The 546971-nt window shown below is 42.8% G+C and overlaps 1 protein-coding gene across 2 annotated transcripts; it reads right to left on the bottom strand.

Moving 5' to 3' along the window:
* Nucleotides 1-179045: 179045 nt before the first annotated feature.
* On the bottom strand, nt 179046-541628 carry tmem132e (transmembrane protein 132E). Of its 2 annotated transcripts, none has more exons than XM_036989826.1 (9): nt 540250-541628; nt 256204-257143; nt 223610-223750; nt 209916-210108; nt 205061-205204; nt 197930-198135; nt 195408-195687; nt 188695-188889; nt 179046-183032 (listed from the first exon to the last, which is right to left on the bottom strand). In XM_036989826.1, the coding sequence occupies exons 1-9, from the start codon at nt 540308-540310 to the stop codon at nt 181959-181961; spliced, it is 3234 nt and encodes a 1077-aa protein (XP_036845721.1). In that variant the 5' UTR covers nt 540311-541628; the 3' UTR covers nt 179046-181958. The 2 variants fall into 2 exon arrangements, with proteins under 2 accessions (XP_036845721.1, XP_036845720.1); XM_036989825.1 differs by lacking the exon at nt 540250-541628 and adding an exon at nt 257936-258613.
* Between the last annotated feature and the right edge of the window lie 5343 nt (nt 541629-546971).

Below are 546971 nucleotides of genomic sequence, written 5' to 3'. Positions count from 1 at the left end.
GCTTCATGTTCTTGTTTTGATTAAATAAAATGATAAATAAAATAAAATGCTTCACTAGCTGATGAATATTATGTCATAGAGCGAAACGTCTAAAATATACTAAACCTGTCTTTACCGCAGACCTTATTTTTGGTATTTGTAAAAAAAAAAAAACATTTAATTCACCATGGGCTTTGGCCAAATCAAATCAAATGTTATGTGCCAAATACAACACCTTACAGTGAAATGCTTACTTACAAGTCCTTAACCAACAATTATTTAAGAAGTTAAGAAAAACGTGTTAAGTAAAAAAAAATAGATAAGTAAAAAAAAAATAGAAAAGAAAATGACCAAATAATTAAACAGCAGCAGTAAAATAACAATAGCGAGGCTAAATACAGGGGGTACCAGTACAGTGTCAATGTGCTGGGGCACCGGTTAGTAATTGAGGTAATATGTACATGTACAGTGGGGCAAAAAAGTATTTAGTCAGCCACCAATTGTGCCAGTTCTCCCACTTAAAAAGATGAGAGAGGCCTGTAATTTTCATCATAGGTACACTTCAACTACGACAGACAAAATGAGAAGAAAAAAAAAATCCAGAAAATCACATTGTAGGATTTTTAATGAATTTATTTGCAAATTATGGTGGAAAATAAGTATTTGGTCAATAACAAAAGTTTATCTCAATACTTTGTTATATACAGTGCCTTGCGAAAGTATTCGGCCCCCTTGAACTTTGCGACCTTTTGCCACATTTCAGGCTTCAAACATAAAGATATAAAACTGTATTTTTTTGTGAAGAATCAACAACAAGTGGGACACAATCATGAAGTGGAACGACATTTATTGGATATTTCAAACTTTTTTAACAAATCAAAAACTGAAATTGGGCGTGCAAAATTATTCAGCCCCCTTAAGTTAATACTTTGTAGCACCACCTTTTGCTGCGATTACAGCTGTAAGTCGCTTGGGGTATGTCTCTATCAGTTTTGCACATCGAGAGACTGACATATTTTCCCATTCCTCCTTGCAAAACAGCTCGAGCTCAGTGAGGTTGGATGGAGAGCATTTGTGAACAGCAGTTTTCAGTTCTTTCCACAGATTCTCGATTGGATTCAGGTCTGGACTTTGACTTGGCCATTCTAACACCTGGATATGTTTATTTTTGAACCATTCCATTGTAGATTTTGCTTTATGTTTTGGATCATTGTCTTGTTGGAAGACAAATCTCCGTCCCAGTCTCAGGTCTTTTGCAGACTCCATCAGGTTTTCTTCCAGAATGGTCCTGTATTTGGCTCCATCCATCTTCCCATCAATTTTAACCATCTTCCCTGTCCCTGCTGAAGAAAAGCAGGCCCAAACCATGATGCTGCCACCACCATGTTTGACAGTGGGCATGGTGTGTTCAGGGTGATGAGCTGTGTTGCTTTTACGCCAAACATAACGTTTAGCATTTTTGCCAAAAAGTTCAATTTTGGTTTCATCTGACCAGAGCACCTTCTTCCACATGTTTGGTGTGTCTCCCAGGTGGCTTGTGGCAAACTTTAAACGACACTTTTTATGGATATCTTTAAGAAATGGCTTTCTTCTTGCCACTCTTCCATAAAGGCCAGATTTGTGCAATATACGACTGATTGTTGTCCTATGGACAGAGTCTCCCACCTCAGCTGTAGATCTCTGCAGTTCATCCAGAGTGATCATGGGCCTCTTGGCTGCATCTCTGATCAGTCTTCTCCTTGTATGAGCTGAAAGTTTAGAGGGACGGCCAGGTCTTGGTAGATTTGCAGTGGTCTGATACTCCTTTCATTTCAATATTATCGCTTGCACAGTGCTCCTTGGGATGTTTAAAGCTTGGGAAATCTTTTTGTATCCAAATCCGGCTTTAAACTTCTTCACAGCAGTATCTCGGACCTGTCTGGTGTGTTCCTTGTTCTTCATGATGCTCTCTGCGCTTTTAACGGACCTCTGAGACTATCACAGTGCAGGTGCATTTATACGGAGACTTGATTACACACAGGTGGATTGTATTTATCATCATTAGTCATTTAGGTCAACATTGGATCATTCAGAGATCCTCACTGAACTTCTGGAGAGAGTTTGCTGCACTGAAAGTAAAGGGGCTGAATAATTTTGCACGCCCAATTTTTCAGTTTTTGATTTGTTAAAAAAAGTTTGAAATATCCAATAAATGTCGTTCCACTTCATGATTGTGTCCCACTTGTTGTTGATTCTTCACAAAAAAATACAGTTTTATATCTTTATGTTTGAAGCCTGAAATGTGTCAAAAGGTCGCAAAGTTTAAGGGGGCCGAATACTTTCGCAAGGCACTGTACCCTTTGTTGGCAATGACAGAGGTCAAACGTTTTCTGTAAGTCTTCACAAGGTTTTCACACACTGTTGCTGGTATTTTGGCCCATTCCTCCATGCAGATCTCCTCTAGAGCAGTGACGTTTTGGGGCTGTTGCTGGGCAACACGGACTTTCAACTCCCTCCAAAGATTTTCTATGGGTTTGAGATCTGGAGACTGGCTAGGCCTTCTTATGAAGCCACTCCTTCGTTGCCCGGGCGGTGTGTTTGGGATCATTGTCATGCTGAAAGACCCTGCCACGTTTCATCTTCAAGCCCTTGCTGATGGTAGGCTTTGTTACTTTGGTCCCAGCTCTCTGCAGGTCATTCACTATGTCCCCCCCGTGTGGTTCTGGGATTTTTGCTCACCGTTCTTGTGATCATTTTGACCCCATGGGGTGAGATTTTGCGTGGAGCCCCAGATCGAGGGAGATTATCAGTAGGCTTGTATATCTTCCATTTCCTAATAATTGCTCCCACAGTTGATTTCTTCAAACCAAGCTGCTTACCTATTGCAGATTCAGTCTTCCCAACCTGGTGCAGGTCTACAATTTTGTTTCTGGTGTCCTTTGACAGCTCTTTGGTCTTGGCCATAGTGGAGTTTGGAGTGTGACTGTTGTGGACAGGTGTCTTTTATACTGATAACAAGTTCAAACAGGTGCCATTAATACAGGTAACGAGTGGGGGACAGAGGAGACTTTTAAAGAAGAAGTTACAGGTCTGTGAGAGCCAGAAATCTTGCTTGTTTGTAGGTGACCAAATACTTATTTTCCACCATAATTTGCAAATAAATTCATTAAAAATCCTACAATGTGATTTTCTGGAATTTTTTTTCTCATTTTGTCTGTCATAGTTGAAGTGTACATATCATCTTTTTAAGTGGGAGTACTTGCACAATTGGCGGCTGACTAAATAAGTTTTTGCCCCACTGTAGGTAGAGTTAAAGTGACTATGCATAGATAATAAACAGAGAGTAAAAGCAGGGTACAAAGAGGAGTCTTGGTAGCCCTTTGATTATCTGTTCAGGAGTCTTATGGCTTGGGGGAAGAAGCTGTTAAGAAACCTTTTGGACCTAGACTTGGCGCTCCGGTTCCGCTTGCCTTGCAGTAGCAGACAATGTTTAGGGCCTTCCTCTGACACTGCCTGGTATAGAGGTCCTGGATGGCAGCTAGCTTGGCCCCAGTCATGTACTGGGCCATAGGCACTACCCTCTGTAGTTCCTTACGGTCAGCGGCCAAACAGTTGCTATACCAGGCAGTGATGCAACCAGTCAGGATGCTCTCGATGGTGCAGCTACAGAACCTTTTGAGGATCTGAAGACCCATGCCAAATCTGGCTTTGTCGTGCCCTTGTGTTTTTATTTTTTATATATTTTTATTTTACCTTTATTTAACTAGGCAAGTCAGTTAAAAACAATTTCTTATTTTCAATGACGGCCTAGGAACAGTGGGTTCCCTTGTTCAGGGTCAGATCAACTGATTTTTACCTTGTTAGCTCAGGGATTCGTTCTTGCAACCTTCTGGTTACTAGTCCAACGCTCTAACCTCTAGGCTACCTGCTACCTTATACAACACATTTTCCAAAAAGTAGTAGCATTAGTCACGTAAACACAGAAATAAACAAATGGCACATTGGATTCCTAATTTTAAAAATAAGTGATAGGTCGAGCCATGGCAGAGTTAGTGCCTACAAAAAATGCCATTACTGTTGCTCTCTATTGGGCAAATATTGCACAATCCAGGGCACGTTCAGCAAGACACAAAGTTTTGGAACGTTCAGATAGAACTATGCTATGTAGAACAAACATGCCTCTCTGATCGCTGACAAATGTTTTTCTAACATGTATGGACTCAGGAGGTGAATACTTACCTAATCAAGTTTTGTACTTGTGTATTAATTTACTCATACCGTATGCCTTTGATGAACGTTTTCGATTATTTAAATGTAATCGAACATGTTCATAAAAGACATTGGGTTGGAGTAAATTAATACACAAATATTACTATAATTTTAGACATATCTTAAATTACAGTGTTTTCATGAATTTGATGATATCATCTTGAAGTCCATTCAAGAGATTATGGGACATGAAGTAAAGTGGAAGTGGCCCTCACTTTCACAGGGTATACCCAATTTTGGCTACCCACTTACCTGGCTAGAAATACTTTAAGGGATGAGAAATTCTTAGTGTTTTTGGCCTGGCCATAGACTAAGATAGATATCCCATCTTTGTATCTGTCCCATTATGGCATCTGTGAGAGCATGGGCAGCACCATTGAGGACATCATCATTTTAAAGTAGTGAATGTACTTCTTCTACTACTTATATGAGTTGGCAAACAAACTGAAAGGGTGCATACTGCCACCTCGAGTGTGTTGTTTGAAAATATATAAAACAGGTATAAAGCCAAGGTTGCCGATTTACAGCCACCTGCAGTTATGGAATGTTTGCTCATTTGTACAATTCATTGGCTTATCTCTCCTGATGACCTAGATGAAATTACAGTTGAAGTCGGAAGTTTACATACACTTAGGTTGGAGTCATTAAAACTCGTTTTTCAACCACTCCACAAATGTCTTGTTAACAACTATAGTTTTGGCAAGTCGGTTGAGACATCTACTTTGTGCATGACAAGTCATTTTTCCAACAATTGTTTATTGACAGATTATTTCACTTATAATTCACTGTATCACAATTCCAGTGGGTCAGAAGTTTACATACAGTAAGTTGACTGTGACTTTAAACAGCTCGGAAAATTCAAGAAAATTATGTCATGGCTTTAGAAGCTTCTGATAGACTAATTGACACCATTTGAGTCAATTGGAGGTGTACCTGTGGATGCATTTCAATACCTACCTTCAAATTCAGTGCCTCTTTGCTTGACATCATGGGAAAATCAAATGAAATCAGCCAAAACCTCAGAAAAAATATTGTAGACCTCTGCAAGTCTGGTTCATCCTTGGGAGCAATTTCCAAACACCTGAAGGTCCCACGTTCATCTGTACAAACAACAGTACGCAAGTATAAACACCATGGGACCACACAGCAGTCATACCGCTCAGGAAGGAGACACGTTCTGTCTCCTAGAGATGAACGTACTTTGGTGCGAAAAATGCAAATCAATCCCAGAACAACAGCAAAGGACCTTGTGAAGATGCTGGAGGAAACAGGTACAAGAGTATCGATAGCCACAGTAAAATGAGTCCTATATCGACATAACCTGAAAGGCCGCTCAGCAAAGAAGAAGCCACTGCTCCAGAACCGCCATAAAAAAGCCAGACTACGGTTTGCAACTGCACATGGGGACAAAGATTGAACTTTTTGGAGAAATATCCTCTGGTCTGGTGAAACAAAAATAGATCTGTTTGGCCATAATGACCATCATTATGTTTGGAGGGAAGGCTTGCAAGCTGAACAACATCCCAATCGTGAAGCACGGGGGTGGCAGCATCATGTTGTGGGAGTGCTTTGCTGCAGGAGGGACTGGTGCACTTCACAAAATAGATGGCACCATGAAGAAGGAAAATGATGTGGATATATTGAAGCAACACCTCAAGACATCAGTCAGGAAGTTAAAGCTTGGTTGCAAATGGGTCTTCCAAATGGACAATGACCCCAAGCATACTTCCAAAGTTGTGGCAAAATGGCTTAAGGAAACAAAGTCAAGGTATTGGAGTGGCCATCACAAAGCCCTGACCTCAATCCCATAGAAAATTTGTGGGCAGAACTGAAAGAGCATGTGCGAGTATGGAGGCCTACAAACCTGACTCAGTTACACCAGCTCTGTCAGGAGGAATGGGCCAAAATTCATCCAACTTATTGTGGGAATCTTGTGGAAGGCTACCCAAAAGGTTTGACCCAAGTTAAACTATTTAAAGGCAATGCTACCAAATACTAATTGAGTGTATGTAAACTTCTGACCCACTGGGAATGTGATGAAAGAAAAAAAGAAAAATAACTAATAACAATGTCTCTTGGTGTAAGATGTCATTCAGGACAGTCTACAGCCTTTTAGTGAGTCAAACAGTTTGTATAAGTATGTGTAATGGATTTCTGAAACAAAGCAATTAATTAAAGTATATACACGGAGTGTACAAAACATTAAAGGACACCTTCCTAATATTGAGTTGCACCTAGTAGTTTCAACAAATTATTATTATATAACTGGTTCCACATCCATTTTTTGTTTACTCAACTTTTCAATCCAAGTGTTAACCTAGCTCCAACTTGAGAAAACTTTGGCAAAAATTCAATCAATTTAAAATTGTGTTTGCTCAAATTCTCTCATATGTTCATTCAACTATAAATTATTTTAGCATCTTACCTAAAAAAGGCTGTGGAACTAGTTACACACACAGGGCTTTTAGCATAATGTTTTCCACTTACTTACAGTGCATTCAGACCGCTTGACTTTTTCCACATTCTGTTACGTTACAACCTTATTCTAAAATGGATTCAATGTTTTTTCCACTGTCATCAATCTACACACAATAGCCCACAATGACAAAGCAAAAGCAGGTTTTTCGAAATGTTTGCAAATTTATTAAAAATTAAACAAGGAAATATTACATTTACAGTAATTTGTTGAAGCACCTTTGGCATTGATTACAGCCTCGAGTCGTCTTGGGTATGACACTACAAGCTTGGCACACCAGTATTTGGGGAGTTTCTCCCATTCTTCTCTGTAGATCCTCTCAAGCTCTGTCAGGTTGGATGGGTAGCATCGCTGCACAGCCATTTTCAGGTCTCTCTAGAGATGTTAGATCAGGTTCAAGTCCGGGCTCTGGCTGGGCCACTCAAGTACATTCAGAGACTTGTCCCGAAGCCACTCCTGCATTGTCTTGGCTGTGTGCTTAGGGTCGTTGTCCTGTTGGAAGATGAACCTTCACCCCAATCTAAGGTCCTGAGAACTCTGGAGCAGGTTTTCATCAAGGATCTCTCTATACTTTGCTCCATTAATCTTTCCATCGATTCTGACTAGTCTCCCAGTAACTGCCACTGAAAAGAAAATTCCCACAGCATGATGCTGTTACCACCATGCTTCACCATAGGGATGGGGCCAGGTTTCCTCCAGACAGAGAATCTTGTTTTTCATGGTCTGAGAGTCTAAGTGCCTTTTGGCAAACTTCAAGTGGGCTGTCATGTGCATTTTACTGAGGAGTGGCTTCCGTCTGGCCATTCTACCATTAACTTTTGATTGGTGGAATGCTACAGAGATGTTTGTCCTTCTGGAAGGTTCTCCCATCTCCACAGAGGAACTCTGGAGCTCTGTCAGAGTGACCATTCGGTTCTTGGTCACTTCTCTGACCAAGGCCCTTCTCCACCAATTGCTCCGTTTGGCTGGGCGGTCAGATCTAGGAAGAGTCTTGGTGGTTCCAAACGATGCTGGAGGCCACTGTGCTCTTGGGGACCTTCAATTCTGCAGACATTTTTTGGTACCCTTCTCCAGATGTGTGCCTCTACACAATCCTGTCTCGGAGCTCTACGGACAGTTCCTTTGACCTCATGGCTAGGTTTTTACTGTGACATGGACTGTCAACAGTGGGACCTTATATAGATTGTGGTGTGCCTTTCCAAATCATGTCCAATAAATTGAATTTACCACAAGTGGACTCCAGTCAACTTCTAGAAACATCTCAAGGATGATCAATGGGAACAGGATGCACCAGATCTTAATTTCGAGACTCATAGCAAAGGGTCCGAATACTTATGTACATTTTCTAAAAACCTGTTTTCACTATGTCTTTCACTTATGGGATATTGTGTGTAGATTGATAAGGACCATTTTGTATTTAATACATTTTAGAATAAGACTAACGTTACAAAATGTGGAAAAAGTCAAGGGGTCTGAATACTTTCCGAATGCACTGTATTTGACACACATGATTACATTGTCCATGTTAATTTATTATACAGTAATTGTTGTTCAACATGTCCTCTGCTGAGATTTTAACTCACAACCTCCTGGATTTATGGCATTTTTCTGTATAGTTGTCTAATTTTGGTGGGACAGATTTCTTTAATGTTACTCTTTAATCACTATGAGAAATAAAATAGGTTTATCATGGCTGAGATTTAAGTTGAAGTGCAAAGTGTAGCAAAATCAATCATTGAGACAGACATGGTGGCATGGCAGGAAGATTGGAATGCATTGAACCAAGTGGTTGTGTTCAAATTCCAGGTGAGGACATGTTGAATATTAAGGTTCTATTCAATCCGCATTGCGGAAGTTCAGCTTTACAGCGTGATTGAGATTTAAAGGCAATGTTCCCGCTTTAGCAGAGACTGCACGTTAAACACGGCATATGTCGGCTCAATCGGAAATTACCTTTACATTTCTATCACGAAATCTGCAACGCAGATTGAATAGACCATAATTACTGTATAAATGAACATGCACAATGTCAATGTGTGTCAAATATGTAAATTTAATACATTTTACCTGTATGTTAAACACACTGTGTGTTTGTTCCACAGCCTTTTTTTTAGGTAAGATGCCCAAATAATCATTTCTAGTTGAATAAACATATGAGACAATTTGAGGAAACACATTTTAAGTTGGAGCTTTTAAGTTTTTAGTTTAGGTAACACTTGGACCGAAAAGATGAATAAACCAAAAAAAGCCTGCGGAACCAGTTACTTAATAATAGTAAGTTGAAACAGCTCGATTTTCTTTTACAGTGTACTGCAATCGCTAAAGAGGAGGAGACTGGTGATGGCTGATGAGCTCAGGCTCATTACAGATCAGGACATGGAGGAAGATAACTATGAAGGCATGGACTTTGAGGAGAAGGAGGACCTTCTGGATGCAGAGCTGCTGTATGGCGATTATAGCAATGAAGAGCAGATGGAGCAGATGGTGGGAAGAGGAGGAGGAGATGTACACTGATCTTCAGCAGAGACCATCATCAGATGGGTAAGTATGTGTGTAAGTAGATTGTGTGTGTGTGTGTTGATATTTGTTTTGTTTTCTTGTTTGAGTAATATTCCCATATATTCATGTCTGGAACTGTTAGTATTAACATGTAATAATACATATATTAATGCCAATATATCCTCGTTCAATGCAGTGATTCATCCTCAACAGTATTGATATCCATGACGGCATGCATTACTACATCTGTTCAAAAGATGGCAGTGATGACATTACTTGGGAGTTCTTGCTCTAAAATATTAATGCCATGGTTCAAAACCAACACACATACTCTGGGCCTACCACACATTCCCTCGTTTACAGACAGAAGTATTTCATTCTGAGAGATGGAGCACTTGTGAGAGGGAAAGAGGGAATTTAACCAATTTCCTCGCCAGAAAATGTCTCCTTCTCAGACAGTGCTGAATGGGTATGGGCCCTGAATGGAAACATGATTAAAAGCAAGACCACAAACACTGCTCACTGAGTATAATACATTACATCCCAGGCTCAATGATATGGCAAAGCATTCATTCCTGCCATTTCCCACAGCAAGCAGTTGTTTTATACAGCCTTGATCAAAGTAAAGAACAAGGCTCCAAGAATATTATAGAAAGTAAGTGCACTGCTAAGTAAATATATGTATGTATTTAATGTATAAATAAATATAAATAAATTATAAATAAAATAAATTATAAAATAAATGTAATGTAAATCATTATAGTTTAATGTAAAGAATTCTGAGAATTGCACCTTGGATCTACAGTGGGGAGAACAAGTACAGTATTTGATACACTGACGATTTTGCAGGTTTTCCTACTTACAAAGCATGTAGAGGTCTGTCATTTTTTATCATAGGTAGACTTGAACTGTGAGAGATGGAATCTAAAACAAAAATCCAGAAAATCACATTGTATGATTAAGTAATTCATTTGCATTTTATTGCATGACATAAGTATTTGATACATCAGAAAATAGGAACTTAATATTTGGTACAGAAATTGTTTGCAATTACTGAGATCATACGTTTCCTGTAGTTCTTGACCAGGTTTGCACACACTGCAGCAGGGATTTTGGCCCACTCCTCCATACAGACCTTCTCCAGATCCTTGCGGTTTCGGGGCTGTTTCTGGGTAATACGGACTTTCAGCTCCCTCCAAAGATTTTCTATTGGGTTCAGGTCTGGAGACTGGCTAGGCCACTCCAGGACCTTGAGATGCTTCTTACGGAGCCACTCCTTAGTTGCCCTGGCTATGTGTTTTGGGTCGTTGTCATGCTGGAAGACCCAGCCACGACCCATTTCAATGCTCTTACTGAGTGAAGGAGGTTGTTGGCAAAGATCTCGCGATACATGGCCCCATCCATCCTCCCCTCAATACGATGCAGTCATCCTGTCCCCTTTGCAGAAAAGCATCCCCAAAGAATGATATTTCCACCTCCATGCTTCACGGTTGGGATGGTGTTCTTGGGGTTGTACTCATCTATCTTCTTCTTCCAAACACGGCGAGTGGAGTTTAGAACAAAAAGCTCTATTCTTGTCTCAGCAGACCACACGACCTTCTCCCATTCCTCCTCTGGATCATCCAGATGGTCATTGGCAAACTTCAGACGGGCCTGGACATGTGCTGGCTTGAGCAGGGGGACCTTGCATGCGCTGCAGGATTTTAATCCATGACAGCGTAGTGTGTTACTAATGGTTTTCTTTGAGACTATGGTCCCAGCTCTCTTCAGGTCATTGACCAGGTCCTGCCATGTAGTTCTTGGCTGATCCCTCACCTTCCTCATGATCATTGATGCCCCACGAGGTGAGATCTTGCATGGAGTCCCAGGCCGAGGGGTGATTGACCGTCATCTTGAACTTCTTCCATTTTCTAATAATTGTGCCAACAGTTGTTGCCTTCTCACCAAGCTGCTTGCCTATTGTCCTGTAGCCCATCCCAGCCTTGTGCAGGTCTACAATTTTATCCCTGATGTCCTTAGACAGCTCTCTGGTCTTGGCCATTGTGCAGAGGTTGGAGTCTGTTTGATTGAGAGTGTGGACAGGTGTCTTTTATACAGGTAACGAGTTCAAACAGGTGCAGTTAATACCGGTAATGAGTGGAGAACAGGAGAGCTTCTTAAAGAAAAACTAACAGGTCTGTGAGAGACATAATTCTTACTGGTTGGTAGGTGATCAAATACTTATGTCATGCAATAAAATGAAAATTAATTACTTAAAAATCATACAATGTGATTTTCTGGATTTTTGTTTTAGATTCCGTCTCTCACAGTTGAAGTCTACCTATGATAAAAATTACAGACCTCTACATGCTTGTAAGAAGGAAAACCTGCAAAATCGGCAGTGTATCAAATACTTGTTCTCCCCACTGTACATGATCCATTTCAAATGCATTTTTCCTGGAATATTTCATTTCTATGTGATCTTTCTTACATTTTCTATTACACACAACCTTTCGTTGACAATGGATCAGTTCTCCTATTCATTCTTTAAGTATCTGGTGCAAAGGTTGCCCCCGGAAATTCTCATTCCCCCCTCTCACATAGCTGACATGGGGCACAGACAAATGGTCCTATTATGCTCTGCTGTCAGAGGTCATAAATCACTGCATCACCAAAACTTAAAACGAAATGTTGCTATTGAGAGCACACAATGAAAAACCTGAGAGCCTAACAAGTAAAGGACAATCATTCCATCATCGTTACAATCATTACATCCCTAAAGCCTATAAAAAACTACTTTACATCACATTCTCAGATCTATTATGATATACTGAAAAGGAAGAAAAACCTCACTAAGATGGTGAAATATAATCAATATAGCGAGGATAACACCTTATTTGAGCAAGGGAGCACAAATATAACATAGGATCTCAATTCAAACCAGAAACCACTGAAGTAATTCATTTTAAATCCGCAAAAGCCAGTCTCAGTGCAGTTTATGACTCCAAGACCAAATGTTCCCCCCTACTGAGACTCGACTGCGGTAGTAATTTAATGCCAGGCATCAGGGAGCTAATGTCTTACGCAGTCAAACGGGTAAACATTTAAACAAGCTTAAGGGAAGACAGAGAGCATCACCTACCAGTGGGAACAGAATTTCATTGCTATCCATTTGTTGTCCATCCACTCCATCAATAGTCAGAGGATTCTCAAGTCATAGAGGATGTGTCACGCCCTGACCTTAGAGATGTCTCTATTTGGTTTGGTCAGGGTGGGATTTGGGGTGGGTATTCTATGTTCTATTATTTGTATTTCTATGTTTTGACCAGGTAGGGTTCTCAATCAGGGACAGCTGTCTATCGTTGTCTCTGATTGAGAACCATACTTAGGTAGCCCTTTTCCCACCAGTCTTTGTGAGAAGTTGACTTTTGTTTAGGGCACATAGCCTTTAGCGTCACGGTTTGTTTGTGTAGTGTTTGTTGTTTTGTGCCGGGTCTTTTTTCCAAATAAAGAGAAAATGTACGCTCACCACGCTGCACCTTGGCCCACTTACTTCAACAGCCGTGACAGGATGCTGGAGGCTGAGATTTCTCAAGTAGGGCCTTGTATTACTCTCTTTGATTCTTAAAGGGCCAGTGCAGTCAAAATCAATTTTTCCTGTGTTAATATTGCACAACAGCTGAAACTAATACTATAAAAGTGTGAAAATAAACACCTTCTAATCAGCATAGTTGCATGTGCATGAGTTTTGGCTTTCCATGGTGATATCACCATGCAGTAAATTGGTTAATAGACCAATGACAAACGGAGTTCCAAACCTCTCTGCCAATAACAGCTAGTTTTCAGTTTTCCCCTCCCCACTCAGACCACTACCAGACAGTCCTATCAAAATTATTGCTTGAGAAAATGTTAGCTAAAAAGATACTTTTGCCATTTTTTTATGGAAATCTGTTACAGTATGGTAATAACTTAAATTATTTGATATTGGTGTAAAAAAAACAGCTGCATTGGGCTTTTAAAGGGTATAGCATCAAGCTAAAGGTTGGTACTATTAGGCTATATTATTCCAAATGTTAAGATTTCTGTATTTGAATATATACTGAGCAAAAATATAAACACAACATGTAAAGTGTTGGTCCCATGAATCATGAGCTGAAATAAAAGATCCCAGAAAATATTCTATACGTTTACATCCCTGTTAGTGAGCATTGCTCCTTTGCCAAGATAATCTATCTACCTGACTGGTGTAACATATCAAGAAGCTGATTAAACAGCATGATCATTACACAGGTGAAACTTGTGCTGGGAATAAAAGGCCACTTTAAAATGTGCAGTTTTGTCACATAACACAATGCCACAGATGTCTCAAGTTGAGGGAGCATGTAATTTGGCATGCTGACTGCAGGAATGTCCACCAGAGCTGTTGCCAGAGAATTTAATGGAATTTAATGTTAATTTCTCTACCTTAAGCCGCCTCCAGCGTAGTTTTCAAGAATTTGGCAGTACGTCCAACCCAGGACCTCCACATCTGCTTTCTTCACCTGTGGGATCGTCTGAGACCAGCCACCTGGAAAACTGAATAAACTGTGGGTATGCACAAACGAAGAATTTCTGCACAAACTGTCAGAAACCGTTTCAGGGAAGCTCACCGCATGCTCGTCACCCTCACCAGGGTCTTGACCTGATTGCAGTTCGGCATCGTAACCGACTTCACCTTCGATGGGCATGCTGGAGAAGTGTGCTCTTCATGAATCCTGGTTTCAACTGTACTGAGCGGTTTGCTAATGTCAATTTTGTGATCAGAGTGCCCCATGGTGGCAGTGGGGTTATGGTATGGACAGGCATAAGCTACGGACAATGAACACAATTGCATTTTAATCGATGGCAATTTGAATGCACAGAAATACCATGATGAGATGTTGAGGCCCATTGTCGTGCCGTTCATCCACCACCATCACCTCGTATTCAAGCATGATAATGCACAGCCCCATGTTGCAAGGATCTGTACGCAATTCCTGGAAGCTGAAAATGTCCTAATTCTTCCATGGCCTGCATATTCACCAGACATGTCACACATTGAGCATGTTTGAGATGCTCTAGATGGACGAGCAAGACAGCATGTTCCAGTTCCTGCCAATATCCAGCTCTTTGCACAGCAATTGAAGAGGAGTGGGACAACATTCCACAGGCCACAATCAACAGCCTGATCAACTCGAAGGAAGTAGATGTGTCACACTGCATGAGGCAAATGGTGGTCACACTGGTTTCCTGATCCACGCCCCTAAATTTTTTAAAGGTATCTGTGACCAACAGATGCATATCTGTATTCTCAGTCTTGTGAAATCCATGGATAAGGGCCTAATGAATTTATTTAAATTGAATGATTTCCTTATATGAACTCTAACTGAGTAAAATATTTGAAATTACTGCATGTTGTGTTTATAGTTTTGTTCAGTGTAGTTTAACTTTTGAAGGGAATCTGAAATAAACAATATGAATGTCATTGCTATTCTGTGCAGCATCCTAATGAAACACAATGTAATTAAACTTCTATACAGAGTAAAGAAAGCCACTCTGATTAAGCATATGCATGCCAGTTGAATTCTGGTAGTGAAGTGTGTTTTCAGAGGATGGTTGCAGAGGACCTCAGGGACCCAAGGCCGACAGAAACATCCCACCCAGTTGATTTGCATTTCACAAAACTGCATGTTAATAAATACAGAGCTCATCAGGTTGAGGATGACTTCACAATCAAATTAAAATATGAATTAAGGACACCCCCACACTGCATATCTTCATGAGCAAATTGTCCTGTGCTGTTCTGTGGAGAGAATTCAAAAACAACTTCTGAGAGGGATGGGGAAAGTGTATGAAAGGGAAACTTTATGGGTTCTGGTTAGCAGTGGTGCAAAGTACTTAAGTAAAATAATTTAAATGATTACTTAAGTCATTTTTGGGGGTATCTGTACATTCACTTTACTATTCATCTTTGTGACAACTTTTACTTCACTACATTCCTAAAGAAAAACTTACTTTTTACTCCATATGAAAGATTGTTGAAATCTGTGTGGGTAGCTGGACAAGTAGGATGACTGACAATAGTGAAGGTGAACAGGTGGTCACGGGTCAGGTGACAGAGGAATGGATGAGACTGAGGCAAGAATTCCATTAACCACAAAATTGTATATTTACTGGGTACTGCATAACAAAGGAAACAGAACAACATATATCCAATCAAATTTAAAATCAGAAAGTCAAATCATAACAATCCAATAAAACTTTATTTGTCACGCGCCGAATACAACAGGTGAAGATCTTACAGTGAAATGCTAACTTACAAGACCTTAACAAAAATCAAATAAATGTATTTGTCACATACACATGGTTAGCAGGTGTTAATGCAAGTGTAGTGAAATGCTTGTGCTTCTAGTTCCGACCATGCAGTAATATCTAACAAGTAATATAACCTATGCGCCTTCTTCCCCACGCTGTCTGTGTGGGGGGACCATTTCAGTTTGTCCATGATGTGTACTCCGATGAACTTAAAACTCTCCACCCTCTCCACTACTGTCCTGTCAATGTAGATAGGCGGCTGCTCCCTCTGCTGTTTCCTGAAGTCCACGATCAACCAACAATGCAGTTAAGAAAATACACCCCCCCCCCCCCCCCCCCCCCCAAAAGCAAGATATTAGAATAACAAAGGATTAAAGAGCAGCAGTAAATAACAACAGTGGGGCTTTATACAGGGGGTACCGGTACAGAGTCAATGTGCGGGGGCACCGGTGTTGAGGTAATATGTACATGGGCCCTGGTCAAAAGGGGTGCACTTCATTGGGAATAGGGGGCCATATGGGACGTTGACAATGACACTGCAACCAGACTCTCGAGGGGGAATAGCCAAGCTCATATTACATCCAGAGAGGAAAAAAAGCTAGATAGAGGTCTGCTGACTGAACACACTCACACCTACTGTGACATATGTTTTGATTAGCAGTGACATGACATTTAAATTACAGTAGTCCCATTTAGTTCCAGTAAATCAATAATCAGTTCCAATACATTGGTTGAAGGTACTGCTCACAGAAGTTTTGCAATTTCAACAGATTCCCCATTACTTTATAAAAGCCTATTAGTATTTTCATTTGAGATATTGTGCTATACCTAGCCTGTAACATTTAACATTTAAAGGGTACACACCAATTCATAAATCTATTAGCTTTGACAAGACCTATATGCAATGGAAACTGTGCATTATAACATTATCATACGCATGGATTTCTGCCCAACCAAATGACAAGGTGTTGAATATTTTGTTTAATATTAGCTGCTTTTCTCCTGCTCTCTTTCTCATTTTGCCCCTGAATGTAAATCAATATTGGCCTTGAGAGTTCACTATTGCACCCAGGCTTTTCCCTGAGACGTGTCCCCTTCTGCAACTCACAATTAATCTCTGCTCTCTTTGAGTTTGTGTTTAGGCTGTTTGATTTCAAATTAAGCCTTCCTATAGGCCCAACCTAGCTGAGTTTTTACCTCGTTGAGTATTGAGTAATCGAGTGGCAACATTCCTGGAGGCCTGATCTGAGACAGAGATAGTGGTTAAATAATGTGATATAAATACAGTGTAGAAGTTAGAAGCATTACCTAATTACCTAATACTCAAGGCTGGGATTCAATTTGTGGCGCATAGTGCAGGTTACTCACTATACAGCCGACAATGCAGCTTTTAAAGGCATTTTCCCTGACGCTCACGTAGATTGCATTCATGGTAAATGCTGTGCATGTCGGCTAAATCATAAATTACTTTTAAAAGGTTGTTATAGTGTGCCAAGCTATAACCCGGCTTGCATTGGGGCGGCAGGTAGCCTAGTGGTTAGAGCGTTGGACTAGTAACCGAAAGGTTGCAAGATTGAATCCCAGAGCTGACAAGGTAAAAATCTGTAGTTCTGCCCCAAAACAAGACAGTTAACCCACTGTTCCTAGGCTGTCATTGAAAATAAGAATTTGTTCTTAACTGACTTGCCTAGTAAAATAAAATGTAAAAAAATTGACACCCAGCCTTAAGTCTCTGGATCTGTCATAATGACAGACTTACTAAGTCCACGGCTAGCTCTGGCGAGACTCCTTGGTCAACCAGGCCAAGCAGTTTACAATGTTTAAGCATTGTATTGGTGACAAAAAATAAATAAAAAAGGAAACAAAAGAAGGCCTGCCAAAGCTAAATGTTTAACTAAACAAACTCAGGGAAGGCCCTGCCATGCCGAGTTGCTTCTGTCCACCTCTCTCTCACTGATTGCCGATTACAAACACCTGTGTAATCAACACTTATCAAGCCTGGCACAGCACCTGGTCCGTTTGCTGCCGCCACCTAGGGATGGGGGCAGTGGTGGAAAAAGTACCCAATTGTCATATTTGAGTTAAAGTAAAGATACCTTAATAGACTAAATGACTCAAGTAAAAGCAGAAGTCACCCTGTAAAATACTACTTCTTATTCTCCATATCCCCAGATTCCTACCACAAGTTATAAACCTCTTCACCTGGATCATCGCAGCTAGCTAGCTGCTTTCCGATTGGCCTTTTCTGGCTAACGTCTCTGTCCTGAAGCAAGCACCAATTAGCCTGGAGCTAGCCTATGCTAGGCCCATCTCCCGGCTAGCTGAAGAGGTCCATCAGCCACTCCTTGGGCTACAACACCTATTTTGCCAATTGGCCTGGACCCCTTTTATTGCCGATACGGAGCCCCGCCGATCCTTCACGACTTGACTACCAATGTAATCCGCACAAGGGAGATTTTCAACTGGCTGACCCGTCGCAACGTCCCCTGAATGCCCGCCTGCTGGCCACAGCCCGCTAGCTGTCTAGAGCACACCGGACTGTTAGCTGAAGAAGTCCATCAGCCAATTTTTTGGGGGTACTATACCTATTTTGCCAATTGGCCTGGACCCTATTACTACACGGAGCCCTGCTGATCCATCACGACTGATCTGCCGACATAACTGCACAAAGGGGCTACAACTTACTTCTTTCGTTGCGACGTCCCTCTAAGGCCCTTCTGCTAGCCTGCCATCCCCGGCCCGCTAGCTGTCTGAATCGCTCATCCAGCTCGCCCAGCTACTCACTGGCCCCAATGATCACTCGGCTACGCATGCCTCTCCTTAAAGTCAGTATGCCTTGTCCATTGCAGTTTTGGTTAGTAATTATTGCCTTATTTCATTGTGGAGCCTCTAGCCCTGCTCAATATGCCTTAGCTAACCCTTTAGTTCCACCTCCCACACATGCGGTGACCTCACCTGGTTTAAATTATGCTTCTAGAGACAATAGATCTCTCATCGTCACTCAATGCATAGGTTTACCTCCACTGTATTCACATCTTACCATACCTTTGTCTGTACATTATGCCTTGAATCTATTCTACCATGCCTAGAAACCTGCTCCTTTTACTCTCTATTCCGAATGTACTAGACGACCAGTTCTTATAGCCTTTAGCCGTACCCTTATCCTACTCCTCCTTTGTTCCTCTCGTGATGTAGAGGTTAACCCAGGCCCTGCAGTGCCTAGCTCCACTCACATTCCCCAGGCACTCTCATTTGTCGACTTCTGTAACTGTGAAAGCCTTGGTTTCATGCATGTTAACATTCGAAGCCTCCTCCCTAAGTTTGTTTTATTCACTGCTTTAGCACACTCTGCCAACCCAGATGTCCTAGCCGTGTCTGAATCCTGGCTCAGGAAGACGACCAAAACCCCTGAAATGTCCATGCTTAACTATAAAATTTTCCGACAAGATAGAACTGCCAAAGGGGGCGGAGTTGCAATCTACTGCATTGACAGCCTGCAGAGTTCTGTCTTACTATGCAGGTCTGTGCCCAAACAATTCGAGCTTCTACTTTTAAAAATCCACCTTTCCAGAAACAAGTCTCTCACCGTTGCCGCTTGTTATAGACCACCTTCTGCCCCCAGTTGTGCCCTGGACACCATATGTGAATTGATTGCCCCCATCTATCTTCAGAGCTTGTGCTGTTAGGTGACTTAAACTGTTTTTTTATTTATTTTATTTATTTATTTATTTTACCTTTATTTAACCAGGTAGGCAAGTTGAGAACAAGTTCTCATTTACAATTGCGACCTGGCCAAGATAAAGCAAAGCAATTCGACAGATACAACGACACAGAGTTACACATGGAGTAAAACAAACATACAGTCAATAATACAGTATAAACAAGTCTATATACAATGTGAGCAAATGAGGTGAGAAGGGAGGTAAAGGCAAAAAAAGGCCATGGTGGCAAGGTAAATACAATATAGCAAGTAAAACACTGGAATGGTAGTTTTGCAATGGAAGAATGTGCAAAGTAGAAATAAAAATAATGGGGTGCAAAGAAGCAAAATAAATAAATTAAATACAGTTGGGAAAGAGGTAGTTGTTTGGGCTAAATTATAGGTGGGCTATGTACAGGTGCAGTAATCTGTGAGCTGCTCTGACAGTTGGTGCTTAAAGCTAGTGAGGGAGATAAGTGTTTCCAGTTTCAGAGTGTGACATGCTTAACACCCCGGCCATCCTACAATCTAAGCTTGATTCCCTCAATCTCACACAAATTATCAAGGAACCAACCAGGTACAACCCCAAATCCATAAACACGGGCACCCTCAAATATATCATCCTAACCAACCTGCCCTCCAAATCAAACTCTGCTATCTTCAACCAGGATCTTAGTGATCACTGCCTCATTGCCTGCATCCGTAATGGGTCTGCGGTCAAACGACCACCCCTCATCACTGTCAAACGCTCCCTAAAACACTTCAGCGAGCAGGCCTTTCTAACCGACCTGGCCCGGGTATACTGGAAGGATATTGACCTCATTCCGACAGTAGAGGATGCCTGGTTAATCTCCAAAAGTGCTTTGCTTACTATCTTATATAAGCATGCCACATTCAAAAAACGTTACAATCAGGAACAGATATAGCCCTTGGTTCACTCCAGACCTGACTGCCCTTGACCAACACAAAAACATCCTGTGGCGTACTGCACTAGCATCGAATAGCCCCCCAATATGCAACTTTTCAGGGAAATTAGGAACCAATATATGCAGGCAGTTAGGAAAGCAAAGCCTAGATTTTTCAAACAGAAATTTGCATCCTGTAGCACAAACTCCAAAAAGTTCTGGGACACTGTAAAGTCCATGGAGAATAAGAGTACCTCCTCCCAGCTGCCCACTGCACTGAGGCTAGGAAACACTGTCACCACCGATAAATCCATGAGAATTTAACATTTCAATAAGCATTTTTCTACAGCTGGCCTTGCGTTCCACCTGGCTACCCCTACCCCTAACCCGGTCAACAGCCCTGCACCCCCCACAGCAACTTTCCCAAGCCTCCCCATTTCTCTTTCACCCAAATCCGATAGGTGATGTTCTGAAAGAGCTGAAAAATCTGGACCCCTACAAATCAACCGGGCTAGACAATCTGGACCCTCTCTTTCTAAAATGATCTGCAGAAATTGTTGTAACCCATATTACTAGCCTGTTCAACCTCTCTTTTGTATCGTCTGAGATCCCCAAAGATTGGAAACCTGCCGTGGTCATCCCCCTCTTCAAAGGGGGACACACTCTAGACCCAAATTGCTACATACCTATTTCTATCATACCCTGCCTTTCTAAGATCTTCGAAAGCCAAGTCAACAAACAGATCACCGACCATTTCAAATCCCACCGTACCTTCTCCTCGCTATGCAATCTGGTTTCCGAGCTGGTCATGGGTGCACCTCATCCACGCTCAAGGTCCTAAACGATATCATAACCGCCATCGATAAGAGACAATACTGTGCAGCTCTATTCATCAACCTGGCCAAGGCTTTCGACTCTGTGAATCACCACATTCTTATTGGCAGACTCAACAGCCTTGGTTTCTCAAATGACTGCCTCGCCTGGTTCACCAACTACTTCTCAGATAGAGTTCAGTGTGTCAAATCGGAAGGCCTGTTGGCCGGACCTCTGGCAGTCTCTATGGGGGTGCCACAGGGTCCAATTCTCGGGCCGACTCTTTTCTCTGTATACATCAATGATGTCGCTCTTGCTACTGGTGATTCTCTGATCCACCTCTACGCAGATGACACCATTTTGTATACTTCTGGCCCTTCTTTGGACACTGTGTTAATTAACCTCCAGACAAGATTCAATGCCATATAACTCTCCTTCCGTGGCCTCCAACTACTCTTAAATGCAGTTGGAGCCCCGCCTTATCTCAGTTCACTGGTCACCATAGCAGCACCCACCCGTAGCACGCGCTCCAGCAGGTATATTTCACTGGTCACCCCCAAAGCCAATTCCTCCTTTGGCCGCCTTTCCGTCCAGTTCTCTGCTGCCAATGACTGGAACGAACTGCAAAAATCACTGAAGCTGGATACTTATTTCTCCCTCACTAACTTGAATCACCAGCTGTCAGAGCCGCTCACAGATCACTGTACCTGTACATAGCCCATCTGTAAATATCCCATCCAACTACCTCATCCCCTATACTGATATTTATTGTATTTATTTTGCTCCTTTGCACCCCAGTATCTCTACTTGCACACTCATCTTCTGCACATCTATCACTCCAGTGTTTAATTGCTATATTGTAATTATTTTTCCACTATGGCCTATATATTGCCTTACCTCCCTTATCCTACCCCATTTGCACACACTATACTGTATACCTTTTCTACTGTATTATTGACTGCATGTTTGTTTATTCCATGTGTAACTCTGTTGTTGTATGTGTCCAACTGCTTTGCTTTATCTTGGCCAGGTCGCAGTTGTAAATGAGAACTTGTTCTCAACTGGCCTACCTGGTTAATAAAGGTGAAAAAAAATGATTTTTTTTTTTTGAATACAAGTCTAAAATTATTTGGTTTTCAATATACTTAAGTATCAAAAGTACATTTAATTGCTCAAATATACTTAAGTATCAAAAGTAAAAGTATAAGTAATTTCAAATTCCTTATATTAAGCGAATCAGACGGCACCATTTTCTTGTTGTTTTTTTATTTGCGGATAGCCAGGGGCACACTCCAACACTCAGACATAATTTACAAACTAAGCATTTGTGTTTAGTGAGTCCTCCAGATCAGAGGCAGTAGGGATGACAAGTGGTGTTCTCTTGATAAGTGTGTGAATTGGACCATTTTCCTGTCCTGCTAAGTTTTCAAAATGTAAGTAGTGCTTTTGGATGTCAGGGAAAATGTATGGAGTAAAAAGTACATTATTGTCTTTAGGAATGTAGTGAAGTAAAAGTAAATGTGGTCCAAAATATCAATAGTAAAGTAAAGTACAGATACTCAAAAAAACTACATTAAACCACTAGATGGGGGAGTGTGGAAGTGGAAGTATAGTGACCTGTGCACCTAAGCACAAACTAACCGAACTAACCTCCATTAGTAACACTAGCAGGGCATACATATAGTAAGATTTCATCTTGCATAATCTTGCATGTGGCTGGGCTCACCATGGTCCATTACCATGTAAAGATAACGTAACATGACTTCAGAGGGAAAAGTGTTCCAATCCACATTGTACTAATTGTATAGTAAGACTTCATCTGGCCACGTACCGACAGACTTTGACAAATCATACTGTACATGCTGTAACTGAAGAAAGTCTACTTCATCCAAATGAAAAAATGTGCCTCAATAAAAAGGGACGAGGAGTCTTTCCAGTATAAGCCACAGTCACATTTACCCCAAACTCTCAAAAGTGCTGTGCTGTTGAGTGGATTAGTGAGCTTAAAGGTGCTCTTTAATTCAGTCCTAACCTGTGGGGAGACTAATAGTGGGGAGTTGTAATGATCTTAATCCTCTTAAGGCCTTCATTTCTTTGAGAGCACTCCCCAGCGTATACTTCAAAAGTAATCAAATGTCAAGGTTTATGATATGCTAATTATTATAGGTCAGACATGGCGGTAGTGTATTCTGAGTCCACCTGCTGAATGAACCAATAGCCCAATACCAGGTGTATATTCTACTCTTGATCATAGAAACCTGTTCACATACATGTGCATGTTCATACTGTGTACCTACACCTTAGCCTGGGTTTCAATAATGTTGAGTTTGTCAATACAATACAACCCCAAATTAGAGGTGTAAAGATGACCACCTTTACTTTCCAAAGAGGCAATTTTTAACTGGACTGATATTTATACAGTCAACAATCAGCCCACTTCTAAGGTTGATGATGTACATTCATATGATGTGTAATTATTAGGAAAGACAAAACGTTGAAGTACCACCCCGTTGTACAGCCACACATGACCTTTAAATTGCTCTAATCAGCTATGCATCAGAATTTAGCCTTTGGTTCTTGTGTAAATCTCCCACAGCCTGCATTTTCCATTATATTATCAGAGACAAGATAAAAGGAAAATGGGAACAGAGACAATAATGGGATCGAGGCTCACAGTAAGTCACCAGTGATACGTAAACACAGCCAAGTGAGAGTTTTACTTGACTGTATTTCCCCGTTTATTCTCGCCTGCTGTGTACACCCCCCTTTTTCTGAGTACCATCTTCTAACTCTTTGTCTTTCCCCAGAGGACCCAGGTGTGTTTAAAAAAATCATGCTGATATAAGATGGTTGGTGCAATGAGAGACTTTTGAACTGAGGCAATAACACAGCGTTGTTTTTCCGGCATCAGTCTTGATAACAAGATAGTCAATAGACAGACATGGATGACCTCAGGGTTTGTAATTTTCTATCCTACAGACAGGCAGGTGACAAACTAACATGGAGTTGTAACATACGGCTATTAATAAAAAGGGCTATACAGAATGAAAAATGTGTGATTTTGTTAAGTTTTGTGGTTCCGGTTGCCTGCTAGGAGATGCTCTATTGGGAATATACAAGTGATTGATTGAGGTGGGTTGCAGCATAAAAAAGCAACATATTTTCCTCTTGAACATAATGGATCCATGTGCATTTGCAAAGTACTCAGACCCCTTGACTTTTCTACATTTTGTACTGTTACAGCCTTATTCACAAATTGATAAAATTATTTTTTTCCACCCTCATCAATCTACACACAATACCCACAATGACAAAGCAAAAACAGGTTTTTAGAATATATTTAACATTTATAAAATAAAATAAACTGAAATATCACATTTACATAAGTATTCAGACCCTTTACTCAGTACTTTGTTGATGCACCTTTGGCAGCGATTACAGCCTTGAGTCTTAGGTATGACACTACAAGCTTGGCACAGCTGTATTTGGCGAGTTTCTCCCATTCTTTTCTACAAATCCTCTCAAGTTCTGTCAGATTGGATGTGGAGCGTCGCTGCACAGCTATTTTCAGGTCTCTCCAGAGATGTTCGATCGGGTTCAAGTCCGGGCTCTGGCTGGGCCACTCAAGGACATTCAGAGACTTGTCCCGAAGCCACTTCAGCAGTGTTTTGGCTATGTGCTTAGGGTCGTTATCCTGTTGGAAGGTGAAGCTTCGTCCCAGTCTGAAGTCTTGAGCGTTGTGGAGCAGGTTCTCATCAAGGATCTCTCTGTACTTTGCTCCGTCAATCCTGACTTGTCTCCCAGTCCCTGCCGCTGAAAAACATCCCCTCAGCATGATGCTGCCACCACCATGCTTCACCATGCCTTTCCAAATCATGTCCAATCAATTTAATTAACCACAGGTGGACTCAAATCAACATTTTGAAACATTTCAATGATGATCAATGGAAACAGGATTCAACTGAGCTCAATTTCGAGTCTCATAGCAAAGGGTCTGAATACTTATAGTACTTGTCAAAAGTTTGGACACACCAACTAATTCAAGGGTTTTTCTTTAATTTGAATAATTTCTACATTGTAGAATAATATAATAATATATATATAATAATAATAATAATAATAATATAATAACTATGAAATAACACATATGGAATTATGCAGTAACCAACAAAGTGTTAAACAATACAAAATTAATTTTATATTTTAGATTCTTCAAAGTAGCCACCCTTTGCTATTTACATTTTTGTTATTTTATTTAACCTTTATTTAACCAGGTAGCCCAGTTGAGAACAACTGCGACCTGGCCAAGATAAAGCAAAGCAGTGCGACACAAACAACAACACAGAGTTACACATAAACAAACGTACAGTCAATAACAAGATAAAAAAAGTCTATATACAGTGTGTGCGAATGAGGTAAGATTAAGGAGGTAAGGCAACAAGTAGGCCGTAGTGGCGAAGTAATTACGATTTAGCAATTAAACACTGGAGTGATAGATGGGCAGAAGATGAGTATGTAAGTAGAGATACTGGGGTGCAAAAGAACAAAAAAATAAAAATAATATTATGATGAGGTAGTTGGATGGGCTAATTACAGATGGGCTATGTACAGGTGCAATGATCTGTGAGCTGATGTTTAAAGTTAATGAAGGAGATATGTGTCTCCAGCGATTATTGCAATTTGTTCCAGTCATTGGCAACAGAGAACTGTAAGGAAAGGCATCCAAAGGAGGAGTAGGCTTTAGGGGTGACCAGTGAAATATATATGCTATAGCGCGTGCTACGGGTGGGTGCTGCTATGGTGACCAGTGAGCTGAGATAAGGCGGGGCTTTACCTAGCAGAGACTTGTAGATGACCTGGAGCCATTGGGTTTGGCAACGAATATGAAGCAAGGGCCAGCCAACGAGAGCATACAGGTCGCAGTGGTGGGTGGTATATGGGGCTTTGGTGATAAAACGGATGGCACTGTGATAGACTGCATCCAATTTGTATAGAGTATAGTGTTGGAGGCAATTTTGCAAATGACATCACAGAAGCCAAGGATCGGCAGGATGGTCAGTTTTACGAGGGTATGTTTGGCAGCATGAGTGAAGGAGGCTTTGTTGCGAAATAGGTAGCTGATTCTAGATTTAATTATGTATTGGAGATGCTTAATGTGAATCTGGAAGGAGAGTTTACAGTCTAACCAGACACCTAGGTATTTGTAATTGTCCACATATTGTAAGTCAGAACCGTCCAGAGCAGTGATGCTGGACGGGCGGGCAGGTGTGGGCAGTGATCGGTTGAAGAGCATGCATTTAGTTTTACTTGCATTTAAGAGCAGACGGAGGCCACGGAAGGAGAGTTGCATGGCATTGCAGCTTGCCTGGAGGGTTGTTAACACAGTGTTCAAAGAAGGGCCAGAAGTATACAGAATGGTGTTGTCTGTGGAGAGGTGGATCAGCGAATCACCAGCAGCAAGAGCGACATCATTGATACATATGTACTGAGAAAGGAGTCGGCCCGAGAAATGAACCCAGTGGCACCCCCATAGAGACCATAGAGACTGGGATTCGAAATGGTCGGTGGTCTCTTTATAAACTTGGCTTTTGAAGATTTTAGAAAAGCAGGGCAGGATGGATATATATATATTTATGTCTAGAGTGTGTCGCCCTTTGAAGAGGGGGATGACCACGGCAGCTTTCCAATCTTTGGGGTTCTCACGAAGGAAAGGTTTAATAGGCTAGTAATTGGGGTTGCAACAATTTCAGTAGATAATTTTAGAAAGAGAGGGTCCAGGGTTGTCTATCCCAGCTGATTTGTAGGGATCCAGATTTTGCAGTACTTTCAGAGCAACAGCTGTCCGGATTTGGGTGAAGGAGAAGCCCGTTGGGCTAGTTGCTGCAGGGGGTGCTGAGATGTTGGCCAGGGTAGAGGTAGCCAGGTGGAAAGCATGGCCAGCCGTGGAAAAATGCGTATTGGAATGATCGATTATCGTAGATAATAATTAAAATATCAGTGGTGACAGTGTTTCCTATCCTCAGTGCAGTGGTCAGCTGGGAGGAGGTGCTCTTATTCTCCATGGACTTTAGTGTTTCAAAACCTTTTGGAATTAGTGCTACATGAAGCAAATTTCTGTTTGAAAAAGCTATCCTTAGCTTTCCTAACTGGCTGAGTATATTGGTTCCTGACTTAAGGCCTTCATTTCTTCTCTGGGTTAACCTCTACATCACGAGAGGAACAAAGGAGGAGAAGGAAGAGTACAGCTAAAGGCTATAAGAACTGGTAGTCTAGGCATAAGAGTCAAGGCATAATGTACAGACAAGGGTATGGTAGGATGTGAATACAGTGGAGGTAAGCCTAGGCATTGAGTGACGATGAGAGAGGTTGTGTCTCTAGAGGCACCATTTAAGCCAGGTGCTGTCACCGCATGTGTAGGGGGTGGGACATCAGGGCTAGGTAAGGAATATTGAGCATGGTTTGAGGCTCTACAGTGAAATAAGACATCATTTACTAACCAAACAGCAATAGACAAGGCATATTGACATTAGGGAGAGGCATGTGTAGCCGAGTGATCATAGGATCCAATGAGTAGCTAGGCGAGCTGGAGGCACGGCGATTCAGACAGCTAGCAGGCCGGGGCTAGCAGCAGGCTAGCAGATGGGCCTCAGGGGGACGTCGCAACGGGAGAGTCTGTTGAATCCCCCTCGGATGGTCACGTCGGCAGACCAATCGTGATGGATCGGCGGGGCTCCGTGTCAGCAGCAAAGGGTCCAGGCCAATTGGCAGAAGAGGTATTGCATCCCAGGAATTATCTGATGGAATTATTCGGCTAGCCGAGAGAAGGGCCTAGCTCAAGGCTAGCTCCAGGTTAACTGGTGCTTGCTTCGGGACAGAAACCCCATCGGACGGTTACATCAGTAGACCAGCCATGATGGATCGGCTGGGCTCCGTGTCGGCAGCAAAGTGTCCAGGCCAATTGGCAAAAGAGGTAATTGAAGCCTAGGGATTGCTTGATGGAATCTCTTTGGCTAGCCAGGAGATGGGCCGGGCTCGAGGCTAGCTCCAGGCTAACTGGTGCATGCTTCGGGACAGAGACGTTAGACAAGATTAGCCACTCGGATAGCAGCTAGCTCGCTGCAATGATCCGGAATAAAGGTTCAGAGCTTGCTGTAGGAATCCAGAGATGTGGTATAGAAAAGCAGTCCGATATGCTCTGGGTAGATATTGCGCTGTGCAGGCTGGCAAGAGTTTCCCGGGCTGAGGCTGGCAGTCCAGAGTTAACGGTGACGACCGCTAGCTGTGGCTAACTGACTACTGGCTAGTGGCTAGTTACCTGGCTAGCTTCTGAAGGGTGAGGCGGGTTGCAGGACAGTATGTTTAGTCCTTAGATGGAAAATTAGATTTAAAAAAAATAATACAGATATATACGAAATATATACGAAGAAAAACAATATATACAAGGGACGGGACAAGACAATCCAAACAGACATCCCCACTGCTATGTCAACTTGGAGTGAGCGAAACCCAGGACACTTTGCACCTGCACCCTGGATGTAAATTGAGGCCAATCTACCACTGCTTTCACTTTTCCAGGATCCACTTGGACATTTCCCTCAGCGATGACATAACCCAGAAAGGAGAATGTAGAGCGGTGGAACTCACACTTTTCGGCTTTCACGAACAATTGGTTCTTCAGGAGGCGCTGAAGGACTTGTCTGACATGAAGAACATCTTCTTGGGCAGACCGGGAAAAAAACAGGATGTCTTCAAGGTAGACAAACATGAAGCTTTTTAGCATGTCCTGGAGCACATCGTTTACCAGAGCCTGGAAGACAGCTGGTGAGGCCAAACGGCATGACCTGGTACTCATAATGTCCACTGGCTGTGTTGAATGCTGTCTTCCACTCATCTCCTTCTCATATCCGAACCAGGTGGTAGGCATTCCGAAGGGCCAGTGTGGAAAAAATGTTGGTTCCCTGGAGAGGTTCGAAGGCTGAGGAGAGGAGTGGAAGGGGGTAACGATTCTTGATCGTTATAACATTCAGACCCCGGTAGTCAATGCACAGATGCAGGGTCTTGTCCTTCTTCTCCACCAAGAAAACCCCCACGCCGGCAGGAGATGCAGACAGACAGATGCCTCCAGTAGCCAGAGAATCCTCAATGTACTCCTCCATGGCCTTGGTCTCTAGGCCGGATAGAGAATATAGCTGACCACGAGGTGGTATGGTGCCTGGGAGGAGATCAATGGCACAATCATAAGGACGGTGCAAGGGAAGAGAAGTAGCCCGTGTCTTACTGAAGACCTCCAGGAGGTCATGGTACTAAGCGGGGACGGCAGACACATCTGTGGCTTTGCTTACGTCCCGAGGGGGACGTCCCAAGGACGGTTGTGCCGCTTTTAGGCAATGAGAATGACAAAATGGACTCCAACCCAGGATGGAGCTTGTGGTCCAGTCAATAACATCATTGTGTTTCTGGAGCCAAGAAAATCCCAAAACCACAGGTACATGGCGGGAAATTGATGAGGAGAAACTGTATGGTCTCACTGTGGTTTCCTGACACCCGTATATAAACGGGCACAGTACTATGGGTGACTCTTCCAATAGAGTGGCCGTCCAGTGCCCTTGCATCCATGGGGACAGAGAAGTTGAGTGGGAAAACCTAATTCATAAACCATGGTAGCGTCCATAAAACTCTCATCAGCCCCAGAGTCAATGAGCACCCGGAGAAACTCAGACTGGTCTCCCCACATTAGAATCACAAAAAAGGTGGACAGGTGATGGAAGTTAGGGGACTCCCAGTCTGGCTCACCAGAGTACTTGTACCCACTAAAGAGGGCTTCTTAACTGGGCAAGAGGCTGTATAATGTCCCTCCCCTCCACAGTACAGACAACGGTTAGAATTCAGCCTATGTTAGCATTCCCCAACCAATTGCCTAGCTCTTCCCAGTTGCACGGGCTCAGGAGTATCCAACTCACCCGTCGCCAATGATTCTCTGTTTTTGGCTCTCCTCGGATATACCAACTTCGGGGATTTCCGGATTCCTTTGGACAGGCACCAGCACCAGCAGACGAACGAGTGTTCCCGAGACCCAACCTCTTCTCACACCGGCGTTCTCGTAGGCGCCCATCAATCCTAATCACCAGGGCGATGAGGGAATCGTGGTCCCATGGTATTTCCTGAGCTGCGAGCTCGTCCTTTATCCCGTCCGACAGTCCGTGGAGAAAGGTGTCAAACAAAGACTCTGGATTCCAGGACCTCTCGGCGGCCAATGTGTAAAAATCTCCTGCATAGTCTGGCACACCACGGGAGTTCTGAGCTGCCTCCCTCCTGGGCACCGGAGAATCAAAAACCTTCCTCACTTCCTCCATGAATTCCTCCAGGCTATGGCACACAGCGGATTTCTGCTCCACACAGCCGTTGCCCAGGAGAACGCTCTTCTGGACATTACCGTGATTAAATATGCTATCTTCGATCGGTTCGAGACATAGGTATAATAATCAAATCAAATCAAAAATCAAATCAAATTTTATTTGTCACATACACATGGTTAGCAGATGTTAATGCGAGTGTAGCGAAATGCTTGTGCTTCTAGTTCCGACAATGCAGTAATAACCAACAAGTAATCTAACTAACAATTCCAAAACTACTGTCTTGTACACAGTGTAAGGGGATAAAGAATATGTACATAAGGATATATGAATGAGTGTTGGTACAGAGCAGCATAGGCAAGATACAGTAGATGGTATCGAGTACAGTATATACATATGAGATGAGTATGTAAACAAAGTGGCATAGTTAAAGTGGCTAGTGATACATGTATTACATAAGGATACAGTCGATGATATAGAGTACAGTATATACGTATGCATATGAGATGAATAATGTAGGGTAAGTAACATTATATAAGGTAGCATTGTTTAAAGTGGCTAGTGATATATTTACATCATTTCCCATCAATTCCCATTATTAAAGTGGCTGGAGTTGAGTCAGTGTCAGTGTGTTGGCAGCAGCCACTCAATGTTAGTGGTGGCTGTTTAACAGTCTGATGGCCTTGAGATAGAAGCTGTTTTTCAGTCTCTCGGTCCCAGCTTTGATGCACCTGTACTGACCTCGCCTTCTGGATGATAGCGGGGTGAACAGGCAGTGGCTCGGGTGGTTGATGTCCTTGCTGATCTTTATGGCCTTCCTGTGACATCGGGTGGTATAGGTGTCCTGGAGGGCAGGTAGTTTGCCCCCGGTGATACGTTGTGCAGACCTCACTACCCTCTGGAGAGCCTTACGGTTGAGGGCGGAGCAGTTGCCGTACCAGGCGGTGATACAGCCCGACAGGATGCTCTCGATTGTGCATCTGTAGAAGTTTGTGAGTGCTTTTGGTGACAAGCCGAATTTCTTCAGCCTCCTGAGGTTGAAGAGGCGCTGCTGCGCCTTCTTCACAATGCTGTCTGTGTGAGTGGACCAATTCAGTTTGTCTGTGATGTGTATGCCGAGGAACTTAAAACTTGCTACCCTCTCCACTACTGTTCCATCGATGTGGATAGGGGGGTGTTCCCTCTGCTGTTTCCTGAAGTCCACAATCATCTCCTTAGTTTTGTTGACGTTGAGTGTGAGGTTATTTTCCTGACACCACACTCCGAGGGCCCTCACCTCCTCCCTGTAGGCCGTCTCGTCGTTGTTGGTAATCAAGCCTACCACTGTTGTGTCGTCCGCAAACTTGATGATTGAGTTGGAGGCGTGCGTGGCCACGCAGTCGTGGGTGAACAGAGAGTACAGGAGAGGGCTCAGAACGCACCCTTGTGGGGTGTTGAGGATCAGCGGGGAGGAGATGTTGTTGCCTACCCTCACCACCTGGGGGCGGCCCGTCAGGAAGTCCAGTACCCAGTTGCACAGGGCGGGGTCGAGACCCAGGGTCTCGAGCTTGATGACGAGCTTGGAGGGTACTATGGTGTTGAATGCCGAGCTGTAGTCGATGAACAGCATTCTCACATAGGTATTCCTCTTGTCCAGATGGGTTAGGGCAGTGTGCAGTGTGGTTGAGATTGCATCGTCTGTGGACCTATTTGGGCGGTAAGCAAATTGGAGTGGGTCTAGGGTGTCAGGTAGGGTGGAGGTGATATGGTCCTTGACTAGTCTCTCAAAGCACTTCATGATGACGGAAGTGAGTGCTACGGGGCGGTAGTCGTTTAGCTCAGTTACCTTAGCTTTCTTGGGAACAGGAACAATGGTGGCCCTCTTGAAGCATGTGGGAACAGCAGACTGGTATAGGGATTGATTGAATATGTCCGTAAACACACCGGCCAGCTGGTCTGCGCATGCTCTGAGGGCGTGGCTGGGGATGCCGTCTGGGCCTGCAGCCTTGCGAGGGTTAACACGTTTAAATGTCTTACTCACCTCGGCTGCAGTGAAGGAGAGACCGCATGTTTTCGTTGCAGGCCGTGTCAGTGGCACTGTATTGGCCTCAAAGCGGGCAAAAAAGTTATTTAGTCTGCCTGGGAGCAGGACATCCTGGTCCGTGACTGGGCTGGATTTCTTCCTGTAGTCCGTGATTGACTGTAGACCCTGCCACATGCCTCTTGTGTCTGAGCCGTTGAATTGAGATTCTACTTTGTCTCTGTACTGACGCTTAGCTTGTTTGATAGCCTTGCGGAGGGAATAGCTGCACTGTTTGTATTCGGTCATGTTAAGACAGGAAACACCGGGGAAATAAGCGACACCTGGAGGGTTGGAGACAATCACAAGGACAGGTGAACCAGATCAGGGTGTGACAAAGAAGGAAAGAAATTCCACAAATTAACTTTTAACAAGGCGCATCTGTTAATTGAATTCCATTTCAGGTGACTACTGGTTGAAGCTGGTTGAGAGAATGCCAAGAGTGTGCAAAGCTGTCATCAATGCAAATGGTGGCAACTTTGAAGAATCTAAAATCTAAAATATACTTTGATTTGTTTAACACTTTGTTGGTTACTACATGATTCCATATGTGTTATTTCATAGTTTGATGTCTTCACTATTATTCTACAATGTAGGAAATAGTAAAAATAAAGAAAAACTCTTGAATGAGTGGGTGTGTCCACACTTTTGACCGGTACTGTATGTAAATAAGGGATTTATTTTGTTTTATTTTTAATACATTTGCAATACATAAAATATTTTTTTTCTTTGTCATTATGGGGTATTGTGTGTAGATTTATGGGGGGAAAAAACATTTTATAATAAAGCTGTAACATATCAAAATGTGGAAAATGTCAAGGGGTCTGAATACTTTCCGAATGCACGTGATAGGATATTTTGATCAAGTTGTTTTTGTTGTGCAGATGTAGGATCTTAATTTGATCACCCTGCAATGCAGGAAATTTAAAACTAGTAGTGTATTTGAGGTTTAAAAAGGCTTCTGAAATTTCAGACTTGATTTTCACTTTACAAAAAATGTATCAACCCCTGCCAAAATTATCCACACAATAATTCACATTACCTGTTGCTGCAGGATTATTTTCCTGCTGTGAGAAACTGATCATATCTGTATTTGTAGGCTAAACTCTGGTTTCCTGTGGTAATAACATCTAAACCAATACCTTCCACTGTATAAAACCTATTGTATAAAAAATACCATAGAGCAGCAGCCATGACATACCATATAATTTGTGAATAACAGGTGCGAGGAATTTGCTGCTTTGCTGTGAGGTGCTTACAGATGTAGGATCTTAATTTGAGCCCCTTTGCTTCAGCAGGAATATAATCCTGCAGCAGCAAAAACATTGAATTATGTGGATCATAATGAATGGAATCTTTGAGATTTTAGAGTGATCAAATTAAGATCCTATACATCTGTACGTGTTGAATTTCTCCCTGATATGATGCAGGCCCACGGGGAATGTGGTCTAGCTGGGAGAAAAAAAATAACAATGGAAGGAAGATAGATGAGCAAGAGCTAAAAAAAAATGTATAGATGGGAGGGTCTGGATGGGTTCTTAATAACGTGAGATTAAAGTTAGATTAGGGAAGGAGGTTCAGCAGATAGTGAAACTGAGGCTTGAATATAATGTGATAGAAGAGACGTGATGCGCAGATAGGTAAGAAGAGACAGCTGAGCTAGAGCTTTGGAGAAACAGAGGTGGGTAACGAGAAAAAAATAGATTAGAGTAGAGATTGGGAGGAGGTGGGAGAGAAGTCTCAAGTGAATGTATGTTTGTCTGTGAACAAGAGACAGAAGGAGGAGGTAAAATGCCTTTAAAGTGGGAATGTGGAGTAGACAAAGACCCTAGTTGATTATTGTTTAGATTATAGGTAAGGCATGTCAGCAAGGAAGAGAAAGTCTGAACAAAGAGGCAAGACACAATGATTCCCAAGAAACTGCCAGAGGCAGACAGTCAAAGAATTGAAAGAGCCGAGAGGGAAGTATTGAGAGATACCCTGTCAAATTGGTGTCGTACACCTGCATTCATTTCTGATATGGAATAATTTATTGTCAGAGTCAATAGATTTCTGCACTTTGTCTGAAGTATCCCAAAACTCTTTACCTTTTGCAATCCATATAATCCTGAATTTGGACAGCAAACATTCATTTATCACATGATTCTGATTAAAATATATCTGACCATATCTTTTAGCGATGACTATGAGTTTTTCCTGACTAAATGATGTGACCAGGAATAACTCCAACTACAGATATTACATTTTTTCCTGGTCAGGTCTCCTGCTCCTGGTCTAGATGACTAGTTTTGGTTGTTTGCTCAGTTTCCTTTTAAACCACAAGAGAGCACTACATTCTCACTCAATTTGTATGCTGTGCACATACAGGCTGGGTTGGCTAAATCTTATGGAATATATCAAATTCGATTAACATGCATTAAATATTTGTCAGGAAATAGTACAACAATGAGCATACAAGCAGAGCATATGTTTACTCCCTTGTTTCATGAATTGATGTCATACTGTATGCTAGATAAGTAAAAATGGCATCATAAAAGCTTTTCTGTCTCTAACTTACCATCAAATAGGTTCGTTAGAATATGACCCCTGTGAGTTTCCATTGTATCTGTGCTATCAAAACATACCCGGGGCAATCTGTGATTGGTACATACATTTTGGGACTTTTAAATTAATTATACATTGCCATTGATTCTTGAAGAATATACATAAGAAACACCTCAAGAACTTAGTTCAACTGTCATACTCAATCAGAACCCATAAGATACTACTGATACGTTGAGATAAAACACAATGTTGACATGCTGCTTGAAAGAAACACCCACAAGGGATCAACCATTGCTGGTTGAATCAACATTGTTTCCACGTCATTTCAACCCAAAATAAACAATGTGATTGCGTTGAATCAATGTCAAAAACGAATTGGAATTGCAAAAAGTCATCAACGTAGGGGAATTTTTTTTTCACCCAACGTTTAACCTACGTAACTCCAATAACACGTTGAATTCACATTAGACAACTCAACCAAATGTAAATCAAAACTAGACGTTGAACTGACGTCTGTACCCAGTGGCTTGGCTCTATTGAAAACTCACACTCAATAAGAAAGATTACACTGTATTGAATATATTTTACCACATTAAAACCAGCACACTTCTTATTGTGGACAGTGTCATTGAATACTAGCATGAAACCACAACTGTATTTAAGATCCAGCATTTCTGGGTGAATCCACAGTGAGGTTCTGAAATGGATTGAATTGGGGCCTTGGTGTTTTTGTGCATTTAAAACATAAAGGGTTAAAAATGAACAAAACCATGTTGTGCCCGGGGTGCACTGAAATAGGCACACCCTGGGGCCAAAGGCGTATCTCTGCAATGCAGATAAAACCAGTAGAAGCTCAACTAATCTAGCTCTGAGGAAGAGAGTGTATGCCCAGAGACTGGGCCAAGACTGCTGACACAAGAGACAGAGAGGCTGCATATAAAACAACTTAGATTTTAATTTTAGGAACTGAAGCAGGTGCAAAGAAGTCCATACATGGACGAATATCATCATGCATGACCTTTAAAATAAAAAGATGGTAGGGTTGTTCACATAATTTCAAAAAAGCTATTATTATAAAGAAGGAGCTTGATACCGTGTGATTAGGTGTTTTCTTCTCCTAAAACTACCAGTGGAGGTCCCAAGAGAGTCAAGCAAAACCAATCAAAGAACAACATGTATTTATTAACATCTGCATTTTTTGTCATGTATTGTCATGTTGTGTCTTGTTTCTGTCCTTTCTCTTCACCCTGTCTCCCCCTGCTGGTCGTTTTAGGTTACCTTTTCTCCCCCGCTTTCCCCCAGCTGTTCCTTGTCTCCTCCTAACTACCTCGTCACCCCTTTTCCCACCTGTTCCCTTTTTCCCTCTGATTAGTCCTCTATATCTCTCTCTGTTTTTGTTCCTGTCCTTGTCGGATTCTTGTTTGTGTTGTTCATGCCTGAACCAGACTATCGTCATGTTTGCTGCAACCTTGTCCTGTCCTGTCGGAACCTGCCGGTCCATCTGAGCCTACGTTTGTTTTCTTATTAAAGAAGCTCTGTTTACGTTAATTCGCTTTTGGGTCCTCATTCACGCACCTTAACATTTTTACAGAGATCTTATGATATACCTTGCATTGAATCTAATCAAATTATCACTAAAACGTAAGACTGTACAACGCATTTGGCCCAACAGTTGTGATACAACGGCAAGGTGTTATGCACAAAAATGATTGCACAAGCATTGGGGAGATATCAGTTGAATCACAACCTTTGTGTCAAATGTTCTGTAGATCAGATGTACAACCTTAGTGTGTACAGGGCCAATGAATCTAAATAAAGTCTTGGATAAAAGGCACTTTTGGCACTCCTGTTTTTCACACAAATACTGTATAAGCATTTACAAGTCTAACAAAGCAGGCTCCCACAACACACGAATTGACACAAAAAGCACATATACAAAACAATAATGAGCTGAATATGAAAGGGGAGAGAATAACAACAACCTTGTCAATCTTCATTAACCCCCAGCACCATGTGTACCTTTCAACAATTAGAATACGATTAGAGAGAACATTTCATCAAGAAGGTACAGAGGTTGAAACAAAAAAGTCACTTGAGTAATCAAAAGTGTTGTATATCGTAGAGGACTCGAACTCGTCATAGATGACTCAATATAAACGAGTAGTGCAGGTGAAGGCAATATTTGAATATTCTTATGATATTATGTTGCCGGTTAGTTTTCATTGTAATATATTATATTATTCCATTGGCCACTGAGGCATGATTGAATATCTGCCGAGGCTACAATCTGTAGATACCGTTGGTCTCCCTCGTACCTATCAGCATGAGACAAAGGGGTACATGTGCCAGCACTGTTAACTGCCTGTGCTGTCCTGCTAGGCTCACACAGCGGGCAGGAGAGGAGATGGGGCCTCTTCCCGAGAAGCTAAAAACAACAAAGTGACTCAAACAGTTACCTGTCAAGGTTGCATTATCTCCCCCTACTATTTTAACCATCACCAAGATGACCACAACCCTCCATTGAGAGAAACAATTTGAATGCTCTACCCTTAGTAACAAACACAGAAAAAATATTGGGTTGAGAATCCTCTACCCATCAAACTGGTGGACGTGACTTGTGTTGCTTTTCTTTTATCAAGCTATTTTTTGTGCTCTCTTCCTATCCACACCTATTACTACCCCATCAGTGGGTTTAGTGTAGAGCGTGTTTCTACAACACTCTGGGATGGAAAACACAGAATCATGTGGGTAAATGCAGTGCCCCATTATAATTATGTCTGTGTGTGTCTCAAATGGTACCCTATTCCCTATATAGTGCAATACATTGTTTGAAATGCCACCTGGGTTAAAAAAATATATATATTTTATTTGATCACTAGTTCATACATATGTTGGTAGGCATGCTGAAGATCTGATTTTTAAACCAATGTACATTGTAAACATAAATATATAGATACTAGCTGCTTTAAGTTGTGTTTGAAATGACAGAGTACACAAATAAGAATATAAAAAACAAGAGAACCATTTACAGCAGAGCATTGGTGTCAACAGGGAGCTCTGAAAGTGTTGGGTCAGTGACACATTTGTTGTTGTTTTGGCTTTGTACACCAGCACTTTGGATTTGAAATTATATGAGGTTAAAGTGCAGACTGACATCTTTAATTTGAAGATATTGTCTATAAAGTATAACACTTTTTGTCCCGGACCACAGTGCACTATGTAAGGAATAGGGTGCCATTTGAGACCTCTCTCTTGTTAAGTGCACAGTGTTTCATATTGCAGTATTTTAGGCTTATTTTCTTGCAGGGTTCTTCAATGAGGCAATAGCAACGATCGCCAATTCCCTTATCAAACAATTACAGTGTGATTTAGAGTCACAGATATTTTTGCAACAATCAACCAATATGACAAACAGAATTTGTCTCTACACAGCCAAAATGTGTGATTTTCTGCTTAACCTCATCCTTTGACGAACACTGCTGTTCAAAAGTTTGCGGTCACTTAGAAATGTCCTTGCTTTTGAAAGAAAAGCTATGTATGGTCCATTAAAATAACATCAAATTGGTCAGAAATACAGTGTAGACATTGTTAAAACCTGTTAAGGATATGGCAGACATACGCCCCCTTTGGAGAGATTGGGTACCCCTAGTAAACTGGAAAAAAAATCTGTCAAAAATTGTTAATATATGCAAATAAAAATTATTATTGGATAGAAAACACTCTAAAGATTCTAAAACCGTTGGAATTATGTCTGTAGGTATAGCAGAACTCACAGGGCAGGCATTCTTCCAAACTAGTTTTTGTGGCCATGAAAGTTGGAGCAACTTTGACGTCATGGCCCCCACCCTTCCCAACCAGCCATGATTCTGGGGACACTTTCTATCTCTTCCGCTAGATGTCCTCTTTCATTAGAGCTTCAAACCGTTCAAATCCCGCGAGAATTGACCCTATGGGAGTGAAATTAGTGCGTGCCACGAGAGAATAGGCTGTGCGTATGGGCGCGAATTGGTCCCAGCCATTCCTTTGTTTCCAGCACTCAAGAGAAGGGCAGACGATGGCCGATTGAATTGAAGTTTGTTTTGCACGTCTAAAACATCATAAAGCTTGCTTCTGCACTTAGTTTGACCTGTTTAGTCGACATATAATGTGTAATTTTGAAGTTTTGATGCGCAACTTATCCGGACCAGAGGACGTTTTGGGTGCATTTCAGCTGATGTTATTAGCAGTAGCTAATACAAAGACGCAAGACTTGAAACCAAACGATGTATTGGGTAAGTATGAAGCCTTCCAGAACATTCTGAACGAAGACCATCGAAGGTAAGGGAATATTTATGCTTAAATCTGTGTTTCTGTTGACTCCAACATTACGTGGAAATGTAGCTTGGAACTGAGCGCTGTCTCAGCATATGGAATAGTGTGCGATTTCTGTAACGTTAAAAATAAATCTAACACAGCGGTTGCATAAAGAAGCAGTGTATCTTTCTAACTATATGTAGAACATGTATATTTAGTCAAAGTTTATGATGTCTATTTACGTTATCTTGCCGCGCTACATAGATTTCCTGCGGGCATTTTTGAGTAATTTCTGAAGGTGAACTCACTGTAAATGGACATTTATGGATATAAATGGCATATTATTGAAAAAAAAAAATATGTACTGTGTAATATGTCATATTACTGTCATCTGATGAAGATTTTCAAAAGGTTAGTGAGCGATTTATTTTTTAATCCTGCGTTTGTTGATTGCATGTTTTGGCTATTGAAATGAGCTGTGTCTGGTGGTGGTTTTACATATATATGTGCTATGTTTTCGCCGTAAAACATTTTAGAAATCTGACTTGCTGGCTAGATGAACAAGATGTTTATCTTTCATTTGAGCTATTGGACTTGTTAATGTGTGGAGGTTAAATATTTTTAAGAATATTTTTGCGTTCCATGCGCCACCGTTTCAGCTGCACGTGGGAGGGTTGATCCCCAATTGGGAACCAATATCGTAGACAGGTTAATGTTGTAAATGACTATTGTAGCTGGAAACATATTATTATTTATGGAATATCTACATAGACGTACAGAGGCCCAATATCAGCAACCATCACTCCTGTGTTCCAATGGCACATTGTGTTAGCTAATCCAAGTTTGTTTTAAAAGGCTAATTGATCATTAGAAAACCCTTTTGCAACTATGTTAGCACAGCTGAAAACTGTTGTGCTGATTAAAGAAGCAATACAATTGGCCTTCTTTAGACTTGTTGAGTATCTGGAGCATCAGCATTTGTGGGTTCAATTACAGGCTCAAAATGGCCAGAAACAAATAACTTTCTTCTAAAACTCGTCAGTCTATTCTTGTTCTGAGAAATGAAGGCTATTCCATGCGAGACATTGCAAGAAACGGAAGATCTCGTACAAAGCTGTGTACTATTCCCTTCACAGAACAGCACAAACTGGCTCTAACTAGAATAGAAAGAGGAGTGGGAGGCCCCGGTGCACAACTGAGCAAGAGGACAAGTACATTAGAGGGTCTAGTTTGAGAAACAGACTGAGCCGCTAGAGCCGCCAGTCTGTCCAGAGCCGCCAGCCAGCCAGGAGCCGCCAGAGCCGCCAGCCAGCCAGGAGCCGCCAGCCAGCCAGGAGCCGCCAGAGCCGTCAGCCAGCCAGGAGCTGCCAGAGCCGCCAGCCAGCCAGGAGCCGCCAGAGCCGTCAGCCAGCCAGGAGCCGCCAGAGCCGTCAGCCAGTCCCGAGCTTCCCCTCAGTCCGGAGCTGCCCCTCAGTCCGGAGCTGCCCCTCAGTCCGGAGCTGCCCCTCAGTCCATTGGGGCCCTTTAGTAGGGTTGCCAGTCCTAGGTTGGCGGCGAGTGTCGCCGTTCCTAGGGGGCCACAGAAGCGGACTAAGACTATTGTGGAGTGGGGTCCACGTCCAGCGCCAGAGCCAGAGCCGCCACCACGGACAGATGGCCACCCAGACCCTCCCCTATAGGTTCAGGTTTCGGCACCATTAAAGGTTTTTTCCATTAAAATGACGAACACTCACCACACCGCATCTTGGTCCTACTCTCTATCTCCAGACGACAGCCGTGAAATACTCCCTTCACAGAACAGTGCAAACTGGCTCTAACTAGAATAGAAAGAGGAGTGGGAGGCCCCGATGCACAACTGAGCAAGAGGACAAGTACATTAGATGGTCTAGTTTGAGAAACAGACGCCTCACAAGTGCTCAACTGGCAGCAAAACAGGCTACCTAAATATGGTTCCCAATCAGAGACAATGACTAACACCTGCCTCTGATTGAGAACCATATCAGGCCAAACACAGAAACAGACAAACTAGACATACAACATAGAATGCCCACTCAGATAACACCCTGACCAAACAAAACATATAAACATACAAAGCAAACTATGGTCAGGGCGTGACAGAGTAGTACACAGCATTGTACGAGATCTTCAGTTTCTTGGCAATTTCAAAAACAAGAAAATTTCTAAGTCACCCCCAAACTTTTGAACAATAGTGTATGTGGGTGTCCTGTACAGTCTTCAACTGATCAGCTTTCGTTCTAGTTCACTCCACTTTGGCATGGTTGAACTAGCTTTATTACGTAATAGCCACTGTTGGGGTTCTATACCTAGATCAGGTTGTCTAATTTAGGTATGAAAAAATGATGCAGACATAACGTAATACCAAGGCTTTCTTGAATGTTTGATTCTGGTTGTTCTAAAAGTAGCTCCAACAACTAGTTCCTTATTAGCCTACCGTTCAATATCACTACACAAAACAGACCTTACTGGCAACAAAGTTACAGGTTTTGTTGGCAACCATAGAAACTGAAATTACATTTCTTATCCCCTCTGTTGAGGTGGGGAGAGAAGTATGGAAAAATCCCATTCCTCCAAATGTACTCGTTCTATCTGATCTAAATGGCTAAATATAAATGTAATGTGAACTCCAAGTGCCACGTAAGCCCTCTACATCTTCTCACCCTTTTACTAAGGGCTTCTTGCTTCATTAGATGGCAAATCGCCCCCATCAACCTTTCACCATTGTAGCTCACTTTCTCATTTCCTTCTTAAAAACTCCATGCCATTAAGTACATGATATGCTTGTTTAAATCCTCACATCAATGTTTAAAGTTAGGTGGAGAAAATAATAAATGGCCATTAGAGAGGGTGGAATCCTTCCTTTGATGGGTGGGTATCTGTCACTATGTTTGTCAAGTTACAGTAGCTTCCTCTGTTTGATGTATCAATCCCCATATCTGGTTGATGATATGTTTCGTATTATGCCAGTATGTTTTCCAAAGTGGACATATAGTACTATTATTGTACCATTGGAGATCAGTCCAAACAATTGTCATTGTAACTGCCACCACTAATTGTAAACAAATCTATATAGGCCACAATTCAATCAATTGCAGATACAGGACAACCTCACCATTTATTAAATATATATATATTTCACCTTTATTTAACCAGGTAGGCCAGTTGAGAACAAGTTCTCAATTACAAATGCGACCTGGCCAAGATAAAGCAAAGCAGTGTGACACAAACAACAACACAGAGTTACACATAAACAAACATACAGTCAATAACACAATAGAAAAATCTATGTACAGTGTGTGCAAATGTAGAAGAGTAGGGAGGAAAGGCAATAAATAGGCCATAGAGGCGAAATAATTACAATTTAGTATTAACACTAGAGTGATAGATGTGCAGAAGATGATGTGCAAGTAGAGATACTAGGGTGCAAAAGAGCAAAAGGGTAAGAAATAATATGGGGATGAGGTAGTTGGGTGTGCTATTTACAGATTGTCTGTACAGGTACAGTGATTGGTAAGTTGCTCTGACAGCTGATGCTTAAAGTTAGAGAGGGAGATATAAGACTCCAGCTTCAGTGATTTTTGCAATTTGTTCCAGTCATTGGCAGCAGAGCACTGGAAGGAAAGGTGGCCAAACGAAGTGTTGGCTTTGGGGATTACCAGTGAAATATACCTGCTGGAGCAAGTGATACGGGTGGGTGTTGCTATTGTGATCAGTGAGCTGAGATAAGGCCGGGCTTTACCTAGCAAAGAGTTATAGATGACCTGGAGCCAGTGGGTTTGGCAACGAATATGTAGTGAGGGCCAGCCAACGAGATCATACAGGTCGCAGAGGTGGGTAGTATATGGGGCTTTGGTGACAAAACGGATGGCACTGTGATAGACTACATCCAGTTGGCTGAGTAGAGTGTTGGAGGCTATTTTGTAAATGACATCGCCGAAGTCAAGGATCGGTAGGATAGTCAGTTTTACGAGGGTATGTTTGGCAGCATGAGTGAAGGAGGCTTTTGTGCTTACCCAATTCTAGATTTAATTTTGGATTGGAGATGCTTAATGTGAATCTGGAAGGAGAGTTTACAGTCTAGCCAGACACCTAGGTATTGTAGTTGTCCACATATTCTAAGTCAGAACCGTCCAGAGTGGGAGGGTGTGGGCAGCAATCGGTTGAAGAGCATGCACTTAGTTTTGCTAGCATTTAAAAGCAGTTAGACGCCATGGAAGGAGAGTTGTAAGCTTTGAAACTCATTTGAAGGTTTGTTAGAACAGTGTCCACAGAATGGCCAGATGTATACAGAATGGTGTCATCTGCGTAGAGGTGGATAAGAAAATCACGAGCAGCAAGAGCGACATCATTGGTATGATCAGAGAAAATAGTCGGCCTGAGAATTGAACCCTGTGGGCACCCCCATAGAGACTGCCAGAGGTCCGGACAACAGGCCCTCCGATTTTCACTCTGAACTCTATCTGAGAAGTAGTTGGTGAACCAGGCGAGGCAGTCATTTGAGGAACAAACGCTATTGAGTCTGCCGATAAGAATATGGTGATTGACAGAGTCGAAAGCCTTGGCCAGGTCGATGAAGACGGCTGCACAGTACTGTCTCTTATCGATGGCGGTTATGATATTGTTTAGGACCTTGAGGGTGGCTGAGGTGCACCCATGACCAGCTCGGATACCAGATTGTGCAGGGGAAAAGGTACGTGGGATTCGAAATGGTCGGTGAGCTGTTTGTTAACTTGGCTTTCGAAGATTTTAGAAAGGCAGGGCAGGATGGATATAGGTCTATAACAGTGTTGGTCTAGAGTTTCTCCCCCTTTGAAAAGGGAAAATGTTATAGTTAGGGATGGACATTTCAGGATTTTTGGTGTGCTAAAGCAGTTGAATAAAACAAACTTAGGGAGGAGGCTTCTAATGTTAACATGCATGAAACCAAGGCTTTTACGGTTACAGAAGTCAACAAATGAGAGCGCCTGGGGAATGGGAGTGATGCTGGGGGCTGCAGGGCCTGGGTTAACCTCTACATCACGAGAAGAATAGAGGAGGAGTAGGATAAGGGTAGGGCTAAAGGCTATAAGAACTGGTTGTCTAGTGCGTTCGGAACAGAGAGTGAAAGGAGTAGATTTCTGGGCGCAGAAGAATAGATTCAAGGCAAGGGTATGGTAGGATGTGAGTACAGTGGAGGTAAACGTAGGCCTTGAGTGACGATGAGGCAGGTTTTTGTCTCTAGAGGCACCATTTAAGCCAGGTGAGGTCACCGCATGTGTGGGGGGCTTGCTAAGGCATATTGAGCAGGGCTGGAGGCTCTACAGTGAAATAAGACAATAATCACTAACCAAAACAACAATAGACAAGGCATATTGACATTAGGGAGTTGCATGTGTAGCCGCGTAATCGTAGGGTCCAGTGAGTATCTAGGCGAGCTGGAGACACAGCGATTCAAACAGCTAGCAGGCTGAGGATAGCAGGCTAGCAGATGGGCCTCTGGGGGACGTCGGCAGACCAGTCGTGATGGATCGGTGGTGCTCCATGTCGGCAGTAAAGGGTCCAAGCCAGTTGGCAAAATATGTATTTTAGCCCAGGATTTGGCTGATGGATCTCGTCGGCTAGCCGGGAGATGGGCCTAGCTTGAGACTAACTCCAGGCTAACTGGTGCTTGCTTCGGGACAGAGACGTTAGCCAGGAGTAGCCACCCGCCTCACCCAATATGGTACTGATCTGCTATTTTTTATACTTTAAAACCGGAACCCCCATCAGAGGCTAGCCAGCTAGCTAGCTGCGATGATCCGATGTAAAGGTTCAGAGCTAGCGGTAGGAATCCGGAGATGTGATAGAGAAAAAGCAGTCCGATATGCTCTGGGTTGATATTGTGCTGTGCAGACTGGCATTAATTGACTGGGCTGAGGCTTGCTGATGTCCGGGTTAACGGTGATGACCGCTAGCAGTGGCTAACTGACTACTAGTTAGTAGCTAGTTAGCTGGCTAGCTTCTGATGAGGGTTCCAGTTCTAAAGTATAAAAAATAGCAGATCAGTACCACATTGGTATGTTCAGTTCGTATATAGAAAATGAAATAAAAAATATATACAAAATATGTGCAAAATATATACGCAGAAAAATATATATACACGGGACAGGACAAGACAAGACCAAACTGATGTTCGACTGCTATGCCATCTTGGATGTTAACCATGGGTTCACCTATTCAAAAGTGTTGATTGTGTTGAAATGACACAATTGTGTTGAAAGGACAGTGGGGAGCCTTCGGGGGAGGTATTGGTGGCCCACCTTGACTAGGGACGTTAAGGTTTATGTCTCCTCCTGTTTGGTATGCGCCCAGAGTAAGGCTCCTAGGCACCTTCCTAGAGGGAAGTTACAACACCTCCCCGTTCCACAACGGCCATGGTCTCATCTATCCATAGATTTCCTGACCGATCTTCCCCCATCTCAGGGGAACGCCACGGTTCTGGTGATTGTGGATCGGTTCTCTAAGTCCTGCCATCTCCTCCCGTTGCCCGGTAACCCTACAGCCCTACAGACTGCGGAGGCATTATTCACCCACGTCTTCCGGCACTACGGGGTGTCGGAGGACATCGTTTCTGATCGGGGTCCCCAGTCCACGTCCCGAGTATGGAGGGCGTTCATGGAGCGTCTGGGGGTCTCGGTCAGCCTGACCTCCGGTTATCACCCCGAGAGTAATAGGCAGGTGGAGAGAGTGAACCAGGAGGTGGGTAGGTTTCTGCGGTCGTATTGCCAGGATCGGCCAGGGGAGTGGGCGAGATACATCCCCTGGGCTGAAATGGCCCAGAACTCACTACGCCACTCCTCTACTAACGTGTCCCCCTTTCAGTGTGTGTTGGGCTACCAGCCGGTCCTGGCACCATGGCATCCGAGCCAGACCGAGGCTCCTGCAGTGGAGGAATGGGTGCAGTGCTCCAAGGAGACCTGGAGGGCCGTCCAGGAATCCTTCCAACAAGCGAGTGGACGGCAGAAGAGGAGTGCTGACCGCCACCGCAGTGAGGCCCCCGTGTTTGTACCGGGGGACAGGGTCTGGCTCTCGACCCGAAACCTGCCCCTCCGCTTGCCCTGCTGGAAGCTGGGAACGCAGTGTGTAGGGCCCTTTAAAGTCCTGAGGAGAATAAACGAGGTGTATTATCGATTACAACTCCCTTCCTATTATCGTATTAACCCCTCGTTTCATGTGTCACTCCTCAGGCCGGTGGTAGCTGGTCCCCTGCAGGACAGTGAGATGTCCCCGGCGTACACGATACGGGCCATTCTGGACTCGAGTCGCCGGGTGAGGGGCCTGCAGTACCTCGTGGACTGGGAGGGGTACGGTCCGGAGAAGAGGTGCTGGGTACCGGTGGGGGGCATCTTGGATCCGTCAATGTTGAGGGATTTTCATCGCCTCCATCCGGATCGCCCTGCACCTTGTCCTCTGGGTCGACCTCGAGGCCGGTGTCGGCACGCTGCTGGAGCCGCGCGTCGGGGGGGTACTGTCACGAGTCCGACCGAAGGTGGCTCCCCTTCCCTTTCGGGTGGCGCTCGGCGGTCGTCGTCGCCGGTCTACTAGCTGCCACTGATTTCTTTCCTCCCCCTCCCTATATGTTTATTGATAGCACCTGTTTTCAGTTTGTAATTAGTTGGGCTTTATTAGTCAGCCGGCCCGCCCATTTCTTTGTGCGGGATTGAATATTGTAACCCTGGTGTTGGTTAGAGACGAACGTGCTGTTGTATGTTAGTGTATAGTGCTGTTATATTTTCGGTCCCGTATCAGGTGCATTTTGTTTTAAGCACCCAGTGTTTAGTGGGTAGCCATGTTTTCACCGTGTGTGCATTAAAAGAGCACAATACTGAACTCTCTGTTTCCCTGCGCCTGACTCCACATTCACGACACCCAGGACCTTACAGGAGCTATGGATGTAAGGACTGATCATCCATGGGATCAAAATGACAATAAAACAAAATAAAATTAAAAATATTATAATATTGTGCTTGGAAAATATATTGAAGGTTTGGTTTATAGATTTATATCATTATGCAAACCGTTTTTATGTGATATGAGTTTACACACAATACATGACAGAAAACACAATTTCACAGTACTCATGATCTGTAGTCTTTATCATGCCAATTTCCAGATGGACACATTTGTACACATTAATAACCTTTTACTGCAGTGGGCTAAATCAGGGTCACACAGAGTATTTCTTGGTAGTCTTAAACAAAAGTATACACCTCACACACATGGTTATTGACTTAATACACCTGTACCATGTCAGATAAAGAGTTGAAATGTATTACATTTTGAGTTTGCATCCCAATATTACACGTTATATACAGTGCAATTGGAAAGTATTCAGACTCCTTCACTTTTCCCACATTTTGTTACGTTAAAGCCTTATTGTTTTTTTCACAATACCCAATCATGAAAAAGCGAAAACAAATATATCAAATCAAACTTTATTTGTCACATGTGCCGAATACAACAAATAGACCTTACCGTGAAATGCTTACTTACAAGCTCTTAAACAACAATGCATTTCAAGAAAGAGTTAAGAAAATATTTACCAAGGAAACTAAAGTAAAAAATTCTAAAAAGTAACACAGTAAAATAACAATAACAAGGCTATATACAGGGTACCAGTACCGAGTCAATGTGCAAGGGTACAGGTTAGGTGAGGTAATTTGTACATGTAGGTGGGGGTAAAGTGACTATGCATAGTGTCTATGCAGACCCTTCGCTATGAGACTCGAAATTGAGCTCAGGTGCGCCCTGTTTCCGTTGATCATCCTTGAGTTGTTTCTACAACTGGAGTGGAATCCACCTGTGCTAAATTCATTTGATTGGACATGATTTGGAAAGGCACACACCTGTCTATATAAGGTCCAACAGTTGACAGTGCATATCCGGCAAAAACCAAGCCATGAAGTCGAAGGAATTGTCCCTGGAGCTTAGGATTTTGTCGAGGCAGAGATCTGGAGATGGGTACCAACAAATGTCTGTAGCATTGAAGGTCCCCAAGATCACAGTGGCCTCCATAATTCTTAAATGGAAGAAGTTTGGAATCACCAAGGCTGAGCAATCGTGATAGAACGGCTTTAGTCAGGGAGGTGACCAAGAACCCAATGGTGACTCTGACAGAGCTCCAGAGTTCCTCTGTGGAGATGGGAGAACCTTCCAGAAGGATAATAATCTCTACAGCACTCCACCCATCAGGCCTGAAGCCACTGCTCAATAAAAGGAGTTTGCCAAAAGGCATCTCAGACCATGAGAAACAAGATTCTTTGGTCTGATGAAACCAAGATTGAACTCTTTGGCCTGAATGCCAAGCGTCACGTCTTTTTATTTATACTTTATTTTACTGTTTTGCTCCCCAATTTCATGGTATCCAATTGGTAGTCTTGTCTCATCGCTGCAACTCCTGTACGGACTCGGGAGAGGCGAAGGTCGAGAGCCATATGTCCCCCGAAGCACAACCCAACCAAGCCGTACGTACTGGTTCTTGACACAATGCCCACTTAACTTGGAAGCCAGCCACACTATTGTGTTGAAGGAAACACCATACACCCGGCGACCATGTCAGCGTCCACTGCGCCCAGCCTGCCACAGGAGTTGCTAGTGTGAGATGGGACAAGGACATCCCTGCTGGCCAAACCCTCCTCTAACTCGGACGACGCTGGGCCGATTGTGCGCGCCCCATGGGTCTCCCGGTCATGGCCGGCTCCGACAGAGCCTGGACTCGAACCCAGAATCTCTAGTGGCACAGCTAGCACTGTGATGCAGTGCCTTAGACCACTGTGCCACTCGGGAGGCCCCACTGTGTCACATCTGGAGGAAATCTGGCACCATCCCTAATGTGAAGCATGGTGGTGGCAGTATCATGCTGTGGGGATGTTTTTCAGTAGCAGAGACTGGGAGACTAGTCAGGATAGAGGGAACGATGGACAGAGCAATGTTCAGAGAGATCCTTGATGAAAACCTGCTCCAGAGCGCTCAGGACCTCAGACTTGGACGAAGCTTCACCTTCCAACAGGACAACGACCCTAATCACACAGCTAAGACAATACAAGAGTGGCTTCGGGACAAGTCTCTGAATGTCCTTGAGTGGCTCAGCCCGGACTTGAACCTGATTGAACATCTCTGGAGAGACCTGAAAATAGCAATGCAGCAACACTCCCCATCCAACCTGACAGAACTTGACAGGATCTGCAGAGAATAATGGGAGAAACTCCCCAAATACAGGTGTGCCAAGCTTGTAGCGTCATTCCCAAGAAGACTCGAGACTGTAATCGCTGCCTAAAGTGCTTCAACAAAGTACGGAGTAAAGGGTCTGACTACTTATGTAAATGTGATATTTCAGTTCACATTTTTTTTTATATATTTGCTGAAATGTCTAAAACCCTGTTTTTGCTTCGTCATTATAGGGTATTGTGTGTAGATTGATGAGGATTTTTTTTTTTTAATCAATTTTATAATTAGTCTGTAACGTAACGAAATGTGGAACAAGTCAAAGGGTCTGAATACTTTCCGAATGCACTGTACATCACAGAAGACTAAAATGTAACAACACCACTTGACATACTGTAGAAACACCAGATTTTCTTCGGGTTTTAGATTTATTTTGATTAATTATGAAATTATTAACAACATTAACATTCCACCCATGGGGCCACTTGGTCATTTGACTGCATGAAAGGGCTATGGACACATTCAGGGATAAACTTGTGCTCAGTCTGCTATTCATTCAAAAAAACTATTATTACTTACAGTGTACGTAATGAGTGAACTGCCTTATAATATTCATTACAACTGTTCTGCTCATTAGGGCTCGTCGTAATCTAAACACTGTGATCTGATTGGCTAGTAGAAAAACATGTATGTTAAAGCCTCAGAAAATACAACTTGAATTAAGTTTCCACCACCGGATTAAAGGGTCAATGTACATTTCAAACAATAACAAAGTGGACAACCCGCCACTTTTTTGGAAACAGCTGAGGGATGGGCTGGAGAAAGTAACCACCCTCAAATTCATAGACAGAGCTATGGGTTCTGAAGTCGTACGACAGTTGAACTAAGCTCATGGGGGATTTATAAGTTATATTCTTCAAGAATCAATGAGGTATATCATTCATTTAAAATGTAAAAACTGGATGAAGCAATCACAGATTGCATCTTTAAGCACTCGGGAAATGTAACAATGGCCATAACGCAACAACAACAACAATGGTATAACTGCAATGCAATGGGCTACATTTAATTGCTTATTCATAAACTGGGCACAACCCTTTGTCAGCTTGATTTACTCGTTTAAACGAGAAGCAGTCGCACGTGTAAATTATTTCTATTGTAGAAGCACAATAAGAATTTCCTCTCATCAGTGGGCCCATTCCCACATATTGTATTACTGATGAGATCGCTGGCATTCTTCAGACTCCCCATAAAGTACAGTATGCCACAAATATGCAATAAAGGGAGAGAAATTATGCATGACTAAACAGTATAATCATGTTAATTATGGGCAGTGTGCACAGATGCACTCGGGTAATGTCAAGCACTGTTGAGGGCATCTATTGCCATTTGAACAACAGGGAGTATTTTCAAGGGGAACATGAGCGGCCGTCCTTACACCCGTAACCTGGTGGTAATTATAGCTACACATGACTACAGTCAGCCATGACTCCTTCGTTTTGCACATGGAAACTTTTGACTTCCCTATGACCTGCAGTACGTATAATCCACGTGTAAAGGCCTATAGCAATTTAGAGAGAAGGATAATTACACAATTGTTACTTCGGTTTCACATTTAGCATTCTAAGAGGTGTAACATTGTTGAAATCATGTCATTACCAATTAATTCCACTGAAAGATTAGTGTCAATCAATTTGTTATGATCTAATGCATAAACTGTATTTGCAAAAAATGTATGTTAAGAAGATTGAAATATAAAAGAAGACAATTGGAGGTTGTAGGATACTTGTTTTTCTTTCAATGATTCATCAAAACAACCTACTTCAAAAGGAAAATCTTACACTTGGAGTGTAAAATGGCCAATGGAAGCTGTGTTTGTGTGTGTATGGCTATCAGAAAAACACAGTGAACATCAGTTTGTCTTAAACATCAGTTTGCCTTTAACATCAGTTTGTCTCTAACATCAGTTTGTCTCTAACATTAGTTTGTCTCTAACATCAGTTTCTCTAAAACATCAGTTTGTTTTTAACATCAGTTTGAACTCACTGATTTGACATTTGAAATAGTTTCAGGTCCTTAGCTTGAGCCCCATTCCCTATAACATCAGATATCGAGATATACACACACACACACACACACACACACACCTTTTTTTTCTCGCACCATTGGTTAGAGCCTGTAAGTAAGAATTTCACTGTAAGGTCTACTACACCTGTTGTATTCGGCGCACGTGACAAATAAACTTTGATTTGATTTGATTTGGCAAATAGTAGAATTTACTGCAAAACATGCTGTCACACCCTGACCATAGTTTGCTTTGTATGTTTCTATGTTTTGTTTGGTCAGGGTGTGATCTGAGTGGGCATTCTATGTTGGATGTCTTGTTTGTCTGTTTCTGTGTTTGGGCCTGATATGGTTCTCAATCAGAGGCAGGTGTTAGTCATTGTCTCTGATTGGGAGCCATATTTAGGTAGCCTGTTTTGTGTTTGGTTTTATGGGTGATTGTTCCTGTCTTTGTGTTTGTTGCACCAGATAGGGCTGTTTTTGGTTTTTCACGTTTCTTGTTTGGTATATTGTTCTATTTTCATCTTTATTAAAGATGTATCAAAATAACCACGCTGCGTTTTGGTCCGCCTCTCCTTCATTAAGTCCTATGAGTGTCATCTGATGAAGATAATTCATTTTATCTCTATTTCCGCTTTTTGTGAATGCTATATTTTGCTGGAAAGTTGAGGCTAGGGGGCAGTATTTTCACTTTTGGATGAAAGGCGTGCCCAGAGTAAACGGCCTCCTACTCTTTCCCAGATGGGAATATATGCATATTATTATTGCATATATTATTACTGGTGGATAGAACACACTCTGAGATTTCTAAAACTGTTTGAATTATGTCTGTGAGTATAACAGAACTCATATGGCAGACAAACCTGAGAAGAAATCCAAACAGGAAGTGAGAACTCACTTTAGAAAACAGTGCCATTGGATGTCCACCTTAGAAATGGATGAGAATGCACTTCCTAGGGCTTCCACAAGATGTCACCATCTTTAGATTCTGGTTGTATGATTCTACTATAAAGGTGGGGCTCATAATAGCTCTTTGAGTGAGTGGTCTGGCAGAAAGCCTCGGTCTAATTACACGCGGTCACAAGAGTGTTCTTGTGTTCCTATACTTTTCTTCAGACAATGAAATTCTCCGGTTGGAACCTTGTTGCTGATTAATGTTTAAAACATCCTAAATATGGATTGCATACATCATTTGACTTGTTTCTACAACCTGTAACTGAACTTTTTTAGTTTGTCTGGAGGAATTGCTCATGCTTTTTGAGGATTGAATGCTGGGCTGAACAAGCCAACAACAAGTGGCTAAATTATGAGCTTTTTGGAACTTTATGGAACAAATCAGTCATTTGTTGTCGAACTGGGATTCCTGGAACTGCCTTCTGATGAAGATATTCAAAGGTAAGTAAATATTTATAGTGTTTTTTTGTAGCGTCTGTTGACGCCAAAATGGCGGATATTTCTTTGGGTTCTGAGCGCCGTCTTCAGATTATTCTTTTTCTGTAAAGTTTTTTTTTAAATCTGACACAGCGGTTGCATAGAGGATACATTTATCTTTAATTCTGTGAATGACACTTGCATCTTTTATCAATGTTTGAGTATTTCTGAAAAATCACTGGATGTTTTGGAATCAAAACATTTCTGCACGTAACGCGCCAATGTAAACTGAGATTTTTTATATATATATATGCACATTATTGAACAAAACACACAATACATGTATAACATGATGTCCTATGAGTGTCATCTGATGGAGATAATCAAAGGTTAGTGATTCATTTTATCTATATTTATGCTTTTGTGACTGTAATATCGTTCTGTGTGTTTTTGAATTTGGTGGTCATCTAACATAAATATGTTGTGTTTTCGCTGTAAAACATTTAAAAAATCGGACACGATGGGTAGATTAACAAGATGTTTATCATGGGCCTCCCGGGTGGCGCAGTGGTTAAGGGCGCTGTACTGCAGCGGCAGATGTGCCATCAGAGTCCCTGGGTTCGCGCCCAGGCTCTGTCGTAACCGGCCGTGACCGGAGGTCCGTGGGGCAGCGCACAATTAGCCTAGGGTTAGGGTCCATTGGTGCGGCTGGCTTGCAAGGTTCCAGGCGCTGTGTTAAGAAGCAGTGCGGCTGGTTGGGTTGTGTATCGGGAGTTGTAGCGATGAGACAAGATAGTAGCTACTACAACAATTGGATACCACGAAATTGGGGAGAAAAAGGGGTAAAAATTAAAATAAAATAAAAACATTTCATTTGCTGTATTGGACTTGTTAATGTGTGAATGTTAAATATTTCTAAATAATATTTTTATCAGCTGAATGGGAGGGCCTGTTCCCTTCAGGGAACTCCCCTAGCCCCAACAGGTTTTAATGATTAATTTTATCTCTATTTCCGCTTTTTGTGAATGCTATATTTTGCTGGAAAATGGCTGTGCTCATTATGGTTTGGTGGAGACCTAACATAATCGTTTGTAGTGCTTTTGCTGAAAAGCCTTTTTGAAACCGGACACTTTGATGGGATTAACAACAAGAATAGCTTTAAAATGGCATGAGACACATGTATGTTTTAGGAATTGTAAGTATGAGATTTCTGTGGTGTGAATTTGGCGCCCTCTATTTTCACTGGTAGTTGTCATATCGATCCCGATATCGGGATTGCAGCCATAACAAGTTAACATTGTGGGAAAATCAAAAGAAATCAGCCAAGACCTCTGAATTTTTTTGTAGACCTCTACAAGTCTGGTTCATCCTTGGGAGCAATTTCCAAACGCCTGAAGGTACCACGTTCATCTGTACAAACAATAGTATGCAAGTATAAACACAATGGGACCACACAGCCGTCATACCGCTCAGGATGGAGACGCGTTCTGTCTCCTAGAGATGAATGGACTTTGGTACGAAAAGTGCAAATCAATCCCAGAACAACAGCAAAATACCTTGTGAAGATGCTGGAGGAAACAGGTAAAAAAGCATCTATATCCACAGTAAAACTAGTCCTATATCGACATAACCTGAAAGGACGCTCAGCAAGGAAGAAGCCACTGCTCCAAAACCTCCATAAAAAAGCCAGACTACGGTTTGCAACTGCACATAGGGACAAAGATCATACTTTTTTGGAGAGATGTACTCTGGTCTGATGGAACAAAAATAGAACTGTTTGGCCATAATGACCATCGTTATGTTTGGAGGATAAAGGGGAAGGCTTGCAAGCAGAAGAACACCATCCCAACTCTGAAGCACATGGGTGGCAGCGTCATGTGGTGGGGGTGCTTTGCTGCAGGAGGGACTGGTGCACTTCACAAAATAGATGGCATCATGAGTTAGGAAAATGATGTAGATATATTGAAGCAACATCTCAAGCCATCAGTCAGTTAAAGCTTGGTTGCAAATGGTTCTTCCAAATGGACAATGACCTCAAGCAAACTTCCAAAGTTGTGGAAAAATTTCTTAAGGACAACAAAGTCAAGATATTGGAGTGGCCATCACAAAGCCCTGACCTCAATCCCATAGAAAATGTGTGGGCAGATCTGACGAAGCGAGAGCAAAGAAAGGAGGCCTACAAACCCGACTCAGTTTCACCAGCTCTATCAGGAGGAATTGGCCAAATTCACCCAACTTATTGTGGGAAGCTTGTGAAAGGCTACCCAAAACGTTTGACCCAAGTAAACAATTTAAAGGCAATGCTACCAAATTCTAATTGAGTGTATGTAAACGTCTGACCCACTGGGTATGTGATGAAAGAAATACACCTGAAATAACTAATTCTCTCCACTATTATTCTGACCTTTCACATTATAAAAAAAAGTGGTGATCCTAACTGCCCTAAAACAGGAAATCTTTACATGGATTAAATTCCAGGAATTGTGAAACTGAGTTTAAATGTAGTTGGCTAAGGTGTATGTAAACTTCCAACTTCTAGTGTATATTTTGCGGTTAAATAAATATATAAACATATAGATATATATATTATACAACTTTTGAAGTTTAATTAATGTGATTCCATTGTTAGTTTAGAAAACCACTCTGGAGAAGGGCGGAACAGCTCCTCCGGACGTGAGCATGAAAGATTTTAAATTCACTGTCTAGTGATATGAAGAACCATTTCAAAGTAGAGAAGTGTAGGGAAGAGATAATAAATACATATTCTGTCATTGGTCAGCACTGACTGACTTTGTCAACAGATACTGACAGTTGTGATGAACGATGTCTTATGCCAACCAGAACACAGGCTGTAAAAGGAAGTAAAGACAAACCTCCAGTGATAGTAATCACACACAAATGAGAATCTCAAACAGTTGAATGAATGTTTAAAATCTTTGAAGAATCCATAAGACGTGGGTATCTATAAGGGCACAAGGCGAGACCCAAATGCAGACACAGGAGGCAGATGGTTAAGCTCCGATATCTATTATACCAAAAGGGGTAGGCAAAAGGCAGGTTGGGGACAGGCGAGAGTTCATAAACGAAGTGTCCAAACAGTACAAGGGGATAGGCAGGCTCGAGGTCAGAACAGGCAGAGTGTTCAGGCAGGCGGATTCAGCATCAGGACAGGCAAGGGTCAAAACCAGGAGGGCTAAGAAAACTGAGACTGGGAAAAATAGGAGCTAGGAGAAACACTGGTTGACTTGACAAGACGAACTGGCACAGAGAGCCAGGAAACAGAGGGATAAATATACCGTGGACTAATGGGGAAAACAGGAGACAGCACGGAGGTGGGTGGAAACAATCACAAAGACAGGTGGAACAAATCAGGGCGTGACAGGTATCAGAATTGTGCACATTCCAAGTGAAACCAACAAAAGTATTTGTTCAGCAAAAGAGAAACCTGGTGTATATCATTGTTATTAAAACAACTTCCAAGATGGCGTAGCAGTCGGATGTGTATTTTTGTTTTGTCCCTTCCTGTCCCTTGTAAACATTGTTTATCCTTGTTTTTTCCCCTTTATATATATATAATATTTTAATATCACTTTCTATCTATGGACTGAATATACTCTCCTGCAACCCCCTCACCCAATGTGGTACGGATCTGCTATTTTTATACTTAACCTCTCTAGGGTAGGGGGCAGCATTCTGAATTTTGGATGAAAAGCATTCCCAAATTAAACTTCCTTCTACTCGGGCCCAGAAGATAGGATATGCATATAACTAGTAGATTTGGATAGAAAACACTCTAAAGTTTCCAAAACTGTTAAAATAGTGTCTATGAGAATAACAACTGATTTAGCAGGTGAAAACCTGAGAAAAATCCATTCAGGAAGTAGTTTTTTGTTTGGTTTTGTAGTTTTCTATTCAATGCCATTGCAGTATCCATTGACTTAGGACTCCATGTGCAGTTCCTATGCCTTCCACTAGATGTCAACAGTATTTGGAAATCGTTTCAGGCTTGTATAAATGAGGGAGTAAGACCAGTCTGAACAAGTGGACTCTAACGTGTCGCAGAGTTTTTTTCAGGCGTATGTGCATTTCTTGTTTACCTTTTATATTGACAACGTTATTGTCCGGTTGAAATATTATAGATCATTTTGGCTAAAAAACAACCTGAGGATTGAATATAAACATCGTTTGACATGTTTCTATGAACTTTACGGATACAATTTGGGTGTATTCCTCCATTCCTCTGGAGTACCAGGACCTCCGGGAGGTGCCAAGTCGCTTCCGCCGCACCGACCCTGACTGTGGGATTGACCATCCCCCTAGCACCGCACTGCCCCGGGTTCATCTGTACTCTCTGTTGGGACCGGAGGCCAAGGCTATGGATACCTACATTGGGGACTCCCTAGCTGCTGGATTTATCCATCCCTCTTTCTCTCCCGCCGGCGCAGGGTTCTTCTTCGTGGCGAAAAATGACAAGACCTTGCGCCCGTGCATTGACTAACGGGGACTCAATGACATTATGGTTAAGAACCGTTACCCGCTGCCACTCATCTCCTCGACCTTTGAGCCGCTCCAGGGGGCCACTGTGTTTTCCAAGCTGGATTTACGGAACGCCTACCACCTGGTGCGGATACGAGAGGGGGACGGGTGGAAGGTCGCCTTCAACACAGCCAGTGGCCACTACGAGTATCTGGTCATGCCTTTTGGCCTCACTGATACCTCTGCTCTGTTCCAGGCTCTGGTGAATGATGTCCTCTGCGACATACTGAACCGGTTTGTCTTCATCTACATTGATGATATCCTCGTCTTCTCCCGCTCCCATCACAGCACATACTCCATGTCCGGCAGGTCCTTCAACGCCTTCTGGAGAATCAGCTGTTTGTGAAGGCGGTGAAGTGTGAGTTCCATCACTCCACATCCCCTTTCTGGGTTACGTAATCTCTGCTGAGAGTGTCCAGATGGATCCCGGGAAGGTGAGAGCAGTGATGGATTGGTCTCAGCCTGTCCAGGGTCCAGCTGCAACATTTCCTGGGGTTTGCCAACTTTATCTCTGCTTTATCTGGGGTTACAGCACCCTGGCTTCCCCCTGTCAGCACTCACCTTTCCCAAGGTTCTGGGACCTCAAACATCGCTTCACCACAGAAAGAGCCCGGTTGGCCCTCAAGACCACCTCCAGGTGTCGACGACAAGCAGATCGCCATCGGACCACGGTATCATCTCTGGCAGAAGGTAGGGCTGTCCGCCCGGGACCTGCCCCTCCGAGTGGAGTCTCGCAAACATGTCCCCCCGGTTTATCGGCCCTTTCCTTATCTCCAAGATCATTAGCCCCTCTGCTGTCCGCCTTCTGTTGCCCCATACCCTTCGTATTCATCCTACATTCCGTGTGTCTAGAATTAAGCCCATGTCTCAAAGCCCTTTGTCTTCTTTTTCCAGGCCCACGCCTCCTCTCTGTGTTGCCGATGGCCATCCGGCGTAGACGGCGAGACACCTGAGGGTTTGACCACGGGGCAGGAGTTTCTAATACCTGGTTGACTGGGAGGGTTATGGCCCGAAGGAGAGGTGCTGGGTCCCCACTAGAGACATCCTGGACCCAGCCCTCATCGCCGACTTCCACCGCTGGCACCCCGGTAAACCAGGTATGCGCCAAGGTAGGACGCCAGGTGGCGCCCCTAGAGGGGGTGGTACTGTCACACCCTGATCTGTTTCACCTGTATTTGTGATTGTCTCCACCCCCCTCCAGGTGTCGCCCATCTTCCCCATTATCCCCTGTGTATTTGTTTGTCAAGCCAACCAACGTTTTTGTGTCAGCTCCTGCTTTTTACTCTGCCTGTTTTTACTCTGCCTGCCCCTGACTCAAATCAAATACAATTTATTTGTCACATACACATGGTTAGCAGATGTTAATGCGAGGGTAGCGAAATGCTTGTGCTTCTAGTTCGGACAATGCAGTAGTAACCAACGAGTAATCTAACAATTCCACAACTGCTACCTTTATACACACACAAGTGTAAAGGGATAAAGAACATGTACATAAAGATATATGAATGGGTGATGGTACAGAGTGGCATAGGCAAGATGCAGTAGATGGTATCGAGTACAGTATATACATACGAGATGAGTAATGTAAGCTATGTAAACATAAAAGTGGCATAGTTTAAAGTGGCTAGTGATACATGTATACATAAAGTTTGCAAGATGCAGTAGATGGTATAGAGTATAGTATATACATATGAGATGAGTAATGTAGGGTATGTTAACATTATATATACCCCTTGAAGCTAGGGGGCACTATTTTTATGTTTGGAAAAATAACATTCCCAAAGTAAACGGCCTATTTCTCAAGACCAGATGCTAGAATATGCATATAATTGACAGATTAGGATAGAAAACACTCTAAAGTTTCCAAAACTGTCAAAATATTGTCTATGAGTATAACAGAACTTTGCAGATATTGCAGGCGAAACCCTGAGGAAAATCTAATCAGAAAGTGCCTCTTATTTTGAAACCATTCTGTTCCTATGCATGCCTATCCTCCATTTAAATGGATATAAACCAGATTCCTTTTTCTGTGGCTTCCCTAATGTGTCAACAGTCTTTAGACATAGTTTCAGGCTTTTATTTAGAAAAATGAGTGTGAAAGATCACATTGCATAAGTGGATAGGTGGGGGCTCTCAGAGTGAATTTTTGCGCTACAGAGTAAAGAGGCCATTGTCCTCCCGCTGTTATTGAAAAACCTACACACTCGGTTGATATATTATCAAATATATATTTTAAAAACGAATTGAGGAATGATTATAAAAAACTTTTGACAGGTTTCTGTGGATATTATGGAGACTATTTCAAATTTCCGTCTGCGTTGTCGTGACCGCTCTTTCCTGTGGATTTTCTGAACATAACGCAACAAATTGAGGTATTTTGGGTATAAAAATAATCTTTATGGAAAAAAATGTGTTTTGTAACTGGGAGTCTCGTGAGTGAAAACATCCGAAGAGCATCAAAGGTAAACGTTTATTTTGATTGCTTTTCGTGACCAAGCTTCCTGATGCTAAGTGTACATAATGCTATGCTAAGCTATCGATAAACTTACACAAAAGCTTGGATTGCGTTCGCTGTAAAGCATCATTTCTAAATCTGAGACGACAGGTGGATTAACAGAAGGCTAAGCTGTGTTTTGCAATATTGCACTTGTGATTTCATGAATATGAATATTTTTTAGTAATATTATTTGACTGTTGCGCTATGCTATTCAGCGGTTGCTGACGAAAATGATCCCGCGACAGGGATGGGTAGCGTCAAGAAGTTAAGTGGCATTGTTTAAAGTGGCTAGTGATACATTTTTGACATCAATTTCCATTATTAAAGTGGCTGGAGATGAGTCAGTATGTTGGCAGCAGCCACTCAATGTTAGTGGTGGCTGTTTAATTAACAGTCTGATAGCCTTGAGATAGAAGCTGTTTTTCCGTCTCTCGGTCCCTGCTTTGATGCACCTGTACTGACCTCACCTTCTGGATGATAGCGGGGTGAACAGGCAGTGGCTCGGGTGGTTGTTGTCCTTGATCTTTATGGCCTTCCTGTGACATCGGGTGATGTAGGTGCCATGTAGGGCAGGTAGTTTGCTCCCGGTGATGCATTGTGCAGACCTCACTACCCTCTGGAGAGCCTTACGTTTGTGGGCGGAGCAGTTGCTGTACCAGGCGGTGATACAGCCCAAAAGGATGCTCTCGATTGTGCATCTGTAAGTTTTTGCGTGCTTTTGGTGACAAGCCAAATTTCTTCAGCCTCCTGAGGTTGAAGAGGCGCTGCTGTGCCTTCACAACGCTGTCTGTGTCGGTGGACCAATCCAGTTTGTCCGTGATGTGTATGCCGAGGAACTTAACTTACTACCCTCTCCACTACTGTCCCGTCGATGTGGATAGGGGGTGCTCCCTCTGCTGTTTCCTGAAGTCCACGATCAGCTCCTTTGTTTTGTTGAAGTTGAGTGAGGTTATTTTCCTGACACCACACTCCGAGGGCCTTCACCTCCTCCCTGTAGGCCATCTCGTCGTTGTTGGTAATCAATCCTACCACTGTAGTGTCGTCCGCAAACTTGATGATTGAGTTGGAGGCGTGCATGGCCACGCAGTCGTGGGTGAACAGGGAGTACAGGAGAGGGCTCAGAACGCACCCTTGTGGAGCCCCAGTGTTGAGGATCAGTGGGGTGGAGATGTTGTTACCACCTCTCACCACCTGGTGGCGGCCCGTCAGGATGTCCAGTACCCAGTTGCACAGGGCGGGTTCGAGACAGCCTACCACTGTTGAGAGGGGTTGAGACCCAGGGTCTCGAGCTTGATGAGGAGTTTGGAGGGTACTATGGTGTTAAATGCTGAGCTGTAGTCGATGAACAGCATTCTCACATAGGTATTCCTCTTGTCCAGATGGGTTAGGGCAGTGTGCAGTGTGGTTGCGATTGTGTCGTCTGTGGACCTATTGGGGGGGTAAGCAAATTGGAGTGGGTCTAGTGTGTCAGGTAGGGTGGAGGTGATATGGTCCTTGACTAGTCTCTCAAAGCACTTCATGATGACGGAAGTGAGTGTAGTGTACGGTAGTCGTTTACCTCAGTTACCTTAGCTTTCTTGGGAACAGGAACAATGGTGGCCCTCTTGAAGCATGAGGGGACAGCAGACTGGGATAAGGATTGATTGAATATGTCCGTAAACACACCAGCCAGCTGGTCTGCGCATGCTCTGAGGATGCGGCTGGGGATGCCGTCTGGGCCTGCAGCCTTGCGAGGGTTAACACATTTAAATGTTTTACGCACGTCGGCTGCAGTGAAGGAGAGTCCGCAGGTTTTGGTAGCGGGCCATGTCAGTGGCATTGTATTGTCCTCAAAGCGAGCAAAGAAGTTATTTAGTCTGTCTGGGAGCAAGACATCCTGGTCCGCAACGGGGCTGGTTTTCTTTTTGTAATCCGTGATTGACTGTAGACCCTGCCACATACCTCTTGTGTCTGAGCCGTTGAATTGTGACTCTACTTTGTCTCTATACTGACACAGCTTGTTTGATTGCCTTGCGGAGGGAATAGCTATACTTTTTGTATTCGGTCACCTTCCCCTGGTTAAAAGCAGTGGTTAGCGCTTTCAGTTTCGTGCGAATGCTGCCATCAATCCACGGTTTCTGGTTTGGGAATGTTTTAATAGTTGCTATGGGTACGACATCGCCAATGCACTTTCTAATGACTCTGCGGCAGCCTTCCATCCTGTACTTTTTCCCCAACTCTGGATTACCGACCTCTGCCTGGCCTGACCCTGAGCCTGTCTGCTGTCCTGTACCTTTGCTCCTGTTGCTGTAATAACATTACACGGTCTGCATCTGGCTCTTACCTTGATACCTGATAATAATGAGATCAGCAGCAAAAATCCAGGGAAAATCACGATGGATACATGTCATTCATTGCAAGGTTGTCCATTTTGATGACAAAGCGGAGCCTGGAGAATAAAGAACTGATTGATTAGCAATCGGGGGCCAATCTCGGGTGACGAAGCATCGTAAGATGATCAGAACCTGATAAGCTTCTCTGTTGTACACCTCAGTCATCATATTTGGGATATCTAGGTGAAATGTCCAAAGTTTTCCTGAAAATCTGTACATGCTTGCTTAGGGAAATCGATGTGAAATATCAATTTCTCTTGACACCAGGACATGTTACTTTCACTTTTTTGTTTCCTTCGTTACAGGTTATGAGAATCTACCGTCTGAAGCTGAAGCAATGCCCTTGACCCAAGGACTCTACCTGAAATGATACAAGATCACCGGGGAAGTGTTCATTAAAGTTCTTATCAATCAGTGGAACGGAATAAGAATTCCTCACTACCGGCAGACTGTCAGAACATCATTTCTAATAGTTATCTATGTGGGACTGATACCAGTGTGGAAGAGCTGATCAATTTTAAAGAACTTGCTGAATGATTACCTTGCCAATAGGACGATTGAATATTATTGTCTTGTAGACAATTATTTATTTTGTGAGTTTCCTCCTAATACAGGATGTGGTAGGAATCGTAAGGGACATCATCATTACACATGTTAATACTTATCTTCTATAACTTTGTTTGAAATCTATTTCTTATTGTAACAGAAAGTAAAATATGCCCTTTGTGTTTTATAGAAATGCAAGGTGTTTAACTTGTTATGGCTAAAATCCCGTTAACGGGATAAGTGTCATCAACAACCGCTGAATAGCATAGCATAGCGTAGCGCTACATTTAATGAATATTACTAAAAATATTTATATCCATGAAATCACAAGTGCAATATAGGAAAACACAGCTGTGCCTTTTGTTAATCCACCTGTCATGTCAGATTTTGAAATTATGCTTTACAGCGAAAGCAATCCAAGAGTTTGTAAGTTTATCGATCGCACAACAAAACATTAAGTACACTTAGCATCAGTTAGCTTGGTCACGAAAAGCAATCAAATTAATTGTTTACCTTTGATCTTCGGATGTTTTCATTCACGAGACTCTGTTACACAACAAATGTTCCTTTTGTTCCATAAAGATTATTTTTATATCCAAAATACCTCCGTTTGTTTGGCACGTTATGTTCAGAAATCCACAGGAAAGAGCGGCCACGACAACGCAGACAAATTCCAAATAGTTTCCATAATGTCCACAGAAACATGTCAAACGTTTTTTATAATCAATCCTCAGGTTGTTTTTAAAATATATAATCAAGAGTAGGAGAGGGAAAAACAATAGCTGTCCAAACTCTGTTGCGTGATCAAAACTCATTTGACCACTTGACGTGATGTTATCTTTCTGGCTCATTCTTTCAAAATAAAAGCCTGAAACTATGTCTGAAGACTGACACCTTGAGGAAGCGATAGGAAAAGGAATCTGGTTGATATCCCTTTAAATGGAGCAAAGGGAGGCTATGGGACATAGAAGCCACTTCCTGTTTTGATTTTCCTCAGGGTTTTGCTTGCAATATCAGTTCTGTTATATTATATATTTTGACAGTTTTGGAAATTTTAGAGTGTTTTCTATCCAATACTAACAATAATATGCATATATTAGCAACTGAGACTGAGGAGCTGGCCGTTGAGAATGGGCACCTTTTCATCCAAGCTACTCAATACTACCCCTGCAGCCATATGAAGTTAATGTAATTGATTTTATGCTTACTGCTAATGTTTTTAATACTGTTTCCTAAAAATACATTTTAAGTATATTTATTTTTAAAATGGTCGAGGGGGGAGTGTAAGAACATTTCGAAGAAAATACACAACGCAGAGAACGAGTGGTCAATAGAGTACTAACGATCAATGGAAATAGTGGTTTTTCTGTCATATCAATGGGCCAGAGACATGGAGGAATTTCAGTCCGGGACTCGTAGCTACATGGCAAGTTCTCATTTGTCAAAATTATTTATACATTGAACCTGAAATAGGATACTTGTTATTTGGCCATTGGCCCAGTTTTATTGCAAGGTATTCTAATTGGTCAACCAAAGGCTATGGCTGGGTTATAAAACTACATCCTGTCCCTTTGTTCTGTGGAGAGAACCACAGGAGAGAATAACTGAGGACAGGGGAGCATTACCATCTACCTCCCCGCATAATTTGTTCTTTGTATAAAACTATTTTCCTCCCCCTGATTTGCTTTGGGTTCTGTGTTATTGAAGAATAACATCAACTGCTAACGAAATCAAACTTTAAGCACTTTAAATAAAGTTAGATTTGATTTAATCATATTCTTTAACTTAGATTTTTGGTTGAGATGGAGACATTAATTAAATTATAAATTTGTTGACAAACTGGAATTAAAGACAGATTAATTTAGTGGCACAGATGGAAATATCCATGCAGAATATATATCTCCTTCAAATGTGTCAACAACCAAACTATTCAATGTAACTAAATATCATTACATTTTAAATCAACCAGAGCTTGAAACTCTAGGCCTAGTGTATGTATTGTCTATTTTTAGTTGAATCTTGGGTTGAAATGAAACAATAGAGATTGATGACTTTGCATACGCTATATATAGGCCTGAATAGCATAATTGATGATATTAGTGATAAAGTATGGTCACATTTCATTTGCTCTGTTAAACATACCCTTTAGAATGACTTCAATAGCAACTGTGAATCTATTTCGTTTTTAAGTGGAGGTCTGTCAACAATCATTCTCACGATAGCACATTTGTAATAGTAAGTGACAAATATAGCCAAGCCCAGTGTTGCTTGGCTAAAACCCTGGATGGGAGACCAAAGGAAAGTGTTACCGAAGTTATTTATGAGAACCCATCATTTAAAAAACAGTTAACAAATTACATATAGTACAATACATTCAGACATGACAACAAATTAAGATCATATGCTCGTTTTGTTTAATCAAGAACTAGCCGGATTAAAACATTCCTACATTTCTGTTACCATAGTCTCTCCTAGCAGAGACCTCGAGTTTAGGGTCATTATTCTCCTTGGTTTAGCCTCAGACAGGTGGCTGTGGACACAGACAGGTGTTTGCTATCAGTGGGGTGCACTGACCACAGCAGACAACTCTCCCAAATGTCAGGTGGCAACCTAGCAGGGCACCTTTTCAGGGTACCTGTGCAATTACTCCACTGTGAGTGTTCCCCCAGGTATGAGGGCAGACAACCGTTTATTTGAGGCCAACATTTCGCCATCTGATTTGGGTCAGTGATTATCACTGAAGGGGAAAGTGTCCAACTGCCCAAAAGAGATTCACCTATGAAGATAGGCACTGCTATGCAGTAATGAATTACAAAATAAATAAAGGGGAGAAGTGGAAAATATTTTTTTTTACAGTAATACCACTGCAATTAAGTAGATCTGAATATTAACAGTGAGCACTGAAACAACATGAAGGCTTTCAGTTCTAGAGAAAAGCCATCTCTTTTTAGAGGGACTTACATTAAACAGGGAGGAGAGCCAAGGGAGATAACGGGGAAGAGAAAGTCAGCAGAGGGAAAGGTGATTTGAGTTTAACCTGTTTAAACCACTCATATGCTCAATGTGCTGCATGCACACAGATTGCTGATCCAATTACTCCTTTAGAGATCTCATGAATCCAGTTGGATCTGATGAGGGACATGATTGTATGATTCATCTACTTATTTTACACTTTATTTAAATAGATAGAGGATGACAGGCATGTGGGGGAACAGTAGGAAAGGTGGATGTGGGAATTCTCCAGTGGGGAACATTATGTGTGTCTGAAGTCATGAGTGTTACCGCAAGAACATAGGAGATGACTGATATTGAAAAAGGCCAATATTTGTCAATTTCTGCAAAATCTCTAGCCAGATGCTCATGCGCAGTATCGTTCTTCCTTGATGTAGAATTGAAGTGTGGGTGACCATCAAAGGTTGATTGAGTTGATAAAGCAGTCACCAACATTCATTGGCTTACTGTCTCTTGCGTTAATAATCCTCTTACAGCTACCCCCTACTTTTTTCAATTTCCGCCTGAAGACATACCCAAATCTAACTGCCCGTAGCTCAGGCCCAGAGCTAGGAAATGCATATTCTTGGTTTCTTTGAAAGAAAACACTGAAAGGTTTGTGTAAATGTGAATTGAATGTAGGAGAATATAACACAATAGATCTGGTTTAGATAATACAATGAAAAAAACATACATTTTCTTCATTTTTATTGTTGTATCATCATCATCTTTCAAATGAACAAGACAAAACAAACATTCAGATAGGATGATGGGGACAATTTCAGTGAAAAACATAAGAGAGCAACAGTACTTGTGCAGAGTTTCAGAATGATAACTTCCAAAATGAGTGTGCTACATGACATGTATCATGAAGTCACCCAGGTGTCCCACAAAAGTAGCCCAAATGTACCCAAGTGGCCAAATTGGTGAAGTTATACATTTTGAATGGAATAACTATATACAAAATACCAAAATGGTATTCTAACAAACCCCCCCCCCCACCCCCCCCCCCCCCCCCAAAATGGAGAAAAAACATGAAAAAATATATATATACATTTACAAAATAACACTTTCAATATTTGGAAGACCCTTAGTCCTCTACACAATATTGTGCTGCTGATGCCAGGTGCCATATCAGTCTCTTGCATGTGGTGCAGGTGATGGGGGACTTCATTTTGCAAAGAACACAGCGACGCCTCCATGCTGTGCCCTTTTGGCCCTGAGTCACATCCATGCCTGCAGAAATCAATTTGGGCAGATGAACACCACTTGTGGCAGGAGCTGGATGAACCAGCTTCAGTGGGGGATGGACAGCTTGGCACTGGGGGCTCCCATTCGGAGTCAGTGTCACTGTGAAAGAAAATGTTCAGTTAGAATAGTTTCACATATAAGCCCTGTATCAACAGGTATAATAAACAGATATATATAGAGTACAGGGAACATAAGGTTGAATATATTATTATAAACCTGCTAGATCTACTGTCTCATTAGTATTATGACAGACCAGCTAGATCTACTGTCTATTTTATATTATGACATTTCAGCTAGATCTACTGTCTCTATTATATTATGACAGACCAGCTAGATCTACTGTCTTTATTATATTACAACAGACCAGCTGTATCTACTGTCTCCATTTCACTTTGGCCATTGTTGTGGGCCTGCCCTCCCCTCAACAGCCTCAAATAGGCTATTTCATGTGGGGGTGGGGTGGGGTGGAGCGGCAGACACACGCATCTCGACCATGCTCCCTCTAATCCACAATATGTATATATACACACACACAACGTAGGCTATGGGTCATAAACATACATACAAACATACCCCCACCCACATTGTATAGCCAACGTGTACTTTACACATTTCATTACATTTTTATATATTGCTACTAAAATGTAAAAAAAATCACAAATAATATTTTATATTATTCATTTCAAATAACGGCATTAGCATGAGAAGAACTTACCAGTCCAAAACGATGTCCTCTCCGTTCAAAAAATATTCCTCCATTTGGGAATGAAAGCTATGAATCGTCCTCCAACAATCTCTGTCTCACTTTCCCGATCAATTTCTTCTAAAATTGTATGTACATCTGTATATCTAGACTTAGATTTAGCTTTCCCTGACTTATTCGCCATACTGATTGATATATAAACAGCTGAAGATGCGCTTTACCTGAAAAGTGCTGTGCGTAACATGCGCTCCTTTCAGTATGAATCTTCAATGGTGAATGACCCTCTTTACGCCGAAGTTTACTACATGGGTTGGTCTTCCAACACATAACCATTACATATTGCCATTTACCTCAGCTCATTGGCTATCTACCCAGCTAGATTTCAAGACGATCAGTGGTCACTGGGTTAAAATACAGTCAATCAACGAAACAGCGGTCATATCATTGGTGCACAATGATGTCATTACTTGTTGTTTTCAAACCGGTTTCTTTCAGTCAATACGTCCCGCGAAATGACCCATCACGTTTGGTTGTGTTACAAACAAACCAGTTGATTGCAATGAAACCAAACATGACTGGAAAAGTCACGTTTAGTGTGTGTATTTACATCGAATGTGTCGTCGAAAATTGAATGAGACGGAATTCACGACACAAGCGGTTCACAAAATGTTTTGTGTTAGGCTATAAAAATGGATTTGATCAAACAAAAGACCATTCATTGTGTAACAATGAGCATTGGGATTGCAAACAGAGGAAGATCGTCAAAGGTAAACTATTTATTTTATTGCAATTTGTGATGTTGTTAAGCCTATGCTGGTTGAAATAGTTTTTTTATGGGGCTCTATCCTCAGATAATCGCATCGTATTATTTCGCAGTAAATCCTTTTTTAAATCTGACAACGCAGTTGGATTAGCAAGATTCTAGGCTTTCGAAGCATGTGAGACACTTGTATTTTCATGAATGTTTAATATTACTATTTATGTAGCGATCACCGTATGTTGTCGAATTTAATCCCGCTAATGGGTTTGGTGCGCAGAGAGGTTAATCAAAACCACAACGGCAATGTGGGAATTCTCTCTAATATGGTTACAGCTACTGTATCTTCTCATAGCAATCTAATTTGATGCAACATGGCACTGGAAGTGCTAATCAGTTGTTTGTTATGTAGCTGGAATATGACCCCCTCACCCCCTGTCCTATGTATTTTATAGTAAAGACATCGTTTAACAGGGCCCCTCTGTCTTACTATATGTAGCCCATATATCTTATGCTGTATGGCCAAAAATAGTATTACATGTGTTACACTTTTTGACCACACAGCATCTGATACATGGACTACACATACAATGCGTTAAGATAGCATTCACACCCCTTGACTTTTTCCACATTCTGTTGTGTTACAGCCTGAATTATAAGTGAATTAAATTAAAAAAATTTTGCCACTGGCCTACACCCAATACCCAATTATGTTGAAGTGGAAATATGTTTTATATACAAATTTATAAAAAATGGAAAACTGAAATTTATTGTGTAAAATAAGAATACCACCCCTTTGCTATGGAAGCCTAAATAACATCAGGAGTAAAAATGTGCTTAACAAGTAACATAATACGTTGCATGGACTGTCAAACAAAGATTCAAACACAAAAACCAAGGAGCTTTTCCAATACCTCGCAAAGAAGGGTGGATGGGTAAAAAGCAGACATTAAATATCCCTGTGAGCATGGTGAAGTTAATAATTAGACTTTGGATGGTGTATCAATACTCCCAGTCACTGCATTGATACAGACATCCTTCCTAACTCAGGTGCCGGAGAGGATGGAAACCGATCAGGGATTTCACCACAAGGCCAATGGTGACTTTAAAACAGTTACAGAGTTTAATTGCTGTGATGGATCAACAACATTGTAGTTACTCAACAATGCTAACTTAATTGGTAGAGTGAAAAGAAGGAAGCCTGTACAGAACAAAAATATTTCAAAACTTGTTTGCAACAAGGTACTATAGTAAAACTGCAAAAAATGTGGCAAAGAAATTTCCTTTTTGTCCTTGTAGGATTCTAGCTTGAAATATACTTATTTATGTTACCACACTAGAACTTATTGATTACCAAAAAAGTGTTAAACAAATGTTTTATATTTGAGATTCTTCAAAGTAGCTATCAATCAATCAATCAAATGTATTTATAAAGCCCTTTTTAAATCAGCTGATGTCACAAAGTGCTCTACAGAAACTCAGCCTAAAACCCCAAACAGCAAGCAATGCAGATGTAGAAGCACGGTGGCTAGGAAAATCTCCCTAGAAAGGCCAGAACCTAGGAAGAAAACATAGAGAGGAACCAGGCTCTGAGGGGTGGCCAGTCCTCTTCTGGCTGTGCCGGGTGGAGATTACAACAGAACATGGCCAAGATGTTCCAACGTTCAAAGATGACCTGCAGGGGCATATAATAATAATCACAGTGGTTTTAGAGGGTGCAACAGGTCAGCACCTCAGTAGTAAATGTCAGTTGGCTTTTCATAGCCGATCATTCAGAGTTAGAGACAGCAGGTGCGGTAGAGAGAGAGTCCAAAACAGCAGGTCCGGGACAAAGTAGCACGTCCAGTAAACAAGTCAGGGTTCCATAGCCGCAGGGACTAATGGACTGGGGACAGCAAGGTGGAAAGGGCACAGCGAGGAGTCATGAGGCCAGGTAGTCCTGAGGCATGGTCCTAGGGCTCAGGTCCTCTGAGAGAAAGAGAGAGAAAGAGAGAGAAAGAATTAGAGGGAGCATACTTCAATTCACACAGGACACCGGATAAGACATGAGAAATACTCCAGATATAACAGACGAACCCTAGCCCCCCCGACACATAAACTATTGCAGCATAAATACTGGAACCCGGGACAGGAGGGCTCGGTAGGCACTGTGGCACTATCCGGGGGTATCGTCGGACAGGGCCACAGTGCCTACCGAGCCCTCCTGTCCCGGGTTCCAGTATTTACGCTGCAATAGTTTAAGGCAGAATATAACCCCACGACCTTTGCCAAGGCAGGGCCCCCACACTACTAGAGGGATATCTTCAACCACCAACCTACTACAATGAGACAAGGCCGAGTATAACCCACAAAGACCTCTCCCACGGCATGAACCCGAGGGGAGCGCCAACCCGGACCGGAAGATAAGATCCTACTCAAGTGACACATCCTTCCTAGGGACGGCATGGAATAGCACCAGTAAGCCAGTGACTCAGCCCCTGTAATAGGGTTAGAGGCAGAGAATACCAATAGAGAGAGGGGTACCGGCCAGGCAGAGACAGCAAGGGCGGTTCGTCGCTCCAGTGCCTTAAACCCCTGGGCCAGACTACACTCAATCATAGGACCTACTGAAGAGATGAGTCTTTAATAAAGACTTGAAGGTCGAGACCGAGTCTGCGTCTCTCACATGGATAGGCAGACCATTCCATAAAAATGGAGCTCTATAGGAGAAAGCCCTGCCTCCTGCTTCCTGCTGTTTGCTTAGAAATTGTAAGGACCGTAAGAAGGCCTGCTTCTTCTTACAGTAGCGTACGTGTAGGTCTGTACGGCAGGACCAAATCAGAAAGATAGGTAGGACCAAGCGCATGTAATGCTTTGTAGGTTAGCAGTAAAACCCTGAAATCAGCCCTAGCCTTAACAGGAAGCCATTGTAGAGAGGCTAGCACTGGAGTAAGATGATCCAATTTTTTGGTTCTAGTCAAGATTCTAGCATTCATGTTTTGTACCCTTTACCTTGATGACAGCTTTCCACACTCCAGGCATCTTCTCAACCAGCTTCACGAGGTAGTCACCTGGAATGCATTTCAATTAATAGGTGTGCCTTGTTAAGTTAATGGAAAAGTGTTTATTTCTGTTTTTCAAGGCTTCAACTCGTTGAAAATTGTCCACAGTGATCCGATCATCTAGTTTAAACAGTTCTGCAAAAATGTTTACTTACAGGGTGCATCAAACATGATTTAGACCTTGTTAAAAGTACAATTGTGGAATTTCTTTCCTTCTTAATGTGTTTGAGCCAATTAGGTATGTTATGACAAGGTAGGGGTGGTATACAGAAGATAGACCTATTTCGTAAAAGACCAAGTCCATATCATGGCAAGAACAGCTCAAATAAGCAGAGAAATGACAGTCCATCATTACTTGAAGACATGAAGGTCAGTCAATCCGGAAAATGTTCTTCAAGTGCAGTCGCAAATACCAAGAAGGAGAGTGATGGAGTGCTGCATCAAATTACCTGGCCTCCACAATCAACCGACCTCAACACACTTGGGATGAGTTGGACCGCAGAGTGAAAGAAAAGCAGCCAACAAGTGCTCAGCATATGTGGGAACTCCTTCAAGACTGTTGAAAAGCATTCCAGGTGAAGCTGGTTGAGAGAATGCCAAGAGTGTGCAAAGCTGTCATCAAGGCAAAGTGTGGCTACTTTGAAGAATCTAAAATCTAAAATATATTTTCATTTGCTCTACACTTTTTTGGTTACTACATGATTCCATATGTGTTATTTCATAGTTTATATTTTCACTATTAATCTACAATGTCGAAAATAGTAAAAATAAAGAAAACCCCTTGAATGAGTAGGTGTGTTCAAACTTTTGACTGATACTGAATAAGGAAGGTATATGTTGGGGTTAATGAAGGGTGTATGGGAACTTGATGTATGGAAAGTTACTGAGTGAGATAAGGGGAAGTGCAGAAAGTTAATATTCTGTTCAAAGATGTTAAGGTTGAATATAAATGTTCCCAAAGAGGGAGGCAAAGTCTAGTTTCAGTTTCTGATAAGGCAGGCCACCTGCAGAACTAGGGAGGAGCGAGGAATTTGGCTCGAGGTCAAGTCAACAGATGAAGTGAGAAGAAACCTCTGGGAGAGGGGCCAGAGGGGCCCACCCCAATGACCCTCCTACTACAGTCCTATCTCACACAAATACACTTCCATGCCCACAAAGGTTCTAGCATCAGGCAGGACCATGATTACACCAGTGAGAGGAACCAATTACGTTCCTTCCTAGCAACAGATATGTATTGGCTGTCTTGATGTGTAAGGAGTCTACCCCGCCTAGTAGGAGGTTATAAATATATGTGTTTGTGTAATCATACCTTGTCTTTGCAGCTGTATGACCCAGTGGGTGAATAAACTTGGTTTAAGCTTTTCCTAGTCATCCGTTTTGAGTTTTTACTCTGTTTGTTCAGAACTTCATGAATACAATGCGTAATGTTTGGGGCAAATCCAACACCACACATCACTAAGTACCACTCTTCATATTTTCAAACATGGTAATAGCTGCATCAAGTTTTGGGTATGCTTTTCATCGGAAAGGATTAGAGAGTTTTTATATGATAAAAATAAATGGAATAGAGCTAAGCACAGAGAAAATCCCAGAGGAAACCCTGGTTCAGTCTGCTTTTCTACGGACACTGGGAGACAAATTCACCTTCAGCAGGACAATAACCTAAAACACAAGGCCACATATACACTGGAGTTGCTTACCAATACGACATTGAATGTTCCTGAGTGGACTAGATACAGTTTTTACTTCAATCAGCTTGAAAATATATGGTAAGACTTGAACAAGGCTGTCTAGCAATGATCAAAACCAACTTGACAGAGCTTGAAGAATATTGTACATTCCAAGTGTGCAAATCTTTTAGAGACTTACCCAGAAAGACTCACAGCTGTAATCACTGCCAAAGTGATGCCAATGATTGAGGTGGAGGCGTGTGAGGCCAAGTAGTCATGGGTGAACAGGGAGTACAGGAGGGGGCTGAGCACGCATCCTTGTGTGGATCCAGTGTTGAGGATCAGCGAAGTGGAGGTGTTTATTCCTATCTTCACCACCTGGGGGTGGCCCGTCAGGATGTCCAGGACCCAGATGCACAGGGCGGGGTTCAGACCCAGGGCCTCAAGATTAATGATGAGCTTGGAGGGTACTATGGTGTTGAATGCTGAGCTATAGTCAGTGAACAGCATTCTTACATAGATATTCCTCTTGTCCAGATGGGATAGGGCAGTGTGCAGTGCGATGGCGATTGCGTCATCTGTGGATCTATTGGAGCGGTAAGCAAATTGAAGTGTCAGGTAAGGTAGAGGTGATATGATCCTTGACTAGTCACTCAAAGCACTTCATGATGACAGAAGTGAATGCTACGGGGCGATAGTTATTTAGTTCAGTTACCTTTGCTTTCTTCGGTACAGGAACAATGGTGGACATCTTGGGGACAATAGATTGCTGGCCTTCTAGGCAGAGTTCCTCTGTCCAGTGTCTGTGTTCTTTTGCCCATCTTAATCTTTTATTTTTATTGGCCAGTCTGAGATATGGATTTTTCTTTGCAACTCTGCCTAGAAGGCCAGCATCCCGGAGTCGCCTCGTCACTGTTGACGTTGAGACTGGTGTTTTGCGGGTACTATTTAATGAAGCTGCCAGTTGAGGACTTGTGAGGCGTCTGTTTCTCAAACTAGACCCTCTAATGTACTTGTCCTCTTGCTCAGTTGTGCACAGGGTCCTCCCACTCCCCTTTCTATTCTGGTTAGGGCCAGTTTGCAGTGTTCTGTAAAGGGAGTAGTACACAGTGTTGTACGGGATCTTCAGTTTCTTAGCAATTTCTCACATGGAATAGCCTTCATTTCTCAGAACAATAATAAACTAATGAGTTTCATAAGAAAGTTCTTTGTTTCTGATCATTTTGAGCCTGTAATCGAACCCACAAATGCTGATGCTCCAGATACTCAACTAGTCTAAAGAAGGCCAGTTTTATTGCTTTTTTATCAGTACAACAGTTTTCAGCTGTGCTAACATAATTGCAAAATGGTTTTCTAATGCTCAATTAGCCCTTTAAAATGATAAACTTGGATAAGCTAACACAACGTGCCATTGGAACCAAGACGTCGGTGTCTGCGACGTGGCTGGTTTTCCCTTTGTAGTCTGTGATTGTCTGTAGACTCTGCCCTGCGACTCCACTTTGTCTCTATTTCAATATGAAGCGACAAGAACAAATAGGAATAGCTGATAGGCAGCTGAAAGGTCAGGTGCATCATTGCACTTTAAATGAACACTGAAGACAAGAAACACACATCTCAAAAAGCTCCCCTATTGATCTTGTTTCGGGACAATACAATTATCCCAACAAGACTAGTCTACACCATCACAATGCAATGAATAATTGCATTATTGTTTTCAAGCGAGTACAAAATCAATCAATCCAAACTGTGCAGCAGCAATTTGTAGAATGGAAAGAGACATTTGTTACAAAATACAAAGAGTTTAATGACATTCGGAGATTGTCAAGCCTTCGATACTGAGTAAGCCTTTAAGGTAGGGAGGGATGTGTTTTCTGTTTGTCCAGATTGACATCGATCAAACCCCGATATTGAAATGTCCTAAGTCGTTGTGTTTTGTTTATTGATTGTGTGGTGCATTGTCAAAGAAACCAGTTGGTATAACATTTTATTGCATATATTTTATGTAAACTGAACAAAAATATAAATGCAACAAGTGTGGTTCCCATGCATCATGAGCTGAAATAAAAAATCCCAGAAATGTTCCATATGCAAAAAAAAACTTATTTTTCTCAAAAGTTGTGCACACATTTATTTATTTAACTAGGCAAGTCAGTTAAGAACAAATTCTTATTTTCAATGACTGCCTAGGAACAGTGGGTTAACTGCCTGTTCAGGGGCACAACAACAGATTTGTACCTTGTCAGCTCGGGGATTTGAACTTGCAACCTTTTGGTTACTAGTCCAAAGCTACCCTGCCGTTTACATCCCTGTTAGAGAGCATTTCTCATTTGCCAAGATAATTAATCAACTTGACAGGTGTGGCATATCAAGAATATGATTAAACAGCATGATCATTACACAGGTTCACCTTGTGCTGGCGACAATAAAAGGGCCACTTTAAAATGTGAAGTTTTGTCACACAACACAATGCTACAGATGTCTCAAGTTTTGAGGGTACGCGCACTTGGCATGCTGACTGCAGGAATGTCCACCAGAGCTGTTGCCAGAGAATTTAATATATATATTTCTCTACCATAAGCTGCCTCCAACTTCGTTTTAGAGAATTAGGCAGTATGTACAACCGGCCTCACAACCGCAGACCAAGTGTAACCATGCCAGCCCAGGACCTCCACATCCAGCTTCTTCACCTGTGGGATTGTCTGAGGGGTAGTGGGGGGGTTGCTGAGGAGTATTTCTGTCTGTAATAAAGCCATTTTGTGGCAAAAAACAAATTCTGATTGGCTGGGCCTGGCTCCCCAGCGGGTGGGACTGGCTGCCAAGTGGGTGGGCCCTCCAAGGCCCACCCATGGCTGCACCTCTGCCCAGTCATATGAAATTCATAGATTAGGGCATATTTAATTTCTTAACTGATTTCATTATATGAACTGTAACGCAGTAAAATCTGTTCTGTTGCGTTTCTATTTTTGTTCAGTATAATTATAAATATGGCAGCAAAATCTTGACATTCTGATTCCCCCTAGCTGATCATTGTCTTCAACCGGCTCTGATCGTGAAGTAATGAAACAGGTAGGGAGAGTGAGCTAATTTGTGGTTGTGGGTGAACCCTCAAATTTCTGGCTGTATATGTATGGAAATAAATGATTGATCTATTATGAATTATTATTAATCTGTAAGGCTTCATTAACTTTTTGGGGGGCCTTTTTTCTTTACAATGTGGCCTCATTAAGCTGGGCACAGTGGCCAGACAAAACCCCACTCCCTCCCCATTTCCTTTTGAACTTTTTTATTTTTTAATTTTTTATTTTACCTTTATTTAACCAGGTAGGCTAGTTAAGAACAAGTTCTCATTTGCAACTGCGACCTGGCCAAGATAAAGCATAGCAGTGTGAACAGACAACACAAAGTTACACATGGAGTAAGTAAACAATTAACAAGTCAATAACACAGTAGAAAAAAAAAGAAAAAAAAAAGGGGAGTCTATATACATTGTGTGCAAAAGGCATGAGGAGGTAGGCGAATAATTACAATTTTGCAGATTAACAACACTGGAGTGATAAAAAATCAGATGGTCATGTACAGGTAGAGATATTGGTGTGCAAAAGAGCAGAAAAGTAAATAAATAAAAACAGTATGGGGATGAGGTAGGTAAAAATGGGTGGGCTATTTACCGATAGACTATGTACAGCTGCAGCGATCGGTTAACTGCTCAGATAGCAGATGTTTGAAGTTGGTGAGGGAGATAAAAGTCTGCAACTTCAGCGATTTTTGCAATTCGTTCCAGTCACAGGCAGCAGAGAACTGGAACGAAAGGCGGCCGAATGAGGTGTTGGCTTTAGGGATGATCAGTGAGATACACCTGCTGGAGCGCGTGCTACGGATGGGTGTTGCCATCGAGACGAGTGAACTGAGATAAGGCGGAGCTTTACCTAGCATGGACTTGTAGATGACCTGGAGCCAGTGGGTCTGGCGACGAATATGTAGCGAGGGCCAGCCGACTAGAGCATACAAGTTGCAGTGGTGGGTGGTATAAGGTGCTTTAGTGACAAAACGGATGGCACTGTGATAAACTGCATCCAGTTTGCTGAGTAGAGTGTTGGAAGCAATTTTGTAGATGACATCGCCGAAGTCGAGGATCGGTAGGATAGTCAATTTTACTAGGGTAAGTTTGGCGGCGTGAGTGAAGGAGGCTTTGTTGCGGAATAGAAAGCCGATTCTTGATTTGATTTTCGATTGGAGATGTTTGATATGAGTCTGGAAAGAGACCACCATCCAGGGTGGTGATGCTGGTCAGGCGTGCGGGTGCAGGCAGCGAACGGTTGAAAAGCATGCATTTGGTTTTACTAGTGTTTAAGAGCAGTTGGAGGCCACGGAAGGAGTGTTGTATGGCATTGAAGATCGTTTGGAGGTTAGAGAGCACAGTGTCCAAGGACGGGCCGGAAGTATATAGAATGGTGTCGTCTGCGTAGAGGTGGATCAGGGAATCGCCCGCAGCAAGAGCAACATCATTGCAGCAACACTTTGAAGCTTTACTGCTGCTGAACCAACCTGCTGAAGCGAGACAGAATGAGAGCGACGAGCTGAGCAGCTCACGACAGCGGGTCGTTTGTTGAGGGGTGGTTGGGGGGCCTTCAGTGGAGCATTGGGAGGCCTCAAGCAGAGATATTATATGTAAAAATATATATCTATTTTGTAATTATGCCCAGCTCACAAGGCCCCTTGATGATGTGAGACCTGTGGCAATTACCTCTTCTGCCCAATGGTAAGTCTGTCACTACTCTCATCTCATCTTTTGGCCCAGCTTAACTGGGCTTCTTCGCTTGCTAGTGTTACCTAAACTCCGTTGGTATAAGCTGTCAAAATAGAAGAGCAGCCCCAAAGAGACGCAGCCAGAGAGTCCAATAAATTAATTACCATGGCTGAATGGTAATGGCTCTAAAAAGCCAGGGAGAGAATCAGCTTTGTCATTCTCCATGGTGATGACTCCCCTTGGGGAGAGATGATGCTCTGAGAGGGAGCTCTGAGATTGTGTCCATAAAAGATGCAAATGAGAAAATTACAATATCTTCGATGCTGGGAGGGGGAAGAACGAATTGTGGAAATAGTGAAATCTGACAATTTTTCACATGAAGTTCTGGATTTGTCTTGATGTTCATCATTTTACAGAATAGGTGGATCCACATTATATAAAATGACATAAAAGACACAAAAACAAAATCTCTCTCTCTCTTTTGCAGTGCATGCTGGGAGTTTTTTCGGAGTTTGAGTGTTTGGTGTGGAGGGATCTGTCCTAACTAACTTTCTTGATTATTTTCTTGGTCTTTTCTTTAAATTTTATTTTCTATGGTGGAGGGTTAATGCACCATTTGTTTTAGCAGTATCCACATGTTTTTTTAAAGTTAGGGTGGAAGAGGACAGAATAAGTTTCCTGGGGTTTGGAAGGTGTGGTGTACAGCATAGCGCGGAGGAGACGCTGGCATGGATTCAGGTGTGTTCCTGAGAATGGAGTTAAAGTGGAGGAGGTTCTGCTTGCAGTCGGTGAACAGGTAGGAGCTGGATTTATACATTCTGCTTCTAGAATGAGCAAAGCTGTGGTTGTGTTCATGAAAAGAGCAAATTTGGTTGGTAGGCTAATTGCTAGTGGAATATTTGTAAGGGGTCTGTTGGTGCCAATTTCACGTCTCTCTACCCTTCTACCAGGGTGGTAGTTGCAAATTTGCCTCAGTTTAATACAGATGATCAAATCAGAAAAGAGCTGAGTCGTTTTGGTAAGTTGGCTAGAGGAATTAGTGTAGAGGTCGACCGATTAATCGGAATGGCCGATTTAATTAGGGCCGATTTCAACTTTTCATAACAATCGGAAATCGGTATTTTGGACAACGATTTGGCCGATTTTTTTTATTCATTTACACCTTTATTTAATCTTTATTTAAGTAGGCAAGTCAGTTAAGAACACATTCGTATTTTCAATGACGGCCTAGGAACGGTGGGTTAACTGCCTTGTTCAGGGGCAGAACGACAGATTTTTACCTTGTCAGCTCGGGGGATTCAATCTTGCAACCTTACAGTTAACTAGTCCAACGCTCTAACCACCTGATTACATTGCACTCCATGAGGAGCCTGCCTGTTACGCGAATGCAGTAAGCCAAGGTAGCATTAAACTTATCTTATAAAAAACAATCAATCATAATCACAAGTCAACTACACATGGTTGATGATATTACTAGTTTATCTAGCGTGTCCTGCGTTGCATATAATCGATGTGGTGCGTATCGTTGCTCCAATGTGTACCTAACCATAAACATCAATGCCTTTCTTAAAATCAATACACAGAAGTAAATATTTTTAAACCTGCATATTTAGCTAAAAGAAATCCAGGTTAGCAGGCAATAACCAGGTGAAATTGTGTCACTTGTGTCACTCTTGTGTTCATTGCACGCAGAGTTAGGGTATATGCAACAGTTTGGGCCGACTAATTTGCCAGAATTGTATGTAATCATGACATAACATTGAAGGTTGTGCAATGTAACAGGAATATTTAGACTTATGGACGCCACCCGTTAGATAAAATACGGAACGGTTCCGTATTTCACTGAAAGAATAAACGTCTTGTTTTCGAGATGATAGTTTCCGGATTTGACCATATTAATGACCTAAGGCTCGTATTTCTGTGAGTTCTTATGTTATAACTAAGTCTATGATTTGAGATTAGAGCAGTCTGACTGAGCGATGGTAGGCAGCAGGCTCGTAAGCATTCATTCAAACAGCACTTTAGTGCGTTTTGCCAGCAGCTCGTCGCTGTGCTTCAAGCGTTGCGCTGTTTATAACTTCAAGCCTATCAACTCCTGAGATTAGGCTGGTGTAAGGAACTTAAACGTTAGGTTTCTTACATGGCACATATTGCACTTTTACTTTCTTCTCCAACATTTTGTTTTTGCATTATTTAAACCAAATTGAACATGTTTCATTATTTATTTAAGGCTAAATTGATTTTATTGATGTATTATATTAAAGTTAAAATAAGTGTTAATTCAATATTGTTTTAATTGTAATTATTACAAATACATTTTAAAAATGGGCCGATTAATCGGTATCGGCTTTTTTTGGTCCTCCAATAATCAGTATCGGTATCGGTGTTGAAAAATCATAATCGGTCGACCTCTAGTTTCATGTACGGTCGACAGGTTTTCAGGCAGATGCGGTTAACCACGTTGTTTCGTTCTGGAGGCAAGTGTTTATGTTTCTGAATAACAATGAGCAACAGCTAAATGTGCATTTTAAGGTGAGGCATGGGGAGAGGCTCTATGCAGGGTTTGCCAGCACAGATAGTCTATGGTGTTTTGAGTGTGGGGATTTGGGGCATAAGAGGGGTGGGAGGTAAAGCCCTCTACAACATCTACATTAAGGTTAGGAACATTAGGAGCCTAACAGGAGTGAGGGCACATCAGTGGCAGGGGTTATGTGGGGCGGAGAGTATGGTGGGTTTTAGATGGAGGGGGCTCTACAAACCTCCAGTACCAAAGAGGTCAGGGGCCCTCCAGTGGAGGGTTCTTCATGGAGCCCTGGCCACTAACAGCTGGTTGGCATGGGTTGAACCGGGAAAGCGGGCAGGGGTGTTCTTTTGGTACAATGAAAGAAACTTTGATTCATGTGTTTTCTGTGTGCACCAGGTTAATGCCATTATTGTCTCGGTTGGAATGTCTGTGTGAGAGGTTGGGGGTGGTTTTTACTGTTGGGATGTTTATAATGGGATACAGGTATTCAATTTAGGAGAAGGCCAAATGTGTTTTGTTGAATTTTCTGTTTACTCAGGCGAAGTTAGCTATTTGGCTAACGAGGAGGAACAGGGTCAAAGGTGGGGGGATAACAGATCCTTTATTGTTTAATGGGATGGTCTCTGCGCGCCTTAGGGTTGAGTTTGAGTACTATAGAATGATAAAAAAGTGTGGAGATGTTTCAGGAGATATGGTGTGTGGGGGGCTGTCTGTATAGGTGAGGAAGATGTTTTAGATATACGGTTGTAGAAGTGGTGTGTTTTGGTTATTGTGATGTTGGTTTGTATCATGTGGTAGATGGAAAGGTGAGTATGGTACATGTATGCAGTACAGGATATATTTTGGTGTTTGATTTTTAAGGGGGGTGTGTTTTTTAAATGAAATGAGAAAGTTTCAGTAAAGAAAGGCAAAGTCAAAGTCTCTATCTCTTTCTCCAATTCACCTACCGTAGGTGGCTCTCTTTCCGAAGGTGGCGCTCGGCGGGGGTCGTCACCGGCCTACTATCTACCACTGATCCATTTTCCCCTTTCTTTTTATTGGTTTCATCTGTTTGTGTTTTAGGCTGATTAGTCAGGCTTTATTTACCAGCGGGCCCGCCTGCTGGTTGTGCGGGATTGTTTGGTGTGCATGTCTGTGAGTTACGGTTTTCCCATTTTCGTGGGTTTTGCTGGACTGTTTAAGTCCCCCATGTTTGGGGCATTTGTTTTGGTGTGCGCCCTGTGTTTCATGGGGTTGGCTTATGTTCACCGTTTTTGTGCATTAAAATGTATAGCACTACCCTGAACTCTCTGCTTCCTGTGCCAGACTTCTCACCCACTATACCCCGGACGTTACAATGACGTAACAATGTACATATTGCCAAAGCTTACTTTGGATATTTACAATATGAAAATAATAAGAATCAAAATTGTCAACGGGACAACAGTAACAGCAATAACAAAGGGTCAAAATAACCATACATTGAACGATAACAATAAGCATACAGTAGAGGACATGTGCAGGTTGATTGGTCTGCCAGACACTGTCCCTCATCTTATGGCAGGCAGCATGTAGTGCGCTGCCAACCCACAGCTCTCTGCGTCCTCCCCCAACAGGACGGGTAGCCTACTCTCATCAGAGAGGTCTTTGAAACCTATAATAAGGGTTTCAAATTTGGGGAAATGACACTCTCTAATTGTTTTATTTAAAAAAAAAACATTTTGTCAGGAAATGCAGCTCTGTCTCAGGTTCTGCTGTTGTGCAGTGGTTGCACAGCCTTTCCTCTACAGGGAGCCAGGTTTTCGTGTGTCTACCCTTCTCAATGGCAAGGCTGTGCTCACTGAGCCTGTACTTTGGCTAGGTTTTTCTAAGGTTTTGATTAGAAACCATGGTCAAAGAGTTAGCCACGGTTCACTGTCAATTTAGGGCCAGATAGCACTGCATTTTGCTTTGGTTCTTGTGCTTGTGTTTCCCAATAAGCAATGTAGTTTTGTTTTGACTGTGTTGTAATTTGGTTTATTCTGATTGGTTGAATGTTCTGGTCCTGAGGCGTCAGTGTGTTAGTAGAACAGGTTTGTGAACTCAGCCCCAGGACCAGCTGGATGAGGGGACTCTTTTCTTTGCTCAGCTCTTGGCATTGCAGTGCTTGGTAATGCTATGAGAGGGGGTCACTGTATTTTAGATGTTTCCAAAAATTAATTGCTCTTTTTATATTTTTTATTATTAGTGGATATTGGCCTAATTCTGCCCTGCATGCATTGTTTGTTGTTTTCCTCTGGACATGTAGGAGAATCTTACAGAGCTCTGCATGCAGAGTTTCAATGGGGTGTTTGTCCCATTTGATGAAATCTTGTTTTGCAAGTGGACCCCACACCTCACTGCCATGAAGTGCAATTGGTTAATTGACACATTCAATTAGTTTTAGCCAAATTTTAATAGGTATTTCAATTTGAATTTGTTTTTAATGGCGTAGAATGCTTTCTCTTTGTCCAGTTGAGCTTATGTTTAAACTTAAGTAATTGTAGTGTGTGCAGTACTCTATCTATTTTGTACCAATTGAGAACTTTGGTCTAATTCCTTGAGATCTGGAACTTCTCTGGAAAATCATTATTTTAGTATTTTTGGGGTTTACTGCCAGGGCCCAGGTCTGGCAGTACATCTCTATCAGGTCCAGGCTCTGCTGTAGGCCATGTGGCATGGGTCATCTGCGAAGAGTAGGCATTTAACCTCTGAATTGTGGAGACTAATGCCAGAGGCCGAGGATTTTTCTAGAATAGTGTCCAATTCGTTGATGTAAATATTGAAGAGTACAGGACTCAGATTGTAACCCTGGCAAAGGCCCCACCCCTGGTTAAAGAAATCTGTTATTTTCTTGCCAATTTTAATGCTGCATGTATTGCCAGTATGATTTAATTATGTCATATGTTTTACACCCTACACCACTTTCAATAACTTTGTAGAACAGTCCTGTATGCCAAATAGAATCAAATGCTTTTTGGAAGTCGATAAAGCAAGTGTAAACTTTGGTATTATTTTGGTGGACATGTTTATCTATCAGTGTGTGTAGGGTGTAAATATGATCAGTCGTGCAATGTTTTGGTATAAATACAATTTGGCTTTTACTCAAGACACTGTGCTTATTAAAGAAGTGTAGAACTCTCCTCCATGCTTCACTGGGGTAACCACACATGCTGAGATTATCCGTTCACCTACTCTGCGTCTCATAAAGACGCAGCGGTTGGAACCAAAAATCTCAAATTTGGACTCATCAGACCAAAGGACAGATTTCTACTGGTCTAATGTCCATTACTCGTGTTTCTTGCTCCAAGCAAGTCTCTTCTTCTTAATGGTGTCCTTTAATAGGGGTTTCTATGCAGAAATTTGACCGTAAAGGCCTACTGCAATTCATGCAGTCTCCTCTGAACAGATGATGCTGAGATGTGTCTGTTACTTGAACTCTGTGAAGCATTTATTTGGGCTGCAATCTGAGGTGCAGTTAATTGCCAATTTCGGAGGCTGGTAACTATAATAAACTTATCCTCTGCAGCAGAGTTAACTCTGGGTCTTCCTTTCCTGTGGTGGTGATCATGAGAGCCAGTTTCATCATAGTGCTTAATAGTTTTTGCGACTGCACTTGAAGACACTTTCAAAGTTCTTGAAATGTTCTGTATAGACTGACCTTCATGTCTTAAAGTAATGAAGGACTTATCTTTGCTTATTTGAGCTGTTCTTGCCTTAATATGGCCTTTTACCAAGTAGAGCTATCTTCTGTATATCACCCCTACCTTGTCACAACACAACTGATTGGCTCAAAAGCATTAAGAAGGAAAGGAATTCCACAAATTAACTTTTAACAAGGCACACCTGTTAATTGAAATGCATTACAGGTGACGACCACCTCATGAAGCTGGTTGAGAGAATGCCAAGAGTGTGCAAAGCTGTCATCAAGGCAAAGGGTGGCTACTTTGAAGGATCTCAAATATAAAACATTTGTTTAACAAATGATTACTACATGATTACATATGTGTTATTTCATAGTTTTGATGTCTTCACTATTAATCTACAATGTAGAAAATAGTACAAATAAAGAAAATCACTGGAATGACTAGGTGTCAACTTTTGACTGGTACTGTGTGTGTGTGTGTGTGTATATATATATATATATATATATATATATATATATATATATATATATATATATATATATATATATATATATATATATATATATATATATATATATATATATATATATATATATATATATATACTGCATTCAGAAAGTATTCAGACCCCTTGACTTTTTCCACATTTTGTTACGTTTCATCCTTACTCTAAAATGTATTAAATCGTTTTTCCCCTCATCTATCTACACACAATACCCCATAATGACAAAGCAAAACCAGGAAATATTACATTTACATAAGTATTCAGACCCTTTACTCTGTACTTTGTTGAATCACCTTGGGCAGTGATTACAGCCTCAAGTCTTGAGTATGATGCTACATGATTGGCACACCTGTATTTGGGGAATTTCTCCCATTCTTCTCTGCAGATCCTCTCAAGCTCTGTCAGGTTGGATGGGGAGCATCGCTGCATAGCTATTTTCAGGTCTCCAGAGATGTTCAATCGGGCTCAAGTCCAGACACTGGTTGGGCCACTCAAGGACATTCAGAGATTTGTCCCGAAGCCACTTCTGTGCTGTCTTGGCTATGTGCTTAGGGTCCTTGTCCTGTTTGAAGGTGAACCTTCAACCCCAGTCTGAGGTCCTGAGCACTCTAGAGCAGGTTTTCATCAAGAATCTCTCTGTACTTTGTTCCGTTAATCTTTCGCTTGATCCTGACTAGTATCCCAGTCCCTGCCGCTGAAAAACATCCTCACAGCATGATGCTGCCACCACCATGCTTCACCATATGGACGGTATTGTTCAGGTGATGAGCAATGCCTGGTTTCCTCCAGAAGTGAGGCTTGGCATTCAGGACAAATAGTTAAATCTTGGTTTCATCAGACCAGAGAATCTTGTTTCTCATGGTCTGAGAGTCCTTTAGGTGCCTTTTTTCAAACTCCAAGCGGGCTGTCATGTGTCTTTTACTGAGGAGTGGCTCCCGTCTAGCCACTCTACCATAAAGGCCTGATTAATGGAGTGCTGCAGAGATGGAAGAACCTTCCAGAAGGACAACCATCTCCACAGAGGAACTCTGGAGCTCTGTCAGAGTGACCATCAGGTTCTTGTTCACCTCCCCGACTAAGGCCCTTCTCCCCCGATTGCTCAGTTTGGCCAGGCGGCCAGCTTTAACTTCTTCCATGTAAAAATGATGGAGGCCACTGTGTTCTTGGGGACCTTCAATGCTGCAGACATTGTTTTGGTACTCTTCCCCAGATCTGTTCCTCAACGCAATCCTGTCTCGGAGCTTAACTGACAATTCCTTCGACCTCATGGACTCCAATCAGGTTAAAGAGGATGCACGTGAGCTCAATTTTGAGTCTCATAGCAAAGGGTCTGAATACTTATGTAAATAAGGTATTTCATTATTATTATTTTTATGCATTTGCAAGAAAAATCTAAAAATCAATTTTTTATTTGTCATTATGGTGTATTTTGTAGATTGAGGGGGAAAAGGCTGTAACGTAACAAAATGTGGAAAATGTGAAGGGGTCTGAATACATTCTGAATGCACTGTACATGAAACGGACATCAGTCTGCTGATAACAGTATCTTCCTCCACTGTCCATGTCCCCATACCGGTCTTGATTTCAGAGATCCTCTGCTCGCAAACAGACGTGACCGCTCATCTTGGCAACCTTTTAAGTTATCCAAAAATATCTAATTCGATAGTTCTATAGGCGACATTTGAAGTTGGCTGTGGAGTGAGCTTATGGTACAGCCTTAACTCCAATACATGTACAGACATACTCCCTCCCAGGAAATAGAGTGAGATAAAGCCGCAGAGGAAGGCTCTCTCTGTTTGCTTCAATGCCTTCCATTTTGTGTGCTGGAATGAGATTGGATGCATAATTATTCTGACTGCCTCTGTCTCCTGATTAGGAAGCCATAATAGAATGGAGACTGCACCAAAGGCAAACACTTACAGACAGAGGTGCAGTCAGGCATGCATTCACTGGGCTCCCATATCCCCATTCTAAATATTGAGTTGAAAATCAAACGTGGCGAGATGAAAAGAGAGGGTAAATATAATTTCTGCTTTGCCGCCTTTCGTAAGACAGAGGCATGAGCACAAATATATATTTCTGTATCTATATTCAATTTGGGAAACGTTATCTGTGCAAAGAGATCCATTATACAACAGACTTATTAGAAGTGATGGAGATCCCTGTAGAGGAACTGCAGTAGAGGGTTCTGTTAAATGTTCAAATCTAAATCTCAAGCACAGCTATGAAGATTGTGGCATAACAAAGTTTCAACCTTTAAAAAAGTTGCTGTTATGTTACCCCAAGTCTGACTTAAACTCCCGGAAATGTAAAGCCAAATTGAGAACATTTGAGAGGGGACACCAACCCGCCTACCAAACAATTCCAGTAATGAAAAGAGAGAATGATCTGTTCCTGATATAAATTGATAATTTAAAGTTAAGTATAAATCTATAGGATAATCTTTCTCATTTTGGAAAATGAGCGACACATATTGAGCGACACACCAACTCTCTGAGAATAATAACTCACCAAGGCTATTCCACCTGTGACAGTCAGTCTTCAAAGTATCAAATAAAGTTGCATTGTCCGCAGGACGGAAACTAAAATATAATTTTCATAAAAAATCTAAATGACGTATTTTGCCTTTATTTAGGATTATATTCAATCAGATCTGCCTTAACCTGTGACAACCGACAATGGCATAGCAGTTTCATTATTTTTATATAGGCTGTGTCGGAGGTGGAACTGCGTTAGAGCTGTCAAATCATTAAGTGGCTCCTGGCATTATACCTATTGCATACATTGTTATTGGAGGCACCCAGTCGTATTAATCCCAATCTACACCTCGATTAGGCTGATTTATTTATTTATATTTAATTTATTAAACCTTTATTTAACTTGGCAAGTCAGTTAAGAACAAATTCTTATTTACAATGACGGCCTACCAAAGGACATAATACCTCGTGCGTGGATGGGGGCTGGGATTAAAAATACAAATAAAAACAATTATTTCATTGAACGATTATCAATTTGAGTGTCATTATTTCTATATAGCCTTCACTTTCTCATTCTGACCTTCTAATGTGGGATTTAAGGACGGTGTGGTTTTATGATAATGACGACAGCTCCAACGCAGTTACACCTACATCGCCTAAATAAAAGCAATGTTCACATTTTTACATTTTCAAATCTAACTTTATTTATTATTTAATTATTACATTTTTGCCTTTAATCTAACATACATTTCTGTCAACTGAATGCAACGAATCATACAATGACTGCAACTTAAGTAAACAAATCTGTCATTTTACTCAATTCCCTTCAAGACAGATTGATGAAGAAAGGTGAAGTGTGATACTCATGATCCAGCATGGCCTTAAAGATGTAACATAGTAAACGTAAATTTAGCATCTGCCAATTAGTATGATATGTTACATTTGGTATGGTTACATAAGACAAGGTTATTTTAAGCCAAAAACGAGAGGAGGGAGATGCATGACGCGAAAGGTTTTACCTTCAAAATACATCAGACAAATTTAGCATTTTAGCTAATTACCAAACTTTGAAACTACTTTCTATATACTTTTTAGCTTCTTTGCAACTACTTAGCATGTTAGCTAACCCTTCCCCTAACGCTAACCCCTAACCCATAGCCTAGCAAACATTAGCCACCTAGCTAACGTTAGCATATTGAAATTCTTAACATATCATACATTTTGAAAATTCGTAACATATTGTACGAATTGTAATTTGTAACATATCATACGAATTGTAATTTGTAACATATCATACGAATTCGAGGACGTAACATCATATATATGGACATTCACAAATACATACGATATGTAACACACCATAGTGTCATGTATTGTCATGTTGTGTCTTTCTGTCCTTTCCTTTCACCCTGTCTCCCTCTGCTGGTCGTATTAGGTTACCTTTTCTCCCCCGCTTTCCCCCAGCTGTTCCTTGTCTCCTCTTGACTACCTCGTCACCCCTTCTCCCACCTGTTCCCCTTTTCCCTCTGATTAGGTCCCTATATCTCTCTCTGTTTTTGTTCCTGTCCTTGTCGGATTCTTGTTTGTTGTGTTTCATGCCTGAGCCAGACTATCGTCATGTTTGCTGTAACCTTGTCCTGTCCTGTCGGAATCTGCCGGTCTATCTGAGCCTACCTATGTTTGGTTATTAAAGAAGCTCTGTTTAAGTTAGTTCGCTTTTGGGTCCTCATTCACTCACCGTAACAGAAGAATCCGACCAAGAATGGACCCAGCGACTTCGGATCCTCTCCACTCAGCCGTCGAGATCCAGGGAGCGATGCTAGGCAGACACGAGCAGGAATTGTCTGCTGCTCGACATGCCGTTGAGACCCTGGCCACCCAAGTCTCCAACCTCACAGAACAGGTTCATCATCTCCGCTTCGATCCACCGGCCACTTCCAGGACTTTCGAATCTCCGGAGCCCAGAATCAATAACCCGCCGTGTTACTCTGGGGAGCCCACTGAATGCCGCTCGTTCCTCACCCAGTGTGATATTGTGTTTTCTCTCCAGCCCAACACTTACTCCAGGAGCACTGCTCGTGTCGCCTACGTCATATCTCTCCTTATTGGACGGGCTCGTGAGTGGGGCACGGCAATCTGGGAGGCAAGGGCTGAGTGTACTAACCAGTATCAGGACTTTAAGGAGGAGATGATACGGGTTTTTGATCGATCTGTTTTTGGGGAGGAGGCTTCCAGGGCCCTGTCTTCCCTATGTCAAGGTAATCGATCCATAACAGACTACTCTATTGAGTTTCGCACTCTTGCTGCCTCCAGTGGCTGGAACGAGCCGGCTTTGCTCGCTCGTTTTCTGGAGGGTCTCCGCGCAGAGGTAAAGGATGAGATTCTCTCCCGGGAGGTCCCTTCCAGCGTGGATTCCCTGATTGAACTCGCTATTCGCATTGAGCGACGGGTTGATCTTCGTCACCGAGCTCGTGGAAAGGAGCTCGCGTTCTCCGTTGCCCCCCTCTCCGCATCACTACCATCTTCCTCTGCCGGCTCGGGAGCTGAGCCTATGCAGCTGGGAGGTATCCGCATCTCGACTAAGGAGAGGGAACGGAGAATCACCAACCGCCTCTGTCTCTATTGCGGTTCTGCTGGTCATTTTGTCACTTCATGTCCAGTAAAAGCCAGAGCTCATCAGTAAGCGGAGGGCTACTGGTGAGCGCTACTACTCCTGTCTCTCCTTCAAGATCCTGCACTACCTTGTCGGTCCATCTACGCTGGACCGGTTCGTCAGCTTCCTGCAGTGCCTTAATAGACTCTGGGGCGGAGGGCTGTTTTATGGACGAGACCTGGGCTCGGGAACATGACATTCCTCTCAGACAGTTAAGGGAGTCCACGGCCTTGTTCGCCCTGGATGGTAGTCCTCTCCCCAGGATTCAGCGTGAGACGCTACCTTTAACCCTCACTGTTTCTGGTAATCATAGCGAAACCATTTCTTTTTTGATTTTTCGTTCACCTTTTACACCTGTTGTTTTGGGCCATCCCTGGCTAGTTTGTCATAATCCTTCCATTAATTGGTCTAGTAATTCTATCCTCTCCTGGAACGTCTCTTGTCATGTGAAATGTTTAATGTCTGCTATCCCTCCTGTTTCCTCTGTCTCTTCTTCACAGGAGGAGCCTGGTGATTTGACAGGGGTGCCGGAGGAATATCACGATCTGCGCACGGTGTTCAGTCGGTCCAGGGCCACCTCTCTTCCTCCACACCGGTCGTATGATTGTAGTATTGATCTCCTTCCGGGAACCACTCCCCCCCGGGGTAGACTATACTCTCTGTCGGCTCCCGAACGTAAGGCTCTCGAGGATTATTTGTCTGTAGCTCTTGACGCCGGTACCATAGTCCCCTCCTCCTCTCCCGCCGGAGCGGGGTTTTTTTTTGTCAAGAAGAAGGACGGGTCTCTGCGCCCCTGCATAGATTATCGAGGGCTGAATGACATAACAGTTAAGAATCATTATCCGCTTCCTCTTATGTCTTCAGCCTTCGAGATCCTGCAGGGAGCCAGGTTTTTCACTAAGTTGGACCTTCGTAACGCTTACCATCTCGTGCGCATCAGGGAGGGGGACGAGTGGAAGACGGCGTTTAACACCCCGTTAGGGCACTTTGAATACCGGGTTCTTCCTTTCGGCCTCGCTAACGCTCCAGCTGTCTTTCAGGCATTAGTCAATGATGTCCTGAGAGACATGCTGAACATCTTTGTTTTCGTTTACCTTGACGATATCCTGATTTTTTCACCGTCACTCCAGATTCATCTTCAGCACGTTCGACGTGTCCTCCAGCGCCTTTTAGAGAATTGTCTTTTTGTGAAGGCTGAGAAGTGCACTTTTCATGCCTCCTCCGTCACATTTCTCGGTTCTGTTATTTCCGCTGAAGGCATTAAGATGGATCCCGCTAAGGTCCAAGCTGTCATTGATTGGCCCGCCCCTAAGTCACGCGTCGAGCTGCAGCGCTTTCTCGGCTTCGCGAACTTCTATCGTCGTTTCATCCGTAATTTCGGTCAGGTGGCAGCTCCTCTCACAGCCCTTACTTCTGTCAAGACGTGCTTTAAGTGGTCCGTTTCCGCCCAGGGAGCTTTTGATCTCCTCAAGAATCGTTTTACATCCGCTCCTATCCTTGTTACACCTGACGTCTCTAGACAGTTCGTTGTCGAGGTTGACGCGTCAGAGGTGGGCGTGGGAGCCATTCTTTCTCAGCGCTCCCTCTCTGACGACAAGGTCCACCCATGCGCGTATTTTTCTCATCGCCTGTCGCCGTCGGAACGTAACTATGATGTGGGAAACCGCGAACTGCTCGCCATCCGGTTAGCCCTAGGCGAATGGCGACAGTGGTTGGAGGGGGCGACCGTTCCTTTTGTCGTTTGGACTGACCATAGGAACCTTGAGTACATCCGTTCTGCCAAACGACTTAATGCGCGTCAGGCGCGTTGGGCGCTGTTTTTCGCTCGTTTCGAGTTCGTGATTTCTTATCGTCCGGGCTCTAAGAACACCAAGCCTGATGCTTTATCTCGTCTCTTCAGTTCTTCAGTAGCCTCCACTGACCCCGAGGGGATTCTCCCTGAGGGGCGTGTTGTCGGGTTGACTGTCTGGGGAATTGAGAGGCAGGTAAAGCAAGCGCTCACTCACACTCCGTCGCCGCGCGCTTGTCCTAGGAACCTTCTTTTCGTTCCCGTTCCTACTCGTCTGGCCGTTCTTCAGTGGGCTCACTCTGCCAAGTTAGCCGGCCACCCTGGCGTTCGGGGTACGCTTGCTTCCATTCGCCAGCGTTTTTGGTGGCCCACCCGGGAGCATGACACGCGTCGTTTCGTGGCTGCTTGTTCGGTCTGCGCGCAGACTAAGTCCGGTAACTCCCCTCCTGCCGGCCGTCTCAGGCCGCTTCCCATTCCCTCTCGACCGTGGTCTCACATCGCCTTAGATTTTGTCACCGGACTGCCTTCGTCAGCGGGGAAGACTGTTATTCTTACGGTTGTCGATAGGTTCTCTAAGGCGGCTCATTTCATTCCTCTTGCTAAGCTTCCTTCTGCTAAAGAGACGGCACAAATCATCATCGAGAATGTTTTCAGAATTCATGGCCTTCCGTCAGACGTCGTTTCGGACAGAGGTCCACAATTCACGTCTCAATTTTGGAGGGAGTTTTGCCGTTTGATTGGGGCTTCCGTCAGTCTCTCTTCCGGCTTTCTCCCCCAGTCTAACGGTCAAGCAGAACGGGCCAATCAGACTATTGGTCGCATCTTACGCAGTCTTTCTTTTCGCAACCCTGCGTCTTGGTCAGAACAGCTCCCCTGGGCAGAATACGCCCACAACTCGCTTCCTTCGTCTGCGACCGGGCTATCTCCTTTTCAGAGTAGCCTCGGGTACCAGCCTCCGCTGTTCTCATCTCAGTTCGCCGAGTCCAGCGTCCCCTCCGCTCAGGCTTTTGTCCAACGTTGCGAGCGCACCTGGAAGAGGGTCAGGTCCGCACTTTGCCGTTATAGGACGCAGACTGTGAGGGCTGCTAATAAGCGTAGAACTAAGAGTCCTAGATATTGTCGCGGTCAGAGAGTTTGGCTCTCCACTCAGAACCTTCCCCTTAAGACGGCTTCTCGCAAGTTGACCCCGCGGTTCATTGGTCCGTTCCGTATTTCTCGGGTCATTAATCCTGTCGCAGTTCGACTTCTTCTTCCGCGATACCTTCGTCGCGTCCACCCGGTCTTCCATGTCTCCTGTATTAAGCCCGTTCTTCGCGCCCCCGCTCGTCTTCCACCCCCCCCCTCATCCTTGTCGAGGGCGCACCCATCTACAGGGTCCGCAGGATTTTGGACATGCGTCCTCGGGGCCGTGGTCACCAGTACCTCGTTGATTGGGAGGGGTACGGTCCTGAGGAGAGGAGTTGGGTTCCCTCTCGGGACGTGCTGGACCGTGCGCTGATCGAGGATTTCCTCCGTTGCCGCCAGGTTTCCTCCTCGAGTGCGCCAGGAGGCGCTCGGTGAGTGGGGGGGTACTGTCATGTATTGTCATGTTGTGTCTTTCTGTCCTTTCCTTTCACCCTGTCTCCCTCTGCTGGTCGTATTAGGTTACCTTTTCTCCCCCGCTTTCCCCCAGCTGTTCCTTGTCTCCTCTTGACTACCTCGTCACCCCTTCTCCCACCTGTTCCCCTTTTCCCTCTGATTAGGTCCCTATATCTCTCTCTGTTTTTGTTCCTGTCCTTGTCGGATTCTTGTTTGTTGTGTTTCATGCCTGAGCCAGACTATCGTCATGTTTGCTGTAACCTTGTCCTGTCCTGTCGGAATCTGCCGGTCTATCTGAGCCTACCTATGTTTGGTTATTAAAGAAGCTCTGTTTAAGTTAGTTCGCTTTTGGGTCCTCATTCACTCACCGTAACACATAGTATATGGATATAGACCAATTTTACATTTACTATGTTACATCGACCTTTGAGTCCAGGTTGAATGAGCTGACATGGATAAGCATTGGAGATGGAACAGACCTCTATGTGAGACAACGATAACAATCTCCAACGTGGGGAGAAGGAATTGCAATTTAAGTCTTTGGTCACCAGCCCTGTTTATCATTTAATTACATCATGGTTTAATGTTTGCTTAGTCCTTCTCATCTACACTAGAGTTCCGCTGCTCTAATATCATTACTCTGTGTCTCACAGTGAGGTGACAGAGACTGCACCGCTAGATAGATCATCATACTGAAACTTGGGCAGACTTAATTGAGTTAATTTCCCATGGACTTCATGGGGTAAACTGAAATTACATTACAGTTCAGGTACCTTGGACATGTAATTTTCCTGAGCACAGAGGGTAATTATAATGAATGCATACGTGTGGAAATGACATGATTTGCATGAGTATGAATCATTTAATTTGGGATGTAATGCTGTGAAGGGAAAAACTTTAGGGTTGGGATCAAAGAGGAAACAAAGTTTGCCCATTTTATTGTATTATTTGTATTGGATTCTGATCCTCTCAAATTCAGTGTCACTAGGATGTTCTAAAGTAGGTCAGCTAATTAAAATGTAAATTAGTTGAGTTACTCATGGAATTTGACCAATTAAATTCCGTATTAAGAACTAAACGTTTTTAACCAAAATGGTTCGGTGAACCATGTAAATGTGATGAGTAACCATGCCTAAGACTTGTGGTCATTCCCAGAGCTGATGCCTGAGCTGGGGCCTGGGCTTTAGTTCAGTATTCGAACACTGTACTATGCATGTCATTAGACCAAGATGGGTCTTGGTGAGGTCAAAGGGGGAGTGAAAAGGTAATGGAGGTGGTTCTGTGAACCACGCTTGTGTGATGAGTAATCTTGCCTGAGTCATGAAGACTTCCATTATCTCTCTGTTATAAGATCTAAGCTTTAGCTCAGCAAGCCAACACAGTATTGAGGTATGCAGGAGATGAGTTCAAACCCAATTGGTCATCCCTTTCAACTGACCATCATGAAAGGATGATAGACCAATCCAAACAACAACAATAACTACAACAATTATCATATTTCAACAACAGGACTAGTGCTACTGTTCCTGAGGCATATGGTGGCCTGAGTGCTCTGAGAAACTTTGGTGATCTGCACATGGCATACAAACAGGTTACAACGTTTAAATCCAATTTCCCCTTTATTATGAGTACATCAATATACAGAAAAATGGCATAGCATCAAATTACAAGCAAACAAAATGAACAGCAAATTAATTTGGCCATCAATGGATGAAATGCAATTAAATTCAACACAAGCAATTGAATGACCAGATGGTGTTTATATTGATCATGTTACTGCTAGCAAATAAGGCATCATAACAAGGTGATAGTCTTGTCATTTAGTAGTCACTGTCATTGCACTTGGTGAGAGGGAGTTTTCTTGGACTGTCCTTGGCTACTGCTTGATAAGGAAATAACAAAACCCCCAGAGAGCTGGTCAGTGCTCCAGATGACATTTAGTTGAGGTTAAAACCTTCACAGGATGTTCTCTTACAACAGTAATAAACGGCTCAGTGATCACCAGCCCGCTCATTTCAACTGCATCTCCTGCTCCCCAGACACTGAGGCCTCCAATCCGTCACTTTCATGTTAATCTCTCATGGACAGATTCTCGTGGACAGATGAAACGACGAGAAAAAGTCAAGGCTCACATAGAATTATGTGATTACGAGTAGCAGTAGTTCCTGATTTGGGGATTTTGTCATTGATTATTTGGACGAATCAGGATTGGGCGAATGCGGTTCTCAAACTGGTGCAGTGATTTATTAAGCCCTTGTTCGGATGATAAACGGTTTTCACAGCCACAAAGTCAAAATTGTCTGTGTTGTAAAAATTAATGAAAACAAAAATGTACTTTTTGTCCATGATCAACACGCTTGAAATTAGCAAAAGTGAGGGGTTTGGCCAAAAGTTTCAGTTCGTGAGGCTGGAGACTTTGCGTCCTTCCTTTGCACAAGGGTAATCACAATTGTTAACGGCATTCTCCACAGAAGTACCACAGGACTCAGATTTAACTGGCTTTAGATACTTACAATAGTCTATCCCCTCAGAAATCGAGTGTTTGGAATTATGAATTTAAGATTTATTTTTGCATGACAAACGCAAGATAATTTAACTTCTGGGTATCTGAGATTACTTTAACGTGGACGTGGCCTCTAAAATTAGGTGTCAGAATTCACAAATGGCTGAGAGATGACTGCACACACTTGAGTAGGTGAAAGATAATGGGCTATCTGCATTCCATTCACAATGGCCACCTTGAAAAGAGTGATAACTCAAGAAAAGGGAGAGGAGAAAAGGACAAATCATCTTACTCTACAACATGCTCTACAACATCCGTAGAGTACGACCCTACCTCACACAGGAAGTGGTGCATGTCCTAATCCGGGCACTTGTCATCTCCCGTCTGGACTTCTGCAACTCACTTTTGGCTGGTTCCCCGCTTGTGCCATCAAACCCCTGCAATCAAACCCGTCGCTGATAGGTGTACAAAATCGGTAGACAAATATTGGCAGTAAAATAACCTTACTGAAAAGCTCAGTTACTTTCAACATGGCACCTTCATAGGGTGCCACCTTTCCAACAAGTCAGCTCGTCAAATTTCTGCCAGACTAGAGCTGCCCTGGTCAACTGCAAGTGCTGTTATTGTGAAGTGGAAACATCTAGGAGCAACATCGGCTCAGCCGCGAAGTGATAGGCCACACAAGCTCACAGAACGGGACCACGAATGCTGAAGAGTGTAAAAATCTGCTGTCCTCGGTTGCAACACTCAACACAAACTGCCTCTGGACGCAACGTCAGCACTGTTCATCGGGAGCTTAATGAAATGGGTTTCCATGGCCAAGCAGCTGCATTCAAGCCTAAGATCACCATGCACAATGGCAAGCGTTGGCTGGAGGGGTGTAAAGCTCGCCGCCATTGGACTCTGGAGCAGTGGAAATATGTTCTCTGGAGTGATGAATCACGCTTCACCATCTGGCAGTCCAACGGACAAATCTGGGTTTGACGGATGCCAGGAGAACACTACCTACCCCAATGCATAGTGGCAACTGTAAAGTTTGGTGGATGAGGATTAATGGGGTTGTTTTTCATGGTTGGGCTAGGCCTCTTAGTTCCAGTGAAGGGAAACCTTAACACTACCGCATACAATGACATTCTAGCCGATTCTGTGCTTCCAACTTTGTGGCAACAGTTTGGGGAAGAACCTTTCCTGTTTCAGCATGACAATGCCCCCGTGCACAAAGTGAAGTCTATACAGAAATGGTTTGTCAAGATTGGTGTGGAAGAACTCGACTGGCCTGCACAGAGCCCTGACCTCAACCCCATCGAACACCTTTGGGATGAATTGGAACGCAGACTACGAGCCAGGCCTAATCGCCCAACATCAGTGCTCAACCTCACTAATGCTCTTGTGGCTGAATGGAAGAAGTCCCCGCCGCAAGTCCCCGCAGCAATGTTCCAACATCGAGTGGAAAGCCTACCCTGAAGAGTGGAGGCTGTTATAGAAGCAAAGGGGGGACCAACTCCATATTCATTTGGAATGAGATGTTTGACGAGCAGGTGTCCACATACCTTTGGTCATGTAGTGTACTTTATTGAGGAAAAACGTACTTACTATGACTGAGATATGTCCCACTTAGCTATCTTAATTAAGATGAATGCGCTGTAAGTCGCATTGGATAAGAGCAGCTGCTAAAAGACTAAAATGCAAAGGTAATTGTATAGTGCAATTTCTGCTTAACTCCATTAATGTATAATTACACATTATTACAGATGGCATAAGTGAAACTTAAGGGTTTTTACGGCGATACAGTTTTAGTAGTAGACAAAGCTCTGTGTTACATACTTTACATCCACCACTTCAAATCAACATTTATTGGTCGCACACACAGATCTGCAGATGTAATTGCAGGTTCAGCAAAATGCTTTGCTTCTAGCTCCAACAGTGCAGTAATACCCCCCCCCCCCCCTTCACACACACACAGTCAGCAGCAGTGCAGCACCCCTGGATGACGAGCAATTGTGGGGGGTTAAGTGTCTTGCTCTAGGGCACACTGGCAGGATATGGTACGGGATCAGAGACCAGCAGCCTGCCAGTTCAGTTCCATTTCAATTTTTGTGTCGCTTGAACCTTCAGGCTGCTAGTCTCCCTCTCTAACCTCTAGGCTACTGCCGCCCCCAAAAAATCAGATCTCTCACAAAACCCACACACATTCACTACATACGCCTACACACACACATAACACATACGCATGCCGACACAACACAAACACACACTTTTACACTCATAATTTCATGCTGCTATACTCTGTTCTTTATGTATCCTGATACCTAGTCACTTTACCCTGCCTTCATGTACATATTTACCTCATATCTCGTACCTCTGGACATTGATCTGGTACTGCTACTCCCTGTATATACAGTTGAAGTCGGAAGTTTACACACACCTTAGCCAAATACGTTTAAACTCAGTTTTTCACAATTCCTGACATTTAATCCTAGTAAAAAATATCTGTCTTATGGCAGTTAGGATCACCAATTCATTTTAAGAATGAGAAATGTCAGAATAATAGTAGAGTGACTTATTTCAGCTTTTATTTGTTTCATCACATTACCAATGGGTCAGAAGTTTACATACGCTCAATTGGTATTTGGTAGCATTGCCTTTAAATTGTTTAACTTGGGTCAAATGTTTCGGGTAGCCTTCCACAAGCTTCCCACAATAAGTTGGGTAAATTTTGGCCCATTCCTCCTGACAGAGCTGGTGTAACTGAGTCAGGTTTGTAGGCCTCCTTGCTCGTAGTTCTGCCCACAGTTCTGACCACAAATGTTCTATAGGATTGAGGTCAGGGCTTTGTGATGGCCACTCCAATACCTTGACTTTGTTGTCCTTAAGCCAATTTTCCACAACTTTGGAAGTATGCTTGGGGTCATTGTACATTTGGAAGACCCATTTGCGACCAAGCTTTAACTTCCTGACTGATGTCTTGAGATGTTGCTTCAACATATCCACATAATTTTCCATTCTCATGATGCCATCTCTTTTGTGAAGTGCACCAGTCCCTCCTGCAGCAAAGCACCCCCACAGCATGATGCTGCCACCCCGTGCTTCACGGTTGGGATGGTGTTCTTCGGCTTGTAAGCCTCCCCCTTTTTCCTTCAAACATAACGATGGTCATTATGGCCAAACGGTTCTATTTTTGTTTCATCAGACCAGAAGACATTTCTCCAAAAAGAACGATCTAAGTCCCCATATGCAGCTGCAAACCGTAGTCTGGATTTTTTATGGCGGTTTTGGAGCAGTAGCTTCTTCCCTGCAGAGCAGCCTTTCAGGTTATGTCGATATAGGACTCGTTTTACTGTGGATTTAGATGCTTTTGTACCCGTTTCCTCCAGCATCTTCACAAGATCCTTTGCTGTTTTTCTGGGATTGATTTGCGCTTTTCGCACCAAAGTCCGTTCATCTCTAGGAAACAGAACGAGTCTCCTTCCTGAGCGATATGACAGCTGTGTGGTCCCATAGTGTGTATACTTGCGTACTGTTGTTTGTACAGAGGAACGTGGTACCTTCAGGCGTTTTGGAAATTGCTCCCTATGATGAACCAGACTTGTGGAGGTCTATAATTTTGGTTGATTTCTTTTGATTTTCCCAGCATGTCAAGCAAAGAGGCACTGAGTTTGAAGGTAGGCCTTGAAATATATCTACAGGTACACCTCCAATTAACTCAAATTATGTCAATTAGCCTATCAGAAGCTTCTCAAGCCATGATATCATTTTCTGGAATTTTCCAAGCTTTTTTAAGGCACAGTCAAATTAGTGTATGTCAACTTCTGACACAGTGGAATTGTGATACAGTGAATAATAAGTTAAATAAACTGTCAGTAAACAATTGTTGGAAAAATTACTTGTGTGGTGCACAAAGTAGATGTCCTAATCGACTTGCCAAAACTATAGTTTGAGTTTTAATGACTCCAACATAAGTGTATGTAAACTTCAGACTCTAACTGTAGCTCAATTCTTGTTTATTTTATTTTATTCCTAGTGTTACTATTTTATTTTTAAACTGCATCGTTGGGAAGGGCTCATGAGCAAGCGTTTCCCGGTAAAGTCTACACCAGTCGTATTGGGAGGATGCGACAAATGAACATTTATTTTATTTTATTTTGATCACTTTGAATTGACAGAGTGTATTTCTTTGTTCATTTGAACATTATTAGTGCTAATGAAAAGAAGCAGGCTTGGTATAGTTTTCTCATTAAAGTCCCTTACCACCCTCCTCTGTTGTGTCGCTTAACAAGATCATTGCACTTGTTTGGCTGATTCCTCAGAAATTCGTCACCAAAGTGCCAACTTTGTGAAGTGTTTAGTGCTTACTGCTCATTTGGGACTGTGCCCGTATCGACCAAAAGTAAATCAAGGTAGAAGGGATATTGAAGAGGATATTTTCTTAATGGATTGAACTTCACGTAAACCAAAACCTATACACTTAGCTGGGTCTCAACTTTGCCACTTTTTTCTTTGTTGACTTAATGGGGAGGGGGAAGGAGACGAGCACCCAGCCAACAATCAGCACCTCTATTGATTACTTCTCTGACTTATTATGTTTCACAAGAGGGACTAAGGAAATCAATAGCCTTCTTCTCCTATCAGCCTCCATCTATTCATTGTCTCAGGAAAAATTTGGCTATGCTTCAATGATCACCTCTTCTGTCCAAGACTGGGTAGCAGTAGCCTAGCAGTTAGAGCATTGGGAGAGTTACCGAAAGTTTGCTTGTTTGAATCCCTGAGCAAGCAAGGTGGAAAAATCTTCTGTTCTGCCTTTGACTGCTCCCTGGACGCTGATGACGTGGACGTCGATTAAGGCAGCCCCTCAAACCTCTCAGATTCAGAGGGGTTGGATTAAATGTGGAAGACACATTTAGGTTAAATGTATTCAGTTGATCAACTGGCTAAGTATCCCCTTTTCCTTAGTAGATTTGTCTTCTGCATTTACAAGGAAGAAAGCTTACATGTTGGCCTACACAAGGAATCAGACAAACTGGGCCCAAATCTTGCTTAGTCAAGCTGGACAGTGATGTTGTATGAGGTTGCCTCTAGATATCGAGCATATGGATCTCTTCCTGTTTAATAATAAACATAAAAACATACACTTCCATTCAGAAGTTTGGGGTAACCTAGAAATGTCCTTGATTTTTGACCATTAAAATAACATTAAATTGACCAGAAATACAGTGTAGACATTGTTAATGTTGTAAATGACTATTGCAGCTGGAAACGGCAGATTTTTTTATGTAGTATCTACAAACACGTACAGAGGCCCATTTTCAGCAACCATCACTCTTGTGTTCCATTGACATGTTGTGTTAGCTAATCCAAGTTCATCATTATAAAAGGCTAATTGACCATTAGAAAACCCTTTTGCAATTATGTTAGCACAGCTGAAAACTGTTTACATGATTAAAGAAGCAATAAAACTGGCCTTTAGACTAGTTGAGTATCTGAAGCATCAGCATTTGTGGTTTCGATTCCAGGCTCAAAATGGCCAGAAACAAATAACTTTCTTCTGAAACTCGTCAGTCTATTCTTGTTTTGATAAATGAAGGCTATTCCATGCGAGAAATTGCAAGAAACTGAAGATCTCGTACAATGCGGTGTACTACTCCCTTCACAGAACAGTGCAAACTGTCTCTAACCAGAATAGAAAGAGTGGGAGGCCCCGGTGCACAACTGAGCAAGAGGACAAGTACATTAGAGTGTCTAGTTTGAGAAACAGACGCCTCAAGTGCTCAACTGACAGCTTCATCAAATAGTACCCACAAAACACCAGTCTCAACGTCAGCAGTGAAGAAGCGACTCCAGGATGCTTACCTGCTTACCTTACCGCCTAGAAGGTAAGCATCCTCTTCATTGTTGACGTTGAGACTGGTGACATTGATTATCACTGATTGAAAATGCCTTTGTCTGCTTTGGGAGATGAAGACAAAGAAAAGATGTGGGAGCAAAAATGTATTGAGAAGCTTGATTAATTTATACAGATTTGATGATGACATGATATCCACTTTACATGTACTCTACATAGTAGTCCATCATGCTGAATTCTGTAGCTATCAAGAGAGGCTTGATAGAGGCTCTCAGAGAAGTAAGGAAACTCTTCCCTATTCTTTAGGCCTAAAGGAAATAGTTCCCAAGGTAAGATTTTTCCACTTGAAAGAAGCCCAGCATTCATTTGGATCCCTGCCTTCCTTCTCCTTGAAAATGTGGCTTAATTGAGCATTTCAATCGAGTAACAATTGATTGGGCGATGCAGGGGATGCTGGGAGTTCTACTCAGCACGAGCCTTATTGGAGAAGACAACATGTTGAGCCAACTGCCTCAGAGGGCATTGGTGCAGCGGAGTGTTTTTGTGATAATTATTACATATATTCCCTCATATTCCCTCTCGACTGCATCAGAACTAAAGATCATAGAACTGTGCACAGTGGGGCTTGATGGTTAGTCTCTGTTGCAGCACTTCACAAATGCTAAAAAAGACAAGTTGGATGATGACCTAGTTTTGGACTAGTTGTGCATATATTTATCGAGGAGTTTCGAAGGTGATTCGGATGGCAAGCCCCTGATTTAAAAAACAAATTGCTTATTATATAAATAATGTAGTTAATAAAGAATGCTGTCTTCGTATCAGCAATTGTTCTGTTCAAACTTATATACGTCCAAACTCAGGGCTTTTTAAGCAACTCAACTTAATATTGCAGCACAGTTATGCAATGGCAAAACACAATCAGATATACTAAGACTATGAAATGTTACCATATTTGTATTTACTGAGCTTTTGATAAGATTAATTGGCCTTCTATAAAGAGGAATATGCTGCTAAGCCAGTGTGGCAATACTAAAAGAGAAATGCTTATCTGTGAATGCCAGATAAGGGGAGAAATGTCCCTGTTATTATTTGGCACAAAAGGCTTCCAAACAAACTAAAAAGGAGTCACATAAACAGAACATTCTTTCAACTTTAACCCCTGGGCTAGCATTGCTACATTGATTAAAAGATGGCCAAGAAAGTAGTTCACCTCTGAAAAACAAAAACAAATAGCACATCTACATTGGAGGAAAAAAAACAGAAAACTCGCTATTACACATGTATATCACAAAAGTCCACCACCATAAAAAAAAGACATTGCCAACCACCACTATTGGCCTATTTTAATGATAATTCCTATATTCCCTGACGTTCAGGGTTAGTTTTAGCTCATGGGTAATAGGCAGATTGGGAGGTCAGGCATTTCTAATGAAGTAACCTGACAGGCCACTGCCTGCCTGTATTTACTACGATGTGCTGCATGGGAGTTCAATACTGGAGTGGTGGACAAGCTCAGGGGAGCTGTGTTTACAGATGGAGATAATTACTTGCACAGAGGCGGCGGTACCAAATTATGAAATACCTAAGTGTGCCCGGCAGTAAATCTTTTAAGCCGAATTTGGACCCTGTGTGTGTGACTGTATCGGCTCCTATAGGAAAACAGAGCCTAACACAATGCCACAAAACATTTCAGTACTCACAATGACCTTTGAACAAGTGATATGGAGAAAGGACATTAACTGTTGCTCCTTGGAACTGTTTATAACACTTTTGAGGGATGCTCATCCAGAGGCGACACTAATAGTTGACAGGGACTTTAATGCAGGAAAACTGAAGTCAGTTTACTCCACACACAGAGACTCAACGAACTGTTGCAAACAAGAAAATGCTAATCAAATAAGAAAACGCTCATCCAGAAGCAGCGCTGCTTATGGACGGGGACATTAACGCAGGCAAACTGAAATACGTTGTACCTAATTTCTACCTTCATGTCACATGTGCAACCAGAGGAAAAAAACTCCACACACAGAGACACATACAATGCTCTCCCTTGCCCTCCATTTAGCAAATCTGACCATAACTCTATCCTAATGATTCCTGCTGACAAGTAAAAATTCAAACAGGAAGTATGGAAGTAGCTATGCTACAGGACTGTTTCACTAGCACAGACTGGAATATGTTACGGGATTCATCTAACGGCATTGAGGAGTATACCATATCAGTCAACGGCTTCATCAATAAGTGCATTGATGAGGTCATCCCCACAGTGACCATACGTACATATCCCAACCAGAATCCATGGATTACAGGTAACATCCGCACCGAGCTAAAGGTTAAGCTGCCGCTTTCAAGGGGCGGGATACTAATCTGGATGCTTATAAAAAATCCCCTACGCCCTCCGACAAACCATAAAACAGACAAAGCATCAATACAGGACTATGGTCAAATCCTAAAATACCGTTTTAGGCGCTTGTCAGATGTGGAAAGGCTTGCAAACTATCACGGATTACTATGGAAAATCCAGCCGCGGGCTGCCCAGTGATGTGAGCCTACCAGACGAGCTAAATGCCTTCTATGCTCACTTCGAGGCAAGCAACACTGAACCATGCATGAGAGCACCAGCTGTTCCGGACGACTGTATGATCACGCTCTCCGTAGCCGATGTGGGTAAGGCCTTTAAACAGGTTAACATTCACAAGGCTGCAGACAAGCATTTCGCTACACTCGCATTAACATCTGCTAACCATGTGTATGTGACAAATAAAATTTGATTTGATTTGAGACAGTTTACCAGGATGTGTACTCAAAGCATGCGCTGACAAGTGTCTTCACTGACATTTTCAACCTCTCCCTGACCCAGTCTGTAATACCTACATGTTTCAAGCAGACCACCATAGTCCTGGTGCAAAAGAACGCCAAGGTAACTTGCCTAAATTACTACCGCCCCGTAGCACTCACATTTGTAGCCATGAAATGCTTTGAAAGGCTGGTCATGGCTCACATTAACACCATCATCCCAAAAACTCTGGACCAACTCCAATTCGCACACCACCCCAACAGATCCACAGATGATGCAATCTCCTGCATTCCACACTGCCCTTTCCGACCTGGACAAAAGGAACACTTACTTGAGAATGCTGTTCATTGACTACAGCTCAGCGTTCAGCACCATAGTGTCCTTCAAGCTCATCACTAAGCTAAAGACCCTGGGACTAAACACCTCCCTCTGCAACTGGGTCCTGAACTGGTGGTGAGGGTAGGCAACAACACATCTGCCACATTGACCCTCAACACAGGGGCTCCTCAGGGGTGCATGCTTAGTCCCCTCCCGTATTCCTTGTTCACCCATGACTGAGTGGCCATGCACAACCCCAACACCATCATTAACTTTGCCGACAACACAACAGAGGTAGGCCTGATCACCAATGACGATGAGACAGCCTAAAGGGTGGAGGTCAGAGACCTGACAGTATGGTGCCAGGACAACAAACTCTCCCTCAATGTGAGCAAGACAAAGGAGCTGATTGTGGACTACAGGAAAGGGAGGGCTGAGCACTCCCCCATTCACATCGACGTGACTGTAGTGGAAGCGGGTCGAGAGCTTCAGGTTCCTTGGTGTCCATATCACTAAGGACCTATCATGGTCCAAACACACAAAGACAATCATGAAGTGGGCACGACAAAGTCTATTCCTCCTCCGGAGACTGAAAAGATTTGGTGTGGGACCTCAGCTTCTCGAAAGTTCTACACCAGCCCATTGAGAGCATGGACTGGTTGCATCAGTGCTTGGTATGGAAGACTGATCTCCATCTGACCACAAGGTACTACAGAATTATATATTTTAATATTTTTATTTTACCTTTATTTAACCAGGTAAGATAGTTGAGATCAAGTTTTCATTTACAACTGCGACCTGGCCAAGATAAAGCAAAGCAGTGCGACAGAAACAACAACACAGAGTTACATATGGAATAAACAAGCGTACAGTCAATAACACAATAGAAAAAAGAAGAAAGTCTATATACAGTGTGTGCAAATGGCATGAGTAGGCAAGGCAATAAATAGAACATAGTAACAAAGTAATTACAATTTAGCAGATTAACACTGGAATGATAAATGAGCAGATAATGATGAGCAGATGGTGTGTAAGTAGTGATACTGGTGTGCAAAAGAGCAGCAAAGTAAATAAAAACAATATGGGGATGAGGTAGGTAGATTGGGTGGGCTATTTACAGATGGACTATGTACAGCTACAGCGATCAGGTTAGCTGCTCAGATAGCTGATGTTTAAAATTAGTGAGGGAAATGTAAGACTCCAGCTTCAGCGATTTTTGCAATTCGTTCCAGTCACTGGCAGCAGAGAACTGGAAGGAAAGGCAGCCAAAGCAGGTGTTGGCTTTGGGGATGACCAGATCAAATTTTATTTGTCACATACACATGGTTAGCAGATGTTAATGTGAGTGTAGCAAAATACTTGTGCTTCTAGTTCCGACAATGCAGTAATAACCAACGAGTAATCTAACCTAACAATTTCACAACAGCTACCTTATACACATAAGTGTAAAGGGATGAATAATATGTACATAAATATATATGAATGAGTGATGGTACAGAACGGCATAGGGAAGATGCAGTAGATTGTATAGTATATATGCAGTAGAGTACAGTATATACAGTGGGGAGAACAAGTATTTGATACACTGCCGATTTTGCAGTTTTTCCTACTTACAAAGCATGTAGAGGTCTGTAATTTTCATCATAGGTACACTTAAACTGTGACAGACGGAATCTAAAACAAAAATCCAGAAACATCATTCTTTGGGGATGCTTTTCTGCAAAGGGGACAGGATGACTGCACCGTATTGAGGGGAGAATGGATGGGGCAATGTATCGCGAGATCTTGGCCAACAACCTCCTTCCCTCAGTAAGAGCATTGAAGATGGGTCGTGGCTGGGTCTTCCAGCATGACAACGACCCAAAACACACAGCCAGGGCAACTAAGGAGTGGCTCCGTAAGAAGCATCTCAAGGTCCTGGAGTGGCCTAGCCAGTCTACAGACCTGAACCCAATAGAAAATCTTTGGAGGGAGTTGAAAGTCCGTATTGCCCAGCGACAGCCCCGAAACCTGAAGGATCTGGAGAAGGTCTGTATGGAGGAGTGGGCCAAAATCCCTGCTGCAGTGTGTGCAAACCTGGTCAAGAACTACAGGAAACGTATGATCTCTGTAATTGCAAACAAAGGTTTCTGTACCAAATATTAAGTTCTGTTTTTCTGATGTATGAAATACTTATGTCATGCAATAAAATGAAAATTAATTACTTAAAAATCATACAATGTGATTTTTTTGATTTTTGTTTTAGATTCCGTCTCTCACAGTTGAAGTGTGAGAGAAAGCACCTATGATAAAAATTACATGCTTTGTGAGTAGGGAAACCTGCAAAATAGGCACTGTATCAAATACTTGTTCTCCCCACTGTACATATGAGATGAGTAATGCAGGGTATGTAAACATTATATATATATATTTTTTTTAACTAGACAAGTCAGTTAAGAACACATTCTTATTTTCAATGACAGCCTGGGTTAACTGCCTGTTCAGGGGCAGAAAGACAGATTTGTACCTTGTCAGCTCAGGGGTTTGAACTTGTAACCTTCCGGTTACTAGTCCAACGCTCTAACCACTAGGCTACCCTGCCGCCCCATATTAAGTGGCATTGTTTAAAGTTGCTAGTGATCCATTTTTACATGTATGGCAGCAGCCACTCAATGTTAGTGGTGGCTGTTTAACAGTCTGATGGCCTTGAGATAAAAGCTGTTTTTCAGTCTCTTGGTCCTTGGTTTGATGCACCTGTACTGACCTCACCTTCTGAATGATAGCGGGGTGAACAGGCAGTGGCTCGGTGGTTGTTGTCCTTGATGATCTTTATGGCCTTCTTGTGACATCGGGTGGTGTTGGTGTCCTGGAGGGCAGGTAGTTTGCCCCCGGTGATGCGTTGTGCAGACCTCACTACCCTCTGGAGAGCCTTACGTTTGTGGGTGGAGCAGTTGCCGTACCAGGCAGTGACCAAATGCATGCTTTACAATCGTTCGCTGCCTGCACCCGCCCGTCCGACTAGCATCACTACTCTGAACGGTTCTGACCTAGAATACATGGACAACTACAAATACCTAGGTGTCTGGCTAGACTGTAAACTCTCCTTCCAGACTCATATCAAACATCTCCAATCCAAAATCAAATCTAGCCTCCTTCACTCACGCTGCCAAACATACCCTAGTAAAATTGACCATCCTACCGATCCTCAACTTCGGCGATGTCATCTACAAAATAGCTTCCAATACTCTACTCAGCAAATTGGATGCAGTCTAACACAGTGCCATCCATTTTGTTACCAAAGCACCATATACCACCCAACACTGCGACCTGTATGCTCTAGTCGGCTGGACCTCGCTACATATTATTCACCAGACCCACTGGCTCCAGGTCATCTATAAGGTGGAGCTTTACCTAGCAAAACTTATCTCAGCTCACTGGTCACGATAACAACACCCACCTGTAGCATGCGCTCCAGCAGGTATATCTCACTTGGCGATTAGAAAGGCCTGCTCGCAGAAGTGTTTTAGGGAGTGTTTGACAGTGATGAGGGGTGGTCGTTTGACCGCGGACCCATAGTGGATGCAGGCAATGATCACTGAGACACTGATTGAAAACAGCAGAGGTGCATTTGGAAGGCAAGTTGGTCAGGATAATATCTATGAGGGTGCCCATGTTTACGAATTTAGGGTTGTACCTGGTGGTTTCCTTGATCATTTGCGTGAGATTGAGGGCATCTAGCTTAGATTGTAGGACTGCTGGTGTGTTAAGCATATCCCAGTTTAGGTCACCTAACAGAACGAACTCTGAAATAGATGGGAGGGCAATCAATTCACATATGGTGTCCAGGGCACAGCTGGGAGCTGAGGGGGGGTTCTATAACAGGCGGCAACAGTGAGAGACGTGTTTCTGGAGAGAATTTTTTTTAAATTAGAAGCTCAAACTGTTTGGGCATAGAGCTGGAAAGTATGACAGGACTTTGCAAGCTATCTCTGCAGTGGACTGCAACTCCTCCCCCTTTGGCAGTTATATCTTAGCGGAAAATGTTGTAGCTGGGTATGGAAATCTCAGAATTTTTGGTGGCCTTCCCTAAGCCAGGGTTCAAACACGGCAAGGACATCAGGGTTGGCGGAGTGTGCTAAAGCAATGAGTAAAAACAAACTTAGGGAGGAGGCTTCTGATGTTAACATGCATGAAACCAAGGCTTTTTCGATTACAGAAGTCAACAAATGAGAGTGCCTGGGTTAGCCTTCACATCACCCGAGGAACAGAGGAGGAGGATACGGCTAAAGGCTAGCAAAACTGGTCGTCTAGTGCATTGGGGACAGAGAATAAAGGAGCAGATTTCTGGGCGTGGTATAGATTCAGGGCATAATGTGCCGACAGGGGTATGGTGGGGTGTGGGTACAGTGGAGGTAAGCCCAAGCACTGAGTATGAGAGGTTGCATCTCTGGACACGCTGGTTTTACTGGGTGAGGTCACCGCATGTGTGGGAGGTGGGGCAAAGGAGGTATCTGAGGCATGTACAGTGGGACTACAGGCTCCGCAGTAAACTAAGACAATGATAACTATCCTAAACAACAGTATACAAGGCATATTGACTTTTGAGAGAGACATAAAGCAATCACAGGTGTTGATTGGGAGAGCTAGCTAAGACAACAATGGGTAAGACAACAACAGCTAATCAGCTAAGACAACAACAACAGATAAAATGGCGATGAATGGGCAGAGAGGGTTGGTTAACTACACACAGGGCTTGAGTTCGGGGCTAGGGCCGACAGATAAACAAAGGTAAACAAAGTACTGTGATAAATGAACAGTCCAGCGGGCATCAGCTATGTAGCCAAGTGATCATAGGGTCCAGTGTACAGCAATAGATGGAGCAGGGAAGCCACTGGGTAGTCGTTGCAACGCTAGCCCGCGGGAGACACGGCATTTAAAGTTAGCAGACCCGGGTCGGTATAAGCGTCTGCTCCGACATCCGGCAAAGGCCGGTTGAAGGCACACCTGATGTAATTACGTCTGCGGACCAGTCGTGGTGGTACGGCGGGGTGCCGTGTCGACGAAGGGACCGGGCCAGATGGCGAAAGAGGTATTGTAGTTGCGGTAATTTTGTTTGCTAGCAGGGAGATGCGCCTGGCTCAGGGCTAGCTTTGGGGTTGAGTCACTCAGTGGCAGCTAGCTAGCTGTGATGATCAATGCTCCAGGGTTTACAGCAGGAATCTGGCGTTGTAGTGGAGAAAAACAGTCCGAGGCTGGCAGGTATTATCCAGGTTAAAAAACAGCTGATGCATAAGCAGAGGGTAAAGGTCGCTAGCAGTGGCTAATGATGACTTAATAGCTAGTAACTAATTAGCTGACTAGCTCCTGATGAAAGTTTTGGCTATAAGGTCTAAAAAAAAATTTGCGGATCTGTGTCACATTGAGTGGGGCGGGTTACCGGAAGGTATATTTAATTTTGATTACACACAGGTGGATTGTATTTATCATCATTAGTCATTTAGGTCAACATTGGATCATTCAGAGATCCTCACTGAACTTCTGGAGAGAGTTTGCTGCACTGAAAGTGAAGGGGCTGAATAATTTTGCACGCCCAATTTTTCCGTTTTTGATTTGTTAAAAAAGTTTGAAATATCTAATAAATGTCGTTCCACTTCATGATTGTGCCCCACTTGTTGATGATTCTTCACAAAAAAAATACAGTTTTATATCTTTATGTTTGAAGCCTGAAATGTGGCAAAAGGTCGCACAGTTCAAGGGGGCCGAATACTTTCGCAAGGCACTGTAGCTACCCGGACTATTTGCATTGACCACCTTATTATTATTTACTATAATTTGTTGTACTGACCCGCTTGCACAGGCTCAATGTGTGGTTAGATTCACTGGACTCTAACCACACACTCACACATACTACCCTGACACTCCAACACACACACAAACACACGGACACACACATGCATATTGAAGCCACACAACCACACACACACACACACACACATTCCTTCACACTCTTCACATACGGTGCGGCTACTCTCTGTTTATTATCTATGCATAGTCACTTTACCCCTACCTACATGTACAGTACATATTACCTCAATTATCTCAACTAACCCGTACCCCTGCACTTTGACACAGCACCATAGCCTTGTTATTGTTATTTTATTGTGTTACTATTTAGCACATTTTTATTACTTAAAAAAAACTCTGCATTGTTGGTTAAGGGCTCGCAAGAACGGTCTACTATACCTGTTGTATTCGGCGCATGTGACAAATACAATTTAATTTGAGATGGCCTGTGACACCTATCCTGATCTATCATGGTTTAATGCCCCGCATAGTCACTGCTAGCAGTGAGTGCTGGGCAGTGTGCAACGTGTGCCTCTGTTGACATAGGATATCTAATAATTGCTATTTCTATCATTGTCATTCAGAAGGTCTGGTCACTATGAATAGTGGTCACATCAGTTTCATAAGCAGTCAACATACTCATATGGCATAGCCGACTTTATCGGTTGAAAGAGCTTAGCATATCTATTAGTATTCCCAGCTCTGACTTGGTCATGGCTTCAGTGACTTTAATTATCCAACACTTATACATTTGACCAATGAAATAAAGTAGTACACAGACTGGATGCGGCGGACCACATTCATCATGAATCCCCTATGTAGGCCTACATCAAAAGGCTAGCATATGCTCACACAATATAGATATATAATATAATGGAGCAGTATTCATAAAATGAACGATCCCAGTGTACTGAGGAAAAAACATGTCTGCAAAGAAAAAACGACGGTACCACTATTATTGTTATAATATATATGTTTTACCTTTTATAATTAATGTATTACATGATCAACACTGTAATTAGTTCTCCAACTTATTAAGAACATCTCATGATACTCACTGGTGCCCGTTTGAATGAGCATCTTCATCCCATCTCTAGTCAGAGCTAGTGATCTTTTGGCCCTCGTAGCACTGGCTCGGCAACACAAGTCTGGCCAACCACATGCTGGCCAGATGGTCCGGCTCAGTGGGTCAGCCATAACAGTGAGCCTCATTAACGTGAGTCCTCCATTTTCGTCGTCACCTTTTGAAAAACAAGTTCACACATGTTTGACTCTTTCCTGGTTGCTCCTTGGCTGCCTTGCCTCCTCCCAGCAGCCCCCTTCCACCTCACACTGAGAGAAAGTGCTGAGCATAGACATATTGCCGGTAGAGACAGGGTGGCAGATGTGCACCATAGAGAACAGCTTGGTCCATCTTGCCCAGTAATTACCCCCAAAACTGGCACTGCTGGAGGGCATCATTTGTTGATGCTGGCAGTCACAACGCCTTATGGGAGGGAGACAGTTTTAATTAAGGGAGAGACATAAACAAGGGGTGGAGAAGTCAATAAGACATGGCGGGAGCAATGAGAATATTCTTGATTGGTGGCCATTTTGTTTGCTTCAGGTCTCTGATCTAGCTGATCAGAGATGCCCATGGCAAGTAAATCTGATTGTAATGAATTTGTATCCTTATAAGAGTGTAAAAGTTTATTTTATTTTTTTATTCCACCTTTATTTAACCAGGTAGGCTAGTTGAGAACAAGTTCTCATTTGCAACTGCGAACTGGCCAAGATAAAGCAAAGCAGTCTGACACAGACAACAACACACACGGAGTAAACAATAAACAAGCCAATAACACAAACAAGTCAATGACACAGTAGAGAAAAGAAAGTCTATATACATTATGTGCAAAAGGCATGAGGAGGTAGGCAATAGATAGGCCATAGGAGCGAATAATTACAATTTAGCAGATTAACACTGGAGTGATAAATGAGCGGATGATGATGTGCAAGTAGAGATACTGGTGTGCAAAAGAGCAGAAAGGTAAATAAAATTGAAACAGTATGGGGATGAGGTAGGTAGATTGGGTTGTCTATTTACAGATGGACTATATACAGCTGCAGTGATCGGTTAGCTGCTCAGATAATTGATGTTTAAGGTTGGTGAGGGAAATAAAAGTCTGCAACTTCAGCGATTTTTGCAATTCGTTCCAGTCACTGGCAGCAGAGAACTGGAAGGAAAGGTGGCCAAATGAGGTGTTGGCTTTGGGGATGATTAGTGAGATATACCTGCTGGAACGTGTGCTACGGGTGGGTGTTGTTATCCTGACCAGTGAACTGAGATAAGGTGGAGCTTTACCTAGCATAGACTTATAGATAACCTGTAGCCAGTGGGTCTGGCGACGAATATGTAGCGAGGGCCAGCCGACTAGAGCATACAGGTCGCAGTGGTGGGTGGTATAAGGTGATTTGGTAACAAAACGGATGGCACTGTGATAGACTGAATCCAGTTTGCTGAGTAGAGTGTTGGAAGCAATTTTGTAGATGACATTGCCGAAGTCGAGGATCGGTAGGATAGTCAGTTTTACTAGGGCAAGTTTGGCGGCGTGAGTGAAGGAGGCTTTGTTGCGAAATAGAAAGCCGATTCTAGAGTAATTCATGTCTATATTGAAAGGAACCTAAAGTTGATTATGCACGAAATACTGTCTCTAAAATTGTGAAAATAATTGTATTGTAGTCAAATCAAAGGCGAGAAGTGAACTTTTGACATTTGCTAGCATATTGTCTCAACTTATCAAATGTTTAGACGTGAATCCTTCTCATTCAAATCAATGAAGTGTGGAGAAGTGCATTGTGGTTCATCTCCTGAGAACAGTTGTCTTCAGTTCTGTTACTGATTTTAACTCATGAATTGTAATTTGTATATACGGAGATAAAATAGACCTAAGTGGATTTTGTAGCAGAGAGAGAGAGTGAGAGAGTTAGTGAGAGCGAGAGAGACAGATCATGGGTGCAATATTCCAAGTGCAAAATAATTGTACAAAGTGCAAAAAAAGTCATTACAATCTCGCAGTGTGATTTAATTTGAAACTTTTCTTCAACAATTGTGCATTATAAGGACTTTATTATTTAACAAACGTAAACTGAACAATACATAAATAGTCTCCTCTATAGAACAGTGGATACATCCTAATACTTCCCACCCGCTTCGTTTCAGTGGCATTTCAGGACACAAAATAATGACTAGCCCTCACAACACAAAACCACAAACCTTGAATCGATGTCAGTGGCTGCCTACACTGGAATCATACTTCTTGTTTTTTAAGTTCTATGTTCTATGATCTATATTATTATTATCACTGCATTGTTGGGAAAGAGCTCTGAAGTAAGAATTTCACTGTACTGTTTTACACCGTTTGTATCCTGTGCATGTGGCGAATAAACTCTGAAACTTAACACCCACATGTTTAATTTATTTTCAGAATAACACATCTATCAAACACAGACCCAGGTACACTAGTAAAAAAACAGCAGGGTTGAAGCCAAAGTTAAAGTGGCTTTGGAGGCAGTACACAGGGAAACAAAAAGATTGGCTACTTTTTTTATTGAAGCCTTTAAGTAAGAGCTTGCTAGCCATCAGGGCGTTCAATGCTCAGTGAGTTGAAACTGGCAGCCTGGGCCCTCTTATCGTTCTCTCTCTCCCCTGAAGAGATGCCCTGGTTAGTAAGAAGCTCATCTGTTGAAGTTACAGCCATTTATAATTCATCAGGACGAATGCCGGCCCTAAAATAAGACCCATCAGCGGCACGCATTCTGCCACAGCAGAGAAACTATTGCTAGCCATTTCGCAAGTTCAAATGTTTCCAGTGTTTGGGAACACCGACATTGACTTAGAACTTGCAAAAAACTTTTAAAGCTCCAGGCTTATGAAAGTGTAACCCTCTCACCACAGACCCAGATCAGCATGTGAATAATGGTGAAAAGGACATCTCAGTAAATTAACTTGTATGATATTGACTAGCTAGGGAAAAATTTGCAAGTGCTGGTGAAGTGTTATTTTTTCTTTCTGCGGGGGAGGGGTCGAGGTAAGGAGGTGGATTAGTTAAGATACTGTTTGAAGAGGTAGGGTTTCAGATGTTTTCGGAAGATGGGCAGGGACTCTGCTGTCCTAGCTTCAGGGGATAGCTGGTTCCACCATTGGGGTGCCAGTACAGAGATGAGCTTAGACTGGGCTGAGTGGGAGCTGCCCTCTGTAGGGGTGGTGGGGCCAGGAGACCTGAGGTGGTAGAATGGAGTGCTCGGGTTGGGATTTAGGGTTTGAGCACAGCCTGAAGGTAGGTAGGGGCAGTTCCTCCTGCTATTCTGTAGGTATACAACAATAGAAATAAAAGTGAAAGTCCGGGTATAGAGTGCACTCACTGTTGGAGCACATTGGAGCTCAATGACGACGTGATGAATAATTCAGCAAATTAATTTAAAAAATCTTTCCAAGGGCGTCACCTATTTGCAATCCTTGGCGGAAAATGCCCTGCATGTAACAGAAGAGATTTCCAGTGTCAAGAAAGAAGTTCTTAGGCAAACTCAGACTTCACATGATTGGCCCAAAACTTAAACTGGCTTCTAAGCCAAACCAGGTTACTTCAGTTCACATGAACGTCAAAAGTCAAAATAATTAAGTGGACAGCACACTAGAGAATTCAACCAACATGATTCCGAAATGATTGACACGTCGTTTCTTTGAGGTTTGAACATGAAAGCAACACAATTGTTTGATTCAATGCAAAACATCATAAGCTCAACAACAAAGGCTCTAGTAAAACATAGTTTTTCTAATACATGGTTTTAACAGGGTATTACGTAAGCATTTTTTTTAAACCTGTAGTTTTTCAGATAAAAGAAGCTGAGCATGTCTGAGAATTAAAATAAATAAAGCCCTTTATTAACTGTGCAATCCAGGTATTTTTATTTATTTAACCAGGCAAGTCAATCAATAACAAAATCGTATTTACAATGACAGCCTAGGAACAATGGGTTAACTGCCTTGTTCAAGGGCAGAACGAAAGATTTTTACCTTGTCTGCTCGGGGAGTCGATCTAGCAAACTTTACAGTTACTGGCCCAATGCTCTAACCACTCGGCTACCTGCCGCCCCACGAACAACAACAACAACAACAACAAAGCAAAGGATTGATCAAAAAAAGAATGGTCAGTCTTTGCATCCATAGCTCCGTCTATAACTTTGAGAGAAATTTCATTTCTCCAGTCCCATCCAAAATAAGTGAAGGGTTGCCATTTTGTTGTTGTTTGAATCCCACATTGCCCCTTAATAAGAGTAAAATGTCGCCCTCTACTTATTTGGTCGTGTAAAGGAAAGATCAACAGCAGGTAGCTGCTCCAGCCACAGTGGGTCTTCTCTTTTGCCTCTTTACTTTCTCAATAGTTGCCAGCATATTGCCTCATTCACTGTCAAGTCACCCCTGGTCTCTAGACATGGGGAAAGCAAGTAAGAGGTAGTTGCGTGCAATCAAATAGCTTACAATGAAATGGAGAATTTGATGGAAACCTTAAAAATGGGAGTAAACACACATTGGTGTTGTGAGGTTAATGAAGAGTTTGCAGATCTATTTGTCCCGATGTGGTCCGCCAATATTGAACAATCAAGGGTAATAAACCCACTCCGACTCAACTTGACCTCACTCCACACCCTCCTCTCCCTTCTCTGGCAGCAGTAGATAGGACGATCTTGGCTTACTTGGTTTGGTTTTGGAGAAAATTTGCTGTCCCCTATGAAATATTGAAAATGCAGGTTTCCAGACAGGACTATAATTCACAGGTGTAAAATGAAAAGCTTAAATCCGTCAGACCAGCAGCTGCGCAGGTTGGGCATTTATTTTTTATTCATCTAAAAATGCACTCACTAAGTGATACTGTATGTACACACATTTGAAACACACACTGGCTTCTGACAGCTGGGCAGGGGCTCTGAGTGACAAGGTGGTTGTCACAATGGCCATAAACTGTTCATTGGATCAGCATCTGTTGTTGACACACAGGCCGTTCTGATGAAGGTTCTGAACTTTTGTTCGTCAGGGTATCACTCTGGAACGGCACCGCTGCAAAACACCCAGGGTAATTTGACACAGTCATGTAGCAACGCCTCTATTATTTTTTTTTACTGGGCCTAATTCTATGGTGCAGGAACAGAGCGGCATCCACTGACACTACTTCTTCTCTCTTTCGTCTTCTCTGTGGAAACAAGTACAGGCCAATAGCATATCCATTGACAGGGACTGCACTATAACTTCTGAGGGACCAGCAAATGAGGCTAATTGTATTTCAGATCACTTTCAAATCAAATCAAACCGTTCCTGCCTCTTATATGTTTTCTTTGTTTGTAAACTGATACAAATCTGATTCGCATGGTATCCTGATTTGCATGCTTCCTTCAAATAAGCTTTAGACTCTAAGGCTTAAAGTGACATTGAAATGAAATCTCTTGATGAATCATATTGACTGTATCAATTTAGAGAATCTCCCTTTGATGACCAAAATATGATAATATTGTACAGTGCATGATATGATTTTGGTAACTATTATAGGTCAATACTACAATATACCAAAAAACGATGAATTGATTAAATGTTAAAATATATTTTTTTAATATGTACACAATAAAATAACAATACCGAGGCTATATACAGGGGGTACCGGTACCGAGTCAATGTTCTGGGGTACAGGTTAGTCGAGGTAATTTTGGTAGAGGTAAAGTGCCTAAGCACAGATAATAAACAGCAAGTAGCAGCTGTGTAAAAACAAAAGGGGGAGGGGGGTCAATGCAAATAGTACAGGTGGCCATTTGATGAATTGTTCAGCAGTCTTATGGCTTGGGGGTAGAAGCTGTTGAGAAGCTTTTTGGACCTAGGCTTGGCACTCCGGTACTGGCACCACACTGCCAGGTCTCTGACCTCCTCCCTATAGGCTGTCTCAACTGGTCTGCTTTACCTTCTATCTGTCCATGAACATGTGGAAAACAATATCATTGCATATTCCAATGGATTGCAAATGTTTGTTTGTAATTGTTACTTCACCCATTAATTAACAATGCAGCTTTACACCTTCACACATTCAATGGGAGTGAATCAATGCACTGCTGTAGACTTGCTCTCTATCAATTCGGAGGTCGGAGAACCTCAAACAACCCCAAGACACAAAACCCCTCAATAGCCAAAAGTAAACAGAATTAAAGAGTTCTATAATGGAGGTAGTGTCGGCCCCCGGTCTCTCACATGCACAGAAACAAACAACCAAGCAAACACCTAGAAAGGGAAACACCTGTTCTCTATTTATCCTCTTAGAAGGTTGTAGCCTTTTTTGTAATTTATAATGAATGGATCCGATGTGGTGGAAAATGACAGAGCCCAGCCCAATGTTCCCTTTGATCTCCACACAAATGGGGAAAAGAGGAGCTGGAAGACTACAAGTCTTTAAGCACTTTAAAAATCCTAAAATCACTATGGGTCAAGAGAAATAGCAATGCCTTCCCAAATACGTTATTTCAACCAGTTTTGCCTGCTGGGTAAGTATTGAACAATGCCTTTAATGTTTCTGGTCAAATCTTCACCTCTTTGGAGTAATGGTAAGAAAGGTGTGGGAAATAAATGACTTCAAAAAGTAGACTAGAGGTTTATTGATTTTATTGTGTTGACGCAGAGCTGTGTAAAACTGTAGCATGTAATCGTGTTAAGAAAACAAACTTTGGATCATATTTCTCAATTTCAGAAATGTAATGATGTACAGTGGTGGGAGGGAAGGAGAGGATATTGAAGCAAAGAAAGCAGCGTTTGTATTTAACTTGAAGGCAGTGAATTCGCTTAATATTAGAAAAGAAAATGAGGTGTACATAACTCATGGGGACAATATTGTCTATGTACTCAAAAAATGAAGAGGTGCAAAAATTATTTAATTAGTCCCTGCACAGTTTCTTAGCCCAAATGCCTAACCTCTAAAAGTGTAAGCCTTAGGTGGGAGGTTCTACTAAGCTGACATATGGAATTGTTTTAAGATGGTCATACCATGGCTCATTTAGCTATTTGATTTAGAATTTTAGGATCCCTGTAGGTCTAACAAATATATGTATGTCTATATGTATATATAGAAATGTTTTGATCAAATATTGAATTTGGCCTTTACTACTAAAGCCCATAGAAACTCAATGAATAACACATTCATTAATGGCAAAAACAGATAGTCCAAAAATGTATCATAAGGAATAAGGTTTTGAAGTGTCTGCCCTATATCTTTAAAAAAAAGTTTTTACATACACTACATGACCAAAAGTATGTTCACCTGGTCATCGAACATCTCATTCCAAACTCAAGGGCATTAACATGGAGTTGCTCCCCCCTTTGCTGTAGCTCTTCTGGAAAGGCTTTTCACTAGATGTTGTAACATTGCTGCGGGGACTTTCTTCACAGATGGCACTATTTATTCGGGCAGGTAGCGTTCTCCTAGCATCCGCCAAACTCAGATTTGTCCGTCCGACTGCCAGATGGTGAAGTGTGATTCATCCCTCCAGAGAATGTGTTTCCACTGCTTCAGAGTCCAATGGCAGCAAGCTTTACACCACTCCAGCCAACACTTGTCATTTGGCATGGTGATCTTATGCTTGTGTGCTGCTGCTCAGCCAAGGAAAACCATTTCATGAAGCTCACAACGAAATGTTGTTGTACTGACATTGCCTCCAAAGGCAGTTTGGAACTCGGTAGTGAGTGTTGCAACCGAGGACAGACCATTTTTACACGCCACACACTTCAGCACTCTGCGGTCCCATTATGTGAGCTTGTGTGGCCTACCACTTCGCGGCTGAGCCATTGTTGCTTTAGACGTTTCCACTTCACAATAATAGCACTTACAGTTGACCAGCGCAGCTCTAGCAGTGCGGAAATTTTAATTACTGACTTGTTGGAAAGCTGGCATCCTAAGACGGTGCCACGCTGAAAGCTCACTGAGCTCTTCAGTAAGGCCATTCTACTGCCAATGTTCATCTATGGAGATTGCATGGCTGTGTGCTGGATTTTTAATCGAACTCCACACTGCCCTTTGCCACCTGGACAAAAGGAACACCTATGTGAGAATGCTGTTCATTGACTACAGCTCAGTGTTCAACACCATAGTGCCCACGAAGCTCATCACTAATCTTAGGACCCTGGGACTAAACACTTCCCTCTGCAACTGGATCCTGGACTTCCTGATGGGCAACAACACATCTGCCATGCTAATCCTCAACACCGGGGCTCCTCAGGGGTGTGTGCTCAGCCCCCTCCTGTACTCCCTGTTCACTCATGACTGCATGGCAAAACACGACTCCAACACCATCATTAAGTTTGCTGATGACACAACAACCTAATCACCGACAACGACGAGACAGCCTATAGGGAGGAGGTCAGAGAACTGGCAGTGGGGTGCCAGGACAACAACCTCCCCCTCAATGTGAGCAAGACAAAGGAGCTGATCGTGGTCACCAGGAAAAGGCGGGCCGATCAGGCCCCCATTAAAATCAACAGGGCTGTAGTGGAGCGGGTTGAGAGTTTCAAGTTCCTTGGTGTCCACATCACCAACGATCTATCATGGTCCAAACACACCAAGACAGTTGTGAAGAGGACACGACAAAACATTTTCCCCCTCAGGAGACTGAAAAGATTTGGCATGGGTCCCCAGATCCTCAAAGTTCTACAGTTGCAATCCAGGATCTATATAATAGGCGGTGTCAGAGGAAAGCCCATAAAATTGTCAGAGACTCCAGTCACCCAAGTTATAGACTGTTTTCTCTGCCACCGCACGGCAAGCAGTACCGGAGCGCCAAGTCTAGGACCAAAAGGTTCCTGCTGAACAATTAATAAAATGGCCACCGGACTATTACATTTACCCGTCCCCCCTCTACATGTACAAATTACCTCTAACCTGCACCCCCACACACTGACTTGGTTGAGAGCCATTCAATGAGGGTGCCCGCATAACACCGGTGAGTGGAATTTGAACCAGGTGAACGGGCTGCCTCCTGGGCGTGAGCCAGATGCTCCGGTCGACAATGAGCTTGGCTCAAAACTAAAGTGACGTAGTTAAGCACATGGAGTGATGAGTAGGATTCTTTGTTTTCACATGCAAAAGTGATTGCTTTTGATTAAAATGCTTTTTCTGCCTTCCAAAAGAAAACTTTTTTGAAAATTCAAACATGTATTTAATGGAAAAGAGTTGCATGTTTCTGGATGAAGCACCTAGCACAAAGGTATCCTATTTAAACTTTGTAGTTAATGTTGACAGTAGAATCAATATTTCGATATCACCTTTTCAAAGGGATGAATTGGTTTTTAGGGGCAGTCACTCTTTAAAAGACAAGCCTTACGTAACGATTTCTGTTTCCAGTGCAAAAATAAGTATTACATGGAGAACTGAAGTAATCCAATACATATTACTACTGTGTGTATCTGCAATGTCCAAGATTCTTCGATTTCCATTTTAAGTTTCAAGGTCCACCACTGTGTTTAATTTGTGTCAGGTAGCATAATGGCTAGTGAAATTACACACCTTCAAGTACAGTAAAATAGTGACATGTCACTATTCTCTTAGAAAGAGAGCTCAGTATCTGGGCGATGGTAGGTTTATTACTGATTGAATAATTCTCACAAGGCCACTCAAAGGTTTCAAGAGATAAAGACCAGGAATGAGCCTATCACTTTGTTAGTATACCAGGTTATACAGTATATCCTAGTGGCTATATAATAATTTTACAGAAGGGGCATTATTACATTATGGATAATTCCCTTTAAGACATGATCTTAGGCATTATACCCCACTGTGCGCATCAACTGAAACTTAAAGTAGAGAACACTAAGCAATGATGTGTGCTTAATGGTGCAGGAAGAGGCAAGAACATATTAGGCCTGGTTGAAAATAGCTGATGGTAAACACATTATGGTTAACTACATTATCATAGCAACGTACACACAAGGCGTACACACCTGTACACATTGAAGTTGTACAACTGATGTGCAACACATTTGGCACAACGATTGTGAAACAATAGAGTTTTTCTGCACAAAAGTAGTTATACAAGCATTGTGGAAACACTGTACAATGGTTGTGAAACATTTTTGTCTAGTCTAACTGTCCGTCATATCACACAAATATGTTGTACCACAACCATTCTGTAAAATGTGTTATACATCAGATGTACAATTGAGTGTTTACTAGGTCTTGGATCTTGTGAGACACACCATCACTCACATCAGATAGGCATTTCATCTCCAAACCGGCCAAGTAATCATCATCATGGACTACAAAGGTACACAAACCACTTGGGGAACATTTGCAACATAATCATTGATCCTCCATGTGAATATTTTAAACAAATTTAGTTCCTCTTTTCCTGGCATTGTCTCAGCTTCTCAAGTGCTTCTCTAGTGACATATATGAGATTTAAAGGAATGGAGTTGTTGCTATCGAAGTTCTGAGGTATCCATTTTGAGAATTTCCTCTCGTCCATCTGCCAAAATCCTTTTGACAGTCTTCTTCATTTTCTAGGTCCAGAGCTTTTTCCTCAGAGGCAGTCCGCTATTTTTACACAGTCTAATTCGTAGTGTTGAGGGACAGACAGGGAATGTCTTTATTCACTTTTGACTGCACCAGAAAATAAGTACAAAAGGCCAATGAAACCACCTGTTACAGCACGATGAGTGCATTCTCTTCCTTTCTCTTCAGTCCAGGTAAATAGTAATCTTGACACAAAATAACCCAAAGCATTCCCCTCTAAGTTAACCGAGTCCAATATAGAAGCAGGCTTCTGCCTATTAATTAGATTAAGACAGAAGGAATTTGAATTAACAGTGTGAAGCTTTTTAAAAACCCTTTCACATAAACCGGTGCTAGTATAAAAATGGTCACATTAATGTTCACTATTTAGATACTAATTTACCTTAAGCTACGCTTAGTTCTGTTATTACTCGGTTATAACTATGGTAATATTGTATTAATGCTTTGTTTAATCATTATGAAAATGTGTGGTATCAGAGGTCAAAGTCGCACATTTTTTGTAAGTGAAAAGGCATTAGTGAAACTTAATAAAACCTTCACAGAATTTTGAAGACTAATAAAATCACATTTAACAAGTTTTTGAGGAAGATATTTATAAGCATTCAGAAATTATTGCCGTCAATTTGTGACAGCTATTATGAAGTGATTCATGACACGTAACATCCAATTGCCATAGGGCAGCACTTAACTCATTGATCACCTCATGTAATCTGCCACGAAGCATGGCAATACTTAATGAGCACTTCATAAATCACTCATGTTTCGCACATCAAGCCAAGGTATATAGTTTACTTGACTTTATGGAGTTACCGGTACACTAAAGTTTTACACGAATGAATAGTACAACATGTATCCATTTCAATCCATTATGAAAAACATTTGGTTTAATCCCTTTGATGCAATCCTAAAGGACATTGCAGCAAACACAACCTCACACAGCTTGCTAGCGTCAACTCAAGACACACATCTGTGTTACAACATATGGTGACATACTCCAACAGCCACATTATGCTAACACAAAGTCTCACTGGCACCTGTGAGGTGCTGAGGCAACCTCTCCACTCTGTGCCTTGGAAGTCTGACCGGAATTGCATTCTATGGACACTCTGAAGCATTGCTGTCTGCTATACTGTTGCACTCTGACTAACCTCACTCTTAGCTTACAGTTCAGAGTAGTGATGAGGTTGTAATGCTTGACTGGCTATGCTCTCCTCAACCATTCTTTGAATGCACAACCATTCCTTTCGGTAGCTACATGCACTATGATTGCCATTGACAACAAATGCAGCACGTGGAGATTAAATTTAAAAGCAGGCATACTGTACTCAACAAGGGAGCAGACTATTAAGTCAGGCTCTTACAGCTACCCCCCGACTTTTTACAATTTCCGCCTGAAGACATGCCCAAATCTAACTGCCTGTAGCTCAGGCCCAGGCCCAGGTTTCAGTTGAAAGAAAACACTTTGAAGTTTGTGTAAATGTGAATTGAATGTAGGAGAATATAACACAATAGATCACAATAGATGGTTTAGATAATACAATGAAAAAAACATATTTTTTTACTTTTATTGTTGTATCATCATCTTTAAAATGAACAAGACAAAACAAACATTCAGATAGGATGATGGGGACAATTTCAGTGAAAAACATAAGAGGGCGACAGTACTTGTACAAAGTTTCAATTTTTTTTTAGAAAAAACATGGGGGAAAAAAAAAAACATTTACAAAATAACACTTTCAATACAGTCCTACACAATATTGTGCTGCTGATGCCAGGTGCCATAGCAGTCTCTTTCTGCTGTAAAGCAGAGGGTCACCAAGAATGTGGTGCAGGTGATGGGGGACTTCATTTTGCAAAGAACACAGCGACGCCTCCATGCTGTGCCCTTTTGGCCCTGAGGCACATCCATGCCTGCAGAAATACATTTGGGCAGATGAACACCACTTGTGGCAGGAGCAGAAGGGACAGAGGTAGAGGGGCCAGAACGTGGTGCAGTGGTGCTGCAGCCAGCAAACTTCTTGATGAGCAGCTCTCTGAAGGCTAGCTGTGAGATGGGGGTCTTTCCAAAGCTCTTAGCCATTTCCTTGTGTAGGATGAATGCATTCACCACAGCAATGTCGATGAAATGATAGAAGAAGGTCTTGTACCATTTCATCGTCTCATGGAGAACATTGTATTAGCCTATCAGCGCATCTGACAGGTCCACACCTCCCATGCTCTTGTTGTAGTCCTTTATTGCAGTTGGAATGGGGAAATTTTTTGCGGTCCATGCCCCAGTAGAGCTGAGACAGCAGGTGTCCGGCTGGATGAACCAGCTTCAGTGGGGGATGGACACCTTGGCACTGGGGGCTACTATTCAGAATCAGTGTCACTGTGAAAGAAAATGTTCAGTTAGAATAGTTTCACATCTGAGCCCTGTATCAACAGGTATAATAATCAGATATATAGAGTACAGGGAACATATATTATTATAGACCTGCTAGATCTACTGTCTCATTTATATTATGACAGACCAGCTAGATCTACTGTCTTTATTATATTACAACAGACCAGCTGTATCTCCATTTCACTTTGGCCATTGTTGTGGGCCTGCCCTCCCCTCAACAGCATCAAATAGGCTATTTCATGTGGGGGTGGGGTGGGGTGGAGCGGCAGACACACGCATCTCGGCCATGCTCCCTCTAATCCAAAATATGGAAATATACACACACAAACATAGGCTATGGGTCATAAACATACATGCAAACATAGGCTATGGGTCATACACATACATAGAAACATACCCCCACCCACAATGTATAGCCAACATGTACTTTACACATTTCATTACATTTTTATGTATTGCTACTAACATTTTTAAAAATCAAAAATAATATTTTATATTATTAATTTCAAACAACAGCATTAGCATGAGAATAACTTACCAGTCCAAAACGATGTCCTCTCCATTCAAAAAATATTCCTCCATTTGGGAATCAAAGCTATGCTATAGCTAAATGAATCGTCCTCCAACAACCTCTGTCTCACTTTCCCGATCAATTTCTTCTAAAATTGTGTGTACATCTGTATATCTAGACTTAGATTTAGCTTTCCCTGACTTAGTCGCCGTACTGATTGATATATAAACAGCTGAAGATGCACTTTACCAAAATAGTGCTGTGTGTAACATGCATGGCTTTCCTGTATGAATCTTCAATGGCGAATTACCCTCTTTACGCCGGAGTTTACTACATGGGTTGGTCTTCCAACACATAACCATTACATATTGCCGTTTACCTCAGCTCATTGGCTATCGACCAAGCTAGATTTCAAGACGATCAGTGGTCATTGGGTTAAAAGACAGTCAATCAACGAAACAGTGGTCATATCATTGGTGCACAATGATGTCATTACTTGTTGTCTTCAAATCGGTTTCTTTCAGTTAATACGTTCCGCGAAATGACCCATCACGTTTCCATGACTGGAAAAGTCACGTTTAGTATGTGTATTTTGATCAAACAAAAGACCATTCATTGTGTAACAATGAGCATAGGGATTGCAAACAGAGGAAGATCGTCAAAGGTAACGCAGTTGGATTAGCAAGATTCTAGGCTTTCGAAGCATGTGAGACACTTGTATTTTCATGAATGTTTAATATGACTATTTATGTAGCGATCACCATATGTTGTTGAATTTAATCCCGCTAACCGGTTCGGTGCGCAGAGAGGTTAAACCAGCAAGGGGGGGACCCATGGCTGTTATCAGTGGTGGAAAAAGTACCCAAACTTGATTAAAAGCAAAGATACCTTAATAGAAAAATGACTCAAAAGTGAGTCATCCAGTAAAATACTACTTGAGTAAAAGTCTACAAGCATTTGGTTTTAAATATGCTTAAGTATCAAAAGCAAATGTAATTGCAAAAATATACTTAAATATCAAAAGTAAAATTACAAGTATAAATCATTTCAAATGTATTATATTAAGCAAACCAGGCAGCACCATAAAAATAGCTAGGGCCTAAAGTACATACCTTTCTTTAGGAATGTAGTGAAGTAAAAGTAGTCAAAAATATGAATACTCAAGTAAAGTACAGATACCCCAAAAAACTACTTAAGTAGTACTTTCAAGTATTTTTACCTAAGTACTTTACACCACTGGCTGTTATGGAAAATGGTGCGTCTAGCTTCTAAGCAAGTTCGCAGTATTTAGATTTGTATGCGTTATATTTTACATTATTAGCCCAGAAATGTTTTTGTGTTATTACATACTGCCGGGAAGAACATTTGGATATCAGAGTGGTGGTAAGACACCAGCATTGCCAGCATTACGACCAGGAATACGACTTTCCTGAATCAGATCCTTTGTTCGCACCCCCCAGGCTGATCCAAAACACCACCGGCGGAGAAGAAGTATTCGGAGTGGAGACCTAGTCCGACTCAGGAGGCGCACACACCACCCACTGCTTCCTAGTATATTACTCGCTAATGTTCATTCTCTGGATAATAAAGTTGATGAGCTCAGGGCAAGGATCTACTTCCAGAGAGACATCAGGGATTGGAACATATTCTGTTTCACGGAAACATGGCTTTCTCAGGATATACTGTCTGAGTCCGTACACCCAGTTGGGTTCTCAGTTCATGAGGCAGACAGGAATAATATCTCTTCGGGAAGAAGGGCCGGGGTGAATGTTTCATGATTAACTACGCATGGTGTGATTGTGATAACATACAGAAACTCAAGTCCTTTGGTTCACCGGACCTAGAATACCTCACAATCAAATGCCGACCTTATTATCTTCCAAGAGAATTATCTTCAGTAATAGTTGATACCACGGCGTCCCTCAAAGAACTTCATTGGACTTTATGCAAACTGGAAACCATATATCCCGAGGCCGCATTTATTGTAGCTGGGGATTTTAAACAAAGCAAATTTGAGGAAAACGCAACCGAAGTTCTATCAACACATTGATGATAGTACTCTCACTGCTAAAACTCTCGGCTACTCCAACTTCAGGGATGCCTACAAGGCCCTCCCCCGCCCTCCCTTCGGCAAATCTGACCACAACTCCATTTTGTTCCTCCCTTCCTATAGGCAGTAACTCAAACAGGAAGTACACATGCTAAGGTCTATTCAACGTTGGTCTGACCAATCGGAATCCTGTAACGCTCGTCGTGGGTGGAAGAAGAGGAGGATCCATACGTAGCGTGGTAAGTGTTCATATTCTTTAAGGAAACAACTGAACACTGGAAAAAACAACAAAACAACAAACGAACAGTCCTGTACGGTGAAGAAAAACACAGAACAGAAAATAATCACCCACCCCACACAGGTGGGAAAAGGCTACCTAAGTATGATTCTCAATCAGAGACAACGAACGACACCTGCCTCTGATTGAGAACCATACCAGGCCAAAAACAAAACCACAACATAGAAAAAAGAACATAGACTACCCACCCAACTCACATCCTGACCATACTAAAACAAAGACATAACAAAAAGAACTAAGGTCAGAACGTGACAAATCCACACTTCAAGATTGTTTTGATCACACAGACTGGGATATGTTCCGGGTAGCCTCTGAGAATAAAATTGACGAAAACACTGATAGGGTGACTGAGTTTATCAGGAAGTGTATAGGAGATGTTGTACCAACTGTGACTATTTAAACCTACCCTAACCTGAAACCGTGGATAGATGGCAGCATTCGCGCAAAACCGATGGCGCGACCCACCACATTTAACCATGGCTAGGTGACTGGGAATATGGCCGAATACAAACAGTGTAGTTATTCCCTCTGTAAGGCAATCAAACAGGCAAAATATCAGTATAAAGACAAAATGGAGTAGCAATTCAACAGCTTAGACACGAGACGTGTGTGGCAGGGTCTACAGACAATCACTGACTACAAAGGGAAAACCAGCCACGTCGCAGACACGATGTCTTGCTTCCGGACATGCTAAGCGCCTTCTTCGTCCGGTTTGAGGATAACACAGTGCCACTAACACGGCCTGCTACCAAAGACTGTGGGCTTCTCCATGGCCGACGTGTTAACCCTCGTGTGGTGCCTGGAATTCCTAGCCGTGTCCATGCATAGACCAGCTGGCTGGAGTGTTTACGGACATAATCAATATCTCCCTATCCCAGTCTGCTGTCCCCACATTCTTCATGATGTCCACCATTGTTCCTGTACCCAAGAAAGCAAAGGAAACTGAACTAAGTGACTATCGCCCTGTAGCACTAACTTCTGTCATCATGAAGTGCTTTGAGAGACTAGTCAAGGAACATATCACGTCTACCTTACCTGAAACCCTACACCCACTTCAATTATTATTATTTATATCTTTACAAGCAGTTCGCTACACTCGCATTAACATATGCTAACCATGTGTATGTGACCAATAAAATTTGATTTGATTTGCTTACCGCCCCAATAGAACCACAGACGATGCAATCACCGTCGCACTGCACACTGCCCTATCCCATCTGGACAAGAGGAATACCTATGAATGAATGCTGTTTAATTGACTATGGCTCAGCATTCAACACCGTAGTACCCTCCAAGCTCATCATTAAGATTGGGGTCCTGGGTCTCAACCCAGCCCTGTGCAACTGGGTCCTGGACATCCTGACGGGCTGCCCCCAGGTTGTGAAGGTAGGAAACAACACCTCCACTTCGCTGATCCTCAACATAGGTGCCATACAAGGGTGTGTGCTCAGCCCCCTCCTGTACTCCCTGTTCACCCACGACTGTGTGGCCACGCACGCCTCCAACTCAATCATCAAGTTTGCAGAGGACACAACAGTTGTAGACCTGATTACCAACAATGACGAGACAGCCTACAGGGAGGAGATGAGGGCCCTTGGAGTGTGGTGCCTGGAAAATAACCTCTCACTCAACGTCAACAAAATAAAGGAGCTGATCATGGACTTCAGGAAACAGCAGAGGGAGCACCCCCCTATCCACATCGACGGGACCGCAGTGGAGAAGGTGGAAGGCTTCAAGTTCCTCGGCGTACACATCACTGACCATCTGAAATGGTCCACCCACACAGATAGTGTGGTGAATAACGCGCAACAGCGCCTCTTCAACTTCAGGAGGCTAAAGAAATTTGGCTTGGCACCTAAAACCCTCAAACGTTTACAAATGCACAATTGAGAGCATCCTGTTGGGCTGTATCACCGCCTGGTATGGCAACTGCACCGCCCGCAACCACAGGGCTCTCCAGAGGGTGGTGTGGTCTGGCCAACGCATCACCCGGGGAAAACTCCCTTCCCTACAAGACACCTATAGCACCCGATGTTACGGGAAGTCCAAAAAGATCATCAAGGACAACAACCACCCAAGCCACTGCCTGTTCACCCCGTTATCATCTTGAAGGCGAGGTCAGTACAGGTGCATCAACGCTGGGACCGAGAGACTGAAACACAGCTTATATCTCAAGGCCATCAGAGCATTAAATAGCCATCATTAGCACCTTAGAGGCTGCTGCCCTATATACATAGATTTGAAATCACTGGCCACTTTAAAATGGAACTTGTCACTTTAATGTTTATACAGTAAATGTTGCATTACTCATCTCATATGTATACTGTATTCTATTATATTATACGTTAGTCTATACTAAAGTAGTCTATACGCTCCGACATTTCTTGTCCAATTATTTATATATTCTTAATTCTATTCCTTTACTTTAGATTTGTGTGTACTGTTGTGTAATTGTTAGATATTACTTGTTAGATATTACTGCACTGTTTGAGCAAGAAACACAAGCATTTCGCTTCACCCGCAATAACATCTGTTAAACGTGTGTGTGACCAATATGAAAGCATTCAAATTCCACGTGACCGTTTAGTCATGGTAATTAGGCTTCTCCAAGCTCTGATGCTGCTGGTGGTCATTAGTAGCCTACCAAACTTACTAACTGCCTGGTACTCAGCACTCTATTGTCCCTCTAATCACTCTGAAATCAATGTAAATGTGATCGAAAATCTAATCAAACACTTCATGTGAGCCCATGAGCTCATGTTGCGCAACATTTTTATAGGCTATGCAATAGCGTGAGAAAACAGAGTGATGCTCTACAAAGAGCAGGATCCCATCAGCTTTCTATAGGCTAAGCCTACTATATTTATTTTCTGACCATCCTAATATTAAGCACATTGCATTTTACAACAGGACGATAGCCTACCTGGCATGAAAATAAACCACGGGAAAAGCATCCTCCATTTGCAATTTAAGTGCGTAGATTACATGTATTTTTTTCAGGTGTATGATAATGGTCCATTCTAAATCAAAACAAATGTCACACATATATTATTTAGCATATGTAAAGACACGATTAAATCAAAAAGTCTGATGGGTGAGAATGTTAGCCAATCACTTGTGAATTACACATTATCACATGTGAATGATGCCCAGCATAAGGCAAGAAATTATGCATACCTTTTTCTTTACTTTTTAAAATCCCATCATTTAATTTAATATTTTTTTTTTAAACCTTTAATTTAACTAGGCAAGTCAGTTAAGAACAAATTCTTATTTACAATGACGGCCTAGCAAAAAGAAAAAGGCTTCCTGCGGGGACAGGGGCCTGGGATACATTTTTTACAAAAAATACACTATAAATATAGGACAAAACACACATCACAACACGAGAGGCAACACAAAAAGAGAGACCTAAGACAACAACATGGCAAGGCAGCAACACATGACAACACAGAATGGTAGGAACACAACATGACAACATGGTATCAACACAACATGGCAGCAGCACAAAACATGGTACAAACATTATTGGTCACAGACAGCACAAAGGGCAAGAAGGTAGACAACAACACATCACACAAAGCAGCCACAACTGTCAGTAAGTGTCCATGATTGAGTCTTTGAATGAAGAGATTGCGATAAAACTGTCCAGTTTGAGTGTTTGCTGCAGCTCATTCCAGTCTCTAGCTGCAGCGAACTGAAAAGAAGAGCGACCCAGGGGCGTGTGTGCTTAGGGGACCTTTAACAGAACGTGACTGGCAGAACGTTTGTTGTATGTGGAGGATGAGGGCTGCAGTAGATATCTCAGATAGGGGGGAGTGAAGCCTAAGAGGGTGTTATAAATAAGCATCAACCATTGGGTCTTGCGACGGGTATACAGAGATAAGTATAGAGTACAGTGAAGTGTCCTATAAGGAGCATTGATGGCAACTCTGATGGCCGAATGGTAAATAACATCTAGCCACTTGAGAGCACACTTACCTGCCGATCTATAAATTATGTCTCTGTAATTTGCATGGGTAGGATGGTCATCTGAATCAGGGTTATTAGTTAGGCAGCTGGGGGTGAAAGAGGAGCAATTACGATAGAGGAAACCAAGTCTAGATTTCATTTTAGCCTGCAGCTTTGATATGTGCTGAGAGAAGGACAGTGCACCGTCTAGCCATACTCCTAAATACTTGTGTGAGGTGACTACCTCAAGCTCTAAACCCTCAGAGGTAATAATAACACGTGGGAAGAGGGGCATTCTTTTTACCAAACCACATTACCTCTGTTTTGGAGGTGTTCAGAACAAGGTTAAGGTTTATGTTTTGATAAGTTTTGTAAAACAACTAAAGTGGAAAATACTTCTTAAAATTAAGCACATTAATCCACTTTAAAAAGGGTGCAGAGCCGAATGGCATACATATTCAGCGCGTGAATTTCAAGTTTGGGGAAGATAATTTTCATCGTAAAAATGCACTTTTTTAATAAAAGCATTACATGCATAATCCCATTTGTGGCCACTTTTGATAATATTGTTTTCCCGCTAATGGAACATTTTGAGCTTATCACGCTACTGTTATGCTTATGGCCTGCATTGCTAAGCTTATAATGTAAAGAAATTGCCTAATTGTTTATCAACATTTTAAGCTAAATGTTCTGATCTGTTGCAGCCTCATTGCATAAAAAAGTGTTTTTAAATGTGGACCGTTCTTCCAATATCTTCAATATGCGCCTTGGAATTGGATAAGGACGTGCACAGTTGCATTCCCTGTCGATGACAAGCATACCCATAACATCACACAGCCACCACCATGCTTGAAAATATGATGTGTCGGTTGGATATGCCCCAAACATAACACTTTGTATTCAGGACATAAAGTTAATTTCTTAGTCACATTTTCTGCAGTTTTACTTTAGTGCCTTCTCCTATCACAGCCATTATTTCTTTGGTGTCCATTTTATCAAAATTATTCGATAAAATATTGTTTTTGGCCTTTACTACAAAAGCCCATAGAAAGGCATTAAATAACACATTCATAAATTGCAAATAACACATTCATAAAATAACACATAAAATAACACATTCATAAAATCGTAATAAAATAAATCATAAGAAACAAGGTTTTGAAGTATCTGTCCTAAATCAAGTAGATATTAAAACAAGTCAGGAAATATATATATATATATATATATATATACACACACACACACAGTGGGGAGAACAAGTATTTGATACACTGCCGATATTGCAGGTTTTCCTACTTACAAAGCATGTAGAGGTCTGTAAATTTTATCATAGGTATCATAGGAATCTAAAAATCCAGAAATCCAGAAAATCACATTGTATGATTGTTAAGTAATTAATTAGCATTTTATTGCATGACATAAGTATTTGATACATCAGAAAAGCAGAACTTAATATTTGGTACAGAAACTTTTGTTTGCAATTACAGAGATCATCCGTTTCCTGTAGTTCTTTACCAGGTTTGCACACACTGCAGCAGGGATTTTGGCCCACTCCTCCATACAGACCCTCTCCAGATCATTCAGCCACTCCTTTGTTGCCCTGGCTGTGTGTTTTGGGTCGTTGTCATGCTGGAAGACCCAGCCACGACCCATCTTCAATGCTCTTACTGAGGGAAGGAGGTTGTTGGCCAAGATCTCGCGATACATGGCTCCATCCATCCTCCCCTCAATACGGTGCAGTCGTCCTGTCCCCTTTGCAGAAAAGCATCCCCAAAGAATGATGTTTCCACCTCCATGCTTCATGGTAGGGATTGTGTTCTTGGGGTTGTATTCACCAGTACTTCTTCACACAGTTCGCAAGGAGCCAGGCAGCCCAAACTGCTGCATATACCCTGACTCTGCTTGCACTGAACAGAAGAGAATGCATTGATGTTTATGGTTAGGTACATTTGTGCAACGATTGTGCTTTTTCGCAAATGTGCTTTTGGTAAATCATCACCCGTTTGGCAAAGTTGAAGTAGGCTGTGATTCAATGTTAAATTAACAGGCACTGATTGATTATATACAACGCAGGACAAGCTAGTTAACCTGTAGTGACGCCCAGCCCGTGAACGGGGCCGTTATCATCATCTGACACTAATTAGCATAACGCAACGGACATAAATCTTCCTAGAAAATCTTCCTATTCATGAAAATCACAAGTGAAATATATTGGAACACAGCTTAGTCTTTTGTTAATCACCCTGTCATCTCAGATTTTCAAAATATGCTTTACAGCCAACGCTAGACAAGCATTTGTGTAAGTTTATCATAGCCTAGCATAGCATTATGCCTTGCTAGCAGCAGGCAAACTTGTCACGGAAATCAGAAAAGCAATCAAATTAAATAATTTACCTTTGATGAACATCGGATGTTTTCACTCACGAGACTCCCAGGTAGACAGCAAGTTCATTTTTCCCCAAAATATTATTTTTGTAGGCGAAATAGCTCCGTTTGTTCTTCATGTTTGGTTGAGAAATCGCCCGGAAATTGCGGTCACCACAACGCCAAAAAATATTCCAAATTAGCTCCATAATATCAACAGAAACATGGCAAACGTTGTTTAGAATCCATCCTCAAGGTGTTTTTCTAATATCTATTTGATAATATATCCATTGGGACAATTCCTTTTTCTCTAGGACCGATTGGAGTAATGGCTACCTCTGCACTTTACGTGAGAATCTCTCTCGGAGCCACCATGTGACCACTTACCCAATTTGCCCCCATACGGCTATTCTTCAACAGAAATGCGTAAAACTATGTCACAATGCTGTAGACACCTTGGGGAAAACGTAGAAAGCGTAAGCTCGTTGATGGTACATTCACAGCCATATAGGGAGTCATTGGAACAGAGCGCTTTCAAAACCTGGGGCACTTCCGGATTGGATTTTTCTCAGGCTTTCGCCTGCAACATCAGTTCTGTTATACTCACAGACAATATCTTTGCAGTTTTTGAAACGTTAGAGTGTTTTCTATCCAAAGCTGTCAATTATATGCATATTCTAGCATCTTTTCCTGACAAAATATCCCGTTTAAAACGGGAACGTTTTTTTTCCAAAAATGAAAATACTGTCCCCTAACACCAAGAGGTTTTAACCTAGTAATATTATCAACCATGTGTAGTTACAGTGGGGCAAAAAAGTATTTAGTCAGCCACCAATTGTGCATGTGCTCCCACTTGAAAATATGAGAGAGGCCTGTAATTTTCATCATAGGTACACTTCAACTATGACAGACAAAATGAGAAAAAAAATCCAGAAAATCACATTGTAGGATTTTTAATGAATATATTTGCAAATTATGGTGGAAAATAAGTATTTGGTCAATATCAAAAGTTTATCTCAATACTTTGTTATATACCCTTTGTTGGCAATGACAGAGGTCAAACGTTTTCTGTAAGTCTTCACAAGGTTTTCACACACTGTTGCTGGTATTTTAGCCCATTCCTCCATGCAGATCTCCTCCAGAGCAGTGATGTTTTTGGGCTGTTCCTGGGCAACACGGACTTTCAACTCCCTCCAAAGATTTTCTATGGGGTTAAGATCTGGAGACTGGCTAGGCCACTCCAGGACCTTGAAATGCTTCTTACGAAGCCACTCCTTCGTTGCCCGGGCGGTGTGTTTGGGATCATTGTCATGCTGAAAGACCCAGCCACGTTTAATCTTCAATGCCCTTGCTGATGGAAGGAGGTTTTCACTCAAAATCTCACGATACATGGCCCCATTCATTCTTTCCTTTACACGGATCAGTCGTCCTGGTCCCTTTGCAGAAAAACAGCCCCAAAGCATGATGTTTCCACCCCCATGCTTCACAGTAGGTATGGTGTTCTTTGGATGCAACTCAGCATTCTTTGTCCTCCAAACACGACGAGTTGAGTTTTTACCAAAAAGTTATATTTTGGTTTCATCTGACCATATGACATTCTCCCAATCTTCTTCTGGATCATCCAAATGCTCTCTAGCAAACTTCAGACGGGCCTGGACATGTACTGGCTTAAGCAGGGGGACACGTCTGGCACTGCAGGATTTGAGTCCCTGGCGGCGTAATGTGTTACTGATGGTAGGCTTTGTTACTTTGGTCCCAGCTCTCTGCAGGTCATTCACTAGGTCCCCCGTGTTGTTCTGGGATTTTTGCTCACCGTTCTTGTGATAATTTTGACTCCACGGGGTGAGATCTTGCGTAGAGCCCCAGATCGAGGGAGATTATCAGTGGTCTTGTATGTCTTCCATTTCCTAATAATTGCTCCCACAGTTGATTTCTTCAAACCAAGCTGCTTACCTATTGCAGATTCAGTCTTCCCAGCCTGGTGCAGGTCTACAATTTTGTTTCTGGTGTCCTTTGACAGCTCTTTGGTCTTGGCCATAGTGGAGTTTGGAGTGTGGCTGTTTGAGGTTGTGGACATCTTTTATACTGATAACAAGTTCAGACAGGTGCCATTAATACAGGTAATGAGTGGAGGACAGAGGAGCCTCTTAAAACCTTTTAGAGCTCCCCCCTACTTTGTGCAATTTCCGCCTGAAAACATACCCAAATCTAACAGCCTGTAGCTCAGGCCCAGAACCAAGGATATGCATATTATTGGTACCATTTGAAAGAAAACACTCTGAAGTTTGTGGAAATGTGAAATTATTGAATGTAAGAGAATATAACACAATAGATCTGAAAAAAACATCTGTTTTTTATTTTTGTATCATCATCTTTAAAATGAACAAGATAAAACAAACATTCAGATAGGATGATGGGGACAATTTCAGTGAAAAAAGAGGGCAACATTACTTGAAAAGTTTCAGAATGATAACTTCCAAAATGAGTGTGGTACATGACATTTATCATGAAGTCACCCAGGTGACCCACACAAGTAGCCCAAATGTACCCAAGTGTTCAAATTGGTGAAGGTATACATTTTGAAACAAATAACTATATACAAAATACCAAAATGGTATTCTAACACCCCCACCCCCCAAAAAAAAAATTAAAAAAAAATTTGAAAAAAAAAGACCCTCAGTCCTCTATCAAATAAAATCAATTGATATTGATATTGATACATCAGCTGATATCTTAATGTGCTGTACAGAAACCCAGCCTAAAACCCCAAACCGCAAGCAATGCAGGTGTAGAAGCACGGTGGCTAGGAAAAACTCCCTAGAAAGGCAAAAACCTAGGAAGAAACCTAGAGAGGAACCAGGCTATGAGGGGTTGCCAGTCCTCTTCTGGCTGTGCCGGGTGGCGGTCACAGTGGTTGTAGAGGGTGCAACAGGACAGCACCTCAAGAGTAAAAATTAACAGTTTAGGGTTCCATAGCCGCAGGCAGAACAGTTTAAACTGGAACAGTGGCAAGGCCAGGTGGACTGGGGACAGCAAGGAGTCATCATGCCAGGTAGTCCTGACGCATGGTCCTAGGGCTCAGGTCCACCGAGAGAGAGAAAGAGAGAATTAGAGAGAGCATACTTAAATTCACACAGGACACTGGATAAGACTCCCATTCGGAGTCAGTGTCACTGTGAAAGAAAATGTTCATTTAGAATAGTTTCACATATGAGCCCTGTATCAACAGGTATAATAAACAGATTTATATAGAGAGAGTACAGGGAACATAAGGTTGAATACATTATTATGACCTGCTAAATCTACTGTCTCTTTTATATTATGACATTTCAGCTAGATCTACTGTCTCTATTATATTATGACAGACCAGCTAGATCTACTGTCATTATTATATTACAACAGACCAGCTGTATCTACTGTCTCCATTTCACTTTGGCCATTGTTGTGTGGGCCTGCCCTCCCTTCAATAGCCTCAAATAGGCTATTTCAAGTGGGTTGGGGTGGGGCGGCAGACACACGCATCTCACATTTTATGACATTACATGTTTATATATTGCTTCTAAAATTTACAAAAAATCACAAATAATATTTTATATTATTAATTTCAAACAAGGGCATTAGCATGATAAGAACTTACCAGTCCAAAACTATGTCCTCTCCCGTTCAAAAAATATTCCTCCACAATCGCTAAATGAATCGTCCTACGACAATCTGTCTCACTTTCCCAATCAATTTATTCTAAAATTGTGTGTCCATCTGTATATCTAGACTTAGATTTAGCTTTCCCTGACTTAGTCGCCATAATGATTGATATATAAACAGCTGAATCTGCGCATTTACCAAACAATGCAGTGCGTAATATGTGTTTCTCCTTCCAGTATGAAACTTCAATAGCGAATGACTCACTTTACGCTGGAGCTTACACATGGGTTGGTCTTGCAACACATAAACATGGCCTATTGCCGTTTACCTCAGCTCATTGGCTATCTACCCAGCTAGATTTCAAGACGATCAGTGGTCATTGGGTTAAAAGACAGTCAATCAACGAAACAGCGGATAAATCATTGGTGCACAATGATGTCATGACTTGTTGTCTTCAAAAAATGTTTTTATTTCAGTCAATACGTCACGCGAAATGGCCCATCACTTTTGATTGTGTTACAAACAAACCAGTTGATTGCAGTGAAACCAAACATGACTGGAAAAGTCACGTTCTGTGTGGGTTATTTCCTTGGAATGTGTCGTCGAAAATGGAATGAGACGGAATTCACGACACAAGCGGTTCACAAAATGTTTGGTGTTAGGCTATAAAAACTGATTTTATCAAGGGGCTCTATGCTCAGATAATCGCATCGTATTCTTTTGCAGTAAATCCTTTTTAAAATCTGACAACGCAGTTGGATTATCAATATTCTAGGCTTTCGATACATGTGAGACACTTGTATTTTCATGAATGTTTAATATGACTATTTATGTAGCGATCACCGTATGTTGTGGAATTTCAGCCCGCTAGCGGGTTGCGTGCGCAGGGGGGTTAAAGAAGAAATTACAGGTCTGTGAGAGCCAAGAAATCTTGCTTGTTTGTAGGTGACCAAATACTTATTTTCCACCATAATTTGCATATAAATTCATTAAAAATCCTACAATGTGATTTTCTGGATTTCTTTTTCTCATTTTGTCTGTCATAGTTGAAGTGTACCTATGAGGAAAATTACAGGCCTCTCTCATATTTTCAAGTGGGAGCACATGCACAATTGGTGGCTGACTAAATACTTTTTTGCCCCACTCTACCTAGTGATTATATGAAGATTGATTGTTTTTCATAAGATACGTTTAATGCTAGCTAGAAACTTCCCTTGTCTCCTTGCAGCCACAAGATCCTTTTGATGCTTCACTCGTGTAACAGGTGGTCAGCCTGTCACGCAGTCTCCTCGTGGATTGCAATGTAATCGGCCATAATTGGCATCCAAAAAGGCAGATTATCATGAAAACTTTAAATCGGCCCTAATTAATCGGCCAGGACCGAACCCAGGACCTTCAAATCGCAGGACAGTGATGTTAACCGTTACGCTACAAACCCTTATAGATATGTCAACATGACACCATTTAAATGGACAGTCTGGTGATGACAGCACATGTATAACCATGCCAAAACATGATAAAACATTTCATTCACCGACAGAGAGATAGCTGATGAAATATTAGCTTCCTGAGAAGGCAAATTGGCATTTACAAAAGCTGGATAGGCTAGTCAAACTGTAACATTAGCTAGCTTTCAATAAACTGGTGTCACGACTTCTGCCGAAGTCGTTGCCTCTCCTTGTTCGGGCGGTGCTCGGCGTTCAACGTCACCGGTCTTCTAGCCATCATCGATCCATTTTTCATTTTCCATTGGTTTTGTCTTGTCTTCCCACACACCTGTTTTCAATCCCATTCATTACCTGTTGTGTATTTAACCCTCTGTTTCCACTCATGTCTTTGTCAGAGATTGTTTATTGTCAGTGTAATGTTTTTGTTGTATCGGTGCGCGACGGGTCTTCGTACCCATATTTGTTTATGATCTTTTCCTGTTTGTGTTATGGAGCATGTTTTTATGACATTATTAAAAGACTCCATTTTACACTCCGTTTGACTCTCCTGCGCCTGACTTCCCTGCCACCTATACACATATGCCTGACAACTGGCCAAGTGGTTAATGGAGTTACTGTACCTCTTCAAGACAATTCGCATTGCATGCTACATATTTCAACTGCACTCAAACATATATTTATCTTACTTCAGTCTTCATCACACACAGACAGCAGCTCGGGTTTTATGTGAGGCTGTGTTTACATCTTAGATAGAAGCAGGATGGACATTGACTGCCTTAATCTCGAGGGGAGTTCTTGGTTCCAAGTTTCTTGAAATCAAGAAGCTACTAGCTAGCAGAAAATCTAACTAGCTAGAGAGGATAATTTAGTACAACCACAAGCAACAATTTAATGAGTACTTGTGAAAAAATGGACCAAAGCAATTGTACTTATGCATAATCGATAAATATGTTACTGTACTGTAGGTGAAAATAGAATGAAGACTCACTTCCCCTCTGCTCCTCTCCGCTCTCAAAACAACACATTTTGTGTAGCAGGTAGAATGTCACATTGATGTGACAAGTATAGTGGAGCTGAAGTGTAATGAAGAGCAAGTGAGAGCAGTACAACTGTAGATGACAACAGTGTACATGATGAATGATGTTGAATGAATATGCCAATATCAGCTTGTGGTTCAAGCTCTTGCAGGGTAACAAGAAGTTTTATGTGACAAAATATAAACTTGAGTGGGTAAAATGCCAGGGTTTGTAGACGCTGTTTTGCTGGTGTACTAAGCAAACTAGCTTTACTGAAATTCTGTGTGTCTCTCTCTCTGTGAATCAACTTCTGATCAGGTTGCTAAAAAGAGCTGAACAAAGTATCCTTATAAAATTAGTATAAAAAAGTCACCATATGACACTACAAAAGATTGCTATCAGTTTTCCCCCGGTGAGTATAGGCTGTAATCTGTTGAAATGTGAATATACTGAATCTGGAGCATGCAGAGCCCCGCTCAAAACCCTCTCCTTGCCAAAACTCTTCTTTTTAAAAAACTTTTTTACTCCGTTTTTTTCTCTCCCAGAGATTGATTTATCAACTTCCACCAATTGTGGACACAGCATGATCAAAGACATCAGAGGTTTCTCCTTTGGCAGGAAAATGAAAGTGTCTCAGAATATGGAAAAGCAGAATGAAAAATGGGCAGTATGACTGAGATGTTGTCTTTGTCAGAACTGTTTGTGCTTACTCCTCTGAGTTACACCGACTGGCCTGGATATCAACTGAAATGAAATCCGATAATGCTGGAATGAGACCATGTTTTGGTTGAAAGACCATGGTTTTGCCTGAAATATTTATGCTTTAACATGAAGGAACAGCTGTGGATAAGTTATTTATTTGCACAGGGATTATTTGAACACGTTGAGGCATTCAATTCCCATTGTTTTACCCTTTTATACATGTTTAAAATCATGTTAACAGCTGTATAAGCCTCTGGTAGAATAGCCATACAAGAGTTTGAACAAACATCTAACCCAAAGCATAAAAACAGCAAAATAATGTATGAAAATGTAAAATGAGAGGATAACTTGAGAATGTAGTAAGGTAGGTAAGTTGCACAACATTGTTATTTCAATGTAGCATTCCAAGTCTTTTCGATGAGATGGATCATTTGGCTCCATTCACCTAAAATAACCATTCCTTTTTTCCCCAAACGGCTCTTTGTTCAATAGCGTTTTTCGTTGACCTAGAACCATGAAAAAATAGCAAATATCTCATGTAAAGCCTGCTGTTTGAACCCAGATCACCAAAAGAGTGGAGGAAAGTGACAGCTCACATGTTTGTCATTTCTAGGCCGCATTTTGACTAAATACAACCATATACCCAATTATCATTGATACGACACAAAAAAACATAATGCTGTGAAATCTCACAAAGGTTTTCCATGTCTCTCTCGTTTCAATTTCGCAAACAGACGTGTTAATTGTCAAATGTTCAACAAATCACACGTTAGAAAGCATTTTGTTTGCCGTTATTGCTTTCGCTGACACCATTGGAGGAATCAGGGCTCGATCCCATTTCACAGTTGACTGAACTCCCGGGTCCATATTTCTATGGACTGTCTGACTGAAATTGGATAAGGTACCCTGAAGGAGTTGGGGTAGTTGAACGAGATAACAGAACCTTGATTGCAAATTCAATCGCTTACATTAATTTCTCACAGCGAACCCCCGGACAACGGTCTGCTTCCTCCCTCTGCAGGATAGTGCTGTTTGAAAAAGAGATGTTAAGGCCTGGTACTTAGACAGAGGAATATGTTATTTATCTCAGGTGTAGAGGCTTAAGCAGTGGCATTTTTCTCCTAGCGCTCAGGGTATTTCACTCTATCAGAAGGGTAAGTGGTAAACAGTTTGAGTGACAAAGTGTTCCATGTCCATACTGACTTGCAGAAAACCCTATTGAATGAGAAATAAACTAGCGTTGGAGCGATTTTTCTGGCTGCGTTAACATTCCATTTCAATTTTAGGTACGAACAAATGGTACTCTTGAAAAGGCCTTTCAAAACATTCAAGGGATAAAAAGACAAAAGCTAGCGTTATTATGGTAAATGTTATTCCTAATCTCATTTTATATCCAGACAAAGCTAAGGCAACTTATTCACCATATCATATGTTGACAGAGGAGAGAATGATCATTATCCCAAATGGTAAAACTTTATTTGACACCCAGCATCATAACACTTTATGACACAGTCCAAACCATGTCATAATATGTCATAGCAGCTGACATAACTTGTCAAAACCTGTCATAATTTGGTCATAACATTGTCATGACCCCAAAATTACACCTGTTATGACAGGTCTACCGACGTTAAGACTAATCTGAAGATGGTGCTGGCTAAAGCTAAAACTGGCGAGTGTAGAGAGTATAGAGATATTGTTATCCACGTCGGCACCAACGATGTTAGGATGAAACAGTCAGATCACCAAGCGCAACATAGTTTCAGCGTGTAAATCAGCTAGAAAGATGTGTCGGCATCGAGTAATTGTCTCTGGCCCCCTCCCAGTTAGGGGGAGTGATGAGCTCTACAGCAGAGTCTCACAACTCAATTGCTGGTTGAAAACTGTTTTCTGCCCCTCCCAAAAGATAGAATTAGATCATTGACCCTCTTTCTGGGACTCACCCACAAACAGGACCAAGCCTGAACTGCTGAGGAGTGACGGACTCCATCCTAGCTGGAGGGGTGCTCTCATCTTATCTACCAACATAGACAGGGCTCTAACTCCTCTAGCTCCACAATGAAATAGGGTGCAGGCCAGGCAGCAGGCTGTTAGCCAGCCTGCCAGCATAGTGGAGTCTGCCACTAGCACAGTCCGTGTAGTCAGCTCAGCTATCCCCATTGAGACCGTGTCTGTGGCTCGACCTAGGTTGAGCAAAACTAAACATGGCGGTGCTCGCTTTAGCAATCTCATGTTAGGCCCCTTTACTTCAAAGGCAATTATAGTCAATGAACTAATCACTGATCATAATCTTGATGTGATTGGCCTGACTAAAACATGGCTGAAGCCTGATGAATTTACTGTGTTAAATGAGGCCTCACCTCCTGGCTACACTAGTGACCATATCCCCCGTGCATCCCACAAAGGCGGAGGTGTTGCTAACATTTACAATAGCACATTTCAATTTACATAAAAAAAATGACGTTTTCGTCTTTTGAGCTTCTAGTCATGAAATCTATGCAGCCTATTCAATAACTTTTTATAGCTACTGTTTACAGGTCTCCTGGGCCATATACAGCATTCCTCATTGAGTTCCCTGAATTCCTATCGGACCTTGTAGTCATAGCAGATAATATTCTAATATTTGGTGATTTCAATATTCACATGGAAAAGTCCACAGACCCACTCCAAAAGGCTTTCGGAGCCATCATCGACTCAGTGGGTTTTGTCCAACATGTCTCTGGACCTACTCACAGTCACAGTCATACTCTGGACCTAGTTTTGTCCCATGGAATAAATGTTGTGGATCTTAATATTTAGCCTCATAATCCTGGACTATTGGACCACCATTTTATTACGTTTGCAATTGCAACAAATAATCTGCTCAGACCCCAACCAAGGAACATCAAAAGTCGTGCTATAAATTCACAGACAACACAAAGATTCCTTGATGTCTTTCCAGACTCCCGCTGTTTACCCAAGGATGCCAGAGGACAAAAATCAGTTAACCACCTAACTGAGGAACTACCCTAGATGCAGTTGCACCCCTAAAAACTAAAAACATTTCTCATAAGAAACTAGCTCCCTGGTATACAGAAAATACCCGAGCTCTGAAGCAAGCTTCCAGAAAATTGGAACGGAAATGGCGCCACACCAAACTGTAAGTCTTCCGACTAGCTTGGAAAGACAGTACCGTGCAGTATCGAAGAGCCCTTACTGCTGCTCGATCATCCTATTTTTCCAACTTAATTGAGGAAAATAAGAACAATCTGAAATTCCTTTTTGATACTGTCGCAAAGCTAACCAAAAAGCAGCATTCCCCAAGAGAGGATGGCTTTCACTTCAGCAGTAATACATTCCTGAACTTCTTTGAGGAAAAGATCATGATTATTAGAAAGCAAATCTTTAAATCTGCGTATTCCTTCAATGTTCAGTTGTCCTGAGTCTGCACAACTCTGCCAATACCTAGGATCAAGAGAGACACTCAAGTGTTTTAGTACTATATCTCTTGACACAATGATGAAAATAATCATGGCCTCTAAACCTTCAAGCTGCATACTGGAACCTATTCCAACTAAACTGCTGAAAGAGCTAATTCCTGTGCTTGGCCCTCCTATGTTGAACATAATAAACGACTCTCTATCCACCGGATGTGTACCAAACTCACTAAAAGTGGCAGTAATAAAGCCTCTCTTGAAAAAGCCAAACCTTGACCCAAAAACTATCGGCCTATATTGAATCTTCCATTCCTCTCAAAAATTTTAGAAAAGGCTGTTGCGCAGCAACTCACTGCCTTCCTGAAGACAAACAATGTATACGAAATGCTTCAGTCTGGTTTTAGACCCCATCATAGTACTGAGACTGCACTTGTGAAGGTGGTAAATGACCTTTTAATGGCATCAGACCGAGGCTCTGCATCTGTCCTTGTGCTCCTAGACCTTAGTGCTGCTTTTGATACCATCGATCACCACATTCTTTTGGAGACATTGGAAACCCAAATTGGTCTACACGGACAAGTTCTGGTCTGGTTTAGATCTTATCTGTCGGAAAGATATCAGTTTGTCTCTGTGAATGTTTTGTCCTCCGACAAATCAACTGAAAATTCCGGTGTTCCTCAAGGTTCCGTTTTAGGACCACTATTGTTTTCACTATATATTTTACCTCTTGTGGATGTCATTCGAAAACATAATGTTAACTTTCACTGCTATGCGGATGACACACAGCTGTACACTTCAGTGAAATATGGTGAAGCCCCAAAATTGCCTTCGCTAGAAGCATGTGTTTCAGACATAAGGAAGTGGATGGCTGCAAACTTTCTACTTTTAAACTCGGACAAAACAGAGATGCTTCTTCTAGGTCACAAGAAACAAAGAGATCTTCTGTTGAATCTGACAATTAATCTTAATGGTTGTACAGTCGTCTCAAATAAAACTGTGAAGGACCTCGGCGTTACCCTGGACCCTGATCTCTCTTTTGAAAAACATATCAAGACTGTTTCAAGGACAGCTTTTTTCCATCTATGTAACATTGCAAAAATCGGATACTTTCTGTCCAAAAATGATGCAGAAAAATTACTACTGCAATGCTCTACTTTCCGGCTACCTGGATAAAGCACTAAATAAACTTCAGTTAGTGCTAAATACAGCTGCTAGAATCCTGACTAGAACCCAAAAATTGTATCATATTACTCCAGTGCTAGCCTCCCTACACTGGCTTCCGGTCAAAGCAAGGGCTGATTTCAAGGTTTTACTGCTAACCTACAAAGCATTACATGGGCTTGCTCCTACCTATCTCTCTGATTTGGTCCTGCCGTACATACCTACACGTACGCTACGGTCACAAGACGCAGGCCTCCTAATTGTCCCTAGAATTTCTAAGCAAACAGCTGGAGGAAGGGCTTTCTCCTATAGAGCTCCATTTTTATGGAATGGTCTGCCTACCCATGTGAGAGACGCAAACTCGGTCTCAACCTTTAAGTCTTTACTAAAGACTCATCTCTTCAGTGGGTCATATGATTGAGTGTAGTCTGGCCCAGGAGTGTGAAGGTGAACGGAAAGGCTCTGGAGCAACTAACTGCCCTTGCTGTCTCTGCCTGGCCGGTTCCCCTCTTTCCAAAGGGATTCTCTGCCTCTAACGCTATTACAGGGGCTGAGTCACTGGCTTAATAGGGCTCTTTCATACTGCCCCTAGGAGGGGTGCGTCACTTGAGTGGGTTGAGTCACTGATGTGATCTTCCTGTCTGGGTTGGCGCCCCCCCCCCCCCCCCCCCCCTTGGGTTGTGCCGTGGTGAAGATCTTTGTGGGCTATAATCGGCTTTGTCTCAGGATGGTAAGTTGGTGGTTGAAGATATCCCTCTAGTCGTGTGGGGGCTGTGCTTTGTCAAAGTGGGTGGGGTTATATCCTTCCTGTTTGGCCCTGTCCGGCGGTATCATCGGATGGGGCCACAGTGTCTCCTGACCCCTCCCGTCTCAGCCTCCAGTATTTATGCTGCAGTAGTTTGTGTCGGGGGTCTAGGGTCAGTTTGTTATATCTGGAGTACTTCTCCTGTCCTATCCGGTGTCCTGTGTGAATTTACAGTGCCTTGCGAAAGTATTCGGCCCCCTTGAACTTTGCGACCTTTTGCCAAATTTCAGGCTTCAAACATAAAGATATAAAACTGTATTTTTTTGTGAAGAATCAACAACAAGTGGGACACAATCATGAAGTGGAACGACATTTATTGGATATTTCAAACTTTTTTAACAAATCAAAAACTGAAAAATTGGGCGTGCAAAATTATTCAGCCCCCTTAAGTTAATACTTTGTAGCGCCACCTTTTGCTGCGATTACAGCTGTAAGTCGCTTGGGGTATGTCTCTATCAGTTTTGCACATCGAGAGACTGACATTTTTTCCCATTCCTCCTTGCAAAACAGCTCGAGCTCAGTGAGGTTGGCTGGAGAGCATTTGTGAACAGCAGTTTTCAGTTCTTTCCACAGATTCTCGATTGGATTCAGGTCTGGACTTTGACTTGGCCATTCTAACACCTGGATATGTTTATTTTTGAACCATTCCATTGTAGATTTTGCTTTATGTTTTGAATCATTGTCTTGTTGGAAGACAAATCTCCGTCCCAGTCTCAGGTCTTTTGCAGACTCCATCAGGTTTTCTTCCAAAATGGTCCTGTATTTGGCTCCATCCATCTTCCCATCAATTTTAACCATCTCCCTGTCCCTGCTGAAAAAAAGCAGGCTCAAACCATGATGCTGCCACCACCATGTTTGACAGTGGGGATGGTGTGTTCAGCTGTGTTGCTTTTACGCCAAACATAACGTTTTGCATTGTTGCCAAAAAGTTCAATTTTGGTTTCATCTGACCAGAGCACCTTCTTCCACATGTTTGGTGTGTCTCCCAGGTGGCTTGTGGCAAACTTTAAATGACACTTTTTATGGATATCTTTAAGAAATGGCTTTCTTCTTGCCACGCTTCCATAAAGGCCAGATTTGTGCAATATACGACTGATTGTTGTCCTATGGACAGAGTCTCCCACCTCAGCTGTAGATCTCTGCAGTTCATCCAGAGTGATCATGGGCCTCTTGGCTGCATATTTGATCAGTCTTCTCCTTGTATGAGCTGAAAGTTTAGAGGGACGGCCAGGTCTTGGTAGATTTGCAGTGGTCTGATACTCCTTCCATTTCAATATTATCGCTTGCACAGTGCTCCTTGGGATGTTTAAAGCTTGGGAAATCTTTTTGTATCCAAATCCGGCTTTAAACTTCTTCACAACAGTATCTCGGACCTGCCTGGTGTGTTCCTTGTTCTTCATGATGCTCTCTGCGCTTTTGACGGACCTCTGAGACTATCACAGTGCAGGTGCATTTATACAGAGACTTGATTACACACAGGTGGATTGTATTTATCATCATTAGTCATTTAGGTCAACATTGGATCATTCAGAGATCCTCACTGAACTTCTGGAGAGAGTTTGCTGCACTGAAAGTAAAGGGGCTGAATAATTTTGCACGCCCAATTTTTCAGTTTTTGATTTGTTAAAAAAGTTTGAAATATCCAATAAATGTCGTTCCACTTCATGATTGTGTCCCACTTGTTGTTGATTCTTCACAAAAAAATACAGTTTCATATCTTTATGTTTGAAGCCTGAAATGTGGCAAAAGGTCGCAAAGTTCAAGGGGGCCGAATACTTTCGCAAGGCACTGTATAAGTGTCTTATATTGGCCGAAAGCTTAAGTTCTTGTTAATCTAACTGCACTGTCCGATTTACAGTAGCTATTACAGCGAAAACATGCCATGCGTTTGTTTGAGGACGGCACCCCACTTCAAAATGTTCTTCCACCGGCACAGGTTTCATACATTCACATATGTACACATATATTCACATACTTTTTGAAAATCTTCCTCTGATTTGTCATCCAAAGCGTCCCAGCGATAACATGTCATATTGTTAGATAAACTCCTTTTTTATATCCCAAAAAGTCTGTTTAGTTGGCGCCATTGATTTAAGGAATCCACTAGTTCAACTTGCAAAGAAAGGAATCTAAAAATCTACCCCTAAACTTTGTTTCAACAAGTCAAAATAAGTTTGTATTTACCCCCCAGACAACCTAAATTGTAATCAAACTATAGTATTTATTTCGGAAAAAAGTATGTTCAATAGGAAAGCGATTTTAGCAGGTGCGCAACTTCAATGACACGGATTTCCAAGACTGTGTCCTCATATTCGTTTTGAAGTTACAAATCTGAAACCTTGAATGTAGACTGCTGACACCCTGTGGAATCAATAGGAATTCCATCCAGGGAGCTATTTGACAACATGACCTTTCTCTTGCATTTCTAAGAGGATGGTCTCGCTCAAAAATAATTCTGGTTGTTTTTTTCTTTGGATTTTCTCCTACCATACCTTAAGGTAACATTTTGACATTCGCCATATGGTTAGTGAGAAAGTCCATATTGCAAATGTACGGTCCCTTACTAGACGTCCGAAAACGTTTCTAAAATTTGCGGACGGCGTCGGGCCGTTCGGCAGGGCCGGATCTACCGGGAAGTCATCAAACGAACTCTCTCGGACATTCGGTTTCCGTTTGATAAAATAATAAAATTTTGGTCATTTTTACGCTGTCCCGATAAATCCCACAAGAGGGCGAATGGAATCATATTGCAAATGTACAAAACATCACGAATCACGACGTGGCCTTATCTCCAAAACGGAAAAGACTTCGAAGACAAAACTTGGTGAGCGTAGGTTTGGTATAATGGGCAGTTGGCCCCGAACAAGATGGCGTCTAGGCCTCAACGGTTTTTGAGTTATGGCCATTTTTCTGGGATTAAAGGTCCAATAATTTTTCCGCTTCACGTCAAAGTCAAGGAGCCTTCGGTGTCAATAAAAAAAGAACCAGCCATTTATCTGTCGTCATTTAAGAGAAATCGTACAATGTCAAATTGGTGATGTTCAAAAATAGGTGTTTTTAAAAAAAAAACAGTTACAGATCCAGTTGCAGCGTGTTCATACGAATCTTTTTAAAGTGTACTTCGGAGCTCTGCGAGATTTCTGTGATTTTCTGAAATAACACACACTCACTAAACCCTCCGTAAATAAGTCAGTTCTTAACATAATGACTTAAAACTCAAAATTCTATAATTGCCTACCCCAAGGAGGATATGTCTTCACTTTCAGCTTCCTGTGTAAACCGGAAGTGCCTTAAAATGGTGACATAGGTGCTGTTTCCAAGGGTTAAAAAGGTCAGATCTTTTCAAAACTTCATATGTGTGATTAGGCAACCCCCATGAACTGTAAGTCAGTCATTTCTCCCAACAGATGTCAAAGAAAAGCTCTTTCTCACACACACACACACACACACACACACACACACACACACACACACACAGCAAGGATGGAGTGACAAAGTGCGGTGCTTAAAGACACACAGAGCCTGTAATGGCATTTCCATATTCTCTAGGCCGTGCCGAGTTCAACGAAATGCCCCGCTTGACCGTAGCTCGCTCTGAGTGCAGCGACCGTGAAAAAAAGTAGGCCCAAAATGAAGCCTGGTCCTAAATGTAATTTGCTTTTGGGTGACAGTGAGAGAACCGTTAGGGTCAGAAGCACAATTCAACCTCAGGTACGATCCTGAGGTCCTCCCGATCTGTGCAAGCCTAACCTTGACCATGTGGCATTAACCCTTAACAGTAAAACAGGGTTTCTTGATCTCACAGATTACAATGACATCTCTCCCCATAGGAATACATTGCCTGCTCCTCTAAAGTCAACCTGAAGCCTATGTGGGTTATGAATGCCTTATGAACCTGTCTTCGATGACAGTCCATCAGGACACTATGAGGTCTACCTATGTCGATTCTAAGCTTCCTGAAGCAACCGGAAGTGGATAAAATCACCCTCAACGTGTTTTTCCATACCCAACCAGCAGTTTGTGATAAATAGTGCATTCAACCCTGTGTAAATAGGATTCTGTAAAGGCATACCCCAATGAGGATATGCGTTTACTTATAGCTTCCTGTGCCAACCGGAAGTGCCATAATTGGTGTCACAGGAGCGGTTTCGAAGGGTTAAAAAAGTCAGATCTTTTTTTTCAGATCTTTCCAAAACTTCATACTGTATGTGTGATTAGGCAACACCCATGAACTGTTAATCAGTCATTTTTCCCATAAAATTTCAAAGAAAAACTAAATCACACACACACACAGCTTGGAAGGAGGGACGTATTGGGGTGCGTAGAGACAGACAGTGCCTGCAATAGTTAGCTTTGTTCAAGCTAAAAAAGAACCGTCAGACCTAGAGTTCTGAAACTTTAGAAACCTGTTCTAGACCTCAGGTCGATAGTGCGTGGTGAGTTATTTGGCTCTAGAAGGTTCTCGGACCAAGAAACAGCCTCGTACATTTGCAATGACTTCAATTCATTTAGACCATTACGAAAATGACGACATTTAGAAAAGTCTCAGAGACGCAAGACTAGGTGCATTGAAACCGTCTCGGCCCATAGAGACGGACCCCAATGTTTCTGTCCGATAGCTCATTCAAGTACCCCGTAGCAAGGCATGGAAAAAAAGTGGATTTGATCGGGATTTGGGGTCGCCTCACATAGGCCTACACATAATGTCCGAACTGGACCCGCAGCTAGAACGTAACTATGTGTTTTACGTTTTTATTATGTTTTATACTGAAGGGGCTTTGAATTATGGGCCTGCTCTGAAATATGTGATGTTTGGCTTCTAAATGAGTCGGAAAAAGTGGGTTTGGTGTCAATTGGTATCAGTTTGGTGTCCGAATGACATCTAATTGACTGATGGACAGTGACTTGCTAGTTGACTTTTGTACATTTGCAATATGTTTAAACGGAGAGGGACCATCACGAAAATGTCATTCTGAAATCAACACTAAAAATGGCATCACCCTAGTCTCCAGACTGTGCCGAGTTCAACGAGATGCCCCGCTTGACCGTAGCTCGCTCTGAGTGCAGCGACCTTGAAAAAAAGAAGGCCCAAAATGAAGCCTGGCCCTCAATGTCATTTGCTTTTGGGTGACAGTGAGAGAACCGTTAGGGTGAGAAGCACAATTCGACCTCAGGTACGTTCCTGAGGTCCTCCCGATCCGTGCAAGCCTAACCTTGACCGTGTGGTATTAACCCTTAACAGTTAAAAGGTGTTTACATCAAACAGTTTGCATTGACTTCTCTCCCCATAGGAATACATTGCCTGCTCCTCTAAAGTCAACCTGAAGCCTATGTGAGTTATGAACCATCCTGTGTTCACCAGGCCAGTCAATTTTGCATTTCTGCAGTATTTTTGAGCATGTCAAATTTGTTATGGCATTTGGCCCAAAAAAAGGGACTTTTGACCTTGACTTTTGACTTCCTATGAAATCATATTGCAAATGGAGAAAACATATGCCTTATGCACAAGTAAAAAAAAAAAAATGATGATAATAAAATATGACTAAAGTATGTTGATACAGTTCTTATACATGTGTAATTGACACAAAAATCGAAATAATTTTGAAAACGGTCCAGAAAGCACTTTTTTAACGGTGTGTGAAGTTTTAGAAATTTCTTTCACTTTTTCAAAATTTTGCTTTTGGATGTTGACTTGTGTTGCATTTGCAATATGAAAAACCACGGTGGAGCGCGCTCGCTACCTGTTGGATTTTGAAAGTGTTACACCTGGCATTTGCCATATGACATTTGCAATCAACTTTGAACGAAACAACGCCGAATTGAGTGGTATTGGACACCGTGTATATGGTTTGTCCAGTGCCAATGACTTCCCATAAATGTTTGTCCATTTCAGGGGGGTGTTCCCTTACAATCATAGAAGTAGGATCAAAGAATGAACCTAGTGTGTTGTATTGGGATTGTGCCACAGAGCATTATGAGGGTTCTATGTGTTGAGATGCTTGGTGACATTGTTGGATAGAGATTGAGTGAAGAGTGATAGTTTAGCCTTTTGATATTATTCAATTCAAATATGTACTGTATTTTTAATACCAACTGGTATCAAAAGTGTCCATCTGGTTAGGGTAAACTAATTGGTAAAGTTATGTATTAATAGTCCATTTGTGTGTCAGGAGAAAATGTGAATGTGATCAAATTGAGTTTATATTCAAAATTGGGATGGCTCGGCTGCCTATACATTGCATTAATCAATCAACATAGTGATGACAGATGCGAGTAAAATTTTTATAAGGCCTACAGTTGCATTGGCCTGCATGATGCAAACATGCATAAAGCAAGCTCAGACCTGTGAGTTCTATTGTCTATCAGTTGTTGTTTATGTGTCTGGGTAGAAGAAATCACCAACCTAATCTAGTCTAAATATAATCTATATGAACAAATATAAGGTAGCTGCAGTTTGACAGGGTTTTCATCCCCCCCAAGGCCAGGAGTTTTTTGTTTTGTTTTGTAAAACCATGTGACCTGATTAGGAAAAACTGGTCCCATCATAGCCAATATAAAACCTTTTTACAACTTATTAATCACTGTCATACTGTCACATCCTGACCTTAGTTCCTTTTTTACGTCTCTATTTTAGGTTGGTCAGGGCGTGAGTTGGGGTGGGCATTCTATGTTTGTATTTCTATGTGTTTGGTCTGGTATGGTTCCCAATCAGAGGCAGCTGTCAATCGTTGTCACTGATTGAGAACCATACTTAGGCAGCCTGGTTTTGCCCTTGAGTTGTGGGTAGTTATTTTCTGTTTAGTGTGTTTTGCACTTGACAGAGCTGTTTCGGTTGTTTCTTGTTGTATTTAGTGTTCAGTTTATTAAAATAATGATGAACACTTACCACGCTGCATCTTGGTCCTCACCTTCTTCCAACGGTCGTTACAGAACTACCCACCACAACCGGACCAAGCAACGTGGTAACCAAGAGCAGAGGGTTCTGGGCTCCTGGACATGGGAGGAGACTTTGGACGGTAGGGGACCCTGGGCACAGGCTGGGGAATATCGCCGCTCCAGGGAAGAGCTGGAGGCAGCTAAATCCGAGTGGCGGCGATATGAGGAGTTAGCAAGGCAGCGCAACAGGGACGAGAGGCAGCCCCAAACATATATCGGGGGGGAGGGGGGCACACGGGGAGTGTGGCTAAGTCAGGTAGGAGACCTGAGCCAACTCCCTGTGCTTACCGTGGAGAGAGGTTGACCGTGGAGAGAGGTTGACTGACCGGGCAGGCACCGTGTTATGCGGTGAGGCGCACGGTGTCCCCAGTGCGCTACATCGCAGCTCCTCGTATAAGCCGGGCTAGAGTGGGCATCGAGCCAGGAGTAATGAAGCCGGCTCAGCGCATCTGGTCTCCAGTGCGTGTCCTCGGCCCGGGTTATATGGCACCAGCCCTACGCACGGTGTCCCCGGTTCGCCAGCACAGCCCAGTGCGGTCTGTTCCACCCCGCCGCACTTGCTGGGATACTGGGGGTATCCAGCCAGGACAGGTTGTGCAGGCTAGGTTCTTGAGACGTCCAGTGCACCTCCACGGTCCGGTCCATCCGGTGCCTCCTCTACGCACCAGGCCTCCTGTGGCAGCCCCATGCACCAGGCTGTCTCTCCGTCTCCTCCCTCCAGGTGCTCACGACTGTCCAGCACTTCCAGAGTCTCCCTCCTGTCCAGCGCTTCCAGAGCCTCCCTCCTGTCCGGAGCCGCCAGAGCCGCCCGTCAGTCAGGAGCTGCCAGAGCCGCCCATCAGCCACTCTCGGAAATCGCATAGCAGAGCCGCCCATCACCTACTCTCCAAGATCGCATAGCAGTTCAGACGTCTTTTGTCCTCGTCTTGTCGTGTCCTGTATATATATATATTTACAACTTTTTTTCACATACATTTTATTTTTATTTTCCATCAACTCATCTTCAAAACACTCTCCTGCAACCCGCCTCACCAATTTATATTTATAAAAAAGTATTATTTACCTCAGATCTGTAATCCTCCAAGAAGCTAGCCAGAAACTCCAAGAAGCTAGCCAGAAACTAGCCAGAAGCTAGCCAGGAGCTAGCCCAGAAGCTAATCCAGAAGCTAATCAGAAGCTAGTTAGCTTCTTTACTGGCAAATCGTTAGTATTCAGCTAACCACGGTTTGTGGTCATCAGCTATCCTTTAGCTCGAAAATCTATTGCCAGTTTTGTACGGCGCAGCGCGGCTCGGAACGGAACATACCGGACCAATTTTTCTCTCCATGTCCCTGGATTTCAACTGCTCTCTGGACATTCATACCCGGATCTCACAGCTAGCTAGCTGCTATCCATGTGACAATCGGCTTTCGTCGATTCTGGAGCAAACATCAATTATTCCGGTGCTAGCCAGCTCCGTCAATCACTCCTGAGTTCCATCATTCACTCCTGGGCTGCAGTCACCTATCCGGACCCGTTTTACTGCCTACGCGGAGCCCCACCGGGCCTTCACAACTGGACTGCCGACGTTATCTACCTGAAGGAGATCCGGCTGGCTCCTCCGTCGCGACGTTACCTGAACGCCCATCTGCGGCCCGCTAACCGTTAGCTGTCTTACCGGCTGCTATCTGAATAGACAATCGGACAATTTATTTATTTTTATTATTATTATGTTTTCTTCTCGGGCCTCTATAACTATATCTATTGTTCTTATTTTTGTTGTAGTTGTGTGATTTGGATTAATCCCCTCTACCACACGGAACCCCACTAATCTACTGACCGAACGCAAGAGGTGGCTAACAACAGACTCCATCCTATGCTAGCTTGCTACCGATGGCCTGGCTAGCTGTCTAAATCGCCGTGACCCTCAACCAACCTCTCCACTCACTGGACCCTTTTGATCACTCGACTAAGCATGCCTCTCCTTAATGTCAATATGTCTTGTCCATTGCTGTTCTGGTTAGTGTTTATTGGCTTATTTCACTGTAGAGCCTCTAGTCCTGCTCACTATACCTTATCCAACCTATTAGTTCCACCACCCACACATGCAATGACATCTCCTGGTTTCAATGATGTTTCTAGAGACAATATCTCTCTCTTCATCACTCAATACCTAGGTTTACCTCCACTGTATTCACATCCTACCTTACCTCTGTCTGTACATTATACCTTGATGCTATTTTATCGCCCCCAGAAACCTCCTTTTACTCTCTGTTCCAGACGTTCTAGACGACCAATTCTTATTGCTTTTAGCCGCACCCTTATTCTACTCCTCCTATGTTCCTCTGGCGATGTAGAGGTGAATCCAGGCCCTGCAGTGCCTAGCTCCACTCCTATTCCCCAGGCGGTCTCTTTTGACGACTTCTGTAACCGTAATAGCCTTGGTTTCATGCATGTTAACATTAGAAGCCTCCTCCCTAAGTTTGTTCTATTCACTGCTTTAGCACATTCTGCCAACCCGGATGTTCTAGCTGTGTCTGAATCCTGGCTTAGGAAGACCACCAAAAATTCAGACATTTTAATTCCAAACTACAACATTTTCAGACAAGATAGAACTTCCAAAGGGGCGGTGTTGCAATCTACTGCAAAGATAGCCTGCAGAGTTCTGTCCTACTATCCAGGTCTGTACCCAAACAATTTGAACTTCTACTTTTAAAAATCCACCTCTCTAAAAACAAGTCTCTCACCGTTGCCGCCTGCTATAGACCACCCTCTGCCCCCAGCTGTGCTCTGGACACCATATGTGAACTGATTGCCCCCCATCTATCTTCAGAGCTCGTGCTGCTAGGCGACCTAAACTGGAACATGCTTAACACCCCAGCCATCCTACAATCTAAACTTGATGCCCTCAATCTCACACAAATTATCAATGAACCTACCAGGTACCTCCCCAAAGCCTTAAACACGGGCACCCTCATAGATATCATCCTAACCAACTTCCCCTCTAAATACACCTCTGCTGTCTTCAACCAAGATCTCAGCGATCACTGCCTCATTGCCTGCATCCGTAATGGGTCAGCGGTCAAACGACCTCCTCTCATCACTGTAAAATGCTCCCTGAAACACTTCAGCGAGCAGGCCTTTCTAATTGACCTGGCCGGGGTATCCTGGAAGGATATTGACCTCATCCCGTCAGTAGAGGATGCCTGGATATTTTTTTTAAATGCCTTCCTAACCATCTTAAATAAACATGCCCCATTCAATAAATTTAGAACCAGGAACAGATATAGCCCTTGGTTCTCCCCAGACCTGACTGCCCTTAACCAACACAAAAACATCCTATGGCATTCTGCATTAGCATCGAACAGCCCCCGTGATATGCAGCTGTTCAGGGAAGCTAGAAACCATTATACACAGGCAGTTAGAAAAGCCAAGGCTAGCTTTTTCAAGCAGAAATTTGCTTCTTGCAACACTAACTCAAAAAAGTTCTGGGACACTGTAAAGTCCATGGAGAATAAGAACACCTCCTCCCAGCTGCCCACTGCACTGAAGATAGGAAACACTGTCACCACTGATAAATCCACCATAATTGAGAATTTCAATAAGCATTTTTCTACGGCTGGCCATGCTTTCCACCTGGCTACTCCTACCCCTGTCAACAGCACTGCACCCCCAACAGCAACTCGCCCAAGCCTTCCCCATTTCTCCTTCTCCCAAATCCATTCAGCTGATGTTCTGAAAGAGCTGCAAAATCTGGACCCCTACAAATCAGCCGGGCTAGACAATCTGGACCCTTTCTTTCTAAAATTATCTGCCGAAATTGTTGCCACCCCTATTACTAGCCTGTTCAACCTCTCTTTCGTGTCGTCTGAGTTTTCCAAAGATTGGAAAGCAGCTGCGGTCATCCCCCTCTTCAAAGGGGGGGACACTCTTGACCCAAACTGCTACAGACCTATATCTATCCTACCATGCCTTTCTAAGGTCTTCGAAAGCCAAGTCAACAAACAGATTACCGACCATTTCGAATCTCACCATACCTTCTCTGCTATGCAATCTGGTTTCAGAGCTGGTCATGGGTGCACCTCAGCCACGCTCAAGGTCCTAAACGATATCTTAACCGCCATCGATAAGAAACATTACTGTGCAGCCGTATTCATTGATCTGGCCAAGGCTTTCGACTCTGTCAATCACCACATCCTCATCGGCAGACTCAACAGCCTTGGTTTCTCAAATGATTGCCTCGCCTGGTTCACCAACTACTTCTCTGATAGAGTTCAGTGTGTCAAATCGGAGGGTCTGTTGTCCGGACCTCTGGCAGTCTCTATGGGGGTGCCACAGGGTTCAATTCTTGGACAGACTCTCTTCTCTGTATACATCAATGAGGTCGCTCTTGCTGCTGGTGAGTCTCTGATCCACCTCTACGCAGACGACACCATTCTGTATACTTCCGGCCCTTCTTTGGACACTGTGTTAACAACCCTCCAGGCAAGCTTCAATGCCATACAACTCTCCTTCCGTGGCCTCCAATTGCTCTTAAATACAAGTAAAACTAAATGCATGCTCTTCAACCGATCGCTACCTGCACCTACCCGCCTGTCCAACATCACTACTCTGGACGGCTCTGACTTAGAATACGTGGACAACTACAAATACTTAGGTGTCTGGTTAGACTGTAAACTCTCGTTCCAGACCCATATCAAACATCTCCAATCCAAAGTTAAATCTAGAATTGGCTTCCTATTTCGCAACAAAGCATCCTTCACTCATGCTGCCAAACATACCCTTGTAAAACTGACCATCCTACCAATCCTCGACTTTGGCGATGTCATTTACAAAATAGCCTCCAATACCCTACTCAACAAATTGGATGCAGTCTATCACAGTGCAATCCGTTTTGTCACCAAAGCCCCATATACTACCCACCATTGCGACCTGTACGCTCTCGTTGGCTGGCCCTCGCTTCATACTCATCGCCAAACCCACTGGCTCCATGTCATCTACAAGACCCTGCTAGGTAAAGTCCCCCCTTATCTCAGCTCGCTGGTCACCATAGCATCTCCCACCTGTAGCACACGCTCCAGCAGGTATATCTCTCTAGTCACCCCCAAAACCAATTCTTTATTTGGCCGCCTCTCTTTCCAGTTCTCTGCTGCCAATGACTGGAATGAACTACAAAAATCTCTGAAACTGGAAGCACTTATCTCCCTCACTAGCTTTAAGCTCTGACCAACTGTCAGAGCAGCTCACAGATTACTGCACCTGTACATAGCCCACCTATAATTTACCCCAAACAACTACCTCTTTCCCAACTGTATTTAATTTATTTATTTATTTTGCTCCTTTGCACCCCATTATTTTTATTTCTACTTTGCACATTCTTCCATTGCAAAACTACCATTCCAGTGTTTTACTTGCTATATTGTATTTACCTTGCCACCATGGCCTTTTTTGCCTTTACCTCCCTTCTCACCTCATTTGCTCACATTGTATATAGACTTGTTTATACTGTATTATTGACTGTATGTTTGTTTTACTCCATGTGTAACTCTGTGTCGTTGTATCTGTCAAACTGCTTTGCTTTATCTTGGCCAGGTCGCAATTGTAAATGAGAACTTGTTCTCAACTTGCCTACCTGGTTAAATAAAGGTAAAATAAATAAATAAATAAATCAGCCAGGAGCTGCCAGAGCCGCCCGTCAGCCAGGAGCTGCCAGAGCCGCCCATCAGCCAGGAGCTGCCAGAGCCGCCCGTCAGTCAGGAGCTGCCAGAGCCGCCCGTCAGTCAGGAGCTGCCAGAGCCGCCCGTCAGTCAGGAGCTGCCAGAGCCGCCCGTCAGTCAGGAGCTGCCAGAGCCGCCCGTCAGTCAGGAGCTGCCAGAGCCGCTCTTCATTCCGGCGCTGCCAGAGTCACCCTTCACTCCGGCGCTGCCAGAGTCTCCCGTCTATTCGGGGCCCGCTGAAAGGGTCCCCAGTCCGGGGTCGGCGGCGAGGGTCGCCGCTCCAAAGGCACCACCTATGTGGGCCCAGACTAAGGTGGAGTGGGGTCCACGTCCCGCGCCAGAGTCGCCACCGCGGACAGATGCCCAGCCAGACCCTCCCCTATGGGATTAGGTTTTGCAGCAAGAGTCCGCACCTTTGGTGGGGTGGTACTGTCACGTCCTGACCTTACATCCTTTTTTTATGTCTCTATTTTAGTTTGGTCAGGGCGTGAGTAGGGGTGGGCATTCTATGTTTTGTTCTATGTTTGTATTTCTATGTGTTTGGCCTGGTATGTTTCCCAATCAGAGGCAGCTGTCAATTGTTGTCTCTGATTGAGAACCATACTTAGGCAGCCTGGTTTCGCCCTTGAGTTGTGGGTAGTTATTTTCTGTTTAGTGTGTTATGCTCCTGACGAAGCTGTTTCGGTTGTTTCTTTTGTTCCTTGTTGTATTTAGTGTTCAGTTTATTAAAATAATGATGAACACTTACCACACTGCATCTTGGTCCTCACCTTCTTCCACCAACAGTCATAACACATACCTTATAGGGTCAAGAGTTTTCCTAACATAATGAAAAACTCCAGACCCAAGGTGGTAAACATTTCCCCACCGCTCTGGGACCTATGGTGCCACCAGTCTGCTTGCAGTTGTCAGTTATTGTGAGGTATGTGGATGATCAGGGTTTTATTCAGGAACGTTTCTTGGGCTACTTTGACTTGTCAAGTGGGCGAGATGCGTAGTCTGTTTGACTTTATGAATTTTGAGATGTCTGAGTTTAACTTCATAGAGCACCTCGTTGTCCAAACCTACAATGGTGCAGCTGTAATGAAATGTATCTGCTATTTGTATTTACAGCCAAGTCCCCTCCTGTTCCCTGATTCAGAGGTGATGACTACTCCCCAACATTGTAAACTTTCTCCTGACATTAACTGAAGCCACGTCTCAGGTGCCCGCTCAACCACTGGCACATTGAGTGTTTCCCCTCCAAGCACTGTGAGTCCCCCTAGCAATTTTCTCTCATTACTGTATGTAGAGTCATTCACATACAAACACAATCACATTACTCAATGATTTTACTCCTTGCTTGGACTAACTCATTCTTAGCCCTTTTGTCTGTGTAGTGTTATTGTTTGTCTTCTCAATCAAATCCTATCCTGCACTGGATACACCTCTGAACACCTCAACTCATGCTCAGAGACCATCCTAGAGACATTAACGACACTCAGGTGTGTCCAATTTACTCATTATGAATTCCGTGTTAACCTTCATTGCCGAGCTGCGACGAGTCTTCGACCACCTTCGACCATCTCACCATCTCTCTACTCTCGGGCTGATGTTGAACAGTCGACTGGCCGCTTCTCATCAGCCGAATGGGTGGTCGAAGACTCGTCGCAGCTCGGCAATGAAGGCTAATATGGAGTTGCAGGATGGTGGCTGCTTTTCCCACCTCGTCGTTGTCCATGTCAGGGCCTTGCCCGAGAGTAGAGAGATGATGTAAGCGAGCATGGCCCAATCGGTGTGGAACAAGAAGGACTGTAGCTCGAACACCAGAGAACACTGAGTGAGGAACCCCTTGCATCCTCCTGGGTGGCCGTCATACGGTTTGGGGGCTGGGATCTGGGTTCCCTAGAGGAACTACAGCGACGCCTGTAGCACTGGGCGATGAGACTTGGACATTGGCTCCTCCTGGGTTGAGGTTGGACTGTGGTTGGAGGGAGTCGGTAAGTGCCCGAGTGTCTCTGACATTTGGTAGAGTTGTACTTGCTGCCGCCCCAGCAGTGCTTCTTGGTGGGTTACAACATTCTTGATCTGGGTGATCTCTGCTGGGTCCATGTTTAGGCAGAAGCTTGCTGTGACGTGGTAAGGTTGGACCCAGGTGTAGAGAAGAGACCAGACCAGACGAGGAATCAGTGGTTAACCTCTCTGGGATATGGCCAAAAGCCAGGGAAAATGCAGAGCGCCAAATTCAAATAAATTACTATAAAATTCAAACTTTCATTAAATCACACATACAAGATAGCAAATTAAAGCTACACTTGTTGTGAATCCAGCCAACATGTCAGATTTCAACAAAGAAAATTGGCGAAAGCAAACAATGCTATTATCTGATCTGAGAGAAAAGCATATTTCAACCCTGCAGGCGCGACACAAAACGCATAAATAAAAATATAAATCATGCCTTACCTTTGACGAGCTTCTTTTGTCGGCACTCAAATATGTCCCATAAACATCACAAATGGTCCTTTTGTTCGATTAATTCCGTCGATATATATCCATTTATTTGGCGCGTTTGATCCAGAAAAACACCGGTTCCAACTTACGTGACTTCAAAATATCTCAAAAGTTACCTGTAAACTTTGCCAAAACATTTCAAACTACTTTTGTAATACAACTTTAGGTATTTTTTTAACGTAAATAATCAATACAATTGAAGATCTGTGTTCGATACAAGAGGAAAACAAACTGAAGCTAGCTTTCTGGTCACGTGCCTCTATCTAACAATACACTACAGGGCCTCCCGGGTGGCGCAGTGGTTAAGGGCGCTGTGGCGGGCCGGGCGCAGTTCGCGCTAGCCAAGGCTGCCAGGTGCACGCTGGCTTCTGGGTTGGATGCGCGCTGTGTTAAGAAGCAGTACGGCTGGTTGGGTTGTGTATCGGAGGACGCATGACATTCAGCCTTCGTCTCTCCCGAGCCCGTACGGGAGTTGTAGCAATGAGACAAGATAGTAGCTACTACAACAATTGGATACCACGAAATTGGGGAGAAAAAGGGGTAAAATTCGAAAAAAAAAATATATAATTTTTTTTGTTTTTTAAACAATACACTACAAGTGACCCTCGTTCTGAACATTCTTCAATACACAAAGGAAAAACCTCAACCAATTTCTAAAGACTGGTGACATCCAGTGGAAGTGATAGGAACTGCAAGAAGGTCCCTTAGAAATCTGGATTCCCAATGAAAGTTCATTGAAAAGAGAGTGACCTCAAATAAAAATCTGAAAATACTCTGGGTTTTGCCTGCTAAATATGTTCTGTTACACTCACAGACATGATTCAAACAGTTTTAGAAACTTCACAGTGTTTTCTATCCAAATCTAATAGACTCTCTAGTACACAAATATGCATATCTTAACTTCTGGGGATGATAATAGGCAGTTGAATTTGGGCATGCATTTCATCCGGTCGTGAAAATACTGCCCCCTGTCACCAAGAAGTTCAGGATAAACATAATACTTTACTGAGAAACGGTACACTTGAAAAAAAACAACCCACAAAGTCTCAAAGACTCACTCAGGAAACAACCCCACACAGTAACCAATTCAAGCTTCTGCAAAGGACAACAGAAAACACACCTCTTTTAACACGGAATTCATAATGAGTAAATTGGACACACCTGAGTGTCGTTAATGTCTCTAGGATGGTCTCTGCCGCCCTCGCGTGACAGGTGGAACCATGATAATGCATTGCTATTAATTGGAAGGTTGGTTATTCTCCCACAAAGTATGGAATAAATGTTATGTTATGTACAGTATCACTAGGTTTGTTTTAAGATTAAGGGTATACTGTGCAACTTTCAGAAGGTATGTATGCCCGACATGGAATACTGCATGACAAAAGGAGTCTGGTTTGAAAACATATCCACGTCATGGGATATTAAGGAAATCCCTAGCTGCTGGGCTTGCCTGGGGGTCTGTTGCACTGTTGTCACTCTGGCCTTGGCCTAATACACTTGAAACCAATAATGAATGTTTCACTAAGATCCTAAAGCTTAGTGGGCTGTGTTGGGTTCGGCGCTACAGGGCCGTGGACCACTGAGGGCAGGACGGGGTGACCCAACTATATTGTGTGCAAGTAAAAAGACTGCAATAGCACTAATAGGCCTATGATTTGAATTATATGGAGGGTGTACTATTGCTGTGTATTAATGTGTAGGTTTATGTGTGTTTTCATTAAACTTTTGTTTTCGAGACCTTTCCTTTGAGACATAAATAAAGATAGGAAGGAAGTTGTTGGGGAGAGAGTTCAATTATTTACTAGACTGGTGGGGGTCGGGCGTGTAGGCAGTTCGTGTTGGCTGGGCGGTCTGGCTGAAATTTGATAAAGAGGATGTCTTAAAGACCCAGATGCAGACCACGTCGACTTAACAATAGTTTAATTTTCCAACAGGGGCAGGCAATAGACAGTTCAAGGCAGGCAGGGGTCAGTAAACGGGAGACAAATGGCCGTGAGACATGGGTTTGACTCTGGACACATGAAAGGTGGGAGGTATACGAAGGGTACTGGCCAACAGAAGATGAACAGCAGAGGGGCTAATGATCTTGGAGATGGGGAATGGGAGAGTTTGCGGGATTACACCCGGAGGGGAAGATCCCGGGTGGATAGCTATACCTTCTGCCCGAGACGATACCGGGGAGCCGGGGTCCGATGGCGATCCGCTTGTCATCGATACCTGGAGGTGGTCTTGAGGAGCTCCGACCAGGCTCTCCTCCGGGTACGACGACAGCGGCGGACAAACATCTGGGAAGAAGGTATGCCGACTTCCTCTTCCTGTTCAGGGAAGAGCGGGGGCTGATACCCCAGGGAACGGAAACGGTGATAAGCCCTTGGCAAAGCAGGGAAGGGTGTTGCGGACGTATACCACCAACACCAGCTGCTTGCTCCAGTTGGTGGGGTTGGAGACCAGGCAGCGTAGGGTGGTCTCGAGGTCCTGGTTGGCTCGCTCTGACTGGACGTTAGATAGGGGATGGAACCCGGAGGACAGGCTGGCTGACGACCCAATGAATGTGCCGAACGCCTTCCAGAACCGGGACGATAACTGAGGGCCGCGGTCGGAGACCATGTCCACGGGCAGTCCATGGATCTGGAAGACATGCTACACCATGAACTGGGCTGTCTCCTTGTCAGAATGAAGTGGGCAGCCATGGAAAAGCGATCCACCACGGTCAGGATGGCGGTGTTGCCATCAGACAGGGTGGACCCGTGACAAAGTCCAGGGAGATCTGAGACCAGGACAGCGTCAGGCACGAACATCCGGTTATCTCGGCCCCCCCCCCCCAGGGTTCAGCTGAGACCGTTGTGCCTCCCGGACCAGTTTTCCGATACCCCAGCTGAGTGCCGTCGACAGGCACGAGGTGGGAAGGATGGTCTCGAGCTCCGGGGTGGTAGCTGTGGGGTTATAGCGGCGAAACAGGGCATCTGACTTGATGTTCTTGGACCCCGGCCGGTAGGAGAGGGAAAAGTTAAACCGGGTAAACAGCAGAGCCGATCTCGCCTGCCTGGAGTTGAGGCCCTTGACGGTGTGGAGATACTCCAGGTTTTTGTGGTCGGTCTGCACAATGAATGGATGTTTCACCCCTTCAAGCCAGTGCCTCCATTCCTCCAATGCCATCTTCACTGCAAGAAGCTCCCGATTTCCCCACATCGTAATTCCTCTCCGTGGCGGTGAGACGGTGTAAGAAGAAGGCGCAGGGATGCAGCTTAATCTCTTTAGGATAGGGGACGCTCAGGTTCCAGGGAAAAAAAAAACCAGGGAAATGCACCGCGGCAAATTCAAATAAATTGATATAAAATCAAACTTTCATTAAATCACAAATGTAAGATACTCAATTAAAGCTACACTCGATGTGAATCCAGCCAAAGGCTTTTCGGCGAAAGCATAAGAAGCTATTTATTACCTGATGATAGCACAATAGTAAACAAAGAGGGTAGCATATTTCAACCCTGCAGGCGCTACACAAAACGCAGAAATAAAATATAAAACATGCCTTACCTTTTACGAGCTTCTTTTGTTGGCACTCCAATATGTCCCATAAACATCACAAGTGGTCCTTTTGTTCGATTAATTCCGTCCATATATATCCAGAATGTCAATTTATTTGACGTGTTTGATCCAGAAAAAAAACAGCTTCCAAAAAATGCGCAAAATATTTTAAAAGTTGCCTATAAACTTTGCCAAAATATTTCAAACTACTTTTGTAATACAACTTTAGGTATTTTTAAATGTTAATGATCGATCAAATTGAATATGGGTCTATCTGTTTTCAATAGAGGACGAGAGGAAACTAACGCTACTTTTTATGTCTTGGCTAACTCTCAACAGTGTTACTCAGTTCCTAGATGGCATACTTCTTCATTGCACAAATGAATAACCTCAACCAAATTCCAAAGACTGGTGACATCCAGTGGAAGTGGTGGGAACTTAAGTAGAAACTTAAGAGTGTTTTCTATCCAAATCTACTAATAATTCGCATATCTTATATTTCTGTCATGAGTAGCAGGAAGTTGAAATTGGGCACGCTATTTATCCAAAAGTGAAAATGCTTCCCCCTATACCTTAAGAAGGCAAGGTCCCGGACAGAATGTTGGGACAGAACAGCCGCCACTCTGACATCCGAAGCATCGGGAAGGGTCCAGATGAACAAGGATCGGAGCCGTGGTGAAATGGTGTTTAAGGTCCTGGAATGCCCAGTCCGTGGGCCATGGACCATGTGAACGGAACCTTGGTAGAGGTGAGGGCAGACAGGGGGGAGGCCAGGGTGATGTAACCCCAGATAAAGCGGCGATAAAAGTTGGCAAACCCCAGGAAACATTGCAGCTGCACCCTGGACGTAGGCTGTGGCCAATCCTCCCCCGCTTTCACCTTCTCAGGATCCATCTTGGCTCTCCCAGCAGAGATGATATAGCCCAGAAAGGGCATGGTGGAGCGATGGAAATGGCACGTCTCCACCTTAACAAACAGAAGGCGCTGGAGAACCTGCAGGACATGGAGCACGTGTTCTTGGGGAGAGCTTAAAGCTAGTGCTTAAAGCTAGTGAGGGAGTTAAGAGTCTCCAGCTTTAGTGATTTTTGCAGTTCGTTCCAGTCATTGGCAGCAGAGAACTGGAAGAAGAGGCAGCCAAAGGAAGAATTGGCTTTGGGGGTGACCAGTGAGATATACCTGCTGGAGTGCGTGCTACGGGTGGGTGCTGCTATGGTGACCAGTGAGCTGAGATAAGGCGGGGCTTTACCTAACAGAGACTTGTAGATGCCCTGGAGCCAGTGAGTTTGGTGACGATTATGAAGCGAGGGCCAGCCAACGAGAGCTTACAGGTCGCAGTGGTGGGTAATATACAGTATGTGGCTTTGGTGACAAAACGGTGATAGACTGCATCCAATTTGTTGAGTATAGTGTTGGAGGCTATTTTGTAAATGACATCGCCGAAGTCGAGGATCGGTAGGATGGTCAGTTTTACGAGGGTAAGTTTGGCAGCATGAGTGAAGGATGCTTGGTTGCGAAATAGAAAGTCGATTCTAGATTTAATTTTGGATTGGAGATGTTTAATGTGAGTCTGGAAGGAGAGTTTACAGTCTAACCAGACACCTAGGTATTTGTAGTTGTGCACATATTCTAAGTCAGAACAGTCCAGAGTAGTGATGCTGGACGGGCGGGCAGGTGTGGGCAGCGATCGGTTGAAGAGCATGCATTTAGTTTTACTTGCATTTAAGAGCAGTTGGAGGCCACGGAAGGAGAGTTGTATGCCATTGAAGCTCGTCTGGAGGTTAGTTAACACAGTGTCCAAAGAAGGGCCAGATGTATACAGAATGGTGTCGTCTGCGTAGAGATGAATCAAAGAATCACCAGCAGCAAGAGCGACATCATTGATGTATACAGAGAAGAGAGTAAATTTAAATTGTTACATGTTGCATTTAGATATTTTTTCCAGTATAGATGAAATGCCTAAATTAGTATGAAATACTGGCTTTTAAAGCATACTCAATCTTAGAAATGTCACAGGCTATGAAACGTTCTATTTTCGCATACACAATCAGTCTACTACTTAGAATGCAATTGCGGGTTTTCGGACAAAACCATTAAATCTAAAAGTAAACTAATTTACTATCCTAAATGTAAAATATACTATGTGTCATATTTGTGTCATAATATTTCCTTCTTACCTGAGTGTGTGTTCTGTTCTCCTGAGACTCAGGTTATATGGAGGAGATTGAGTGGGATTTCCCTCATACAGTACATGCCTGTCTATACACATCTATCCACATTACTTTTACTTTATTATAACAATTGCCCCACCTACAGCGATTGGACTCTTGAAAAATCAGAGCATGAAGATATCTGGGTTGTTAAATTTGAACCACTGCTTGGCTGAATACTTGTTTCTGATTGGCTGATGGGTATATGAGTTTGACCTAGAATTAATGCAGTTAATGTAGTTCCAGCAGATAATCCCTTATTACAATATTATATCACACAAAGTTACAGATAACTTTGTTAAACACAATCTGAAATTGGATACATTGTAACCGAAGGTGAAAGTAAGCAGGTTTCTAAACTGTACTTCGCCACTAGGCATAGGCATTGAATTATAATGGAGTTGCCATTAAAGGTATACTCAGAGAAATTATGTTGTCATGAGCAGCACCAAAGATATTGAAATTATTGAGATGCAGCACTTCACTCTCACAGTCACACACAGTATCTGCACATGTGCATGGGTTCTCTTCACGCTGTTTGGTAGTCACGGGATCAAAACAACAGAGAAGTTGAGCCTCGCACTTTAACAGGTCTTAGTTGTTGCAGAAATTGACCCACTATGCTGTTTACTTTCTGCATCTACGTCATATCGCCAAGTCTACCTTTAACATGTCAAGAATGATTTGATATTGTCGTCCAAGTACCCCCAGGGGGTAGCAAAATGCCATCGGGCCAAATTAAAATGTGATTCACATTTTCAAACAGTCCATTTTATATTTTCCAACGGGGCTATACATTTTTTTTCTTGCCTGAGTAGCCTCGTTTCACTGCCAAAAATACAATTTAACCATCTAGTGTTCAGCGAAATAACAACACAATGTCAAATACAGGTAGCCTTGTCAAATAATTAACATACAATCACATTAACCGTTACTTTCTCGCGGGAATTCCACTAAAGGTCCGTAGCCAAACGTAGCTGCTGCTCATTCCGTTTGCTCGAAAATGGATCAATGGTTAAAAACAGTAAGGCCCGCATCCATAGAGACACACACCAGCTCTAATGGTAGAACTGCTACTACCAGCAGTACTACACCTGCACCTGTCAACGACACAAGTTGTTCTGCTTCCACAAGCAAATCAAATGCTAGCATCAGTAATTCTACATTTGTTGATAGCCTAGCTAGCATGGATACTGACAGTTGTGAATCTGATGCAGCCGAAGAGCTACTGCCCCTTTACCCAGGAAAGCACAGAAGAGGAGCAAATATGATGAGAACTACATTGATTTGGGGTTCACTTATTTTAGGAGTAGTGCCTTTCCTCAGCCACAGTGCAGAAGTACTATCTCGTCTTTTTTGGGCAAGAATTAAGATGACTTTCGAGTAGTAAGACGTATAAAAGCAACAGATACCATTAATAAGAAGGGGCTAAAAGAGTCTTATATGGTGAGCTACCGAGTGTCTAGGACAGGCAAGCCCCATACTATTGTGGAGGACATAATTCTTCTTGCTGCCGCGGATATGGCTGGGACAATGCTGGGGGAAAAGGCCAAAAAAACTATGCAGACAATGCCTTCATCAAACAACACTGTTTCACGACGAGTCAGTGTCATGGCAGGAGATGTTTTGAAACAATTACTGCTTTGCATACAAGCCAGTGAATTCTATGCTTTACAGCTGGATGAGTCAACAGATATGGCAGGTCTGGCACAGCTCCTGGTATACACTACCGTTCAAAAGTTTGGGGTCACTTAGTAATGTGTGTAGACAGTGTAGACATTGATAATGTTGTAAATAACTATTGTAGCTGGAAACGGTAGATTTTTTTGTGGAATATCAACATAGGCGTACAGAGGCCCATTATCAGCAACCAACACTCCTGTGTTCCAATGGCACGTTGTGTTAGCTAATCCAAGGTTATCATTTTAAAAGGCTAATTGATCATTAGAAAACCCTTTTGCAATTATGTTAGGACAGCTGAAAACTGTTTACATGATTAAAGAAGCAATAAAACTGTCCTTTAGACTAGTTGAGTATCTGGAACATCAGTATTTGTAGGTTCGATTACAGGCTCAAAATGGACCTCTGTACATCTATGTAGATATTCAACAAAAAATGTGCCGTTTCCAGCTACAGTAGCCAATTACAACATTAACAATGTCTACACTGTATTTCTGATCAATTTGATGGTCCTATAAGAGCTCTTTGTCACTTCCCACGAGCCAGGTTGTGACAAAAACTCACACTCATTCTTATGTTCTTATTCTTATGTTTAATAAATGTATCGTATAGTGTGTGTGTGGCAGGCTTACAATGATGGCAAAAAACAACATTTGAGAGTGTGCTGACCCTGGTGCTAGAGGTGGTACGCAGCTGGAGGTTGAATGTTTGAAGGGGTACGGGACTATATAAAGTTTGGGAACCACTGTTGTAGAATGATGCAAACAGCTTCAACCTCCAATTTCCTATTGGATGTGAATAATTGGCCAATAGCTTAGACATGTTACTAGACAGTCATGGCCCAAAGGTTTGAGAATTACACAAATATTAATTTCCATAAAGTTTGCTGCTTCAGTGTCTTTAGATATTTTTGTCAGATGTTACTATGGAATACTGAAGTATAAGTACAAGCATTTCATGAGTGTCAAAGACTTTTATTGACAATTACATGAAGTTGATGCAAAGAGTCAATATTTGCAGTGTTGACCCTTCTTTTTCAAGACTGCAATCCGCCGTGGCATGCTGTCAATTAACTTCTGGGCCACATCCTGACTGATGGCAGCCCATTCTTGCATAATCAATGCTTGGAGTTTGTCAGAATTTGTGGGTTTTTTGTTTGTCCACCCGACTCTTGAGGATTGACCACAAGTTCTCAATGGGATTAAGGTCTGGGGAGTTTCCTGGCTATGGATTCAAAATATCGATGTTTTGTTCCCCAAGCCACTTAGTTATCACTTTTGCCTTATGGCAAGATGCTCCATCAAGGCATTGTTCGTCACCAAACTGTTCCTGGATGGTTGGGAGAAGTTGCTCTCGGAGGATGTGTTGGTACCACAGTTTATTCAAGGCTTTGGTCTTAGGCAAAATTGTGAGTGAGCCCACTCCCTTGGCTGAGAAGCAACCCCACACATGAATGGTCTCAGGATGCTTTACTGTTGGCATGACACAGGACTGATGGTAGCGCTCACCTTGTCTTCTCCAGACAAGCTTTTTTTCCAGATGCCCCAAACAATTGGAAAGGGGATTCATCAGAGAAAATTACTTTACCCCAGTCCTCAGCAGTTCAATCCCTGTCCCTTTTGCAGAATATCAGTCTGTCCCTGATGTTTTTCCTGGAAAGAAGTGGCTTCTTTGCTGCCCTCCTTGACACCAGGCCATCCTCCAAAAGTATTTTCCTCACTGCGTGCAGATACACTCACACCTGCCTGCTGCCATTCCTGAGCAAGCTCTTTACTGGTGGTGCCCCGATCCCGCAGCTGAATCAACTTTAGGAGACGGTCCTGGCGCTTGCCAGACTTTATTGGGCGCCCTGAAGCCTTCTTCACAAAAATGTAACCGCTCTCCTTGAAGTTCTTGATGATCCGATAAATGGTTGATTTAGGTGCAATCTTACTAGCAGCAATATCCTTGCCAGTGAAGACCTTTTTGTGCAAATCAATGATGACGGCATGTGTTTCCTTGCAGGTAACCATGGTTGACAGAGGAAGAACAATGATTCCAAGCACCACCCTCGTTTTGAAGCTTCCAGTCTGTTATTCGAGCTGGTCCTTTTGTGGCAGGGCTGAAATGCAGTGGAAATGTTTTGGGGGGATTCAGTTCATTTGCATGGCAAAGAGGGACTTTGCAATTAATTGCAATTCATCTGATCACTCTTCATAACATTCTGGAGTATATGCAAATTGCCATCATACAAACTGAGGCAGCAGGCTTTCAAAATTAATATTTGTGTCATTCTCAAAACTTTTGGCCACGACTGTACATTAAAACATACTTTCTGTGTTGCAGAGACAATGCCTAACAATGTATGGCTACACACTGCACTTTCCACAGACCAATAACAGCCTTTTGTTCAGTTTGATCTAATTCTTACACATTGTCCACAGCACATCCCAGCAATATATGCTACAGCATTTATTTACAAACATTCTACATTCCAGCTGAACAGCCAAACTTATGGAATGGAGAGCATATGGGTTCTACGTTGTGGTCTCACAACAATTATGACATGAGGTGTCACATTTACCAAGAAACGCATTACTCACCTAAATTGGAGTTGTGATAACAGCGTTGACGGATGATGTTTGACGGTTGATTTGACAGCCACTCTGTTGCTAGCCACCACACTCGCTTGTGTGCTTCTTTTCGCGGGTTCTCTTTCCAGGCCACACAGATGGAAATCTAGGCTACTCTATCAAGTCCTTGACTCGAGAGTCACAATGCCTATTGGCATACTGGAAGAAAAGAGACAACAGTATATCCCCTGGCTGGTGTAGTCTTGAGCTGACTAATCTACAGTTCAGGGGCCTTATGTATCAAGCTTAGCAGAGTAGGATTGCTGATTTAGGGTCTGTTTTTTACCTTTAAGATCACATTAATAACATTATATGGACAGGGGGGACCTGATCCAAGATAAGCATTCCTACAGTAATATAAAACATGGTGTTTAATCCTTTTATATTACAGCTAGCTGTGGCAAAACATAAAAAAATTAGAACTAGTCTCCTAAACCAATATGATGATGCAGCCTACGTGAGATGACCCACATACATTTTGATGAAAAGATTAAAGGAATAGATGACACAGGATGCACCCTAAATATGATTTGGAGATCGTGTATATTGGCTGCCTCAGGGCTCAGGTTGATGTAATAGTCCACCTGTAATCCCTTGATATAGACTTAAATCTGATTGTTTGTCAGCCTCAGTTGTAGATAGCATGCACAATGGAGAAAGGTCACACACACAAGCCATTGCTACTGTTGAAGGGGACGGACAGCTTAAAAAATTACCCTCCCTCGATAATTTCAAAGCGACTCTCCATTCGCACAAAGTTCCTTATCCATCACAGGAGGGTAGCCTACATGGTTTAATTATTAGAAGGTATGCACACATATATTTGAAACTCTTTATCACCGTCCAGCACAACCCCCTGTTAATTTTTTTCACTATTCACCTGCCATAAATTTATTTGCTGGTGGGTAAGTAGCACTTATGTAAATGCCACGGCCGCATTTAATCTACATGGGCAGTTTTTCTAAGAAGGAAACAGAAATGTAAAATAGTCCTCTGCATTTAGATGCACATAATTACAGAAATACGGGGACTGGTATAACCTTGTCCCCAAGTTCATTTGCTACCGCATATACAGTAGATTCGACAGAGAAGGTTCGACAGAGAGAAGAGCCAGCTGGGAACGAGATTAGGACTAGTACAATCATTGGTCTATAATATGGGGATATATAGGACAAAATTCCATTGATTTCAATACATTCATGAAAACACTGGGAAAGCGTATGCTATTTGTTGACATTCTATACCATTTCTGTTCTCACACTATGAGCCTATGTGAGCCTATGATCTTAAATTAATAATTAACCTAGATGTATTGATTAGACATATTTTGGCATCAGCAATAATGTATATCATACCTGTAATATACACACCTGACCTACAATGCAGTTGAAATTGAGTTTCTTCTGCAGACAATACCTTAAATTCTGGACATATTTCTAAATGGGGATATGGGGGCCATTTCTTAGCTACCTCATCAGAGGGGTAAATGCATCTTACCACCTCTGAACAGAAATCACCTTTCGGTAACAGCTCCAAACTAAACCGTTTCTCTACAGTATCTCTGTATATTTTATCCTGGTTGGTTGTTCATATTCACATACACCCCTGTGCATTTAAATGAGCAAGACTGAACCGACCACTTATTTACAGTCTATGTGCATATTGTGAACAACCTCAGTCAATATTTCGGGCATTACCTTGCGACTGTGATTACGTTAACCTTTCACTTGCATGGAGGAGACGAAGGCAGCACCCCTTGTTAATTATTCATAAATGTGTTAAGTTCATTTTTGACATAAAGCTGAATGTTAATGAATGCAGGAGGTGTGAGTCATACATGGGCAGGAAACCAGACAGCTTTCCTCCCAGACTAACATAGGAGATAACTCTCCATCAACTCATGATGGCAGCAAAACAAATGATCTTGGATCGAGACACTGGTTCTGTTCCAATGGCCACACTAGCAGACCACTTAGAATGAAGCAATGTAGTGTGCAAGCGGTATGGATATTGGGTTGTAGTAACTGTATTGTCAAATGTTCTTAAAAAATAAAATGGAGGTCACATATAATGAGCAACACTTAGGATCTGCTTCCTGGACACAGATCAAACCTACACCTGGACTGAAAAGCATGGTCAATGGAAAAACATTTTTCATCTGCGTATTCCTCCAAAGCTCAGTTGTCCTGAGTCTGCACAACTCTGCCAGGACCTAGGATCAAGAGAGACACTCAAGTGTTTTAGTACTATATCTCTTGACACAATGATGAAAATAAATCATGGCCTCTAAACCTTCAAGCTGCATACTGGAACCTATTCCAACTAAACTACTGAAAGAGCTGCTTCCTGTGCTTGGCCCTTCTATGTTGAACATAATAAACGTCTCTCTATCCACCGGATATGTACCAAACTCACTAAAAGTGGCAGTAATAAAGCCTCTCTTGAAAAAGCCAAACCTTGACCCAGAAAATATAAAAAAAACTATTGGCCTATATCGAATCTTCCATTCCTCTCAAAAAAAAAAAAAGCTGTTGCTCAGCAACTCACTGCCTTCCTGAAGATGAACAACGTATACAAAATGCTTCAGTCTGGTTATAAACCCCATCATAGCACTGAGACTGCACTTGTGAAGGTGGTAAATTACCTTTTAATGGCGTCAGACCGAGGCGCTGCATCTGTCCTCGTGCTCCTAGACCTTAGTGCTGCTTTTGATACCATCAATCAACACATTCTTTTGGAGAGATTGGAAACCCAAATTGGTCTACACCAACAAGTTCTGGCCTGGTTTAGATCTTATCTGTCGGAAATATATCAGTTTGTCTCTGTGAATGGTTTGTCCTCTGACAAATTAACTGTACATTTCGGTGTTCCTCAAGGTTCCGTTTTAGGACCACTATTGTTTTCACTATATATTTTACCTCTTGGGGATGTCATTCGAAAACAATGTTAACTTTCACTGCTATGTGGATGACACACAGCTCTAAATTTCAATGAAGCATGGTGAATCCCCAAAATTGCCCTCGCCAAAAGCCTGTGTTTCAGACATAAGGAAGTAGATGGCTGCAAACGTTCTACTTTTAAACTTGGACAAAACAGAGATGCTTGTTCTAGGTCCCAAGAAACAAAGAGATCTTCTGTTGAATCTGACAATTAACCTTGATGGTTGTACAGTCGTCTCAAATAAAACTGTGAAGGTCCTCGGCGTTACTCTGGACCCTGATCTTTCTTTTGACGAACATATCAAGACTGTTTCAAGGACAGCTTTTTTCCATCTACGTAACATTGCAAAAATCAGAAACTTTCTGTCCAAAAATTATGCAGAAAAATGAATCCATGCTTTTGTACTATTAGGTTAGACTACTGCAATGCTCTACTTTCCGGAGACCCGGATAAAGCACTGAATGAACTTCAGTTTGTGCTAAATACGGCTGCTAGAATCCTGACTAGAACCAAAAAATTGGATCATATCCAGTGCTAGCCTCCCTACACTGGCTTCCTGTTAAGGCAAGGGCTGATTTCAAGGTTTTCCTGCTAACCTAAAAAGCATTACATGCGCTTACATGGGCTTGCTCCTACCTATCTTTCCGATTTGGTCCTGCCGTAGATACAGTGCCTTGCGAAAGTATTCGGCCCCCTTGAACTTTGCGACCTTTTGCCACATTTCAGGCTTCAAACATAAAGATATAAAACTGTATTTTTTTGTGAAGAATCAACAACAAGTGGGACACAATCATGAAGTGGAACGACATTTATTGGATATTTCACTTAACTTTTTAAACTTTTTTAACAAATCAAAAACTGAAAAATTGGGCGTGCAAAATTATTCAGCCCCTTTACTTTCAGTGCAGCAAACTCTCTCCAGAAGTTCAGTGAGGATCTCTGAATGATCCAATGTTGACCTAAATGACTAATGATGATAAATACAATCCACCTGTGTGTAATCAAGTCTCCGTATAAATGCACCTGCACTGTGATAGTCTCAGAGGTCCGTCAAAAGCGCAGAGAGCATCATGAAGAACAAGGAACACACCAGGCAGGTCCGAGATACTGTTGTGAAGAAGTTTAAAGCCGGATTTGGATACAAAAAGATTTCCCAAGCTTTAAACATCCCAAGGAGCACTGTGCAAGCGATAATATTGAAATGGAAGGAGTATCAGACCACTGCAAATCTACCAAGACCTGGCCGTCCCTCTAAACTTTCAGCTCATACAAGGAGAAGACTGATCAGAGATGCAGCCAAGAGGCCCATGATCACTCTGGATGAACTGCAGAAATCTACAGCTGAGGTGGGACACTCTGTCCATAGGACAACAATCAGTCGTATATTGCACAAATCTGGCCTTTATGGAAGAGTGGCAAGAAGAAAGCCATTTCTTAAAGATATCCATAAAAAGTGTTGTTTAAAGTTTGCCACAAGCCACCTGGGAGACACACCAAACATGTGGAAGAAGGTGCTCTGGTCAGATGAAACCAAAATTGAACTTTTTGGCAACAATGCAAAACGTTATGTTTGGCGTAAAAGCAACACAGCTCACCCTGAACACACCATCCCCACTGTCAAACATGGTGGTGGCAGCATCATGGTTTGGGCCTGCTTTTTTTCAGCAGGGACAGGGAAGATGGTTAAAATTGATGGGAAGATGGATGGAGCCAAATACAGGACCATTCTGGAAGAAAACCTGATGGAGTCTGCAAAAGACCTGAGACTGGGACGGAGATTTGTCTTCCATCAAGACAATGATCCAAAACATAAAGCAAAATCTACAATGGAATGGTTCAAAAATAAACTTATCCAGGTGTTAGAATGGCCAAGTCAAAGTCCGGACCTGAATCCAATCGAGAATCTGTGGAAAGAACTGAAAACTGCTGTTCACAAATGCTCTCCATCCAACCTCACTGAGCTTGAGCTGTTTTGCAAGGGGAATGGGAAAAAATTTCAGTCTCTCGATGTAAAAAACTGATAGAGACATACCCCAAGCGACTTACAGCTGTAATCGCAGCAAAAGGTGGCGCTACAAAGTATTTTAACTTAAGGGGGCTGAATAATTTTGCACGCCCAATTTTTCAGTTTTTGATTTGTTAAAAAAGTTTGAAATATCCAATAAATGTCGTTCCACTTCATGATTGTGTCCCAGTTGTTGTTGATTCTTTAAAAAAAAAAACAGTTTTATATCTTTATGTTTGAAGCCTGAAATGTGGCAAAAGGTCCCAAAGTTCAAGGGGGCCGAATACTTTCGCAAGGCACTGTACCTACATGTACGGTCACTAGACGCAGGCCTCCTAATTGTCCCTATAATTGTCCCTAGCAAACAGCTGGAGGTAGGGCTTTCTCCTATAGAGCTCCATTTTTATGGAATGGTTTGCCTACCCATGTGAGAGATGCAGACTCGGTCTCAACCTTTCAGTCTTTACTGAAGACTCATCTCTTCAGTAGGTCATATGATTAAGTGTAGGAGTGTGAAGGTAAGGCTCTGGAGCAACGAATCGCCCTTGCTGTCTCTGCCTGGCCGGTTCCCTCTCTCTACTGGGATTCTCTGCATCTAACCCTATTACAGGGGCTGAGTCACTGGCTTACTGGTGCTCTTCCATGTCGTCCCTAGGAGGGGTGCGTCACTTGAGTGGGTTGAGTCACTGACGTGATCTTCCTGTCTGGGTTGGCGCCCCCCCTTGGGTTGTGCCGTGACGGAGATCTTTGTGGGCTATACTCGGCCTTGTCTCAGGATGGTAAGTTGGTGGTTGAAGAGATCCCTCTAGTGGTGTGGGGGCTGTGCTTTGGCAAAGTGGGTGGGGTTATATCCTGCATGTTTGGCCCTGTCCAGGGGTATCATCGGATGGGGCCACAGTGTCTCCTGACTCTTCCTGTCTCCTGACCCTTCCTGTCTCAGCCTCCAGTATTTATGCTGCAGTAGTTTGTAGTTTGCAGGGGGCTAGGGTCAGTTTGTTATATCTGGAGTACTTCTCCTGTCTTATCCGGTGTCCTGTGTGAATTTAAGTATGCTCTCTCTAATTCTCTCTTTCTCTCTTTCTTTCTCTCTCTCGGAGGACCTGAGCCCTAGGACCATGCCTCAGGACTACCTGGCATGTTGACTCCTTGCTGTCCCCAGTCCACCTGGCCGTGCTGCTGCTCCAGTTTCAACTGTTCTACCTGCGGCTATGGAACCCTGACCTGTTCACCGGATGTGCTACCTGTCCCAGACCTGCTGTTTTCAACTCTCTAGAGACAGCAGGAGCGGTAGAGATGCTCTTAATGATCGGCCATGAAAAGCCAACTGACATTTACTCCTGAGGTGCTGTGCCACGCCCTGACCATAGAGATCCTTTTCGTGTCTCTATTTTGGTTTGGTCAGGGCGGGTATTCTATGTTTTGTGTTCTATGTTTTCTATTTCTTGTGTGTTTGGCCAGGTTTGGTTCTCAATCAGAGGCAGCTGTCTATCGTTTGGTTTTGTTATTCAGTGTTCAGTTCTATTATTAAATCATGAACACTTACCACGCTGCTCTTTGGTCCACTTCTTCTTCTTCCTAGGTTTTGGCCTTTCTAGGGTGTTTTTCCTAGCCACCGTGCTTCTACACCTGCATTGCTTGCTGTTTGGCGGTTTAGACTGGGTTTCTGTACAGCACTTTAAGATATCAGCTGATGTAAGAAGGGCTATATAAATACATTTGATTTGTCCAGGACTAGCTGGGAAACTGGCCTCATAGTGTTATTTTCTGTTCGCACATTACCTTAACCTAATTTATTTAAATAAAGCATTGTTGCCCAGTGACAACACAACATATTGGTCTCAAAGGGACATGACATGAAAATCATTCATAACTATTAACATTATTATTCTTGTATTACTATCAGTGTTTTTAAAACTCATTACTTATCCTGTCATATTAACTGCTTATCCCCCAACGATGATGAATTAAACATAACATTGCTGTTTGTCAGTGCCATGACAGGGTATGTACTGTACGTTTTGTGCAGTACATGCCGTTTCTGCAAGAGATCACTGATAGTATGCACATTGTTTGATTGTATGGCCATCACTTTCATATTCATGTGTGTTTATCCCGTCTTTGACTTATCCTACAGATGTTGCAGATAACATGTTTATCCTAGATAAACTATTATGAATTAAATATATGAGATTGCTTCCCTTGTGTTACAGCAGTGTATTCATGACGTCTTGATCACATATCAGAGCGCGTTCCAAAATATACTCTATTTTGGGTCACCTCACCCTATCCTCTACTACCAAAATACTGTAGCATCATCCAAATGGGCACATTAAATATCCATCGTGTCAATGTTACTGTATCGAATGATTCATAGCATGAAGACCTTGTCTTTGGTTACACTGGGACAGATACATCAGGCAGATCTAACTGGAAAGACTTAAGGTCAGCCTACCCCGAGGCCAACAGATATATAGCCGTCCTCGTGCCTTAAATGACAGCTGGCTAAATTACCCATTCTCTAGATACAGTATCTCGTATACAGTAGGAGACCAGGAATAGACAGGCACACAGGTTCCCATTTAACCTCTGTACTGTGACTGGTCCGCCCTAGGCTCCCTAGGTACAATAAATGGAGATAGTGTGCCTACCTACATGTACTGATCCATTTAACCAGAGACATTAGATACATTAGATGAAACCTGTCATATTTGTGGGGGTGAGGCATCAGTAGACAATAACTGAATTTGATCTAAGTTGAAAGGGTTCTGAGCAGTTCAATAACCCACATCGCCCCCCCCTTCAATTTACCAAACTGGAGGAAAAACAACTTTGTATCAGGTCAGTGCAGGACTTTACCCGTGTACTTCTATGGTGACCGTTAGTCAGGCACAAGAGGACACGCCCATCTAGTCAGACCGGAATAGAGGACACTTTTCTCAATGGGGAGAAGCCCAACTGCGGTATCTCACTAAATGTACTATCTCTGATATTACTCCTCCCAACTATAATTTGTCCCAATCTCCTATAATCATATGATGGTAGTAGAATGAAAATTGTGTGTTTATGTGGGTCTGGTGTGTGGTGGTGGTTGTGGAGTTTGCAGACAGGAGTTTTAGGCTTCCTTATTTCTGATCAACTGAATGACAAGGAACTGCATACATCCATAACGTATAATAAATTAGAACACATACACAGTATGTAACCCAATTACACTTTTTTCTGACAGTGCTATAATGACGAGTAGAAAGGACACATGATTTTTATGTATTGTATTTTCTTTAGTACTTTACATATAAGGGGGAAATACAAGGGTTTTCTTTTTCTGGAGAATACAGGAAATTGAACAGTGCTCTGTACATGAACATAGTATCGTCAGTGAGCTGGTGCACGGTCACCATGTCTCCACCTGGGGTACACTTCAAAAGTATTCAACCACATGTGAGAAAGTCTCTAGCAGCAGCTTGCAGAAGAAACACTGGAGGTACACAGAAATATGCACACCTTCACCAAAGTCACATTACAAAAATGGTTTAGCATATACATATTATATACATTGAGAAAGGAAACATAAAAAAATTCTCAGAAGCCATAAAATGTTTTTAATAGACATTTGTTATGATCTCTGAAAGAATAATCAAATTGGAAAGTCAGAACTATAAAAAAAAGAATGTTAAAAAGCTGCTATTAGAAACTTCATCCACCGTTGTTGTTAAGCAGTGGTACTGATTTGGGTTTACCATAGTAATACATGAGACAAAATACCCATCTGATGATCAAAGTACAGTAGAGAATCAATACATTCATCCTGAGACACCATCGTTTAAAATGGGGGTTAAAAAAAAGAAAGAAGAAAAGTCTGGCTGTAACCAACAGTTCATTTCCTCAACCGGTTTCTTTGTTAAAGCCTGGGTTTCAAGTGAGGGCAATAATTGTTGTCTTTGATTTTGAAGACCATTTACCTTTAGATGTTAATAGGGCTTGATTGAGATTTAATCACATTTTGTAATTAGGTCATTATTCAATGAAACCATTTGGAACGTACATCACATGGCATGCTGTAAATCAAATTAACTGAATAGCAAAGAAATTACTTAATAACAGGTGACAAAATGACAGCCAACTAGGTTGATGTTTTTTGTGGAAATTAATTGATTGGATTCATAACTCAAATTGAGAGGTTGGGTGACATTTGTTCTTCCATTGTGGTCATATTGCACATCATATGATTAACAAAAACACAGCAAATCCACAACCTACTTAGAGCACACAAATAAAGGTGAATTAAAAACTGATTGAACAGTTTTCCATCCTGTTTATTTTTCATTACTCTTGAAAATAACTTGGCAAATCTTCAGATCAGTACGATGATCTTCAAAGAATCAGTCATCATCCCACCCAGTGCTTTACAATTCATCACACTCTAGCTAGCCAACACTTCTACATAACCAAACCTATAAATGGAATCCCATTGCATTCATCATTTGCAGTCATTCTATTTTGTGCAGGTTCACTAACCAAAACTCCTAGTATTATATTTAAGATTTCATCAAACACAGACAGTCCTGAGAAACTTAAAAGGCGTCACCACCATAACAATAGCCCAATGCGTCAGCACCAGTGCGCTTGGCTTCTGTGACGGTCATGACCAGCTCCTTTGCAGCATCTATGCTTTATTACGGACATATTTTGGACCAAACATAGTACTTCTCATTCTCTGTTTAGATTGATTGGAAATTAATATCATGACTCGGTACAAAATCGTTGGTGTTCAATGGGGAGCATGATTACACGAGGTCACCGTGTTTAAAAATAAAAAAGGAAATGGAACGATTTCTGCTGCAAAATATTTTGGTGGGATGAGAGTTCTTCCATTGTAATTCTCAGGTGTACAGTGGGACATCTTAGTAAAAACTGCAGAGGAAACTCTATGCTTACAGGGATGTGCCAACACGTTCCCCCTTCTCTATCTCTGCATGAATAACACGTTCAATGTAATGTTGCTGCTGAAGAGGAACTCAGCTGGTCATGGTATGTACATACGAGGGAGGGCTGTACTATGCAGGTCTGGCACGGCATGCATGTAATGCATGATACAACATATGTCCTTTAGTATTGTCTAGGTATAATTAGATAATTACAATACAAACATTTACAAATTTGGAAAATTGCTGATTGTGCCTCAGTATCTCCTTTCATGCAAAGAATGTCGAAGATTGTTTACTTCACAATATACGTACAAGCTTTTGTATTTCCCAATATAACTAAACTTTTGACAAGTTGTAGCATTTTGGATAATTGCCCTCCGCGCTAGCCCCTAACCAAGTGTGAAAACAGGGTGTCAGCATTGAAATCAGTTGTGATCAGTGAAACCCATTCTATAACCCATTCTAAGGCATTCTAAGACTTAATCAGGAAAGTGTATGAAACCAGTATTAGGGCACTGGCTTGGAATTTGTATGAAATGTAGCAAAGTGTACAGTAATGATATTGAATGAAATCATAGCATGTGCTGTACCAAGAACAATGGATGTTCTAACATTGACGAATGCTTCCCTACTCTGGCAAAATAAAATGAATTGGTAACATTGTTTTTAATGAGCGTCTTTGACAATTGGTTGTCCATCATGTTGTTCCGTGTTGCGTCCCAAAAGCTGTTTCTCTGAAAATGTAATCTGCACATCGAAGGCCTCTTTGTTGGAGAAGGTACTTGGTGTTGGGACAACCCGACAAACACAGAGCCAAGACCCAACCCATCCTACTAAAAACACTCCTATCCTTATCACACTCGCTAAATAACCCCCAGTAGGAGTGACAGAGCACTTAAAATCCATCCTGCGGAACAGTGCTCACGACTGAAGCTTATAATTCCATTTGAGAGTGTACTCTTCTACCTCTGTAGAAGGGACATCCAGACATAGCCATTTCTCTAGCGTTTAAAATTCTTGTCTAGTCTTTGGCTTTCCAATTTTTTTCAACTTCCAAAAAAGTGTGTACGGGAAACGGCACTGTGCAAAGAAAAAGAAAACAAACAAAATCAGAAGTGTATTCGGCCTTGCTTTATGTTTGTGAAAAGTTCTCTCTCACTAAAGTGAAAAAAGAGAAAAATAGAAAGGAAAGTATTTTTTGAAAGCTGTAAGGAGGGTGCTTCTTCAGCCCCTTCAGCCCCTTCAGGCTATTTCCTTTATCCTGCGCATGTAATCATGAAGTTCCTCTGGGTCCTGGAAACCCATGTCCTGGCAGACCCACTGAATGTCTTCTTCATCTGCAATGGGAATGGAGTTATAGGGCATGTCTTCTGTGGGGAGTGTGGTGAAGGTGGTGAACTTGACACGCTTGCGCTTGGAGGTTGGCGAGCTGGCCTCCTCGCCATGCTCCTTGGTGGAGCCCCCAGAGCTGCCGTCGCCCCTCCCGTGGACCTGGCTCTGAACGCTTGTCTGGGAGCTGCCGCTGCTGTGGTGGTCACCATGGCAACAAGTCTGTACCCCTTCCAGGGGGTTAATGGGGCTCTCCACTGTCTGGGGTGAAAGCTCACTCTGGGCCCTCAAGGGCTGTCCGTTCCCTAAAAAAACCCAGTGGTGGGAATGGTCCATGTTGGCCTGGCCCTCAGGGGGGATTCTCTTGTGGCGGTACTTGAGGACAAACACAATGCAGTTGATGAGGAAGACCAGGATGGCAAGGCAGAAGACGCCCAGGAGGGCGTACATGCCGATCTCCAGGTCGGTCATGCTGCGGGGCGCATGGATGAAATCATCATCTTCCTCTTCTTCCTCTCCCTCGGTGGGCCTCTCCTGGTTGCTGATGGTCGGGAAGTTGGTGTAGTCGATGGGAACGCTCGCCGGCTGCTCGTTGGACGGCTCGAAGCCTCTGTCACCGAGGTTGGAATCCACCACCGGCCGCCTGGTGACACGGGCTGGCTCGATTTCGATCTCGCTTTCCATTTCTTCCTCGGAGTCTTCCTCCGGGCCGAAGTGGACTTTCACGTACACAGGGGCCGAAGCGATGACGCTCTTGCGCTTGGTTTTCTGACAGGCCTCGCAGATGGTCATCTCCATACGCACCATCTCCCCGGAGCCCTCGCCCTCCGCCACAACCACCGGCCAGCGGTGCTGAGGCTCCTGGGATATGGACACCACCTTGTCGTCCAGTGTGGAAGCGTTGAGGTTGTAGTCCTTCGGGTCAAAGAAGGTCAGAGGCAATGCGGTGCTATCGCTGTAGTAAAGCCAGATGGACAAGCTGGCCTCCTGTGATAACAACAAGAGGAAAAGGGTATTTTTAGTCTTTTTGTTAGGTAAATGCAGCTTTCAAATGCCATTTTTGCTATGCCGGAGCATTTCACAGATTAATTATTCATACAGTAACCCCATGGACAAACTTTCCTGGAAGCTTAGAGAGAGACACCTTTTTAATGTCTTGAAGAAACAAACAGATTTACCAAATAACAATATGCTGCAAATCAAACTACAGGATTCATGTTTAGAAATTACAAACATTGGTTGATATAGTTGTTTCTTCGAAAACTGATCATTTCGATGGTTCAAACAGATGCTCTTTCACTCCTCTACGTATGATGTGAATATATGTGAGTCCAATTCCTGCCTTTGAAGTCTCTGACTCGCTCGATCCCTAAATCTTCTAAGCATCTCTAAACATCGGCACCCCCTGCCTCGGCACAGACCGAGACACACACAGGCGGTCTGTCTCAGTAGTGTATGCCAGCGAACACAAAGCTCGCTCTAAGAAAGGAGGGGTGAGTGGGTGTTTTGCAACTGTTGTCCTGCAGACAAACAACAGACAGAGCTGCACAACTGCACAGCACTTTACCTGACAGCTTGAGTCTGGCTTTATGAGAGTAATGGCAATGTTCGGTGGCCATGTCTCCAAGTAACGAGGTGGTTTTTGACAGAAGCATTCCTTTGGCTCCTGCTAAAACAATACCTCTCAGCTCAACCTAGCGTACCTGCTCTGTAGGGCTGACAAAAGAAAATAGCTTTTCTGACAGAGCACTTTTAGTCCCCAACCGAGATGTCTTTTCATATTCTAACGGGAGAGGCATTTATCCAAATTCTGTCTGGATTGGAACGCTCTGTTTGAGAGTGTAGACATATTTTTCTTTGATTCAGGCGGAGGATACTGAACTTCAAGGTTGCTATGACATTCCTGTTCGAACACGGGCCTCTGTCATCTCCACTTGTCAAGATGAATGGGGTCTTTGAAACATGATTTAAATAATACATTGAGTATGACACCCTGTCCTGATGAAGCCACTAGTAGTACACCAACATGTTAAAAAGGTTAGACACAAAGCAAACAAAGCACTCAGTATACTCGAGGGTGACTGGAATGTTCTAATTATAATTCCTCAATAGGATAATGAATCAATCACTGTTACCTATTTATTAAGTCCTCTTTGGAGAGCTCAGGATTAACTGTGGTTAACAGATCAACAGTATTTCCCCAGAAGGGAAATTAGACCATAAAATGAAATAGGATCTCCATGACTTAGACAGCCAAAGCATTGCTGACTCATAGAAGGGAGGATTTGTGCATCCTCTCTGTTCTTAGATGCTAAATGACAATAGCTGCCCTGGCAAACGAGATCACAGTTCACACTCGGGATGGTTGAAATTAACAAATGTTAATCAAATGCACATATAACCTAATAAAAATGGGGCGGATTCCAGGCTAACAGAAAGAGACTTTGGCTTATTCACTTCCCTCAGTTGTAGTTTATGGCTCTCATTCATTCATGGAGTAAGAAAGGGGGCGTTTAGCAGACGCGGCAGGTGAGGTTTCTCCTGTGAAACAGAATCAAATGGTGTGAAATAACCTGAGCACCCCACGGAGAGGTCCACTGGCAGAGGGATTGGCTGCCTTTTATGGCCCAGCCTCAGAGAGCACTTTAGGACAATACATTATGCTAATTAAATGTAAGGTGGCCATGCAGCGGAAGGTGAGATTAAATTGGAATTAAATGCCGGGCCCTGACAGTTTAGTTTTGTTTGGCCACCACCAGTGCAGAGAGAAAGTTGGTAGAGTAACAATAGCTGTCATCCCCAATTTCCAAGGCATTGAAACCTGGCTATGTTCTCTCGTTGTGGGGGAATATGAACGACCCAAGTGTGAAACAACACAGTGCGATCTGGCTTCTCAGGAAAAGGTGAAGGACTGTGCCCAATTCGTTCTTTGGGAGGATTTAGAGAAACTGAAGTCCCCAGTTGCAAGACTCAAACATGCCGAAAATAAGGCCGATTCCTCTGACTTTTATTAAACAAGATGTATATTTGCTGGTGTGATGAGACGTTCCCTGGGAGTTTTTTGTAACAAATCAGATTTATTTTCAGGCTTGTGTGTTGGAGGGCTGTTTGGGCGCAGCACAGCAATAAGGCAAATAGGCTAATGAGCACTGCGAGCGTCAACAGTCCTGGATGTGTGTGATGTCATGAAAATTCATGAGCTGCTTCCCACAGATGTTCAATTCCAGGTTCATATTAGCAGGTTGGATGCAGTGTTACTGACGTTTCCCTATGGAAATCAACCCCTATGGTGTAATGCCGGTAATAAAGACGGTTTCTCCAACTATAGTATCTATTAAAAAATTACACCCATGCATTAAAACCTCTACGGGATTGGTGTCCCCCTGTGGGATTGTTGAGCTAACGTGCGCTAATGTGATTAGCATGACGCTGTAAGTAACAAGAACATTTCCCAGGACATAGACAAGTATTATGGGCAGAAAACTTAAATTCTTGTTCATCTAACTGCACTGTCCAATTTACAGTAGCTATTGTTTGAGGAGAGTGCACAGCTATATACTTGAAAATGTATAAATTGACCAATTAGGCACATTTGGGAAGACTTGATACAAAACAATGGTTCATTGGATCAGTCTAAAACTTTGCACATACACTGCTGCTATCTAGTGGCCAAAATCTAAATTGCGCCTAGACTCCTTAGTGATATAACGGCCTTTCTCTTGCATTTCAAAGATGATGGGAAAAACATCTAACAATAGAAAACGCATGTTTTTTCTTTGTATTATCTTTTACCAGATCTAAGGTGTTATATCCTCCTACATTAATTTCACACTTCCACAAACTTCAAAGTGTTTCCTTTCAAATGGTATCAAGAATATGCATATCCTTGCTACAGGCAGTTAGATTTGGGTATGTCATTTTAGGCAAAAATGGGGGAAAAATGGTCCGATCCTTAAGAGGTTTGCACCTAAACAACATAGAGGTTGCTAATATGTCAGTCTCTGTAAGCAATTGCTTTCGTCTTAAGCTTTCACAGATCTGTATGTAAAGGCTTGCATAAATATTCCTTTGTTTTAAATAGGCAAATGACGTTATGCACTGTACTCAGTACCGTATGCTTAATTAAGTAACCTGAACTTAACATTTGTTGTTTTCCTGGAACTTCTCTATACAACTGAATTCATTAGGAGGTAAAAAACCCCCAGAAATATCACATTTACTTATTCAGAATCTTTATTCAGTACTTTGTTGAAGCAACTTTGGCAGCGATTACCTGCCTTGAGTATGACGCTACAAGTTTGGCACACCAGTATTTGGGGATTTTCTCCCATTCTTCTTTGCAGATCCTTTCAAGCTTTGTCAGGTTGGATGTGGAGCGTCGCTGCACAGCTATTTCAGGTCTCTCCAGAGATGTTCAAGTTCAAGTCCGAGCTCTGGCTGAGCAACTCAAGGACATTCAGAGACTTGTCCCGAAGTCACTCCTGCATTGTCTTGTCTGTGCCCCAAACTGAGTTCCCGAACACCCTGGAGCAGGTTTTCATTAAGGATCTCTCTGTACTTTGCTCCGTTCATCTTTCCCTCAATCCTGACTAGTCTCCCAGTCCCTGCTGCTGCAAAACATCCCCACAGCATGATGCTGCCACCACCATGCCAAGTTTCATCCAGACGTGACGCTTGGCAATCAGGCCAAATAGTTCAATCTTGGTTTCATCAGACCAGAGAATCTTGTTTGTCATGGTCTGAGAGTGCTTTAGGTGCCTTTTGGCAAATTCCAACCAGGCTGCCATGTGCCTTTTACTGAGGGGTGGCTTCTGTCTGGCCACTCTACCATAAATACCTGATTGGTGGAGTGCTGCAGAGATGGTTGTCCTTCTGGAAGGTTTTCTGGACTCCACAGAGGAACTCTGGAGCACTGTCAGAATGCCCATCGGGTTCTTGGTCATCTCCTTTATCAAGGCCTGATTACTCAGTTTGGCTAGGCGACCAGCTCTTGGTGGTACCAAACTTCTAACATTTAAGAATTATGGAGGCCACTGTGTTCTTGGGGACCTTCAATGCTTCAAAAATTATTTGGCACACTTCCCCAGATCTGTGCACACATGTGTCGAGGAGCTCTATGGATAATTTCCTCGACCTCATGGCTTGGTTTTTACTCTGACATGCGCTGTCAACTGTGGGACCTTAAATAGACAGGTGTGTGCCTTTCCAAATCATGTCCAATCAATTGAATTGAACATAGGTGGACTCCAAACAAGTTATAGTAACATCTGAAGGATGATCAATGGAAACAGGATGCACTCAAGCTCAATTACGAGTTTCATACGTGTAAATAAAGCATCTGTTTTATATTTTTTATATATTTGCTAACATTTCAAAATAACAGTTTTTGCTTTGTCATTATGGGTATTGTGTGTAGATTGATGAGGATATTTTTTATTTAATACATTTTAGAATAAGGCTGTAATGTAACAAAATGTGAAAAAAGGGAAGGGGCCTGAATACTTTCTGAATGTCAGATTTTTGTTCATTAAGGAATATTCATGAAGACATGCTGTAGCACCACTTCAAATAATTGTGGTGCTCCAGCTGCAATGCCTTGAGAATAGAAATGAATAGAATGTACTCTTCACACCATTTAGATAAAACATGTATTAAATGGCTTTCAATGAGAAGACATACTATAGAGATAGAGAACACTACAGGTGTTATGTTCGCTGGAGTGACCTTCCTCCAAAGGTGTGAGAAGGCATGTCCTGGCACATTCAGACACTGTAACCATGGCAATGCCTTCTGTACTATTGCCTTCTGTACTATGAGGCAGCTGGTTTGACAATGTTTTATTATTTACCTGAAAATATATTTTGTCATTGAGTATCTTTGAAGGCCAACATGAATCAGGTCTGTACATTGAAGAAGAGCTTTATGTTCTATGAGTCATACAGTTACTGTGGTGTTCTATTAACAAGATCAAAATATACCAAGCTCAATAGGTACCTTGGTGAAAATGAACTCATCTATACACCTGAGTACCAAACAATTTGATGACAGGAAGCATACGTCTATAAACATTCACTGAGTATACTAAACATTAGGAACACCTTCCTAATATTGGGAACAGCCTCAATTCGTCGTGGCATGGACTCTACAAGGTGTCGAAAGCGTTCCACAGGAATGCTGGCCCATGTTGACTCCAATGCTTCCCACAGTTGTGTCAAGTTGGCTGAATGTCCTTTGGGTGGTGGACCATTCTTGATACACACGGGAAACTGTAGAGCGTGAAAAACCCAGCATCATTGCAGTTCTTGACACAAACCGGTGCTCCTGGCACCTACTACCAAACCCTATTCAAAGGCTCTTACATTTTTTGACTTGCCCATTCAACCTATGAATGGCATACATACCCAATACATGTTTCAATTGTCTCAAGGCTTACAAATCCTTAAACCTGTCTCCTCCCCTTCATCTATACTGTTTGAAGTATGTTTAACAAGTGACATCAACAAGAGATCATAGCTTTGACATGGATTCACTTGGTCAGTCTATGTCATGGAAAGAGCAGGGGTTCTTAATGTTTTATATACTCAAAGCTGACATCCACACAAACTCAATGCCCTCTACATGTATCATCTAATATATTAGTATACAGTACCTGCTTTGGTGCAGCAAGTGTCTGCAGGCCAGTTGCCTTGGCGACCATAGTGTGACTGTTGCCAGGGCTGGGCTGTAGTGACAACGAAAGTCCAGAGATGGCGTGGACGCGAAGTTCCAAGATGGAGACTTTCTCATCGGTGACGGAAAACGAGGTCTCTCCCAACATGGCCTCCACAGCGAGTGGAGACTCCACCTGCAAACGACAAGAGACCATTTGACTGTCACATCAGGCATTTTGTGTCCTGACAGGGAAATACAGACAAGTGGGATATGAGTCTGTCTTTCTGTCCGTCTTCTGTGTAAGTGTGTGATAAATGAGACACTCAAGCCAAAACGAAAGCACCAGACACCGGATGCTGACCGGGGGCTGCCACTTACAGCCTCCCTATGCCCTACATTTGACCTCTTGACCTCTCTTCAGTGGGTGGTTGGCAAAAATGTGAGTCCATTGGATGGTTGCTGGGCACAAAATACAAAATAAAAACCCCACTAATCTCGAGCTAATCCTGGGGCCTTCGACAGGTCTGCCTCCATCAAGGGGCCAAACATGGCATTTACAGCTCATTATGTCACCTTTCTGTTGTTGCCTCCGATTGCTTCGTAAAGGTCATGTGGGAAAAGTGAACCACAGAAGCACTTGCCTTCCTTTGTGAAAAGTCAACAACAGAAGCACTTGCCTTCCTTTGTGAAAAGTCAACCACAGAAGCACTCGCCTTCCTCTGTGAGTCATAAAGGACTTAACTTTTCTATTTTATTTTTACATCAGCACTCAGATGTATAAGGCTGCCTGTGTAAAATACAGAAAGGCCTGTAAGATGGTTTAGATGATATGACAGGCTCTCCACCATCAAAGACCTATGTTTGTCATTTTTGGATTGTTTTGTTTTTAGCTCTATTTTTTGGAGGATTAATACATTTTCCAGTCATAATTAATTGTATGTGTACTGCTCTGGTGACAACAGCGGCTAGAGATGACTAGAGATGACCGCCGACTGGCTTTTCTCATTATCCAAATAGCTTGTTCACCTTCAGGCATAGTGCATCATTATCTATCCAAATATGTTCCCTCTTGCTCATCCGAGCCCGGTTGGTTGTTCCACTTCTGTAGCAATTGGAGCTCATGCCAAATCTACAGTGAAGAGGGGCATTGAGAGCCTCTGCCTTTGTTAATTTGGCCTCCAACGGCCATAATAACATTTAATAGTGCTCAAAATCTTACCATCCTAAACAGCACACTAATTTGGCAATCTGTTATCATTACAGCCCTTCTCCCTGTTCAAAACACCCATTAAAAAGTAGTAAGAGCCCGTTAACACAGAGACAGAGTTGCCATCCTGATCTGTTGAGTATAGTGTGCTGAAGAGGCTGGACTGTCTGGTAAGGTGACGTGTACATAGAATGCTTTTAAACAGCTTTTTATGATGGCTCAATGTGGCTTGACGTCACCGGCCGTGTATGTCACCAGACAGGACAAAGCTGTCGTCTTCTGATCCCAAGGTCTGCCGTCGGGGACTCCCAGATGCATATTTTCGGGATCAGATGTGCTGGAGAGGAGAGTTCCAGTTCATTGGTAGTCCGTCTCTCCTTTTTCTCCCCTACGCTCATAAAATGTAACCGCGGGGGATGAAAGTACATGAATACATGACTTCTAAAGTTTCACAAAAGGTGGGGAATTCAGTTGAATGATGAAGTACTCTAAGCAGGACAGTTCTCCACCCTGGGTTTTGTCTCTAAAAAAGCTTTGAGTTAGGTACCTGTGTTGTTCCGACTCATTTGAGTAGCCACCGTGGTAGTAGTAAATTATCAGGGTGAATAACTAAGCTTTGTTTTTGTTTGGTCAATATGAATGTGGATAATTGATTCACAATGAAATAAATGACTGTGTAATTACAAACATATATAACAGAAATAGGTAGAAATAACCCAAAGCATACAAATGGACCACTTCTATGGGTAGGCTAGTACTAATAGTCTTTTAGTAAAACATGAATAAAAAATATATTTTTTGAATGAAAAGAAGTACCTTTAAGGTAAACTCTTTTAAGAGTGTGGATTGTACACATTATTTTGAATCTAGGTCAGAGCTAACGCAACAAAAATTTGGAGCCATACCACGCATAGGTCCATGCAGTACATAGGTCATAGGTTAGGATGCACTTCTCCTGTACTAACAACCATTATCAAGTGTTCCCTCACTCCATCACACTCTGTGTGAGGCTGACAGAAATGGGTGTTATAAGTACACCTCATCAATGTCTATGGTTGTGTCGCAAATGGACCTCGAAGCCAGTTTCACTGTGTTTTTTAATTGTTCCCCTCTAATCAGGGACTGTGTGAAATTAATGATCAAGTAGAACAGAAAAGCAGCAGGGTGCGGAACCTCGTAGGGTAAGAGTTTGAATAACCCTGCCCTATAAAGTAGTGCTGTTCGATGAACTGAAATTTAGTTTTTTTGTATTGTTATTAAACAACAAATTGACCGATATTGGTTCAATTACTTGCATTTAGTTTTTTTTGTGAGATCTACACAGCGTTTCTCTCAAGAGAAATAATCACAATGTTTTGATCAGCGTTGGACATTCGTCCGGTCTGACGAAAATCCAACTCGGATCGAAATGTTGTTTTTATTGTGCGCCTGATTAAATCACCATGGGAGAAGTTGCGGACTTTCCTTTTTTCATTGTAGTTAGTTACCACGTTTTCTGCGCTAAACTAGGTTGAGTATTTTCCTATGGAAACATACCAAAGTTGTGAAAAATAGCTTTTTTTCTTTGACATGTTCATCTGTTCAGCACCTGAAAAATTGGATTTGCGTATTTTTTAAATATTTTTAAATGATCTACAATGACCAGAATCCACTGCACTTATTCTTCCTGGCCCCGCACACAATAATAATTTGGAAAAATCAAAATAACTTTACAGATCTTCATTGTAAAGGGTTTAAACACTGTTTCCCATGCTTGTTCAATGAACCATAAACAATTAATGAACATGCACCTGTGGAACGGTTGTTAAGACACTAACAGCTTACAGATGGTAGGCAATTAAGGTCACAGTTATGAAAACTTAGGACACTAAAGAGGCCTTTCTACTGACAATGTAAAAAACACCAAAAGAAAGATGCCCAGGGTCCCTGCTCATCTGCGTGAACGTGCCTTAGGCATGCAGCAAGGAGGCATGAGGACTACAGATGTGGTCAGGGCAATAAATTGCAATGTCCGTACTGTAGGACGCTTAAAACCTGTTAAGGATATGGCAGACATACGCCCCCTTTGGAGAGATTGGGTACCCCTAGTAAACTGGAAAAAAAATCTGTCAAAAATTGCTAATATATGCAAATAAAAATTATTATTGGATAGAAAACACTCTAAAGATTCTAAAACCGTTGGAATTATGTCTGTAAGTATAGCAGAACTCACAGGGCAGGCATTCTTCCAAACTAGTTTTTGTGGCCATGAAAGTTGGAGCAACTTTGACGTCATGGCCCCCACCCTTCCCAACCAGTTATGATTCCGCTAGATGTCCTCTTTCAGTAGAGCTTTGAATCGTTCAAATCGCGCGAGAATTGACCCTATGGGAGTGAAATTAGTGCGTGCCACGAGAGAATAGGCTGTGCGTATGGGCGCGAATTGGTCCCAGCCATTCCTTTGTTCCAGCACTCAGGAGAAGGGCAGACGATGGCCGATTGAATTGAAGTTTGTTTTGCGTGTCTAAAACATCATAAAGCTTGCTTCTGCACTTAGTTTGACCTGTTTAGTCGACATATAATATGTAATTTTGAAGTTTTGATGCGCAACTTTTCCGGACCAGAGGACGTTTTGGGTGCATTTCAGCTGATGTTATTAGCAGTAGCTAATACAAAGACGCAAGACTTGAAACCAAACGATGTATTGGGTAAGTATGAAGCCTTCCAGAACATTCTGAACGAAGACCATCGAAGGTAAGGGAATATTTATGCTTAAATCTGTGTTTCTGTTGACTCCAACATTACGTAGAAATGTAGCTTGGAACTGAGCGCTGTCTCAGCATATGGAATAGTGTGCGATTTCTGTAACGTTAAAAATAAATCTAACACAGCGGTTGCATAAAGAAGCAGTGTATCTTTCTAACTATATGTAGAACATGTATATTTAGTCAAAGTTTATGATGTCTATTTACGTTATCTTGCCGCGCTACATAGATTTCCTGCGGGCATTTTTGAGTAATTTCTGAACGTGAACTCACTGTAAATGGACATTTATGGATATAAATGGCATATTATTGAAAAAAAAAAATATGTACTGTGTAACATGTCATATTACTGTCATCTGATGAAGATTTTCAAAAGGTTAGTGAGCGATTTATTTTTTAATCCTGCGTTTGTTGATTGCATGTTTTGGCTATTCAAATGAGCTGTGTCTGGTGGTGGTTTTACATATATATGTGCTATGTTTTCGCCGTAAAACATTTTAGAAATCTGACTTGCTGGCTAGATGAACAAGGTGTTTATCTTTCATTTGAGCTATTGGACTTGTTAATGTGTGGAGGTTAAATATTTTTAAGAATATTTTTGCGTTCCATGCGCCACCGTTTCAGCTGAACGTGGGAGGGTTGATTCCCAATTGGGAACCAGTATCGTAGACAGGTTAAAACAGCGCTACAGGATCGCGACACCTGCACAGGATCGGTACATCCGAACATCACACCTGCGGGACAGGAACAGGACGGCAACAGCAACTGCCCGAGTTACACCAGGAACGCACAATCTCTCCATCAGTGCTCAGACTGTCCGCAATAGGCTGAGAGGGGCAATCTCAACGCTGTGCGTTACAGGGAAGACATCCTCCTCCCTCATGTGGTACCCTTCCTGCAGGCTCATCCTGACATGACCCTCCAGCATGACAATGTCACCAGCCATACTGCTCGTTCTGTGCGTGATTTCCTGCAAGACAGGAACGTCAGTGTTCTGCCATGGCCAGCGAAGAGCCCGGATCTCAATCCCATTGAGCACGTCTGGGATCTGTTGGATTGGAGGGTGAGGGCTAGGGCCTTCAGTTAATGTCTCAGTTGTTGAATCTTGTTATGTTCATACAAATATTTACACATGTTAAGTGTGCTGAAAATAGTTGACAGTGAGAGGACATTTCTTTTTTTGCTGAGTTTAGTATGACTCGTTGGGGAGCACAGAGATAACGTTAGATGGTTATCTGGCTGTCTGGTTGCTACAGCCTGAGCAGAGATGAGACGATTATTTTAAGAAATTAAATAATAGTCATCAAATGAAAAAAAGTTATATACACAACTGAAATATTTTATTTAAGTAAAGTCATTTGAAAAAAAGATGGTTAATAAGTGATAAGCAGTAATGGGCAATCCTTACCATCACAGGGCTCTTATTAATTGTTTAATTCTGTGTTGTTAGAAACAATTAAATGTTTTCAATGTTTTGGCAATTAAATGTTCTCAATATGCGTCTTTGGAATGTCAATTAAAAAGCTCTAAAATCATGTGAAGGTCATAATTCGTAATACATTTAATGTAAAATAAATAAACATCTAAATGAAAAAACAATAGAAAATCTGATTTTTACACCTTTTGGTGCCATACTTTCATTCAAAAACAATAATTAGCTCCAAAATGAAACCCCTTAAAGTCAAGATGGTGGGATTAAACTGTTGCCTATTATCAAATCTTCCAGACTACTCACCCCCGATTAAATTATTGTTTGGAAAATGGCGTTCGATTAATGAAAAAGATCTTATAACTCATTTATGTTCATCAGTGAACCCTCTAAGTGAAATAATTTAGTTTGAGAGTAGATTCATGGACTCACGGACTCCCGAGTGGCGCAGTGGTCTAAGGAACTGCAAGTCAGTGCAAGAGGTGTCACTACAGTCCCTGGTTTGATTCCAGGCTGTATCACATCCGGCCGTGATTGGGAGTCCCATAGGGTGGCACACAATCTTCCCAGCATGGCCAGGATAGGACGTCATTGTAATAAGAATTTGTTCTTAACTGGCTTGACTAGTTAAATGAAGGTTACATTTTTATAAATAAATTATTCGCTCCACCAACAGGGGTTGGTAGTGAGAAATTGGGAGTCCCATAGGGCGGCGCACAATTGGCCCAGCATCGTCCGGGTTTGGCCAGGATAGGCCGTCATTGTAAATAAGAATTAGGCTACTCTTCATTTTCCTAATGTTCCATAAAATACTGTGTAAGCTTGAGATCTTTTATTTTCTTACAGCCTTCCATAAGTATGGTTTTCTATGCCATCAATCACTCAGTTTGAATGGTAAAGCTGCATATTGGAAGGCTAAGCGGAAGCCCATATAGACTACATGCCTATGCAGATGGAGCCATCTTTAAAAGCAAGTTTGGACAGATCTCATTTATCATTTCATCATTGTAAAGAGGCTTCCTTTACAAAAACAAAATGGGTGAAAGCGATGAAGAAGAGGTCTAATTTCCTTCTTTCACCTGTCAGTTCGTCTAGGTCAGTGTGAAGCACAAAATATTTTGTTGTGCACTCTGAGCGCTTCTGCCTATTACAGCTGCACTTTGGTCAGTATGATCCATACTTTGTCTACCTCAGTGTCAATTTCCTATTTGCCTCTAGTGCCCTAGCCTATAACATTTATGAGATGGGCGAACATCTGTGAGGTAAAAGAGGCAATTGAAAGAAGCCATTTCCTTTTTACAGACTTTGGTGACCTAGCCAAGTTTCTATACCTTCAGTACAGTGGAGCCCAGCTCCAGGCCCACCAGCACGGTGCGGTCCACCAGCTCGGCTATCCTGGGGTCGACTACCTTCAGCGAGTCCTGAACCAGGTCAGTCACGTCCACCTGCCAGTCGGGCCCCAGCATGGTGATGACCTGGTCGGTGCCCTCGGTAGAGGTGGTGTGAAACTGGGTCAGCACCTTGACAAGGGAACGCTGGTACTGCAAGGTGCAGCCCCGGCTCACCCGCCGGTCGTCCTCATCGTCATCTGTGTCACTATCTCTGGCGCTCCTGAGACAAAGACAGGGAGAGAGAGAGAGAGATAAAGAAAGAAACTGTGTCAATGATGTTAACAGTGTCAATACCATTAACAGTGTCAAAACCGTAAACATTGTCAATACCATTACCAGTATCAAAGTGTACAACAACAAAGTAAGAGTTATCATGTCAAAATGTATTTGCTGTACTATTTACGAAGCCGTTTCAGCAGTAGCTCAATGGCTTATCATAACCTTTAATGATGCATCTTGTAACTCAATATGTTTGTGGAATATGCTGTAGTGTAGTTAAATCCTGCATCCTGTTTCGGGAGCTTATGTTCTTAATTGCTTCTTATCATTATATAATTTAGCACTTGATTTGATGAGAGGCCCAACACTAATCTATGTGGGGGACATCTGTTACAGTGTCTGTTCCAATGTGCCCTTTGTGAGGGAAAAGTTATCCAAGCCGGCACGAAACTCCTCCAAAAACTTCCAAACAAGCAAGATTTGGACGTGTGCCTTCCATTCCTAAATCAATGGATGCTTAGATGGACAGGGGGAGAACACGGTCAGTGCATCCCAACCAAGCCCAATATGTTGCTCCAGAAGATGTAATACTTGCCAAACGTTTCTCAACAGCCTGACAAGCTGCCGGCTTTCCTCTTAAATGCTAAAAAGCTCTCCTCCATTCCCAAGGCTAATTAATCTCTGCTTTGACTTATCCTTTCAGATAACTTAAGATGCAGGAGAGGCAGTGGGCTGTCAGTGACTGACAAAGCATATCCCACCCATTGATTCCCAAAGCCCATCTGAATATCAAGCAGGCCTGTCCTGTGTTCCCTAAAAGGTCTGACAATACTCTAACATGCATCATGTCCCGTGGCCGGCTAACGCTAGACATTTAAGGGTTAAAGGCACGGTTCGCCTGTGTTTTTCAACTTGTACAACAAAGCCACAATAGCAGTGGAGAGACAAGAATGTAGACAAGAGTGTTCAGTTAAGACTAGGGTAAACCAGAGAGACAGCGTGACTCTCCTCATGGAGTTTCATGACTCTTTGCTCAGGTCAGAGAGTTTCCCATGTTAAGGCCATACCTATGTTTTTTTTTCTTTAGAGGAGTGTCTGTTCTTATTAGGATCTTTGATACACCAGCTGGAGCTTTGCTGCACATCGGCCGGCCTACCCGATTACACTTCTGTCCTCTTTTAGAACACATTACGGGATAACACAGCCAGTGAGCAATGCAGCTGCAATGTAGCAAACACACACATTGCGGTCCAAGAGACCTGGCCCTTGATAAAGCTTAGGGCTTAAAACAGTGTTGTGTTAGGAGAGATAGAGGGAGATAGAGCGAGAGATATGAGAGAGCTAGAGTGAGAGATGAGAGACAGAGTGAGAAGTTAGCCAAATGGCTTGTGTTCTGAGGGGAGACCAAATAAAAGGAGATTAAATTACAGCTAAATTAATAGCATAGTTTGGTGGTATCTGATATATATAAAAAGTAAAAACATCACATATAAGTGTTTAATGCACAGTGAGGTGTTTTTTTGTCCTTGTTCTGATAACATCACAAATATCTAGTTAAGTGCTAAATGTTTTGCCAAAATGGCGGAATGAAGGCTTCTGCAGTTCTGTTTTGAAGACAGTAGTTAATGTTGTTCATTGTGGTTGATGGTTCAAAACACTGATTAAGCCTAGTCCAGGATTAAAAAGATCCTCAATCGAGAAACTCTTTTGAAATAGTTTTTTCAGAACTAGGTTTAATCTGTGTCTGGGAAACCGGACCTAAAAGCTTGCTGTGAATCCGGTCTGGAATTTGCTTAACGTCCTGTTCTCAGACAAACGTCTTAGTTTAGTTCAATTCATTAAGAGAGATACGTTTGATTACCTGAAATCATGGGTTGGTTTAAACTCTAATAAAATGTGTGCACAGGCAGTAGTTGAGCAAACAAAGATAAGGCCTAAGAGGCATAAACATTGGTTAGGCAGATTTGCATAGAATTGCGTCACTAGGACGACATGTAACACAAACACACGACACAAGCAAAACATGGGCTGCACAATTGAAACGATACATGACAATGCAAGGGGTAAAGATTAAAAACATTAAGTTGAGGAAGACCATGACATCTAGGCTAGTGTATCAGATAGAGTGCAGCAAACCATACTTGTGTGCAGTAACCTCAAAATGAATTAAAAATAAATACAAGAAACATGCTCTCCACTCTAACACTACACACAAAAGGGAGCTGTGCGTTGGTGAGTCCTACCTGCGGTCAGGAAGAATGGGTACCCTCCAGCCCTTGATGAAGCTCAGGTTGCTGTCGGACAGTTCCACTTGAAGGGGGAGTTTGGGCACCCACACGGTCAGCTCTAAGGGGGCACTGAGGTGCTCGTAGCTGAAGATGACACGGGCGTTCATGGAGCCCCGCGTCTCCTTCCCGTTCACAAACACGTAGTCACAATTCATGGACACCTGTGAAAAACAAAGGTTATTGGTCAATATATGATAATGATCTGCCGTTGACAGGTGATACAAGTGATATAGTACAGTATGGATGCAGGAGTAGAGTCCACTACCTAGTTTATTACATTGGATTGGCTGGTACACAGCTTTTCTCAGATTCCACTAAAGGAAACAGGGAAAACATGTCTTCCTTTTTGCTTACAGATTATTTTAATGTGGAATGTGTACTATTATTATTAGGTCACAATAATCCTCCTTTGTGAATTTTCCAATATTTTGCCACGAGGGGCTATATTTTTGTATTTTGAAATATTTGGGAACACAGTGTAAACAACACTACTTGAAGGTTTTCTCCTATCTAATTTGAATCTCTTCTTGAGTGGATGAACTGGCTCTTAAGTACAGTCTACTGTAAGCCTTTAAAAATCAGGCCCATGATCACCCACAACCCACCACTATTTTCAGTGTAATGATCTATACACAATTACGCAGAGACACACATCAGAATATATATACTAACACAAGCTTTCAGGCAACAGATAATTCATAGAATATGAAAGCTTAATACACCAGGTGCCCGCACACAAAATTCTGTTTACTTATTTTTTATCCAGCAGTCTCCAAGAAATCACCCAGCACAGTTTTTCTCATAAATACCCATCCCTTTAATACTAAATGATTTACTGTAATAGATAGCAGGGTTTGCTTTCGGGATACCATCGATGATTTATCTGGCAGTTGGAGGCACCTGACACTGTAATCAGAGGAGCTAATCTCCTGCAAATGGAGGTCGGGTTCGCCAGTCTTCTCAGGGTTGAGGATTCATCATAAGAGGGGGGGTTAATAAAACACCCAGTCCATCCAGACAGGCCTCTCCACTCTGCAATCCATACAGGCTGGGTGGGAAGCCTTCAGATAGAGGAGAGAGATGACTCTTTTCCCTCATTTCCCTTGTTCTGGTAAATCAAGTTTTCAGATTATCTGTCTGTAGTCACCTTTGTGTGAATAGGGATTTTGGGATCATCATTCTCTGGCAGAGATCTGGGGTGTCAGCTGGAATCAGGGTAATATACTTTTTTTCATACTGAATCATGATAATTAGGTTCTTGCTTGCCAGGCTTAGATACTGTACAGAGCAAAGGACATACACTATACATACAAAAGTATATGGACACCCCTTCAAATTAGTGGATTTGTCCATTTCAGCCAAACCCGTTGCTGACAGGTATATAAAATTGAGCACACAGCCATGCAATCTCCATAGACAAACATTGGCAGTAGAATAGCTCATTGACTTTCAACGAGTCATTTCATCAAATGTCTGCCCTGCTAGAGCTGCCCTGGTCAACTGTAAGTGCTTTTACTGTGAAGTGGAAATGTCTAGGAGCAACAACGGCTCAGCCGCGAAGTAGTAGGCCACACAAGCTCACAGAATGTAGCCGCTGAGTGCTGATGCACATAATGCGTAAAAAACGTCTGTCCTCACTACCGAGTTACATACTGCCACTTGAAGCAACGTCAGCACAATAACTGGGAGCTTCATGAAATGGGTTTCCATGGCCGAGTAGCCGCACACAAGCCTAAGATCACCATGTGCAATGCCAAGCGTCGACTGGAGTGGTGTAAAGCTCGCTGCCATTGGACTCTGGAGCAGTGGAAACGCATTCTCTGGAGTGATGAATCACGATTCTGTGCTTCCAACTTTGTGGCAACAGTTTGGGAAGGCCTTTTCCTGTTTCAGCATGAAAATGCCCATGTGCACAAAGTGAGGTCCATACAGAAATGGTTTGTCGAGATCGATGTGGAAGAACTTGACTGGCGTGCACAGAACCCTGACCCCATTGAACACCATTGGGATGAATTGGAACGCTGACTGCGAGCCAGGCCTAATCGCCAAACATCAGTACCAGACCTCACAAATGCTCTTGTGGCTGAATGGAAGCAAGTCCCTGCAGCAATGTTCCAACATCAAGTGGAAAGCCTACCCAGAAGAGTGGAGGCTGTAATAGCCTGTAATAGACCAACTCCATATTAATGCCCATGATTTTGGAATAAGATGTTCGACGAGCAGGTGTCCACATACTTTTAGTCATGTAGTGTACCTGCCCCCATATTCTATCTCTCTCTCTCTCTCACACACACACACACACACACACACACACACACACACACACACACCGTCATCCTCTACACCAAAACACAGTGCCCCCTCCACACCTGTGACCTACCACTCTAGGCCTCCCTATCTATATAATGCTAACACCAGCCTTCCTATCACTCTCACTCACCCTTGCTAACTGCGCTAGCATAAACGATCCCAGCTCCTGCAGGCAGCTAATAAACTTGGCTGGCTAATTGCGAGTCAAAAGCTGTTAACGACTACGGGTGTCAGTAGCCCAGCGGGGCCCGTGAAAGTGCTCTCATGCATGGAGCCGCGAGCTGTCGTCGCTACACAGCCCTCTAATGTGCTGTGGCATCTTCCATGGTGCCAACAGATTTCCTGGGTAGGGTCGGGGCAAAGAAAGACAGGGCGGGCACTACCCGCTAGGGCGGCATCCAGGCTCAGTTTAAACCAACAGACAGAGATCCAGGATCAAAAAGGATCACCACCCGCCTGCAGCACAGTATATCCATATCTTTACTCCTCGGCAGCTCTGATAACAAAACCGATTCCAATACTGTATTGTCGGGCTTTGTTTTTCCACGGGTCACTTAATGTTTGTTTTGGTTCAACGTATTGTGCATGCACGTTGAGTTGCATGCATGTGGAACACAGAAGGTTGGCAGGTTCATTTGACCTGATAGTACTTATTCTACTGACTAATGCGTATGGATCTAATGAGTCATTTAGTGATGGAGATCCCATGCTGGCTCACCTCTGCTTACACGCTTAACTTCAACATGTGCCTCCAAACAGGATTTCGGCCTATCAATGCCACCTGTTTTCTTGCTGGAGGTGGAGCAGATGGAAAAACAAAACATAACTTGGGCTGTGTTCATTAGGGCATGCAACGTCAAACATTTTAAAATGTTTTGCAACAGAAAGCGAAATCAAGCATTAAGGTACAAGTTTGGGTTGTCCCTCCCTGTTTCAGTTTATTTTACTTTTCATTTGGTGCCTAATGAACACACCCCAGTTGGGTTAATGTTGTTCGGTAGTGGCCATTATGAAAACCTACTTTGATTGATGGAAGGTACAGTATGATAATTAATAGACTTCTCTTTAAAAATCCCTCTTAACTTATTAATCAACTGAAGGAATTCTTTGCGAAACACAGCGTTTCATTGCTTAATCTCTCAAAACCAGTTTCTAGTAGGATACAATCATAAAAAAAAAAATCTGGGCCTGTATGCTCTCATTGACTGGATTATGTCCTCATTGTGAGGCCATCGACAATAATACAAACTTCTTCGAGACCTCTCATATACAATAGCACAGCAGACAGCAAGGAGACAACACTGAAACACTAGACCACTCAGGTGTACTTATCTCACTGCCTCACAAAGCCTTTCTTATTTAAGCCTAGTTGTTGGCTGAAGGTGAATGTGTCACATTGGTGTGAGTGCAGAATGGAGGAAACAGAGGGCTTGGCAGGGCAAGGGTTGGATGACCACTGGCATGGAACAAGGCTTTCCACCGCCGCCTTATCTGTGTCCTCAGATGGCTACAGTGACTCACACACACACACACACACACACACACACACACACACACACACACACACACACACACACACACACACACACACACACACACACACACACACACACACACACACACACACACACACACACACACACACACACACACACACACACACACAGCCCTGGGAGAAAGGATCAGCTGGGGGAGTCATGTCTCCCGCTCGCTGACAAATCCCCACAGGGTCCTCAGCCCACACCTCCTTTCGCCCAGCCTCCCTCTCTGCTGCCTGCCTTCTCCCCATACTGCCTCCCATTCCCGTGCCTTCCTCCACACCCTGCACAACACAACACAAAACTCTGTCTGAGCAGAGCACAGATGTGGTCTTTAATAACCAAATCATCCTACTGTTCTCACACACACACACACACACACACACACACACTGTACAGTCAAATGGGATTGGGTTATCCGGCAGCGCTGACATATACTGTGGCCTATTTATTTCAAAGAGGGAGAAACAAACAAACAAATAAACGCCTCAGCAAAGAGAAATGAGAGCAGCATAACCTTTTCCAAAAGTTGGGAACAAAAACAGAACAATGGCAGGTTGGCAAATAGCCAAAGCAAAAAAATAAATAAAAATGCTTTGTTTAAAAAAATAAATAAAAAAATTAAGCAGAAGCCCACGCATTTGGAATTCACAACCTACAGTGTGACCATGGTGAGGCCTGGTTTATATGACAAGACATTCTCTATGTGCTTTACTTATAGACCAAGCGGAGCCTATAGTTTTGAGTGTTCCACAGATTCACCTAGGCTACGCAAATAGAATAATAGAATAGAGTAATCTGATTAGAACAGATCTGCATTACAGTGCTGTGTATGAATAATGTGGCACCACAAAATGCAATGGGGATAGCACAAAACCACACAACTGAACAACCATACAACCTTTGTGGATCATCTTTAGGAACCTTTCTTTTGTATTCGGCGGATTGTTTTATAGAACTGTCTCGGCTTGAAGGTCTCATCTTGCATTATCCTCTAAAGTTCAATGGCAAGGGCAGCGAAGCGAGGTCTATTCAATAACATTGAGCTAATGCAGCTCGCCTTGAAACCATTCTAAACCTTCTCACAAACAGATTACAGTAATGGCAAAATGTCTTGCTTTTGATTTGCCCTCTGACAAATAGATCCTAGTCTTATCACACATATGAATGTCAGAATAAGATTAGGTGTGGTCTGTATGTTCTTGCTGTATTGTACAGTTGATGCTTTTCCCACCACTTATTCTGAACACATGCATTTATTGTTGTGCACTCTGCTTTCGATAATCCCACGTGATCATCTCAAATGAACAGAAACGCTTAAATCAACATCAAAAAATTTAGTATAATTTTTCTCATGTTCTGTAAGGTGTCGTGATGCTGTCATCAAACGTGCTCCGAGAAAATCAACAAATAAAGTTGGATTACATTTCAGAGGTTGCAACCTCCTTTATCCAACTCTTTCTACAGATAAATGGGATTTACCCCTGCTGATCATGGGGTATGAAGGTGAGGTATGGGGTATCATGGGGTATGAAGGTCCTTCTTCAATCCACAAATGGGAGTTGAAGTTGTATTCTACCACCTTGGGCTCCCAACGGGCCAGAGTTGTGTTTGTGAGTCATCCCAGGACACTAGCATCGTCTCCTCACCTCCAGTCATCCAGTGATGGAAAAAGTACCCAAGTGTCATACTTGAGTAAAAGTAAAGATACCTTAATAGAAAATGACTCAAGTAAAAGTGAAAGTCACCCAGTAAAATAATATTTGTGTAAAAGTCGAAAAGTATTTGGTTTTAAATATACTTAAGCATCAAAAGTTACTTTAAATATACGTATCAAAAGTAAAAGTATAAATAATTTCAAATTCCCTATTAAGAAAACGAGATGGCACTACTCTTGTTTTTTATTTATTTACGGATAGCCAGAGGCAACCGCCATCACTCAGACAAACAAAGCACTTGTGTTTAGTGAGTCTGCCAGATCAGTGGCAGTAGGGATGACCAGGGATGTGCTCTTGATAAGTGTGTGAATTAGACCATTTCGCTGTCCTGCTAAGCATTCAAAATTTAACGAGTACTTTTGGGTGTCAGGGAAAATGCATGGAATAAAAAGTACATCATTTTCTTTAGGAATGTAGTGAAGTAAAAGTAAAAGTTGTCAAAAATAAAAAATAGTAAAGTACAGTAAGTAGTAGTAAAATAGTAAACTACTTAAGTAGTACTTTCAAGTATTTTTACTTAAGTCCTTTACAGCACTACAGTCGCCCTACTTGGCTAAGGCTGCGTCCCAAATAGTACCCTATTCCCTATTTAGTGCAGTAATTCTGACCAGGACCTCTGGTAAAAATGTGTGCAGTAAATAGGGAATAGAGTGACATTTGGGATGTAGCCTTAGTCAATGAAAATGGATGGAAATGGATGCCTTGCACCAGATAATGCAGCTAAAGTAAACTCTAAGGTCTGGAGACAAGGTGGCAACTAGACCAGAATAGGCCAGACTAGACCAGACTTGACCAGACTAGGCCAGACTAGACCAGACTAGGCCAGACTAGGCCAGACTAGACCTGACTAGACCAGACTAGGCCAGACTCGGCCAGACTAGGCCAGACTAGACCAGACTCGGCCAGACTAGACCAGACTCGGCCAGACTAGGCCAGACTAGACCAGACTAGGCCAGACTAGACCAGACTAGGCCAGACTAGACCAGACTAGGCCAGACTAGGCCAGACTAGACCAGACTAGGCCAGACTAGACCAGACTAGGCCAGACTAGGCCAGACTAGGCCAGACTAGACCAGACTAGGCCAGAATAGACCAGACTAGGCCAGACTAGACCAGACTAGACCAGACTAGGCCAGACTAGACCAGACTAGGCCAGAGAAGAGAAGTGTTTCAAAACTATATCCTTTATAGTTATAACTGTGCTTTGTAACCTTTTGGTGTACCAGTACGTGTATGAACATCCATTGATTCGTCCGTGGGGGGACAGCCATATAATGAGGTTTTCATGTTTGCATTATGGTATATTAAAGTGTGCTGCAGGTCCATTAGGGTGTGTAGGAGTACGGTGGAATTCCATTCGGTATCAGATGCATTACCAAGATCGGAGAGATAGGGTTGCAAAATTCCGGTAATTTTCCCAAAATTCCCAAGTTTTCCAGAAATCCCAATAATGAAAACCTGGGGATTTAGGGAAAGTTACTGGAATTTTGCAACCTAAGTGGGAATCTGCTGTACCATACCTTGACAATGTCTTCGTTAGACGACTTGCACTCTACGAAGGACGAGACATCGGTGACGACTCCACTCATTTCAATAGAGACAACTTTCACGGGAATGGCCACGGTTCGGCCGGTCAGTATCGCAGTGTTAATAATTTCGGTGTCCTGTAGAGTAGAGGGGGAACAAACATGAAACAGTGTTAGATAGTGTTCATCGCTATTATATTTCACTGGGTACTTCCAATATGTACCTTTCAAAAATAATGTCCAAAAGAGTTCCGCTGGAAGCCATTCTCAGTGATCGTTGGGTTTGATTTTCATCCATTTCATCACTCCAAGTACAGATGTAGGGATCTTAACTTGAGCCAGTTTGCTTCAGCAGGAAATGTGAATTATTATGTGGATTATAATTGGCATTATAATACACATTTCTGTAGGGGTTGATACATTTTTCTTAAGGGTAAATCAAGTCTGAAATTTCAAAGTGGAAATTACATACTTCAGAAGCCTTTTTGAAATTTCAAATATACTCCAAGTTTAACATTTCCTGTACTGTACAAAGGGAATATGTTTTTATGTTTTCTCCTCCGAGCTGCATTCTGCTCCAAATGACTCTAGAACAAAAAGGCAAGAAGTTCATGTTGACTATGTATGCTAAGTAATCTGAGTTGTAAAGTGAAACATTCCTTCTTCTTCAAGAGGATGCAAAAATTAAGCTGACAAAGGAAAGTATATTTGAATGCCCCAACAAAACATAACCTGTCCTAAAAACCTTTGTATCTGTCCTCACAATATTGGTTACTGTTGGTGAATCTGTGCACTAAGGCGTCAAGCAACAGGTTACTGTTAGTGAATCTGTGCACTAAGGCCCCAAACAACAGGTTACTGTTAGTGAATCTGTGCACTAAGGCCCCAAACAACAACTATGAAGTCTAGTGTTGCTAATAAATGCTGGGGAATAAAAACTGACTTGAGAACTGATTATAAACAGGGCCAAGTCCGTCAGCAGATCTACACTTTTATCATGACTCCAGTGATATAGAAACAGCCAATTAAAATGCACACTGGTCCTTGAAATGGGCGACTGTTAATAAACTCATTATTTTGACGGAATGAATGTGAGCTATGCGGGGGTAAGGAGTTTGACTTTAATTTGTGTCCCTCGTGGCCCCCTAGAGAAAACCCAAATCATGTAAATGTTCCTTTGACTTCAATCAAAACACCACCATGCTCAAGTCTTGGAGGGAAAACAGTAATACTTAACGTGGTGTAATCAAAAAGAATGCAGCATATAAAAGAGGATTAATGTTGCTTCTGGAGGCATGTGTGTTGATGAGCTCCTTTAATTTGTAGTGCCCTAGAGCTTTCAATCAAATAGGAGAGTTTACCCGGCATGATACAAGCATATGTTCACTGACAATGAGTGCAAATTGTATGTTGTGTGTGCCCTTCGAAAACCAATACATACTGAATGACTTATTGCTGTCCATAGCAGGTAATCTCACAATATAACTTCCAAACTATTTGAAACTAGAACAATTTAAAGTCTAGAAGAATTCACAATGGTCAGGTCCTGCCCAAATCAAATTAGCTGGTGCACTATTTGAATATTGATGCCATTTTACCTGTTGATACATTTGTTCATATCACAATATGCTTATTAAGTCATTTCCAATTAGGAAAATGTGTTAACCTATTCTCAGAGTTTCTTGCTAAAAAATAGCCACTGCAGACCAATGACAGCCAACTAAGCACACACTGGTTAAATCAACGTTGATTCCACATCATTTCAATGAAATTACATTGAACCAACATGGAATAGACGTTGAATTGACATCTGTGCCCAGTGGGAGGTCCTCTGACATTGACAAATTATGGGAAGGAGAAAAGAGTTCAACTCTTTTTCTTCTCAACAAACCAAAACTGCCACCTTATAGTAAAAAAACATATTGTCCTCCCTAATGTTTCTCATTTTCACGTGCCAATGGTATTGTCACGCCCTGGCCAAAGAGAGGCTTTTATTCTCTATTTTGGTTAGGCCAGGGTGTGACTAGGGTGGGCATTCTAGTTTCTTTATTTCTATGTTTTCTATTTCTTTGGCCGGGTGTGGTTCTCAATCAGAGGCAGCTGTCTATCGTTGTCTCTGATTGAGAACCATACTTAGGTAGCCCTTTTTCCCACCTGTCTTTGTGGGAAGTTGACTTTTGTTTAAGGCACATAGCGTCACGGTTTGTTTTTGTAGGGTTTGTTGTTTTGTTCAGTGTCTTTTTTCCAAATAAATAGAAAATGTACGCTCCCCACGCCGCGCTTTGGTCCTCTACCTTTAACAGCCGTGACAGGTATTCTGTTGCCCAGCTAATATGCAAAATTTAAATGGGGGGGCCTGAGAATTTATGGTGGCGGTAAGGGGAAGCCACGGTGTCCGGAGTAATGAGTGAGAGCTTATCGTGAACACAGTAGGGGGAGAGCTATCAATAACACGCAGGAAAGGATTTCAAAGTAATCAAACACTTTATAGCCTACGAAACACCAAGGTTAACACTTTTAAACTCCATTCAGTAAGAAAAGGATCAGTTAGTGCAGACACAAGACACGACTACTCCAGGCCCAATAAACGGGACTGAGACAACTATCCGTCTAATACACTGCGGAAATTAAAACATGTATTATACTGCTTCTGAAACAATGACTAGTATTGTCGATTAATGACTACTAGTTTAGCTTCATCCATGTGAACAGTGTTTTAGATTTAAACTGGAGAAGTGAAAGAAGCAGGGTCCATTTTAATCCAAGTAACCAAATGACAAGCAGTGAGAGAATGAATGAAGCTTGACAGCCCCACAGTTGTTGAGTTTTGATGGAGGCTTTAAGACCGAGCCGATTAGCCAGCAAATCATATCGAAGCCAAACCTCTGCTGGCTCCCACTTCCTACTCCTCATGGAAATGATTGAAACGCCACGTCAGACGTGCAAAACCTGTGGCGTGTGTAGATGTGTGTGTGTGTGTGCGCGTGCCCTGTGACTTCGTGCCATGAGGACCTCGGCAAAGAAAATGCCCATGTTTTATTTATAATCTGTTCGCTACTGCGGCAGCATGAAGCAGTGGTGGAGCCAGCAACACAGTATCCCGCTATTCCCCTCATCTCCCTCTCCACCTCTCCCATCCCTCGTTAATAAGAAGCCCGAGAGGGCTCTCTGACACGGGGCGGTAATTGCGCCAAGACTGTGTGGGCCAGGGGGACCTAGTTGGGGCCCTGACAGTACTAATGTGATGGAGTCTGATTTAACCACATCCTCCTGGAAGATGCTAATACTCTGCACTGTAAACTCACCCACCTCCTTCGTTCCTCCTCCCTCCCTACTATCTCACCCCTCCCTCCCTCGCCTCCTCCTTCCCAGTTGTAGTGGCTCAGCTCTGGCTGGCAGTGAATCTGCTTAGCAAAGCTTTCACGTCTTGGGATTAGTTTTTTTTCTCCTTTTTTTTCCCATCCCTCTATCTCTCCCTCAAGCCTCCCTCCCTCTCTCCCTCGTTTGTTCATGCTAGGGCTAAATCAGAGAGGGGATTCATTTTGTGCACATGGCTTGCCATGTTCTTGTCCCTTGTCTGTTTCATTTTTTTGTTACTCAAGATAAAATGCATCTTGTGTGTTTTTTTCCCAGATTGCCTCATCCTGTTGTCTCCCAAATCAGTGGCTGCAGAAAAAATACTGATCTGAGCCTTCTGGTTTCTATCAAGCTCTCAGAGGATGTGTGCAATGGTAGACACAAAGAACTAAGTGCATTATGTCTACCTCCTTGCTGCTACTGTTACTGTTACAATAATTAGACAGAGAGATCTGAGAATGTGTGGCATTAGATTCTGCCTTGGTCAAATGGCACCCTATTCCCTACATAGTGCATTACTTTTGACCAGAGTGCTATGGGACCAGGTCAAAAGTAGTACACTATGAAGGGAATAAGGTTACATTTGGGACACAGACTCTCTACACTACAGTACATGAAGCAGAAACAGTGAAACAAAGCAGCTGATAATGAATGAAATGGCGCAGGTTGCCTCGGCTATTGCTATTTTTTGCTATTCCCCACGCGTTGGCCTTTCTATGACCCCGGGTCCTTTCAGCTGAACTCCTATCCTCATCGCTGCCTGACCCCTCTAACAAAGCCCTGGAAGCATACCGCCAAGTCCGGTGAACACACAGAGGTTATGTTCCTCTTCGCTTATTAACCTCTGTTGTTGAGTGTGTTAAAAAAGTGTCTTCAGTACCTGGGTGCTTGCTTCTTTGCAATTTGTGGCATTTTAGACCTATATAAATATATGCAGGGCTGAGAGAACTAAGTGTCGTTATACATTTTACCCAACCAGTTGAATTTGTAATATCCAAATAATGAAGTCTCTCCCCCCCTAAAACTTCTAGAGACTTTCCACAGGCTCCCTTCACCAAGTAAGGGGAGGTGAAACCACATAGGAGGCGACTTGACCCTTCAGGACTGGCCCTCTTCCTTCCTATTACTTAATTAATGTCCCTTGCTTCCACAATTGTTTTTTACTGCCTACTACAGTAATTGCCCCTTTTCATGAGATAGGAGTGGAGACGCCAGACAGACTCTTAGCATGATGTGCCATTACTTGGTGGCCTTTGTAGCCTTCTCTTAGCAGGTGAAATCATCATCGATCTAGTGAGAGAGAACCTCGTGTTGATAAGCATGGTTACAAATTACAATGGGGATTGAAGATCCTTTGATGAAACTGGAGGCTAACCTATTGTCTTACATGAGAGATTTGAATTGAATAGTTGTGGCAAATGTTTCAATGGACCGATTCAACTGATATGAACATTATTATAGCATACCATATGTGATGTCACAGGTTACTCACCATGGAGAGTGGGATGATAGCCTGAATGTCCTTCTGCACCACGGTCAACTCAGTCACCACCTTCTCCGAGTCCGGAGGTGGGTTCTGGCCCCGGTAGTCGATGTTCCAGTTGATCCTTCTGGTGACCGATTGGCTGGTGAAGTTCTCCATCTCAAAGTCCAGTTGCATCACCTCGATATTGGCCAGTTCATCCCTGTGGGGAATAGAATAATTGAGCAATTAAAGCATCAATGACAGCAATATGTTACCAAAAACACAGTAGGATCCAGCACCAAATCCAGCATTTTATTCATTTACAAGGGGCTTAATGGGGGTCAGGCTGCATTTGATCATTAAATATGACGATCGGAACAAGCAGCTGTTCTGTCATGTATTAGGTATTATTGGAACAGTCAGCAATCAGGCTGCTGCTTGTGCACATCTGTTGTTTTGGAATAACCAATGAGGTCCAGAAATATGCCATTCCTATCTGCTTTTAGGAGCTACCTGACCAGGCATGAGATCCCCACACACATGCTTGAGCATGTATTTTTAGGGTGTTTATCAAGAGAGATTAACATGAACAGACGATAGGGAGGCAGGTAGCCTAGCGATTAGAGCGTTGGTTCGCATACCTGAGCCTACAAGGTGAAAAATCTTTCCATTTACCCTTGAGCATGGCACATGACGCTAGTTTGCTCCAGGGGTACCTTACTACTATGGCTGACCCTGTAAAACAATACATTTCACCATACCTACTCAGTGTGTGACAAAACATCATCTTATTTTTATTTGAAAATTGAAGTGCACCAACATCGTTCTAAAAATGTATAAATGAAGGAAGCATGTGAAGCCTTCACAACGTCAGCCTCAGGTGATTCATCACCTAAATGAATGTGACTGAACTCTGGAAAAAGTGAGTGTGACTGAACTCCAAAAGTGAGTTGAACTTCTTACAAAGTGACCAAAGAGTCTTTGATAAGCTAAGCTTTATAAAGACTTCACGGTCGAAACGTGACAGCTTTTTTATAAAAGAGCACCATGACATAGATTTCTAACTATTTGAGAAAAAACTGAACACCCCCCCCCCCCCCCGTGTCCTAGATTTTTGAAGCGTTGTCAGACGTGTCGTTACAATTTCTGATGCTTGCACCACACAATCTGTCATGTCAATGGTCCACACAACTTCAATCACACCCCTATTGTAATGTCATTGGCTAGTTGCTTCTCATTCTGACGGGTCCAATGTAGTGAAACAGCTTATTTGTTCCTTCAAACGCTCCTCACGTGGGTAGTTAGAAATATTATGTTTGTGGTCCTTTCTTGTGTGTTGTCTTTTCACATCTATTTACCTATCCAGCTAGCCAAGCCACTCATTCCCACATCAATCTTTGGTAGAAGCAGTATACTATATTTATGATCAATATGTCTGTTTCCCACACGGACAAGCAGCCTACAGTAGATTTTCAATTTGATAATTTAGTACAAAACATCTGTGTTTCCCAAACTCGGTTCTGGGGACCCTTCCCGGGATGCACATTTAGGTTTTTGCCTTAGCACTACACAGCTGAGTCAAATAACCAACTCATCATCAAGCACGGATTATTTGGGAAACCCTGCAATGCATCATCTGTACAAGATGTTACAACTGTCTCAATGGATTTCAATGATCAGTCAATGAAACGGCAAAACCGGTTCATTACATTTCTATGGCCATGGTAAGCTTTTCATTACATTTCCATGATCATTACCATAGCCCATACACAGTACGTGCATACGTACCAGCCAGTTATGACTAGCACACATGCAGTAGAGTGGTCAAACATACGATGTGAACAACCCCTCCTACCATTTCAAACATCCATTACTTTAACCACATGAACAGTAGCCATGTGTACTCGCACATGTTAGTTTTACCTAGGCAAAGATTAACTTTCACCCCGTTTCATTCCATGCATTGTATATGTACTAAAACATTCATCCCCTTCTACTTATAAAGGACGTATCTTCTTCTAAGATGGTGTAAAATGATTGAACCAATTGTGGAATAAAGTACCAGCAGACCAACATACTATATGTTTTATATACCACCATTACTATTGCTCCAAGCTGTGAAACCATCACATCTGAAAGACACATTCCGCATTGCACTTCGAAAGGGTTTCAGCAGTGTAGGCCTACAGTAGGTTCCCGGTTTACAAGACCATTACAGACACACTTGACCTGGATCTGAAATGAACCATGCTGCTATCTCCCCTAGGCAGAGAGAAAAGAAGTCTGCCATTCAAAGGGAAAATGCCAATGTCGTAATGAAGACTGGGAGCCGAGTCCCTATCTCCAGTACTGCACTCACAAAGGGCCTTACTGGAAACAGCATGATGAGAGATGACAGCCTAAATGACTTCTGACTGTTTGTCTCAACATCACTCATGGAATATTCCTATTTATTTATCTATGACACTCCTTACAAAGCAGGTAGCTTGGCCAGACCCTCGACAACTAGCACTCAGAAAACCAGACACCCAAATCGCTCATGTGCTGAATAAGAGTTACACAGGGGTGGAAATGGAGTCAATGCGCTATTAGGATATGTTGTGTGGGTGACATGTCCTTTTCAAATGGAAGGCCTTGTGGGGTTAACAACGCCCTTTCTGTGCACCCTGGTTATCTTTACTAGCCCATGCTTACACGTTTACATAAGTAGGGCTTCCATGCTCAGATCAGGCCCCTGCTGAGCTGATTAGCAGGATAGTTTCATTGTGTCATTGGGTCAACTCCCTCAGAGGCGTAGCTAGTTATTTAACACAACACCACAGCAGGGTCCTATAGAATGTCAAGGGGAGGGATGCATTATTGAACAATATCTACCTGATCCCTCTCATTGATCACTGATGGGGTTGTGCTGGTGCTGTGTTTCCCAACTCCGGTCCTCGAGTACACCCAACAGCACATTTTTTGTTGTAGTGGGGCAGAACGTTGTAGTGCCACACCCTAGCTGTCAAGGCTGTTAACCCACTGTTCCTAGGCTGTCATAGAAAATAAGAATTTGTTCTTAACTGACTTGCCTAGTTAAATAAAGGTAAAATAAAAAATAATAAAATATGGATCCCCATTAGCTGCTGCCAAGGCAGATTTCACAACACATTCAGTGTGTGACCGCAGTGGGACCACAATGGAGAAGGTGAAAAGCTTTGAGTTCCTCGACGTACACATCACTGACAATCTGAAATGGTCCACCCCACACAGGTAGTGTGGTGAAGAAAACGCAACAGCACCTCTTCAACCTCAGGAGGCTGAAGAAATTCGGCTTGGCCCCTAAGACCCTCAAAAACGTTTAAAGATAAACAATTAAGAGCATCCTGTTGGGCTGTATCACTGCCTGTTACGGCAACTGCACCACCCACAACCACAGAGCTATCCAGAGGGTGCTGCAGTCTGCCCAGCGCATCACCCGGTGCACACTGCTTGCCCTCCAGGACACCTACAGCACCTGTTGTCACAGAAAGGTCGCCAAAATGATCATCAGGGACATCAACTACCCGAGCCACGGCCTGTTCACCCCGCTATCATCCAGAAGGCAAAGTCAGTACAGGTGCATCAAAGCTGGGACCGAGAGACTGAAAAACAGCTCCTATCTCAAGGCCTTCAGACTGTTAAATAGCCATTACTAGCCGGCTACCACTTGGTTACTCAACCCTGCACCGTAGAGGCTGCTGCCCTATGTACAGTTGAAGTCAGAAGTTTACATTCACCTTAGCCAAATACATTTAAACTCAGTTTTTCACTATTCCAGACATTTAATCCTAGTAAAAATTATCTGTCAGTTAGGATCACCACTTTTATTTTAAGAATGTGAAATGTCAAAATAATAGTAGAGAGAATGATTTATTTAAGCTTTTATTTCTTTCATCACATTCCCAGTGGGTCAGAAGTTTACAGACACTCAATTAGTATTTGGTAGCATTGTCTTTAAATTGCTTAACTTGGGTCAAGTGTTTCGGGTAGCCTTCTACAAGCTTCCCACAATAAGTTGGGTGATTTTTGGTCCATTCCTCCTGACAGAGTTGGTGTAACTGAGTCAGGTTTGTAAGGCCTCCTTGCTAGCCCACGCTTTTTCAGTTCTGCCCAAAAATGTTCTATAGGATTGAGGTCAGGGCTTAATGATGGCCACTCCAATACCTTGACTTTGTTGTCCTTTTGCCACAACTTTGGAAGTATGCTTGGGGTCATTGTTCATTTGGAAGACCCATTTGTGACCAAGCTTTAACTTCCTGACTGATGTCTTGAGATGTTGCTTCAATATATCCACATAATTTTCCTACCTGATGATGCCATCTATGTTGTGAAGTGCACCAGTCCCTCCTGCTGCAAAGCACCTCCACAACATGATGCTGCCACCCCGGTGCTTCACGGTTGGGATGGTGTTCTTCAGCTTGCAAGCCTTCCCTTTTTCCACCAAACATAACGATGGTCGCAATGGCCAAACAATTATATTTTTGTTTCATCAGACCAGAGGACATTGCCCCAAAAAGTACAATATTTTTCCCCATGTGCAGTTGCAAACTGTAGTCTGGCTTTTTTATGGCGGTTTTGGAAAAGTGGATTCTTCCTGGCTGAGCAGCCTTTCAGGTTATGTCGATATAGGACTTGTTTTACTGTGGATATAGATACTTTTGTACCTGCTTCCTCCAGCATTTTCACAAGGTCCTTTGTTGTCATTCTGGGATTGATTTGCACTTTTCGCACCAAAGTACGTTCATCTCTAGGAGACAGAACGTGTCTCCTTCCTGAGCGGTATGACGGCTGCGTGGTCCCATGGTGTTTATACTTGCGTACTATTGTTTGTACAGATGAACGTGGTACCTTCAGGTGTTTGGAAATTTCTCCCAAGGACCAACCAGACTTGTGGAGGTCTCCAATTTTTTTTCTGAGGTCTTGGCTGATATCTTTTGATATTCCCATGATATCAAAAAAAGAGGCACTGAGCTTGAAGGTAGGCCTTGAAATACATCCACAGGTACACCTCCAATTGACTCAAATTATGTCAATATGCCTATCAAAAGTTTTTATAGCCATGACATCATTTTCTAGAATTTTCCAAGCTGTTTAAAGGCACAGTCAATTTAGTGACCCACTGGAATTCTGATACAGTGAATTATAAGTGAAATAATCTGTCTGTAAACAATTGTTGGAAAAATGACTTGTGTCATGCACAAAGTAGATGTCCTAACCGACTTGCCAAAACTAGTTTGTTAACAAGAAATGTGTGGAGTGGTTTAAAACTAGTTTTAATGACTCCAACCTAAGTATATGTAAACGTCCGACTTCAACTGTCAATAGACATGGAATCACTGGTCACTTTAATAATTTCTACATGCTGTTTTATTCATTTCATATGTATATATTGTATTCTACTGTATTTTAGTCAATTCCACTCTGACATTGCTCATCCTAATATTTATATATTTCTTAATTCCATTCTTTTACTTTTAGATTTGTTTGTATTGTTGTGCATTGTTAAATATTACTGCACTGCTGGAGCTAGGAACACAAGCATTTCGCTACATCCACAATAACATCCGCTAAATATGTGTATGTGACCAATAGAATTTGATTTGATTTAATAGACAACAAAAAATGTTCCACCTCTTCCACATTCACTTTTAGGAATTTTAAATTGCTTGCTTTCTTAATTTGGTCAGTTATGCATGGAGTGTAGGTTCAGAATGTTGTTGTTGGCATGTCATGCCTAAGTTTGCTAATCTTGCCAATAAAACAATCATTAAAGTAGTTTTATGATGAATGAGCCATCTGATTCAATGAACGATGGAGCAGAGTTAGCCTTTTTGCACAAATTTTCAGTCTATGAATGTTATCTACAACAATGTCATAGAACGGTAGGAAGCAGCCTTGTAATGTCCTGTACTCGTGCTCCAGAATAGCACAAGGTTTTTGCCCCAGGAATCAAGATGTTTCTCACCATAGAGCTGCCGATGATGACAGCTGGTTTAGAAGACCCCACGAGAGACCGATGGGAGGCCCGATGGTCCCCACCTATCTTTCAACAATTACACTTCACCCCATGCACCAGGAATATTCAGCAACCAAACCTGGGTTTAAATTCTTCAAATAGCCTACAGTTCCAAAGCTTTCCATTGCTTCCAGTAAGAGTTTGCACAGATATAACATATACCTATAGATTAGCCTTAGAAGAAGAGAATGAGATGTGCCATGGAAAATAAATTATTGCCGTAAAGCTTTCTAGACAGAGAGAATGCCTCTCCACAATTGTTCCTTTGAATCAATAGTTACAATTATAAGTTAAGAGCAACATCCTTGAGAGAATGCCAACTCAACCCAGTTAATTGCTTTATCAGTTGTTTACATATTTTTAGCCGGCAATCAATTTCAATCAAATCTGATTTTCCCGTCGTCTCCACAGGGACATGGGAGGACACTGCATTTACAAAATGAATATTGCCATGATTAGGAAGCCATTGGGAAAAAATCGATGTCTAGTACAATGCATAGTGAGAGGTGAGAGAGGATCAAGACAACAATAAAGTGCTAAGCAGTGCTAAAGCTGGATGTAAATGTGCCTGCGCTTAGAGTAAATTCTGGTGTGGGGGATTCTGGCATCTTCTTGGTAAGCAACGCTGGTGTTAAAAGGTGAAGTATAGTCTCCCAGTGTCTGGTGGAAAGCAGACTGAACCAGGTTTTCCTCTACGATTTTGCCTGTGTGTATTTCCATTCCGTTTCTCTTTTATCCTGAAAAACTCACCAGTTTTTAACGATTTCAAGCATACCAATAACATGATACAGCCATCACTATGCTTGGAAATATTGAGAGTGGTACTCAGTAATGTGTTGTATTGGATTTGCCCTAGGACAGAAAGTTAATTGCTTTGCCACATGTTTTGCATTATTAATTTAGTGCCTTGTTGCAAACAGGATGCGTGTTTTGGAATATTTGTATTCTGTACAGGCTTCCTTCTTTTCACTCTGTCAGTTAGGTTAGTATTGTGGAGTAACTACAATGTTGTTGATCCCTTCTCAGTTTTCTCCCATCACAGCCATTAAACTAACTGTTCTAAAGTCACCATTAGTCTCATGGTGAAATCCCTGAGCGGTTTCCTTCCTCTCCGGCAACAGAAGGACGGACGCCTGTAGCCTGTAGTGACCAAGTGTATTGATATACCACCCAAAATGTAATTAATACATTTTCTATGCTCAAAGGGATATTCAATGTCTGCTTTTTATTTTGTTAACCATCCTAACAACAGGTGCCCTTCTTTGAGAGGCATAGTAAAACAACTCGTCTTTGTGGTTGAAATTCACTGCTCCGTGGGGTACAGAGATGAGGTAACATTCAAAAATCATGTTAAACACTATTCCACTATTCCAACATTATTCCACACAACTTATTATGTGACTTGTTAAGCATATGTGTACTCCTGAACTTATTTAGGCTTGCCACAACAAAGGGGTTGAATACTTATTGACCAAAGACATTTCAGCTTTTCATTTTTCTATTAATTTGTACACATATCGAGAAACATAATTGCACTTTTACATTATGGGATATTGTGCATGGGCCAGTGACAAAAATCTAAATTGAATCTATTTTAAATTCAGGCTGTAACACAACAACAAAAAGGAAAAAGTCAAAGGGTGTGAATACTTTCTGAAGGCACTTTGAAGTTGGTAAAACAGTATGTAAACATTAAAGTGACCAGTGTTCAATGACTATGTACATAGGGAAGTAGTCTCTAAGGTGCAGGGTAGAGTACCAGGTGGTAGAAGGATAGGTAACAGTGATTAAGGTTCAGGGCAGGGTACTGGGGGCAGGGTACTGGGTACTGGGTGGAGGCCGGATATTGGTGACTATTTAACAGTCTGATGGCCTGGAGATAGAAGCAGTGTTTCAGTTTCTCGGTCCCAGCTTTGATGCACCTGCACTGTCTCCGTCTTGTAGATGGTAGTGGGGTGAACAGGCTGTGGCTTGGGTGGCTGAGGTCCTTGATCATTTTCTTGGCCTTCCTGTGACACCAGGTGCTGTAGATGTCCTGTAGATGTCCTAGTGATGTGCTAAAAAAGGGGAGGCCAAAATTCTGATGAACATTTTCTTATTTGCTTAAGGCTCTATACAGCTCGTTGAGTGGGATCTTAGTGCCAGCATCGGTTTGTGGTGGTATATTGACAGCTACGAAAAAATATAGATAAACTCTCTTGGTAAATAGTGTTGTCAAATGCGCCAAATATAACAGGTGCAGACTTTACAGTGACAAGCTTCCTTACAGTGCCTTCAGAAAATATTCACACTCCTCGACTTTTTCCACATTTTGTCGTGTTACAGCCTGAATATCAAATGGATTAAATTTAGATTTGGGGTCACTGGCCTACACGCAATACCCCATAATTTTAAAGTGGAATTATCTTTTTAGAAATTTTTACAAATGAATAAAAAATGAAAACCTGAAATGTCTCAAGTCAATAAGTATTCAACCTCTTTGTTATGGCAAGCCTAAATAAGTTTAGTAAAAATGTGCTTAACAAGTAACATAATAAGTTGCATTGACTCACTCTGTATGTAATAATATTGTTTAACATGATTTTTGAATGACTACCTCTTCTCTGTACCTCACACATACAATTATCTGTAAGTCAAGCAGTGAATTTCAAACACAGGGAGGTTTTACAATGCCTCGCAAAGAAGGGCACCAATTGGTAGATCGATAAAACATTTAAAAAGCACACACTGAATATCCATTTGAGCAATGTGAAGTTATTGATTAGACTTTGAGTGGCCAATACACCCAGTCACTAACTCAGTTGCCGGAGAGGAAGGAAACCGCTCAGGGATTCCACCATGAGGCCAATGGTGACTATACTACAGTTACAGAGTTTATTGCTGTGATAGGAGAAAACTGAGGATGAATCAATAACATTGTAGTTACTCCACAATACTAACGTAAATGACAAAGTGAAAAAAAGGAAGCCTGTACAGAATAAAAATATTCCAAAACATGCATTCTGTTTGCAATATGGCACTAAAGTAAAACAGCAAAAAAATGTGACTAAGAAATGTACTTTATGTCCTTAATACAAAGCGTTATGTTTGGGGCAAATCCAACACAACACATCACTGAGTGCCACTCTTTATATTTTCAAGCATGGTGGTGGCCGCATCATATTAAGGGTATGCCTGTCACTGGCAAGGCCTGGGGAGTTTTTTTCTGATAAAAAAAACATCATAGAGCTAAGCACAGGCAAAATCCTAGAGGAAAACGTGGTTCAGTCTGCTTTCCAACAGACACTGGGAGAGAAATTCACCTGTCAGCAGGACAATAAACTAAAACACAAGGACAAAGTTGCTTACCAAGATGCCATTGAATGTTCCTGAGTGGCCTAGTTACAGTTTTGACTTAAATTGGCTTGTAAAACTAAGTAAATGAGATATTCCTGCATTTTCAATAAATGTTTATTTCATTTTTTTTAATACATTTTGATTTAAGTCTGTGACACAACATAAGTCATAAGTCAAGGGGTATGAATACTTTCTGAAGGCACTGTATGAGCCAATTCCCAACAATGCAGAGTTCAAAAGTAAGAAAAATATTTGCTTAATAAAAAAATAAATAGTAACACAAAAACAAAAGTCAACAACTTATCATGGGGTATTCTAGCTTAGGTGAGAAGAACCTCTTGACTTCTATTAGAGGTCGTGCACCAGCTGTTGTTAACAAAGAGACACACGCCTTCTCCCTTTAGCTTACCTGACGCTGCCGTTTTGTCCTGCAGATGCATAGAAAAAACATCTAGATGTATTTTATCCATGTATATGTTCAGCCACAACTCCGTGAAACATAGGATATTAGGTCCCGTGTGGCACAGTTGGTAGAGCATGGCGCTTGCAATGCTAGGGTTTTGGATTCGATACGAAACAGACCAGTACGAAAAAGTATGAAAAATGTATGCAGTTACTACTACTGTAAGTCGCTTTGGATACGAGTGTCTGCTGAATTACAGTTCTTCAGGTCCCAGTGATAGGACAGTCTTGAACGGAGCTCATCCAGTTTGTTCTCCAGAGATTGTACGATCGCCAATAGAACGGGCAGTAGCTGCGGTTTATGTACTCGCCAAAGCAGCTTCGTCAGGATGCCCACACATCGCCTCTCTTACGCCGCCTTTTTCTTTGAGAAGTATGTCCTGCGCCTCCGACTTGTTGAAGTAGAAATCTTCATCCAAATTGAGGTTAGTTTTGAGGCAATTGAGGCAAACTTGATGATTGAGTTGTGTTCAAAAAGAATGTTCAAGCAAGCATTAAAAAAATGATTTATACTTTGATGAGCTCAGTGGTAAGATGCATAACTACATTTGAAAAAAATACATAGCTGCTTGTGACGAGTGAGATACTGGTGGGCACCAATCAGAAGTACATGAAGAACATGAGTATGTCGGTGGTATTAACCACCAGCTCCTCAAATAACTTTTTCACATTAACATGTTACATATTCTTTACATTAAGATGAACACTTATAATAATTGCATGTTGTCATAACTCCGAAGTCCTTGACAACACAGAGAATCACATGGTGGACATTAAAAGCATTGACTATTCTTAGTTCCTTGTATAACGTACATGTTACCAAGCTATGGAAGAAAGTAATGTTTTCATCTAGCAGGAAATGTAAAATGCTCCCAAGTGCCGCGTTCGCCCAGAAAATTGATCACGCTTCATGATTGAAGATGACAATATAATCTATTATAGGCCTAGATTTTTTGCTAAACCATGTCGAATGAAGGCTTTAAACCTATTAGGCTTAATGTGGTAACACAAAACTACTGGGACCCTGTTTGGCATGGATCTACACATACTACTTTTGTGGACAGATTTATAAAGCAGCCCAGCATGGTCCATTATCTAAAATATATACCTAAGTCGGCACAAAAAGGCAGAACTATATCACAGTTAAATATGCCCTCAAAAAAGGTCCCGCCATTAATGTTATCTCACTTAGCTGGGTGAAGTGGGCCTGAAATACTGTAGTTTGAGAATTCACTCATCTTTAATGCTTTTTATCAGCTAGAAGGCTAAATCAAAGGCAAAAAGGAAACGGCAGGCTATTTATTCTTGGAGGCTGTTATATGGCTCTAAAATGTAGGCAAAACTCATTAGTAACATATGAACTCTGCCCAAAATACCTTCATGAATTTTGACTGGGCCTCTGACAAAAGTCGGGATGACACAATGTGTCTATATCGTAGCTTGACCCCCTGCTGGACTGGATTTCCAACATGGTGACAGGATGGCAAAGATGACTTGACACGGTCTACTAAATATAGCGAGAAAGCCAGACACTAAGTGCCCTATTGAGAGAGAACAAAGAAAGACTGGCTGATCTTTTATTCAGGTAATGTCACTGTTTGTCTGTTACGCTCACTCTCCACCCCCCCTCCCTCCAGACCCACTTGGCCAGTTTCTTTTTTCCCCACAGTCCGTGGAAACGATGGGCGGTGGTATTACTAGGATCTGCACTGGCTAAATAGCTCCGGAGGTTTAGGATAAGCAGCCCAAACTCTTAATGCCTTCTTTGTTAATGAGTTGAGTGTATTAGTGATTTATGTTAGCTAATTCCAGGCTTCGCCCGCCCAGAGGTATGGCGGTATCACAGGCTAAGAAGCTAGTTACCTCCCTTCATCCTCAGCTGCACCTGATTCCACTGTTACTGCCTTCATTCAAAATGGAGGACCTGTTTTAGGACTGATGAGAGTAATGGTATGATCCATTATCCAATGTATTGGGCATGCATTCTAAGATGAAGCCTAGTATGGATATTGGAACGTAGCCCGAGTCCTGTGATGTGCCTGTATATAATCATGGGTACCCTTGCCCAGTGACAGGCATAGGTAGTGCTGCCATTTTTGCCGATTACATCTCCATGGCACTGCAATGCAGCAACATACAAAGTATTCACACTCCTTGACTTTTTCCACATTTTTCTGTGTTACAGCTTGCATTTAAAATGGATTAAATGTAGTTTTTTTTGTCACTGGCCTACACACAATACCCCATAATGTCAAAGTGGATTTACATTTTTAATTTAATTTAATATTTATTAATACAAAAATTACATCTGAAATGTATTGAGTCAATAAGTATTCGATCCCTTTGTTATGGCAAGCCTAAATAAGTTCAGGACTAAAACTGTGCTTAACAAGTCACATAATAAGTTGCATGGGCTCACTCTGTGTGCAGAAATAGTGTTCAACTAGATTTTTTGAATAATTACAGTATCTCTGTACCCCACACATACAGATAATTGTAAGGTCCCTCAGTCGAGCAGTGAATTCAACCACAAAGCCCAGGGAGCTTTTCCAATGCCTCGCAAAGAAGGGCACCTATTGGTAGATGGGTATCAATTTAAATTCAGATATTGAATATCCCTTTGAGCATGCTGAAGTTATTAATAATACTTTGGATGGTGAATCAATAAACCCAGTCACTACAAAGATACAGGCATCCTTCCTAGCTCTGTTGCCGGAGAGGAAGGAAACCGCTCAGGGATTTCACCATGAGGCCAATGGTGACCATAAAACAGTGTAATTGCTGTGATGGGAGAAACCTGAGGATGGATCAACAACATTGTAGTTACTCTACAACACTAACCTAATTGATAGAGTGAAAAGAAGGAAGCCTGACGTTTTTTGCAACAAGGCACTAAAGTAATGCTGCAAAAAATGTGGCAAAGTAATAATTTTTTTGTTCTGAATACAAAGTGTTATGTTTGAGACAAATCCAATACAACATATTACTGAGTACCACTCTCCATATTTTCAAGCACAGCATAGCATAGCTTATTTACACAGGCAAAATCCTAGAGAACAAACTGGTTCAGTCTGCTTTCCATCAGACACTGGGAGATTAATTCACATTTCAGCAGGACAATAACCTAAAACACAAGGCCAAATCTACACTGGAGTTGCTTACCAAGAAGACAGTGAATTTTCCTGAGTGGCAGCGCGTTTCCCTACACATAAAATTGATATATCACTTAAGTTGATCCTCAAGCTGTAAAAAGCACACATTTCAAAGTAGTTGTCCTCCAAACATATCAGCTTTCTGCCAAGCAGGGAGAAATGTTTAAATCATCATTGGTGTAAGTCTTTATTTGATTTTATTTAACCTTTATTTAACTAGGCAGGTAAGTTAAGAACACATTCTTATTTACAATGACCGGCTACCCCGGCTAAACCCTCCCCTAATCTGGACGACACTGGGCCAATTGTGAGCCACCCTATGGGACACCTGATCACAGCCAGTTGTGATACAGCCCAGGATTGAACCAGGGTCTGTACTGATGCCTCTTGCACTGAGATGCAGTGCCTTAAACTGCATCGCCACTCGGGAGCTCTCTATGACTTTGCATTTAAGCACTTTATTTGACAGAGTATATCCAAGGATTTTTTTGCACAACTACCCAAATCTGTATCCATATCTTTACTACAAATAGACTTATAACTTCTTTATTATTATCAGCAAGCAACATGATGACACTATTGCAGCCAAGGAGATGTTTTGAGGAAGTCTCAATTAGTCTTTCACCGAACAAACCATCCTAAAGTTAACAATGTGCTGGGCACAAAAGCCTCACTCTGTAGTGTTTGGGTGGATGTTGTATGTTGTGTGTTTAGGCCTTAGGCTGTTGACTTACCCGGCTTGCACTCCTTTATTTTTGTTCACGTCGATGGTGGTGATGGAATGCTTCGCCCCAGACTGTACCTCCCAGTCCACAGTCCACTGGGAATTCTTTGACTTGGTTTGCAGAAGATTCACCCCTTTCTTTGCCTTGACCCTGCAATCGAGAGATAAAATGAATGAATCAACTTTATGAACAGCCCATGATTTATCTGTGAGGTCAGAGGCTGTCGGTGTGTTTGTATACTGTAGTTCCATCATGTGCACAGCACTGTATTACATCGGGGCAAATGCAATTTTGAAAGATCAATCAATGACAGTTAATGTTGTGGGACAATGTGGTGATAAACTGACTCTAAAGACAAAGACTATCGCACTGGAATTTTGAAATCATGGATAAATGTCTGAATAATGCTTGAATAACGATTGAGAGTATTTCTCAACCAGCCAACTGTATATTAAGCATCAGGCAAAAACTAAAAACCCACTCCATATTCTTTGGTTCCATAATATTTTGAGAAAGCTTGAATATTGTGCTGTAGTAGTGTTTTTAAGACTATGATCCATTTCAGTGACTCCGATTAATTTCCCCACACAAATGAGAGGGTATAAGGTATCACCCTGGTGTGGCCCATGTGAATTTAGCTCGCCATTACGTTCGCACAAAACCGATTAATGAGTGAGCATAGAGAATCAGAAAGGTACAGCTGTGACTAGTAATACGCACCAATTCTGTAAGACTCTTTGCAGCGCTGATAAGAGGCAAATGGAGGAGCTTGTGTGAACTACTTCGACTAAGACACTACTATTCATTCCACACAGATGCCTTCTGCCTTCTGCCATGGCAACTTCTATTAAGCGCTGCGCTGGAATGGCTGACTGCTAAACAGGAGCGGTTAGCTCTAAATGCTCCTTATCCTTCAAGGCCATATAGCTAATTCATACACTGGGGTCTAAAATGTCACTGGACATTTTCAGTGCAAACATTTATGCTCTGAAAGAGCAATTAAGAAATGACTTCTCTTCAACCCTTGATGTGGTTTAATTCATTGTTTCTTGTAACCTGTGGAGAATAATTTAGTTTTGCACAAATAGCTAATGTGGATTGGTGCATAGCCTTTCATCCATCTAGTCTTCAGGAAATTGCTCAGATTGTCAAAGACTGTGGTTAACACCTTCAAAGACTATATTCCAGTGATGGCTCTTCGCAACGGAAGGCAACTGTATTGAGTAACAGGAGCTCCTTGCCTCTGGATCATGAACAGCAATCTCAACAATGATCTTGAGCACTACGATATTTATCTTGTTTATCACTCTAAGTACAGCTTTGAGGTTCAGCAGCCAGCACAGAGCCATGCAGATGAGGAGCTGGAAGGAAGGAGAAGGAAGCAAACCTGGCTGGCAGGGAGATGTTCTTTAGTGGGGCAGGCTGGGGAAATTAGAATGATCGAGCCAAGGAGTTAGAGGGGATCGCAAATCAAAACCTTGCAACTGCCAATGTTCACATCTGATACAGAATTTACTCATATCCTGCACAAGGAAATTATTGTTGTATTGCGGTGGCAGATACAGATGGGAACCAAAACATGTGTTTTGCAACAGTCTGACAGTTACTAATTAACATAACATGATGATTGTGTAGTTAAGGCCTCTCAAAACAACAAACTCCCACCCATTGCGCAATTGGGGAGGTTGAGAGTCAGCAGTATGCCTGACAGGTTATTCTGCGACCTAGACCTCGGAATTCTGACCTTATTTCTTCAGGCTAGGTAACCATATTCAAAAGCTGGCCAAACGCTTTAAAAGGGTGACAACAAATTCATTGATGGGGTGAATCTTTCTGCCGGATTAACCCCCAACCGATTTTCAAACGCTCCCTTCCTTTGCCTTTAAACCGCTCTCTCTGCACTTACCTGATAAAGCAGCAGCAGCACCACTTTGAGGATCGGGCCATGACCAATAGAGGAGGCTGCAGCGCCCTGTTTTTCAACAAGGCTTTGGTTTACTCTTTATCTCCAGCTATTCGCAGCTGCCCGCCGTGTAAAAAAACACCTTTATTGATGATGTGGCACATTCCTATTTTTCAAATGTTAAATCTCTGAAGGTGCAAGGCAAGATAGGAATCTGCTTGCAGTTATCGCAATAATCTTTCCCTGGGAAATAAATCTGTTTGGAATAATTATGTACACCTGGAGCGTGCCCTTTCCTAACAGTATAACAAAAAAACAGAGTTGGATTGGTTTGGTTCAGATGAAAGAAGACGGCTCTAAAGTTCTAGTCCAGCTCAACGTGTCACCTTCAGCACCAAGCTATGATGAACAAACCAACTCCTGGTAAATAAGACAGAACACAGTGGGTCAATGCTGGTCAATGTTGTTAAGGAGTCAACACCAAGACCCGGTTGTTGTGGTTTCAACTTATTTGAATCAATGAATAATAGTCAGTATTAATCCTAGTAGTGTAACATGGCTATTATGTATATTCTTCACACGTACACCAGTCAAATTACAGAAAAGAGCTTGGCTTTAACTGGAAACTAAAATATGAATAGAAACAGTTGTTTGTGCTTTAAGTCTAGCATCTATCCAACCATATTAGCCTCTTCCCTCACTCTGCTTCCTTTTCCAGGCTCTCCCAGACACAACTCCCCTAGCTCTGCTTAACTGTTAAAGCAATGCCTGTGTGAAATGACCAAGCATTCACAACAAACCCTTTGCTTAGAGAATGCCAACCACTCACAGATTGCAATTCAATTTTTTGGAAGTCGCTAGCAGTAGTATGTTGCGGTGGGGAGTGCCAAAAAACAAACATTTGACCATGGTGGCGGTGACAACAGCTCACAGATGAAGTGCAGTGCCACTGTTTGGCGGCCTAAACTCTAATGGATATCAAGCCTTGGCGTTCGTAACCTCGACAGACTTCGGTGCACAAATGCAGGCAAAAAAGTAAATAAAAAGGAACTAAAATGTCAGCACTAGAATGTCTCAAAGGCACTCCCTTTTGAATTGCTGCAAAAACAGGGCATCTCCGACAGCTAAATTTGGCCAGCGAAGCCTTTTTATATTGAAGCTCCATTAGTTTGAGGGGTGCACTTTACAGACAACTTCTCCACTTGGAGTTCTGCAGTCACAACAAATTCCCATTCCATGACAGTATATTATTTATCTATCAATGTATGCTTGTCCTTGGCCCTGTGCTTGACGCAGTGCCCGTTTTATGTGACATGTGATTCAATCATGCACTTGGCTGTGTGTGATATAACAGCTTGACATGTATGATATGTTTATACAAGCTTGAGAAACATTATTGTTTGTTTCCAGCACTTTGCATCCTTGAAGTAGCAGCTTGATGTAATGTGAGGCAAAAAAAAAACGATTTCTTCCGATGCCACTCCATAAGCCTTCAATTGCACTGACAAAGCTATTATTTCAAAAATGTCACGACAACAATGGATTATGCTTTCAAGGTGTGCTGCAAGCGACTGCTGTAGAAAATAGCACACAAGAGTATTAAATACGGCACCAGTCAACAGGGGTTCATTGAGGGTCCACAAGTCATTCCTAAGTAGTTATTTATTGAATTGCACTATTGTAATCTCAGATATTGTGTATGCCAGACCTTGAGATTCACTGTTCGGCAACAAAGAGAGAGAGAAATAGCTTCATTTTGCATCATCACCTTGCTGGAGAAGCACATGCCAGCTGCTCATTATTGTGGAAATATGAGAGGGACGTCAATACGAGGACATGTAAACCTCGTCAGCCTCCATCTCTAGCCATGTGGACATTCTGCCATAATTGGCAGCGGGAAGCAATCAGGACAGATGTTCGCTTTGCAACGAGACGCCCGGCACCACAAAAAGATCTGATGCATTCATCACACTGCTGATGCTCGTCTGACGGTAAACCGAGTGGCCAGCCCAGGCCCAGATGAAGGGCCAGCCACCACGGGTCGGGAATGATGAGCATCTTCAGTAATCTCTCGCTAAAGACGATATGGGACGTGAACAGCGAGGGATGACCCGACAGTCGGGATTTACACTAATCTGACAAATCATCTAAGGAGAAAGGAGAAGGCACAGAGGCACAGAGAATAGCTGTATTATACTTCTTTTGAGTGGGGCATTTGATTGTGCGCCGCCCTTTGGGATTTCCAATCACGGCCGGTTGTGATGCAGCCTGGAATCAAACCAGGGTCTGTAGTGACACTTCTAGCACAGAGATACAGCGCTGTAGACGGCTGCGCCACTCAGGAGCTCAGTGCTCCATTTAGGAGCACTTTTGGAAAATGCAGAACAGAAACTTAGAACTGTTTATCAGATTGGGCTACATTTTCTTGTGCTTAATTTGTATTCTCCTAAGCAGCGAGCCGAAAAATAGGAAAATGCAGTTTTGACAGGCGCAGAAAAGGGTAACCAGGGCACTACAGTTCGACCATTTTACTTGCATAATCACCTAATTATTTTGCTGTGCCACCTGGGATTTTTATTTAGTAGCACCAGTGAGCCTATAAAAATTAAATATTATTATTATATATTTTTTTTTGTGATCTTCCATTTCCTTGAATTGTTCTCCTAAACACGTGGTTCTTGTAATAAAGGTCAGCGTAGAGCCCCTGGTGACAGCAGCGTTTGTGTTCCTAATCCATTGATCTCAGAATGGAAAACAACTCTGAAGTTATCCTGATTATTTGAGGAGATAATTGGGTCAAGGTTAAATAGCTTCACACAGACCAAACAGACCCAAAGAAAAAGTTGAAAACTGACTACTTAAAACAAAACACAATTGCAGGATTCAAAACAGAGGCTGCAGGCCTGAGAGGGAGGAGGGTTCCTGTCTTATCTTTAAGTGGGGTGGTGGGCTGACGTGTGGAGTGGAGACTCCCTTTTCTGTGCCCTGATGCCACTGATGTAGACGCAGCTATCTGCACACACAAACACGCGCACACACACACACACACACACACATACACATAGGTGCACACACACGTGAACACGCACACACACAAACCACAGGCGCACACTGATGCACAAACACACTGCAGAGCGATGGCGGTGACTGAGAATCCGTCCTCCTGGAACACAATTATTCTAAGTAGTTTTTCCATCAGCCGGAGCCATGAGTAGAAGACCCTCGGGTGAGCCATAACCTTTCTGTGGAGGCAATCGGGAAAAAAGACGCTCTCCAATTTATTTGATAAGGGGAGTAGAACTCAGCGATGCCAACAGACATGGAGAACAAGAAAATCAGGGACTTTCTGAAACCAAGTTGCTGACATTTTCAGAGTTCACATCACTATGCATACATAATTATATTTTATTTTGTGTTAAAAATTGCCCATTCCAAATGAGAACTAAGAAAAGTTGAAAATTCCTATGGTTTGCGGTGCTGTTTACCAGCAGGTACATCTATCAATAGTCAAACAAAGGCTACTAGGCATTGGATGATAACAGACACTGACAAACCATGTATCCCACTAAGCAAAGGAGAAAAAAAGTGATACAGAAGACTTGTCATGGCAAGAACGCAGAAATACTGGAGAGAGAGAGAGAAAGAGAGAGAGAGAGAAAGAGAGAGAGAGAGAGCTAGGCATTTGTGCATAAATAAATGCTGCCAGGACAAAAGCAGGTTGTCACAATGTGATTGGATACTGGATGACTGAGGAATACTGATACACTTGAAGATGTAAAATTATTTAGGGGGGGGGGATTATATTATTGTTATGCGGCTCAGAGAGCTTATCCATCCGTCTTGAAGCGCAGTCTCCTCGACAGAACAGAAATACTGACGCCATATATTCATTTGATGGAGAGATAAATGTCATGTCCAGCACTTCTAAAGATCCACAAAATATCAGATTCTATCCAATGCTCATTGAATGTCATAAAATACAGGAAACCTGGGATGGACTGACGGAGTGAGGAAACAAGAGGAAAAAAGGTGTAATATCTCGATTTGGGTCAGTTGTTTTGGGAAGGCCCCACACATTCTTAAAGTGTAGAAAAATGAAAGGAGAAAAACAACTCCCACCAATTGATTGAACGATTACACAAGACAATAACAGTGGGGATCGGCGAGCACGCTTCTCACCCCGAACCCAGAGCTTCTTAAGAGTGATGCCACATGCTGTAGTTGCTGCTGTGAGTGGACCAGTTCTGTTCTCCAATGGAACCCTCTTTTCATCCATTCCTCTAACTCTCATTATGTTCACATTGTTCTCTGTCAACCATACCTCCCCTCCCTATTTCCCTGCATGATTCCCTACCTCCTTCACCCCCCCTTTTTTCCCCTCTCCCTCTGGCTCCCCCCTCGTTCTGCACCTATCCTCTTAAATAAATCACTTCCAACACGCAGCTGTTCAATTAAACTTTCACTAGATATTGCTGGCGTCTTGTCAGTCTAATCAGGGGCTCTGTAGGAATAGGTAATTCAACTCACTAACCTGCTACACCGGGTGCCCTGATACACCATCATGTAGTGTTAATGGCCTGTATTGACCAGCGCCTATAAAGATAATGGTATTTTCATAACCCGCCAGCGGAATGGAAAGCCATCTTCCTTATAGACAGTAAATGGAGAAGACAGCTACTGATGCACTCTCACTGGCGCTAACCTCCTTTATAGCCCTGCAACCCAATCTTTCAGAATCCTAGTTCTACCCTATGGTTGTTGAGGAAGTGCAATACCATGAAGTAGCCACCAGGTGGCCCTCACCTCACCAGGAGGACGGGGGATACTGAAGCGGGGCCATGATAGGCATACTAGGTGGGGGCCTGGTGGTCTTCACATGATAAGATATGCAACCATTTTGAGCTGGATTCAAAATGACCAACAGTAGTTTGTCAGATACCCTATCTGGACTGTGTCACCTGGAGAGGCATGCTACCACTACTCCCCACGACCTCCACCTCCCCACCAGGTGGAAACGTGCCTTTTTTAAATAAACTCCGACCTGTCCTCATGGCAACCTTGACTTCATTTATTTTCCCCTTTTCAGCTCCCTCCATCCGCTCCCCTCCTTACCCTTCCTCCCTCACTTTTTCCCATTCATTTGCTTTCCCTTTTCTGTCTCCTCACCCCCACCACTCTAATGACCTTGCTTGCCAAATGATCCAAATGACTGTGCCTTGAGTTAAACGCTGATTAGGAGGGAGCCCTATGCGGAGTTGGAGGAGGAGAACTAAAGCGTAGGGGGATACAGCTGCCTGCATATTGGTTTGATAGTCCCCCTGGCTAGTGATTACACGCACACAATGAATTTGGACAGTGGTTGGCCACGACAGTCATTTTTGCAATCAAAATCAACACAATCCGACTGCCTCTAATGAGGTCTCCTAACTACAATCAAGACGAGCTAGGTTCTGGGTTTCAAAGCCAATATTGGATCTAGACTACCCACCTCCCGTCCAATGCATCATACCAACTTAATTTTCGAAAACGATGGGAGGATGGTTTTAAAAGTGGGAGCGGCTAAGCCAAATGAAGCGGAATGCAGAGCCAGCATGGTTTATCGTAGTTGTAACTGACCATGATAATGATAACTGGCCATCAAACTGTAAAACATCAAGCAAGCGCAAAACTGCGCTTTATGCCGTGCTTTGACTCTTTTGATTATGTATGTTTGTGCACGGGCCACGCCTTTGACGGGGGAGACAATGACAATCTAGACCGCTGAGCTGGAAGAGTGCCGTAACTTGTCGCCGTGACAATTTGCAATCCATTTTCCATCAAGGGCTCAGACCAGATTATGAGGCATCGTGGCTGATGAGGCAATATTTACTTTTCACACGCTCAGGGCCGTGCAGTTTTTACAGCAAGTTTGCTCAAATGGAACAAAGCATTCCTTTGTGCGTCCGGGCTTTTATAAAAACAGCGTAAAGCTCTCTCGATCTCACTCTCCTCGTTCTCTTCCCTCCTACATGAGACAGGGCAGAACAACTAAGGACAAAACCTAACCCAGAGCCTGCTCTGACTGCGCCAGTGAGGTCTAGAACGTTTAGCATTTTCCCACACTTCAAAACTCACCTGGCCTATTATTGATGGGGAATTATTTGTCAGGTAAATACACTACATGTCCAAAAGTATGTGGACACCTGCTTATCGAACGCCTCATTTTGGTCAATTAGACCTGGATCGCAGGTGGTGTTCCAATTCATCCCAAAGGTGTATTATGGGGTTGAGGTCAGGGCTCTCTGCAAGCCAGAGAAGTTCTTCCACACCAATTTCGACAAATCATTTCTTTATGGACCTCACTTTGTGCATGGGGGCATTGTCATGCTGAAACAGGAAAGGGCCTTCCCCAAACAGTTGCCACCAAATTTGAAGCACAGAATCGTCTATAATGTCATTGTTTGTTGTAGTGTTAAGATTTCCCTTCAATGGAACTAAGGAGCCTAGCCCAAACCATAAAAAACAGCTGTTTCCACTTCACAATGACAGCACTTGTGGTTGACCGGGGCAGCTCTAGCAGGGCAAAAACTGAGCTCTTCAGTACGGGTCATTCTATTGCCAATGTTTGTCTATGAAGATTGCATGGCTGTGTGCTCGATTTTATACACCTATCAGCAACAGGTGTGGCTGAAATAGCTTAATTCACTCATTTGAAAGGGTGTCCACATACTTTGTAGTGTTGCCATGTAGTGTTTATGGAGCTAATGGGACACAATGCCCCAGGCATTGACATTATCAACTGATAATGGGACACAATGCCCCAGGCAACTGAAGCCAACATTTTTTTATTTTTTTTATTTAACATTTTTGTAACCTGGCAAGTCAGTTAAGAACAAATTCTTATTTACAATGATGGCCTACACCGGCCAAACCCTAACCCAGTCGACACTGGGCCAATTGTACAGCTTGTTTATACAACATTATTTGATTAATGTCAATACTTCAACTAATATGGCCATGTGACATGCTGCCCTATGGGACTCCCAATCACGTCCGGTTGTGATACAGCCTGGATTCGAACCAGGGTGTCTGTAGTGACGCCTCAAGCACTGAGATGCAGCACCTTAGACCGCTGCGCCACTCGGGAGCTTCATCCGGCTCACCATAGTTCAATTGGCACACTTAATTAATATTTTCCAGGTTCACGGGTCCTCAGCTGAGCTGTATACTGAATCTTATGTCATAGGATTACTTTCAATTTCAAGTGTTAGAATTTAAAAGCATTGAGATTCATGTTTGTGTAATGACTTTGGATGCCAAACTGGATCCCTCTAAATACAAGATTAAAAAAACGAATGCTGTTTTGTATGGTCGAGTTTCACTTACTTCGAAAGATCACATAAAAATGCCTCTAATATACACTCACCGGACAGGTGAGTAGGTACACACATCTAGTACTGGGTCGAACCCCCTATTGCCTCCAGAACAACCTGAATTCATCAGGGCAAGGATTCTTCAAGGTGGACTCCATGGAATCAAGCTGTTTACGCCAAATCCTGACGCAACAGGAACCAGTATTCGTTGGACCAGACAATGTTTTCCATTCCTCAATTGTCCGGTGTTAGTGATCGAGTACCCATTGGAGCCGCTTCTTCTTGTTTTTAGTTGATAGGAGTGGAACACGGTGTGGTCGTCCGCTGCAATTGGCCATCCGTGACAAGGGTCAACAAGTTGTGCCTTCCAAGATGTAATTCTGCACACTACTGTTGTACTGCGCCATTATTTGTCTATTAGTGGGCCGCCTGTTAGAACGATTCTTGCCATTCTCCTTCGATCTCTCTCATCAACCAGCTGTTTTCTCCCACAGGAATGTCGAACCATTCTCAGTAAACCCTAGACACTGTTGGGTGTGAAAAGCCCAGGTGGGCGGCTGTTGTGGAGATACTGGATCCAGTGCGCCTGGCACCGACGTGTATACCAACACGCCTGGCATCATATACATGGTGAGTGTATACCAATACAGTATGGTGGCTGATAAAATGTATTTAATTCAAAATTATACAGCTTGTTTATACAACATTATATGATTAATGTCAATACTTCAACTAATATGGCCATGTGACATACTTCTATCTCAGTATATTGGCTTTAAAGGCCAGTACAGTAGGACAGTAGCAGCAGCTAGCCTCAGCATTAGCCACCAGTGAAAAGACTGCGTGGCACTCCATTGGGAATCCACCACATTTATACTCCTCCCTTCCATTCCTCCACATACCACCCCCAACTCCCAGAGCGCCTGGCCTCCTTGTCCTGCTCCTCAACACCACATAATACCACACCCTGAGAGACTCCTCAGCACAATAACAACATGCCAACCTTGAGATCTGGGTACTTCTGCTGGAGCATGGCTGTGTTTTCCGATCGGCTGGCTGCCGTACACAGGGCTCCCCTACCCCCACAACACAGTCCAACCAGGGGCTTAGTGGGCACGCTCAGTGTGGCGCAACAGAGGAAGCAGCAGCTAAGTCCACCCCGCACGTTGTTTTCTGTGTTGGCTCAATGTTCTGGTCTGAGAACAAGGAGGAACAGGTGCTGAGATTAGGGATCGATTTAGCATCAATTGTTATGCAAAGAGAACGAGGCAGAGAGAGAAACACAAAAGCACTAGGGTGGTTAGCTGTTGTGTTGGCGGTTTTTATTAGGAAGGTATGGTGAAGAGATTAAATCTGGCTATCCTTTGACATCCTAGTTGATGTGTAAGCATACCATCTCTGTTCAGAGAAGTCCATTCTGCTCTTCTCTGGACAGAAAACAATGCCAAAAAACCTACAACTTCAGAGTGAGAAACTAGATTTTTCTCACCCCACACAGCCACATTTTTATTCTAGGAGAGAAGGCAGAGGTGAAGCATGAGAGAGAGAGTCCAATCAGCTATTTAAGGGCTGTTTTTGCCCTGGGTCTCCTGTTTGTCTATTGGGGTTTAATAACTTCAATAAAACGGTAAGGGGTCATGGCTCCCTCACAGAGATGAGAGGCTACGGCACTAACTAGCCATTAGAGAGGATGGGAGGGCATAGGAAATAGCCATAACAAATCTGCCCCAGTTAGCTGGCAGGCATCAATAATAAGGGACTCCGGTTTCTCAAATGTATTCTCATTTAAATCAGCTTCACGTCATGACCTCGGGCCAAGGGAGGCCAAGAGAACATCCACTGTGGGTTAAGAAACATGTTTCACACTTGATGGTCAGAGTTGTCATGCGGGACTTACATTTTTTGGGGGGTTTAGTTTAATTTACAATAGCTTTAAAAATAAACTCACGTTCATGAGTTAGACAGTTGTTTTGCATCATCTCTTGTTTTGTAGCTTCCTCTTTATTCCATGTTAAATAGGGTATAAATAAATATATATATATATTGTACAACTGTATATATATATATATATATATATATATATATATATATATATATATATATATATATATATATATATATATACCTAAACTGAGTTTAAATGTATTTTGCTCAGGTGTACGTAAACTTCCGACTTCAACTTATTTTCTTTTTTCTTTTTATTTTCCACCATAATTTGCAAATAAATTCATAAAAAATCCTACAAGATGATTTTCTGGAATTTTTTTCTCATTTTGTCTGTCATAGTTGAAGTGTACGTACCTATGATGAAAATTACAGGCCTCTCTCATCTTTTTAAGTGGGAGAACTTGCACAATTGGTGGCTGACTAAATACATTTTGGACCCACTGTATAAATATATATTTACAGTGGAAGTCGGAAGTTTACATACACCTGAGCCAAATACATTTAAACTCAGTTTTTCACAATTCCTGACATTTAATCCTCGTAAAAATTCCCTGTCTTAGGTCAGTTAGGATCACCACTTTATTTTAAGAATGTGAAATGTCAGAATAATAGTAGAGAAAATGATTTATTTCAGCTTTTATTTGATTAATTACTGTACATTCCCAGTGGGTCAGAAGTTTACATACACTCAATTAGTAATTGTTAGCACTGCCTTTAAATTGTTTAACTTGGGTCAAATGTTTTGGGTAGCCTCTACAAGCTTCCCACAATAAGTTGGGTGAATTTTGGCCCATTCCTCCTTACAGAGCTGGTGTAACTGAGTCAGGTTTGTAGGCCTCCTTGCTCCCACAAGCTTTTTCAGTTTTGCCCACACATTTTCTAGAGGTCTGGTCAGGGCTTTGTGATGGCCATTCCAATACCTTGACTTTGTTGTCCTTAAGCCATTTTACCACAAATTTGGAAGTATGCTTGGGGTCATTGTCGATTTGGAAGACCCCTTTGTGACTAAGCTTTAACTTCCATCATTTTCCAACCTCATGATGCCATCTATTTTGTGAAATCCACCAATCTCTCCTGCAGCAAAAAAAAAAAAAAAAAACATGATTCTGCCATCCCCATGCTTCACGGTTGGGATGGTGTTCTTCGGCTTGCAAGCATCCCCCTTTTTCCTCCAAACATAACAATGGTCTTTATGGCCAAACAGTGCTATTTTGTTTCATCAGACCAGAGGACATTTCTCCAAAAAGTATGCTCTTTGTCCCCATGTGCAGCTGCAAACCGTAGTCTGGCTTTTAATGGCAGTTTTGGAGCAGTGGCTTCTTCCTTGCTGAGCGGCCTTTCAGGTTATGTCGATATAGGACTCGTTTTACTGTAGTTATAGATACTTTTGTACTTGTTTCCTCCAGCATCTTCACAAGGTCCTTTGCTGTTGTTCTGGGATTGATTTGCACTTTTCGCACCAAAGTACGTTAATCTCTAGGAGATCGAACATGTCTTCTTCCTGAGCGGTATGACAGCTGCGTGGTCCCATGGTGTTTACACTTGCGTACAATTGTTGGACAGATGAACGTGGTACCTTCATGTGTTTGGAAATTGCTCCCAAGGATGAACCAGACTTGTGGACGTCTACAATTATTTTTCTGAGGTCTTGGCTGCTTTCTTTTGATTTTCCCATGATGTCAAGCAAAGAGACACTGAGTTTGAAGGTAGGCCTTGAAATACATACACAGGTACAATCAGAACAACAGTTTTCAGCTGTGCTAACATAATTGCAAAAGGGTTTTCTAGTCATCAATTAGCCTTTTAAAATTATAAACTTGGATTAGCTTACACAATGTGCCATTGGAACACAGGAGTGATGGTTGCTGATAATTGGCCTCTGTATGCCTATGTAGATATTCCATAAAGAAATCTGCCTCTTCCAGCTACAATAGTCATTTACAACATTACAATGTCAACACTGTATTTCTGACCAATTTGATGTTATTTTAATGGACAAAAATGTGCTTTTCTTTCAAAAACAAGGACTTTTCTAAATGATCCCAAACTTTTGAACGGTAGTGTACATGACATAATGACGCCAAGTAAAATGTTGCGCTATACGTGCAACACAGCATTTCTACACTAGCCACAATGTTTGCTGTGTGGATCGAGCAGTCAACAAGTCGAGTAGTCATTTGAAAGAGTAACACCATTTCAGTGAGACAATTCAAAGGCGAAATCCATTAAAGCCAAGATAATGGAATTCATTGCCCTTGACAATCAGCCGTTCTCTGTCATGGGTGATGTTAGCTTTCGCCGACTGGTTGAGCACCTGTACACACTACCAAGTGTGCTGTTTTTCAGATGTTGCGCTACCGGATTTACACAGTAATAGCATCACTGCTATTAGCTTCATGACATACATACTATGGAACGCTGTTTGGGTCTTTGCATGTCAAAAAAGATACAGTAGCACTGTCAAAGCTGTACAAAAACGTCTGCAAACGAGCAAACACCGGCCACAAACAACGTGTTTACAATACTGCGTTGGTAATAAAGCATCATTTGTTCATCCGCAAGTTCTGGGGTAGCTAGCTTTAGCTTGGTACCTAGCTAGCACCAATACAACCAGCCTGAAAACAATGACCAGTAGAAACTGCAGTCATTTTCATTACTAGTAGCAATGAAAACATGGCTCACTCGAGACACGCTATCGGAGTTGGTACAGCCAGTTGGTTTCTTCATGCTTCGCGCCGACAGAAACAAACATCTTTCTGGTAAGAAGAGAGGCGGGGGTGCCCTATGATTAACAAGACGTGGTGTGATCATAAAAACATACAGGAACTCAAGTCCTTCTGTTCACCTGACTTAGAATTCCTTACAATCATGTCGACCGCATTATCTACCAAGATAATTCTCTTCGATTATCACAGCCACATATATTTCCCCCCAAGCAGACACATAGATGGCCCTGAACGAACTTTGTTTGACTCTATGTAAACTGGAAACCACATATCCTGAGGCTGCATTCATTGTAGCTGGGGATTTTAACAAGGCTAATCTGAAAACAAGACTCCCTAAATTCTATCAGCATATTGATTGTGCTACCAGGGCTGGTAAAACCCTGGATCATTGCTATTCTAACTTCCGCGACGCATATAAGGCCCTCCCCGGCCCTCCTTTCAGAAAAGCTGACCACGACTTCATTTTGTTGCTTCCAGCCTACAGACAGAGACTAAAACAAGAAGCTCCCGCTCTCAGGTCTGTTCAACGCTGGTCCAATCTGATTCCACTCTTCAAGATTGATCCGATCACGTGGATTAGGATATGTTCCGCAGTGCATCAAACAACAACATTGACAAATATGCTGATTCGGTGAGCGAGTTCATTAGCAAGTGCATCGGCGATGTTGTACCCACAGCAACTATTAAAACATTCCCTAACCAGAAACCGTGGGTTGATGGCAGCATTCGCGCGAAACTGAAAACGCGAACCACTGCTATTAACCAGGGCAAGGTGACCGGAAACATGACCGAATACAAATACTGTAGCTATTCCCTCCGCAAGGCAATCAAACAAGCTAAGCGTCAGTATAAAGACAAAGTAGAGTCGCAATTCAACGGCTCAAACACAAGAGGTATGTGGCAGGGTCTACAGTCAATCACGGATTACAAAAAGAAAACCAGCCCCGTCGCGGACCAGGATGTCTTGCTCCCAGACAGACTAAACAACTTCTTTACTCGCTTTGAGGACAATACAGTGCCACTGACACGGCCCGCTACCAAAACCTAACCCTCGCAAGGCTGCAGGCCCAGATGGCATCCCCAGCCGCGTCCTCAGAGCATGCGCAGACCAGCTGGCTGGTGTGTTTACAGACATATTCACTCAACCCTTATCCTAGTCTGCTGTTCCCACATGCTTCAAGAGGGCCACCATTGTTCCTGTTCCCAAGAAAGCTAATGTAACTGAGCTAAATGACTACCGCCCCGTAGCACTCACTTCCGTCATCATGAAGTGCTTTGAGGGACTAGTCAAGGATCACATCACCTCCACCCTACCTGACACCCTAGACCCACTCCAATTTGCTTACCGCCCCAATAGGGCCACAGACGAAGCAATCGCACCCACACTGCACACTGACCTAACCCATCTGGACAAGACGAATACCTACAGTATGTGAGAATGCTGTTCATCGACTACAGCTCAGCATTTAACGCCATAGTTGCCTCCAAACTCGTCATCAAGCTCGAGACCCTGGGTCTCGACCCCGCCCTGTGCAACTGGGTACTAGACTTCCTGACGGGCCGCCCCCAGGTGGTGAGGGTAGGTAACAACATCTCCACCCCACTGATCCTCAACACTGGGGCCCCACAAGGCTACGTTCTGAGCCCTCACCTGTACTCCCTGTTCACCCATGACGACGTGGCCATGCACGCCTCCAACTCAATCATCAAGTTTGCAGACGACACTACAGTGGTAGAATTGATTACCAACAACGACGAGACGGCCTACAGGGAGGAGGTGAGGGCCCTCGGAGTGTGGTGTCAGGAAAATAACCTCACACTCAACGTCAACAAAACAAAGGAGATGATCGTGGACTTCAGGAAACAGCAGAGGGAGCACCATCCCTATCCACATCGACGGGACAGTAGTGGAGAGGGTAGAACGTTTTAAGTTCCTCGGCATACACGTCACGGACAAACTGAATTGGTCCACCCACACAGACAGCGTGGTGAAGAAGGCGCAGCAATGCCTCTTCAACCTCAGGAGGCTGAAGAAATTCGGCTTGTCACCAAAAGCACTCACAAACTTTTACAGATGCACAATCGAGAGCATCCTGTTGGGCTGTATCACCGCCTGGTACGGCAACTGCTCTGCCCACAACCGTAAGGCTCTCTCTCGATTGTAGTAGTAGTGAGGTCTGCACAACGCATCGCCGGGGGCAAAATACCTGCCCTACAGGACACCTACACCACCCGATGTCACAGGAAGGCCATAAAGATCATCAAGGACAACAACCACCCGAGCCACTGCCTGTTCACCCCGCTATCATCCAGAAGACGAGGTCAGTACAGCAGGGACCAAGAGAATGAAAAACAGCTTCTATCTCAAGGCCATCAGACTGTTAAACAGCCACCACTAACATTGAGTGGCTGCTGCCATACATGTCAAAAAATGTATCACTAGCCACTTTAAAACAATGCCACTTAATATAATGTTTACATACCCTACATTACTCATCTCATATGTATATACTGTACTCTACACCACCTACTGCATCTTGCCATCTTTATGTAATACATGTATCACTAGCCACTTTAAACAATGCCACTTAATATAATGTTTACATACCCTACATTACTCATCTCATATGTATATACTGTACTAGATACCATCTACTGCATCTTGCCTATGCCGTTCTGTACCATCACTCATTCATATATCTTTATGTACATATTCTTCATCCCTTTACACTTGTGTGTATAAGGTAGCTGTTGTGAAATTGTTAGGTTAGGTTGCTCATTGGTTATTACTGCATTGTCGGAACTAGAAGCAAAAGCATTTTGCTACACTCGCATTAACATCTGCTAACCATGTGCATGTGAAATAAAATTTGATTTGATTTGATTTAGGAATCCTTGTGAGTAAGTATTGGCTAGGTCGCCACTTGTTGTTGTATACTTCAGTTCATGAAAATAAAATAGCTTGCCAGCTACTTAACCCTGTTGCCCAAAGCTAACGTTATAAGCAGCCGGCTAGCTTCATCTGGCTAGTGAGGCTCGATCAGACCGGGATATGTGTTGTGAAGCTAGCCACAATAAGGATTAGGCAAAATAGTGGAATTTGCAGTGTGCCTTCAAAATAAAAGTATGTCATTGACAGTGATGCAAATCAAGACAAATAGTAGAATTATGCCATACGTTTATTTTGAAGGCTAACCGCAAAGTCCACTTTTGTGGCTAATCCTTACTGTGGCTAGCTTCACATACATGGGTCCGACCACCATTCATCAAATAAGAACTATCTTATAAATTAGTGTGATTTTAGATGATGACACCTAGCTATATAGTTAATGGAATGTTTTAGTTTTGCTATGTTTTTGGGGAAGAACATTGTTTGCAACCATTAAAAAAATTAAAATATTTCACCTTTATTTAAGCAGGTAGGCCAGTTGAGAACTAGTAATCATTTACAACTGAGACCTGGCCAAGATAAAGCAAAGCTGTGCGACACAAACAACAACACAGAGTTAGTTACACATGGAATAATCAAATATACAGTCAATAACACAATAGGAAAAAAAGTCTATATACAGTGTGTGCAAATGGCGTAAGGCAGGAGGTAAGGCATAGTAGCGAAGTAATTACAATTTAGCAAAATAACACTGGACTGATAGATGTGCAGATGATGATGTGTTAGTAGAAATACTGGTGTGCAAAAGAGCAAAAAAGTAAATAAAAAACAATATGGCGATGAGGTAGATATATTGGATGGGCTATTTACAGATGGGCTGTGTACAGCTGCAGCGATTGGTTAGCTGCTCAGATACCTGATGTTTAAAGATAGTGAGTGAGCTCCATAAGACTCCACCTTCAGCAATTTTTGCAATTTGTTCCAGTCATTGACAGCAGAGAACTGGAAGGAAAGGTGGCCAAAGGTGGTGTTGGCTTTGGGGATGACCAGTGAGATATACCTGATGGAGCGCATGCTACGCACTGTTATTGTGACCAGTGAGCTGAGATAAGGCGGAGCTTAAGGCGGAGCTTTACCTTTCAAAGACTCATAGATGACCTGTAGCCAGTGGGTCAGGCGATGAATATGTAGCGAGGGCCAGCCATCGAGAGCATACAGGTCGCAGTGGTGGGTGGTATATGGGGCTTTGGTGACAAAACGGATGGCACTGTGATAGACTGCATCTAGTTTGCTGAGTAGAGTGTTGGAGGCAATTTAGTAAATGACATCGCCAAAGTCGAGGAGAGCTTTTTTTTATGGCCAGCACTGTAGGGGCGCAAGACAACTTTACCAGCATCATTGCATACATATCGATGAATAGTTGTGACATATGAAATACGAGTGATAGTGTAATCAATGTGTAATAACTAGGTAAAAAATGTATAACAGCATGAAATTATAATGTGACGTGCAGTCATATTCAGGTCCTGATTGGTCAACAAGCTTATTTGACATATCAAATAGTGTTATTTGACATGTCAAATAGTGTTGTTTGACGTGTATCTTTTTTGACATGCAAAGACCCAAAAGGCGTTCCATAGAAATTCTGGTTGAGAATTAACCTGTTAGATCTCTAGGGGCGCTATTTCATTTTTGGATAAAAAACGTTCTCGTTTTAAGCGCGATATTTTGTCACGAAAAGATGCTCGACTATGCATATTCTTGACAGTTTTGGAAAGAAAACACTCTGAAGTTTCAGAATCTGCAAAGATTCTGTCTGTAAGTGCCCCAGAACTCATTCTACAGGCGAAACCTAGATGATGCATCAACCAGGAATTAGCAGAATTTCTGAAGCTCTGTTTTCCATTGTCTCCTTATATGGCTGTGATTGCGCAAGGAATGAGCCTACACTTTCTGTCGTTCGCCCAAGGTCTTAGCAGCATTGTGACGTATTTGTAGGCATATCATTGGAAGATTGACCATAAGAGACTACATTTTCCAAGTGTCCGCCTGGTGTCCTGCGTGGAATTCGGTGCGCAATTGCCAGCTGCTTGTACTTTACCATTTGATTCAGGGGAGAAACCATGTGTCCAAGAACGATGTATCAATGAAGAGATATGTGAAAAACACCTTGATGATTGATTCTAAACAACGTTTGCCATGTTTTCAGTCGATATTATGGAGTTAATTTGGAAAAAAGTTCGCGTTTTGAGGACTGAATTTTCGGGTTTTTTTTGGTAGCCAAATGTGATGTATAAAACGGAGCTATTTCTAATACATAAAGAATATTTTTGGAAAAACTGAGCATCTGCTATATAACTGAGAGTATCCTCATTGAAAACATCAGAAGTTCTTCAAAGGTAAATTATTTTATTTGAAGGCTTTTATGTTTTTGTTGAAATGTTGCGTGCTGGATGCTAACGCTAATGCTAACGCTAAATGCTTTGCTAGCTAGCTACTTTTACACAAATTATTGTTTTCCTATGGTTGAGAAGCATATTTTGAAAATCTGAGATGACAGTGTTGTTTACAAAAGGCTAAGCTTGCGAGATGGCATATTTATTTCATTTCATTTGCGATTTTCATGAATAGTTAACGTTGCGTTATGGTAATGAGCTTGAGGCTGTAGTCACGATACCGGATCCGGGTTTGGGAGATCAGAGAGGTTAAACAACTGAACAACTGAACAACGAAACAGCACAGCAAGTAAGTGAAAGAAATAGGTTTTGATTATGTTTTACTGGTAACGGGGACATACGTGCATAAATGCCAACAAAATAACTTTTTAGTCGGTGTGGTATGTGTGTGTTTATGTGTAACCTTTATTTAACTAGGCAAGTCAGATAAGAACAAATTCTTATTTACAAAGAAGGACTACCCAGGCCAAACCCGGACGACGCTTGGCCAATTGTGCCAATAGACGCTTGGCCCTATGGGAGTCCCAACGGCCAGATGTGATACAGCCTGGATTCGAACCAGGGACTGTAGTGGCGCTTCTTGCACTGAGATGCAGTGCCTTAGACCGCTGCGTCCGTGTGTGTTTGTCAACACTGTGTGCAACTGGTGAACTGAAGTCAGGTGCAGGAGAGCAGTGATGAGTGAACAGGCACACTTTATTTGGCAGAAGGAAAACCATTGGACGCAACTGCGTAACGACACACAAAGGCAAAAGCGAATAGCGCACTCGTCACACAAATAATGTACAGCATACAATACCATGGGTTCAAACAAGACCCGGCGAAAAACCAGCATGAAGTGTCACACATTACACGTAACGAACAGTTACACACACAGACATGGGGAGAACAGAGGATAATATACACGTAGAGTGATGAGGGGATGTAAAAACAGGTGTGCGGAAAAACAAGACAAAACAAATGGAAAATGAAAGGTGGAGAGGCGATGGCTAGAAGACAGGTGACGTCGACCACTGAGCGCTGCCCGAACAAGGAGAGTAGCCAACTTCAGCGGGAGTCGTGACAGTGTTAGCTATGTGAATGTACTAGAAAAGGCCGCTAAAATGTGAAATATCAGTTATCGTATCGTTTTTGTTTTTGGCAAGGAAAATATTGGATATCGATAACGGCCAAAAATTTCATATCGGTGCATCACTAGCAAAAACCATTAAGCGCTATGATGAAACTGGCTCTCATGAGGACCGCCACAGGAAAGAAAGACCCAGAGTTACGTCTGCTGCAGTGGATAAGTTCATTAGAGTTACCGGCCTCAGAAATTGCAGCTCAAATAAATGCTTCAGAGAGTTCAAGTACCAGACACATCTCAACATCAACTGTTCAGAGGAGAGTGCATGAATCAGGCCTTCATGGTGAATTGCTGCAAATAAACCATTACTAAAGGACGCCAATAAGAAGAAGAGACTTGCTTGGGCCAAGAAACACGAGCAATGGACATTAGACTGGTGGAAATCTGTCTTTTGGACTGATAGGTCAAAATTTGAGATTTTTGGTTCCAACTGCTGTGTCTTTGTGAGATGCAGAGTAGGTGAATGGATGATCTCTGCATGTGTGGTTCCCACCGTGAAGCATGGAGGCATGATGGTGTGGGGGTGCTTTGCTGGTGACACTGTCAGTGATTTATTTCAAATTCAAGGCCCACTTAACCAGCATGGCTACCACAGCATTCTGCAGCAATACGCCATCCCATCTGGTTGTGCTAGGTGGGACTATCATTTATTTTTCAACAGGACAACAACCCAACACACCTCTAGGCCGTGTAAGGGCTATTTGACCAAGAAGGAGAATGATGGCGTGCTGCATCAGATGACCTGACCTCCACAATCACCCAACCCAATTTTGATGGTTTTGGATGAGTTGGTCAATTATTTGGTTACTACATGATTCCATATGTGTTATTTCATAGTTTTGATGTCTTCACTATTACTCTACAATGTAGAAAATAGTAAAACTAAAGAAAAACCCTTGAATGAGTAGGTGTATCCAAACTTTTGACTGGTACTGTATATAGTTCATTTTAGGGGTCAAAAGAGGAAATTAACATCAATACAATACATTACATCACATTCACATTCCAGAACACATGCCTGCCATGGGTTGGAGTGCAGCCGCATCCGAGTGTAGGTGGAGGAAAATATCAACAGTGATATCGTTCACGAGGATGGAAAGGCAAACTAAGTTTGAGATGCCGAAGAATAGATAGAGGCATTTCAGTTGTGCTGAATACGCAACTGTATGCAACTGCAATACGTAAATGTGTTTGTAGTTTCTCTCATCAAAGGCATGACAGGCAAATCTTTATTTTCCCTAATAGTTTCAATAATCTTGTGGTTTTTGTATAATCAGTGCTCACATTTTTATGATACAAATAAGTATTCACCTTGCTAGGTTTGCCAGCTAATCTTGTCACCGCTCAATAGAGGGTAATTGAGTAATCAAAACAGTTCAAACCCCGTCAACACTTAGGAAATCGACATGCAAGGGGTCACAACCAGCTAATCACTACACTAAATTTACATTACGCCTTGAGTATTTGAAATAGGGCACATTTGGCCAACTTCACCGCTACATAGAATGTGGCGTGACACAGTATGTGTGGCGAGGTTAAGCACCGTTTTGCGTCAGCCAATAGCAGGGCAATCTCCTGCTGATGAATTTGATTATGCTAAAACGAAGAAGGAGAGAAGAGGGCAACATGTCCTGACACCAGGGGATGGAAGGCAAATTATGGAAATGTAATGGGTGGTTGTAGAGAACGAGAGAGTGAGTTGCAGTCTCCAATGCGGATTTGGATTCATATTGTCTATTTATGGTGTCATTTTGGTGACAAAATCTGTTTATAGGCAGTATCCATCTTGCCGGCAGCCATTTAAGACGGCAACTGCTCAGCTAACGCTCAACCAGAGTGAATAATATAAAATTATTGAAGTTCACAGCAGCTAGATAGCTGTATCCACGGCAACTGTCATATCTTCCATTTGTATGTCTCATCCTTTATATGCAGATAGATATCAACATGGGAAAGCCAGGTTAATCATGTATCAGTATTGCAGTCTGGAGCGAATCCTGCAGAGTGGAACTCTCATATCTCTGAGTATAAGAAATTACTGACTTAGTGGATATCAAACAATTTGACTTGACCAGTCTAATAATGTTGGACTATATACAGAATAAAGTAGACCAAGAAGCATGCCATTGGAATCTATTGAGAATTAGATCTAATCAGACCAGTCAGCAATTGACTTTTGCACCCATGCACTAAAGACCTCCCTTGGAATCAGTCCGAAATACTCTGCCGAGTCCTTTCCTCTGAATCGACTGGTGTTCCAGCGGACATCAGCATGCATGTGCCTCTGCAAGTGTGTGTAGTCTCTTTATGCTTGGAGTCTGTCTATGTGTGTAAGCAAGTCTTTATAGTGTGCGTGCTTCTACCTAGTCGATGGAGTCCACGAGCCACACGATGGACGCGCCAGCAGACCGCCTCGAACGCCCAGTTCTGGAGAGACACTTACGCTGGCGCATGTAAATGAGCCTCCCCTTATCTCTAAGCCACAGGCAAGGCCCCCTGGGAAGTGTGAACCGCAGTGGTGGGAGGAGACAGGGATAGCATTGACCGAGATTGCAGGACTGTGTGTTGGTGTCAAGGTAATTACGGTAATGTGCTCCAATTACCTTGCACCCCCCTTGCCCCTGCTTTGTCTCATTTAAAGTTTTCTGTTCAAAACTGCTGGGGTTCAAACTGCTTTTCCTATAGCAGGGGTCCAAATTGCTGTGTAAAACACACTTCTATGACACAAGTCCTTCCAAGAATCCACCAAGGTAAAGCGATTTTCTAGACTGTGAATTGAGCTGATACAAGTGGTCATTTTTCTCTCTGGAGAAAATCACACATTGGAAGACATTAGGGTGGGACGCTCTACCAAGTATCCCTTTTGAGTGCACTTACAGGCAGTCCACAAGCGTGATGATACTGTGTATCAGTGCCATTGTATTCTATCATATGACACTAGACACTTTATGAACACGACTGTTCATTCAATGTCTGCAGTTTCACCACCCAAGGAAGTGGACTGCTCAACCAGTGATAGAAAAAAAGCATTCTAGCAAAAGCCACAACACCATAAGGGAGTCGGAATTTAAACCGATCCAAAAACATGTGACAGATTTTAGCAACTGGGCATATGCTGCAGATTATGCCCCCGCAACAAGGTGAAAAACACAACTCATAAATGTATAATCATTAACTTTCCTGAAAACCCTCCCCTCAGCCATCTGTTATAAATACGTACCTGCCCGCAATACCCTTGTCCGTGTTTCTTTCCCTTCTGAGGGGCCCCGTTTCTATGATGGCCCGTGCATTTCTGGATATTAGATCATTTATTAATGTATTATTTTCCCATCATGGCTCATAATGGTGTGGAAACAGCCTGTTTTTCTACTTTGCACGGAACAGCATGTCACAGCACAGCAGTAGCCTGAGTATAGTCCTCTGGTCAGCATTAGCACCAACAGCACCAACACGCAAAACACACTCCCCCTGCCCATATGATCTGATGCTAGTGTTTACATCAACACAAATGGGTGACTTTCTGTGAGACTTGAACAGTGAATGAATTCCCAAGAGAAAAGACATTGGCAAGTCATGGGGACACTGGGGTGGGTTATATTGGCCAAACTATTCAACATCGCTGACATTAAGGGGCCAGGTTCCCAGACCCTGATTAAGTCTAGTCCTGCCCCCACATTTTGGGGGGAGATTTTCCATTGAGCATATGTGTTTAGTCCAGGACTAGGCTTATTCTGGGTCCAAGGAAACTGGCCCTAATTGTCAAAGAGAGGAATAATAGACACGTTTCTAATTTTTGGGCTGCCTCCCCTCAAAGACATCAAATAACTTAGTTCTTGCCCATGTCAAAGAGACCCCTCCAGAGTTGATACATCATTACAATCAAAGATAGTGGTGGAAAAACTCAAACTTCTCCATGACTCCCTTTTAAAAGCGTCTCAGCTATCCAAATCACTCCCCGGGGCAGCGTTGTGTACATTATTACAGGAAGACTCCTTCCTTGGGAGCCTTTGCCTGTAAAATGTGAGTTGTCAAAAAAAGCCAGATCAATTTCTGCTGTTTGTGACAAAATTAAAGGGAGGACAGGTAAATAGAGGTAAGCTGTAGTGTAAAATGCAGCACTCATCTTTGCCTTGTCTAAACCCCTGAAGGGCCTGGGATAACCAGGGGGAAATTGCTGCTGCAGCTCTAATAGAACAGATCTAATATGTTAGTGTCATAGAATCTCATTCATTTAAGTTTCCATTTTAAATGTCAAATGAAGAAACTTGATTTTCACTACACAACACATTATCCAGAAGTCACCATACATGCAAGTAATGCAAAACCCCTCGGAGGGATAGACGTCTGTCTGTTCAGAGCGAATAGACAAGCTTAGTATATTGTACTGTTCTGTCTGTGCTTAAGATACCCATGATATCATCAGTCAGGAGTGACGGTTGATTTTCCTTTATGGTTCCATTAAGAAAAGCCCTTTTAAAAGATGGTCTTGGTTATCTGGTTATCACATACACATACAATACTTGCTGGCACCTACATATGCACATGCTCACACACTTGCTCCTTCATGATCGTACAGGCTCACACACACACACTCCACATAACACAATCACAGAGTCGAAAGCCTTTGCCAGGTCGATGAAAACGGCTGCACAGTACTGTCTTTTATCGATGGCGGTTATGATATTGTTTAGGACCTTGAGCGTGGCTGAGGTGCACCCATGACCAGCTCGGAAACCAGATTGCATAGTGGAGAAAGTACGGTGTGATTCGAAAAGGTCAGTGATCTGTTAATTAACTTGGCTTTCAAAGATTTTAGAAAGGCAGGGTAGGATAGATATAGGTCTATAACAGTTTGGGTCTAGAGTGTCTCCCCCTTTGAAGAGGGGGATGACCACGGCAGCTTTCCAATCTTTGGGGATCTCAGATGATATGAAAGAGAGGTTGAATAGGCTAGTAATAAGGGTTGCAACAATTTTGGCGGATCATTTTTAGAAAGAGAGGGTCAAGATTGTCTAGCTCAGCTGATTTGAAGAGATCCACATTTTGCAGCTCTTTCAGAACATCAGCTGTCTGGATTTGGGTGAAGGAGAAGCGGGAGGGGGGGTGTGGGTTGGTCAAGTTGATGCAGCGGGAGCTGAGATGTTGGCCAGGGTAGCCTGGTGGAAAGACTGGCCGGCCATGGAAAAATGCTCATTGATATTATTGATTATCATAAATTTATCAGTGGTGACAGTGTTTCCTATCCTCAGTGCAGTGGGTAGCTGGGAGGAGGTGCTCTTATTATCCATGGACTTTACAATGTCGCAAAACTTTTGGGAATTAGTGCTACAGGAAGCAAATTTCTGTTTGAAAAAGCTAGCCTTAGCGTTCCTCACTGACTGAGTATATTGGTTCCTTACTTCGCGGGGGCTATTCGATGCTAATGCAGAATGCCACAGGATGTTTTTGTTCTGGTCAAGGGCAGACAAGTCTGGGGTGAACAAAGGGCTATATCTGTTCTTAGTTCTACATTTTTGAATGCTTGTTAAAGATGGAGCGAAAGCAACCAGGCATCCTCTACTGACGGGATGAGGTCATTATCGTTCCAGGATACCCGGGCCAGGTCGATTAGAAAGGCCTGCTCGCTGAAGTGTTTTAGGGAGCATTTGACAGTGATGAGGGGTGGTCGATTGACCGCAGACCCAGTACGCACGCAGGCAATGAGGCAGTGATCGCTGAGATCCTGGTTGAAGGTAGGTGTATTTAGAGGGCAGGTTGGTCAGGATGATATCTAAGAGGGTGCCCATGGTTACGGATTTAGGGTTGTACCAGGTAGGTTCCTTGATGATTTGTGTGAGATTGAGGGCATCTAGCTTAGATTGTAGGACGGCCGGGGTGTAAAGCATGTCCCAGTTTAGGTCACCTAACAGTACGAACTCTGAAGGGCAATCAATTCACATATGGTGTCCAGGGCACAACTGGGGGCCGAGGGGGGTCTATAACAGGTGGCAACAGTGAGAGACTTGTTTCTGGAAAGGTGGATTTTTAAAAGTAGAAGCTCGAATTGTTAGGGCACAGACCTGGAAAGTATGACAGAACTCCGCAGGCTGTCTCTGCAGTAGATTGCAACTCCGCCCCCTTTAGCAGTTCTATCTTGTCGGAAAATGTTATAGTTAGGAATGGAAATTTGGTGGCCTTCCTAAGCCAGGATTTAGACACGGCTAGAACATCCAGGTTGGTGGAGTATGCTAAAGCAGTGAATAAAACAAACTTAGGGAGGAGGCTTCTAATGCTAACATGCATGAACCCAATGCTTTTACGCTTACAGAAGTCAACAAATGAGAGCGCATGGGGAATGGGAGTGATGCTGGAGGCTACAGGGCCTGGGTTAACCTCTACATCACCAGAGGAACAAAGGAGGAGCAGGATGAGTACGGCTCAAGGCTAAAATAACTGGTTGTCTAGTGCATTCGGAAAAGAGAGTACAAGGAGCAAGTTTCTGGCCGCGGAAGAATAGATTCAAGGCATAATGTACAGACAAGGGTATGGTAGGATGTGAGTACAGTGGATGTAAGCCTAGGCATTGAGTAACGATGAGAGAGGTTTTGTCTCTAGAGGCACCATTTAAGCCAGGTGCAGTCACCGCATGTGTGGGGGGTGGAACATAAGGGCTAGCTAAGGAATATTGAGCAGGGCTGGAAGCTCTACAGTGAAATAAGACAAAAATGACTAACCAAAACAGCAATAGACGAGGCATATTGACATTAGGGAGAGGCATGTGTAGCCGAGTGATCATGGGGTCCAGTGAGTAGCTAGGTGAGCTGGAGGCACGGCGATTCAGACAGCTAGCAGGCCGGGGATAGCAGCAGGTTAGCAGATAGGCCTCAGGGGGACGTCGCAACCCCCTCAGATGGTTACGTCGGCAGACCAGTCGTGATGGATCGGCGGGGCTTCGTGTCGGCAGCAAATGGTCCAGGCCAATTGGCAGAAGACGTATTGAAGCCCGGGAATGATCTGATTGTATTCTTCGGCTAGCCGGGAGAAGGGCCTAGCTCGAGGCTAGATCCAGGCTAACTGGTGCTTGCTTTGGCTGCTTGCTTTGGCACAGAAACCCACTTGGACGGTTACGTTGGTAGACCAGTCGTGATAGATCGGCGGGGCTCCGTGTCGGCAGCAAAGGGTCCAGGTCAATTGGCAAAAGAGGTAATTGAAGCCCAGGGATTGCTTGATGGATTTTTTTTCAGCTAGCCGGGAGATGGGCCTAGTTCGAGGATAGCTCCAGGCTAACTGGTGCTTGTTTCAGGACAGAGACGTTAGACAGGAGTAGCCACTCGGATAGCAGCTAGTAGTTTAGAGCTTGCGGTAGGAATCCGGAGATGTGATAAAGCAAGGCAGTCTGATATGGTCTGGGTAGATATTGTGCTGTGGAGGCTGGCAAGAGTTTCCCGGGCTGAGGCTGGCAGTCCGCGTTAACGGTGATGACCGCTAACAGTGGCTAACTGACTACTAGCTAGTAGCTAGTTAGCTGGCTAGCTTCAGAAGGGGGTTCTGGTTCAAAAGTGTAAAAATAGAAAATCCATACCACATTGAGTGAGGCGGGTTACAGGAGAGCATGATCAGTCCGTAGATGGATAATTAGATAAAAAAAATAATATATACATATATACAAGGAACAGGACAACTACTTTAAACCTATCCAATCCTTTCAGATCTGCAATAAACTCAAGGGGGTAGGGGCTAAGGGTTGATTTGAAATTCAGCCTATATTGCCTTATTTCACTGGTGTGCATCAAAAGGATAGAAACTTTAAGTCATAGAGAAAATATAACAAATTCTGCAACTCAGTGAAAACTTCAACAACTAGAAAGGAGAGTGGCCGGTCTGATTGAGGTACGAAAACTCAAAACAGGGAATAAAATGCTTCTCTCCAAGGAGAAGACATGATGGTCTACTACTAAATCCTAAAAATAAGTAAGAAACTGCCTCAGGCTTAAAATCTTAGTCTCCTCTCAGGTTGATGTGAATAAAAAGCGGTAGTTGGTGAACAGTTACGTGCTTCTGTCCTGCACACCAAAGAAAAAAAGTTAAAAGCGGAGGACATTTCATTTAACATTTGTCTCATACTGTACATCTTGTTTGTAAGGTTTGTGTGTCCAATATGAATTGGATATCATCTGGCATTGTGCAATGGTAAATGTCTTTGACACTTTTTTCTCCAGACTGTAAATAACTCACTCACAGCGTGTGTGCGAGTGAGGTAGTATTAGTGGTAGGGTGGCTACTTTACAGGTAGCTCTCTCAATGCCACCAGCAGATCAAGAGTAAAAAAATGAGGGGACAGGACAGAGGATAGTTATCCAGAAAGTCTAGAAACCGTCAATAAAACCAAGTCAGAACGGGGCCCTGAACGCGGAGACATGGCAAAGCCACTGGACAGCAGGAAACAGAAGCCCGGATCAGGTTGTTGCCGTGTTCCTCGACAGCGGCAACAAAAACGGCAGAGGGCATAGACATAAGAGTCACATAGGCTCTGATTTATACAGTGTACGTGAGGCCACCGTACTGTATAAGACAGCTATTTACTTACAGTTCATTGAAATATTATGGCATCATCGAATAAACTGTATTTATTTTTTTATTTTACCCCTTTTTCTCCCCAATTTTGTGGTATCCAATTGTTTAGTAGCTACTATCTTGTCTCATCGCTACAACTCCCGTACGGGCTCGGGAGAGACGAAGGTTGAAAGTAATGCGTCCTCCGATACACAACCCAACCAAGCCGCACTGCTTCTTAACACAGCGTGCATCCAACCCGGAAGCCAGCCGCACCAATGTGTCGGAGGAAACACTGTGCACCTGGCAACCTTGGTTAGCGTGCACTGCGCCCGGCCCGCCACAGGAGTCGCTGGTGCGCGATGAGACATGGATATCCCTACCGGCCAAGCCCGCCCTAACCCAGATGACGCTGGGCCAACTGGCGCTGGGCCAATTTATGAATAAGAATTAGAATGTAGATGTCATTCTCAACTCTGTTTATTCACCACTTCAGATAGAGGTGGACTTCTCAATCTCAACAAAAACACAGAACAAACTCATGCTGCCAACTATGCATGTAATTATAGCTTTTCTGGGTGATGACAAGCATCACAAAGACGTGCTGGGTATGATTAATAATATATAATAATATAATATATGCCATTTAGCAGACGCTTTTATCCAATGCAGTGCATACATTTTAAGTATGGGTGGTCCCAGGAATCAAACCCACTATCAAGGCATAGCAATCGCCATGCGTTACCAACTGAGCTGCAGAGGACCACATACTGCCATGCACTGCATTCTTATTATTTCCATAGTAACGGAACATTAAAGGCATAGCTACCCCCCCCCCCTCCCCCCAACACACACACACATGTGCAGACATGCACGTTTGTTACAATGGGAACCGTGGGGGCGGGGGGTGGACAGGGAATTTCCAAGAGTCACAAAGCCCCACCACCTCAAATGTGATCCACTGCAGTAACATGACAGACATTCAAAGCCATAAGAAATGAAAAGGGGATGGATGGAGGCAGCTAGAGAGGGAGAGTTAAAGGAGGTAGACTTTTGCTGAGTTCAATTCATATTTAAAGACCTTCTTTATTACATCTTTACTCATCTTATTTTGGTGGAGATGCCTCAACAGTTGACTTCCAGCACTGTTTAATTCACAACCAATTGAGTCAACTGTCCCAGGGTCTCTCTCCCTCAGATGTTCCCCTCTTATCACCTATTTAACCTGGAGTTGTATTTTTCTCTTTTCCACAGAGAGACAGAAATGCAACACTATCACTATTCTGTATATGCAACACTGTATAATTCTTAGATAATCACAGGAATGTTAAAGAGGAGGGTCAAAGATGAATTGAGAGCTGACATTTGAATGTTATGTTTCTAAGGCAACCTAGTTTGCAAGGGAAAGTCATGTCCAAGACATGCACATTGCACAGAACGTGATGATGGCTGAAATAGACACGGTATCATTCAATATTATGAAAACCTTTGAAACATCAGAGAATCTGGTCATCCATTTTGTTACTCCATGTTTTAACTATGTACAGAAACATATACAATGTAACTGGATGGAAAACCAGTGAAAAAAAATACATTTGGCATTTCCATCACTAAAGTGGCACTAAAATGGATTCATTAGAAAATGTTATGAATGGGATGGACACCGATGAGGTGAAGTTAAAAGTAAATGCTTGATCTATATATGACAACAGTGTTAGGTAGGGCTGGGATGACTTCTTTAGGAAAACAGGTTGGAACAAACATCATTACGTAGTCATCCAGAGTCAAAAGTATATATTTTCTAAGCTATAGCACAAAATATTTAACAGGTTTTTAAAGGAACTAAGAGTTCGGTCTGCTTTGTGTTTTCACTTTAGCCATGGAAAAAGTATTGCGATACTGGTATCATCACAGGCCTAGTGTTAGGGTGAGAGATTGGGCAGAACACCGCTTGGAACAAGATATCTTTTGGGAGGGAGGGTCTCCTTGGGTGCAGACACGGCTGTGATGATGTGAAGACAAATGCTTGGGGCTGTCCTCCTTGGAGTCTGGAAAGCCTTTACCTTGTGAAAAGACTGTTGTGTGGATAAGTTCCATAAGACAGCCCACAATTTATACCTTTATACACATACACAGGAAACACATCCAGCACATACGTATGCTAGTACGCACATTCACACGTCTCATGCTTGTCCCCACACACACCTTGGGTTGGTTATGCAGTAGGAGTCTTTCATGTTGAACTGGGGAGATAACTCTAATGCACTATCCCTGCCTGCATAAATCATAGCACTGCCTGTTCCTGTTTGCCTTAATGAGTTATTGAAGTCTAATTAATTCACAGTGAATTCCTAAATTGAAGTCTGAGAGTTTCCATTTTGATTAGGGGGCGCCGTGTTTACGAAGCGTTTTGCCGTCATGCCTCAGCTTTCGCTTAATATCGGGCCCCTCCCCCTCTATTTCTTCTCATCTTCAGGGGAGTGGAAAAAGAAAGCTCATTTTCCCGAGGCTTTAATGGATTTAAATAATAATTTTATTTCGTCGGAGAACTCTAACCCTCCCATTATGTTGACGGAGAGGATGAACAGTGAGAAACACAGGGGCGAGGGAGAGGAGACATGCCTCGTATCCCCTAAGCTCTAATTCAACAAGAAGTGGGTCAGCTCATGAGGAATTTAATTTGAACAGATGTCAATTACTACCCATTATGCCTGCTCTTTCGAGGGCCTGCTGAACGCTCTTCCGTCTCATGTTTTTGGAGCCGAGTCTTACATGAGAGATTCAAAAAGATTTGACATGATATAGTCCTTTAACTTCTTCACTGTGCCGGTTGAATCTATAGCGCTAGGGAATGAAGTAGCTAGGCCTCTCTGTTACAGGGGAAATTGAGTCCTCAAGTTATCAACATCTAGGCGTGTGTTCAATAGAGAGATGGTATACAAACCATAAGTGTATTTTTTGTTCTACAGAATGTTGAAAAACAGAAACTTCAAAATGGCTTGACGTTCATGATTCTAGAGAACATCTCCCAATTGTCTTTTAATTGCGTAAGCTCCAGCACTTATGTAAGGAAACGTTTCTGTTCAAAACATATAGGCACCACTTCAAAGGACTGAGATGACTCAAGTTGACTTATTTAAATATTTCTTCTCACATTACTCCCTACCTTGGTAATTGCCACAAGACACTTTTACAGACTCAGTAAAAGTAATCTAATGAGAGGGAAGAAATCAGTGATTTTAAATTCTACCTAGTCTTAAGAAAATAATCTAATGCATATAATTGGTAAGAGTGAACTCCCTGGACAAGGGTTAGAGTTAACCCTGTAGGAGGGTTAGGGTTAACCTTGGAGAAGGGTTAGGGTTAACCGTGGATAAAGGGTTAGGGTTAACCATGGATAAAGGGTTAGGGTTAAACTTGGAGAAGGGTTAACCCTGAATAAAGCGTTAGGGTTAACCCTGGAGAAGGCGATAAACAACTATGTCAGTAATACTTGGACAGTGCTTATGTAAGGCAGTAAGTAACACATTGGCCATATTTCCGTATGAAAGCACACACTGCGATTCATTGCCTCCTTAGCTGTATTGGAGGAGAAGGTCCAAGGTCCCTACCCTCTGACCTAGGAGAGATGATGCTAAGAATCCAGAAAATTCATTGAAATACCCACTTACTTGAGGGTGAACTGCTCCACGGTGGAGTTGGGCACCAGGTAGAGGAAGATGTTGAGGGTCTCGCCTGGCTTCAGCGGCTTCTCCGGCAACCTCAGGAACATGTTCTTATCCAGCTGCTTGTCCACCACCAACTGCTCCTGGCTGGACTGGTACAGGCTGATGCTACCGATGCGGAGGAGGGGGTGCTGAGAGGGTGGCTCACCCTGTGATCCTCCTCTGCGGCCCGAGCTCTCGCCGCACTCCCCTCCTCTGTCCGGGTCGTGGAGGGTGTAGTAGAGCTCCGTCTGTAGGGTCTCCACACTCAGCTCCAGGCCCAAGCTGTCGCTGGAGCCTTTCCTCCGGCCCAGGGGGGCCACATTGGTATTGAACCAGGTGGGGGGCAACTCTAGCTGGGCCAAGCACTGAGCCAGGTTCCCCCATAGGTGGCACGACGTCTTGATCTCGCGTACGTCACGGAAGGCGTGGAGCCTCACGCAGGGCAGCTTGTCCTGGACCTTGAAGTCATCCCAGTCGCGACCTGCTATGTAGAAGAGCACCTGGACCACAGGGTTGCTGGAAAACACCCTCGACTGGACAATAAAGGCCCGGACCTTCCAGTTGACTGTCAGCCGCCCGGGGATGTCCAGGGGGCTGGAGGGCTGAAGGAGGTCCTTGGGCAGGCTCTGGTCCTGGGCGAACGGGCCAAAGGTGATGTTGACGGCGGGAAGCTCCTTGGTCTGAAAGACCACAAAGCTTTCGGAACGCTGGAGAGGATGTCCGTTGGTGGGGATACCGCTGCTCTGGCCCGAGGACCTGGTCTCTCGCAGGAAGAAGGCCAGCTGGGCGTTGGAGAGCTTAAAGTTGGAGGGAAGGTAGACATCAGGAGGGGAGGGGGTGGACGTGACTGCCGAAGAGCTGAGGAGAGCATCTGAGCTGGTCGGGGATACCTTCCCTGCAAATGCTGATCAGAGAGAAAGAGAGAGAGAGGACAAGGTTATAATCTTTACAATGCAACATGTCATTTATTTCTTTGCAATTTTCACCTGCTCTTTACATTTAACTGCCACACACACACACACACACACACACACACACACACACACACACACACACACACACACACACACACACACACAGACAGACAGACAGACAGACAGACAGACAGACAGACAGACAGACAGACAGACAGACAGACACAGACAGACAGACAGACAGACAGACAGACATATTTTACCATCTCACCCAGTCAGAGAAGGATGAAATGTGAACAGTCAATGAACACTAATCATCTGATAAAGGGGCAGTATGTGTCAAGTGGCTTGCAGGCAGGTTGGGTCATTGTACGCTTTTACGCGTTAATAAGCTGCCCGGCCACTGATCTATATCATACATGCTGTTCACAAGATTCAGCTCAACACAACACGCTCAATCGATTGTTCCTGGAGTTCAATAACACACCAGTAGTCAGTCTTAAAATTGACTGAGAAGCTAACAATTGGACAAAACGCAGAGGTTTTTTAAACAACAAGACATTTGACGAGGACAAAATGTACAAGCTAAATAGGGTTAAATAGGGAGATAATTTAGGACAAAATAAAGTGGGAACAAAATAAAGTGGGAACAAACAAAAACGTGTTATATAATCACAAACTCAGAGAAAAGAACAACTTAAAACATATACCCTCAAGCTATAACATATAATCTGCTCAGGCATAGGACACAGTCATAAAGAAACACTATTGATGTGACATACTTATCAGAAGTACCAAGAATATGGCATAAAAGTGCCAAAGCCTTTCCAGACAGACCAAATAAGAGATTAAAAGTCCCATGTTCCAAATGGCCTGGCATTGAAAGTATATTTCCTTGAATAGCCTTTGAAAAGCGAATATCCAATCATCAGTAGAGAGTTTGCAGTCACACAATTAACCGATCCTCAAGCATCAGTAAAAAAAATATCTCCACAGATATTCACTGTACTGGAACAGATTTCTTAGTGTCTCAATTGCTTGCACTGCAGCACATGCCTGTGGGGGACCTACAGAGGTTCTTGAACCTCTGCTTCTACTCCCTTTGGTGCAGTCGTGGTCCACAGCAAAGACACACAGAAGCTCTTTGAATCCAGTCCACATGCAGCTTCACTCTGGCAGCAGTCCCTTATAGACCAAACCCCTCCTCGCTAGCTGGGTCTAATGCTGTAGACAAAGCCTTGACACCGCCCCGTCTCGCCACACCTAGCCTCAGTCTATAATCACCATTTTAGCTCCCAGCCAGAGCTAAGACACACAGGCCTCAAAGGACTCTTGAACCACACACTCGAGGAAAAAAAATCTCCAGCTCGATTCATCCTCTCCCACAGGACGTGTTCAGGCAGGCTCTCCTGTTTGTGTGTGAGTCAGTGAGTGAGCGAGTGTCTGTATGTGTTGGAGGGGAGGGGTGAGGTGGGAATGGGGGAGGAATGTATTACTTGAATGCCTTCAGGCAAAGAGAGTGAGCGGGAGAGAGGGGGGGATTAGCTAAAGATCATTGACGAATTAGCTCTCCCTCTACTCCTCACTCTCCTCCTCTCTTCTTCTGCCACGGCCCCGAGAAAGAGAATGAGGGTACGTGGGGGAGGGGGAGGGTTAGGGGATTTCGACTACTTTTCCCCCTAAATCACAAGTTGCTTGAATTCCTACAATACAAGACAAGGGAATTCTTGGATGTGTGTGTGGGCCAGGCCTACACTCGGCATCACGCTCAACAGGAGGCCGAAAAAAAGATGAAGGGGACTGTTGTTCATTCCACCACGAACCGTTTCACTTATTTCCACATCAAGAAGATAAACGGAATAATTCCCATCTCGCAATGAGGTAGATGTTCTTGAGCACTGTTTTTATCAGTTATTTTCAGTCATGTATCAGATTTCCCAAAGGACTACAGATGATTTTGCATATCTGCTTGAGGAACCAGTACATTTCTCAGAGTTGTCTGAGCCTCCTTCAAAAATTATTTCATGTAATTTATAGCTGATATAGCTGATATAGCTCATTATCGGGAAAAAAGGGGTCCATTTATCGCGATATGGATTTTTGTCCATATCGCCCAGCTCTAGTCAAACAAATGGTGCACTCCCACAGTGTGGTCGACTCTGACCGTCTGAGGGCCAGGCAATGAAGTACCTCTGTAGGGGACTGACATGATACTCTCATCTCTGCAGAGCAGAGCAACGCTGTTCCATTACGAGACCACATTAGCTGCTTGAGTGTCTCTTCACCCCTTTCTAAACACGTGTAATGCACACAACCGATTGCTCTTGTATAGTTCCCCGTTCCTCCCTCCCTCCTACTGTGTACTCCAGCCCGAGGCACATTATGGTCTGATTGAGGGGGCATGATTTATGGCCCACGATGCACTGGGGTACTTCCCCTCTTCACCTGGGGTGCTCTTCCTTTTTGTTGCTGCTGTATCAAAGTGCGGTGGGGATGGGGGAGCAGATGGGGCTTACAAATGGAAATCTGATAGTTTCCCCCTCCCCTATTACCATTTGGCTTCCTATTAGACCTAAGGGCCAAATTTAGTGGCTTCTCTTCCTGTTGCATGCTCTGTTAACATGATACACATCTGTTGGGTGGGGGAAATGAATGTGTAGCACTAGCTAGCATCACCTCAGGGCTCTTTCCATCTATCAGAACATTTGCCCTGATGGGGATTAATGAAACATTTTGCCCACTATTGGTTGTTAAGGTTGGGGCCATTTCATTCAGCTTAGTGTGTACTATTATGTTGCAAACCATTTCTCCCTCAAGATTACATTTCCACCCATGTAAGATAAAAAAAGATAATATTACATAATATAATGCAGAAATGACCTTCTCTTATCCTCCAACTTGTTAGGATGCATCAAGTCAATTTATAATTTGAGGGTTTATTTATTGACAAAAAGTGATGAAATGTAGACATCAGTGAAACTAATCATTTGCAGAGGGCTAGAATGACATAAAGCTGGATCCGTTTGATCTTGCTACTTTATGCTAATCACTTGCTCAATGGCCACAACTCAGACAGTCTGCTGCATTAGCTAGATAGGAGTTAGCATAACAAACAATGGTTGCAAATAAGTTGATTTGCATAAAAAACTGGGCATTTGCTTTGAGGCTTTTGGTGTCTCATGTCTGGGTATTAGTTCACAGACACAGTACGGCACAGTATCCTGAAAACGAAACCCACAGCAAATATGTAATTAATGTTGTAATGTCTGTTATATCAGTACAAACACAGCAACATAATTTCCTGGCAAACCTGCCTACCTTGTAGCACCCCTCATCTCCCATCAAAGCTCCATTGCCTCCAATGGTATTTGTTTACACATTGGAGGGCGAATGCTGCAGGGAAAGTTATATGTTAGAGTAGGGTGCTGGCATTTTTGTTGTGCCTCCGTTTCTCTGGTGGGGGTTCAATTTGCCACTTGCGTCTTTGAAATGTGCAAATCACAGTTTCTGTGAAATAGGCCGACACTGAAGAGGGAACATGCTATATAAACATACTCTAGCTTATTAATGAGTGATGTGAGAAAAATGTACATCTACAAGGGAGTTATAGTACATTATTCTCTGTTTAAGTAACAGCGCTGGTTTGCTGATGCCATGAAAAGGCTACTGTGGCTAGTGTTGAGCGATTAATGTTTTTTTTTGTTTCAGTTTGATTATTAAAAAATAATAACCGTTTTCAATTTTGGTTTTGAAACAATTTTTTTTTTTTACATGAAATGTACTATGAAATAAAGAAGTTACAGTCATTTTTTAATGGACATTTTTTTATGGAAATTCCAAAGCCAAAAATAGTGAAATAGTGAAAATATTCCATTGTCTCTGTCAGGTCCACATGGGGTAGAAATCAATAGACAAATAGGAAATTACTATGAAATAATACAATATTTCAGTTGTGTATACTACAAAATGGTAAGAAGCACGGTTTGGCGGGTCATGTTTCGGAGGACGCATGACCTGACCTTTGCCTCTACCGAGCCCGTTGGGAAGTTGCATAGATGAGACAAGATTGTAATTGGATCGCAATTGGAAATCATGAAAGGAAAAGGGGGTAAAATGTATTTTTAAAATTGTGTCCCAAATAGTTCTTGACTTGATTTCTCTGTTTTCTTTCGTGAATTATTTTATTTCTCTTTAATTGAAACGGCACTTTGGAATTCAGGTAATTGAACCGACGTCGGTCAATCAGTTTTATTTAATAACACCCTCACCCAAAACGTTGGATATTCGCTCAGCACTAACAGTTGTAGATATAAAGCAGCCTGTCAAAGTCATTGAAAATATAGACACTGGCTGTTATGAGCTGAGTGGCGCAGGTTAAAATATGCAGAGAAATGAATGGGAGAGCAAGGTAGGTTAAATGAATAAATGCCTCTTCAATGACAGGGGAAGGAAAGGTTGCTCAAGCGTTTAAAGTGAACGGCAGCGTCTTCACCAATATACTAATGTCTCTGTCATCGGAGCATTCCCATCGATCCTAAATGTCTTACGCAATTTTACATTGTGCAGAATATCGATCTTATAAAGTATTGAGGCTGAAAAACAAAGGTATGCATATTTCATAGACCTCAGTCAATCACTACATTGAAACATATCACAATGTAAAATAAAAACGGCTGATATCAAACTGAGCAAAGCAAATATGTCACGTTCTGACCTTAGTTCTGTTGTTATGTCTTTGTTTAGTATGGTCAGGGTGTGAGTTGGGTGGGTTGTCTATGTTCCATTTTCTATGATTTGGGATTTCTGTGTATGGCCTGGTATGGTTCTCAATCAGAGGCAGCTGTCAATCATTGTCCCTGCTTGAGAACCATACTTAGGTAGCCTGGTTTCACTTTTGATTTGTGGGTGATTGTTTCCTGTGTCAGTTTCACACGGGACTGTTTCATTTGTTTCGGTTATTCACGTTGTTATTTTGTAGTTTAGTGTTCACGTAAAGAACATCCCAAGATGGCATAGCAGTTCAGACGTATTTTGTCCTTGTCTTGTCGTGTCCCGTATATATATATATATTTACAACTTTTTTCACATACACTTTTAAATTTACCATCAATTCATCTTCAAAACACTCTCCTGCAACCCGCCTCACCAATTTATATTTATAAAAAAGTATTATTTACCTCAAATCTGTAATCCTCCAAGAAGCTAGCCAGAAACTCCATGAAGCTAGCCAGAAACTAGCCAGAAGCTAGCCAGGAGCTAGCCAGAAGCTAGCCCAGAAGCTAACCAGAAGCTAGTTCAGAAGCTAGTTAGCTTCTTTACTGGCAAATCGTTAGTATTCAGCTATCCTTTAGCTCGAAAATCTATCGCCAGTTTTGTACGGCGCAGCGCTGCGCGGCTCGGAACGGAACATACCGGACCAATTTTTCTCTCCATGTCCCTGGATTTCAACCGCTAACTCTGGACATTCATACCTGGATCTCACAGCTAGCTAGCTGCTATCCGTGTGACTATCGGCTTTCGTCGATTCCGGAGCAAACATCAATTATTCCGGAGCTAGCCAGCTCCGTCAATCACTCCTGAGTTCCATCAATCACTCCTGGGCTGCAGTCACCTATCCGGACCCGTTTTACTGCCTACGCGGAGCCCCACCGGGCCTTCACAACTGGACTGCCGACGTTATCTACCCGAAGGAGTTATCCGGCTGGCTCCTCCGTCGCGACGTTACCTGAACGCCCATCTGCGGCCTGCTAACCATTAGCTGTCTTATCGGCTGCTATCTGAATAGACAATCGGACAATTTATTTATTTATTTGTATTATTATTATTATGTTTTCTTCTTGGGCCTCTATAACTACATCTATTGTTTTTATTTTTGTTGTTGTTGTGTGATTTGGATTAATCCCCTCTACCACACGGAACCCCACTAATCTACTGACGGAACGCATCAGGTGGCTAATAACAGACCTCCATCCTATGCTAGCTTGCTACCGATGGCCTGGCTAGCTGTCTAAATCGCCGTGACCCCCAACCAACCTCTCCACTCACCGGACCCTTTTGATCACTCGACTAAGCATAACTCTCCTTAATGTCAATATGCCTTGTCCATTGCTGTTCTGGTTAGTGTTCATTGGCTTATTTCACTGTAGAGCCTCTAGTCCTGCTCACTATACCTTATCCAACCTATTAGTTCCACCACCCACACATGCAATGACATCTCCTGGTTTCAATGATGTTTCTAGAGACAATATCTCTCTCTTCATCACTCAATACCTAGGTTTACCTCCACTGTATTCACATCCTACCATACCTCTGTCTGTACATTATACCTTGATGCTATTTTATCGCCCCCAGAAACCTCCTTTTACTCTCTGTTCCAGATGTTCTAGACGACCAATTCTTATTGCTTTTAGCCGCACCCTTATTCTACTCCTCCTATGTTCCTCTGGCGATGTAGAGGTGAATCCAGGCCATGCAGTGCCTAGCTCCACTCCTATTCCCCAGGCGCTCTCTTTTGACGACTTCTGTAACTGTAATAGCCCTGGTTTCATGCATGTTAACATTAGAAGCCTCCTCCCTAAGTTTGTTCTATTCACTGCTTTAGCACACTCTGCCAACCCGGATGTTCTAGCTGTGTCTGAATCCTGGCTTAGGAAGACCACCAAAAATTCTGAAATTTTAATTCCAAACTGCAACATTTTCAGACAAGATAGAACTGCCAAAGGGGGCGGTGTTGCAATCTACTGCAAAGATAGCCTGCAGAGTTCTGTCCAACTATCCAGGTCTGTACCCAAACAATTTGAACTTCTACTTTTAAAAATCCACCTCTCTAAAAACAAGTCTCTCACCGTTGCCGCCTGCTATAGACCACCCTCTGCCCCCAGCTGTGCTCTGGACACCATATGTGAACTGATTGCCCCCCATCTATCTTCAGAGCTCGTGCTGCTAAGCGACCTAAACTAGAACATGCTTAACACCCCAGCCATCCTACAATCTAAACTTGATGCCCTCAATCTCACACAAATTATCAATGAACCTACCAGGTACCTCCCCAATGCCTTAAACACGGGCACCCTCATAGATATCATCATAACGAACTTGCCCTCTAAATACACCTCTGCTGTCTTCAACCAAGATCTCAGCGATCACTGCCTCATTGCGTGCATCAGTAATGGGTCAGCGGTCAAACGACCTCCACTCATCACTGTAAAACGCTCCCTGAAACACTTCAGCGAGCAGGCCTTTCTATTCGACCTGGCCGGGGTATCCTGGAAGGATATTGATCTCATCCCGTCAGTAGAGGATGCCTGGATATTTTTTTTAAATGCCTTCCTAACCATCTTAAATAAACATGCCCGATTCAAGAAATGCAGAACCAGGAACAGATATAGCCCTTAGTTCTCCCCAGACCTGACTGCCCTTAACCAACACAAAAACATCCTATGCGTTCTGCATTAGCATCGAACAGCCCCGTGATATGCAGCTGTTCAGGCAAACTAGAAACCATTATACACAGGCAGTTAGAAAAGCCAAGGCTAGCTTTTTCAAGCAGAAATTTGCTTCCTGCAACACTAACTCAAAAAAGTTCTGGGACACTGTAAAGTCCATGGAGAATAAGAACACCTCCTCCCAGCTGCCCACTACACTGAAGATAGGAAACACTGTCACCACTGATAAATCCACCATAATTGAGAATTTCAATAAGCATTTTTCTACGGCTGGCCATGCTTTCCACCTGGCTACTCCTACCCCGGTCAACAGCACTGCACCCCCAACAGCAACTCGCCCAAGCCTTCCCCATTTCTCCTTCTCCCAAATCCGTTCAGCTGATGTTCTGAAAGGGCTGCAAAACCCTTTCGTTCTAAAATTATCTGCCAAAATTGTTGCCACCCCTATTACTAGCCTGTTCAACCACTCTTTCGTGTCGTCTGAGATTCCCAAAGATTGGAAAGCAGCTGCGGTCATCCCCCTCTTCAAAGGGGGGGACACTCTTGACCCAAACTGCTACAGACCTATATCTATCCTACCATGCCTTTCTAAGGTCTTCGAAAGCCAAGTCAACAAACAGATTACCGACCATTTCGAATCTCACCATACCTTCTCTGCTATGCAATCTGGTTTCAGAGCTGGTCATGGGTGCACCTCAGCCACGCTCAAGGTCCTAAACGATATCTTAACCGCCATCGATAAGAAACATTACTGTGCAGCCGTATTCATTGATCTGGCCAAGGCTTTCGACTCTGTCAATCACCACATCCTCATCGGCAGACTCGACAGCCTTGGTTTCTCAAATGATTGCCTCACCTGGTTCACCAACTACTTCTCTGATAGAGTTCAGTGTGTCAAATCGGAGGGTCTGCTGTCCGGACCTCTGGCAGTCTCTATGGGGGTGCCACAGGGTTCAATTCTTGGACCGACTCTCTTCTCTGTATACATCAATGAGGTCGCTCTTGCTGCTGGTGAGTCTCTGATCCACCTCTACGCAGACGACACCATTATGTATACTTCTGGCCCTTCTTTGGACACTGTGTTAACAACCCTCCAGGCAAGCTTCAATGCCATACAACTCTCCTTCCGTGGCCTCCAATTGCTCTTAAATACAAGTAAAACTAAATGCATGCTCTTCAACAGATCGCTATCTGCACCTACCCGCCTGTCCAACATCACTACTCTGGACGGCTCTGACTTCGAATACGTGGACAACTACAAATACTTAGGTGTCTGGTTAGACTGTAAACTCTCCTTCCAGACCCATATCAAACATCTCCAATCCAAAGTTAAATCTAGAATTGGCTTCCTATTTCGCAACAAAGCATCCTTCACTCATGCTGCCAAACATACCCTTGTAAAACTGACCATCCTACCAATCCTCGACTTTGGCGATGTCATTTACAAAATAGCCTCCAATACCCTATTCAACAAATTGGATGCAGTCTATCACAGTGCAATCCGTTTTGTCACCAAAGCCCCATATACTACCCACCATTGCGACTTGTACGCTCTCGTTGGCTGGCCCTCGCTTCATACTCGTCGCCAAACCCACTGGCTCCATGTCATCTACAAGACCCTGCTAGGTAAAGTCCCCCCTTATCTCAGCTCGCTGGTCACCATAGCATCTCCCACCTGTAGCACACGCTCCAGCAGGTACAGTATATCTCTCTAGTCACCCCCAAAACCAATTCTTTCTTTGGCCGCCTCTCCTTCCAGTTCTCTGCTGCCAATGACTGGAACGAACTACAAAAATCTCTGAAACTGGAAACAATTATCTCCCTCACTAGCTTTAAGCACCAACTGTCAGAGCTGCTCACAGTACATAGCCCACCTATAATTTAGCCCAAACAGCTACCTCTTTCCCTACTGTATTTAATTAATTTATTTATTTTGCTCCTTTGCACCCCATTATTTTTATTTCTACTTTGCACATTCTTCCATTGCAAATCTACCATTCCAGTGTTTTACTTGCTATATTGTATTTACTTTGCCACCATGGCCTTTTTTTGCCTTTTACCTCCCTTCTCACCTCATTTGCTCACATCGTATATAGACTTGTTTATACTGTATTATTGACTGTATGTTTGTTTTACTCCATGTGTAACTCTGTGTCGTTGTATCTGTCAAACTGCTTTGCTTTATCTTGGCCAGGTCGCAATTGTAAATGAGAACTTGTTCTCAACTTGCCTACCTGGTTAAATAAAGGTTAAATAAAAAAATAATTTAAAAAAATAAAGTATTGTTATGGACACTTACCACGCTGCACATTGGTCCGACATCTCTTACTCCTCATCAGAAGAAGAGGACGAGCGTTACAAAATATTAGTAGTCTGTGCTTGCTGCTCAATATTCTAATGTTCTAAAGATATTTTCCAAATCACATTTCTCAGAGACAATGATATGGCCACTTGTGCAGCTGTTGAATATTCATGAGTCGTATGAAAAGTTACAAATGTTCCTCCATATTGCTAAGCAATAGGTATCTACAGTGCTGTGAAAAAGTATTTGCCCCCTTCCTGATTTCTTATGTTTTTGCACATTTGTCACACTTAAATGTTTCAGATCATCAAACAAATTGTAATATTACACAAAGATAACCCAAGTAAACACAAAATGCAGTTTTTAAGTGATACTTTTATTTATTAAGGGAAAAAGCTATCCAAACTGTCATGGCCCTATGGGACAAAGTAATCGCCTCCCCTTGTTAAATCATGAATTTACTGTGGTTAATCTAATTTTTTGGAAAGCTGAGTTCAATTTCACTAGCCACACCCAGGCCTGATTACTGCCAGAACTGTTGAATCAAGAAATCCCTTAAAAAGAACCTGTCTGAAAAAAGTGAAGTAGGCCAAAAGATCTCAAAAAGCAAGACATCATGCCGCGATTCAAAGAAATTCAGGAACAGATGAGAAAAAGTAATTGACATCTATCAGTCTGGAAAGGTTTACAAAGCCATTTCTAAAGCTTTGGGACTACAGCGAACCACGGTGAGAGCCAGTATCCACAAATGGAGAACATTTGGAACAGCGGTGAACCTTGCCAGGATTGGCCGGCCTAAAATTACCCCAAGAGCGACGCGACGACTCATCCAAGAGGTCACAAAAGAACCCACAACAACATCTAAAGAACTGCAGACCTCAGTTAAGGTCGGTGTTCATGACTCAACCATAAGAAAGAGACTGTGCAAAAATGGCATCCATGGCAGAGTTCCAAGGCGAAAACATCTGCTGACCAAAAAGAACATAAAGGCTCATCACACTTTTGGCAAAAAACATCTTGATGATCCCCAAGACTTTTGGGAAAATATTCTGTGGACTGACGAGACAAAACTTTTTGGAAGGTGTACGTCACGTTACATCTGCCGTAAAAGTAACACAGGATTTCAGAAAAGGAACATTATACCAATAGTCAAATATGGTGGTGGTAGTGTGATGGGCTGCTTTGCTGCATCAGGACCTGGACGACTTGCTGTGATTGATGGAACCATGAATTCTGGTCTCTACCAAAACATCCTGAAGGAGAATGTCCGGCCATCAGTTCGTGACCTCAAGCTGAAGCGCACTTGGGTTCTGCAGCAGGACAATGATCCAAAACAGACCAGCAAATCCACCTCTGAATGGCTTAAAAAAAATGAAGGTTCTGCAAATGGTTTTGGAGTCCGGACTTGAATCCGATTGAGATGATGTGGCGTGACCTTAAAAAGGCGGTTCATGCTCAAAAACCCTCCAGTGTGGCTGAATTAAAACAATTCTGCAAAGAAGAGTGGGCCAAAATTCCTCCACAGCGATGTGAAAGAATCATTGCCTGTTATCGCAAACGCTTGATTGCAGTTGTTGCTGCTGAGGATGGCACAACCAGTTATTAGGTTTAGGGGGCAATTACTTTTTCACATAGGGCCATGAAGGTTCAGATAGCTTTTTTCCCTTAGTAAATAAAATCATCACTTAAAAACTGCATTTTGTGTTTACTTGGGTTATCTTTGTGAAACATTTACGTTTGACAAATGTGCAAAAAAATAAGAAATCAGGAAGGGGGAAAATACTTTGTCACAGCAATGTATATAAAGGAATCCTTTAAAACAATTTGCATTAACATTTCGATTTATGTTGACAGCAACACAAAGTGTAGACAAAGTTCCTGTTATGGTAGAATTCCAAAGTCCAAATTTGCACTTCAAACATGGGTGGAGGTACATGCATTCTTTCCCCACATCCCTGGGGATTGTCTATTTTCATCAATGCCAGAAATTGATGTTTTCACTTTATTATGTCTGATAGACAAAACACAACATGTCAGTCATTCTACAAGACTTAAAAGTAAGATGTAAAATTGTACTATGAGATGTTCATGTTTTAAGAATCAAAATATGTTTGTAGCTAGCTAGCTACCTACCAGCTAAACAAAGCTTGTTGTTGCCTTGTCATTGCTTGTGTTATTCAAAATGACATACTGTTTTTATCTGGGATGTGGAACACCTGATTCAAACACATTTTAAACTGATTTAGTGCATTTCAGAGTTGTGTGTGTTGACAATCCCATCACACACAAAGAGTATCGGGGCAAGTAAACAGATTTAATCTTGAGCTGCCTCTAAAATGATGAGGTACAGATTAATGTATCCCTAATCGCCATCATTAAAATAAAAAAACTGCAACATAATACCATTAGAATGAGATGGATATTTGAAACCCTATCGCTGACACGGATTGCTATACACATTCAGCAATTGGGCACATTCAGGTCAGACCATTACACATTTACAGTCTCAAAAATACAGAATAGAACCAGAACAGAGCTGGTTCAGTACAGAAACTGGGAAAATAGTGAAGCTTTCATGGAGGCAGATGACATGCCGTATCGCAGACAGTAACAGTGAAATGCCCATTTGGTTCCTGTATGCTCCAAGAGAAACAGAGCTGGTTGCTCATGGACCTATGCATATTAAATACCTATGTGCACAATAAAAGAGTCATTGTAAGAATGGGGAACAGAATACAGGTAGAAAAGAGGGTATCTTTATGTTTTTGGACCACCACATCCGGCTTCTTTACCTGCGGGATCGTCTGAGACCAGCCACCCGGACAGCTGATGAAACTGAGGGGTATTTCTGTCCGTAAAACTCATTCTGATTGGTTCTGGCTCCCCAGTGGGTGGGCCTGGCTCTCCAGTGGGTGGGTCTGGCTCCCAAGTGGGTGGATCTATGCCCTCCAAAGCCCACCCATGGCTGTGCCTCTGCCCAGTCATGTGAAATCCATAGATTTATTTATTTATATTTTTGTTCAGTATGTGTATATATATATTAAAGAGAATCGTCCAACCCATCGGGTATATACGTTCATTGTTGTAAGAAAATATCTGCCAATTACAATTCCATGACTGTAATACTTGTGTTATTATAGGCTATAAAAGTGGAGAGAAATCCTGGTGCATTTCCACCATCAGGCTAAGCTCCAGTGTTAGGCTCAACATTTTGCTCTTTGTGTTTCCACCTTTTGAGGCCTGATGTTTCTTTGGGCCTTATTCAATTAGCCTAAAATCGATCTGTCAAAATTTCGGGAGCGAGACAAAACTATTACTTTGCAGTAAGAATGAACATTTTGAATATCTCAATCAAAAAAATTATGCTGATAGGGCCTGAACTATAATACTATATTGTAATATATCACTGATACCACTGATGTGATCTTCCTGTCTGGGTTGCCCCCCCGGGTTGTGCCGTGGCGGAGATCTTTGTGGGCTATACTCGGCCTTGTCTCAGGATGGTAAGTTGGTGGTTGAAGATATCTCTCTAGTGGTGTGGGGGCTGTGCTTTGGCAAAGTGGGTGGGGTTATATCCTTCCTGTTTTGGCCCTGTCCGGGGGTGTCATCGGATGGGGCCACAGTGTCTCCTGTCCCTTCCTGTCTCAGCCTCCAGTATATATGCTGCAGTAGTTTGTGTCGGGGGGCTAGGGTCAGTTTGTTATATCTGGAGTACTTCTCCTGTCCTATCCGGTGTCCTGTGTGAATTTAAGTATGCATTCTCTAATTCTCTCTTTCTTTCTCTCTCTCGGAGGACCTGAGCCCTAGGACCATGCCTCAGGACTACCAGACATGATGACTCCTTGCTGTCCCCAGTCCACCTGGCCGTGCTGCTGCTCCAGTTTCAACTGATCTGCCTGTGATTATCATTATTTGACCATGCTGGTCATTTATGAACATTTGAACATCTTGGCCATGTTCTGTTATAATCTCCACCCGGCACAGCCAGAAGAGAACTGGCCACCCCACATAGCCTGGTTCCTCTCTAGGTTTCTTCATAGGTTTTGGCTTTCTAGGGAGTTTTTCCTAGCCACCGTGCTTCTACACCTGCATTGCTTGCTGTTTGGGGTTTTAGGTTGGGTTTCTGTACAGCACTTTGAGATATCAGCTGATGTACGAAGGGCTATATAAATACATTTTATTTGATTTGATTTAATTAGCACAAAAAGTATTGTGATCTAAAACAACCAACCTTCTGACCCTCTCTCTCTCTCTCTCACTCACACACACACACACACACACACACACACACACACACACACACACACACACACACACACACACACACACACACACACACACACACACACACACACACACACACACACACACACACACACACACACTGGCCACACAAATTTAGGATTGATTTCACATTGAAGACTGCTTAATGAGCAAGGAAAGAGAAAGCAATATGGATAGAGCTAGTCCACTGGGAACTCTAATGAGCCCATTGACTGAAAGGGTTTCTGCGGAGGTTGATAATTGATTACACCAGAAATGCATTGCTTTCACCTTCATACAGAGAAGCTGTCTGCTATCACCCTCACACGAGATTAAAACAAATCTAGCTCTATGATTCAGAATTAACCTGTTGTGACTAGGGGGCAGTGTTTTCATTTTTGGGAGAAAAAAAAAACGTTCCTGTTTTAAACGGGATATTTTGTCAGGACAAGATGCTAGAATATGCATATAATTGACAGCTTAGGATAGAAAACACTCTAAAGTTTCCAAAACTGTAAAATATTGTCTGTGAATATAACAGAACTTATGTTGCAGGCGAAAGCCTGAGAAAAATCCAATCCGGAAGTGCCTCATGTTTTGAAAGCGCTGCGTTCCAATGAGTCCCTATTGAGCAGTGAATGGGCTATCAACCAGATTACTATTTCTCTGTATTCCCGAAGGTGTCTACAGCATTGTGACGTAGTTTTACGCATTTATGTTGAAGAATACCCGTAAGCAGCTACATTGCGCAAGTGGTCACCTGATGCTGTCAGAGAGACTCTCGCGTAAAATACAGAGGTAGCCATTAATCCAATGAAAAACTAATTGTCCCGATGGATATATTATCGAATAGATATTTGAAAAACACCTTGAGGATTGATTATAAACAACGTTTGCCATGTTTCTGTCGATATTATGGAGCTAATTTGGAATATTTTTCGGTTTTCGTGACTGCAATTTCAGCCAAACGTGAAGAACAAACGGAGCTATTTCGGCTTCAAAAATAATATTTTTGGAAAAAAGGAACATTTGCTATCTAACTGGGAGTCTCGTGAGTGAAAACAGCTCATCAAAGGTAAACGATTTAATTTGATTGCTTTTCTGATTTCCTTGACCAAGTTACCTGCTGCTAGCTGAACATAATGCTATGCTAGGCTATCGATAAACTTAGACAAATGCTTGTCTAGCTTTGGCTGTAAAGCATATTTTGAAAATCTAAGATGACAAGGTGATTAACAAAAGGCTAAGCTGTGTCTCAATATATTTAATTTGTGATTTTCATGAATAGGAATATTTTCTAGGGATATTTACGTCCGTTGCGTTATGCTAATTAGTGTCAGACGATGATTACGCTCCCGCATGCGGGATGGGGAGTCACTAGAGGTTTTAAGCTATTTTGCAAAAAACGGCTTACAAATGCAGAATTTCAGCCCTCAGGCAGACTGACATTTGTCATGAATCGTGCCTGGAAGGCAATAAATGCCAACCTGCATAAAACAGTGAGACAACCTGTCGGTTTGACAATGTAAATGGGGTTACACTCTCCTACAGCTGTTGATAGTAAGTTTAAATTTTAGTTTCAAGTTTTATTGGCACGTGCTCGGAATTGTGAAATGCATTTCTTGCAAGCTCTTTCCCAACAATGCAGTAATGATAATCAGTAGTACTATAAAATAAAGTAAAGTAGTGTCATGTTGTGTCTTGTCTCTGTCCTTTCCCTTCACCCTGTCTCCCTCTGCTGGTCGTTGTTAGGTTACCTTTTCTCCCCCGCTTTCTCCCAGCTGTTCCTTGTCTCCTCTAACTACCCATTCACCCCGTTTCCCACCTGTTCCCTTTTTCCCTCTGATTAGGTCCCTATATCTCTCTCTGTTTCTGTTCCTGTCCTTGTCGGATTCTTGTTTGTGTTTCATGCCTGAGCCAGACTATCGTCATGTTTGCTGTAACCTTGTCCTGTCCTGTCGGAATCTGCCGGTCTATCTGAGCCTACCTATGTTTGGTTATTAAAGAAGCTCTGTTTAAGTTAGTTCGCTTTTGGGTCCTCATTCACTCACCATAACAGAAGAATCCGACCAAGAATGGACCCAGCGACTTCGGATCCTCTCCACTCAGCCGTCGGGATCCAGGGAGCGATGCTAGGCAGACACGAGCAGGAAGTGTCTGCTGCTCGACATGCCGTTGAGACCCTGGCCACCCAAGTCTCCAACCTCACAGAACAGGTTCACCATCTCCGCCTCGATCCACCGGCCACTTCCAGGGCTTTCGAATCTCCGGAGCCCAGAATCAATAACCCGCCGTGTTACTCTGGGGAGCCCACTGAATGCCGCTCGTTCCTCACCCAGTGTGATATTGTGTTTTCTCTCCAGCCCAACACTTACTCCAGGAGCACTGCTCGTGTCGCCTACGTCATATCTCTCCTTATTGGACGGGCTCGTGAGTGGGGCACGGCAATCTGGGAGGCAAGGGCTGAGTGTACTAACCAGTATCAGGACTTTAAGGAGGAGATGATACGGGTTTTTGATCGATCTGTTTTTGGGGAGGAGGCTTCCAGGGCCCTGTCTTCCCTATGTCAAGGCAATCGATCCATAACAGACTACTCTATTGAGTTTCGCACTCTTGCTGTCTCCAGTGGCTGGAACGAGCCGGCCTTGCTCGCTCGTCTTCTGGAGGGTCTCCGCGCAGAGGTAAAGGATGAGATTCTCTCCCGGGAGGTTCCTTCCAGCGTGGATTCCTTGATTGAACTCGCTATTCGCATTGAGCGACGGGTTGATCTTCGTCACCGAGCTCGTGGAAAGGAGCTCGCGCTCTCCGTCGCCCCCCTCTCCGCATCACTACCATCTTCCTCTGCCGGCTCGGGTGCTGAGCCCATGCAGCTGGGAGGTATCCGCATCTCGACTAAGGAGAGGGAACGGAGAATCACCAACCGCCTCTGTCTCTATTGCGGTTCCGCTGGTCATTTTGTCACTTCATGTCCAGTAAAAGGCCAGAGCTCGTCAGTAAGCGGAGGGCTACTGGTGAGCGCTACTACTCCTGTCTCTCCTTCAAGATCCTGCACTACCTTGTCGGTCCATCTACGCTGGACCGGTTCGTCAGCTTCCTGCAGTGCCTTAATAGACTCTGGGGCGGAGGGCTGTTTTATGGACGAGACCTGGGCTCGGGAACATGACATTCCTCTCAGACAGTTAAAGGAGCCCACGGCCTTGTTCGCCCTGGATGGTAGTCCTCTCCCCAGGATTCAGCGTGAGACGCTACCTTTAACCCTCACTGTTTCTGGTAATCATAGTGAAACCATTTCTTTTTTAATTTTTCGTTCACCTTTTACACCTGTTGTTTTGGGCCATCCCTGGCTAGTTTGTCATAATCCTTCCATTAATTGGTCTAGTAATTCTATCCTCTCCTGGAACGTCTCTTGTCATGTGAAATGTTTAATGTCTGCTATCCCTCCTGTTTCCTCTGTCTCTTCTTCACAGGAGGAGCCTGGTGATTTGACAGGGGTGCCGGAGGAATATCACGATCTGCGCACGGTGTTCAGTCGGTCCAGGGCCACCTCTCTTCCTCCACACCGGTCGTATGATTGTAGTATTGATCTCCTTCCGGGAACCACCCCCCCCCGGGGTAGACTATACTCTCTGTCGGCTCCCGAACGTAAGGCTCTCGAAGATTATTTGTCTGTAGCTCTTGACGCCGGTACCATAGTCCCCTCCTCCTCTCCCGCCGGAGCGGGGTTTTTTTTTGTCAAGAAGAAGGACGGGTCTCTGCGCCCCTGCATAGATTATCGAGGGCTGAATGACATAACAGTGAAGAATCGTTATCCGCTTCCTCTTATGTCTTCAGCCTTCGAGATCCTGCAGGGAGCCAGGTTTTTCACTAAGTTGGACCTTCGTAACGCTTACCATCTCGTGCGCATCAGGGAGGGGGACGAGTGGAAGACGGCGTTTAACACTCCGTTAGGGCACTTTGAATACCGGGTTCTTCCTTTCGGCCTCGCTAACGCTCCAGCTGTCTTTCAGGCATTAGTCAATGATGTCCTGAGAGACATGCTGAACATCTTTGTTTTCGTTTACCTTGACGATATCCTGATTTTTTCACCGTCACTCCAGATTCATGTTCAGCACGTTCGACGTGTCCTCCAGCGCCTTTTAGAGAATTGTCTTTTTGTGAAGGCTGAGAAGTGCACTTTTCATGCCTCCTCCGTCACGTTTCTCGGTTCTGTTATTTCCGCTGAAGGCATTAAGATGGATCCCGCTAAGGTCCAAGCTGTCATTGATTGGCCCGTCCCTAAGTCACGCGTCGAGCTGCAGCGCTTTCTCGGCTTCGCAAACTTCTATCGTCGTTTCATCCGTAATTTCGGTCAGGTGGCAGCTCCTCTCACAGCCCTTACTTCTGTCAAGACGTGCTTTAAGTGGTCCGTTTCCGCCCAGGGAGCTTTTGATCTCCTCAAGAATCGTTTTACATCCGCTCCTATCCTTGTTACACCTGACGTCTCTAGACAGTTCGTTGTCGAGGTTGACGCGTCAGAGGTGGGCGTGGGAGCCATTCTTTCTCAGCGCTCCCTCTCTGACGACAAGGTCCACCCATGCGCGTATTTTTCTCATCGCCTGTCGCCGTCGGAACGTAACTATGATGTGGGTAACCGCGAACTGCTCGCCATCCGGTTAGCCCTAGGCGAATGGCGACAGTGGTTGGAGGGGGCGACCGTTCCTTTTGTCGTTTGGACTGACCATAGGAACCTTGAGTACATCCGTTCTGCCAAACGACTTAATGCGCGTCAGGCGCGTTGGGCGCTGTTTTTCGCTCGTTTCGAGTTCGTGATTTCTTATCGTCCGGGCTCTAAGAACACCAAGCCTGATGCTTTGTCTCGTCTCTTCAGTTCTTCAGTAGCCTCCACTGACCCCGAGGGGATTCTCCCTGAGGGGCGTGTTGTCGGGTTGACTGTCTGGGGAATTGAGAGGCAGGTAAAACAAGCGCTCACTCACACTCCGTCGCCGCGCGCTTGTCCTAGGAACCTTCTTTTCGTTCCCGTTCCTACTCGTCTGGCCGTTCTTCAGTGGGCTCACTCTGCCAAGTTAGCCGGCCACCCTGGCGTTCGGGGTACGCTTGCTTCCATTCGCCAGCGTTTTTGGTGGCCCACCCGGGAGCATGACACGCGTCGTTTCGTGGCTGCTTGTTCGGTCTGCGCGCAGACTAAGTCCGGTAACTCTCCTCCTGCCGGCCGTCTCAGGCCGCTTCCTATTCCCTCTCGACCGTGGTCTCACATCGCCTTAGATTTTGTCACCGGACTGCCTTCGTCAGCGGGGAAGACTGTTATTCTTACGGTTGTCGATAGGTTCTCTAAGGCGGCTCATTTCATTCCCCTTGCTAAGCTTCCTTCTGCTAAAGAGACGGCACAAATCATCATCGAGAATGTTTTCAGAATTCATGGCCTTCCGTCAGACGTCGTTTCGGACAGAGGTCCGCAATTCACGTCTCAATTTTGGAGGGAGTTTTGCCGTTTGATTGGGGCTTCCGTCAGTCTCTCTTCCGGCTTTCACCCCCAGTCTAACGGTCAAGCAGAACGGGCCAATCAGACTATTGGTCGCATCTTACGCAGTCTTTCTTTTCGCAACCCTGCGTCTTGGTCAGAACAGCTCCCCTGGGCAGAATACGCCCACAACTCGCTTCCTTCGTCTGCGACCGGGCTATCTCCTTTTCAGAGTAGCCTCGGGTACCAGCCTCCGCTGTTCTCATCTCAGTTCGCCGAGTCCAGCGTCCCCTCCGCTCAGGCTTTTGTCCAACGTTGCGAGCGCACCTGGAAGAGGGTCAGGTCTGCACTTTGCCGTTATAGGGCGCAGACGGTGAGGGCTGCTAATAAGCGTAGAACTAAGAGTCCTAGATATTGTCGCGGTCAGAGAGTTTGGCTCTCCACTCAGAACCTTCCCCTTAAGACGGCTTCTCGCAAGTTGACCCCGCGGTTCATTGGTCCGTTCCGTATTTCTCGGGTCATTAATCCTGTCGCAGTTCGACTTCTTCTTCCGCGATACCTTCGTCGCGTCCACCCGGTCTTCCATGTCTCCTGTATTAAGCCCGTTCTTCGCGCCCCCGCTCGTCTTCCCCCCCCCCCCCCCCCATCCTTGTCGAGGGCGCACCCATCTACAGGGTCCGCAGGATTTTGGACATGCGTCCTCGGGGCCGTGGTCACCAGTACCTTGTCGATTGGGAGGGGTACGGTCCTGAGGAGAGGAGTTGGGTTCCCTCTCGGGACGTGCTGGACCGTGCGCTGATCGAGGATTTCCTCCGTTGCCGCCAGGTTTCCTCCTCGAGTGCGCCAGGAGGCGCTCGGTGAGTGGGGGGGTACTGTCATGTTGTGTCTTGTCTCTGTCCTTTCCCTTCACCCTGTCTCCCTCTGCTGGTCGTTGTTAGGTTACCTTTTCTCCCCCGCTTTCTCCCAGCTGTTCCTTGTCTCCTCTAACTACCCATTCACCCCGTTTCCCACCTGTTCCCTTTTTCCCTCTGATTAGGTCCCTATATCTCTCTCTGTTTCTGTTCCTGTCCTTGTCGGATTCTTGTTTGTGTTTCATGCCTGAGCCAGACTATCGTCATGTTTGCTGTAACCTTGTCCTGTCCTGTCGGAATCTGCCGGTCTATCTGAGCCTACCTATGTTTGGTTATTAAAGAAGCTCTGTTTAAGTTAGTTCGCTTTTGGGTCCTCATTCACTCACCATAACAAGTAGAACAAAAACACACGAGAAATAGAAACAAGAAGAACACAAGAAAGTAAGTAAGTTATATACAGGGTAGGTTCTAGGGTCATTGCCAATACCATATTTACAACGTGCAGACTCCATGAGGAACAATAAAATCATTGTATTAAAATATTGGTTATGTTAGATGCTAAAATCAGATCCAACAACAATATCAAGGGGTAAGAAATCCAGGGCTTAAAACATGATGATTCATGTTTTCTTGTAAATCCACAATTTGCATTCCTCCACATCCTCATAGTGTCACACCTGCTCCTGCTTCCCCTCTCTGGAGCTTGAATATATAGTACCCCGCATAACACCAGTCTCAACGTCAGCAGTGCAGAGGCTACTCTGGGATGCTGGCCTTCTAGGCAGAGTTGCAAAAAAAAGCCATATCTCAGACTGGCCAATAAAAAGAAAAGATTATGATGGGCAAAAGAACACAGACATTGGAGAGAGGAACTCTGCCTACAAGGCCAGTATCCGGGAGTCGCCTCTTCACTGTTGAGACTGGTGTTTTGCGGGTACTATTTAATGAAGCTGCCAACTGAGGACTTGCGAGGCTTCTGTTTCTCAAACTAGACACTAATGTACTTATCCTCTTGCTTAGTTGTGCACTGGGGCCTCCCACCCCTCTTTCTAATTCTGGTTAGAGACAGTTTGCGGGGTTCTGTGAAGGGAATAGTACACAGCGTTGTACGAGATCTTCAGTTGCTTGGCAATTTCTTGAATGGAATAGCCTTCATTTTTCAGAATAAGAATAGACTGACAAGCTTCAGTAGAAAGTTATTTGTTTCTAGCCATTTTGAGCCTGTAATCGAACCCACAAATGCTAACGCTCCAAATACTCAACTAGTCTAAAGAAGGCCCGTTTTATTGCACCTTTAATCAGCACAACAGTTTTCAGCTGTGCTAACATAATTTCAAAAGAGTTTTCTAATGATCAATTAGCCTTTTAAAATTATAAACTTGGATTAGCTAACACAATGTGCCATTGGAACACAGGAGTGATGGTTGCTGATAAAAGTTTCCAGCTACAATAGTCATTTACAACATTAACAATGTTTACACTGTATTTCTGACCAATTTGATGTTTTAATGGACAAAAAAATGGGCTTTTCTTTCAAAAACAAGGCAATTTCTAAGTGACCCCAAACTTTTGAACGGTTGTGTATATTGGGTATATTTGAAAGACATAGTGGTACTAAGATATAATTTACACACGTTTGTAACAATAACTTCCTATGCAAAAATAAACTCATTCGCAGTAAGTTGCAAAAAAAAAAAAGTTATTTCATTAGCTTTGCAATTGCTGGGAGCTATTCAGGAAAACCCTGTATATTGTAAAGAAACCCTTCACAATGTCATGCCCTGTCCCCAGATCGAGTGGGGGATTTTTAGCCGATGGATTTTGAGCCTCTGTGCTCTTGGGTGGGAGGAAAATATATCTTTGTTTCAAACTCCTTCGCTCTCACACACACACAGCTTTTAGTTTGCTTGTTCTCATGGTGATGGACTCCAAACCTCCCTGCCAGATCACCATAACAACCAGGGGTACCAAGAACATTTGTCCTTGCCTTGGCTTGAGAACAAGACCCCCAATTCCGGAATACCTATCCACTCTCCGTTTCCATGGCCACATGTTAGGAGGAATTTGATTTGCCTGGGTCAACATATGGGGCTCCACTTAAACCCATCCACTGAATGGGCCTAGTCTGGGTTAGAGAAAGAAAAACGTTTTTGAATGAGCAAGGAAAGCTTTGACTTCTTTTTCAGCTAAATCCCACGCACAGCACTTTTTCCAGAAAATGGACGTATATTTAACTTATGTACTATGAAGAATGGAAATGCTGTGCTCATGGTTCAGATGGTTTTAGTGCAGTCTGACAATGCCATTGCATGCTCTCTTTATTAGCTTTAGGGCAAGAACAACATTTGCAGTGGTCCTATGCTTTTGAAAAAATAGCAGGATCTCACAATCTGTGGCAGTGCAAATGTACTGTAAACGTGTGCAAATCTGCTGAGTCCGCTAGTAGGCCTAACCATTGTGCAATGATGACACCGTCGCTGAGATCTAAAGTCAACTGCCAGTCATCGAGTCATAGGCTAGCTTCTTGTTCTATCAGCAAGTGCTATTATGGGCCGCGAGTTCACTTTCTGGATCGGGAAAACCATGGACAGAACTCACTCTGACTGAAAAAAAAGTTAGAGGTTACTTAGAGAAAATAGTATTTACCTGTCAGAATAATAAACAATTGATCAACCTAAAATCAAGCACATAAACTGGGTGCATAAATGTTTTTTTTTTTTAAGAGAGCGCTAACTATTATTAACAAGTTGCAATATGTGCCACGGAGGCAAGTGGTTGTCCAAAACCATTTGGAGAAATGGCAATGATTTTCAAAGTCTTGGGCATGTGTCTGCGAATGCCCGGCTGTTGTGTAGTTGCCAGTTGGGTTATCAGACATCTGTTCATCTAGCAGATAAAAGACAGTCTACAGAGAATCGTGTCTGTGTAGTGAACCAAAGCCCACGCGGAGAGCAAGGAGGCTTCCTTGGACCCTTCTCTGGTACATAATTGGAGATCTGATCAGACAATTTGCCAACCCTTTAGAACTTCACTGAATAAACTGTGTATCTGGCAAGAGACCTGAAGGGTGATTTGGTATGAAATGAAGGACATGATGCTATATCCTTGATAAATAAGTTATAACCACTGGTAAACACTGTAAGCAGGGCTTTGATGAGGTGGCTTTTGAGGTTAAGGTTGTTTGTTCTGACACAAGAGTGTAGGTAGTAGAGGATTGGGCAGTAATGGAGGTCACCTCAACAGGAGTTCAGTTAATTAGCCTAGATATCCTATGATGGTTAAGGATCGGGCACTGAGGTTTGTGCCAGAGGGGTCCTTTGGTTTAAGCAAAGGGAGTAACAGTATGGTTCATGAACTGTATTGAGGTCTACTGTGTATTGAATGTATCTACACTACACTACACTGAACCAGCACACATACTGTACGCTCTGTGACAATTACAGATATGGAGTCATCAAGAGACATATTTTTGACTCAATTCATAAGCACGTGCTGATCATTTTTTATTTCTGCTTAAAAGCAGTGATGTCAGTGGAATATCATTGATTATAACGGCCTCTAACAAGGCTAACTGCTGATCCCAGTTGACCTGACACAGACAGTGTCAGTGATCCCTAATGGGATCTCCAACATTGAGAGTGTTAGACCCAGGACTATTGTAATCCTTGGAAACATCCTTTTTGTCAATGAATTACCACCTGTCGTCAGTGGGTGGGAGATGTGGAAGGTGAAAGTCAAGGGGAAAATACAGTTTACTCACTTTGGGAAAGGAAGCCTATTCATCCAGATTCCTTCAAAGACCCTACGACAAGCTCTAATATATGTCTTTCCCGTTAGTCCAAGATTTGAGGGTAAGACAGATGGAAACATATGAAAACCTTCAAAGACGGTTAGTGGAGAACCGTACCTAACACCAATGACTTACTACCTCCTGAAATGTATAGCTGATTTACATGAGATTGTTGAGTTCAATCATCTGCAGGTTGGTAAACCTTGTTTCTTCTGGAACATATTGTCCTACTACACATGATGTCATTCATCTTACTACATCTTAGGTTACCGACTATTTGAAGCAAAAGGCATAATGAAATTTAAACAATTACCAAATTCCCTGTTGTGCTGCATTAGAATTCTCTGACTGTATGTGGTGAAATTCATTGGACTGGAAGGGACTGAAATTGTGCCCTTCCAGACGAATGCTGCTAAGTGGTAATATTAACAAGGCAACAGCAGCATTTTCATTATTTGTTTCCATTTGGGTCAAACCTTTCTGGAAGCAGACATTAACTAGGAAACCTTTGTACAATGGTAGAGGGAATTCATTTGATGAAAAGAGAATGTCACGTGATTCAACAAAAAGACAGTGCTGTAAACTGTAGAAGATCGGGTGGTTGGTACAATACGTGCCAATATGTGATCCGATTCAGGAAACTAGGTATATGTCGCAAGTCATGACTTCACAGGAGAGCTGTTTGAATGTAAAATAATGTTTTTATCAAAATGCGTTTTTGGCAGAAATGCCTTCTCGAACATGTGAACTTTCATGAACTTTCATCAAACGTGTATCCTATATGTAAATACGAATAAAATTATTAAATTACAAGCCTGATTGGTTTAGCCACAGAAAAAAGGAGCAACCTTCCTGCTAGCCATGATTGTCTGAGATAATGAGTGGGCTGGACATGCCGAGAGATGAGTTTTGATTGGTCTACCATATAGCACGCGTCTGTTTATTTGAGCTGGTCAGTACGTTTAGGTAATAGTGTCGAATGCGGCTTTTTAAATAAAAGTATTGTGTAGTAATACTGCATAAATCTAATGTCAAGTTAAAGTATACTGTTAGCTAGCTGGCTCACGAGCTAACGTTATGTGTATGCTCTCCACTTTCTGGAGGACCGAGTTTTGAAATCAGTGGAATTCGAGTATGATAGCTAAGGAGATGGAAAAAACACCAGTATGGATAACATCGACAAACTAAGGTAACCATGCATGGCATCAGACAGGTAAGAGATTCAGATATTACAAGTTTCTAATTTTAACAGAAATTGGTTTAATTTCAAGTGTACTGTTATCTACCCTTAAAGAGATGGGTGGGCTAAGGCTTAAGAGGGTGTGAATAATGCTGAATGGGTGTAGACAAAGAAGGGCTCTCCAATAGTTGTAGCAAAACATTGAAAGACGGTTCTCTCAAACGTGAGTTTACAAGTTGAACAACTTTCAAAGCAGAATTACTTTCCCATTGTTTCCTCAAATGCTGTGTATGATATACCATTTTGTAGCTCTGAGTCTCTACGTTTATCCAATGTAAAAAACAGAAATTCAAATGTTGCTACATAAGACCGAATCCAGGTGGTGAGTCACATATATTAACCTAGCTCCTGTGCTTTCAAGTTTACCTTTCCCCGCTTCAAATGAGGTGGATAAAAGCTAAATATTCAAAGTCAATGGTTGGGGAAGATTTCTTTCTTTAGAGAGACCGGCAGATAAAAGGAAGCAAAAAGTTAGATTAAATATTCATGAAATGCTTGCAAGAGGAGCATATGTTTTATTGATTGAGAGCAAAGAACAATAGAGTCCAAGGTTTCAACTTAAGAGCACTCTAAATAAATATAACTTTTATGTAGAGCCCATCGCGATATGGAGAGATACAAAAGCCCTCTTTCCTGAGCCATTTGCCTGCTACGCTACAAAGGTTTGGGTTAACACTTTGTACTGAGGGCTAATGAAGCGCAATGGGGCCCTCCGCTTAAAGGAGCATCTAGGTTAGCGTTCACTTACAATAGGCCATCAAGGGAGATATTAAAGCCATAGGTTTGAAAAATGGATAGGAGGGGAATTTGCCACTGCAGCGCTGTTTGTCTTTTAATCAAATGGCTGAGACCAGGGAATAGAGGATTCTAAGGATCTGACTAACATGAATGCTTTGCAAAGTGGATGTCATATGCTGGACTGAGCTTTGTTCTCTAAATGGCCACAGTAGGGAAGAGGGTTGCGCCCTTGTTTTCGGTCCATTACATGTGGATAAGCCTTCCTGAGCGCCTACACAGGAGACCATAGCGATGCTAATAGCTACTGTTGAGGAAAGAATGGTTTGAGATTTCATAGTCAAAAACAAACAATGCACATTCTGTTCTCGCAGATGCTGAGGATCTCGATCACCATCAAATGTTTTGGAGAGTGTAAATTAACCACTAAAACGAGTGTCCAATCACAATGTCTGCTCCATATTTTGACTTTTATTTCCTTGTATGAGCTTTCTATACTCACTGTATATTTGACAGTTTAGTGTGACTTTTCTTTTGAGAGCAGGTGTTTTTTGCCTTCTCTGGTTTACGCGCCAAGGGCAAATGAGAAACGGGCGCGAGAGAGGAAAAGGAAAACTTTTTGTTAAGGTTGTCCAAGCACCCAAGAAACAACGTAAAACGTAGCACATAGCTGGAAAGAGAAGTGTGAGAACTGTGTTTGAGAACTGTGTTGAGAACTGTGTTTCAAGATTGGTCTTGTTTCAGATATCTTTCTAATTATTTTGAATATGTACTGAATGGATATATGTGTTGTAATTGATGTTCTGAAGTTTACAATCGATATGACGTTATTAGCTGTAGACTAGCTCCACTGTTTGTGCTGGCTAATATTAGTTAATGTTGTGCCACATTAGCAAGCTATTAGCACGTAATCAACTATTCTGGTAGAAATTCTCATGCTTTTGATGGATCAAGCACGCTAATGTAAATGTTGTGTAAAAGTGTGTTGTTTGTGGAATGTATTGTTCATATTGTAAGAGCATTTTTGGTTTGTTTCTCCATCAGCTCTTACGGTGTGTTTATGGAAATGGTACCGCATTAAACTTTCATGAACCATTGTCACGACTTCCACCGAAGTCGGCTCCTCTCCTTGTTCGGGCGGCGTTCGGCGGTCGACGTCACCGACTTTCTAGCCATCGCCGCTCCATTCTTCATTTATCCATTTGTTTTGTCTTGTTCCCTGCACACCTGGTTTTCATTCTCTAATGACACTGCATGTATTTATTCCTCTGTTCCCCCTCATGTCTTTGTGTAGAATTGTTTGTGTTACGTGTCAATTTTGACACGCCAAACTGGTCTTCGTATTATTCCGTGTTTTGTCACGAAGTATGTTTATTTGTTTGAACATAATTATTGTGACTATTTGCACCTTGTGCACTTGTGCCAATTGGCTGGAGGTTTTGACACAGTGGCGTCCGTTGTGTGCGCCTGTTGTGTGCGCCTGTACACAACTCTCTGCTCTCCTGCACCTGACTCCGCTACCAGTACGCACACCCTTGACAGAATTCTACACCACCCATGGAGTCAGCAGGAGCAGGTACCCCGGTCAGAAAAGTCGAGGAGCGCATTCGGGAACACTCGGCAATGCTGCAACATCTTGGTGTTACGATGGATCGCGTTGTCCAGACCATGGCCACTGGGGGAGACAGGAAGTTTCTCCAGTGCCTCGACCAGCGCAACCGGGGTTACCTCTACCCGTCCCTCCTGGATCCAGTCCCAGTGGGATGCGTCTCTCCCTTCCCAGGGAGTATGATGGGACGGCAGCACGGTGCCAGGGGTTCCTATTACAGCTGGACCTATACCTGGCCACTGTTTACCCAGCTTCCTCGGGAAGGGAGAGGGTGTCCGCCCTTGTCTCATGCCTCTAGGGGAGAGCTCTAGAGTAGGCAAACGCTGTGTGGGGTGAAGGAGACGCGGGGTTGGACCACTTCCGCCATATACCCGGGCCATCTTCGACCATCTGCCAGAAGGTAGAGCGGCGGGGGAACGGCTCTTCCACTTGAGGCAGGGGAGGAGGAGCGCCCAGGAGTTCGCACTGGAATTCCAGACCTTGGCCGCCGGAGCAGGATGGAACGACAGGGCCCTTATCGACCACTTCCAATGCAGCCTGCTCGAGGACGTCCGATGGGAGTTAGCCTGCAGGGATGCCACCTTCACTTTTGACCAACTGGTGGATTTGTCCATCCGGTTGGATAACCTGCTGGTCACCCGCGGACGTCCAGAGAGGGCTCGGTCGGTTCCATCTTCCAGCACCTCCGCTCCGGAGCCCATGGAGCTGGGAGGGGCTGCGCATAGGGAGGCTGAAGGAGGTGCTTTCACATGCACCATCTGTTGCCGCAGAGGGCACACTGCCGGTCGGTGCCGAGTTGGTCCCTCTGGGAATCGAGGCAGCAGGCAGGGCACTCTGGCATCACCCCAGGTGAGTCTGCACCACTCTCATCCAGAGTCCTCTGTTGTCCAACTGTTTGTACCTGTTTGTTTCCCTGATTTTTCCCCGCATTCCCAGCATAAGGCGCTCGTCGATTCAGGCGCGACTGGGAATTTTAACGACAGAGCACTCGCCCTTAGTTTAGGGATCCCCATTATTCCTGTGGTTAGAACTTTCTGTAATGCTCTGTACAGTCGACCATTAGGGGTCCGGGCTAATCAGGGAAGCCATCATCTCCCTGGCCATGGTGATGCAGGGGGGTCACGAGGAGAGAATCAGTCTCTTCCTCATTGAGTCTCCTGCATTTCCCGTGGTACTAGGCCTTCCCTGATTAGCTCGTCATGGCCCCACCATTTCATGGCAGCAGAGGGCTCTCACGGGGTGGTTGCGAGAGTGTTCGGGGAGGTGTGTAGGGGTTTCCGTTGGTGCTACCATGGTGGAAAGTCCAGACCAGGTCCCTACCGTGCGCATACCCCCAGAATATGGCTCCCCCTTCTGTAAAAAGAAGGTGACTCAATTAACACCCCATCTAAGGGGGGATTGTGCGATAAATCTCCTGGTAGACGCTGCACTTCCCAGGAGTCAAGTGTATCCCCTGTCGCAAGCGGAGACAACGGCTATAGAGACATATTTCGATGAATCCCTGCATCAGGGGTACATTTGGTCCTCCACTTCACCCGCCTCCTCGAGATTATTTTCTGTGAAGAAGAATGGAGGTCTGCGCCCGTGCATGACTATCGAGGTCTCACTCAAATCACGGTGAGGTACCCGCTACCTCTTATCACCATGGCGATTGAGTCAATGCACGGGGCGCGCTTCTTCACTAAACTGGATCTCAGGAGCGCTTACAACCTGGTGCGTATCCGGGAGGGAGACGAGTGGAAGACGGTGTTTAGTACCACCATGAGTACCTCGTCATGCCGTACGGGTAGATGAATGCTCCATCAGTCTTCCAATCATTCGTAGACGAGATTTTCAGGGACCTGCACGGGCAGGGTGTAGTGGTGTATATCGATGACTTTCTGATATACTCTGCTACACTCGCCGAACATGTGTCCTTGGTGCGCAGGGTACTTGGACGACCATTGGAGCATGACCTGTACTGTACGTCAAGGATGAGAAATGCCTGTTCTTTGAGCAGGCCATCTCCTTCTTAAGGTATCGCATTTCCACATCAGGGGTGGAGATGGAGAGAGACCGCATTTCAGCCGTGCGTAATTGGCCGACTCCTACCACGGTAAAGGAGGTGCAGCGATTTTTAGGGTTTGCCAACTACTACCGGAGATTTATCTGGGGTTTTGGCCAGATGGCTGCTCCCATTATCTCACAGCTGAAGGGGGGTCCTGTACGTCTGCAGTGGTCGGTTGAGGCGGACAGGGCTTTTGGGCAACTAAGAGCTCTGTTTACCTCAGCTCCCGTGCTGGCCCATCCGGATCGCTCGTTGGCGTTCATAGTGGAGGTGGACGCGTCCGAGGCTGGGATAGGAGCCGTGCTCTCTCAGCACTCGGGCACGCCACCGAAGCTCCGCCCCTGTACTTTCTTCTCGAAGAAGCTCAGCCCGGCGGAGCGAAACTATGATCTGGGGGACCGGGAGCTGTTGGCTGTGGTTAAAGCTTTGAAAGCATGGAGACATTGGCTTGAGGGGGCTAAACACCCTTTCCTCATCTGGACTGACCACCGCAACCTGGAGTTCATCTGGGCAGCGAGGAGACTGAGTCCTCGTCAGGCAAGCTGGGCCATGTTCTTTACCCGTTTTTGTGTTTACCCTGTCCTACAGACCATGTTCCCAGAATATGAAGGCAGGCACACTGTCCCGGCTGTATGACACAGAGGAGCAGCCCATGGATCAGACTCCCATTCTCCCGGCCTCCTGCCTGGTAGCGCCGGTCGTGTGGGAGCTGGACAGGGACATTGAGCAGGCGTTGTGTACAGAGCCCGCTCCCCTCCAGTGTCCCGTCGGGCGTCAGTACGTTCCGTCTGCTGTCCATGACTAGTTGATCAATTGGGCCCACACGTCACCCTCCTCTGGTCATCTGGGGATCGGCCGGACGGTGCGCTGTCTGACTGGGAAGTACTGGTGACCCACCTTGGCTAAGGACGTGAGGGTTTATGTTTCCTCCTGCTCGGTGTGCGCCCAGTGTAAGGCTCCTAGACACCTGCCCAGATGTAAGCTACATCCCTTACCCATTCCACAACGGCCTTGGTCACACCTGTCGGTGTATTTTCTGACGGAACTTCCTCCCTCACAGGGAAACACCATGATCCAGGTCGTTGTGGATCGTTTCTCTAAGTCCTATCGTCTCCTCCCTCTGCCCGGTCTCCCTACGGCTCTACAAACTGCGGAGGCCCTGTTTACACATGTCTTCCGGCACTACGGGGTGCCTGAGGATATAGTGTCTGATTAAGGTCCCCAGTTCACTTCAAGAGTCTGGAGGGCGTTCATGGAACGTCTAGGGGTCTCGATCAGCCTCACCTCAGGTTTCCACCCCGGGAATAATGGGCAGTTGGAAAGAGTGAACCAGGATGTGGACAGGTTTCTGCGGTCCTATTGCCAGTACCGGCCGGGGGAGTGGGCGGCGCTCGTGCCTAGGCAGAGATGGCACAGAACTCGCTCCGCCACTCCTCCACTAACCTCTCCCCATTTACATGTGTATTAGGGTACCAGCCGGTTCTGGCACCGTGGCATCAGAGTCAGACCGAGGCTCCTGCGGTGGACGATTGATTCAGGTGAGCGGAGGAGACATGAGAAGCTGCCCATGGTCACCTCCAGCAGGCCGCACTGCGCCAAAAGACCAGCGCAGACAGTCACCGCAGTGAGGCCCCGGTGTTCGACCCGAAACCTGCCCCCCCGCCTGCCCTGCTGGAGCTGGGCCCGTGGTTTGTGGGGCCATTTAAAGTCCTGAGGAGAGTGAACGAGGTATGTTACAGGTTACAGCTTCCCCCCGATCACCATATTAACCCCTCGTTCCATGTGTCTCTCCTCAGGCCGGTGGTGGTTGGTCCGCTCCAGGAGTCTGAGGTGCGGGAGGTTCCCCCGTCTCCTCTGGACATCGAGGGGGCCCCGGCGTACTCCGTCTGTTCCATCCTGGATTCGAGACGTCGGGCGAGGGGCCTTCAGTACCTCGTGGAGTGGGAGGGGCACGGTCCGGAGGAGAGGTGGTGGGTTCCGGTGGCGGATGTGTTGGACCCTGAACTGCTGCGGGAGTTTCACCGTCGCCGGCTGGATCACCCTGCGCCTCGCCCTCCGGGTCGTCCCCGAGGCTGGTGTCGGGGGCGCCAAGTGGGGGGTACTGTCACGACTTCTGTCAAAGTCGGCTCCTCTCCTTGTTCGGGCGGCATTCGGCGGTCGACGTCACCGGCTTTCTAGCCATCGCTGCTCCATTTTTCATTTATCCATTTGTTTTGTTCCCTGCACACCTGGTTTTCATTCCCTAATCACACTGCATGTATTTATTCCTCTGTTCCCCCTCATGTCTTTGTGTTATGTGTCCATTTTGACGCAGTGGCGTCCGTCTGTTGGTTTCTCCTCCTGCCTCAATAAAGTGTGCACCTGTTCACAACTCTCTGCTCTCCTGCACCTGACTCCGCTACGAGTACGCACACCCTTGACAACCATCAGTTTGAGAGTTGACCATTCATTCTGCTGGGGATGCTACTGAGAGCACTAATCAGATCTATTTGTTTTCTTCTGAAGAACCAAAAACAGAAGTGGAGCACATATTAGCTCATGAAAAAAAGAGCAAACTATTACAGTACGTTTGTACAGTGAGCTGAAATGTAATTGATTTAGTTCATTCCAAAAATGTCTCTAAGATTGGACATCCTGCACCAATGACACCAAAGTCAACCCAATCATCCAACCCTTACTGCTTTTGTCAAAACCCAGTAATTTTCCTCAACAGGACATAGCTACAGCGTACACTGTAGCTACATTTTATTCAGGTTTCCATTTTGGAAGAAACCATTCACTTTAAAGCCTCCTGCTAGCCACAGGTAGGGTTCTTCATTGTGCAGCGAGTGCTCTAGTCCTGTTAAGCAGCGTTCTCTTTGCACTATAGAAGCCAAACATTTGGATAAACACTGCTTGCGGTTTTGTCAAAAAGATTTCCCGGCCTGTTGTGGAGCGGTCTATCACATCTTCCTCTCTGTCATGGTAATAAAAGGTGTGAATGAGAGATTAGCGGAGCGAGCTCTGGCGGCTTTACCTTCACTCTGCCTTTTTTGAAAGCTCTTAGAATAAAGGGGGGCAAACCTTGGGAATCACGTCAACTGTCAACAAGCCTCAAATCTCCCTGGAGTGACTACTGGGCAGGTCATGACACAAACCGAAACATTCATCATACAGTATTTGGGGGACTTACCAAATTGGTAAAAAAGTATTATACATGGAGCTAGTGCTCCATCTTGACATGAAGACTGTACGCCTCAGTCGTTCTCTCGTTTTCTGATGTCTAAGCAAGTACCATGTAAACAAGCATGCTAATCAAATCGTATCAAAGTGTATTTGTCACGTGCACCGAATACAACAGGTGTAGTAGACCTTACAGTGAAATGCTTACTTATAACCTCTAACCAGTGAAAAAAAGGTATTAAGTGAACAATAGGTAGGGAAAGAAATAAAACAACAGTAAAAAGACGGGCTATATACTGTACAGTAGCGAGGCTATAAAGGTGGGGATTCTACATACAGACACCGGTTAGTCAGGCTGATTGAGGTAGTTTGTACATGAATGTATAGTTAAAGTAACTATGCATATATGATTAACAGAGCGTAGCAGCAGCGTAAAAAGAGGGGATGGGGGGCACACAATGCAAATAGTCCGGGTAGCCATTTGATTACCTGTTCAGGAGTCTTATGGCTTGGGGGTAAAAACTGTTGAGAGGACTTTTTGTCCTAGACTTGGCACTCCGGTACCACTTGCCATGTGGTAGTAGAGAGAACAGTCTATGACTGGGGTGGCTGGGGTCTTTGACAATTTATAAGAGAGAACTTCGATATGTGACATGATAACTGTTGCATCGCAGTTGTTTGGCTGAAGTGGCCTTGGGTACTGACAGTGACATCAAATCATTGGCGGGAACCAATAAAATGGCGAGATAAACGCAATAACACCTGATGAATAAGAAATTAAATATTTAGTTTTAAATTAAATAATTACCAACAAGCTAGCATTTCAAACCGGCTCTTATTACAGCTCAGCCCCTCACTCATCCATCGTAAGTAGCTGAAATGACTCAGTCAAGTCATGATTTCAAATTAGTCAGCAGCAAAAACCTTCCTCACTGTATTGTTCCCATGTTGGATGGAAAAATAGCATCTCCGCTCAAAAGGATCTTAGTCAAGATGTCAACCCGGAATAATTCCACGCCTCTGGCATTAATATTAACATGACACATGACTGTATTCATTATGCAACAGCCAGGAAGGTGCAGACATACATCTGTAGGTGTCTGCTCCACTCTGTCCCCACAATGACATGACAACTGTGTAAAGCAGTATAAAGGTCCTTGCTTATCCAGCCTCCGCTAACAGCCGGGGAACAAAAGGAAGGCTGTTTGTTGTAATTACAGGAAAGTTCCTCTGATGAGGTCCCAGGAAGCAACTTGTGTGTCAATTATTCATGGCAACAGCATCAAACAGGCTTAGAGGTGATTTTTTTAGAGGGGGGGGGGGGGGGGGGGGGGGGGGGTGTACTAGATATAATGTGTGTGTGTTGTGAGACGGAGAGAGTGGGAAGGAATCGGTCTGGCCTGCCTCCTCAGCAAAGTGTTTGAAGTACACTTGTAATGTATGCACACATTTTTTTCTCCCCATACCTCTGGGCAACAATCTGCACAGGAGGAGGTGTATCTGGGAATTAATTATTCATCATGGCTATGTATGATCAAACATATTGTTGTAACTGGCAATTGCTAACCCCTTTCAGCAAAGTCTGCAGAAAAGCTCTTTCTAGCAATCAATCTGCAAAATATAGCACAGCCCAGACGATAATCACATTATGAACACTGGTGTATTATGAACACTATTCAACAATAGTATTGCTGAAATTGCCCAGATAATGGTTTGCTATTACTGCACAGCACCAACAATAATACTATGACCACAAGTCATACTGTGGAGAGATTTTATCTAGACTGTGTCGAAAGCTCAGGCTGGATGTTTAAACTGTTTATAATGTGTCATTCACTTCAGTACATGGAGCTCAGTTGTCCCCTAAGTAACTCACCAGTGTAGTGGGTAGTGTGACCTGATATGTGATGAACAAGAGTGAGACTATTAGGATGCCACAAACACCTATTTCTCTCTACAAACTCACTCCCTTTGTCTTGCTGTTTCTATGAAACACAGAGACAAACAAAAACACACCACTGGGTCTTATTAGCGAGGGGCACTGATGAAAACAGCAGTGCTCCACTGCTGGGTTGATCTTCCGTGTGGCTTTCTCTCATCATAAAAATTACTGATGGCAGCCCACATCCTCTCTCTCACTCTGTCCATCTCTCTCATGGTGCTGCATTTGCTTAATTAGCAACAATGTCGCCTTTCAATCCGCAACCAAACCCCAGTCCTTCCCTTTGATCAATTTCACTTGTGTTTCCCAAACAGCCAACTGTAGTCTTTACCATCAAGCTAAGAAGGACCCTGGGTATCGGTTAGCTATGTTCGCTAGCCACCGCTGAGGGGAAATGCTAATGATAACAAAATGGCCACCGTGAGTGCTGCCTAGTGCTCATGTATGGAGCTCAAAGGAACCACAGTTATTCTTGGAAAAAGTGATATTTTGAAATAGAGTTAATCTCTTACATTTTTTCTGTTATTTGGCAAATGTTTCGGGAACATCAGAATCAGCTCTTTTTGATACTATATAGAAATCAAAATGTCTTACCTGCATGTGACTCTGTAGGAGAATTTGAAAAAGTCACTTTTTGGCTCTCTGGGGAAAAATTGCTTATGAGCACAAATTCTGTTTGTGATATCAAAATTCTAACAATATACGTGTGTTAAATAAACTTATTTAGGAAAGGTCAATGACGGATGGCGGCCATGACTTAAAAAATTGCAGATATATTTCAATTTTAAATTCATATGCAAGTCAAAATGACTGCCTCTGAGCTTCTAGTGTTAAAGGTGTCCATCTCTATGCATCAAGACCACAGTCTTTTATAACAAGTCCTATTGTTTTAGGACTAGTGATTGCATACAACATAATGTGAAACCAAATTGACCCCTCCTGGATCCAAATGAAAGGGAGTTCTTCATGGCCCCGTTTTATTCAGCGCTTGTTGTTGCTGCTTGCTGCTCGTACCCTCCTTTTTGAAGAACACTTGCGGGGGAGGAGAGCACAGCCCAAAATGATGTGCTTAGCGGGGGCTGTAGCGTTGTTCTAGCGCCGGATGTCACCTGGGAGAGATGCATTTTTTTCATTACTCCACTGCTAATAAAAGCTACTGTGCGAGTTGGGTCTCCCAGGGATGTGCCCTCCATACAAAACACATGGAAAGGGGGAGGAGAGAAGGAGAAGAAGGGAAGAGAGGAGAGGGGAAATGGTCTCAGAGCAGAACGCAAAAAACCTCTCCTTTATTAACTTTAAAGTTCAACTTATTTCAACAAATGTCAAACATGATAGTTTGCTAATTCGAAAGATCTGATACGCACACACACACACACACACAGCTGTTTTTGATCAGGCCAGTTTGTAATGAGCAACCAATTAGATAACAGACCACTCAAGTATCTCTTACTTCCATGTCTCCAACCACAAATGTATTCATCCTAAACCTGCGACTACAAATAACTGAGGCTACCCTTGAAAATACAAAATATACAAGTTTCTTTCACTTTATCTTTTTTTAAAGACCACTTTCTTTTTGAGCGTCACAACACAAACAGCCTAGCACAAAAGAGAACAACAAAAGCTTTGTTGTGGCCAAAAGAAGATCCTATACCAGTCTGAAGGAATATCCTCACTATAAAGCAAACCTTTCACGGAGCCTTGTGCCGCAAACACAGAGTCAACACTGAGTCACCTGAACAGCCAAAGAGTCTCAGGGCCATGTTACAACACATTGATTCATGCGTTTCAAAACGGGAGCTAACAAGCTATGAGGCCAACTAAGAAAACATCCTCACAATGCTCATAAAAAGCTAAAAGAGCTGTGGCATAAACAGCTCAAATAGCTATGTGTGTGTGCCCGTGTGTGTAAGCTGCCTGTATGTCTGTGTGTATGTGTCTACTTCCAAAATAAGTTAGTGAATCACTTACCCACTGCTTCATGATGTGACGACACTGAAAATCAGTGCACACCTATTACCTGTCCCGCCCTCCATCGCGCTCTCCCCCCGTATGCTCCGTCTCTCTATGAATACTCCCCTCTCCCAGATGGTGTCTGACAGAAAGGACCAGCAAGTCTGTCATCAGTAGTGACAGCCTCGTCACCAGTCCTGTCACACTTTCTGTTTGTCAGGTCACCGGCAGCTGCCACTGAGCCTCCCTGTCGCCATCATCCCAGACACCCTAGACCCACTCCAGTTCGCATACTGCCCCCAACAGATCCACAGATAATGCAATCTCAATTGAACTTCACACTGCCCTCTCTCACCTGGACAAGAGGGATAATAACTATGTGAGAATGCTGTTCATAGACTACAGCTCAGTCCCCTCCAAGCTCATCACCAAGCTATGGACCCTGGGACTGAACCCCTCCCTCTGCAACTGGATCCTGGACTTCCTGACCGGCCAGCCCCATGTGGTGAGGGTAGGCAACCAGTGGCAAACCGTGACTATAGGACCTAGGCTTCAGAGGCCCAGAATCTTTCAATACTTTGTATCAAACTCAGAAATCACGAAAATAACAGAAAACCTAGCATCACTTAATTATATTATTATATTTCTAGTGAATGAGGAGCAAATACTTTTTGATGACTTTATGAATTAATCAAATGGGTCTGGCCGCGCTTCGTGCTGCCGCACACACAGAGGGAACCGGCATGGACACAACATGTGACACATAGCATCATTTTATTTTTGATATTTTTCGCTTATCTAGGGGGTGGATCAGCTTTAATATTTTGGATTGAATGTTGCTTCCGTCAATGTAATTGGCTGTATCCTTTCAAAGCCCCCATATTTATCTTTAGGTATATATAGAGTGTGTTTTTGGTGGTGGTGGGGGGGGGGTATATACATATACACATACATACATACATACATACATACATACACACACTTCAAAAAAATACACCTTCCTTTATTATTCCCTTTTTCAGTATAATAGCACAGAGGTTGTCCACTTATCTGGAAAGGAACAAGTACATTGATACATCTGTACAGAAAGCAGGCATTCTTGGTTTCTCTGGTTGCCTGGAACATACTAGTATGATCTGGCACCAGATCCAAACAGCTAAGAAGGACAAGAGAGACCTCTATGTCATCTTCCTCGACCTGGCCTTTGGCTCAGTTCCCCATGAACTCCTCTGGGAATCCTTCAACATTTTCCACGTACCAGAACCCATCACTACACTGGTAAAGGCCTATTTCCAAGACCTGCAATTGTGTTTCACAACACCTGACTTCACAACAACATGGCAGCGCTTGGAAGTAGGCATAATGGCAGGCTGTACAAGTTCTCCTCTGGCCTTCACTATGGCCATGGATGTCATCATCAGGGCATCAAGATGGGTGGTCGGCGGTGAGAGAACTAAGGAAGGGCTCCGTCTCCCACCTATCCGAGCATACATGGATGACATGAATACACTGACCACCACTGCAGCATGCACCAGGCGGCTACTTGCAAAACTGCAGGATAACATTAAGTGGGCCCGGATGAAAATCAAGCCAATCAAATCTCGAAGCATCAGGATAAACTGCGTCAATACCGGAGGAAAACAAAGTGGAGTGTGCTTTTCAGGTCATGCGCCTCTATCAAACAGTACACTTCACTCTACCCTCATTCTGAACAGGGCTACTTCTTCATTACACAAAGGAAAAACATCAACCAAATTCTAAAGACTGTTGACATCCAGTGGAAGCGATAGGAACTGCAAGCAAATGCCTTAGAATTCTGGATTCTCAATGAAACTTCATTGAAAAGAAAGTGACCTAAAAAAAAAATCCTGGATGGTTTGTCCTCGGGGTTTCGCCTGCCAAATAAGTTATGTTATACTCACAGACATCATTCAAACAGTTTTAGAAACTATGGAGTGTTTCCATCCAAATCTACCAATTATATGCATATCCTAGATTCTGGGTCTGAGGGTCTGCTGTTTTCTTTGGGAACACTTTTCATCCAGATGTGAAAATAGCGCCCCCCAAGCCCTAAGAAGTTTAACAGAGGAAGAACAATGATTCCAAGCACCACCCTCCTTTTGATGCTTCCAGTCTGTAATTCAAACTCAATCAGCATGACAGAGTGATCTCCAACCTTGTCCTCGTCAACACTCACACCTGTGCTAACGAGAGAATCACTGACATGATGTCAGCTGGTCCTTTTGTGGCAGGGCTGAAATGCAGTGAAATTTTGGGGGATTCAGTTCATTTGCATGGCAAAGAGGGACTTTGCAATTAATTGCAATTCATCTGATCACTCTTCATAACAATCTGGAGAATAGGCAAATTCATATCAAATCAAAGTTTATTTGTCACGTGCACCGAATACAACAGTGAAATGCTTACTTACAGGCTATAACCAATGGTGCAGAAAAAAAGGTATTTGTGTGTGTGTGTAGGTAAGTAAAGAATTAAAACAACAGTATAAAATACATTTTAAAAATGAGTAGCATGGCGATATACAGATACCTGTTAGTCAGGCTTATTGAGGTAGTATGTACAGTGCCTTGCGAAAGTATTCGGCCCCCTTGAACTTTGCGACCTTTTGCCACATTTCAGGCTTCAAACATAAAGATATAAAACTGTATTTTTTTGTGAAGAATCAACAACAAGTGGGACACAATCATGAAGTGGAACGACATTTATTGGATATTTCAAACTCTTTTAATTAATCAAAAACTGAAAAATTGGGCGTGCAAAATTATTCAGCCCCTTTACTTCCAGTGCAGCAAACTCTCTCCAGAAGTTCAGTGAGGATCTCTGAATGATCCAATGTTGACCTAAATGACTAATGATGATAAATACAATCCACCTGTGTGTAATCAAGTCTCCGTATAAATGCACCTGCACTGTGATAGTCTCAGAGGTCCGTTAAAAGCCCAGAGAGCATCATGAAGAACAAGGAACACAACAGGCAGGTCCGAGATACTGTTGTGAAGAAGTTTAAAGCTGGATTTGGATACAAAAAGATTTCACAAGCTTTAAACATCCAAAGGAGCACTGTGCAAGCGATAATATTGAAATGGAAGGAGTATCATACCACTGCAAATCTACCAAGACCTGGCCGTCCCTCTAAACGTTCAGCTCATACAAGGAGAAGACTGATCAGAGATGCAGCCAAGAGGCCCATGATCACTCTGGATGAACTGCAGAGATCTACAGCTGAGGTGGGAGACTCTGTCCATAGGACAACAATCAGTCGTATATTGCACAAATCTGGCCTTTATGGAAGAGTGGCAAGAAGAAAGCCATTTCTTAAAGATATCCATACAAAGTGTTGTTTAAAGTTTGCCACAAGCCACCTGGGAGACACACCAAACATGTGGAAGAAGGTGCTCTGGTCAGATGAAACCAAAATGGAACTTTTTGGCAACAATGCAAAACGTTATGTTTGGCGTAAAAGCAACACAGCTGAACACACCATCCCCACTGTCAAACATGGTGGTGGCAGCATCATGGTTTGGGCCTGCTTTTCTTCAGCAGGGACAGGGAAGATGGTTCAAATTGATGGGAAGATGGATGGAGCCAAATACAGGACCATTCTGGAAGAAAACCTGATGGAGTCTGCAAAAGACCTGAGACTGGGACGGAGATTTGTCTTCCAACAAGACAATGATCCAAAACATAAAGCAAAATCTACAATGGAATGGTTCAAAAATAAACATATCCAGGTGTTAGAATGGCCAAGTCAAAGTCCAGACCTGAATCCAATCGAGAATCTGTGGAAAGAACTGAAAACTGCTGTTCACAAATGCTCTCCATCCAACCTCACTGAGCTCGAGCTGTTTTGCAAGGAGGAATGGGAAAAAATGTCAGTCTCTCGATGTGCAAAACTGATAGAGACATACCCCAAGCGACTTACAGCTGTAATCGCAGCAAAAGGTGGCGCTACAAAGTATTAACTTAAGGGGGCTGAATAATTTTGCACGCCCATTTTTTCAGTTTTTGATTTGTTAAAAAAGTTTGAAAAATCCAATAAATGTCGTTCCACTTCATGATTGTGTCCCACTTGTTGTTGATTCTTCACAAAAAAATACAGTTTTATATCTTTATGTTTGAAGCGTGAAATGTGGGAAAAGGTCGCAAAGTTCAAGGGGGCCGAATACTTTCGCAAGGCACTGTACATGTAAGTATCGTTAAAGTGACTATGCATATATGATGAACAGAGAGTAGCAGAAATATAAAAAGAGGGGTTGGTGGGTGGTGGGACACAATGCAGATAGCCCGGTTAGCCAGTGCGGGAGCACTGGTTGGTCGAGCCATTTAGGTAGTATGTACATGAATGTATAGTTAAAGTGACTATGCATATAAGATAAACAGAGAGTAGCAGCAGCGTAAAAGAGGGGTCGGGGGGCACACAATGCAAATAGTCCGGGTATTGGTTACCTGTTCAGGAGTGTTATGGCTTGGGGGTAAAAACTGTTGAGAAGCCTTTTTGTCCTAGACTTGGCACTCCGGTACCGCTTGCCATGAGGTAGTAGAGAGAACAGTCTATGACTGGGGTGGTTGGGGTCTTTGACAATATTTAGGGCCTTCCTCTGACACTGCCTGGTGTAGAGGTCCTGGATGGCAGGCAGCTTTGCCCCAGTGATGTACTGGGCCGTACGCACTACCGTCTGAAGCGCCTTGCGGCCGGAGGCCGAGCAATTGCCGTACCAGGCAGTGATGCAACCGGTCAGAATGCTCTCGATGTTGCAGCTGTAGAACCTTTTGCGGATCTCAGGACCCATGTCAAATCTTTTTAGTTTCCTGAGGAAGAATAGGCTTTGTCGTGCCCTCTTCATGACTGTCTTGGTGTGTTTGGACCAATCTAGTTTGTTGTGATTTGGTGGTGGTCTAACATAAATATATGTTGTGTTTTCGCTGTAAAACATTTTAAAAATCTGACACGATGGGTAGATGAACAAGGTGTTTATCTTTCATTTGAGGTATTGGACCTGTTAATGTGTGGAGGTTAAATATTTCTAAAGAATATTTTAGCATTCCCTGCGCCACCTTTTCAGCTGAACAGGGGGGGGGGGGGGGGGGGGGGGGGGGGGTGGAGTTCCCTGAGGGAAACCCCTTGCCTCAACAGATTCAGAGTTTGTTTTGATATTTTAACCTATGTGGCGTGATAGCGTTTGGTGTGGGGGGACAAAATACATTTATGCACGATGGCGCATGCTCTCAGCCTGTTTGGGTTCCATGTGAGGAATTGTATTAGAATAAAATATATAATTTGTAAAAATGTTTGAGCATACAAAATAGCTCAGAATTTGTATTATTCACTTTATACAGTCATTTTTGCTCATCTTTATCAAGCGTGCATGTAAATCTTGGTGGGGAAAAAAAAGAAGGTAGGATGCATGTCAGCAAAGCCACTACACAACACTAAACAATACATTAATTACACTATAACGGTGACAAACGGTGGCCAAAAACTGTTAGGGCCTACATAAATCTGTCCCAACAGCAGGCCCTAAAGCAGTCCCAGCACCTTATCACTGCTACACCTGGTTATTAGTGCAGTCTTGTCTGGCAGCAAAACAGTTCATTCAGCCTCAATTACTGCCTTTTAACCTGTTGATCCTACTTGAGACGCAGACGTCTCAAGTAGGCACCTGGAAATGCAAATGCGCTACGCTAAATGCTAAATGTACTCGTTAAAACTCAAACGTTCATTAAAACACACATACAGGGTATTGAATTAAAGCTACACTCGTTGTGAATCTAGCCAACAAGTCAGATTTTTAAAATGCTTTTCGGCGAAAGCATGAGAAGCTATTATCTGATAGCATGCAACACCCCAAAATGCCTGAAGGCGACGTAAACAAAATAATTAGCGTAGCCGGCGCTACACAAATACCAGAAATAAAATATAAAACATTCATTACCTTTGACGAGCTTCTTTCTTGGCACTCCTATATGCCCCATAAACATCACTATTGGGTCTTTTTTTTCGATTAAATCGGTCCATATATACCCAAAATAGCCATCTATGGAAACTGTGTAATTCAGAAAAAAACATCGTTTCAAAACGCTGCGTCATTTTTTTAAATTAAAAAAGTCGACGATAAACTTTCACAAAACACTTCGAAATACTTTTGTAATCCAACTTTAGGTATTAGTAAACGTTTATAAGCTATCAAAATGATCACGGGGCGATGTGTATTCAATAGCTCCACGTCTTCAAATCATGGTCGAAAATCTCTCCTCCAAAACATCCTGTCGGAGACCGGAAGAAATGGAATCTCTTTCCTTTGTTTGACCAAGAAATAACTCTCAGGAAAATGACGACAATGGCGACATCGTGTGGAATCTGTAGGAATTGCATCCATGGCCCTATTTAATTTGGTGTCCTTTAAACAATTCATGAAAGTGGCGCATGGATATTATTTTCAGCTTTCAGTGACCAGTTTTTCTTGCGCTTTTCGATGAAACACACGCTCTGTTATAGTCACAGCCGTGATTTAACCAGTTTTAGAAACTTCAGAGTGTTTTCTATCCACACATACTAATCATATGCATATACTATATTCCTGGCATGAGTAGCAGGACGCTGAAATGTTGCGCGATTTTTAACAGAATGTTCGAAAAAGGAGAGGGTAGACTTAACAGGTTTTAAATAAACATAGCTGATATGGCTGACTTGCTGAAACAATTGTGGTTTCTACTGACAATTGAGATGTACAAACTATGGCATAAGGGGATGACAAGTGGATAAGAGGCAATCTGTAATTTCGATTAAGACATTAATGAGCAAGCTAGGACGAACGTAGTCAATATAACTATTTGTTCAGCACTCTCAGGCGAACCGGTTTGAGTGTGACACTCAGCTGTTTCCTGTGTGTATCAAGAATGGTCCACCATCCAAAGGACATCAGCATTGGAGTCAACATGAGCCAGCATCCTTGTGGAACGCTTTCAACACCTTATAGAGTCCATGCTCTGACGAATTGAGGCGGTTCTGAGGGCAAAAGGAGGAGCAACTCCCTGCATGTCTCTCTCCCTGCATGTCTCTCCCACTGCATGTCTCTCTCCCGACATATTTCTCCCCCTGCATGTCTCTCTCCCTGCAGCTTCTTCAGGCAGAAATTTGCATCCTGTAGTTCTAACTCCAAAAAGTTCTGGGACACTGTAAAGTCCATGGAGAACAAGAGCACCTCCTCCCAGCTGCCCACTGCACTGAGGCTAGGTAACACGGTCACCACCGATAAATCCATGATTATCGAAAACTTCAACAAGCATTTCCTAACGGCTGGCCATGCCTTCCTCCTGGCTACTCCAACCTCGGCCAACAGCTCCCGCCCCCCCCCCCCCCCCCCCCCCCCCCCCCGCAGCTACTCGCCCAAGCCTCTCCAGGTTCTCCTTTACCCAAATCCAGATAGCAGATGTTCTGGACCCGTACAAATCAGCTGGGCTTGACAATCTGGACCCTCTATTTCTGAAACTATCCGCCGCCATTGTCGCAACCCCTATTACCAGCCTGTTCAACCTCTCTTTCATATCGTCTGAGATTCCCAAGGATTGGAAAGCTGCCGCAGTCATCCCCTTCTTCAAAGGGGGAGACACCCTGGACCCAAACTGTTACAGACCTATATCCATCCTGCCCTGCCTATCTAAGGTCTTCTAAAGCCAAGTCAACAAACAGGTCACTGACCATCTCGAATCCCACCATACCTTCTCCGCTGTGCAATCTGGTTTCCGAGCCGGTCACGGGTGCACCTCAGCCACGCTCAAGGTACTAAATGATATCATAACCGCCATCGATAAAAGACGGCAGCCGTCTTCATCGACCTGGCCAAGGCTTTCGACTCTGTCAATCACCATATTCTTATCGGCAGACTCAGTAGCCTCGGATTTTCTAATGACTGCCTTGCCTGGTTCACCAACTACTTTGCAGACAGAGTTCAGTGTGTCAAATCGGAGGGCATGTTGTCCGGTCCTCTGGCAGTCTCTATGGGGGTGCCACAGGGTTCAATTCTCGGGCAGACTCTTTTCTCTGTATATATCAATGATGTTGCCAAACTTACCCTAGTAAAACTGACTATCCTACCGATCTTTGACTTCGGCGATGTCATCTACAAAATAGATTCCAATACTCTACTCAGCAAACTGGATGCAGTTTATCACAGTGCCATCCGTTTTGTTACTAAAGCACCTTATACCACCCACCACTGCGACCTGTATGCTCTAGTCGGCTGGCCCTCGCTACATATTCGTCGCCATGCTAGGTAAAGCTCCACCTTAACTCAGTTCACTGGTCACGATGGCAACACCCACCCGTAGCACGCGCTCCAGCAGGTGTATCTCACTGATCATGACTAAAGCCAACACCTCATTTGGCCGCCTTTCGTTCCAGTTCTCTGCTGCCTGTGACTGGAACGAATTGCAAAAATCGCTGAAGTTGGAGACTTTTATCTCCCTCACCAACTTCAAACATCTGCTATCTGAGCAGCTAACCGATCGCTGCAGCTGTACATAGTCCATCGGTAAATAGCCCACCCAATTTACCTACCTCATCCCCATACTGTCTATATTAATTTACTTTTCAGCTCTTTTGCACACCAGTATCTCTACCTGTACATGACCATCTGATCATTTATCACTCCAATGTTAATCTGCAAAATTGTAATTATTCGCATACCTCCTCATGCCTTTTGCACACAATGTATATAGACTCTTTTTTTTCTACTGTGTTATTGACTTGTTAATTGTTTACTCCATGTGTGACTCTGTGTTGTCTGTTCACACTGCTATGCTTTATTTTGGCCAGGTCGCAGTTGTAAATGAGAACTTGTTCTCAACTAGCCTACCTGGTTAAATAAAGGTGAAAAAAAAAGAAAATGTATCTCTCCCTACATGTCTCTCTCCCTACATGTCTCTCTCCCTGCATGTCTCTCTCCCTACATGTCTCTCTCCCTGAATGTCTCTCTCCCCGAATGTCTCTCTCCCTGAATGTCTCTCTCCCTGAATGTCTCTCTCCCTGCATGTCTCTCTCCCTAAACGTCTCTCTCCCTGCACGTCTCTCTCCCTGCACGTCTCTCTCCCTGCATGTCTCTCTCCCTACATGTCTCTTTCCCTACATGTCTCTCTCCCTGCACGTCTCTCTCCCTGCACGTCTCTCTCCCTGCATGTCTCTCTCCCTGCATGTCTCTCTCCCTACATGTCTCTCTCCCTGCACGTCTCTCTCCCTGCATGTGTCTCTCCCTGCATGTGTCTCTCCCTACATGTCTCTCTCCCTGCACGTCTCTCTCCCTGCATGTCTCTCTCCCTACATGTCTCTTTCCCTACATGTCTCTCTCCCTGCACGTCTCTCTCCCTGCACGTCTCTCTCCCTGCATGTCTCTCTCCCAACATCTCTCTCCCTACAGTACATCTCTCTCCCTACATGTCTCTCTCCCTACATCTCTCTCCATACATATCTCTCTCGCTGCACGTCTCTCTCCCTGCTCATCTCTCTCCCTAAATGTCTCTCTCCCTACATATTTATTTTCCTGCACGTCTCTCTCCCTGCACGTCTCTCTACATGCACGTCTATCTCGCTACACATCCCTCTCCCTGCATGTCTTTCTCCCTAAATCCCTCTCCCTACATGTCTCTATCCCTGCACGTCTCTCTCCCTGCATGTCTCTCTCCCTACATGTCTCTCTCCCTGCACGTCTCTCTCCCTGCATGTCTCTCTCCCTACAACTCTCTCTCCCTACAGAACAGCTCTCTCCCTACATGTCTCTCTCCCAACATCTCTCTCCCTACATGTCTCTCTCCCTACATGTCTCTCTCCCTACATGTCTCTCTTCCTGCATGTCTCTCTCCCTACATGTCTATCTTCCTGCATATCTCTCTCCCTGCATGTCTCTCTCCCTACATGTCTATCTTCCTGCATATCTCTCTCCCTGCACGTCTCTCTCCCTACATGTCTCTCTCCCTGCATGTCTCTCTCCCTACATGTCTCTCTCCCTGCACGTCTCTCTCCCTACATGTCTCTCTTCCTGCATGTCTCTCTCCCAACATGTCTATCTTCCTGCATGTCTCTCTCCCTGCACATCTCACTCCCTACATGTCTCTCTCCCTACATGTCTCTCTCCCTGCATGTCTCTCTCCCTGCATGTCTCTCTCCCTGCATGTCTCTCTCCCTGCATGTCTCTCTCCCTACATGTCTCTCTCCCTGCACGTCTCTCTCCCTGCATGTCTCTCTCCCTACATGTCTCTCTCCCTGCATGTCTCTCTCCCTACATGTCTCTCTCCCTGCATGTCTCTCTCCCAACATCTCTCTCCCTACAGTACATCTCTCTCCCTACATGTCTCTCTCCCTACATCTCTCTCCATACATATCTCTCTCGCTGCACGTCTCTCTCCCTGCATGTCTCTCTCCCTACATGTCTCTCTCCCTGCATGTCTCTCTCCCTACATGTCTCTCTCCCTGCATGTCTCTCTCCCAACATCTCTCTCCCTACAGTACATCTCTCTCCCTACATGTCTCTCTCCCTGCACGTCTCTCTCCCTGCATGTCTCTTTCCCGACATGTGTCTCTCTCCCTACATGTCTCTCTGCCTGCACGTCTCTCTCCCTACATGTCTCTCTTCCTGCATGTCTCTCTCCCTACATGTCTATCTCCCTGCACGTCTCTCTTCATGCACGTCTATCTCGCTACACATCCCTCTTCCTGCATGTCTTTCTCCCTACATCCCTCTTGCTACATGTCTCTCTCCCTGCACGTCTCTCTCCCTACATCCCTCTCCTTACATGTCTCCCTCCCTGCATGTCTCTCTCCCTACATGTCTCTCTCCTTACATGTCTCTCTCCCTGCATGTCTCTCTCCCTACATGTCTCTCTCCCTGCATGTCTCTCTCCCTGCATGTCTCTCTCCCTGCACGTCTCTCACCCTAAATGTCTCTCTCCCTACATGTCTCTCTCCCTGCACGTCTCTCTCCCTGCATGTCTCTCTCCCTGCATGTCTCTCTCCCTGCATGTCTCTCTCCCTGCACATCTCTCACCCTAAATGTCTCTCTCCCTACATCCCTCTCCTTACATGTCTCTCTCCCTGCACGTCTCTCTCCCTGCATGTCTCTCTCCCTACATGTCTCTATCCCTGCACTTCTCTCTCCCTACATGTCTCTCTCCCTACATGTCTCTCTCCCTGCATGTCTCTCTCCCAACATCTCTCTCCCTACAGTACATCTCTCTCCCTACATGTCTCTCTCCCTACATCTCTCTCCATACATATCTCTCTCGCTGCACGTCTCTCTCCCTGCTCATCTCTCTCCCTAAATGTCTCTCTCCCTACATATTTCTCTTCCTGCACGTCTCTCTCCCTGCACGTCTCTTTACATGCACGTCTATCTCGCTACACATCCCTCTCCCTGCATGTCTTTCTCCCTAAATCCCTCTCCCTACATGTCTCTATCCCTGCACGTCTCTCTCCCTGCATGTCTCTCTCCCTACATGTCTCTCTCCCTGCACGTCTCTCTCCCTGCATGTCTCTCTCCCTACAACTCTCTCTCCCTACAGAACAGCTCTCTCCCTACATGTCTCTCTCCCAACATCTCTCTCCCTACATGTCTCTCTCCCTACATGTCTCTCTTCCTGCATGTCTCTCTCCCTACATGTCTATCTTCCTGCATATCTCTCTCCCTTCACGTCTCTCTCCCTACATGTCTCTCTCCCTACATGTCTCTCTCCCTGCATGTGTCTCTCCCTGCATGTCTCTCTCCCTACATGTCTCTCTCCCTGCATGTCTCTCTCCCTACATGTCTCTCTCCCTACACGTCTCTCTCCCTGCATGTCTCTCTCCCTGCATGTCTCTCTCCCTACATGTCTCTCTCCCTGCATGTCTCTCTCCCTACATGTCTCTCTCCCTGAACATCTCTCTCCCTGCACGTCTCTCTTCATGCATGTCTATCTCGCTACACATCCCTCTCCCTGCATGTCTTTCTCCCTACATCCCTCTCACTACATGTCTCTCTCCCTGCACGTCTCTCTCCCTAAATGTCTCTCTCCCTACATCCCTCTCCCTACATGTCTCTCTCCCTGCATGTCTCTCTCCCTACATGTCTCTCTCCCCGAATGTCTCTCTCCCTGAATGTCTCTCTCCCTGAATGTCTCTCTCCCTGCATGTCTCTCTCCCTGCACGTCTCTCTCCCTGCACGTCTCTCTCCCTGCACGTCTCTCTCCCTGCATGTCTCTCTCCCTACATGTCTCTTTCCCTACATGTCTCTCTCCCTGCACGTCTCTCTCCCTGCACATCTCTCTCCCTGCATGTCTCTCTCCCTGCATGTCTCTCTCCCTACATGTCTCTCTCCCTGCACGTCTCTATCCCTGCATGTGTCTCTCCCTGCATGTGTCTCTCCCTACATGTCTCTCTCCCTGCACGTCTCTCTCCCTGCATGTCTCTCTCCCTACATGTCTCTTTCCCTACATGTCTCTCTCCCTGCTCGTCTCTCTCCCTGCACGTCTCTCTCCCTGCATGTCTCTCTCCCTACATGTCTCTCTCCCTGCACATCTCTCTCCCTGCACGTCTCTCTTCATGCACGTCTATCTCGCTACACATCCCTCTCCCTGCATGTCTTTCTCCCTACATCCCTCTCCCTACATGTCTCTATCCCTGCACTTCTCTCTCCCTACATGTCTCTCTCCCTACATGTCTCTCTCCCTGCATGTCTCTCTCCCAACATCTCTCTCCCTACTGTACATCTCTCTCCCTACATGTCTCTCTCCCTACATCTCTCTCCATACATATCTCTCTCGCTGCACGTCTCTCTCCCTGCTCATCTCTCTCCCTAAATGTCTCTCTCCCTACATATTTCTCTTCCTGCATATCTCTCTCCCTGCACGTCTCTCTCCCTACATGTCTCTCTCCCTACATGTCTCTCTCCCTACATGTCTCTCTCCCTGCACGTCTCTCTCCCTACATGTCTCTCTCCCTACATGTCTCTCTCCCTGCACGTCTCTCTCCCTACATGTCTCTCTCCCTGCACGTCCCTCTCCCTGCATGTCTCTTTCCCGACATGTGTCTCTCTCCCTACATGTCTCTCTGCCTGCACGTCTCTCTCCCTACATGTCTCTCTCCCTGCATGTCTCTCTCCCTACATGTCTCTCTCCCTGCACGTCTCTCTCCCTACATGTCTCTCTTCCTGCATGTCTCTCTCCCAACATGTCTATCTTCCTGCATGTCTCTCTCCCTGCACATCTCACTCCCTACATGTCTCTCTCCCTGCACGTCTCTCTCCCTACATGTCTCTCTCCCTGCACGTCTCTCTCCCTACATGTCTCTCTCCCTGCATGTCTCTCTCCCTGCATGTCTCTCTCCCTGCATGTCTCTCTCCCTGCATGTCTCTCTCCCTACACGTCTCTCCCTGCACGTCTCTCTCCCTGCATGTCTCTCTCCCTACATGTCTCTCTCCCTGCATGTCTCTCTCCCTACGTGTCTCTCTCCCTGCATGTCTCTCTCCCTGCATGTCTCTCTCCCTACACGTCTCTCTCACTGCACGTCTCTCTCCATGCAAGTCTATCTCGCCACACATCCCTCTCCCTGCATGTCTTTCTTCCTAAATCCAACTCCCTACATGTCTCTATCCCTGCACGTCTCTCTCCCTGCATGTCTCTCTCCCTACATGTCTCTCTCCCAACATCTCTCACCCTACATGTCTCTCTCCCTACATGTCTCTCTCCCTACATGTCTCTCTCCCTGCACGTCTCTCTCCCTACATGTCTCTCTAACTGCACGTCTCTCTCCCTGCACATCTCTCTCCCTACATGTCTCTCTTCCTGCATGTCTCTCTCCCTACATGTCTATCTTCCTACATGTCTCTCTCCCTGCACATCTCACTCCCTACATGTCTCTCTCCCTACATGTCTCTCTCCCTGCACGTCTCTCTCCCTACATGTCTCTCTCCCTGCATGTCTCTCTCCCTACATGTCTCTCTCCGTGCACGTCTCTCTCCCTGCATGTCTCTCTCCCTACATGTCTCTCTCCCTGCATGTCTCTCTCCCTGCATGTCTCTCTCCCTACACGTCTCTCTCCCTGCATGTCTCTCTCCCTGCATGTCTCTCTCCCTATATTTCTCTCTCCCTACATTTCTCTCTCCCGACAGTACATGTCTCTCACCCTACAGTACATGTCTCTCTCCCTACATGTCTCTCTCCCTGCATGTCTCTCTCCATGAATGTCTCTCTCCCTGCATGTCTCTCTCCATGAATGTCTCTCTCCCTGCATGTCTCTCTCCCTGCATGTCTCTCTCCCTACATGTCTCTCTCCCTACATGTCTCTCTCCCTACAGTACATGTCTCTCTCCCTACATCTCTCTCCCTACATCTCTCTGTCCCGACAGTACATGTCTCTCTCCCTACAGTACATGTCTCTCTCCCTACAGTACATCTCTCTCTCTCCCTACATCTCTCTCTCCCTACATCTCTCTCTCCCTACAGTACATGTCTCTCTCCCTATATCTCTCTCTCCCTGCATGTCTCTCTCCCTACATGTCTCTCTCCCTGCACATCTCTCTCCCTGCACGTCTCTCTTCATGCACGTCTATCTCGCTACACATCCCTCTCCCTGCATGTCTTTCTCCCTACATCCCTCTCGCTACATGTCTCTCTCCCTTCACGTCTTTCTCCCTAAATGTCTCTCTCCCTACATCCCTCTCCCTACATGTCTCTCTCCCTGCATGTCTCTCTCCCTGCATGTCTCTCTCCCTGCATGTCTCTCTCCCTGCACGTCTCTCACCCTAAATGTCTCTCTCCCTACATCCCTCTCCCTACATGTCTCTCTCCCTGCACGTCTCTCTCCCTGCATGTCTCTCTCCCTACATGTCTCTATTCCTGCATGTCTCTCTCCCAACATCTCTCTCCCTACAGTACATCTCTTTCCCTACATGTCTCTCTCCCTACATCTCTCTCCATACATATCTCTCTCGCTGCACGTCTCTCTCCCTGCTCATTTCTCTCCCTAAATGTCTCTCTCCCTACATATTTCTCTTCCTGCATATCTCTCTCCCTGCACGTCTCTCTCCCTACATGTCTCTCTCCCTACATGTCTCTCTCCCTACATGTCTCTCTCCCTGCCCGTCTCTCTCCCTACATGTCTCTCTCCCTACATGTCTCTCTCCCTGCATGTCTCTCTCCCTACATGTCTCTCTCCCTGCATGTCTCTCTCCCTGCATGTCTCTCTCCCTACACGTCTCTCTCACTGCACGTCTCTCTCCATGCAAGTCTATCTCGCCACACATCCCTCTCCCTGCATGTCTTTCTTCCTAAATCCAACTCCCTACATGTCTCTATCCCTGCACGTCTCTCTCCCTGCATGTCTCTCTCCCTACATGTCTCTCTCCCTGCACGTCTCTCTCCCTGCATGTCTATCTCCCTACAACTCTCTCTCCCTACAGTACAGCTCTCTCCTTACATGTCTCTCTCCCAACATCTCTCACCCTACATGTCTCTCTCCCTACATGTCTCTCTCCCTACATGTCTCTCTCCCTGCACGTCTCTCTCCCTACATGTCTCTCTTCCCGCATGTCTCTCTCCCTACATGTCTATCTTCCTACATGTCTCTCTCCCTGCACATCTCACTCCCTACATGTCTCTCTCCCTACATGTCTCTCTCCCTGCACGTCTCTCTCCCTACATGTCTCTCTCCCTGCATGTCTCTCTCCCTACATGTCTCTCTCCCTGCACGTCTCTCTCCCTGCATGTCTCTCTCCCTACATGTCTCTCTCCCTGCATGTCTCTCTCCCTGCATGTCTCTCTCCCTACACGTCTCTCTCCCTGCATGTCTCTCTCCCTGCATGTCTCTCTCCCTATATTTCTCTCTCCCTACATTTCTCTCTCCCGACAGTACATGTCTCTCACCCTACAGTACATGTCTCTCTCCCTACATGTCTCTCTCCCTGCATGTCTCTCTCCATGAATGTCTCTCTCCCTGCATGTCTCTCTCCATGAATGTCTCTCTCCCTGCATGTCTCTCTCCCTGCATGTCTCTCTCCCTACATGTCTCTCTCCCTACATGTCTCTCTCCCTACAGTACATGTCTCTCTCCCTACATCTCTCTCCCTACATCTCTCTGTCCCGACAGTACATGTCTCTCTCCCTACAGTACATGTCTCTCTCCCTACAGTACATCTCTCTCTCTCCCTACATCTCTCTCTCCCTACATCTCTCTCTCCCTACAGTACATGTCTCTCTCCCTATATCTCTCTCTCCCTACATGTCTCTCTCCCTACATGTCTCTCTCCCTACATCCCTCTCCCTACATGTCTCTCTCCCTGCGCGTCTCTCTCCCTGCATGTCTCTCTCCCTACATGTCTCTCTCCCTGCAAGTCTCTCTCCCTACATGTCTCTCTCCATACATGTCTCTCTCCCTGCATGTCTCTCTCCCAACATCGCTCTCCCTACAGTACATCTCTCTCCCTACATGTCTCTCTCCCTACATTTCCCTCCATACATATCTCTCTTCCTGCACATCTCTCTCCCTGCACGTCTCTCTCGCTGCACGTCTCTCTCCCTGCAAGTCTCTCTCCCTAAATGTCTCTCTCCCTACATATTTCTCTTCCTGCACGTCTCTCTCCCTGCACGTCTCTCTCCATGCACGTCTATCTCGCTACACATCAATCTCGCCCTGCATGTCTTTCTCCCTAAATCCCTCTCCCTACATGTCTCTATCCCTGCACGTCTCTCTCCCTGCATGTCTCTCTCCCTACATGTCTCTCTCCCTGCACGTCTCTCTCCCTGCATGTCTCTCTCCCTGCATGTCTCTCTCCCTACAGTACAGCTCTCTCCCTACATGTATCTCTCTACATGTCTCTCTCCCTACATGTCTCTCTCCCTACATGTCTCTCTTCCTGCATGTCTCTCTCCCTACATGTCTATCTTCCGGCATGTCTCTCTCCCTGCACGTCTCTCTCCCTACATGTCTCTCTCCCTGCATGTCTCTCTCCCTGCAAGTCTCTCTCCCTGCACGTCTCTCTCCCTGCATGTCTCTCTCCCTACATGTCTCTCTCCCTGCATGTCTCTCTCCCTGCATGTCTCTCTCCCTACACGTCTCTCTCCCTGCATGTCTCTCTCCCTGCATTTCTCTCTCCCTACATTTCTCTCTCCCTACAGTACATGTCTCTCACCCTACAGTACATGTCTCTCTCCCTACATGTCTCTCTCCCTGCATGTCTCTCTCCCTGCATGTCTCTCTCCCTGCATGTCTCTCTCCATGAATGTCTCTCTCCCTGCATGTCTCTCTCCCTGCATGTCTCTCTCCCTACATGTCTCTCTCCCTACAGTACATGTCTCTCTCCCTACATCTCTCTCCCTACATCTCTCTGTCCCGACAGTACATGTCTCTCTCCCTACAGTACATGTCTCTCTCCCTAGAGTACATCTCTCTCTCCCTACATCTCTCTCTCCCTACAGTACATGTCTCTCTCCCTATATCTCTCTCTCCCTACATGTCTCTCTCCCTACACGTCTCTCACCCTACATCTCTCTCCCAACACCTCTCTCTATAGTACATCTCTCTCTCCCTACAGTACATCTCTCTCCCTACAGTACATCTCTCTCCCTACATCTCTCTCCCTAAATATATCTCTCTCTACAGTACATCTCTCTCTCCCTACAGTACATCTCTCTCTTACTACATGCCTCGCTCCCTACATGTCTCTCTCCCTACAGTACATGTCTCTCTCCCTACAGTACATGTCTCTCTCCCTACAGTACATGTCTCTCTCCCTACAGTACATGTCTCTCTCCTTACAGTACATCTGTCTCTCCCCCAAGGACGCAGTGAGCTGATTGGAGTGCAACGCATGTGCCGTCGCTCCCCACACCTTGGTCCTCACTGTCAAGATTGTAATGAACGCGGAACGCTTCAACTGATACATGGCTAATAACTCCAAAAAAGCCCAAGGACGTCACATTAACGGGTTGAGACGGAGGAGTGGAGAGGATGGAGGGATGAGGAGGGTAGGAGGGAAAGAGAGAGAGTTAGAGATGGAGTGAGAAACAGAGCTGTAGAGAGAGATAGAGAGAGATAGAGAAACAGAGGAGAGATAAAGGGTCTGGTACTGAGGTAACACCAGTCCCGACTCCACAGAGTGGCAGGCCAGTAATGAAGGCCTGATGATCTCTCTGGAGGAAAATGATAGGGGGAGGCTTTCCTAATATAACCTAGCACTGTCTGTCTAGCATCCAAAAAACCCTCATATCACTGCTAAATGATCCTCCTCTCGTGAGGATTGGTGTATGTACATTTGGTTATTACCTGTCAAGTTATATGGCTCATATCTGTCATACTAGGTATGAGGCAGTTGTCTCAAGTTACAGACATTTTGTATATCATAATTTCATGCGCATGCACGGGGAATAGTATTTTACATAAAAACAATTGATTCCACTGAATAACACACTAGATAAGAAACGGTTGGTTTGAAACTGCAACACATCACATCAGATGCCCAGTCAGGGATCCTTGTCTGGGCCAACGCCGCAGGGGGAACAGCGTGCACATCCAACACGAGGGTTGGCTACACTTTAGCCTTTCGCCTCGCAGTGGGAGACCGTTAGGCCACAAACACGAAGCGAAAGCAGGCGGAGGGAGGGAAGCAGCCGCTGTCTCCATCCCCGTGGCCCCTGCCACCTTCGTGCCTCCATTGCCTTCGTGGCCTCCACTGCCAGCAACACACATCAGCAAAGCAAACACGCTTAGGAAAGACTCAGAGGACCTTGGTCAATTTGAGCTCTGAACACGGTTACCACGGCTACCGTGCAGCACCGAATCTATCCCGCCCTTTCTCTCCACTGTATCTCCTTCCTCCCTGTCTCACTCTCTTTCACCATTCCCTCACTGCCCCCCCCCCCACCTCCCGTCTCTGTCTCTCTCACTATACCTCCTGTCTCTGTATCTCTCACTATACCTCCTGTCTCTCTCACTATACCTCCTGTCTCTGTCACTATACCTCCTGTCTCTGTCACTATACCTCCTGTCTCTGTCACTATACCTCCTGTCCCTGTCTCTCTCACAATACCTCCTGTCTCTGTCTCTCTCACCAGACCTCCTGTCTCTGCATCTCTCACTATACCTCCTGTCTCTGTATCTCTCACTATACCGCCTGTCTCTGTCTCTCACACTACACCTCCTGTCTCTGTCTCTCTCACTATACCTTCTGTCTCTGTCTCTCTCACTATACCTCCTGTCTCTGTATCTCTCACTATACCTCCTGTATCTGTCACTATACCTCCTGTCTCTGTCACTATACGTCCTGTCACTGTCTCTGTCACTATACCTCCTGTCTCTGTCACTATACATCCTGTCCCTGTCTCTCTCACTATACCTCCTGCCTCTGTCTCTCTCACTATACCTCCTGTCTCTGTCTATCTCACTATACCTCCTGTCTCTGTCTCTCTTACTATACCTCCTGTCTCTGTCTCTCTCACCATACCTCCTGTCTCTGTCTCTCTCACTATACCTCCTGTCTCTGTCTCTCTCACTATACCTCCTGTCTCTGTCTCTCTCACTATACCTCCTGTCTATGTCTCTCTCACTATACCTCCTGTCTCTCTCACTATACCTCCTGTCTCTCTCACTATACCTCCTGTCTCTCTCACAATACCTCCTGTCTCTCTCACTATACCGCCTGTCTCTCTCACTATACCTCCTGTCTCTCTCACTATACCTCCTGTCTCTGTCACTATACCTCCTGTCTCTCTCACTATACCTCCTGTCTCTGACTCTCTCACTATACCTCCTGTCTCTGTCTCTCTCACTATACCTCCTGTCTATGTCTCTCTCACTATACCTCCTGTCTCTCTCACTATACCTCCTGTCTCTCTCACTATACCTCCTGTCTCTCTCACTATACCTCCTGTCTCTCTCACTATACCGACTGTCTCTCTCACTATACCGACTGTCTATGTCACTATACCTCCTGTCTCTGTCTCTCTCACTATACCTCCTGTCTCTGTCTCTCTCACTATACCTCCTGTCTCTGTTTCTCTCACTATACCTCCTGTCTTACTCACTATACCTCCTGTCTCTCTCACTATACCGCCTGTCTCTCTCACTATACCTCCTGTCTCTCTCACTATACCTCCTGTCTCTCTCACTATACCTCCTGTCTCTGTCTCTCTCACTATACCTCCTGTCTCTGTCTCTCTCACTATACCTCCTGTCTCTGTCTCTCTCACTATACATCCTGTCTCTGTGTCTCTCACTATACCTCCTGTCTCGGTCTCTCTCACTATACCTCCTGTCTCTGTATCTCTCACTATACCTCCTGTCTCTGTCTCTCTCACTATACCTCCTGTCTCTGTCTCTCTCACTATACCTCCTGTCTCTGTATCTCTCACTATACCTCCTGTCTCTGTCTCTCTCACTATACCTCCTGTCTCTGTCTCTCTCACTATACCTCCTGTCTCTGTCTCTGTCACTATACTTCCGGTCTGTGTATCTCTCACTATACCTCCCGTCTCTGTCTCTCTCACTATACCTCCTGTCTCTGTCTCTCTCACTATACCTCCTCTCTCTGTCTCTCTCACTATACCTCCTTTCTCTGTCACTATACCTCCTGTCTCTGTCTCTCTCACTATACCTCCTGTCTCTGTCTCTCTCACTATACCTCTTGTATCTCTCACTATACCTCCTGTCTCTGTATCTCTCACTATACCTCCTGTCTCTGTCTCTCTCACTATACCTCCTGTCTCTGTCTCTCTCACTATACCTCCTGTCTCTGTCTCTGTCACTATACTTCCGGTCTGTGTATCTCTCACTATACCTCCCGTCTCTGTCTCTCTCACTATACCTCCTGTCTCTGTCTCTCTCACTATACCTCCTCTCTCTGTCTCTCTCACTATACCTCCTTTCTCTGTCACTATACCTCCTGTCTCTGTCTCTCTCACTATACCTCCTGTCTCTGTCTCTCTCACTATACCTCTTGTATCTCTCACTATACCTCCTGTCTCTGTCTCTCTCGCTATACCTCTTGTATCTCTTACTATACCTCCTGTCTCTGTCTCTTTCACTATACCTCCTGTCTGTCTCTCTCACTATACCTCTTGTATCTCTCACTATACCTCCTGTCTCTGTCTCTCACTATACCTCCTGTCTCTGTCTCTCTCACTATACCTCTTGTATCTCTCACTATACCTCCTGTCTCTGTCTCTCTCACTATACCTCCTGTCTCTGTCTCTCTCACTATACCGCCTGTCTCTGTCTCTCTCACTTCTCACCATACACCCCCCCCCCCCCCCTCCTCGACTACAGTACAGATAGGCCTTGCCAGTCAGCATCAGACAGAAAAGCCTGACTCCAAATATTGGTGCAGAGAGGTAGAGAGATTTTCCAGCTGTGGCTTGACATGCTTAAGCAGCGGCAAACAAGCACGTCAGACACCATTAGCTCCTTGAACACACTGTCCTCTCCACTGAAAAAAAGCCACCAGATGTTTCAATGTTTGCGAGGTTGGGGGAGGGGGAGGGGGGGATCAAACATGTTCTGAGGTTACATTCTCTCCGAGTTGTCTCATTCATTATTGAAGGCCAAAAACAATGGACAGAGGAAACAATGGACAGAGGAACCATAGACAGAGGAAACAATGGACAGAGGAAACACGAACAGAGGAAACAATGGACAGAGGAAACAATAGACAGAGGAAACAATAGACAGAGGAAACAATAGACAGAGGAACCATAGACAGAGGAAACAATGAACAGAGGAAACAATAGACAGAGGAAACAATAGACAGAGGAACCATAGACAGAGGAAACAATAGACAGAGGAAACAATGGACAGAGGAAACACTAGACAGAGGAAACAATGAACAGAGGAAACAATAGACAGAGGAAACAGTGGAAAGAGGAAACAGTGGAAAAAGGAAAAACGAACAGAGGAAACAATAGACAGAGGAAACAATAGACAGAGGAAACAATAGACAGACGAACCATAGACAGAGGAAACAATAGACAGAGGAAACAATAGACAGAGGAAACAATAGACAGAGGAAACAATAGACAGAGGAAACAATGGACAGAGGAAACAATGGACAGCGGAAACAATAGACATATGAAACAATAGACAGAGGAAACAATGGACAGAGGAAACAATAGACAGAGGAAACAATAGACAGAGGAAACAGTGGAAAGAGGAAACAGTGGAAAGAGGAAAAACGAACAGAGGAAACAATGGACAGAGGAAACAGTGGAAAGAGGAAAAACGAACAGAGGAAACAATGGACAGAGGAAACAATGGACAGAGGAAACAATGGACAGAGGAAACAATAGACAGAGGAAACAGTGAAAAGAGGAAAAACAAACAGAGGAAACAATGGACAGAGGAAACACGAACAGAGGAAACAGTGGACAGAGGAAACAATTGACAGAGGAAACAATGGACAGAGGAAACAATAGACAGAGGAAACATTGGACAGAGGAAACAATGGACAGAGGAAACAATTGACAGAGGAAACAATGGACAGAGGAAACATTGGACAGAGGAAACAATGGACAGAGGAAACAATTGACAGAGGAAACAATGGACAGAGGAAACATTGGACAGAGGAAACAATGGACAGAGGAAACAATGGGCAGAGGAAACACGGAACACCAGCAGCACATTTGTTCTATGATCCCATCATTCCCCCGTATCTCGTCATTTACTGAGGCTTGAGTTTAGGGTCTGGCACTGTCACCCGAAAGCAATTTGCAGCAGAATATAAGTGAGTTGGTTGTGCGGGTGGCGTCATTGCTGTGATCATGCATGTGTTTGGATGACTTGTGGGAAGTGGGTCTGTTAATTGACAGGTCATTAAAAGTGCTAATTGTACAGCGGAGGGCTGGGACCCTCAGTCATAAATGTGATCAGGGCGACCATCATTTATGCCTTAATCAACCCCCGGTTGACACCTGCTGCAACCTAATGCTAATCAATCATAATCATAATCGCATTATGCCCCGGCAGTAGCTAGGGATCACACAAATCATGCCACGGTCTGAGGGGAGGACACACACACACACAGACTCAGGGACACACACCAACCATTAGGTTATTGAGCATGACTAGATAAGTCAGCCTCACACACACACAATGAATAGATAGGTAAGGCTAACTTATGTTGAAACCACAGACCGAGGACCATCAAAACATTTCATAATGAGCCATAGATGTAACCTAGGACAGAGATAAAAGAAACCACACACTACAAAGGGCCATGTGAAGTTCCACTCCTATTGTTTTGGAAGTTTGAAGAATAGGGCCTTACCTGCACCAGGTAATGTGTACAGCAGGGAGGAGGAGGAACCAGAAGAGAGGTGAAAAACAAGAACAAAACAAAACTATTTATATTTCAAAGGGAGACGACAGACTGTATACAATTTCGCAATTATTTACAGAATGTATGAATATATGGCACCTGTACATGAATAATGCATGAGCCCACTGGAGTACATGTATTTTATTTATGGCGACTATGTAAATCTGGGCGCAGACAGCTAACAGCATGGGAGGGCGCTAATAACACTAGCCTAGCACGAGCTAGTTGATATTCAGAGAGAGGAAAAAAACATAGCAGACCAGCTGATTGCAAAGCCAAGGGCGTGGGTCTTTAGCCAGCCTCCCAGAAACATTCTAGCCAAAACAGAGGAACATCTAATAGCACATTTAAAACGTGGAAGAGAGCGACTGCTGCCGCCCACACAAACGGCTTTCAGAGCTTACAATGTGTATAAATGGGTCCTGCGGAAGTTTATTGCATCAAATCGTGGGCCGGCGTGATAAGACCACAAAGGACTAGACGGGCTGGAGTTAAAATAATAACTCCTTTTTAATCCCTCTCTCTCCATCCCTCCCTCCCGCCCTCCCTCTCTCTCTCTTTCGGTCTCTAGTGGAGTGCTGCAGGGTTGATTTAAAAGTCTCATTTTGTCAGCTACGATATGGACAGAGCTGAGGAGATTCAGGCCGTGCTTAGACACACTCATTTACAAGCACACAGCCTCCATATCAACATCCAGAGAGTGGGTAACGTTACCCTGTTCTATGGCGCTTGCTAAAAATCGAATTGAACCCCCTCACCTAATGGTGTTATTTTGGGCTGGCGGCGATCCTGCCCCCTCTTTTTGTTACACATTACTGTCTCTCGCTGCAGCTGTCGGTCCCCTATATCTCCCTAAAAATCAATCCCCCCACTACCACCACCACTGCTGCTAGCATGTGAGGGTAATTACATTAGACAGCGTAGTTAGTGGTGGGGCATTGTCCCCCCCTACCTCCCTGCTTCCCTGGAGTTGCGGATATTGCTAATCGCTCACAAAAGGCGGATTAAAGTGGGGTGGGGGGGGGGGGGGGGGGGGTTATGTAGGTGGTGGGGAGGACACTAAATGTCAGGCCACAGCACCTGTCTCTGTTGGACAAGCAGTCGCAGGGAGCAGACAGCACGCCAAACATGTGATTATGTGTGCATGGCCAGGCGAGAAAGGAAACAGCAGTCATCCCCAGAGTATTGACCCATCCATCACTAGCCTCCCCCCATGCTTTAGTCTAAGTGGTTCATCCCCACCTCCCACTCATTTGTTTCAACCAAAATAGTGGGCATGCTCATCTTGGTTCTTTTTGGGGTGATTCTCGGGCACATACTCAAAACGTGTCTCAGACCAGGACTACCCACCTGTCCATATGTCTCTCTTTCAATGTGATCTAAAAGGCTAAACTAATCCGAGATCAAGCATGCCTACTCCGAGAAGTTTTGTGAATATGGGCCCTGATTTCAAGTAAAAATAATTTCATGTTTACGTAGTTTCCATTTGTTTGCAGCACGCAGCTCCAAACCATTTGACCTCAATTGCTGCTTTCAGAGTAAAAAAAACCCTCCTCATTCATTATTGCATGTACAGCACGTCAATCACATATGCTTGTGCCAAATTAACTTCCATGTACTCAAGCCTATGTCATCAAATTAGAAGATTACATTCCAAAGCAAACAGTTTCCTTGTCATCAGTGCTGCTAAACCAAACTCACCCAAAAAAACCTTCCTTGAAAGAATATGCATTTGAACATGATTGTCTCCTCTTTCTGGCTGACATGTTTTGCCATTTAATTACATGAACTCATCAATTGGACTGCATGTAACAATATGCCTGGCATATTTTAATTGGCTGGGGACATGGCTAAACACAAAACCGTCCCTGTTGTAACTGCTGCAAAATCCCTGCCATACACAATGTCAAACAAGAAATTGGGCAAAGAGAATGTCATATTCTGAATATAACAAATTCCCTAGCTTCTAGTAATATAAAAAATACAACAAATTCCCTAGCTTCTAGTAATATAAAAAATACAACAAATTCCCTAGCTTCTAGTAATATAAAAAAATATAACAAATTCCCTAGCTTCTAGTAATATAAAAAATACAACAAATTCCCTAGCTTCTAGTAATATAAAAAATATAACAAATTCCCTAGCTTCTAGTAATATAAAAAATACAACAAATTCCCTAGCTTCTAGTAATATAAAAAATACAACAAATTCCCTAGCTTCTAGTAATATAAAAAATACAACAAATTCCCTAGCTTCTAGTAATATAAAAAATATAACAAATTCCCTAGCTTCTAGTAATATAAAAAAATACAACAAATTCCCTAGCTTCTAGTAATATAAAAAATATAACAAATTCCCTAGCTTCTAGTAATATAAAAAATATAACAAATTCCCTAGCTTCTAGTAATATAAAAAAATACAACAAATTCCCTAGCTTCTAGTAATATAAAAAATACAACAAATTCCCTAGCTTCTAGTAATATAAAAAAATATAACAAATTCCCTAGCTTCTAGTAATATAAAAAAATACAACAAATTCCCTAGCTTCTAGTAATATAAAAAATACAACAAATTCCCTAGCTTCTAGTAATATAAAAAAATACAACAAATTCCCTAGCTTCTAGTAATATAAAAAATACAACAAATTCCCTAGCTTCTAGTAATATAAAAAAATACAACAAATTCCCTAGCTTCTAGTAATATAAAAAATATAACAAATTCCCTAGCTTCTAGTAATATAAAAAAATACAACAAATTCCCTAGCTTCTAGTAATATAAAAAAATACAACAAATTCCCTAGCTTCTAGTAATATAAAAAAATACAACAAATTCCCTAGCTTCTAGTAATATAAAAAATATAACAAATTCCCTAGCTTCTAGTAATATAAAAAATATAACAAATTCCCTAGCTTCTAGTAATATAAAAAATACAACAAATTCCCTAGCTTCTAGTAATATAAAAAAATATAACAAATTCCCTAGCTTCTAGTAATATAAAAAAAATATAACAAATTCCCTAGCTTCTAGTAATATAAAAAATATAACAAATTCCCTAGCTTCTAGTAATATAAAAAATACAACAAATTCCCTAGCTTCTAGTAATATAAAAAATACAACAAATTCCCTAGCTTCTAGTAATATAAAAAATACAACAAATTCCCTAGCTTCTAGTAATATAAAAAATACAACAAATTCCCTAGCTTCTAGTAATATAAAAAATACAACAAATTCCCTAGCTTCTAGTAATATAAAAAATATATAACAAATTCCCTAGCTTCTAGTAATATAAAAAATACAACAAATTCCCTAGCTTCTAGTAATATAAAAAATACAACAAATTCCCTAGCTTCTAGTAATATAAAAAATACAACAAATTCCCTAGCTTCTAGTAATATAAAAAATACAACAAATTCCCTAGCTTCTAGTAATATAAAAAATACAACAAATTCCCTAGCTTCTAGTAATATAAAAAATACAACAAATTCCCTAGCTTCTAGTAATATAAAAAATATATAACAAATTCCCTAGCTTCTAGTTCTATCAAGAGTCTGTTTCTATCTCTATCACCTTCATGTATTGACATCGCACCTTCAGCAAAAACAAGCCCCTTCAAAAGAAGGCTCTCCAAAACCGCCCTTTTCATGTGGATTCGCATCGATCTGTCAGCAAACCTGTGTTGAAGAGGCTGGTGGTTACTTTGGAGGAGGCATTGCTCTCTCAGCGCTCTCTGTCTCTTATCTCTTCTTCCTCGACACTAAATGGGCCAACCAACCCTGGTGCATGCAGGTAAAATACTGCCACACTCTGTCTCAATGGCTGCCGCTGCTCCAGCTTTCTCCTCCACTCAAATCAAACTTCATTTGTCACGTGCGTTGAATACAACAAGTGTAGACTTTACAGTGAAATGTTTACTTACAAGCCCTTAACCAACAGTGCAGTTCAAGAAGAAGAAAATATCGCACCGACGTGGGGTCTGAAGTCTGAACTGAACCCTGATAATATGATAACAGGAGGACTGTGATATCTACTTGAGCCAGAGAACGACAGACTGAGAGACTCGACTTCTCTGCTGCTCACTCGCATTGTGAACAATGGAGAAGAGATGCCTCATTGAAGCACTTCTACATTCGGAGTAGTGGGAAAAATAGACAAAAATATTGTTTTTCAGGGAGGTGGAAGGGGAGGCATAGCAGACTTGATGAGGATCAGTGGGGATTGGTACTGTCGCATCAGGGTGATCATCAACCTCTCGTAAGTATTGCTTTTTGATCACATCGTGTTCAAAGCCCATCTTTCCAGATTGGTATGTGCAGGGTGAGATTTATTCAATGTTGGTGTACCCAGACATCTTTAAATAGTTTTGTACTTTCTCTTGACATTTGCCATTTAATGCAGGAAAGATATAACTACAAAAGCTGTAATACTGAAATATTCACCAAATAACTTTGAAGCCTAATGCCATTCATAACACCCCCAAACAAATAATGTCCCCCAAAAGATGACACAGACAGATTTTCCCCCTTTCATATTCTTACACCCCATAAAATGTAAAAGTTTTTGAGGAGCAGCGCCCGCATTCATGTTTTATTCAACAGCCCTGACTAAAGCCTTGGAAGGCTCCATTCGCTGGTCCCTCGTGCGCGTCCAATTTCAGATGAGCTGACTCGACCTGTAGAGATGCTTTGTTGGCCGGAGCTTGTGGAAACCCTGTAAGCTCTGGGGTATGGAAATCAAATCCAAGTGAATTTATAATGGGGGGGCTCACGGGCAAGGGGGAGGACTAGTTTTCCAACCGAAGATGGCAGCAATCATAATTGCGGGGCTTGCAGTGACCTTGAAGAGGGTCGATGGGCCCCATGCGGCTGGCTCTAACTCTCTTCTCTGGCTCCGTCATATCTGTGAGAAGAAGGGCCCAAAGGCCATGACACACTCTTTAACATATTTCACACTCACTCGGCACAATCTAATCCATGTAATTCATAAAATGAGTGGACATAAGTGGTGGGGTCTGGTTCTTCTTTTAGGGAGTTACATGATGCTGAGTCATAGTAAAATAGAGATAAGCCTGCTATTAGATCATTGGGTTTTCAATGAAAAGGCATGTTCTGGGGCAGGTTGGGGTACGCGCAATGCCATCGGGGGGAAAGTCAAATAACAATGTGATTCCCATTTTTTTATATATATAATATATTATTATTTATTTAAAAAATATATAATTAAAATAATTATTCACATTTTCAAACAGGGCTTAACATTTTGGGTGAGATTTTTTCTCTCGCCTGAGTAGCCTCGTTTCACTGCCAAAAATAAAAATAAACCATCTAGTGTTCAAAAAGAACAACACAATGTCAAATACAGGTAGCCTTGTCAAATAATTAACATCCAATCACATTAATCGTTACTCTCGCGGGAAACCTTCACTCTTGCGCAGACATTTAGAAACGAAACATGACCATTTGAAAAATAAGCCACAGGAGTTTTTTTGAGCAAGAATTAAGATGACTTTCGAGTAGTAAGACGTATATAAAAAAAACAGATACCATTAATAAGAAGGGGCTAAAAGAGTCTTATATGGTGAGCTACCGAGTGTCTAGGACAGGCAAGCCCCATACTATTGTGGAGGACATAATTCTTCCTGCTGCCGCAGATATGGCTGGGACAATGCTGGGGGAAAAGGCCAAAAAAACTATACAGACAATGTCTTCATCAAACAACACTGTTTCACGATGCATCAGTGACATGGCATGAGATGTTTTGAAACAATTACCGTTTCGCATACAAGCCAGTGAATTCAATGAGTTACGGCTGGATGAGTCAACAGACATGGCGGGCCTGGCACATCTCCTGGTATATGTCCGTTTGGTTATGGGGGGTCAATTAAGGAAGACATCCTCTTCTGCAAACCACTGGAAACCAGGACAAACGGAGATAATATTTTTTAAGTACTGGACAGCTTTGTGACATCAAATTGACTTTGGTGGTCAAGATGTGTTGGTATCTGTACTGATGGCACAAAAGCCATGACTGTCACATTCTGACCTCTATTTCCGTTGTTTTGTATTTATTTAGTATGGTCAGGGCGTGAGTTGGGTGGGCAGTCTATGTTTGTTTTTCTATGTTTTGGGGCATTTCTATGTTTTCGGCCTAGTATGGTTCTCAATCAGAGGCAGGTGTCAATAGTTGTCTCTGATTGAGAATCATACTTAGGTAGCCTGGGTTTCACTGTGTGTTGGTGGGTGATTGTTCCTGTCACTGTGTTTGTTGTCACAGGATAGGCTGTATAGGTTTTCACGTTCCTTTTGTAGATTTGAGTTATTTCATGTATCGTTCAGTTTTCCATTAAAGAACATGAATAACCACGCTGCTTTTTGGTCCGCTTCTCCTCCTACAGACGAACGTCGTTACAGAATCACCCACCCACCAAGGACCAAGCGGCGTGGTAAACAGAGGCTGCAGCAACAGCAGCAGCAGGAGAAGCGACTGGTGCAGCAGGAGCAACAGCAGCAGCAGCAAAGGCAGCAGCAGGAGGAGCAACAGCAGCAGCAGCAGAAGCAGCAGTGGGAGAGGCTGCACTACTTGGAGAGATGGACTTGGGAGGAGATTCTAGACGGGAAAGGACCCTGGGCAGAGCCAGGAGAATATTGCCGCCCCAAGGCCGAGCTGGAGGCAGCAAAAGCAGAGAGGCGGCATTATGAGGAACTAGCACGGCAGAGCGGATGGAAGCCCGAGAGTCACCCCCAAAAGTTTATTGGGTGGGGGGCACAGGGGGAGTGTGGCAGAGTCAGGAGTCAGACCTGAGCCAACTCCCCCCGTTTATCGTGAGGAGCCAAGGAGGAGCTCAGAACCAGAGCTGGTGTTGGAGGTGAGCGAAGCAGAGACTGTGAAGGAGTTAATGGGGAAATTGGAGGAGAGAGATATGAGGGATTTGCTGGTTTGGTGCATGAGGCACGACATTCGCCCGACGGAGCGTGTCAGGGATTTAATGGCACCGGGGTCAGCTATCTATACTCATCCTGAGGTGCGTGCGAGGGGTCTGGTGAAGACTGTGCCAGCCTCACGCACCAGGCCTCCTGTGCATCTCCCTAGCCTTGCACGTCCTGTGCCATCTCAGCACTACAGTGCTCCTAGCAGTGCTAACTGTGGCGGGCATGGTGCTGGTCAGGCACCGTGTTATGCAGTTGTTCGCACGGTGTCCCCAGTACGCGTGCTTAGCCCGGTGCGCTATATCCCAGCTCCCCACATCTGCCGGGCTAGGGTGAAGATCCAGCCAGGGCGGTTGGTGCCAGCCCTGCTCTCAAGATCTCCAGTACGCCTTCACGGTCCGGTCTATCCGTCACCACCTCCACGCACCAGCCCTCCGGTGGCAGCCCCCCGTACCAGGCTGTCTCTCCGGCCCATCCTTACAGGGGCTTCCTCCTCTCCAGCGCTGCCGGAGCCTCCCACCTGTCCGGCGCCTCTGCCGGAGCCTCTCGCCTGTACGGCACCGCTGCCGGAGCCTCCCGCCTGTCCGGCGCCGCTGCCGGAGCCTCCCGCCTGTCCGGCGCCGCTGCCGGAGCCTCCCGCCTGTCCGGCGCCGCTGCCGGAGCCTCCCGCCTGTCCGGCGCCTCTGCCGGAGCCTCCCGCCTGTCCGGCGCTACCAGGGCCTTCCTCTTCTCCAGCGTTGCCGGAGCTTCCCGTCTGCCCAGCGCCAGCTGAGCTTCCCGTCTGCCCAGCGCCAGCTGAGCTTCCCGTCTGCCCAGCGCCAGCTGAGCCTCCCGTCTGCCCAGCGCCGCCAACGCCGCCCGTCTGCCCAGCGGCGCCAGCGCCGTCCGTCTGCCCAGCGCCGCCAGCGCCGCCCGTCTGCCCAGCGCCGCCAGCGCCGCCCGTCTGCCCAGCGCCGCCAGCGCCGCCCGTCTGCCCAGCGCCGCCAGCGCCGCCCGTCTGCCAGGGGCCGCCAGTGCCGCCCGTCTGCCAGGGGCCGCCAGTGCCGCCCGTCAGCCAGGGGCCGCCAGTGCCGCCAGTCAGCCAGGGGCCGCCAGTGCCGCCAGTCAGCCAGGGGCCGCCAGTGCCGCCAGTCAGCCAGGGGCCGCCAGTGCCGCCAGTCAGCCAGGGGCCGCCAGTGCCGCCAGTCAGCCAGGGGCCGCCAGTCAGCCAGGGGCCGCCAGTGCCGCCAGTAAGCCAGGGGCCGCCAGTAAGCCAGGGGCCGCCAGTGCCGCCAGTCAGCCAGGGGCCGCCAGTAAGCCAGGGGCTGCCAGTGCCGTCAGTCAGCCAGGGGCCGCCCGAGCAGCTGCCCCTCTGTCCAGAGCAGCTGTCGCCCCTCTGTCCCAAGCTGCTGCCGCCCCTCTGTCCCGAGCAGCTGTCCCTCTGTCCCGAGCAGCTGTCCCTCTGTCCCGAGCAGCTGCCCCTCTGTCCCGAGCAGCTGCCGCCCCTCTGTCCCGAGCAGCTATCGCCCCTCTGTCCCGAGCTGCTATCGCCCCTCTGTCCCGAGCTGCTATCGCCCCTCTGTCCCGAGCTGCTATCGCCCCTCTGTCCCGAGCTGCTGCCGCCCCTCTGTCCCGAGCAGTTGTCCCTCTGTCCCGAGCAGCTGCTTCACCTCTGTCCCGAGCTGCCCCTCTGTCCCAAGCAGCCCCTCTGTCCAGTGGGGTCATTGAGAAGGGTGGCCATGGTGAGAAAGCCACGGAGGCGGACAATAAGGCGGACTAAGACAATGGTGAAGTGGGGTCCGCGTCCCGCGCCAGAGCCGCCACCGCGGACAGACGCCCACCCAGACCCTCCCCTATAGGTCAAGGTTTTGCGGCCGGAGTCCGCACCTTTGGGGGGGGGGGGGTACTGTCACGTTCTGACCTCTATTTCCGTTGTTTTGTATTTATTTAGTATGGTCAGGGCGTGAGTTGGGTGGGCAGTCTATGTTTGTTTTTCTATGTTTTGGGGCATTTCTATGTTTTCGGCCTAGTATGGTTCTCAATCAGAGGCAGGTGTCAATAGTTGTCTCTGATTGAGAATCATACTTAGGTAGCCTGGGTTTCACTGTGTGTTGGTGGGTGATTGTTCCTGTCACTGTGTTTGTTGTCACAGGATAGGCTGTATAGGTTTTCACGTTCCTTTTGTAGATTTGAGTTATTTCATGTATCGTTCAGTTTTCCATTAAAGAACATGAATAACCACCACGCTGCTTTTTGGTCCGCTTCTCCTCCTACAGACGAACGTCGTTACAATGACAGGGAGACATAGTGGAGTGTTAACGCGCGTGCAAGCATTTGCTCCCAATGCCACTTGGGTACACTGCAGCATCCACCGAGAGGCTCTTGCTGCCAAGGGAATGCCTGACAGCTTGAAATACTTTTTGGACACTACAGTGAAAATAGTTAACTTTGTTAAAGCAAGGCCCCTGAACTTTTGATGAACAAATACAGTTCTATATGTAAGATGGCTAAATAAAGAGCAAAATGATTGATTATTATTATATTATTATTTGTGCCCTGGTCCTATAAGAGCTCTTTGTCACTTCGCCGAGTTGTGACGAGCCGGGTTGTAACAGAAAACTCACACTTTTATGTTTAATTAATGTATTGTATAGTGTGTGTGTGGCAGGCTTACAATGATGGCAAAAAAAAACATTTGAGAGTGTGCTGACCCTGGTGCTAGAGGTGGTACGCAGCTGGAGGTTGAATGTTTGAAGGGGTAGGGGACTATAAAAAGTTTGGGAACCACTGTTCTGGGGGAATACACATAACAAATTCCTATACTACTCTCCTCCATACTATTTCCAAGGTACAGCATCAGGTAGAAACGATTTATCAATACAGCATTGGTGGTGAACTATCACTATAAGGCATCTTGATCATCAGGATTTTGATAGATAATGAATTGCTTGATATTACTTAGCCTCCTTTTTAATTACGTTCAGGAACGTAAAGAAACATTCCACCCAAAAAACATATCTGGGATTTTTTTTTAGAGTAAAGAAGACACAAACAAACATAATAAACCAAGGTGTCACATGACAAACCGATAATGCTCCCAGCTAGGTCTATCATACAAGGAATTTTGGCTCAAAACACACATCTGATAATATTACATGAATAATACGCTCATACATTAACCATGAAACAATGAGCTAATGTGGGGCATTGACAACTATTTTGAAAACAAAAACTATAGGGGGTTAAAAAAAATCTGCTTTGTGTTCTCTATTCAAAATTATCAGAGCCATTAAGATCTGCATTTGCACATCACAAAGAGATGGAGGCGAGTATAAGGGGAAAGAAAAACAGCAACAAAACCAAAACAAACATATCTAAAACCGCCCCTTTCTTCTGAGTAGTACAGACTCCTTCGTTGATCATTTGTCTTCCGTGTCAAGACAGTCAACCAATCAGAGCCCTACCCCACGGTTCCATTGATGCAGTTGGGTTTGGAGAGAGCGATGTGATCGGCTGCGATGTGATCGGCCCTCTATGGACCCAACACTCTTCTCTCCTCGTGAGTGCTTTAAGAGTTGCCAAGCCAAGTGTGATATTAGTGTCATCTGCCTCTTCAATTGGAAATGTAATTTACTTGGAAATTCCAATGTGTCATCTGTTTCCCGTCCCACGAGCCTCTCCTGAGAAAGGGGCTTGACGAGCACCACTAGCAGTTCTAACGCTGATGCACCTGTCTCCTGGTGTCTAACTGGGAATATACTGGAAAAGTTTCCACAGAAAGGTCATGTGGTTGATAGCAGTTAAATCTCTGGCTGTATTTCACTCTATATAGTGGAGAATCGAGTGATTACTCACACACACTGGAGACTGGGATCAGGTGATGTTGTGAGAGATTGGTTTTAGGTTAACACACCACTTGACTCCCCGTGGTTGTGTCTCTGTGGTGTGTGTGTGAGTGAGTGTGTGTACATGCGCTTGACAGCTGGCCATCACAAGCACAGATCAGAGAGAATTTGTCACAAAATTATGCCAATTGTATAGTCTGCTGAATAGTAATGGTCTGTCCATCACCACACACAGCAAACTGGATCCACATATCATATTCCGATTGGTGCGTCAACGGGGTGCGAAGAAAGACCGAAAGACTCAGACACAAAGACTAGTGGAAATCAAACACCCCTTTCACCCTGTAGATGAATACCTCAAAATCAGTCCATATGAGGCAGCCTCAGACGAAGAATAAATAATACATCATATAAATGAGCTGGCCTGGGAGCCATTGGGTCCACGTGTTGAATTATGCAAAGAAAGCAGACAGGCCAAGACTGAGGGCCATCAGACAGTAGAAAAATAAAGAGGCCCTAATGGCTGGAGCCAGTGGATTGAGTTTCAGAGTGTAGTGGTGCCGGCTATCAATTGTGCCCTGTGAATCAATACGAGATTGGACCTCTGTGTTCCTGGTCTGTCCTAATGGAGGTTTTTCCCATTGTGTATCGTATGACGCATGCACATGCACGGGAGCACACAACCAGAGACCCAAGGAGAAGGAGAAATTCAGTCCAGAGGGTTCCTTAAGCAACTACTGTTGTTATTGCCCTCATGCTGGCATAGCCTGTAGGGCATTTCTGCTTTACAGGTGGGTATGTAGTCAAGTCTTCATTATGGAAATGTGTAAAATAACGTTCAGTTGAGCCAGGTTGGGCATCTGTATGAATCTGACCTACAGGGATATTGCACACATCAGGATTTATTTAAAAGACAAGGAAACAAAACACCTATTTTATAATAGATATGCAACACTTGGGCCATTACAGTGCATTAACTTGTATTTGGAGAAGCCCACACCAGTGCCCACACCAGTGACCCTGTAGGAGGGTATGCTGTCCCTGCCTGGCTCTTGAGGCCCCCATGCAGTATTTAAAGGAGAGAAGAAGCCTCTGGCAGAACTCAGGCTCTGGCATAAACACTTTGCAGGTAATAGCATCGCAGGGATTGAAGGACTTTAATATCATTCCCTTTCAGCAGAAACATTGGCAAAGAGAGTAATGGCAGAGATAGCCGCAATAAAGCTGTCATGCTAATGATGAAGTTACAGCTACCTGATGGAACATGACAACTCAGAGACTGGAGAAAACAGAGCGAAGGGGCGCTACTCTATTTAAATTACATTTCAGAACAACCTGGCAGGGCGATTCTGTGCCTATATCAAACCCAGAAATTTCACTCAATGAGGAGAAGGCAGGGGGATGTTGGTGAGGCTCATTTACTTAATGGATATTGCTACATCACATGACGGGGAATTGTGCTGTAGGTTGTTGTGCTAAGTTGAACAATGACTTTCAAGGGCCATGTTTTAACCGTGCTAGTCTTGTTTTCCTCTTGGCTGGTAAAGTGCTTACATGTATTGTGCTTGAAACTTGTAGCCTGAAGGGTGTAACTATTTGCTTTATAGAGAATGAAAAATAATAAGTAAAAAGAACCAGATTTGCATGCAAGCTCTTCTTCACCTAAGCTCTTAATTCACATGAAGAGAATTGTGTTCGCTCTAGAACCAATAACATTTTAAAACGTTGGTTCAATGTTTGATTTTCTACTGTCCTTGTACCTGAACACAAACAGCGAGACAAATAATACCTCCAGCTCGGTACAGAAATTCCAGTCAGAGCAATATGACGTCCTACACACGTAGCCTGCGAGATACAAATCATGCTGTCTCTGGCTGTCCTCCTCGTCACAAACATGGTGAGATTTCTTTGCACTCGGCAAGATTGCAATTCAGATTTCAAAACATCTAATGCGCAATTAAACAAAAGAAGGAGGCACAATACATTTTCTAAAATCAATCCACTCTGTGACCCTGAAGCAAATAAGGCCTCAGTGAGAATGAGCGCTCAAGAGATGTTTACCTCAAATGTTGCTTTCACGGAGTCAATCATGTCACACACAAAAAATCCCATGATGCACCACTGCATCCACAACAACCCTCAAATCCTAAAAGCACACTGACCGAAAATAAAAATACCCCCCCCCCCCCCCCCCCCCCCCCCTCCTTGGGAAACAGCTCGCACTAGCATTATCACTCAAGGAATATCCAGCCTAAGCTGTACACACAGGTCACGAGCCAATATAAATTCATGGTACATAGTTTGTGTAGCATCAGACACCTTTCTAATCTAATTCGACAGGATACCATTTGCCACCCTCACAAGGGAACTGTCACAGACCAAATAAAACAAAGATAGCAGCTGGAACCAATGACCTCTGTTAATAAGTAGCATCTGAATGTATTGCTGATGACTAATGCTTGGACATTGCATTAGATGTACACTACACTTCAAAATTTTGGGGTCACCTAGAAATGTCCTTATTTTTGAAAGAAAAGCAAAAAAAATTGTCCACCAGTCTCAACGTCAACAGTGAAGAGGCGACTACGGGATGCTGGCCTTCTAGGCAGAGTTGCAAAGAAAAAGCCATATCTCAGACAGGCCAATAAAAATAACAGATTAAGATGGCCAAAAGAACACAGACACTGGACAGAAGAACAGCATTCCGGAGTCGCCTCTTCACTGTTGACATTGAGACTGGTGTTTTTGGCTACTATTTAATGAAGCTGCCAGTTGAGCACTTGTGAGGCGTCTGTTTCTCAAACTAGACACTCCAATATTCTTGTCCTCTTGCTCAGTTGTGCACCGGTGCCTCCCACTCCTCTTTCTATTCTGGTTAGGGCCAGTTTGCGCTGTTCTGTACACAGCGTTGTACGAGATCTTCAGTTTCTTGGCAATTTCTTGCATGGAATAGCCTTCCTTTCTCAGAACAAGAATAGACTGACGAGTTTCAGAAGAAAGTTCTTTGTTCTGGCCATTTTGAGCCTGTAATCGAACCCACAAATGCTGATGCTCCAGATACTCAAATAGTCTAAAGAAGGCCAGTTTTATTGCTTCTTTAATCAGAACAAAAGTTTTCAGCTGTGCTAATATAATTGCAAAAGGGTTTTCTAATTATCAATTAGCCTTTTAAAATGATAAATGTGGATTAGCTAACACAACATGCCATTGGAACATAGGAGTGATGGTTGCTGATAATGGGCCTCTGTACACCTATGTAGATATTCCATAAAAATCTGACATTTCCAGCTACAATAGTCATTTCCAAAATGAACAATGTCTTCATTATATTTCTGATCAATTTGATGTTGTTTTAATGGACAAAAAATGTGCTTTTCTTTCAAAAACAAGGACATTTCTAGGTGACCCCAAACTTTTGAACGGTAGTGTACATACTGTCTAGAATTAGGTCTTTGTTTCCAGACACTGCAGTGTTCAACCCATGGAGTGTAATGCAACAGGTGATACAAAAATGTTCACCATGCTCCTTTCATGAGTAAAAAAGGCACCTTCCTCTTTGAAGAATAAATCATTGTGTGTTTCTTTGCCACTGTAATCAACTTGTACAAAGGGTGGGGAGAACCACAATGACAGTGGCCATGCATTTTTCAGGAGCCTCAAAAATGGACTTGTTTCATAATCAATTTTGAGACTTCAAAGTTGTAGCCACCGATAGAGATAAGTCAGCGTAGACAACGCTGTTGGCCAAGAGTATGCGGTCTCAACGTGGAATACCCAAGCAACACAACCACCATTGAACCAAACCCTGTGCGTTAATACACTGGAGCTTCAAGAAAGAATGACCATGTCCACAATCTGACTATAGAAGTGCTATGAATGTCAAAATCTAAATGTGTACGTCATTTTGAAAATGGTAGGTTCATATACTGTACATTTGGGTTCAGCAGCCATTTGGCTACAAATAGGAATTCAACCTAACTGTTGCACATTGCACCTGAGTAACAAGAAGAGAAGAATGTGTGTAGAAAGGTCAGAACACATACTGAAGGAACTTTGCCACAAAATGACAAATACTCAACAAAAACAACTGTGGGTTGACAAGGTCTCTCTGTTCTCCATTCTCCTCAAACATGTAACATACTGCACCAGAACAATACGGATACAGGCTTATAAGACAAGAAAACAACCCAGGGGAGATCCATTGTACAGTAGACTGATCCAACGACTGTCAAAAGGAAGAGGAAAAGGCTAAGAAATACACAAGGATCATCAAAACAAATTACATTCATTTAAAATTACATCTGGTAAATGCACAGATTACATATCACAAGCTTCCATTATGGCACATCTATTATATTAAGACTTGAGCAGAGTATCACATTGCGTGGGTTCTCTCTTGTTATCAGACAGCCATTACTGGCAGATGGTAACAAATAGTCTACCTAAGGAGGAGAACGAGCCAAGATAAGATATAATAATACAGTTATGCTGGCCTTATGCATTTTAGTGCCTATTCAATTACAGGCTAATGCCCTTATTGCCCAGTGTGTGATCCAATACAAAGAAAACCACTGGCGATAAAAATAACCTACAATCACAATTAGTCCAATTGTCAAAATGGCTGCCCCACAATTGCTGACCTACATACTGTTTGGCTATAATTTTCCTTTATGTCTCTCTGGGAAGTTACTGTATGTGTTGAGGTGTAGATGAGAGTGTGTATGGGCAGACAGAGCAAACAGAGGCTCGGATGTGCTTCACGCTGCTCCCCCGTCACAGTCCATGGTCCATGCAAACCCCAAAGATACTAGGGAGAAAAAAAATCATTGCTGCTGATCTGGATTATCCTTCTATGCATTTTTCCTGCTTTATTTCTTATCCAGTCCCAATACTCTCAGAGAATGGAGCAGCATCTAGATCTAGATGCCATCTAGATGCCATTGTCCACTCCCGTGAGATGTCCGGGGAGTACAGGGGGAGACCATAAAGACTGGTCAATGAAAGAAATCAAAGGCTGTTGAATCTCCATAGGGTCAATGTTAACACTGCTGGGAAGCTTGCGTGCAATATTCATGATGTCCTCTTTTATCATTGTGTGTATTTATTGATTTAGATAGATAAAGCACTCCGAGGGAACTTTGCTGCCTCCACACAGTCCTGCACTTGTTTACTGGAAACAGATAAAGTAAAGATGATGGTTTACCCGTGGGTGCAGAGGCAGTGACATCATCCAGTCCACAGTCAAATACTGTCAGCACTAAGCAAAATAATAGTCTTAATTCTCCTGGCCTTCCAGTTTATTACGATAAATACCTGTTATTCAATGTCGAAAATGCGTGAAACAAAGTAATGAAAAATACATCCTTGAAATACTCGATGTCTGTGTCAAAATGGAGACATTAGGCTCAAAGCTGTCAAGCTTACATACAATTGAAAGTCTAGCTGTGAAGAATAGAGTCAGACTTTACTGGACAATGGCTCACTCTGAATTATCTTAGAAAGACTAGAAACAAAATGGTCATGATATGACCAATTTTTTGGGGCATGAGAGATAAGAGTCTGACGAAAGGAGAATAAAGACTCCAAAGCTTTTGTTGTTGAAAGTGACCCTTCCTTTGTCTCTTATTGGCTGAAGTTGACCTGCAGTCTCCCTGAAGCATCGATGAAACACTATTTGCATTGGTAAAACAGCTAATTAAATTTGCATGGATAACAAAAAATTGTAAAAGTTGAGAAACATTCTCAGCTAAAGACCAATTTATTGGAGTCAAACATTAGCACACGGTCATCATGCAAAATTCCACAGGAACTGGGCTTTAACTTAGCATGTTCCTGTGAAAATGCCCTCATGAAAAGGATGCTTTCTGTCTGATGAGCTTGTTATCATCATGAACCTGTTAAAAGGCTTAACCTCACCCTTTGGTCTGTTCATTCCCAGAGACCTTGGTTCTTTGACACCTCTGAGTTAGTGGGCTGCCGACTGCGCAGCACACTGCCATGAGGTTGTAAAGGTTGGGATATTCCATTGAAGAATGGAATGTGATGTGAATGTGTGTCAAGCCTTCGACGTGAAAAATCTCCAAGTCCATTTCTCCCACACAGCACAAACAAAGTTTCTGCCCCTGACTGCTCTTTGAGTCTTTGGTACATTCTGTTCACGTGTCTGTATGTGTAGTTTGGGTGCATGACAATGCATCCTTACTGTATCTTTTGAGCAGATTGGCCTACGTCCAACGCCAAAAAAATGGATAACACAAATCAATTGCACATAATTTAACAGTATCTGTATAGGCCTAGTCACAACCCATTAATACAGCTAATATTTACCTTGTGGGCATGGGTTCATTTTCTGCTTGGGCAGACAATCCCCATCAGTAAAACGCCTTGAATCCTCTGTCACGGGTGGCTCTATCAATTATTTCACTGTCTTAACAAGTCATGCACCCTATCAAGTGTTTTGAGCCCAAAAGATGCCTTCTTGCAATATGTGAAAACAGTATGTTGCTGCATTTGATACCCACATACTGTCCACAAGACTGGATGAAGGCATATCCCAATGAGGCTGAACTTCAATCCTGTGAAGTAGGCCTACAGATTCAGATCTACACTGAGACGGTAATTGAAAGTGATTCTCTAGGTAAACTACTTGCTCACATCGCTTCAGATCGCATGACTGCCTGGGCATGTACTGAAGGGAGTCCAAGAGCACATGCACTGTTTAGAATTTCAAGGCTCGTACTCTGGAGATGTATGAATGGCCCATTTCTTTCCCCAGAAAGTTACCCGTAGGGAAGCGTGCAAGCATCTGGTAATTACAGTGCATATGGCTTAGCTCCTAATTGGCATCACAAGTCCAACTTTCTAATGAGTTCCCCTTTTTATTTCATTCTGTCGAGGAGACAACTCCAAAAAACACCATACGTCGACATGTGATTCAGCTCGTAATTGTAAGGTGATACTTCTTCGGAGATAACGAGGAATTCAGTTGATGAGTTAACATCTTGTTTGGCCTGTAGACATGATCCACCTACTCATGATTGGCATAGTATAATAATACTAATTTGGGGGTGCTTATATTTGTCCTGTTACACACAACCGTGTATTGGAAATGTGTTTCTTGTATATGCCAACTCCGCCTGAGACACCCACAGGAAGTGGGTTCCCGGCCAGGGTCACCGTTGTCCAGAGCCCCTAGAGCAACCGGGGTTAAGTGCCTTGCTCAAGGGCACAGTGACATATTTTTTTCCCCTTGTCGGCTCCAGGATTACAAAAAAGTTCCAACTCTTGTGATAAAGGAAACAGGGTTGTTTTGGTTTGTTCTAATAGAAAGACTACCAGCTCTCAAACCTCACGAGTTATGGATTTGTATTTATTCAAGACATTGTCCCGCATACAGTTTGTCTGATAACACTAAACATGATCTATGCATTGTTTGTATGGATTCTTTCATTTTCTCTATTCAGTTCCTCAGTGCACACTGTAAGCTCCATAGGAATAGGACAGACACAAGTAGATAAAATGGACGTTTCTTGACAACTAATGGCTAGAACTGCCTTGAAACGTGATGGTTTACAGAGAATGAATGACAGTCCTCCATACAAAGGCAATCATAAAACAAACTGTGACTTGGTTCAATGAGCCTGAATGAGGCGCAGCACACAACTGGACAATCTAAACAATGACTGGTCTTGAATAATTGATGCGAATTGATGACATGAAATATGAAAGAATGGTAAGACAAAGGGGAAAGTAAAGCTGTCAACAAAATACTTCCTGGACCAGGGATAAGTGGAGAGAACCATGCTGATGCTTCCCCCACATTTAGCTGAAGGCTTCAGTCAGTCTGCAACGCTAGTGAAAAGGCTTGGTCTAGCTTGTCTCCTCCACTCTGCTGAGATTCATTAAAACAAGAGCCTCGGCTCGGCTTTGGTTACCCAGTCAAAATGGAGACCAGTGCTTGCTTGAGGTCTAACAATCCCCCAAAGATAAGAGGTAGCCCTGCCAGCGTGACCTGTGCGAGACAACAAATTAGTTTATGAACGCTCTGACGGCGAGTTCTTTTGATCATTCCACCATGCCTGAACCCCTTTGGCCACACGGCATCAGACGGTTTCAGAGCCTTCTCTTATTTTCTTGAACTGGAATTAGAGTTCTGAAAGGTCAGTGGCAGCCCACATCCACATTGAAAGTCCTGCTTTTCCTCATAATAGAAAGCTCTGCTTGCGTCACGCATTTTATCTATCTCTGCAAAACACGCCTTTGAAACCATAGGTGGAGATGCTGTATGGTCCTTTGCGTTGGTTAGAATATTCATGCTGTGTAGTATTATATATCCCGTAGCTATGATGCAGCTTTGAATACATTGCTTAAGCGACGTGGCACATATTTGGATATTGTTACCCGTAATTGGGCAAAATAGGTGAAAACCACACTCCACACAGGAATCTAGGCTCTGGTTGGAGCTGGGAGGAACAGTTCTTCACTTCACTGATATGAACAAGGATGATGTCGACATGACATTTCATACTGTGACAAACGCCCCTCCATTTTCAGAATAACATTTGGTGCACTGCAGGCCTTAGTGGATTTTTAAGAGTTTTTTCCCCCTCTGAACATATTGGACAGATGATGAATCAAAGAGCGAGCTGCTGGGTATGATGAGGTATAAATGTCTGGGGAACGCAGTGCGAGTGCTACCTCTTGACCCTTATTTTCCAGAGCCTAGGTTTCTTAATCAGTCCCCCCAATCAAATCCATTTCAGGTTATTAAACTGGGCCCAGCAAACAACCTGTTTTAATACCTTCATTGATTGTAACGTTAGCCCCCACCACACTAGCTGATAGTACAGCCTAGTATGACCTGTACAATGGAACGTTCCTATCAAGGTTGAACTATAGACAGCTTCACTCGAGAGGTCACCCATTCAGCTTATACATTGATGTACGTCTAATTGATAGAAGCACACACACACACATTATTATTCTTTGAATGTATTGTGTAAATGTATGTCTTTAGTTTAAATGTATGTTTATTTTTTTATTTATTTAACCTTTGTTTAACTAGGCAAGTCAGTTCTTATTTACAATGACGGCCTACCCTGCAATACGCTGGGACAATTGTGCACCACACTATGGGACTCCCAATCACGGCCAGTTGTGATGCAGCCTGGAATCGAACAAGGGTCTGTAATGACGCCTCAAGCACTGAGATGCAGTGCCTTAGACCTCTGCCGGACCCCAGTAAGACTAATGGGGATTCTAAATAAAAATCAAATTGACCCATGTAAAATATGATATGAGTATAAAAATGACTTACCTGCAGCAAGAATACCAGGATCCCAGGGAGGGAGAACATGGAAGAAATGGGGGAAAAAAATAGGTGGAGTTAGTTATCATTGTGGAGGGCGACATTCCAACACTGCAGACTCATACTCCTCAACACATAGCCAAATATTATCATCAGTCAAGTGACAGTGGACACACTCATATGTACTCTATCATCCTCTCCAAGAGCCACTCGATGACTCAATGCTATGAGACCTCGCAGTTCTCGCTGCCACAAGCAACACTTCCTGTATTTTCCCCTCTCCATGACCAAACTAATTTCCGACTTCAATTATCAACACTGAACCAGCGTGAGCAATGACATTGACTATTCTACTGTGGTTCGGTGCTAAGAATTCAGCTCGTCCTTGCTCCTGTGCAAATTGCTTTTACTATGGCAGTGATTAATAAATTCAGCTGCGTTACTATTTGAATCGGAAATTTGACAAATTGTGGAAGACAACTTGAGCCAAGGTATCCGTGCATAACACAACATAGTGTCACTGGGTAATAATGCAACGTATTGTTCAGAAGTAAATACATTTTCTTATCAATTCTGTTCACAGAAATTCCTCGAAAAATATATCATACACTATAATCAATATGTTCCATCAAAGATTTAAATAAGTGATGACTTTATACGAGGTTGCTAGAATCACTGTTAAAACAAGGATAATGATTCTGGCAGCCAATCTCAGAAGGCAGCAGAGTATTGGGGCAGTTAAAAGTGTCCCACAGTCTTTGATGCCAAGAGGTTAATGTTGCATGGTACGCCGGATTGAAGGAATATTATGGGAATGGGAGGGCATTGACTTATGCTTGGAAAGTGCCTCTTTTTGGCCCAGAGTTTGAAGCAACCCAAACTGGATTACTCTGAAAGAATTCACATTTATAGATTAGTGTAGGGCGGGCAGAAAAAAATAACATTTACATTTGCTTATAGTGCATCTCTTGGTTGTTTTTGTGTTTTTTTTCTCATGAGCAGAGGGAACAGGGGGCATTTGCAGGGCTAGCACAAGGCCAAGAGATTCCCAAAGGCCATATGCACCCCACTGCAGCAATCCATTTAGCTATTACCATATTGCAACAACCTATCAATCACAGTCCGCATACAGTCTGACTGAAAGTGAATCATTGTGTGTATGTGTTTGCATGTACAGCATTTGTGTGTGTGCATGTGTGTGTGTACATATAACTTACTGCCTATTACTACCATAAGGAGAAGAGAGACTAGAGCCATTCCTATTGCATAGTAAATGGAGCACACAACATTTGTATGTGCATTGGGGTTTTAACAAATAATGACATGCCTTGAGGGACAACCCACCGAGTTGCGACTTTACATCCAGGTCCTGTGAGAAGCCCGCCCGCAACGGTGAACCCAGTCACCAGGATTGAAAGTGACAGCAGTGGCAGACTTTTATTTTTATGTGCCACAAATTCGGCTCATGATATTCGTGGCCATTTTGTGTTGGCACTAAAATGGGATGATAAACTAAATCAACAACAGTGCCGCAGTCCTTCCCTATTGGGGCACAAAACCATAGCTGAATTGTCATACCCAAGCTTCCCTATATGGGTTGGAGGTGAACTAGCGCCTTTGGCTAACTGAGAGGGAAAGGGATGCTAGCAACGCTCTAATAAAGAGACTCTCCTGAAAAAATGCAATTTGGGGGATTCCTCCAAGTCTCCAGTAGTACTTGCCACTTGAAAGATTACATTTTCAGTTCGCTTGCATCTACAGTAGTACCAGGGGGAGAGTGGAACAAGCAAAGCGGCATCTCAATTATGCAACTTTGGTATTGAAATTTGCTGTGGAGTGCAGTCCATCGCCCACCAGTCAGAGATACATTTCTAGCTTGTTTTCCATCTATAGGGAGGCATACACAGCTATGGCCATTCACCCACACAAGTGTCATGACAACGAGCATCATGACTCATTAAATCCAGCTGTTGCCATGGCTTCTAGTGTATCAACTAATTTGAAGGGAAGAGGTGCATTTCTGGTAGGCCAACTCATTGTACATGTTATGACACTCTGTAGGACTAATGAGAACTTGAATTCATCTCCGTTTGTTTTACCTATAATACAGTGTCTACTTGCACAATTAAGCAAGCTTTAAGCTCCCACTCCAAAGATTAGCAAAGTGTTGTCAATAAAGCACATTGTTGCGTGAAGACCTTTCTGGAGAACGTGCAGACATGGCTGCGAGAGACCTCCAAGGCCAGGGTGTCCCGCTCTGACCTTTAAATTCTCTATTTGGTAGGTCAGGGTGTGACTAGGGTGGGAATTCTATTTTTATTTTTCTTTGTTGGCCAAGTATGGTTCCCAATCAGAGGCAGCTGTCTATCGTTGTCTCTGATTGGGGATCATGCTGAGGCAGCCCTTTTTCCCACCTTCTGTTGTGGGATCTTGTCTTTGTGTGTTGCATGTGTTGCACTCCTTGGTTGTTTATTGTTTTTTGTGGAACATTTAAAATGAAAGAAAATGTACGCCTACGACGCAGCACATTGGTCTTCATTTAACGTCAGACGTTACACAGGGAGACCTCGCATTAGGGATCGCTCGCTTTGTAGATTCCAAATGTTGTCCTAATGAACTATTCCACACGTCACGCATGGCTGTGGACATCAATGGGCTGAAAACATAAAAAAATGGCATCGCACTTGTTTCTTTTGTTTGTTGTTCGCAATTATATGACATCAAATGTATTGCTATACATAGATAGAGTATAGGAATATGTGCCATAGCACTTCACTTGAAATGTAAGTTGATTTTCAGTCACATTTGAGTATCAGTGATAAAATATTGTACCTTTACTGCACTAAATATGATCTCATAAAAGTCATTTTCTAATGGTTTGGTTCATTGGCAATTCTACGAAATCACTTTCTTAATGATTCAGCTAAAGTAGAACACCAAACAATGGTCTTTTTTTAAAGAAAACTGAACTGGAAAGGATAACTTACTTTCTGAAACAATTCAAGGAGTCCTTGGTCTCTATTGAATCCCTGAGACCTTCTCATTGCATCGGCTGAACGGGAGCATGAAAGAGCATATATTTCTCTTAAATCCACACAGGTTTTCAAAGTGAGGCCCAGGCTCCGGTGAGTCAGTAGTCAGTACTCGTTATATTTTATGTGTACGGGGGCTTTGTGACTTTTTTCTCATCAGCTCACTGTCAAAAACCTTAAGGGCCTAATTTATTTGACAAACCAGCTAGCCCTTAATGCCCCTGACAGCCATCTTGATGAGGTCTTCGACAAAGTGAGCCTGGTAGCTTCATATCTCGCCCAACACTTTAATTGACCCTTTCCTCCACCTTTTATTCTGGGGTAATAGAGTCCCACTTATCACCATCTTAATTTGAGCGATGGTGATAACGGTAGTGTCGGTAGTTATGTCAATAACAGTGACCTTGGCTTCGTATGGTAACACAGTGCCCTTGTCTCTCCAGGTAGTTTAGCATCCACATGTAGAAGACTAAGTGGCTGCTAATAATGCAGGCGTCCATGTTGTGAAAACTTTGTTAGTATTATTGACCACCATATGTAATAGAAATTAAGGTTGTACAGTGCCTTTGTTGTTACAGCCTGAAAATTGATTAAATGTAGATTTTGTGTCACTGATCTACACACAATACCCAATAATGTCAGAGTGGAATTGTGTTGTAATTTTTTTTTAAATAAAAAAATAAAAATGAAAATGACTTGAGTCAATAAGTATTCGTTTGTTATGGAAAGTCTAAATAAGTACAGGAGTACAAATGTGCTTGACAATTCACATAAGTTGCATAGACTCACTCTGTGTGCAATAATAGTGGTTAATATAATTTTGAATGACTACCCCATCTCTGTATCCCACACATATATCTGTAAGGTCTCTCAGTTGAGAAGTGCATTTCTAGCACAGGTTCAACCACAAAGAACAGGCAGAATTTCCAATGCCCCCCAATAAGGGCACTTATTGGTAGATGAGCGAAAATGTAAGTTAAGTTATTAATTAAACTATGGATGGTGTATCAATACACCCAGTCACTATAAAGATACAGGCGTCCTTCCTAATTCCGTTGCCGGAGAGGAAGGAAACAGCTCAGGGATTTCACCACGAGGCCAATGGTGACTTATAACAGTTTATAACAGTTTAATGGCTGTGATAGAATGGATCAACAACATTGTAGTTACTCCACAATACTAACCTAAATTACAAAGTGAAAAGAAGGAAGCCTGTAAAATATTCAAAATAAATGCATCCTGTTTGCAATAAGGCATTACTATTTGTCCTGATTACAAAGTGATATGTTTGGGGCAAATCCAAAACAACACATTGAGTACCACTCTTCATATTTTCAAGCATGGTGGTGGCTGCATCGTGTTATGTGTATGCTTGTCGTTGGACAGGACTAGTTTAGGATCAACATAAATGGAATAGACTCAAGCACAGGACAACCAGGTTCAGTCAGATTTCCAACAGACACCGGGAGACACATTCACCTAATAACCTAAAACACAAGGCCAAATATACACTGGAGTTGCTTACCAAGACGACATTGAATGTTCCTGAGTGGCCAAGCTACAGTTTTGACTTAAAACATCTATGGGAAAAAAATCTATGGCAAGAATGGCTATCTAGCAATGATCAACAACCAACTTGACAAAGTTTGAAGAATTTTAAAAAGAATAATGGGCAAATGTTGTACAATCCAGGTATTCAAAGCTCTTAGAGACTTACCCAAAAACATTCACACCTGTAATCGCTGCCAAAGGTGATTCTAACATGTATTGACTCAGGGGGTTGAATCTATTTTTCATTAATTTTATACAAATATTATAATTTTTCTTCCACTGACATTACACAGAGTATTGTGTGTGGATCATTGACATAAAATGACAATTAAATACATTTTAATCTCACTTTGTAACATAACATTTATAAAACATTTATAAAACATACATTTATAAAACTTTCTGAAGGCACTGTACATGATGGGTAAGTATTATGTCTAATCTAACTAATGAACACCTTACTGTGGCTGTACAGGAAAGCTTCGCACATCGGTCTTGTTCTTGTCTGCTAAAGGTAATAAATAATACCTTGCATTGAGCTCAGTTGGTAGAGCATGGCCCTTGCAACGCCAGGGTTGTGGGTTCTAAAAAAATGTATGAACTCACTACTGTAAGTCGCTCTGGATAAGAGCGTCTTCTAAAATGACTGAAATGTAAAAATGTAAACCACAACAGAAAACAGTAGTGAGGACCAGCACTGTATTGCAGGAGATGGCACAGCCTCAATCTCTAATTTCTCTGCATCTCTCTCTTCTCCTCGGTCTGTCTATCGTCCTACACTGTATGTCTATCGTCCGCCTGTCCTTCCTCTTGGAGTACAGCCCTGGAGCCTACAGGGGCCCATTAACGCACGGCTGGGCTAAAGGGGACAGTCCAGCCCAGCAGATGAGCCTGGCCAACCTGCACCACTCGCTGTATTAGCATCCACATTTAGACTGCAGGGGGACTTCCAGCATGCACGGACGGATGCGCACACAGACAAAGACACACATACACACACACACACACACACACAGAAAGACACACATGCACATCCACATACAGAGGCTCACTATATTTCTCTCAGAGAGTGACACACACATGGACACACACACACACACAACACATAGAAAGACACGCATGCACATACACACACACAGAAGCTCACTATCTTTCTCTCAGGGAGAGACACACACACACACATGGACACACACATGACACACACACACATATTAACGCATGGCTGTGCTGTCTTTGAATGTTTCATCCTTGGGGTAATTCAGGAAGTGTAGAGAGGAAGGTAGCAGGGGTCGCCAGGAAGGCCATTTCACATTCTGTCACTTTTTCTTTTTCTGTTTTATTAATTCATGCTGTAATCAAAGTCGACCCTCCTTTCTCTCATTCCCTACTTCTAAGTATGTCCATCAGGATTTATATCATACAGACTGAGACAGAGAAAAATGAAGTCATTTTGGGTTCAAAAGTGCATGTGAAGGTAGGGTGAAAAAAATAATCGTATTTATAGACTGTGTATTGTTTCAGGAGAAGACTGTGTGTAACTGTGTGCACATTTGCTGCAGTCTTCTCCTGAAGCAATACACGGAGATGCTACAAACCTGAGCACCATTTCCATCAGGACAAAGGACATAAGGTATAGGCATAAATAATGTAACATCGTAGTCTACATCTATGCAGCTGTTTGATTTATTTATATGTAGACATTTTTTACACTTATCGCCACAACAGAAAACAATAATTAATTCAGTGTAGGATAACATCAAGTTGTTTTCCATTTACCTTTCCGAGTTAGCTTCTGTTGAGGAAACGATGGCGACTTTCTTGGCTTAAAGAGTGAAGGCAAATAGTGTCTGCCATTTACATTTCTATAATATTATGTCCAGTCTGATATTGCAGGGATGCAAACTGGTGAGGGCCCAAAAAGGTGACACTTTTATTTTTTACACAGAAACATGCAAAAAATCCCTGCTAGGGGGAAATACAGGTTATAACTAATTCAACAACAAAGAATATGATCTACATGATCAGTCTCTGTGTGTAAAATAAAAAGTGGTTAATGTGAACCTAACTCACAGCTAAAAAATGTAAAGAAAACAATCCAATGTTATTTGTTGCCTAGACTTTACTGCAAATGACACTCAAGTCTTGAGAAAAAAACAACACTAATATTGTAGTTAGCCATGAAAGCCTTTATAATAGAATGCTTGTTACCATGACAGCCTTTATAATAGAATGCTTGTGACCAGACTCATCAAAATATTGCACTTGGGGAAAAAACATCTTAAAGTAGAAATAGAATGAAACAAACAGGTATTCTATTGTTTGCTCAAAATAACGTTCACTGAGTAAAAAAAATGATAATCCCCACTCACTCACTCATCGGTTCTAAACGAATCACACAGGTCACCTATTTTGGATTCATAATGGCGAATTTCGCCGAAAGGTGACTAGTTTGCATCCCTGGAAATTGGCCAAAGTAACAATGAAGACAATGGGTAGAAAGACTACAGAAACATTCAGTCAGTACCGACATGACAGGAATCCACAATCACCAACAGCACATAACCTCATGCCAGCACTGCTTTGGCTTGGTGGTTTAAAACAAAGGAGTCTGAACCTGCCTCTGCATTGGGGCTAATAATGTGCTCGACACCTCTCATACTTAAAAGAGCGGTGGGCCACCACTGCTAAATTAATGTAGGGGAAACACTGACATTCGCTGGAATGTTAAGCATGGCTCTGCATGACAGATACACTATAAAGCCGGCAGCGTGACGTTAAAGCTCCCACCTCTGTTCCTCTAGAAATAAGGCCTACAGGAGAAGTTAGTAGCAGGAAGAGGAAAGAAACAACTGCTGGATTGAAACAAACCGTTCCTGTGTATTTAGTGTCCTCGCAAAACCGGGAAGGTTAATGTGGATGTGTCTAAAGAGAACAAAGAGGAGGAGTAAGGCATAAAAACATCTCCCTTAAATTGACTATTTAATAGGACACATATACTCTGCCTGGTCATCCTCCTGTTTAAAGGCTCCTCTCCAGGCGCTGCAGCAGTGCCTCCCAGGAAAGGCGGCTGGCTGCTGCTGGCAAACCTGATAAATCTGATTGGATTAGAGCCAAGTTCCAGTAGCTACAGGAACAGGCCCCCTTAATCCATTTTAGATTATTATGAGTAATGCAAATTCCTCAGGGGGATGACTCGAAGTCTGACCTTCTCGCTTCTGACTACTGGGAGCAGTGATCAATATAGGGTCAGTCTGGAGGCCTGGAGGAGCGACATGGTGTGCAGTCATGGTCTACTGTCAGGTGATGACTTATGATGGCCCTGAGGGGTAACCCACAGAAACAAAGAACATACTGCAGTATCTTGAACATCAAGACTGGTGGCGATATGGTGCTGATTCAAAAGGTCCAAACCTTCAATGTTGAGAAAGTTCGGGATCTGGACTAGCCAATCAACTGGTAAAAAATGTTGCAAAGTTATTAGACAGTGAATTCCCATCCATAGCTGAATTGACCTCAGACAATGAGATAACGTAAAAATTATAACGTCTGACCCGATTTGTTGCTTGAAATTATTCGGAGAGTCCCATTGGAATGTAATGAGGCGGAGTGTCCCCGATACCCGGCAGGAGCACCCACGGGTGACCGCTCTAGAGATAGCTAGTCTGTGTTCTATGCCTGGTCAGCCAAATTTAGTAGTGGGCATGGTATATATTTCCCAGAACAGCACATGATCTCTGGCGCTTCACTGATGATTAAACCCATTTGTCTAAACACTGCAATAGTTGCTCCCATATCCAGAAAAACTACAGCTGCTAAGTGGTTTGTCAATATGTCAATGTATGAATATATACTCAAAATAAAGAAAACATTATAGCTGTGTTCGCAGGTATTTATGCTGCACAACTGCAGTTGTTTTTGGATTGACTGGCATCTTGAGGCATTCCTTTCCAAGCTATTTATAGGTATTGGCCAGTAGAGCAAGAAACACAACCGATTTGCAAGTATGTCATTCACAAGTAAGGTTGAAGAATGTATAAACAAAGGGTTTTCTACCTCATTGATATCGGTCCTTTGTAGGTCAATTGATAGAGCATGGTGCTTGTAACACCAGGGTAGTGGCTTGGCTTCCTGGGACCACCCATACGTAAAAGGTATGCACACATGATAAAAGTGTCTGCTAAATGGCATATATTATTGTAATTATATATTATGATATCGTCTCCTGGTCTAATTTGGCTGTCAAAATGGTATAAAATGCTAGGTATTTTATACATTCAGTAGGGTAATATAAGACCTCTGTTCAGAAGTAGTCATATGGGACTGTGCAAAATGATATAGCAACATCGGCTCATACAATCCCACACTGTGTGTATACATTACATCTCACGTGTGAGAAATATGCTGATGGCATTTACAATGCACTGTGATTTGTCAAACATCATATGCATGAGTACAGCTCGCTTGCAGGGGAGAAAACAAAGGCAGTCCATAAACATCAACAACATCTTCATGTCCTAGTGGAAAAATGGGAAAACTATGCTGATCTCTTATGTGTCCCACAATGCACCTGATGCCCACTCAAACACCCCCCTCCTGAGCAGTCCCCCCCTCACACTAACACGCAAAGAAACACACATACACTCACAAAACACTCGCACCAGGCCAAGCCCCTTCCATTGTCAGCCCGTGACCCCATTAACAACTTTTGCCACTGTAAATTATTCAGGGTGTGGTGAATTCGCTTTTAAATTTTAATTGTGGTCAGTCTGAAAATGTGCATTAAGAAAAGAGGGGAAATCCTCCTCAGTGATTTCCAACAACCTAAGACACCTTTTACTGCTCATTATGTGGGGAGTTTCTGGGGGTCTCAGGTTTGAGTCATCCAAAGGGGGCCCTTTGTCTGGAACTGGACCCCCTCCACACACACACACACACACACACACACACACACACACACACACACACACACGTACATTATGTTGTTCTATTCTCAATACATTACAATTATATATTTGACTTAATAAGGACTGAATGCTCAGGCTGCCAAGCTTTGCTAGGACAAAGAGATACAACTTCAATTAGTACTGACGTGTGAAGCGAGAGGTGTCGAAGCCTTTGAGCCTAACAAATGGCAGGCTACCCCACCTGTCTGGCATTTTTTACAAGAAATCTGCCTCCAGAAATAAAAGCTTCTCCCAAGTGTGTGACACCTACTCCCATTGCCTGCTGCACCGCTGCTTGGATTCCACCTGACGATCTGTTCACCGTCTGCCCTGGCCTGTCACCCCCCCCCCCCCCCCCCCCCCCCTCCAACAGTGCACACATGCACTGCGAGTGCTTACAATGGCTAGCCCCAAGTCATTATATTTATATTTTACTTTTCTTGTGAATTTTGCTATTTTGCTATTTGCCTCATGACTCCTGCATGCTTTGTTGACTACAAACTTTCTTTACCAAACCGTGGGACAGACTGTTTGCTCCCACACTCGGGACTCTGACTCTCTTTTGGTTACACAGACTTTTTGCCTCCCATCCCATTCTAAACACCTCTCGCTGGTTTTGTATTCATGTTACCTGATGAAATTGTTGTACAATATGATCTTGTTGCCATCTGATGCACATTCAGTTGTCATAAATCAGCCCTGTACTATGCCGTGCCTTGATTGTATTACTGTTGATGATATCTGGAAATATGCATGTACACCCTGGCCCATCTACTGTTGCTAGCCCCAATTCTGACTTGTGCTCTGATTTATGCTTCACTGATTTCTGATCTCGTAAAAGCCTGGGTTTTCTGCACGTTAACACTAGAAGCTTATTACCTAAAATGGATCAATTGAAAGTGTGGGTTCAGAGCTCCAATCCAGATGTGTTGGTCATTACTGGAAGAGTGTATTGAATACTGATCTTAACCTTTCTGGTTATAACCTTTTTCGACAATACAGATCTTCCAAAGGTGGGGGAGTGGCAATCTTTACCAAGGATCACCTTCAGTGCTCGGTTGTCTCTACCAAGTCTGTCCCCAAACAATTTGATTTGCTGGTTTTAAGAATTAAACTTTCAAATAGCTCTTTGTTGAATGTTACTGGGTGCTATCGTCCTCCATCAACACCGGCCTGTACCCTACCTGCTCTAAGCTCTCTCCTGGCCCCTTACACTAAGTCTGAATTTGTCCTGCTAGGTGACCTAAACTGGGACATGCTTAAACCACCTGACCAAGTCCTAAAGCAATGGCACTCCCTAAACCATTCTCAGATTATTACCAATCCCACAAGGTATGACTCCAAACACCCAGAAAAGGCTACTCTTCTTGATGTTATCCTTGCAAATAATCCTGATAGGTATCAGTCGGGTGTTTTCTGTAATTACCTTAGTGATCACTGTTTTACAGCCTGTGTACTTAATGGTTGCTCAGTGAAACGACATGTGCTGATTTGTCATAGACACTTGCTAAAAAACTTTAATGAGCAAGTCTTCCTTCATGAACTGGCCTCTGTAAAATGGTATAGAATCAGCTTGATCCGCTCTGTCGAAGATGCTTGGACCTTCTTTTTTTATATTTTCAGTGTTTTTGTTAACAAACGCCCCCATGAAGAAAATGAGAATTAAAAACAGGTTCAGCCCCTGGTTCGACCGTGATCTTGTAGAGTTACTCCACCTCAAGAATTGCATTTGGCGAAAGGCTCGGCACACACATACTCAGGCTGACTGGCTCTCATTCAGGCAAATGACAAATAAGTGCACTCAGGCTATCCGGAAGGCTAAAGTTAGTTACTTTAAGTAGCAGTTCTCTCTCTGTGGGTCTAACCCCAAGAAGTTCTGGAAAACGATTAAAGACCTGGAGAATAAACCCTCCTCCTCACAGCTGCCTATGTCCCTTAAAGTTGATGATGTGGTTGTTACTGACAAGAAGCACATGGCTGAGCTCTTTAATCACCACTTCATTAAGTCAGGATTCCTATTTGACTCAGCCATGCCTCCTTGCCTGTCCAACATTTCCTCATCTCCTACCCTTTCTAATGCAACTATCCCCGATGCTTCTCCCTATTTTTACCCTGCCCCGCTACAAAGTTTCTCCCTGCAGGCAGTCACTGAGTCCGAGGTGCTACAAGAGCTCCTGAAACTTGACCCCAAAAAATAATCTGGGTCATATGTTTTAGACCCTTTCTTCTTTAAGGTTGCTGCCCTTATCATTGCCAAGCCTATCTCCAACCTTTTTAACCCATATCTCCTTTCTGGGGAGGTTCCCATTGCTTGGAAGGCAGCCATGGTTTATCCTTTATTTAAAGGGGGAGATCAAGCTGATCCTAACTGTTATAGGCCTATTTCTATTTTGCCCTGTTAATCAAAAGTGTTGGAAAAACTGGTCAATAATCAACTGATTGGCTTTCTTGATGTATATAGTATTCTCTCTGGTATGCAATCTGGTTTCCTCTCAGGTTATGGATGTGTCACTGCAACCTTAAAGGTCCTCAATGATGTCACCATTGCACTTGATTCTAAGCAATGTTGTGCTGCTATTTATATTGACTTGGCCAAAGCTTTTGAAACGGTAGACCATTTCATTCTTGTGGGCTGGCAAAGGAATATTGGTGTCTCTGAGGGGTCTTTGGCCTGGTTTGCTAACTACCTCTATCAAAGAGTGCAGTTTGTAAAGTCAGAAAATCACCAAGGGAGTACCCCAAGGCTATATCCTAGGCCCCACGCTCTTCTAAATTTACATCAACAACATAGCTCAGGCAGTAGGAAGCTCTCTCATCCACTTAGATGCAGATGATACTGTCGTATACTCAACTGGCCCCTCCCCAGATTGTGTGTTAAATGCTCTACAACAAAGCTTTCTTAGTGTCCAACAAGCTTTCTCTACCGTTAACCTTGTTCTGAACACCTCCAAATCAAAGGTCATGTGGTTTGGTAAGAATAATGCCCCTCTCCCCAAAGGTGTGATTACTACCTCTGAGGGTTTAGAGCTTGAGGTAGTCACCTCATACAAGTACTTGGGAATATGGCTAGACAGTTCACTGTCCTTCTCTCAGCACATATCAAAGCTGCAGACTAAAGTTAAATCTAGACTTGGTTTCCTCTATCGTAATCGCTCCTTTGGTTGATGCTTATTTATAAAACCCTCTTAGGCCTCACTCCCCCCTATCTGAGAAATCTACTGCAGCCCTCATTCTCCACATACAATACCCATTCTGCCAGTCACATTCTATTAAAGGTCCCCGAAGCACCCACATCCCTGGGTCGCTCGTCATTTCAGCTCGCTGCAGCTAGCGACTGGAACGAGCTGCAACAAACACAAACGGGACAGTTTTATCTCAATTTCTTCATTCAAAGACTCAATCATGGACACTCTTACTGACAGTTGTGGCTGCTTTGCGTGATGTATTGTTGTCACGACCTTCTTGCCCTTTGTGCTGTTATCTGTGCCCAATAATGTTTGTACCATGTTTTGCGCTGCTACCATGTTGTTGTCATGTTGTGTTGCTACCATGCTGTGTTGTCATGTGTTGCTGCCTTGCTATGTTGTTGCCTTAGGTCTCTCTTTATGTGTTGTGTTGTCTCTCTTGTCGTGATGTGTGTTTTGTCCTATATTTATGTTATTTATTCATTATTATTTTTAAATCCCAGCCCCCGTCCCCGCAGGAGGTATTTTGCCTTTTGGTAGGCTGTCATTGTACCGTACCTTCTCCGCTGTGCAATCTGGTTTCCGAGTCGGTCACGGGTGCACCTCAGCCACGCTAAAGGTACTAAACGATATCATAACCGCCATCGATAAAAGACAGTACTGTGCAGCCGTCTTCATCGACCTGGCCAAGGCTTTCGACTATGCCAATCACCATATTCTTATCGGCAGACTCAGTAGCCTCGTTTTTTCTAATGACTGCCTTGCCTGGTTCTCCAACTACTTTGCAGACAGAGTTCAGTGTGTCAAATCGGAATACATGTTGTCCGGTCCTCTGGCAGTCTCTATGGGGGTGCCACAGGGTTCAATTCTCGGGCTGAATATTTTCTCTCTATATATCAATGATGTTGCTCTTGCTGCGGGTGATTCCCTGATCCACCTCTACGCAGACAACACCACTTCTGGCCCTTCCTTGGACACTGTGCTATCTAACCTCCAAACGAGCTTCAATACCATACAACACTCCTTCCGTGGCCTACAACAGCTCTTAAACGCAAGTAAAACCAAATGCATGCTTTTCAACCGTTCGCTGCCTGCACCCGCACGCCCGACTAGCATCACCATCCGGAATGGTTCCGACCTAGAATATGTGGACATCTATAAGTACCTAGGTGTCTGGCTAGACTGTAAACTCTCCTTCCAGACTCATATCAAACATCTCCAATCCAAAATCAAATCTAGAATCGGCTTTCTATTTCGCAACAAAGCCTCCTTCACTCACGCCGCCAAACTTACCCTAGTAAAACTGACTATCCTACCGATCCTCGACTTTGGCGATGTCATCTACAAAATGGCTTCCAATACTCTACTCAGCAAACTGGATGCAGTTTATCACAGTGCCATCCGTTTTGTTACTAAAGCACCTTATGCGACCCACCACTGCGACCTGTATGCTCTAGTCGGCTGGCCCTCACTACATATTAGTCGCCAGACCCACTGGCTCCAGGTCATCTACAAGTCCATGCTAGGTAAAGCTCCGCCTTATCTCAGTTCACTGGTCATGATGGCAACACCCACCCATAGCACGCGCTCCAGCAGGTGTATCTCACTGATCATCCCTAAAGCCAATACCTAATTCGGCCGCCTTTCCTTCCAGTTCTCTGCTGCCTGTGACTGGAACGAATTTCAAAAATCGCTGAAGTTGGAGACTTTTATCTCCCTCACCAACTTTAAACATCTGCTATCTGAGCAGCTAACCGATCGCTGCAGCAGTACATAGTCCATCGGTAAATAGCTCCCCCAATTTACCTACCTCATCCCCATACTGTTTTTATTTACTTACTTTTCTGCTCTTTTGCACACCAGCATCTCTACCTGCACATGACCATCTGATCATTTATCACTCCAGTGTTAATCTGCTAAATTGTAATTATTCTTCTACCTCCTCATGCCTTTTGCACACAATGTACAGTGCCTTGCGAAAGTATTCGGCCCCCTTGAACTTTGCGACCTTTTGCCACATTTCAGGCTTCAAACATAAAGATATAAAACTGTATTTGTTTGTGAAGAATCAACAACAAGTGGGACACATGAAGTCACTCATGAAGTGTAACGACATTTATTGGATATTTCAAACTTTTTTAACAAATCAAAAACTGAAAAATTGGGCGTGCAAAATTATTCAGCCCCTTTACTTTCAGTGCAGCAAACACTCTCCAGAAGTTCAGTGAGGATCTCTGAATGATCCAATGTTGACCTAAATGACTAATGATGATAAATACAATCCACCTGTGTGTAATCAAGTCTCCGTATAAATGCACCTGCACTGTGATAGTCTCAGAGGTCCGTTAAAAGCGCAGAGAGCATCATGAAGAACAAGGAACACACCAGACACACCAAGACACACCAAACACACCACCAGACACACCAAACATGTGGAAGAAGGTGCTCTGGTCAGATGAAACCAAAATTGAACTTTTTGGCAACAATGCAAAACGTTATGTTTGGCGTAAAAGCAACACAGCTCATCACCCTGAACACACCATCCCCACTGTCAAACATGGTGGTGGCACCATCATGGTTTGGGCCTGCGTTTCTTCAGCAGGGACCCCAAGCGACTTACAGCTGTAATCGCAGCAAAAGGTGGCGCTACAAAGTATTAACTTAAAAGGGGCTGAATAATTTTGCACGCCCAATTTTTCAGTTTTTGATTTGTTAAAAAAGTTTGAAATATCCAATAAATGTCGTTACACTTCATGATTGTGTCCCGCTTGTTGTTGATTCTTCACAAAAAAATACAGTTTTATATCTTTATGTTTGAAGCCTGAAATGTGGCAAAAGGTCTCAAAGTTCAAGGGGGCCGAATACTTTCGCAAGGCACTGTATATAGACTCCTTTTTTCTTGTTTTTTTCTACTGTGTTATTGACTTGATTATTGTTTACTCCATGTGTAACTCTGTGTTGCTCTCTGTTCACACTGCTATGCTTTATCTTGGCCAGGTCGCAGTTGTAAATGAGAACTTGTTCTCAATTAGCCTACCTGGTTAAATAAAGGTGAAATAAATAAAATAAATTGTAAAATAAGAATGTGTTCTCAACTGAATTGCCTAGTTCAGGTTCAATAAAATAAAATACATTTAAAAATGGGGACCTAAAATGTATTTCCATTGAAAATCCAATTTTCCTAACCCTTACCATAACCCTAACGCGTAACGCGTAACCCTAACCCAAACTTTTAACCTAACCCCTTACCCTAGCCTTTGTCCTCATGGGGATGTCGAGAATTTTCCTTGTTTTACTATCCTTGTGAGGACTTTTGAGGATTTCAGGTCCCCACAAGGATAAAAGAACCAACTCACACACACAGTCTGCCCCAATCACGTGTCAAGTACACACACACACACACGTTTCCCAACCGTCTGAAGCTCTAAGGGTTAAAACGATGGTTAATGCCTTGGAGGGCTGTAGAAGACCCCCTGCAATCAGCATCAATTAACCCACATTTCACCAGCACATGCCTGCCTGCTAGTAAAATTATGCTTGTTTGATGTCATCATAATTCATCTTCCATGAGTACGTTACACAAACCAAAAAATGGGGCTTCTCCTTCTAAGTGCACGAAAGCTGACTTTTGGCTGATTTTAATGCTGAATGAATGTTAATGGCCTTTTCAAGAGGATTCACACATACAGTAAGTGGGGTTATGTTTGTGTTAAAGTGCTCTTGTATGAACAGCTATCTATTATACAGTATTGATCTGATTCTACCCATATTAAACACTTGCAATAGATAAAATACATCATGTGATCCTCCAAATCCATGTCTAGAAAAATGCTTGCAATAGCGTTTTTTGCGATATCGTCCTACACAAATAGTAACAGTCAGCAATTTCTTTGAGTATCAAACAGAGGTAGATCAATTTATACAACTTCTTTACCGATTTGTACTACTGCATTTAGCTATTTCTATATCTCACTGGTATTAACATCTGTCAATATGAGTCTGTCAAAAATGTCAATTTTATTGTTTGCTTTCTGCCATGTCCACAGCATACCGTTACCCCTCTATAAACATAGCCCTGTTCACCCCTCTCAACACCCCAGTCCCAAATTGGCCTAGCTACTGTATGCACATTATAACTAACACGATTACTGTTAAAGAACTTGTTAAGATGATCTCAGTGATCATTAAATGTGGTCCTCAAATGCCTTATAATCTCTAACATGTAAACAAAAGGCATTGTTGTTCCCCCTATAAGCAGCTTAGGGAATTATGGAAATGTGATGGTACACACAATGAAGACATGTTTGCCCACATATCGTGGCCTATACTATTAGCAAAGCACTATGGTGCCCATGTACTAATTGGGTGTGTGGCTACAGCAGGGTTCATTGGGTGAAGCAGAGATGGCCAAGACCCAAAGCTTCACAGTATGGAGATAGTAATCACACACGGACACATTATTAACCAGATAAGCTCTCCGGCCAAGCCGAGCGAATATTCATGCGGATGACCCAAATTGAATAAGTAGTGTTAATTTCATCGACGTCTTCCTGAGGGATCATAGAGAGAAAGACACAATTTAATTTAATCCAAAGGCATCTTATTCCCCTCACACTCAAAGGAAAGATCCAACCATTTTTAATATTATATTGTTACATTTTTAATGTTATATCGCTGAGAGATGTTCGCTAGAACATATCTCAGCGATGGTCTAGCGAGTCCGGGATCATTTCATGTTTATCTGAGCTATTATTGTTCAAGCAGGCAGAAATGTGGCCATTATGACGTAGCACTGTGATAAAGTCGCTCTCACTATACTGGAAGTTAATAGGAATATGACTTTTAGATTGCGAAAATGTCTATCATACATGTCAGATTTCAATCCTGTCCGATGTCATAACGCGGGAGGTTGCCTTCTCGCGAATGAGCCATTGACCTTAGGGTCCAGCACATTTCTACTATTTGTCTGCCTCTTCAGTCCAGGGTGCATTGCATGGTGCCGTTGCATGGCCATTGTGAATGTCAGACTCCACTCTGCGAGGCACATCAATCTGCAGGTTGAACATGATGAGATTGCAGAATGCTAAAGAGTGCAGTTTGTTTAGGCAATTTTACAGCCAACTAGCTACTACACATGCTGATACCGCATCAGAACCCAAAATATATATAAGCTTGTTTTACTCCAATGTTTATAAACAATGTAAATGTAAACCAACACTGTATAGCCTTAAAACATAGTTAAAACTATAATTTTGGTATCATGGATGGCCAGTCCTTGTACCATAGCTCTGTCTATGAATTTAAGAGTGGTTACATTTCTCCGGCCCCATCCATTATCTTTTTACCAAAACAGTGGCAGTGTGAACACTTTGTTATACTTTGAACTGCAGATTGCTCCTTTAAATATATTCAACTGATAAAGAATAAAGCGTAAAAGAAACAAATGGTTTCCTTTGGCTAAATAGCGACTACAAGGCGAGTGAAAAGTCAGGTTAAAAAAACAACAAAAAAACAGCTAACACAAAAACAATGTGATATGGAGGTCAACTGACCCTTTTAATGACATCAAAGCCAGAGTGGGAAGAGAGAGCACAGATGGGTCATCCCGAGTCTGTGTTTCAGAAGAACTACTGTACAGGCTTTGTGCACCTGGTGGAGGGGAGGTCACTCAAAGGCCTCCATCTGCTTCTACAGTAAGGACCAAGAAACATCCACAGAAACATGATCATATCTCCAACCTCTATGGCATGGTTCCAATAACAATCAAATTTTCACAAATAGGTGCATTGGTGGGGAGAAAACACTGCATATAACGCGTGTATGAAACAGTGAGTTAATGGCGATAAAAAGCGTGACGCGTGACGCGCAAGTGAAATATGAGTGGCATTAGCTATTAGTGCATTCTAGCCTCAACAGGACCCAGAGTACAGCAGGTTGTTATTGCCATGTATCCATTACCTTAGAGCTGATTGATATGGGCACTTGGAGAAGATAATGGGGGACTCCATCTCTACATTCTGCCAGCAATCAGTGGCTGAGAGAATTAGATTGCGTAATGACTCCCACGGCGTGATGAGGTTAACCCCACTGGCCCATTTCAGGGCATCAAATCAAAATAAATGACACTGTGCTCGTGGCTCGTTTCATCATCACCTGCACTGTCTTTTGGCATCAAGTCAGCTTTTAGCATGGAACGTAGCGGCTTGAAATTTGGCACTGACTGCACAGCCACTTCTCAGAAAGTTGGTTTCAGGAAGTTTCTTATTGGTTGTCAAGACAAAAACACATACTGCTTTCAATCAAATGGAGACAAAACTGCACAAAATGAAAAACAGCAATTTATGCAGACAGTGGGATTCCTCAAGATGATAGTTATATTTAGGCCTATCCATTGCCCTGATAACATGCTCAGTGGACCAATAATGACAGGGCATGCTTACAATGGGAAAAACACACAGGGCTTGTTTACAGGAAAACCACCAATAACAACCTCTAAAGGATTAGCAGGATATGAGCGAAGTTACTGCGGTGGAAGAACAAGAGATCGTGGGTTTGTCGGGACCTCAAATTAGCAGGGAAGCGAGGAACACCAGGTGCACCTAATGAAACACGGTGAGAAATCCTCATGAAACGACACCGCTGCGTATTTACTGAGGGTCCCAGATGGCCCGACTAGCTCCAAGGTTAGCCTCACATTCATGAAGTGCAATCAGAAGGCTAAGAGGATGCGCCCGAACTCTCCGAAGAGATTCATTATGAATTCCTCCCAGGCTGTCTATAGCCGAGCCGTGGCTCAATAAAGCCAATTGAGAAAGCCCTGGATCCCAATGCCTGGCCATGAGGCTATGCCACTGCCTTCAATACGAAAATACATAAACACATGAATCAGTCCAATCACAAAGTTTACAGATTGTTAATTCCAAGGCCAAGGGTTATATCAGCTTTGGTAGTCCCCTGGGCAGTAACTGCAAAGTCAATCAAAGCACTCAAAAGGTTAACCTAACAAAAAGTCCCTTTGATAGGCTAAAGGAATTGCCGTTTCTATTGGGAAAAGGACTCTAGTGGGGCTGTTTCCAACAGTGCATTTGGGAGGTAATCTAGCTCTGTGTGTGTTGTGTTGCAGTGCTGCCCAATATATTTTACTGTAATGAAGAACTCTGTTCCTATAGTAACAACAAAGGTGAAGGAGTGGACTAAAGAGAAGTGCATGATGGGAAGCTGGCAAGTAGGGGTGCCCTCGCTCTCGCTCTCAATGCTCAACTTCTCCAGCAGAAAGCAATCCTGTCAACGGCCCCCAAAGCTCTGTACACCAGCCGATCTACGATTTTTCACAGCACTTTGCTTACTCTGAAACACCTCCAGAAGATCGATGGCCCCAAAGCCCAACTGGCTGCTGTATCTCCTTCCCCATTAACATAGCATCAGTCTCCCGGTAGAATTGAATGCCTGCAGTGAGCACTGACTGTGTTTAACAGCAGGTGTAAGGTTCCTGACAATCCTTTATTACAGAGGTTGGCTGCAAGATATTTTCCACACCAGTCACTTTATACTGCACATAGGGAATGCATAGCAACCTATGGGCCTTTACAGTTTATGGTTAATTGGGAGGAGGGACTAAATGCTTTCTAAATCAGTCTAATCTTTATCCACTTTGTGAAAAAAACTCAAGTATCAAACGATAATAATGAAAGAGTATATGTAAATGGAGAGGAAAGCCTTTCATTCACACCACAAAGAGATAAGGAATGAGGAGATGGAGTGGCATTTTAGACAATCCCCCAAAAAGCTATGTTTAAGCCATCAAAGACTATAGGCTACTGTTTCTCTTTGACCACATCTTCAATATTATCACTGATCCTGCGGCAGGTAGCCTAGTGGTTAGAGCGTTGGGCCAGTAACCGAAAGGTTGCCAGCTTGAATCCCTGAGCTGCCAAGGTAAAAAATATTCTGCTTTGCCCCTAAGCAAGGCAGTTAACCCACTGTTCCTAGGCCGTCATTGAAAATAAGAATTTGTTCTTAACTGACTTGCTTGTTTAAATAAAGGTAAATAATTTTTTTATAAAAATTTAAATTGTGGCACCTTTGTGGATTCCATAACAACCCAACGTAAAATTGAAATCAATCTTTCCATCCATCCATGTATGGGTCTGTTAGTCTGCCTGTCTGTCTGCTACTGTATTTTATCATCAGAGTCTCATACAACAAGATTTCATTTTCAAGGACTGAAGGGTTCACTGATTGAAGTTTTTTCATTGTCCCAAATTGACCTGCTAGGCTCAGTACAGTTTCTGCTGCTATAGCTTATGACAAGGAACCGGACAGTGCTATTATTATCAGTGTGTGGATGAACATTTATGATGACACAAATGAGGACTGGCCTCTCCTTCACACAAAATCAAGTACACCCCATTTAACCAACCACCCGCGACAGTGTGTTTGTGTGTGTGTGTGTGTGTGTGTGTAACATTTCTTTATTCATATGCAAAGAGATCATTTCTTATCTCAACCTTCTACTCATCTGACAGAGATAATTCATAGCTGAGGATACATTCAGTTGCATGACAACCTGCAATTACGGCTGCCATCTTGAGAATAAATTTGCACTCTCTTGACATATGAATTTCATCCTTATTCAACTGTATTTTCATGTACACAAAGAAAAGACATGATTAAGATGTATGCCTATTTCACGAATCCAGCACACATCCTCAGTTGTTTTTTTCATTGCATCCAGGCCCGATATAGATATTAGTAAATCAAAAATGTAACACTTTCACAAGAGCTGACAACTATGGATAAAATACTGTGCATAAAGGCAAAAAGACTTCTGTGCACATGTGGGGTCTAGTAAATCATTTCAAATGGCATTGTGCCAAGCTCGGGGTTTGGCTGTAGTACAAGGCCAGGGTAGGGACCAGGTTAATGGTTGGCCAAATGACCCTCTTCTCTTGGTTAGTCACCTGCTGACTGGGCTTCGCTCAGTAGGAGGGTTCCACTGGCCAGATGATGCCCCCACTTTAAAAATCTCCATTACACCCACTATCTGGGCTGTCAAAAAAATCACCAGAGCACACTGGCTGACAATCAGTTGAAAAGACTGTGGTTGTGTCCAAAATGACATCCAAATCACTATATAGTACAATACTTTTGACCAGGGCCTACACTGTAGAGTCGTGCACTATACAGGGTATAGGCTGCCATTTTGGAAGCAGTCTGTACCTATTAGTCACTCTACTCTACGGCCTAAGCAATGACTTGTGAAAACAGGAAGGATCCCCTGAGAGTCAGTACTTGAGCAGCTACTTGATAAAGCCTATTAAAGGCAGCCATTTTAAAACCAGGAAGACTCAATATAATATAAATAAAGGTAGCATCTGTTTACCACTTTAGTAATACCAGGAATAGAAAAAAATGGCAAAAGAAAATGAAACCTATGACACTATTCAGACACAGTCAAGTACCAAGACAGCAATTGAAATTACATAACTAACATTGGGTTGGTGACTCAACAGTTCAAACAAAAAATTCAACAAACAAATGTTGGTAGAATACAGTATCTGAATAAAATGGAGGCTATTTTCCAAAAGGGGTAGGATGATCGTTTTCAGCCTCAAATCAAATGACTTTGTGACTGTAAATTTGAGTTATAGTTGGAGCCCAACATAATCCAAGCACTATTCCTGCCTCTCACTTCACTGAAAAAAATATTAGATCACACTGAAACAAAAACAATTTCTCTCTCGAATCTGATGAAAACACTCCTGACAGTGTGTGTGTGCAGGTGGTATATATTTTGCCTGACAGTTTGATAGCAGTGAAACTGTCAAGTTTTCGTCTGGGAACGTCTGCAACTCCTGTCGAGTGTTGCTGTGAGGAATCTCATTTTGGTGGATTATTCTGGACCAGTTATGTGCCCATGTATCCTAGACTGGAGTATGGTGCCACTTCAGTAGCTGCCACTCAAACCTAGGCAGTGTGAACGGGAATGAGATGCTTCCCCTACCTCCTCTTCACAAGCATTTCAGCTCGCTGATGTACTTGTCCCCCTTTTACACAAACCCCTGAAATGAGAGGCAGCAGTCCTGAAGACAATTAGTTAAATTGCCAACAGACTGTGTTCAATCAAGTCAACCCTGACAGTTGCTTGTACAATTGGCTGAGGGATGCTTTTATCAAAACACTGGGAAATAATACCGCTGGTGGCAGCGGTGGGATCTGTGAGTACACTGTATTAACCGCAACAAAGCAAAACAATTTCAAGTACAAAAGCACACGTATCGAGTCTGAAGGTGAAAGGCTTCCGGGGGCAGGTCTATCAGTTTGTGTAAAACTCTTTCATGTACACCCTGGGCATGTCTGCACATATTAAGCTTTGTAGTTGATCATCAATAGCAGAGACACTCTCAAGGGGACGGCACTGTGCCAAAGGCCCCGAAGTGGAGATGTGCAGCTTTAAAGTTCGGAGGCCATAGTGTGTCCGTTTGTGTGTGTGTGTGTGTGTGTGTGTGTGTGTGTGTTGACCTCCCCCAAGCTGTGTGTGTTTTCATCTGTCACCTCAGGGAGAGCAAGTAAAGACTTTTATTCAACACCTAGTGCCACAACAGTACTGCCTGGGCATAAACAGAATAGAAGCAAATGGGATGGTGAGCGAGGATTGGGCTTCAGATTGAAAACACAAGCAAAGGTCGTTGAGTTATGAGCATATTTACAATGTATGATGGAATCCAGAGAGGATGAGGTGAAGCGAGAGGGGTAACTGTACCCAAAATCAGTTTTCTTCAGCAGGTGCGTTTTTTCACGGGGGTTTTTGCTCACTAAGTGAGCAGTTTTTGTATTGGGGTTATTGAGTGTAAAATCTGGCCAACAAAAAAATGTATGGCGTATTTGCTACGTGAGGCTTATTTGATCGTTTCGGCCCTAATTAGCTATAATGGCCTCACCTGATATTGCCTCTTCCCGTCTGCCTTCCATTTTTTTAAGACATGTATTTTTATTGTTAGAGCGGCCACTTGAGTATCTGGTCAATATAATGGATAATCTGTGTGGAATCTCACTGCATTTTCCCATCAAAATGGCGTCCTGAAAATGGGAATTACAAAGTTATTCCCCACAAGGGATTATGTACATTTTGTTTTAATAAAGGTACCCCCTGAAAAATGGCTGCAAGCAATGCATGACTTGATGCAGACAATGAAATACCAGAAGTAAAAGTGAATGAGACATCATGTGAATGATCTTCTTGGATAAATCATCATATAGTTAAAAAAAAATACATCTGGTCATATTTACTTACTTTGGCCAGGCAACTTGACTAAAAAGGTACTTAGCATCCACATGGTATAATTATTGGCGCGTAGGAGCCGGAGATGTGGAATATTCTGATTACATGAATAGATAATATGGAAGTAAAAATCTATTACACTGAACATTTTGCTGTATATTCTAATGAAAGTGTAATGAAATGTGGCCCTTGTTCCACATTAGAGGATATGAATAGGTGACATCAGCCATTAACGGAGGAACGAATGAGGAGCACATGGCAAATGAATTCATCACCTGTGTCTAAGCGGCATGCTGATCTGAAAGGACTGGAAACAGTATACGATCAGAATTAATTGCAGCGTCACAACAATTACATATTTGCTTTGGAGAAAGAGAAACTTCAACTGTAGTTAAACTTGATACCACTGATTTTGATACTATTGGCAGTGTTCTCCTTTTGCAGTTTAGATTCAGCAGGCTACTTGTTGCTCAAATGTTGTGAAATGGGGATTGCCATCACAAACATGCATCCTGCTATGTACAGTATGACAGTGTACACAAGGCAAAGAACTGTTAAATAGAGATGTGACAATATATAGCATCATTTCTTCACTATTCTTAGAGGAAGTTCACTAATTGCCACAGCAGCATTGAAATGGCTAATATAGTGAAAAGGGCAGTTTTCCAACGTATGTAGCTAATTCCACTCACATCATCCAAAAACATGGTGGCAATGTCACAGATGAGCACGTATAATACACACTAAACTTAATGAAATCCTTGACATGTCACCAGCCACACAGTGGCTTTAATGCCAGTTCCTGTTCGGGCCAATTTCCCCATAAGATCCATTCACCTCCTGATATCCCTCTGCTGTGCGGGCTTATTGTGCATGTGACCAACCAGAAAGACAACATCTGAGGTAAGGTCTCACTGGGCCTTGGGAGTAATCTTCCACTAATCCATTTATATTCATACCCCGTTGTCGCTTCTGATGGGTTTTAGAAGAGCACACAAAGCTTGGCACATAATATGCAATAAACGCTTCCCCGCTTTTATTCAAATGCCGCTTTCATTGTGCTCGCCATAGTAGATTGATGTTTGTCTTTCATTGTGATCGCCATAGTAGATTGATGTTTGTCTTTCATTGTGCTCGCCATAGTAGATTGATGTTTGTCTTTCATTGTGATCGCCATAGTAGATTGATGTTTGTCTTTCATTGTGCTCGCCATAGTAGATTGATGTTTGTCTTTCATTGTGATCGCCATAGTAGATGTTTATCTTCCATTGTGATCCCTATAGTAGATTGATGTTTGTCTTTCATTGTGCTCGCCATAGTAGATTGATGTTTGTCTTTCATTGTGATCGCCATAGTAGATGTTTATCTTCCATTGTGATCCCTATAGTAGATTGATGTTTGTTTTTCATTGTGATCCCTATTGTAGATTGATGTTTGTCTTTCATTGTGCTCGCCATAGTAGATTGATGTTTGTCTTTCATTGTGCTCGCCATTGTAGATTGATGTTTGTCTTTCATTGTGCTCGCCATAGTAGATTGATGTTTGTCTTTCATTGTGATCGCCATAGTAGATTGATGTTTGTCTTTCATTGTGCTCGCCATAGTAGATTGATGTTTGTCTTTCATTGTGCTCGCCATAGTAGATTGATGTTTGTCTTTCATTGTGATCGCCATAGTAGATTGATGTTTGTCTTTCATTGTGCTCGCCATAGTAGATTGATGTTTGTCTTTCATTGTGCTCGCCATAGTAGATTGATGTTTGTCTTTCATTGTGATCGCCATAGTAGATGTTTATCTTCCATTGTGATCCCTATAGTAGATTGATGTTTGTATTTCATTGTGATCCCTATAGTAGATTGATGTTTGTCTTTCATTGTGATCCCTATAGTAGATTGATGTTTGTCTTTCATTGTGCTCGCCATAGTAGATTGATGTTTGTCTTTCATTGTGATCGCCATAGTAGATTGATGTTTGTCTTTCATTGTGATCCCTATAGTAGATTGATGTTTGTCTTTCATTGTGATCCCTATAGTAGATTGATGTTTGTCTTTCATTGTGCTCGCCATAGTAGATTGATGTTTGTCTTTCATTGTGATCGCCATAGTAGATTGATGTTTGTCTTTCATTGTGAACGCCATAGTAGATTGATGTTTGTCTTTCATTGTGTTCGCCATGGTAGATTGATGTTTGTCTTTCATTGTGAACGCCATAGTAGATGTTTATCTTCCATTGTGATCCCTATAGTAGATGATGTTTTTCATATACACAATCTGTCCCTATGGTGGTCCGGCAGCAATGCGAGGAGAATTACATTTTAGAGGGCCTTTTTTACGTTGGGATGAACAGGGAAGAAGATATGGTGAAGGCCACTGCAGGTGATGGGGACTAGATGGCCACTGTGCTCCAGTGATCAAAGAGCAAAAGTGTAAAACAAAAGCTTAACAATAACTGACAGAGCTTTATGGGCTTGCAAATGGGAGGGCAACATGCCAATGTCAGTGAAGCCCAGGGGGAAATAATTAGTGAAAGGCGAGAAACCTAAGTTGAATGCAAATACCTTTTCAGATTGTTGGATTAGGTATTTTATAGTGGAAGATGTCACGAGAACACAAGCATTAGCCGGCATGTTTGGAACAGGAAGGCTGGAACAAGGCTGTTAGTGACTGTATGCTTCTCTCTGTGTGTACAGTGTGTGTGTACAGTGTGTGTGTGTGTGTGTGTGTGTGTGTGTAGAGTCAAATCAAATCCAATTTTATTTGTCACATACACATGGTTAGCAGTTGTTAATGCGAGTGTAGCGAAATGCTTGTGCTTCTAGTTCCGACCATGCAGTAATATCTAACAAGCAATCTAACAATTTCACAACAACTACCTTATACACACAATTGTAAAGGAATGAATAAGAATATGTACATAAAAATATATGGATGAGCGATGGCCGAACGGCATAGGCAAGATGCAGTAGATGGTATAGAGTACAGTATATACATATGAGATGAGTAATGTAGGGTATGTAAACATTATATAAAATGGCATTGTTTAAAGTGGCTAGTGATACATTTATTACATCCAATTTTAAATTATTAAAGTGGCTAGAGATTTGAGTCAGTATGTTGGCAGCAGCTACTCAATGTTAGGGATGGCTGTTTAACAGTCTGATGGCCTTGAGATAGAAGCTGTTTTTCAGTCTCTCGGTCTCAGCTTTGATACACTTGTACTGACCTCGCCTTCTGGATGATAGAGGGGTGAACAGGCAGTGGCTCGGGTGGTTGTTGTCCTTGATGCCTTCCTGTGACATCGGGTGCTGTAGGTGTCCTGGAGGGCAGATAGTTTGCCCCCGGTGATGCGTTGTGCAGACCTCACTACCCTCTGGAGAGACTTACGGTTGTGGGCGGAGCAGTTGCCGTACCAGGCGGTGATACAGTCCGACAGGATGCTCTCGATTGTTCATCTGTAAAAGTTTGTGAGTGTTATTGGTGACAAGCCAAATTTCTCCAGCCTCATGAGGTTGAAGAGGCGCTGCTGCGCCTTCTTCACCACGCTGTCTGTGTGGGTGGACCAATTCAGTTTGTCCGTGATGTGTACGCCGAGGAACATAAAACTTTCCACCTTCTCCACTACTGTCCTGTCGATGTGGATAGGGGGCTGCTCCCTCTACTGTTTCCTGAAGTCCACGATCATCTCCTTTGTTTTGTTGACATTGAGTGTGAGGTTATTTTCCTGACACCACACTCCGAGGGCCCTCACCTCCTCCCTGTAGGCCGCCTCTTCGTTGTTGGTAATCAAGCCTACCACTGTTGTGTCGTCTGCAAACTTGATGACTGAGTCGGAGGCGTGCATGACCACGCAGTCATGATTGAACAGGGAGTACAGGAGAGGGCTGAGAATGCACCCTTGTGGGGCCCCAGTGTTGAGGATCAGCGGGGTGGAGATGTTGTTTCCTACACTTACCACCTGGAGGAGGCCCGCCAGGAAGTCCAGGACCCAGTTGCACAGGGCAGGGTCAAGACCCAGGGTCTCGAGCTTAATGACGAGTTTGGAGGGTACTGTGGTGTTAAATGCTGAGCTGTAGTCGATGAACAGCGTTCTTACATAGGTATTCCTCTTGTCCAGATGGGTTAGGGCAGTGTGCAGTGTGATTGCGATTGCGTCATCTGTGGACTGATTCGGGCGGTAAGCAAATTGGAGTGGGTCTAGGGTGTCAGGTAGGGTGGGGGTGATATGATCCTTGACTAGTCTCTCAAAGCAATTAATGATGACGGAAGTGAGTCATTAAAAGTCATTTAGCTCAGTTACCTTAGCTTTCTTGGGAACAGGAACAATGGTGGCCCTCTTGAAGCATGTGGGAACAGCAGACTGAGATAAGGGTTGATTGAATATGTCCGTAAAACACACCAGCTAGCTGGTCTGCGCATGCTCTGAGGACGTGGCTAGGGATGCTGTCTGGGCCTGCACCCTTGCAAGGGTTAACACGTTTAAATGTTTTACTCACATTGGCTTCAGTGAAGGAGAGCCTGCAGGTTTTGGTAGCAGACCGTGTCGGTGGCACTGTATTGTCCTCAAAGCGAGCAGAATGCGTGTTTGCGTGTGTGCACGCACGCACGCACGCACACACACACACACACACACACACACGCACACACACACACACACACGCACACACACACGTGCGTGTCTGCATCCATGTTTGTTTCTGTTAAGGAGACCAAGTAATGTTAATCCTTCACAGAGTTGAAGTGTGAAACATTGCTTCCCGTTGCGTGCGGTTGCCAACGCAACCCATTGCCAGAGGTCAGTGTCCAGACTTTCTGGACAGAAACTAAAACATACAGTAGTACACTGTGTACTCATGCTCATGCCGTCCTCTCCTAGCCAGCCTTTAGCAGTGCATCTGACAGCCAGTCTTGTTCTGTTCACTGTTCCACTTGGCCTCAATATAAAATAAATGGGATCCACCTCTTCATCTGTACTTCTCTTGCCACAAAAACAAATCAGATCACATAACCTACTTTCTGTACTTATGGCATTCATAGGAATGGCAGTATCACTGCATGTTAGGGGACTGAGCACACTAGGTTAGGGTGCTCAGCACACTGTATGTTAGGGGGATGAGCACACTGCATGTTAGGGTGATTTAGCAGATAAGCGAGATGTAGGTGGCTGGAAATGGACATGCTGTTCAATATTGTGGCAGGTCATGTGCCGCATAATATTGAACCACATACTATCAGCTGATCAAATATTGCTCACATTAAACACTTTACATGAAGGTATACATTAATGGGTTTGTAAAGGGTCTATAAGGCTGCGTTTAAACAGGAAACCCAATTCTAATATTTTTCCACTATTTGGTCTTTTGACCAATCACACATCTTTTCACATCAGATATTTTCAGAGATGATCTAATTGGTCAGAAGACTAAAAAAAAACATCTCAATTGGGCTGCCTGTGTAAATGCAGCCAAAGTACTTTAGTCTTATTTCATTTGTTTATCAGTAGAAACAACAAAACAAGGTAGGCACATCATCTCATAGATTTGTCCAGCATCAGCTTGATAATCACATTTTCAACCAATGAGTTATATATGTGCTTATAAACTAATGGATAATAGCCTATAAACTACTACTTAAACTCTTAATAAACCAGTTAATGTAAAGTGTGCACCCTCAACCTTTTATTGGGAACTTAACTACATCCAGGTGGTATTGGTGCAGTGACTGGGCCTGGTCAAAAGTCGTACATTACATAGGTAATAGGGTGCCATTTGAGAAACAGCCAGCGTTTAAAAATAATACTGGGCTAAGCCTGCTCTCATCCCTTCCTTGCCTTCACACCACCACTCTTTTCCTCAGATCACCAGGTCCTAGTTTTTCAAAAGTTATCTGGAGTTTAGCTATCGGATAGGATTAAATGCATAGAAATAGAATGAATGAATAGAATGAGAGTCCCCATTCAAGTCAATGATTCGTCCTATCTATTCATTCTATTTCTATGCATTTAATCCTATATGATAGACAACTTTTGAAAAACTGGGCCTAGGGATTTGGAGGGCTTAAGGTGTTCTCAAGATTCTCCTGAGAAACAGGAGAGATGCACAGTCTTTATGCAATGTGTTTTGTGACTTGGGATCCTTTCTACAAACAGCAACAGACATTTGTATTCATTGAAGGTGTAAAATGGGTGGGGGGTAAATTAGCTTGATCAGTCAGGCATTTAGGAACTAAAGTCATGGTAGGGTAACGTGTTAATGGACAAAGAGAAGCTTTAAGATGCAAACTACACTCTTATCAGCTTGGGCCTGTGAGTGGAGGAAAAAGCCACAGGATGGTTTTTCAATATAGTCAAACATATTGAATTTAAGTTTTTCAATAAATTGTCATATCTGTAGCTACTGTTTAAGTTAACACCTGCAGTCAACTTGTGCAACACCTTAGGAGATGAAGCAGATTGTGTTCTTCATGTCACCTGTCACATTAGTTTACATTTTGAGCTTACCGTAGTTCCCATTAAGACCGGCACGTGTTTGTCTGTAAATAGTACAACGGGAGAAAGTGTCCATAGGGTTCTATATCTATAGGATTGTCTCTGTCGTGTGGCTCACATGAGGTGTTGAAGTTTCACTTGTATGCAATTCACTACTAAATGTTAGCCATCAGATACATTGCATTCGGATAGTACTCAGACCCCTTGACTTTTTACACATTTTGTTATGTTACAGCTTTATTCTAAAATTGATTAAATTGTTTTTTTCTTCTCATCAATCTAACCCTAACCCTACACACAATAACCCAAAATGACAAAGCAAAAACTCCAGAGATGTTCGATCGGGTTCAAGTCCATCTCTGGCTTGGCCACTCAAGGACATTCAGAGACTTGTCCTGAAGCCACTACCGTGTTGTCTCGGCTGTGTGCTTAGGGTTGTTGTCCTGTTGGAAGGTGAACCTTCTCCACAGGTTGAGGTTCTGAGTAATTTGGAGCAGGTTTTCATCAAGGATCTCTCTGTACTTTGCTCCGTTCATCTTTCCCTTGATCCTGACTAGTCTCCCAGTTCCTTCCGCTGAAAAACATTCCCACATCATGATGCTGCCACCACCATGCTTCACCGTAGGGATGGTGCCAGGTTTCCTCAAGACGTGACGCTTGGCATTCAGGCCAAAGAGTTCAATCTCGGCTTCATCAGACCAGAGAATCTTGTTTCTCATGGTCTGAGAGTCTTTATGTGCCTTTTGGCAAACTCCAAGCGGCCTGCACTGTGCCTTTTGCCGAGGAGTGGCTTTTGTCTGGCCACTCTACCATAAAGGTCTGATTGGTGGAGTGCTGCAGAGATAGTTGTCCTTCTGGAAGGTTCTCCCATCTCCACAGAGGAACTCTGGAGCTCTGTCAGTGTGACCATTGGGTTCTTGGTCGCCTCCCTGACCAACGCCCTTCTCCCCCGATTGCTCAGTTTTCCCGGGTGGTCAGCTCTAGGAAGAGTCTTGGCAGTTCGAAACTTCTTCCATTTAACAATGATGGTGGCCACTGTGTTCTTGTGGACCTTCAATAATGCAGAAATGTTTCGGTCCCCTCCCCAGATCTGTGTCTCGACACAATCCTGTTTCTGAGCTTTTCAGACAATTTCTTTGACCTCACAGCTAGGTTTTTGCTCTGATATGCACTGTCAACCGTGGTACGTTACATAGACAGGTGTGTGCCTTTCCAAATCATTAAATTTGCCACAGGTTGACTTCAATCAAGTTGTAGAAACATCTCAAGGATTATCAATGGAAACAGGATGCACATGAGATCCATTTCGAGTCTAATAGCAAAGGGTTTGAATACTTACGGAAATAAGGTATTTTATTATTATTTTTTTTAAATTTGCTAACATTTCTAAAAACCTGTTTTTGCTTTGTCATTATGGGTATTGTGTGTAGATTGATGAGGAAAACAGTGTATTTAATACATTTTAGAATAAGGCTGTAACGTAACAAAATGTGGAAAAAGTCACGGGGTCTAAAGACTGCATACAAAAGTATGTTGACACCCCTTAAAATTTGTGGATTCGACTATTTCAGCCACACCCGTTGCTGACAGGTGTATATAATCATACACACAGCCATGCAATCTCCATAGGGAAACATTGCAGGATGGCCTTACTGAAGAGCTCAGTGACATTCAAAGTGGAACCGTCATAGGATGCCATCTTTCCAACAAGTCAGTTCGTAAAATTTCTGCCCTGCTAGAGCTGCCCCGGTTAACTGTAAGTGCTATTTTTGTCTAGGAACAACAACGGCTCAGCCGGGAAGTACTAGACCGCACAAGCTTACAGAACGTGACCGCCGAGTGCTAAAGCACGTAGCACATTAAAATCGTCTGCCCTCGGTTGCAACACTCACTACCGAGTTCCAAACTGCATCTGGAAGCAATGTCAACAAAAGAACAGCACAAGGTCGCCACCATTGGATTCTGGAGCAGTGAAAACACGTTCTCTGGAGTGATGAATCACGCTTTATCATCTGGCAGTACGACAGACAAATCTGGGCTTAGAGGATTGCCAGGAGAACACTACCTGCACGAATGCATAGTGCCAACTGTAAAGTTTGGTGGAGGAGGAATAATAGTCTGGGGCTGTTTTGGGTGGGGCTAGGCCCCCTAGTTTCAGTGAAGGAAAATATTAAGCCTACAGCATACAAGATATTCTAGATGATTCAGTGCTTCTAACTTTGTGGCAACAGTTTGGGGAAAGCCCTTTCCTGCTTCAGCATGACAATGCCCCTGAGCACAAAGTGAAGTCCATATAAAAATGGTTTGTCGATATTGGTGTGGAATAACTTGACTGGCCTGCACAGAGCCCTGACCTTAACCCCATCGAACACCTTTGGGATGAATTGGAATGCCGACTGCGAGCCAGGCCTAATCGCCCAATATCAGTGCCCAACCTCACTAATGCTCATGGCTGAATGGAAGCAAGTCCCTGCAGCAATGTTTCAACATCTAGTGGAAGGCGTTCCCAGAAGAGAAGGAGGCTGTTATAGCAGCAAGGGGGGGACCAACTCCATATTAATGCCCATGATTTTGGAATGAGATGTTCGACAAGCAAGTGTCCACATACTTATGGCCATGTAGTGTATCTTATAATAGCTTCCTACCAAAAGTCAAAGAGCTCTGGAGGATTTATCTGTACAGTTGACATACTCAGAACTTTGTTCATTTGCACAATTTTTCCCACACACTTTCTCTTGTAAATGTCCACACTCAACAGTAATTACATTATGTAGCTACTAGTTATGCTTGTATAATTGTATGCGCTGGATTTGCCTGACTTTGCAATTAGTTTATGTTCATTTTAGCTCGTTAGCATTTAGCTAACAGCGTCTGTGATTTCACTATTAGTTTGGGCTAATTTTGTTAACATTCTGGTAATAGGAGGCCCAATGGAGCGGCAGGTAGCCTAGTGGTTAGAGCGTTGAGCCAGTAACCAAAAGGTTTCTGGATCGAATCCCCGAGCTGACAAGGTAAAAATATGTCATTCTGCCCCTTAACAAGACAATTAACCCACTGTTCCTAGGCCGTCATTGTAAATAAGAATTTGTTCTGAACGGACTTTAACTGACTAGTTAAATAAAACTTCAAGAAAAAATTTAATGGGCTTTTCTTGCATTTATTTGCAAGAAACCTACATTACAACACTTAGGCCAGCGTTTCCTAAACTCGATCCTGGGGACTCCAAGGGGTGCACATTTTAGTTTTTGCCCTAGCACTACACAGCTGATTCAAATAATCAAAGCTTGATGATTAGTTAATTATTTGAATAAATTGTGTGGTGCTAGAGCACAAACCAAAACATGTACCCCTTGGGGTCCCCAGGACCAAGCTTGGGAAATGTTGACTTACATGTTCACATGATAATTAGCGAGGATTTAAATTATTTTTATTCAAAGACAGTGCAGAGAAGGTGAAATCCCAAGACTAGCACTACTGATGTGAAGCCCTATTGCATTCATTGCTACAAATTGATTAAATAAACAATTGTATTTCAAGAATGTCAACAAATTAATCTGAGGCCCTTTAAGGTATAGGGAGAAAAACATTCTAAACACCTATATGAAATTACTGCATATTGTAAAAAATATGAAAATATTAGGAAAATATAGGAAAATATGTACGATTTTGGAAAAGTTACCTTTTTTATCCTTTTTCTGAGTCCGTCAACTGCTGGGGTGGTGGCTCATGTAACACTGGGGATATGTGGTTGACGAGGTCAAGGTGCAATGTGGGGCCTTTTGTTGGTGCCTGTAGATTATCTGTGCTTTACCCTGCCATGCTAGCATGGTCCTGTTAAACAAACGTGTTTGGTCTGCAGCTAATTGGCTTCCTTGGAGATTTGAGGGGAGAGACAATGAAAAGGTGCACGTTAATGAGCACCGATCCAGATGCCTTTGCTGAGCAACCTTGTCAGAACTTGCATGGATCTTTCGCGTCGCCACAGCAACACTCCATGTGAGTTTCAACCGTGATCTTTGACCTGCTCCTATTCACGGACTCCTGCTTAACAACTTCCCCCGGCAAACTGATTGATTCTACTTCCTTCTACCATTTGTTGTGGTATTGTTGTTGTCAGATGTGTAGTGGAAAACTGCGTATATTTCTGTTTTAAGTAGCTCATTTGTTCTTGTTTTTTGGCCAAATACTACAGTCAGATTTAGGTTGCTGTACAATGAACAGTCATTGACAAATGTTTAAATAAATATTCAAAAACATCTAGACTATTCCCTCAGAACAACTTTCAACGGTCCAATATAAATTATGTATGGGGTTACAGACATAATGGCTTCTACAGCCTACTTCTGCATTCTTTGCAGTGACCTTTCAAACTATAACCTCTAGAATAGTTAGTTGTTTTGTGACGTTAAAGCTTATACAACAGCAGCTCCACATTCAAGGACAATAATGTTGTACCCAAGAAAGTTAGTAAAAAGTCTGATCCATTCGTAAACAAAGTATGTCAAGGTCTCTCTTCACCATTACGACGTGAATGTCACTGCATGGGTACACAACCTTTAACCCTTTATGTTGATAAGTCCTTTAATAAGTCCCAGCCAAGGCCCCTTCGACGTCTCCTGAGTCACAAAAGCCAGATAAATGGATGAGAGCACCCAGGCAAAGGCAGCTAGAGAGGTATTTGCTGTCTTGGCACAAGCGCCAATCGAAGTACTTTGAGGTGATGGCATTGTGACAGGCAATATAGGCTGCTGCACTACTAGCATTTTGTCCACTTGAGAAATAACAAGAAAGAATTTATAGATAGCCAGGAAGATACAGCCAGAAGATAGACACAATAAAAAGCCACTTCTAACAGGTAAACAAACATAGTCTCCTGAGAACAGCCACTGTAAATGACTGCCAAATAAGCAGTTAAATTGATTTTCACAAAGAATTAGCAACTCGTTTCTTTCAGATAAAAATGTCACCAACATCAGAGAGGCATCAAAGGCTTCTGCCGCTCCTAAAATGCAACACATCTGTTGCTGACAAACAATTGTATGACAGGACTGGATAAAAAGTTAACATCATTTGCATAATTCTACTGTAGATGAATCACCTGATAGACTTGAGCCTACTCTGTAACCTGAACAAGTCAAAGCAATAGCCACACAGCTGGAGTATCATAAGGTCACAAATAGTCCCATACACATCTGTGAACAAACGGTACAGTGTGTTAGAGTAGTAGAGCTTTTTTCATTATGGTAGAATGTATCACGTTTCTAGCATTGTAATCCATCCATGTCACCAGCTGTGTTTGTCTGCAGCCTGCCAGTGTCAGCACCACAGTCACAATCGCTTCCACAGCTGGGGACCACCTAACCGGAATTTATCAGCACTACCAAGGAGGGGCGACTACCCCATCAATCTCTGGAACAGCTATGGTTTTCAAACTTTAAATATGTGCATTTTAGTTTTTTTTCTTTTTTCGATGCTATGGTTTGTCAATGAAGGCATCGGAAAGTTTTCTCCCTCTATTTTGGCAAAATATAGATCCTTATCGTGTTAGAATACGCTGTTGAGTCAAAACCTTTACGTAAACATTGAATTGGTAATTGGTGAGTTTGGTATTAGTACTGTTAACTCCGTCTCACGATTTTTCAGCTTACAGAAAAGGCTGATTTAGGGAGTTAAACAACACTACTTGGCTTGATGTCAGGACCCCTATCTTTCCTCCAAATCTTTATTGCTCTGTGATTTTCCTGTAAAATGGGCCTACAGTATTTGCATTGGCCAACTGTTCCTCAGATAGGAGTTTCATATCTCTACCAGACAGAATATTCTCTTTGTGCCCGTCTCTAATCTGCAGCCAAGCCTCGTTTTGTTGATGTTCTAAAGACAGAAAGCTCAGGCTCTCTCTGTTTAATGCAGTGGCGGTCGGTACCGTTTAAGATGACAGAGGACAATTTTATTTTTTATGAGCATGGCCTTATTTCTATTACAGCACATTCATATTCCATTTACCCAGCTCAATGTAGCATCAATAGGTTTAGGCTACTACATGATACTCAAATGTGCCCTATACCCATCATGAGGTTGCTACAACCTAGCCTACAAATTAAAGTTTATAACAAATTAGAGTACTCTCGGTGACAGGCAGTGTCACATTCAATAGTCCCTTGCACACTTTTGCCTGCATCTAGCTGACTTGGGTGTAATCATTAGTCGAAAACAGTTGCAAAACGAAACTAAAACTACAGTTTATTGGAAAAATGCAGGTACATCCCTGTTTTGTTTGCTTCCGTTTAAGAAACATTTTGCAACAGCATCGGTGGAATGAATACACCCCTCATCTCCCGCACAAACAGTTCCCTTTCATAGCAGCCACATACTGCATCCTCATTTTGCTCATTGTATCATTCCTTCTTGCATCTACGTGTTCTCCTCCTCTAACCTTTTCCTTTCGCTTGGACTTCAGTGCACAACACAACAGATTTCTGTGACCAGGCAAAAAAAAACTCAACAAGCAAAACCTTCATACCATAACCGCTACATAGCCTACATCGTTGTCACTATATTAGCTAACATCATAGTCAACATAGCTACTAGAACTAACACGTTAGGAAACCCACAATCCAATCCATGTGTACAATCACACAGTACAGTTTACAGCAAACAGTTTAACAATTACACAATAAATGTATAAAACCGAAAGCGTACCTTAACTTGGAAGAGTTGCAGTGTTGGATAGCCTTAGCTAACATAAATAGCATTGTTCTCTGTTTGAGTCACGTTGTGGAGTAGCCTAAATTAACTGCAATTTGCTAGTTAGGTAAGTGAAAGGTAAACAAAGAAGAAAAATACAACAAAATCAAATTGTATTGGTCACAAAATATAGCTATCTAGCTCTCTCTCTCTGTTGCTTCTCCTTCATTTTTAAATACATTTCTTCTAAACTGTTCAACTACTTATTGTCTTTCTCTGAGTCACCAAACTTTATGCACTGCAGTGCTATGCTTTCAGTACTAGATTCATGTTCTGATACTTTGATTGAATGGACTACATGTCAGTTCATTCTGCATTAGCTCTGATGGGTTGGAAGACGTCCTCTGGAAGTTGTCATAATTAATGTGTAAGTCTATTGAAGGGGGTGAGAACCATGAACCTCTTTGGTTTTGTATTGAAGTCAATGTACTAAGAGGAGGATGGAAAATAGCTTTCTTCTGGCTACACTTTGGTGCTACCCTAGAGGGTTCTGTTGAGGCAACTGTAGACCTTTATTTCAAAACAGTGTATTTTAATCAGTTATTTGGTGATGTGAATATATTTAGTATAGTTTTATCTAAAAATAATAACTTTTTTAATGTTTAACAATTTAAATTTTAATTTCATTTCACTGAGGAGGATGGTCCTCCCCTTCCTCCTCTGAGAAGCCTCCACTGGTGTATTGGACTATCTCCATGCCAAGGATTTGCGCTACACCAGCCATAATAAATCTCTGACATCTTTCATTTAAGAGAAGTTTCAATGTGGATCCTCAGCTCTGGCCCAAAGTACAAAGCCCAGGCCTTTCAAGGTGGGGTTGATTTAGAGCCAAAGAGACAATTTAGATGTCTCAGCATTTCTTAATAGCCCTTTTCACCCAAAACTACAAGATATTTTAGGGGGATACTACAAAAAAAATGTCAGTCCAAGATATGTATAAAAAATTTTGCTCATAAGTTATTAATTGGTCTTACCTGCAATTTACAGCTAAACGATTAGATGTCCTGAATTCAAAAAGCAGGTTATAGCCTCTAAATGATTGCATCAAGAAAGCAATGAATGACATATGTGCTTTCATTTTGAATTGTACAAACCGTACAACTTTTGAAATATTAGACGGATTAGAAGTTTACATCTCAAGAACGTTTTGTTAAATTTACAACTTCAACCTTAACTGCTGTATTTCTCGAAGATGAACTAAACAAACTATACTCAACCTATATGACTGACAATTATTATCATTTTACACAGTACATAGCCAGTTCCATTACGGGTACAGTATACTGTATTCAAACATCACACCCTCTTGAATGCTGAGGATGTTGTCCACTGCTGACCTGTCGGAGAGTGCCTGGTGTGCAGGCATCTTAACGATCTGCATCAAAAGCTTGTTATCACCTTGTGTGATGTCTAGACTGCAGTCAATGCAGGCATTTTGCATTTCTTATCATGCAAATAAATGAGTTTTCCATCGACTTGCAGTCTCCCAAAAATGAGGTTGGTGGGTGATTGTGGTGATCCTGCAAGGCATGAGACGCCATGTGGGAGTCTATGAAGTGCAGATCATGTCATTTTGCGGGTACATTTTACTCCCTCGACATTAATTCAATCATTAGGTCCAGACTGAATTGTTGAAAGCTGAATTCCAAATCAATTGGATGCTGATTGCCTGAAAACCTATTTTTGACCTGAGTTTGGGATGGTTTAGGAGAAACACATTATGTGCTAGGCGCTGTTGGATGATGGTCTGGATTAGCCGATAAATAAGGGAATCAATTTGTCTGACACTAATACAATGGTATCAACACAGTTGTCAAGTCACAACAGTATTGTAAGACAAAAGACAGATGAGCTGGATGATAGAAAATAATTTGCCATTCCCTAGTTATTAGTGTCAGATGTTATAATTAAGCAATAAGGCACGAGGGGTTGTGGTATATGGCCAATATACCACAGCTAAGGGCTGTTCTTAAGCACAAAGCAACACGGAGTGCCTGGATACAGCCCTTAGCCGTGGTATATAGGCCATATACCACAAACCCCCGAGGTGCCTTATTGCTATTATAAACTGGTTACCAACCTAATTAGAGCAGTAAAAATATGTATTTTGTCATACCCGTGGTATACGGTCTGATATACCATTGCTGTCAGCCAATCAGCATTCAGGGCTCGAACCACCCAGTTTATAATATATATATATTTATATTATTATCCAATAACAGGACTAAAAACAGAATGTGATAGTGGAAGCATCTTAAGGCAAGATTGCAAGATTCCACATAAAAACCAAGTACTTCTCAGAGAATCCAATAGAGCAGATTGTGATTTGAAGTAAGCCAAACTGGTGGCCAGGAAAGTTAGTTTAAGCAAGTAAATAGTGGCAATTCAGTACCATGGATAGAGCATTATATGAGAGAGCTATTACGACTGAGTGCCAACAATAACCATATGAGATGCATATATTAAGCATGGCAGACTCAAACTGACATGTACTGTAGCTCATAATGTTGGTAATAATGTCTTATTAGCCCCGTGCATTAAGTCAGACGCATTAGCTCAGACGATGGAGGGAAGCGGATTCAAATGAACCCGCCCTCACGGCTTGCAAAGATCAGACGGGATTTCTACTCTAAGTACAACATTTACAGTATCATCCAAAGACCATAATCAGATTGAATGACTATTTCCACCACCACCCACCCCACTCTCAAACCCCCTCCACCCTCACAATCAATGTGTGTTGACTGAATCATCCTGTCACAAGGGAAAACAAGAGTTCTCCCATTCCTTTGTCTTCATCTCACTCACTTTCTCTCTTTCCATCCTTCTGTCTCTCTGGTTGTGTAGTCAGGCTAAAACCTGGCCCTTTCCTCTGTCTTCGGCCCAATCCCAAATGGACCCATAGACCCTACCTAATATGCAGTTGTGGAGATCTGAGAGGATTTGATTGGTATAAACACTATGGTGAAACTTCTACCTACTGTAGCTTATCAACGGCAAATGTGAGCTATCTCAGATCTCCACAAGTGCATAGGGTGTAGGGTCTAGCGGTCAATTTGGGAATAGACCTTCTCACTCACTTCCTTCATGAGTGTGTAGTCAGGTTGCAACCAGATGGCTAAGCCAGTAAGATTAGACTGACCAATAAAAGTGCAGGTCTTGGAAGTCAACAACTGTGCTAACACCTCATCGCGGACAAGCTGAAAAGGTCCACCCACGCAACAGCACCTCTTCAACCTCAGGAGGCTGAAGAAATTTGGCTTGTCACCTAAAACCCTCACAAACTTTACAGATCCACAAGAACATCCTGTCGGGCTGTATCACTGCCTGCTACGGCAACTGCATCGCCCTCAACCGCAAGGTTCTCCAGAGGGTAGTGCAGTCTGCACAGTGTATCAGCGGGGGCAAACTACCTGCTCTCCAGGACACCTACAGCACCCGATGTCACAGGGAGGCCAAAAAGATCATCAAGGACAACAACCACCCAAGCCACTGCCTGCTCACCCCACTATCATCCAGAAGGCGAGGTCAGTACAGGTTTATCAAAGCTGGGACCGAGAGACTAATAAACAGCTTCTATCTCAATGCCATCAGACAGTTAGACAGTCATCACTAACATAGAGAGGCTGCTGCCAACATACAGACCCAAATCATTGGCCACTTTAATAAATGGATTTAATAAAGGTATTACTAAACACTTAAAATAATACCACTTTAATATTGTTTACATATCCTACATTACCAATCTCATATGTATATATGGTATGTCATACCATCTATTGCATCTTGTATATGCCGCAGGGCCATAGCTCATCCATATACAATTGTAGTCGGAACCTTACATACACTTAGGTTGGAGTCATTAAAACTCGTTTTTCAACCACTCCACAAATTTCTTGTTAACAAACTATAGTTTTGTCAAGTCGGTTAGGAAATCTACTTTGTGCATGACACAAGTAATTTTTACAACAATTGTTTACAGACAGATTATTTCACTTATAATTCACTGTATCACTATTCCAGTGGGTAAGAAGTTTACATACACTAAGTTGCGGGGCCTCTAAACAGCTTGGAAAATTCCAGAAAATGATGTCAATTTACATAATTTGAGTCAATTGGGGGTGTACCTGTGGATGTATTTTGGGGCCTACCTTTAAACTCTGTGCCTCTTTGCTTGACATCATGGGAAAATCAAAAGAAATCAACCAAGACCTGAGAAACCGTAAGGCTCTCCAGAGGGTAGTGAGGTCTGCACAACGCATCACCGGGGGCAAACTACCTGCCCTCCAGGACACCTACACCACCCGATGTCACAGGAAGGCCATAAAGATCATCAAGAACAACAACCACCCGAGCCACTGCCTGTTCACTCCGCTATCATCCAGAAGGCGAGGTCAGTACAGGTGCATCAAAGCTGGGACCGAGAGACTGAAAAACAGCTTCTATCTCAAGGCCATCAGACTGTTAAACAGCCACCACTAACATTGAGTGGCTGCTGCCAACACACTGACTCAACTCCAGCCACTTTAATAATGGGAATTGATGGGAAATGATGTAAAATATATCACTAGCCACTTTAAACAATGCTACCTAATATAATGTTTACATACCCTACATTATTCATCTCATATGTATATGTATATACTGTACTCTATTTCATCTACTGCATATTTATGTAATACATGTATCACTAGCCACTTTAACTATGCCACTTTGTTTACATACTCATCTCATATGTATATACTGTATCTTGCCTATGCCGCTCTGTACCATCACTCATTCATATATCTTTATGTACATATTCTTTATCCCCTTACACTTGTGTCTAATAGGTAGTAGTTTTGGAATTGTTAGCTAGATTACTTGTTGGTTATTACTGCATTGTCGGAACTAGAAGCACAAGCATTTCGCTACACTCGCATTAACATCTGCTAACCATGTGTATGTGACAAATAACATTTGATTTGATTTGATTTGATGACTTCCAAAGTTGTGGCAATATGGCTTAAGGACAACAAAGTCAAGGCATTGGAGTGACCATCATAAAGCCCTAACCTCAATCCTATAGAAAATGTGTGGGCACAACTGAAAAAGCATGTGCGAGCAAGGAGGCCTTACAAACCTGACTCAGTTACACCAGCTCTGTCAGGAGGAATGGGCCAAAATTCACCCAACTTATTGTGTGAAGCTTGTGGAAGGCTACCCGACATGTTTGACCCAAGTTAAACAATTTTACAGCAATGCTAACAAATACTAATTGAGACTATGTAAACTTCTGACCCACTGGGAATCTGATGAAAGAAAGAAAATCTGACATTTCACATTCTTAAAATAATGTGGTGATCCTAACTGACCTAAAACAGGGAATTCTTACTAGGATTAAATGTCAGGAATTGTGAAAAACTGAGTTTAAATGTATTTGGCTAAGGTGTATGTAAACTTCCGACTTCGCCTGTATTTCTATGTACATATTCTTATTCATTCCTTTACATTTGTGTGTATAAGGTAGTTGTTGTGAATTTGCTACATTACTTGTTAAATATTACTGCACTTTCGGAACTAGAAGCACAAGCATTTTGCTACACTCGCATTAACATCTGCTAACCATGTGTATCTGACAAATAATATTTGATTTGATGACCCAGGTACTGTCATTTTTATATTTTATTTAACTAGGCAAGTCAGCTAAGAACAAATTCCTATTTACAATGACGGCCTACCCCGGCCCAACCCAGATGACGCTGGTCCAATGGGACGCCCTATGGGACTCCCAATCACGGACGGACGGATGTGATACAGCCTGGATTCTAACTAGGGACTGTAGTGATGCCTCTTGCACTGAGATGCAGTGCCTGCACCACTCGGGAGCCCTTGTTACATCTGCTTCCTTTCAGAGAACACAGGACCAAAGAGTTTGTTTACTCAAACGCTCTTCTTTGAGCTGTTTTGAAATTAGCGGTCACCTTGACTCTGAATGGGCATTTGAAGGATAAAAACATATTTTTTGGTAGTTTTCTTAAAAGGTCAGAAAAAAGTATTGAGTATAATAGTAATGCAAACTTCAGTCAAAAATGTCAGTCCTCTAAGGTAACATTGGTGCTTATTTTACTCTTACGCTTTTTCCCATATTTTCCAGCATAAATATTTTAAATTTGTTAAAGTAGGAAGATTATTTGACAAGAGTCCACAAGAACACAGTGGCCTCAATCATTCTTAAATGGTAGAAGTTTGGAACCACTAAGACTCTTCTTAGGGCTGGCCGCCCGGCCAAACTGAGCAATCGGGGGAGGAGGACCTTGGTCAGGAAGGTGACAAAGATCCAGATGGTCCCTCTAACAGAGCTCCAGAGTTCCTCTGTGAAGATGGGAGAACCTTCCAGAAAGACAAACATCTCTGCAGCACTGCACCAATCAGGCCTTACTGGTAGAGTGGCCAAACGGAAGCCACTCCTCAGTAAAAGCACATGACAGCCCGCTTAGAATTTATCAAAAGGCACCTAAATATTTTTTTATATATATATTTTTTTTTCCGTTGTTCATAACTTGTTTTGTGCATAATGTTGCTGCTATTGTGTCTTATGAAAAGAGCTTCTGGACATCAGAACTGGGATTAATCACCTCAAATTGTACGAGGAGTTACTCTTCAATAAGTCGGCCGCGAGGGATGTACTGCAGACACCCGACCAGGCCCTGATCCCCGTGATTCGCTGGTGAAGGAAACAAAGATTTCGAGGCAAAAGATCCGGGTGCCTTGCGAGGAGTGACGAGTGGCCAGGGGACTATGCATTTATGTAAACAACAGCTGGTGCACGATATCTAAGGAAGTTTTGCTCGCCTGAGGTAGAGTATCTCATGATAAGCTATAGACCACACTATCTACCTAGAGAGTTATCATCTGTATTTTTCATAGCTATCTTCTATCTATCCACCACAGAGTGAAGCTGTCACTAAAACCGCACTCAATGAGCTATATTCCGCCATAAACAAACAGGAAAACGCTCACCATGAGCTCACCATCCTGGTGGCCGGTGACTTTAATGCAGGGAAACTTAAATCAGTTTTACCTAATTCTTTCAGCATGTTAAATGTGCAACCAGAGGGAAAACAATTCTAGACCACCTTTACTCCACACATAGAGACGCGTACAAAACTCTCCCTCGCACTCACTCGCCCTCCACTCGGCACATCTGACCATAACTCTACCCTCCCTATTCCTGCTTACAAGCAAAAATTAAAGCAGGAAGCCCCAGTGACTCAGTCTATAAACAAGTGGTCAGATGAAGCAGGTTCTAAACTACAGGACTGTTTTGATAGCACAAACTGGAATATGTTCCAGGATTCTTCCTATGGCATTGAGGAGTACACCGCATCAGACATTGGCTTTATCAATAAGTGAATCGAGGATGACGTCCCCACAGTGACTGTACATACATACCCTAACCAGAAGCCATGGATTACAGGCAACATTCGCACCGAGCTAAAGGGCAGAGCTGCCGCTTTCACGGAGCGGGACTCTAACCCAGAAGCTTATAAGAAATCCCACTATGTCCTCCGACGAACCATCAAACAGGCAAAGCGTCAATACAGGACTAAGATCGAATCGTACTACACCGGCTCCGACGCTCGTCGGATGTGGCAGGACTTGCAAACTATTGCAGACTACAAGGGGAAGTACAACCGAGAGCTGCCCATTGACACGAGCATGACCAACTGGCACATGTCTTCAATGACATGTACAACCTCTCCCTGTCTGAGTCTGTAATACCAACATGTTTCAAGCTGACCACCATAATCCCGTGCCCAAGAACACTAAGGTAACCTGCCTAAATGACTACCGAGCCGTAGCACTCACATCTGTAGCCATGAAATGCTTTGAAAGGCTGGTCATGGCTCACATGAACACCATTATCCCAGAAACCCTAGACCCACTCCAATTTGCATACCACACCAACAGATCCACAGATGATGCAATCTCTATTGCACTCCACACTGCCCTTTCACACCTGGACAAAAGGAACACCTATGTGAGAATGCTATTCGTTGACTACAGCTCAGCAGTCAACACCATTGTGCCCTCAAAGCTCACCACTAAGCTAAGGACCTTGGGACTAAACACCTCCCTCTGCAATTGGATCCTTGACTTCCTAACGGGCCGCCCCCAGGTGGTAAGGCAAGGTAACAATACATCGGCCACGCTGATTTTCAACACCGGGGCTCCTCAGGGGTGCGTGCTCAGTTCCCTCCTGTACTCCCTGTTCACGCATGACTGGACGGCCAGGCACAACTCCAACACCATCATTAAGTTTGCTGATGACACAACAGTGGTGGGCCAGATCACCGATAACAATGAGACTATAGGGAGGAGGTCAGAGACCTGACCATGTGGTGCAAGGACAACAACCTCTCCCTCAACGTGATCAAGACAAAAGAGATGATTGTGGACTACAGGAAAAGGAGGACTGAGCACACCCCCATTCTTATCGACGTGGCTGTAGAGGAGCAGGTTGAGAGATTCAAGTTCCTTGGCGTCCACATCACCAACAAACTAACATGGTCCAAGCACATCAAGACAGTCATGAAAAGGGCACGACAAAACCCCTCAGGAGAAAATTTGGCATTGGGTCCTTACAGCTGCACCATCGAGAACATCCTGACGGGTTGCATCACTGCCTCGTATGGAAACTGCTCGGCCTCCGACCGCAAGGCACTACAGAGGGTAGTGCGTACGGCCACCCTAGTCATAGACTGTTCTCTCTGCTACCGCACGGCAGGAGGTACCAGAGCGCCAAGTCTAGGTACAAGAGGCTTCTAAACAGCTTCTACCCTTAAGCCATAAGACTCCTGAACAGAGAATCAAATGGCTACCCAGACTATTTGCACCCACCCCCCCACCACCACCCACTACACTGCTATTACTCTCCATTATTATCTACGCATAGCCACTTTAATAACCCTACCTGCATTTACATAATTACCTCAATTTTCTCAACACCGGTGCCTCCGCACATTGACACATTGACTCTGAACTGGTACCCCTGTATATAGCCCCGCTACTGTTATTTACTGCTGCTCCTTAATTATTTGTTTTTCTTATCTCTTCCTTTTTTTGTTATTTTCTTAAAACTGCATTGTTGGTTAAGGACTTGCAAGTAAGCATTTCACTGTAAGGTCTACTGCTGCTCTATCTGCTGTATTCAGAGCATGTGAAAAATACATTTTTATTTGATTTAAAATTTCAATTGATTTGACTCTCAGATCATGAGAAACAAGATTCTCTAGTCTGATGAAACCAAATGAACTCTTTGGCCTGAATGCCAAGCGTCACGTCTGGAGGAAACCTGGCAGCAGCCCTACGGTGAAGCATGGTGGTGGCAGCATTATGCTGAAGGGATGTTTTTAAGAAGCAGGGACTGGGAGACTTGTCAGGATCAAGGGCAAGATGACAGAGAAAAGTACAGAGAGATCCTTGATGAACTGCTCCAGAGCGCTCAGGATCTCATACTGAGGTGAAGGTTCACCTTCTAACAGGACAACAACCCTAAGCACACAGTCAAGACATCGCAGGAGCGGCTTCGGGTAAAGTCTCTGAATGTCCTTGAGTGGCCCAGTCAGAGCCCGGTCTTGAACCCAATCTAACATCTCTGGAGAGACCTGACAATAGCTGTGCAGCTACGCTGCCCATCCAACTTGACAGAGCTTGAGAGGATCTGCAGAGAAGAATGAGATAAACTCCAAGCTTGAAGCGTCATACCCAAGAAGACTCAAGGCTGTAATTGCTGCCAAAGGTGCTTTAATAAAGTACTGGGTAAAGGGGGTCAGAATACTTATGTAAATGTGATATTTCTGTTAACTAAAAACCTGTTTTTGTTCTGTCATCTTGGGGTATTGTGTAGATCGATTAAGGGGAAAAAGATTTAATACATTTTTGAATAAGGCTGTAAGATAACAAAATGTGGAAAAAGTCAAGGGGTCTGAATACTTTCCAAATGCACTGTACAGTAGCAGTAGGATTAACCCTGAATGTGAATCAGATCATGATGGCATGCCACGTTGGCTAGAGCAAAACTTAAACCTCATCCTACTGTATATCACCAAGTGTATGACTTCAAGAACTAATAAACGTGAAAATTGTATTTTAAAGCTTATTCAGTGAATGTGGGGCTCTTACATTGGATATATTTACATTTGTTTTATAAGGGATACAAATGTTAACCCAATGTCAATGTGAAGTATTTACCACAAACAAATGTAATTTTCCATTGCCATTAAGCAAAGAGAGATCGCCCAGATTTGGTAAGAATCCATATACAGCAAACCAATATCCCAAATTTAGTGTTATCCTGTGGTGTTGGCGCTGGGTTTTCAACTGGGCTATAATTCTGTCTGACATGACTGGCCCACATTCCACCCTCTTGTTTAACCAGAATGACCCTGAGAAATAGACAGTTAGTAGAGATAAGATTACAGCATTAATTCACAGAAGGCAAGAAAAGATTAGCAATGATTAAATAAAATATTTGGGCATAGTAATTCTATAATCCTACTTTTGGATTGTGTTGCCTGGAGTGGCACCATGTGCCTCTACCAGCGCTGGCTATGAAAGTAAGATTTATCATATTCATTTTGCAAGGTGCCTCGCCGGGTTTGACATGAAAAGGTTAACAATGGCAGACATCTGTGTCAGTTGCCAATTGAACCATTTTTAACGGGGTGGTCCTCTGCTTATGCACTGCCTGAATTGGTAGTGGCCTGGGATGAGACCCCATGGGAAATGTATGCAAATATAGGTTGCTGCTCTAAATTAATATCAGGCAATTCCAATGTTTCCATTTGGTTTCTGTTATGAGGAAATATTCAATCTGGGGGCTTCCACCTCTACCAATCCAGCTAAGTACTTCCACTCCCAGTAGCAGCGGTAGTGAGCAGCAGCCCTGTGAGAAATTACTGTACAGGTCAGCTGTGGGTAAGAACCATTAGAGATTTCTGGGTAATTCACAATTGATAAATATGATCCTGGTGCTTTGACATTGAATGACTATGCATGCCTACAGCGCTAGGAAGTGGAGAACCTCAAATACCTACCATCACTCCGCAACAAAAAGTCAGAGCCAGGAAACCACTGTGTGTGATTAATTGTTTTTAAAGGAAAGGTAAGATGAGTTCTGAGAAGGCTCCAAAAAGGGTATATTATTTGCTGTGGGCTAGAATAATAAGGGTATATTGAACTTCATTCTTTAGACTTGCATACAAATATGTATGGTGTCATCAATCCAAAATCATTATACATCACCTCGAAGGGAGAGGAGTCTCAAGTAATCTTCATATGTCACCAAATTGACTCCACAGCAAGAGGTGCAAGAACATCCATTTTTTTCTAATCGCTACCACAATCGCTCCAGGCAAATACTGTAGCAAGGAACAGTCAGACCAGTCATATTACTGTAGCATAAACACTCTCGGCCTTTGTAGTTTAATACAAGGTCATGAAGACAGTTTGGCTCAACATATTTGCCTATCATCAGTATTCCTCAATAGCCTGGGGCATTAAGTATCTCTCTAGAGCCTCACGAGTGGCGCAGAGGTCTAAGGCATCGCAGTGCTTGAGGCGTCATTACAGACCTGGGTTTGATCCCAGGCTGTGTCATAGCCAGCCTAGACCGGGAGGACCCATGAGACAGCACACAATTGGCCCAGCGTCGTCCGGGTTAGGAGAGGGTTTGGCTGGCCGGGATGTCCTTGTCCCATCGTGCACAATCCAGACGTGGAAAGCTCTTAGAGACTTACCCAGAAAGACAGCTGTAACCGCAACTCCTTGTGACGGGCCGGGTGCATGCACGCTGACTTTGCTCGCCAGTACAGTGTTTCCTCCGACACATTGGTGTGACTGGCTTCTGGGTTTAGTGAGCAATGTGTCAAAAAGCAATGTGACTTGGCAGGGTTGTGTTTCGGAGGACGCATGGCTCTCGACCTTTGCCTCTCCTGAGTCCATACGGGCGTTCCAGCAATGGGACAAGACTAATTACCATTTGGGGAGAATTTAAAAAAAGAAATCTCTCCACATCTCAGAGTTTCTAATCAAGGCCTCACAGTAAACCAGTGTCATGGATGGCACGCTCATTTCGACCAATTCCCACACTTGCACAAACAAACGCCTTGAACATGATGATACAACGCCATCACGCCATTTTTTTTATTAAATCTTTATTTCACTAAGTCAGTTAACATTAATCAGACATGTTAACTGTTTCAGTCCGTGATATAAGCACAGAATTTTGGCAGATATGCCAAGCAAAGCGTCACCTGCAAATAATCATTGGCACGGCAAATGGCGCAACAGGTAATGGGCAATGCAGTGAAGTACATACTGTCCGGTAATTGACTCCATAATTGTGTTTGCTCTAACTAAGCCGGTGGATTTCTTAGATTGGTTCTGCTGGCATTTTCATTTCTTCCTCCAACAAACTCTAATAACAAGCTAATCCCATCGCGCACAATCCTGTTTGAGCAAATTTTGCCATGCAGTCTGTCAACACAGCTGTCCTCTAACACTCACTTCATAGCAAGTGCCTTCAGATAGTATTCACACCCCTTGACTTTTTCCATGTTTTGTTGTGTTAGAAAGTGTGACTAAAATGGATTTAATTGTCATTTTTTGTCAACGATCTACACAAAATACTCTAATGTCAAAGGGGAAGAAACATGTATTTGCAAAAAAAAAATGTTTTTTAAATAAAACACGAATATATCTGAATTAGATAAGTATTCAACCCTCAGTCAATACAAGTTAAAATCACAATTGACAGCGGTTACAGCTGTCTTTCTGGGTAAGTCTCTAAGAGCTTTCCTCACCTGGATTGTGCAACATTTACCCATTACTCTTTCAACAGTTCTTCAAGCTCTGTCAATTTGGTTGTTAATCATTGATAGACAACCATTTTCAGATCTTGACATAGATTTTCAAGCAGACTTAAGACTGAACAAGGTTTTCCTCTAGGATTTTGCCTGTGCTTACCACTTAGTTTATTTTTATCCTGAAAAACTCCCCAGTCCTTAAAGATTACAAGCAAACCCATAACATAATGCAGCCACGACTACAGGGGTTCCTCCTTAAAAGTTGGTAGCGTACTGCGGCGCAGCTTGCATGGTGCCGGAGAATTCTATGGCATGTTATTTAAGTGTGAATCACTGGTACCATTAATGCTAGTTAGTGCTAGTTTGATCACCAGAGGGTATCTTTGAGAAGCGTTTGGTAGCCTTCAACAATGACTGTACTAGAGAATGCGGGCACGCGGGAGACTGGGGTTCAATTCCCCGACGGGGAGGAAGGAGTAGGCTGTCCTTGTAAATAATATTTTTTTCTTAACTGACTTGCCTAGTTAAATAAAGGTTACACTAAGAGCATAACATTTATACACCCTGATTTTCTTATTCTAATCTAACCAATACCGAAACGAAGATTCAGTGAAAATAAAAATCTCATTGATTTATCAATGCTTGTCTCAGAGCAGCACGAAACGGTGCTAAAATAGTTGTAGGCTATTGCTTCTAACTTTAATATGCTCTTTAAATAAATAAGACCTACACCACTTTCTAACAGCACATTACTCAACACTAGTGAGACTCATGTCGCTTACGATAGACCTAAAGTATATTAAAAAAATATAATGTGACTTTCCGCCAATAATTACATATAGAGGATTGGAGGATATTTCTGTAATTCAGTGATATTTATTCCCATAGTAATTCGTAATGGAACCATCACTAAATAAACATTGGCATTTTGAAATAGTTTTTTTATCATTATTTTATTAATGAAAGCATAAAGATTCCATTATTAGTTACATTGCACCTTCAAACTAAAACAGACTGGCACTAAGAACAGAACAGCGGGAAAGTTTCCCTAGTCAGCGCCATTTTTTGTGCAAAGCCCCTTAAAGGGTTGCCAGGGTGTTGGGGTGGGGGTCCACCCCCTCACTCTTCCTCTGCCTCCCTTCCCCATGGGCTAGGTCAGTCTTCTGTGTGCGGGCTCTGCAGCACATCCCGTGCCCCCTGCCCTCGTACCTTGAACCTCGCACGCTTTCAATGGATACAGCTGGAGAACTGCAAGGCAATCCCATTGTGCGTCACTCGGAAGCCATGACCAATATGACCAATATATATTGTCCTGCTAATAACAGGGTTGATAATATATATGTGAGAATATCCAACAGGCTTTTATATCATTCTAAATTAATCATAATAATCGCTTTGTTTAAAAAATAACAATATTTTGGAGATTATTTAGCTTTCAAATAACATAAAATGAGCGAGAAAAAGGCTGCTCTTGAACATGGGGTGAGACATTGTTACTAATGTGTAAAAAAAAAAGCCAGTTCATTTAGAATTATTCATTTCTATTTTTAGAGGGGGGAAAAAACTAAAACCTACAATCATCTCACGGGTCTCCCAGCAGAGGCCGGCACAGGTATTGAACCAGCATCTATAGCAACACAACTTGCACTGTTATGCAGTGTCTTAGACCGTTGCACCACTCAGGCACTGTATAACATGACTGGTCGGAAGTGGCCTACAGTACTACAGTAAAAGCAAAATAATCCTAACAAAATAAAATTATAAAATCCTTAGTGTAGCAACAGTTTTAGTAATACTGAAGTCGTGCACAATTATCTGTTTCTATTTAGGTTTATATCGCCCATTCATTGTCAGTTAGAGACACAGTAGGACCCAAAAGCATAATCAGTGCTCTAACTCCCCCTGGTCTGGGGCAATTAAGTGGTGACGCAGGGTACCGTACAAAACCACAAATTACCTCTAAGTCCTGCGGCTTAAGCTCTGAACTTTTAAAGGAGGAACCACTGTATGCTTGAAAATATGGAGAGTGGTACTCAGTATTGTGTTGTATTGGATTTTTCCCAAATACAATACTATTCAGGACAAAAAGTGAATTGCTTTGCAACAGTTTTTGCAGGATTACTTTAGTGCTTTGTTGCAAACAGGATTGATGTTTTGAATATGTTTTATTCCGTACAGGCTTCACTCTGTCAATTAGGTTAATATTGTGGAGTAACTACAATGTTGTTGATCCATCCTCAGTTTTATCAATTCAACTCTGTAAATGTTTTAAAGTTATCACTCCCCGGCAACTGAGCTAGGAAGGACACCCGTGTCTTTGTCATAAAGGGGTTGAATACTTGACTCAAGACATTTCAGATTTACACTTTTAATTCCATTGTAATAATTTCAGAAAACATAATTCCACTTTGACATTATTGGGTATTGTCTGTAGGCCAGTGACAAAAACATCTCCATTTAATCAATTTTAAATTCAGGCTGTAACACAAAATGTGGAAAAGGTCAAGGGGTGTGAATACTGTCTGAAGGCACTGTATGCATACTGTCATTGTCCTCAGGGTAGGGAGGCATGTACCCATAACAGTGAGATTTGACAATGGCAACAGGTATGAACTGAACTCATTTGACAATTATTTGAAAACTTCCTGACAATATTTTACAAATGCATGTTTTTGGCTCAACTGATTGTTGATAGATAACTGAACATTAAAAAGGTTGAAACTGCATTTGGCTGAATCTAAATGCCTGTATTTTAAATGTTATTTTTTTAGGGGAAACAATCTCAAACTTGACAAGATAAATGTATTTTGAAAGAGCAACATACAGCATACACATCAGACTGTAATATCTCCTTACAAATGCAGACTGCATGTTATAAAGCTCTCAAAAATGACTCAAAGAAGAATTATTGCATCCGCAGTCAGTTACTGAGATCCTCAAATGTAATTCATTAGTATTGTGATTGCAACTCAGAAGACGTGACCATAGCACCTGATGAAATGACCCAAACATATACTGTATCACAGATACTGAATATGAACTAGAGAAGTTAACAGAACGGGGAATGATTAACTTGGTCGCTGTTCAAAACTATATCTATAATCTACAAGGAAGAATTCATCAGCTGTTAGGGCTCCATCCTACCAATCACTGACATCAAATGATGCAACCAGTGTCTGTGTGGTTTGAAGAGAGGATAATGATGCAACCAGTGTCTGTGTGGTTTGAAGAGAGGATAATGATGCAACCAGTGTCTGTGTGGTTTGAAGAGAGGATAATGATGCAACCAGTGTCTGTGTGGTTTGAAGAGAGGATAATGATGCAACCAGTGTCTCTGTGGTTTGAAGAGAGGATAATGATGCAACCAGTGTCTGTGTGGTTTGAAGAGAGGATAATGATGCAACCAGTGTCTGTGTGGTTTGAAGAGAGGATAATGATGCAACCAGTGTCTGTGTGGTTTGGCAATCGAACATATTAAGGCCTCCGTGCCTGTAGAAAATTCAACTTGACAGTCAGCATGGAGTCATGAGTGGCTGAGAGATCCATTGGCCTTGTGTCGTTCTGGTGTTTAATTGGCCTACTTTCTTCTTTCCATCTTCGCCAGAGGAGAGTTTGCTTGCGATGTTCTCAAAACAGATCTTCAGTGATGCTTGTGTGGATGTGTGGTGCACACGGTAGTCCATCCAATAGAGTGAAAGTGTCAACGCTTAAATATCTAGCGCGTCTTCCAATTGTCTGTATTGCTCGCTCGCTTCACTCGGAGCACTATACAGTAGAACTGTGATATTTAAAAGGGGCTTCCCAGTTAATAATCCGCTCAACTGAAAGGGCTCCTTTGGGTTGCTAGATATTTGCGTTATACACCCACCCATCCAAAACGGTGTACTGCACACAAAAATAGATACTTTTCGTGTGCCTGTCACAAAATTCCAATAGGCAATTTGTGTCTATTTCACAATAATCTGTGATACTGGTTTGACTTTTTACAGCAGTCTAATTAATGTGTCGGGGTGCTGTGACGTGTTATTGAAGGCTAAATAAAACAGACCCTAGTGTTCCCGTTTCTCACCCCTCTCAGTAAACTACTCTGGCACCGGGCATGGTACAATAGGGGAGCAGAAACCTTGATGTTATAAACCTTGTCCTTCACCTTTAGTGATTGATTAAATTAGCGAGGCACACACTCCCACCAGCTGCCAGCGATGGGATAGCACACTTTTATAGACACCTATAAATTGATAGGATAGAACAGGTACAGAAAACGTATATAGAGAAAGGTGAGGCTGCACAATTTTGAAGAACTCAGTGGACTGCAAGAGAATGAACGGCTACACACAAAAAGGGAGTCCACTTTGATGATGACTAGGAAGAGCAGTTTGCGCTGGTCAATGTCATGGTATTGTACTGAGCCCTTGCTTATGTGGACTTAGTGGAAATTGTCAGCGGCATCTCACTCACTTCAGCTGAACCAGACGGATAAAAAAGGCACTGTCCTGGTGGTCTTCAAACACTGCAAGACATACAGTGCCTTGCGAAAGTATTCGGCCCCCTTGAACTTTGCGACCTTTTGCCACATTTCAGGCTTCAAACATAAAGATATAAAACTGTATTTTTTTGTGAAGAATCAACAACAAGTGGGACACAATCATGAAGTGGAACGACATTTATTGGATATTTCAAACTTTTTTAACAAATCAAAAACTGAAAAATTGGGCGTGCAAAATTATTCAGCCCCTTTACTTTCAGTGCAGGAAACTCTCTCCAGAAGTTCAGTGAGGATCTCTGAATGATCCAATGTTGACCTAAATGACTAATGATGATAAATACAATCCACCTGTGTGTAATCAAGTCTCCGTATCAATGCACCTGCACTGTGATAGTCTCAGAGGTCCGTCAAAAGCGCAGAGAGCATCATGAAGAACAAGGAACACACCAGGCAGGTCCGAGATACTGTTGTGAAGAAGTTTAAAGCCGGATTTGGATACAAAAATATTTCCCAAGCTTTAAACATCCCAAGGAGCACTGTGCAAGCGATAATATTGAAATGGAAGGAGTATCAGACCACTGCAAATCTACCAAGACCTGGCCGTCCCTCTAAACTTTCAGCTCATACAAGGAGAAGACTGATCAGAGATGCAGCCAAGAGGCCCATGATCACTCTGGATGAACTGCAGAGATCTACAGCTGAGGTGGGAGACTCTGTCCATAGGACAACAATCAGTCATATATTGCACAAATCTGGCCTTTATGGAAGAGTGGCAAGAAGAAAGCCATTTCTTAAAGATATCCATAAAAAGTGTTGTTTAAAGTTTGCCACAAGCCACCTGGGAGACACACCAAACATGTGGAAGGTGCTCTGGTCAGATGAAACCAAAATGGAACATTTTGGCAACAATGCAAAACGTTATGTTTGGCGTAAAAGCAACACAGCTCATCACCCTGAACACACCATCCCCACTGTCAAACATGGTGGTGGCAGCATCATGGTTTGGGCCTGCTTTTCTTCAGCAGGGACAGGCAAGATGGTTAAAATTGATGGGAAGATGGATGGAGCCAAATACAGGACCATTCTGGAAGAAAACCTGATGGAGTCTGCAAAAGACCTGAGACTGGGACGGAGATTTGTCTTCCAACAAGACAATGATCCAAAACATAAAGCAAAATCTACAATGGAATGGTTCAAAAATAAACATATCCAGGTGTTAGAATGGCCAAGTCAAAGTCCAGACCTGAATCCAATCGAGAATCTGTGGAAAGAACTGAAAACTGCTGTTCACAAATGCTCTCCATCCAACCTCACTGAGCTCGAGCTGTTTTGCAAGGAGGAATGGGAAAAAATGTCAGTCTCTCGATGTGCAAAACTGATAGAGACATACCCCAAGCGACTTACAGCTGTAATCGCAGCAAAAGGTGGCGCTACAAAGTATTAACTTAAGGGGGCTGAATAATTTTGCACGCCCAATTTTTCAGTTTTTGATTTGTTAAAAAAGTTTGAAATATCCAATAAATGTCGTTCCACTTCATGATTGTGTCCCACTTGTTGTTGATTCTTCACAAAAAAATACAGTTTTATATCTTTATGTTTGAAGCCTGAAATGTGGCAAAAGGTCGCAAAGTTCAAGGGGGCCGAATACTTTCGCAAGGCACTGTAAGTCTTATTTCCCTTTATGACACCACAGTGTTTGTTTCTCCAAAGGGACACCCAGGAGGCTTCTTTAAAAATAAATCACTGATGACTGGACCAGGGAGCACAACCTCCGTCAATCCTGGTCCTCTCTGAAGGGAGGCTCAGGCGGCAGGCATATAGGCGGCAGAGGCCCATTGGATTTCATGATCTCATCTGTCATTCTCACAGCCTGCTCTCCAAGAGCTGCATGTCTGACTTACAGTGGTGAGGGCAAAGCAATAATTCCCTACGCACTGGGGAGTCTGTCAGAAAGAGGCCTCTCCTATCAATGCCGCACAAGCCCTGACAGCACAGCAAGAGGGGGAATAAACATCTGAGACTGAGGATTTGGAACAGCAGAGAATGTCAAGAGAGTGAGGGGGAGCAAAGGTGCATAGAGGAACAGTGCTTTGTTAGTCTGGTAAATAACTTTTGTGAATCTAACGTGAGGCAGAGCAGGTGTACAGGATTTATTTCCTCAGAGGTTACTTCAGTGATGACGACAGTGAATAAAAGATTGATTGAGTTAAATCAATTAATTAAATAATAACTGACTTCATGAAATTAACAAAACTGATAATTGATTTGCCAAAAAAGCCCAAAAGCAAATATCAAACCGTGTCTGGCAGGTAGGCAAGATATCAAATTCCTAAAGCAGCCCTGTATCGATCAAACACTTCACTGTGATTATTTTTGGTACAAACTTCAATTGCCTGTCAACCGTTGCTTTCAGCCAAATTTCTAAAAGCAGATAGTTAAGGTTCTGTTCTGTTTTCACTTTAATGCACTAACAATTGAAATAAAATAAAAGTCAATGCCCCAGCACTAAAATAGAGACAGTGCTGTCATCATGGTATTGGAGTCCTTTAGCACTATTTGCGGAATATATATCATTCAGTTTGATAATAGTTTTTTTTTTAATTAAAGACTGGAGTCCTGGTGAAGGGTGCTGTTTTGGTACAAAAAAAAATCGATTTGGTCTGAAAATATTGCATTGTAAAATAGAGATATGAAAATTGTGATGCATTCTGTACAAAGAACCAAACCTTGAACAGTGGCATATGGGTATTAGAAAGCATTTGTTCTATTCCTGCAATCATTAGTTGCTTGGGTTACAGTTCAAAGAAATGTAGGTCCTCGGGGTATATTGAGACACAAGGCAAACCTTTCATCAGAATCATCTTAACAATTCTACATATTGTGGTGTATTCTAAATGATTTCTACTTGTTAATGGGATTATTCCAGAAAGTTTAGCAGCAACTGTGCAGAGGAGAATACATTTTTCTCCAGTTAATCATTCTGTGCTTACGGACAAAATGTCCCTCTGTGAATTCATTGCTTATTCCATCCCTCAAAGCTAGGCATTTCTGTTCATTGTGATCAATCTAGAAATGTTCCATGAGTTATGGCTAAAATTAAGCTAATGAAAGGAACTATAGTTGTCAGTGTTTCCCTGGGGACCATGTTTCAGGGAGGACAGGTTAAAAGGTATAAAAAACCCTCTAGTCCTTTTCATTCAAGAGCTTTATCCCTGGAGGTTTTATGTAGTTTGTACTGTGTCGTTTCTGTACTAGTCTATTTCTGTGAAGAAACCCTTTTCAGACAATCCTGTGAGAATAAATATTTGGGGCGTGGTCAATTGTAGTTGACAAGGTACAGTGCCTTCAGAAAGTATTCACATCCATAGACTTTTTCCACATTTTGTTGTATCACAGCCTGAATTTAAAATGGATTCAATTGAGATATGTCACTGCTCAACACACAATACCCGATAATGTCAAAGTGGAATTATGTTTTAAATTGGCAAGCCAAAGTTCAGGAGTAAGAAAAGTGCTTAAATAAGTCACATAATAAGTTGCATGAACTCACTTTGTGTGCAACAATAGTATTTAACTAGATTTCTGAATGACTACCTCATCTCTGTACACCACACATACAATTATCTGTAAGGTCCCTCAGTCAAGCAGGGAATTTCAAGCACAGATTCAACCACAAAGACCAGGGAGGTTTTCCAATGCCCCGCAAAGAAGGGCACCTATTGGTAGATGGGTAAAAAAAAAAGCAGACATTGAATATCCCTTTGAGAATGGTGAAGTTATTAATTACACTTTGGATGGTGTATTAATACACCCAGTCACTACAAAGATACAGGTGTCCTTCCTTGCTCATTGGCCGGAGAGGAAGAAAACGGCTCAGGGACTTCACCATGAGGCCAATGGTGACTTTATAACAGTTACAGAGTTTTAAGGAGAACTCTACCTAAAAACTATATTTTGGTGTTTGTTTCATTAGTCCATGGTTGACATAGTCCCCAAATGTTTATTTTGTCAGTAATCAAGTTTTCAATATATGTAACTTTCCTCCCTGTATGATGCATTTTGCATCATTTGATGCTGTGTTTTGCATCATATGATTCAAAATGCATCATACAGGGATGATTTCTATATTTGAACGTTACATATCTTGCAAACTTGATTGCTGACAAGCAAAACATTTTGGGACTATGTCAACAATGGAATAATAAAACATTCCAAAATATAGTTTTTGGGTGGAATTTTCCTTTAATGGCTGGGATAGGATAAAATTGAGGATGGATCAACAACATTGTGGTTATTCCACAATGCTAACCTAATTGACAGTGTGAAAAGAAGGAAGCCTGTACAGAATAAAAATATTCTAAAACATGCACCCTATTTGCAACAAGTACAGTAATACTGCAAGAAATGCAAGAAATGTGGCAAAGCAACTCACTTTTTGTCCTGAAGACAAAGTGTTATGTTTGGGACAAATCCAATACAACACATTAACGAGTACCACTCCCCAGATTTAAAGCATTATGGTGGCTGCATCGTGTTATGGGTATGCTTGCAATTGTTAAGGACTGGGGAGGTTCAGGATAAAAAAAAATATGGAATGGAGCTAAGCACAGGCAAAACCCTAGAGGAAAACCTTGTTCAGTCTACTTTCCACCAGACACTGGGAGATGAATTCACCTTTCAGCAAGACAATAACCTAAAACACAAGGCCGAATCTACACTGGAGTTGCTTACCAAGAAGTGAATGTTCCTGAGGGGTCTAGTTACAGTTTTGACTTAAATCTGCTTGAAAATCGATGGCAAGACCAGAAACAGTTCAATAGCAATGATCAACAACCAATTTGACAGAGGTTGAAGAATTTTGAAAATAATAAATGGGAAAATGTTGCACAATTCAGTTGTGGAAAGCTCTTAGAGACTTACTCAGAAAGACTCACAGCGGTAATCGCTGCAAAAGGTAAGTCTTACATGTATTGACTCAGTGGTTGAATACTTATCTAATCAAGTCAAAGGGTGAGAATACTTTCTGAAGGCACTGTATGGGTTGAATTTGAATCAGTGCAGTGTTTATTGATTGTTTGACAATATTCCAACAATTTCTGTAAAGTTATGCCACTACAGTAATGCCCTTTTTGTTTTCAATTGTTTCCAGTTGATTTTTGTTGGGAGTGGCTTTGATGGCTGCCGAGTGGCGCAGCGGTCTTAGGCACAGCATCTCAGTGCTAGAAGCGTCACTACAGTACCTGATTCAAATCCAGGCTGCATCACATCTGGCCGTGATTGGGAGTCCCATAGAGCTGCGCACAATGGGCCCAGCATTGTCCTGGTTTGGCCGGGGTAGGCCGTCATTGTAAATACGAATTTGTTCATAACTGACTTGTCTAGTTAAATTAAAAAATAAAATATTGCTTGTGTGTCCAAGCAGTTTGTTGATAGCGTCCCCCCTGGTGATTATTTATTTATTGTGCATTTATGTTTCAATTCATATGAATGATTCATTAGTAAATGTAATGTAATGTCTAACTATTCTTTATTTTCTTTCTTCTGTGAAGTTGTTTTGTCACTGTGTGTAGCCTAACCCGGTCAATCTAGTCCTGTGAAATGTAGTCACGTGATAGCGCTGTTGCACTTTAGAAAGGAATTGAGATCGAAGAAGCCCTTTTGTGTACTCATGCATTTTGTTTTACAAGCAAAGCTAAACCCTAGTAATCTAATAAACTTTGCATGCACTTTTACATCTGCCACCCGACTGTTTTGTAGAACATGGGTCTAGAACCTGTGTATGCATAGATGGCTTTGATGTATACTGTATATTCATTTTGTTACGATTTACCCTATCAGACATTGTGTTCTGCTAGCTGTATCCTATATACTTTTAAAAAAAATACAGGCTGTCAATGCTGTACAGTGAGTTGTTTTGGTCCACTACAAAATAGTGACAAATACAATAAATTAGCTACCGATTTTCTTTGTTACCCCGATAGTTGATTTCTACAACAAACACAACTATACTATCAACAAGTTAATTATAGTAGAGTACTGAGATTGACTCTGAATTCTGAGAACTGTCATTCAATATTCTCCATTGTAATGACTGCAACGTCTTATCTTTTAAAATAAATGGATTTGAAGCCATGTAAATCTTTCACATTCAGAGCCTGTGGAGATTTTAGGCTTTCCCACTGAATTGTTGAGAGAAACGCCTCTCCCTCTCAAATTAGGTACTTATGTATATTACCGTCATGCTATTAGCTCTTTGACAAATGTTTATCATTGTTAAACTTTCTGAATATAAATTGACCGTTCACTTCGGCGTTATCATTACCGTTTCAATTGGTGTGACGTTTGATGAAGTATCATTGCCTCTGTCCTTAATTGAACATATGTTGTTAGTTTCAGTAAGACTGGATTTGAGATGAAATGATGACTGAAATTGAAAGATGAGTTACAAGAAGCCATTTTTAAATGTTCAAATCAACTTTGGTGGAGATAATGTATATTGGAGACTGGAGATCATAACCCATTCAAAACCAGTGTTCCCTTTTCCCTCCCTCCATTGTAGTATGTCCAAGTACAGTGTATGTAGCCTAACCTAAACAGGGAATTGTGGGTATGAAATTTTGACTGACAGAAGACTCATCTGTAGTAGCATGTACCCCAGAGCAACTAAACACATTGCAAGACTGATGCCGATGAGACTCACACTGGTAAAGAAGTGATTTATTTACCATACGTTAGATATTTTGCTCATAGTAGGGTAATTAAGAGAAAAAGAGCAGTCTGTGTACGAAAAAGAAAAAAGCCCTGTTATCCATGGATATCATTCACTACAGTTAAAAATAAATTATACAAAGAGAATACTGTACGGCATATAACATGCTTAGCTGGGGCAAATTTCAGTCATCATGCAAAAAAAAATCACTGAGTAAAGAAATCCTGAAAACTGATATCAATAACCAACCTCACAGTGCATGTTCACTAAACTGCCTAGGGATCAGCTACACTTTGTCCTTCGTAATATTTGTAAGATTGTCAGTTTAGGTTAGAGCTTTCCATGTCATCTGATGTACTTCAACTATTCTTCAGATATTCTCATTTGGGAACCTACAAGGCTATTTGGGAACCCATCACAGCTACACATCTGATGTAGCTCTATATCCTACTCTATCCTAGAGCTGTATCCTTTTGCACACTGAATGTGCCCCACCTTTAGAAATAGAGCCTGAGAAATCATTACGTATTGAACAATCCAAAAGCAAGTTCAATTCCACTTGTAAGCTAATTCAATGTAACACTGCATGTGCAGTTACTTGATACAGTGAATGAAAAAGTCACAACAAAAAGTCACAACATGTACAGCTGGTGTATGTCTTTTAGCTGTGGAGTAATGCTAAGCTACAGGACTGTTTCGCTAGCACAAACTGGAATATGTTCTGGGATTCATCCGATGCCATTGAAAAGTTTACCACATCAATCACCAGCTTCATTAATAAGTGCATCAACGACATCGTTCCCCACAGTGACCGTACGTATATATCCCAACCAGAAGCCATGGATTACAGGCAACATCCACACTGAGCTAAAGGCTAGAGCTGTCGCTTTCAAGGAGTGGGACACAATTCCGGACGCTTTTAAGAAATCCCACTACACCTTCCATCAAACCATCAAACAGGCAACGTGTTAATACAGGACTAAGATCGTAAAGACTATGACTGTTGTATTCGGCACATTTGACCAATAAAATGTTATTTGATTTTAATTTAATAAGACCATGAAAGTGCCAATGCATCTGTATGGCCAGTATCCATTCTCAAATGGAGCAGTTTACCCACAGCAGGATGTTTGGGTGGAACATCTTGACGTTTCTGCACGGAATTCCTAGTTCATATTAGCCCCAACTACATCCAGTGTGTGCCTGGCTAGATCAATACAGCATGGTCTTGAGTACATACTGTAGCTTTGCTTAGCTACCTCTTTTCTTGACAAGTCGAGTCTCTTAACACGACTACAACTCAGGGCCATGCACTAAATTAAAACAAACATGACCTTCCATTTAGTAGATTAGTCTTCTCCCCGCCTAACCCACATATTTTATCATCATCCCCAAATCTGTAGGGAACTCATGCTGCGGCATGATTTAACAAGTGCTTTGTGGCTAGCCATGCTTCCCCATAAGAATTAGCTCTGCAGTTGCCTGTCCTTTTTTTAAAGTCTTGCCCATTCATATTTTCTTTTCTCTAGTTTGATAGCTCATAGATTATGGCTGCCCTCCCAAATGGCATCCTATTCCCTACATAGGGTAGTGCACTATGAGCTATGCTCAAAAGTAGTGCAAGATATAGGGAATAGGGTGCCATTTGGGAAACAAAAAACATGGTGGCGTTATGCCTCAAACACTCAGCTAATGATCGATACAGAACTCTGCGTTGGCATTCGAGGCATCTCGTTGCTCTGTTTGTGACTAGAGAGCCAGGTGGGTACCTGGGGGATTGCTAAATGACCTGAGTGCATTAGAGTCAAGGTGGAAGGTAAACTTTAAAAGGGACATTACATCCTAAAATCAAAGTTTCTCAGATATTTTCAGACTATTTGCCACAATTGTTTTGCTTTTACTGGGTGCTTATCTTGCCATTCAATTGGGATCGAGATGTATAGTTGTATCTGCATAATCAATGGTGTGGGATGTGGACAGACTACTTCTGAGGTCTAAAACATTTAGAATTTGAGTGTGTCATTTAATTTCTGAAACAACTCTATGGTCCACTGATCAAATGTTCAGTGTTAGTGACATTTACTGATGTTTATATTGACTCAACATTTCTATGACATCAGTTGCATGTTATGTCCTGACCTTTTCCCATATGTTATATACAGTTGCATGGTTAAGAAACTGGCGTGATCATGTGTCACACCATCCACATCACAAATGCTGGATGTGAACTCAGGAAATGAAAGCTCCCTCGTGAGTCAAAAACGTTACCATGCATCATTTGATGCTCACCAGACAGGATAACAGTAAGTAGCTTTTGAGATGTGCACGCTAACATTATTGTATGGTCGGTAAATCCCATTAGATAAACAAGGTGAAGCAATATGGAGGTTTAGGCTAAGGCTACTTTATTGAGGTAAACTAATTTACCATATAAAGGAACTGTCTGAATTTGGTTTTGACGAGACAGGACATAATCTGTCATATACTAACTTCTGTGTTTCTCTATAGTCACAAACATTTAAAAGTCATCCAAACACTCATGCCTTTTGCATTGACATTGAGGCCCTAAATTGTTTAGAGAATTTATCACTATTAATCCATCAACATTATGCCGAAGTCGACGACAAACGGTAAGTCATAAGAGAAAACCGTCATCGGTCAGCAGCACATCTATCAAAGAATAATCAGTAACTGTGACATTAACCAAAGTCAAGTTCTCACTTAAGGAAATGTTAAGAATTATTTCCAAGGATATTAGGTTATACAGACTGTAGCACATTATCCCTCTCGGTGTACCGTTATGACCTTTGGCTCTCCTGTCAGATGTAGATTTTCAGCTCTGTACGTGTTGTTTGTGAACATAATTACATATGTCCCGGTAATTACCCCGTCGGCTCGACCTCCGTCCTCTTATGTTTGTACAAATGGGGTGTAATTGTTTGGAAAAAATGTGATGTCTTCTTTGATTATTTTATGCAACATTTATTAGTGTCGGTATGAGGAAAAAGCTCAAAGGCAGACCTCTGCCAGGAATATGATAAGGTTATTGAGATGCCACCCTTACGGGCTTCATTCACTACAATGGCAAGCCTTTTTAATTGCTCGTCATTACAAATTGCAGCGTTAACTTCAATGAAATAGAGTAGGTATCGATGAGGTAAAGTTGTATTCACTGGTGTCAGATGTTTTTGGGGGTTATTATCTGAAACATGCCATACGTATGGTGCAAGTTGCAATGTGAATTTCTCTAATTGTATGCATAAATGTACATGGATATGTGGGGAATTGGAATACCATTAGGGGAACTGGATTAGAAATGAAAAGCTTAGTTGAAGGGTTCCAAGAGCCAGGTTAAAGGTGTGTGTATATGTTGTGAGTGATAGTGACTGTGGCGTAATACAGGTAGCTGGAGAGCTTGTCAGCGGTCCTGATATCAGATAACACTGCAAGCACCTGGATTTCTCTGTTTACATTGCAGCTGCAGCTCAGAAATCCAATAAAGTGCAGATCATATCATGTTCCTGCGAAAAGCCAATCTTTGTGACGGCCATCTCTGTATTTTCTCCTTCTACTACAGAGACCTGAGCTCCATATTAATGGTTCTATTTTCTCTCTGAACCGCATGTAGAGGCTTTTCCAGACAGTGATACCGCTCAGACGAGAACAGCACTCCATGTTTTACAAGAAGACGTTGACAGCTGCACTGTCTGCTCTTAACCCAACGGTAAACAACACCTTGTATGATAGTGGCAGTTGCCAACTGATGTGTTTCAAACTCCTCAGTCCTGAAATTGAAGTATCGCTCAAGAGAAGCGCAGCATCTTATGCTAGGCTGGCATAGGCTGGTTTCATTACTCACAGAAACTAGCTTTGTTCATTTCTGGCAGTTGGTAGTTCAGGTCCTTGTTGAAGTGAAGTAGAAATCTATACAAGGCAATACTGATAGTGCAGTTGGCCTGAAAAATAAAACAATTTGACAGTGATATTACTCGATGGCTAGGTTTCTAGCAAACTCAAATCTCAGGGAACAACGTAATTGTCATGCCCATGACCTTAGAAATCCTTAAAATTCTCTATTTGGTAGGTCAGGGTGTGACTAGGGTGGGAAATCTATGTTTATATTTCTTTGTTAGCCGAGTATGGTTCCCAATCAGAGGCAGCTGTCTATCGTTGTCTCTGATTGGGGATCATACTTAGGCAGCCCTTTTTCCGGCCTTCAGTTTTGGGATCTTGTATTTGTGTGTTGCACTCCTAGCTTTACGATAATTTAGTTGTTTATTGTTTTTGGTGGAACATTTGAAATGAAAGAAAATGTACGCCTACGACGCTGCACCTTGGCCTTCATTTAACGACGAGCGTTACAGTAATGCTCCTCTGTAAAACCTCTCCCCACTTAGTATACTCTTGATGATAATGAGAATCTCAATAAACGGTTACCAAAGGGAACACAAGGAAATTCAAAACTAAAAGAAGCATCAACCAAATAGTACCTGGTAGGCAATAAAGTTAATACAATAGATGAAGTCAGGCAAAAAACCCTGAAAGGTAAACCATACCTCCACAATATTAAAGGATATCATCAAGGTAACTGCTGCAGAAGATTCAACTTCCTTGTCCCGGTCTAAATTCTACTGCACATCCACAACACACAACTGTGGAGTGGAGAAGACGAGGCAAGGATGAAGATTAGAGAGAGATGGAGAGATAGACACACAAGAGAAAGAGAAGACCGAGATAAATACATAGAGAGAGGACAGAGAGGGTGAAAACAAAGTTGCTGGTAGTGTTAAATGGGGCCCATTGGCCCAGTGCCAACGCCTGAGCCGCTTTGATCCTCTTCTCCAAATCCAGCGGTTCGTAATCGACTCAGGATGCTGACAGGTACAATTTGCTGGGAGGAGGAGTGGGTGCAGAGAGTGCTGACAACCTGAAAACCCTCCCCTAAAAGTGATGTTCTAACTCCTCACTACAGGTGATTAGTTTCACTCTTCATTGGATGATTTCCAGTTGTTCAGAGTTGCGTAAACCATTCTACCTTCCCAGTGGGCGCACTGTGTGAGTTTTAAACACTAATGTGAACCCGGATGGTCAAATGACGTTTTGACGGATGGTAATGGAGTCAACCATATTGGATCAAAGCAACTACATTAATTATGAATTAACATTATTCGTACCACTTTTGGTCAAGCACCGTCCGACTGTAACAGGGTTATTTATGTTTACACTTGTCACTTCAGAAATTTGTATTTAAAGTTTATATATTATAATTGGTTGGTTCAAGTCAGATGTCAGTAAGATATAATGCCAGTCCGATAATGATATGTAAGTGGTAAGTCATGTTCTGAAATACTGAATTCTATTTTCATATTAACAACGTGTACGAGTTCACTATGTATATATCCCGGACGTGTATGCCTGTACAGTGCATTCGGACCCTTTCACTTTTTCCAAATTTTGTGAAGTTACAGCCTTATTCTAAAATTGATGAAATAAAAAAAATCCTCATCAATCTTCAACCAATACCCCATAATAAGCCAAACCAGTTTTTAAAAATATTTTAGAACATTTATACATATTAAAAACAGAAATACCTTAGTATTCAGACCCTTTGCTATGAGACTTGAGCTCAGGTGCATCCTGTTTCCATTGATCATCCTTGAGATCTTTCTACAACTTCATTGGGAGTCTACCTGTGGTAAATACAAATGAGTGGATATGATTTGGAAAGGCACACACTTGTCTATATAAGGTCCTACAGTTGACAGGGCATGTCAGAGCGAAAACCAAGCCATGAGGTCGAAGGAATTGTCCATAGAGCTCAGAGAAGGATTTTGTCAAGGCACAGATCTGGGGAAAGGTACCAAACATTTCTGTAGAGTGGCCTCCATCATTCTTAAATGGAAGAAGTTAGGAACCACCAAAACTTTTCCTAGAGCTGGCCACCCGGCAAAACTGAGCAATCTGGGGTGAAAGGACTTGGTCAGGGAGGTGACGAGTGATGGTCACTCTGACAGAGCTCCAGAGATCCTATGTGGAAACTTCCAGAATGTCATGCAACAAAATGCAAATGAATTACTTAAAAAGTGATTTTCTGGATTTTTGTTTTAGATTCCGTCTCTCACAGTTGAAGTGTACCTATGATAAAAATTACAGACCTCTACATGCTTTGTAAGAAGGAAAACCTGCAAAATCGGCAATGTATCAAATACTTGTTCTCCCCACTGTATATACATGGGCCGTTACCGACGTACAACTCTGAGTTGGAAGACTGTTCAAAACCTATTTTCCCAGTCGGAGCTAGTTTTTTCCAGAGTTACCAGTTATCTTGAACTCATTGAGGTCAGATTTCCCATTTCCCAGTTCCAGTTCCACTCAGTTGTCCAAGATGGCGTAGCAGTGAAGACGTGTTTTGTTCATGTCTCGTGTACTTTTGTATTTTTCAAATTATGGAAAAAAATGTACATTTTATTTTCAATCTCTTTTCGATTTTTAATTTGATTATACCTTCCGGTAACCTGCCTCACCCTATGTGATACGGTATCGCTATTATTTTTTATTTTAGAACAAGAACCTCCAGAAGTTAATAGCCAGCTAATTAGCTATTCAGTTATTGTTAGCCACTGCTAGCGGCTTTTACCTTGCACAGACCTTGCACAGACCTGCACAGATACCAGCCCTGTTCTTAGCCTGGATAATACTCGCCAGTCTACTAGTATCGGACTGTCTCTCCACAACAACGCCAGATTCCTGCCGTAATCCCTCGACCACTACTTCTGATCTTCACAGCTAGCTTGCAGCTAGCTAGCTCACAGCTTGCAGCTAGCTAGCTCACAGTGGCACCCAGTACCGAAGCTATCCCTGAGGCCCACCTCCCAGCCTACTCAGCTGTTCACCCGAACCCCACTCATACACGGCTAGAGCCCGATACTCCACCGGATCCTTGCTGTAAACTCTGGACCTTGGCACCGGATCACCGCTGCTACCGATTGGCTATAGTGGCTAACGCCACTTCCACGATGCTAGCACCAGTTAGACGTGAGTCAGGCGCATCTCCCGGCCAGCAAACTAAATTCTACAATACCTCTTTCGCCATCTGGCTTGGATTCTCTGTCGATACTGCGCCCCGCCGCACCACCAGGACTGGTCTGCCGACGAATACTCCATCCGCTGTGCCTCCAACCGGCCTCCGTCGGAGGGCTACTAACTTTAAACGTCTTGTCGCCTGCTAGCGTAGTGGCGGGTTCCCTGTTCCATCTACTGCTGCCCCCTGGACACTATGATTACTTGGCTACATAGCTGATGCCTGCTGGACTGTCCATTAATCACGGTACTCCATTCTGTTTATTTATTTTTTATCTGTCGGCCCCAGCCGCAAACTCAGGCTCTGTGTGTAGTTAATCCGACCCTCTCTGCCTAGTCATCGCCATTTTACCTGCTGTTGTTGTGTTAGCTGATTAGCTGTTGTTGTCTCACCTGTTGTTTTAGCTAGCTCTCCCAATCAACACCTGCGATTACTTTATGCCTCGCTGTATGTCTCTCTCAAATGTCAATATGCCTTGTATACTGTTGTTCAGGTTAGTTAGCATTGTTTTAGTTTACAATGGAGCCCCACTTCCACTCTTCATACCTCTGATACCTCCTTTGTCCCACCACCCACACATGCGGTGACCTCACCCATTACAACCAGCATGTCCAGAGATGCAACCTCTCTTATCATCACCCAGTGCCTGGGCTTACCTCCACTGTACCCGCACCCCACCATACCCCTGTCTGTGCATTATGCCCTGAATATATTCTACCATGCCCAAAAATCTGCTCCTTTGATTCTTTGTCCCCAACGCTCTAGGAGACCAGTTTTGATAGCCTTTAGCTGCACCCTCATACTACTCCTCCTCTGTTCCGTGAGTGATGTGGAGTTAAACCCAGGCCCTGCATGTCCCCAGGCACCCTCATTTGTTGACTTCTGTGATCGAAAAAGCCATGGTTTCATGCATGTCAACATCAGAAGCCTCCTCCCTAAGTTTGATTTACTCACTGCTTTAACACACTCTGCCAACCCTGAAGTCCTTGCCGTGTCTGAATCCTGGCTTAGGAAGGCCACCAAAAATTCTGAGATTTCCATACCCAACTATAACATTTTCCATCAAGATAGAACTGCCAAAGGGGGAGGAGTTGCAGTCTACTGCAGAGATAGCCTGCAAAGTAATGTCATACTTTCCAGGTCCATACCCAAACAGTTTGAACTACTAATTTTAAAAATGACTCTCTCCAGAAATAAGTATCTCACTGTTGCCGCCTGCTACCGAACCCCCTCAGCTCCCAGCTGTGCCCTGCACACCATTTGTGAATTGATCGCCCCCCATCTAGCTTCAGAGTTTGTTCTGTTAGGTGTCCTAAACTGGGATATGCTTAACACCCCGGCAGTCCTACAATCTAAGCTAGATGCTCTCAATCTCACACAAATCATCAAGGAACCCACCAGGTACAACCCTAAATCTGTAAACAAGGGCACCCTCATAGACGTTAACCTGACAAACTGGCCCTCCAAATACACCTCTGCTGTCTTCAACCAGGATCTCAGTGATCACTACCTCATTGCCTGTATCCGCTACGGGTCCGCAGTCAAACGACCACCCCTCATCACTGTCAAACGCTCCCTAAAACACTTCTGCAAGCAGGCCTTTCTAATTGACCTGGCCCGGGTGTCCTGGAAGGATATTGACCTCATCCCGTTAGTTGAGGATGCCTAGTCATTCTTTAAAAGTGACTTCCTCACAATCTTGGATAAGCATGCTCCGTTCAAAAAAATGTAGAATTAAGAACAGATATAGCCATTGGTTCACTCCAGACCTGATTGCCCTCGACCAGCACAAAAACATCATGTGACGGACTGCAATAGCATCGAATAGTCCCCGCGATATGCAACTGTTCAGGGAAGTCAGGAACCAATACACAAAACGTTCTGGGACACTGTAAAGTCCATGGACAACAAGAGCACCTCCTCCCAGCTGCCCACTGCACTGAGGCTAGGTAACACGGTCACCAGCCATAAATCCATGATAATCGAAAACTTCAACAAGCATTTCTCAACGGCTGGCCATGCCTTCCTCCTGGCTACTCCAACCTCGGCCAACAGCTCCAGCACCCCCCCCCGCAGCTACTCGCCCAAGCCTCCCCAGCTTCTCCTTTACCCAAATCCAGATAGCAGATGTTCTGAAAGAGCTGCAAAACCTGGACCCGTACAAATCAGCTGGGCTTGACAATCTGGACCCTCTATTTCTGAAACTATCCGCCGCCATTGTTGCAACCCCTATTACCAGCCTGTTCAACCTCTCTTTCATATTGTCTGAGATCCCCAAGGATTGGAAAGCTGCCGCAGTCATCCCCCTCTTCAAAGGGGGAGACACCCTGGACCCAAACTGGTACAGACCTATATCCATCCTACCCTGCCTATCTAAAGTCTTCAAAAGCCAAGTCAACAAACAGATCACTGACCATCTCGAATCCCACCGTACCTTCTCTGCTGTGCAATCTGGTTTCCGAGCCGGTCACGGGTGCACCTCAGCCACGCTCAAGGTACTAAACGATATCATAACCGCCATCGATAAAAGACAGTACTGTGCAGCCGTCTTCATCGACCTGGCCAAGGCTTTCGACTCTGTCAATCACCATATTCTTATCGGCAGACTCAGTAGCCTCGGTTTTTCTAATGACTGCCTTGCCTGGTTCACCAACTACTTTGCAGACAGAGTTCAGTGTGTCAAATCGGAGGGCATGTTGTTCGGTCCTCTGGCAGTCTCTATGGGGGTGCCACAGGGTTCAATTCTCGGGCAGACTCTTTTCTCTGTATATATCAATGATGTTGCTCTTGCTGCGGGCGATTCCCTGATCCATCTCAACGCAGACGACACCATTCTGTATACTTCTGGCCCTTCCTTGGACACTGTGCTATCTAACCTCCAAACGAGCTTCAATGCCATACAACACTCCTTCCGTGGCCTCCAACTGCTCTTAAACGCTAGTAGAACCAAATGCATGCTTTTCAACCGTTCGCTGCCTGCAACCGCACGCCCGACTAGCATCACCACCCTGGATGGTTCCGACTTAGAATATGTGGACATCTATAAGTACCTAGGTGTCTGGCTAGACTGTAAACTCTCCTTCCAGACTCATATCAAACATCTCCAATCTAAAATCAAATCTAGAGTCGGCTTTCTATTCCGCAACAAAGCCTCCTTCACTCACGCCGCCAAACTTACCCTAGTAAAACTGACTATCCTACCGATCCTACACTTTGGCGATGTCATCTACAAAATATCTTCCAATACTCTCTACTCAGCAAACTGGATGCTGTTTGTCACAGTGCCATCCGTTTTGTTACTAAAGCACCTTATACCACCCACCACTGCGACCTGTATGCTCTAGTTGGCTGGCCCTCGCTACATATTTGTCGCCAGACCCACTGGCTCCAGGTCATCTACAAGTCCATGCTAGGCAAAGCTCCGCCTTATCTCAGTTTACTGGTCACGATGGCAACACCCACCCGTAGCACGCGCTCCAGCAGGTGTATCTCACTGATCATCCCTAAAGCCAACACCTCATTTGGCCGCCTTTCCTTACAGTTCTCTGCTGCCTGTGACTGGAACGAATTGCAAAAATCGCTGAAGTTGGAGACTTTTATCTCCTTCACCAACTTTAAACATCTGCTATCTAACCAATCGCTGCAGCTGTACATAGTCCATCGGTAAATAGCCCACCTGTAACGGTTTTCTTGAGGTGAAGGAGAGGCGGACCAAAGCGCAGCGTGGTTATTTTGATTCATGTTTAATAAAGCACTTCACATGAACAAACTAACAAAAACAAGAAACGTGAAAACCCAAAACAGTCCTATCTGGTGCAAACAAAGAGACAGGAACAATCACCCACCAAACCCAACACCAAACAGGCTACCTAAATATGGTTCCCAATCAGAGACAATGACTAACACCTGCCTCTGATTGAGAACCATATCAGGCCAAACATAGAAATAGACAAACTAGACATGTAACATAGAATGCCCACTCAGATCACACCCTGACCAAACAAAGCATAGAAACATACAAAGCAAACTATGGTCAGGGTGTGACACCACCCAATTTACCTACCTCATCCCCATACTGTTTTTATTTATTTACTTTTCTGCTCTTTTGCACACCAGTATCTCTACCTGTACATGACCATCTGATCATTTATCACTCCAGTGTTAATCTGCAAAATGTTAATTATTCACCTACCTCTTCATGCCTTTTGCACACAATGTATATAGACTCTTTTTTATAATTTTTTCTACTGTGTTATTGACTTGTTTTTTTTGTTTACTCCATGTGTAACTCTGTCTTGTTGTCTGTTCACACTACTATGCTTTATCTTGGCCAGGTCGCAGTTGTAAATGAGAACTTGTTCTCAACTAGCCTACCAGGTTAAATAAAGGTGAAATAAAAAAAAATAAAAAAAAGTTATGTGGCACATGCACACCTGCTGTGTAGCTGAACAGGTGTGGATGTAAGTGGATGGACAGCTGCTCCCCTACCCACTGAAAGTGAAGATATAAACATGAGAACCCCCCTGCCTCTCCTAAAACCACTTGGACCTTAACTCAAATCAAATCAAACTTTATTTGTTAATCTTCATTAAAATAGGTCAAATGTTGTTTATTGTTTAGAATCAATGGCAATGGGAAATGGGGTGGTACCTCAGAAAGCTGATAATAAGCCTGTTTTTGACATTCTCAAGCATCACTTTAGTGACACTTTCAACTCTGAGGAGTAACAGAGGAAGCACAAGGTTCCACGTCCCTCAAGTCTGCCTCCAGTGGTTACCACACGTACACAGGAAGTGAGTAGACCAGTATCCCACACAATGTCAGTTGTTGAAAACATGCCAGTCATTTGATTGACATGTTTGAGCGTGTCTTAGAACAGAGGCCACAGCAGGCCGCGGCAGCCCAGACAACTGTTTCCAGTGGAGGCCCAGGAGAAGAGAGAATCCATTCTTACTATGCACAGTGTGTGGGGACGCAAATCATAACACAATGGATCATTGTTATGCTAACCACCTCTGCTTCTTCTGCCATGCAGTTGGTCACACACGTCAAGAGCGCCCATGTGCTTCAGCTCCAGCTCCTGTCACTCCATTGAGCAGAAACACAGCTAAGCAGCAGGAAAACTAGCTGGCCTGCATGGGGTGAGGTGCCCCAATCAGAGAGTGATGTAGGTTTAGAGTCAATATATTCAAGTGTTTGTGATGAAATGAAGTCAAAAGAAAAAATAATTATGCAGAATACACAGATAACGACACACAATGATGAACTGTTCAATACTAGTGCGTTACTGAGGGATGTAGTGGAGGTGAGCACTATGATTGACAGCGGATCTATGGCCTGCACGTTGAGCTCAATGGTGGTGTTACGCCTAGATGTGCTGAAGAGTGACAACCTCAGTCTGACTGAAGTGGTGATGGGTTGGCTGTGGGGGGTAGGAGACGAATCCTGTAGATATGTGTAAACTGAATCTGTCAGTGTATGGCTGCAGTATCTTTGTCCCCATCCTAGTGGTGGACGGCCAACGTGATGACCTCAATCAATCAAATGTCACCTGCTTTGTAAACAACAGCTGTAGACAAACAGTGAAATGCTTACTTACGGGCCCTTCCCAACAATGTAGAGAGAAAGAAAAAAGAGAAAATACACAATGAGTAACGATAATATGGTTATATACACAGGGTGCAGTATTGAGTCGATGTGCAGGAGTACGAGGTAATTGAGTTAGATACTGTATGTACAGTACATACCTATAGGTAGGGAGAAAGTGACTTGGCAGCAAGATAGATAATAAACAGTAGCAGCAGCATATGTAATGAGTCAAAATAGTTAAATTCAGATAGTTAAATAGTTAACCAATAGCTACACTGACTAACTATTTAGCAGTCTTATGGCTTGGGGGTAGAAGCTGTTCAGGGTCCTCTTGGTTACAGATTTGGTGCATTGGTACTGGCTGTCGTGCGATAGCAGGAGAGAACAGTCTATGACTTGAGTGGCTGGAGTCTGACAATTTTTAGGTCCTTCCTCTGACACTTTGAGATGTGATGTACTGGACCATACGCACTACCCTCCATAGCGCCTTGCTGTTGGATGCCAAGCAGTTGCCATACCAACTGGTGATGCAGTCAGTCAAGATGCTGCCAATGGTGCAGCTGTATAACCTTTGGAGGATTTGTGGGCCCATGCCGAATCTTTAGAGCCTCCGTGGGGGGCGGAGATGCGTTGTCATGCCTTCTTTAGTGGTGTGGACACCGAGGAATTTGAAGCTCTTGACCTCCTCGAATACAGTCCTGTCAATGTTGATGGGGGCGTGCTCTGCCCTCCGCTTCCTGTAGTCCACGTTCAGAAAATGTGTCTTGCTGACGTTGAGGGAGAGGTTGTTGTCCTGGCACCACACTACCAGGTTATTGACCTCCTTCCTATAGGCAGTCTCATCGTCATCGGTGATCAGGCCAACCACCATCGTGTCGTCAACAAACTTGATGGTGTTGGAGTCGTGCGTGGCCACGCAGTCGTGGGTGAACAGGGAGTACAGGAGGGGACTAGGCACGCACCCCTAGGCATGGGGGCCCCTCAACAAGGGGCCCCCGTGTTGAGGGTCAGCGTGGCGGAATTGTTGTTGCCTACACTCACCACCTGGGGACGGCCCATTAGGATGTCAAAGATCCAGTTGTAGAGGGAGGTGTTCAGTCCCAGGGTCCTGAGCTTAACGATGAGCTTTGTGGGAATTATGGTGTTGAACGTTGAGCTATAGACAATGAACAGCATTCTCACGTCAGAGTTCCTCTTGTCCAGGTGGGAGAGGGCAGCGTGTCGTGCAAAAGAGATTGCGTCATCTGTGGATCTGTTGGTGGCGGTATGTGAATTGGAGTTGGTCTAGGGTGTCTGGTTTGATGGTGTAGATGTGAGCTATGACCAGCCTCTCAAAGCATTTCATGGCTACAGATGTGAGTGCTATGGGATGATAGTCATTTAGACAGGTTACCTTGGCATCTTCAGCACAGGGACTATAGTGGTCTGCTTGAAACATGTAGGTATTATAGACTGGGTCAGGGAGAGGTTGAAAATATCAGTGAAGACATCATCTGACTACACGTCCTGGTAATCAGTCTGGCCTCGCGGCCATGTGAATGCTAACCTATTTAAAAGGTCTTACTCACATCGGCTACAAGGAGCGAGCTTAACAGTCGGCAGGACGGGCTGGTGTTCTCATGCATGGTTCAGTGTTGCTTGCCTCGAAGCAAGCATAGAAGGAATTTAGCTAGTCTGGTAGCTTCACGTCACTGGGCAGCTCATGGCTGGGTTTATCTTTGTACTTTGTACTCTATCTTTGTATCTTTGTACTATCTTGTTCCTGTATTGACGTTTTGACCGATGGCTGTTTGGAGGTTGTAGCAGGATTTCTTATACGCGTCCAGATTAGTGTCTCACTTCTTGAAAGCAACAGCTCTAGCCTTTAGCTCAGTGCGGATCTTGCTTGTAATCCATGGCTTCTGGTTGGGATATGTACATACGGTCTATATGGGGACGAAGCCTTCTCTTCCCTTTTCAGCTTATATGAGTATAAACATCCCACAAGGCTTCTGCAATAGTCCAGACACAATCATGAGGATGTAAGAGCATTTTTGTAGATCATAATTTTTCAACCCCTCTCTGTTACCTTGACAATGTGGTGCTTTTTGCCCAGACCGAAGAACTTGGATTGAAGCGCCTAAAGACGTTTTTTGAGAGTCTCAAAGCTCACAATCTAAAACGGACTCCAAAGAAATGCCAATTCAGAGGTCAGTAGTGTTCCTGGGACATATCATCATGAAAAGGTGGTGTCACTACAGACCCAGAAAAGGTTAAGTCTATTGCAGGGATGACAGAGGAGGATCTCATGGAGGATAACACAGATAACACAGCCCTCCCAATAGAAGATTCGGTCCTACCTCACAATAGTAGTCTATTACCAGCAGTTCATTGAGGGGGGCTTCGCCAAGTTGCTTCATGGGCTGACCACTGGGAAAAAGACCCCACGCCATGGGAAAGGCAAGAAGAAGCAAAAAGTACAGAGATAACTTAGCAGCAGACTGGACAGAAGAAACAAACAGGCCTACAGTCAGTTGAAACTAGCCCTCCTCGATCAGGTCATGCTAGCCCACCCTAATATCAACAGGCCTTTTTTTTGTTCTCTGTAGATGCCTCTACTAATGGCCTAGGTGCTGTCCTCTCCCAGGTGCCTGAAGATGGGCCAACAGCCAGACCTCTAGATTTCACTAGAAAATCACTTAATTATGCACAGTAAAGGTATCCTGCCCATATGTTAGTTTTTTGCTTTAAGCTGGGCCATCTGTGAGAAGTTTAGTCATTGGCTGATGGGCCGGCCTTTCACTGAATGGTCAGACAACAACCCATTGATGTACATTCTGTCCAAGCCCAAACTGGATGCTTGTGAGCAGAGATGGGTTGCTAAGCTTGCTCCATTTGAGTTTGACATCAAGTACATCCCCGTTCCCATGAATGTCATCATTGACGCAATCAGCAAGCAGCCATTTCTGAAGCTGAGCACTCTCCACCGCCTCACAAGCATTCCGTACAAGGCGTTGCTGGAAGAGGCTGTGGGAGTACATGCTGAGGGTGCAATTTCGCTGGTCGAATCACACATTTGACCTTGAAAGCTGCTCATCACCAGTTGAGACAGATGCAAGTTCTGTGGTCAAGAACTGCCAATACACCTCATATCCCTCTCCTGGTTCCCTGCCGAAAGAAGCCGTGTTAGCAGTCCTGAACTCACTGGGAGAGGTTAGTCTACAGAGCAGTGCACTGCTGCTGCCTCAGCTCACTCAGTCACTGGTGCTATCCCATGATGACCTGATGTCAAAGCAGTGCCAGGACAATGCACTTGCCAGAGTTACCGTTTATGTGGAGAGGGGGAGGAGACCCTCCAGGAGGGAATGTGGCCATGAACAAGTTGAGGCTCTGCGGCTCCTCAAGACCTGGGAGAAGCTGACTCTGAAGATGTGTTATATCGTGTGACCAAGAGTCCACGATAAAGCCGGTCATCATTGGCAAAAGCGGATGTTGTATCTGACTAAACAAAGGTTCTTCTGGCATGGTCTGGAGACTGATGTGAGAGAGTACCTCAAGTGCTGCAAGAGATGTGTGTTCAGTAAACCCCCAGATCCAAAGGCCAGAGCTCCACTGAAGAAGATCATCACAACTGAGCCCCTCAAGTTGGTTTGTGTGGACTCCTAGTCCGCCAAAGACTCCTCAAACAAGGCCCTGGATGTCCTGGTTGTCATGGACCATCCTACCATGATGGCGCATGCCTTCCTGTGTCAGTAAAATCAGCTAAAGCAGTGGCTTTAGCAACATCTTCTGTGTGTATGGTTTTCCTCGTTGTACCCATTCTGACCAAGCGGCCAACTTAGAAAGTAACCTGATTGCCGAGTTGATTGCTGCAGGAGTCAAGAAGTTGCACACCACCCCCATACCACTCTATGGGCAATGGAGGGATCGAGAGGTTCAACAGAATGCTGGGATGATGAGCCTTACTTGCCACAGCGAAGCACAGATGGCACCAGAAGCTGAAGTCACTGACCTTTGCTTACAACTCTACAGTCCATGAAACCACAGGCCACGCCCCTTTCCAATTAATGTTTGGAAGAAAACCACGTCTGCCCATCGACATGATGTTTGGAGCAGTAATGCATGACTAAGGTTATAGACTATTCCCAATCAAGTGTTCAAGATAAATGACTTTGAAAATACAGAAATACGATGGTGGTTATGGGTCAGAGGTCAAGTAGGCCCCGTTTTTTATTTTCTTTCTATGAGCTAACCATTGTCACTGAGTGTACTTGACATGTAACATGCATGTTTGCCTATTGGGTCTTTTCATTCCCCTAATTCTCTTTAGATAATAGTCTATAGACTGGAATATTTGGTGATATACATTGCAGGGTATTGTATTCCTCATATTTAGACTATAGTGGGCATGTGGAATTCAGCAGGGGAGAAGGTACCAGGGTTAGTTATGTTTCCACTTGCCACTGCAGAAATGTGTATTTAAATGTTCATGTATTCTAAATGGTTGGTTCAAGTCAGATGTGAGTAAGGTGTAATGCAGATAGGGGGGGATCGCAAATGTAAATTCTTCCCAGTCTGATATTGATATGCAAGTGGTAGGTCATGTTCTGAAATACTACAGTGCCTTTAGAAAGTATTCAGACATATTCAACGTTTTGTTGTGTTACACCTTGAATTTAAAATGGATTAAATATATTTTTTTCTATCCCATCTACACACAAAATACTCCATAATGACCAAGTATAAACATGGTTTTTGACATTCGTACACATTTATTTAAAATGAAATACAAAAATATCTCATTGACATAAGTATTCATATCCTGAGTCAGTACTTTGTAGAAGCACCTTCGGCAGCGATTACAGCTTTGAGTCTTTCTGGGTAAGTCTCTAATAGCTTAAAAATATGGAGAATGGTACTCAGTAATGTGTTGAATTGGATTTTCCCCAAACATAACACTTCGGATTCAGGACAAAAAGTAAATTGCTTTCCCACATTTTCTGCAGTATTTTCTGCTTTTTATATTTGTTTTACCCATCTACAAGTAGGTGCCCTTCTTTGCAAGGTATTGGAAAACCTCCCTGGTCTTTGTGGTTGAACCTGTGTTTGAAATTCACTGCCCAACTGATGGACCTTACAGATAATTGTATGTGTGGGGTACAGAGATGAGGTAGTCATTTAAAAAATGCTGGTTATGTTAAACACTATTATCCATGCAACGTATTATGTGACTTGTTCAGCACATTTTTACTACCAAACGTATTTAGGCTTGCCATTACAAATTAGTTGAATACTTAGTGACTTTTCATTTTTTATTTTTTTGTCAAAAAAAAATGAAAAATGTAATTCCACTATGACACTATGGGGTATTGGATGTAGGCCAGTCCCCCAAAAAATCGCAATTTAATCTATTTTAAATTCAGGCTGTAACAAAATGTGGAAAAGTGAAGGGTTGTGAATACTCTGAAGGTACTGTATTCTATTTTCAGATTTACAATGTGTACGAGTTCACGATGTACGTGTGTGGTTCCTGTTAGATATTGGGGGCTTCCTGTGAGGTGCTTTTGCCTTGCAAAAGTATTCAGACTCCTAGGATATCTTCACATACTGTATTTTATTTAAATACTTTTTTCAATGTTTTGTCAACAATATACACAAACCAACAGTGATTGTTAGATAGGTAACAATAACAAATCAGATATCTCTAAGCATGGTCAAATCAATAATAACATAAACAGCAAAGATAGTCTTCCTTCTGAACTGAGCTGCAGAACAGGAACTAAATTGCTCAAGGATGTTACCTTTAGGCCATTGGTGATTTTAAAACAGCTACAGAGTTCAATGTCTGTGACATTATAGTGACTCCACAATAATTAGTTAAATGACAGAGTGAAAAGAAGAATACAAATATGCGGAATACAAATATTCCAAAACATGCATTTTGTATGCAACAAGGAACCAAAGTAATATTGAAAAGAAAAAACACAGCAAAGTAATACACTGTTTGACCTAAATGCAAATCCTTATGATTGGGGCAAATCTAGCAACACATCACTGAGTAAATGCCTAATTTTCTAGAATGGTGATGGCTGCATCATGGCATGCGTATGTATGCTTGACATCAGCAAATACTGTTTTTTGGGGGGATAATAAACACCAGAGACTGGTAGAGGAATTCACCTTTCAGCAGAACAATATCCTACAGCACAAGGCCAAATCTACACTGGAGTTGCTTACCAAGAAGACAGTGAATGTTCCTGAGTGGCGTAGTTACAGTTTTGACTTAAATCTGCTTGAACATCGATGGCAAGATTTGAAAATGATCCCCAACATCTTGACAAAGCTTTAATAATTTAGAAAATAATAAATGTGCAAATATTGCACAATCCAGGTGAGCAAATCTCTTTTAGTCTTACCCAAGAAGACTTACAGCTGTAATCGATGCCAAAGGTGTCAGGCTCTTCTCCCACTTTGACAAAGTATGTTGTGTAGATAGTTGAAAAATACATACATTTTGATCCCACTTTGTAACTATAAAATATGAAGAAATCCAAGGTGTCTAAATACTTTTGCAAGACGCTATGATTGTTGTATAAGTGAGATGCTGTACATGATTGAGATTTAATGGTCGCATTAGCCCCTGCTCATACAGAGTTGTTGTTACAGATTCATGCTATCGACAGCCATCAACATCATTGAGCCCTGCACTACTAAAGCGCTGTTTCCTACAGTAGCTACTGTCAGGTATTTACACACATTGTATTTGGTCAATTTTTTTGTTATTGTGTGAACAATGATGATTAACGACACAGCCTGATATTGATATGCAAGTAATTCATGCTATCGAGCCCCGCACATCTAATATGCTGTTTCCTATCTATTGTCAGAAAAAAAACTACAGGTCAACTGGGACCACTGGTTGGCATTCCTTTCTTTATTACACAATGCAAGAAAGATTAAAGATTGCATCTGTTTCACTAGTTTAATTTAACTAGATAGTGTATTTGTGCCAAGCTACGGATTTTTCAATTGATGTTTATTAGAATAAATCCTGTGATTAACCATGTCAGCCAAATGTTCTTAGATAATGTGATGTCAAAGGATAATCTCAGTTTTGGCAGCGGAGCCATAAATATAGAAAATGTAAATTGTAAACATTTGTTATATTTACAGCAGGTAGCTCGCCTGCTAATTTAATAAATCAAAGATGTACCCAAAGCATTCCAAAGCAAGCACTCTGAAAGTTTTGAAACATGCCGGAATATCTGCTGGCCAGCAATCTCTCATTTAAACTCTGCCAGCTTCTCTTGACAGCCAAACGTGTGCAGTAATTCAGTCCTGAGGCACAGCAGTGATTCTGAGTACCTGCCTGCGGTTCAAGGAGCATGAATCTAATGCTCAGAGTTTGATCAGTTTTCCCCACTAGGTTCCCTAAGTCACTGCTCCAGTCTAGATCTCCAGAAACCTCAGGGATATCATGTCTCCATTTAAGCTATTTAGACACTATCATCCTCCTAGAAAGCCCTGCTGCAGGGCGAATGCTGGTGGAATTTTCAAAGTTCTTCTACTTTATACTTTGTGTTCATTGGGGGGCCAGATTCGGTAGAGGCTCCGCATTGCAGGTGAAATTGTGATGCCGAAAAGGACTCCCAGGTCGTTTGCAAAAGACTAATGTCGTCGTTCCGCACTAATGTCATTGTTCCGCATTGACACAGTCTGGATCCTTCTGTAAAAAGAACATTGTATTTCTTATCTGCTAAACGAGACTGAGGAAGAAAGTACAAGTTATTTTATTTTATGTCTTTGAACCTGCTAAAGGGCTTTGTCAGAAACGATTGTATATTTAGCATAATCATTCAAATCAAACTGTGATAACCTGTTACAGGCCTGAAGTGTTCATTAAGAGGGCCATTATGTGACAGTGCAAAAGAGGTTGGCGGTTAAAAACTTTCATTAGTCCTACATCCTTTTTTTTCTCAGTATCAGAAAGCTGCAGATGTGTGAATACATAATTTTTTATTATTCTTAATTAGGATTTTTTTTTATATAGATCAAAAGGAAAAAATACTTTCAATCTGTCAAAAGCCATTGAACATTTTAAGCCAAACAAGTTCAAGAGAGATGGGACTATTCCTTTCAAAGGATAAATGAGTGGATTTCTGTATTATCAACTTCAACTACAATTTAGAACCTTTACAGGGTGTTCAAAAATGATTATTTAATTTAATGTTTATGAAAATATTCATTAAATAGATAATTTGTGTTAGAAGAACAATAGTCAGTACCAGTCAAACGTTTGCACACACATACTCATACAAGGGTCCTTATTTTTTTAAACTATTTTCTACATTGTAAAATAACAGTGAAGACATCAAAACTATTAAATAACACATATGGATTCATGCAGTAACCAAAAAAGTGTTAAACACATCTAAATATATTTTAGATTTTTCAAAGTTGCCACCCTTTGCCTTGATGCCCGCTTTGCACACTCTTGGCATTGTCTCAACCAGCTTAAGGAATGCTTGTCGAACAGTCTTGAAGGAGTTCCCACATATGCTGAGAACTTATTGGCTGCTTTTCCTTCACTCTGCGGTCAAACTCATCCCAAACCATCTCAATTGGGTTGAGGTCGGGTGATTGTGGAGGCCAGGTCATCTGATGCAGCACTCCATCACTCTCCTTCTTGGTCAAATAGCCCTTACACAGCCTGGAGGTCTGTTAGATCATTGTCCTGTTGAAAAACAAATAATAGTCCCACTAAGCGCAAACCAGATGGGATAGAGTAACGTTTCAGAATGCTGTGGTAGCCTTGCTGGTTAAGTGTGCCTTGAATTCTAAATGAATCACTGACAGTGTCACCAGCAAAGCACCCTCACACCATGACCCCTCCTCCTCCATGCTTCATGGTGGGAACCACACATGCAGAGATAATTTGTTCACCTACTCTGCATCTCACAAAGACAAGGCGGTTGGAACAAAAAATCTCAAATTTGGACTCATCAGACCAAAAGACAGATTTCCACCGCTCTAATGTCCATTGCTCGTGTTTCTTGGCCCAAGCAAGTCTCTTCTTATTATTGGTGTCCTTTAGTAGTGGTTTCTTGGCAGCAATTCGTACATGAAGGCCTGATTCACACAGTCTCCTCTCAAAAGTTGATGTTGAGATGTGTCTGTTAATTGAACTCCGTGAAGCATTTATTTGGGCTGCAATTTCTGTGGCTGGTAACTTTAATGAATCCTTTGCAGCAGAGGTAACTCCTGGTCTTCTTTTCCTGTGGCCGTCCTCATGAGAGTCAGCCTCATCATAGCGCTTGATGGTTTTTGCGACTGCACTTAGAGAAACTTTCAAAGTTCTTGAAAGTTTCCTCATTGACTGACCTTCATGTCTTAAAGTAATGGTGGACTGTAATGTCTCTTTGCTTATTTGAGCTGTCACGCCATAATATGGATTTGGTCTTTTACCAAATAGGGCTATCTTCTCACCCCTACCTTGTCACAACACAACTGATTTTCTCAAACGCATTAAGAAGGAAAGAAATTCCACAAAATAACTTTTAACAAGGCACACCTGCTAATTGAAATGCATTCCAGGTTGAGAGAATGCCAAGAGTGTGCAAAGCTGTCATCAAGGGAAAGGATGGCTACTTTGAAGAATCTAAAATATATTTAATTTGTTTAACACTTTTTTTTGTTTACTACATGATTCCATGTGTTATTTCATAGTGTTTGTCTTCACTATTATTCTACACTATTATTCTATGTAGAAAATAGTAAAAATAAAGAAAAACCCTGGAATGAGTAGGTGTTTCCAAACTTGACTGGTACTGTATCTTAATTAACAAATCTAACAGATTGAATTTCAATATCTACATTCACTGAAAAAAAATCTGTTACATTTTTCATTGCGATTTAAATTGCAATAGAAACGGCCCCCTCAACATTGATTGGCAGGTTAGAGGAATAGAAAGCCACGGATTTGGAGATTAAAATTACGAGGGTATCAAGTAGATTTTGATTGGTCCAAAGCACAGAAATGCCTACTAATGTTACCACATCCCAATGCTGAAATATGAAAGAGATGCAACCAAAAGCTGCGTGGTCTGAACTAGCAACGGTCACAAAAAACAAGTTGTCTCATTTAATCAACACTTAAGTACAAGCATTTTAAGGTTGTAATATTGTGGAGAACAATTAATAATTAATTGTATGTGATTCATAATGACATAGGCTAAAGAAGATATTTAGTAGCACCCTCTTGAATTTACTCGTATGTCACTACATTCTAGAGCAGTAAGTGAACGCCCTATTCTTTATGACTTGCAGGTCATAACCTCTTACCTATTATCCAGGACAGTGGTTCCTAAACTAAGTAAATAGAAATAAGCAAAACCAAACGTTACTAGTCAGGACTGTTGTCAGCCCACCATTTGAAAAAGTACTGCAGGGACCCCTTGCAGTAAGAATGTTTAAAACCCTCACGGCTGGCTTTGGATGTGGTGTATCCTGTCATTCACGACAGTAAGGGGAGTTTCAGTGTGGAAACCTGTGTGAGGCGAACACACTGTTATCACTGATGGCAAGGTGTTCTTCCAGTCAACCGTCCTCCCATGACCGGTGAGCTCATGCACATGATTAATTCAAAGCGGCTGTTCGCATCGCTGTCAAAACAGTCCAAACCTTCAAGATATCCACTCCCTCAAACTCAAATTAATTCTGAATGGACGACCACTCTTCCCTGAGCACCACGATAGAGCCGCTCCACCGCAGAAGTGCCACACTACAGGCTTTCTTTCTGAGCAACAAAAACGAGCAAAACAATGCATTGAAGGTCAAAGTAGTGGGGAGAGAATGGGGGAAAACAACCTCAAATCAACATGTGGCAAGGGATATTTCCATGCTCTTTAAAGAGAGAGTATGAGAGGAAATACTAAAATGGGCATTTATTCGATATTATAAACTGGGTGCTTCGAGCCCTGAATGCTGATTGGCTGACAGCCGTGTTATATCAGACCGTATACCAAGGGTAAGACCCCCAAAATATGTTTACTGTGCTAATTATGTTGATAACCAGTTTATAATAGCAATAAGGCACCTCGGGTGTTAGCAGTATATGGCCAATATACCACGGCTAAGGGCTGTATCCAGGCACCCCACGTTGCGTCATGCATAAGAAGAGCCCTTAGCCATGGTATATTGGCCATATACCACACCTCCTCGGGACTTATTGCTTAATTTTACTATCACACGCTTATGGGAGCTGCACTAACACAAACAATTATGAAAGTAATTTCAGGCTCTCAAAGACACGCACGCACACGTGCAGATATGCCCACAAACGCACCCGCAGACAAATGTTAAAACACAAACACATCGGGTATGTGTAGATCATTAATCAGGAACACAGTCCGGTTAGTGTTTACAGCAGCAATGTTAAGTTAAACCCGTCCACTGCGCCTCTTTGCTCTCGAGAAGATGAGGTAATTATGTTCTTCATGTTCTGTGCTAAGGCTGCTCCTCGGAAAGCCTTGAGATTGTTAGCAGCTGAGGCTACAGAAGGTGAGGCAGAGGTCCTGGTCATGATCAGCGCACCAAGCTACAAAGCTGCTGCAGTGCGAACGGATATGTAGCTATGAAGTTCACACCTTAAATAAGTCATTAATCGCTGCCAATCAAACGAAATGTGCCTGCAAGATCCAATTAACAGAGGAGTCCGGAGCACGCACACCAATAGCCTCTTGTAACATCTTTAATCAGTTTACCCTTTCTGCATAGTTAGAAAATGATGGCATCCGTGGCTGAATTATTCATATTCTTTGCTTTTCACATTGTTTGAAATGGTGAAAATATGGCCCATATGAATCCGCAGCACTGGAAAATATAAATATGTCATACTTTGCCACAGTGCATTGCCATGAAACTGCTTTGTATGGCTGAGAATACCCACGGTGAACCCAAAGCTGCTTAGGAAAAGGAAGAGACAACGTGGGACAAACAAACAATGGAGGGGGGTGAGCTCCCTTGTTTTGCCTCTTCAGAGTAAAGCAGAGGATGAGGTTTGTGGGATGATGTTCATTAAGGACCCGGTGCATCATTTAATTAAAAGAGACCCTGGAAAGGGAAGAAGTAAACAGAAAATGAAAATCAATGGAAGAGTAATGGTTTCATCTAGGCAAGGATCATTGGCTTGAAAAGAAAGCACAATGCGGTTTGTCATTTTAATTGTTGCAGTGAAAAGGATATGGATGGAACAGGGCGGAGCGTTACAGGCATTCAGGTTAAAGTCATCAATGAGTAACTGAAATAAGCCTGTGACTGATTTAAGCTTGGGTTACTTCAGTGGCATTAACTACTGAGTGTCCCCTAGTTTGATAGGAAGAGAGCTGAGATGTAGGGCCTACAACTGGCACTTGGCTGCATTTAAAAAAAAAGAGATTCAATCTGTTCTAAATGTCTCCAGTGATTGCAATGCAATATACCATGCAAAAAGTACAATAAGAATTTAGACACAGTGCAACCAGCCAGGTTGAATACGGACACAAAGGGCTGTTCAATTCCTATTAAACAATATTAAGTATAAAAATTGTCTGTGAGTAGGCGAAACCCCGAGCACAATCCATCCAGGGAATAATTTTTTTGAGGACATTGTGTTTCCCAATGGTTTTCTATGGGAATCCTGATTATTTAGGGCCCAGATTGCCGTTCCTATGGCTTCCACTAGATGTAAACAGTCTTTAGAAATTCGTTGATGTTTTTCTTTTGAGAAATGAAGAAGAAGTGCTTTTCATTCCATGTGTCACTCTGAAGGTCCCTACTATTTTGGTGTGCCTGAACAGGAACGTGCTTCACGTTGTTTTTATCGGGTATTAGAAACAGTTTATTCTGTCTTAAATTTTATTGATTATTTACATTTTAGGATACCAGAGGTTGGATTAGGAACATTATTTGAAATGTTTGGACCAAGTTTACAGATAACTTATTAGATACTTTGTAGTCATGTTGGGCCAGTAGGAACCGGTGTATTTCTGAATCAAATGCGCCAAATAAATGGACATTTTGGGGATATAAAGAAGGAATTTATCGAACAAAACAACCATTCATTGTGTCAATGAGACATTTGGGATTGCAAAGAGAAGAAGATCTTCAAAGGTAAGGCATGTATTATATAATTATTTCTGACTTTTGTGTCGTACCTGCCTGGTTGAAAAATTATTTTCATGTGTTTGTATGCGGGGCGCTGTCCTCAGATAATCGCATGGTCTAGTTTCGCAACAAAGCCCTTTTGAAATCTGACACAGCGGCTGGATTAACAAGAAGTTAATGTCATGTATTGTCATGTTGTGTCTTGTTTCTGTCCTTTCCTTTCACCCTGTCTCCCTCTGCTGGTCGTTATTAGGTTACCTTTTCTCCCCCTCTTTCCCCCAGCTGTTCCTTGTCTCCTCCTAACTACCTCGTCACCCCTTTTCCCACCTGTTCCCTTTTTCCCTCTGATTAGTCCTCTATATCTCTCTCTGTTTTTGCTCCTGTCTTTGTCGGATTCTTGTTTGTGTTATTCATGCCTGAACCAGACTATCGTCATGTTTGCTGCAACCTTGTCCTGTCCTGTCGGAATCTGCCGGTCCATCTGAGCCTACCTATGTTTTGTCATTAAAGAAGCTCTGTTTACGTTAATTCGCTTTTGGGTCCTCATTCACGCACCGTAACAGAAGAATCCGACCAAGAATGGACCCAGCGACTTCGGATCCTCTCCACTCAGCCGTCGAGATCCAGGGAGCGATGCTAGGCAGACACGAGCAGGAATTGTCTGCTGCTCGACATGCCGTTGAGACCCTGGCCACCCAAGTCTCCAACCTCACAGAACAGGTTCACCATCTCCGCCTCGATCCACCGGCCACTTCCAGGGCTTTCGAATCTCCGGAGCCCAGAATCAATAACCCGCCGTGTTACTCTGGGGAGCCCACTGAATGCCGCTCGTTCCTCACCCAGTGTGATATTGTGTTTTCTCTCCAGCCCAACACTTACTCCAGGAGCACTGCTCGTGTCGCCTACGTCATATCTCTCCTTACTGGACGGGCTCGTGAGTGGGGCACGGCAATCTGGGAGGCAAGGGCTGAGTGTACTAACCAGTATCAGGACTTTAAGGAGGAGATGATACGGGTTTTTGATCGATCTGTTTTTGGGGAGGAGGCTTCCAGGGCCCTGTCTTCCCTATGTCAAGGTAATCGATCCATAACAGACTACTCTATTGAGTTTCGCACTCTTGCTGCCTCCAGTGGCTGGAACGAGCCGGCTTTGCTCGCTCGTTTTCAAGAGGGTCTCCGCGCAGAGGTAAAGGATGAGATTCTCTCCCGGGAGGTTCCTTCCAGCGTGGATTCCTTGATTGAACTCGCTATTCGCATTGAGCGACGGGTTGATCTTCGTCACCGAGCTCGTGGAAAGGAGCTCGCGTTCTCCGTTGCCCCCCTCTCCGCATCACTACCATCTTCCTCTGCCGGCTCGGGTGCTGAGCCTATGCAGCTGGGAGGTATCCGCATCTCGACTAAGGAGAGGGAACGGAGAATCACCAACCGCCTCTGTCTCTATTGCGGTTCTGCTGGTCATTTTGTCACTTCATGTCCAGTAAAAGCCAGAGCTCATCAGTAAGCGGAGGGCTACTGGTGAGCGCTACTACTCCTGTCTCTCCTTCAAGATCCTGCACTACCTTGTCGGTCCATCTACGCTGGACCGGTTCGTCAGCTTCCTGCAGGGCCTTAATAGACTCTGGGGCGGAGGGCTGTTTTATGGACGAGACCTGGGCTCGGGAACATGACATTCCTCTCAGACAGTTAAGGGAGTCCACGGCCTTGTTCGCCCTGGATGGTAGTCCTCTCCCCAGGATTCAGCGTGAGACGCTACCTTTAACCCTCACTGTTTCTGGTAATCATAGCGAAACCATTTCTTTTTTAATTTTTCGTTCACCTTTTACACCTGTTGTTTTGGGCCATCCCTGGCTAGTTTGTCATAATCCTTCCATTAATTGGTCTAGTAATTCTATCCTCTCCTGGAACGTCTCTTGTCATGTGAAATGTTTAATGTCTGCTATCCCTCCTGTTTCCTCTGTCTCTTCTTCACAGGAGGAGCCTGGTGATTTGACAGGGGTGCCGGAGGAATATCACGATCTGCGCACGGTGTTCAGTCGGTCCAGGGCCACCTCTCTTCCTCCACACCGGTCGTATGATTGTAGTATTGATCTCCTTCCGGGAACCACTCCCCCCCGGGGTAGACTATACTCTCTGTCGGCTCCCGAACGTAAGGCTCTCGAAGATTATTTGTCTGTAGCTCTTGCCGCCGGTACCATAGTCCCCTCCTCCTCTCCCGCCGGAGCGGGGTTTTTTTTTTGTTAAGAAGAAGGACGGGTCCCTGCGCCCCTGCATAGATTATCGAGGGCTGAATGACATAACAGTGAAGAATCGTTATCCGCTTCCTCTTATGTCTTCAGCCTTCGAGATCCTGCAGGGAGCCAGGTTTTTCACTAAGTTGGACCTTCGTAACGCTTACCATCTCGTGCGCATCAGGGAGGGGGACGAGTGGAAGACGGCGTTTAACACTCCGTTAGGGCACTTTGAATACCGGGTTCTTCCTTTCGGCCTCGCTAACGCTCCAGCTGTCTTTCAGGCATTAGTCAATGATGTCCTGAGAGACATGCTGAACATCTTTGTTTTCGTTTACCTTGACGATATCCTGATTTTTTCACCGTCACTCCAGATTCATGTTCAGCACGTTCGACGTGTCCTCCAGCGCCTTTTAGAGAATTGTCTTTTTGTGAAGGCTGAGAAGTGCTCTTTTCATGCCTCCTCCGTCACGTTTCTCGGTTCTGTTATTTCCGCTGAAGGCATTAAGATGGATCCCGCTAAGGTCCAAGCTGTCATTGATTGGCCCGTTCCTAAGTCACGCGTCGAGCTGCAGCGCTTTCTCGGCTTCGCGAACTTCTATCGTCGTTTCATCCGTAATTTCGGTCAGGTGGCAGCTCCTCTCACAGCCCTTACTTCTGTCAAGACGTGCTTTAAGTGGTCCGTTTCCGCCCAGGGAGCTTTTGATCTCCTCAAGAATCGTTTTACATCCGCACCTATCCTTGTTACACCTGACGTCACTAGACAGTTCGTTGTCGAGGTTGACGCGTCAGAGGTGGGCGTGGGAGCCATTCTTTCTCAGCGCTCCCTCTCTGACGACAAGGTCCACCCTTGCGCGTATTTTTCTCATCGCCTGTCGCCGTCGGAACGTAACTATGATGTGGGAAACCGCGAACTGCTCGCCATCCGCTTAGCCCTAGGCGAATGGCGACAGTGGTTGGAGGGGGCGACCGTTCCTTTTGTCGTTTGGACTGACCATAGGAACCTTGAGTACATCCGTTCTGCCAAACGACTTAATGCGCGTCAGGTGCGCTGGGCGCTGTTTTTCGCTCGTTTCGAGTTCGTGATTTCTTATCGTCCGGGCTCTAAGAACACCAAGCCTGATGCTTTATCTCGTCTCTTCAGTTCTTCAGTAGCCTCCACTGACCCCGAGGGGATTCTCCCTGAGGGGCGTGTTGTCGGGTTGACTGTCTGGGGAATTGAGAGGCAGGTAAAGCAAGCACTCACTCAAACTCCGTCGCCGCGCGCTTGTCCTAGGAACCTTCTTTTCGTTCCCGTTCCTACTCATCTGGCCGTTCTTCAGTGGGCTCACTCTGCCAAGTTAGCCGGCCACCCTGGCGTTCGGGGTACGCTTGCTTCCATTCGCCAGCGTTTTTGGTGGCCCACCCGGGAGCATGACACGCGTCGCTTCGTGGCTGCTTGTTCGGTCTGCGCGCAGACTAAGTCCGGTAACTCTCCTCCTGCCGGCCGTCTCAGGCCGCTTCCCATTCCCTCTCGACCGTGGTCTCACATCGCCTTAGATTTTGTCACCGGACTGCCTTCGTCAGCGGGGAAGACTGTTATTCTTACGGTTGTCGACAGGTTCTCTAAGGCGGCTCATTTTATTCCCCTTGCTAAGCTTCCTTCTGCTAAAGAGACGGCACAAATCATCATCGAGAATGTTTTCAGAATTCATGGCCTTCCGTCAGACGTCGTTTCGGACAGAGGTCCGCAATTCACGTCTCAATTTTGGAGGGAGTTTTGCCGTTTGATTGGGGCTTCCGTCAGTCTCTCCTCCGGCTTTCACCCCCAGTCTAACGGTCAAGCAGAACGGGCCAATCAGACTATTGGTCGCATCTTACGCAGTCTTTCTTTTCGCAACCCTGCGTCTTGGTCAGAACAGCTCCCCTGGGCAGAATACGCCCACAACTCGCTTCCTTCGTCTGCGACCGGGCTATCTCCTTTTCAGAGTAGCCTCGGGTACCAGCCTCCGCTGTTCTCATCTCAGTTCGCCGAGTCCAGCATCCCCTCCGCTCAGGCTTTTGTCCAACGTTGCGAGCGCACCTGGAAGAGGGTCAGGTCTGCACTTTGCCGTTATAGGGCGCAGACTGTGAGAGCTGCTAATAAGCGTAGAACTAAGAGTCCTAGATATTGTCGCGGTCAGAGAGTTTGGCTCTCCACTCAGAACCTTCCCCTTAAGACCGCTTCTCGCAAGTTGACCCCGCGGTTCATTGGTCCGTTCCGAATTTCTCAGATCATTAATCCTGTCGCAGTTCGACTTCTTCTTCCGCGATATCTTCGTCGCGTCCACCCGGTCTTCCATGTCTCCTGTATCAAGCCCGTTCTTCGCGCCCCCGCTCGTCTCCCCCCCCCCCCCCCCCATCCTTGTCGAGGGCGCACCCATCTACAGGGTCCGTAGGATTTTGGACATGCGTCCTCGGGGCCGTGGTCATCAGTACCTAGTAGATTGGGAGGGGTACGGTCCTGAGGAGAGGAGTTGGGTTCCCTCTCGGGACGTGCTGGACCGTGCGCTGATCGAGGATTTCCTCCGTTGCCGCCAGGTTTCCTCCTCGAGTGCGCCAGGAGGCGCTCGGTGAGTGGGGGGGTACTGTCATGTATTGTCATGTTGTGTCTTGTTTCTGTCCTTTCCTTTCACCCTGTCTCCCTCTGCTGGTCGTTATTAGGTTACCTTTTCTCCCCCTCTTTCCCCCAGCTGTTCCTTGTCTCCTCCTAACTACCTCGTCACCCCTTTTCCCACCTGTTCCCTTTTTCCCTCTGATTAGTCCTCTATATCTCTCTCTGTTTTTGGTCCTGTCTTTGTCGGATTCTTGTTTGTGTTATTCATGCCTGAACCAGACTATCGTCATGTTTGCTGCAACCTTGTCCTGTCCTGTCGGAATCTGCCGGTCCATCTGAGCCTACCTATGTTTTGTCATTAAAGAAGCTCTGTTTACGTTAATTCGCTTTTGGGTCCTCATTCACGCACCGTAACAGTTAAGCTTTATTTTGATGTATTACCCTTATATTTTCGTGAGTGTTGAATATTGACATTCCTGTAGTTTGAATTTGGCGCTCTGCAATTTAGGGATTGCAATAAAGGGATTGGCGCGTGAAGGGATCACCACGGATCCGCCCCTTTTTTTCAATTTTCACCTCACATACCCAAATCTAACTGCCTATAGCTCAGGCCCTGAAGCAAGGATATGCATATTCTTGATACCACTTGAAAGGAAACACTTTGAAGTTTTTGGAAATGTGAGAGGAGTGTAGGAGAATATAACACATTAGATCTGGTAAAAGATAATGGAATGAAAAAAACAACTGTATATTTAGATTATTTTGACACTTTTGGATACTATATGATTCCTTATGTGTTATTTCATAGTTTTGATGTCTTCACTATTCTACAATGTAGAACATAGTAAAAATAAAGAAAAACCCTTGAATGAATGCAGGTGTGTCCAAACATTTGACTGGTACTGTAGTTCAAAAGTTAACCTGAATCCATATTCCATGCAATATGTTGTGTAGATCCTGCTGTATGCTTTAGTTTGTCCCTCAATCCTTTATTAATGAGAAAGAATGACAACTTCTAATTCCATCTTTATTGAGACGGTATTCAATATAGCATAATCACAACAGAAGACTATTTTGACATGTGAAAAAACATTTAGGTTTTAGGCTATAATGATCACTTTCATTATGACAGTTGCGTGTGTCCCTAGAAGGGCCTATAAGACGACATGATTCTCTGGACATATGAAGAGAAGTGATTACTGAGTAATCGGCATGTTATTAGGTTAGATATATTGGGTTACCGTTATTTGGAATCTCAAACCAGATTAAAATGTTGGGGATGGAGAAGCCTGCCCTGATCTCCATCCACTCTCATCTTCCACATTCCTACATTTTTCCCTATTTCCATTCCCCTGCAATGAGTAAAAGGGCCTAACAAGATGGCTCACTCCCTAACAATCCTCTCAAGTTGTGTACTCACAAAGATGACTAGCAAACCATTCCACCCCTGTGTGCTTCTAAGGAGCCATCTCACCCCAGATATATATTTTTATTCTGCAGGAGACATATCAAATAGGGAAGAGGCATCTTCAAAAGCAACCATTTTCTCTTGAACTCAAAATAAATTTCTCTTTGAAAGTGCTTCTTAAAATCTTGGTTTCATCAGACCAGAGAATCTTGTTTCTCGTTGTCTTGAGAATCTTTAGGTGCGGGCTGTCATGTGCCTTTTACTGAGGATTGGCTTCCGTCTGGCAGCTCTACCATAAAGGCCTGATTGGTGGAGTGCTGCAGAGATGGTTGTCATTCTGGAAGATTTTCCCATCTCCACAGAGGAACTCTGGAGCTTTGTCAGAGTGACAATCAGGTTCTTGGTCACCTCCCTGACCAAGCCGATTCTCCCCTGATTGCTCCATTTTTCTGGGCGGCCAGCCCTAGGAAGGGTGTTGGTGGTTCCAAACTTCTCCCATTTAAGAATGATTGAGACCACTGTGTTCTTGGGAGCCTTCAATGCTGCAGACATTTTTTGGTACACTTCCCCAGATCTGTGCCTCGACACAATCCTGTCTCTGAGATGTCTACGGACAATTCCTTCGACCTCATGGCTTGGTTTTTGCTCTGACATGCACTGTCAACTGTGGGACCTTATATAGACAGGTGTGTGTATTTCCAAATCATGTCCAACCTACCACAGGGGGACTCCAATGAAGTTGTAGAAACATCTCAAGGATGAGCAATGGAAACAAGATGCACTTGAGCTCAAAAAGTCAAAAGGTCTGAATCCTTTCCGAATGCACTGAATGCAAGACAGTAATGGTTGTCTTGATGTCTCAAATCATTCACTTCGTAACGCTGCAATATGTCACTTTATGGGTGACCAGACCAAATTCACATAGAAATGTGCTATAGATCTGTCATTCTCATTTAAAGCAAGTATAAGAAGCGGCAGATGTGTTCTGTGTGTGCTACTTCTATGCTTCCCATCCTTAAAGTAGTCACCCTTTGCCTTGATGACAGCTTTGCACACTCTTGGCAATCAGCTTCACCTGGAATGCTTTTCCAACAGTCTTGAAGGAGTTCCCACATATGCTAAGCACTTGTTGGCTGCTTTTCCTTCACTCTGTGGTCCAAACCATCTCAATTAGGTTGAGGTTGGGTGATTGTTAAGGACAGGTCATCTGATGCAGCACTCCATCACTCTCCTTCTTGGTCAAATAGGCCTTACACAGCCTGGAGGTGTCTTGGGTCATTGTCCTGTTGAAAAACAAATAATAGTCCCACTAAGTGCAAACCAGATGGGATGGCGTATTGGTGCAGAATGCTGTGGTAGCCATGCTGGTTAAGTGTGCCTTGAATTCTAAATAAATCACCAACACTGTCACCAGCAAAACATCCCCACACCTCCTCCACCATGCTTCACAGTGGGAACCACACATACAGAGATCATCTGTTCACCTACTCTGCATCTCACAATGACACGGCGGTTGGAACCAACAATCTCAAATTTGGACTCATCAGACCAAAGGACAGATTTCCACCAGTCTAATGTTCCTTGCTCGTTTTTCTTGGCCCAAGCAAGTCTCTTCTTATTATTGGGGTCCTTTAGTAGTGGTTTCTTTGCAGCAATTCGACCATGAAGGCCTGATGCATGTAGTCTCCTCTGAACAGTTGATGTTGAGATGTGTCTGTTAATTGAACTCTGTGAAGCACTTATTTGGGCCGCAATCTGAGGTGCAGGTAACTCTAATGAACTTATCAGAGGTAACAGAGGTAACTCTGGGTCTTCCTTTCCCGTGGCAGTCCTCATGAGAGCCAGTTTCATCATAGCGCTTGATGGTTTTAGCAACTGCACTTGAAGAAACATTCAAAGTTCTTGAAATGTTCCTGTCTTAAAGTAATGATGGACTGTCATTTCTCTTTGCTTATTTTAGCTGTCGTACCATAATATGGACTGGGTCTTTTACCAAATAGGGCTATCTTCTGTATACCACTCCTTGTCACCTTGTCACAACACAACTTATTGGCTCAAAAGCATAAAGAAAGAAATTCCACAAAATAACTTCTAACAAGTCACACCTGTTAATTGAAATGCATTCCAGGTGACTTCATGAAGCTTTTTGAGACAATGCCAAGAGTGTGTAAAGCTGTCATCAAGGCAAAGGGCGAAGAATCTCAAAAACACCTTTGGGGTTACTACATGATTCCATATGTGCTATTTCATAGTTTTGATGTCTTCACCATTATTCTACAATGTAGAAAATAGTAAAAATAAAGAAAAACCCTAGAATGAGTAGGTGTGTATAAACTTTTGACTGGTACTATATATCTGAGGTATCAAAACATATATCCATTTAATATATTCAATAACCATTTACATAGAAAAGGTCCTTTCACAGAGTCCACTTAAGGACCATAAACACATAGTAGCCACCAACAGTGAATGGGGAGAAAGCAAATGTGGATGACAGGTATAGCTAATATGATACTTAACAGTAGAGGTCAACCGATTAAACCGAATGGCCGATTAATTATGGCCGATTTCAAGTTTTCATAACAATCTGTAATCGGCATTTTTAGACACCAATTATGGCCGATTACATTGCACTCCACGAGGAGACTGCGTGGCAGGCTGACTACATGTTACGCGAGTGCAGCAAGAAGCCAAGGTAAGTTGCTAGCTAGTTATCTTATAAAAAAACAATCAATCTTAACATAATAACTAGTTAATTTATCATCGAATCACAGCCTACTTCGCCAAACGGGTGATGATTTAACAAGCGCATTCGCGAATAAAGCACTGTCGTTGCACTAATGTGTACCTAATCATCAACATCAATGCCTTTCTTAAAATCAATACACAAATATATATTTTTAAACCTGCATAGTTAGTTAATATTGCCTGCTAACATAAATTTATTTTAACTAGGGAAATTGTGTCACTTCTCTTGCGTTCTGTGCAAGCAGAGTCAGGGTATATGCAGCAGTTTGGGCCGCCTGTTCTTCCTAACAAAGACCATAATTAATTTGCCAGAATTACACATAATTATGACATAACTTTGAAGGTTATGCAACGTAACAGCAATATTTAGACTTAGGGATGCCACCTGTTAGATAAAATACGGAACGGTTCCGTATTTCACTGAAAGAATAAACGTTTTGCTTTCGAAATTATAGTTTCTGGATTTGACCATATTGACCTAAGGCTCGTATTTCTGTGTGTTATTATATTATAATTAAGTCTATGATTTGATATTTGATAGAACAGTCTGATGAGCGGTGGTAGGCAGCAGCAGGCTCGTAAGCATTCATTCAAACAGCACTTTCTGGCATTTGCCAGCAGCTCTTCGCTGTGCTTCAAACATTGCGCTGTTTATGACTTCAAGCCTATCAACTCCTGAGATTAGGCTGGCAATACTATAGTGCCTATAAGAACACCCAATAGTCAAATGTATATGAAATACAAATGGTATAGAGAGAAATAGTCCTATAATTCCTAAAATAACTACAACCTAAAACTTCTTACCTGGGAATATTGAAGACTCATGTTAAAAGGAACCACCAGCTTTCATATGTTCTCATGTTCTGAGCAAGGAACTTAAACCTCTACTTAACATAGATACTGAAATGCACTCACCAATATAGGAATGCTGATTCATAGGAAAATTGGAATGGAACTGTTGCTATAAAGCAAAAAGCTTGGGCCAAATCCAAACATTCTTATTTTGATACAACTACAGGGTGGCAAAGGGTTTAGTTCAGGGTTTCCCAACTTGATCCTGAGGATCCCCTGGGGGTGCATGTTTTTGCTCTAGCACTACACAGCTAATCAAAGCTTGATGATGAGTTGGATTATTTGAATCAGCTGGGTAGTGCTATGGCAAAAAATATGGGAGGGCCCCAGGACATGGGAGGGCCCCAGGACTGAGTTTGGGAAACCCTGGTCTACTCTAGACATCCAGGAAAATTGCTAGATAATCCAATCAAAATTGAACCATTAACCTTGCATTTCACATGGTGATACAGAATTATTTTTGTCATGTCTTATCCATTCATGTCTAAAGAACCCATTCAGTCGTCTTCATTTTATATAAAACTGATCACTGTCTAATAAATCATTGTTTATTTCAAGAAAAGAATTCCAAACATATTTTTGAACATTCATTTCCCTGAGCCTCCTTTTTCCATTGTAATGCTGTTTGATCGTGTAGGCGTGTTGATACAAATGTAAATATATTTACATACACAGTCCTGATTGACAGATAGGAAACTCAAACTCAACTCGACATCGAAACCAGTTTCACTGCTTCTTTTCATTGTTCCCCTCTAATGAGGGACTGATTTAGACCTCCGGACCTTGTAGGGTAAGAGTTGAATATCCCTGCTCTAGAGCCTACCCTGCTTACACCTTCAAAGTCAGAGGACACATATTCAAATAAAAGATGACATGTCATTGGTCAGAATAATACAATCAGATTATAACATCATGATCAGGGCCAAAAACTCCATCCCACCTGAACAGGCTGAAATTCCAGATTTCTCTTCCAAATAGCTCTTACACCAATAGGGAAATCATCATAATTTTAAAAAATTCTGACCTCAGTGTGGAAATTTTATTTTAAAAAAAATACGAAATAAATGTTTTGACTTCACTACCCCTTTAATGCTGTGACCAATTTCTGTGCCATGTCCCCTCTCTAAAACAGTCTGTTCACAACAAACGTGATAACAGGTTACCCAGCAGGTGAAGTAAAACTTCAATCTACAACCATTTCACAGCCATTAAAGATCTGTGGCAATGGATGTGGGTGTTACCGCACGGGTTGGTTAACTATAAAAGAAGCCTCCCGCCGTCAGCTCAGTACTCCACGATTCCATTTGCAAATTGGAATGGGAGTAGACAAAAGGTGTCGACTCAGCGTTACTGGAGGTCCTATGTTTGTATACGTGAGCTCTTGGTCTTTGGTGTAGATAGGCAGGAGATTTACAGAGGCAAACCCCAGCAGGATGTGTATATTTTTCCCTTGCCTCGACCCCAAGGAGATCATTCAGCAGCAGACCTAGATGCCTTCCAAAAAAGCCATTGGAGAGCACGTCCCGCAATCCATTTGATGCACTCCTATTGGACGCCTTTGCGTTTAATTTAAAAGGGAAAAAGGGACGTCGCCACCTGAGTAATAACTCCTAAGGAGAAATGGCAGTGCAAATTGTTGAAGAAACTAATCTCTGCAGGTCTGAAAACAGGGTTAGTAAAAGTAGATAATCTCATCAATTTAGTGATAAAAGGTTTCCTTACAAAATGTAATCTGGTCAAAAAGCTATGGCTGTGTTCTTCTCAAAGGTTTCCTGAAGATCACTTAACAAAGAGCAAACGGTAATTGGCCTCTTTCACACTAACATTCAAAATATGAAACACTTCATATTTAAACTCTCGATCTCTTTCTCCATTTTCTCTGTGTCTGCAGTTTTTAAAAGCGGCATTAATTGCACTAAAGTAGAAGACTTCAGATTATCTAGCCCACTGTCTAGCAAGAGACTCCTCGAGTAATTAGCACATCAAAGACGGCTCTGTGCCATAGCTCGACAATCCATTTTCATGCAGGATCCCACATTTGGTCATACTACAGTGCCTTGCGAAAGTATTCGGCCCCCTTGAACTTTGCGACCTTTTGCCACATTTCAGGCTTCAAACATAAAGACATAAAACTGTATTTTTTTGTGAAGAATCAACAACAAGTGGGACACAATCATGAAGTGGAACGACATTTATTGGATATTTCAAACTTTTTTAACATATCAAAAACTGAAAAATTGGGCGTGCAAAATTATTCAGCCCCTTTACTTTCAGTGCAGCAAACTCTCTCCAGAAGTTCAGTGAGGATCTCTGAATGATCCAATGTTGACCTAAATGACTAATGATGATAAATACAATCCACCTGTGTGTAATCAAGTCTCCGTATAAATGCACCTGCACTGTGATAGTCTCAGAGGTCCGTTAAAAGCGCAGAGAGCATCATGAAGAACAAGGAACACACCAGGCAGGTCCGAGATACTGTTGTGAAGAAGTTTAAAGCCGGATTTGGATACAAAAAGATTTCCCAAGCTTTAAACATCCCAAGGAGCACTGTGCAAGCGATAATATTGAAATGGAAGGAGTATCAGACCACTGCAAATCTACCAAGACCTGGCCGTCCCTCTAAACTTTCAGCTCATACAAGGAGAAGACTGATCAGAGATGCAGCCAAGAGGCCCATGATCACTCTGGATGAACTGCAGAGATCTACAGCTGAGGTGGGAGACTCTGTCCATAGGACAACAATCAGTCGTATATTGCACAAATCTGGCCTTTATGGAAGAGTGGCAAGAAGAAAGCCATTTCTTAAAGATATCCATAACAAGTGTCGTTTAAAGTTTGCCACAAGCCACCTGGGAGACACACCAAACATGTGGAAGAAGGTGCTCTGGTCAGATGAAACCAAAATTGAAGTTTTTGGCAACAATGCAAAACGTTATGTTTGGCGTAAAAGCAACACAGCTGAACACACCATCCCAACTGTCAAACATGGTGGTGGCAGCATCATGGTTTGGGCTTGCTTTTCTTCAGCAGGGACAGGGAAGATGGTTCAAATTGATGGGAAGATGGATGGAGCCAAATACAGGACCATTCTGGAAGAAAACCTGATGGAGTCTGCAAAAGACCTGAGACTGGGACGGAGATTTGTCTTCCAACAAGACAATGATCCAAAACATAAAGCAAAATCTACAATGGAATGGTTCAAAAATAAACATATCCAGGTGTTAGAATGGCCAAGTCAAAGTCCAGACCTGAATCCAATCGAGAATCTGTGGAAAGAACTGAAAACTGCTGTTCACAAATGCTCTCCATCCAACCTCACTGAGCTCGAGCTGTTTTGCAAGGAGGAATGGGAAAAAATGTCAGTCTCTCAATGTGCAAAACTGATGGAGACATACCCCAAGCGACTTACAGCTGTAATCGCAGCAAAAGGTGGCGCTACAAAGTATTAACTTAAGGGGGCTGAATAATTTTGCACGCCCAATTTTTCAGTTTTTGATTTGTTAAAAAAGTTTGAAATATCCAATAAATGTCGTTCCACTTCATGATTGTGTCCCACTTGTTGTTGATTCTTCACAAAAAAATACAGTTTTATATCTTTATGTTTGAAGCCTGAAATGTGGCAAAAGGTCGCAAAGTTCAAGGGGGCCGAATACTTTCGCAAGGCACTGTATATCTGAATATGCTCGAGAAAAGGAGCCCTTTCCCTACCTGGTACATGGTAAACCACATATTATTTATAATTACAAGGGATAATATGAATACTGGAGATAAACAGGGAGAGATAAACTGGTTGTACATTCATTGTGGAGCTATTAAGATCAAGATCAAGTTGGTCCATGAAGATGAAGGAGCTGAGGGCAGGTTTTGATTACTGTCCCTGTACAGGGAACACTAGGGCTAAGGCGCAGAGCAGCTACATCTACCAATCTGTGAAATTACTTTTGGGGCTTTCTGCTCTCATCTGCACATTTGGGCCTGGGGCCTGTGGCGGGAGCTTAATCTTATGATTCAGTCAATCTTTCTGACCTCTTTTTTTTTATCTTCCTCCCTCCCCCTGAATCCCAACCTGAGGCAGTGGTAGTTCCAGTGAGCTGTGGCAGACAAGAATGAGACACACAGCTGCATTTTTTCAGGGATGTCGAGATCAGATGTCAGACAACTCAATGTGCCACCTCACTACAGAGGGCATACGTAACTGTCAGTGTCAACATAGTGCTCCTTTGAGGCAGGCTGATTCCAACGGTGGGCTCAAATTAGAGCTGGGACAATAAATGAATCGACACCGACCATACCAATTACAGGCATTTTTCTGATATTGTTCATTATGATAAGTAGCATACACTAGAGAAATGTAATAAGTTAGCTAATATGTGTGATTGTTAATGGGACAATTGATGGCTACAACCATCAACCTAGTAGTAGTCATTTAAAGGATAAAAAATAAATGTGGTACACATTGTTATGAACTTACCGCATCAATTCAGCCAATTTATCGCAATATGAATTTTTGTCCATTTTTCCCAGCTCTAGGTCAAACAAATCACTGGTACAGGACACATGAGACTTAATGTCTCAACCATGAGAATGTTCATACAGAAGTCTTACCAATGACTAGCTGAAACCTTTAATGCAAACAAGTCCCATATTCTCTCATGTTGCTTTTAGTCAAAGTTTCATGTGTTTCTGCAAAGCTACCGGGCACCTAAGGGAGAATCTCACCCGCCATGTTTGAAGATCAGACCATTTAGCCATAATTCCCATCGGCCCTAAAATCAAGCAATTTGCAAAATGCACATAAGCCTACAGTAAGCTCCCAATGTTGTGGATGCTGTAACCTTGACGCTTCAGTTTAAAGAAGTAATCTCTTATTGAATCAGAGTACTTTGCAGTGACAGCAACACAAATTATGGATGTGTTTTTTATTCCAATTGCAAGAAAGCACAACAACTCTTAGGTCTATATTAGATGGTTTCAACAAGCCCAACATATGCCGCAGAGGCAAGTAATGTACACAAAACACATGTGAAAATCCCGGCAACCCCCCAGGAAACAGATGGTATATTTGGAGCTACTTTATTTCTAACACCATCAGCCTAAAGTGCCCATGCATTCAACTAAATTAGTCCTCACGCCCATGGGACTATAATCCTCAGGCCCGTGGGCAGCAAAAAGATAAATCAGAACAAGAAAAAATGGCTAAATAACCTAAGCAACACTAGGTTAAACTCATTTACTGACTGCACTTGACTTCTATTCCAAAATAATTCAATTTGCATCATTACTACCAGAGTGGACCCGAGGGACAGTCTTTCTGTAAGCTTCTCAACAACAGAGACTGACTGTCTGGAATGTAATATACCAAGAATAAGATGCACAAACACCTTGGACTCAACAAAACAAGTTCACTTGCTAAAAACTCTAAGTCAAGGCATTCTGTGATAAATTCAAAATCTGGCATTGTACCAATAATGCTTAAAACAAATTCAATGGTTACCCCAATTTGTATTTTAGGTAATGCATGGCTGACTATCTTAATTTCTAGTTTAGCCTATTGCCCATATCCTGCTCAAGGCTAATTCATTTTCACTCATCAATCGAGTCCCTACCATGACTCTGCAACTTGGATCCAAGGCCTCAGGATGAAAGAAAACCAATTTTGTTGTGTTTCTTAAATTATGTTCAACCTTGTGTCATTTGCAAATGTCATGTGTAACAAACAAAGTGTAAATTACTCACCTATTCAGTTGGCGTAGCAGTGACAAGATCAAAGAAGGTCATGGAAAAGAAAGGAGAAATAGAGAAAACAAAGCATTGTTGACAAGGGGTTGAACAAAAAAATATAATTTTAAGTACAAGCAGCAAGCAAACAACCACTGTAGTCTATAATCATATCACTGCCATTTTTCTGAATGACTTATCACAGTCACCGTTAAAACTGGAAACAAAATGTAATATACGCATTTGTTTGCTTAATGTTGTAGTATATTCCACAAAAAAACTGTCTGACCAATTTATTAATCGCCAAGAATGGCTTTTGGGTGTTTGTAAGACTTCTGGAGCATAAACACATTCATCTTCAATTAATTCATACATTTGCATTTAAATTATCACAATATCCCATGTTTTTAAGCATTACAATAAACAGCATCCATATTCTCATCATTGTCATTGCAGGTTTATTTTCAGAGGATGTTCAAATTACATGATATGTTTTAATAGCAGCAACACCGTTCTTCATAGGGCTCATTCCTATGTGGGTCCATTATGACTTATAGGATGTGAGCTCATTGTTAGGACTCAGCGACTCTGGCGATAAACCATACGCTTTGGCACATGGGGGAAGATAAACGTAGGGACTACTTTTCTAATCAAGTGGGCAGACTAAAGTGGTAGACTAAGTGTGTCACACATCCTTTGCCATAAATTATCTCCATTTGTATCTGGACAGCAAGTTGTTGTTGGACTAAAAAGGTCAATAGCTAGCAGAGGAAGTGGCAGCCTATCCATGGTGATGAGTGAACACTTCTACATGAATGTGGATGCTACCATGATTATGGATAATCATGAAAGAATCGTGAATGATGATGAGTGAGAATGTTAGAGGGACAAAGATCATAACCCCGAAAAATGCTAATCTTCCCCATTATTGGAAATGGTGAGAGATTAGCATGCTTTGTTGTATCCTCTGTAACTTTCTCACTCATCATTATTGATGATGTGTTCATAGTTTTTCTTAATAGTGGCATTATCAGGTTTGATTTAGAAGGGTTCAGAAACATCTGCTCACTTGGAAAGGTAATTACTCCAGTCATCTTCCACCCTTCAGTTCTTATTGGGCAAAACATAACCCAAAACACAACCAAAACAATCTGCAGACGTATCCAATGAGTTTGTAGTCACAAGCTTGAGTCATTGGGTGCTAGGAATACAGGACCAAATACTAAACTTTACTGCTTTGGCACACTATAAGTGAAATTTTGTCCAAATACAGCAAGATCAATAAAGTGCTTTCATTTCTAAACGGTAAATATGATATAGAAGAAAATATTCTCAAATAAAAGGTGACATTCTGTACTGTCACCTCATATGAAACATTTAATCTCAAATCCAAAAGGCTGAAGTATAGAGCCAAATAAAACACTTTGCATCACTGTCCAAATACATACGTAGGAGAGTGTACATTGACATTCTACTGTAACAAGCTGATAAGGTATGAAATCGTATAATTGACAGAAGCATTTGTACTGAGGCTACAACCTAAATTGATAAAATAACCGTTCAGCGAAACAGAGAACCAATAACTTTACCCACTTGGTTTTAACAGGTGTTTGGGGCTTATTTTTCAGCATGCACAATAGCTGGCGTGCGCATAAATGCATTAAATTGTTTTCCCTGTCCGATTTGACTTTAAAAATGAAAGGGATTCACTCTAGGTGAAGCTCTGAAATCAGACTCGGCATCAGGGGAGGTGGCCATGGGGGAAAGGAAGGGGGAAAAGAATGGGGAGGCTTTGGAACTTGAAACCTACAGCGATGACATCAGCCACAGCCTGGCATCACACACCTTTCTGGAGAGAATGGAAGGGGCTTGAGTGGCAGGCCCGGGCCAGGTTTTTAAACATTCAGGACATGAACGTGCGGCCCTGCTAACGGCACAAGCACATTGGTCAGGGCATTGATCAATCGGAGGCTGAAAGAAATCAAAATACACTCCCCGGGTAACCATTTAATGTTCCAGCACTCAGTCTTTGGATAATGTCCAAATATGGCCTTCTATAGTGCTTCGGTGGAAAGTCCATATTCAGATCAATCTCAGAAGGAATTGTTCATGTCAAGCGTGATACCGCAATGACAAATGTTATGTGGCAGGAGAGGAGCTGTAAAAGAACACTGATGTTTCTTACGGTGAATATATGTGCTCATATCTCATCTTTTGACTTGGCCACATTGTGAGTCGTAAAAACAAAGCTAATGTTTCAAAGAATATGTTGTGCGGTTCATAATCCAGGCAGTGCATTTAGCAATGAATGACAGGTCAGCAACGTATCTTTACAAACATTTATTTTTTACTAGGGAAAGTCAGTTAAGAACAAATTCTTATTTTCAATGACAGCTTAGGAACAGTGGGTTGATTGCCGTGTTCAGGGTCAGAACAACAGATTTTTACCTTGTCAGCTCGGAGATTTGATCTTGCAACCTTTCGGTTACTTGTCCAACGCTCTAACCACAAGGCTACCTGCCTCATTTGCCTCATATTCATTGAATACTAAACAAGTTGTGAAGAGGCGACTGCCATTCCATTATGACACAGTGTGTCAGAGACAACAATTTGAAGGCGAGGACTACTACTGGAGAGCCAGCAGAAAAAAATGCCATCCCCCAGACAAAGTCAAATGTGTTGCTTCGTCTGAAGAGGGCAATCACTCAATGTAAGTGGTGTTTGTCTCTTAGCGGAGTGCACAAAGGGATACAATCAAAGTAGTTGACCATGTGAGCTGCCTGTAAAGGAGGTAGGGAAAGAAGAAAGTAGGGGGGTGGCAATGGAGGGTGGGGAGATAGTGGTCAATTGATATGGTGTCTGACTATGGCCTAAGGGTAAAATCTCTGCAAAGCCGATCCATGCTCTTAATTACCGTCGCCGTGGATGCCAATCAACCCAGTTTACCTCGGCGCCACCAATGCAATGGGCACTGCGAAATACCCCCCAAAAAATGCAGAGCAGGCTACACCCTAGCACTTTATGTACAGGGAAGAAGAAACAGTCCAATAAAATTTTGAGGAGGGTAGAAAAAGGACAGTAAGTTCTCATATAGTTTCATGGCCATATCTGCATCCAAAATGGCACACTATTCCCTACATAGTGCACTTATTTTTACCATGTCCCATAGTGTGTCATTTCACAGCCCAAGTGTCCGTGGAGTCCTCTAAACTCTGGATGATTAACAAGGCCTTTCTGGAACCCCACTACCCCACGTTGAAGGAGTCAGGTCCAAATCAGAACCCGGCTGAGAAGCAGATTGTAGGGCTGCTTGGACCGAGGCATATACATGTAGGAGGGGATCGGCTCCACGGGACAGGGCCTGCGTCCTAAATGGCAACTCCATTCCCTATTTAGCGCACTACTATTGACCAGTGCCCAAAAGTAGTGCACTACATATGGAATAAGGTGCAATTTGGGACGCAGGCACAGTCACTCCTGTGATTCCCTGAGGTGTCCAATGAACTCCCTTCATTACCCTCCATTTCTCTGCCTCTCCCTCCCTCAGTCTCTTTCTCTCTGCTCCAGAGAGTGAGGGAGTGTCCTCTGAATAGCAATAACCCACTGTGGTGCCAATCTGTCTTCTCCTTCATTAGAGGGGCTATACAGCCTTATTGCTCAAGCTGTAATGATGCCAGAGATCCCTATCCTGGTTGGCTGGCTGGCTGACTGGCTGGCTTTGGAGGTGTCATAAAGGAAAACACATGAGATGTGCCGGATGGACGTGAATGATTAATTTCTAGAAGTATGTGTTTGTGTGTGTGTGTTTGTCCATGACTGCCACTTCATACTGTGTGTTGTCAGCTTGATTAAAACATTTATAATAATTATTGCAATAGCCAAATGTGGCTAGGGCATGGCCACTGACACTCATTCATACCCAGGGATAATGTAAGCAAATAAAGCCTGCATGCCAGGTTGAGTTGACCCATTGAAATAGAAAAACAAATAAGCTAACAATAAATGTAAACCTTATACAGGCTCTGTAATCATGCAGTTGTGCTAATTTTGAAAAACAATTTGAAATTAAATTAAACATGAATTTTGTTTGGCGTATTTTATCTTAACAAATGCCATTTAGTAAAATGATCATGTGGTTTTCATTATTGGACTCCTGTATTTTTTTTTAACCACACATTCAAAGATGGTTGAAAACCAGGAAGTGAAGGTTAGCAAACCCTAACTTCATTAATCAAACATTTTCAGTACTAATTGTGTATAAAACCGGAAATTACAAGACTAAAATGTTGTTGACCTCAAACATTTTGGAATGATTAAATGATTAAAATGTCATTTTATAATTTTAGGAACTCTTGAAAAATATGTTCAACCAGGCGGTTGAGATGGCCATTAATAAAGGAATGCTTTTTAGTCATAGCTAGTCATTATGGACAATGGAGAAATATTGATATGGGATTTTTTTGTCTGTGCAAATAGAACAATCTTTTAATATTATATCAGTATTTACTGTTATCCTCAATGTTTCGCATGAATTTACATATTTTAATATTTGTATTTTGACACACAAATATATCGTATTATATTCATACTTGAAATCAGACCTCATTTAAATAGGCCTGACTTCTATTATAAGTAACTGAAGCAGACAATGTTAATTAATGTATCATTTTCATATGATTTTAAAAGTCTATGCAAATTCCGATACAAAATTAATTTACCCTAATTGGGCAACTCAACTGGATGGTTGAGATGTCTGCGATGCGTAAAAAAATACAAATGATTCATTTATGGCCTATATTAAGGCTAAATACACCATTTTGTAAATATTAAATTATTGGTGTGCCAGTTAAAGGAGCCAGCCATTTAGCACAGGCATCGGCAGCCTGATCAATTCTCATGTTGCGAGAAGTGAAATAAAATCCATGACATGGATTTTATTTCACCTCTCGCAACAGGAAATTGATCGGGCTGACCTTTTCAGCAGTCGCCGATATTGATTTCAAGGCAGGCTAAAGAGATCAATGATATGGTCTCTGTGTCCCAAATGGCACCCAACTTCCTATATAGTCCACAACTTTTGACCAGGACCCAATGGGCCCTGGTCAAAAGTAGTGGAATAGACCTATAGAAGGAATAGGGACGCTGCCATGGTTAGTTGGAAAAGGAAGTCTAATACGCAGCTGCCAAAACACCTTACAAAGGTGATTAAAAACCATTCCCCCAATGCGCTTAGGTAATTAAACATATAGACCCCTCACAGGTGAGGAGCAGATAAGACAGGCAGGTGCTTTATGGAGACTTGTATCACTTTAGCCAGAGCTCACGCTGCAATGAATCAGCACTAGCCAGTGTGAGCCACACACACTTACTCATCCTCCTCACAGTCTTTGTGCATTTATTTTATTTTTATTTAACCTTTATTTAACTAGGTAAATCAGTTAAGAACAAATTATTATTCACAATGACGGCCTAGGAACAGTTAACTGCCTTGTTCATGGGCAGAACGACAGATTTTTATCTTGTCAGATCGGGGATTCGATCTAGCAACCTTTCGGTTACGCTCTAACCACTAGGCTACCTGTGTGATTACAAAAGCGCACACACACACACAGCCACAAACTCACGCAGTCACACACAATCTCTCTCTCTCACACACACACACACACTGTTCTCTCTGCTACTGCATGGCACAGCCACAAACTCACGCAGTCACACACAATCTCTCTCTCTCACACACACACACACTGTTCTCTCTGCTACTGCATGGCAAGCCGTACCAATGACAGCTAAATAGTAGTTAGCCGAGGGCCTCCCAGGTGGCGCAGTGGTCTAAAGCACTGCATCGCAGTGCTTGCTGTGCCACCAGACTCTGGGTTCGAGCCCAGGCTCTGCCGCAGCCAGCCGCGACCAGGAGGTCCATGGGGCGACGCACAATTGGCCTAGCGTCGTTAATGAGGGTTTGGCCGGTAGGTCTTATTGTGCACTAGAAACTCCTGTGGCGGGCTGGGCATGCTGATCAGGTTGCTAGGTGTACGGTATTTCCTCTGACACATTGGTGCTTTCGGGTTGGATGCGCACTGTGTTAAGAAGCAGTGCTGCTTCCAACCTGTGTTCCAACCTTCGTCTCTCCTGAGCCTGTACAGGAGTTGTAGCAACTTCTAATAATTGGATACCATGAAAAAGGGGGTAAAAAAAATAGTTAGCTGATATCAAGTTAGTGGAGATATCAAGATAATGCAGTATAATATGTGATGTATGTGAGTCAAAACAGTATAATGCAGTATAATATGTGATGCATTGACTCTTTTTGCACTAACTGTTTTGACTCACATATTATACTGCATTATCTGTCACTTTATCCCTACCTATATGTACATATCATCTCAATTACCTTGAACCCATGCACATGGACTCTGTACTGGTGTATATAGTCAAGTTATCGTTACTCACTGTGTATTTATTCCTTGTGATATTATTTTTCTATTATAATATTTTTCTCTGCATTGTTGGGAAGGGCCTGTAAGTAAGCATTTCATTTCATTTCAAACAACAGGTGTAGACTAACTTGATTTCACACACACACACACACACACACACACACACACACACACACACACACACACACACACACACACACACACACACAAACACACACACACACAGCATACATACAGCATACATAACTAGATAATACACAATAAATTAGAAAGAGAGTGGCTAGTGGGGAATTGAGGGAAGAGAAGAGGAGGGGAACGAGAGTGAGTGAGAGGGAGGTAGTGAGCGAGGGAGGGAAGGGCCGTCTTGACGCATCCGTTATCTGGTATTGACGTCGTATTCTCCCCGTAGATCCGTCAGGAGTAGTGAGCTCTCATGAAAAAGAAGGGCCAGGCACATCCAGATTCTCAAGTCCTGGCAAACAAATAGGCACCAAATCGACATATGCGATAAACTTACACCCTTGTTTCCACTCCACATCAAGTTTTATTTGTTGTATGTATGGGATACACATGGTATGTACTTTCTAACAAAATGCTTACTAGCATGTTCCTCCGACAATGCAACAACAATAACAACAACAATAACAAATAAAAGATAAGAATACAAACTAAGTAATTGGCTCAGTAAAATAGAAAACATTAGTATAATACAGGAAGGCACCATTGGGGGATTGGGGGACAAGTGTTTAAAATGTGCAGTTTTAGCAATCATAATAAGTGTCACGCCCTGACCTTAGTATTCTTTGTTTTCTTTCTTATTTTGGTTAGGTCAGGGTGTGACAAGGGTGATGTATATGTTTTTGTATTGTCTAGGGGGTTTTGTATGTTTATGGGGTTTTACTAGTCTAGGTGTTTTTTATGTCTATGGTTGCCTAGATTGGTTCTCAATTAGAGACAGCTGTTTATTGTTGTCTCTGATTGGGAACCATATTTAGGCAGCCATATTCCTTGGGTAATTCATGGGTTATTGTCTATGTCTTGTTGCCTGTGTCTGCACTAGTATTATATAGTTTCACGGTCGGTTTGTTGTTTTGTATAGTTAAGTGTTTGTCTTCATTAAATATTATGTATTCATCTTACTTGGTGCTTACAAAAAGCTTTATGTAACATAGGTTTAGCTAATTGCTTTTTGCTACCAAAATAAGGCGGACCAACAAAACCGCCACTCTTGTCAAGAGGGCGCAGGAGCATCACTACTGTCTAAGGCAGCTGAAGAATTGTGGCATGCCACCGCGGGTCCTGTCCAAATACTACAGCTGCACCATCGAGAGTGTTCTGACCAGTTGCATCATGGTCTGCTACGGGAATTGCTCTGTTCACAATCATAAGGCCGTCCAGCGGTTGGTGAAGACTGCCCAGTACATCACTGGGACCATGCTCCCACCCATCCAGGACATCTACTCGAAACAATGACCAGCCATGAACTGTTCACTCCCTTACCGTCGGGCAGAGGGTATCGGAGCATGATGTCTGATACCAACAGGCTCAGAGACACTTTATATCTACAAGCCATCAGTCTGTTGAACACTTGAACTGGACTGACCACCTGCTCTGACCACCTGCTCTCCGCACCTTAGCACACATGCACATCTGAACAGACATACCCACATACACATACATTCATGCTCCACACAGCAGACCATGATGCAACTGGTCAGAACACTCTCGATGGTGCAGCTGTAGTATTTGGACAGGACCCGCGGTGGCATGCCACAATTCTTCAGCTGCCTTAGACAGTAGTGACGCTGCTGCGCCCTCTTGACAAGAGTGGCGGTTTTGTTGGTCCGTCTTATTTTGGTAGCAAAAAGCAATTAGCTAAACCTATGTTACATAAAGCTTTTTGTAAGCACCAAGTAAACATGACAGATACATAGAGCCTGGTTAGACTTTCACCATATGTTAAACATGGCATCTGCAAGCGTACAGTGCCTTCAGAAAGTATTCACAACCCTTGAGTTATTCCACATTTTGTTGTGTTACAGCCTGAATGCAAAATAGATGAAATATTCTTTCTCTCATCCATCTACACACAATACCCCATAATAACAAATGTATTAAATACAGAATCTCTCATTTACATACAGTGCCTGGCGAAAGTATTCGGCCCCCTTGAACTTTGCGACCTTTTGCCACATTTCAGGCTTCAAACATAAAGATATAAAACTGTATTTTTTTGTGAAGAATCAACAACAAGTGGGACACAATCATGAAGTGGAACGACATTTATTGGATATTTCAAACTTTTTTAACAAATCAAAAACTGAAAAATTGGGCGTGCAAAATTATTCAGCCCCCTTAAGTTAATACTTTATAGCGCCACCTTTTGCTGCGATTACAGCTGTAAGTCGCTTGGGGTATGTCTCTATCAGTTTTGCACATCGAGAGACTGAAATTTTTTCCCATTCCTCCTTGCAAAACAGCTCGAGCTCAGTGAGGTTGGATGGAGAGCATTTGTGAACAGCAGTTTTCAGTTCTTTCCACAGATTCTCGATTGGATTCAGGTCTGGACTTTGACTTGGCCATTCTAACACCTGGATATGTTTATTTTTGAACCATTCCATTGTAGATTTTGCTTTATGTTTTGGATCATTGTCTTGTTGGAAGACAAATCTCCGTCCCAGTCTCAGGTCTTTTGCAGACTCCAGACTTTTCTTCCAGAATGGTCCTGTATTTGGCTCCATCCATCTTCCCATCAATTTTAACCATCTTCCCTGTCCCTGCTGAAGAAAAGCAGGCCCAAACCATGATGCTGCCACCACCATGTTTGACAGTGGGTATGGTGTGTTCAGGGTGATGAGCTGTGTTGCTTTTACGCCAAACATAACGTTTTGCATTGTTGCCAAAAAGTTCAATTTCGGTTTCATCTGACCAGAGCACCTTCCACATGTTTGGTGTGTCTCCCAGGTGGCTTGTGGCAAACTTTAACCGACACTTTTTATGGATATCTTTAAGAAATGTCTTTCTTCTTGCCACTCTTCCATAAAGGCCAGATTTGTGCAATATACGACTGATTGTTGTCCTATGGACAGAGTCTCCCACCTCAGCTGTAGATCTCTGCAGTTCATCCAGAGTGATCATGGGCCTCTTGGCTGCATCTCTGATCAGTCTTCTCCTTGTATGAGCTGAAAGTTTAGAGGGACGGCCAGGTCTTGGTAGATTTGCAGTGGTCTGATACTCCTTCCATTTCAATATTATCGCTTGCACAGTGCTCCTTGGGATGTTTAAAGCTTGGGAAATCTTTTTGTATCCAAATCCGGCTTTAAACTTCTTCACAACAGTATCTCGGACCTGCCTGGTGTGTTCCTTGTTCTTCATGATGCTCTCTGCGCTTTTAACTGACCTCTGAGACTATCACAGTGCAGGTGCATTTATACGGAGACTTGATTACACACAGGTGGATTGTATTTATCATCATTAGTCATTTAGGTCAACATTGGATCATTCAGAGATCCTCACTGAACTTCTGGAGAGAGTTTGCTGCACTGAAAGTAAAGGGGTTGAATAATTTTGCACGCCCAAATTTTCAGTTTTTGATTTGTTAAAAAAGTTTGAAATATCCAATAAATGTTGTTCCACTTCATGATTGTGTCCCACTTGTTGTTGATTCTTCACAAAAAAATACAGTTTTATATCTTTATGTTTGAAGCCTGAAATGTGGCAAAAGGTCGCAAAGTTCAAGGGGGCCGAATACTTTCGCAAGGCACTGTAAGTATTCACAGCCCTGAGTCAAAACATGTTAGAATCACTTTTGGAAGTGATTACAGCTGTGAGTCTCTAACACCATGTCCAGACCGGACCCGCATGTGCGCCATCGTACGCAAATTGATTTTGTCCCCCCACACCAAAATCGATCACGGCACACAGGTTGAAATATCAAAACAAACTTTGAACAAATTATATTAATTTGGTCAAAAAGCATTAAAGGTCAAAAAGGATTAAACATTTATGGCAATTTATGCAGCTGCTAGCTAATTTGTGCTATTTAGCTAGCTTGCTGTTGCAAGCTAATTTGTTCTGGGATATATACGTTGAGTTATTTTACCTGAAATGCACAATGTCCTCTACTCCGACAATTAATCCCCACATAAAAAGGTCAACCGCATCGTTTCTAGTCATCTCTTCTCCTTCCAGGCTTTTTCTTCTTTGGATTTTATATGGCGATTGGCATCTAACTTTCATAGTATTACACCTACCTACCTCTTTCAATCACCCACGTGGGTATAACCAATGAGGAGATGGCATGTGAGTATCTGCTACTATAAACCAATGAGGAGATGGGAGAGGCAGGACTTGCACAGCGTTCAGCATAACAAATAGAACTGACTTCTATTTTAGCGCTTGGCAACACAGACGCTCGATGGCGCATGTGAGCAGTGTGGGTGCAATGATTGAATAACATATATGTGTACATTTATTTTGCGCCGTGAGAGGTGTGGTCAGCATGTAAGAGCTTTGCACACCTGGATTGTACAATATTTGCACATTATTATTTAAAATATTCTTCAAGCTTTGTCAAGTTAGCTGTTGATCATTGCTAGACAGCCATTTTCAAGTCTTTCCATAGATTTACAAGCAGATTTAAGTAAAAACTGTAACTCGGCCACTCGAACATTCATGGTCTTCTTGGTAAGCAACTCCAGTGTAGATGTGGCCTTGTGTTTTAGGTTATTGTCCTGCTGAACGGTGAATTCACCTCCCAGTGTGTGGTGGAAAACAGACTGAACCAGGTTTTCCTCTAGGATTGTGCCTGTGCTTGCTCCATTCAGTTTCTTTTTATCTCTGAAAAACTCCCCAGTACTTACTGATTACAATAATACCCATAACATGATGCAGCCCCCACTATGCTTGAAACTATGGAGAGTGATACTTAATCTGTTGTATTGGATTTTCCCCAAACGCAACACTTTGTATTCAGGACAAAAAGTGAATTGCTTTGACACAATTTTTGCAGTCTTACTTTAGTGCCTTGTTGCAAAAGGGATGCATGTTTTGGAATATTTTTATTCTGTAAAGGCTTCCTTCTTTTCACTCTGTGCATTAGTTTAGTATTGTGGAGTAGCTACAATTTTAAACATTTTTTTAAGTCACCATTCGCCTCATGGTGAAATCCCTGAGCGGTTTCCTTCCTCTCCGGCAACTGAGCAAGGAAGGACACCTGTATCATTGTAGTGACTGGGTGTATTGATACACCATCCAAAGTGTAATTAATAACTCCACCATGCTCAAAGGGATATTCAATGTCTGATTTATTTTTACCCATCTACCAATAGGTGCCCTTCTTCACGAGGCATTGGAAAACCTCCCTGGCCTTTGTAGTTGAATCTGTGTTTGAAATGCACTGCTCGACTGAGGGACCTCACAGATAATTGTATGTGTGGGGTACAGAAATTAGATAGTGTTTAACATTACTTTTGAATTACTACTATTGCAATTTGTGACTTGTTAAGCACATTTTTACTCCTGAACTTATTTAGGCTTGCCATAACAAAAGGGGCTGAATACTTAGACTCAAGACATTTCAGCAATTCATTTTTTTATTAATAAAAAATAAAAATAAATAAAAACGTACATTATGGGTTATTGTGTGTAGGCCAGTGACAAAAACATATACATTTAATACATTTTAAATTTAGGCTGTAACACATGTGGAAAAGGTGTGGATACTTTCTGAAGGCACTGTATTTCTGCCTGCCATATTTGACCTGAGAGATGTTTTCCTAAAGTACTGTCAAAATCTGGCATATCACAATATATCATGAATATTGGATGATGTTGTTACTTATTGTGTAGTGTTTACGGATGTATCATGAATGCTCTATGTACCGTAGCACCTCCACTGACCACTTTTCTCTTTCCAACTTATTTTTCATTTCCCATTTTCTCTCAGAAGACTGATCATAAAAAAAAAACATAAAACCATGCCTCAATAACACCACTGCTCCCACTATGACTTCTGACCCACAAGATGTGCAGGTGGCAAGGGCTACTACATTGCTCTCTAGGTCAGAGGAGCCCTATGGAGAGCTCACTTTAGAATCCACTCATCTTGCGAGGCTGCTTGATCGATGAATGTCCAATGAACTCATATATTTGGCTCGCTCCTATGGCATTACCCCGTGGACCTAATCAGGGAACAGTGCCTGGCAGAGTAATCCGGCAGCTTAGGAAAGAGCCTGCAATGGCGTGACCCGGCGCAACAGGAGTCTGTCTACCTGCTATCAGGAAGAAAACTTCTGTAGAAGAGACCACGAAACTGAACACAACAGAAACACAAATGAAAGCCAAAACAGGATAAAAGTTTTTTTTTTTTTTTACTGATTTGCTAATGTGTTGATTCTTATATAAATGCTCATTCAAATTGCTGCCAAAATGTTGCAGTAGTTCTAGGAATCTAAACTTTGAAATAATGACTCGGGGCTTGATATTAAAGTCAATTTGCCAGTGCCAACAGAAAGCTAATGGCCCGAATGAAAAAAATACTGTCCCTGGCAAAGATCTCACAGGAAAGAGGATGCTGGTTGGATTATTTCAATGTCAGGTGATTGTATGCTTATTTTTCAGGATTAGCAAGTAGCCTACAGCCTATAATAACCTACCCTCCATACACAAATAATTACATTTTCCCTTGACAAAACCATATATTTATATTGTGTTTTTTCTCCAAACAATCAATCTCAAAATCTAGCGATTTTGAACAGTCAACAGGCTACAGTTGTAGGACACTTTAAAAGCAGTTTTATCTTTTGCTAAATTCCGTTTCCCGGATTTGTTTTTCCAGGTTTCCTAGTTTCCCTATTTTTTCCAGGTTCCCTCTCTCAAAATCACATTTTTATAAAGAAAAATTGGATTTTCAACAACTATGCTTAATCCACACGAGGATACTACTTTTGAAGTTGGGAATAAAAATGTAATTACTATTTCTGAGGGAGGGTATAATTGCTTTTGAATTCAATTGTGCACATAGAAAGGGATCTTTGTGTTTGGCTAACAGTGTTTCTTGGTCGTAAGTGCTGAGAACAGAGACATTTTACTCCTGCTTTCATGGGTACAAAATAAAATATCTGCCTGATGCTCTTTAGTCATAACATTCGCACCTAGTCGACAGTTACTTAGGACACCTCATGAGCTTCACTAACCAGTTAAGAGTTACTATCAGGTGTCTTGATAACAGAAAAATGCAGCGAGTCAGTGGTCCCTGTGTTACATGCATTTGCTTTTGAGTTGTTAAAATAATTTTTGGATATTTCATCAATTATAAATAATCTTGGCCAGGGATGGGCAACTGGCGGACCCTTTTTGTAGGCCCGCGGACCAATAAATAAATACATTTTATTATATTAAAAAATGTGGTATGAGGTCTCAACTTATTGTTGAGAGTTAGAATAATAGAATGCACAATAATAATAGAATGCACATTTCTAAATTTGGTTGTGCATCAGCAGTCACTCAATTAGCTAAATGTTTTCCGATTAGTAAATGAGTCTGAGTTCAACTACAGTTGAAGTCGGAAGTTTACATACACCTTAGCCAAATACATTTTAACTCAGTTTTTCACAATTCCTGACATTTAATCCTAGTAAAAAGTCCTGGTCTTAGATCAGTTGGGATCACCACTTTATTTTAAGAATGTGAAATGTCAGAATAATGGTTGAGAATAATTTATTTCAGCTTTTATTTCTCTCATCACATTCCCAGTGGGTCAGAAGTTTACATACACTCAATTAGTATTTGGTAGCATTGCCTTTAAATTGTTTAACTTGGCTCAAATGTTTTGGGTAGCCTTCCACAAGCTTCCCACAATAAGTTGGGTGAATTTTGGCCCATTCCTCCTGACAGAGCTGGTGTAACGGAGTCAGGTTTGTAGGCCTCCTTGCTCGCACACGCTTTTTCAGTTCTGCTCTCAAATTGTCTATAGGATTGAGGTCAGGGATTTGTGATGGCCACTCCAATACCTTGACTTTGTTGTCTTTAAGCCATTTTGCCACAACTTTTGATGTATGCTTGGGGTCATTGTCCAAGACCCATTTGCGACCAAGCTTTAACTTTAACTGACTGATGTCTTGAGATGTTGCTTCAATATATCCACACAATTTTACTCCCTCATGATGCCATCCATTTTGTGTAGTGCACCAATCCATCCAGTCCCTCCTACAGCAAAGCACTCCCAAAACATGATGCTGCCACCTCCATGCTTCATGGATGGGATGGTGTTCTTCGGGCTTGCAAGCCTCCCCCTTTTTCCTCCAAACATAACGATGGTCATTATGGCCAAACAGTTCTATTTTTGCTTCATCAGACCAGAGGACATTTCTCCAAAAAGTACGATCTTTGTCCCGATGTGCAGTTGCAAATCGTAGTCTGTTTTTTTATGCCGGTTTTTGAACAGTGGTTTCTCCCTTGCTGAGCGGCCTTTCAGGTTATGTTGATACTGGACTGGTTTTACTGTGGATATAGATACTTTTGTACCTGTTTCCTCCAGCATTTTCACAAGGTCCTTTGCTGTTGTTCTGGGATTGATTTGCACTTCTCACACTAAAGTACGTTCATCTCTAGGAGACAGAACACATCTCCTTCCTGAGCAGTATGATGACTGCCTGGTCCCATGGTGTATATACTTGAGTACTATTGCTTGTACAGATGAACGTGGTACGTTCAGGCGTTTGGAAATTGCTCCCAAGGATGAACCAGACTTGTGGAGGTCTACAATTGTTTTCTGAGGTCTTGGCTGATTTAAAATAAAAAATAAAATAAAAATTAAACACATCTACAGGTACACCTCCATTTGACTCAAACAATGTCAATTAGCCTATCAGTAGCTTCTGAAGCCATGACATTTTCTGGAATTTGCCAAGCTGATTAAAGGCAGAGTCAACTTAGTGTATGTAAAACTTTTGACCCACTGGAATTGTGATACAGTGAATTATAAGTGAGATAATCTGTCTGTAAACAGTTGTTGGAAAACATACTTGTCTCATGCGCAAAGTAGATGTCTTAACCAACTTGCCAAAACTATCTTTTGTTTACAAGAAATTTGTGGAGTGGTTGAAAAATGAGTTTTAATGACTTCAACCTAAGTGCATGTAACTGTATCCAAACTTGCAGTAAGCATGGTTGAATTAGTGACCGGTGTGGGGCCCATTGATCATCAGTTATCATATTAAAAACTGAAAACATTTGCCTCCGCCCTACAGCAAAATGTGTAGAATTATAGGAAATTAGCTGTAAAACTGCTAATTTCTCTCTCCGCCCCCATGACAAAATCTGCAGAACTGCAGGAAATTAACTTCAAAACGGTTTTCTTTCTCTTCACAGTCACGAGCGGGGCCGCTCAAATGTTTTGCTAGCAAGGTGGGGGGAGGGGATATGGATGTGGGTATACAGACCCACGAGACACTGGGTCCTTCATGATGAGGCCTGTTTTTTTTTGTGGCCCCCAGCACCATCAAAGCAGCCCATTCCTGATCTAAGCCTACATGTAACAGAATCTCTGTCTTTGACAATGACTTTACATATAGACAATTTCACATGATATGCCTAAATACTTAAAACCACTAGGCTAACAAGTTATTTTGATGATTTAATTACCTACATGTTATTTGAAGTTGTTCATTTGGAACGCAACTTAAATTGTGCAATTTAAGACATCAGGTGCTTATGTTTAATTGTGTTGGATGAAAAATATAGACCTTTCAAAATGTTGAATGCAACATTATCACCACGTGACTTGATGCCTACTGTGGCAAAAGGATTTGGAGTTGTTAAACAGGAGTGACGACGAGTGTGTTGATATATCGGTACTAGTCAAAATTCCACTTTTAACAACCATCAGAATTGAATTTAAAAAATGTAATTATGCATGCCAACATAGGCAATAATTAAAAGTAGGCAAAGTGATCATGTCAAGCGAAAATTATAAAAGTTTTACCAACTGGCCCAAGCAGGTCACTGACAGGGATGATCGACTGGCCCAAAGGGTTTCCAAAACCTACCCTGGCCAGCGGGCAGCCCTTCATGTCGAGCCCCGAATGTTGACATGTTTTGTAATGTTATGTGGATGACTCAGTCAGTACCATAACAGAAAGTCAATATTGTAGGGTCTGTACCAGAAAGCATTATACATCATTGGAATTTAAATGCCATTTTTACAAATGAGTCATCCCATAGCTATTTTTGACTGTCAGACATCAAGTCACAGTTGGACGGATTAATGGAACACATCAAACGACATATGTGCATTACATTGAAACAAATGTTCCTGTTACTGAATGTTCTTGCTCTTGAATGATCTTGGACCGTGATTCACTTGGCAAAAGACATACAGTACAGTCTTCAAACTAGCTGATTTATTCATAGCCTAATAGACCACACTAGACAGAGATGGATACACTAAACTATTAATTAAATTTCAGTTATAATTCTAAACATACAGTAGGTCATTTTTGTTACCCAAATAAGGAACAAAACCAGCATAATACAAAAACAATCTAAATGCATTACATTCAGAGCACCTGGTTTCATGTAATTAATCCCTGATGTTTTGTACTACTGTACGAAATAGCCTACCTCACAGTGAAAATAATTGTGGAATATCATTAATCTCAATTAAAATTGTCATCCATCGGGCCTCCCGAATGACACAGCGGTCAAAGGCACTGCATCGCATTGCTTGAGGCATCACTACAGACCCGGGTTCGATCCCAGGCTGTGTCACAGCCGGCCGCGACCGGGAGACCCGTGAGGCGGCGCACAATTGGCCCAGCGTCGTTCGGGGAGGGTTTGGCCGGATGGGATGTCATTGTCCATTGCGCTCCAGTGACTCCTTGTGGTGGGCCAGGCGCATGCAAGCTGACACATTTGTGTGGCTGGCTTCCGGGTTAAGCAAGCAGTGTGGTTTGGCAGGGTCGTGTTTCAGAGGATGCATGGCTCTTGACCGTTGCCTCTCCCGTGTCCGTACGGGAGTTTCAGCAATGGGACTACCAATTGGAAATCACAAAATTGGGGAGAAAAAGGGCTAACATTTTTTTTTAAATGTGTTATCCATGAGTAGCTGAAGTGAGAGGCACCTAACCTGTCAGACCATAGAAACCGATAGGCTACTCCTTTAAGATTGTATATTGAATCTAGACAGAGCACAATGTGTAAAAGACGACACCTACTCTCAAGAGACTAGTTTCACAATGAAGATATTAACACCTTTCTACCTACTGAATATACACACACACACACCACCAGTCAAACATTTGGACACCTACTCATTCAAGGGATTTTCTTTAATTTTCACTATTTTCTACATTGCAGAATAACAGTGAAGACATCAAAACTATTAAATAACACATTTGAAATCATGTAGCAACCAAAAAAGTGTTAAACACATCTAAATATATTTTATATTCTTCAAAGTAGCCACCCTTTGCCTTGATGACAGCTTTGCACACTCTTGGCATTCTCTCAACTAGCTTCATGAGGAATGATTGTTAGACAATCTTGAAGGAGTTCACACATATGCTAAGCACTTGGTGGCTGCTTTTCCTTCACTCTGCGGTCATCCAAAACCATCTCAATTGGATTGAGGTTGGGTGATTGTGGAGGCCAGGTCATCTGATGCAGCACTCCATCACTCTCCTTATTGGTCAAATAGCCTTTACACAGCCTGGAGGTGAGTTTAGGGTCAATGTCTTGTTGAAAAACAAATATTAGTCCCACTAAGAGCAAACCAGATGGGATAGAGTATCACTGCAGAATGCTGTGGTAGCCATGCTGGTTAAGTGTGCCTTGAATTATAAATAAAACACTGACAGTGTCAACAGCAGAGCACCAACACACCACCTCCTCCATGCTTCACGGTGGAACCAAACATGCGGAGATCATCCGTTCACCTACTCTTCGTCTCACAAAGACACAGTGGTTGGAACCAAAAATCAAACATTTGGACTCATCCAACCAAAAGACAGATTGTGTGTCCACTGCTCGTGTTTCTTGGCCCAGGCAATTCTCTTATTCTTATTGGTGTCTTTTCGTAGTGGTTTCTTTGCAGTAATTCGACCATGAATGCCTGATTCATGTAGTCCCCTCTGAACAGTTGATGTTGAGATGTGTCTGTTACTTGAACTCAGTGAAGCATTTATTTGGGCTGCAATTTCTGAGGCTGATAACGCTAATGAACTTATCCTCTGCGACTGACTTTTATTTCTTAAAGTAATGATGGACTGTCATTTCTCTTTGCTTCTGTATACCACCCCTACCTTGTCACAACTGATGCTCAAACGCAATAAGGAAAGAAATTATACAAATGTACTTTTAACAAGGTTAATTGAAATGCATTCCAGGTGACTACCTCATGAAGCTGGTTGAGAGAATGCCAAGAGTATGCAAAGCTGTCATCAAGGCAAAGGGTGGCTACTTTGAAGAATCTCAAATATAAAAAATATTTTGATTTGTTTAACACTTATTTGGTTACTACATGATTCCATGTGTTATTTCAAAGTTTTAATGTCTTCACTATTATTTTACAATGTAATAAAACTAAAGAAAAAAACCCTGGAATGAGTAGGTGACTGTTACTCTATATACTCACTCACACACACACACACACACACACACACACACACACACACACTACGAGCAGAAATACTGGCAGCCTTCAATCAAAGATTGATAGCTAAATAAATTAAACAAACAGTTTTCTGCTGGCAAGGGACTGTGAAGACAAGGGCGGATAAGCCGCTGAATTTGCGTGTGTTCCTCGTCTGATGAGCTCTATTAGGCTTGCTTCGAATCCGACCATCTGTATTTGCCTCACCATCCTGCATTTTGTATATCCCAGTTGGCCTGAGCCAAGTTTATATTTGATGAACTTCATGTAAACATTAAATTGCAGTCTGTGGATTTCAAACATCTAACTGGGATATAACAAAAAGTTAAAGCGTATAGCAGTGACACTGTTGAAGGTGGTGCACTAATTATTAAAGTGATCTAGTGAGAGAAACAAAATATTCAGGATTTTTCCAATTTTCCAAAAAGCACTCGTAATAGGACACAGCAACAGAATTGTTTTCTATTTAAAATGTGGGCCTCTAAATATGCTGTCAAAGACATTCACTGACCTAGAACGAACTTGAATGCAGATATTGTACTGTGTGCTATTAAAACAAGTGCATACACTCTCACAAGCACTCACTCACAAACGGACACACACATACCCTCTCAAAACAAACACAAAAAGAAACAAAAAGAGTGTGTACTCCTCCCCCCTCTCTGTCACGTGACCAATGTACACACGCAGGCACATACACATGCACACACACTAAACCAAACCATAAGAGTCTGGGAGGGAAATGTTTATATTTCCACTGTGCAACATCAATCAGTCACAGAGTCTTGGCAGACAGGCAGACAGGGCATGCAAATCAAATCAGCAGAGACCACTCATCAGCAGACAAACCACAGCGGATGTCACCACTCAATGACATGTTCCAGTTTCAGCCTTAACGGGATAGTTGACAAACTATATTTTAGTATTTTTTAGTATTTTGTTCCTTAGTCCACTGTTGATGCCAAAACTATTTGCATTGGAATAACAGACGGTGTGGCACTTTAAAAAAAAAGCTGTCTCTGTCTGAGCAACATCAAGGAAACTAAAAAAACTACCTTGCCCTATTGAACAAATTGGAGGTTAAATGCTTTGGATAAACCGTAACCAGATGTTTTTTTTGTTCAGCCAAGTCTCTCGAAGCTTTCAGAAATTTCACAATGACCTTGCTCAACCTACTCCCAAATCACATAAAAAAAAGAATCCGCATCGGGAGGGAAAATGGATATCCAGTTTGAGTGGATTACCAAAAATATTGACATCGTTACTGGGTTCAGTATCATTACCCTAATTAGATGACATCCGACAGCAAAAACTAAAACAAACCACGTTGGCTAGGGTGAAATGAATGTCTATATGCCTTGTGGGTATTAAAACTGAAATTTCAGGGGGGCTTTTTAAAACAGCTCTTATACTAAAAGGGCATCATTATAATTTTCACAATTTCACACCCATCTAGTACTTGGTTGGGCCTCTTTGCCTCCAGAACAGCCTGAATTCTTCAGGGAATTCTACAAGATGTTGGAAACGTTCCACAGGAATGTTGATTCATGCTGACACGATGGCCTCACTCAGTTGCTGCAGAGAGGACGGCCTGTTCCACCTCATCCCAAAGATGTTCTATAGGGTTGAGGTCTGGGGGCTGCGCAGGGCACTCAAGTAAACTGAACTCGCTGTCACGGGCAATTGTCCAGTGTTGATCACGTGCCCACTGGAGACGATTATTATTGTTTTTAGCTGATAGGAGTGGAAACCGGTGTGGTCATCTGCTGCAATAGCCCATCGGTGACAAGGACACCATGCTCAAAATCGCTTAGGTCACTAGTTTTTCCTATTCTAACGTTCAATCGAACAGTAACTGGATGGCTGTCTGCCTGCTTTATATAGCAAGCCATGGCTACGCGACTTGTAGGTGCGATCCATTTTCATGAACAGGGTGGTGTACCTAATAAACTGTCTGGTGAGTGTATATAAAACACAGCAAAATCACGTTTGACTGCACTGGGCCGTTAAGATAGCAGAAAGACAAAAGCTATTACCAGCTCAAAATGTATTTAGCTAAAAGTTAAATACCTGTGATGAGGCAAATTGTGGTTAAAGTATACTGTCCAAAAATATAAACGCAACATCCAACAATTTCAAATATTTTACTGAGTTAAAGTTCATAGAAGGAAATCAGTCAATTGAAATAAATTCATTCATTAGGCCCTAATCTATGTATTTATAGGCAAACCCACTTGGGAGCCAGGTACAGCCAATCAAAATGAGTTTTCCCCACAAAAGGGCTTTATTAGAGTCAGAAATACTCCTCAGCACCTCCCTCCCTCCCCCTCCTGTCACGACTTCTGCCGAAGTCGTTGCCTCTCCTTGTTTGGGCGGTGCTCGGCGTTCGACGTTACCGGTCTTCTAGCCATCATTGATTCATTTTCCATTGGTTTTGTCTCGTCTTCCCACATACCTGTTTTCAATCCCATTCATTACCTGTTGTGAATTTAACCCTCTGTTTCCCCTCATGTTGTTTGTCAGAGATTGTTTTATTGTCAGTGTTGTTTATTTGTTGTGTTGGTGCGTGACGGGTCCTCGTACCCATGTTTTTTCATGTCTGTACTTTTTAGTGTTATGGAGCATGTTCTGTGGACATTAATTAAAAGACTCCATTTACACTCAATTTTGACTCTCCTGCGCCTGACTTCCCTGCCACTTATAAACACGGCGCTGACACCTCCTCAGACGATCTCGCAGGTGAAGAAGCCGGATGAGGAGGTCCTGGGCTGGCATGGTTACACGTGGTCTGTGGTTGTGAGGCCAGTTGGACGTACTGCCAAATTCTCTAAAATGAGTTTGGAGGCGGCTTATGTTAGAGAAATGAACATGCAATTCTCTGGCAACAGCTCTGGTGGACATTCCTGCTGTCAGCATTCCAGTAGCACACTCTCTCAATACTTGAGATATCGGTGGCATTGTGTGGCCTTTTATTGTCCCCAGCTCATGGTGCAACTGTGTAATGATAATGCTGTTTAATCAGCTTGATATGCCACACCTGTCAGGTGGATGGATTATCTTGGCAAAGGTGAAAGGCTCACTAACAGGGATTTAAACACATTTGTGCACAAAATGAGACAAATAAGCTTTTTCTGCATATGGAACATTTCTGTGATCTTTTATTTCAGCTAATGAATCCAACACTTTACATGTTGAGTTCATATATTTTTTCAGTATAGGTGGCTATTTGGGTAGTGTGCTTTATTTAGTCTCTTTCAATAAATTAAATCAGTAGGATCCCAATTTCATGAACGGTATAATTTCCCTCTCGAACTAACTAACCTAAGCTACAAAACACCAAATGGTATCCTATTCCCTAGTGCACTATGTAGATATTAAGGTTCCATTTGGGTTGCAGATATTTGTTGTCCCCCATTAGAAGACAGACTGACCAATCAGCAGAGCATCTGTTCAGGGTGCTTACACTTGGAGAGGGAAGCACCGAGCCCTTCACACCAAGCATGTGATGCCCAATTCACCAACTGGGTATGACAGCCTGAAGATCATGATTGAAGAGAAGCCCATCTATGGAACCAAAATCACCTTAACAGGTAAATGAGACCAGCTTAGCAAAGCTGAAATTCTTGGGATTTCGATTCATTAAAGAAATTCCAACTTCGCCAAACGGGGGTTGATTTAACAAAAGCGCATTTGCGAAAAAAGCACAATTGTTGCACGACTGTACCTAACCATAAACATCAATGCCTTTCTTAAAATCAATACACAGAAGTATATATTTTTAAACCTGCATATTTAGCTAAAAGAAATCCAGGTTAGCAGGCAATATTAACCAGGTGAAATTGTGTCACTTCTCTTGCGTTCATTGCACGCAGTGTCAGTGTATATGCAACAGTTTGGGCCACCTAATTTGCCAGAATTTTAAGTAATTATGACATAACATTGAAGGTTGTTCAATGTAACAGGAATATTTAGACTTATGGACGCCACCCGTTAGATAAAATACGGAACTGTTCCGTATTTCACTGAAAGAATAAACGTCTTGTTTTCGAGATGAGTTTCCGGATTCGCCATATTAATGACCTAAGACTCGTATTTCTGTGTGTTATTATGTTATAATTAAATCTATGATTTGATAGAGCAGTCTGACTGAGCGATGGTAGGCACCTGCAGGCTCATAAGCATTCATTCAAACAGCACTTTCGTGCGTTTTGCCAGCAGCTCTTCGCAACACTTCAAGCATTGAGCTGTTCATGACTTCAAGCCTATCAACTCCCGAGATTAGGCTAGTTGTTCCCCTTGCTCTGCAAAGGCCGCGGATTTTGTGGAGCGATGGGTAACGATGCTTCGAGGGTGGCTGTTGTCGATGTGTTCCTGGTTTGAGCCCAGGTAGGAAGAGAGGGACGGAAGCTATACTGTTACACTGGCAATACTAAAGTGCCTATAAGAGCATCCAATAGTCAAAGGTATATGAAATACAAATCGTATAGAGAGAAATTGTCCTATAATATATTTTTCTGAATTTTACCCCTTTTTCTCCCCAATTTTGTGGTATCCAATTGTTTTTAGTAGCTACTATCTTGTCTCATCGCTACAACTCCCGTACGGGCTCGGGAGAGACGAAGGTTGAAAGTCATGCGTCCTCCGATACACAACCCAACCAAGCCGCACTGCTTCTTAACACAGCGCCATCCAACCCGGAAGCCAGCCGCACCAATGTCTCAGAGGAAACACCGTGCACCTGGCAACCTTGGTTTGCGCGCACTGCGCCAGGCCCGCCACAGGAGTTGCTAGTGCGCGATGAGACAAGGATTTCCCTACCGGCCAAACCCTCCATAACCCGGACGACGCTAGGCCAATTGCCCCACGGACCTCCCGGTCGCGGCCGTTTATGACAGAGCCTGGGCGTGAACCCAGAGTCTCTGGTGGCACAGCTGGCGCTGCAGTACAGTGCCATTAACCACTGCGCCACCCTGTCCTATAATTTCTATAGTAACTACAACTCAAAACTTCTTACCTGGGAATATTGAAGACTCATGTTAAAAGGAACCACCAGCTTTCATATGTTCTCATGTTCTGAGCAAGGAACTTAAACGTTAGCTTTTTTACATGGCACATATTGCACTTTTACTTTCTTCTCCAACACTTTGTTTTTGCATTATCTAAACCAAATTGAACATGTTTCATTTTATTTGAGGCTAAATTGATTTTATTGATGTATTATATCAAGTTAAATGAATCAAGGAATATTTTCCATTTGGCGAGAAAAATTTCCTCCTCTGTGCTGCCTATATCCCCCAACTAGAATCCCCATACTTCAATGAAGACAGCTTCTCCATCCTGGAGGGGGAAATCAATCATTTCCAGGCCTAGGGACATGTACTAGTCTGTGGCGACCTAAATGCCAGAAACGGACAAGAACCTGCCACCCTCAGCACACAGGGGGACAAACACCTGCCTGGAGGTGACAGCATTCCCTTCCGCATATGCTCCCCTAGGCACAACTATGACAACATAACCAACAAATACGGGTCACAACTCCTGCAGCTCTGTCACACGCTGGGTATGTAAATAGTCAATGGTAGACTTCGAGGGGAATCCTAGTTTAGGTACACCTATAGCTCATCTCATGGCAGTAGCACTGTAGACTACTTTATCACTGACCTCAACCAAGAGTCTCTCAGAGCATTCACAGTCAGCCCACTGACACCCCTATCAGACCAGAGAAAAATCAGTCTACTTGAACAGAGCAATACTCAGTCGTGTTAACCCTCGCAAGGCTGCAGGCCAAGACAGCATCCCCAGCCGCGTCCTCAGAGCATGCACAGACAAGCTGGCTGGTGTGTTTACGGACATATTCAATCAATCCTTATCCCAGTCTGATGTTCCCACATGCTTCAAGAGGGCCACCATTGTTACTGTTCCCAAGAAAGCGAAGGTAACTGAGCTAAATGACTACAGCCCCGTAGCACTCACTTCCGTCATCATGAAGTGCTTTTAGAGACTAGTCAAGGACCATATCACCTCCACGCTACCTGACACCCTAGACCCACTCCAATTTGCTTACCGCCCCAATAGGTCCACAGACAACGCAATCGCAATCACACTGCACACTGACCTAACCCATCTGGACAAGAGGAATACCTATGTAAGAATGCTGTTCATCGACTACAGCTAAGCATTTAACACCATAGTACCCTCCAAACTCGTCATTAAGCTCGAAACCCTGGGTCTCGACCCTGCCCTGTGCAACTGGGTCCTGGACTTCCTGATGGGCCGCCCCCAGGTGGTAAGGGTAGGTAACAACATCTCCACCCTGCTGATCCTCAACACTGGGGCCCCACAAGGGTGCGTTCTGAGCCCTCTCCTGTACTCCCTGTTCACCCACGACTGCGTGGCCATGCACGCCTCCAACTCAATCATCAAGTTTGCAGATTACACTACAGTGGTAGGCTTGATTACCAACAACAACGAGCCGGCCTACAGGGAGGAGGTGAGGGCCCTCGGAGTGTGGTGTCAGGAAAATAACCTCACACTCAATGTCAACAAAACAAAGGAGATGATTGTGGACTTCAGGAAACAGCAGAGGGAGCAGCCCCCTATCCACATCGACGGGACAGTAGTGGAGTTTGGAAAGTTTTAAGTTCCCCGGCGTACACATCACAGACAAACTGAAATGGTCCACCCACACAGACTTGTCACCAAAAACACTCACAAACTTCTACAGATGCACAATCGAGAGCATCCTATCGGGCTGTATCACCGCCTGGTACGACAACTGCTCTGCCCATAACCGTAAGGCTCTCCAGAGGGTAGTGAGGTCTGCACAACGCATTACCGGGTGCAAAGTACCTGCCCTCCAGGACACCTACACCACCCGATGTCACAGGAAGGCCAAAAAGATCATCAAGGACAACAACCACCCGAGCCACTGCCTGTTCATCCCGCTATCATCCAGAAGGCGAGGTCAGTACAGGTGCATCAAAGCGGGGACCGAGAGACTGAAAAACAGCTTCTATCTCAAGGCCATCAGACTGTTAAAGAGCCATCAATAACATTGAGTGGCTGCTGCCAACATACTGACTCAACTCTAGCCACTTTAATAATGGAACAATTCATGTAATAAATGTATCACTAGCCACTTTAAACAATGTTTACATACCCTACATTACTCATTTAATATGTAGATACTGTACTCTATACCATCTGCTGCATCTTGCCATCTTGATGTAATAAATGTATGACTAGCCACTTTAAACAATGTTTACATACCCTGCATTACTCATCTCATATGTATATACTGTACCCTACTGCACCTATAGCGTCCGGCCATCACTCATTCATATATTTTTATGTACCTATTCTTATTCATTCCTTAACACTTGTGTTTATAACGTAGTTGTTGTCAAATTGTTAGATTACTTGTTATATATTATTGCATGGTCGGAACTAGAAGCAAAAGCATTTCGCTACACTCTCATTAACATCTGCTAACCATGTGTATGTGAAGAATAACATTTGATTTGAGTTGATCAAAGCCAAAGGAACTGAGTAATATTCAGAAACGCTATAGATGGAAGGAATATACACTGCTCAAAAAAATAAAGGGAACACTTAAACAACACAATGTAACTCCAAGTCAATCACACTTCTGTGAAATCAAACTGTCCACTTAGGAAGCAACACTGATAAACAATACATTTCACATGCTGTTGTGTAAAGGGAATAGACAACAGGTGGAATTTATAGGCAATTAGCAAGACACCCCCAATAAAGGAGTGGTTCTGCAGGTGGTGACCACAGACCACTTCTCAGTTCCTATGCTTCCTGGCTGATGTTTTGGGCACTTTTGAATGCCGGCGGTGCTTTCACTCTAGTGGTAGCATGAGACGGAGTCTACAACCCACACAAGTGGCTCAGGTAGTGCAGCTCATCCAGGATGGCACATCAATGCGAGCTGTGGCAAGAAGGTTGCTGTGTCTGTCAGCGTAGTGTCCAGAGCATGGAGGCAGTACCAGGAGACAGGCCAGTACATCAGGAGACGTGGAGGAGGACGTAGGAGGGCAACAACTCAGCAGCAGGACCGCTACCTCCGTCGTTGTGCAAGGAGGAGCACTGCCAGAGCCCTGCAAAATGACCTCAAGCAGGCCACAAATGTGCATGTGTCTGCTCAAATGGTCAGAAACAGACTCCATGAGGGTGATATGAGGGCCCGACGTCCACAGGTGGACGTTTGGCATTTGCCAGAGAACACCAAGATTGGCAAATTCGCCACTGGTGCCCTGTGCTCTTCACAGATGAAAGCAGGTTCACACTGAGCACGTGACAGACGTGACAGAGTCTGGAGACGCCGTGGAGAACGTTCTGCTGCCTGCAACATCCTCCAGCATGACCGGTTTGGCGGTGGGTCAGTCATGGTGTGGGGTGGCATTTCTTTGGGGGGCAGCACAGGCCTCCATGTGCTCGCCAGAGGTAGCCTGACTGCCATTAGGTACCGAGATGAGATCCTCAGACCCCTTGTGAGACAATATGCTGGTGCGGTTGGCCCTATGGGTTCCTCCTAATGCAAGACAATGCTAGACCTCATGTGGCTGGAGTGTGTCAGCAGGTCCTGCAAGAGGAAGGCATTGATGCTATGGACTGGCCCACCCGTTCCCCAGACCTGAATCCAATTGAGCACATCTGTTGCACCACAGACTGTCCAGGAGTTGACGGATGCTTTAGTCCAGGTCTGGGAGGAGATCCCTCAGGAGACCATCCGCCACCTCATCAGGAGCATGCCCAGGCATTGTAGAGAGGTCATATAGTCACGTGGAGGCCACACACACTACTGAGCCTCATTTTGACTTGTTTTAAGGACATTACATCAAAGTTGGATCAGCCTGTAGTGTGGTTTTCCACTTTAATTTTGAGTGTGACTCCAAATCCAGACCTCCATGGGTTGATAAATTTGATTTCCATTGATCATTTTTGTGTGATTTTGTTGTCAGCACATTCAACTATGTAAAGAAAAAAGTATTTAATAAGAATATTTTTTTGAGCAGTGTAGTTTGGAAACCTACCAAAAAACAATTAGGCAACAACAAATTCAATCCCTTTTAGACAACTTCCTGGACAAAACGTTCCACTGTAATAGTGAAGGTGTAAACATGGCAGTAGAAAATCTTAACAGTATATTTGACCTCTCAGCTTCCCTATCAAATCTAAATATCTCAAAGAAAATCAAAGAAAATGAGACCCAGAAAACCTGAGTCTACGCCTTCACTATGGTGAATCACTAAAACAATACAGACTACAGAAAAAGAAGGAACAGCACATCAGAAATCAGCTCAATGTAATTGAAGAATCCATAGACTAACCACTTCTGGGAAAATTGGAAAACACTAAACAAACAACATGAACAATTATCTATCCAAAATGGAGATGTATGGGCAAAACCACTTTAAGTCAGTTTAAGTCAGTTAGGCAAGTCAGTTAAGAACAAATTCTTATTTTCAATGACAGCCTAGGAACAGTGGGTTAACTGCCTGTTCAGGGGCAGAACGACAGACCTTGTCAGCTCAGGGATTTGAACTTGCAACCTTCTGGTTACTAGTCCAACGCTCTAACCACTAGGCTACCATGCCGCCCCACATAATCAAATACAAATCCTAGAATCAACATTTAAGGACTACCAGAACCCACTGGATTCTCCAATTACCTTGAATGAACTACAGGACAAAATAAAAACCCTCCAACCCAAAAAGGCCTGTGGTGTTGATGGTATCCTCAATTAAATGATCAAATATACAGACAACAAATTCCAATTGGCTATACTAAAACTCTAACATCATCCTTAGCTCTGGCATCTTCCCCAATATTTGGAACCAAGGACTGATCACCCCAATCCACAAAAGTGTAGACAAATTTGACCCCAATAACTACCATGGAATATGCGTCAACAGCAACCTTGGGAAAAATCCTCTGCATTATCCATAACACCAGACTCGTACATTTCCTCAGTGAAAACAATGTACTGAGCAAATGTCAAATTGGCTTCTTACCAAATTATCGAATGACAGACGTACACACCCTAATTGACAAACAAACAAACAAACCAAAACAAAGGCAAAGTCTTTTCATGCTTTGTTGATTTCAAAAAAGCCTTCGACTCAATTTGGCATGAGGGTCTGCTATATAAATTGATGGTAAGTGGTGTTGGTGGAAAAACATACGACATTGTAAAATCCATGTACACAAACAACAAGTGTGCAGTTAAAATAGGCAAAAAACACACATTTCTTCCCACAGGGTCGTGGGGTGAGACAGGTATGCATCTTAAGGCCCACCCTCTTCAACATATATATCAACGAATTGGCGAGGGCACTAGAAAAGTCTGCAGCACCCGGCCTCACCCTCCTATAATCTGAAGTCAAATGTCTACGGTTTGCTGATAATCTGGTGCGTCTGTCACCAACCAAAAAAGGTCCAGTCGCCAGGACCACAAATACAAATTCCATCTAGACACTGTTGCCCTAGAGCGCCCCCAAAAAACTACATGATGGCCACAGGTAACTTCCACAAAGCTGTGAACTATCTGAGAGACAAGGCAAGAAGGGCCTTCTATTACATGAGAAGGAACATAAAATTCGACATACCAATTAGGATCTGGCTAAAAATACTCAATTCAGTTATAGAACCCATTGCCCTTTATGGTTGTGAGGTCTGTGGTCCGCTCACCAACCAAGAATTCACAAAATGGGATAAACACAAAATTGAGACTCTGCATGCAGAATTCTGCAAAGATATCCTCCATGTACAACGTAGAACACCAAATAATGCATGCAGAGCAGAATTAGGCCGATACCCGCTATTTTTCAAAATCCAGAAAAGAGCCATATCCACCGGGTTAAATACCACAGTGTGCCATCACAGAAGCAACCAGTGTAAATTGTAAACCATTGTAAATACAACCCATATTTATTTTCCCTTTTGCACACACACACACACACACACACACACACACACACAGACAGAGAGACAGAGAGAGAGAACATCTGTAGAAGTAATGCCTTACTGAGAAGACGGAAAAACATAACCTTGCCTGGCAGATTTACAAGTATCGAATCTCATTTCCTAACAACAGAGCTCCGGTTAAAAAATTTACACAAAGGAGCCCAAAAGTGATAGCCTTGCAATCTTGCTAAATCCACCTCCACATCTGTTTGGAAAGGAAGAGCAATGCAAGGCTTTGAAACATTGCAACAATACATTCTGTGGGCAGCATGTAATTTAGCTGGGTCCCTTTGCAGGTTTCGTGCAGGACAGCCAGATGCAAAGAGAGCAGGTTTCAATCACAGAGGTGATACAGTTCCAGGGAGCAGGGAATGGATAGTAACTCAAGTCTTGGGATGGGGAGAGAGGACATGTATACATACTGACGCCACACACACGCTGCTGCTACTACTACTACTACTACTACTACTGTCTATTACTGTTGCGTAGTTCCTTTACCCCTTCTTACTGTATACAGAGCCTTCAGAAAGTATCTGAAATGTGTTCCACATTTTGTTGTGTTACAGTCGGAATATAAAATGGATGAAATTGAGATTTTGTGTCACTGATCTATACATAAAACACCATGTCAATAGTGGAATAATGTTTTTGATTTTTTTTTCAAATGAATAAAAAATGTAAACTGAAATGTCTCGAGTCAATATGTATTCAACCCCTTTGTTATTGCAAGCCTAAATAAGTTGAAAAAGGAAACATTTGCTTAACTAGTCACATAATAAGTTGCATGGACTCACTCTGTGTAACAATAGTGCCTAACATGATTTTTGAATGACTACCTCATCTCTGTACCCCAACAATAAAGATAATTGTAATGTTCCTCAGTCAAGCAGTACATTAAAGGACGTATTTCCAACTGTCTAAAGTCCAATCCTAGTGTTTCTTGGCCCAAGCAAGTATCCTCTTCTTATTGGTGTCCTTTAGTAGTGGTTTCTTTGCAGCAATTTCTCCCGAGTCGCACAGTGGTCTAAGGCACTGCATCTCAGTGCTAGAGGCGTCACTACAGAATTTGGTTCGTTCCCGGGCTGCATCACAACCGGCCGTGATCGGGAGTCCCATAAGGCGGCGCACAATTGGCCCAGTGTTGTCCGGGTTAGGAGAGGGTTTGGCCGTGGTAAGCCATCATTGTAAAATAAGAAATTGTTCATAACTGACTTGCCCATGTTTTAAAAAATTATAAAATGAAGGCCTGATGAAGGTCTCCTCTGAACAGTTGATGTTGAGATGTGTCTGTTACTTGAACTCTGTGAAGCATTTATTTGGGCTGCAATCTGAGGTGCAGTTAACTCTAATAAACTTATCCTCTGCAGCAGAGGTAACTGCAGTCCTGATGAGAGCCAGTTTCATCATACTGCTTGTTGCTTTTTGCGACTGCACTTGAAAAAAAATTCTTGACATTTTCCGGATTGACTGACCTTCATGTCTTAAAGTAATGATGGTCGTTTCTCTTTGATTATTTGAACTGTTCTTGCCATAATATGTTCCTATATTCTGTATACCACCCCTACCTTGTCCCAACAACTGATTGGCTTAACAAGGCACGCCTGTTATTTGAAATGCATTCCAGGTGACTACCTCGTGAAGCTGGTTGAGAGAATGCCAAGTGTGTGCAAAGCTGTCATCAAGGCAAACGGTGGCTAACACTTTTTTGGTTACTACATGATTCCATGTGTTATTTCATAGTTTTGATGTCTTCACTACTAGTCTACTCATTTTCTACATTGTAGAAATGTCCAAACTTTTGACTAGTACTGTATATAATTTATGTGGATGATAGGTGAGACCATTGCATACCTCCTATAAAACAGGAAAATTATACTTAGTGATAAACTCACAAGGGGAGGTTAAGGACGCTTTCAACAGTACATGAATACAGAGCAGGGGTTGGACCAGAAAACAGCCATTTTTGAGTAATATAATCAGCACTGAGAACAAAAGTGATCTATACTGTTCCAGAACAGAATCGTGCACTATTTTAAAAGCATGGGAAGGGAATTTGTATCCAGTCCAACAAAAAATGCAACAAAGCACCTAGGCAAAGCCATCACTGTCATTCAGAAACTTATTCCAGTGTCTGCCTGCCAGCTGAAAAGCTTTGCCAATGTGTGCGTAAGCTACCTGCCCATCCCCCTCCGAAGCAGTCTAGTAGCCTACTGACATTACAGTGAATTTATGTCAATTACGAGGCTTGTTTGAATTTCCATCGCCACAAGAAAATGTTCAGCAACAGAGTGATCAATTTAAGATATTACATCTACACTATAATATATTATATTATCTGTACTTCAACGGGGCAAATGTTCCATCCGACTGTATAATTTATCTGAACTTGCTCAACTATCATAAGGCCTATATCAGACTAAAGGTCTGAACAACCTCTAGTTGCAACTCCTAACTGTTGAGATAAACAGTTTTTTTTATTGTTGTGCTCAGATCCTTAAACACAAAACCAGGTCTCCAAATCATTGTATAAACCAGGCAGAAACCAAAACGTACACCCAAGAGGGGCCCCAGGAAACCCTGCCCTGTGTTGGCTATGTTCCAAAATGGCACCCTATTTCCTATAAAGTGCACTAATTTTGACGAGTGCCCATAGGGTCTTGTAGAATCATGCACAGGCATGACATTTAAGCCAGAGCCCTACCCATGGTAACAATATTCAGGCCCGACCCAGGATTCATAGCTTCTGCCAAATTTGTGGCGTTGCCCTGCCTAATCATTTTTATACATTTGAGTAATTTAGCAGACTCTTAGCCAGAGAGACTTACAGGACCAATTAGGGTTAAGTGACTTGCTTGTCAGATTTTTCAACTAGTTGGCTCGGGGATTCGATCCAGCGACCTTTCAGTTAAAGCCCAGTGCTCTTAACAGCTAGGCTACTTGCCGCCCCAATATCAGTAGTAACTTCCTCTCTGCATGTGAGTAGCCAGAGAAACTAGTATCCTGTCGACTCAGACAATGTTCTGGAATTATATTTGAAGAAGTTGAATCACTTCTCACAATGTTATGATCTTAGTAAGATAAGAATATACAGCGGCAATGCGCAGCAAATGGCTCAGCTTCAAAATGATACCCCCGCCCGTGCCCTAGTTATTGAAGAAAAAAAAATAGGCTTGGCCCAGCATCAGATCCCGTCGGGCTTGGGCCAGGTAGCAGGGATCTAAGCTCTTGTCAAATGTAGTTAACCATGTAGGGAGTGGGGTGCCATTTAGGACACAAACGAGCCCTTTAATGACCACGGGAAAAGTGAGCCCTCTGGATTCACCATGCGCTCCACTTGTTTGCTACAGAAGAGATGAGGAAATACATCAAACTCAAAAGGACTCTATGAAAATTGCACACGGAAAACTACCAACAATGTCGTTCTTTCTTGCCAATCCATTATGTGAGGGAGGGAGAGGGGGATACGGAGAAAAGCAATAGAGCAGGGTAGTCCTCTGTTCTAAGGCACGCTGTAAAAACGGCATTGAATGAAAAGGCTTTTACCGCAGCCCGGAGAGTCTCGGTGTAAGAGGTTTTATGACAAGTGATGCCAAAAATCTATTGACAGATGTGTTTTCTCCTAGTGGACCTAGGAAGCATGCAGTTAGCCCAGATGTCCTCCTCTCCAGTGCAGTTTAGAGTCTCCGATTTCAGAGCATTTGGAGATTCCCGAAATAAAAGGGTCCTAAGCCCACAGGTAGAAGGGACGACAGGTTATGTGATAGGACTGGGAATTGCCAGGGACCTCACCATACGATATAACAATACTCAAGTGCCTATACGATATGTATTGTGATTCTATATGTATTGCGATTTGAAAATGCGTTGTTATTGCAATTTGAAGTTCCAAACATATTGCTCACTATGTCTGCAGCAGAGAGACAAGAGACAGCATGATAAATTAGTTTTGATCACTATTTAAAGTGAGTGACTTTAAACTCACTGACAGAACATAAATGCTTGGCACAAACACACCTAGCCTACAGTTACCTAAGATCACCTTTACATCTAGCTAATGTCTGTGGGTGAGAAATATTTTGAGAGACGAATATTAATGCTTTTTGTGTATTCGCCACGTACAAGTTACAGCAGGTGTAAACGATGCAGAGAAACGCTTACTTGCAGCTCCTTCAAAAGTGCAATTCAAATATCAAGATCAATATTAATAAGTAGGCAGTCTACATAGTAATAAAACTGATATGTACACAATAGGATATACAGAATAAATTATAATTTGCAATGTCAAATATGACTATTTACGATGGTGCCTGACAGGAGGGCTGCAGTCTATCGGCTCTTAACCAACCATGCTATTTTGTTTGCTTTTTCGCATTGTTCGTAACTTGTTTTGGACATATTGTTGCTGCTACCGTCTCTTCTGACCGAAAAGAGCTTCTGGACATCAGAACTGCGATTGCTCACCTCAAACTGGACGAAGAGTTCTTCAATGAGTCGGACGGGAGGGATATACTACTACAGACACCCGACTAGGCCCAGATCCCTGTGATTCACTGGAGAAGGAAACTGAGATTTTGTGGAAAAAGATCAGTGTGACTTGCGAGGATCAGGAGACGAGTGGCTAATCTGCACTTGCCTTCTGTCCTGCTAGCTAATGTTCAGTTGCTGGAAAATAAATGGGACGAGCTGAAAGCACATATATCCTACCAACAGGACATTCAAAACTGTAATATCTAATGTTTCACCGAGTCGTGGCTGAACAACGACATTAAGAACATACAGCTGGCGAGTTATACACTCTATCGGTATGACAGAACAGCAACCTCTGGTAAGACAAGGACCGGGGGCCTACGCATTTTTGGGAACAACAGTCTCGAGGTTTTGCTCGCCTGAGGTACAGTATCTCATGAAAAGCTGTAGACCACGCTATCTACCTAGAGAGTTTATCTGTATTTTTCGTAGCTGTCTACATACTACCACAGACCGATGCTAGTGCAAAACCGCGCTCAATGAGCTGTATATCACCATAAGCAAACACGAAAACGCTCATCCAGAGGTGGTACTAATAGTGGCTGGGGATTTTAATGCAGGGAATCTTAAATCAGTTTTACCTCATTTCTATCAGCATGTTAAATGTGCAACCAGAGGAAAAACATTTCTAGACCACCTTTACTCCACACACAGAGATGCGTACAAAGCTCTCCCTCGCCCTCCATTCTGACCATAATTATATCCTCCTGACTCCTGCTTACAAGCAAAAATTAAAGCAGGAAGCCCCAGTGACTCGGTCAATAAAAAAGTGGTCAGATGAAGCAGATGCTAAACTACAGGACTGCTTTGCTAGCAGAGACTGGAATAGGTTCCGGGATTCTTACAATGGCATTGAGGAGTACACCACATCAGTCACTGTCACTGACTTTATCAATAAGTGCAACGAGGACGTCGTCCCCACAGTGACTGCAAGTACATACCCCAACCAGAAGCCATGGATTACAGGCAACATTCGCACTGAGCAAAAGGGTAGAGTTGCCACTTTCAAGGAGCGGGACTCTAACCTGGAAGCTTATAAGAAATCCCGCTATGCCCTCAAACAAACTGTCAATACAGGACTAATATGGAATCGTACCACACCCCGGCTCCGACGCAAATGTCTTCAATGACATGTAGAACCTCTCTCTGTCTGAATCTGTAATACCAACATGTTTCAAGCAGACCACCATAATCCCTGTTCCCAAGGACACTAAGATAACCTGCCTAAATGACTAGCACTCACATCTGTAGCCATGAAATGCTTTGAAAGGCTGGTCATGGCTCACATCAACACCATTATCCCAGAAACTCTAGACCCACTACAATTTGCATACCGCACCAACAGATCCACAGATCATGCAATCTCTATTGCATTCCACAATGCCCTTTCACACCTGGACAAAAGGAACACCTACATGAGAATGCTATTCATTGACTACAGCTCAGCGTTCAACACCATAGCGCCGTCAAAGCTAATCACTATGCTAAGGACCCTGGGACTGAACACCTCCCTCTGCAACTGGATCTTGGACTTCCTGACGGGCCGCCCCCAGGTGGTAAAAGTAGATAACAACACATCCACCACACTGATCCTCAACACAGGGGCCCCTCAGGGGTGCCTGCTCAGCCCCCTCCTGTACTGCCTGTTCACTCATGACTGCATGGCCAGGCATGACTACAACACCATTAAGTTTGCTGATGACAACAGCCTGATCACGACAATGATGAGACAGCCTATAGGGAGGTCAGATAGCTGACCGTGTGGTGCCAGGACAACAATCTCTCCCTCAACGTGATCAAGACAAAGGAGATGATTGTGGACTACAAGAAAAGGAGGACCGAGCACGTCCCCATTCTCATGAATGGTGCTGTAGTGGAGCAGGTTGAGAGCTTCAAGTTTTTTGGCATCCACATCACCAACAAACTAACATGGTCCAATCACACCAAGACAGTCGTGAAGAGGGCATGACAAATCATATTACCCTTCAGGAGACTGAAAAGATTTGGCATGGATCCTCAAAAGGTTATACAGCTGCACCATCGAGAGCCTCCTGAAGGGTTGCATCACTGCCTCGTATGGCCACTGCTCGGTCTTCGACCGCAAGGCACTACAGAGGGTAGCTCGTACGGCCCAGTACATCACCGGGGCCAAGCTTCCTGCCATCCAGGACTTCTATACAAGGTGGTATCAGAGAAAGGCCCTAAAAATTGTCAAAGACTCCAGCCACCCTAGTCATAGACTATTTTCTCTGCTACCGCACGGCAAGCGGTACCAAAGCACCAAGTCTAGGTCCATTAGGCTTCTAAATAGCTTCTACCCCCAAGCCATAAGACTCCTGAACAGCTAATCAAATGGCTACCCAGACTATTTGCATAGCTCCCCCCCCCTGCCGGAACGCTGCTGCTACACTCTGATATTATCTATGCATAGTCACTTTAATAACTCTACCTACATGTACATATTACCTCAATTACCTTGGCACCGGTGCCCCCCGCACATTACATTGACTCTGTACCGGTACCCCCTGTATATAGCCCCACTATTGTTATTTACTGCTGCTCTTTAATTATTTGTTATTCTTATCTCTCTTACTTCTTTGGGGGGTCTTTTCTTAAAACGGCATTGTTGATTACAGGCTTGTAAGTAGTCATTTCACCTGTTGTATTCGGCGCAATTTTAAAAAAAAGATTTACATTTATAAAGTGGATAGTGTCTAGGTCGCGCAGTTGAATACATAGTATACAATTAATAGTATAGTAGTGGTGTGTCTGTATACCTTGAGCAAAGAAAAATTAAAATGCTCCTTCCCCTATGAAATGGGGTCATAATTAAATGTTCTTCTTGACAACCTCTCCGATTCTCTCCAAATGGCCAGGGCCCACAACATTCACTCATGATTAAAATGGTGTGTGTGTGTTACACTCAATGAAGAAAACAGGGGGCAGGGACCTGCACTTTCACGGTTGAATTAAAATAATGGTAATAAAACGAAATGTACATTGTGCTTGCCACCAAGCCTGGCCGCTTGCCACTTTCCCAGTCACCATTGCACCCTCTAACAGCCCTCAGTCTCTGTCCAATGAGAGGAAATGGCCAGTCCAGTAAACCCTGTTTATTGAGTGTCGCCGAGTAGGGTTGTTCAGTGAGTAATCAGATAGGAGGAAGAGAGGGGAAACACATTATTTCAATATATAATGGAGATATGGATATACTAGCTAACAATAGGAGACCTTACTGAGTGGCATATATTCTTGCATAGTAAGAGACACCAAAATGGCTTGATTCTGCTATATGCAGAAATGTTCACTGCTTCATGCTGTTTAGTTAACTGTAAAACTAAATGCGAGACTTCAACTATTGTTATTTTGATCTTCTTTGGTTTACAGTGGCACACAATTTCAGTCAATGGTCCCAAAAAATTAAACATCCTATTAATCATATTTCAATAATTCACAAATACGCCATTTTCCTGAAATATTCAAACAGGTATATTATGTATAGCCTAATTTGATGGCTACATAGAAATTGGAATAAGAAGTGGTTCTCGTTTTCAATAAAAAAAGAAAAACGCCATCACCTAGCCTATAAAAGTTGTCCTTGGAAACTGCCAGATAACACATGTTAGGGCATGAGGATCACTGAGACTATCAACAAGCTAACTGCTATTTACCAAACCATAGCACACAGACAGAGTAGACACCACCATACTACCCTTTATCAGGAAAAGAAAGGTGTCCTTGAAAGTCAATACAGCCACAGGAAAGAAGGAGATGCTGAATCAGCAGCTAATACAGGAAATTAGGGAAATGCCCCATCTTGTTTTTACTTTCAGCCCTGTTTTTGTATTTTTTGTTGTTGTACTTTTACCCTTTTTCTCCCCAATTGGTAGTTACAGTCTTGTCCCATCGCTGCAACTCCCCTAAGGACTCTGGAGAGGTGAAGGTCGAGAGACATGCGTCCTCCAAAACACGACACACTGCACGCTTACCCCGGAAGCCATTGCACCAATGTGACGGTGGAAGCGCCGTTCAGCTGGCGACCGCAGTCAGCTTGCAGGTGCCGGGCCTGGCACAAGGAGTCACTAGAGCGAGATGGCACAAGAAAATGCCGGCCGGCCAAACCCTCCCCTAACGATGCAGGGCCATGGGTCTACCGGTCACGGCCGGCTGTGACAAAGCCTGAGATCAAGCACGGGTCTGTAGTGACACCTCAGGTGTCAGCTGTAGTGACACCTGCAATGCAGTGCCCTAGACCGCTGCGGCACCAGGAAGAGCTCTGTATGCTTACACCACCCACCTCCATTTGTAATGTGATCATAATGCGTAGATTAGCTTTTGTGTGCGATAGAGCTGGTGTCTCTTTGGCATCAAAGGTAGGGAGGGGCCTGTATAGAGGTATATAGAGGGTCTCGTGGTACGCGTTGTTGCAGATAGGATTGGGTAAAATCAAAGCTTGTTCTAGTGCAGAACTTGCGAATGAAACAACTTACATCAAGTACCCACAGGGGTTTTACTCCATCAACCCACTGAGTCAGCCCATGCCCCAGTTTGTCAGTCTGAAATTACCTATACTCTAAAAAGAGCAGCCTCATTCCCCTGCATAATATGTACAGGCATGTAAAAGTCTTTGCACTCGTAGTTTGATGTTGCTTACAATGGTTGTGCTCAATAGCGGATAATATCCAGTTGTCTGTCAGAACCAATTCATTCAATCATTCCAGTGTAGATGTGGAGTGTATCCCTGCTATAATTTTGCTATAGCTTGTTGATCAAAGATGCTGTTACAGGTACTAAACTGGTGTGAAAGACGCATTCAATCGAGGAAAAACAACTGCAAGTGCAGCTACCTTGATATGATTGTACAGTAGCTGGAGGTAATAATATACATTCCGTTACACCTCGTCTGTGTCCTAAATGGCACCCTATTCCCAATTTAGTGCACTACTTTCTATTATTTTTGACCAGGGCCTATAGGGCTATGGATAAAAGTAGTGTACTATGTAGGGAATAGGGTGCTATTTGGGATGTAGCCTCTGACAGAGTCTTCATCCACTTAGGTCCTCTGCTCATGAAAAGAAAACACTGACATAAAAATCGCTATATTCTGTCCCATACTATTTTCAAACTCAAATCCTATAATTGTATTAAGTCTCCATTCTAGTAAGGCTCTTGGTCAGGGGTCTATAGCAGGGGCATGTACATGATTTAAAGGGTATGCAATCTTTCTGTACAGCCCTGTTGGCACGCCAAACGGCAACTGACCCTCCAAGTCTTCCCATTGATGTGTCGCATCACCAAAACCAGAGGGACTCAACAGTTGTCGTCACGGATCCGACCACACACACACACACACACACACACACAAAGAGCTCAGGGGGCCCAGAGGGCTGTGTGGTAGAGAGGGGGCCATGGTTGGAGCTAGCTCTTCATCATAATCCCAGAGTCAGCAAGTCAGGGCCGGAGCATGAAGGGCTAAACACGGCCGGCCCTCCCTATCATCAGGAACCTTCACTACTACGACACAGGAGTCTGGTTTCATCCCAAATAGCACCCTATTCCCTATATAGTGCACTATTTCTGACAAGGTCTCATAGCATTCTGGTCAAAAGTAGTGCACTATATGGGGAATAGGGTGCCATTTCCATCGCAGACCTGGTAGATGATGTGGTAGAAGAGAGGAGGGAGGTGCCGACTACCAATAAAAGACTAGTGGGAGACAACCGTCTTACCCAAGGTCAAAAAAGAGCATAGGCAGGTAAGAAGAGGTGTAGAAACAAAGGGCTTTTAAGTTGTTTTTTTCTTTGAAGAAATTCTGCCAAGAACGTTGAAATGGTACACGGGTAATGGGGGCTGCTAATCACATGACAATTTCATAAGGCAATCACCTCACAATTCATAATTGGGAAAATAGGTTATTGCTAAGTGCCAGTGTTCTCTTAGCGCAGATAGGCACAAAGCGCCTGTTTGAGGAATGCATGTCAGTGTGCAATGTCACATACTCTAAGTTATTTGGGCTCCTGAGTGGTGCAGCGGTCGAAGGCACTGCATCTCAGTTTTAGAAGCTTCACTACAGACACCCTGGTTCGAATCCAGGCTGTATCACAACCAGCCGTGATTGGGAGTCCCATAGGGTGGCGCACAATTGGCCCTGTGTCGTCTGGGTTTGGCCGATGTAGGCCGTCATTGTAAATAAGAATTTGTTCTTAACTGAATTGCCTAGTTAAAGTTTTAATAAAAAATGTTTTGCCCAAAAGGAAGGGGGAAAAAAAACTCTTCATTAACAAAGATTTATCAGCTTTAAAAAAGGATTTTGTGGCAAAAAAATTACAATCCAAAAACAGGGATATTTATTTTTTCAGTAAGGCATGCAACGGAGTAAGAGGCGAGTAAATAGAACAGAGTAGATTAGATGTTCGTACTAAGCTGGATGGACAACCTCATGCGAGATAAGAGTTTTGTTCTTCCTATCAAATGAAGGAAGAGGGAGAAGAGTTGTATTATCATACGAGACAGACGCCGGCTCCCATGCAATCCCTTTACTCATACTAGAAAGCAGATCAGAGGTCTTGCTGGAAGAACACCATGTTTGGAATTACAGACAAACAATTCCTGATCAAATTTCTTGGCTGGTATTGTGAAGGCAAATGTAATGGGACAACGATTCAAAGCTGGCTATGCTGTTGGGAGATGGGAAACAAAGTGGCATTTTGATCTCCCACAATTCAATTAATCATCCTTGAAAAAAATCCCTATGCTGCCACTGTATGATTCCTCCTTGTTGTAGAATTCGAAAATAAATTGTACCGATACTCCAACAATTGAACCAAAGCTAAGAAAACCATTTGGAGAGGCATTGAGATCTAAAAAGACACATCTACATGTAGAAATGGAGTACACTACTTATACAGCTCCCCATCCCCTTTCACCCATATGTGGCCTCCCTCAAAACGGCACGTGGTGTAGGCTTCCACTAAAGGCGAGCGATTAATTCACAAGCCTGTCCTTAAAACACACAGATGCCTAGATAAGATTAGCCGTAAATATGGCTGCACGCCGAAGATAAGAGGAAATTAATTTATTGTGTCTTTGGGGCATTATTCCTCCAGAGTCCCATTGGTTTGACCTGAAACAGCTGCTCTTGACAAGCTGCTGGCTAATAATACTAATCAAAGAACTGCATGATGGCGACAAGCTCAGCACTGGCGCAGGCAAGTTAGACACTATACAACACTGCGGAGGCATGGCCTACTTTTCGTATCTCTGCCTCGTCTGTCAATATCATCTCCGATCATGACTCCATGACAAATTCATGACATACAAAGGCTCCTTCTCTTCTTGGTGATAGCGTTGCAGGCTGGTTCTAGATCTGCTGCTGCTAGTGTGTGGTGGATAAGTGGAAGGACAATGACAAGCCTTCTCGTGGGGGCTCATGACATGGGAGTGTGCCTCGCGGTTGGCGGCACACTGAACACCTGCTGTTTGATGGGCTGCTGGAAAACGAAGGAGGCTTTTCATCCAAGCTGAGCTCACACCAACCACAGGACATCAATGGGCACTACTGAACATCTATCCAATAAAGCAGACAAACACTGGTGTTATGAGCCAATGGATATCCGTTTCTATAAATCAGCCAAGCTTAGGGTTTCAAAGCCACGGGTCATTTACCAAAGTTACTGGGATTTTCAGTAATATTGGTAATTAACAGAAATCTATGACAATCTATGGTAACTTTAGTAAATTATATTTGAATAACTATAAAAAAATATTTTCTATATAGTTTATTTATTATATCTGTGTCCATATTCAAGAAAAAAAATGTAGTTAATGAATAAAGCAACATCCACCTACGGCATTTTCAATTAACTCCACAACTCTTCCAACTATTGATTGTTCACAACTGCCACAAGTTTAATGCCAAAACAATGAAAACAAATACGGATTAACATAGTATTTTTTACACTTTTTTTTACTGTCTATAAAAAATCATTCATGCGGAAACCCTCATATTAAAACACCAATGATATTCACTAAACTGGTGGTTTATATTTAGATTAATGTTTAACAGATTTGTCATTCTTTGTCATTTTTACATGCAATAAGGTCACACCGAGGGCCAGAGATTAATAGACACCTGTGATAATCTTAAAGTACCTAAAAGGGCCACTAAATGTCTTGTGATAGATTACATAAAATTGGTTTAATTATTCCTGGTGCAAGTTGCATTCTTTTCACCTCAGGTACACAGAGTTCCAAAGCAAGTCTCTCTCAATCACCCCAAGACTGTTGCTGTTAGATGCATTTACCTTGAAAATCTGTGCACTACAGCGCTCGAGGACGAAGTGAGAAACACATGCACTTTACAAAGCCCACATTGGCAAACAGTTTTGAATGTCAATATTTATAAAATGCCGACATGCTCTAGGCCTACATTGTTGGATAAGTCGCCATTTTTGTATTTAATTTTACACATCTATTTTCGTGAGGCAGGAACACAAGTTCCGATCCCTTCCCCAGTTCCACCTTTTTGAATTTGGAGCCATGACAGGTAGGTGTCAAACTTTTGTAAATAGCTGAGATGTCAAGTTCTCCCTAACATAACTGTGTCACTGCCTAATACCCCAAAGTAAGCCAAAGCTCTACATTTGTCAAGGCACTCTTCATGCTTGTAAAACCTGACTAACATGGGAAATCGGAATATGAAACGGTATGCTCATAAATATGCAATGGCCCTTCTCTATCTATCCATCAGTGGAGGCTGCTGAGGGGAGGGCGGCTCATAATAACGGCTGGAATGTAGCAAATGAAATGGCATCAAACACATGGAAACCATGTGTTTGATATCGTTTCACTCCAGCCATTATCAAGAGCACGTCCTCCCCAATTAGGATGCCACCAACCTCCTGTGCTATTCATCTATCGCCTGAGTATTCCCACATGGAACCTGCATCATACGCAATATGTAAGTTACTATAAGGCATGGCTAAATTTAGCATGTGTTGAACACAAACCGTTCCGCAACTTAGTCACCGCACCTTGACTATGTCGTTTATCAACTTTTCCACCTCAAATATTAGAGGTGAGTTTGCGAGACAAAAAATGTGCATAAAAACAAAACAAATGATGGCGTTGTCAACGGCTTTCGTAGCATTTTTCTCTATGCACAGCATCTTCGTCCTCTTTCATGTGGAACTAACCTCTGAGGTGGAAAAATGAAATTTGAACAGTACTCTGCCTTGTCTTCTTTTCCTTTCTCGTCCCCTCTCTTGTTAATTCCTTGAGAGTTGTGTGCACCCAATGACCAGACCTGTACTGGTTTCAAGAACAAAGAACCTCCCAAAATATGTAAAAAGGTCATTAATTATTTAAAAAGTGTGTAGCGTATAGGAATATAAGAGGATTGACATTGCCCTCATTTAGCTAAAACTGCCGTTGTCATTTAAGCTGAAAGTTACGATTTGGCTGGGTGGGTGTGTATATTTGGCCCTAAAACAGCATGAGATTAAATGACCATTGTTATCCGTAATGTATAAGCTAGTCCTATGTCAGATACCCTGTAGAGCAGTGGAGGCTGCTGAGGGGAGGACGGCTCATAATAATGGTTGGAATGGAGTCAATGGAATGGTGTCAAAGACGTGGTTTCCATGTGGTTGAAACCATTCCATTGACTCCATTCCAGCCATTATTATGAGCCGTCCTCCACTCAGCAGCCTCCACTGCTGTGGACGGTATTCATGACAGCAGCTCTGGCTCTGTGGGGGGAGCAATAAATTAACCGCAGAGGTGGGCTTCACACCAGAGCAGAAAGAACACTAAACAACTCCAATTTATCATTCAATTGTAGTGCCACTGCAAAATCTAGAAAAATCTAGGTACAAGCATGCATGTATCAAAGGATCCGTCCTGTGTACCTTAGCTCTGGGTTCAACACAATGGTCCCACTAAACAGGCATGAGCAGCTAACCTGGATTACAGACTCTCTCTGACAGATAGGTCACAGACTTGGATGACGGATGGCTGTGTTTGTCCCGTAACATTGTCTAGATCCCAAATGGCACCCTATTCCCTAAATGCACTATTTCAGACCAGGGCCTATAGAGCTCTGGTCAAAAATAGTGCACTGTACAGGGAATAGGGTGCCATTTGGGACTCAGACATTGAGCAGACGAGTGCCACAAGCAACACTCCTATATTGGCATCAGGTAGATGCTACAGGTCCGTCAGAAAGAGTCCTGTGCAGTAGAGTACACTGTGGTACACAGAAAACACAAAAAAATCTGGTTCTAATTGTGCAAGTTTAGTTTCTCTCCCTTTTTCAAAACATTTTCTCCCTACTGAACATGACCCTGCTTGGCACATCATTTTTTCCCCCTGAAAGCGGTCACCCTTGTGGACACACAAAAACGATTACAGTAACTCGCCTGCCATTATGGCCTTGCTTTAGTCCGTGATGTGACTGCGGTATGTGTTTTTGTTTCTTAGAACGAAGGCAAGTTCCTGTCAATGTCATTGGATAGCAAAGTATTTTTTTCTGATTCTGAACGAGTGCTCGTCTTGTATCCTATCCTCTCGTCAATGAGCTGTAAAGGTCTGACCTTCTGAGAAGTTGCCTTGTCCTTTCACGTTGACCACACTACGCTCTTCTCAAGACAGCTAAAATAAAATGCTTTCATGGTTTCTGCTAACCATGCTCTTACTCCTGGGCATTTAAAAACCTTAGTAAATAAGTCATTCCATTATCACCCATCCTCCCACTCTGAGCAGCCTACCTTTTTATTCTGTTCCTTTGCATATTCTTGAAGCCTATATTATAGTGTAAAAATTAATGAGTATAATTTTTGTTATTAACAGGCAAAACAATAGCCCAACTCCCTACTAGGGTCGTCTGTGGAAAACAAACACATCACTACTGCACAGCAAAGACGCCATCCAGGCAGCATGTGATGCCTCCAATACCTTTTCCACTGAAAATACAGGATTTTTCATGAATATACATTTCGGACAGAACTGAATGAATCCCCTTCAAACATTCTCTTTCACACAGAGAATGAATGTAGTATTGTGATGCAGCCACCCTTTAAAACATCTTAATATGGATGTATTTTTGGGACATTTGTTTATGAGCTGTATGAAGCAATCCTCCCCTATGACCTAAATTAGTGAAAGGTCATCTGAAATGGTAAAGGGTGGTGGGTGGCATAGGATCAACTCTTGAGCAAAATCTTTAAGTTTGGATGCTGTCTACGCTCTTCTGGACAGAGGCAGAAAAGTATTACCATTCTGGATGGCTATAATGAGCAGTGGACACTAGCAAAACATGCACAATGAGACAGCATATTCATTGTAAGTAACCACCCCCCCAGCCGCAGGTGCTCATTCCTTTCTTTTAACTACAGCCACAATGACAACATTTCTGCTCTCAGCAAGTAATGCTGTTAGAAAAAAAGTTCCATCATGAGTTTGTGTTTGTTCATGAGTGAGAATGACAGAATATGCAGTGATAGTGTAGCCCTACCACCATATTTGAAGACTGTCAAGTAATCTGGAAAATGCAATTTAATAATTGGTTGTTCCAGGTGGCAGTGCCTACTCGTTTAACAAGCAGAGTTTATAAACATAGGGGTCCGAGCCCCCAAGTTGTTGAACAGTGACAGATGGGTGGTTTGACTGGGGCCAACTATGTGGTTTAGTACAATAACAATTATTGTACTAACTATAAGATTATTATTTTTTTTACAGATTTTGTGCCATTGCTTTAAAATACCAATAACACAGCCAAGCATGTAAGGCAAGCTATTTGGCTCAACAGACTGAGATTGTCCTCACATGTTACAATAGTAGGAAGACATTGTTTCATTGTTATTAATACTTTTATTAATACTATTTTATTAATACCTCTGCCCGTCCTCAACATATGGAATTCAAAATAAGATTTACAGCAGTTTAAAAACCTGTCCCAAGAACATTCAAACCAGAATCTATCATTTGTGCTTTGATGAACATGCATCATCCCCATGTACGAACAGCTTGCAAACGACTTGGGAGGGATTTTAATAAAACAGATTAGAATTGCTCAAATCGTTGACCTTAATACCCAGGTCACCGAGGAGAGCAACCTTTTTAGGCAGGCAGGTCTCATGTTATTCTGGGCCTCTTGCCCCATATGGCATTTGCACTTCGGTATTCAATCAATCCTCTAGCCTTTTTGAGATGGGGCTCGTTAACCACTGTTTCACCGAGGACATTTGTGAATGTCAAAATTTGTGAAGCAGCTATGTTACCTCTCCAAAACGGCAGACATAACTGAGGGGATTGTTTCATATTTATCGGTTTTAGTTCTGAATAGAGCTATCCTTTAGCTATGTGCTTATTTATTCAGATAATAAATAAGTAAATAATAAATAAAATGTAATTCTAGCAGGCATCATGCCAAGTTAAATGAGTGCCAGGGGGAATGCAGAGCAATGCTACGTGCACAATTTATATACATACATACATACATACATACATACATACAACTAAATAAAACTGTGCAGCATTGGCAGGAAGAATCACCTTGTTTGCTAATTGTGGTGGGATTAAAAGCAGACATTGCTATGACCAATCAGAAATGAAGCAGCGAGCAAGAGTGTGTGGGAGAGAATGAGACAGCCAGAGCGTGTGTCAGGGAGGGAGAGAGAGTGCAATAAATCTAGGACAAGCACTGCCTGCAGGGTGAGAGAGAGAGAGAGAGAGAGAGAGAGAGAGAGAGAGAGAATATGAGCAATAAAAGAGAGGGGAAGTAGGAGAGAAAGAGAAGGGACAAGGTAGCAAAAGAGAAGAAAGCTCAAGCTGCCTCACAAAACACTGGTTCAATTGTGAGGTAGCAAATGGGGGATTTGAATTGAACATTTACTCTACTCATTGAGAGCAGCAGGAGGCCTGGCAGCCATCGTCTGAGCTGGGGGATTTCAGACGACTCCACTCCTCACCACAGGCTGAGTGCTAACTACTGTACCTGCCCATGGTGTCGACACACACACACTCTCCTGTAACCAACACCTCTACAGGTGAATTACTGGTGAGTACAATGTCGGAGGCACCTTGGATCAAGACCACCCATTAGAAGGTGGCTAGGGCTGAGCGATGTGGCGAAAATATATATTTTTCTAAATTTATGCTCCTAAATAATACATTTTCAAATGAATTCTAATTGGTTTTCCCTTCAGATGGTTTTATAGTTAACTAAAGTAGGACAAATGTACAGTGAAGTATCCCAATTTGTAGAACTTTTCATTCAATTCAGCATTGTATAAAAAAATGTTGTTATAGACGGTATTGTAAAATTCCATACCGGTATGTGAATGCATACCGGTATTCACGATATACCACCCAGCCCTAGCGGTAGCCAGTGAGCTGAAGGTTAGATCCATTCAACATGGGTCATGTGATGTTATTAATCCATTTACCTGAGTGATAGCTCATGTCCATTTCTCAATAATAAAACATTAATGGAATAAGTTATCATAATCAGCAATTGACACACACCCACACCACATAAAAACAAAGTGTATAAAGTTAAGCGAGCTAGCACAGACAAGAGTCATTTTTGTGGCCTCAAATAAAGCATTTCAAGTCATCAGGTGATAGGTTGTCTTGCATCACTCCCCGTTGCAACAAGATGCTTCTTAAAGATGCATTATGCAGAAATCACTCTGCAATTTCCTGGTAGCTAAAATTCTAATAATTTGCCTAATTTGAGTTTGTGACTAAACAAGTAAGTATAGTGTAGAGAGTAATTATACCATCTAAAATCGCTGTGAAATATCTTTTACATTACCAAAAATATTAATGCAGCATGCAACAGTTTCAGAGTTACTGTTCATAAAAGACATTTCACATGACTGGGAATACAGATCTGCATCCGTTGGTCACAGACAGATACTTAAAATAAAAATTCAAAAAGTAGGAGAGTGGATCAGAAAACCAGTTCGTATTTGATTGTAACCACCATTTGCCTCAGGCAGCGCAATAACTCCTTTGCATAGAGTTGATCTGGCTGTTGATTGTGGCCTGTAGAATGTTGTCCCACTCCTCAATGGCTTTGCGAAGCTGCTGGATATTGGCGGGAACTGGAACACGCTGTTGTACGCGTCGATCCAGAGCATCCCAAACGTGCTCAATGGGTGACATGTCTGGTGAGCTTGCAGGCTACGTTTCCAGGAATTGTATACAGATCCTTGCGACATGGGGCCGTGCATTATCATGCTGAAACATGAGGCGATGGCCGCGGATGAATGGCATGACAATGGGCCTCAGGATCTCGTCACGGTATCTCTGTGCATTCAAAATTGCCATCAATAAAATGCAATTGTGTTCATTGTCTGTAGCTTATGTCTGCCCATACCATAAACCCACCATGGGGCACTCTGTTCACAACATTGACATTAGCAAACCGCTCGCCCACACAACGCCTTACTCGCTGTCTGCCCGGTACAGTTGATATTGAAATTAATCCATGAAGAGCACACTTCTCCAGCGTGCCAATGGCCATTGAAGATGAGTATTTTCCCACTGAAGTCGGTTACGACACCAAACAGGCAGGATGAGTACGCAGATGAGCTTCCCTGAGATGGTTTCTGACAGTTTGTGAAGAAATTCTTAAGTTGTGCAAACCCACAGTTTCATCAACTGTCCAGGTGGCTGGCCTCCGACGATCCCACAGGTGAAGAAGCCAGATATGGAGGTCCTGGGCTGGCGTGGTTACACGTGGTCTGACGTTGTGAGGCAGGTTGGATACGCCAAATTCTCTAAAACGACATTGGAGGCAGCATATGGTAGAGAAATAAACATTCAATTCTCTGCCAACAGCTCTGGTGTACATCTACTGTATGCAGTCAGCATGCTAATCACATGCTCCCTCAAAACTTGAGACATCTGTAGCATTGTATTGTGTGACAAAACTGCACATTTTAGAGGGGCCTTGTCCCCAGCACAAGCTGCACCTGTGTAATGATCATGTGATTTAATCAGTTTCATGATATGCCACACCTGTCAGGTGGATGGATTATCTTGGCAAAGGAGAAATGCTCACCAACAGGGATGTAAACAAATTTGTGTAAAACATTTTAGAGAAATAAGCTTTTTGCCAAATTCAATTATAGATCCGCATGGTCATTTGTTGTCTGGCTACTTTGGGGATATGCTCATGTCTATAAAAGGTGAGGAATATATTCTGCAGTGATTATGATATAATATATTATGTATGATATATGTATGATGTATGTTTATAAATAAAAGTCTACTTGAGAAATCTGTCATTGCAGTATTCAGACGTCAATGGAAAAGCTGAACTGTTGGTTCCACCGTTAAGCTACGCTTTGAATCGCATAGAGCAAAATAGTTGAAATAGCTTATCCATTTACTAGGCTAGTGTGAAGTGGGTCCAGTTAAATGAGAGATGGGATGAATGGTAGGCTATCCTAACTTGTTGTAGGCCAATAAGCTATTTCGCAAGAATGACACCATCACAGTCAGAAAGGTGAGGAATGTATTCTGCAATGATCATGGAAATGAAATAAATAATAGAAAATGTTTCTAATTGAGGCCTCAGATCTAGACCCTTCTGTATCGAATGTCTTATAAGGGTGCTCAGATGTGTAGTGCTCTCACCTTTCCCTTTAACAAATGTAATATGCAAAATCGAAAAAAGGGGATTTTCAAAATACATGTTCCTAACTGTGAGAAAACTTAATGTATTTGGCCATTATCATTCAGCTCTTATAGGAGTTAATGACAGATTCTGAGGGTGCTCATCCACTGAACAAGTGCTACTTAATTACAAATACTCACCTGATAAGGCAAGGAAATGTTAAGTCCTTGCGTGAGAGAAGAAAGTCAAGTTTGCAAAACTAGGCAACGACAAAAGATCACCCTCATTGGGAAGAAAGCCAACATTAACATATCAAATGGAGGGCACAGCAGCCAGTGAATTTCATTAAACTTTCACGACACACGGCAAAGTAATTAAAAAGCTACTGATTCAAGTTACTTTTACCATTCCAGACTCATGTCCCATACCCTCTAGCTACACAGAGTGCAAGCCATCTGATACCAGGGTTTACGAATGACCAGGGCCGGTTTCCCAAAATCATCTTAAGTCCTTAAAATGCTTTTGGGGAACCGGGCCAAGGCCTTCTGTCACTTTCATATCTGTGATGACAGTGATGAAAGGGTGACATCGGCGTGGACGACAGTAACAAACTTTTTTTCAAACTCTGATCGCGTTTTGCTTGCTCAAGAGTAATTCAACTGCTTACAAATGTGGCCTCTTGTATTGTGAATAGTACGCAGACACACAAATATGATACATTGATCTCACTGACCATCTAAGCAATATTCAGTTCCAGCCAAGGCAGCCCATGGATGAGATTGGAGGTTTGAGTCATAAGTCTGAAATCATACCTAAACCAGTGTTTTACTGTCACAAAGAGACTATGCCGTCGGCACTAAAAATGTAGCCCCATCAAGAGTTCAACAGAGACAATTCAATCTGACAGCATTAAACCTAGGTGCAGCAATTAACACATTAAATAAGCCTGTTGCCTAGTTTACCAGGTGCATCTATTAAGGTGTCTTTTGCGATGTTACAGAGACTGATCTGAATCTGTTTCATCTGTGGTATGACAGTGATAGAAAGCATAAATAAGCTAACAAATATGACTTGACATAATGAGGACTAATGAAAATCTCAGAAATGTTTTCAATAATTATTTTGGACCGTGAACGAAAGTGGCTGCTCTTACCTTGGCTTCCTCTTGACCAATAATTAGTTACGAATTCACAAACCCTTAATTTTCACATGGCCCTGTCCAACAGGCTTGTGTGTGAGAGTCGTTAGTGTCCACAGTCTAACCCAGATGAAAAGGCCTCGCACTCGCAGCAGTCACGGCATCAGTGATGCCTCTTGCCAGTGGTGTGAGAGAGAGCAAATCCCTATCTGGAAGCAGCAAACCCCTCTGCGGTTGACATTGCCATACATCAAATGAAAGCCGGAGCAGTCGCCGTGACAATAGGCAGGCCTCACAACTCCTAACTGTCTAAAACGGATGCTCTTCAGATTAGCAGGCAGCTGTGATTTTTTTTTTATTTTTAATTTTCAGATTTCACAGATCAAATCACTGATGGTTTGGATTCTTTCTTCAGACCGTGGGTTTACATTGTCTGCATTCCGAGAAATAACATGTAAGGTTTGAGTCGAGTTGATCCAGTTGAGTTTAGTGGAAAAAAACCTTCTAGATTCAGTAGGTCTAAGTAAGGAAATGCCATTTCCCAATTAATTGGGTCTACTGTACAGTATATTAAAAATGTGACTTCCATATTCCTGGAGGCAAATGTTGTTTCCCGAAGAGATGAATAGCCTTTAAAGCAGGTTGCGTTGTTGCAGACAAGTGAGATCGACTTCTGTTGTTTCGAAGCTGTGACCATGGTAGGCGAAACAAATTCTTCTGAATTGTTAATGAATACATAAACAAAAGGTCAGAGCCCATGGGCAGACAATTTCTCTCTCCCCTGCTGAGCAAGATGTGATTACGCTGATTCAATGCCATTAGGACCATGCATATTTGAAAAGTGAAATAGCTTGGTTGCCAGATTGGTCAATAACTTGAAAGTCCAATTTATTCACGTCAACATATATTAGCATTCTAAGGACTTCAAAGTGGGGCTTAGGCTAGTTAATGCCAAGATCTCATGTGCTATAATCAAACGGTAAGTGCTTACATAAACAAAAGCCATCCAAAGAAAGGTCACAGACCATGCACAAATGAGTAGATTTTTTGGCTCAATGTTTCACCATCAGGTTTCCTCTATCAAATGAAGAGAACGAAACATTTCAATGCACATTTGTTGCATGAAACAGCACTTGAATATTAGTTATATGAAAATGCAATTGTGTCCGATGTCCATTCACTCATCTAATTACACAGAGCACAACTACATGCCCTCAGGCAAAGAAGGAAATAGAGAGGGTAGAATACGTTCGACAAGCATCTCAATCCAAAATCATTAGCATTAATATGGAGTTGGTCTCCCCTTTGCTGCTATAACAGCCTCCACTCGGCTTTCCACTAGATGTTAGAATATTGCTGCGGGGACTTGCTTTCATTCAGCCACAAGCACATTAGTGTGGTCGAGCACAGACGTTGCACGATTAGGCCTGGCTCGCCGTTGGCGTTCCAATTCATCCCAAAGGTGTTCGACAGGGTTGAGCTCAGGGCTTTGTGCAGGCCAGTCAAGTTCTTCCACACTAACCTCGACAAACCATTTCTGTACAGACCTCGCTTTGTGCACGGGGGCATTGTCATGCTGAAACAGGAAAGGAACTTCCCCAAACTGTTGCCACAAAGTTGGAAGCACAGAATCGCCTAGAATGTCATTGTATGCTGTAGCGTTAAGATTTCCCATCACTGGAACTAAGGAGCCTAAACCGAACCATGAAAACCAAACTCAGACCATTATTCCTCCTCAACCAAATCGAGCAGGTAGCGTTCTCCTGGCATGCGCCATACCCAGATTTGTCGGTCGGACTGCCAGATTGTGAAGCGTGATTCATCACTCCAGAGAAAGCGGTTCCACTTCTCCAGAGTCCAATGGCGGCAAGCTTTACACCACTCCAGCCAATGCTTTATGATCTTAGGTTTGTGTGCGGCTGCTTGGCTATTGAAATCCATTTCATCAAGCTCCAAACAGTTTGTGCTGACGTTGCTTCCAGAGACCGTTTGGAACTCAGTAGTGAGCGTTGCAACAGAGGACAGACGATTTTTACTAGCTACGCGCTTCAGCACTCTGTGTCGTTGTTACTCTTAGACATTTCCACTTTACAATAGCAGTACTTGAAATGACCGGGGCAGTACTAGCAGGGCAAAAATTTGACGAACTGACTTGTTGGAAAGGTGGCATCCTAAGACGGTGCAAGGTTGAAAGCTCATCAGTAAGGCCATTCTACTGCTAATGTTTATCTATGGAGATTACATGGCTGTGTGCTCTATTTGATAGACCGGTCAGCAACGAGTGTGGCTGAAATAGCCAAATCCACTCATTTGAAGGGGTGTCAACATACTTGTGTGTACACACAGTGCCTTCGGAAAGCATTCAGACCGCTTGACTTCATCCACATTTTGTTATGTTACAGCCTTATTCTAAAATTGATTAAATTGTTTTTTCCCCCTCATCAATCTACACATAATACCCCATAATGACAGAGCAAAAACAGGTTTTTAGAAATGCTTGCTACTTTGTTCAGTAATTTGTTGAAGCATCTTTGGCAGCAACTCAGCCTCAAGTCTTCATGGGTATGACGCTACAAGCTTTACACCTGTATTTGGGGAGTTTCTCTCATTCTTCTTAAGCTCTGTCAGGTTGGATGCGGAGCATTGCTGCACAGCTATTTTCAGGTCTCTCCAGCGATGTTCGAATCGGGTTCAAGTCCCAGCTCTGGTTGGGCCACTCAAGGACATTCAGAGACTTGTCCCGAAGCCACTCCTGCATTGTCTTGGCTGTGTGCTTAGCGTTGTAGTCCTGTTGGACGGTGAACCGTCGCCCCAGGCTGAGGTCCTGAGTGCTCTGGAGCAGGTTTTCATCAATGAACTCTATACTTTGCTCCGTTCATCTTTACCTCGATCCAAGTCTCCCAGTCCCTGCAGTTGAAAAACATCCCCACAGCTTGATGCTGCCACCACCATGCTTCACCGTAGGGTGAACTCTCATGCCAAAGAGTTCAGTCTTGGTTTCATCAGACCAGACAATCTTGTTTCTTATGGTCTGAGAGTCTGTGCCTTTTGGCAAACTCCAAGCGGGCTGTCATGTGCCTTTTACTGAGGAGTGGCATCCGTCTGGCCACTAACATAAACAACTGAATGGTGGAGTGCTGCAAGAGATGCTTGTCCTTCTGGAAGATTATCCTATCTCCACAGAGGAACTTTAGAGCTCTGTCAGAGTGACCATCAGGTTCTTGGTCACCTCCCTGACCAAGGCCCTTCTCCCCCAATTGCTCAGTTTAGCCGGATGGCCCGCTCTAGTAAAAGTATTGGTGGTTCCAAAATAATTCCATTTAAGAATGATGGAGGCCACTGTGTTCTTGGGTGCCTTCAATGCTGTTGACATTTTTTTCCCCAGATCTGTGCCTCAACACAATCCTGTCTCAGAGCTCTATGGACAATTTGACCTCATAACTTGGTTTTTGCTCTGACATGCACTGTCAACTGTGGGGCCTTATATAGACAGGTGTGTGCTCTTCTAAATCATGTCCAATCAATTGAATTTACCACAGGTGTACTCCAATTAAGTTGTAGAAACATCAAGGATGGGGTATTGTGTGTAGATTGCTGAGGAAAATGTTTTATTTTATCCATTTTAGAATAAGGCTGTAACATAACAAAATGTGGAAAAAGTAAAAGGGGTCTGAATGGTTTCCGAAGGCACTGTATAGTGTAAATAAGCAGCTTGGCTTTGTTTTGATACTGCTCCTCGTGGCTGTGAGAGCAGTGGATTGTGGGATGAAAGATCCTCCCTAGCACTGCTTCAAAGAAAAACGTGTGTATTTATGCATGTGTAGGCCTGTGTGCGTGTTCGCGCATGCCTGTTGGTGAGCTGGAAGGGGGTTCATGAAAAATGTGTCCTTCCAGGGCGTGGGATATGTGATTTAATGTCATTCTGAGTCCGACGCATGTTGCTCTTCTAGTTGCCCCATAGAGTTTGATTTCCCAGGGGTGAGTACTTATTTCAGGGATTTGGAGCTCTCATCTTTCATTTGGAAACACGCTTGTCTCGGGTTAATCCGTTTCTACCGGCCGAGTGTCAGACTCCACATCTTTACTCAACAATAAAAATGGCTCATAATGTGGCCTGTCCGTCCCAGAAATCTATTTTTTGGTCAGGTAGTCCATCTTAGAGTACAGACGCCATACTCCCAAATGGCCGGGGAACTGCAGGCTATAGCAGTGCCAATCAGTCATTCTCGGTCTGTGCAGACATTATAAACATCTCCCCAAAAGCACACGTGAGAGGGGAACTACATTTTGAGTTTGGATGTTCCTTCTTATGATGTATTGTGGATTCTGAGTGTTTGAGACTGAACAGACAACACATGGCCAGAATGCAGTTATTTTGGTACAGGAGACAAGCTTCCTCCTGACAGAACTGCACACATCACAGACGGACACTGTTACAGCCTCCTCCTGCAGTGTTTTGGAGCATGTTGTGGACCAGACGGCAGACTTTGACACTGCAAGATTAAATAAACAAACACCAAAAAGTTAGAGGGAGATGCATCTTTAATATGGGACAACTGGTGTGTATTCGTTGAGAACACAATCTTTGTCGAGATAAGACTCATCCAAACCAAAAGTAGTTTTCGTAACACCACCCACTCACTATTGCCGCAACCCTAGATTTAAAGCTGAACATACGCTTCCTGTGGAGATTACGTTTATATTGAATCTCTCAAAAGATGCCATACTTTTGGGGGGGGAAAGTCAGTTCCCTAGACACCCATTCCAGATCTGATTTCTTTTTAAAGTGCATGCGATATGGTAGACTGAGAAAAATGTTAACCCAGGATTCTGATTTACTGACAATACTGGTACCTATTAATGTTAAGGCATCTCTCCTGTTAAGACGCTTTGATCCCATCTTTGAAAGGGTGGTTCCCATTGTTTTTCATTATTCCAGAGGTGACATTGGAAATCCCTACCATCCAACCAGGGGGTAATTTTAAGCAGCTAGGCTGACTATCTGTGAAAGAAAAAGAAGCATTAATTCAACTTGGTCCACAGAAGTATCATGGACTCCAAGGTACCTATTCAGCTATTTTCATTTGCTAGAGATGTCCACCAGCATAATGCCAGAGCCAGAGATTAATATTTACGGTTTTAAATTCATATTTGGTAAGAACACATTTTTATATACAGGCGCTGTTGAGTGGAACAAACTACCATAGCAACTAAAAGCAATACCAACCATAACCACTTAAAAAGTATAAAAAGCTGGCTATTACAGTGCCTTCGGAAAGTCTTCAGACCTCTTGACTTTTTCCAAATCGTGTTATGTTACAACCTTATTCTAAAATTGATTGAATAGATTGAGGAGAAAAAAAACACATACAACACACCCCATAGTGACAAAGCATAAACCAGCAGCATACCACCCTGCATCCCACTGCTGGCTTACTACTCCCTTCACAGAACAGTGCAAACAGGCTCTAACCAGAAAAGAAAGAGTGGGAGGCCCCGGTGCACAACTGAGCAAGAGGACAAGTACATTAGTGTCTACTTTGAGAAACCGATGCCTCACAAGTCATCAACTGACAACTTGATTAAATAGTACCCGCAAAACACCAGTCTCAACATCAACAGTGAAGAGGCGACTCCGAGATGCTGGCCTTCTAGGCGGAGTTGCAAAGAAAAATCCATATCTCAGACTGGCCAATAAAAATAAAAGTTTAAGATGGGCAAAATAACACAGACACTGGACAGAGGAAGATTGGAACAAAGTGTTATAGACAGACGAATCTAAGTTTGAGGTGTTTGGATCGCAAAGAACATTCGTGACACGCAGAAAAAATGAAAAGATGCTGGAGGAGTGCTTGACGTCATCTGTCAAGCATAGTGGAGGTAATGTGATGTTCTGTGGACGGTGCTTAATTGGAGCCAATTTCCTCTTACAACAGGACAATGACCCAAAGCACAGCTCCAAACTATGCAATAACTGTTTTGGGAAGAAGCAGTCAGCTGGTATTCTGTCTATAATGGAATGGCCAGCACAGTCACAGTAACAGGATCTCAACCCTATTGAGCTGTTGGAGCATCATGACCGTTTGGTCCCCATCAAGCCAATCCAATTTGTGGGGGGTGCTTCAGGAAGCATAGGGTGAAATCTCTTCAGATTACCTCAACAAATTGACAACTATAATGCCAAACGTCTGCAAGGCTGTAATTGCTGCAAACTGAGGATTTTTTGACCAAAGCAAAGTTTGAAGGACAATTATTATTTCAATTAAATGTATTTATTTATTAATTTTGCAACTCATTTCATGTATGTTTTCATGGAAAACAAGGACATTTCTAAGTGTAAATATTTGTATGAACATAACAAGATTCAACAACTGAGACAAACTGAACAAGTTCCACAGACATGCGACTAACAGAAATTGAATAATGTGTCCCTGAACAAAGGTGGGGGAGGTCAAAATCAAAAGTAACAGTCAATGCAGCTGTTGGCCATACCAGAAACTAAGTACTGCAGTGCATCTCCTCCTCATGGACTGCACCAGATTTGCCAGTTCTTGCTGTGAGATGTTACCCCACTCTGCTACCAAGGCACCTGCAAGTTCCCAAACATTTCAGGGGGGGAATGGCCCTAGCCCTCACCCTCCGATCCCAGACGTGATCAATGAGATTGAGATCCGGGCTCTTCGCTGGCCATGGCAGAACACTGATATTCCTGTCTTGCAGGAAATCACACACAGAACGAGCAGTATGGCTGGTGGCATTGTCATGCTGGAGGGTCATGTCAGGATGAGCCTGCAGGAAGGGTACCACATGAGGGAGAATGTCTTCCCTGTAACACACAGCTTTGAGATTGCAGGTAATGGCAACATGCTCAGTCCGATGATGCTGTGACACACCGCCCTAGACCATGACAGACCCTCCACCTCCAATTCAATCCCACTCCAGAGTACAGACCTCGGTGTAAAGCTCATTCCTTCGACGACAAACGTGGATCCGACCATCACCCCTGGTGAGACAAAACCGCGACTCATCAGTGAAGAGCACTTTTTGCCAGTCCCGTATGGTCCATCGACGGTGGGTTTGTGCCCATAGGTGACGTTGTTGCCAGTGATGTCTGGTGAGTACCTGACTTACAACAGGCCTACAAGCCCTCACTCCAGCCTCTCTCAGCCTATTGCGGACAGTCTGAGCAGTGATGGAGGGATTGTGCATTCCTGGTGTAACTCAGGCAGTTGTTGCCATCCTGAACCTGTCCTACAGGTGTGGGTGTTTTTCAGTAGAAAGGCCCCTTTAGTGTCCTAAGTTTGCATACCTGTGACCTTAATTGCCTACCGCCCGTAAGATGTTAGTGTCTTAATGACCATTCCACAGGTGCATGTTCATTAATTGTTTATGGTTCATTGAACAATCATGGGAAACAGTATTTAAACCCTTTACAATGAAGATCTGAAGTTATTTGGATTTTTCAGAATTATCTTTGAAAGACCGGGTCCTGAAAAAGGGACTTTTCTTATTTTCTGCGTTTATCTATACAGCTCAAGTCAGCGATTACATACACTTAGATTGGAGTCATTAAAACAAGTTTTTCAATCTTGTTAACAAACTATAGTTTTGGCAAATTGGTTAGGACATCTACTTTGTGTATGAGACAAGTAATTTTTTAAACAATTGTTTACAGACAGATTATTTGACTGTATCATAATTCCAGTGGGTCAGAGGTTTACATACACTAAATTGACTGTGCCTTTAAACAGCTTGGAAAATTCCAGAAAATGTTATGGCTTTAGAAGCTTCTGATAGGCTAATTGACATAATTTGAGTCAATTGGAGGTGTACCTGTGGATGTATTTCAAGGCCTACCTTCTAACGCAGTGCCTCTTTGCTTGACATCATGGGAAAATCAAAAGAAAATCAGCCAAGACTTCAGAAAAAAATTAAGACCTTCACAAGTCTGGTTCATCCTTGGGAACAATTTTCAAACGCCTGAAGGTACAACGTTCATCTGTACAAACAATAGTACGCAAGTATAAATGGACTTGTGTGAAAAGTCCAAATCAATCTCAGAACAACAGCAAAGGACCTTGTGAAGATGCTGGAGGAAACAGGTACAAAAGTATCTATATCCACAGTAAAACAAGTCCTATATCGACATAACCTGAAAGGCCGCTCAGCAAGGAAGAAGCCATTGCTACAAACACGCAATAAAAAAAAATGACTACGGTTTGCAACTGCACATGGGGACTAAGATCATACCTTTGAGAAATGTTCTCTGGTCTGGTGAAACAAAAATAGAACTGTTTGGCCATAATGTCCATCGTTAAGTTTGGAGGAAAAAGAGGGATACGCGGGGGTGGCAGCGTCATGTTGTGGGGGTACTTTGCTGTAGGAGGGACTGGTGCACTTCACAAAATAGATGGCATCATGGGTCAGGAAAATTATGTGAATATATTGAAGCAACATCTCAAGACATCAGTCAGGAAGTTAAAGCTTGGTCGCAAATGGGTCTTCCAAATAGACAATGACCCCACACATACTTCCAAAGTCGTGGCAAAATGGCTTAAGGACAACAAAGTCAAGGTTCTGGAGTGGCCATCGCAAAGCCCTGACCTCAATCTCAGAATATTTGGGCAGAACTAAAAAAAGTGTGTGCGAGCAAGGAGACCTACAAACCTGACTCAGTTGCACCAGCTCTGTCACGAGGAATGGGCTAAAATTCAACCAACTTATTGTGGGAAGCTTGTGGAATGCTACCTTAAAACCTGTTAAAACCTGTTGTGACTAGGGGGCAGTATTTTCATTTTTTGAAAAAAATCGTTCCCGTACTAAACGGGACACTTTGTCAGGACAAGATGCTAGAATATGCATATAATTGACAGCTTAGGATAGAAAACTCTAAAGTTTCCAAAACTGTAAAAATATTGTCTGTGAGTATAACAGAACTGGTGTTGCAGGCGAAAGCCTGAGAAAAATCCAACCCGGAAGTGCCCCATGTTTTGAAAGCGCTGCGTTCCAATGACTCCCTATTGAGCAGTGAACGGGCTATCAACCAGATTACTCTTTCTCCGTATTCCACAGCATTGTGACGTAGTTTTACACATTTATGTTGAAGAATACCCGTAAGCGGCTACATTGCGCAAGTGGTCACCTGATGCTGCCAGAGAGATTCTCGCGTAAAATACAGAGGTAACCATTACTCCAATCGGTCCTACTGAAAAACGAATTGTCCCGATGGATATATTATCAAATATATATTTGAAAAACACCTTGAGGCTTGATTATAAACAACGTTTGCCATATTTCTGTCGATATTATGGAGCTAATTTGGAATATTTTTCGCCGTTTTCATGACTGCAATTTCCGGGCGATTTCTCAGCCAAACGGGAAGAACAAACGGAGCTATTTCGCCTACAAAAATATTTTTTATTATATAATATTTTTGGAAAAAAGGAACATTTGCTATCTAACTGGGTGTCTCGTGAGTGAAAACATCCAAAGCTCATCAAAGGTAAACGATTTAATTTGATTGCTTTTCTGATTTCCGTGACCAAGTTACCTGCTACTAGCTAGACAAAATGCTATGCTAGGCTATCGATAAAAACTTACACAAATGCTTTGGCTGTAAAGCATATTTTGAAAATCTGAGATGACAGGGTGATTAACAAAAGGCTAAGCTGTGTCTCAATATATTTCATTTGTGATTTTCAAGAATAGAAATATTTTCTAGGGATATTTATGTCCGTTGCATTATGCTAATTAGTGTCAGGCGATGATTACGCTCCCGCATGCGGGATGGGGAGTCAGAGGTTAAACGTATGACCCAAGTTTAACAATTTAAAGGCAATGCTACCAAATATTGAGTGTATGTAAACTTCCGACTTTAACTGTATATACACACAGTCAAAGGATTGGACACAGCTACTCATTCCAGGGTTTCTCTTTATTTTTATTATTTTCTACATTGTAGAATAATAGTACAGACATCAAAACTAGGAAATAAAAGATATGAATCATGTAGTAGCCAAAAAAAGTGTTAAACAAATCTCAGAATAAGGCTTTAAACATAATGTGGAAAAAGTCAAGGGGTCTGAATACTTTCCGAACGCACTGTACATTAGTACATACAGTATACATAAGATTATTTATTCTGACAAATCAAAACCAATCAAATCAGAGAAAGATGGAATACCTACGTAAGTCTGACTATAGGCCAACATAAAAGTAATGTGGTAACATCTCTACAAAACCAACTCTTAAAACTTCTTATGGCTGAAATCCCGCTACCGGGATCGATATAACAACAGCCAGTGAAAGTGCAGGACGCCAAATTCAAACAACAGAAATCTCAGAATTAAAATTCCTCAAACATACAAGTATTTTACCCTATTTTAAAGATAAACGTGTTGTTAATCCCAACAGTGTCTGATTTCAAAAAGGCTTTACAGTGAAAGCACACCAAACGATTACGTTAGGTCACCACCTAGTCACAGAAAAACACAGCCATTTTTCCAACCAAAGAGAGGAGTCACAAAAAGCAGAAATAGAGAAATTAATCACTAACCTTTGATGATCTTCATCAGATGACACTCATATAACTTTATGTTACACAATACATGTATGTTTTGTTCGATAAAGTTAATATTTATATCCAAAAATCTGTTTACATTGGTGCGTTATGTTCAGTAGTTCCAAAACATCCAGTGATTTTGCAGAGAGCAACATCAATTTACAGAAATACTCATAATAAAACATTGTTAAAAGATACAACTTATGCATGGAATTTTAGATCCACTTCTCCTTAATGCAACCGCTGTGTCAGATTTCAAAAAAACTTTACGGAAAAAATAAACCATGCAATAATCTGAGTACAGCGCTCAGACAACAAAACAAGCCAAACAGATACCCGCCATGTTGGAGTCAACAAAAGTCAGAAATAGCATTATAAATATTCACTTACCTTTGATGATCTTCATCGGAATACACTCCCAGGAATCCCAGTTCCACAAAAATGTTTTGTTCGATAAAGTCCACCATTTATGTCCAAATATCTCCTTTTGTTAGCACGTTTAGTAAACAAATACAACTCATGAGGCGCGGGCAAGTCCAGGCAAAAGTTCAGACGAAAAGTTCAAAAAGTTATATTACAGTTCGTAGAAACATGTCAAACAATGAATAGAATCAATCTTTAGGATGTTTTTAACAGAAATCTTCAATAATACTCCAACCGGAGAATTCATTTGTCTTTAGAATTGCAATGGACCGCAGGTCGCTCTCACGTGAGTGTGCGTGATCGGCTCATGCCACTCTGGCAGACACCTGACTCAATCAGCTCTCATTCCCCCTTTCTCACAGTAGAAGCCTCAAACAAGGTTCTAAAGACTGTTGACATCTAGTGGAAGCCTTAGGAACTGCAATATGACCCCATAGACACTATATATTCGATAGGCAATGACTTGAAAAACTACAAACCTCAGATTTCCCACTTCCTGGTTGGATTTTTTCTCAGGTTTTTGCCTGCCGTATGAGTTCTGTTATACTCACAGACATTATTCAAACAGTTTTAGAAACTTCAGAGTGTTTTCTATCCAAATCGACTAATAATATGCATATATTAGCAACTGGGCTGAGTAGCAGACAGTTTACTCTGGGCACCTTATTCATCCAAGCTACTCAATACTGCCCCCAGCCATAAGAAGTTAAGATATGAGGTTTAAGGTAGCTTTAACATCTGAGAAAAACCTTTAAAAAGACTTCATGAAGCCAAGGAGTGTTCTTTTCCCCAAGGTTCTCAATTCCAGCCCAGTTCGGTGCCCATTCTGTATGGCTTTTCCAGGCGCAGCCTCTGAGACTTGGGGGGGGGGGGGGGGGGGGGGGGGTGCTATTCATTTATGAACAAATTCGGTTTCCTGTTGCCAAGACGAGCATCTCTTGCTCACCCTGCCATGCAGCTACTTAATTTATGGTGCCACAACCCTATCCCGGCGCCTCAAAACTCTAATCCCAGAGTTAGTTAAGGACACTGGAGTGGAGAAATTTAATTGCAATTGACCAAATTAAAAACAATTTGAAGAAGGGCACAAAAAACACTTACGGGCACACAATTCTTGGCAGTCCTCTACCCACCTGCCATATTTGCATCAACATGTTTGTACACATGGTCAGATACAAAGTAAGCAGGAACTCATTTGATTACTTAGAAATGTCCTTTGTTGTTGTGGATTGAACTGAATACATGCTAAAACAGAATGTTCAAAGGACCCAAAATCAAGGTCTAATGTATCCTCTGATCAATTCCATTCTCAGAGTCTATACCCTTTTTCCCCATCCCTCGTCAACTTCTTAGAAAGGCACTGAAATTGTTATGAAAATGTGAAAAAGCCATTGAGACGCCTACCAATGAAACACTCATTGAAAGAGGATTCAATGATTACAAGACTTCCACACAAGAGTTCAAAGCAAGCTGAAAGCTAAACACATGCATGCATTGTTGTGATTCAGATTTGCAAATGTGACAACAATTTCACCCAGCTTTACATAGGGGACATTATCCCCTGTAAGCTTTGCTTTGACAACATGTACATTTGTAGACATGGATAATATAAATCAGAATACGGACGTACACCTATGGTATAAAGAGTATAGTACACACTCCGAGGCTGATCTAACTACTGCAAGCATACAAATTTAGACCCACTCTTACTCCACTAAGGAAGTGTCTATAAACTTTGGTAAAGTAAGAAGGCAATAAGTGGTAGTTTTAAGAGTGCAGTAGACATCAAGCACTGGCAAATCTTGCCTTTTCATCTCATTTAAATGCTCACCTCACAAGTTCAGCCTCACACAGCGCAACCCTTTAAATCATGCAAAACTATTAAATTCAGTAAAGCGCATAGGCTGCATTTAAGTTGATATTGTCAATCAACTTTCTGGAATTGTCTCTAAAGCATTATGTCTCATGTGTGACATATGTGATGACTAGGAGTTACAAAATGCAGTGAGGATACACGAGCTGACATGGTGGAAAAAAAATCTGTCGATGTGCTATTGAGCAAGGCACTGAACCCTAATTTGCTCCAGGGGTGCCATACTACTATTGCTGACCCTGTAAAACACATGTCGCTGCACCTATCCAGTGTATGTAACAATATTTATTTGTATTTAATGTTTATTATCCTGTCTAGAAATGTAGTGAAATAAATACCTTCCACCTACTAATTTAATTGTCGGACACAAGGTCACATTTAAAAACCCCTTAGATGTAAAGTCCCCTTTTTGAGGACCTGAGTGGTTCTGGTACCGGTTCCGACTGCCAATTTTACTTGTAAATCGATGTGGACACCATCGAAATGGCTTGCATTGAGCAGTAGCCCTGATTCTTACAGACACAGGAGTATGTCTCTTCTGCCTCTGTGAAGCAGGATGTGAAATCTGACACCACTTGAAGCTGGGATCTCCCTCCTACCATTTAATTAGCACAGCCACTAACAATGCATACGCCTAAAACCCTTACATCGTAACACAGCAGTAGAGAGTTGTTTCGCCGCTGTAGCACATTCAGAGAATCCTGGCTATAAATCAATCTAAAAATTGCATAGATTTTAAACCAAAACACTTTCTTTCCATTTGTCATAGAAGGACAAGATTAATATGAGATTAAAAGGAGAGTTCCTAAGGAGTTCAGGACGTCTGAGACGTTCACAACGATGTGGCAGACGTTTGGATCGAGGGAGACCTACAAAATAACACCAAATATGAATTTTACAGTTAAGCTGAAATCTTAGTAATTTTATACATTATACTATATTCAGAGAAAATAAGCCATTTCAAGCCTTATTCATAGTTTTGTTGAATAGGAAATCATAAAATATATTTTATTTTTATCATATTTCTACAGTGTACTTGGGTTTGTGTCCTCAAACATGACTAAACAACTTATAATTATTTTTACCATAAAAAGGTGAGATTTTAACCTTTCCTAGAGTATGCTGCATTACTAGTTATTGCTTATGGCCAACTCATGATAAATAATTACTTTGGGGAATTTCGTAGATTACATTTAGTTACATTTAAGAGGTTTTTAAATCAAAAGATGATTTGATTCTGCAGTGCCTTCAGAATGTATTCACACCCCCTAACTTTTTCCACATTTTGTTGTGTTTTGACAACGATCTACACAAAGTACTCTAATGCCAAAGTGGAAAACAAATTTTAACATTTATTAAAAAAAAAAAATTGGTATGCTACTCCAGTGTAGATTTGGCCTTGTGTTTTAGATTATTGTCCTGTTGAAATGTGAATTCATCTCCCAGTGTCCGGCGGAAATCAGACTGAACAAGGTTTTCCTCTAGGATTTTGCCTGTGCTTAGCTCGATTCCTTTTATTTTTGAACTCCTGAAAAACTCCCGTCCTTAACGATTACAAGCATACCCATAACCTGATGCAGCCACCTGTCACGTTCGTCGTATGAATGAGACCAAGGTGCAGCGTGGTATGAGTACATTCTTCTTTTATTAAAGAAAAACACTGAACAAACTAACAAAACGAACCGTGAAGCTAGTGCGGGAAGGAGGCACAGAACTTACTGGACTGTGGAGGCGCACTGGAGGTCTGGTGCTGGCACTGGTGGTACCGGGCTGGTGACACGCACCTCAGGGCGAGTGCGGGGAGCAGGCACAGGACGTACTGGACTGTGGCGGCGCACTGGAGATCTGGAGCGTAGAGCTGGCACAATGTGTCCTGGCTGGATGCTCACTTGAGCCTGTGCGGGCGTTAGCACAGGACGCACTGGGCTGTGCAGATGCACCGGAGACACAGTACACAGAGCCGGCGCAGGATATCCTGGTCCAAGGAGGTGTACTGGAGACCAGGAGCGCTGAGCCGGCACTATCCGTCCTGGCTGGAATTCTAGCCCGGCAAATGCGAGGATCTGGAATAGAGCGCACCGGGCTATGAATGCGAACTGGAGACAATGTGCCATCACTGCATAACATCGTGTCTGACCAGTCACACGCTCCCCACGGTAAGCACGAGGAGTTGGCTCAGGTTTCCAACCTGACTCAGCCAATCTCCCGGTGTGCCACCCAATTTCTTTTATTTATTGGGGCTGCCTCTCGTGCTTGCCTCGTTTGTATTTCTCCTTGTAATTTCGCCATTCCGCTTTCGCTAACTCCATTTCTTCCTTCGGAAGGCGATACTCCCCCGCCTGCGCCCAGGGTCCTGCTCCATCCAGAATCTCTTCCCATGTCCATTCCTCCTGAACACGCTGATTGGTTCTTTTGTGGTGGGTTCTTCTGTCATGTTCGTCGTACGAATGAGACCAAGGCGCAGCGTCGTATGCGTACATTCTTCTTTTATTAAAGAAAGAACACTGAACAAACAAAACAATAAAACGAACTGTGAAGCTAATATGAATAGTGCAGACAGGCAACTAAACATAGAACAAGATCCCACGAAACACAAAAGGGAAATGGCTACCTAAATATGATCCCCAATCAGAGACAACGATAAACAGCTCTCTGTGATTGAGAACCATATCAGGCCAACATAGAAATACAAAAATCCCTAGACCTACAAAAACCCTAGACAATACAAAAACTAGCGTACCCACCCTAGTCACACCCTGACCTAACCAAAATAAAGAAAACAGAGATAACTAAGGTCAGGACGTGACACGACCACTATGCTTGAAAGTATGGAGAGTGGTACTCAGTAATGTGTTGTATTTGATTTGCCACAAACACTATACAGGACAAAAAGTGAATTGCTACAATGTGGATCCATCCTCAGTTCTATCACAGGCATTCAACAAACTGTTTTCAAGTCACCATTGGCCTCATTGTGAAATCCCTGAGCTGTTTCCTTCCTTTCCGGCAACTGAGTTAGGAATGACGCCTGTATCTTTGTAGTGACTGAGTGTATTGATACACCATCCAAAGTATAATTAATAACTTCACCATGCTCCCAATTGATATTCAATGTCTGCTTTTTAACCCATCTACCAATTTGTGATCTTCTTTGCGAGGCATTGGAAAACCTCCCTGGTCTTTCTGGCTGAATCGGTGTTTGAAATTTACTGCTCAACTGAGGGACCTTACAGATAAGTGTATGTGTGGGGTACAGAGAAGAGGTTATCATTCAAAGTCATGTTAAACACAATTGCGGAGTGAGTCTACACAAATTGTGCAAATGTTTACTCCTGAACTTATTTAGGCTTGCCATAACAAAGGGGTTGAATACTTAGACTCAATACATTTCAGCTTTTCATTTCTTATTAAATTGTAAAATATAATTCCATTTTGACATTGAGGTATTGCATGTAAACCAGTGACCACAAAAAACATCACAATTTAATCAATTTTAAATTCAGATTAACAACAATGTGGAAAAGGTCAAGGGGTGGGAACTCTTTCTGAAAACACTTTAAATGCATTAGAACTCCTCACGTTTATCTTTAGAGGAATGCTTTAAGGATCGTGAATCATGCTGAGATTACATTGGCACCCTAAGCCCAGGTCGTCTTCTCCTCAGAGCCATAAGGCGATTCGATTGGGAGGATGGTATCAAAGCAGTCTTATCCAAGTCTTATCCACCCACTATTATCCTGCAGAGTTGACCCAAGCCCATTGAAATACTCAGAGTGCAAGCCTTTCCAATCTCCCATGTTAATGAGAAGAGGCTTACTGTGGGTGGTGAACTCAGCACAACCCAGAAAGGCCCACTGCAGTACAGCAGAGAAAACAAAACTCCCTGCTGAAAGTAATACAAACAAATAAGAGCTAGCTACTGTGGGGGGATAGCCGGTCGGTTGCCAGAGTGGAGCATGGGTAATGTATGTGTGACTTCTTCCAGATTTGTCGCATTGAGATATGAGATATACAGCTTGAAATGCTGGAGGGCAAAAATCTGGCCATATTTCTTCAGCTTCCACTGCACTGAGTGCAGACCAATCTTTCATGTAAAGGGACACCGTCCACAGGGTGATTGATGTTGATATGGAACTTGGGAGATGGGTGACTTTAGGACCTTGGTCCCAGATGGTTTGTGGTTTTGTTCGGATGTACTGGGAGAGAGCGAAGATCCAGATCTCTATACAAAATAAATAGACAAAATGGTGCAGTTAACAGAATCAGGGTTGCTGAAATTTTATAAAACTTGCTCCTTTGAAGTCATTGGATAATAAGTTTACACTAAATAGAGATGATTTTACAATTTAATCCGTTTGTGTTTCACTCCAGTAGTCTTAATTATTGCCCTTACACATTTCACAGCCTTACAAAAAGACATTTCTAATATTCTCTTATTTATCCTGGGGCGAAAGCCCAATTATTTCCCCTCTTTTTAACCCAAAATAAGCATTTATTTTGTCAAGATGATTATCCCAATGATCTTGAGGGTATAGTGTGGTTGAGCAAAACTGGTGCAGGAAATTAAGGTTACAGTCTTAGAAGACCATTAGATCCATTATTCTCTTACTGTATTCTAACAGAATCCTCATATCTAGTATTACACGCAAAATTATCTGCCAGCAGCACTCGTCTCTTTGTATGCCCAATTATAGAAATACGACTAGTACTTCATTTTTCAGCATATGCTGTATCATCCTTGATTTCATTTGAAATTCTTGAAAGCAGTTAATACATGGTTAGGCTATGACTAAATAGTGAATAGTGTTGCACGGTATACTGAAACTGCGGTACTTTCCCGATACTAAAACTTGAAAAATGTTGGGGTTCTTCTTTCAAAATGTGTCACACATCGTATACTGATTGAGAGGATCAAGTCTTGATATGTATTGTGGTGCTATACAGAGCTCATCTGGAAAAGATAACTTGGTCTCAGCATGGACTGTCAAAATAAAAGGTAAAGAAAATAAATGCACATGGTATACACAGTCTAATGAAATGCTTACTTTAGGTTCCTTCGACAATGCAATAAGAATAAACTAAGAATACGAACTAAGTAAATGGCTCAGTAGAATAGAAGCAGCTCCGCGTGTGCTTTGAGTACACGTCCTGCTAATCCTTCTGGCCCCGCGGCTTTGTGAATTTTGATCTGTTTAAAAGGTCTTGCTCACGTTGGCTACCGAGAGCGTTATCACACAGTCGTCCAGAACAGCTGGTGCACTCATACATGCTTCAGTGTTGCTTGCCTCAAAGCAAACATTGAAGGTATTTAGCTCGCGTCTGGGTTTATCTTTGTAGTCCGTAATAGTTTAAGCTCTGCCACATCCGACAAGAGTCAGAGACAGTGTAGTTATGCCTTATGCAGCGCGACATCTTCAGAGTTGATCAGGCTGTTGATTGTGGCCTGTGGAATGTTGTCCCACTCCTCTTTAATGGCTGTGCGAAGTTGCTGGATATTGGCGGGAACTGGAGCACACTGTCATACACATCGATCAAAAGCATCCCAAACATTCTCAATGGTGATGTCTAAAACATTTTATTTTTTATTTCACCTTTATTTAACCAGGTAGGCAACTTGAGAACAAGTTCTCATTTACAACTGCGTCCTGGCCAAGATAAAGCAAAGCAGTTCGGCACATATAACAACACAGAGTTACACATGGAGTAAAACAAACATACTGTCAATAATACAGTTGAAAAATAAGTCTATATTCAATGTGAGCAAATGAGGTGAGATAAGAGAGGTAAAGGCAATAAATAGGCCATGGTGGCGAAGTAAATACAATATAGCAATTAAAACACTGGAATGGTAGATTTGACCGTAGATGAGAGTGCAAAGTAGAAATACTGGGAGCAAATTAAAGAGCAAATTAAAATAAATAAATAAATAAAGTAGGGGAAGAGGTAGTTGTTTGGGCTATTTATAGATGGGCTATGTACAGGTGCAGTGATCTGTGAGCTGCTCTGACAGCTGGTGCTTAAAGCTAGTGAGGGAGATACGTGTTTCCAGTTTGAGATTTTTGTAGTTCGTTCCAGTCATTGGCAGCAGAGAACTGGAAGGAGAGGCGGCAAAAGGAGGAATTGGTTTTGGGGGTGAAAAGTGAGATATACCTGCTGTAACGCGTGCTACGGGTGGGTGCAGCTATGGTGACCAGCGAGCTGAGATAAGGGGGGACTTTACCTAGCAGGGTCTTGTAGATGACCTGGAGCCAGTGAGTTTGGCGACGAGTATGAAGCGAGGGCGAGCCAAAGAGAGCGCACAGGTCGCAGTGGTGGGTAGTATATGGGGCTTTGGTGACAAAACGGGTGGCACTGTAATAGACTGCATCCAATTTGTTGAGTAGGGTGTTGGGGGCTATTTTGTAAATGACATCGCCAAAGTCGAGGATCGGTAAGATGGTCAGTTTTACGAGGGTGTTTGGCAGCATGAGTGAAGGATGCTTTGTTGCGAAATAGGAAGCTAATTCTAGATTTAACTTTGGATTGGAGATGTTTTATTTGAGTCTGGAAGGAGAGTTTACAGTCTAACCAGACACCTAGGTATATTTGTAGTTGTTCACATATTCTAAGTCAGAACCGTCCAGAGTAGTGATGCTGGACGGGTGGGCAGGTAGCAATCAGTTGAAGAGCATGCATTTAGTTTTACTTGTATTTAAGAGCAATTGGAGGTCATGGAAGGAGAGTTGTATGGCATTGAAGCTCGTCTGGAGGGATGTTAACACAGTGACCAAAGGGCCAGAAGTATACAGAATGGTGTCGTCTGCGTAGAGGTGGATCAGAGACTCACCAGCAGCAAGAGCGACATCATTGATATATACAGAGAAGGGAGTCGGCCCAAGAATTGAACCCTGTGGCACCCCCATAGAGACTGCCAGAGGCCCGGACAACGGGCCATCAGATTTTACACACTGAACTCTTATCAGAGAAGTAGTTGGTGACCCAGGCAAGGCAATCGTTTGAGAAACCAAGGCTGTTGAGTCTGCCGATGAGGATGTGGTGATTGACAGAGTCGAAAGCCTTGGCCAGGTCAATGAATACGGCTGCACAGTATTGTTTCTTATCGATGGCGGTTAAGATATCGTTTAGAACCTTGAGCGTGGCTGAGGTGCACCCATGACCAGCACTTGAAACCAGATTGATTAGCGGAGAAGGTACGGTGGGATTCGAAATGGTCGGTGATCTGTTTGTTAACTTGGCTTTCGAAGACCTTAGAAAGGCAGGGTAGGATAGATATAGGTCTGTAACAGTATGGGTCAAGAGTGTCCCCCTCTTTGAAGAGGGGGATGACCGCAGCTGCTTTCCAATCTTTGGGAATCTCAGACAACACGAAAGAGGTTGAACAGGCTAGTAATAGGGGTTGCAACAATTTCGGCAGATCATTTTTGAAAGAAAGGGTCCAGATTGTCTAGCCCAGCTGATTTGTGGGGGTCCAGATTTTGCAGCACTTTCAGAACATCAGCTGAGTGAATTTGGGAAAATTAGAAATGGCTTGGGCGTGTTGCTGTGGGGTGTGCAGTGCTGTTGACCGGGGTAGGGGTGGCCAGGTGAAAAGCATGGCCAGCCGAAGAAAAATGCTTATTGAAATTCTCAATTATCGTGGATTTATCGGTGGTGACAGAGTTTCCTATCCTCAGTGCAGTGGGCAGCTGGGAGGAGGTGCTCTTATTCTCCATAGACTTTACAATGTCCAAGAACTTTTTAGAGTTTGTGTTGCAGGAAGCAAATTTCTGCTTGAAAAAAACTAGCCTTGGCTTTTCTAACTGCCTGTGTATATTGGTTTCTAACTTCTCTAAAAAGTTGCATTTCACGGGGGCTGTTCGATGCTAATGCAGAGTGCCACAGGATGTTTTTGTGTTGGTTAAGGGCATTCAGGTCTGGAGAGAACCAAGGGCTATAGCTGTTCCTGGTTCTACATTTCTTGAATGGGGCATGCTTATTTAAGATGGTGAGGAAAGCATTTTTTTTAAATGACCAGACATCATCTACTGACAGGATGAGGTCGATTTCCTTCCAGTATACCTGGGCCAGGTCGATTTGAAAGGCCTGCTCGCTGAAATGTTTCAGGGAGCGTTTGATAGTGATGAGTGGAGGTCGTTTGACCGCTGACCCATTACGGATGCAGGCAATGAAGAAGTGCTTGCTGAGATCTTGGTTGAAAACAGCAGAGGTGTATTTAGAGGGCAACTTGGTTAGGATGATATCTACAAGGGTGCCCGTGTTTACGGCTTTGGAGTTGTACCTGGTGGAGTCATTGATAATTTGTGTGAGATTGAGGGCATCAAGCTTAGATTGTAGAATGGCCGGGGTGTTAAGCATGTCACAGTTTAAGTCACCTAGCAGCACGAGCTTTGAAGATAGATGGGGGTCAATCAGTTCACATATGGTATCCAGAGCACAGCTGGGGGTAGAGGGTGGTCTATAGCAGGCGGCAACAGTGAGAGACTTGTTTTTAGAGAGGTGGATTTTTAAAAGTAGAAGTTCAAAGGTATGGTAGGATGTGAATACAGTGGAGGTAAACCTAGGCATTGAGTGATGATGAAAGAGATCTCTAGAGGTCTCTAGAAACATCATTGAAACCAGGTGATGTCATCGCATGTGTTTCCGTCGGTAAATTAGTGTGTTCCGTGTGGTAGAGGGGACCAATCCAATTGTCAAAATAGTTATAGTGGCCCAAGAAGATTGTTCGATAGACCTGTTCAGATAGCAGCCGATATGCTCAAGACAGCTAACGATTAGCGGGCCGCAGTTAGCAGATGGGCATTCAGGTTACGCAGCGATGGAGGGGCCAGTTGATTAACTCCCTTGGGCAGATAACGTCGGTATTCCAGTCGTGAAGGCCCGGTGGGGCTCCGCATCGGCAGTAAAACGGGTCCGGAGGTGATTGTAGCCCAGGAGTGGCGGATGGAACTCTTCAGCTGGCTAGCTCCGGGATAATTGGTTTGCGCTCCGAAATCGACGTCAGCCAATAGTCACTCGGATAGCAGCTAGTTAGCTGCAAGATCCAGGTGTAAATGTCCAGAGCTTGCGGTAGTTTTTAGAAAAAATATATGCGAAGACAAAAAGATACAAAACATATATACACGGGACAAGACGAGGACAAAGAACGTCTGACTGCTACGCCATCTTGGAAGAAGCTATAGAAAGAGCAGCACGACAATGCCTCAGGATCTAGCCCTTGTATCTCTGTGCATTCAAATTGCCATCAATAAAATGCAATTGTGTTCATTGCCCAAAGATTGTGCCCATACCAATAACCCCACCATTGGGCACTCTGTTCACACCGTTGAAGTCAGCAAACCACTCACCCACACGACGCCATACACGTGGTCTGCGGTTGTGAGGCCGGTTGGATGTACTGCAACATTCTCTAAAACATTGGAGACAGCTTATGGTAGAAAACAGCTCTGGTGCACATTTCTGCAGTCAGCATGCCAATTTCACACTCACTCAAGACATCAGTGGCATTATGTTGTGTGACAAAAGGGCAAATTGGTGTGTTATTTTATTGTCCTCAGCACAAGGTACACCCATTTCATTGGAACAAGTTCTCATTTACAACTGCGACCTGGCCAAGCTAAAGCAAAGCAGTGCTACAAAAAACAACAGAGATACATATAAACGTACAGTCCAGAACACAATAAAAAAAGAAAGAAAAATCTACTTACGTACAGTGTATGCAAATGTAGAAGAGTAGGGAGGTAAGCAATAAATAGGCACTAGAGGCAAAAATAATTCAAATGTAGCATTAATACTGGAGTGATAGATGTGCAGATGATGATGTGCAAGTAGAGATACTGAGGTGCAAAAGAGCAAGAGGGTAAGTAATAATATGGGGATGAGGTAGTTGGGTGTGCTTTTTACAGATTCACTGTACCTGTACACAGATGCTCTGACAGCTGATGCTTAAAGTTAGAGAGGGAGATATAAGACTCCAGCTTCAGAGATTTTTGCAATTCCTTACAGTCATTGACAGCAGAGAACTGGAAAGAAAGGTGTCCAAAGGAAGTGCTGGCTTTGGGGACGACCAGTGCAATATACCTGTTGGAGCATGGGTGTTACTATGGTGACCAGCTAATGATCATAGTGTTTAATCCGCATCTTGATATTTTCGACCTGTCAGGTGGATGAATTATATTGTCAAAGGAGAAAAGCTCATTAACAGGGATGCAAACAAATTTGCGCGCATGAAATTGTTTTTTTTTTTTTATTTCCGCTTGTTACGTTAGAGATTTACTCCAAAATTAATGAATAGTTTTTTCCCACATCAATCTTAACACACTATCCATAAATGACAAAGCAAAAACCATTTATAAATTTTAGCAAATTTATATTTACAAAAACCCCAGGAATATCCCAATTACATAAGTATTCAGACCATTTACTCAGTACTTTGTTGAAGCACCTTTGGTAGCGATTACAGCCTCAAGTCTTCTTGGGTATGACATACATGCTTGGCACACCTGTATTTGGAGTGTTTCTCCCATTCTTCTCTAATATCCTCTCAAGCTCTCATGTTGGATGGGGAGTGTCACTGTACAGCTATTTTTAGGTCTCCAAAAATGTTCGATCAGGTTCCAGTCCAGGCTCATTTTCTGGGAGTCCTTTAATTAACACATATGGAATCATGTAACAATTTTTATTTTTTTAAAATATTTTTATTTATTTATTTAATTTAAATTCTTCCAAGTAACCACCTTTTTCCCTGACAGCTTTGCTCACTTGGAATTCTCTCAACCAGCTTCATGAGGTAGTCACCTGGAATGCATTTAAATTAACAGGTGTGCCTTGTATAAGTACATTTTTAGAATTTCTTTCTTTCCTTAATGTGTTTGAGATGATCAGTTGTGATGTGACAAGGTAGGGGTGGTATACAGAAGATAGCCCTATTTGGAAAAAGACCAAGTTCATATTAGGGCAAAAAGAGTGGCAAAAAACAAAGAGAAACAACAGTCCATCATTACTTTAAGACATGGTCAGTCAATCTGGAAAATGTCAAGAACTTTGAAAGTTCCTGTAAGTGCAGTCGCAAAAACCAAGCTCTATGATGAAACTGACTCATGAGGACCGCCACAGGAATGGAAGACCCAGAGTTACCTCTGCTGCAGAGGATAAGTTCATTAGAATTACCAGCCTCAGAAATTACAGCCCAAATAAATGCTTCAGAGTTCAAGTAACAGACATCTCAACATCAACTGTTCAGAGGAGACTGTGTGAAATCAGGACTTCATGGTCGAATTGCTGCAAAGAAAACTAAGAAGAAGAGACTTGCTTGGGCCAAGAAACACGAGCAATGGACATTAAACCAGTGGAAATCTGTCCTTTGGTCTGCTGAGTCCAAATTTGAGATGTTTGGTTCCAAATGCCATGTCTGAGACACAGAGGTGTTCCTAATATTTGGTATACTCACTGTATATAAGCATTTGTGTGTGTGCTCTAAGGTGCGGTGAGTCAGTGCAGGTGGCAAGTCCAGTTCAAGTGACCAGCAGTCTGATGACTTGAAGACAGTTTCTGTCTGAGCCTGTCGGTATCAGACCTCATTCCCGACGGTAAGGGTGTGAACAGCTTGTGGCTGGGGTGTGTGGGTTCTTTGATTATGCCCCGGGACTTCTTCAGGCACCGTTTCAAGTAGATGTCCTGGATGGGTGGGAACACCACCCACTGGAGGGCCTTGCAGTCGTGGACGGAGCAATTTCCATACCAGGCCCTGATGCAACTGGTCAGGACGCGCTCGATGGTACAGTGGTAGTATTTTGAGCCTCTGTACAATCTTTAGTCACCTTTAGAAGTAGAGGCGCTTTTGCGCCCTCTTGACAAGAGTAGCGGTGTTGTTGGTGCCACATGAAGGACGTCCTTACTGGGTATTAAAGACACAGAGCACAATACTATAAAAGAAGAGCTTGCTACTTCTATGCAAATATTGTTGACCAGTACCATTTAATAAGTACCAAATAAAATGGAAACAGATTGTCATCTGTAGCCTCATGAAATCAGTCAAAACAAACTCAATAACACAATATGCACACACTCCTATTGAATATGCATTCTCCTTTATTGTTACTAGGCCTATGCTAGATCTTGATTTATCGAGTTTATCAAGAGATGTACCATTCAAATAAATGATTACCATTACATTGTCTACCAATTTAACTACATAGTTAAATTGATTGTATGACTGTATAATTGATTCATTAATGCATACATGGTTTTGTCAAATTGACAAAATGTAATGATATTGAACTCAAGATGCCCAGCGATTGAGCGGAGCAGTTGCGGAGTTTCTCTGTCTGGATCAAGTACTAATCTTTTACTTGTTTTGCTGTGTTATCGTTTTGGTATAGAATATCGTGATGGTATTGAGTATCATGATACTACATCTGTATCGAAGTCAAAATGCTGGTATCGTGGAGTTGGCTGCTGCAGGTAAAAGGTGAAAAATGTAGCCATGAACAAAAATAAGACCATGTTAACTTTGTTCTCCATGATGGGTCAACAGCGTGCCCGGCAGAGGCATCCATTTATCTTGCATGATATAAAGGCTACTTATATGGAGACCCCTGTCGATTGCCATTAAGACCACCTCAGATGGCATAAAATAACACTAGACAATGTATTCATCCTTGGCCTACTTGTAGATAGACTCCATAATCACAATGATTTCAATCATGCAAAGGGTAATGTTCAATGCCTGTAAAAAATTTTTTTAAAAAGTGTGCTACTTTCAGAAAATTACAACATCAAGACCTCGAGCCCGTGGTGGTGATGTGTGTGTGTGTGTGTGTGTGTGGGGGGGGGGGGGCAACATCCTCAGATTTTCAACAACCAATGCAGTCACAAAATTCCTTCTCAATTTAGAAATGCTCACTTGTCACAGCGGGTGGCTGTCTCGACCATCCAACCTAACATGAAAAAGCCAGATGCGCCTTTAATGTATGTCCTTGGCAGGCATTCTAAGAACATTTTTATAATAAAACCTCAAATTCTGGTTTAGTCTTGTTGAAGCCATTAGCATTTAATGAGATTGAGGTCCATTACGGATCAAACCAAATTGTCAGGCACATCTGAATTTTTTAAAATAATAATAGTAATTATGGTGCTGATCGAGTAACAAAATGTGACAGTGCACTTAGTCATTTGCCTCCGCAAACAGAAAAAACACATCATTACCTAGTGTCATGTGCCCCATCCAACATATCACATGAAAATGATTCGCAGATGGAATATTTACTTTAGGTTATTTTCTGCATATTATCCTGGTTCTGCTCACTAGAAGCGCCACAACCATCATAGGAACTTAAATATCTCTGCCATTGTCCACCTCCGTCCTTGACTCTTCCAAAATAAGTCTATTCACACACAGACGTTGTTAGAATTTTGATACAGTGTAATAATGGGATGTAGCCTAAAGACTAGTTTAAATTGACAATAGTCTGATGGGGGACAATATTATCAATTGTGAAATCCTGAATGAAGAGTGATGAACAGTGCAGCGTGTGTAGGCTAATTGACAAAGGGAACAGAGCTTATCTAAAATAAACTTTTCTAAACATCATACAGGTTCATGCAAGTAAAACATTGATTTATATTGCCTATCAGAAAAGGCATATGCTAAGGTTTAAAAAAAACATTACATTTGGCAAACTTTCCGAATTGAGCAGATCAAAACAACACTTTTTCCAAAAATAACCGTGGTTCATGTGTTGAACACTTGAGGCAGCATATTGCCTAGGCTACTAAGCACAGTCTAGTAGCATACAACTTAGAATATGCTATTCTGTTTGAAATACATGTTCTTATGTTCAGTGTTTAAGACCTGCCCAAATGAAATAAGAATGGATTTTAACACTTAAAATGTGTTAAAATGGTTTTTCGTTTATACAGTGACATACTAAGGAAAATGTTATTGTATTCTAATGTTACCTAAGCCCTTCATAAATGCAACCAAATGATTATTTTTGTGATAGAATATAATAAGTGTATTTATTAGACTGTTCGAATGTTAACGTCAAAATTACTGGTCAAGCCTCCCGGGTGGCGCAGTGGTTAAGGGCACTGTACTGCAGCGCCAGCTGTGCCATCAGAGTCCCTGGGTTCGCGCCCAGGCTCTGTCGTAACCGGCCGCGACCGGGAGGTCCGTGAGGTTTTTTTTTATTCTGGCTCATATACTGTCAGGTTAAGAAACCAGACTAAAAAGGTCTAAAATACTGAACTTTATGTTAGTCAGTGGGTCAAATTAAACAAAGTAAAGGATGTTGATTGAGAGAACAAATGCTATAATTCCCAATGGATATATTTGGGCTGGATTGAGACTGCAGCGTGGTAGCTATAGTCCATATTCACAGTGTCAGTGTGCTCTGTGCAAATGGGCTAGTGGTAGGAGGTGTGCCAAGCAAACACCGATCATGACTTCGAAAACACTTCCACCTCAAGCATGTTATGCAGCGGACAGTGAAAGCACTCTCAGACAATCAATCCACAGAGGAAGGACAGCTCAGACATACCACAGGACTAGTAAACATGGTAGATATTCAAAGCTAACAGATCAGAGATACCCAATGTCACCTTGATAACATAGATACTATTTTTTTATGGCTTAGACATGCTTGATGGCATTCTGAAAGGTATTTAAGACTAGACCTATAGTTTGGGTTGGGGTGGGATAAGAGAGCAGCAGTTGAAAAAGCTCAAGATGAGCCAGACATTAACACCATTTGATATGTTCAGGAAGATCTCATGGCCAACCTAACTAAACATCTCAGATTCAATGTAAACCAAATATCCATTGTCATGATCTTCCAATTGGTGCAAATCATTAAATACATTTTTTTAAAGTCCAGTGTAGTCAAAAACGTTATTTTAAATGTGTGCGCTAAGGTATATACTTCCACACAATAAGGTTCACCACAGACAGTCCTAACAAAATTCTTGCTTGAGAAATTTCTATTTGCAAAGAAGCTATTTTTTTTCATTGAAAACAACCACAATAGTAGTTAATTGTTACCCAGAAATGATTTGATATTGACATAAAGGGTTGCATTGGACCCAGAAACCGAAGGCAGTGCATGCATGTTCAGGAGAGACTTTCAATGCCTCCTCACATTACTAATCAACCACTGACAGAGGATTTAGGGAGACATATAATAAACTGGCATCTTTGTAATAACATGGCTCATATACCGGTCTTCTTTGGATGCGTGCTGACATATTTGGTGCAATAAATACTTTCACCGTCAAAATTAATAGTTGTTCCCGACAGAACATGAGAGTTCTGATCCCGTCCAAGACAAACATATATTCATATAATGCAAATTAGTTGATAAGATTAATCTTAGAATGTACTATGACAGAGAAAAGGGTGTTGGGGCTGTGAGGACATTTGTCAATGTTCTTTTTAAGTCACCCCTACCTAAATAAGCCTGCATTGGAATATCAAGTGTGATGAATCTATTTTATTGGTGTACCACTTTCATTTACAACCTTTCACCCCGCTTCACAGGTATGTTCTTACACTGGAAATAGAGAACAAAACACATCTATTTTGGGCTAACCTTAGACAACAATCATTCTATACTGAACAAAAATAAAACGCAACACGTAAAGTTCGTCCCATGTTTCATGAGCTGAAATAAGAGATCCCAGACATTTTCCATACGCACAAAAATCACATTGTTCTAAAATGTTGTGCACAAATTTGTTTACATCCCTGCTAGCAGGTTTGGTAGGCTACTAATGCTCACTAACCACCTGGTACTCTGCACTCTATTGTCCCTCTGTTCACTGACATCAATGCAATCAAATCAAACACTTCATGAAAGCCCATGAGCTCATGTTGCACAACATTTCTATAGGCTGCAATTGCGTGAGAAAACAGAGTGATTGTATTGTAAATTGGTCCATTGTAAATCAAAACAAATGTCACAAATTATTTAGTATATGTAAAGACAAGATTAAATCAAGAACAGTCTGATGGGTGAAAATAAATCAGCCCATCACTTGTGAATGATGCCCAGCTTAAGTCAAACAGTGCATGCTTTTTTTGGAGACTTTTCAAATCATAGTCGCACACCTCATGTAGCCTAGCCCATAGGCCTATATGTTTTTATAAGGTTTGTATCACAACTAAAGTGACCTAATAACTTCTTAAAATAAAGCACAAATCTGCTTTACAAAGGGTGTAGAGCCTAACTGATAGACATACAGTGGGGCAAAAAAATATTTGCAACTCAGCATTCTTTGTCCTCTAAACACGAAGAGTTGAGTTTTTACCAAAAAGTCCTATTTTGGTTTCATCTGACCATATGACATTCTCCCAATCTTCTTCTGGATCATCCAAATGCTCTCTAGCAAACTTCAGACGGGCCTGGACATGTACTGGCTTAAGCAGGGGGACACGTCTGGCACTGCAGGATTTGAGTCCCTGGCGGCGTAGTGTGTTACTGATGGTAGGCTTTGTTACTTTTGTCCCAGCTCTCTGCAGGTCATTCACTAGGTCCCCCCGTGTGGTTCTGGGATTTTTGCACACCGTTCTTGTGATCATTTTGACCCCACGGGGTGAGATCTTGCGTGGAGCCCCAGATCGAGGGAGATTATCAGTGGTCTTGTATGTCTTCCATTTCCTAATAATTGCTCCCACAGTTGATTTTACCTATTGCAGATTCAGTCTTCCCAGCCTGGTGCAGGTCTACAATTTTGTTTCTGGTGTCCTTTGACAGCTCTTTGGTCTTGGCCATAGTGGAGTTTGGAGTGTGACTGTTTGAGATTGTGGACAGGTGTCTTTTATACTGATAACAAGTTCAAACAGGTGCCATTAATACAGGTAACAAGTGGGTGACAGAGGAGCCTTTTAAAGAAGAAGTTACAGGTCTGTGAGAGCCAGAAATCTTGCTTGTTTGTAGGTGACCAAATACGTATTTTCCACCATAATTTGCAAATAAATTCATAAAAAATCCTACAATGTGATTTTCTGGAATTTTTTTTCTCATTTTGTCTGTCATAGTTGAAGTGTACCTATGATGAAAATTACAGGCCTCATCTTTTTAAGTGGGAGAACTTGCACAATTGGTGGCTGACTAAATACTTTTTTGCCCCACTGTATGCAGCAAGTGAGTTTCAAGTTTGGGGAAGATCATTTTCACCATAAAAATGTACCTTTATAGTAAAAGCATTACATGCATAATCCCATTTGTAGTCACTTGAGAATGGTGTTTTCCTGCAAATAGTAGCTTCGCATTTATAGCCTACCGCTATAAAAGCACATTGCTGTACTTATGTGAAAAAAATAGCCTAATAATTTAACATGTTAGCTAAACGTTCTCATCTGTGGCATTGGGCTCATTGCTTAAAACTGTTTTTTTTTGATGCTATTGGTGATATTAATTTGGGATCTATCGTATCCCACAACTGTCCTAGACAAGGTTTGGAACATTTATTTCTTGCACAGAAAAGTTAAACTTTTGTACAATGGAGGATAGTAGATTGCCCTAGGCTAGTGCTTTTGCTGTACGTTAGGCCTACTCATCTTGTTGACTGACAAAAAGTAAATATGGACAGTACTTCCAACATCTTCAATTTGCGCCTCGGCATTGGATAAGGACGCGTGCAGTTGCATCCCCGATGTGTTGGTCTACAGGTCTACACTTGTAGCCTGTGAGAAAGACCAGATCATGTGGGGAGTAGAGAATTTTAATGATTATATTCAGCCCAAGGGCACAACGGCCACAAAGGGCAAGGTTTTTATTTTAGGGGGATTATGGCCACACAAAGGGGATGCAGCCTGGAAATTCGAGGCATTATCAAGTGCTTGTCAAATTGTGAACGAGTTTAATGAAGTGGGTACAGCCTACGCAAAACAACAAAGCAGAGCTCTTGCCTTACTTGCAACTTTTTTTAAATCATTAAAAAGTTGCATCATGCAGCCTATAAATTTATTAAAAATCAAAACATACAGCCCAACATTTGTATCACAACACAGAATAGCCGCATGTACACACTCCCTCAAATTGTTTGGAGAAAATATCCTTTCTATTTTATTAAATTAAGCATATAGGAGTGCCTGTTTCTTTGTTAACCGATAAACACAGAATAGCTGCATGTACACACTCCCTCAAATCGTTTGGAGAAAATATCCTTTCTATTTTATTCAGTTATGTTCAATTGTATTCTTCATAATATAAAATAATGCCACGGAATTGTCTGCCAAATGAACTAGTGTAGCCCACAGCCATATGTTAGGCCTTGATCTGGCTATTACATAAGTACAACGCAGAGTATGGTATTCTGTTCTTCTGAAATAGACATTTTCTTCATATCATGTTTCTTTAGACCCGTCTAAAATAATGGATTTATTGTGATGTGTAGGCTATATTACATGGATTTAGACTTTAAAATGTAAATGTCTGCATCAGTGGCTTGTATGCTATGCGTGGAAGGCAGAAGATGCTAAGTGTTTGTTAATTAAACGGTTGATTTCCGTCAGACAGGCAGTTAATTTCCTTGACAATCACCAGCTGACAATTTCATGACTGCCACAGCAAAACCCATGACTTAAATAATCTGGCTTCTTCACCTGCAGGATTGTCTGAGACCAGCCACACAGACAGCAGATGAAAATGTGGGTTTGCACAACCGAAGAATTTCTGCACAAACTGTCAGAAAACATCTCAGGGAAGCTCATTCCGCATGCTCGTCATCCTCACCAGAGTCTTGACCTGACTGCAGTTCATAACTGACTTTCGTGGGCAAATGGCCACTGGCACGCTGTAGAAACATCCTCCTCGGGGAATGAATCTGTTTCAAACGTACTGGGCAGATAGACGGCGTGAATGGCATTGTGTGGCCGAGCGGTTTGCTCTTGTCAAAGTTGTGAACAGTGCCTCATGGTGGCGTGCAGTTATGGTATGGGCATGCATAAGCTACGGACAACAAACACATTTGAATTTTAAAACCAAATGGCAATTTTAATGCCCATTGTCGTGCCATCCATCCACCTGCCATCACCTCGTTACAGCATAATCATGCAAGGCCCAATGTCTCAAAGACCTGTACACAATTCCCGGAAGCTGAAAATGTCCCAGTTCTTCCATGGCCTGCTTACTCACCAGATGTGTCACCCATTGAGCATGTTTGGGATGCTCTGGATCAACGTGTATGACTCTTCCAGTGCCTGCCAACATCCAGCCACTTCACACAGCGAAGAGGAGTGGGACAACATTCCACAATCAACATCCTGATCAACTTCATGGGAAGGAGATGTCGCGCTGCATGAGGCAAATGGTTGTCACACCAGATACTGACAGGTTTTCTGATCCACGCCCCTACCTTAAGGTATCGGTGACCAACATATCTGTATTCCCAGTCATGTGAAATCCATCGATTAGGGCTTCATGAATTTATTTCAATCAACCGATTTCCGTATATGAACTGTAACTCTTAAATTATTGCATTACTATTTTTGTGCAGTGCATTTTACTGACAAGTGTTAATGAAGCAAAACAATTTAACCATCAAGTTCACTGGACTCCAGAGACAATTTTATACAAATTGTTTCCAAGTCTGTCTTGTGGTAAACAAAGTCTACAAACACCATTAAACTACTGAAAATATGGTAAACAAAATAATATCCCCAGAAAGTGAGTCCTGAGGCCACCCCAAGCGGGAGCAAATTTTGTTCTGAAATAATCAAAGCTTGATGAGTTGGTTATTTGAAACAGCTGTGTAGTGCTAGAACCTAAACACGGGGTGGGGGGGGAGGGGCAGGATAGAGTTTGCGCCAGATCATGAGTGATCCCTTAGTGGAATTGCTTTTGACAGCTTCGCCTCCACTGGCCAAGGCGAGAGTAGATAACCCAAGCAATGGGAGGCAATACCGACCAATGGCTTCAGGGTTCCCTCTTGCAGGGAATAGATTGCAAAATCTAGTGACTTTGCAGACCAGTAAAACCATTTAATTGAGTGTGTGTGATGTAGTGCTTCCCTCTGTGCAGTACCTGGGATGGAAGGGCACATCCTAACCCTGAGTGGGAGAGAACAGAAATATTTACAGTAGCTTCAGAAAAGTATTCACACCTCTTGACTTTTTCCACATTTTGTTGCCTTACAGCCCACATTTATTTATTAAAAATGTAGATTGTGTCACTGATCTACACAAACAAATACCCCATAATGTCAACATGGAATTGTTTAGCCAATTTTTACAAATTAATTAAATTAAAAGCTGAAATGTCTTGAGGCAATAAGTACTCAACCCCTTTGTCATGGCAAGCCTAAACTTCAGGAGCAAAACATTTGCTTAAGTCAGACAAATTGCATGGACTAACTGTGTGTAATAATGATGTTTAACGTGATTTTTAAATGACTACCCATCTCTGTACCATACACATACAGATAATTGTAAGGTCCCTCAGTCAAGCAAAGTATTTCAAGCACAGATTCAACCACAAAGACCAGGGAGGTTCTCCAATGCCTCTCAAAGAAGGGCACCTATGGGGAGATGGGAATATCACTTTGAGCATGGTGAAGTTATTCATTACACTTTGGATGGTGTATCAATACACCCAGTCACTTCAGAGGAGTCCTTCCTAAAATTGTTTGATGGAGAAGGAGACCGCTCAGGGATTTCACCATGAGGCCAATGGTGACTTTAAAACAGTTAGAGTTTAAATGGCTGTGATAGGAGAAAACAGAGGATGGGCAAACATTGTAGTTACCCCACAATATTAACCTAATTGACAGAGAGATAAGGAAGCCGGTACAGAATAAAAATATTCAAAAATGTGCATCCTGTTTGCAATAATGCACTAAATACTGCAAATATAGTAGCAAAGAAATAACTTTTTTCCCCAAATACAATGCATTTTTTTTGTGGTAAATCCAGAGTACCACTCTTCCTATTTTCAAGCATGGTGGTGGCTGCATCATGTTATTGGTATGCTTGTCATCAGCAAGGACAAGGGAGCTTTTAGGATAAAAAATAAATGGACTAGAGCTAAGCACAGGCAAAGTCCTAGAGGAAAACCTGGTTAAGTCTGCTTTCCAACAGACACTGGGAGACAAATCCACCTTTCAGCAGGACAATAACCTGAAACACAAGGCCAAATATACACTAGAGGACCCTACCAAGATGACATTCAATGTTCAGGAGTAGCTATATACACTGCTCAAAAAAATAAAGGGAACACTTAAACAACACAATGTAACTCCAAGTCAATCACACTTCTGTGAAATCAAACTGTCCACTTCGAAAGCAACACTGATTGACAATAAATTTCACATGCTGTTGTGCAAATGGTATAGACAACAAGTGGAAATTATAGGCAATAAGCAAGACACCCCCAAAAAAGGAGTGGTTCTGCAGGTGGGGACCACAGACCACTTCTCAGTTCCTATGCTTCCTGGCTGATGTTTTGGTCCCTTTTGAATGCTGGCGGTGCTTTAACTCTAGTGGTAGCATGAGACGGAGTCTACAACCCACACAAGTGGCTCAGGTAGTGCATCTCATCCAGGATGGCACATCAATGCGAGCTGTGGCAAGAAGGTTTGCTGTGTCTGTCACCGTAGTGTCCAGAGCATGGAGGCGCTACCAGAAGACAGGCCAGTACATCAGGAGACGTGGAGGAGGATGTAGGAGGGCAACAACCCAGCAGCAGGACCGCTACCTCCGCCTTTGTGCAAGGAGGAGCAGGAGGAGCACTGCCAGAGCCCTGCAAAATGACCTCCAGCAGGCCACAAATGTGCATGTGTCTGCTCAAATGGTCAGAAACAGACTCCATGAGGGTGATATGAGGGCCCGACGTCCACAGGTGGGGGGTTGTGCTTACAGCCCAACACCGTGCAGGACGTTTTTCATTTGCCAGAGAACACCAAGATTGGCAAATTCGCCACTGGCGCCCTGTGCTCTTCACAGATGAAAGCAAGTTCACACTGAGCACATGTGACGGACGTGACAGTCTGGAGATGCCGTTGAGAACTGCCTGCAACATCCTCCAGCATGACCGGTTTGACGGTGGGTCAGTCATGGTGTGGGGTGGCATTTTTTGGGGGGGCCGCACAGCCCTCCATGTGCTCGCCAGAGGTAACCTGACTGCCATTAGGTACCGAGATGAGATCCTCAGACCTCTTGTGAGACCATATGCTGGTGCGGTTGGCCCTGGGTTCCTCCTAATGCAAGACAATGCTAGACCTCATGTGGCTGGAGAGTGTCAGCAGTTCCTGCAAGAGGAAGGCATTGATGCTATGGACTGGTCCGCCCATTCCCCAGACCTGAATCCAATTGAGCACATCTGGTACATCATGTCTCGCTCCATCCACCAATGCCACGTTACCACAGACTGTCCAGGAGTTGGCGAATGCTTTAGTCCAGGTCTGGGAGGAGATCCCTCAGGAGACCATCCGCCACCTCATCAGGAGCATGCCCATGTGCCTGTATGACCTCCCTACAACGCGTGGAGGCCACACACTACTGAGCCTCATTTTGACTTGTTTTAACTTCTTTGATATAGGGGGCGCTCTTTTAATTTTTGGATAAAAAAAACGTTCCCGTTTTAAACAAGATATTATGTCATGAAAAGATCCTTGACTATGCATATAATTGACAGCTTTGGAAAGAAAACACTCTGACGTTTCCAAATCTGCAAAGATATTATCTGTGAGTGCCACAGAACTGATGCTACAGGCGAAACCAAGATGAAATTTCAAACAGGAAATGCCCCAGATTTTGAAGGCGCTGTGTTCCAATGTCTCCTTATATGGCTGTGAATGCGCCAGGAATGAGCTTACACTTTCTGTCGTTTCCCCAAGGTGTCTGCAGCATTGTGACGTATTTGTAGGCATATCATTGGAAGATTGACTATAAGAGACTACATTTACCAGGTGCTCGCTTGGTGTCCTCCGTTGCAATTATTGCGTAATCTCCACCTGCGTGTATTTTTCTATTTGCTTCAGAGGAGAAACCCAACTGCCACGAATGACTTATCATCGAATAGATATGTGAAAAACACCTTGAGGATTGATTCTAAACAACGTTTGCCATGTTTCTGTTGATATTATGGAGTTAAGGACATTACAAAGTTGGATCAGCCTGTAGTGTGGTTTTCCACTTTAATTTTGAGTGTGACTCCAAATCCAGACCTCCATGGGTTGATACATTTGATTTCCATTGATCATTTTTGTGTGATTTTGTTGTCAGCACATTCAACTATGTAAAGAAAAAAGTATTTAATAAGAATATTTCATTCATTCAGATCTAGGATGTGTTATTTTAGTGTTCCCTTTATTTTTTTGAGCAGTGTATATAGTATATAGTTTATAATCTATGGCAAGACTTGAAAATGGCTGTCTAGCAATTATCAACCAACTTTACAGAGCTTGAAGAATATTGTACAATCCAGGTGTTGAGAGCTCTTAGAGACTTACCCAGAATGACAAAAAGCTGGAATTGCTGCCAAAGGTGATTCTAACCTTTGACTCAGGGTGTTGATTACTTATCTAAATCAAGAGTTTTATTTAATTATTTTTTATGTAGTTAGAATCTCTTCCACTGACTTTTTTTGGTCAACAATCCACACTAATCCCTTTTAATCCCACTTTGTAACAAAATGTGGAAAAAGTCAATGGGTGTGAATACCGCCTGAAGATGATGTATATGATATTTAAAAGTACATTTGTTTCGGTTTGTGCAGAAAATGAGACTAGGGAAATTGAGAGCTCCTAAAAAAAAATGAAGGCACAAAAACCTGTATTACCTCTGATCTAAAAAGCAGAACTAAAATCAGCACTCCTATTGAGATTCGTGCAAGGTTAAAAAGGGGAACTCACCTAAAAAACACATTTTGGTATTTTTGTCATTAGTACACTGTTCTTACAGTCCCAAAATGTTTGTAATGTCAGTCACGTTTTAGATACTGGACTTTCAATAATCGAAGTACCACCAGCCACATCATCATGATGAAGCAAAATGCATTTTGGGACTATCAACAGTCCCAAAATATCAAGTTGTTTTTTAGTGGAGTTCCCCTTTAACCTGAATGTTAGGTTAGACCATGGCCATGTTGCAAGAGTCTCAATAGGAGTGCAAATTTAGTTTGGCCTTTTAGATCACAATAAATAAAATTACACTGACAGGGGGGGCTGATCCTAGAATTCCTACTCAGACACCTGATACATATGACCCCTGATATATTTAAAGATCACGGGTTTATAGACTTGATTCAGAGACCTGCATCTCCCTCTGATGTTTCTTCCAGTCTCTTGGGAAGAGGGTTCATTACAATTACTATTTTCATCACTATTCAAAGCAGAGGGATTTGAGAAACTATGGAATGTCATTGGGGAAATCACACTATAGGACGGTTTTAATTGCAATCAAAGGCCTGAACATAAGCACCTTGAAAAATTAAAGGTCAGCAACTTCATGATAAAGAATAGGGGATAAAAATAACAGATGACTAAGGTACCATAGGCTCCCGAGTGGCACAGCGGTCTAAGGCACTGCATCGCAATGTTAGAGGCGTCACTACAGACCCTGGTTCAATCTCCTGGTGGTGTCGCATCCGGCCACAACCGGGAGAGCCATGAGGCGGTGCACAATTGGCCCATCATTGTTAGGGAGGGTGTTTGGTCAGCCGGCATGTCCTTGTCCCATCGCGCTCTAGTGACTCCTTGTGGCGGGCTGGGCGCAGGAACGCTGACCAGTCGCTAGCTGTTCAGGGTTTTCTCCGACACATTGGTGCGGCCGGCTTCTGGGTTAAGCAAGCACTATGTCAAGAAGCAGTGCAGCTTGGCGAGGTCGTGTTTTTTTTTTTTGGGGGGGGGGGGGGGGGGGGGCACACCTCTCCCGAGCGATGGGACAAGACTATCAATTAATTGGATATCAAGACTATCAAATCAATTGGATATTACGAAATTGGGGAGAAAAAGTGGTAAAAGGTTCAAAAAACTTTTTTTGGTCAGCATTTAGGTCTGCCTCAACGTGGAATATCAAAATCAGAAGGTAAGCCCTTATTTGACAAGCTTTATTCTCAATCGAGCATTAGCATAACCTGAGACAGCAGAATCAGCGTGCTTGTTCCTGTTGATCTAAATGAGCTCCACAGAAAATTAATTGGATTGAGATATTCAGTGTGTATGCACCTCAATGGTGCAATGCAACTGTGTGCATGACAGTCAGGGCAATTATTGATTCAATAGACCTCAACGTCAATATGTGGTCTTTCATAAAACAACAAAAAAAAACAAAAAAAAAAAAAATCACCTTGAATATTAAAACAGCGAAATCAAAAGGTAATGTACCATGGTGGTTGGATGTTTCATTACTCTGTATGAAACCTAGCCAAATCAACTTGGACAGTAAGTGTTCAAGACACCCGTATGCATCAGCTCTCTCTTCATTAGCAGAAACACACCTCACTCCCACTCATCAGTACCAATAACGCCCACCTTGATAAAGGCAGGGATACCACTTTAAAAATGCCACCACCTGCAACAATTAGTCCTCTTTCAACCATACCAGAATGGAACTAGAGATTAATTATTGACTGAGTTTGGAATGAGTGTGGTGTGTGGCCACCAACGTATCTTTCGTTTTGTTATGTAGATTTATATTGTTCGGCGATTGATGGATTGTTGTGCAAATACGATAAGTGCACGTCTCTTGTTTGCCATTTGAGTCACACCGTACCACTCAGAGGGTCTTCACACTTGAGTTAAAAAAAATAGCTTCTGCTACACACACCCCTTGAAAATAGTGGATTTTGCTATTTTAGACACACCAGTTGCTGACCGGAGGATAAAATCGAGCACACAGCCATGTGATCTCCATAGACAAACATTGGCAGTAGAATGGACTTACAGAAGAGCTCAGTGACTTAACGCGACACAGTCATAGGACCCCACCTTTCCATCAAGTCAGTTGGTCATATTTCTGCCCTGCTAAAGCTGCCCCGGTCAACTGTAAATTCTGTTATTGGGAAGTTGAAACCTCTAGGCGCAACATCGGCTCAGCCACAAAGTGGTAGGCCAAACAAGCTCATAGAACAGAACCGTCGAGTGCTAAAGCACGTAAAAACAGTCTGTCCTCGGTTGCAACACCCATTACTATAATACACCTCATTATGAAAGATGCCAATCACCATATAAAGTCCAAAGAAGAAAAAGTCTGGAAGGAGGAGAGATGTCTAGAAACGAGTCGGTTGACCGTTACGTATGGATTATTTGTCTGATTAGAGGACCTTGTTGAGTTATTTTACCTGAAATGCACATTTAAATTCCAGGACAAATTAGCCAGTAAAAGCAAGTTAGCTAAATAGGGCGAATTAGCCAACAATCGCAAGCTAGCTAGCTAAATTGCCATTAACCTCTTGAACCTCTGGGGGCAGTATTTCATTTTTGTTTGAAAAACGTTCCCGTTTTAAGCGCAATATTTTGTCACGAAAAGATGCTCGACTATGCATATAATTGACAGCTTTGGAAAGAAAACTCTGACGTTTCCAAATCTGCAAAGATATTGTCCGTGAGTGCCCCAGAACTGATGCTACAGGCGAAACCAAGATGAAACTTCAAACAGGAAATGAGCAAAATTTCTGAGGCGCTGTTTTCCATTGTCTCCTTATATGGCTGTGAATGCGACAGGAATGAGCTTACACTTTCTGCCATTTCCCCAAGGTGTCGGCAGCATTGTGACGTATTTGTGAGCATATCATTGGAAGATTGACCATAAGAGACTGCATTTACCAGGTCTCTTTACCGCCTGGTGTCCTGCATCGAAATTGGTGCGCAAACGCCAGATGCAACTATTTTTCCATTTGATAGAGAGGAGAAACCAGACTTCCACGAACATTATATCATCGGAGAGATATGTGAAAAACACATTGAGGATTGATTCTAAACAAGGTTTGCCATGTTTCAGTCGATATTATGGAGTTAATTTTGAAAAAAGTTCGGCGTTTTGATGACTGAATTTTCGGGTTTTTTTGGTAGCCAAACGTGATGTACAAAACGGAGCGATTTCTAATACACAAAGAATCTTTTTGGGTAAACTGAACATTTGCTATCTAACTGAGAGTCTCCTCATTGAAAACATCCGAAGTTCTTCAAAAGGTAAATGATTTTATTTGAATGCTTTTCTTGTTTTTGTGAAAATGTTGCCCGCTCAATGCTACGCTAAATGCTACGCTAGCTGTCAATACATTTACACAAATGCTTGTTTTGCTATGGTTGAAAAGCATATCTTGAAAATCTGAGATGACAGTGTTGTTAACAAAATGCTAAGCTTGAGAGCTAGCATATTTATTTCATTTGCGATTTTCATGAATAGTTAACCAGTTGCGGCGAGCAAACCCGGATCCGGGATCCTATTTATAGACCTAAGCGCATTACCATAACGCAACGTTAACTATTCATGAAAATCGCAAATTAAATGAAATAAATATGCTAGCTCTCAAGCTTAGCCTTTTGTTAACACTGTCATCTCAGATTTTCAAAATATGCTTCTCAACCATAGGAAAACAATAATTTGTGTAACAGTAGCTAGCTAGCGTAGCATTTAGCGTTAGCATTAGTATTAGCATTCAGCAGACAACATTTTCACAAAAAACAGAAAAGCATTCAAATAAAATCATTTACCTTTGAAGAACTTCAAATGTTTTCAATGAGGAGACTCTGTTAGATAGCAAATGTTCAGTTTTTCCTGAAAGATTATTTGTTTAGGAGAAATCGCTCCGTTTGGTGCGTCACGTTTGGCTACCAAAAAAAAACGAAAATCCAGTCATCAATACGCCAAACTTTTTTCCAAATTAACTCCATAATATCGACTGAAACATGGCAAACGTTGTTTAGAACCAATCCTCAAGGTGTTTTTCACATATCTCTTCGATGATATATCCTTCGTGGAAGTGTGCTTTCTGTCCTGAATCCCAGGAGAAAATGCCCGCAACTGAAGATTACGCACCAATTTAGACAAAGGACACCGGGCGGACCCCTGGAAAATGTAGTCTCTTATGGCCAATCTTCCAATGATATTCCTACAAATACGTCACAATGCTGCAGACATCTTGAAGAAACGACAGAAAGCGCAGGCTCGTTCCTGCTACATTCACAGCCATATATTCGAAAACATTGGAAAACGGAGCTTCAGAAATTCTGCTCATTTCCTGTTTGAAGTTTCATCTTGGTTTCGCCTGTAGCATGAGTTCTGTGGCACTCACAGATAATATCTTTGCACTTTTGGAAACGTTAGACTGTTTTCTTTCCAAAGCTGTCAATTATATGCATAGTCGAGCATCTTTTCGTGACAAAATATTGCGCTTAAATCGGGCACGATTTTTTATCCAATAATGAAATAGCGCCCCCATAGACTCAACAGGTTAACGATGCATTATGGTAATGAGCTTGAGGCTATAAATAGGATCCCGGATCCGGGTTTGCTCGTCGCAACTGGTTAATGTTTAATGCTTTTCAACCTGTCCCTAAATTGGTTTTGATATTTCAACCTGCGTGTCGTGATCGCGTTTGGTGTGATGGGACACAATCAATTTGTGCACGATGGCGGACGCGGTTTGGGCATGTTGTAAGATTAATGTCAAGCATCAACTGGTGTAAAGCTCACTGCCACTGGACTCTGGAGCAGTGGAAATGCGTTCTCTGGAGTGATGAATCATGCTTCACCATCTGGCAGCACGACAGACGAATCTGGGTTTAGAGGATGCCAGGGGAACACTACCTGTGGAGGTAGTAGTGGAGGAGGAAAAATAGTCTAGGGCTGTTTTTCATAGTTCGGCCTAGGCCCCTTAGTTTCAGTGAAGAGAAATCTTGAAGCTACAGCATACAATGACATTCTAGCCGATTCTGTGCTTTCAACTTTGTGACGACAGTTTGGGGAAGGCCCTTTCCTGTTTCAGTATGACAATGCCCCCATGCACAAAGCAAGGTCCACACAGAAATGGTTTGTCGAGATCAGTAAAGTTTTGCCACACCGGCCTGCACAGAATCCTGACCTCAACCCCATCGAACAACTCTGGGTTGAATAGGAACGCTGACTGAAAGCCAGGCCTAATTGCCCAACATCAATGACCGACCTCACTAATGCACTTTTGGCTGAATGGAAACAAGTACCTGCAGCAATGTCCCAACATGTAGTGGAAAGCCTTCCCAGAAGAGTGGAGGCTGTTATAGCAGCAAAGGGAGTTCCAACTTCATATTAATAACCATGATTTTCTAATGAGATGTTTGACGAGCAGTGTCCACATACTTTTGACCATGTAGTGTATACTGCAATGTAAACTTGCAAACTTGTCACGTCTCGACTAGGACTGGCGATCACGATATTTTATCAGCCAGTTAATCATACAAAAGACTGCCGGTCTCACGGTAACTGACCGTTAATTAACAAACACTTTTAGCATCTCCAGGCCTCTACGCATACAAGCTGCTTCAGCCTTTGGAACATCATGGGCATCTTGAACTGGGGACAATAAAAGGCCACTGTAAAATGTGCAGTTGTGTCACACAACACAATGCCAGTGATGTATCAAGTTGAGAGAGTGTGCAATTAGCATGCGGACTGCAGGAATGTCCACCAGAGCTGAATGTTAGTTTCTCTACCATAAGCCGCCTCCATCGTTTTTGATAATTTAGCATTGCATCCAACCTGCCTTACAACCCCGGTATGTACAACTGGCCTCACAATCGCAGCCCAAGTGTATGGCGTCATGTGGGCGAGTGGTTTGCGGATGACAACGTTGTGAACAGAGTGCCCTATGGTGGTGGCAGTGTTATGGTATGGGCAGGCATAAGCTACGGACAAAGAACACAATTGCATTTTATCGATGGCAATTTGAATGCACAGATGCTGTGATGAGATCCTGAGGTCTAATGTCGTGCCATTCATCCACCACCGTCACCTCATGTTTCAGCATGATAATATACAGCCCAATGTCGCAAGGCTTTGTACACAATCCCTGGAAGCTGACAATGTCTTAGTTTTTCCATGGCCTGCATACTCAGACCTGTCTCCCCTTGAGCATGTTTGGGATCCTTTGGATCGACGTGTACGACAACATTCCACAGGCCACAATCAACAGCCTGATCAACTCTATGCGAAGGAGGTGTCACGCTGCACACCAGATACTGAAAAGATATTTTCTACACCCCTACCTTTTTAAAAACGTATCTTTGACCAACAGACGCATATCTGTATTCCCAGTCATGTGAACTTTATTTTTTACATTTTGGTTCAGTGTAAATTTAACAAACTCTGATAAATACATTGGATACACGTCACAATTAATCCGTTATTTATTTTAGGCGGTTCTAAAGAAACGACAAAAATGTATTTCTTATTTTATAAGAGTTGGCCTACTGTTTATCTGACTATGCTCCATGTCATTGGCTGCAGGCTTGTTAATTTAGCAGACAAGATATGCTTATAAGTCACATGACATTTTTACATTATATGATTTTATAGTAAGAAGAATAAAATTGAACTTAGCATAATAAAAGAGGATATTTTTCTCATTCCGGAGTGAGAGCGCGCATATGAAGTGACTAAGTTGAGCGTTAGATTTAGAGTTTTGGCAACTTTAGTTGTGAATGATACACACCATAGAAAGCCTTAGAAATTAAAACATACAGTGGGGAAAAAAAGGGTCACCGCAACAGTCCGTCTCGACCACTACCTCTGGAGGTAGAGCATGACAATTGCCCGACAGTTGCCCCCCTCTAAGCAGGACAGTGTAAACAGAATTGACTTGAGCCTACCCTCTTAACAGTAAGATTTTTTATAGCAGAACAGCTGAAATGTAAAAACATTGCCCATATGAGACTTGTTTTAAGTCTTTACCTGAAATTGTATTAACAGCCTGTTTGTTACATTCTGAAATTGTCATCGTAGCTTTAAATCTGTGTTTTTATTTTTTGCTTGAGTACACCAAGCCCCCGAAGTCCAGGTAAGATGCAACTCCCTAGGGAATTGCCCACGTTTTCAGTCGCAATTTGCATTTTACCTCAAAATTACTTCCATGATATTGATAAAATGAAGCCTGTTTTTTTCTAAGGTAATTTTTACTGATATCCTAACATTACTTAATCATGAAGTATGTTAGCTAGCTAGCAGGAGTTAGCTGTGTATTGTCAGCTAATTTAATGTGTACAGATGAGAAAATAAACCCTTTCATGGTCTGCTAATGCTTGTGTATTGTTGCATAACTCAATAGTAATATGGTTTGGTTGCATTATTCAAATATTGTAATAAGTTTTAGAAAAATTGCTCAGCTTGTTAAATAGTTTGCGCTGCTTACTGGCTACTGTGATATTTCTGGTATATTTGAGCGGACCAAGAATGTTGCGTTGCCAGTCAACTTAAGGCAAGGCAAGGATACAGTGGCGATGTGTCATTTAGGGCACACCTGTTTTGAGGCCTACCTGTTTAGATAAAAATATACTAAATCATTGAGTTGAAGCCACATACAAACGTGGTCTCTTTTTTGGTTTCTTGAGTAAGGCAGCTCCAAAATGCAGGTGTTTCAGCCTAGCTCAGTGCTTTCTCTGGTGGTGGGGAAGCCAGCAGAAAATACGGAGCATAGGGGTTGGTATTGTTCTCTAGTTGTGCAATGATTGGCTCAGGGTGTCACTCATGGGACCCTACGTCAAAACAAAATCTACGGGGAGAGCTCGAAAACTCAAGCCCCTTGGGTGCTGCCATAGATTTACATTAGAAGTGTCCATCCAAGAAGGCTCAAGGTCAATGGCCACAGATACAATTACGTCAAATATCTACCAAAGCTTTGATTGGATTGATCATGTCAACATCATTTAAAAATCTTAGCTAGAAAGCAGTCATCATCATGCATGAAGTCGGCAATCTACTGGCATATCATTTTTTATCCTTGTCACATGAAGAGAAATGAGAAACTATAGATAAAACGTATCGGTGCTCATCGGCCATAAACATTAAAAACAAGTTGGAAATCGCAAATTCAATAAGTGCTAAAGCACCACTGCAGCCTCAGGTTAGATCCCAGGATGTGTCACATCATGGGACAGTGCACAATTGGTTAGGGGAGGGTTTGGCCGGCCGGGATGTCCTTGTTTCATCGTGCTCTAGCGACTCCTTGTGGCGGGCGGGCTGGTTGATCAACTTCGGTTGTCAGTTCGACAGTTTCCTCCAACACATTGGTGCAGCTGGCTTCTGGGTTAAGCGGACGGTGTGTCAATAAGTAATGCGGCTTAGCTCGCGACCTTCGCCGAGTCCATGGGGGAATTGCAGCGGTGAGACAAGATCGTAACTACCAATTCGATATCACGAAAAAGGGGGTGACCCCATTGGCCAGAAAAGTTTGAATACATTGGCCATGCTGTCAGTCCAGCATGACTTCTGTCATGTTCAAAACAACTGGAAACTCTGATCTGGGAAATCTCAGACTTCAGTGGGTTCAAGACAACTGGGAACTCAGATAAAACTAGCTCTGATGAGGGAAATCATTTTGAACGGTCATACAACCCTAAAGTTCAAGAGCCCACAAGAAGGACCACCGCGCCACCTTCCTCTTCAAGTCTTAAACAGCACAACAAGGGGAGTCCAAAAATTGTATGCTGCTGCATTAATTATGTAATATGCCAGGAAGATATCTATACTGTAGCTAAGAAAGTAATACTAAGTGCATGTTGTGTGGTAAACTGTTAGTAGCCCATGTGCCTCACCCTAATAATTTGGTGTATTTTCACCTCTTAAATTGTACCTACTGTTCTGACTTGTTGGTGCACATTTAGTCTATCCTTAGAGAAATATCATCAAATATGAAGATAAAAGCTTTCATTGTCTGCTTATATGCCCCCTTTATTTACCCTACGGTTCTGACTTGGTGTACAGGGAGAATATTTTAAGAACGGCCTGTGTTTGGTTGTCGTACATTTCAAAAGTGCTGAACAAAGAGTTTTGACTACATCCATCCTAGTTCGCTCATTAATGTCTTAATCGAAATTACAGATTGCCTCTTATGCACTTATTGTAGTGGTAATGGGGCCTTAAACCTGTTTGATCAAGTGCATTTCCTTTGTTGTCCATGTGACCACCTCATACAGACAATGTGTTTCTCTGATCCTAGTTCAACCACCTTACATCACCTGTCTACTATGACATAATTTGAAGCCTGCAAAGATCAAGATCAAAACCTGATTAAATAAAAAGGGTCAAAAAGCTATACCATCTTACAGACATACTCATTGCGTTGCCTTCCACCCATCCTACCCAGACTAAACTATTTTATTTATTATTATTGCCTGGTCCCCAGGCTCAATTGCACTTGAAAGGGCTGTGTCTTAAAATGGAGGTGGGAGAGGGAGCGAGCCAGCTACAGCTGTATTAAATGGGACTTTGAAAAATGGTTTAAATTGCCAATCAAAATTAATGTTCTATCACATTAGCCATTATTTTAGGGATGCCCAATTGAGTTCAGGCATGTGAAAACTACAGTATTTCTAAGATGCGTACAATGAGATTTTGCTAAGTAATTTCCTTGTTTAACACTAGAACCGCTAAAGCAGTCATTTTGACTGCTCATTATTATTTAAAAAATTACTCTGCCATTTTTAAGTCATGCCCCCCTCCGTCCATCACGTTTCCTAAATAAGTCTATATGAATACACTGTTGGTGTAATAATTATAATATCACAAACAGAACTAGAGTTAAAACCAGTCTCAGGGGGAAAGCATAAAGAAAAAATGACATGCCCTCCTGTTGCCCCTCCTCACAACAGCAGGGCCTGCTGCAGCTCCTTCCTCCTAAAGTTTAAAGTGCCCAGCTGAGAATCACCTCAAGTAATTGCCTCAAAACTATACTGAAACTATTTTCACACATAAGAGACTAAATCAATTAAGTAAAGTATGATGGGTAGAAAGGGGGAGAATGGGTGAGTGGGTGAGTTGATGAGCAAGGGGAAGCAAATGATTACGTAATCACAAATTGTGATGAAGAACAGGGCAGGCCATTCTATTGATCCATTCTAATTATAATCTTAAAAATGGTATGTAGCCTATATTAGTCCACCGAATCAAAGCAGTCTACAGTGAGAGCGTGCGTAACTGTACATGTTGATCGGCTATCAATATTTGGGAAAATTTCCACAGCAGCAGGTGAGCGAGTGTTGGAGAATATGGTGATGAGGCTTGTGGAACCTTATGTTGGCAAGGGGAGAAATGTCACCATGGAAAATTTCACTTCATTATCATTGGCGAACAAGTTGCTTGCGAAGAAAACAAGTCTGGCCAGCACCATGAACAAAGTGAGACGGAGCTACCTCCCTTTGCGCAAAATAAGGCACCTGCAGAGCCATTGTCCAATGGTGCTGAAGAATGACAAGACAATGGGGACACAAAGAGAACCGGAGACTATTACGCACTAGAACGAAACAAAAGGTATGTCAAAGTGTGTCAAGCAAGTGAAAGTTAGCAAAATTGTGTCAACTGTTAGGACAAGGGATAACAGCTAAATTAAATCCAAATGGTGCCATTGAATAAAGATGCACGCAACAATTAACTATTTGACTGCTTTCATAGACACTTCTAGTCATAATGCCATTATCGCTTTTGTGCCGAGTTTCACTATTTATGAAGACCACTTGGCACTTATATTTAGGCTACTGATGTTTTCATAATTTTACCGTGTCTTTTGACCTTGCATCTTGGTGGTTGGGGTATGTTTTTTTTCCCATAGTTATAAAAAAAAATTAAGCTGTTACCGTGTTCTAACACAAATGCTTTCTGTTTCATAGTTGTGAAAATGGCACACCACAAATAAAATTGAACACTTGAATTTTAGCATTTGTGATTTTTTTGTTCTTACATATAGCCAACAGTAACTAACTAAAGAAAATGCTTGTGTGATCTGAAATAAAATAAAGGTTAGAATATAATGTTACCCAAGGCCTTCATAAAAAAAATGTTTTTTATAATGAAATGTTTTAATTACACCGTTAGAATGTTGCAGTCTGAATGACTGCTCATTAACTTGAAGGGGGGGGCTGTCGAGGCCCAGCGGTTCTAGTGTTAAATTGCTTGCATTGCTCACGCTTTGAAGTCCACAATGTAGGGGAGGTTCTAAGGGTTGCGCTAATGGTAATGCAGAGATCAGCCAATTAAAAATCAGTGGTTGTTTCATCCTCATGCCATAGCCTCCAGCACTTAAGAGCGTTGGGCCTCGATCTGCCCTTGAGCAAGGCACTTCACCCTAATTTTCTCCAGGGATGCAGTACTACTATGGTTACACCTGTAAAACAACATTTCACATTTTATATATTTTTTAAACCTGACGGTTCGACAGAGAGCCGGTTGGAAGACAAGATTTCCTCAAAATACACAACAAATAGGAGGTAGAAGAGCAAATTGTTGATCATATTCCTATTATTATGGTTAAAGAAAACTGTACTCATTAATCTAAGTGTGGCAAGCTACACAGCCCTGCTCCCCACCTTGTGGAGAGATGCGTGTGGACCATATAGACCCCCAAAACTACAACTCCATTCATTGCAATGAAAGCATACAACTGGTTGTATACCTCACATGCATGAATAATTTAACCATAAACAGCTAAAAATAGACAATTAACATGGTGGAATAAAACCTTCGATCCTGTGCATGTCAAGACGAGTTAAGTTGGCACACTTCTCCTCACTGCGATTTTTGGGGCGGCAGGGTAGCCTAGTGCGTTGGACTAGTAACCGAAAGGTTGCAAGTTCATATCCCTGAGCTGACAAGGTACAAATCTGTCGTTCTGCCCCTGAACAGGCAGTTAATTAACCTAGGCCGTCATTGAAAATAAGAATTTGTTAACTGACTTGCCTAGTTAAATAAAGGTAAAATAAATGAATAAACTGCATCATTTGGGTCTTATATTGTGCGTGGAGATCATAACCAATCTGAATTAAAGGCGGCACTTCTGCTGTATTTGCTGCTTTCTTGGAATCGCATCTCACTTGACATAGCCTACAACATACATCAGTCATAATCGAACATAGGCTTATCATTCTGGCGAATAGCCATGTCGCTCGGTTAGGCACTTACCATTCGAAATTAGCACCACACAGAGCAGCAGAGTTCCTTTGCAAGATGGTAAAATTGACATCGTAGATATCACGGTAAATCCAGTAAGCAATCGTGAATACAGGAGTCTTCAAATATAGCTTCCGACCGGTGTTTGCCCGTGGCAGGTTCTTCGAGAGTCAAGTTCAATTGTTTACAATATATGGTGGTGTAGCCTTACTGAATCTGTCTACTATGTCAAATCTGACAATTGTCTGATTGGCTTTCTGGTAAAACGCAAGGCATGACGAAGACCTCTTCTCTTTCTAAAGGAGCACCAAGCGGCAGAAGAAAGTTACATGTATCCGGATTAAGTGGCTCAATTGCGCCCTCAATTAAGTATTCCACAATGTATGTTCCAAATATGAAGCCAAGTCAAATGGTTAATAAATTCAACAAATGCGCTATTGTTCACAAATACGTGGCAAACAAATATACTATTTGATGTTGAATTCCTCCGCGCTCAGTAGGATAAAGGCTGAGAGATTTGATGGTGGTATAAATTGAAGTGCCTGAGATACAACTCTGATTCCCTTAGCCTACAGAAAGATAAACGTTGTGTTTTTCAAACGGTCCTGAAACTGGAGTGCGGTTGTTGATTTCCACGACTGGGCCAATTAAAAAAATAAATAAAAGACAACCAACACCGGATGCAACAATTTAGCCAACAAACGCGATTAATGGAGAGTCCGTCCGTCGGTCTTCACTGTGCGGAAGGCAACACCGGTTCGGGTTTAAAGACGGGTGCCTCCTGCCTTTCTTAAAAAGTTATCCAGTACACAGGCGAGACGAATCTTTAGTAAGCATGGAAAATCCAGGATTAAAAGGCTATACTAAAGAAACTCGACTAATAATATTGGATAGGCTGTGAGATTCCTCGTTTCCAAAACTATCACAACGTTTCCCAACCCAAGTCACTGCATTTGATCCATGCAGTGATATGATAGTTCATCTAGTTCCCAGATTTTAAACGGCAGTCGATGTACCACGTGTCGATGTTAGGCTACCTAAAATCTTCCTTCTACACGTCCTCAGACACAAGAATGTTGACCATAGTTACTAAATCTGCGGCAGTAGTCCAAATCCATCCCCTAACTGTGGTTAAAAACTCACGGGTAGTTCGACTTCATTGTTTCGTACTATCCTGCTCAGCGTTGGCCATTTACGCATTCGTTGCCGCTCGTCTGGTTAAGGGAATAAAGAGAAATTGCTAATACATACTCCTCGTATGCGTTGTGTCCGGTACAGTAGGTTTTAACAGTAAAAAGGCGACTTTCTCAAAGGCAGTTGCTACAGAGATCGTTCTCCCTCGATCTAAGGATTCCACACGCACAACTGAAAGTGGCATGAACCAAATTTCAATCACGTGGTACCCTCATCAGACCTCAGTCTGACGCACACATTGCATCGTTTATTCAATGAGATGGACAGTGTGCATGTGTAGCCCATCATGTATTTTTTTTTTTCAAATCAATTTGTGAATTAGTATCGAAAACATTTCGTAAATTCTTATAACATGTTGCATGTAGCCTATACATTCGTTGAGCCATAAGCAAATGTAGGCTATTGATTACATTTTAAATTCCAGGTGAGCAACATCGTCTAACCTCTGGTTACAACTTGGTCTCAGGGAATGTCGTATTATTCTATACGTAAATCCGAGACAACATTTAGTATGGTTTTCATTTGTGGATGTCCATCATGCCTTTCACATGCTAGGCTAGGAATTAGGGGTTAAGGTTAGGAGCTAGGTTCAAGGGTTAGGGTTTGCTAACATGCTGTGTTTGATTCCTGTCACAGACAACTTTTAGCATTTTAGATAATTAGCAACTACTTACTACCGTTTAGCTACTTTGCAACTAAAGAAGCTAAAAGGTAGTAAGTAGTTGCTAATTATCTAAAATGCTAAAAGTTGTCTGTGACAGGAATCAAACACACAACCATTGGGTTGCTAGATGATCGCGTTATACATACACAATGACCCTCCTTTAGTTTTTGCCTTAAGTGACCTTCTGTCTTATGTAACTATACCAAACATAACATTCTACACTGAACAAAAAGATAAACACAACATGTACAGCATTGGTTTCATGAGGTGTAATAAAATACCCTAGACAGTTTCCATATGCAAAAAAAGCTTCTCTCAAATGTTGTGCACCAATTTGTTTACATCCCTGATAGTGAGCATTTCTCCTTTGCCAAGATAATCCAGCCACCTGACAGGTGTGGTACAGTGCCTTGCGAAAGTATTCGGCCCCCTTGAACTTTGCGACCTTTTGCCACATTTCAGGCTTCAAACATAAAGATATAAAACTGTATTTTTTTGTGAAGAAATAACAACAAGTGGGACACAATCATGAAGTGGAACAACATTTATTGGATATTTCAAACTTTTTTAACAAATCAAAAACTGAAAAATTGGGCGTGCAAAATTATTCAGCCCCTTTACTTTCAGTGCAGCAAACTCTCTCCAGAAGTTCAGTGAGGATCTCTGAATGATCCAATGTTGACCTAAATGACTAATGATGATAAATACAATCCACCTGTGTGTAATCAAGTCTCCGTATAAATGCACCTGCACTGTGATAGTCTCAGAGGTCCGTTAAAAGCGCAGAGAGCATCATGAAGAACAAGGAACACACCAGGCAGGTCCGAGATACTGTTGTGAAGAAGTTTAAAGCCGGATTTGGATACAAAAAGATTTCCCAAGCTTTAAACATCCCAAGGAGCACTGTGCAAGCGATAATATTGAAATGGAAGGAGTATCAGACCACTGCAAATCTACCAAGACCTGGCCGTCCCTCTAAACTTTCAGCTCATACAAGGAGAAGACTGATCAGAGATGCAGCCAAGAGGCCCATGATCACTCTGGATGAACTGCAGAGATCTACAGCTGAGGTGGGAGACTCTGTCCATAGGACAACAATCAGTCGTATATTGCACAAATCTGGCCTTTATGGAAGAGTGGCAAGAAGAAAGCAATTTCTTAAAGATATCCATAAAAAGTGTTGTTTAAAGTTTGCCACAAGCCACCTGGGAGACACACCAAACATGTGGAAGAAGGTGCTCTGGTCAGATGAAACCAAAATTGAACTTTTTGGCAACAATGCAAAACGTTATGTTTGGCGTAAAAGCAACACAGCTCATCACCCTGAACACACCATCCCCACTGTCAAACATGGTGGTGGCAGCATCATGGTTTGGGCCTGCTTTTCTTCAGCAGGGACAGGGAAGATGGTTAAAATTGATGGGAAGATGGATGGAGCCAAATACAGGACCATTCTGGAAGAAAACCTGATGGAGTCTGCAAAAGACCTGAGACTGGGACGGAGATTTGTCTTCCAACAAGACAATGATCCAAAACATAAAGCAAAATCTACAATGGAATGATTCAAAAATAAACATATCCAGGTGTTAGGATGTCAAAGTCCAGACCTGAATCCATCGAGAATCTGTGGAAAGAACTGAAAACTGCTGTTCACAAATGCTCTCCATCCAACCTCACTGAGCTCGAGCTGTTTTGCAAGGAGGAATGGGAAAACATTTCAGTCTCTCGATGTGCAAAACTGATAGAGACATACCCCAAGCGACTTACAGCTTTAATCGCAGCAAAAGGTGGTGCTACAAAGTATTAACTTAAGGGGGCTGAATAATTTTGCACGCCCAATTTTTCAGTTTTTGATTTGTTAAAAAAGTTTGAAATATCCAATAAATGTCGTTCCACTTCATGATTGTGTCCCACTTGTTGTTGATTCTTCACAAAAAAATACAGTTTTATATCTTTATGTTTGAAGCCTGAAATGTGGCAAAAGGTCGCAAAGTTCAAGGGGGCCGAATACTTTCGCAAGGCACTGTATATCAAGAAGCTGATTAAACAGCATGATCATTCCACAGGTGCACCTTGTGCTGCAGACAATAAAAGGCCACTAAAATGTGTAGTTCAGATGTCTCAATTGTTTTTTGTTTTTTTAAATGTACCACTTTTTCTCTCCAATTTATGATATCCAATTGGTAGTTACAGGCTTGTCCCATCACTGCAAGTACCGTACGGACCTCGGGAGAGGCAAAGGTCGAGAGCCATCGCGTCCTCTGAAACACAACCCTGCCAAGCCTCACTGCTTCCTTACTCACTGTTCACTTAACCTGGAAGCCAGCCGCACCAATGTGTCGGAGGAAACACCGTACAACTGGTGACCGCAGTCAGCGTGCATGCACCCAGCCCGCCACAAGGAGTTGCTAGAGCGCGATTGGACAAGGACATCCCGGCCGACTAAACCCTCACCTAACCAGGACGATGCTGGGCCAATTGTGCGCCGCCTCATGGGTTTCCCGGTTGCGGCCGGCTGTGATACAGCCCGGAATTGAATCCTGGTCTGTAGTGCCTTAGACCGCTGTGACACTCTGGAGGCCCTTGAAGTCTCAAGTCTTGGGGGAGTGTGCAATTGGCATGGTGATTGCAGGAATGTCCACCAGAGCTGTTGCCAGTGAATTGAATGTTATTTTCTCTACCATAAACTGCCTCCAACGTTGTTTTAGATAATTTAGCAGTATGTCCAACCGGCCTCACAACTGCAGATCACGTGTATGGCTTCGTGTGGCCGAGCAGTGTGCTTTTGTGAACAGAGTGCCTCACACTCTAAAAAGAAAAGGTTCCTGGAATATCCTTTAGTGGTTCTTAAAATTGAAACTGTGGGGAAACCCTATAAGTTCCTCTGTCTGTTTGTTTCTGTTTGTCTTTCCTATTTAATTTACTTTTATAGATGCCTTGGTGGGTGGATGGTTTGGAGGGAGGGAGGGGGGAATGGATGGGAAAATGAGGGGTTAGGTTGTTCTGTTTTTGTTGTTATATCTGAAAATGTATAAGTTAAGTAAAAAAATAAACAAAGGGTTCTTCAAGGATCCCCTTTTAGTGGATCCTCAAACAAGCTTTTGGGGTACTTTTAACTATAAGTTAAATGTTAAATGTTGTTAAATGTAATAATAATAGTAATATGCTTAACAATAACAATGCTACAATATTTTATTTGTCAGTGTTATGATTTTAATGGCAAAGCAGAATAAAAAAAATCTACATTTGAGGTAAAATCCAAGCAGAGCCCCAAGTCCAATGGATATATCCTATGGCATGTTGATGTTGATGTTCTCTGTACAACACTGTGTTCTACTCCCTTCACAGAACAGTGCAAACAGGCTCTAACCAGAATAGAAAGAGTGGGAGGCCCCAGTGCACAACTGAGCAAGACGACAAGTACATTAGTGTTTAGTTTGAGAAACAGACCAGACAAGTCCTCAACTGACAGGTTCATTAAATAGTACCCGCAAAACACCAGTCTCAATGTCAAGAGTAAAAAGGCGACTCCGGGATGTTGGCCTTCTATGCAGAGTTCGTCTGTCATCTTTTCTTTTTTTTGGCCAGTCTGAGATATGTCTTTTTCTTTGCAACTCTGCCTAGAAGGCCAGCATCCCGGAGTTGCCTCTTCACTGTTGACATTGAGACTGGTGTTTTGCGCATACTATTTAATGAAGCTGCCAGTTGAGGACTTGTGAGGCATCTGTTTCTCCAACTAGACACTAATGTACTTGTCCTCTTTCTCCATTGTGCACCAGGGCCCCTCACTCCTCTTTCTATTGTGGTTAGAGCCAGTTTTCGCTGTTCTATAAAGGGAGTAGTACACAGCGTCGTACAAGATATTCAGTTTCTTGCCAATTTCTCGCATGAATTTCTTGCCTTCATTTCTCAGAACAAGAATAATGAGTTTCAGAAGAAAGTTGTTTGTTTCTGGCCATTTTGAGCCTGTAATCGAACCCACAAATGCGTATGCTCAACTAGTCTTGAGAAGGCCTGTTTTATTGCTTCTTTCACCAGGACAACAGTTTTCAGCAGTGCTAACATAATTGCAAAAAGGTTTTCTAATCATCAATTATCCTTTTTTTTATCTTTATTTAACTAGGCAAGTCAGTTAAGAACAAATTCTTATTTTTAATGACGGCCTATTCTTATTTTCAATGACGGCCAAAGCACAGCGGTGGGTGTGCTTTGCTGCAGGAGGAACTGGTGCACTTCACAAAATAGATGGCATCATGAGGAAGGAAAATTATGTGGATATATTGAAGCAACATCTCAAGACATCAGTCAGGAAGTTAAAAGCTTGGTCGCGAATGGGTCTTCCAAATGAACAATGATCCCAAGCATACTTCCAAAGTTGTGGCAAAATGGCTTAAGGACAACATAGTCAAGGTATTGGAGTTGCCATCACAAAGCCTTGACCTCAACCCTATAGAAAATATGTGGGCAGAACTGAAAATGCATGTGGGAGCAAGGAGGCCTACAAACCTGACTCAGTTACACCAGCTCTGTCAGGAGGAATGGGCCAAAATTCACCCAACTTATTGTGGGAAGCTTGTGGAGGGCTACCTGAAATGTTTGACCCAAATTAAACAATTTAAAGGCAATGCTACCAAAAACTAATTGAGTCTATGTAAACTTCTGACCCACTGGGAATGTGATGAAAGAAATAAAAGCTGAAGGAAATTATTCTCTCTACCATTATTCTGACATTTCACATTCTTAAAATAAGGTGGTGATCCTAACTGAATTTTTATTTGGATTAAATGTCAGGAATAGTGAAAAACTGAGTTTAAATGTTTTTGGCTAAGGTGTATGTAAACTTCCGACTTCAAACGTATGTCCTTCTTTGCCGCAC

The sequence above is a fragment of the Oncorhynchus mykiss genome, chromosome 10 (genome assembly GCF_013265735.2).
Source record: "Oncorhynchus mykiss isolate Arlee chromosome 10, USDA_OmykA_1.1, whole genome shotgun sequence".
In the NCBI taxonomy this organism is placed as follows: Eukaryota; Metazoa; Chordata; class Actinopteri; order Salmoniformes; family Salmonidae; genus Oncorhynchus; species Oncorhynchus mykiss.
The sequence above is the reverse complement of the archived record's forward strand: the minus strand, read 5'-3'. Positions and strand labels throughout refer to the sequence as shown.

What these genes read in the sequence shown, in the direction of transcription:
- tmem132e (XM_036989825.1), bottom strand. Translation starts at nt 258,014, where the DNA reads ATGGGACTTTTAATCTCTTATTTGGTCTGTCTGGAAAGGCTTTGGCAC. An exon ending in GTGGAGCAGTTCACCCTCAA is followed by an intron (nt 223,751 to 256,203) that starts GTAAGTGGGTAT and finishes TCTCGATTGCAG; the next exon opens with GGTCAAGGCAAAGAAAGGGG. An exon ending in CACTTGCTGCACCAAAGCAG is followed by an intron (nt 183,033 to 188,694) that starts GTACTGTATACT and finishes TTGTTATCACAG; the next exon opens with GAGGCCAGCTTGTCCATCTG.